Below are 560,251 nucleotides of genomic sequence, written 5' to 3' on the forward strand. Positions count from 1 at the left end.
CAGTAACACTTGTTCAGAACGAAAGAAAGCACAGAGCCCCAGATTTTATATTGTCCTGGAGAGCTTGCAGAGCACTGGGGAAAGGCAGGCAGAGAATTCCCTGCTAGCACCTTCTCTGTGCCTGTTCACATTGCTTGGCAGAATCGCTTTTGTGCAGAAAACAGTAACACTTGTTCAGAACGAAAGAAAGCACAGAGCCCCAGATTTGTTGTTGTCCTGGAGAGCTTGCAGAGCACTGGGGAAAGGCAGGCAGAGAATTCCCTGCTAGCACGTTCTCTGTGCCTGTTCACATTGCTTGGCAGAATCGCTTTTGTGCAGAAAACAGTAACACTTGTTCAGAACGAAAGAAAGCACAGAGCCCCAGATTTGTTGTTGTCCTGGAGAGCTTGCAGAGCACTGGGGAAAGGCAGGCAGAGAATTCCCTGCTAGCACCTTCTCTGTGCCTGGAAGCTGAAGTGTTCACATTGCTTGGCAGAATCGCTTTTGTGCAGAAAACAGTAACACTTGTTCAGAACGAAAGAAAGCATTGAGCCCCAGATTTTATGTTGTCCTGGAGAGCTTGCAGAGCACTGGGGAAAGGCAGGCAGAGAATTCCCTGCTAGCACCTTCTCTGTGCCTGTTCACATTGCTTGGCAGAATCGCTTTTGTGCAGAAAACAGTAACACTTGTTCAGAACGAAAGAAAGCACAGAGCCCCAGATTTGTTGTTGTCCTGGAGAGCTTGCAGAGCACTGGGGAAAGGCAGGCAGAGAATTCCCTGCTAGCACCTTCTCTGTGCCTGGGAAGCAGAAGTGTTCACATTGCTTGGCAGAATCGCTTTTGTGCAGAAAACAGTAACACTTGTTCAGAACGAAAGAAAGCACAGAGCCCCAGATTTGTTGTTGTCCTGGAGAGCTTGCAGAGCACTGGGGAAAGGCAGGCAGAGAATTCCCTGCTAGCACCTTCTCTGTGCCTGGGAAGCAGAAGTGTTCACATTGCTTGGCAGAATCGCTTTTGTGCAGAAAACAGTAACACTTGTTCAGAACGAAAGAAAGCACAGAGCCCCAGATTTTATGTTGTCCTGGAGAGCTTGCAGAGCACTGGGGAAAGGCAGGCAGAGAATTCCCTGCTAGCACCTTCTCTGTGCCTGGGAAGCAGAAGTGTTCACTTTGCTTCGCAGAATCGCTTTTGTGCAGAAAACAGTAACACTTGTTCAGAACGAAAGAAAGCACAGAGCCCCAGATTTGTTGTTGTCCTGGAGAGCTTGCAGAGCACTGGGGAAAGGCAGGCAGAGAATTCCCTGCTAGCACCTTCTCTGTGCCTGGGAAGCAGAAGTGTTCACATTGCTTCGCAGAATCGCTTTTGTGCAGAAAACAGTAACACTTGTTCAGAACGAAAGAAAGCACAGAGCCCCAGATTTGTTGTTGTCCTGGAGAGCTTGCAGAGCACTGGGGAAAGGCAGGCAGAGAATTCCCTGCTAGCACCTTCTCTGTGCCTGGGAAGCAGAAGTGTTCACATTGCTTCGCAGAATCGCTTTTGTGCAGAAAACAGTAACACTTGTTCAGAACGAAAGAAAGCACAGAGCCCCAGATTTGTTGTTGTCCTGGAGAGCTTGCAGAGCACTGGGGAAAGGCAGGCAGAGAATTCCCTGCTAGCACCTTCTCTGTGCCTGGGAAGCAGAAGTGTTCACATTGCTTCGCAGAATCGCTTTTGTGCAGAAAACAGTAACACTTGTTCAGAACGAAAGAAAGCACAGAGCCCCAGATTTTATGTTGTCCTGGAGAGCTTGCAGAGCACTGGGGAAAGGCAGGCAGAGAATTCCCTGCTAGCACCTTCTCTGTGCCTGGGAAGCACAAGTGTTCACATTGCTTCGCAGAATCGCTTTTGTGCAGAAAACAGTAACACTTGTTCAGAACGAAAGAAAGCACAGAGCCCCAGATTTGATGTTGTCCTGGAGAGCTTGCAGAGCACTGGGGAAAGGCAGGCAGAGAATTCCCTGCTAGCACCTTCTCTGTGCCTGGGAAGCAGAAGTGTTCACATTGCTTGGCAGAATCGCTTTTGTGCAGAAAACAGTAACACTTGTTCAGAACGAAAGAAAGCACAGAGCCCCAGATTTTATGTTGTCCTGGAGAGCTTGCAGAGCACTGGGGAAAGGCAGGCAGAGAATTCCCTGCTAGCACCTTCTCTGTGCCTGGGAAGCAGAAGTGTTCACATTGCTTGGCAGAATCGCTTTTGTGCAGAAAACAGTAACACTTGTTCAGAACGAAAGAAAGCACAGAGCCCCAGATTTGTTGTTGTCCTGGAGAGCTTGCAGAGCACTGGGGAAAGGCAGGCAGAGAATTCCCTGCTAGCACCTTCTCTGTGCCTGGGAAGCAGAAGTGTTCACATTGCTTCGCAGAATCGCTTTTGTGCAGAAAACAGTAACACTTGTTCAGAACGAAAGAAAGCACAGAGCCCCAGATTTTATATTGTCCTGGAGAGCTTGCAGAGCACTGGGGAAAGGCAGGCAGAGAATTCCCTGCTAGCACCTTCTCTGTGCCTGGAAGCTGAAGTGTTCACATTGCTTGGCAGAATCGCTTTTGTGCAGAAAACAGTAACACTTGTTCAGAACGAAAGAAAGCATAGAGCCCCAGATTTTATGTTGTCCTGGAGAGCTTGCAGAGCACTGGGGAAAGGCAGGCAGAGAATTCCCTGCTAGCACCTTCTCTGTGCCTGTTCACATTGCTTGGCAGAATCGCTTTTGTGCAGAAAACAGTAACACTTGTTCAGAACGAAAGAAAGCACAGAGCCCCAGATTTTATGTTGTCCTGGAGAGCTTGCAGAGCACTGGGGAAAGGCAGGCAGAGAATTCCCTGCTAGCACCTTCTCTGTGCCTGTTCACATTGCTTGGCAGAATCGCTTTTGTGCAGAAAACAGTAACACTTGTTCAGAACGAAAGAAAGCACAGAGCCCCAGATTTTATGTTGTCCTGGAGAGCTTGCAGAGCACTGGGGAAAGGCAGGCAGAGAATTCCCTGCTAGCACCTTCTCTGTGCCTGGGAAGCAGAAGTGTTCACATTGCTTGGCAGAATCGCTTTTGTGCAGAAAACAGTAACACTTGTTCAGAACGAAAGAAAGCACAGAGCCCCAGATTTTATGTTGTCCTGGAGAGCTTGCGGAGCACTGGGGAAAGGCAGGCAGAGAATTCCCTGCTAGCACCTTCTCTGTGCCTGGGAAGCACAAGTGTTCACATTGCTTCGCAGAATCGCTTTTGTGCAGAAAACAGTAACACTTGTTCAGAACGAAAGAAAGCACAGAGACCCAGATTTTATGTTGTCCTGGAGAGCTTGCAGAGCACTGGGGAAAGGCAGGCAGAGAATTCCCTGCTAGCACCTTCTCTGTGCCTGGGAAGCAGAAGTGTTCACATTGCTTCGCAGAATCGCTTTTGTGCAGAAAACAGTAACACTTGTTCAGAACGAAAGAAAGCACAGAGCCCCAGATTTTATGTGGTCCTGGAGAGCTTGCAGAGCACTGGGGAAAGGCAGGCAGAGAATTCCCTGCTAGCACCTTCTCTGTGCCTGGAAGCTGAAGTGTTCACATTGCTTGGCAGAATCGCTTTTGTGCAGAAAACAGTAACACTTGTTCAGAACGAAAGAAAGCATAGAGCCCCAGATTTTATGTTGTCCTGGAGAGCTTGCAGAGCACTGGGGAAAGGCAGGCAGAGAATTCCCTGCTAGCACCTTCTCTGTGCCTGTTCACATTGCTTGGCAGAATCGCTTTTGTGCAGAAAACAGTAACACTTGTTCAGAACGAAAGAAAGCACAGAGCCCCAGATTTTATGTTGTCCTGGAGAGCTTGCAGAGCACTGGGGAAAGGCAGGCAGAGAATTCCCTGCTAGCACCTTCTCTGTGCCTGGGAAGCAGAAGTGTTCACATTGCTTGGCAGAATCGCTTTTGTGCAGAAAACAGTAACACTTGTTCAGAACGAAAGAAAGCACAGAGCCCCAGATTTGTTGTTGTCCTGGAGAGCTTGCAGACCACTGGGGAAAGGCAGGCAGAGAATTCCCTGCTAGCACCTTCTCTGTGCCTGGGAAGCAGAAGTGTTCACATTGCTTGGCAGAATCGCTTTTGTGCAGAAAACAGTAAAAATTGTTCAGAACGAAAGAAAGCACAGAGCCCCAGATTTGTTGTTGTCCTGGAGAGCTTGCGGAGCACTGGGGAAAGGCAGGCAGAGAATTCCCTGCTAGCACCTTCTCTGTGCCTGGGAAGCACAAGTGTTCACATTGCTTCGCAGAATCGCTTTTGTGCAGAAAACAGTAACACTTGTTCAGAACGAAAGAAAGCACAGAGACCCAGATTTTATGTTGTCCTAGAGAGCTTGCAGAGCACTGGGGAAAGGCAGGCAGAGAATTCCCTGCTAGCACCTTCTCTGTGCCTGGGAAGCAGAAGTGTTCACATTGCTTCGCAGAATCGCTTTTGTGCAGAAAACAGTAACACTTGTTCAGAACGAAAGAAAGCACAGAGCCCCAGATTTTATGTGGTCCTGGAGAGCTTGCAGAGCACTGGGGAAAGGCAGGCAGAGAATTCCCTGCTAGCACCTTCTCTGTGCCTGGGAAGCAGAAGTGTTCACATTGCTTCGCAGAATCGCTTTTGTGCAGAAAACAGTAACACTTGTTCAGAACGAAAGAAAGCACAGAGCCCCAGATTTTATGTTGTCCTGGAGAGCTTGCAGAGCACTGGGGAAAGGCAGGCAGAGAATTCCCTGCTAGCACCTTCTCTGTGCCTGGGAAGCAGAAGTGTTCACATTGCTTGGCAGAATCGCTTTTGTGCAGAAAACAGTAACACTTGTTCAGAACGAAAGAAAGCACAGAGCCCCAGATTTGTTGTTGTCCTGGAGAGCTTGCAGAGCACTGGGGAAAGGCAGGCAGAGAATTCCCTGCTAGCACCTTCTCTGTGCCTGGGAAGCAGAAGTGTTCACATTGCTTGGCAGAATCGCTTTTGTGCAGAAAACAGTAACACTTGTTCAGAACGAAAGAAAGCACAGAGCCCCAGATTTGTTGTTGTCCTGGAGAGCTTGCAGAGCACTGGGGAAAGGCAGGCAGAGAATTCCCTGCTAGCACCTTCTCTGTGCCTGGGAAGCAGAAGTGTTCACATTGCTTCACAGAATCGCTTTTGTGCAGAAAACAGTAACACTTGTTCAAAATGAAAGAAAGCACAGAGCCCCAGATTTGTTGTTGTCCTGGAGAGCTTGCAGAGCACTGGGGAAAGGCAGGCAGAGAATTCCCTGCTAGCACCTTCTCTGTGCCTGGGAAGCAGAAGTGTTCACATTGCTTCGCAGAATCGCTTTTGTGCAGAAAACAGTAACACTTGTTCAGAACGAAAGAAAGCACAGAGCCCCAGATTTGTTGTTGTCCTGGAGAGCTTGCAGAGCACTGGGGAAAGGCAGGCACAGAATTCCCTGCTAGCACCTTCTCTGTGCCTGGGAAGCAGAAGTGTTCACATTGCTTGGCAGAATCGCTTTTGTGCAGAAAACAGTAACACTTGTTCAAAATGAAAGAAAGCACAGAGCCCCAGATTTGTTGTTGTCCTGGAGAGCTTGCAGAGCACTGGGGAAAGGCAGGCAGAGAATTCCCTGCTAGCACCTTCTCTGTGCCTGGGAAGCAGAAGTGTTCACATTGCTTCGCAGAATCGCTTTTGTGCAGAAAACAGTAACACTTGTTCAGAACGAAAGAAAGCACAGAGCCCCAGATTTTATGTTGTCCTGGAGAGCTTGCAGAGCACTGGGGAAAGGCAGGCAGAGAATTCCCTGCTAGCACCTTCTCTGTGCCTGGGAAGCAGAAGTGTTCACATTGCTTGGCAGAATCGCTTTTGTGCAGAAAACAGTAACACTTGTTCAGAACGAAAGAAAGCACAGAGCCCCAGATTTGTTGTTGTCCTGGAGAGCTTGCAGAGCACTGGGGAAAGGCAGGCAGAGAATTCCCTGCTAGCACCTTCTCTGTGCCTGGGAAGCAGAAGTGTTCACATTGCTTGGCAGAATCGCTTTTGTGCAGAAAACAGTAACACTTGTTCAGAACGAAAGAAAGCACAGAGCCCCAGATTTTATGTTGTCCTGGAGAGCTTGCAGAGCACTGGGGAAAGGCAGGCAGAGAATTCCCTGCTAGCACCTTCTCTGTGCCTGTTCACATTGCTTGGCAGAATCGCTTTTGTGCAGAAAACAGTAACACTTGTTCAGAACGAAAGAAAGCACAGAGCCCCAGATTTGTTGTTGTCCTGGAGAGCTTGCAGAGCACTGGGGAAAGGCAGGCAGAGAATTCCCTGCTAGCACCTTCTCTGTGCCTGGGAAGCAGAACTGTTCACATTGCTTGGCAGAATCGCTTTTGTGCAGAAAACAGTAACACTTGTTCAGAACGAAAGAAAGCACAGAGCCCCAGATTTGTTGTTGTCCTGGAGAGCTTGCAGAGCACTGGGGAAAGGCAGGCAGAGAATTCCCTGCTAGCACCTTCTCTGTGCCTGGGAAGCAGAAGTGTTCACATTGCTTCGCAGAATCGCTTTTGTGCAGAAAACAGTAACACTTGTTCAGAACGAAAGAAAGCACAGAGCCCCAGATTTTATGTTGTCCTGGAGAGCTTGCAGAGCACTGGGGAAAGGCAGGCAGAGAATTCCCTGCTAGCACCTTCTCTGTGCCTGGGAAGCACAAGTGTTCACATTGCTTCGCAGAATCGCTTTTGTGCAGAAAACAGTAACACTTGTTCAGAACGAAAGAAAGCACAGAGCCCCAGATTTTATGTTGTCCTGGAGAGCTTGCAGAGCACTGGGGAAAGGCAGGCAGAGAATTCCCTGCTAGCACCTTCTCTGTGCCTGGGAAGCAGAAGTGTTCACATTGCTTCGCAGAATCGCTTTTGTGCAGAAAACAGTAACACTTGTTCAGAACGAAAGAAAGCACAGAGCCCCAGATTTTATGTTGTCCTGGAGAGCTTGCAGAGCACTGGGGAAAGGCAGGCAGAGAATTCCCTGCTAGCACCTTCTCTGTGCCTGGGAAGCAGAAGTGTTCACATTGCTTGGCAGAATCGCTTTTGTGCAGAAAACAGTAACACTTGTTCAGAACGAAAGAAAGCACAGAGCCCCAGATTTGTTGTTGTCCTGGAGAGCTTGCAGAGCACTGGGGAAAGGCAGGCAGAGAATTCCCTGCTAGCACCTTCTCTGTGCCTGGGAAGCAGAAGTGTTCACATTGCTTCGCAGAATCGCTTTTGTGCAGAAAACAGTAACACTTGTTCAGAACGAAAGAAAGCACAGAGCCCCAGATTTGTTGTTGTCCTGGAGAGCTTGCAGAGCACTGGGGAAAGGCAGGCAGAGAATTCCCTGCTAGCACCTTCTCTGTGCCTGGAAGCTGAAGTGTTCACATTGCTTGGCAGAATCGCTTTTGTGCAGAAAACAGTAACACTTGTTCAGAACGAAAGAAAGCATAGAGCCCCAGATTTTATGTTGTCCTGGAGAGCTTGCAGAGCACTGGGGAAAGGCAGGCAGAGAATTCCCTGCTAGCACCTTCTCTGTGCCTGTTCACATCGCTTGGCAGAATCGCTTTTGTGCAGAAAACAGTAACACTTGTTCAGAACGAAAGAAAGCACAGAGCCCCAGATTTTATGTTGTCCTGGAGAGCTTGCAGAGCACTGGGGAAAGGCAGGCAGAGAATTCCCTGCTAGCACCTTCTCTGTGCCTGTTCACATTGCTTGGCAGAATCGCTTTTGTGCAGAAAACAGTAACACTTGTTCAGAACGAAAGAAAGCACAGAGCCCCAGATTTTATGTTGTCCTGGAGAGCTTGCAGAGCACTGGGGAAAGGCAGGCAGAGAATTCCCTGCTAGCACCTTCTCTGTGCCTGGGAAGCAGAAGTGTTCACATTGCTTGGCAGAATCGCTTTTGTGCAGAAAACAGTAACACTTGTTCAGAACGAAAGAAAGCACAGAGCCCCAGATTTTATGTTGTCCTGGAGAGCTTGCGGAGCACTGGGGAAAGGCAGGCAGAGAATTCCCTGCTAGCACCTTCTCTGTGCCTGGGAAGCACAAGTGTTCACATTGCTTCGCAGAATCGCTTTTGTGCAGAAAACAGTAACACTTGTTCAGAACGAAAGAAAGCACAGAGACCCAGATTTTATGTTGTCCTGGAGAGCTTGCAGAGCACTGGGGAAAGGCAGGCAGAGAATTCCCTGCTAGCACCTTCTCTGTGCCTGGGAAGCAGAAGTGTTCACATTGCTTCGCAGAATCGCTTTTGTGCAGAAAACAGTAACACTTGTTCAGAACGAAAGAAAGCACAGAGCCCCAGATTTTATGTTGTCCTGGAGAGCTTGCAGAGCACTGGGGAAAGGCAGGCAGAGAATTCCCTGCTAGCACCTTCTCTGTGCCTGGGAAGCAGAAGTGTTCACATTGCTTCGCAGAATCGCTTTTGTGCAGAAAACAGTAACACTTGTTCAGAACGAAAGAAAGCACAGAGCCCCAGATTTTATGTTGTCCTGGAGAGCTTGCAGAGCACTGGGGAAAGGCAGGCAGAGAATTCCCTGCTAGCACCTTCTCTGTGCCTGGGAAGCAGAAGTGTTCACATTGCTTGGCAGAATCGCTTTTGTGCAGAAAACAGTAACACTTGTTCAGAACGAAAGAAAGCACAGAGCCCCAGATTTTATGTTGTCCTGGAGAGCTTGCAGAGCACTGGGGAAAGGCAGGCAGAGAATTCCCTGCTAGCACCTTCTCTGTGCCTGGGAAGCAGAAGTGTTCACATTGCTTGGCAGAATCGCTTTTGTGCAGTAAACCATAACACTTGTTCAGAACGAAAGAAAGCACAGAGCCCCAGATTTTATGTTGTCCTGGAGAGCTTGCAGAGCACTGGGGAAAGGCAGGCAGAGAATTCCCTGCTAGCACCTTCTCTGTGCCTGGGAAGCAGAAGTGTTCACATTGCTTCGCAGAATCGCTTTTGTGCAGAAAACAGTAACACTTGTTCAAAATGAAAGAAAGCACAGAGCCCCAGATTTGTTGTTGTCCTGGAGAGCTTGCAGAGCACTGGGGAAAGGCAGGCAGAGAATTCCCTGCTAGCACCTTCTCTGTGCCTGGGAAGCAGAAGTGTTCACATTGCTTCGCAGAATCGCTTTTGTGCAGAAAACAGTAACACTTGTTCAGAACGAAAGAAAGCACAGAGCCCCAGATTTGTTGTTGTCCTGGAGAGCTTGCAGAGCACTGGGGAAAGGCAGGCAGAGAATTCCCTGCTAGCACCTTCTCTGTGCCTGGGAAGCAGAAGTGTTCACATTGCTTCGCAGAATCGCTTTTGTGCAGAAAACAGTAACACTTGTTCAGAACGAAAGAAAGCACAGAGCCCCAGATTTTATGTTGTCCTGGAGAGCTTGCAGAGCACTGGGGAAAGGCAGGCAGAGAATTCCCTGCTAGCACCTTCTCTGTGCCTGGGAAGCAGAAGTGTTCACATTGCTTCGCAGAATCGCTTTTGTGCAGAAAACAGTAACACTTGTTCAGAACGAAAGAAAGCACAGAGCCCCAGATTTGTTGTTGTCCTGGAGAGCTTGCAGACCACTGGGGAAAGGCAGGCAGAGAATTCCCTGCTAGCACCTTCTCTGTGCCTGGGAAGCAGAAGTGTTCACATTGCTTGGCAGAATCGCTTTTGTGCAGAAAACAGTAACACTTGTTCAGAACGAAAGAAAGCACAGAGCCCCAGATTTGTTGTTGTCCTGGAGAGCTTGCAGAGCACTGGGGAAAGGCAGGCAGAGAATTCCCTGCTAGCACCTTCTCTGTGCCTGGGAAGCAGAAGTGTTCACATTGCTTCGCAGAATCGCTTTTGTGCAGAAAACAGTAACACTTGTTCAGAACGAAAGAAAGCACAGAGCCCCAGATTTTATATTGTCCTGGAGAGCTTGCAGAGCACTGGGGAAAGGCAGGCAGAGAATTCCCTGCTAGCACCTTCTCTGTGCCTGTTCACATTGCTTGGCAGAATCGCTTTTGTGCAGAAAACAGTAACACTTGTTCAGAACGAAAGAAAGCACAGAGCCCCAGATTTGTTGTTGTCCTGGAGAGCTTGCAGAGCACTGGGGAAAGGCAGGCAGAGAATTCCCTGCTAGCACCTTCTCTGTGCCTGTTCACATTGCTTGGCAGAATCGCTTTTGTGCAGAAAACAGTAACACTTGTTCAGAACGAAAGAAAGCACAGAGCCCCAGATTTGTTGTTGTCCTGGAGAGCTTGCAGAGCACTGGGGAAAGGCAGGCAGAGAATTCCCTGCTAGCACCTTCTCTGTGCCTGGAAGCTGAAGTGTTCACATTGCTTGGCAGAATCGCTTTTGTGCAGAAAACAGTAACACTTGTTCAGAACGAAAGAAAGCATTGAGCCCCAGATTTTATGTTGTCCTGGAGAGCTTGCAGAGCACTGGGGAAAGGCAGGCAGAGAATTCCCTGCTAGCACCTTCTCTGTGCCTGTTCACATTGCTTGGCAGAATCGCTTTTGTGCAGAAAACAGTAACACTTGTTCAGAACGAAAGAAAGCACAGAGCCCCAGATTTGTTGTTGTCCTGGAGAGCTTGCGGAGCACTGGGGAAAGGCAGGCAGAGAATTCCCTGCTAGCACCTTCTCTGTGCCTGGGAAGCACAAGTGTTCACATTGCTTCGCAGAATCGCTTTTGTGCAGAAAACAGTAACACTTGTTCAGAACGAAAGAAAGCACAGAGACCCAGATTTTATGTTGTCCTAGAGAGCTTGCAGAGCACTGGGGAAAGGCAGGCAGAGAATTCCCTGCTAGCACCTTCTCTGTGCCTGGGAAGCAGAAGTGTTCACATTGCTTCGCAGAATCGCTTTTGTGCAGAAAACAGTAACACTTGTTCAGAACGAAAGAAAGCACAGAGCCCCAGATTTTATGTTGTCCTGGAGAGCTTGCAGAGCACTGGGGAAAGGCAGGCAGAGAATTCCCTGCTAGCACCTTCTCTGTGCCTGGGAAGCAGAAGTGTTCACATTGCTTCGCAGAATCGCTTTTGTGCAGAAAACAGTAACACTTGTTCAGAACGAAAGAAAGCACAGAGCCCCAGATTTGTTGTTGTCCTGGAGAGCTTGCAGACCACTGGGGAAAGGCAGGCAGAGAATTCCCTGCTAGCACCTTCTCTGTGCCTGGGAAGCAGAAGTGTTCACATTGCTTGGCAGAATCGCTTTTGTGCAGAAAACAGTAACACTTGTTCAGAACGAAAGAAAGCACAGAGCCCCAGATTTGTTGTTGTCCTGGAGAGCTTGCAGAGCACTGGGGAAAGGCAGGCAGAGAATTCCCTGCTAGCACCTTCTCTGTGCCTGGGAAGCAGAAGTGTTCACATTGCTTCGCAGAATCGCTTTTGTGCAGAAAACAGTAACACTTGTTCAGAACGAAAGAAAGCACAGAGCCCCAGATTTTATATTGTCCTGGAGAGCTTGCAGAGCACTGGGGAAAGGCAGGCAGAGAATTCCCTGCTAGCACCTTCTCTGTGCCTGTTCACATTGCTTGGCAGAATCGCTTTTGTGCAGAAAACAGTAACACTTGTTCAGAACGAAAGAAAGCACAGAGCCCCAGATTTTATATTGTCCTGGAGAGCTTGCAGAGCACTGGGGAAAGGCAGGCAGAGAATTCCCTGCTAGCACCTTCTCTGTGCCTGTTCACATTGCTTGGCAGAATCGCTTTTGTGCAGAAAACAGTAACACTTGTTCAGAACGAAAGAAAGCACAGAGCCCCAGATTTGTTGTTGTCCTGGAGAGCTTGCAGAGCACTGGGGAAAGGCAGGCAGAGAATTCCCTGCTAGCACCTTCTCTGTGCCTGGAAGCTGAAGTGTTCACATTGCTTGGCAGAATCGCTTTTGTGCAGAAAACAGTAACACTTGTTCAGAACGAAAGAAAGCATTGAGCCCCAGATTTTATGTTGTCCTGGAGAGCTTGCAGAGCACTGGGGAAAGGCAGGCAGAGAATTCCCTGCTAGCACCTTCTCTGTGCCTGTTCACATTGCTTGGCAGAATCGCTTTTGTGCAGAAAACAGTAACACTTGTTCAGAACGAAAGAAAGCACAGAGCCCCAGATTTGTTGTTGTCCTGGAGAGCTTGCAGAGCACTGGGGAAAGGCAGGCAGAGAATTCCCTGCTAGCACCTTCTCTGTGCCTGGGAAGCAGAAGTGTTCACATTGCTTGGCAGAATCGCTTTTGTGCAGAAAACAGTAACACTTGTTCAGAACGAAAGAAAGCACAGAGCCCCAGATTTGTTGTTGTCCTGGAGAGCTTGCAGAGCACTGGGGAAAGGCAGGCAGAGAATTCCCTGCTAGCACCTTCTCTGTGCCTGGGAAGCAGAAGTGTTCACATTGCTTGGCAGAATCGCTTTTGTGCAGAAAACACTAACACTTGTTCAGAACGAAAGAAAGCACAGAGCCCCAGATTTGTTGTTGTCCTGGAGAGCTTGCAGAGCACTGGGGAAAGGCAGGCAGAGAATTCCCTGCTAGCACCTTCTCTGTGCCTGGGAAGCAGAAGTGTTCACATTGCTTGGCAGAATCGCTTTTGTGCAGAAAACAGTAACACTTGTTCAGAACGAAAGAAAGCACAGAGCCCCAGATTTTATGTTGTCCTGGAGAGCTTGCAGAGCACTGGGGAAAGGCAGGCAGAGAATTCCCTGCTAGCACCTTCTCTGTGCCTGGGAAGCAGAAGTGTTCACTTTGCTTCGCAGAATCGCTTTTGTGCAGAAAACAGTAACACTTGTTCAGAACGAAAGAAAGCACAGAGCCCCAGATTTTATGTTGTCCTGGAGAGCTTGCAGAGCACTGGGGAAAGGCAGGCAGAGAATTCCCTGCTAGCACCTTCTCTGTGCCTGGGAAGCAGAAGTGTTCACATTGCTTCGCAGAATCGCTTTTGTGCAGAAAACAGTAACACTTGTTCAGAACGAAAGAAAGCACAGAGCCCCAGATTTGTTGTTGTCCTGGAGAGCTTGCAGAGCACTGGGGAAAGGCAGGCAGAGAATTCCCTGCTAGCACCTTCTCTGTGCCTGGGAAGCAGAAGTGTTCACATTGCTTCGCAGAATCGCTTTTGTGCAGAAAACAGTAACACTTGTTCAGAACGAAAGAAAGCACAGAGCCCCAGATTTTATGTTGTCCTGGAGAGCTTGCAGAGCACTGGGGAAAGGCAGGCAGAGAATTCCCTGCTAGCACCTTCTCTGTGCCTGGGAAGCACAAGTGTTCACATTGCTTCGCAGAATCGCTTTTGTGCAGAAAACAGTAACACTTGTTCAGAACGAAAGAAAGCACAGAGCCCCAGATTTGATGTTGTCCTGGAGAGCTTGCAGAGCACTGGGGAAAGGCAGGCAGAGAATTCCCTGCTAGCACCTTCTCTGTGCCTGGGAAGCAGAAGTGTTCACATTGCTTGGCAGAATCGCTTTTGTGCAGAAAACAGTAACACTTGTTCAGAACGAAAGAAAGCACAGAGCCCCAGATTTTATGTTGTCCTGGAGAGCTTGCAGAGCACTGGGGAAAGGCAGGCAGAGAATTCCCTGCTAGCACCTTCTCTGTGCCTGGGAAGCAGAAGTGTTCACATTGCTTGGCAGAATCGCTTTTGTGCAGAAAACAGTAACACTTGTTCAGAACGAAAGAAAGCACAGAGCCCCAGATTTGTTGTTGTCCTGGAGAGCTTGCAGAGCACTGGGGAAAGGCAGGCAGAGAATTCCCTGCTAGCACCTTCTCTGTGCCTGGGAAGCAGAAGTGTTCACATTGCTTCGCAGAATCGCTTTTGTGCAGAAAACAGTAACACTTGTTCAGAACGAAAGAAAGCACAGAGCCCCAGATTTTATATTGTCCTGGAGAGCTTGCAGAGCACTGGGGAAAGGCAGGCAGAGAATTCCCTGCTAGCACCTTCTCTGTGCCTGTTCACATTGCTTGGCAGAATCGCTTTTGTGCAGAAAACAGTAACACTTGTTCAGAACGAAAGAAAGCACAGAGCCCCAGATTTTATGTTGTCCTGGAGAGCTTGCAGAGCACTGGGGAAAGGCAGGCAGAGAATTCCCTGCTAGCACCTTCTCTGTGCCTGTTCACATTGCTTGGCAGAATCGCTTTTGTGCAGAAAACAGTAACACTTGTTCAGAACGAAAGAAAGCACAGAGCCCCAGATTTTATGTTGTCCTGGAGAGCTTGCAGAGCACTGGGGAAAGGCAGGCAGAGAATTCCCTGCTAGCACCTTCTCTGTGCCTGGGAAGCAGAAGTGTTCACATTGCTTGGCAGAATCGCTTTTGTGCAGAAAACAGTAACACTTGTTCAGAACGAAAGAAAGCACAGAGCCCCAGATTTTATGTTGTCCTGGAGAGCTTGCGGAGCACTGGGGAAAGGCAGGCAGAGAATTCCCTGCTAGCACCTTCTCTGTGCCTGGGAAGCACAAGTGTTCACATTGCTTCGCAGAATCGCTTTTGTGCAGAAAACAGTAACACTTGTTCAGAACGAAAGAAAGCACAGAGACCCAGATTTTATGTTGTCCTGGAGAGCTTGCAGAGCACTGGGGAAAGGCAGGCAGAGAATTCCCTGCTAGCACCTTCTCTGTGCCTGGGAAGCAGAAGTGTTCACATTGCTTCGCAGAATCGCTTTTGTGCAGAAAACAGTAACACTTGTTCAGAACGAAAGAAAGCACAGAGCCCCAGATTTTATGTGGTCCTGGAGAGCTTGCAGAGCACTGGGGAAAGGCAGGCAGAGAATTCCCTGCTAGCACCTTCTCTGTGCCTGGAAGCTGAAGTGTTCACATTGCTTGGCAGAATCGCTTTTGTGCAGAAAACAGTAACACTTGTTCAGAACGAAAGAAAGCATAGAGCCCCAGATTTTATGTTGTCCTGGAGAGCTTGCAGAGCACTGGGGAAAGGCAGGCAGAGAATTCCCTGCTAGCACCTTCTCTGTGCCTGTTCACATTGCTTCGCAGAATCGCTTTTGTGCAGAAAACAGTAACACTTGTTCAGAACGAAAGAAAGCACAGAGCCCCAGATTTTATGTTGTCCTGGAGAGCTTGCAGAGCACTGGGGAAAGGCAGGCAGAGAATTCCCTGCTAGCACCTTCTCTGTGCCTGGGAAGCAGAAGTGTTCACATTGCTTGGCAGAATCGCTTTTGTGCAGAAAACAGTAAAAATTGTTCAGAACGAAAGAAAGCACAGAGCCCCAGATTTTATGTTGTCCTGGAGAGCTTGCGGAGCACTGGGGAAAGGCAGGCAGAGAATTCCCTGCTAGCACCTTCTCTGTGCCTGGGAAGCACAAGTGTTCACATTGCTTCGCAGAATCGCTTTTGTGCAGAAAACAGTAACACTTGTTCAGAACGAAAGAAAGCACAGAGACCCAGATTTTATGTTGTCCTAGAGAGCTTGCAGAGCACTGGGGAAAGGCAGGCAGAGAATTCCCTGCTAGCACCTTCTCTGTGCCTGGGAAGCAGAAGTGTTCACATTGCTTCGCAGAATCGCTTTTGTGCAGAAAACAGTAACACTTGTTCAGAACGAAAGAAAGCACAGAGCCCCAGATTTTATGTGGTCCTGGAGAGCTTGCAGAGCACTGGGGAAAGGCAGGCAGAGAATTCCCTGCTAGCACCTTCTCTGTGCCTGGGAAGCAGAAGTGTTCACATTGCTTCGCAGAATCGCTTTTGTGCAGAAAACAGTAACACTTGTTCAGAACGAAAGAAAGCACAGAGCCCCAGATTTTATGTTGTCCTGGAGAGCTTGCAGAGCACTGGGGAAAGGCAGGCAGAGAATTCCCTGCTAGCACCTTCTCTGTGCCTGGGAAGCAGAAGTGTTCACATTGCTTGGCAGAATCGCTTTTGTGCAGAAAACAGTAACACTTGTTCAGAACGAAAGAAAGCACAGAGCCCCAGATTTGTTGTTGTCCTGGAGAGCTTGCAGAGCACTGGGGAAAGGCAGGCAGAGAATTCCCTGCTAGCACCTTCTCTGTGCCTGGGAAGCAGAAGTGTTCACATTGCTTGGCAGAATCGCTTTTGTGCAGAAAACAGTAACACTTGTTCAGAACGAAAGAAAGCACAGAGCCCCAGATTTGTTGTTGTCCTGGAGAGCTTGCAGAGCACTGGGGAAAGGCAGGCAGAGAATTCCCTGCTAGCACCTTCTCTGTGCCTGGGAAGCAGAAGTGTTCACATTGCTTCGCAGAATCGCTTTTGTGCAGAAAACAGTAACACTTGTTCAAAATGAAAGAAAGCACAGAGCCCCAGATTTGTTGTTGTCCTGGAGAGCTTGCAGAGCACTGGGGAAAGGCAGGCAGAGAATTCCCTGCTAGCACCTTCTCTGTGCCTGGGAAGCAGAAGTGTTCACATTGCTTCGCAGAATCGCTTTTGTGCAGAAAACAGTAACACTTGTTCAGAACGAAAGAAAGCACAGAGCCCCAGATTTGTTGTTGTCCTGGAGAGCTTGCAGAGCACTGGGGAAAGGCAGGCACAGAATTCCCTGCTAGCACCTTCTCTGTGCCTGGGAAGCAGAAGTGTTCACATTGCTTGGCAGAATCGCTTTTGTGCAGAAAACAGTAACACTTGTTCAAAATGAAAGAAAGCACAGAGCCCCAGATTTGTTGTTGTCCTGGAGAGCTTGCAGAGCACTGGGGAAAGGCAGGCAGAGAATTCCCTGCTAGCACCTTCTCTGTGCCTGGGAAGCAGAAGTGTTCACATTGCTTCGCAGAATCGCTTTTGTGCAGAAAACAGTAACACTTGTTCAGAACGAAAGAAAGCACAGAGCCCCAGATTTTATGTTGTCCTGGAGAGCTTGCAGAGCACTGGGGAAAGGCAGGCAGAGAATTCCCTGCTAGCACCTTCTCTGTGCCTGGGAAGCAGAAGTGTTCACATTGCTTCGCAGAATCGCTTTTGTGCAGAAAACAGTAACACTTGTTCAGAACGAAAGAAAGCACAGAGCCCCAGATTTGTTGTTGTCCTGGAGAGCTTGCAGAGCACTGGGGAAAGGCAGGCAGAGAATTCCCTGCTAGCACCTTCTCTGTGCCTGGGAAGCAGAAGTGTTCACATTGCTTGGCAGAATCGCTTTTGTGCAGAAAACAGTAACACTTGTTCAGAACGAAAGAAAGCACAGAGCCCCAGATTTTATGTTGTCCTGGAGAGCTTGCAGAGCACTGGGGAAAGGCAGGCAGAGAATTCCCTGCTAGCACCTTCTCTGTGCCTGTTCACATTGCTTGGCAGAATCGCTTTTGTGCAGAAAACAGTAACACTTGTTCAGAACGAAAGAAAGCACAGAGCCCCAGATTTGTTGTTGTCCTGGAGAGCTTGCAGAGCACTGGGGAAAGGCAGGCAGAGAATTCCCTGCTAGCACCTTCTCTGTGCCTGGGAAGCAGAACTGTTCACATTGCTTGGCAGAATCGCTTTTGTGCAGAAAACAGTAACACTTGTTCAGAACGAAAGAAAGCACAGAGCCCCAGATTTTATGTTGTCCTGGAGAGCTTGCAGAGCACTGGGGAAAGGCAGGCAGAGAATTCCCTGCTAGCACCTTCTCTGTGCCTGTTCACATTGCTTGGCAGAATCGCTTTTGTGCAGAAAACAGTAACACTTGTTCAGAACGAAAGAAAGCACAGAGCCCCAGATTTGTTGTTGTCCTGGAGAGCTTGCAGAGCACTGGGGAAAGGCAGGCAGAGAATTCCCTGCTAGCACCTTCTCTGTGCCTGGGAAGCAGAAGTGTTCACATTGCTTGGCAGAATCGCTTTTGTGCAGAAAACAGTAACACTTGTTCAGAACGAAAGAAAGCACAGAGCCCCAGATTTGTTGTTGTCCTGGAGAGCTTGCAGAGCACTGGGGAAAGGCAGGCAGAGAATTCCCTGCTAGCACCTTCTCTGTGCCTGGGAAGCAGAAGTGTTCACATTGCTTGGCAGAATCGCTTTTGTGCAGAAAACAGTAACACTTGTTCAGAACGAAAGAAAGCACAGAGCCCCAGATTTGTTGTTGTCCTGGAGAGCTTGCAGAGCACTGGGGAAAGGCAGGCAGAGAATTCCCTGCTAGCACCTTCTCTGTGCCTGGGAAGCAGAAGTGTTCACATTGCTTCGCAGAATCGCTTTTGTGCAGAAAACAGTAACACTTGTTCAGAACGAAAGAAAGCACAGAGCCCCAGATTTGTTGTTGTCCTGGAGAGCTTGCAGAGCACTGGGGAAAGGCAGGCAGAGAATTCCCTGCTAGCACCTTCTCTGTGCCTGGGAAGCAGAAGTGTTCACATTGCTTCGCAGAATCGCTTTTGTGCAGAAAACAGTAACACTTGTTCAGAACGAAAGAAAGCACAGAGCCCCAGATTTGTTGTTGTCCTGGAGAGCTTGCAGAGCACTGGGGAAAGGCAGGCAGAGAATTCCCTGCTAGCACCTTCTCTGTGCCTGGGAAGCAGAAGTGTTCACATTGCTTCGCAGAATCGCTTTTGTGCAGAAAACAGTAACACTTGTTCAGAACGAAAGAAAGCACAGAGCCCCAGATTTGTTGTTGTCCTGGAGAGCTTGCAGAGCACTGGGGAAAGGCAGGCAGAGAATTCCCTGCTAGCACCTTCTCTGTGCCTGGGAAGCAGAAGTGTTCACATTGCTTGGCAGAATCGCTTTTGTGCAGAAAACAGTAACACTTGTTCAGAACGAAAGAAAGCACAGAGCCCCAGATTTGTTGTTGTCCTGGAGAGCTTGCAGAGCACTGGGGAAAGGCAGGCAGAGAATTCCCTGCTAGCACCTTCTCTGTGCCTGGGAAGCAGAAGTGTTCACATTGCTTCGCAGAATCGCTTTTGTGCAGAAAACAGTAACACTTGTTCAGAACGAAAGAAAGCACAGAGCCCCAGATTTGTTGTTGTCCTGGAGAGCTTGCAGAGCACTGGGGAAAGGCAGGCAGAGAATTCCCTGCTAGCACCTTCTCTGTGCCTGGGAAGCACAAGTGTTCACATTGCTTCGCAGAATCGCTTTTGTGCAGAAAACAGTAACACTTGTTCAGAACGAAAGAAAGCACAGAGCCCCAGATTTTATGTTGTCCTGGAGAGCTTGCAGAGCACTGGGGAAAGGCAGGCAGAGAATTCCCTGCTAGCACCTTCTCTGTGCCTGGGAAGCAGAAGTGTTCACATTGCTTGGCAGAATCGCTTTTGTGCAGAAAACAGTAACACTTGTTCAGAACGAAAGAAAGCACAGAGCCCCAGATTTTATGTTGTCCTGGAGAGCTTGCAGAGCACTGGGGAAAGGCAGGCAGAGAATTCCCTGCTAGCACCTTCTCTGTGCCTGGGAAGCAGAAGTGTTCACATTGCTTGGCAGAATCGCTTTTGTGCAGAAAACAGTAACACTTGTTCAGAACGAAAGAAAGCACAGAGCCCCAGATTTGTTGTTGTCCTGGAGAGCTTGCAGAGCACTGGGGAAAGGCAGGCAGAGAATTCCCTGCTAGCACCTTCTCTGTGCCTGGGAAGCAGAAGTGTTCACATTGCTTCGCAGAATCGCTTTTGTGCAGAAAACAGTAACACTTGTTCAGAACGAAAGAAAGCACAGAGCCCCAGATTTTATATTGTCCTGGAGAGCTTGCAGAGCACTGGGGAAAGGCAGGCAGAGAATTCCCTGCTAGCACCTTCTCTGTGCCTGGAAGCAGAAGTGTTCACATTGCTTCGCAGAATCGCTTTTGTGCAGAAAACAGTAACACTTGTTCAGAACGAAAGAAAGCATAGAGCCCCAGATTTGTTGTTGTCCTGGAGAGCTTGCGGAGCACTGGGGAAAGGCAGGCAGAGAATTCCCTGCTAGCACCTTCTCTGTGCCTGTTCACATTGCTTGGCAGAATCGCTTTTGTGCAGAAAACAGTAACACTTGTTCAGAACGAAAGAAAGCACAGAGCCCCAGATTTTATGTTGTCCTGGAGAGCTTGCAGAGCACTGGAGAAAGTATGGCAGAGAATTCCCTGCTAGCACCTTCTCTGTGCCTGTTCACATTGCTTGGCAGAATCGCTTTTGTGCAGAAAACAGTAACACTTGTTCAGAACGAAAGAAAGCACAGAGCCCCAGATTTTATGTTGTCCTGGAGAGCTTGCAGAGCACTGGGGAAAGGCAGGCAGAGAATTCCCTGCTAGCACCTTCTCTGTGCCTGGGAAGCAGAAGTGTTCACATTGCTTGGCAGAATCGCTTTTGTGCAGAAAACAGTAAAAATTGTTCAGAACGAAAGAAAGCACAGAGCCCCAGATTTTATGTTGTCCTGGAGAGCTTGCGGAGCACTGGGGAAAGGCAGGCAGAGAATTCCCTGCTAGCACCTTCTCTGTGCCTGGGAAGCACAAGTGTTCACATTGCTTCGCAGAATCCTTTTGTGCAGAAAACAGTAACACTTGTTCAGAACGAAAGAAAGCACAGAGACCCAGATTTTATGTTGTCCTGGAGAGCTTGCAGAGCACTGGGGAAAGGCAGGCAGAGAATTCCCTGCTAGCACCTTCTCTGTGCCTGGAAGCTGAAGTGTTCACATTGCTTGGCAGAATCGCTTTTGTGCAGAAAACAGTAACACTTGTTCAGAACGAAAGAAAGCATAGAGCCCCAGATTTTATGTTGTCCTGGAGAGCTTGCAGACCACTGGGGAAAGGCAGGCAGAGAATTCCCTGCTAGCACCTTCTCTGTGCCTGTTCACATTGCTTGGCAGAATCGCTTTTGTGCAGAAAACAGTAACACTTGTTCAGAACGAAAGAAAGCACAGAGCCCCAGATTTTATGTTGTCCTGGAGAGCTTGCAGAGCACTGGGGAAAGGCAGGCAGAGAATTCCCTGCTAGCACCTTCTCTGTGCCTGTTCACATTGCTTGGCAGAATCGCTTTTGTGCAGAAAACAGTAACACTTGTTCAGAACGAAAGAAAGCACAGAGCCCCAGATTTGTTGTTGTCCTGGAGAGCTTGCGGAGCACTGGGGAAAGGCAGGCAGAGAATTCCCTGCTAGCACCTTCTCTGTGCCTGGGAAGCACAAGTGTTCACATTGCTTCGCAGAATCGCTTTTGTGCAGAAAACAGTAACACTTGTTCAGAACGAAAGAAAGCACAGAGACCCAGATTTTATGTTGTCCTAGAGAGCTTGCAGAGCACTGGGGAAAGGCAGGCAGAGAATTCCCTGCTAGCACCTTCTCTGTGCCTGGGAAGCAGAAGTGTTCACATTGCTTCGCAGAATCGCTTTTGTGCAGAAAACAGTAACACTTGTTCAGAACGAAAGAAAGCACAGAGCCCCAGATTTTATGTGGTCCTGGAGAGCTTGCAGAGCACTGGGGAAAGGCAGGCAGAGAATTCCCTGCTAGCACCTTCTCTGTGCCTGGGAAGCAGAAGTGTTCACATTGCTTCGCAGAATCGCTTTTGTGCAGAAAACAGTAACACTTGTTCAGAACGAAAGAAAGCACAGAGCCCCAGATTTTATGTTGTCCTGGAGAGCTTGCAGAGCACTGGGGAAAGGCAGGCAGAGAATTCCCTGCTAGCACCTTCTCTGTGCCTGGGAAGCAGAAGTGTTCACATTGCTTGGCAGAATCGCTTTTGTGCAGAAAACAGTAACACTTGTTCAGAACGAAAGAAAGCACAGAGCCCCAGATTTGTTGTTGTCCTGGAGAGCTTGCAGAGCACTGGGGAAAGGCAGGCAGAGAATTCCCTGCTAGCACCTTCTCTGTGCCTGGGAAGCAGAAGTGTTCACATTGCTTGGCAGAATCGCTTTTGTGCAGAAAACAGTAACACTTGTTCAGAACGAAAGAAAGCACAGAGCCCCAGATTTTATGTTGTCCTGGAGAGCTTGCAGAGCACTGGGGAAAGGCAGGCAGAGAATTCCCTGCTAGCACCTTCTCTGTGCCTGGGAAGCACAAGTGTTCACATTGCTTCGCAGAATCGCTTTTGTGCAGAAAACAGTAACACTTGTTCAGAACGAAAGAAAGCACAGAGCCCCAGATTTTATGTTGTCCTGGAGAGCTTGCAGAGCACTGGGGAAAGGCAGGCAGAGAATTCCCTGCTAGCACCTTCTCTGTGCCTGGGAAGCACAAGTGTTCACATTGCTTCGCAGAATCGCTTTTGTGCAGAAAACAGTAACACTTGTTCAAAATGAAAGAAAGCACAGAGCCCCAGATTTGTTGTTGTCCTGGAGAGCTTGCAGAGCACTGGGGAAAGGCAGGCAGAGAATTCCCTGCTAGCACCTTCTCTGTGCCTGTTCACATTGCTTGGCAGAATCGCTTTTGTGCAGAAAACAGTAACACTTGTTCAGAACGAAAGAAAGCACAGAGCCCCAGATTTTATGTTGTCCTGGAGAGCTTGCAGAGCACTGGGGAAAGGCAGGCAGAGAATTCCCTGCTAGCACCTTCTCTGTGCCTGGGAAGCAGAAGTGTTCACATTGCTTCGCAGAATCGCTTTTGTGCAGAAAACAGTAACACTTGTTCAGAACGAAAGAAAGCACAGAGCCCCAGATTTTATGTTGTCCTGGAGAGCTTGCAGAGCACTGGGGAAAGGCAGGCAGAGAATTCCCTGCTAGCACCTTCTCTGTGCCTGGGAAGCAGAAGTGTTCACATTGCTTCGCAGAATCGCTTTTGTGCAGAAAACAGTAACACTTGTTCAGAACGAAAGAAAGCACAGAGCCCCAGATTTGTTGTTGTCCTGGAGAGCTTGCAGAGCACTGGGGAAAGGCAGGCAGAGAATTCCCTGCTAGCACCTTCTCTGTGCCTGGGAAGCAGAAGTGTTCACATTGCTTGGCAGAATCGCTTTTGTGCAGAAAACAGTAACACTTGTTCAGAACGAAAGAAAGCACAGAGCCCCAGATTTGTTGTTGTCCTGGAGAGCTTGCAGAGCACTGGGGAAAGGCAGGCAGAGAATTCCCTGCTAGCACCTTCTCTGTGCCTGGGAAGCAGAAGTGTTCACATTGCTTCGCAGAATCGCTTTTGTGCAGAAAACAGTAACACTTGTTCAGAACGAAAGAAAGCACAGAGCCCCAGATTTTATATTGTCCTGGAGAGCTTGCAGAGCACTGGGGAAAGGCAGGCAGAGAATTCCCTGCTAGCACCTTCTCTGTGCCTGGAAGCTGAAGTGTTCACATTGCTTGGCAGAATCGCTTTTGTGCAGAAAACAGTAACACTTGTTCAGAACGAAAGAAAGCATAGAGCCCCAGATTTTATGTTGTCCTGGAGAGCTTGCAGACCACTGGGGAAAGGCAGGCAGAGAATTCCCTGCTAGCACCTTCTCTGTGCCTGTTCACATTGCTTGGCAGAATCGCTTTTGTGCAGAAAACAGTAACACTTGTTCAGAACGAAAGAAAGCACAGAGCCCCAGATTTTATGTTGTCCTGGAGAGCTTGCAGAGCACTGGGGAAAGGCAGGCAGAGAATTCCCTGCTAGCACCTTCTCTGTGCCTGTTCACATTGCTTGGCAGAATCGCTTTTGTGCAGAAAACAGTAACACTTGTTCAGAACGAAAGAAAGCACAGAGCCCCAGATTTGTTGTTGTCCTGGAGAGCTTGCGGAGCACTGGGGAAAGGCAGGCAGAGAATTCCCTGCTAGCACCTTCTCTGTGCCTGGGAAGCACAAGTGTTCACATTGCTTCGCAGAATCGCTTTTGTGCAGAAAACAGTAACACTTGTTCAGAACGAAAGAAAGCACAGAGACCCAGATTTTATGTTGTCCTAGAGAGCTTGCAGAGCACTGGGGAAAGGCAGGCAGAGAATTCCCTGCTAGCACCTTCTCTGTGCCTGGGAAGCAGAAGTGTTCACATTGCTTCGCAGAATCGCTTTTGTGCAGAAAACAGTAACACTTGTTCAGAACGAAAGAAAGCACAGAGCCCCAGATTTTATGTGGTCCTGGAGAGCTTGCAGAGCACTGGGGAAAGGCAGGCAGAGAATTCCCTGCTAGCACCTTCTCTGTGCCTGGGAAGCAGAAGTGTTCACATTGCTTCGCAGAATCGCTTTTGTGCAGAAAACAGTAACACTTGTTCAGAACGAAAGAAAGCACAGAGCCCCAGATTTTATGTTGTCCTGGAGAGCTTGCAGAGCACTGGGGAAAGGCAGGCAGAGAATTCCCTGCTAGCACCTTCTCTGTGCCTGGGAAGCAGAAGTGTTCACATTGCTTGGCAGAATCGCTTTTGTGCAGAAAACAGTAACACTTGTTCAGAACGAAAGAAAGCACAGAGCCCCAGATTTGTTGTTGTCCTGGAGAGCTTGCAGAGCACTGGGGAAAGGCAGGCAGAGAATTCCCTGCTAGCACCTTCTCTGTGCCTGGGAAGCAGAAGTGTTCACATTGCTTGGCAGAATCGCTTTTGTGCAGAAAACAGTAACACTTGTTCAGAACGAAAGAAAGCACAGAGCCCCAGATTTTATGTTGTCCTGGAGAGCTTGCAGAGCACTGGGGAAAGGCAGGCAGAGAATTCCCTGCTAGCACCTTCTCTGTGCCTGGGAAGCACAAGTGTTCACATTGCTTCGCAGAATCGCTTTTGTGCAGAAAACAGTAACACTTGTTCAGAACGAAAGAAAGCACAGAGCCCCAGATTTTATGTTGTCCTGGAGAGCTTGCAGAGCACTGGGGAAAGGCAGGCAGAGAATTCCCTGCTAGCACCTTCTCTGTGCCTGGGAAGCACAAGTGTTCACATTGCTTCGCAGAATCGCTTTTGTGCAGAAAACAGTAACACTTGTTCAAAATGAAAGAAAGCACAGAGCCCCAGATTTGTTGTTGTCCTGGAGAGCTTGCAGAGCACTGGGGAAAGGCAGGCAGAGAATTCCCTGCTAGCACCTTCTCTGTGCCTGTTCACATTGCTTGGCAGAATCGCTTTTGTGCAGAAAACAGTAACACTTGTTCAGAACGAAAGAAAGCACAGAGCCCCAGATTTTATGTTGTCCTGGAGAGCTTGCAGAGCACTGGGGAAAGGCAGGCAGAGAATTCCCTGCTAGCACCTTCTCTGTGCCTGGGAAGCAGAAGTGTTCACATTGCTTCGCAGAATCGCTTTTGTGCAGAAAACAGTAACACTTGTTCAGAACGAAAGAAAGCACAGAGCCCCAGATTTTATGTTGTCCTGGAGAGCTTGCAGAGCACTGGGGAAAGGCAGGCAGAGAATTCCCTGCTAGCACCTTCTCTGTGCCTGGGAAGCAGAAGTGTTCACATTGCTTCGCAGAATCGCTTTTGTGCAGAAAACAGTAACACTTGTTCAGAACGAAAGAAAGCACAGAGCCCCAGATTTGTTGTTGTCCTGGAGAGCTTGCAGAGCACTGGGGAAAGGCAGGCAGAGAATTCCCTGCTAGCACCTTCTCTGTGCCTGGGAAGCAGAAGTGTTCACATTGCTTGGCAGAATCGCTTTTGTGCAGAAAACAGTAACACTTGTTCAGAACGAAAGAAAGCACAGAGCCCCAGATTTGTTGTTGTCCTGGAGAGCTTGCAGAGCACTGGGGAAAGGCAGGCAGAGAATTCCCTGCTAGCACCTTCTCTGTGCCTGGGAAGCAGAAGTGTTCACATTGCTTCGCAGAATCGCTTTTGTGCAGAAAACAGTAACACTTGTTCAGAACGAAAGAAAGCACAGAGCCCCAGATTTTATATTGTCCTGGAGAGCTTGCAGAGCACTGGGGAAAGGCAGGCAGAGAATTCCCTGCTAGCACCTTCTCTGTGCCTGTTCACATTGCTTGGCAGAATCGCTTTTGTGCAGAAAACAGTAACACTTGTTCAGAACGAAAGAAAGCACAGAGCCCCAGATTTGTTGTTGTCCTGGAGAGCTTGCAGAGCACTGGGGAAAGGCAGGCAGAGAATTCCCTGCTAGCACCTTCTCTGTGCCTGGAAGCTGAAGTGTTCACATTGCTTGGCAGAATCGCTTTTGTGCAGAAAACAGTAACACTTGTTCAGAACGAAAGAAAGCATAGAGCCCCAGATTTTATGTTGTCCTGGAGAGCTTGCAGAGCACTGGGGAAAGGCAGGCAGAGAATTCCCTGCTAGCACCTTCTCTGTGCCTGGAAGCTGAAGTGTTCACATTGCTTGGCAGAATCGCTTTTGTGCAGAAAACAGTAACACTTGTTCAGAACGAAAGAAAGCATAGAGCCCCAGATTTTATGTTGTCCTGGAGAGCTTGCAGAGCACTGGGGAAAGGCAGGCAGAGAATTCCCTGCTAGCACCTTCTCTGTGCCTGTTCACATTGCTTGGCAGAATCGCTTTTGTGCAGAAAACAGTAACACTTGTTCAGAACGAAAGAAAGCACAGAGCCCCAGATTTTATGTTGTCCTGGAGAGCTTGCAGAGCACTGGGGAAAGGCAGGCAGAGAATTCCCTGCTAGCACCTTCTCTGTGCCTGGAAGCTGAAGTGTTCACATTGCTTGGCAGAATCGCTTTTGTGCAGAAAACAGTAACACTTGTTCAGAACGAAAGAAAGCATTGAGCCCCAGATTTTATGTTGTCCTGGAGAGCTTGCAGAGCACTGGGGAAAGGCAGGCAGAGAATTCCCTGCTAGCACCTTCTCTGTGCCTGTTCACATTGCTTGGCAGAATCGCTTTTGTGCAGAAAACAGTAACACTTGTTCAGAACGAAAGAAAGCACAGAGCCCCAGATTTTATGTTGTCCTGGAGAGCTTGCAGAGCACTGGGGAAAGGCAGGCAGAGAATTCCCTGCTAGCACCTTCTCTGTGCCTGGGAAGCAGAAGTGTTCACATTGCTTGGCAGAATCGCTTTTGTGCAGAAAACACTAACACTTGTTCAGAACGAAAGAAAGCACAGAGCCCCAGATTTTATGTTGTCCTGGAGAGCTTGCGGAGCACTGGGGAAAGGCAGGCAGAGAATTCCCTGCTAGCACCTTCTCTGTGCCTGGAAGCTGAAGTGTTCACATTGCTTGGCAGAATCGCTTTTGTGCAGAAAACAGTAACACTTGTTCAGAACGAAAGAAAGCACAGAGCCCCAGATTTTATGTTGTCCTGGAGAGCTTGCAGAGCACTGGGGAAAGGCAGGCAGAGAATTCCCTGCTAGCACCTTCTCTGTGCCTGTTCACATTGCTTGGCAGAATCGCTTTTGTGCAGAAAACAGTAACACTTGTTCAGAACGAAAGAAAGCACAGAGCCCCAGATTTTATGTTGTCCTGGAGAGCTTGCGGAGCACTGGGGAAAGGCAGGCAGAGAATTCCCTGCTAGCACCTTCTCTGTGCCTGGAAGCTGAAGTGTTCACATTGCTTGGCAGAATCGCTTTTGTGCAGAAAACAGTAACACTTGTTCAGAACGAAAGAAAGCACAGAGCCCCAGATTTTATGTTGTCCTGGAGAGCTTGCAGAGCACTGGGGAAAGGCAGGCAGAGAATTCCCTGCTAGCACCTTCTCTGTGCCTGGGAAGCAGAAGTGTTCACATTGCTTGGCAGAATCGCTTTTGTGCAGAAAACACTAACACTTGTTCAGAACGAAAGAAAGCACAGAGCCCCAGATTTTATGTTGTCCTGGAGAGCTTGCAGAGCACTGGGGAAAGGCAGGCAGAGAATTCCCTGCTAGCACCTTCTCTGTGCCTGGGAAGCAGAACTGTTCACATTGCTTGGCAGAATCGCTTTTGTGCAGAAAACAGTAACACTTGTTCAGAACGAAAGAAAGCACAGAGCCCCAGATTTTATGTTGTCCTGGAGAGCTTGCAGAGCACTGGGGAAAGGCAGGCAGAGAATTCCCTGCTAGCACCTTCTCTGTGCCTGTTCACATTGCTTGGCAGAATCGCTTTTGTGCAGAAAACAGTAACACTTGTTCAGAACGAAAGAAAGCACAGAGCCCCAGATTTGTTGTTGTCCTGGAGAGCTTGCAGAGCACTGGGGAAAGGCAGGCAGAGAATTCCCTGCTAGCACCTTCTCTGTGCCTGGGAAGCACAAGTGTTCACATTGCTTCGCAGAATCGCTTTTGTGCAGAAAACAGTAACACTTGTTCAGAACGAAAGAAAGCACAGAGCCCCAGATTTTATGTTGTCCTGGAGAGCTTGCAGAGCACTGGGGAAAGGCAGGCAGAGAATTCCCTGCTAGCACCTTCTCTGTGCCTGTTCACATTGCTTGGCAGAATCGCTTTTGTGCAGAAAACAGTAACACTTGTTCAGAACGAAAGAAAGCACAGAGCCCCAGATTTTATGTTGTCCTGGAGAGCTTGCAGAGCACTGGGGAAAGGCAGGCAGAGAATTCCCTGCTAGCACCTTCTCTGTGCCTGGGAAGCAGAAGTGTTCACATTGCTTCGCAGAATCGCTTTTGTGCAGAAAACAGTAACACTTGTTCAGAACGAAAGAAAGCACAGAGCCCCAGATTTTATGTTGTCCTGGAGAGCTTGCAGAGCACTGGGGAAAGGCAGGCAGAGAATTCCCTGCTAGCACCTTCTCTGTGCCTGGGAAGCAGAAGTGTTCACATTGCTTCGCAGAATCGCTTTTGTGCAGAAAACAGTAACACTTGTTCAGAACGAAAGAAAGCACAGAGCCCCAGATTTGTTGTTGTCCTGGAGAGCTTGCAGAGCACTGGGGAAAGGCAGGCAGAGAATTCCCTGCTAGCACCTTCTCTGTGCCTGGGAAGCAGAAGTGTTCACATTGCTTGGCAGAATCGCTTTTGTGCAGAAAACAGTAACACTTGTTCAGAACGAAAGAAAGCACAGAGCCCCAGATTTGTTGTTGTCCTGGAGAGCTTGCAGAGCACTGGGGAAAGGCAGGCAGAGAATTCCCTGCTAGCACCTTCTCTGTGCCTGGGAAGCAGAAGTGTTCACATTGCTTCGCAGAATCGCTTTTGTGCAGAAAACAGTAACACTTGTTCAGAACGAAAGAAAGCACAGAGCCCCAGATTTTATATTGTCCTGGAGAGCTTGCAGAGCACTGGGGAAAGGCAGGCAGAGAATTCCCTGCTAGCACCTTCTCTGTGCCTGTTCACATTGCTTGGCAGAATCGCTTTTGTGCAGAAAACAGTAACACTTGTTCAGAACGAAAGAAAGCACAGAGCCCCAGATTTGTTGTTGTCCTGGAGAGCTTGCAGAGCACTGGGGAAAGGCAGGCAGAGAATTCCCTGCTAGCACCTTCTCTGTGCCTGGAAGCTGAAGTGTTCACATTGCTTGGCAGAATCGCTTTTGTGCAGAAAACAGTAACACTTGTTCAGAACGAAAGAAAGCATAGAGCCCCAGATTTTATGTTGTCCTGGAGAGCTTGCAGAGCACTGGGGAAAGGCAGGCAGAGAATTCCCTGCTAGCACCTTCTCTGTGCCTGGAAGCTGAAGTGTTCACATTGCTTGGCAGAATCGCTTTTGTGCAGAAAACAGTAACACTTGTTCAGAACGAAAGAAAGCATAGAGCCCCAGATTTTATGTTGTCCTGGAGAGCTTGCAGAGCACTGGGGAAAGGCAGGCAGAGAATTCCCTGCTAGCACCTTCTCTGTGCCTGTTCACATTGCTTGGCAGAATCGCTTTTGTGCAGAAAACAGTAACACTTGTTCAGAACGAAAGAAAGCACAGAGCCCCAGATTTTATGTTGTCCTGGAGAGCTTGCAGAGCACTGGGGAAAGGCAGGCAGAGAATTCCCTGCTAGCACCTTCTCTGTGCCTGGAAGCTGAAGTGTTCACATTGCTTGGCAGAATCGCTTTTGTGCAGAAAACAGTAACACTTGTTCAGAACGAAAGAAAGCATTGAGCCCCAGATTTTATGTTGTCCTGGAGAGCTTGCAGAGCACTGGGGAAAGGCAGGCAGAGAATTCCCTGCTAGCACCTTCTCTGTGCCTGTTCACATTGCTTGGCAGAATCGCTTTTGTGCAGAAAACAGTAACACTTGTTCAGAACGAAAGAAAGCACAGAGCCCCAGATTTTATGTTGTCCTGGAGAGCTTGCAGAGCACTGGGGAAAGGCAGGCAGAGAATTCCCTGCTAGCACCTTCTCTGTGCCTGGGAAGCAGAAGTGTTCACATTGCTTGGCAGAATCGCTTTTGTGCAGAAAACACTAACACTTGTTCAGAACGAAAGAAAGCACAGAGCCCCAGATTTTATGTTGTCCTGGAGAGCTTGCGGAGCACTGGGGAAAGGCAGGCAGAGAATTCCCTGCTAGCACCTTCTCTGTGCCTGGAAGCTGAAGTGTTCACATTGCTTGGCAGAATCGCTTTTGTGCAGAAAACAGTAACACTTGTTCAGAACGAAAGAAAGCACAGAGCCCCAGATTTTATGTTGTCCTGGAGAGCTTGCAGAGCACTGGGGAAAGGCAGGCAGAGAATTCCCTGCTAGCACCTTCTCTGTGCCTGTTCACATTGCTTGGCAGAATCGCTTTTGTGCAGAAAACAGTAACACTTGTTCAGAACGAAAGAAAGCACAGAGCCCCAGATTTTATGTTGTCCTGGAGAGCTTGCGGAGCACTGGGGAAAGGCAGGCAGAGAATTCCCTGCTAGCACCTTCTCTGTGCCTGGAAGCTGAAGTGTTCACATTGCTTGGCAGAATCGCTTTTGTGCAGAAAACAGTAACACTTGTTCAGAACGAAAGAAAGCACAGAGCCCCAGATTTTATGTTGTCCTGGAGAGCTTGCAGAGCACTGGGGAAAGGCAGGCAGAGAATTCCCTGCTAGCACCTTCTCTGTGCCTGGGAAGCAGAAGTGTTCACATTGCTTGGCAGAATCGCTTTTGTGCAGAAAACACTAACACTTGTTCAGAACGAAAGAAAGCACAGAGCCCCAGATTTTATGTTGTCCTGGAGAGCTTGCAGAGCACTGGGGAAAGGCAGGCAGAGAATTCCCTGCTAGCACCTTCTCTGTGCCTGGGAAGCAGAACTGTTCACATTGCTTGGCAGAATCGCTTTTGTGCAGAAAACAGTAACACTTGTTCAGAACGAAAGAAAGCACAGAGCCCCAGATTTTATGTTGTCCTGGAGAGCTTGCAGAGCACTGGGGAAAGGCAGGCAGAGAATTCCCTGCTAGCACCTTCTCTGTGCCTGTTCACATTGCTTGGCAGAATCGCTTTTGTGCAGAAAACAGTAACACTTGTTCAGAACGAAAGAAAGCACAGAGCCCCAGATTTGTTGTTGTCCTGGAGAGCTTGCAGAGCACTGGGGAAAGGCAGGCAGAGAATTCCCTGCTAGCACCTTCTCTGTGCCTGGGAAGCAGAAGTGTTCACATTGCTTCGCAGAATCGCTTTTGTGCAGAAAACAGTAACACTTGTTCAGAACGAAAGAAAGCACAGAGCCCCAGATTTGTTGTTGTCCTGGAGAGCTTGCAGAGCACTGGGGAAAGGCAGGCAGAGAATTCCCTGCTAGCACCTTCTCTGTGCCTGGGAAGCAGAAGTGTTCACATTGCTTCGCAGAATCGCTTTTGTGCAGAAAACAGTAACACTTGTTCAGAACGAAAGAAAGCACAGAGCCCCAGATTTGTTGTTGTCCTGGAGAGCTTGCAGAGCACTGGGGAAAGGCAGGCAGAGAATTCCCTGCTAGCACCTTCTCTGTGCCTGGGAAGCAGAAGTGTTCACATTGCTTCGCAGAATCGCTTTTGTGCAGAAAACAGTAACACTTGTTCAAAATGAAAGAAAGCACAGAGCCCCAGATTTGTTGTTGTCCTGGAGAGCTTGCAGAGCACTGGGGAAAGGCAGGCAGAGAATTCCCTGCTAGCACCTTCTCTGTGCCTGGGAAGCAGAAGTGTTCACATTGCTTCGCAGAATCGCTTTTGTGCAGAAAACAGTAACACTTGTTCAGAACGAAAGAAAGCACAGAGCCCCAGATTTTATGTTGTCCTGGAGAGCTTGCAGAGCACTGGGGAAAGGCAGACAGAGAATTCCCTGCTAGCACCTTCTCTGTGCCTGGGAAGCAGAAGTGTTCACATTGCTTGGCAGAATCGCTTTTGTGCAGAAAACAGTAACACTTGTTCAGAACGAAAGAAAGCACAGAGCCCCAGATTTGTTGTTGTCCTGGAGAGCTTGCAGAGCACTGGGGAAAGGCAGGCAGAGAATTCCCTGCTAGCACCTTCTCTGTGCCTGGGAAGCAGAAGTGTTCACATTGCTTGGCAGAATCGCTTTTGTGCAGAAAACAGTAACACTTGTTCAGAACGAAAGAAAGCACAGAGCCCCAGATTTGTTGTTGTCCTGGAGAGCTTGCAGAGCACTGGGGAAAGGCAGGCAGAGAATTCCCTGCTAGCACCTTCTCTGTGCCTGGGAAGCAGAAGTGTTCACATTGCTTGGCAGAATCGCTTTTGTGCAGAAAACAGTAACACTTGTTCAGAACGAAAGAAAGCACAGAGCCCCAGATTTGTTGTTGTCCTGGAGAGCTTGCAGAGCACTGGGGAAAGGCAGGCAGAGAATTCCCTGCTAGCACCTTCTCTGTGCCTGGGAAGCAGAAGTGTTCACATTGCTTCGCAGAATCGCTTTTGTGCAGAAAACAGTAACACTTGTTCAGAACGAAAGAAAGCACAGAGCCCCAGATTTTATGTTGTCCTGGAGAGCTTGCAGAGCACTGGGGAAAGGCAGGCAGAGAATTCCCTGCTAGCACCTTCTCTGTGCCTGGGAAGCACAAGTGTTCACATTGCTTCGCAGAATCGCTTTTGTGCAGAAAACAGTAACACTTGTTCAGAACGAAAGAAAGCACAGAGCCCCAGATTTGATGTTGTCCTGGAGAGCTTGCAGAGCACTGGGGAAAGGCAGGCAGAGAATTCCCTGCTAGCACCTTCTCTGTGCCTGGGAAGCAGAAGTGTTCACATTGCTTGGCAGAATCGCTTTTGTGCAGAAAACAGTAACACTTGTTCAGAACGAAAGAAAGCACAGAGCCCCAGATTTTATGTTGTCCTGGAGAGCTTGCAGAGCACTGGGGAAAGGCAGGCAGAGAATTCCCTGCTAGCACCTTCTCTGTGCCTGGGAAGCAGAAGTGTTCACATTGCTTGGCAGAATCGCTTTTGTGCAGAAAACAGTAACACTTGTTCAGAACGAAAGAAAGCACAGAGCCCCAGATTTGTTGTTGTCCTGGAGAGCTTGCAGAGCACTGGGGAAAGGCAGGCAGAGAATTCCCTGCTAGCACCTTCTCTGTGCCTGGGAAGCAGAAGTGTTCACATTGCTTCGCAGAATCGCTTTTGTGCAGAAAACAGTAACACTTGTTCAGAACGAAAGAAAGCACAGAGCCCCAGATTTTATATTGTCCTGGAGAGCTTGCAGAGCACTGGGGAAAGGCAGGCAGAGAATTCCCTGCTAGCACCTTCTCTGTGCCTGGAAGCAGAAGTGTTCACATTGCTTCGCAGAATCGCTTTTGTGCAGAAAACAGTAACACTTGTTCAGAACGAAAGAAAGCATAGAGCCCCAGATTTTATGTTGTCCTGGAGAGCTTGCAGAGCACTGGGGAAAGGCAGGCAGAGAATTCCCTGCTAGCACCTTCTCTGTGCCTGTTCACATTGCTTGGCAGAATCGCTTTTGTGCAGAAAACAGTAACACTTGTTCAGAACGAAAGAAAGCACAGAGCCCCAGATTTTATGTTGTCCTGGAGAGCTTGCAGAGCACTGGAGAAAGTATGGCAGAGAATTCCCTGCTAGCACCTTCTCTGTGCCTGTTCACATTGCTTGGCAGAATCGCTTTTGTGCAGAAAACAGTAACACTTGTTCAGAACGAAAGAAAGCACAGAGCCCCAGATTTTATGTTGTCCTGGAGAGCTTGCAGAGCACTGGGGAAAGGCAGGCAGAGAATTCCCTGCTAGCACCTTCTCTGTGCCTGGGAAGCAGAAGTGTTCACATTGCTTGGCAGAATCGCTTTTGTGCAGAAAACAGTAAAAATTGTTCAGAACGAAAGAAAGCACAGAGCCCCAGATTTTATGTTGTCCTGGAGAGCTTGCGGAGCACTGGGGAAAGGCAGGCAGAGAATTCCCTGCTAGCACCTTCTCTGTGCCTGGGAAGCACAAGTGTTCACATTGCTTGGCAGAATCGCTTTTGTGCAGAAAACAGTAACACTTGTTCAGAACGAAAGAAAGCACAGAGACCCAGATTTTATGTTGTCCTGGAGAGCTTGCAGAGCACTGGGGAAAGGCAGGCAGAGAATTCCCTGCTAGCACCTTCTCTGTGCCTGGGAAGCAGAAGTGTTCACATTGCTTGGCAGAATCGCTTTTGTGCAGAAAACAGTAAAAATTGTTCAGAACGAAAGAAAGCACAGAGCCCCAGATTTTATGTTGTCCTGGAGAGCTTGCGGAGCACTGGGGAAAGGCAGGCAGAGAATTCCCTGCTAGCACCTTCTCTGTGCCTGGGAAGCACAAGTGTTCACATTGCTTCGCAGAATCGCTTTTGTGCAGAAAACAGTAACACTTGTTCAGAACGAAAGAAAGCACAGAGACCCAGATTTTATGTTGTCCTAGAGAGCTTGCAGAGCACTGGGGAAAGGCAGGCAGAGAATTCCCTGCTAGCACCTTCTCTGTGCCTGGGAAGCAGAAGTGTTCACATTGCTTCGCAGAATCGCTTTTGTGCAGAAAACAGTAACACTTGTTCAGAACGAAAGAAAGCACAGAGCCCCAGATTTTATGTGGTCCTGGAGAGCTTGCAGAGCACTGGGGAAAGGCAGGCAGAGAATTCCCTGCTAGCACCTTCTCTGTGCCTGGGAAGCAGAAGTGTTCACATTGCTTCGCAGAATCGCTTTTGTGCAGAAAACAGTAACACTTGTTCAGAACGAAAGAAAGCACAGAGCCCCAGATTTGTTGTTGTCCTGGAGAGCTTGCAGAGCACTGGGGAAAGGCAGGCAGAGAATTCCCTGCTAGCACCTTCTCTGTGCCTGGGAAGCAGAAGTGTTCACATTGCTTGGCAGAATCGCTTTTGTGCAGAAAACAGTAACACTTGTTCAGAACGAAAGAAAGCACAGAGCCCCAGATTTTATGTTGTCCTGGAGAGCTTGCAGAGCACTGGGGAAAGGCAGGCAGAGAATTCCCTGCTAGCACCTTCTCTGTGCCTGGGAAGCACAAGTGTTCACATTGCTTCGCAGAATCGCTTTTGTGCAGAAAACAGTAACACTTGTTCAGAACGAAAGAAAGCACAGAGCCCCAGATTTTATGTTGTCCTGGAGAGCTTGCAGAGCACTGGGGAAAGGCAGGCAGAGAATTCCCTGCTAGCACCTTCTCTGTGCCTGGGAAGCACAAGTGTTCACATTGCTTCGCAGAATCGCTTTTGTGCAGAAAACAGTAACACTTGTTCAAAATGAAAGAAAGCACAGAGCCCCAGATTTGTTGTTGTCCTGGAGAGCTTGCAGAGCACTGGGGAAAGGCAGGCAGAGAATTCCCTGCTAGCACCTTCTCTGTGCCTGTTCACATTGCTTGGCAGAATCGCTTTTGTGCAGAAAACAGTAACACTTGTTCAGAACGAAAGAAAGCACAGAGCCCCAGATTTGTTGTTGTCCTGGAGAGCTTGCAGAGCACTGGGGAAAGGCAGGCAGAGAATTCCCTGCTAGCACCTTCTCTGTGCCTGGGAAGCAGAAGTGTTCACATTGCTTCGCAGAATCGCTTTTGTGCAGAAAACAGTAACACTTGTTCAGAACGAAAGAAAGCACAGAGCCCCAGATTTTATGTTGTCCTGGAGAGCTTGCAGAGCACTGGGGAAAGGCAGGCAGAGAATTCCCTGCTAGCACCTTCTCTGTGCCTGGGAAGCAGAAGTGTTCACATTGCTTCGCAGAATCGCTTTTGTGCAGAAAACAGTAACACTTGTTCAGAACGAAAGAAAGCACAGAGCCCCAGATTTGTTGTTGTCCTGGAGAGCTTGCAGAGCACTGGGGAAAGGCAGGCAGAGAATTCCCTGCTAGCACCTTCTCTGTGCCTGGGAAGCAGAAGTGTTCACATTGCTTGGCAGAATCGCTTTTGTGCAGAAAACAGTAACACTTGTTCAGAACGAAAGAAAGCACAGAGCCCCAGATTTGTTGTTGTCCTGGAGAGCTTGCAGAGCACTGGGGAAAGGCAGGCAGAGAATTCCCTGCTAGCACCTTCTCTGTGCCTGGGAAGCAGAAGTGTTCACATTGCTTCGCAGAATCGCTTTTGTGCAGAAAACAGTAACACTTGTTCAGAACGAAAGAAAGCACAGAGCCCCAGATTTTATATTGTCCTGGAGAGCTTGCAGAGCACTGGGGAAAGGCAGGCAGAGAATTCCCTGCTAGCACCTTCTCTGTGCCTGTTCACATTGCTTGGCAGAATCGCTTTTGTGCAGAAAACAGTAACACTTGTTCAGAACGAAAGAAAGCACAGAGCCCCAGATTTGTTGTTGTCCTGGAGAGCTTGCAGAGCACTGGGGAAAGGCAGGCAGAGAATTCCCTGCTAGCACCTTCTCTGTGCCTGGAAGCTGAAGTGTTCACATTGCTTGGCAGAATCGCTTTTGTGCAGAAAACAGTAACACTTGTTCAGAACGAAAGAAAGCATAGAGCCCCAGATTTTATGTTGTCCTGGAGAGCTTGCAGAGCACTGGGGAAAGGCAGGCAGAGAATTCCCTGCTAGCACCTTCTCTGTGCCTGTTCACATTGCTTGGCAGAATCGCTTTTGTGCAGAAAACAGTAACACTTGTTCAGAACGAAAGAAAGCACAGAGCCCCAGATTTTATGTTGTCCTGGAGAGCTTGCAGAGCACTGGGGAAAGGCAGGCAGAGAATTCCCTGCTAGCACCTTCTCTGTGCCTGGAAGCTGAAGTGTTCACATTGCTTGGCAGAATCGCTTTTGTGCAGAAAACAGTAACACTTGTTCAGAACGAAAGAAAGCATTGAGCCCCAGATTTTATGTTGTCCTGGAGAGCTTGCAGAGCACTGGGGAAAGGCAGGCAGAGAATTCCCTGCTAGCACCTTCTCTGTGCCTGTTCACATTGCTTGGCAGAATCGCTTTTGTGCAGAAAACAGTAACACTTGTTCAGAACGAAAGAAAGCACAGAGCCCCAGATTTTATGTTGTCCTGGAGAGCTTGCGGAGCACTGGGGAAAGGCAGGCAGAGAATTCCCTGCTAGCACCTTCTCTGTGCCTGGAAGCTGAAGTGTTCACATTGCTTGGCAGAATCGCTTTTGTGCAGAAAACAGTAACACTTGTTCAGAACGAAAGAAAGCACAGAGCCCCAGATTTTATGTTGTCCTGGAGAGCTTGCAGAGCACTGGGGAAAGGCAGGCAGAGAATTCCCTGCTAGCACCTTCTCTGTGCCTGTTCACATTGCTTGGCAGAATCGCTTTTGTGCAGAAAACAGTAACACTTGTTCAGAACGAAAGAAAGCACAGAGCCCCAGATTTTATGTTGTCCTGGAGAGCTTGCGGAGCACTGGGGAAAGGCAGGCAGAGAATTCCCTGCTAGCACCTTCTCTGTGCCTGGAAGCTGAAGTGTTCACATTGCTTGGCAGAATCGCTTTTGTGCAGAAAACAGTAACACTTCTTCAGAACGAAAGAAAGCACAGAGCCCCAGATTTTATGTTGTCCTGGAGAGCTTGCAGAGCACTGGGGAAAGGCAGGCAGAGAATTCCCTGCTAGCACCTTCTCTGTGCCTGGGAAGCAGAAGTGTTCACATTGCTTGGCAGAATCGCTTTTGTGCAGAAAACACTAACACTTGTTCAGAACGAAAGAAAGCACAGAGCCCCAGATTTTATGTTGTCCTGGAGAGCTTGCAGAGCACTGGGGAAAGGCAGGCAGAGAATTCCCTGCTAGCACCTTCTCTGTGCCTGGGAAGCAGAACTGTTCACATTGCTTGGCAGAATCGCTTTTGTGCAGAAAACAGTAACACTTGTTCAGAACGAAAGAAAGCACAGAGCCCCAGATTTGTTGTTGTCCTGGAGAGCTTGCAGAGCACTGGGGAAAGGCAGGCAGAGAATTCCCTGCTAGCACCTTCTCTGTGCCTGTTCACATTGCTTGGCAGAATCGCTTTTGTGCAGAAAACAGTAACACTTGTTCAGAACGAAAGAAAGCACAGAGCCCCAGATTTGTTGTTGTCCTGGAGAGCTTGCAGAGCACTGGGGAAAGGCAGGCAGAGAATTCCCTGCTAGCACCTTCTCTGTGCCTGGGAAGCAGAAGTGTTCACATTGCTTCGCAGAATCGCTTTTGTGCAGAAAACAGTAACACTTGTTCAGAACGAAAGAAAGCACAGAGCCCCAGATTTGTTGTTGTCCTGGAGAGCTTGCAGACCACTGGGGAAAGGCAGGCAGAGAATTCCCTGCTAGCACCTTCTCTGTGCCTGGGAAGCAGAAGTGTTCACATTGCTTCGCAGAATCGCTTTTGTGCAGAAAACAGTAACACTTGTTCAGAACGAAAGAAAGCACAGAGCCCCAGATTTGTTGTTGTCCTGGAGAGCTTGCAGAGCACTGGGGAAAGGCAGGCAGAGAATTCCCTGCTAGCACCTTCTCTGTGCCTGGGAAGCAGAAGTGTTCACATTGCTTCGCAGAATCGCTTTTGTGCAGAAAACAGTAACACTTGTTCAAAATGAAAGAAAGCACAGAGCCCCAGATTTGTTGTTGTCCTGGAGAGCTTGCAGAGCACTGGGGAAAGGCAGGCAGAGAATTCCCTGCTAGCACCTTCTCTGTGCCTGGGAAGCAGAAGTGTTCACATTGCTTCGCAGAATCGCTTTTGTGCAGAAAACAGTAACACTTGTTCAGAACGAAAGAAAGCACAGAGCCCCAGATTTTATGTTGTCCTGGAGAGCTTGCAGAGCACTGGGGAAAGGCAGACAGAGAATTCCCTGCTAGCACCTTCTCTGTGCCTGGGAAGCAGAAGTGTTCACATTGCTTGGCAGAATCGCTTTTGTGCAGAAAACAGTAACACTTGTTCAGAACGAAAGAAAGCACAGAGCCCCAGATTTTATGTTGTCCTGGAGAGCTTGCAGAGCACTGGGGAAAGGCAGGCAGAGAATTCCCTGCTAGCACCTTCTCTGTGCCTGGGAAGCAGAAGTGTTCACATTGCTTGGCAGAATCGCTTTTGTGCAGAAAACACTAACACTTGTTCAGAACGAAAGAAAGCACAGAGCCCCAGATTTGTTGTTGTCCTGGAGAGCTTGCAGAGCACTGGGGAAAGGCAGGCAGAGAATTCCCTGCTAGCACCTTCTCTGTGCCTGGGAAGCAGAAGTGTTCACATTGCTTGGCAGAATCGCTTTTGTGCAGAAAACAGTAACACTTGTTCAGAACGAAAGAAAGCACAGAGCCCCAGATTTTATGTTGTCCTGGAGAGCTTGCAGAGCACTGGGGAAAGGCAGGCAGAGAATTCCCTGCTAGCACCTTCTCTGTGCCTGTTCACATTGCTTGGCAGAATCGCTTTTGTGCAGAAAACAGTAACACTTGTTCAGAACGAAAGAAAGCACAGAGCCCCAGATTTGTTGTTGTCCTGGAGAGCTTGCAGAGCACTGGGGAAAGGCAGGCAGAGAATTCCCTGCTAGCACCTTCTCTGTGCCTGGGAAGCAGAAGTGTTCACATTGCTTCGCAGAATCGCTTTTGTGCAGAAAACAGTAACACTTGTTCAGAACGAAAGAAAGCACAGAGCCCCAGATTTGTTGTTGTCCTGGAGAGCTTGCAGAGCACTGGGGAAAGGCAGGCAGAGAATTCCCTGCTAGCACCTTCTCTGTGCCTGGGAAGCAGAAGTGTTCACATTGCTTCGCAGAATCGCTTTTGTGCAGAAAACAGTAACACTTGTTCAGAACGAAAGAAAGCACAGAGCCCCAGATTTTATGTTGTCCTGGAGAGCTTGCAGAGCACTGGGGAAAGGCAGGCAGAGAATTCCCTGCTAGCACCTTCTCTGTGCCTGGGAAGCAGAAGTGTTCACATTGCTTCGCAGAATCGCTTTTGTGCAGAAAACAGTAACACTTGTTCAAAATGAAAGAAAGCACAGAGCCCCAGATTTGTTGTTGTCCTGGAGAGCTTGCGGAGCACTGGGGAAAGGCAGGCAGAGAATTCCCTGCTAGCACCTTCTCTGTGCCTGGGAAGCAGAAGTGTTCACATTGCTTCGCAGAATCGCTTTTGTGCAGAAAACAGTAACACTGGTTCAGAACGAAAGAAAGCACAGAGCCCCAGATTTTATGTTGTCCTGGAGAGCTTGCAGAGCACTGGGGAAAGGCAGGCAGAGAATTCCCTGCTAGCACCTTCTCTGTGCCTGGGAAGCAGAAGTGTTCACATTGCTTGGCAGAATCGCTTTTGTGCAGAAAACAGTAACACTTGTTCAGAACGAAAGAAAGCACAGAGCCCCAGATTTTATGTTGTCCTGGAGAGCTTGCAGAGCACTGGGGAAAGGCAGGCAGAGAATTCCCTGCTAGCACCTTCTCTGTGCCTGGGAAGCAGAAGTGTTCACATTGCTTCGCAGAATCGCTTTTGTGCAGAAAACAGTAACACTTGTTCAAAATGAAAGAAAGCACAGAGCCCCAGATTTGTTGTTGTCCTGGAGAGCTTGCAGAGCACTGGGGAAAGGCAGGCAGAGAATTCCCTGCTAGCACCTTCTCTGTGCCTGGGAAGCAGAAGTGTTCACATTGCTTCGCAGAATCGCTTTTGTGCAGAAAACAGTAACACTTGTTCAGAACGAAAGAAAGCACAGAGCCCCAGATTTTATGTTGTCCTGGAGAGCTTGCAGAGCACTGGGGAAAGGCAGGCAGAGAATTCCCTGCTAGCACCTTCTCTGTGCCTGGGAAGCACAAGTGTTCACATTGCTTGGCAGAATCGCTTTTGTGCAGAAAACAGTAACACTTGTTCAGAACAAAAGAAAGCACAGAGCCCCAGATTTTATGTTGTCCTGGAGAGCTTGCAGAGCACTGGGGAAAGGCAGGCAGAGAATTCCCTGCTAGCACCTTCTCTGTGCCTGGGAAGCAGAAGTGTTCACATTGCTTCGCAGAATCGCTTTTGTGCAGAAAACAGTAACACTTGTTCAGAACGAAAGAAAGCACAGAGCCCCAGATTTGTTGTTGTCCTGGAGAGCTTGCAGAGCACTGGGGAAAGGCAGGCAGAGAATTCCCTGCTAGCACCTTCTCTGTGCCTGGGAAGCAGAAGTGTTCACATTGCTTGGCAGAATCGCTTTTGTGCAGAAAACAGTAACACTTGTTCAGAACGAAAGAAAGCATTGAGCCCCAGATTTTATGTTGTCCTGGAGAGCTTGCAGAGCACTGGGGAAAGGCAGGCAGAGAATTCCCTGCTAGCACCTTCTCTGTGCCTGTTCACATTGCTTGGCAGAATCGCTTTTGTGCAGAAAACAGTAACACTTGTTCAGAACGAAAGAAAGCACAGAGCCCCAGATTTTATGTTGTCCTGGAGAGCTTGCAGAGCACTGGGGAAAGGCAGGCAGAGAATTCCCTGCTAGCACCTTCTCTGTGCCTGGGAAGCAGAAGTGTTCACATTGCTTGGCAGAATCGCTTTTGTGCAGAAAACACTAACACTTGTTCAGAACGAAAGAAAGCACAGAGCCCCAGATTTTATGTTGTCCTGGAGAGCTTGCGGAGCACTGGGGAAAGGCAGGCAGAGAATTCCCTGCTAGCACCTTCTCTGTGCCTGGAAGCTGAAGTGTTCACATTGCTTGGCAGAATCGCTTTTGTGCAGAAAACAGTAACACTTGTTCAGAACGAAAGAAAGCACAGAGCCCCAGATTTTATGTTGTCCTGGAGAGCTTGCAGAGCACTGGGGAAAGGCAGGCAGAGAATTCCCTGCTAGCACCTTCTCTGTGCCTGTTCACATTGCTTGGCAGAATCGCTTTTGTGCAGAAAACAGTAACACTTGTTCAGAACGAAAGAAAGCACAGAGCCCCAGATTTTATGTTGTCCTGGAGAGCTTGCGGAGCACTGGGGAAAGGCAGGCAGAGAATTCCCTGCTAGCACCTTCTCTGTGCCTGGAAGCTGAAGTGTTCACATTGCTTGGCAGAATCGCTTTTGTGCAGAAAACAGTAACACTTGTTCAGAACGAAAGAAAGCACAGAGCCCCAGATTTTATGTTGTCCTGGAGAGCTTGCAGAGCACTGGGGAAAGGCAGGCAGAGAATTCCCTGCTAGCACCTTCTCTGTGCCTGGGAAGCAGAAGTGTTCACATTGCTTGGCAGAATCGCTTTTGTGCAGAAAACACTAACACTTGTTCAGAACGAAAGAAAGCACAGAGCCCCAGATTTGTTGTTGTCCTGGAGAGCTTGCAGAGCACTGGGGAAAGGCAGGCAGAGAATTCCCTGCTAGCACCTTCTCTGTGCCTGGGAAGCAGAACTGTTCACATTGCTTGGCAGAATCGCTTTTGTGCAGAAAACAGTAACACTTGTTCAGAACGAAAGAAAGCACAGAGCCCCAGATTTTATGTTGTCCTGGAGAGCTTGCAGAGCACTGGGGAAAGGCAGGCAGAGAATTCCCTGCTAGCACCTTCTCTGTGCCTGTTCACATTGCTTGGCAGAATCGCTTTTGTGCAGAAAACAGTAACACTTGTTCAGAACGAAAGAAAGCACAGAGCCCCAGATTTTATGTTGTCCTGGAGAGCTTGCAGAGCACTGGGGAAAGGCAGGCAGAGAATTCCCTGCTAGCACCTTCTCTGTGCCTGGGAAGCAGAAGTGTTCACATTGCTTCGCAGAATCGCTTTTGTGCAGAAAACAGTAACACTTGTTCAGAACGAAAGAAAGCACAGAGCCCCAGATTTGTTGTTGTCCTGGAGAGCTTGCAGAGCACTGGGGAAAGGCAGGCAGAGAATTCCCTGCTAGCACCTTCTCTGTGCCTGGGAAGCAGAAGTGTTCACATTGCTTGGCAGAATCGCTTTTGTGCAGAAAACAGTAACACTTGTTCAGAACGAAAGAAAGCATTGAGCCCCAGATTTTATGTTGTCCTGGAGAGCTTGCAGAGCACTGGGGAAAGGCAGGCAGAGAATTCCCTGCTAGCACCTTCTCTGTGCCTGTTCACATTGCTTGGCAGAATCGCTTTTGTGCAGAAAACAGTAACACTTGTTCAGAACGAAAGAAAGCACAGAGCCCCAGATTTTATGTTGTCCTGGAGAGCTTGCAGAGCACTGGGGAAAGGCAGGCAGAGAATTCCCTGCTAGCACCTTCTCTGTGCCTGGGAAGCAGAAGTGTTCACATTGCTTCGCAGAATCGCTTTTGTGCAGAAAACAGTAACACTTGTTCAAAATGAAAGAAAGCACAGAGCCCCAGATTTGTTGTTGTCCTGGAGAGCTTGCAGAGCACTGGGGAAAGGCAGGCAGAGAATTCCCTGCTAGCACCTTCTCTGTGCCTGGGAAGCAGAAGTGTTCACATTGCTTCGCAGAATCGCTTTTGTGCAGAAAACAGTAACACTTGTTCAGAACGAAAGAAAGCACAGAGCCCCAGATTTTATGTTGTCCTGGAGAGCTTGCAGAGCACTGGGGAAAGGCAGACAGAGAATTCCCTGCTAGCACCTTCTCTGTGCCTGGGAAGCAGAAGTGTTCACATTGCTTGGCAGAATCGCTTTTGTGCAGAAAACAGTAACACTTGTTCAGAACGAAAGAAAGCACAGAGCCCCAGATTTGTTGTTGTCCTGGAGAGCTTGCAGAGCACTGGGGAAAGGCAGGCAGAGAATTCCCTGCTAGCACCTTCTCTGTGCCTGGGAAGCAGAAGTGTTCACATTGCTTGGCAGAATCGCTTTTGTGCAGAAAACAGTAACACTTGTTCAGAACGAAAGAAAGCACAGAGCCCCAGATTTGTTGTTGTCCTGGAGAGCTTGCAGAGCACTGGGGAAAGGCAGGCAGAGAATTCCCTGCTAGCACCTTCTCTGTGCCTGGGAAGCAGAAGTGTTCACATTGCTTGGCAGAATCGCTTTTGTGCAGAAAACAGTAACACTTGTTCAGAACGAAAGAAAGCACAGAGCCCCAGATTTGTTGTTGTCCTGGAGAGCTTGCAGAGCACTGGGGAAAGGCAGGCAGAGAATTCCCTGCTAGCACCTTCTCTGTGCCTGGGAAGCAGAAGTGTTCACATTGCTTCGCAGAATCGCTTTTGTGCAGAAAACAGTAACACTTGTTCAGAACGAAAGAAAGCACAGAGCCCCAGATTTTATGTTGTCCTGGAGAGCTTGCAGAGCACTGGGGAAAGGCAGGCAGAGAATTCCCTGCTAGCACCTTCTCTGTGCCTGGGAAGCACAAGTGTTCACATTGCTTCGCAGAATCGCTTTTGTGCAGAAAACAGTAACACTTGTTCAGAACGAAAGAAAGCACAGAGCCCCAGATTTGATGTTGTCCTGGAGAGCTTGCAGAGCACTGGGGAAAGGCAGGCAGAGAATTCCCTGCTAGCACCTTCTCTGTGCCTGGGAAGCAGAAGTGTTCACATTGCTTGGCAGAATCGCTTTTGTGCAGAAAACAGTAACACTTGTTCAGAACGAAAGAAAGCACAGAGCCCCAGATTTTATGTTGTCCTGGAGAGCTTGCAGAGCACTGGGGAAAGGCAGGCAGAGAATTCCCTGCTAGCACCTTCTCTGTGCCTGGGAAGCAGAAGTGTTCACATTGCTTGGCAGAATCGCTTTTGTGCAGAAAACAGTAACACTTGTTCAGAACGAAAGAAAGCACAGAGCCCCAGATTTGTTGTTGTCCTGGAGAGCTTGCAGAGCACTGGGGAAAGGCAGGCAGAGAATTCCCTGCTAGCACCTTCTCTGTGCCTGGGAAGCAGAAGTGTTCACATTGCTTCGCAGAATCGCTTTTGTGCAGAAAACAGTAACACTTGTTCAGAACGAAAGAAAGCACAGAGCCCCAGATTTTATATTGTCCTGGAGAGCTTGCAGAGCACTGGGGAAAGGCAGGCAGAGAATTCCCTGCTAGCACCTTCTCTGTGCCTGGAAGCAGAAGTGTTCACATTGCTTCGCAGAATCGCTTTTGTGCAGAAAACAGTAACACTTGTTCAGAACGAAAGAAAGCATAGAGCCCCAGATTTTATGTTGTCCTGGAGAGCTTGCAGAGCACTGGGGAAAGGCAGGCAGAGAATTCCCTGCTAGCACCTTCTCTGTGCCTGTTCACATTGCTTGGCAGAATCGCTTTTGTGCAGAAAACAGTAACACTTGTTCAGAACGAAAGAAAGCACAGAGCCCCAGATTTTATGTTGTCCTGGAGAGCTTGCAGAGCACTGGAGAAAGTATGGCAGAGAATTCCCTGCTAGCACCTTCTCTGTGCCTGTTCACATTGCTTGGCAGAATCGCTTTTGTGCAGAAAACAGTAACACTTGTTCAGAACGAAAGAAAGCACAGAGCCCCAGATTTTATGTTGTCCTGGAGAGCTTGCAGAGCACTGGGGAAAGGCAGGCAGAGAATTCCCTGCTAGCACCTTCTCTGTGCCTGGGAAGCAGAAGTGTTCACATTGCTTGGCAGAATCGCTTTTGTGCAGAAAACAGTAAAAATTGTTCAGAACGAAAGAAAGCACAGAGCCCCAGATTTTATGTTGTCCTGGAGAGCTTGCGGAGCACTGGGGAAAGGCAGGCAGAGAATTCCCTGCTAGCACCTTCTCTGTGCCTGGGAAGCACAAGTGTTCACATTGCTTGGCAGAATCGCTTTTGTGCAGAAAACAGTAACACTTGCTCAGAACGAAAGAAAGCACAGAGACCCAGATTTTATGTTGTCCTGGAGAGCTTGCAGAGCACTGGGGAAAGGCAGGCAGAGAATTCCCTGCTAGCACCTTCTCTGTGCCTGGGAAGCAGAAGTGTTCACATTGCTTGGCAGAATCGCTTTTGTGCAGAAAACAGTAAAAATTGTTCAGAACGAAAGAAAGCACAGAGCCCCAGATTTTATGTTGTCCTGGAGAGCTTGCGGAGCACTGGGGAAAGGCAGGCAGAGAATTCCCTGCTAGCACCTTCTCTGTGCCTGGGAAGCACAAGTGTTCACATTGCTTCGCAGAATCGCTTTTGTGCAGAAAACAGTAACACTTGTTCAGAACGAAAGAAAGCACAGAGACCCAGATTTTATGTTGTCCTAGAGAGCTTGCAGAGCACTGGGGAAAGGCAGGCAGAGAATTCCCTGCTAGCACCTTCTCTGTGCCTGGGAAGCAGAAGTGTTCACATTGCTTGGCAGAATCGCTTTTGTGCAGAAAACAGTAACACTTGTTCAGAACGAAAGAAAGCACAGAGCCCCAGATTTTATGTGGTCCTGGAGAGCTTGCAGAGCACTGGGGAAAGGCAGGCAGAGAATTCCCTGCTAGCACCTTCTCTGTGCCTGGGAAGCAGAAGTGTTCACATTGCTTCGCAGAATCGCTTTTGTGCAGAAAACAGTAACACTTGTTCAGAACGAAAGAAAGCACAGAGCCCCAGATTTGTTGTTGTCCTGGAGAGCTTGCAGAGCACTGGGGAAAGGCAGGCAGAGAATTCCCTGCTAGCACCTTCTCTGTGCCTGGGAAGCAGAAGTGTTCACATTGCTTGGCAGAATCGCTTTTGTGCAGAAAACAGTAACACTTGTTCAGAACGAAAGAAAGCACAGAGCCCCAGATTTTATGTTGTCCTGGAGAGCTTGCAGAGCACTGGGGAAAGGCAGGCAGAGAATTCCCTGCTAGCACCTTCTCTGTGCCTGGGAAGCACAAGTGTTCACATTGCTTCGCAGAATCGCTTTTGTGCAGAAAACAGTAACACTTGTTCAGAACGAAAGAAAGCACAGAGCCCCAGATTTTATGTTGTCCTGGAGAGCTTGCAGAGCACTGGGGAAAGGCAGGCAGAGAATTCCCTGCTAGCACCTTCTCTGTGCCTGGGAAGCACAAGTGTTCACATTGCTTCGCAGAATCGCTTTTGTGCAGAAAACAGTAACACTTGTTCAAAATGAAAGAAAGCACAGAGCCCCAGATTTGTTGTTGTCCTGGAGAGCTTGCAGAGCACTGGGGAAAGGCAGGCAGAGAATTCCCTGCTAGCACCTTCTCTGTGCCTGTTCACATTGCTTGGCAGAATCGCTTTTGTGCAGAAAACAGTAACACTTGTTCAGAACGAAAGAAAGCACAGAGCCCCAGATTTGTTGTTGTCCTGGAGAGCTTGCAGAGCACTGGGGAAAGGCAGGCAGAGAATTCCCTGCTAGCACCTTCTCTGTGCCTGGGAAGCAGAAGTGTTCACATTGCTTCGCAGAATCGCTTTTGTGCAGAAAACAGTAACACTTGTTCAGAACGAAAGAAAGCACAGAGCCCCAGATTTTATGTTGTCCTGGAGAGCTTGCAGAGCACTGGGGAAAGGCAGGCAGAGAATTCCCTGCTAGCACCTTCTCTGTGCCTGGGAAGCAGAAGTGTTCACATTGCTTCGCAGAATCGCTTTTGTGCAGAAAACAGTAACACTTGTTCAGAACGAAAGAAAGCACAGAGCCCCAGATTTGTTGTTGTCCTGGAGAGCTTGCAGAGCACTGGGGAAAGGCAGGCAGAGAATTCCCTGCTAGCACCTTCTCTGTGCCTGGGAAGCAGAAGTGTTCACATTGCTTGGCAGAATCGCTTTTGTGCAGAAAACAGTAACACTTGTTCAGAACGAAAGAAAGCACAGAGCCCCAGATTTGTTGTTGTCCTGGAGAGCTTGCAGAGCACTGGGGAAAGGCAGGCAGAGAATTCCCTGCTAGCACCTTCTCTGTGCCTGGGAAGCAGAAGTGTTCACATTGCTTCGCAGAATCGCTTTTGTGCAGAAAACAGTAACACTTGTTCAGAACGAAAGAAAGCACAGAGCCCCAGATTTTATATTGTCCTGGAGAGCTTGCAGAGCACTGGGGAAAGGCAGGCAGAGAATTCCCTGCTAGCACCTTCTCTGTGCCTGTTCACATTGCTTGGCAGAATCGCTTTTGTGCAGAAAACAGTAACACTTGTTCAGAACGAAAGAAAGCACAGAGCCCCAGATTTGTTGTTGTCCTGGAGAGCTTGCAGAGCACTGGGGAAAGGCAGGCAGAGAATTCCCTGCTAGCACCTTCTCTGTGCCTGGAAGCTGAAGTGTTCACATTGCTTGGCAGAATCGCTTTTGTGCAGAAAACAGTAACACTTGTTCAGAACGAAAGAAAGCATAGAGCCCCAGATTTTATGTTGTCCTGGAGAGCTTGCAGAGCACTGGGGAAAGGCAGGCAGAGAATTCCCTGCTAGCACCTTCTCTGTGCCTGTTCACATTGCTTGGCAGAATCGCTTTTGTGCAGAAAACAGTAACACTTGTTCAGAACGAAAGAAAGCACAGAGCCCCAGATTTTATGTTGTCCTGGAGAGCTTGCAGAGCACTGGGGAAAGGCAGGCAGAGAATTCCCTGCTAGCACCTTCTCTGTGCCTGGAAGCTGAAGTGTTCACATTGCTTGGCAGAATCGCTTTTGTGCAGAAAACAGTAACACTTGTTCAGAACGAAAGAAAGCATTGAGCCCCAGATTTTATGTTGTCCTGGAGAGCTTGCAGAGCACTGGGGAAAGGCAGGCAGAGAATTCCCTGCTAGCACCTTCTCTGTGCCTGTTCACATTGCTTGGCAGAATCGCTTTTGTGCAGAAAACAGTAACACTGGTTCAGAACGAAAGAAAGCACAGAGCCCCAGATTTTATGTTGTCCTGGAGAGCTTGCAGAGCACTGGGGAAAGGCAGGCAGAGAATTCCCTGCTAGCACCTTCTCTGTGCCTGGGAAGCAGAAGTGTTCACATTGCTTGGCAGAATCGCTTTTGTGCAGAAAACACTAACACTTGTTCAGAACGAAAGAAAGCACAGAGCCCCAGATTTTATGTTGTCCTGGAGAGCTTGCGGAGCACTGGGGAAAGGCAGGCAGAGAATTCCCTGCTAGCACCTTCTCTGTGCCTGGAAGCTGAAGTGTTCACATTGCTTGGCAGAATCGCTTTTGTGCAGAAAACAGTAACACTTGTTCAGAACGAAAGAAAGCACAGAGCCCCAGATTTTATGTTGTCCTGGAGAGCTTGCAGAGCACTGGGGAAAGGCAGGCAGAGAATTCCCTGCTAGCACCTTCTCTGTGCCTGTTCACATTGCTTGGCAGAATCGCTTTTGTGCAGAAAACAGTAACACTTGTTCAGAACGAAAGAAAGCACAGAGCCCCAGATTTTATGTTGTCCTGGAGAGCTTGCGGAGCACTGGGGAAAGGCAGGCAGAGAATTCCCTGCTAGCACCTTCTCTGTGCCTGGAAGCTGAAGTGTTCACATTGCTTGGCAGAATCGCTTTTGTGCAGAAAACAGTAACACTTCTTCAGAACGAAAGAAAGCACAGAGCCCCAGATTTTATGTTGTCCTGGAGAGCTTGCAGAGCACTGGGGAAAGGCAGGCAGAGAATTCCCTGCTAGCACCTTCTCTGTGCCTGGGAAGCAGAAGTGTTCACATTGCTTGGCAGAATCGCTTTTGTGCAGAAAACACTAACACTTGTTCAGAACGAAAGAAAGCACAGAGCCCCAGATTTTATGTTGTCCTGGAGAGCTTGCAGAGCACTGGGGAAAGGCAGGCAGAGAATTCCCTGCTAGCACCTTCTCTGTGCCTGGGAAGCAGAACTGTTCACATTGCTTGGCAGAATCGCTTTTGTGCAGAAAACAGTAACACTTGTTCAGAACGAAAGAAAGCACAGAGCCCCAGATTTGTTGTTGTCCTGGAGAGCTTGCAGAGCACTGGGGAAAGGCAGGCAGAGAATTCCCTGCTAACACCTTCTCTGTGCCTGTTCACATTGCTTGGCAGAATCGCTTTTGTGCAGAAAACAGTAACACTTGTTCAGAACGAAAGAAAGCACAGAGCCCCAGATTTGTTGTTGTCCTGGAGAGCTTGCAGAGCACTGGGGAAAGGCAGGCAGAGAATTCCCTGCTAGCACCTTCTCTGTGCCTGGGAAGCAGAAGTGTTCACATTGCTTCGCAGAATCGCTTTTGTGCAGAAAACAGTAACACTTGTTCAGAACGAAAGAAAGCACAGAGCCCCAGATTTGTTGTTGTCCTGGAGAGCTTGCAGACCACTGGGGAAAGGCAGGCAGAGAATTCCCTGCTAGCACCTTCTCTGTGCCTGGGAAGCAGAAGTGTTCACATTGCTTCGCAGAATCGCTTTTGTGCAGAAAACAGTAACACTTGTTCAGAACGAAAGAAAGCACAGAGCCCCAGATTTGTTGTTGTCCTGGAGAGCTTGCAGAGCACTGGGGAAAGGCAGGCAGAGAATTCCCTGCTAGCACCTTCTCTGTGCCTGGGAAGCAGAAGTGTTCACATTGCTTCGCAGAATCGCTTTTGTGCAGAAAACAGTAACACTTGTTCAAAATGAAAGAAAGCACAGAGCCCCAGATTTGTTGTTGTCCTGGAGAGCTTGCAGAGCACTGGGGAAAGGCAGGCAGAGAATTCCCTGCTAGCACCTTCTCTGTGCCTGGGAAGCAGAAGTGTTCACATTGCTTCGCAGAATCGCTTTTGTGCAGAAAACAGTAACACTTGTTCAGAACGAAAGAAAGCACAGAGCCCCAGATTTTATGTTGTCCTGGAGAGCTTGCAGAGCACTGGGGAAAGGCAGACAGAGAATTCCCTGCTAGCACCTTCTCTGTGCCTGGGAAGCAGAAGTGTTCACATTGCTTGGCAGAATCGCTTTTGTGCAGAAAACAGTAACACTTGTTCAGAACGAAAGAAAGCACAGAGCCCCAGATTTGTTGTTGTCCTGGAGAGCTTGCAGAGCACTGGGGAAAGGCAGGCAGAGAATTCCCTGCTAGCACCTTCTCTGTGCCTGGGAAGCAGAAGTGTTCACATTGCTTGGCAGAATCGCTTTTGTGCAGAAAACACTAACACTTGTTCAGAACGAAAGAAAGCACAGAGCCCCAGATTTGTTGTTGTCCTGGAGAGCTTGCAGAGCACTGGGGAAAGGCAGGCAGAGAATTCCCTGCTAGCACCTTCTCTGTGCCTGGGAAGCAGAAGTGTTCACATTGCTTGGCAGAATCGCTTTTGTGCAGAAAACAGTAACACTTGTTCAGAACGAAAGAAAGCACAGAGCCCCAGATTTTATGTTGTCCTGGAGAGCTTGCAGAGCACTGGGGAAAGGCAGGCAGAGAATTCCCTGCTAGCACCTTCTCTGTGCCTGTTCACATTGCTTGGCAGAATCGCTTTTGTGCAGAAAACAGTAACACTTGTTCAGAACGAAAGAAAGCACAGAGCCCCAGATTTGTTGTTGTCCTGGAGAGCTTGCAGAGCACTGGGGAAAGGCAGGCAGAGAATTCCCTGCTAGCACCTTCTCTGTGCCTGGGAAGCAGAAGTGTTCACATTGCTTCGCAGAATCGCTTTTGTGCAGAAAACAGTAACACTTGTTCAGAACGAAAGAAAGCACAGAGCCCCAGATTTGTTGTTGTCCTGGAGAGCTTGCAGAGCACTGGGGAAAGGCAGGCAGAGAATTCCCTGCTAGCACCTTCTCTGTGCCTGGGAAGCAGAAGTGTTCACATTGCTTCGCAGAATCGCTTTTGTGCAGAAAACAGTAACACTTGTTCAGAACGAAAGAAAGCACAGAGCCCCAGATTTTATGTTGTCCTGGAGAGCTTGCAGAGCACTGGGGAAAGGCAGGCAGAGAATTCCCTGCTAGCACCTTCTCTGTGCCTGGGAAGCAGAAGTGTTCACATTGCTTCGCAGAATCGCTTTTGTGCAGAAAACAGTAACACTTGTTCAAAATGAAAGAAAGCACAGAGCCCCAGATTTGTTGTTGTCCTGGAGAGCTTGCGGAGCACTGGGGAAAGGCAGGCAGAGAATTCCCTGCTAGCACCTTCTCTGTGCCTGGGAAGCAGAAGTGTTCACATTGCTTCGCAGAATCGCTTTTGTGCAGAAAACAGTAACACTGGTTCAGAACGAAAGAAAGCACAGAGCCCCAGATTTTATGTTGTCCTGGAGAGCTTGCAGAGCACTGGGGAAAGGCAGGCAGAGAATTCCCTGCTAGCACCTTCTCTGTGCCTGGGAAGCAGAAGTGTTCACATTGCTTGGCAGAATCGCTTTTGTGCAGAAAACAGTAACACTTGTTCAGAACGAAAGAAAGCACAGAGCCCCAGATTTTATGTTGTCCTGGAGAGCTTGCAGAGCACTGGGGAAAGGCAGGCAGAGAATTCCCTGCTAGCACCTTCTCTGTGCCTGGGAAGCAGAAGTGTTCACATTGCTTCGCAGAATCGCTTTTGTGCAGAAAACAGTAACACTTGTTCAAAATGAAAGAAAGCACAGAGCCCCAGATTTGTTGTTGTCCTGGAGAGCTTGCAGAGCACTGGGGAAAGGCAGGCAGAGAATTCCCTGCTAGCACCTTCTCTGTGCCTGGGAAGCAGAAGTGTTCACATTGCTTCGCAGAATCGCTTTTGTGCAGAAAACAGTAACACTTGTTCAGAACGAAAGAAAGCACAGAGCCCCAGATTTTATGTTGTCCTGGAGAGCTTGCAGAGCACTGGGGAAAGGCAGGCAGAGAATTCCCTGCTAGCACCTTCTCTGTGCCTGGGAAGCAGAAGTGTTCACATTGCTTGGCAGAATCGCTTTTGTGCAGAAAACAGTAACACTTGTTCAGAACAAAAGAAAGCACAGAGCCCCAGATTTTATGTTGTCCTGGAGAGCTTGCAGAGCACTGGGGAAAGGCAGGCAGAGAATTCCCTGCTAGCACCTTCTCTGTGCCTGGGAAGCAGAAGTGTTCACATTGCTTCGCAGAATCGCTTTTGTGCAGAAAACAGTAACACTTGTTCAGAACGAAAGAAAGCACAGAGCCCCAGATTTGTTGTTGTCCTGGAGAGCTTGCAGAGCACTGGGGAAAGGCAGGCAGAGAATTCCCTGCTAGCACCTTCTCTGTGCCTGGGAAGCAGAAGTGTTCACATTGCTTGGCAGAATCGCTTTTGTGCAGAAAACAGTAACACTTGTTCAGAACGAAAGAAAGCATTGAGCCCCAGATTTTATGTTGTCCTGGAGAGCTTGCAGAGCACTGGGGAAAGGCAGGCAGAGAATTCCCTGCTAGCACCTTCTCTGTGCCTGTTCACATTGCTTGGCAGAATCGCTTTTGTGCAGAAAACAGTAACACTTGTTCAGAACGAAAGAAAGCACAGAGCCCCAGATTTTATGTTGTCCTGGAGAGCTTGCAGAGCACTGGGGAAAGGCAGGCAGAGAATTCCCTGCTAGCACCTTCTCTGTGCCTGGGAAGCAGAAGTGTTCACATTGCTTGGCAGAATCGCTTTTGTGCAGAAAACACTAACACTTGTTCAGAACGAAAGAAAGCACAGAGCCCCAGATTTTATGTTGTCCTGGAGAGCTTGCGGAGCACTGGGGAAAGGCAGGCAGAGAATTCCCTGCTAGCACCTTCTCTGTGCCTGGAAGCTGAAGTGTTCACATTGCTTGGCAGAATCGCTTTTGTGCAGAAAACAGTAACACTTGTTCAGAACGAAAGAAAGCACAGAGCCCCAGATTTTATGTTGTCCTGGAGAGCTTGCAGAGCACTGGGGAAAGGCAGGCAGAGAATTCCCTGCTAGCACCTTCTCTGTGCCTGTTCACATTGCTTGGCAGAATCGCTTTTGTGCAGAAAACAGTAACACTTGTTCAGAACGAAAGAAAGCACAGAGCCCCAGATTTTATGTTGTCCTGGAGAGCTTGCGGAGCACTGGGGAAAGGCAGGCAGAGAATTCCCTGCTAGCACCTTCTCTGTGCCTGGAAGCTGAAGTGTTCACATTGCTTGGCAGAATCGCTTTTGTGCAGAAAACAGTAACACTTGTTCAGAACGAAAGAAAGCACAGAGCCCCAGATTTTATGTTGTCCTGGAGAGCTTGCAGAGCACTGGGGAAAGGCAGGCAGAGAATTCCCTGCTAGCACCTTCTCTGTGCCTGGGAAGCAGAAGTGTTCACATTGCTTGGCAGAATCGCTTTTGTGCAGAAAACACTAACACTTGTTCAGAACGAAAGAAAGCACAGAGCCCCAGATTTGTTGTTGTCCTGGAGAGCTTGCAGAGCACTGGGGAAAGGCAGGCAGAGAATTCCCTGCTAGCACCTTCTCTGTGCCTGGGAAGCAGAACTGTTCACATTGCTTGGCAGAATCGCTTTTGTGCAGAAAACAGTAACACTTGTTCAGAACGAAAGAAAGCACAGAGCCCCAGATTTTATGTTGTCCTGGAGAGCTTGCAGAGCACTGGGGAAAGGCAGGCAGAGAATTCCCTGCTAGCACCTTCTCTGTGCCTGTTCACATTGCTTGGCAGAATCGCTTTTGTGCAGAAAACAGTAACACTTGTTCAGAACGAAAGAAAGCACAGAGCCCCAGATTTTATGTTGTCCTGGAGAGCTTGCAGAGCACTGGGGAAAGGCAGGCAGAGAATTCCCTGCTAGCACCTTCTCTGTGCCTGGGAAGCAGAAGTGTTCACATTGCTTCGCAGAATCGCTTTTGTGCAGAAAACAGTAACACTTGTTCAGAACGAAAGAAAGCACAGAGCCCCAGATTTGTTGTTGTCCTGGAGAGCTTGCAGAGCACTGGGGAAAGGCAGGCAGAGAATTCCCTGCTAGCACCTTCTCTGTGCCTGGGAAGCAGAAGTGTTCACATTGCTTGGCAGAATCGCTTTTGTGCAGAAAACAGTAACACTTGTTCAGAACGAAAGAAAGCATTGAGCCCCAGATTTTATGTTGTCCTGGAGAGCTTGCAGAGCACTGGGGAAAGGCAGGCAGAGAATTCCCTGCTAGCACCTTCTCTGTGCCTGTTCACATTGCTTGGCAGAATCGCTTTTGTGCAGAAAACAGTAACACTTGTTCAGAACGAAAGAAAGCACAGAGCCCCAGATTTTATGTTGTCCTGGAGAGCTTGCAGAGCACTGGGGAAAGGCAGGCAGAGAATTCCCTGCTAGCACCTTCTCTGTGCCTGGGAAGCAGAAGTGTTCACATTGCTTGGCAGAATCGCTTTTGTGCAGAAAACACTAACACTTGTTCAGAACGAAAGAAAGCACAGAGCCCCAGATTTTATGTTGTCCTGGAGAGCTTGCGGAGCACTGGGGAAAGGCAGGCAGAGAATTCCCTGCTAGCACCTTCTCTGTGCCTGGAAGCTGAAGTGTTCACATTGCTTGGCAGAATCGCTTTTGTGCAGAAAACAGTAACACTTGTTCAGAACGAAAGAAAGCACAGAGCCCCAGATTTTATGTTGTCCTGGAGAGCTTGCAGAGCACTGGGGAAAGGCAGGCAGAGAATTCCCTGCTAGCACCTTCTCTGTGCCTGTTCACATTGCTTGGCAGAATCGCTTTTGTGCAGAAAACAGTAACACTTGTTCAGAACGAAAGAAAGCACAGAGCCCCAGATTTTATGTTGTCCTGGAGAGCTTGCGGAGCACTGGGGAAAGGCAGGCAGAGAATTCCCTGCTAGCACCTTCTCTGTGCCTGGAAGCTGAAGTGTTCACATTGCTTGGCAGAATCGCTTTTGTGCAGAAAACAGTAACACTTGTTCAGAACGAAAGAAAGCACAGAGCCCCAGATTTTATGTTGTCCTGGAGAGCTTGCAGAGCACTGGGGAAAGGCAGGCAGAGAATTCCCTGCTAGCACCTTCTCTGTGCCTGGGAAGCAGAAGTGTTCACATTGCTTGGCAGAATCGCTTTTGTGCAGAAAACACTAACACTTGTTCAGAACGAAAGAAAGCACAGAGCCCCAGATTTGTTGTTGTCCTGGAGAGCTTGCAGAGCACTGGGGAAAGGCAGGCAGAGAATTCCCTGCTAGCACCTTCTCTGTGCCTGGGAAGCAGAACTGTTCACATTGCTTGGCAGAATCGCTTTTGTGCAGAAAACAGTAACACTTGTTCAGAACGAAAGAAAGCACAGAGCCCCAGATTTTATGTTGTCCTGGAGAGCTTGCGGAGCACTGGGGAAAGGCAGGCAGAGAATTCCCTGCTAGCACCTTCTCTGTGCCTGGAAGCTGAAGTGTTCACATTGCTTGGCAGAATCGCTTTTGTGCAGAAAACAGTAACACTTGTTCAGAACGAAAGAAAGCACAGAGCCCCAGATTTTATGTTGTCCTGGAGAGCTTGCAGAGCACTGGGGAAAGGCAGGCAGAGAATTCCCTGCTAGCACCTTCTCTGTGCCTGGGAAGCAGAAGTGTTCACATTGCTTGGCAGAATCGCTTTTGTGCAGAAAACACTAACACTTGTTCAGAACGAAAGAAAGCACAGAGCCCCAGATTTGTTGTTGTCCTGGAGAGCTTGCAGAGCACTGGGGAAAGGCAGGCAGAGAATTCCCTGCTAGCACCTTCTCTGTGCCTGGGAAGCAGAACTGTTCACATTGCTTGGCAGAATCGCTTTTGTGCAGAAAACAGTAACACTTGTTCAGAACGAAAGAAAGCACAGAGCCCCAGATTTTATGTTGTCCTGGAGAGCTTGCAGAGCACTGGGGAAAGGCAGGCAGAGAATTCCCTGCTAGCACCTTCTCTGTGCCTGTTCACATTGCTTGGCAGAATCGCTTTTGTGCAGAAAACAGTAACACTTGTTCAGAACGAAAGAAAGCACAGAGCCCCAGATTTGTTGTTGTCCTGGAGAGCTTGCAGAGCACTGGGGAAAGGCAGGCAGAGAATTCCCTGCTAGCACCTTCTCTGTGCCTGGGAAGCAGAAGTGTTCACATTGCTTGGCAGAATCGCTTTTGTGCAGAAAACACTAACACTTGTTCAGAACGAAAGAAAGCACAGAGCCCCAGATTTTATGTTGTCCTGGAGAGCTTGCGGAGCACTGGGGAAAGGCAGGCAGAGAATTCCCTGCTAGCACCTTCTCTGTGCCTGGAAGCTGAAGTGTTCACATTGCTTGGCAGAATCGCTTTTGTGCAGAAAACAGTAACACTTGTTCAGAACGAAAGAAAGCACAGAGCCCCAGATTTTATGTTGTCCTGGAGAGCTTGCAGAGCACTGGGGAAAGGCAGGCAGAGAATTCCCTGCTAGCACCTTCTCTGTGCCTGTTCACATTGCTTGGCAGAATCGCTTTTGTGCAGAAAACAGTAACACTTGTTCAGAACGAAAGAAAGCACAGAGCCCCAGATTTTATGTTGTCCTGGAGAGCTTGCGGAGCACTGGGGAAAGGCAGGCAGAGAATTCCCTGCTAGCACCTTCTCTGTGCCTGGAAGCTGAAGTGTTCACATTGCTTGGCAGAATCGCTTTTGTGCAGAAAACAGTAACACTTGTTCAGAACGAAAGAAAGCACAGAGCCCCAGATTTTATGTTGTCCTGGAGAGCTTGCAGAGCACTGGGGAAAGGCAGGCAGAGAATTCCCTGCTAGCACCTTCTCTGTGCCTGGGAAGCAGAAGTGTTCACATTGCTTGGCAGAATCGCTTTTGTGCAGAAAACACTAACACTTGTTCAGAACGAAAGAAAGCACAGAGCCCCAGATTTGTTGTTGTCCTGGAGAGCTTGCAGAGCACTGGGGAAAGGCAGGCAGAGAATTCCCTGCTAGCACCTTCTCTGTGCCTGGGAAGCAGAACTGTTCACATTGCTTGGCAGAATCGCTTTTGTGCAGAAAACAGTAACACTTGTTCAGAACGAAAGAAAGCACAGAGCCCCAGATTTTATGTTGTCCTGGAGAGCTTGCAGAGCACTGGGGAAAGGCAGGCAGAGAATTCCCTGCTAGCACCTTCTCTGTGCCTGTTCACATTGCTTGGCAGAATCGCTTTTGTGCAGAAAACAGTAACACTTGTTCAGAACGAAAGAAAGCACAGAGCCCCAGATTTGTTGTTGTCCTGGAGAGCTTGCAGAGCACTGGGGAAAGGCAGGCAGAGAATTCCCTGCTAGCACCTTCTCTGTGCCTGGGAAGCAGAAGTGTTCACATTGCTTCGCAGAATCGCTTTTGTGCAGAAAACAGTAACACTTGTTCAGAACGAAAGAAAGCACAGAGCCCCAGATTTGTTGTTGTCCTGGAGAGCTTGCAGAGCACTGGGGAAAGGCAGGCAGAGAATTCCCTGCTAGCACCTTCTCTGTGCCTGGGAAGCAGAAGTGTTCACATTGCTTGGCAGAATCGCTTTTGTGCAGAAAACACTAACACTTGTTCAGAACGAAAGAAAGCACAGAGCCCCAGATTTGTTGTTGTCCTGGAGAGCTTGCAGAGCACTGGGGAAAGGCAGGCAGAGAATTCCCTGCTAGCACCTTCTCTGTGCCTGGGAAGCAGAACTGTTCACATTGCTTGGCAGAATCGCTTTTGTGCAGAAAACAGTAACACTTGTTCAGAACGAAAGAAAGCACAGAGCCCCAGATTTTATGTTGTCCTGGAGAGCTTGCAGAGCACTGGGGAAAGGCAGGCAGAGAATTCCCTGCTAGCACCTTCTCTGTGCCTGTTCACATTGCTTGGCAGAATCGCTTTTGTGCAGAAAACAGTAACACTTGTTCAGAACGAAAGAAAGCACAGAGCCCCAGATTTTATGTTGTCCTGGAGAGCTTGCAGAGCACTGGGGAAAGGCAGGCAGAGAATTCCCTGCTAGCACCTTCTCTGTGCCTGGGAAGCAGAAGTGTTCACATTGCTTCGCAGAATCGCTTTTGTGCAGAAAACAGTAACACTTGTTCAGAACGAAAGAAAGCACAGAGCCCCAGATTTGTTGTTGTCCTGGAGAGCTTGCAGAGCACTGGGGAAAGGCAGGCAGAGAATTCCCTGCTAGCACCTTCTCTGTGCCTGGGAAGCAGAAGTGTTCACATTGCTTGGCAGAATCGCTTTTGTGCAGAAAACAGTAACACTTGTTCAGAACGAAAGAAAGCATTGAGCCCCAGATTTTATGTTGTCCTGGAGAGCTTGCAGAGCACTGGGGAAAGGCAGGCAGAGAATTCCCTGCTAGCACCTTCTCTGTGCCTGTTCACATTGCTTGGCAGAATCGCTTTTGTGCAGAAAACAGTAACACTTGTTCAGAACGAAAGAAAGCACAGAGCCCCAGATTTTATGTTGTCCTGGAGAGCTTGCAGAGCACTGGGGAAAGGCAGGCAGAGAATTCCCTGCTAGCACCTTCTCTGTGCCTGGGAAGCAGAAGTGTTCACATTGCTTGGCAGAATCGCTTTTGTGCAGAAAACACTAACACTTGTTCAGAACGAAAGAAAGCACAGAGCCCCAGATTTTATGTTGTCCTGGAGAGCTTGCGGAGCACTGGGGAAAGGCAGGCAGAGAATTCCCTGCTAGCACCTTCTCTGTGCCTGGAAGCTGAAGTGTTCACATTGCTTGGCAGAATCGCTTTTGTGCAGAAAACAGTAACACTTGTTCAGAACGAAAGAAAGCACAGAGCCCCAGATTTTATGTTGTCCTGGAGAGCTTGCAGAGCACTGGGGAAAGGCAGGCAGAGAATTCCCTGCTAGCACCTTCTCTGTGCCTGTTCACATTGCTTGGCAGAATCGCTTTTGTGCAGAAAACAGTAACACTTGTTCAGAACGAAAGAAAGCACAGAGCCCCAGATTTTATGTTGTCCTGGAGAGCTTGCGGAGCACTGGGGAAAGGCAGGCAGAGAATTCCCTGCTAGCACCTTCTCTGTGCCTGGAAGCTGAAGTGTTCACATTGCTTGGCAGAATCGCTTTTGTGCAGAAAACAGTAACACTTGTTCAGAACGAAAGAAAGCACAGAGCCCCAGATTTTATGTTGTCCTGGAGAGCTTGCAGAGCACTGGGGAAAGGCAGGCAGAGAATTCCCTGCTAGCACCTTCTCTGTGCCTGGGAAGCAGAAGTGTTCACATTGCTTGGCAGAATCGCTTTTGTGCAGAAAACACTAACACTTGTTCAGAACGAAAGAAAGCACAGAGCCCCAGATTTGTTGTTGTCCTGGAGAGCTTGCAGAGCACTGGGGAAAGGCAGGCAGAGAATTCCCTGCTAGCACCTTCTCTGTGCCTGGGAAGCAGAACTGTTCACATTGCTTGGCAGAATCGCTTTTGTGCAGAAAACAGTAACACTTGTTCAGAACGAAAGAAAGCACAGAGCCCCAGATTTTATGTTGTCCTGGAGAGCTTGCAGAGCACTGGGGAAAGGCAGGCAGAGAATTCCCTGCTAGCACCTTCTCTGTGCCTGTTCACATTGCTTGGCAGAATCGCTTTTGTGCAGAAAACAGTAACACTTGTTCAGAACGAAAGAAAGCACAGAGCCCCAGATTTGTTGTTGTCCTGGAGAGCTTGCAGAGCACTGGGGAAAGGCAGGCAGAGAATTCCCTGCTAGCACCTTCTCTGTGCCTGGGAAGCAGAAGTGTTCACATTGCTTCGCAGAATCGCTTTTGTGCAGAAAACAGTAACACTTGTTCAGAACGAAAGAAAGCACAGAGCCCCAGATTTGTTGTTGTCCTGGAGAGCTTGCAGAGCACTGGGGAAAGGCAGGCAGAGAATTCCCTGCTAGCACCTTCTCTGTGCCTGGGAAGCAGAAGTGTTCACATTGCTTCGCAGAATCGCTTTTGTGCAGAAAACAGTAACACTTGTTCAGAACGAAAGAAAGCACAGAGCCCCAGATTTGTTGTTGTCCTGGAGAGCTTGCAGAGCACTGGGGAAAGGCAGGCAGAGAATTCCCTGCTAGCACCTTCTCTGTGCCTGGGAAGCAGAAGTGTTCACATTGCTTCGCAGAATCGCTTTTGTGCAGAAAACAGTAACACTTGTTCAAAATGAAAGAAAGCACAGAGCCCCAGATTTGTTGTTGTCCTGGAGAGCTTGCAGAGCACTGGGGAAAGGCAGGCAGAGAATTCCCTGCTAGCACCTTCTCTGTGCCTGGGAAGCAGAAGTGTTCACATTGCTTCGCAGAATCGCTTTTGTGCAGAAAACAGTAACACTTGTTCAGAACGAAAGAAAGCACAGAGCCCCAGATTTTATGTTGTCCTGGAGAGCTTGCAGAGCACTGGGGAAAGGCAGACAGAGAATTCCCTGCTAGCACCTTCTCTGTGCCTGGGAAGCAGAAGTGTTCACATTGCTTGGCAGAATCGCTTTTGTGCAGAAAACAGTAACACTTGTTCAGAACGAAAGAAAGCACAGAGCCCCAGATTTTATGTTGTCCTGGAGAGCTTGCAGAGCACTGGGGAAAGGCAGGCAGAGAATTCCCTGCTAGCACCTTCTCTGTGCCTGGGAAGCAGAAGTGTTCACATTGCTTGGCAGAATCGCTTTTGTGCAGAAAACACTAACACTTGTTCAGAACGAAAGAAAGCACAGAGCCCCAGATTTGTTGTTGTCCTGGAGAGCTTGCAGAGCACTGGGGAAAGGCAGGCAGAGAATTCCCTGCTAGCACCTTCTCTGTGCCTGGGAAGCAGAAGTGTTCACATTGCTTGGCAGAATCGCTTTTGTGCAGAAAACAGTAACACTTGTTCAGAACGAAAGAAAGCACAGAGCCCCAGATTTTATGTTGTCCTGGAGAGCTTGCAGAGCACTGGGGAAAGGCAGGCAGAGAATTCCCTGCTAGCACCTTCTCTGTGCCTGTTCACATTGCTTGGCAGAATCGCTTTTGTGCAGAAAACAGTAACACTTGTTCAGAACGAAAGAAAGCACAGAGCCCCAGATTTGTTGTTGTCCTGGAGAGCTTGCAGAGCACTGGGGAAAGGCAGGCAGAGAATTCCCTGCTAGCACCTTCTCTGTGCCTGGGAAGCAGAAGTGTTCACATTGCTTCGCAGAATCGCTTTTGTGCAGAAAACAGTAACACTTGTTCAGAACGAAAGAAAGCACAGAGCCCCAGATTTGTTGTTGTCCTGGAGAGCTTGCAGAGCACTGGGGAAAGGCAGGCAGAGAATTCCCTGCTAGCACCTTCTCTGTGCCTGGGAAGCAGAAGTGTTCACATTGCTTCGCAGAATCGCTTTTGTGCAGAAAACAGTAACACTTGTTCAGAACGAAAGAAAGCACAGAGACCCAGATTTTATGTTGTCCTGGAGAGCTTGCAGAGCACTGGGGAAAGGCAGGCAGAGAATTCCCTGCTAGCACCTTCTCTGTGCCTGGGAAGCAGAAGTGTTCACATTGCTTGGCAGAATCGCTTTTGTGCAGAAAACAGTAACACTTGTTCAAAATGAAAGAAAGCACAGAGCCCCAGATTTGTTGTTGTCCTGGAGAGCTTGCAGAGCACTGGGGAAAGGCAGGCAGAGAATTCCCTGCTAGCACCTTCTCTGTGCCTGGGAAGCAGAAGTGTTCACATTGCTTCGCAGAATCGCTTTTGTGCAGAAAACAGTAACACTTGTTCAGAACGAAAGAAAGCACAGAGCCCCAGATTTTATGTTGTCCTGGAGAGCTTGCAGAGCACTGGGGAAAGGCAGGCAGAGAATTCCCTGCTAGCACCTTCTCTGTGCCTGGGAAGCAGAAGTGTTCACATTGCTTGGCAGAATCGCTTTTGTGCAGAAAACAGTAACACTTGTTCAGAACGAAAGAAAGCACAGAGCCCCAGATTTTATGTTGTCCTGGAGAGCTTGCAGAGCACTGGGGAAAGGCAGGCAGAGAATTCCCTGCTAGCACCTTCTCTGTGCCTGGGAAGCAGAAGTGTTCACATTGCTTCGCAGAATCGCTTTTGTGCAGAAAACAGTAACACTTGTTCAAAATGAAAGAAAGCACAGAGCCCCAGATTTGTTGTTGTCCTGGAGAGCTTGCAGAGCACTGGGGAAAGGCAGGCAGAGAATTCCCTGCTAGCACCTTCTCTGTGCCTGGGAAGCAGAAGTGTTCACATTGCTTCGCAGAATCGCTTTTGTGCAGAAAACAGTAACACTTGTTCAGAACGAAAGAAAGCACAGAGCCCCAGATTTTATGTTGTCCTGGAGAGCTTGCAGAGCACTGGGGAAAGGCAGGCAGAGAATTCCCTGCTAGCACCTTCTCTGTGCCTGGGAAGCAGAAGTGTTCACATTGCTTGGCAGAATCGCTTTTGTGCAGAAAACAGTAACACTTGTTCAGAACGAAAGAAAGCACAGAGCCCCAGATTTTATGTTGTCCTGGAGAGCTTGCAGAGCACTGGGGAAAGGCAGGCAGAGAATTCCCTGCTAGCACCTTCTCTGTGCCTGGGAAGCAGAAGTGTTCACATTGCTTCGCAGAATCGCTTTTGTGCAGAAAACAGTAACACTTGTTCAGAACGAAAGAAAGCACAGAGCCCCAGATTTGTTGTTGTCCTGGAGAGCTTGCAGAGCACTGGGGAAAGGCAGGCAGAGAATTCCCTGCTAGCACCTTCTCTGTGCCTGGGAAGCAGAAGTGTTCACATTGCTTGGCAGAATCGCTTTTGTGCAGAAAACAGTAACACTTGTTCAGAACGAAAGAAAGCATTGAGCCCCAGATTTTATGTTGTCCTGGAGAGCTTGCAGAGCACTGGGGAAAGGCAGGCAGAGAATTCCCTGCTAGCACCTTCTCTGTGCCTGTTCACATTGCTTGGCAGAATCGCTTTTGTGCAGAAAACAGTAACACTTGTTCAGAACGAAAGAAAGCACAGAGCCCCAGATTTTATGTTGTCCTGGAGAGCTTGCAGAGCACTGGGGAAAGGCAGGCAGAGAATTCCCTGCTAGCACCTTCTCTGTGCCTGGGAAGCAGAAGTGTTCACATTGCTTGGCAGAATCGCTTTTGTGCAGAAAACACTAACACTTGTTCAGAACGAAAGAAAGCACAGAGCCCCAGATTTTATGTTGTCCTGGAGAGCTTGCGGAGCACTGGGGAAAGGCAGGCAGAGAATTCCCTGCTAGCACCTTCTCTGTGCCTGGAAGCTGAAGTGTTCACATTGCTTGGCAGAATCGCTTTTGTGCAGAAAACAGTAACACTTGTTCAGAACGAAAGAAAGCACAGAGCCCCAGATTTTATGTTGTCCTGGAGAGCTTGCAGAGCACTGGGGAAAGGCAGGCAGAGAATTCCCTGCTAGCACCTTCTCTGTGCCTGTTCACATTGCTTGGCAGAATCGCTTTTGTGCAGAAAACAGTAACACTTGTTCAGAACGAAAGAAAGCACAGAGCCCCAGATTTTATGTTGTCCTGGAGAGCTTGCGGAGCACTGGGGAAAGGCAGGCAGAGAATTCCCTGCTAGCACCTTCTCTGTGCCTGGAAGCTGAAGTGTTCACATTGCTTGGCAGAATCGCTTTTGTGCAGAAAACAGTAACACTTGTTCAGAACGAAAGAAAGCACAGAGCCCCAGATTTTATGTTGTCCTGGAGAGCTTGCAGAGCACTGGGGAAAGGCAGGCAGAGAATTCCCTGCTAGCACCTTCTCTGTGCCTGGGAAGCAGAAGTGTTCACATTGCTTGGCAGAATCGCTTTTGTGCAGAAAACACTAACACTTGTTCAGAACGAAAGAAAGCACAGAGCCCCAGATTTTATGTTGTCCTGGAGAGCTTGCAGAGCACTGGGGAAAGGCAGGCAGAGAATTCCCTGCTAGCACCTTCTCTGTGCCTGGGAAGCAGAACTGTTCACATTGCTTGGCAGAATCGCTTTTGTGCAGAAAACAGTAACACTTGTTCAGAACGAAAGAAAGCACAGAGCCCCAGATTTTATGTTGTCCTGGAGAGCTTGCAGAGCACTGGGGAAAGGCAGGCAGAGAATTCCCTGCTAGCACCTTCTCTGTGCCTGTTCACATTGCTTGGCAGAATCGCTTTTGTGCAGAAAACAGTAACACTTGTTCAGAACGAAAGAAAGCACAGAGCCCCAGATTTGTTGTTGTCCTGGAGAGCTTGCAGAGCACTGGGGAAAGGCAGGCAGAGAATTCCCTGCTAGCACCTTCTCTGTGCCTGGGAAGCAGAAGTGTTCACATTGCTTGGCAGAATCGCTTTTGTGCAGAAAACAGTAACACTTGTTCAGAACGAAAGAAAGCACAGAGCCCCAGATTTGTTGTTGTCCTGGAGAGCTTGCAGAGCACTGGGGAAAGGCAGGCAGAGAATTCCCTGCTAGCACCTTCTCTGTGCCTGGGAAGCAGAAGTGTTCACATTGCTTCGCAGAATCGCTTTTGTGCAGAAAACAGTAACACTTGTTCAGAACGAAAGAAAGCACAGAGCCCCAGATTTGTTGTTGTCCTGGAGAGCTTGCAGAGCACTGGGGAAAGGCAGGCAGAGAATTCCCTGCTAGCACCTTCTCTGTGCCTGGGAAGCAGAAGTGTTCACATTGCTTGGCAGAATCGCTTTTGTGCAGAAAACACTAACACTTGTTCAGAACGAAAGAAAGCACAGAGCCCCAGATTTTATGTTGTCCTGGAGAGCTTGCGGAGCACTGGGGAAAGGCAGGCAGAGAATTCCCTGCTAGCACCTTCTCTGTGCCTGGAAGCTGAAGTGTTCACATTGCTTGGCAGAATCGCTTTTGTGCAGAAAACAGTAACACTTGTTCAGAACGAAAGAAAGCACAGAGCCCCAGATTTTATGTTGTCCTGGAGAGCTTGCAGAGCACTGGGGAAAGGCAGGCAGAGAATTCCCTGCTAGCACCTTCTCTGTGCCTGTTCACATTGCTTGGCAGAATCGCTTTTGTGCAGAAAACAGTAACACTTGTTCAGAACGAAAGAAAGCACAGAGCCCCAGATTTTATGTTGTCCTGGAGAGCTTGCGGAGCACTGGGGAAAGGCAGGCAGAGAATTCCCTGCTAGCACCTTCTCTGTGCCTGGAAGCTGAAGTGTTCACATTGCTTGGCAGAATCGCTTTTGTGCAGAAAACAGTAACACTTGTTCAGAACGAAAGAAAGCACAGAGCCCCAGATTTTATGTTGTCCTGGAGAGCTTGCAGAGCACTGGGGAAAGGCAGGCAGAGAATTCCCTGCTAGCACCTTCTCTGTGCCTGGGAAGCAGAAGTGTTCACATTGCTTGGCAGAATCGCTTTTGTGCAGAAAACACTAACACTTGTTCAGAACGAAAGAAAGCACAGAGCCCCAGATTTTATGTTGTCCTGGAGAGCTTGCAGAGCACTGGGGAAAGGCAGGCAGAGAATTCCCTGCTAGCACCTTCTCTGTGCCTGGGAAGCAGAACTGTTCACATTGCTTGGCAGAATCGCTTTTGTGCAGAAAACAGTAACACTTGTTCAGAACGAAAGAAAGCACAGAGCCCCAGATTTTATGTTGTCCTGGAGAGCTTGCAGAGCACTGGGGAAAGGCAGGCAGAGAATTCCCTGCTAGCACCTTCTCTGTGCCTGTTCACATTGCTTGGCAGAATCGCTTTTGTGCAGAAAACAGTAACACTTGTTCAGAACGAAAGAAAGCACAGAGCCCCAGATTTGTTGTTGTCCTGGAGAGCTTGCAGAGCACTGGGGAAAGGCAGGCAGAGAATTCCCTGCTAGCACCTTCTCTGTGCCTGGGAAGCAGAAGTGTTCACATTGCTTGGCAGAATCGCTTTTGTGCAGAAAACAGTAACACTTGTTCAGAACGAAAGAAAGCACAGAGCCCCAGATTTGTTGTTGTCCTGGAGAGCTTGCAGAGCACTGGGGAAAGGCAGGCAGAGAATTCCCTGCTAGCACCTTCTCTGTGCCTGGGAAGCAGAAGTGTTCACATTGCTTCGCAGAATCGCTTTTGTGCAGAAAACAGTAACACTTGTTCAGAACGAAAGAAAGCACAGAGCCCCAGATTTGTTGTTGTCCTGGAGAGCTTGCAGAGCACTGGGGAAAGGCAGGCAGAGAATTCCCTGCTAGCACCTTCTCTGTGCCTGGGAAGCAGAAGTGTTCACATTGCTTGGCAGAATCGCTTTTGTGCAGAAAACAGTAACACTTGTTCAAAATGAAAGAAAGCACAGAGCCCCAGATTTGTTGTTGTCCTGGAGAGCTTGCAGAGCACTGGGGAAAGGCAGGCAGAGAATTCCCTGCTAGCACCTTCTCTGTGCCTGGGAAGCAGAAGTGTTCACATTGCTTCGCAGAATCGCTTTTGTGCAGAAAACAGTAACACTTGTTCAGAACGAAAGAAAGCACAGAGCCCCAGATTTTATGTTGTCCTGGAGAGCTTGCAGAGCACTGGGGAAAGGCAGACAGAGAATTCCCTGCTAGCACCTTCTCTGTGCCTGGGAAGCAGAAGTGTTCACATTGCTTGGCAGAATCGCTTTTGTGCAGAAAACAGTAACACTTGTTCAGAACGAAAGAAAGCACAGAGCCCCAGATTTTATGTTGTCCTGGAGAGCTTGCAGAGCACTGGGGAAAGGCAGGCAGAGAATTCCCTGCTAGCACCTTCTCTGTGCCTGGGAAGCAGAAGTGTTCACATTGCTTGGCAGAATCGCTTTTGTGCAGAAAACACTAACACTTGTTCAGAACGAAAGAAAGCACAGAGCCCCAGATTTGTTGTTGTCCTGGAGAGCTTGCAGAGCACTGGGGAAAGGCAGGCAGAGAATTCCCTGCTAGCACCTTCTCTGTGCCTGGGAAGCAGAACTGTTCACATTGCTTGGCAGAATCGCTTTTGTGCAGAAAACAGTAACACTTGTTCAGAACGAAAGAAAGCACAGAGCCCCAGATTTTATGTTGTCCTGGAGAGCTTGCAGAGCACTGGGGAAAGGCAGGCAGAGAATTCCCTGCTAGCACCTTCTCTGTGCCTGTTCACATTGCTTGGCAGAATCGCTTTTGTGCAGAAAACAGTAACACTTGTTCAGAACGAAAGAAAGCACAGAGCCCCAGATTTGTTGTTGTCCTGGAGAGCTTGCAGAGCACTGGGGAAAGGCAGGCAGAGAATTCCCTGCTAGCACCTTCTCTGTGCCTGGGAAGCAGAAGTGTTCACATTGCTTCGCAGAATCGCTTTTGTGCAGAAAACAGTAACACTTGTTCAGAACGAAAGAAAGCACAGAGCCCCAGATTTGTTGTTGTCCTGGAGAGCTTGCAGAGCACTGGGGAAAGGCAGGCAGAGAATTCCCTGCTAGCACCTTCTCTGTGCCTGGGAAGCAGAAGTGTTCACATTGCTTCGCAGAATCGCTTTTGTGCAGAAAACAGTAACACTTGTTCAGAACGAAAGAAAGCACAGAGCCCCAGATTTTATGTTGTCCTGGAGAGCTTGCAGAGCACTGGGGAAAGGCAGGCAGAGAATTCCCTGCTAGCACCTTCTCTGTGCCTGGGAAGCAGAAGTGTTCACATTGCTTCGCAGAATCGCTTTTGTGCAGAAAACAGTAACACTTGTTCAAAATGAAAGAAAGCACAGAGCCCCAGATTTGTTGTTGTCCTGGAGAGCTTGCAGAGCACTGGGGAAAGGCAGGCAGAGAATTCCCTGCTAGCACCTTCTCTGTGCCTGGGAAGCAGAAGTGTTCACATTGCTTCGCAGAATCGCTTTTGTGCAGAAAACAGTAACACTTGTTCAGAACGAAAGAAAGCACAGAGCCCCAGATTTTATGTTGTCCTGGAGAGCTTGCAGAGCACTGGGGAAAGGCAGACAGAGAATTCCCTGCTAGCACCTTCTCTGTGCCTGGGAAGCAGAAGTGTTCACATTGCTTGGCAGAATCGCTTTTGTGCAGAAAACAGTAACACTTGTTCAAAATGAAAGAAAGCACAGAGCCCCAGATTTTATGTTGTCCTGGAGAGCTTGCAGAGCACTGGGGAAAGGCAGACAGAGAATTCCCTGCTAGCACCTTCTCTGTGCCTGGGAAGCAGAAGTGTTCACATTGCTTGGCAGAATCGCTTTTGTGCAGAAAACAGTAACACTTGTTCAGAACGAAAGAAAGCACAGAGCCCCAGATTTTATGTTGTCCTGGAGAGCTTGCAGAGCACTGGGGAAAGGCAGGCAGAGAATTCCCTGCTAGCACCTTCTCTGTGCCTGGGAAGCAGAAGTGTTCACATTGCTTCGCAGAATCGCTTTTGTGCAGAAAACAGTAACACTTGTTCAAAATGAAAGAAAGCACAGAGCCCCAGATTTGTTGTTGTCCTGGAGAGCTTGCAGAGCACTGGGGAAAGGCAGGCAGAGAATTCCCTGCTAGCACCTTCTCTGTGCCTGGGAAGCAGAAGTGTTCACATTGCTTGGCAGAATCGCTTTTGTGCAGAAAACAGTAACACTTGTTCAGAACGAAAGAAAGCACAGAGCCCCAGATTTTATGTTGTCCTGGAGAGCTTGCAGAGCACTGGGGAAAGGCAGGCAGAGAATTCCCTGCTAGCACCTTCTCTGTGCCTGGGAAGCAGAAGTGTTCACATTGCTTCGCAGAATCGCTTTTGTGCAGAAAACAGTAACACTTGTTCAGAACGAAAGAAAGCACAGAGCCCCAGATTTTATGTTGTCCTGGAGAGCTTGCAGAGCACTGGGGAAAGGCAGGCAGAGAATTCCCTGCTAGCACCTTCTCTGTGCCTGGGAAGCAGAAGTGTTCACATTGCTTGGCAGAATCGCTTTTGTGCAGAAAACAGTAACACTTGTTCAGAACGAAAGAAAGCACAGAGCCCCAGATTTTATGTTGTCCTGGAGAGCTTGCAGAGCACTGGGGAAAGGCAGGCAGAGAATTCCCTGCTAGCACCTTCTCTGTGCCTGGGAAGCAGAAGTGTTCACATTGCTTGGCAGAATCGCTTTTGTGCAGAAAACACTAACACTTGTTCAGAACGAAAGAAAGCACAGAGCCCCACATTTGTTGTTGTCCTGGAGAGCTTGCAGAGCACTGGGGAAAGGCAGGCAGAGAATTCCCTGCTAGCACCTTCTCTGTGCCTGGGAAGCAGAACTGTTCACATTGCTTGGCAGAATCGCTTTTGTGCAGAAAACAGTAACACTTGTTCAGAACGAAAGAAAGCACAGAGCCCCAGATTTTATGTTGTCCTGGAGAGCTTGCAGAGCACTGGGGAAAGGCAGGCAGAGAATTCCCTGCTAGCACCTTCTCTGTGCCTGTTCACATTGCTTGGCAGAATCGCTTTTGTGCAGAAAACAGTAACACTTGTTCAGAACGAAAGAAAGCACAGAGCCCCAGATTTGTTGTTGTCCTGGAGAGCTTGCAGAGCACTGGGGAAAGGCAGGCAGAGAATTCCCTGCTAGCACCTTCTCTGTGCCTGGGAAGCAGAAGTGTTCACATTGCTTCGCAGAATCGCTTTTGTGCAGAAAACAGTAACACTTGTTCAGAACGAAAGAAAGCACAGAGCCCCAGATTTGTTGTTGTCCTGGAGAGCTTGCAGAGCACTGGGGAAAGGCAGGCAGAGAATTCCCTGCTAGCACCTTCTCTGTGCCTGGGAAGCAGAAGTGTTCACATTGCTTCGCAGAATCGCTTTTGTGCAGAAAACAGTAACACTTGTTCAGAACGAAAGAAAGCACAGAGCCCCAGATTTTATGTTGTCCTGGAGAGCTTGCAGAGCACTGGGGAAAGGCAGGCAGAGAATTCCCTGCTAGCACCTTCTCTGTGCCTGGGAAGCAGAAGTGTTCACATTGCTTCGCAGAATCGCTTTTGTGCAGAAAACAGTAACACTTGTTCAAAATGAAAGAAAGCACAGAGCCCCAGATTTGTTGTTGTCCTGGAGAGCTTGCAGAGCACTGGGGAAAGGCAGGCAGAGAATTCCCTGCTAGCACCTTCTCTGTGCCTGGGAAGCAGAAGTGTTCACATTGCTTCGCAGAATCGCTTTTGTGCAGAAAACAGTAACACTTGTTCAGAACGAAAGAAAGCACAGAGCCCCAGATTTTATGTTGTCCTGGAGAGCTTGCAGAGCACTGGGGAAAGGCAGACAGAGAATTCCCTGCTAGCACCTTCTCTGTGCCTGGGAAGCAGAAGTGTTCACATTGCTTGGCAGAATCGCTTTTGTGCAGAAAACAGTAACACTTGTTCAGAACGAAAGAAAGCACAGAGCCCCAGATTTTATGTTGTCCTGGAGAGCTTGCAGAGCACTGGGGAAAGGCAGGCAGAGAATTCCCTGCTAGCACCTTCTCTGTGCCTGGGAAGCAGAAGTGTTCACATTGCTTCGCAGAATCGCTTTTCTGCAGAAAACAGTAACACTTGTTCAAAATGAAAGAAAGCACAGAGCCCCAGATTTGTTGTTGTCCTGGAGAGCTTGCAGAGCACTGGGGAAAGGCAGGCAGAGAATTCCCTGCTAGCACCTTCTCTGTGCCTGGGAAGCAGAAGTGTTCACATTGCTTCGCAGAATCGCTTTTGTGCAGAAAACAGTAACACTTGTTCAGAACGAAAGAAAGCACAGAGCCCCAGATTTTATGTTGTCCTGGAGAGCTTGCAGAGCACTGGGGAAAGGCAGGCAGAGAATTCCCTGCTAGCACCTTCTCTGTGCCTGGGAAGCAGAAGTGTTCACATTGCTTGGCAGAATCGCTTTTGTGCAGAAAACAGTAACACTTGTTCAGAACGAAAGAAAGCACAGAGCCCCAGATTTTATGTTGTCCTGGAGAGCTTGCAGAGCACTGGGGAAAGGCAGGCAGAGAATTCCCTGCTAGCACCTTCTCTGTGCCTGGGAAGCACAAGTGTTCACATTGCTTCGCAGAATCGCTTTTGTGCAGAAAACAGTAACACTTGTTCAGAACGAAAGAAAGCACAGAGCCCCAGATTTGTTGTTGTCCTGGAGAGCTTGCAGAGCACTGGGGAAAGGCAGGCAGAGAATTCCCTGCTAGCACCTTCTCTGTGCCTGGGAAGCAGAAGTGTTCACATTGCTTGGCAGAATCGCTTTTGTGCAGAAAACAGTAACACTTGTTCAGAACGAAAGAAAGCACAGAGCCCCAGATTTGTTGTTGTCCTGGAGAGCTTGCAGAGCACTGGGGAAAGGCAGGCAGAGAATTCCCTGCTAGCACCTTCTCTGTGCCTGGGAAGCACAAGTGTTCACATTGCTTCGCAGAATCGCTTTTGTGCAGAAAACAGTAACACTTGTTCAGAACGAAAGAAAGCACAGAGCCCCAGATTTGTTGTTGTCCTGGAGAGCTTGCAGAGCACTGGGGAAAGGCAGGCACAGAATTCCCTGCTAGCACCTTCTCTGTGCCTGGGAAGCAGAAGTGTTCACATTGCTTGGCAGAATCGCTTTTGTGCAGAAAACAGTAACACTTGTTCAAAATGAAAGAAAGCACAGAGCCCCAGATTTGTTGTTGTCCTGGAGAGCTTGCAGAGCACTGGGGAAAGGCAGGCAGAGAATTCCCTGCTAGCACCTTCTCTGTGCCTGGGAAGCAGAAGTGTTCACATTGCTTCGCAGAATCGCTTTTGTGCAGAAAACAGTAACACTTGTTCAGAACGAAAGAAAGCACAGAGCCCCAGATTTTATGTTGTCCTGGAGAGCTTGCAGAGCACTGGGGAAAGGCAGACAGAGAATTCCCTGCTAGCACCTTCTCTGTGCCTGGGAAGCAGAAGTGTTCACATTGCTTGGCAGAATCGCTTTTGTGCAGAAAACAGTAACACTTGTTCAGAACGAAAGAAAGCACAGAGCCCCAGATTTGTTGTTGTCCTGGAGAGCTTGCAGAGCACTGGGGAAAGGCAGGCAGAGAATTCCCTGCTAGCACCTTCTCTGTGCCTGGGAAGCAGAAGTGTTCACATTGCTTCGCAGAATCGCTTTTGTGCAGAAAACAGTAACACTTGTTCAGAACGAAAGAAAGCACAGAGCCCCAGATTTGTTGTTGTCCTGGAGAGCTTGCAGAGCACTGGGGAAAGGCAGGCAGAGAATTCCCTGCTAGCACCTTCTCTGTGCCTGGAAGCTGAAGTGTTCACATTGCTTCGCAGAATCGCTTTTGTGCAGAAAACAGTAACACTTGTTCAAAATGAAAGAAAGCACAGAGCCCCAGATTTGTTGTTGTCCTGGAGAGCTTGCAGAGCACTGGGGAAAGGCAGGCAGAGAATTCCCTGCTAGCACCTTCTCTGTGCCTGGGAAGCAGAAGTGTTCACATTGCTTCGCAGAATCGCTTTTGTGCAGAAAACAGTAACACTTGTTCAGAACGAAAGAAAGCACAGAGCCCCAGATTTTATGTTGTCCTGGAGAGCTTGCAGAGCACTGGGGAAAGGCAGACAGAGAATTCCCTGCTAGCACCTTCTCTGTGCCTGGGAAGCAGAAGTGTTCACATTGCTTGGCAGAATCGCTTTTGTGCAGAAAACAGTAACACTTGTTCAGAACGAAAGAAAGCACAGAGCCCCAGATTTTATGTTGTCCTGGAGAGCTTGCAGAGCACTGGGGAAAGGCAGGCAGAGAATTCCCTGCTAGCACCTTCTCTGTGCCTGGGAAGCAGAAGTGTTCACATTGCTTCGCAGAATCGCTTTTGTGCAGAAAACAGTAACACTTGTTCAAAATGAAAGAAAGCACAGAGCCCCAGATTTGTTGTTGTCCTGGAGAGCTTGCAGAGCACTGGGGAAAGGCAGGCAGAGAATTCCCTGCTAGCACCTTCTCTGTGCCTGGGAAGCAGAAGTGTTCACATTGCTTCGCAGAATCGCTTTTGTGCAGAAAACAGTAACACTTGTTCAGAACGAAAGAAAGCACAGAGCCCCAGATTTTATGTTGTCCTGGAGAGCTTGCAGAGCACTGGGGAAAGGCAGGCAGAGAATTCCCTGCTAGCACCTTCTCTGTGCCTGGGAAGCAGAAGTGTTCACATTGCTTGGCAGAATCGCTTTTGTGCAGAAAACAGTAACACTTGTTCAGAACGAAAGAAAGCACAGAGCCCCAGATTTTATGTTGTCCTGGAGAGCTTGCAGAGCACTGGGGAAAGGCAGGCAGAGAATTCCCTGCTAGCACCTTCTCTGTGCCTGGGAAGCAGAAGTGTTCACATTGCTTCGCAGAATCGCTTTTGTGCAGAAAACAGTAACACTTGTTCAGAACGAAAGAAAGCACAGAGCCCCAGATTTGTTGTTGTCCTGGAGAGCTTGCAGAGCACTGGGGAAAGGCAGGCAGAGAATTCCCTGCTAGCACCTTCTCTGTGCCTGGGAAGCAGAAGTGTTCACATTGCTTGGCAGAATCGCTTTTGTGCAGAAAACAGTAACACTTGTTCAGAACGAAAGAAAGCACAGAGCCCCAGATTTGTTGTTGTCCTGGAGAGCTTGCAGAGCACTGGGGAAAGGCAGGCAGAGAATTCCCTGCTAGCACCTTCTCTGTGCCTGGGAAGCAGAAGTGTTCACATTGCTTCGCAGAATCGCTTTTGTGCAGAAAACAGTAACACTTGTTCAGAACGAAAGAAAGCACAGAGCCCCAGATTTGTTGTTGTCCTGGAGAGCTTGCAGAGCACTGGGGAAAGGCAGGCAGAGAATTCCCTGCTAGCACCTTCTCTGTGCCTGGGAAGCAGAAGTGTTCACATTGCTTCGCAGAATCGCTTTTGTGCAGAAAACAGTAACACTTGTTCAGAACGAAAGAAAGCACAGAGCCCCAGATTTGTTGTTGTCCTGGAGAGCTTGCAGAGCACTGGGGAAAGGCAGACAGAGAATTCCCTGCTAGCACCTTCTCTGTGCCTGGGAAGCAGAAGTGTTCACATTGCTTGGCAGAATCGCTTTTGTGCAGAAAACAGTAACACTTGTTCAGAACGAAAGAAAGCACAGAGCCCCAGATTTTATGTTGTCCTGGAGAGCTTGCAGAGCACTGGGGAAAGGCAGGCAGAGAATTCCCTGCTAGCACCTTCTCTGTGCCTGGGAAGCAGAAGTGTTCACATTGCTTCGCAGAATCGCTTTTGTGCAGAAAACAGTAACACTTGTTCAAAATGAAAGAAAGCACAGAGCCCCAGATTTGTTGTTGTCCTGGAGAGCTTGCAGAGCACTGGGGAAAGGCAGGCAGAGAATTCCCTGCTAGCACCTTCTCTGTGCCTGGGAAGCAGAAGTGTTCACATTGCTTCGCAGAATCGCTTTTGTGCAGAAAACAGTAACACTTGTTCAGAACGAAAGAAAGCACAGAGCCCCAGATTTTATGTTGTCCTGGAGAGCTTGCAGAGCACTGGGGAAAGGCAGGCAGAGAATTCCCTGCTAGCACCTTCTCTGTGCCTGGGAAGCAGAAGTGTTCACATTGCTTGGCAGAATCGCTTTTGTGCAGAAAACAGTAACACTTGTTCAGAACGAAAGAAAGCACAGAGCCCCAGATTTTATGTTGTCCTGGAGAGCTTGCAGAGCACTGGGGAAAGGCAGGCAGAGAATTCCCTGCTAGCACCTTCTCTGTGCCTGGGAAGCAGAAGTGTTCACATTGCTTCGCAGAATCGCTTTTGTGCAGAAAACAGTAACACTTGTTCAGAACGAAAGAAAGCACAGAGCCCCAGATTTGTTGTTGTCCTGGAGAGCTTGCAGAGCACTGGGGAAAGGCAGGCAGAGAATTCCCTGCTAGCACCTTCTCTGTGCCTGGGAAGCAGAAGTGTTCACATTGCTTGGCAGAATCGCTTTTGTGCAGAAAACAGTAACACTTGTTCAGAACGAAAGAAAGCACAGAGCCCCAGATTTGTTGTTGTCCTGGAGAGCTTGCAGAGCACTGGGGAAAGGCAGGCAGAGAATTCCCTGCTAGCACCTTCTCTGTGCCTGGGAAGCACAAGTGTTCACATTGCTTCGCAGAATCGCTTTTGTGCAGAAAACAGTAACACTTGTTCAGAACGAAAGAAAGCACAGAGCCCCAGATTTTATGTTGTCCTGGAGAGCTTGCAGAGCACTGGGGAAAGGCAGGCACAGAATTCCCTGCTAGCACCTTCTCTGTGCCTGGGAAGCAGAAGTGTTCACATTGCTTGGCAGAATCGCTTTTGTGCAGAAAACAGTAACACTTGTTCAAAATGAAAGAAAGCACAGAGCCCCAGATTTGTTGTTGTCCTGGAGAGCTTGCAGAGCACTGGGGAAAGGCAGGCAGAGAATTCCCTGCTAGCACCTTCTCTGTGCCTGGGAAGCAGAAGTGTTCACATTGCTTCGCAGAATCGCTTTTGTGCAGAAAACAGTAACACTTGTTCAGAACGAAAGAAAGCACAGAGCCCCAGATTTTATGTTGTCCTGGAGAGCTTGCAGAGCACTGGGGAAAGGCAGACAGAGAATTCCCTGCTAGCACCTTCTCTGTGCCTGGGAAGCAGAAGTGTTCACATTGCTTGGCAGAATCGCTTTTGTGCAGAAAACAGTAACACTTGTTCAGAACGAAAGAAAGCACAGAGCCCCAGATTTGTTGTTGTCCTGGAGAGCTTGCAGAGCACTGGGGAAAGGCAGGCAGAGAATTCCCTGCTAGCACCTTCTCTGTGCCTGGGAAGCAGAAGTGTTCACATTGCTTCGCAGAATCGCTTTTGTGCAGAAAACAGTAACACTTGTTCAGAACGAAAGAAAGCACAGAGCCCCAGATTTGTTGTTGTCCTGGAGAGCTTGCAGAGCACTGGGGAAAGGCAGGCAGAGAATTCCCTGCTAGCACCTTCTCTGTGCCTGGAAGCTGAAGTGTTCACATTGCTTCGCAGAATCGCTTTTGTGCAGAAAACAGTAACACTTGTTCAAAATGAAAGAAAGCACAGAGCCCCAGATTTGTTGTTGTCCTGGAGAGCTTGCAGAGCACTGGGGAAAGGCAGGCAGAGAATTCCCTGCTAGCACCTTCTCTGTGCCTGGGAAGCAGAAGTGTTCACATTGCTTCGCAGAATCGCTTTTGTGCAGAAAACAGTAACACTTGTTCAGAACGAAAGAAAGCACAGAGCCCCAGATTTTATGTTGTCCTGGAGAGCTTGCAGAGCACTGGGGAAAGGCAGACAGAGAATTCCCTGCTAGCACCTTCTCTGTGCCTGGGAAGCAGAAGTGTTCACATTGCTTGGCAGAATCGCTTTTGTGCAGAAAACAGTAACACTTGTTCAGAACGAAAGAAAGCACAGAGCCCCAGATTTTATGTTGTCCTGGAGAGCTTGCAGAGCACTGGGGAAAGGCAGGCAGAGAATTCCCTGCTAGCACCTTCTCTGTGCCTGGGAAGCAGAAGTGTTCACATTGCTTCGCAGAATCGCTTTTGTGCAGAAAACAGTAACACTTGTTCAAAATGAAAGAAAGCACAGAGCCCCAGATTTGTTGTTGTCCTGGAGAGCTTGCAGAGCACTGGGGAAAGGCAGGCAGAGAATTCCCTGCTAGCACCTTCTCTGTGCCTGGGAAGCAGAAGTGTTCACATTGCTTCGCAGAATCGCTTTTGTGCAGAAAACAGTAACACTTGTTCAGAACGAAAGAAAGCACAGAGCCCCAGATTTTATGTTGTCCTGGAGAGCTTGCAGAGCACTGGGGAAAGGCAGGCAGAGAATTCCCTGCTAGCACCTTCTCTGTGCCTGGGAAGCAGAAGTGTTCACATTGCTTGGCAGAATCGCTTTTGTGCAGAAAACAGTAACACTTGTTCAGAACGAAAGAAAGCACAGAGCCCCAGATTTTATGTTGTCCTGGAGAGCTTGCAGAGCACTGGGGAAAGGCAGGCAGAGAATTCCCTGCTAGCACCTTCTCTGTGCCTGGGAAGCAGAAGTGTTCACATTGCTTCGCAGAATCGCTTTTGTGCAGAAAACAGTAACACTTGTTCAGAACGAAAGAAAGCACAGAGCCCCAGATTTGTTGTTGTCCTGGAGAGCTTGCAGAGCACTGGGGAAAGGCAGGCAGAGAATTCCCTGCTAGCACCTTCTCTGTGCCTGGGAAGCAGAAGTGTTCACATTGCTTGGCAGAATCGCTTTTGTGCAGAAAACAGTAACACTTGTTCAGAACGAAAGAAAGCACAGAGCCCCAGATTTGTTGTTGTCCTGGAGAGCTTGCAGAGCACTGGGGAAAGGCAGGCAGAGAATTCCCTGCTAGCACCTTCTCTGTGCCTGGGAAGCACAAGTGTTCACATTGCTTCGCAGAATCGCTTTTGTGCAGAAAACAGTAACACTTGTTCAGAACGAAAGAAAGCACAGAGCCCCAGATTTGTTGTTGTCCTGGAGAGCTTGCAGAGCACTGGGGAAAGGCAGGCACAGAATTCCCTGCTAGCACCTTCTCTGTGCCTGGGAAGCAGAAGTGTTCACATTGCTTGGCAGAATCGCTTTTGTGCAGAAAACAGTAACACTTGTTCAAAATGAAAGAAAGCACAGAGCCCCAGATTTGTTGTTGTCCTGGAGAGCTTGCAGAGCACTGGGGAAAGGCAGGCAGAGAATTCCCTGCTAGCACCTTCTCTGTGCCTGGGAAGCAGAAGTGTTCACATTGCTTCGCAGAATCGCTTTTGTGCAGAAAACAGTAACACTTGTTCAGAACGAAAGAAAGCACAGAGCCCCAGATTTTATGTTGTCCTGGAGAGCTTGCAGAGCACTGGGGAAAGGCAGACAGAGAATTCCCTGCTAGCACCTTCTCTGTGCCTGGGAAGCACAAGTGTTCACATTGCTTCGCAGAATCGCTTTTGTGCAGAAAACAGTAACACTTGTTCAGAACGAAAGAAAGCACAGAGCCCCAGATTTGTTGTTGTCCTGGAGAGCTTGCAGACCACTGGGGAAAGGCAGGCAGAGAATTCCCTGCTAGCACTTGATACAGGGGGTAAAATTGTCATAGTTATGTTGAAATTTTTGTGTGTTTGATTAAGTATCTTGTTATCTTTAAACAATGAGTCGATGCATATATCCTGTTAGCCTTGAAGACTACTCATGTAAAAACACTCTGTCAACTTTTGTAATGAATGTATCCTGCCTCACAGATAACGAGCAAAGTGTGTATCCTGTTGTTAATGTTTGACGCCAACTCAGTGATATATTGAAGCTGAGTGGGTAACTTTCAAGGCCGTCTAAAGAAAATGTAAAATAATTAGCTAAGAAATTAAGTGCGCAAGCGCAAACTAAGGGGTTCAACAAAAGGACAAGTGAGGAAGACTATGAACGACCACCAGAGGACCCCTGGAGACCACCGAAGACCGGTAGTGCGGCTGCGCAAATAGACATTCATGTATGTAAAGTAGTTCCAGGAAAAGTATTGAATATGTAAACATTTTCCGAGAAATGTAATGAATATGTACAATTGGGGGGAATAAATAGTCAGAGGTGAAGTGGCGGGGTTGCACATGTTTGGTGGAGCGATCCCCCATGTGCCCAGCGCTGCAATAAAGAATATCTGCTGCCCGGATACGTCTCTTCTTTGACTCAATCTGGCGACTCTGGTGGGACCCTCTCTGCTCGGCTGCAAGACCCGCTGAGAACGGGACTCCCTTGGGTACCCCCGGGATTTGATTTTCCCGGAGGGACTCCTCGCCTCATCCGGATCGTTGCAGGAGCAGACAAGGACTCCATCTACCTCAAACGGGACAGGTATTCTTTTTGTTTGGTTTATTTTGGGAACCGGTCGTTTGGAAAGCTTTCCGTAAGACATAGGGACAGCCTATGCGGGATAGCATATGTTTGTATGTTTGGACGACTAAGCATACATTTGTATTTGGTATAAATTGTACCTTTAAATATCGGACCTGGAAACTGAACTGGGAATTGGACTCGGATTTGCGGATACATGATTAATGGTTGCCGGGATATATTGGTACGTGGTGTTTGGTGTTGTTATAATTTCTGTCATTGTGATAATTTTGTGTTGTTATTGTCGTTGTAAAATCTGTCCTGTTTGGTGTATTGTCTAGAATTGTTAGAGTTATGGGAGGAAAACAAAGCGGGGGGGTTTTAAAGAAAAGCCCTTTAGGCTGTGCCCTGGATCATTGGAAAGAGCTGGGAGGGACTCCAGGGGGAAATGTGAATAAGAAAACTTTGATAAAGTATTGTAATCAATGGTGGCCACTATATAAGTTAGAAGAGGGTCAGAAATGGCCCCTCCACGGAACTTTACATTATGATACCTTGTTGCAATTGATGTTATTTTTAAGACGAGAAGGGAAATGGGATGAAGTTATGTATGCTGACATGTTTTTTACTTTGAGAAATCATCCGGAGTGGCAGAAGGAGTGTGGAATTAACTTAGCTCCCCAAGACCCCTTAGTGTTGGCTATGGAGAAAGAGAACAGAAGAAGTGGGGGAAGGTTAAAGAGATGTTGTTCGGCTTGTAGTATTGGACAGAGATGTGTTAAGTTGAAAGAGGTAGAGGATAGATTGGAAGATTATGTTCCTCCACCTCGATCCTCGGAACCCCTAGTAGAACCAGCCGAGGGTGAGGATTTAGAGGACCCAGGTGAAGGAACAAGTAGTGGAGGCTCGGGAAATGTGGGGTTTTCCCCAATCTCCACTCGTGCCCGGAGTAAAATGGGTCCGGTGATTCAAGCGCCTCTACGACAGGCAGTGGGGACCACCGGACCTACTAGGATTAAAATTCCCTTTTCTATGAATGATTTGGATACCTGGAAGGAACTTGTGAAAGGATATCGGGATGATCCTGAAGGAGTAGCTAAGAGATTTGAACTGATTGTTAAAAATCAGGACCCGGACTGGAGGGACATAGATTTGATGCTGGATGCATTAACAGAAACTGAAAAGCAGTTGATAATCAAAAGTGCTCGTACCCAGGTTCAGATTCAGATCACTGCCGGAACCCTTCCCGGTACAGTGGAAGTTCACGTGCCTAGGGACGACCCCAATTGGGATCCGAATAATGACCAAGAATATCGACTACTGAAAAAATACCAAGAATGGATTAGGTTAGGTATTGAAACGGCAATACCTAAGACAGTTAATTGGTCAAATTTGTATGAAGTAAAACAGGGTCAAACAGAAACTCCCACAGAATTTCTTGATAGGCTGAGGACAGCCATGAGAAAGTTTACTACATTAGATCCATCATCGGATACAGGAAAACAGCAATTAGTTTCCCTGTTTTTGGGACAATCCTCAGAAGATATTAGGAGAAAACTTCAAAAATTGAAAGAACCTGAAATCAGAGATTTAGAGAAATTGTTAGAGGAAGCCTGGAGAATTTATAGAAATAGAGAAGAACAAAACAGATACAAAATGGGCAAGGTAATAGCAGAGGCGACTATAGCTGCCCTGGAGGGACCGAAAAGGAAACCTCCCAAGGGGCAGCTGCACAAGGGAAATGAGACACGTCAAGCCTTGCGATCGGATCAGTGTGCCTATTGTAAGGAGACAGGACACTGGAAAGGACAATGTCCTAAATTGGCTAAGAAATCTTTAGTAGTGGCACACGTAGATTCTGATCAATGAAGGGAACCGGGGGAATCCACCCTAGCGGATCCGCTGGTTAAACTTGAGCTAGGGAAAGAAAAACAGGAAATAGATTTCCTTATTGATACCGGGGCATCATATTCAGTGTTAAATCAGAGGTTGATTCCTGAAGATAAGGAATTTGTAACAGTAATTGGGGCTACTGGTCAATCCGAAAAGGCTTATTTTCTAAAACCCCTTAGTTACAAACTGGGGAAACAAATAGGAATACATAGATTCTTATATTTACCGAATTCCCCGAAACCGTTGTTAGGACGAGATTTATTGGAACAGATGGGAGCAAGGATTACCTTTCAGGGGGGAAAAGTAGAATTTCAAGTGAAAGAAAAACAATTAACTGAAGTTTTAAGTCTAGCCCTGCTGCAGACACAGTCGGCTTTGGAGATACCTCCAGAAATTACTGATTCAGTATACCCAGGGGTATGGGCAACTGAGGCCCCTGGAAGGGCTAAGAATGCTAACCCTATTGTGATTAAGTTAAAATCAAATGCGATGCCGATAAGGATCAAACAGTACCCTCTAAAGCTGGAAGATAGAAAAGGAATAAAAGAAATAATAGATCGATTCATACAGTACGGATTATTAACAGAATGCGAGTCTGAGTATAACACTCCGATATTACCAGTCAAGAAGGCAGATGGAAAAAGTTATAGATTGGTTCAGGACCTAAGGGCAATAAACAAAATTGTTGAGGATATACATCCTGTAGTAGCTAACCCATACACATTACTCACAAAGCTGAATGATAATTTACTCTGGTTTACCGTGCTGGACTTAAAAGATGCCTTCTTCTGCCTCCCGCTGGCTGAAGAAAGCCAAAAACTATTTGCCTTTGAATGGGAAAACCCTGATTCAGGAAGAAGAACACAACTAACTTGGACTGTGTTACCCCAAGGTTTCAAAAATAGTCCCACGCTTTTTGGGAATCAATTGGCAAAAGAGCTCGAAGCATGGACTCCTCCAGATGGTAAGGGAGTTTTATTACAATATGTGGATGATCTCTTGATAGCCACCGAGACCAGGGAAGAATGTGTGGTATGGACTGTGGAACTTCTTAATTTCCTGGGATTGAGTGGGTATCGAGTTTCCCAACAGAAAGCCCAGATGATTCAACAACGTGTGACATATTTGGGATTGGAAATCTCTAAAGGACAGCGAGAGCTCGGGAGTGAACGGAAAGAAGCGATTTGTCGTACCCCGGAACCTCAAACGGTGAAGGAATTACGGACGTTTTTGGGAATGACAGGTTGGTGTCGACTTTGGATATATAATTATGGTATGCTGGCAAAACCCTTATATGACTTGGCAAAGGAAAGTCAGTCAAAAATTAATTGGACTAACGAAGCCAGAATAGCATTTAAGCGGCTTAAACACGAACTAATGAGAGCCCCGGCTCTCGGCCTGCCTGATATTTCCAAGCCATTTTGGCTGTTCTCCCACGAAAGACAGGGAATGGCCCTTGGGGTATTGGCCCAGAAACTTGGTCCATACAAACGGGCGGTAGCATACTTCTCCAAACAGCTTGATGAGGTGAGCAAAGGATGGCCAGGATGCCTCCGAGCAGTGGCTGCGGTGGTGATTAATATTCAAGAAGCCCGGAAATTTACCTTAGGACAGAAAATGACTGTGATGGTCTCACACACCGTCTCCGCAGTTTTGGAACAAAAAGGGAATCACTGGCTCTCACCGCAGAGGTTCCTAAAATATCAGGCCATTCTGGTAGAACAAGATGATGTAGAAATTGTGGTCACTAACATTGTGAATCCAGCTTCTTTTCTCAGTGAAACCCAAGAAGAACCTGTATCCCATGACTGTCTGGAAACCATTGAAGCCACCTATTCTAGCCGACCTGACCTACAGGAAGAACCTTTGGAGGATGCTGAAGAATTTTGGTACACCGACGGAAGCAGCTTTGTGAGACAGGGACAACGGAGAGCGGGCTATGCAATAACTACCACCCAACAAGTAATTGAGGCTAAACCCCTACCTGCAGGAACTTCAGCACAGAAAGCCGAAATCATTGCCCTTACAAGAGCACTGGAATTAGCTAAAGGAAAGAGAGTGAACATTTGGACAGACTCAAAGTATGCATTTGGTGTGGTACATGCACATGGTGCTATTTGGAAGGAAAGAGGACTATTGACAACACAAAAGAAGCAAATTAAACACGCAGAAGAAATTTTGAAGCTATTAGAAGCAATTAACCACCCAGAAAAGGTGGCCATAATGCACTGTAAAGGACATCAAAAGGGAAACACAGAACCAGAAAAAGGAAACCGACTGGCAGATTATGAAGCCAGGCGAGTAGCGGAAGAAGCACAAATTTGCTCCTTAATACCAGACGGTAAAATCGAGCTTGTGAGTAATGGGCAATCACCTAAATATTCCAAAGAGGACTTAAAGTTAATTGAGGATTTAAAAGGTAAGCAGGAATCGGGAGGCTGGGCTCGATTGGAAGACAATCGAGTAGTGATCCCATCCGTTATGATATGGTCACTGGTGATGAAAGAACACAATAAAACCCATTGGGGAGCGGATGCTCTATATAAAGAATTAACAAAAAGTTTAGTGGGGCGAAATTTGTATACAATAACAAAACAGGTCACACAACAATGTGAAGTTTGCCAGCGTAATAACCCAAGTACAACCAATCGAGTAAAGCTAGGGACGATTGGCAAAGGGAATTATCCGGGACAACAGTGGCAAATTGATTTTTCTGAACTACCAAGAAAAGGGGGGTTCAGATACCTTCTAGTAATGACAGATACTTTTTCGGGCTGGCCAGAAGCTTACCCTTGTAGAACTAATAAAGCCAGGGAAGTAACCAAGATGCTATTGAATGAAATAATTCCCCGTTTTGGGGTCCCAGCAACGATATCTTCAGATAGGGGTTCGCATTTTTGTGCAAAAATAGTTCAACAGATAGGAAAAATTTTAAAGATAGATTGGCAATTACATACCCCTTATAGGCCACAGGCGAGTGGGCAAGTAGAAAAGATGAATCATCTTGTTAAGCAGCAAATTGCGAAAATTAGCCAAGAGACTAACTTGACTTGGCCACAAGTCTTGCCATTAGCATTACTCAGAATACGAACAAAGCCGAGAACCAAGGAGAACTTTAGTCCTTTTGAAATGTTGTACGGAAGGCCATATCAGTTCCAATTCGGGGGAGAAGACCTGACCCAGTTAGGAGAAGGATACCTGTGTGAATATATGAAATCTCTCCAAAATCAATTAGAGAGAATTCATAAATATGTCTTAGGAACCCGGGCAAGGGGGCTGGATCAACCAGTTCACGCTTTTGTACCTGGTGATTATGTATATGTAAAGAATTTTTCAGGACACCCGCTGGAGGAGAAGTGGGACGGGCCATACCAGGTGTTATTGACGACCTACACTGCGGTGAAGATTAAGGAACAATCAGCTTGGATCCACTATTCGAGAATAAAAAAGGCTCCGGAGAAGCCATGGATTACTACACCCATTGGACCTACCAGATTGCGGTTCTCCAGATCCTAGTGACTTTTGAATCAGGTGATGCCCGATGGAATCCAAATTTTCATTTTGCCTTGACCCAGGGCATTTCACAAGCTTTAAACAAAACTGACTGTTGGATATGTACGCATATGCCAGAACATAGTGGGAAAGAGATTTCGTTAATTGGCATTCCTATCCCAGGCAATGAATCATGGAAAAATTTTTGGGGGAATACCTCTTGGCCCGAGGAGACATATAAACCACAGTCCCTTGAAATCTCTAGCCCTGTAGCAGAAATTCCTTACTGTAAGTGTGTACAGAGGTGTAATCCACCCAAGGGATTGGATAAAGTGGGAGGATGCGAAGATACAGTGTATGTAGGAAATCATACCATGTGTAACGAAACTTTTAATATTAGGGCTTCAACCTTTCTCAACACTACCATTTGGCCAGTCCCGGAAGGGAAGGGATGGTATTGGTTGTGTAACAACACAGCATGGAAAGTTTTACCTAAAAACTGGATGGGAAAGTGTACTTTAGGGGCAGTAGTACCCAATATGACTATACATGATCGCCCGCCAAGAGGATGGGTTCGTACACATATTCATAAGACTAAGCGAGAGATTGAAAATCCTCTAGTAAAGAGACAAACAGCATTTCACTCCTTTGCTAGATGGTTTCTCCCATGGTTGGGAGTGAGTGAGTTAGAAAAAGCCATAATTAATATCTCAGCAGTAGTAGAAAAAATTGAAAATCAGACAATAGATATAATAAGAGCACAACAGTTAGAGATAAAGAGCTTGGCCCAAGTGGTGCAACAGAATAGAATGGCGTTGGACCTGTTATTAGCATCACAAGGAGGAGTGTGTACAGTTATAAATACAAGCTGTTGTATGTATATAGATTTAAGTGGACAAATTGCTACAGATTTAGATGAGATATGGAGGCAAAGTAAAATATTACATGAAATAACAAAGGACAATACTTCCTGGGGATTCCAGGAATTGTGGGAGAAACTAACCGCATGGTTGCCAAATTTAAAATGGCTAAAACAAATTTTCGTCACAATATTGATTATAATAGGATTGGGAATACTACTTTGCATAATACTTAAGTGTTCCCTGTGGTGCTGTCAAAGCGCCAAGAATGATTATGAAGTTTGGAAACAGAATGAGATCAAACATCAGGTGGAAACGGGAAAGTATTTTGCGAGATCTCTCAAACATAATGGGGCAGTATGATTGCAAAAGAATTTGCAAACTGTAAAGAAAAGGGGGGACTTGATACAGGGGGTAAAATTGTCATAGTTATGTTGAAATTTTTGTGTGTTTGATTAAGTATCTTGTTATCTTTAAACAATGAGTCGATGCATATATCCTGTTAGCCTTGAAGACTACTCATGTAAAAACACTCTGTCAACTTTTGTAATGAATGTATCCTGCCTCACAGATAACGAGCAAAGTGTGTATCCTGTTGTTAATGTTTGACGCCAACTCAGTGATATATTGAAGCTGAGTGGGTAACTTTCAAGGCCGTCTAAAGAAAATGTAAAATAATTAGCTAAGAAATTAAGTGCGCAAGCGCAAACTAAGGGGTTCAACAAAAGGACAAGTGAGGAAGACTATGAACGACCACCAGAGGACCCCTGGAGACCACCGAAGACCGGTAGTGCGGCTGCGCAAATAGACATTCATGTATGTAAAGTAGTTCCAGGAAAAGTATTGAATATGTAAACATTTTCCGAGAAATGTAATGAATATGTACAATTGGGGGGAATAAATAGTCAGAGGTGAAGTGGCGGGGTTGCACATGTTTGGTGGAGCGATCCCCCATGTGCCCAGCGCTGCAATAAAGAATATCTGCTGCCCGGATACGTCTCTTCTTTGACTCACACCTTCTCTGTGCCTGGGAAGCAGAAGTGTTCACATTGCTTCGCAGAATCGCTTTTGTGCAGAAAACAGTAACACTTGTTCAGAACGAAAGAAAGCACAGAGCCCCAGATTTGTTGTTGTCCTGGAGAGCTTGCAGAGCACTGGGGAAAGGCAGGCAGAGAATTCCCTGCTAGCACCTTCTCTGTGCCTGGAAGCTGAAGTGTTCACATTGCTTGGCAGAATCGCTTTTGTGCAGAAAACAGTAACACTTGTTCAGAACGAAAGAAAGCATTGAGCCCCAGATTTTATGTTGTCCTGGAGAGCTTGCAGAGCACTGGGGAAAGGCAGGCAGAGAATTCCCTGCTAGCACCTTCTCTGTGCCTGTTCACATTGCTTGGCAGAATCGCTTTTGTGCAGAAAACAGTAACACTTGTTCAGAACGAAAGAAAGCACAGAGCCCCAGATTTTATGTTGTCCTGGAGAGCTTGCAGAGCACTGGGGAAAGGCAGGCAGAGAATTCCCTGCTAGCACCTTCTCTGTGCCTGGGAAGCAGAACTGTTCACATTGCTTGGCAGAATCGCTTTTGTGCAGAAAACAGTAACACTTGTTCAGAACGAAAGAAAGCACAGAGCCCCAGATTTTATGTTGTCCTGGAGAGCTTGCAGAGCACTGGGGAAAGGCAGGCAGAGAATTCCCTGCTAGCACCTTCTCTGTGCCTGTTCACATTGCTTGGCAGAATCGCTTTTGTGCAGAAAACAGTAACACTTGTTCAGAACGAAAGAAAGCACAGAGCCCCAGATTTTATGTTGTCCTGGAGAGCTTGCAGAGCACTGGGGAAAGGCAGGCAGAGAATTCCCTGCTAGCACCTTCTCTGTGCCTGGGAAGCAGAAGTGTTCACATTGCTTGGCAGAATCGCTTTTGTGCAGAAAACAGTAACACTTGTTCAGAACGAAAGAAAGCACAGAGCCCCAGATTTGTTGTTGTCCTGGAGAGCTTGCAGAGCACTGGGGAAAGGCAGGCAGAGAATTCCCTGCTAGCACCTTCTCTGTGCCTGGGAAGCAGAAGTGTTCACATTGCTTGGCAGAATCGCTTTTGTGCAGAAAACAGTAACACTTGTTCAGAACGAAAGAAAGCACAGAGCCCCAGATTTGTTGTTGTCCTGGAGAGCTTGCAGAGCACTGGGGAAAGGCAGGCAGAGAATTCCCTGCTAGCACCTTCTCTGTGCCTGGGAAGCAGAAGTGTTCACATTGCTTCGCAGAATCGCTTTTGTGCAGAAAACAGTAACACTTGTTCAGAACGAAAGAAAGCACAGAGCCCCAGATTTGTTGTTGTCCTGGAGAGCTTGCAGAGCACTGGGGAAAGGCAGGCAGAGAATTCCCTGCTAGCACCTTCTCTGTGCCTGGGAAGCAGAAGTGTTCACATTGCTTCGCAGAATCGCTTTTGTGCAGAAAACAGTAACACTTGTTCAGAACGAAAGAAAGCACAGAGCCCCAGATTTTATGTTGTCCTGGAGAGCTTGCAGAGCACTGGGGAAAGGCAGGCAGAGAATTCCCTGCTAGCACCTTCTCTGTGCCTGGGAAGCAGAAGTGTTCACATTGCTTCGCAGAATCGCTTTTGTGCAGAAAACAGTAACACTTGTTCAAAATGAAAGAAAGCACAGAGCCCCAGATTTTATGTTGTCCTGGAGAGCTTGCAGAGCACTGGGGAAAGGCAGGCAGAGAATTCCCTGCTAGCACCTTCTCTGTGCCTGGGAAGCAGAAGTGTTCACATTGCTTGGCAGAATCGCTTTTGTGCAGAAAACAGTAACACTTGTTCAGAACGAAAGAAAGCACAGAGCCCCAGATTTGTTGTTGTCCTGGAGAGCTTGCAGAGCACTGGGGAAAGGCAGGCACAGAATTCCCTGCTAGCACCTTCTCTGTGCCTGGGAAGCAGAAGTGTTCACATTGCTTCGCAGAATCGCTTTTGTGCAGAAAACAGTAACACTTGTTCAGAACGAAAGAAAGCACAGAGCCCCAGATTTTATATTGTCCTGGAGAGCTTGCAGAGCACTGGGGAAAGGCAGGCAGAGAATTCCCTGCTAGCACCTTCTCTGTGCCTGGAAGCTGAAGTGTTCACATTGCTTGGCAGAATCGCTTTTGTGCAGAAAACAGTAACACTTGTTCAGAACGAAAGAAAGCATAGAGCCCCAGATTTTATGTTGTCCTGGAGAGCTTGCAGAGCACTGGGGAAAGGCAGGCAGAGAATTCCCTGCTAGCACCTTCTCTGTGCCTGTTCACATTGCTTGGCAGAATCGCTTTTGTGCAGAAAACAGTAACACTTGTTCAGAACGAAAGAAAGCACAGAGCCCCAGATTTTATGTTGTCCTGGAGAGCTTGCAGAGCACTGGGGAAAGGCAGGCAGAGAATTCCCTGCTAGCACCTTCTCTGTGCCTGTTCACATTGCTTGGCAGAATCGCTTTTGTGCAGAAAACAGTAACACTTGTTCAGAACGAAAGAAAGCACAGAGCCCCAGATTTTATGTTGTCCTGGAGAGCTTGCAGAGCACTGGGGAAAGGCAGGCAGAGAATTCCCTGCTAGCACCTTCTCTGTGCCTGGGAAGCAGAAGTGTTCACATTGCTTGGCAGAATCGCTTTTGTGCAGAAAACAGTAAAAATTGTTCAGAACGAAAGAAAGCACAGAGCCCCAGATTTTATGTTGTCCTGGAGAGCTTGCGGAGCACTGGGGAAAGGCAGGCAGAGAATTCCCTGCTAGCACCTTCTCTGTGCCTGGGAAGCACAAGTGTTCACATTGCTTGGCAGAATCGCTTTTGTGCAGAAAACAGTAACACTTGTTCAGAACGAAAGAAAGCACAGAGCCCCAGATTTTATGTTGTCCTGGAGAGCTTGCAGAGCACTGGGGAAAGGCAGGCAGAGAATTCCCTGCTAGCACCTTCTCTGTGCCTGGGAAGCAGAAGTGTTCACATTGCTTGGCAGAATCGCTTTTGTGCAGAAAACAGTAACACTTGTTCAGAACGAAAGAAAGCACAGAGCCCCAGATTTGTTGTTGTCCTGGAGAGCTTGCAGAGCACTGGGGAAAGGCAGGCAGAGAATTCCCTGCTAGCACCTTCTCTGTGCCTGGGAAGCAGAAGTGTTCACATTGCTTCGCAGAATCGCTTTTGTGCAGAAAACAGTAACACTTGTTCAGAACGAAAGAAAGCACAGAGCCCCAGATTTGTTGTTGTCCTGGAGAGCTTGCAGAGCACTGGGGAAAGGCAGGCAGAGAATTCCCTGCTAGCACCTTCTCTGTGCCTGGGAAGCAGAAGTGTTCACATTGCTTCGCAGAATCGCTTTTGTGCAGAAAACAGTAACACTTGTTCAGAACGAAAGAAAGCACAGAGCCCCAGATTTTATGTTGTCCTGGAGAGCTTGCAGAGCACTGGGGAAAGGCAGGCAGAGAATTCCCTGCTAGCACCTTCTCTGTGCCTGGGAAGCAGAAGTGTTCACATTGCTTCGCAGAATCGCTTTTGTGCAGAAAACAGTAACACTTGTTCAAAATGAAAGAAAGCACAGAGCCCCAGATTTTATGTTGTCCTGGAGAGCTTGCAGAGCACTGGGGAAAGGCAGGCAGAGAATTCCCTGCTAGCACCTTCTCTGTGCCTGGGAAGCAGAAGTGTTCACATTGCTTGGCAGAATCGCTTTTGTGCAGAAAACAGTAACACTTGTTCAGAACGAAAGAAAGCACAGAGCCCCAGATTTGTTGTTGTCCTGGAGAGCTTGCAGAGCACTGGGGAAAGGCAGGCACAGAATTCCCTGCTAGCACCTTCTCTGTGCCTGGGAAGCAGAAGTGTTCACATTGCTTCGCAGAATCGCTTTTGTGCAGAAAACAGTAACACTTGTTCAGAACGAAAGAAAGCACAGAGCCCCAGATTTTATATTGTCCTGGAGAGCTTGCAGAGCACTGGGGAAAGGCAGGCAGAGAATTCCCTGCTAGCACCTTCTCTGTGCCTGGAAGCTGAAGTGTTCACATTGCTTGGCAGAATCGCTTTTGTGCAGAAAACAGTAACACTTGTTCAGAACGAAAGAAAGCATAGAGCCCCAGATTTTATGTTGTCCTGGAGAGCTTGCAGAGCACTGGGGAAAGGCAGGCAGAGAATTCCCTGCTAGCACCTTCTCTGTGCCTGTTCACATTGCTTGGCAGAATCGCTTTTGTGCAGAAAACAGTAACACTTGTTCAGAACGAAAGAAAGCACAGAGCCCCAGATTTTATATTGTCCTGGAGAGCTTGCAGAGCACTGGGGAAAGGCAGGCAGAGAATTCCCTGCTAGCACCTTCTCTGTGCCTGTTCACATTGCTTGGCAGAATCGCTTTTGTGCAGAAAACAGTAACACTTGTTCAGAACGAAAGAAAGCACAGAGCCCCAGATTTTATGTTGTCCTGGAGAGCTTGCAGAGCACTGGGGAAAGGCAGGCAGAGAATTCCCTGCTAGCACCTTCTCTGTGCCTGGGAAGCAGAAGTGTTCACATTGCTTGGCAGAATCGCTTTTGTGCAGAAAACAGTAAAAATTGTTCAGAACGAAAGAAAGCACAGAGCCCCAGATTTTATGTTGTCCTGGAGAGCTTGCGGAGCACTGGGGAAAGGCAGGCAGAGAATTCCCTGCTAGCACCTTCTCTGTGCCTGGGAAGCACAAGTGTTCACATTGCTTGGCAGAATCGCTTTTGTGCAGAAAACAGTAACACTTGTTCAGAACGAAAGAAAGCACAGAGCCCCAGATTTTATGTTGTCCTGGAGAGCTTGCAGAGCACTGGGGAAAGGCAGGCAGAGAATTCCCTGCTAGCACCTTCTCTGTGCCTGGGAAGCAGAAGTGTTCACATTGCTTCGCAGAATCGCTTTTGTGCAGAAAACAGTAACACTTGTTCAGAACGAAAGAAAGCACAGAGCCCCAGATTTTATGTGGTCCTGGAGAGCTTGCAGAGCACTGGGGAAAGGCAGGCAGAGAATTCCCTGCTAGCACCTTCTCTGTGCCTGGAAGCTGAAGTGTTCACATTGCTTGGCAGAATCGCTTTTGTGCAGAAAACAGTAACACTTGTTCAGAACGAAAGAAAGCATAGAGCCCCAGATTTTATGTTGTCCTGGAGAGCTTGCAGAGCACTGGGGAAAGGCAGGCAGAGAATTCCCTGCTAGCACCTTCTCTGTGCCTGTTCACATTGCTTGGCAGAATCGCTTTTGTGCAGAAAACAGTAACACTTGTTCAGAACGAAAGAAAGCATAGAGCCCCAGATTTTATGTTGTCCTGGAGAGCTTGCAGAGCACTGGGGAAAGGCAGGCAGAGAATTCCCTGCTAGCACCTTCTCTGTGCCTGTTCACATTGCTTGGCAGAATCGCTTTTGTGCAGAAAACAGTAACACTTGTTCAGAACGAAAGAAAGCACAGAGCCCCAGATTTTATGTTGTCCTGGAGAGCTTGCAGAGCACTGGGGAAAGGCAGGCAGAGAATTCCCTGCTAGCACCTTCTCTGTGCCTGTTCACATTGCTTGGCAGAATCGCTTTTGTGCAGAAAACAGTAACACTTGTTCAGAACGAAAGAAAGCACAGAGCCCCAGATTTGTTGTTGTCCTGGAGAGCTTGCAGACCACTGGGGAAAGGCAGGCAGAGAATTCCCTGCTAGCACCTTCTCTGTGCCTGGGAAGCAGAAGTGTTCACATTGCTTGGCAGAATCGCTTTTGTGCAGAAAACAGTAAAAATTGTTCAGAACGAAAGAAAGCACAGAGCCCCAGATTTTATGTTGTCCTGGAGAGCTTGCGGAGCACTGGGGAAAGGCAGGCAGAGAATTCCCTGCTAGCACCTTCTCTGTGCCTGGGAAGCAGAAGTGTTCACATTGCTTCGCAGAATCGCTTTTGTGCAGAAAACAGTAACACTTGTTCAGAACGAAAGAAAGCACAGAGACCCAGATTTATGTTGTCCTAGAGAGCTTGCAGAGCACTGGGGAAAGGCAGGCAGAGAATTCCCTGCTAGCACCTTCTCTGTGCCTGGGAAGCAGAAGTGTTCACATTGCTTCGCAGAATCGCTTTTGTGCAGAAAACAGTAACACTTGTTCAGAACGAAAGAAAGCACAGAGCCCCAGATTTTATGTGGTCCTGGAGAGCTTGCAGAGCACTGGGGAAAGGCAGGCAGAGAATTCCCTGCTAGCACCTTCTCTGTGCCTGGGAAGCAGAAGTGTTCACATTGCTTCGCAGAATCGCTTTTGTGCAGAAAACAGTAACACTTGTTCAGAACGAAAGAAAGCACAGAGCCCCAGATTTGTTGTTGTCCTGGAGAGCTTGCAGAGCACTGGGGAAAGGCAGGCAGAGAATTCCCTGCTAGCACCTTCTCTGTGCCTGGGAAGCAGAAGTGTTCACATTGCTTGGCAGAATCGCTTTTGTGCAGAAAACAGTAACACTTGTTCAAAATGAAAGAAAGCACAGAGCCCCAGATTTGTTGTTGTCCTGGAGAGCTTGCAGAGCACTGGGGAAAGGCAGGCAGAGAATTCCCTGCTAGCACCTTCTCTGTGCCTGGGAAGCAGAAGTGTTCACATTGCTTGGCAGAATCGCTTTTGTGCAGAAAACAGTAACACTTGTTCAGAACGAAAGAAAGCACAGAGCCCCAGATTTGTTGTTGTCCTGGAGAGCTTGCAGAGCACTGGGGAAAGGCAGGCAGAGAATTCCCTGCTAGCACCTTCTCTGTGCCTGGGAAGCAGAAGTGTTCACATTGCTTGGCAGAATCGCTTTTGTGCAGAAAACAGTAACACTTGTTCAGAACGAAAGAAAGCACAGAGCCCCAGATTTGTTGTTGTCCTGGAGAGCTTGCAGAGCACTGGGGAAAGGCAGGCAGAGAATTCCCTGCTAGCACCTTCTCTGTGCCTGGAAGCTGAAGTGTTCACATTGCTTGGCAGAATCGCTTTTGTGCAGAAAACAGTAACACTTGTTCAAAATGAAAGAAAGCACAGAGCCCCAGATTTGTTGTTGTCCTGGAGAGCTTGCAGAGCACTGGGGAAAGGCAGGCAGAGAATTCCCTGCTAGCACCTTCTCTGTGCCTGTTCACATTGCTTGGCAGAATCGCTTTTGTGCAGAAAACAGTAACACTTGTTCAGAACGAAAGAAAGCACAGAGCCCCAGATTTGTTGTTGTCCTGGAGAGCTTGCAGAGCACTGGGGAAAGGCAGGCAGAGAATTCCCTGCTAGCACCTTCTCTGTGCCTGGGAAGCAGAAGTGTTCACATTGCTTGGCAGAATCGCTTTTGTGCAGAAAACAGTAACACTTGTTCAGAACGAAAGAAAGCACAGAGCCCCAGATTTGTTGTTGTCCTGGAGAGCTTGCAGAGCACTGGGGAAAGGCAGGCAGAGAATTCCCTGCTAGCACCTTCTCTGTGCCTGGGAAGCAGAAGTGTTCACATTGCTTGGCAGAATCGCTTTTGTGCAGAAAACAGTAACACTTGTTCAGAACGAAAGAAAGCACAGAGCCCCAGATTTGTTGTTGTCCTGGAGAGCTTGCAGAGCACTGGGGAAAGGCAGGCAGAGAATTCCCTGCTAGCACCTTCTCTGTGCCTGGGAAGCAGAAGTGTTCACATTGCTTGGCAGAATCGCTTTTGTGCAGAAAACAGTAACACTTGTTCAGAACGAAAGAAAGCACAGAGCCCCAGATTTTATGTTGTCCTGGAGAGCTTGCAGAGCACTGGGGAAAGGCAGGCACAGAATTCCCTGCTAGCACCTTCTCTGTGCCTGGGAAGCAGAAGTGTTCACATTGCTTGGCAGAATCGCTTTTGTGCAGAAAACAGTAACACTTGTTCAAAATGAAAGAAAGCACAGAGCCCCAGATTTGTTGTTGTCCTGGAGAGCTTGCAGAGCACTGGGGAAAGGCAGGCAGAGAATTCCCTGCTAGCACCTTCTCTGTGCCTGGGAAGCAGAAGTGTTCACATTGCTTCGCAGAATCGCTTTTGTGCAGAAAACAGTAACACTTGTTCAGAACGAAAGAAAGCACAGAGCCCCAGATTTTATGTTGTCCTGGAGAGCTTGCAGAGCACTGGGGAAAGGCAGGCAGAGAATTCCCTGCTAGCACCTTCTCTGTGCCTGGGAAGCAGAAGTGTTCACATTGCTTGGCAGAATCGCTTTTGTGCAGAAAACAGTAACACTTGTTCAGAACGAAAGAAAGCACAGAGCCCCAGATTTTATGTTGTCCTGGAGAGCTTGCAGAGCACTGGGGAAAGGCAGGCAGAGAATTCCCTGCTAGCACCTTCTCTGTGCCTGGGAAGCAGAAGTGTTCACATTGCTTCGCAGAATCGCTTTTGTGCAGAAAACAGTAACACTTGTTCAGAACGAAAGAAAGCACAGAGCCCCAGATTTGTTGTTGTCCTGGAGAGCTTGCAGAGCACTGGGGAAAGGCAGGCAGAGAATTCCCTGCTAGCACCTTCTCTGTGCCTGGAAGCTGAAGTGTTCACATTGCTTGGCAGAATCGCTTTTGTGCAGAAAACAGTAACACTTGTTCAGAACGAAAGAAAGCATTGAGCCCCAGATTTTATGTTGTCCTGGAGAGCTTGCAGAGCACTGGGGAAAGGCAGGCAGAGAATTCCCTGCTAGCACCTTCTCTGTGCCTGTTCACATTTCTTGGCAGAATCGCTTTTGTGCAGAAAACAGTAACACTTGTTCAGAACGAAAGAAAGCACAGAGCCCCAGATTTTATGTTGTCCTGGAGAGCTTGCAGAGCACTGGGGAAAGGCAGGCAGAGAATTCCCTGCTAGCACCTTCTCTGTGCCTGGAAGCTGAAGTGTTCACATTGCTTGGCAGAATCGCTTTTGTGCAGAAAACAGTAACACTTGTTCAAAATGAAAGAAAGCACAGAGCCCCAGATTTGTTGTTGTCCTGGAGAGCTTGCAGAGCACTGGGGAAAGGCAGGCAGAGAATTCCCTGCTAGCACCTTCTCTGTGCCTGTTCACATTGCTTGGCAGAATCGCTTTTGTGCAGAAAACAGTAACACTTGTTCAGAACGAAAGAAAGCACAGAGCCCCAGATTTTATGTTGTCCTGGAGAGCTTGCAGAGCACTGGGGAAAGGCAGGCAGAGAATTCCCTGCTAGCACCTTCTCTGTGCCTGGGAAGCAGAAGTGTTCACATTGCTTGGCAGAATCGCTTTTGTGCAGAAAACAGTAACACTTGTTCAGAACGAAAGAAAGCACAGAGCCCCAGATTTTATGTTGTCCTGGAGAGCTTGCAGAGCACTGGGGAAAGGCAGGCAGAGAATTCCCTGCTAGCACCTTCTCTGTGCCTGTTCACATTGCTTGGCAGAATCGCTTTTGTGCAGAAAACAGTAACACTTGTTCAGAACGAAAGAAAGCACAGAGCCCCAGATTTTATGTTGTCCTGGAGAGCTTGCAGAGCACTGGGGAAAGGCAGGCAGAGAATTCCCTGCTAGCACCTTCTCTGTGCCTGGAAGCTGAAGTGTTCACATTGCTTGGCAGAATCGCTTTTGTGCAGAAAACAGTAACACTTGTTCAGAACGAAAGAAAGCACAGAGCCCCAGATTTTATGTTGTCCTGGAGAGCTTGCAGAGCACTGGGGAAAGGCAGGCAGAGAATTCCCTGCTAGCACCTTCTCTGTGCCTGTTCACATTGCTTGGCAGAATCGCTTTTGTGCAGAAAACAGTAACACTTGTTCAGAACGAAAGAAAGCATAGAGCCCCAGATTTTATGTTGTCCTGGAGAGCTTGCAGAGCACTGGGGAAAGGCAGGCAGAGAATTCCCTGCTAGCACCTTCTCTGTGCCTGTTCACATTGCTTGGCAGAATCGCTTTTGTGCAGAAAACAGTAACACTTGTTCAGAACGAAAGAAAGCACAGAGCCCCAGATTTTATGTTGTCCTGGAGAGCTTGCAGAGCACTGGGGAAAGGCAGGCAGAGAATTCCCTGCTAGCACCTTCTCTGTGCCTGTTCACATTGCTTGGCAGAATCGCTTTTGTGCAGAAAACAGTAACACTTGTTCAGAACGAAAGAAAGCACAGAGCCCCAGATTTGTTGTTGTCCTGGAGAGCTTGCAGACCACTGGGGAAAGGCAGGCAGAGAATTCCCTGCTAGCACCTTCTCTGTGCCTGGGAAGCAGAAGTGTTCACATTGCTTGGCAGAATCGCTTTTGTGCAGAAAACAGTAAAAATTGTTCAGAACGAAAGAAAGCACAGAGCCCCAGATTTTATGTTGTCCTGGAGAGCTTGCGGAGCACTGGGGAAAGGCAGGCAGAGAATTCCCTGCTAGCACCTTCTCTGTGCCTGGGAAGCAGAAGTGTTCACATTGCTTCGCAGAATCGCTTTTGTGCAGAAAACAGTAACACTTGTTCAGAACGAAAGAAAGCACAGAGACCCAGATTTATGTTGTCCTAGAGAGCTTGCAGAGCACTGGGGAAAGGCAGGCAGAGAATTCCCTGCTAGCACCTTCTCTGTGCCTGGGAAGCAGAAGTGTTCACATTGCTTCGCAGAATCGCTTTTGTGCAGAAAACAGTAACACTTGTTCAGAACGAAAGAAAGCACAGAGCCCCAGATTTTATGTGGTCCTGGAGAGCTTGCAGAGCACTGGGGAAAGGCAGGCAGAGAATTCCCTGCTAGCACCTTCTCTGTGCCTGGGAAGCAGAAGTGTTCACATTGCTTCGCAGAATCGCTTTTGTGCAGAAAACAGTAACACTTGTTCAGAACGAAAGAAAGCACAGAGCCCCAGATTTGTTGTTGTCCTGGAGAGCTTGCAGAGCACTGGGGAAAGGCAGGCAGAGAATTCCCTGCTAGCACCTTCTCTGTGCCTGGGAAGCAGAAGTGTTCACATTGCTTGGCAGAATCGCTTTTGTGCAGAAAACAGTAACACTTGTTCAAAATGAAAGAAAGCACAGAGCCCCAGATTTGTTGTTGTCCTGGAGAGCTTGCAGAGCACTGGGGAAAGGCAGGCAGAGAATTCCCTGCTAGCACCTTCTCTGTGCCTGGGAAGCAGAAGTGTTCACATTGCTTGGCAGAATCGCTTTTGTGCAGAAAACAGTAACACTTGTTCAGAACGAAAGAAAGCACAGAGCCCCAGATTTGTTGTTGTCCTGGAGAGCTTGCAGAGCACTGGGGAAAGGCAGGCAGAGAATTCCCTGCTAGCACCTTCTCTGTGCCTGGGAAGCAGAAGTGTTCACATTGCTTGGCAGAATCGCTTTTGTGCAGAAAACAGTAACACTTGTTCAGAACGAAAGAAAGCACAGAGCCCCAGATTTGTTGTTGTCCTGGAGAGCTTGCAGAGCACTGGGGAAAGGCAGGCAGAGAATTCCCTGCTAGCACCTTCTCTGTGCCTGGAAGCTGAAGTGTTCACATTGCTTGGCAGAATCGCTTTTGTGCAGAAAACAGTAACACTTGTTCAAAATGAAAGAAAGCACAGAGCCCCAGATTTGTTGTTGTCCTGGAGAGCTTGCAGAGCACTGGGGAAAGGCAGGCAGAGAATTCCCTGCTAGCACCTTCTCTGTGCCTGTTCACATTGCTTGGCAGAATCGCTTTTGTGCAGAAAACAGTAACACTTGTTCAGAACGAAAGAAAGCACAGAGCCCCAGATTTGTTGTTGTCCTGGAGAGCTTGCAGAGCACTGGGGAAAGGCAGGCAGAGAATTCCCTGCTAGCACCTTCTCTGTGCCTGGGAAGCAGAAGTGTTCACATTGCTTGGCAGAATCGCTTTTGTGCAGAAAACAGTAACACTTGTTCAGAACGAAAGAAAGCACAGAGCCCCAGATTTGTTGTTGTCCTGGAGAGCTTGCAGAGCACTGGGGAAAGGCAGGCAGAGAATTCCCTGCTAGCACCTTCTCTGTGCCTGGGAAGCAGAAGTGTTCACATTGCTTGGCAGAATCGCTTTTGTGCAGAAAACAGTAACACTTGTTCAGAACGAAAGAAAGCACAGAGCCCCAGATTTGTTGTTGTCCTGGAGAGCTTGCAGAGCACTGGGGAAAGGCAGGCAGAGAATTCCCTGCTAGCACCTTCTCTGTGCCTGGGAAGCAGAAGTGTTCACATTGCTTGGCAGAATCGCTTTTGTGCAGAAAACAGTAACACTTGTTCAGAACGAAAGAAAGCACAGAGCCCCAGATTTTATGTTGTCCTGGAGAGCTTGCAGAGCACTGGGGAAAGGCAGGCACAGAATTCCCTGCTAGCACCTTCTCTGTGCCTGGGAAGCAGAAGTGTTCACATTGCTTGGCAGAATCGCTTTTGTGCAGAAAACAGTAACACTTGTTCAAAATGAAAGAAAGCACAGAGCCCCAGATTTGTTGTTGTCCTGGAGAGCTTGCAGAGCACTGGGGAAAGGCAGGCAGAGAATTCCCTGCTAGCACCTTCTCTGTGCCTGGGAAGCAGAAGTGTTCACATTGCTTCGCAGAATCGCTTTTGTGCAGAAAACAGTAACACTTGTTCAGAACGAAAGAAAGCACAGAGCCCCAGATTTTATGTTGTCCTGGAGAGCTTGCAGAGCACTGGGGAAAGGCAGACAGAGAATTCCCTGCTAGCACCTTCTCTGTGCCTGGGAAGCAGAAGTGTTCACATTGCTTCGCAGAATCGCTTTTGTGCAGAAAACAGTAACACTTGTTCAGAACGAAAGAAAGCACAGAGCCCCAGATTTGTTGTTGTCCTGGAGAGCTTGCAGACCACTGGGGAAAGGCAGGCAGAGAATTCCCTGCTAGCACCTTCTCTGTGCCTGGGAAGCAGAAGTGTTCACATTGCTTCGCAGAATCGCTTTTGTGCAGAAAACAGTAACACTTGTTCAGAACGAAAGAAAGCACAGAGCCCCAGATTTGTTGTTGTCCTGGAGAGCTTGCAGAGCACTGGGGAAAGGCAGGCAGAGAATTCCCTGCTAGCACCTTCTCTGTGCCTGGAAGCTGAAGTGTTCACATTGCTTGGCAGAATCGCTTTTGTGCAGAAAACAGTAACACTTGTTCAGAACGAAAGAAAGCATTGAGCCCCAGATTTTATGTTGTCCTGGAGAGCTTGCAGAGCACTGGGGAAAGGCAGGCAGAGAATTCCCTGCTAGCACCTTCTCTGTGCCTGTTCACATTTCTTGGCAGAATCGCTTTTGTGCAGAAAACAGTAACACTTGTTCAGAACGAAAGAAAGCACAGAGCCCCAGATTTTATGTTGTCCTGGAGAGCTTGCAGAGCACTGGGGAAAGGCAGGCAGAGAATTCCCTGCTAGCACCTTCTCTGTGCCTGGAAGCTGAAGTGTTCACATTGCTTGGCAGAATCGCTTTTGTGCAGAAAACAGTAACACTTGTTCAAAATGAAAGAAAGCACAGAGCCCCAGATTTGTTGTTGTCCTGGAGAGCTTGCAGAGCACTGGGGAAAGGCAGGCAGAGAATTCCCTGCTAGCACCTTCTCTGTGCCTGTTCACATTGCTTGGCAGAATCGCTTTTGTGCAGAAAACAGTAACACTTGTTCAGAACGAAAGAAAGCACAGAGCCCCAGATTTTATGTTGTCCTGGAGAGCTTGCAGAGCACTGGGGAAAGGCAGGCAGAGAATTCCCTGCTAGCACCTTCTCTGTGCCTGGGAAGCAGAAGTGTTCACATTGCTTGGCAGAATCGCTTTTGTGCAGAAAACAGTAACACTTGTTCAGAACGAAAGAAAGCACAGAGCCCCAGATTTTATGTTGTCCTGGAGAGCTTGCAGAGCACTGGGGAAAGGCAGGCAGAGAATTCCCTGCTAGCACCTTCTCTGTGCCTGTTCACATTGCTTGGCAGAATCGCTTTTGTGCAGAAAACAGTAACACTTGTTCAGAACGAAAGAAAGCACAGAGCCCCAGATTTTATGTTGTCCTGGAGAGCTTGCAGAGCACTGGGGAAAGGCAGGCAGAGAATTCCCTGCTAGCACCTTCTCTGTGCCTGGGAAGCAGAAGTGTTCACATTGCTTGGCAGAATCGCTTTTGTGCAGAAAACAGTAACACTTGTTCAGAACGAAAGAAAGCACAGAGCCCCAGATTTGTTGTTGTCCTGGAGAGCTTGCAGAGCACTGGGGAAAGGCAGGCAGAGAATTCCCTGCTAGCACCTTCTCTGTGCCTGGGAAGCAGAAGTGTTCACATTGCTTGGCAGAATCGCTTTTGTGCAGAAAACACTAACACTTGTTCAGAACGAAAGAAAGCACAGAGCCCCAGATTTGTTGTTGTCCTGGAGAGCTTGCAGAGCACTGGGGAAAGGCAGGCAGAGAATTCCCTGCTAGCACCTTCTCTGTGCCTGGGAAGCAGAAGTGTTCACATTGCTTCGCAGAATCGCTTTTGTGCAGAAAACAGTAACACTTGTTCAGAACGAAAGAAAGCACAGAGCCCCAGATTTTATGTTGTCCTGGAGAGCTTGCAGAGCACTGGGGAAAGGCAGGCAGAGAATTCCCTGCTAGCACCTTCTCTGTGCCTGGGAAGCAGAAGTGTTCACTTTGCTTCGCAGAATCGCTTTTGTGCAGAAAACAGTAACACTTGTTCAGAACGAAAGAAAGCACAGAGCCCCAGATTTGTTGTTGTCCTGGAGAGCTTGCAGAGCACTGGGGAAAGGCAGGCAGAGAATTCCCTGCTAGCACCTTCTCTGTGCCTGGGAAGCAGAAGTGTTCACATTGCTTGGCAGAATCGCTTTTGTGCAGAAAACAGTAACACTTGTTCAGAACGAAAGAAAGCACAGAGCCCCAGATTTGTTGTTGTCCTGGAGAGCTTGCAGAGCACTGGGGAAAGGCAGGCAGAGAATTCCCTGCTAGCACCTTCTCTGTGCCTGGGAAGCAGAAGTGTTCACATTGCTTCGCAGAATCGCTTTTGTGCAGAAAACAGTAACACTTGTTCAGAACGAAAGAAAGCACAGAGCCCCAGATTTGTTGTTGTCCTGGAGAGCTTGCAGAGCACTGGGGAAAGGCAGGCAGAGAATTCCCTGCTAGCACCTTCTCTGTGCCTGGGAAGCAGAAGTGTTCACATTGCTTCGCAGAATCGCTTTTGTGCAGAAAACAGTAACACTTGTTCAGAACGAAAGAAAGCACAGAGCCCCAGATTTTATGTTGTCCTGGAGAGCTTGCAGAGCACTGGGGAAAGGCAGGCAGAGAATTCCCTGCTAGCACCTTCTCTGTGCCTGGAAGCTGAAGTGTTCACATTGCTTCGCAGAATCGCTTTTGTGCAGAAAACAGTAACACTTGTTCAGAACGAAAGAAAGCATAGAGCCCCAGATTTTATGTTGTCCTGGAGAGCTTGCAGAGCACTGGGGAAAGGCAGGCAGAGAATTCCCTGCTAGCACCTTCTCTGTGCCTGTTCACATTGCTTGGCAGAATCGCTTTTGTGCAGAAAACAGTAACACTTGTTCAGAACGAAAGAAAGCACAGAGCCCCAGATTTTATGTTGTCCTGGAGAGCTTGCAGAGCACTGGGGAAAGGCAGGCAGAGAATTCCCTGCTAGCACCTTCTCTGTGCCTGTTCACATTGCTTGGCAGAATCGCTTTTGTGCAGAAAACAGTAACACTTGTTCAGAACGAAAGAAAGCACAGAGCCCCAGATTTTATGTTGTCCTGGAGAGCTTGCAGAGCACTGGGGAAAGGCAGGCAGAGAATTCCCTGCTAGCACCTTCTCTGTGCCTGGGAAGCAGAAGTGTTCACATTGCTTGGCAGAATCGCTTTTGTGCAGAAAACAGTAAAAATTGTTCAGAACGAAAGAAAGCACAGAGCCCCAGATTTTATGTTGTCCTGGAGAGCTTGCGGAGCACTGGGGAAAGGCAGGCAGAGAATTCCCTGCTAGCACCTTCTCTGTGCCTGGGAAGCACAAGTGTTCACATTGCTTCGCAGAATCGCTTTTGTGCAGAAAACAGTAACACTTGTTCAGAACGAAAGAAAGCACAGAGCCCCAGATTTGTTGTTGTCCTGGAGAGCTTGCAGAGCACTGGGGAAAGGCAGGCAGAGAATTCCCTGCTAGCACCTTCTCTGTGCCTGGGAAGCAGAAGTGTTCACATTGCTTCGCAGAATCGCTTTTGTGCAGAAAACAGTAACACTTGTTCAGAACGAAAGAAAGCACAGAGCCCCAGATTTTATGTTGTCCTGGAGAGCTTGCGGAGCACTGGGGAAAGGCAGGCAGAGAATTCCCTGCTAGCACCTTCTCTGTGCCTGGAAGCTGAAGTGTTCACATTGCTTGGCAGAATCGCTTTTGTGCAGAAAACAGTAACACTTGTTCAGAACGAAAGAAAGCATAGAGCCCCAGATTTTATGTTGTCCTGGAGAGCTTGCAGAGCACTGGGGAAAGGCAGGCAGAGAATTCCCTGCTAGCACCTTCTCTGTGCCTGTTCACATTGCTTGGCAGAATCGCTTTTGTGCAGAAAACAGTAACACTTGTTCAGAACGAAAGAAAGCACAGAGCCCCAGATTTTATGTTGTCCTGGAGAGCTTGCAGAGCACTGGGGAAAGGCAGGCAGAGAATTCCCTGCTAGCACCTTCTCTGTGCCTGTTCACATTGCTTGGCAGAATCGCTTTTGTGCAGAAAACAGTAACACTTGTTCAGAACGAAAGAAAGCACAGAGCCCCAGATTTGTTGTTGTCCTGGAGAGCTTGCAGACCACTGGGGAAAGGCAGGCAGAGAATTCCCTGCTAGCACCTTCTCTGTGCCTGGGAAGCAGAAGTGTTCACATTGCTTGGCAGAATCGCTTTTGTGCAGAAAACAGTAAAAATTGTTCAGAACGAAAGAAAGCACAGAGCCCCAGATTTTATGTTGTCCTGGAGAGCTTGCGGAGCACTGGGGAAAGGCAGGCAGAGAATTCCCTGCTAGCACCTTCTCTGTGCCTGGGAAGCACAAGTGTTCACATTGCTTCGCAGAATCGCTTTTGTGCAGAAAACAGTAACACTTGTTCAGAACGAAAGAAAGCACAGAGCCCCAGATTTTATGTGGTCCTGGAGAGCTTGCAGAGCACTGGGGAAAGGCAGGCAGAGAATTCCCTGCTAGCACCTTCTCTGTGCCTGGGAAGCAGAAGTGTTCACATTGCTTGGCAGAATCGCTTTTGTGCAGAAAACAGTAACACTTGTTCAGAACGAAAGAAAGCACAGAGCCCCAGATTTGTTGTTGTCCTGGAGAGCTTGCAGAGCACTGGGGAAAGGCAGGCAGAGAATTCCCTGCTAGCACCTTCTCTGTGCCTGGGAAGCAGAAGTGTTCACATTGCTTGGCAGAATCGCTTTTGTGCAGAAAACAGTAACACTTGTTCAGAACGAAAGAAAGCACAGAGCCCCAGATTTTATGTTGTCCTGGAGAGCTTGCAGAGCACTGGGGAAAGGCAGGCAGAGAATTCCCTGCTAGCACCTTCTCTGTGCCTGGGAAGCACAAGTGTTCACATTGCTTCGCAGAATCGCTTTTGTGCAGAAAACAGTAACACTTGTTCAGAACGAAAGAAAGCACAGAGCCCCAGATTTTATGTTGTCCTGGAGAGCTTGCAGAGCACTGGGGAAAGGCAGGCAGAGAATTCCCTGCTAGCACCTTCTCTGTGCCTGGGAAGCAGAAGTGTTCACATTGCTTGGCAGAATCGCTTTTGTGCAGAAAACAGTAACACTTGTTCAAAATGAAAGAAAGCACAGAGCCCCAGATTTTATGTTGTCCTGGAGAGCTTGCAGAGCACTGGGGAAAGGCAGGCAGAGAATTCCCTGCTAGCACCTTCTCTGTGCCTGGGAAGCAGAAGTGTTCACATTGCTTCGCAGAATCGCTTTTGTGCAGAAAACAGTAACACTTGTTCAGAACGAAAGAAAGCACAGAGCCCCAGATTTGTTGTTGTCCTGGAGAGCTTGCAGAGCACTGGGGAAAGGCAGGCAGAGAATTCCCTGCTAGCACCTTCTCTGTGCCTGGGAAGCAGAAGTGTTCACATTGCTTCGCAGAATCGCTTTTGTGCAGAAAACAGTAACACTTGTTCAGAACGAAAGAAAGCACAGAGCCCCAGATTTGTTGTTGTCCTGGAGAGCTTGCAGACCACTGGGGAAAGGCAGGCAGAGAATTCCCTGCTAGCACCTTCTCTGTGCCTGGGAAGCAGAAGTGTTCACATTGCTTGGCAGAATCGCTTTTGTGCAGAAAACAGTAACACTTGTTCAGAACGAAAGAAAGCACAGAGCCCCAGATTTTATGTTGTCCTGGAGAGCTTGCAGAGCACTGGGGAAAGGCAGGCAGAGAATTCCCTGCTAGCACCTTCTCTGTGCCTGTTCACATTGCTTGGCAGAATCGCTTTTGTGCAGAAAACAGTAACACTTGTTCAGAACGAAAGAAAGCACAGAGCCCCAGATTTTATGTTGTCCTGGAGAGCTTGCAGAGCACTGGGGAAAGGCAGGCAGAGAATTCCCTGCTAGCACCTTCTCTGTGCCTGGGAAGCAGAACTGTTCACATTGCTTGGCAGAATCGCTTTTGTGCAGAAAACAGTAACACTTGTTCAGAACGAAAGAAAGCACAGAGCCCCAGATTTGTTGTTGTCCTGGAGAGCTTGCAGAGCACTGGGGAAAGGCAGGCAGAGAATTCCCTGCTAGCACCTTCTCTGTGCCTGGAAGCTGAAGTGTTCACATTGCTTGGCAGAATCGCTTTTGTGCAGAAAACAGTAACACTTGTTCAGAACGAAAGAAAGCACAGAGCCCCAGATTTGTTGTTGTCCTGGAGAGCTTGCAGAGCACTGGGGAAAGGCAGGCAGAGAATTCCCTGCTAGCACCTTCTCTGTGCCTGGGAAGCAGAAGTGTTCACATTGCTTGGCAGAATCGCTTTTGTGCAGAAAACACTAACACTTGTTCAGAACGAAAGAAAGCACAGAGCCCCAGATTTGTTGTTGTCCTGGAGAGCTTGCAGAGCACTGGGGAAAGGCAGGCAGAGAATTCCCTGCTAGCACCTTCTCTGTGCCTGGGAAGCACAAGTGTTCACATTGCTTCGCAGAATCGCTTTTGTGCAGAAAACAGTAACACTTGTTCAGAACGAAAGAAAGCACAGAGCCCCAGATTTTATGTTGTCCTGGAGAGCTTGCAGAGCACTGGGGAAAGGCAGGCAGAGAATTCCCTGCTAGCACCTTCTCTGTGCCTGGGAAGCAGAAGTGTTCACATTGCTTCGCAGAATCGATTTTGTGCAGAAAACAGTAACACTTGTTCAGAACGAAAGAAAGCACAGAGCCCCAGATTTGTTGTTGTCCTGGAGAGCTTGCAGAGCACTGGGGAAAGGCAGGCAGAGAATTCCCTGCTAGCACCTTCTCTGTGCCTGGGAAGCAGAAGTGTTCACATTGCTTCGCAGAATCGCTTTTGTGCAGAAAACAGTAACACTTGTTCAGAACGAAAGAAAGCACAGAGCCCCAGATTTTATGTGGTCCTGGAGAGCTTGCAGAGCACTGGGGAAAGGCAGGCAGAGAATTCCCTGCTAGCACCTTCTCTGTGCCTGGAAGCTGAAGTGTTCACATTGCTTGGCAGAATCGCTTTTGTGCAGAAAACAGTAACACTTGTTCAGAACGAAAGAAAGCACAGAGCCCCAGATTTGTTGTTGTCCTGGAGAGCTTGCAGAGCACTGGGGAAAGGCAGGCAGAGAATTCCCTGCTAGCACCTTCTCTGTGCCTGGGAAGCAGAAGTGTTCACATTGCTTCGCAGAATCGCTTTTGTGCAGAAAACAGTAACACTTGTTCAGAACGAAAGAAAGCACAGAGCCCCAGATTTGTTGTTGTCCTGGAGAGCTTGCAGAGCACTGGGGAAAGGCAGGCAGAGAATTCCCTGCTAGCACCTTCTCTGTGCCTGGGAAGCAGAAGTGTTCACATTGCTTCGCAGAATCGCTTTTGTGCAGAAAACAGTAACACTTGTTCAGAACGAAAGAAAGCACAGAGCCCCAGATTTTATGTTGTCCTGGAGAGCTTGCAGAGCACTGGGGAAAGGCAGGCAGAGAATTCCCTGCTAGCACCTTCTCTGTGCCTGGGAAGCACAAGTGTTCACATTGCTTCGCAGAATCGCTTTTGTGCAGAAAACAGTAACACTTGTTCAGAACGAAAGAAAGCACAGAGCCCCAGATTTTATGTTGTCCTGGAGAGCTTGCAGAGCACTGGGGAAAGGCAGGCACAGAATTCCCTGCTAGCACCTTCTCTGTGCCTGGGAAGCAGAAGTGTTCACATTGCTTGGCAGAATCGCTTTTGTGCAGAAAACAGTAACACTTGTTCAAAATGAAAGAAAGCACAGAGCCCCAGATTTGTTGTTGTCCTGGAGAGCTTGCAGAGCACTGGGGAAAGGCAGGCAGAGAATTCCCTGCTAGCACCTTCTCTGTGCCTGGGAAGCAGAAGTGTTCACATTGCTTCGCAGAATCGCTTTTGTGCAGAAAACAGTAACACTTGTTCAGAACGAAAGAAAGCACAGAGCCCCAGATTTTATGTTGTCCTGGAGAGCTTGCAGAGCACTGGGGAAAGGCAGGCAGAGAATTCCCTGCTAGCACCTTCTCTGTGCCTGGGAAGCAGAAGTGTTCACATTGCTTCGCAGAATCGCTTTTGTGCAGAAAACAGTAACACTTGTTCAGAACGAAAGAAAGCACAGAGCCCCAGATTTGTTGTTGTCCTGGAGAGCTTGCAGACCACTGGGGAAAGGCAGGCAGAGAATTCCCTGCTAGCACCTTCTCTGTGCCTGGGAAGCAGAAGTGTTCACATTGCTTGGCAGAATCGCTTTTGTGCAGAAAACAGTAACACTTGTTCAGAACGAAAGAAAGCACAGAGCCCCAGATTTTATGTTGTCCTGGAGAGCTTGCAGAGCACTGGGGAAAGGCAGGCAGAGAATTCCCTGCTAGCACCTTCTCTGTGCCTGTTCACATTGCTTGGCAGAATCGCTTTTGTGCAGAAAACAGTAACACTTGTTCAGAACGAAAGAAAGCACAGAGCCCCAGATTTTATGTTGTCCTGGAGAGCTTGCAGAGCACTGGGGAAAGGCAGGCAGAGAATTCCCTGCTAGCACCTTCTCTGTGCCTGGGAAGCAGAACTGTTCACATTGCTTGGCAGAATCGCTTTTGTGCAGAAAACAGTAACACTTGTTCAGAACGAAAGAAAGCACAGAGCCCCAGATTTGTTGTTGTCCTGGAGAGCTTGCAGAGCACTGGGGAAAGGCAGGCAGAGAATTCCCTGCTAGCACCTTCTCTGTGCCTGTTCACATTGCTTGGCAGAATCGCTTTTGTGCAGAAAACAGTAACACTTGTTCAGAACGAAAGAAAGCACAGAGCCCCAGATTTTATGTTGTCCTGGAGAGCTTGCAGAGCACTGGGGAAAGGCAGGCAGAGAATTCCCTGCTAGCACCTTCTCTGTGCCTGGGAAGCAGAAGTGTTCACATTGCTTGGCAGAATCGCTTTTGTGCAGAAAACAGTAACACTTGTTCAGAACGAAAGAAAGCACAGAGCCCCAGATTTGTTGTTGTCCTGGAGAGCTTGCAGAGCACTGGGGAAAGGCAGGCAGAGAATTCCCTGCTAGCACCTTCTCTGTGCCTGGGAAGCAGAAGTGTTCACATTGCTTGGCAGAATCGCTTTTGTGCAGAAAACACTAACACTTGTTCAGAACGAAAGAAAGCACAGAGCCCCAGATTTGTTGTTGTCCTGGAGAGCTTGCAGAGCACTGGGGAAAGGCAGGCAGAGAATTCCCTGCTAGCACCTTCTCTGTGCCTGGGAAGCACAAGTGTTCACATTGCTTCGCAGAATCGCTTTTGTGCAGAAAACAGTAACACTTGTTCAGAACGAAAGAAAGCACAGAGCCCCAGATTTTATGTTGTCCTGGAGAGCTTGCAGAGCACTGGGGAAAGGCAGGCAGAGAATTCCCTGCTAGCACCTTCTCTGTGCCTGGGAAGCAGAAGTGTTCACATTGCTTCGCAGAATCGCTTTTGTGCAGAAAACAGTAACACTTGTTCAGAACGAAAGAAAGCACAGAGCCCCAGATTTGTTGTTGTCCTGGAGAGCTTGCAGAGCACTGGGGAAAGGCAGGCAGAGAATTCCCTGCTAGCACCTTCTCTGTGCCTGGGAAGCAGAAGTGTTCACATTGCTTCGCAGAATCGCTTTTGTGCAGAAAACAGTAACACTTGTTCAGAACGAAAGAAAGCACAGAGCCCCAGATTTGTTGTTGTCCTGGAGAGCTTGCAGAGCACTGGGGAAAGGCAGGCAGAGAATTCCCTGCTAGCACCTTCTCTGTGCCTGTTCACATTGCTTCGCAGAATCGCTTTTGTGCAGAAAACAGTAACACTTGTTCAGAACGAAAGAAAGCACAGAGCCCCAGATTTGTTGTTGTCCTGGAGAGCTTGCAGAGCACTGGGGAAAGGCAGGCAGAGAATTCCCTGCTAGCACCTTCTCTGTGCCTGTTCACATTGCTTGGCAGAATCGCTTTTGTGCAGAAAACAGTAACACTTGTTCAGAACGAAAGAAAGCACAGAGCCCCAGATTTTATGTTGTCCTGGAGAGCTTGCAGAGCACTGGGGAAAGGCAGGCAGAGAATTCCCTGCTAGCACCTTCTCTGTGCCTGGGAAGCAGAAGTGTTCACATTGCTTGGCAGAATCGCTTTTGTGCAGAAAACAGTAAAAATTGTTCAGAACGAAAGAAAGCACAGAGCCCCAGATTTTATGTTGTCCTGGAGAGCTTGCGGAGCACTGGGGAAAGGCAGGCAGAGAATTCCCTGCTAGCACCTTCTCTGTGCCTGGGAAGCACAAGTGTTCACATTGCTTCGCAGAATCGCTTTTGTGCAGAAAACAGTAACACTTGTTCAGAACGAAAGAAAGCACAGAGACCCAGATTTTATGTTGTCCTGGAGAGCTTGCAGAGCACTGGGGAAAGGCAGGCAGAGAATTCCCTGCTAGCACCTTCTCTGTGCCTGGGAAGCAGAAGTGTTCACATTGCTTCGCAGAATCGCTTTTGTGCAGAAAACAGTAACACTTGTTCAGAACGAAAGAAAGCACAGAGCCCCAGATTTTATGTGGTCCTGGAGAGCTTGCAGAGCACTGGGGAAAGGCAGGCAGAGAATTCCCTGCTAGCACCTTCTCTGTGCCTGGAAGCTGAAGTGTTCACATTGCTTGGCAGAATCGCTTTTGTGCAGAAAACAGTAACACTTGTTCAGAACGAAAGAAAGCATAGAGCCCCAGATTTTATGTTGTCCTGGAGAGCTTGCAGAGCACTGGGGAAAGGCAGGCAGAGAATTCCCTGCTAGCACCTTCTCTGTGCCTGTTCACATTGCTTGGCAGAATCGCTTTTGTGCAGAAAACAGTAACACTTGTTCAGAACGAAAGAAAGCACAGAGCCCCAGATTTTATGTTGTCCTGGAGAGCTTGCAGAGCACTGGGGAAAGGCAGGCAGAGAATTCCCTGCTAGCACCTTCTCTGTGCCTGTTCACATTGCTTGGCAGAATCGCTTTTGTGCAGAAAACAGTAACACTTGTTCAGAACGAAAGAAAGCACAGAGCCCCAGATTTGTTGTTGTCCTGGAGAGCTTGCAGAGCACTGGGGAAAGGCAGGCAGAGAATTCCCTGCTAGCACCTTCTCTGTGCCTGGGAAGCAGAAGTGTTCACATTGCTTGGCAGAATCGCTTTTGTGCAGAAAACAGTAAAAATTGTTCAGAACGAAAGAAAGCACAGAGCCCCAGATTTTATGTTGTCCTGGAGAGCTTGCGGAGCACTGGGTAAAGGCAGGCAGAGAATTCCCTGCTAGCACCTTCTCTGTGCCTGGGAAGCACAAGTGTTCACATTGCTTCGCAGAATCGCTTTTGTGCAGAAAACAGTAACACTTGTTCAGAACGAAAGAAAGCACAGAGACCCAGATTTTATGTTGTCCTAGAGAGCTTGCAGAGCACTGGGGAAAGGCAGACAGAGAATTCCCTGCTAGCACCTTCTCTGTGCCTGGGAAGCAGAAGTGTTCACATTGCTTGGCAGAATCGCTTTTGTGCAGAAAACACTAACACTTGTTCAGAACGAAAGAAAGCACAGAGCCCCAGATTTGTTGTTGTCCTGGAGAGCTTGCAGAGCACTGGGGAAAGGCAGGCAGAGAATTCCCTGCTAGCACCTTCTCTGTGCCTGGGAAGCACAAGTGTTCACATTGCTTCGCAGAATCGCTTTTGTGCAGAAAACAGTAACACTTGTTCAGAACGAAAGAAAGCACAGAGCCCCAGATTTTATGTTGTCCTGGAGAGCTTGCAGAGCACTGGGGAAAGGCAGGCAGAGAATTCCCTGCTAGCACCTTCTCTGTGCCTGGGAAGCAGAAGTGTTCACATTGCTTCGCAGAATCGCTTTTGTGCAGAAAACAGTAACACTTGTTCAGAACGAAAGAAAGCACAGAGCCCCAGATTTGTTGTTGTCCTGGAGAGCTTGCAGAGCACTGGGGAAAGGCAGGCAGAGAATTCCCTGCTAGCACCTTCTCTGTGCCTGGGAAGCAGAAGTGTTCACATTGCTTCGCAGAATCGCTTTTGTGCAGAAAACAGTAACACTTGTTCAGAACGAAAGAAAGCACAGAGCCCCAGATTTGTTGTTGTCCTGGAGAGCTTGCAGAGCACTGGGGAAAGGCAGGCAGAGAATTCCCTGCTAGCACCTTCTCTGTGCCTGGGAAGCAGAAGTGTTCACATTGCTTCGCAGAATCGCTTTTGTGCAGAAAACAGTAACACTTGTTCAGAACGAAAGAAAGCACAGAGCCCCAGATTTGTTGTTGTCCTGGAGAGCTTGCAGAGCACTGGGGAAAGGCAGGCAGAGAATTCCCTGCTAGCACCTTCTCTGTGCCTGGGAAGCAGAAGTGTTCACATTGCTTCGCAGAATCGCTTTTGTGCAGAAAACAGTAACACTTGTTCAGAACGAAAGAAAGCACAGAGCCCCAGATTTTATGTTGTCCTGGAGAGCTTGCAGAGCACTGGGGAAAGGCAGGCAGAGAATTCCCTGCTAGCACCTTCTCTGTGCCTGGGAAGCACAAGTGTTCACATTGCTTCGCAGAATCGCTTTTGTGCAGAAAACAGTAACACTTGTTCAGAACGAAAGAAAGCACAGAGCCCCAGATTTTATGTTGTCCTGGAGAGCTTGCAGAGCACTGGGGAAAGGCAGGCAGAGAATTCCCTGCTAGCACCTTCTCTGTGCCTGGGAAGCAGAAGTGTTCACATTGCTTCGCAGAATCGCTTTTGTGCAGAAAACAGTAACACTTGTTCAGAACGAAAGAAAGCACAGAGCCCCAGATTTGTTGTTGTCCTGGAGAGCTTGCAGAGCACTGGGGAAAGGCAGGCAGAGAATTCCCTGCTAGCACCTTCTCTGTGCCTGGGAAGCAGAAGTGTTCACATTGCTTCGCAGAATCGCTTTTGTGCAGAAAACAGTAACACTTGTTCAGAACGAAAGAAAGCACAGAGCCCCAGATTTTATATTGTCCTGGAGAGCTTGCAGAGCACTGGGGAAAGGCAGGCAGAGAATTCCCTGCTAGCACCTTCTCTGTGCCTGGAAGCTGAAGTGTTCACATTGCTTGGCAGAATCGCTTTTGTGCAGAAAACAGTAACACTTGTTCAGAACGAAAGAAAGCACAGAGCCCCAGATTTGTTGTTGTCCTGGAGAGCTTGCAGAGCACTGGGGAAAGGCAGGCAGAGAATTCCCTGCTAGCACCTTCTCTGTGCCTGTTCACATTGCTTGGCAGAATCGCTTTTGTGCAGAAAACAGTAACACTTGTTCAGAACGAAAGAAAGCACAGAGCCCCAGATTTTATGTTGTCCTGGAGAGCTTGCAGAGCACTGGGGAAAGGCAGGCAGAGAATTCCCTGCTAGCACCTTCTCTGTGCCTGTTCACATTGCTTGGCAGAATCGCTTTTGTGCAGAAAACAGTAACACTTGTTCAGAACGAAAGAAAGCACAGAGCCCCAGATTTTATGTTGTCCTGGAGAGCTTGCAGAGCACTGGGGAAAGGCAGGCAGAGAATTCCCTGCTAGCACCTTCTCTGTGCCTGGGAAGCAGAAGTGTTCACATTGCTTGGCAGAATCGCTTTTGTGCAGAAAACAGTAAAAATTGTTCAGAACGAAAGAAAGCACAGAGCCCCAGATTTTATGTTGTCCTGGAGAGCTTGCGGAGCACTGGGGAAAGGCAGGCAGAGAATTCCCTGCTAGCACCTTCTCTGTGCCTGGGAAGCACAAGTGTTCACATTGCTTCGCAGAATCGCTTTTGTGCAGAAAACAGTAACACTTGTTCAGAACGAAAGAAAGCACAGAGCCCCAGATTTTATGTTGTCCTGGAGAGCTTGCAGAGCACTGGGGAAAGGCAGGCAGAGAATTCCCTGCTAGCACCTTCTCTGTGCCTGGGAAGCAGAAGTGTTCACATTGCTTCGCAGAATCGCTTTTGTGCAGAAAACAGTAACACTTGTTCAGAACGAAAGAAAGCACAGAGCCCCAGATTTTATGTGGTCCTGGAGAGCTTGCAGAGCACTGGGGAAAGGCAGGCAGAGAATTCCCTGCTAGCACCTTCTCTGTGCCTGGAAGCTGAAGTGTTCACATTGCTTGGCAGAATCGCTTTTGTGCAGAAAACAGTAACACTTGTTCAGAACGAAAGAAAGCATAGAGCCCCAGATTTTATGTTGTCCTGGAGAGCTTGCAGAGCACTGGGGAAAGGCAGGCAGAGAATTCCCTGCTAGCACCTTCTCTGTGCCTGTTCACATTGCTTGGCAGAATCGCTTTTGTGCAGAAAACAGTAACACTTGTTCAGAACGAAAGAAAGCACAGAGCCCCAGATTTTATGTTGTCCTGGAGAGCTTGCAGAGCACTGGGGAAAGGCAGGCAGAGAATTCCCTGCTAGCACCTTCTCTGTGCCTGTTCACATTGCTTGGCAGAATCGCTTTTGTGCAGAAAACAGTAACACTTGTTCAGAACGAAAGAAAGCACAGAGCCCCAGATTTGTTGTTGTCCTGGAGAGCTTGCAGACCACTGGGGAAAGGCAGGCAGAGAATTCCCTGCTAGCACCTTCTCTGTGCCTGGGAAGCAGAAGTGTTCACATTGCTTGGCAGAATCGCTTTTGTGCAGAAAACAGTAAAAATTGTTCAGAACGAAAGAAAGCACAGAGCCCCAGATTTTATGTTGTCCTGGAGAGCTTGCGGAGCACTGGGGAAAGGCAGGCAGAGAATTCCCTGCTAGCACCTTCTCTGTGCCTGGGAAGCACAAGTGTTCACATTGCTTCGCAGAATCGCTTTTGTGCAGAAAACAGTAACACTTGTTCAGAACGAAAGAAAGCACAGAGACCCAGATTTTATGTTGTCCTAGAGAGCTTGCAGAGCACTGGGGAAAGGCAGGCAGAGAATTCCCTGCTAGCACCTTCTCTGTGCCTGGGAAGCAGAAGTGTTCACATTGCTTCGCAGAATCGCTTTTGTGCAGAAAACAGTAACACTTGTTCAGAACGAAAGAAAGCACAGAGCCCCAGATTTTATGTGGTCCTGGAGAGCTTGCAGAGCACTGGGGAAAGGCAGGCAGAGAATTCCCTGCTAGCACCTTCTCTGTGCCTGGGAAGCAGAAGTGTTCACATTGCTTCGCAGAATCGCTTTTGTGCAGAAAACAGTAACACTTGTTCAGAACGAAAGAAAGCACAGAGCCCCAGATTTTATGTTGTCCTGGAGAGCTTGCAGAGCACTGGGGAAAGGCAGGCAGAGAATTCCCTGCTAGCACCTTCTCTGTGCCTGGGAAGCAGAAGTGTTCACATTGCTTGGCAGAATCGCTTTTGTGCAGAAAACAGTAACACTTGTTCAGAACGAAAGAAAGCACAGAGCCCCAGATTTTATGTTGTCCTGGAGAGCTTGCAGAGCACTGGGGAAAGGCAGGCAGAGAATTCCCTGCTAGCACCTTCTCTGTGCCTGGGAAGCAGAAGTGTTCACATTGCTTCGCAGAATCGCTTTTGTGCAGAAAACAGTAACACTTGTTCAGAACGAAAGAAAGCACAGAGCCCCAGATTTTATGTTGTCCTGGAGAGCTTGCAGAGCACTGGGGAAAGGCAGGCACAGAATTCCCTGCTAGCACCTTCTCTGTGCCTGGGAAGCAGAAGTGTTCACATTGCTTGGCAGAATCGCTTTTGTGCAGAAAACAGTAACACTTGTTCAAAATGAAAGAAAGCACAGAGCCCCAGATTTGTTGTTGTCCTGGAGAGCTTGCAGAGCACTGGGGAAAGGCAGGCAGAGAATTCCCTGCTAGCACCTTCTCTGTGCCTGGGAAGCAGAAGTGTTCACATTGCTTCGCAGAATCGCTTTTGTGCAGAAAACAGTAACACTTGTTCAGAACGAAAGAAAGCACAGAGCCCCAGATTTTATGTTGTCCTGGAGAGCTTGCAGAGCACTGGGGAAAGGCAGGCAGAGAATTCCCTGCTAGCACCTTCTCTGTGCCTGGGAAGCAGAAGTGTTCACATTGCTTCGCAGAATCGCTTTTGTGCAGAAAACAGTAACACTTGTTCAGAACGAAAGAAAGCACAGAGCCCCAGATTTGTTGTTGTCCTGGAGAGCTTGCAGACCACTGGGGAAAGGCAGGCAGAGAATTCCCTGCTAGCACCTTCTCTGTGCCTGGGAAGCAGAAGTGTTCACATTGCTTGGCAGAATCGCTTTTGTGCAGAAAACAGTAACACTTGTTCAGAACGAAAGAAAGCACAGAGCCCCAGATTTGTTGTTGTCCTGGAGAGCTTGCAGAGCACTGGGGAAAGGCAGGCAGAGAATTCCCTGCTAGCACCTTCTCTGTGCCTGGGAAGCAGAAGTGTTCACATTGCTTCGCAGAATCGCTTTTGTGCAGAAAACAGTAACACTTGTTCAGAACGAAAGAAAGCACAGAGCCCCAGATTTTATATTGTCCTGGAGAGCTTGCAGAGCACTGGGGAAAGGCAGGCAGAGAATTCCCTGCTAGCACCTTCTCTGTGCCTGTTCACATTGCTTGGCAGAATCGCTTTTGTGCAGAAAACAGTAACACTTGTTCAGAACGAAAGAAAGCACAGAGCCCCAGATTTGTTGTTGTCCTGGAGAGCTTGCAGAGCACAGGGGAAAGGCAGGCAGAGAATTCCCTGCTAGCACCTTCTCTGTGCCTGGAAGCTGAAGTGTTCACATTGCTTGGCAGAATCGCTTTTGTGCAGAAAACAGTAACACTTGTTCAGAACGAAAGAAAGCATAGAGCCCCAGATTTTATGTTGTCCTGGAGAGCTTGCAGAGCACTGGGGAAAGGCAGGCAGAGAATTCCCTGCTAGCACCTTCTCTGTGCCTGTTCACATTGCTTGGCAGAATCGCTTTTGTGCAGAAAACAGTAACACTTGTTCAGAACGAAAGAAAGCACAGAGCCCCAGATTTGTTGTTGTCCTGGAGAGCTTGCAGAGCACTGGGGAAAGGCAGGCAGAGAATTCCCTGCTAGCACCTTCTCTGTGCCTGGAAGCTGAAGTGTTCACATTGCTTGGCAGAATCGCTTTTGTGCAGAAAACAGTAACACTTGTTCAGAACGAAAGAAAGCATTGAGCCCCAGATTTTATGTTGTCCTGGAGAGCTTGCAGAGCACTGGGGAAAGGCAGGCAGAGAATTCCCTGCTAGCACCTTCTCTGTGCCTGTTCACATTGCTTGGCAGAATCGCTTTTGTGCAGAAAACAGTAACACTTGTTCAGAACGAAAGAAAGCACAGAGCCCCAGATTTTATGTTGTCCTGGAGAGCTTGCAGAGCACTGGGGAAAGGCAGGCAGAGAATTCCCTGCTAGCACCTTCTCTGTGCCTGGGAAGCAGAAGTGTTCACATTGCTTGGCAGAATCGCTTTTGTGCAGAAAACACTAACACTTGTTCAGAACGAAAGAAAGCACAGAGCCCCAGATTTTATGTTGTCCTGGAGAGCTTGCAGAGCACTGGGGAAAGGCAGGCAGAGAATTCCCTGCTAGCACCTTCTCTGTGCCTGGGAAGCAGAAGTGTTCACATTGCTTCGCAGAATCGCTTTTGTGCAGAAAACAGTAACACTTGTTCAGAACGAAAGAAAGCACAGAGCCCCAGATTTTATGTTGTCCTGGAGAGCTTGCGGAGCACTGGGGAAAGGCAGGCAGAGAATTCCCTGCTAGCACCTTCTCTGTGCCTGGAAGCTGAAGTGTTCACATTGCTTGGCAGAATCGCTTTTGTGCAGAAAACAGTAACACTTGTTCAGAACGAAAGAAAGCACAGAGCCCCAGATTTTATGTTGTCCTGGAGAGCTTGCAGAGCACTGGGGAAAGGCAGGCAGAGAATTCCCTGCTAGCACCTTCTCTGTGCCTGTTCACATTGCTTGGCAGAATCGCTTTTGTGCAGAAAACAGTAACACTTGTTCAGAACGAAAGAAAGCACAGAGCCCCAGATTTTATGTTGTCCTGGAGAGCTTGCGGAGCACTGGGGAAAGGCAGGCAGAGAATTCCCTGCTAGCACCTTCTCTGTGCCTGGAAGCTGAAGTGTTCACATTGCTTGGCAGAATCGCTTTTGTGCAGAAAACAGTAACACTTGTTCAGAACGAAAGAAAGCACAGAGCCCCAGATTTTATGTTGTCCTGGAGAGCTTGCAGAGCACTGGGGAAAGGCAGGCAGAGAATTCCCTGCTAGCACCTTCTCTGTGCCTGGGAAGCAGAAGTGTTCACATTGCTTGGCAGAATCGCTTTTGTGCAGAAAACACTAACACTTGTTCAGAACGAAAGAAAGCACAGAGCCCCAGATTTTATGTTGTCCTGGAGAGCTTGCAGAGCACTGGGGAAAGGCAGGCAGAGAATTCCCTGCTAGCACCTTCTCTGTGCCTGGGAAGCAGAACTGTTCACATTGCTTGGCAGAATCGCTTTTGTGCAGAAAACAGTAACACTTGTTCAGAACGAAAGAAAGCACAGAGCCCCAGATTTTATGTTGTCCTGGAGAGCTTGCAGAGCACTGGGGAAAGGCAGGCAGAGAATTCCCTGCTAGCACCTTCTCTGTGCCTGTTCACATTGCTTGGCAGAATCGCTTTTGTGCAGAAAACAGTAACACTTGTTCAGAACGAAAGAAAGCACAGAGCCCCAGATTTGTTGTTGTCCTGGAGAGCTTGCAGAGCACTGGGGAAAGGCAGGCAGAGAATTCCCTGCTAGCACCTTCTCTGTGCCTGGGAAGCAGAAGTGTTCACATTGCTTCGCAGAATCGCTTTTGTGCAGAAAACAGTAACACTTGTTCAGAACGAAAGAAAGCACAGAGCCCCAGATTTGTTGTTGTCCTGGAGAGCTTGCAGAGCACTGGGGAAAGGCAGGCAGAGAATTCCCTGCTAGCACCTTCTCTGTGCCTGGAAGCTGAAGTGTTCACATTGCTTGGCAGAATCGCTTTTGTGCAGAAAACAGTAACACTTGTTCAGAACGAAAGAAAGCATAGAGCCCCAGATTTTATGTTGTCCTGGAGAGCTTGCAGAGCACTGGGGAAAGGCAGGCAGAGAATTCCCTGCTAGCACCTTCTCTGTGCCTGTTCACATTGCTTGGCAGAATCGCTTTTGTGCAGAAAACAGTAACACTTGTTCAGAACGAAAGAAAGCACAGAGCCCCAGATTTGTTGTTGTCCTGGAGAGCTTGCAGAGCACTGGGGAAAGGCAGGCAGAGAATTCCCTGCTAGCACCTTCTCTGTGCCTGGAAGCTGAAGTGTTCACATTGCTTGGCAGAATCGCTTTTGTGCAGAAAACAGTAACACTTGTTCAGAACGAAAGAAAGCATTGAGCCCCAGATTTTATGTTGTCCTGGAGAGCTTGCAGAGCACTGGGGAAAGGCAGGCAGAGAATTCCCTGCTAGCACCTTCTCTGTGCCTGTTCACATTGCTTGGCAGAATCGCTTTTGTGCAGAAAACAGTAACACTTGTTCAGAACGAAAGAAAGCACAGAGCCCCAGATTTTATGTTGTCCTGGAGAGCTTGCAGAGCACTGGGGAAAGGCAGGCAGAGAATTCCCTGCTAGCACCTTCTCTGTGCCTGGGAAGCAGAAGTGTTCACATTGCTTGGCAGAATCGCTTTTGTGCAGAAAACACTAACACTTGTTCAGAACGAAAGAAAGCACAGAGCCCCAGATTTTATGTTGTCCTGGAGAGCTTGCAGAGCACTGGGGAAAGGCAGGCAGAGAATTCCCTGCTAGCACCTTCTCTGTGCCTGGGAAGCAGAAGTGTTCACATTGCTTCGCAGAATCGCTTTTGTGCAGAAAACAGTAACACTTGTTCAGAACGAAAGAAAGCACAGAGCCCCAGATTTTATGTTGTCCTGGAGAGCTTGCGGAGCACTGGGGAAAGGCAGGCAGAGAATTCCCTGCTAGCACCTTCTCTGTGCCTGGAAGCTGAAGTGTTCACATTGCTTGGCAGAATCGCTTTTGTGCAGAAAACAGTAACACTTGTTCAGAACGAAAGAAAGCACAGAGCCCCAGATTTTATGTTGTCCTGGAGAGCTTGCAGAGCACTGGGGAAAGGCAGGCAGAGAATTCCCTGCTAGCACCTTCTCTGTGCCTGTTCACATTGCTTGGCAGAATCGCTTTTGTGCAGAAAACAGTAACACTTGTTCAGAACGAAAGAAAGCACAGAGCCCCAGATTTTATGTTGTCCTGGAGAGCTTGCGGAGCACTGGGGAAAGGCAGACAGAGAATTCCCTGCTAGCACCTTCTCTGTGCCTGGAAGCTGAAGTGTTCACATTGCTTGGCAGAATCGCTTTTGTGCAGAAAACAGTAACACTTGTTCAGAACGAAAGAAAGCATTGAGCCCCAGATTTTATGTTGTCCTGGAGAGCTTGCAGAGCACTGGGGAAAGGCAGGCAGAGAATTCCCTGCTAGCACCTTCTCTGTGCCTGTTCACATTGCTTGGCAGAATCGCTTTTGTGCAGAAAACAGTAACACTTGTTCAGAACGAAAGAAAGCACAGAGCCCCAGATTTTATGTTGTCCTGGAGAGCTTGCAGAGCACTGGGGAAAGGCAGGCAGAGAATTCCCTGCTAGCACCTTCTCTGTGCCTGGGAAGCAGAAGTGTTCACATTGCTTGGCAGAATCGCTTTTGTGCAGAAAACAGTAACACTTGTTCAGAACGAAAGAAAGCACAGAGCCCCAGATTTTATGTTGTCCTGGAGAGCTTGCAGAGCACTGGGGAAAGGCAGGCAGAGAATTCCCTGCTAGCACCTTCTCTGTGCCTGGGAAGCAGAAGTGTTCACATTGCTTCGCAGAATCGCTTTTGTGCAGAAAACAGTAACACTTGTTCAGAACGAAAGAAAGCACAGAGCCCCAGATTTTATGTTGTCCTGGAGAGCTTGCGGAGCACTGGGGAAAGGCAGGCAGAGAATTCCCTGCTAGCACCTTCTCTGTGCCTGGAAGCTGAAGTGTTCACATTGCTTGGCAGAATCGCTTTTGTGCAGAAAACAGTAACACTTGTTCAGAACGAAAGAAAGCACAGAGCCCCAGATTTTATGTTGTCCTGGAGAGCTTGCAGAGCACTGGGGAAAGGCAGGCAGAGAATTCCCTGCTAGCACCTTCTCTGTGCCTGGGAAGCAGAAGTGTTCACATTGCTTCGCAGAATCGCTTTTGTGCAGAAAACAGTAACACTTGTTCAGAACGAAAGAAAGCACAGAGCCCCAGATTTGTTGTTGTCCTGGAGAGCTTGCAGACCACTGGGGAAAGGCAGGCAGAGAATTCCCTGCTAGCACCTTCTCTGTGCCTGGGAAGCAGAAGTGTTCACATTGCTTGGCAGAATCGCTTTTGTGCAGAAAACAGTAACACTTGTTCAGAACGAAAGAAAGCACAGAGCCCCAGATTTGTTGTTGTCCTGGAGAGCTTGCAGAGCACTGGGGAAAGGCAGGCAGAGAATTCCCTGCTAGCACCTTCTCTGTGCCTGGGAAGCAGAAGTGTTCACATTGCTTCGCAGAATCGCTTTTGTGCAGAAAACAGTAACACTTGTTCAGAACGAAAGAAAGCACAGAGCCCCAGATTTTATATTGTCCTGGAGAGCTTGCAGAGCACTGGGGAAAGGCAGGCAGAGAATTCCCTGCTAGCACCTTCTCTGTGCCTGTTCACATTGCTTGGCAGAATCGCTTTTGTGCAGAAAACAGTAACACTTGTTCAGAACGAAAGAAAGCACAGAGCCCCAGATTTGTTGTTGTCCTGGAGAGCTTGCAGAGCACAGGGGAAAGGCAGGCAGAGAATTCCCTGCTAGCACCTTCTCTGTGCCTGGAAGCTGAAGTGTTCACATTGCTTGGCAGAATCGCTTTTGTGCAGAAAACAGTAACACTTGTTCAGAACGAAAGAAAGCATAGAGCCCCAGATTTTATGTTGTCCTGGAGAGCTTGCAGAGCACTGGGGAAAGGCAGGCAGAGAATTCCCTGCTAGCACCTTCTCTGTGCCTGTTCACATTGCTTGGCAGAATCGCTTTTGTGCAGAAAACAGTAACACTTGTTCAGAACGAAAGAAAGCACAGAGCCCCAGATTTGTTGTTGTCCTGGAGAGCTTGCAGAGCACTGGGGAAAGGCAGGCAGAGAATTCCCTGCTAGCACCTTCTCTGTGCCTGGAAGCTGAAGTGTTCACATTGCTTGGCAGAATCGCTTTTGTGCAGAAAACAGTAACACTTGTTCAGAACGAAAGAAAGCATTGAGCCCCAGATTTTATGTTGTCCTGGAGAGCTTGCAGAGCACTGGGGAAAGGCAGGCAGAGAATTCCCTGCTAGCACCTTCTCTGTGCCTGTTCACATTGCTTGGCAGAATCGCTTTTGTGCAGAAAACAGTAACACTTGTTCAGAACGAAAGAAAGCACAGAGCCCCAGATTTTATGTTGTCCTGGAGAGCTTGCAGAGCACTGGGGAAAGGCAGGCAGAGAATTCCCTGCTAGCACCTTCTCTGTGCCTGGGAAGCAGAAGTGTTCACATTGCTTGGCAGAATCGCTTTTGTGCAGAAAACACTAACACTTGTTCAGAACGAAAGAAAGCACAGAGCCCCAGATTTTATGTTGTCCTGGAGAGCTTGCAGAGCACTGGGGAAAGGCAGGCAGAGAATTCCCTGCTAGCACCTTCTCTGTGCCTGGGAAGCAGAAGTGTTCACATTGCTTCGCAGAATCGCTTTTGTGCAGAAAACAGTAACACTTGTTCAGAACGAAAGAAAGCACAGAGCCCCAGATTTTATGTTGTCCTGGAGAGCTTGCGGAGCACTGGGGAAAGGCAGGCAGAGAATTCCCTGCTAGCACCTTCTCTGTGCCTGGAAGCTGAAGTGTTCACATTGCTTGGCAGAATCGCTTTTGTGCAGAAAACAGTAACACTTGTTCAGAACGAAAGAAAGCACAGAGCCCCAGATTTTATGTTGTCCTGGAGAGCTTGCAGAGCACTGGGGAAAGGCAGGCAGAGAATTCCCTGCTAGCACCTTCTCTGTGCCTGTTCACATTGCTTGGCAGAATCGCTTTTGTGCAGAAAACAGTAACACTTGTTCAGAACGAAAGAAAGCACAGAGCCCCAGATTTTATGTTGTCCTGGAGAGCTTGCGGAGCACTGGGGAAAGGCAGGCAGAGAATTCCCTGCTAGCACCTTCTCTGTGCCTGGAAGCTGAAGTGTTCACATTGCTTGGCAGAATCGCTTTTGTGCAGAAAACAGTAACACTTGTTCAGAACGAAAGAAAGCACAGAGCCCCAGATTTTATGTTGTCCTGGAGAGCTTGCAGAGCACTGGGGAAAGGCAGGCAGAGAATTCCCTGCTAGCACCTTCTCTGTGCCTGGGAAGCAGAAGTGTTCACATTGCTTGGCAGAATCGCTTTTGTGCAGAAAACACTAACACTTGTTCAGAACGAAAGAAAGCACAGAGCCCCAGATTTTATGTTGTCCTGGAGAGCTTGCAGAGCACTGGGGAAAGGCAGGCAGAGAATTCCCTGCTAGCACCTTCTCTGTGCCTGGGAAGCAGAACTGTTCACATTGCTTGGCAGAATCGCTTTTGTGCAGAAAACAGTAACACTTGTTCAGAACGAAAGAAAGCACAGAGCCCCAGATTTTATGTTGTCCTGGAGAGCTTGCAGAGCACTGGGGAAAGGCAGGCAGAGAATTCCCTGCTAGCACCTTCTCTGTGCCTGTTCACATTGCTTGGCAGAATCGCTTTTGTGCAGAAAACAGTAACACTTGTTCAGAACGAAAGAAAGCACAGAGCCCCAGATTTGTTGTTGTCCTGGAGAGCTTGCAGAGCACTGGGGAAAGGCAGGCAGAGAATTCCCTGCTAGCACCTTCTCTGTGCCTGGGAAGCAGAAGTGTTCACATTGCTTCGCAGAATCGCTTTTGTGCAGAAAACAGTAACACTTGTTCAGAACGAAAGAAAGCACAGAGCCCCAGATTTGTTGTTGTCCTGGAGAGCTTGCAGAGCACTGGGGAAAGGCAGGCAGAGAATTCCCTGCTAGCACCTTCTCTGTGCCTGGAAGCTGAAGTGTTCACATTGCTTGGCAGAATCGCTTTTGTGCAGAAAACAGTAACACTTGTTCAGAACGAAAGAAAGCATAGAGCCCCAGATTTTATGTTGTCCTGGAGAGCTTGCAGAGCACTGGGGAAAGGCAGGCAGAGAATTCCCTGCTAGCACCTTCTCTGTGCCTGTTCACATTGCTTGGCAGAATCGCTTTTGTGCAGAAAACAGTAACACTTGTTCAGAACGAAAGAAAGCACAGAGCCCCAGATTTGTTGTTGTCCTGGAGAGCTTGCAGAGCACTGGGGAAAGGCAGGCAGAGAATTCCCTGCTAGCACCTTCTCTGTGCCTGGAAGCTGAAGTGTTCACATTGCTTGGCAGAATCGCTTTTGTGCAGAAAACAGTAACACTTGTTCAGAACGAAAGAAAGCATTGAGCCCCAGATTTTATGTTGTCCTGGAGAGCTTGCAGAGCACTGGGGAAAGGCAGGCAGAGAATTCCCTGCTAGCACCTTCTCTGTGCCTGTTCACATTGCTTGGCAGAATCGCTTTTGTGCAGAAAACAGTAACACTTGTTCAGAACGAAAGAAAGCACAGAGCCCCAGATTTTATGTGGTCCTGGAGAGCTTGCAGAGCACTGGGGAAAGGCAGGCAGAGAATTCCCTGCTAGCACCTTCTCTGTGCCTGGGAAGCAGAAGTGTTCACATTGCTTGGCAGAATCGCTTTTGTGCAGAAAACAGTAACACTTGTTCAGAACGAAAGAAAGCACAGAGCCCCAGATTTTATGTTGTCCTGGAGAGCTTGCAGAGCACTGGGGAAAGGCAGGCAGAGAATTCCCTGCTAGCACCTTCTCTGTGCCTGGGAAGCAGAAGTGTTCACATTGCTTCGCAGAATCGCTTTTGTGCAGAAAACAGTAACACTTGTTCAGAACGAAAGAAAGCACAGAGCCCCAGATTTTATGTTGTCCTGGAGAGCTTGCGGAGCACTGGGGAAAGGCAGGCAGAGAATTCCCTGCTAGCACCTTCTCTGTGCCTGGAAGCTGAAGTGTTCACATTGCTTGGCAGAATCGCTTTTGTGCAGAAAACAGTAACACTTGTTCAGAACGAAAGAAAGCACAGAGCCCCAGATTTTATGTTGTCCTGGAGAGCTTGCAGAGCACTGGGGAAAGGCAGGCAGAGAATTCCCTGCTAGCACCTTCTCTGTGCCTGTTCACATTGCTTGGCAGAATCGCTTTTGTGCAGAAAACAGTAACACTTGTTCAGAACGAAAGAAAGCACAGAGCCCCAGATTTTATGTTGTCCTGGAGAGCTTGCGGAGCACTGGGGAAAGGCAGACAGAGAATTCCCTGCTAGCACCTTCTCTGTGCCTGGAAGCTGAAGTGTTCACATTGCTTGGCAGAATCGCTTTTGTGCAGAAAACAGTAACACTTGTTCAGAACGAAAGAAAGCATTGAGCCCCAGATTTTATGTTGTCCTGGAGAGCTTGCAGAGCACTGGGGAAAGGCAGGCAGAGAATTCCCTGCTAGCACCTTCTCTGTGCCTGTTCACATTGCTTGGCAGAATCGCTTTTGTGCAGAAAACAGTAACACTTGTTCAGAACGAAAGAAAGCACAGAGCCCCAGATTTTATGTTGTCCTGGAGAGCTTGCAGAGCACTGGGGAAAGGCAGGCAGAGAATTCCCTGCTAGCACCTTCTCTGTGCCTGGGAAGCAGAAGTGTTCACATTGCTTGGCAGAATCGCTTTTGTGCAGAAAACAGTAACACTTGTTCAGAACGAAAGAAAGCACAGAGCCCCAGATTTTATGTTGTCCTGGAGAGCTTGCAGAGCACTGGGGAAAGGCAGGCAGAGAATTCCCTGCTAGCACCTTCTCTGTGCCTGGGAAGCAGAAGTGTTCACATTGCTTCGCAGAATCGCTTTTGTGCAGAAAACAGTAACACTTGTTCAGAACGAAAGAAAGCACAGAGCCCCAGATTTTATGTTGTCCTGGAGAGCTTGCGGAGCACTGGGGAAAGGCAGGCAGAGAATTCCCTGCTAGCACCTTCTCTGTGCCTGGAAGCTGAAGTGTTCACATTGCTTGGCAGAATCGCTTTTGTGCAGAAAACAGTAACACTTGTTCAGAACGAAAGAAAGCACAGAGCCCCAGATTTTATGTTGTCCTGGAGAGCTTGCAGAGCACTGGGGAAAGGCAGGCAGAGAATTCCCTGCTAGCACCTTCTCTGTGCCTGTTCACATTGCTTGGCAGAATCGCTTTTGTGCAGAAAACAGTAACACTTGTTCAGAACGAAAGAAAGCACAGAGCCCCAGATTTTATGTTGTCCTGGAGAGCTTGCGGAGCACTGGGGAAAGGCAGACAGAGAATTCCCTGCTAGCACCTTCTCTGTGCCTGGAAGCTGAAGTGTTCACATTGCTTGGCAGAATCGCTTTTGTGCAGAAAACAGTAACACTTGTTCAGAACGAAAGAAAGCACAGAGCCCCAGATTTTATGTTGTCCTGGAGAGCTTGCAGAGCACTGGGGAAAGGCAGGCAGAGAATTCCCTGCTAGCACCTTCTCTGTGCCTGGGAAGCAGAAGTGTTCACATTGCTTGGCAGAATCGCTTTTGTGCAGAAAACACTAACACTTGTTCAGAACGAAAGAAAGCACAGAGCCCCAGATTTTATGTTGTCCTGGAGAGCTTGCAGAGCACTGGGGAAAGGCAGGCAGAGAATTCCCTGCTAGCACCTTCTCTGTGCCTGGGAAGCAGAACTGTTCACATTGCTTGGCAGAATCGCTTTTGTGCAGAAAACAGTAACACTTGTTCAGAATGAAAGAAAGCACAGAGCCCCAGATTTTATGTTGTCCTGGAGAGCTTGCAGAGCACTGGGGAAAGGCAGGCAGAGAATTCCCTGCTAGCACCTTCTCTGTGCCTGTTCACATTGCTTGGCAGAATCGCTTTTGTGCAGAAAACAGTAACACTTGTTCAGAACGAAAGAAAGCACAGAGCCCCAGATTTGTTGTTGTCCTGGAGAGCTTGCAGAGCACTGGGGAAAGGCAGGCAGAGAATTCCCTGCTAGCACCTTCTCTGTGCCTGGGAAGCAGAAGTGTTCACATTGCTTCGCAGAATCGCTTTTGTGCAGAAAACAGTAACACTTGTTCAGAACGAAAGAAAGCACAGAGCCCCAGATTTGTTGTTGTCCTGGAGAGCTTGCAGAGCACTGGGGAAAGGCAGGCAGAGAATTCCCTGCTAGCACCTTCTCTGTGCCTGGGAAGCAGAAGTGTTCACATTGCTTCGCAGAATCGCTTTTGTGCAGAAAACAGTAACACTTGTTCAGAACGAAAGAAAGCACAGAGCCCCAGATTTTATGTTGTCCTGGAGAGCTTGCAGAGCACTGGGGAAAGGCAGGCAGAGAATTCCCTGCTAGCACCTTCTCTGTGCCTGGGAAGCAGAAGTGTTCACATTGCTTCGCAGAATCGCTTTTGTGCAGAAAACAGTAACACTTGTTCAAAATGAAAGAAAGCACAGAGCCCCAGATTTGTTGTTGTCCTGGAGAGCTTGCAGAGCACTGGGGAAAGGCAGGCAGAGAATTCCCTGCTAGCACCTTCTCTGTGCCTGGGAAGCAGAAGTGTTCACATTGCTTGGCAGAATCGCTTTTGTGCAGAAAACAGTAACACTTGTTCAGAACGAAAGAAAGCACAGAGCCCCAGATTTTATGTTGTCCTGGAGAGCTTGCAGAGCACTGGGGAAAGGCAGGCAGAGAATTCCCTGCTAGCACCTTCTCTGTGCCTGGGAAGCAGAAGTGTTCACATTGCTTCGCAGAATCGCTTTTGTGCAGAAAACACTAACACTTGTTCAGAACGAAAGAAAGCACAGAGCCCCAGATTTGTTGTTGTCCTGGAGAGCTTGCAGAGCACTGGGGAAAGGCAGGCAGAGAATTCCCTGCTAGCACCTTCTCTGTGCCTGGGAAGCAGAAGTGTTCACATTGCTTGGCAGAATCGCTTTTGTGCAGAAAACAGTAACACTTGTTCAGAACGAAAGAAAGCACAGAGCCCCAGATTTTATGTTGTCCTGGAGAGCTTGCAGAGCACTGGGGAAAGGCAGGCAGAGAATTCCCTGCTAGCACCTTCTCTGTGCCTGGGAAGCAGAAGTGTTCACATTGCTTCGCAGAATCGCTTTTGTGCAGAAAACAGTAACACTTGTTCAAAATGAAAGAAAGCACAGAGCCCCAGATTTGTTGTTGTCCTGGAGAGCTTGCAGAGCACTGGGGAAAGGCAGGCAGAGAATTCCCTGCTAGCACCTTCTCTGTGCCTGGGAAGCAGAAGTGTTCACATTGCTTGGCAGAATCGCTTTTGTGCAGAAAACAGTAACACTTGTTCAGAACGAAAGAAAGCACAGAGCCCCAGATTTTATGTTGTCCTGGAGAGCTTGCAGAGCACTGGGGAAAGGCAGGCAGAGAATTCCCTGCTAGCACCTTCTCTGTGCCTGGGAAGCAGAAGTGTTCACATTGCTTCGCAGAATCGCTTTTGTGCAGAAAACAGTAACACTTGTTCAGAACGAAAGAAAGCACAGAGCCCCAGATTTGTTGTTGTCCTGGAGAGCTTGCAGAGCACTGGGGAAAGGCAGGCAGAGAATTCCCTGCTAGCACCTTCTCTGTGCCTGGGAAGCAGAAGAGTTCACATTGCTTCGCAGAATCGCTTTTGTGCAGAAAACAGTAACACTTGTTCAGAACGAAAGAAAGCACAGAGCCCCAGATTTGTTGTTGTCCTGGAGAGCTTGCAGAGCACTGGGGAAAGGCAGGCACAGAATTCCCTGCTAGCACCTTCTCTGTGCCTGGGAAGCAGAAGTGTTCACATTGCTTGGCAGAATCGCTTTTGTGCAGAAAACAGTAACACTTGTTCAAAATGAAAGAAAGCACAGAGCCCCAGATTTGTTGTTGTCCTGGAGAGCTTGCAGAGCACTGGGGAAAGGCAGGCAGAGAATTCCCTGCTAGCACCTTCTCTGTGCCTGGGAAGCAGAAGTGTTCACATTGCTTCGCAGAATCGCTTTTGTGCAGAAAACAGTAACACTTGTTCAGAACGAAAGAAAGCACAGAGCCCCAGATTTTATGTTGTCCTGGAGAGCTTGCAGAGCACTGGGGAAAGGCAGACAGAGAATTCCCTGCTAGCACCTTCTCTGTGCCTGGGAAGCAGAAGTGTTCACATTGCTTCGCAGAATCGCTTTTGTGCAGAAAACAGTAACACTTGTTCAGAACGAAAGAAAGCACAGAGCCCCAGATTTGTTGTTGTCCTGGAGAGCTTGCAGACCACTGGGGAAAGGCAGGCAGAGAATTCCCTGCTAGCACCTTCTCTGTGCCTGGGAAGCAGAAGTGTTCACATTGCTTCGCAGAATCGCTTTTGTGCAGAAAACAGTAACACTTGTTCAGAACGAAAGAAAGCACAGAGCCCCAGATTTGTTGTTGTCCTGGAGAGCTTGCAGAGCACTGGGGAAAGGCAGGCAGAGAATTCCCTGCTAGCACCTTCTCTGTGCCTGGAAGCTGAAGTGTTCACATTGCTTGGCAGAATCGCTTTTGTGCAGAAAACAGTAACACTTGTTCAGAACGAAAGAAAGCATTGAGCCCCAGATTTTATGTTGTCCTGGAGAGCTTGCAGAGCACTGGGGAAAGGCAGGCAGAGAATTCCCTGCTAGCACCTTCTCTGTGCCTGTTCACATTGCTTGGCAGAATCGCTTTTGTGCAGAAAACAGTAACACTTGTTCAGAACGAAAGAAAGCACAGAGCCCCAGATTTTATGTTGTCCTGGAGAGCTTGCAGAGCACTGGGGAAAGGCAGGCAGAGAATTCCCTGCTAGCACCTTCTCTGTGCCTGGGAAGCAGAAGTGTTCACATTGCTTGGCAGAATCGCTTTTGTGCAGAAAACAGTAACACTTGTTCAGAACGAAAGAAAGCACAGAGCCCCAGATTTTATGTTGTCCTGGAGAGCTTGCAGAGCACTGGGGAAAGGCAGGCAGAGAATTCCCTGCTAGCACCTTCTCTGTGCCTGTTCACATTGCTTGGCAGAATCGCTTTTGTGCAGAAAACAGTAACACTTGTTCAGAACGAAAGAAAGCACAGAGCCCCAGATTTTATGTTGTCCTGGAGAGCTTGCAGAGCACTGGGGAAAGGCAGGCAGAGAATTCCCTGCTAGCACCTTCTCTGTGCCTGGGAAGCAGAAGTGTTCACATTGCTTGGCAGAATCGCTTTTGTGCAGAAAACAGTAACACTTGTTCAGAACGAAAGAAAGCACAGAGCCCCAGATTTGTTGTTGTCCTGGAGAGCTTGCAGAGCACTGGGGAAAGGCAGGCAGAGAATTCCCTGCTAGCACCTTCTCTGTGCCTGGGAAGCAGAAGTGTTCACATTGCTTGGCAGAATCGCTTTTGTGCAGAAAACACTAACACTTGTTCAGAACGAAAGAAAGCACAGAGCCCCAGATTTGTTGTTGTCCTGGAGAGCTTGCAGAGCACTGGGGAAAGGCAGGCAGAGAATTCCCTGCTAGCACCTTCTCTGTGCCTGGGAAGCAGAAGTGTTCACATTGCTTCGCAGAATCGCTTTTGTGCAGAAAACAGTAACACTTGTTCAGAACGAAAGAAAGCACAGAGCCCCAGATTTGTTGTTGTCCTGGAGAGCTTGCAGACCACTGGGGAAAGGCAGGCAGAGAATTCCCTGCTAGCACCTTCTCTGTGCCTGGGAAGCAGAAGTGTTCACATTGCTTCGCAGAATCGCTTTTGTGCAGAAAACAGTAACACTTGTTCAAAATGAAAGAAAGCACAGAGCCCCAGATTTTATGTGGTCCTGGAGAGCTTGCAGAGCACTGGGGAAAGGCAGGCAGAGAATTCCCTGCTAGCACCTTCTCTGTGCCTGGGAAGCAGAAGTGTTCACATTGCTTCGCAGAATCGCTTTTGTGCAGAAAACAGTAACACTTGTTCAGAACGAAAGAAAGCACAGAGCCCCAGATTTGTTGTTGTCCTGGAGAGCTTGCAGAGCACTGGGGAAAGGCAGGCACAGAATTCCCTGCTAGCACCTTCTCTGTGCCTGGAAGCTGAAGTGTTCACATTGCTTGGCAGAATCGCTTTTGTGCAGAAAACAGTAACACTTGTTCAGAACGAAAGAAAGCATAGAGCCCCAGATTTTATGTTGTCCTGGAGAGCTTGCAGAGCACTGGGGAAAGGCAGGCAGAGAATTCCCTGCTAGCACCTTCTCTGTGCCTGTTCACATTGCTTGGCAGAATCGCTTTTGTGCAGAAAACAGTAACACTTGTTCAGAACGAAAGAAAGCACAGAGCCCCAGATTTTATGTTGTCCTGGAGAGCTTGCAGAGCACTGGGGAAAGGCAGGCAGAGAATTCCCTGCTAGCACCTTCTCTGTGCCTGTTCACATTGCTTGGCAGAATCGCTTTTGTGCAGAAAACAGTAACACTTGTTCAGAACGAAAGAAAGCACAGAGCCCCAGATTTTATGTTGTCCTGGAGAGCTTGCAGAGCACTGGGGAAAGGCAGGCAGAGAATTCCCTGCTAGCACCTTCTCTGTGCCTGGGAAGCAGAAGTGTTCACATTGCTTGGCAGAATCGCTTTTGTGCAGAAAACAGTAAAAATTGTTCAGAACGAAAGAAAGCACAGAGCCCCAGATTTTATGTTGTCCTGGAGAGCTTGCGGAGCACTGGGGAAAGGCAGGCAGAGAATTCCCTGCTAGCACCTTCTCTGTGCCTGGGAAGCACAAGTGTACACATTGCTTCGCAGAATCGCTTTTGTGCAGAAAACAGTAACACTTGTTCAGAACGAAAGAAAGCACAGAGCCCCAGATTTTATGTTGTCCTGGAGAGCTTGCAGAGCACTGGGGAAAGGCAGGCAGAGAATTCCCTGCTAGCACCTTCTCTGTGCCTGGGAAGCAGAAGTGTTCACATTGCTTGGCAGAATCGCTTTTGTGCAGAAAACAGTAACACTTGTTCAGAACGAAAGAAAGCACAGAGCCCCAGATTTGTTGTTGTCCTGGAGAGCTTGCAGAGCACTGGGGAAAGGCAGGCAGAGAATTCCCTGCTAGCACCTTCTCTGTGCCTGGAAGCTGAAGTGTTCACATTGCTTGGCAGAATCGCTTTTGTGCAGAAAACAGTAACACTTGTTCAGAACGAAAGAAAGCATTGAGCCCCAGATTTTATGTTGTCCTGGAGAGCTTGCAGAGCACTGGGGAAAGGCAGGCAGAGAATTCCCTGCTAGCACCTTCTCTGTGCCTGTTCACATTGCTTGGCAGAATCGCTTTTGTGCAGAAAACAGTAACACTTGTTCAGAACGAAAGAAAGCACAGAGCCCCAGATTTTATGTTGTCCTGGAGAGCTTGCAGAGCACTGGGGAAAGGCAGGCAGAGAATTCCCTGCTAGCACCTTCTCTGTGCCTGGGAAGCAGAAGTGTTCACATTGCTTGGCAGAATCGCTTTTGTGCAGAAAACAGTAACACTTGTTCAGAACGAAAGAAAGCACAGAGCCCCAGATTTTATGTTGTCCTGGAGAGCTTGCAGAGCACTGGGGAAAGGCAGGCAGAGAATTCCCTGCTAGCACCTTCTCTGTGCCTGTTCACATTGCTTGGCAGAATCGCTTTTGTGCAGAAAACAGTAACACTTGTTCAGAACGAAAGAAAGCACAGAGCCCCAGATTTTATGTTGTCCTGGAGAGCTTGCAGAGCACTGGGGAAAGGCAGGCAGAGAATTCCCTGCTAGCACCTTCTCTGTGCCTGGGAAGCAGAAGTGTTCACATTGCTTGGCAGAATCGCTTTTGTGCAGAAAACAGTAACACTTGTTCAGAACGAAAGAAAGCACAGAGCCCCAGATTTGTTGTTGTCCTGGAGAGCTTGCAGAGCACTGGGGAAAGGCAGGCAGAGAATTCCCTGCTAGCACCTTCTCTGTGCCTGGGAAGCAGAAGTGTTCACATTGCTTGGCAGAATCGCTTTTGTGCAGAAAACACTAACACTTGTTCAGAACGAAAGAAAGCACAGAGCCCCAGATTTGTTGTTGTCCTGGAGAGCTTGCAGAGCACTGGGGAAAGGCAGGCAGAGAATTCCCTGCTAGCACCTTCTCTGTGCCTGGGAAGCAGAAGTGTTCACATTGCTTCGCAGAATCGCTTTTGTGCAGAAAACAGTAACACTTGTTCAGAACGAAAGAAAGCACAGAGCCCCAGATTTGTTGTTGTCCTGGAGAGCTTGCAGACCACTGGGGAAAGGCAGGCAGAGAATTCCCTGCTAGCACCTTCTCTGTGCCTGGGAAGCACAAGTGTTCACATTGCTTCGCAGAATCGCTTTTGTGCAGAAAACAGTAACACTTGTTCAGAACGAAAGAAAGCACAGAGCCCCAGATTTGTTGTTGTCCTGGAGAGCTTGCAGAGCACTGGGGAAAGGCAGGCAGAGAATTCCCTGCTAGCACCTTCTCTGTGCCTGGGAAGCAGAAGTGTTCACATTGCTTCGCAGAATCGCTTTTGTGCAGAAAACAGTAACACTTGTTCAAAATGAAAGAAAGCACAGAGCCCCAGATTTTATGTGGTCCTGGAGAGCTTGCAGAGCACTGGGGAAAGGCAGGCAGAGAATTCCCTGCTAGCACCTTCTCTGTGCCTGGGAAGCAGAAGTGTTCACATTGCTTCGCAGAATCGCTTTTGTGCAGAAAACAGTAACACTTGTTCAGAACGAAAGAAAGCACAGAGCCCCAGATTTGTTGTTGTCCTGGAGAGCTTGCAGAGCACTGGGGAAAGGCAGGCACAGAATTCCCTGCTAGCACCTTCTCTGTGCCTGGAAGCTGAAGTGTTCACATTGCTTGGCAGAATCGCTTTTGTGCAGAAAACAGTAACACTTGTTCAGAACGAAAGAAAGCATAGAGCCCCAGATTTTATGTTGTCCTGGAGAGCTTGCAGAGCACTGGGGAAAGGCAGGCAGAGAATTCCCTGCTAGCACCTTCTCTGTGCCTGTTCACATTGCTTGGCAGAATCGCTTTTGTGCAGAAAACAGTAACACTTGTTCAGAACGAAAGAAAGCACAGAGCCCCAGATTTTATGTTGTCCTGGAGAGCTTGCAGAGCACTGGGGAAAGGCAGGCAGAGAATTCCCTGCTAGCACCTTCTCTGTGCCTGTTCACATTGCTTGGCAGAATCGCTTTTGTGCAGAAAACAGTAACACTTGTTCAGAACGAAAGAAAGCACAGAGCCCCAGATTTTATGTTGTCCTGGAGAGCTTGCAGAGCACTGGGGAAAGGCAGGCAGAGAATTCCCTGCTAGCACCTTCTCTGTGCCTGGGAAGCAGAAGTGTTCACATTGCTTGGCAGAATCGCTTTTGTGCAGAAAACAGTAAAAATTGTTCAGAACGAAAGAAAGCACAGAGCCCCAGATTTTATGTTGTCCTGGAGAGCTTGCGGAGCACTGGGGAAAGGCAGGCAGAGAATTCCCTGCTAGCACCTTCTCTGTGCCTGGGAAGCACAAGTGTTCACATTGCTTCGCAGAATCGCTTTTGTGCAGAAAACAGTAACACTTGTTCAGAACGAAAGAAAGCACAGAGCCCCAGATTTTATGTTGTCCTGGAGAGCTTGCAGAGCACTGGGGAAAGGCAGGCACAGAATTCCCTGCTAGCACCTTCTCTGTGCCTGGGAAGCAGAAGTGTTCACATTGCTTCGCAGAATCGCTTTTGTGCAGAAAACAGTAACACTTGTTCAGAACGAAAGAAAGCACAGAGCCCCAGATTTTATGTGGTCCTGGAGAGCTTGCAGAGCACTGGGGAAAGGCAGGCAGAGAATTCCCTGCTAGCACCTTCTCTGTGCCTGGAAGCTGAAGTGTTCACATTGCTTGGCAGAATCGCTTTTGTGCAGAAAACAGTAACACTTGTTCAGAACGAAAGAAAGCATAGAGCCCCAGATTTTATGTTGTCCTGGAGAGCTTGCAGAGCACTGGGGAAAGGCAGGCAGAGAATTCCCTGCTAGCACCTTCTCTGTGCCTGTTCACATTGCTTGGCAGAATCGCTTTTGTGCAGAAAACAGTAACACTTGTTCAGAACGAAAGAAAGCACAGAGCCCCAGATTTTATGTTGTCCTGGAGAGCTTGCAGAGCACTGGGGAAAGGCAGGCAGAGAATTCCCTGCTAGCACCTTCTCTGTGCCTGTTCACATTGCTTGGCAGAATCGCTTTTGTGCAGAAAACAGTAACACTTGTTCAGAACGAAAGAAAGCACAGAGCCCCAGATTTGTTGTTGTCCTGGAGAGCTTGCAGACCACTGGGGAAAGGCAGGCAGAGAATTCCCTGCTAGCACCTTCTCTGTGCCTGGGAAGCAGAAGTGTTCACATTGCTTGGCAGAATCGCTTTTGTGCAGAAAACAGTAAAAATTGTTCAGAACGAAAGAAAGCACAGAGCCCCAGATTTTATGTTGTCCTGGAGAGCTTGCGGAGCACTGGGGAAAGGCAGGCAGAGAATTCCCTGCTAGCACCTTCTCTGTGCCTGGGAAGCACAAGTGTTCACATTGCTTCGCAGAATCGCTTTTGTGCAGAAAACAGTAACACTTGTTCAGAACGAAAGAAAGCACAGAGACCCAGATTTTATGTTGTCCTAGAGAGCTTGCAGAGCACTGGGGAAAGGCAGGCAGAGAATTCCCTGCTAGCACCTTCTCTGTGCCTGGGAAGCAGAAGTGTTCACATTGCTTCGCAGAATCGCTTTTGTGCAGAAAACAGTAACACTTGTTCAGAACGAAAGAAAGCACAGAGCCCCAGATTTTATGTGGTCCTGGAGAGCTTGCAGAGCACTGGGGAAAGGCAGGCAGAGAATTCCCTGCTAGCACCTTCTCTGTGCCTGGGAAGCAGAAGTGTTCACATTGCTTCGCAGAATCGCTTTTGTGCAGAAAACAGTAACACTTGTTCAGAACGAAAGAAAGCACAGAGCCCCAGATTTTATGTTGTCCTGGAGAGCTTGCAGAGCACTGGGGAAAGGCAGGCAGAGAATTCCCTGCTAGCACCTTCTCTGTGCCTGGGAAGCAGAAGTGTTCACATTGCTTCGCAGAATCGCTTTTGTGCAGAAAACAGTAACACTTGTTCAGAACGAAAGAAAGCACAGAGCCCCAGATTTGTTGTTGTCCTGGAGAGCTTGCAGAGCACTGGGGAAAGGCAGGCACAGAATTCCCTGCTAGCACCTTCTCTGTGCCTGGGAAGCAAAAGTGTTCACATTGCTTGGCAGAATCGCTTTTGTGCAGAAAACAGTAACACTTGTTCAGAACGAAAGAAAGCACAGAGCCCCAGATTTTATGTTGTCCTGGAGAGCTTGCAGAGCACTGGGGAAAGGCAGGCAGAGAATTCCCTGCTAGCACCTTCTCTGTGCCTGGGAAGCAGAAGTGTTCACATTGCTTGGCAGAATCGCTTTTGTGCAGAAAACAGTAACACTTGTTCAAAATGAAAGAAAGCACAGAGCCCCAGATTTGTTGTTGTCCTGGAGAGCTTGCAGAGCACTGGGGAAAGGCAGGCAGAGAATTCCCTGCTAGCACCTTCTCTGTGCCTGGGAAGCAGAAGTGTTCACATTGCTTCGCAGAATCGCTTTTGTGCAGAAAACAGTAACACTTGTTCAGAACGAAAGAAAGCACAGAGCCCCAGATTTTATGTTGTCCTGGAGAGCTTGCAGAGCACTGGGGAAAGGCAGACAGAGAATTCCCTGCTAGCACCTTCTCTGTGCCTGGGAAGCAGAAGTGTTCACATTGCTTCGCAGAATCGCTTTTGTGCAGAAAACAGTAACACTTGTTCAGAACGAAAGAAAGCACAGAGCCCCAGATTTGTTGTTGTCCTGGAGAGCTTGCAGAGCACTGGGGAAAGGCAGGCAGAGAATTCCCTGCTAGCACCTTCTCTGTGCCTGGAAGCTGAAGTGTTCACATTGCTTGGCAGAATCGCTTTTGTGCAGAAAACAGTAACACTTGTTCAGAACGAAAGAAAGCATAGAGCCCCAGATTTTATGTTGTCCTGGAGAGCTTGCAGAGCACTGGGGAAAGGCAGGCAGAGAATTCCCTGCTAGCACCTTCTCTGTGCCTGTTCACATTGCTTGGCAGAATCGCTTTTGTGCAGAAAACAGTAACACTTGTTCAGAACGAAAGAAAGCACAGAGCCCCAGATTTTATGTTGTCCTGGAGAGCTTGCAGAGCACTGGGGAAAGGCAGGCAGAGAATTCCCTGCTAGCACCTTCTCTGTGCCTGGGAAGCAGAACTGTTCACATTGCTTGGCAGAATCGCTTTTGTGCAGAAAACAGTAACACTTGTTCAGAACGAAAGAAAGCACAGAGCCCCAGATTTGTTGTTGTCCTGGAGAGCTTGCAGAGCACTGGGGAAAGGCAGGCAGAGAATTCCCTGCTAGCACCTTCTCTGTGCCTGGGAAGCAGAAGTGTTCACATTGCTTGGCAGAATCGCTTTTGTGCAGAAAACACTAACACTTGTTCAGAACGAAAGAAAGCACAGAGCCCCAGATTTGTTGTTGTCCTGGAGAGCTTGCAGAGCACTGGGGAAAGGCAGGCAGAGAATTCCCTGCTAGCACCTTCTCTGTGCCTGGGAAGCAGAAGTGTTCACATTGCTTGGCAGAATCGCTTTTGTGCAGAAAACAGTAACACTTGTTCAGAACGAAAGAAAGCACAGAGCCCCAGATTTTATGTTGTCCTGGAGAGCTTGCAGAGCACTGGGGAAAGGCAGGCAGAGAATTCCCTGCTAGCACCTTCTCTGTGCCTGGGAAGCAGAAGTGTTCACATTGCTTCGCAGAATCGCTTTTGTGCAGAAAACAGTAACACTTGTTCAGAACGAAAGAAAGCACAGAGCCCCAGATTTTATGTTGTCCTGGAGAGCTTGCAGAGCACTGGGGAAAGGCAGGCAGAGAATTCCCTGCTAGCACCTTCTCTGTGCCTGGGAAGCAGAAGTGTTCACATTGCTTCGCAGAATCGCTTTTGTGCAGAAAACAGTAACACTTGTTCAAAATGAAAGAAAGCACAGAGCCCCAGATTTTATGTTGTCCTGGAGAGCTTGCAGAGCACTGGGGAAAGGCAGGCAGAGAATTCCCTGCTAGCACCTTCTCTGTGCCTGTTCACATTGCTTGGCAGAATCGCTTTTGTGCAGAAAACAGTAACACTTGTTCAGAACGAAAGAAAGCACAGAGCCCCAGATTTTATGTTGTCCTGGAGAGCTTGCAGAGCACTGGGGAAAGGCAGGCAGAGAATTCCCTGCTAGCACCTTCTCTGTGCCTGTTCACATTGCTTGGCAGAATCGCTTTTGTGCAGAAAACAGTAACACTTGTTCAGAACGAAAGAAAGCACAGAGCCCCAGATTTTATGTTGTCCTGGAGAGCTTGCAGAGCACTGGGGAAAGGCAGGCAGAGAATTCCCTGCTAGCACCTTCTCTGTGCCTGGGAAGCAGAAGTGTTCACATTGCTTGGCAGAATCGCTTTTGTGCAGAAAACAGTAAAAATTGTTCAGAACGAAAGAAAGCACAGAGCCCCAGATTTTATGTTGTCCTGGAGAGCTTGCGGAGCACTGGGGAAAGGCAGGCAGAGAATTCCCTGCTAGCACCTTCTCTGTGCCTGGGAAGCACAAGTGTTCACATTGCTTCGCAGAATCGCTTTTGTGCAGAAAACAGTAACACTTGTTCAGAACGAAAGAAAGCACAGAGCCCCAGATTTTATGTTGTCCTGGAGAGCTTGCAGAGCACTGGGGAAAGGCAGGCAGAGAATTCCCTGCTAGCACCTTCTCTGTGCCTGGGAAGCAGAAGTGTTCACATTGCTTCGCAGAATCGCTTTTGTGCAGAAAACAGTAACACTTGTTCAGAACGAAAGAAAGCACAGAGCCCCAGATTTTATGTGGTCCTGGAGAGCTTGCAGAGCACTGGGGAAAGGCAGGCAGAGAATTCCCTGCTAGCACCTTCTCTGTGCCTGGAAGCTGAAGTGTTCACATTGCTTGGCAGAATCGCTTTTGTGCAGAAAACAGTAACACTTGTTCAGAACGAAAGAAAGCATAGAGCCCCAGATTTTATGTTGTCCTGGAGAGCTTGCAGAGCACTGGGGAAAGGCAGGCAGAGAATTCCCTGCTAGCACCTTCTCTGTGCCTGGGAAGCAGAAGTGTTCACATTGCTTCGCAGAATCGCTTTTGTGCAGAAAACAGTAACACTTGTTCAGAACGAAAGAAAGCACAGAGCCCCAGATTTTATGTGGTCCTGGAGAGCTTGCAGAGCACTGGGGAAAGGCAGGCAGAGAATTCCCTGCTAGCACCTTCTCTGTGCCTGGAAGCTGAAGTGTTCACATTGCTTGGCAGAATCGCTTTTGTGCAGAAAACAGTAACACTTGTTCAGAACGAAAGAAAGCATAGAGCCCCAGATTTTATGTTGTCCTGGAGAGCTTGCAGAGCACTGGGGAAAGGCAGGCAGAGAATTCCCTGCTAGCACCTTCTCTGTGCCTGTTCACATTGCTTGGCAGAATCGCTTTTGTGCAGAAAACAGTAACACTTGTTCAGAACGAAAGAAAGCACAGAGCCCCAGATTTTATGTTGTCCTGGAGAGCTTGCAGAGCACTGGGGAAAGGCAGGCAGAGAATTCCCTGCTAGCACCTTCTCTGTGCCTGTTCACATTGCTTGGCAGAATCGCTTTTGTGCAGAAAACAGTAACACTTGTTCAGAACGAAAGAAAGCACAGAGCCCCAGATTTGTTGTTGTCCTGGAGAGCTTGCAGACCACTGGGGAAAGGCAGGCAGAGAATTCCCTGCTAGCACCTTCTCTGTGCCTGGGAAGCAGAAGTGTTCACATTGCTTGGCAGAATCGCTTTTGTGCAGAAAACAGTAAAAATTGTTCAGAACGAAAGAAAGCACAGAGCCCCAGATTTTATGTTGTCCTGGAGAGCTTGCGGAGCACTGGGGAAAGGCAGGCAGAGAATTCCCTGCTAGCACCTTCTCTGTGCCTGGGAAGCACAAGTGTTCACATTGCTTCGCAGAATCGCTTTTGTGCAGAAAACAGTAACACTTGTTCAGAACGAAAGAAAGCACAGAGACCCAGATTTTATGTTGTCCTAGAGAGCTTGCAGAGCACTGGGGAAAGGCAGGCAGAGAATTCCCTGCTAGCACCTTCTCTGTGCCTGGGAAGCAGAAGTGTTCACATTGCTTCGCAGAATCGCTTTTGTGCAGAAAACAGTAACACTTGTTCAGAACGAAAGAAAGCACAGAGCCCCAGATTTTATGTGGTCCTGGAGAGCTTGCAGAGCACTGGGGAAAGGCAGGCAGAGAATTCCCTGCTAGCACCTTCTCTGTGCCTGGGAAGCAGAAGTGTTCACATTGCTTCGCAGAATCGCTTTTGTGCAGAAAACAGTAACACTTGTTCAGAACGAAAGAAAGCACAGAGCCCCAGATTTTATGTTGTCCTGGAGAGCTTGCAGAGCACTGGGGAAAGGCAGGCAGAGAATTCCCTGCTAGCACCTTCTCTGTGCCTGGGAAGCAGAAGTGTTCACATTGCTTCGCAGAATCGCTTTTGTGCAGAAAACAGTAACACTTGTTCAGAACGAAAGAAAGCACAGAGCCCCAGATTTGTTGTTGTCCTGGAGAGCTTGCAGACCACTGGGGAAAGGCAGGCAGAGAATTCCCTGCTAGCACCTTCTCTGTGCCTGGGAAGCAAAAGTGTTCACATTGCTTGGCAGAATCGCTTTTGTGCAGAAAACAGTAACACTTGTTCAGAACGAAAGAAAGCACAGAGCCCCAGATTTTATGTTGTCCTGGAGAGCTTGCAGAGCACTGGGGAAAGGCAGGCAGAGAATTCCCTGCTAGCACCTTCTCTGTGCCTGGGAAGCAGAAGTGTTCACATTGCTTGGCAGAATCGCTTTTGTGCAGAAAACAGTAACACTTGTTCAAAATGAAAGAAAGCACAGAGCCCCAGATTTGTTGTTGTCCTGGAGAGCTTGCAGAGCACTGGGGAAAGGCAGGCAGAGAATTCCCTGCTAGCACCTTCTCTGTGCCTGGGAAGCAGAAGTGTTCACATTGCTTCGCAGAATCGCTTTTGTGCAGAAAACAGTAACACTTGTTCAGAACGAAAGAAAGCACAGAGCCCCAGATTTTATGTTGTCCTGGAGAGCTTGCAGAGCACTGGGGAAAGGCAGACAGAGAATTCCCTGCTAGCACCTTCTCTGTGCCTGGGAAGCAGAAGTGTTCACATTGCTTCGCAGAATCGCTTTTGTGCAGAAAACAGTAACACTTGTTCAGAACGAAAGAAAGCACAGAGCCCCAGATTTGTTGTTGTCCTGGAGAGCTTGCAGACCACTGGGGAAAGGCAGGCAGAGAATTCCCTGCTAGCACCTTCTCTGTGCCTGGGAAGCAGAAGTGTTCACATTGCTTCGCAGAATCGCTTTTGTGCAGAAAACAGTAACACTTGTTCAGAACGAAAGAAAGCACAGAGCCCCAGATTTGTTGTTGTCCTGGAGAGCTTGCAGAGCACTGGGGAAAGGCAGGCAGAGAATTCCCTGCTAGCACCTTCTCTGTGCCTGGAAGCTGAAGTGTTCACATTGCTTGGCAGAATCGCTTTTGTGCAGAAAACAGTAACACTTGTTCAGAACGAAAGAAAGCATTGAGCCCCAGATTTTATGTTGTCCTGGAGAGCTTGCAGAGCACTGGGGAAAGGCAGGCAGAGAATTCCCTGCTAGCACCTTCTCTGTGCCTGTTCACATTGCTTGGCAGAATCGCTTTTGTGCAGAAAACAGTAACACTTGTTCAGAACGAAAGAAAGCACAGAGCCCCAGATTTTATGTTGTCCTGGAGAGCTTGCAGAGCACTGGGGAAAGGCAGGCAGAGAATTCCCTGCTAGCACCTTCTCTGTGCCTGGGAAGCAGAACTGTTCACATTGCTTGGCAGAATCGCTTTTGTGCAGAAAACAGTAACACTTGTTCAGAACGAAAGAAAGCACAGAGCCCCAGATTTTATGTTGTCCTGGAGAGCTTGCAGAGCACTGGGGAAAGGCAGGCAGAGAATTCCCTGCTAGCACCTTCTCTGTGCCTGTTCACATTGCTTGGCAGAATCGCTTTTGTGCAGAAAACAGTAACACTTGTTCAGAACGAAAGAAAGCACAGAGCCCCAGATTTTATGTTGTCCTGGAGAGCTTGCAGAGCACTGGGGAAAGGCAGGCAGAGAATTCCCTGCTAGCACCTTCTCTGTGCCTGGGAAGCAGAAGTGTTCACATTGCTTGGCAGAATCGCTTTTGTGCAGAAAACAGTAACACTTGTTCAGAACGAAAGAAAGCACAGAGCCCCAGATTTGTTGTTGTCCTGGAGAGCTTGCAGAGCACTGGGGAAAGGCAGGCAGAGAATTCCCTGCTAGCACCTTCTCTGTGCCTGGGAAGCAGAAGTGTTCACATTGCTTGGCAGAATCGCTTTTGTGCAGAAAACACTAACACTTGTTCAGAACGAAAGAAAGCACAGAGCCCCAGATTTGTTGTTGTCCTGGAGAGCTTGCAGAGCACTGGGGAAAGGCAGGCAGAGAATTCCCTGCTAGCACCTTCTCTGTGCCTGGGAAGCAGAAGTGTTCACATTGCTTCGCAGAATCGCTTTTGTGCAGAAAACAGTAACACTTGTTCAGAACGAAAGAAAGCACAGAGCCCCAGATTTTATGTTGTCCTGGAGAGCTTGCAGAGCACTGGGGAAAGGCAGGCAGAGAATTCCCTGCTAGCACCTTCTCTGTGCCTGGGAAGCACAAGTGTTCACATTGCTTCGCAGAATCGCTTTTGTGCAGAAAACAGTAACACTTGTTCAGAACGAAAGAAAGCACAGAGCCCCAGATTTTATGTTGTCCTGGAGAGCTTGCAGAGCACTGGGGAAAGGCAGGCAGAGAATTCCCTGCTAGCACCTTCTCTGTGCCTGGGAAGCAGAAGTGTTCACATTGCTTCGCAGAATCGCTTTTGTGCAGAAAACAGTAACACTTGTTCAAAATGAAAGAAAGCACAGAGCCCCAGATTTTATGTTGTCCTGGAGAGCTTGCAGAGCACTGGGGAAAGGCAGGCAGAGAATTCCCTGCTAGCACCTTCTCTGTGCCTGGGAAGCAGAAGTGTTCACATTGCTTGGCAGAATCGCTTTTGTGCAGAAAACAGTAACACTTGTTCAGAACGAAAGAAAGCACAGAGCCCCAGATTTGTTGTTGTCCTGGAGAGCTTGCAGAGCACTGGGGAAAGGCAGGCACAGAATTCCCTGCTAGCACCTTCTCTGTGCCTGGGAAGCAGAAGTGTTCACATTGCTTGGCAGAATCGCTTTTGTGCAGAAAACAGTAACACTTGTTCAGAACGAAAGAAAGCACAGAGCCCCAGATTTTATATTGTCCTGGAGAGCTTGCAGAGCACTGGGGAAAGGCAGGCAGAGAATTCCCTGCTAGCACCTTCTCTGTGCCTGGAAGCTGAAGTGTTCACATTGCTTGGCAGAATCGCTTTTGTGCAGAAAACAGTAACACTTGTTCAGAACGAAAGAAAGCATAGAGCCCCAGATTTTATGTTGTCCTGGAGAGCTTGCAGAGCACTGGGGAAAGGCAGGCAGAGAATTCCCTGCTAGCACCTTCTCTGTGCCTGTTCACATTGCTTGGCAGAATCGCTTTTGTGCAGAAAACAGTAACACTTGTTCAGAACGAAAGAAAGCACAGAGCCCCAGATTTTATGTTGTCCTGGAGAGCTTGCAGAGCACTGGGGAAAGGCAGGCAGAGAATTCCCTGCTAGCACCTTCTCTGTGCCTGTTCACATTGCTTGGCAGAATCGCTTTTGTGCAGAAAACAGTAACACTTGTTCAGAACGAAAGAAAGCACAGAGCCCCAGATTTTATGTTGTCCTGGAGAGCTTGCAGAGCACTGGGGAAAGGCAGGCAGAGAATTCCCTGCTAGCACCTTCTCTGTGCCTGGGAAGCAGAAGTGTTCACATTGCTTGGCAGAATCGCTTTTGTGCAGAAAACAGTAAAAATTGTTCAGAACGAAAGAAAGCACAGAGCCCCAGATTTTATGTTGTCCTGGAGAGCTTGCGGAGCACTGGGGAAAGGCAGGCAGAGAATTCCCTGCTAGCACCTTCTCTGTGCCTGGGAAGCACAAGTGTTCACATTGCTTCGCAGAATCGCTTTTGTGCAGAAAACAGTAACACTTGTTCAGAACGAAAGAAAGCACAGAGCCCCAGATTTGTTGTTGTCCTGGAGAGCTTGCAGAGCACTGGGGAAAGGCAGGCAGAGAATTCCCTGCTAGCACCTTCTCTGTGCCTGGGAAGCAGAAGTGTTCACATTGCTTGGCAGAATCGCTTTTGTGCAGAAAACAGTAACACTTGTTCAGAACGAAAGAAAGCACAGAGCCCCAGATTTTATGTGGTCCTGGAGAGCTTGCAGAGCACTGGGGAAAGGCAGGCAGAGAATTCCCTGCTAGCACCTTCTCTGTGCCTGGAAGCTGAAGTGTTCACATTGCTTGGCAGAATCGCTTTTGTGCAGAAAACAGTAACACTTGTTCAGAACGAAAGAAAGCATAGAGCCCCAGATTTTATGTTGTCCTGGAGAGCTTGCAGAGCACTGGGGAAAGGCAGGCAGAGAATTCCCTGCTAGCACCTTCTCTGTGCCTGGGAAGCAGAAGTGTTCACATTGCTTCGCAGAATCGCTTTTGTGTAGAAAACAGTAACACTTGTTCAGAACGAAAGAAAGCACAGAGCCCCAGATTTTATGTGGTCCTGGAGAGCTTGCAGAGCACTGGGGAAAGGCAGGCAGAGAATTCCCTGCTAGCACCTTCTCTGTGCCTGGGAAGCAGAAGTGTTCACATTGCTTCGCAGAATCGCTTTTGTGCAGAAAACAGTAACACTTGTTCAGAACGAAAGAAAGCACAGAGCCCCAGATTTTATGTTGTCCTGGAGAGCTTGCAGAGCACTGGGGAAAGGCAGGCAGAGAATTCCCTGCTAGCACCTTCTCTGTGCCTGGGAAGCAGAAGTGTTCACATTGCTTGGCAGAATCGCTTTTGTGCAGAAAACAGTAACACTTGTTCAGAACGAAAGAAAGCACAGAGCCCCAGATTTGTTGTTGTCCTGGAGAGCTTGCAGAGCACTGGGGAAAGGCAGGCAGAGAATTCCCTGCTAGCACCTTCTCTGTGCCTGGGAAGCAGAAGTGTTCACATTGCTTGGCAGAATCGCTTTTGTGCAGAAAACACTAACACTTGTTCAGAACGAAAGAAAGCACAGAGCCCCAGATTTGTTGTTGTCCTGGAGAGCTTGCAGAGCACTGGGGAAAGGCAGGCAGAGAATTCCCTGCTAGCACCTTCTCTGTGCCTGGGAAGCACAAGTGTTCACATTGCTTCGCAGAATCGCTTTTGTGCAGAAAACAGTAACACTTGTTCAAAATGAAAGAAAGCACAGAGCCCCAGATTTGTTGTTGTCCTGGAGAGCTTGCAGAGCACTGGGGAAAGGCAGGCAGAGAATTCCCTGCTAGCACCTTCTCTGTGCCTGGGAAGCAGAAGTGTTCACATTGCTTCGCAGAATCGCTTTTGTGCAGAAAACAGTAACACTTGTTCAGAACGAAAGAAAGCACAGAGCCCCAGATTTGTTGTTGTCCTGGAGAGCTTGCAGAGCACTGGGGAAAGGCAGGCACAGAATTCCCTGCTAGCACCTTCTCTGTGCCTGGGAAGCAGAAGTGTTCACATTGCTTGGCAGAATCGCTTTTGTGCAGAAAACAGTAACACTTGTTCAAAATGAAAGAAAGCACAGAGCCCCAGATTTGTTGTTGTCCTGGAGAGCTTGCAGAGCACTGGGGAAAGGCAGGCAGAGAATTCCCTGCTAGCACCTTCTCTGTGCCTGGGAAGCAGAAGTGTTCACATTGCTTCGCAGAATCGCTTTTGTGCAGAAAACAGTAACACTTGTTCAGAACGAAAGAAAGCACAGAGCCCCAGATTTGTTGTTGTCCTGGAGAGCTTGCAGAGCACTGGGGAAAGGCAGGCAGAGAATTCCCTGCTAGCACCTTCTCTGTGCCTGGGAAGCAGAAGTGTTCACATTGCTTGGCAGAATCGCTTTTGTGCAGAAAACAGTAACACTTGTTCAGAACGAAAGAAAGCACAGAGCCCCAGATTTTATGTTGTCCTGGAGAGCTTGCAGAGCACTGGGGAAAGGCAGGCAGAGAATTCCCTGCTAGCACCTTCTCTGTGCCTGTTCACATTGCTTGGCAGAATCGCTTTTGTGCAGAAAACAGTAACACTTGTTCAGAACGAAAGAAAGCACAGAGCCCCAGATTTTATGTTGTCCTGGAGAGCTTGCAGAGCACTGGGGAAAGGCAGGCAGAGAATTCCCTGCTAGCACCTTCTCTGTGCCTGGGAAGCAGAACTGTTCACATTGCTTCGCAGAATCGCTTTTGTGCAGAAAACAGTAACACTTGTTCAGAACGAAAGAAAGCACAGAGCCCCAGATTTTATGTTGTCCTGGAGAGCTTGCAGAGCACTGGGGAAAGGCAGGCAGAGAATTCCCTGCTAGCACCTTCTCTGTGCCTGTTCACATTGCTTGGCAGAATCGCTTTTGTGCAGAAAACAGTAACACTTGTTCAGAACGAAAGAAAGCACAGAGCCCCAGATTTGTTGTTGTCCTGGAGAGCTTGCAGAGCACTGGGGAAAGGCAGGCAGAGAATTCCCTGCTAGCACCTTCTCTGTGCCTGGGAAGCAGAAGTGTTCACATTGCTTGGCAGAATCGCTTTTGTGCAGAAAACACTAACACTTGTTCAGAACGAAAGAAAGCACAGAGCCCCAGATTTGTTGTTGTCCTGGAGAGCTTGCAGAGCACTGGGGAAAGGCAGGCAGAGAATTCCCTGCTAGCACCTTCTCTGTGCCTGGGAAGCAGAAGTGTTCACATTGCTTCGCAGAATCGCTTTTGTGCAGAAAACAGTAACACTTGTTCAGAACGAAAGAAAGCACAGAGCCCCAGATTTTATGTTGTCCTGGAGAGCTTGCAGAGCACTGGGGAAAGGCAGGCAGAGAATTCCCTGCTAGCACCTTCTCTGTGCCTGGGAAGCAGAAGTGTTCACATTGCTTGGCAGAATCGCTTTTGTGCAGAAAACAGTAACACTTGTTCAGAACGAAAGAAAGCACAGAGCCCCAGATTTGTTGTTGTCCTGGAGAGCTTGCAGAGCACTGGGGAAAGGCAGGCAGAGAATTCCCTGCTAGCACCTTCTCTGTGCCTGGGAAGCAGAAGTGTTCACATTGCTTCGCAGAATCGCTTTTGTGCAGAAAACAGTAACACTTGTTCAGAACGAAAGAAAGCACAGAGCCCCAGATTTGTTGTTGTCCTGGAGAGCTTGCAGAGCACTGGGGAAAGGCAGGCAGAGAATTCCCTGCTAGCACCTTCTCTGTGCCTGGGAAGCAGAAGTGTTCACATTGCTTCGCAGAATCGCTTTTGTGCAGAAAACAGTAACACTTGTTCAGAACGAAAGAAAGCACAGAGCCCCAGATTTTATGTTGTCCTGGAGAGCTTGCAGAGCACTGGGGAAAGGCAGGCAGAGAATTCCCTGCTAGCACCTTCTCTGTGCCTGGGAAGCACAAGTGTTCACATTGCTTCGCAGAATCGCTTTTGTGCAGAAAACAGTAACACTTGTTCAGAACGAAAGAAAGCACAGAGCCCCAGATTTTATGTTGTCCTGGAGAGCTTGCAGAGCACTGGGGAAAGGCAGGCAGAGAATTCCCTGCTAGCACCTTCTCTGTGCCTGGGAAGCAGAAGTGTTCACATTGCTTGGCAGAATCGCTTTTGTGCAGAAAACAGTAACACTTGTTCAGAACGAAAGAAAGCACAGAGCCCCAGATTTTATGTTGTCCTGGAGAGCTTGCAGAGCACTGGGGAAAGGCAGGCAGAGAATTCCCTGCTAGCACCTTCTCTGTGCCTGGGAAGCAGAAGTGTTCACATTGCTTGGCAGAATCGCTTTTGTGCAGAAAACAGTAACACTTGTTCAGAACGAAAGAAAGCACAGAGCCCCAGATTTTATGTTGTCCTGGAGAGCTTGCAGAGCACTGGGGAAAGGCAGGCAGAGAATTCCCTGCTAGCACCTTCTCTGTGCCTGGGAAGCAGAAGTGTTCACATTGCTTCGCAGAATCGCTTTTGTGCAGAAAACAGTAACACTTGTTCAGAACGAAAGAAAGCACAGAGCCCCAGATTTTATATTGTCCTGGAGAGCTTGCAGAGCACTGGGGAAAGGCAGGCAGAGAATTCCCTGCTAGCACCTTCTCTGTGCCTGGAAGCTGAAGTGTTCACATTGCTTGGCAGAATCGCTTTTGTGCAGAAAACAGTAACACTTGTTCAGAACGAAAGAAAGCATAGAGCCCCAGATTTTATGTTGTCCTGGAGAGCTTGCAGAGCACTGGGGAAAGGCAGGCAGAGAATTCCCTGCTAGCACCTTCTCTGTGCCTGTTCACATTGCTTGGCAGAATCGCTTTTGTGCAGAAAACAGTAACACTTGTTCAGAACGAAAGAAAGCACAGAGCCCCAGATTTTATGTTGTCCTGGAGAGCTTGCAGAGCACTGGGGAAAGGCAGGCAGAGAATTCCCTGCTAGCACCTTCTCTGTGCCTGTTCACATTGCTTGGCAGAATCGCTTTTGTGCAGAAAACAGTAACACTTGTTCAGAACGAAAGAAAGCACAGAGCCCCAGATTTTATGTTGTCCTGGAGAGCTTGCAGAGCACTGGGGAAAGGCAGGCAGAGAATTCCCTGCTAGCACCTTCTCTGTGCCTGGGAAGCAGAAGTGTTCACATTGCTTGGCAGAATCGCTTTTGTGCAGAAAACAGTAAAAATTGTTCAGAACGAAAGAAAGCACAGAGCCCCAGATTTTATGTTGTCCTGGAGAGCTTGCGGAGCACTGGGGAAAGGCAGGCAGAGAATTCCCTGCTAGCACCTTCTCTGTGCCTGGGAAGCACAAGTGTTCACATTGCTTGGCAGAATCGCTTTTGTGCAGAAAACAGTAACACTTGTTCAGAACGAAAGAAAGCACAGAGACCCAGATTTTATGTTGTCCTGGAGAGCTTGCAGAGCACTGGGGAAAGGCAGGCAGAGAATTCCCTGCTAGCACCTTCTCTGTGCCTGGGAAGCAGAAGTGTTCACATTGCTTGGCAGAATCGCTTTTGTGCAGAAAACAGTAACACTTGTTCAGAACGAAAGAAAGCACAGAGCCCCAGATTTTATGTTGTCCTGGAGAGCTTGCAGAGCACTGGGGAAAGGCAGGCAGAGAATTCCCTGCTAGCACCTTCTCTGTGCCTGGAAGCTGAAGTGTTCACATTGCTTGGCAGAATCGCTTTTGTGCAGAAAACAGTAACACTTGTTCAGAACGAAAGAAAGCATAGAGCCCCAGATTTTATGTTGTCCTGGAGAGCTTGCAGAGCACTGGGGAAAGGCAGGCAGAGAATTCCCTGCTAGCACCTTCTCTGTGCCTGTTCACATTGCTTGGCAGAATCGCTTTTGTGCAGAAAACAGTAACACTTGTTCAGAACGAAAGAAAGCACAGAGCCCCAGATTTTATGTTGTCCTGGAGAGCTTGCAGAGCACTGGGGAAAGGCAGGCAGAGAATTCCCTGCTAGCACCTTCTCTGTGCCTGTTCACATTGCTTGGCAGAATCGCTTTTGTGCAGAAAACAGTAACACTTGTTCAGAACGAAAGAAAGCACAGAGCCCCAGATTTGTTGTTGTCCTGGAGAGCTTGCAGACCACTGGGGAAAGGCAGGCAGAGAATTCCCTGCTAGCACCTTCTCTGTGCCTGGGAAGCAGAAGTGTTCACATTGCTTGGCAGAATCGCTTTTGTGCAGAAAACAGTAAAAATTGTTCAGAACGAAAGAAAGCACAGAGCCCCAGATTTTATGTTGTCCTGGAGAGCTTGCGGAGCACTGGGGAAAGGCAGGCAGAGAATTCCCTGCTAGCACCTTCTCTGTGCCTGGGAAGCACAAGTGTTCACATTGCTTCGCAGAATCGCTTTTGTGCAGAAAACAGTAACACTTGTTCAGAACGAAAGAAAGCACAGAGCCCCAGATTTTATGTGGTCCTGGAGAGCTTGCAGAGCACTGGGGAAAGGCAGGCAGAGAATTCCCTGCTAGCACCTTCTCTGTGCCTGGGAAGCAGAAGTGTTCACATTGCTTCGCAGAATCGCTTTTGTGCAGAAAACAGTAACACTTGTTCAGAACGAAAGAAAGCACAGAGCCCCAGATTTTATGTTGTCCTGGAGAGCTTGCAGAGCACTGGGGAAAGGCAGGCAGAGAATTCCCTGCTAGCACCTTCTCTGTGCCTGGGAAGCAGAAGTGTTCACATTGCTTGGCAGAATCGCTTTTGTGCAGAAAACAGTAACACTTGTTCAGAACGAAAGAAAGCACAGAGCCCCAGATTTGTTGTTGTCCTGGAGAGCTTGCAGAGCACTGGGGAAAGGCAGGCAGAGAATTCCCTGCTAGCACCTTCTCTGTGCCTGGGAAGCAGAAGTGTTCACATTGCTTGGCAGAATTGCTTTTGTGCAGAAAACAGTAACACTTGTTCAAAATGAAAGAAAGCACAGAGCCCCAGATTTGTTGTTGTCCTGGAGAGCTTGCAGAGCACTGGGGAAAGGCAGGCAGAGAATTCCCTGCTAGCACCTTCTCTGTGCCTGGGAAGCAGAAGTGTTCACATTGCTTGGCAGAATCGCTTTTGTGCAGAAAACAGTAACACTTGTTCAGAACGAAAGAAAGCACAGAGCCCCAGATTTTATGTTGTCCTGGAGAGCTTGCAGAGCACTGGGGAAAGGCAGGCACAGAATTCCCTGCTAGCACCTTCTCTGTGCCTGGGAAGCAGAAGTGTTCACATTGCTTGGCAGAATCGCTTTTGTGCAGAAAACAGTAACACTTGTTCAAAATGAAAGAAAGCACAGAGCCCCAGATTTGTTGTTGTCCTGGAGAGTTTGCAGAGCACTGGGGAAAGGCAGGCAGAGAATTCCCTGCTAGCACCTTCTCTGTGCCTGGGAAGCAGAAGTGTTCACATTGCTTCGCAGAATCGCTTTTGTGCAGAAAACAGTAACACTTGTTCAGAACGAAAGAAAGCACAGAGCCCCAGATTTTATGTTGTCCTGGAGAGCTTGCAGAGCACTGGGGAAAGGCAGGCAGAGAATTCCCTGCTAGCACCTTCTCTGTGCCTGGGAAGCAGAAGTGTTCACATTGCTTCGCAGAATCGCTTTTGTGCAGAAAACAGTAACACTTGTTCAGAACGAAAGAAAGCACAGAGCCCCAGATTTGTTGTTGTCCTGGAGAGCTTGCAGACCACTGGGGAAAGGCAGGCAGAGAATTCCCTGCTAGCACCTTCTCTGTGCCTGGGAAGCAGAAGTGTTCACATTGCTTGGCAGAATCGCTTTTGTGCAGAAAACAGTAACACTTGTTCAGAACGAAAGAAAGCACAGAGCCCCAGATTTGTTGTTGTCCTGGAGAGCTTGCAGAGCACTGGGGAAAGGCAGGCAGAGAATTCCCTGCTAGCACCTTCTCTGTGCCTGGGAAGCAGAAGTGTTCACATTGCTTCGCAGAATCGCTTTTGTGCAGAAAACAGTAACACTTGTTCAGAACGAAAGAAAGCACAGAGCCCCAGATTTTATATTGTCCTGGAGAGCTTGCAGAGCACTGGGGAAAGGCAGGCAGAGAATTCCCTGCTAGCACCTTCTCTGTGCCTGTTCACATTGCTTGGCAGAATCGCTTTTGTGCAGAAAACAGTAACACTTGTTCAGAACGAAAGAAAGCACAGAGCCCCAGATTTTATGTTGTCCTGGAGAGCTTGCAGAGCACTGGGGAAAGGCAGGCAGAGAATTCCCTGCTAGCACCTTCTCTGTGCCTGGGAAGCAGAAGTGTTCACATTGCTTGGCAGAATCGCTTTTGTGCAGAAAACACTAACACTTGTTCAGAACGAAAGAAAGCACAGAGCCCCAGATTTTATGTTGTCCTGGAGAGCTTGCGGAGCACTGGGGAAAGGCAGGCAGAGAATTCCCTGCTAGCACCTTCTCTGTGCCTGGGAAGCAGAAGTGTTCACATTGCTTCGCAGAATCGCTTTTGTGCAGAAAACAGTAACACTTGTTCAGAACGAAAGAAAGCACAGAGCCCCAGATTTTATGTTGTCCTGGAGAGCTTGCAGAGCACTGGGGAAAGGCAGGCAGAGAATTCCCTGCTAGCACCTTCTCTGTGCCTGGGAAGCAGAAGTGTTCACATTGCTTCGCAGAATCGCTTTTGTGCAGAAAACAGTAACACTTGTTCAAAATGAAAGAAAGCACAGAGCCCCAGATTTTATGTTGTCCTGGAGAGCTTGCAGAGCACTGGGGAAAGGCAGGCAGAGAATTCCCTGCTAGCACCTTCTCTGTGCCTGGGAAGCAGAAGTGTTCACATTGCTTGGCAGAATCGCTTTTGTGCAGAAAACAGTAACACTTGTTCAGAACGAAAGAAAGCACAGAGCCCCAGATTTGTTGTTGTCCTGGAGAGCTTGCAGAGCACTGGGGAAAGGCAGGCACAGAATTCCCTGCTAGCACCTTCTCTGTGCCTGGGAAGCAGAAGTGTTCACATTGCTTGGCAGAATCGCTTTTGTGCAGAAAACAGTAACACTTGTTCAGAACGAAAGAAAGCACAGAGCCCCAGATTTTATATTGTCCTGGAGAGCTTGCAGAGCACTGGGGAAAGGCAGGCAGAGAATTCCCTGCTAGCACCTTCTCTGTGCCTGGAAGCTGAAGTGTTCACATTGCTTGGCAGAATCGCTTTTGTGCAGAAAACAGTAACACTTGTTCAGAACGAAAGAAAGCATAGAGCCCCAGATTTTATGTTGTCCTGGAGAGCTTGCAGAGCACTGGGGAAAGGCAGGCAGAGAATTCCCTGCTAGCACCTTCTCTGTGCCTGTTCACATTGCTTGGCAGAATCGCTTTTGTGCAGAAAACAGTAACACTTGTTCAGAACGAAAGAAAGCACAGAGCCCCAGATTTTATGTTGTCCTGGAGAGCTTGCAGAGCACTGGGGAAAGGCAGGCAGAGAATTCCCTGCTAGCACCTTCTCTGTGCCTGTTCACATTGCTTGGCAGAATCGCTTTTGTGCAGAAAACAGTAACACTTGTTCAGAACGAAAGAAAGCACAGAGCCCCAGATTTTATGTTGTCCTGGAGAGCTTGCAGAGCACTGGGGAAAGGCAGGCAGAGAATTCCCTGCTAGCACCTTCTCTGTGCCTGGGAAGCAGAAGTGTTCACATTGCTTGGCAGAATCGCTTTTGTGCAGAAAACAGTAAAAATTGTTCAGAACGAAAGAAAGCACAGAGCCCCAGATTTTATGTTGTCCTGGAGAGCTTGCGGAGCACTGGGGAAAGGCAGGCAGAGAATTCCCTGCTAGCACCTTCTCTGTGCCTGGGAAGCACAAGTGTTCACATTGCTTCGCAGAATCGCTTTTGTGCAGAAAACAGTAACACTTGTTCAGAACGAAAGAAAGCACAGAGCCCCAGATTTGTTGTTGTCCTGGAGAGCTTGCAGAGCACTGGGGAAAGGCAGGCAGAGAATTCCCTGCTAGCACCTTCTCTGTGCCTGGGAAGCAGAAGTGTTCACATTGCTTGGCAGAATCGCTTTTGTGCAGAAAACAGTAACACTTGTTCAGAACGAAAGAAAGCACAGAGCCCCAGATTTTATGTGGTCCTGGAGAGCTTGCAGAGCACTGGGGAAAGGCAGGCAGAGAATTCCCTGCTAGCACCTTCTCTGTGCCTGGAAGCTGAAGTGTTCACATTGCTTGGCAGAATCGCTTTTGTGCAGAAAACAGTAACACTTGTTCAGAACGAAAGAAAGCATAGAGCCCCAGATTTTATGTTGTCCTGGAGAGCTTGCAGAGCACTGGGGAAAGGCAGGCAGAGAATTCCCTGCTAGCACCTTCTCTGTGCCTGGGAAGCAGAAGTGTTCACATTGCTTCGCAGAATCGCTTTTGTGTAGAAAACAGTAACACTTGTTCAGAACGAAAGAAAGCACAGAGCCCCAGATTTTATGTGGTCCTGGAGAGCTTGCAGAGCACTGGGGAAAGGCAGGCAGAGAATTCCCTGCTAGCACCTTCTCTGTGCCTGGGAAGCAGAAGTGTTCACATTGCTTCGCAGAATCGCTTTTGTGCAGAAAACAGTAACACTTGTTCAGAACGAAAGAAAGCACAGAGCCCCAGATTTTATGTTGTCCTGGAGAGCTTGCAGAGCACTGGGGAAAGGCAGGCAGAGAATTCCCTGCTAGCACCTTCTCTGTGCCTGGGAAGCAGAAGTGTTCACATTGCTTGGCAGAATCGCTTTTGTGCAGAAAACAGTAACACTTGTTCAGAACGAAAGAAAGCACAGAGCCCCAGATTTGTTGTTGTCCTGGAGAGCTTGCAGAGCACTGGGGAAAGGCAGGCAGAGAATTCCCTGCTAGCACCTTCTCTGTGCCTGGGAAGCAGAAGTGTTCACATTGCTTGGCAGAATCGCTTTTGTGCAGAAAACACTAACACTTGTTCAGAACGAAAGAAAGCACAGAGCCCCAGATTTGTTGTTGTCCTGGAGAGCTTGCAGAGCACTGGGGAAAGGCAGGCAGAGAATTCCCTGCTAGCACCTTCTCTGTGCCTGGGAAGCACAAGTGTTCACATTGCTTCGCAGAATCGCTTTTGTGCAGAAAACAGTAACACTTGTTCAAAATGAAAGAAAGCACAGAGCCCCAGATTTGTTGTTGTCCTGGAGAGCTTGCAGAGCACTGGGGAAAGGCAGGCAGAGAATTCCCTGCTAGCACCTTCTCTGTGCCTGGGAAGCAGAAGTGTTCACATTGCTTCGCAGAATCGCTTTTGTGCAGAAAACAGTAACACTTGTTCAGAACGAAAGAAAGCACAGAGCCCCAGATTTGTTGTTGTCCTGGAGAGCTTGCAGAGCACTGGGGAAAGGCAGGCACAGAATTCCCTGCTAGCACCTTCTCTGTGCCTGGGAAGCAGAAGTGTTCACATTGCTTGGCAGAATCGCTTTTGTGCAGAAAACAGTAACACTTGTTCAAAATGAAAGAAAGCACAGAGCCCCAGATTTGTTGTTGTCCTGGAGAGCTTGCAGAGCACTGGGGAAAGGCAGGCAGAGAATTCCCTGCTAGCACCTTCTCTGTGCCTGGGAAGCAGAAGTGTTCACATTGCTTCGCAGAATCGCTTTTGTGCAGAAAACAGTAACACTTGTTCAGAACGAAAGAAAGCACAGAGCCCCAGATTTGTTGTTGTCCTGGAGAGCTTGCAGAGCACTGGGGAAAGGCAGGCAGAGAATTCCCTGCTAGCACCTTCTCTGTGCCTGGGAAGCAGAAGTGTTCACATTGCTTGGCAGAATCGCTTTTGTGCAGAAAACAGTAACACTTGTTCAGAACGAAAGAAAGCACAGAGCCCCAGATTTTATGTTGTCCTGGAGAGCTTGCAGAGCACTGGGGAAAGGCAGGCAGAGAATTCCCTGCTAGCACCTTCTCTGTGCCTGTTCACATTGCTTGGCAGAATCGCTTTTGTGCAGAAAACAGTAACACTTGTTCAGAACGAAAGAAAGCACAGAGCCCCAGATTTTATGTTGTCCTGGAGAGCTTGCAGAGCACTGGGGAAAGGCAGGCAGAGAATTCCCTGCTAGCACCTTCTCTGTGCCTGGGAAGCAGAACTGTTCACATTGCTTCGCAGAATCGCTTTTGTGCAGAAAACAGTAACACTTGTTCAGAACGAAAGAAAGCACAGAGCCCCAGATTTTATGTTGTCCTGGAGAGCTTGCAGAGCACTGGGGAAAGGCAGGCAGAGAATTCCCTGCTAGCACCTTCTCTGTGCCTGTTCACATTGCTTGGCAGAATCGCTTTTGTGCAGAAAACAGTAACACTTGTTCAGAACGAAAGAAAGCACAGAGCCCCAGATTTGTTGTTGTCCTGGAGAGCTTGCAGAGCACTGGGGAAAGGCAGGCAGAGAATTCCCTGCTAGCACCTTCTCTGTGCCTGGGAAGCAGAAGTGTTCACATTGCTTGGCAGAATCGCTTTTGTGCAGAAAACACTAACACTTGTTCAGAACGAAAGAAAGCACAGAGCCCCAGATTTGTTGTTGTCCTGGAGAGCTTGCAGAGCACTGGGGAAAGGCAGGCAGAGAATTCCCTGCTAGCACCTTCTCTGTGCCTGGGAAGCAGAAGTGTTCACATTGCTTCGCAGAATCGCTTTTGTGCAGAAAACAGTAACACTTGTTCAGAACGAAAGAAAGCACAGAGCCCCAGATTTTATGTTGTCCTGGAGAGCTTGCAGAGCACTGGGGAAAGGCAGGCAGAGAATTCCCTGCTAGCACCTTCTCTGTGCCTGGGAAGCAGAAGTGTTCACATTGCTTGGCAGAATCGCTTTTGTGCAGAAAACAGTAACACTTGTTCAGAACGAAAGAAAGCACAGAGCCCCAGATTTGTTGTTGTCCTGGAGAGCTTGCAGAGCACTGGGGAAAGGCAGGCAGAGAATTCCCTGCTAGCACCTTCTCTGTGCCTGGGAAGCAGAAGTGTTCACATTGCTTCGCAGAATCGCTTTTGTGCAAAAACAGTAACACTTGTTCAGACGAAAGAAAGCACAGAGCCCCAGATTTGTTGTTGTCCTGGAGAGCTTGCATGAGCACTGGGGAAAGGCAGGCAGAGAATTCCTGCTAGCACCTTCTCTGTGCCTGGAAGCAGAAGTGTTCACATTGCTTCGCAGAATCGCTTTTGTGCAGAAAACAGTAACACTTGTTCAGAACGAAAGAAAGCACAGAGCCCCAGATTTTATGTTGTCCTGGAGAGCTTGCAGAGCACTGGGGAAAGGCAGGCAGAGAATTCCCTGCTAGCACCTTCTCTGTGCCTGGGAAGCACAAGTGTTCACATTGCTTCGCAGAATCGCTTTTGTGCAGAAAACAGTAACACTTGTTCAGAACGAAGAAAGCACAGAGCCCCAGATTTTATGTTGTCCTGGAGAGCTTGCAGAGCACTGGGGAAAGGCAGGCAGAGAATTCCCTGCTAGCACCTTCTCTGTGCCTGGGAAGCAGAGTGTTCACATTGCTTGGCAGAATCGCTTTTGTGCAGAAAACAGTAACACTTGTTCAGAACGAAAGAAAGCACAGAGCCCCAGATTTTATGTTGTCCTGGAGAGCTTGCAGAGCACTGGGAAAGGCAGGCAGAGAATTCCCTGCTAGCACCTTCTCTGTGCCTGGAAGCAGAAGTGTTCACATTCGCTTGGCAGAATCGCTTTTGTGCAGAAAACAGTAACACTTGTTCAGAACGAAAGAAAGCACAGAGCCCCAGATTTTATGTTGTCCTGGAGAGCTTGCAGAGCACTGGGGAAAGCAGGCAGAGAATTCCCTGCTAGCACCTTCTCTGTGCCTGGGAAGCAGAAGTGTTCACATTGCTTCGCAGAAATCGCTTTTGTGCAGAAAACAGTAACACTTGTTCAGAACGAAAGAAAGCACAGAGCCCCAGATTTTATATTGTCCTGGAGAGCTTGCAGAGCACTGGGGAAAGGCAGGCAGAGAATTCCCTGCTAGCACCTTCTCTGTGCCTGGAAGCTGAAGTGTCACATTGCTTGCAGAATCGCTTTTGTGCAGAAAACAGTAACACTTGTTCAGAACGAAAGAAAGCATAGAGCCCCAGATTTTATGTTGTCCTGTGAGAGCTTGCAGAGCACTGGGGAAAGGCAGGCAGAGAATTCCCTGCTAGCACCTCTCTGTGCCTGTTCACATTGCTTGGCAGAATCGCTTTTGTGCAGAAAACAGTAACACTTGTTCAGAACGAAAGAAAGCACAGAGCCCCAGATTTTATGTTGTCCTGGAGAGCTTGCAGAGCACTGGGGAAAGGCAGGCAGAGAATTCCCTGCTAGCACCTTCTCTGTGCCTGTTCACATTGCTTGGCAGAATCGCTTTTGTGCAGAAAACAGTAACACTTGTTCAGAACGAAAGAAAGCACAGAGCCCCAGATTTTATGTTGTCCTGGAGAGCTTGCAGAGCACTGGGGAAAGGCAGGCAGAGAATTCCCTGCTAGCACCTTCTCTGTGCCTGGGAAGCAGAAGTGTTCACATTGCTTGGCAGAATCGCTTTTGTGCAGAAAACAGTAAAATTGTTCAGACGAAAGAAAGCACAGAGCCCCAGATTTTATGTTGTCCTGGAGAGCTTGCGGAGCACTGGGGAAAGGCAGGCAGAGAATTCCCTGCTAGCACCTTCTCTGTGCCTGGGAAGCACAAGTGTTCACATTGCTTGCAGAATCGCTTTTGTGCAGAAAACAGTAACACTTGTTCAGAACGAAAGAAAGCACAGAGACCCAGATTTTATGTTGTCCTGGAGAGCTTGCAGAGCACTGGGGAAAGGCAGGCAGAGAATTCCCTGCTAGCACCTTCTCTGTGCCTGGGAAGCAGAAGTGTTCACATTGCTTGGCAGAATCGCTTTTGTGCAGAAAACAGTAACACTTGTTCAGAACGAAAGAAAGCACAGAGCCCCAAGATTTTATGTTGTCCTGGAGAGCTTGCAGAGCACTGGGGAAAGGCAGGCAGAGAATTCCCTGCTAGCACCTTCTCTGTGCCTGGAAGCTGAAGTGTTCACATTGCTTGGCAGAATCGCTTTTGTGCAGAAAACAGTAACACTTGTTCAGAACGAAAGAAAGCATAGAGCCCCAGATTTATGTTGTCCTGGAGAGCTTGCAGAGCACTGGGGAAAGGCAGGCAGAGAATTCCCTGCTAGCACCTTCTCTGTGCTGTTCACATTGCTTGGCAGAATCGCTTTTGTGCAGAAAACAGTAACACTTGTTCAGAACGAAAGAAAGCACAGAGCCCCAGATTTTATGTTGTCCTGGAGAGCTTGCAGAGCACTGGGGAAAGGCAGGCAGAGAATTCCCTGCTAGCACCTTCTCTGTGCCTGTTTCACATTGCTTGCAGAATCGCTTTTGTGCAGAAAACAGTAACACTTGTTCAGAACGAAAGAAAGCACAGAGCCCCAGATTTGTTGTTGTCCTGGAGAGCTTGCAGACCACTGGGGAAAGGCAGGCAGAGAATTCCCTGCTAGCACCTTCTCTGTGCCTGGGAAGCAGAAGTGTTCACATTGCTTGGCAGAATCGCTTTTGTGCAGAAAACAGTAAAAAATTGTTCAGAACGAAAGAAAGCACAGAGCCCCAGATTTTATGTTGTCCTGGAGAGCTTGCGGAGCACTGGGGAAAGGCAGGCAGAGGCAATTCCCTGCTAGCACCTTCTCTGTGCCTGGGAAGCACAAGTGTTCACATTGCTTCGCAGAATCGCTTTTGTGCAGAAAACAGTAACACTTGTTCAGAACGAAAGAAAGCACAGAGCCCCAGAATTTATGTTTGGTCCTGGAGAGCTTGCAGAGCACTGGGGAAAGGCAAAAGGCAGGCAGAGAATTCCCTGCTAGCACCTTCTCTGTGCCTGGGAAGCAGAAGTGTTCACATTGCTTCGCAGAATCGCTTTTGTGCAGAAAACAGTAACACTTGTTCAGAACGAAAGAAAGCACAGAGCCCCAGATTTTATGTTGTCCTGGAGAGCTTGCAGAGCACTGGGGAAAGGCAGGCAGAGAATTCCCTGCTAGCACCTTCTCTGTGCCTGGGAAGCAGAAGTGTTCACATTGCTTGGCAGAATCGCTTTTGTGCAGAAAACAGTAACACTTGTTCAGAACGAAAGAAAGCACAGAGCCCCAGATTTGTTGTTGTCCTGGAGAGCTTGCAGAGCACTGGGGAAAGGCAGGCAGAGAATTCCCTGCTAGCACCTTCTCTGTGCCTGGGAAGCAGAAGTGTTCACATTGCTTGGCAGAATTGCTTTTGTGCAGAAAACAGTAACACTTGTTCAAAATGAAAGAAAGCACAGAGCCCCAGATTTGTTGTTGTCCTGGAGAGCTTGCAGAGCACTGGGGAAAGGCAGGCAGAGAATTCCCTGCTAGCACCTTCTCTGTGCCTGGGAAGCAGAAGTGTTCACATTGCTTGGCAGAATCGCTTTTGTGCAGAAAACAGTAACACTTGTTCAGAACGAAAGAAAGCACAGAGCCCCAGATTTTATGTTGTCCTGGAGAGCTTGCAGAGCACTGGGGAAAGGCAGGCACAGAATTCCCTGCTAGCACCTTCTCTGTGCCTGGGAAGCAGAAGTGTTCACATTGCTTGGCAGAATCGCTTTTGTGCAGAAAACAGTAACACTTGTTCAAAATGAAAGAAAGCACAGAGCCCCAGATTTGTTGTTGTCCTGGAGAGTTTGCAGAGCACTGGGGAAAGGCAGGCAGAGAATTCCCTGCTAGCACCTTCTCTGTGCCTGGGAAGCAGAAGTGTTCACATTGCTTCGCAGAATCGCTTTTGTGCAGAAAACAGTAACACTTGTTCAGAACGAAAGAAAGCACAGAGCCCCAGATTTTATGTTGTCCTGGAGAGCTTGCAGAGCACTGGGGAAAGGCAGGCAGAGAATTCCCTGCTAGCACCTTCTCTGTGCCTGGGAAGCAGAAGTGTTCACATTGCTTCGCAGAATCGCTTTTGTGCAGAAAACAGTAACACTTGTTCAGAACGAAAGAAAGCACAGAGCCCCAGATTTGTTGTTGTCCTGGAGAGCTTGCAGACCACTGGGGAAAGGCAGGCAGAGAATTCCCTGCTAGCACCTTCTCTGTGCCTGGGAAGCAGAAGTGTTCACATTGCTTGGCAGAATCGCTTTTGTGCAGAAAACAGTAACACTTGTTCAGAACGAAAGAAAGCACAGAGCCCCAGATTTGTTGTTGTCCTGGAGAGCTTGCAGAGCACTGGGGAAAGGCAGGCAGAGAATTCCCTGCTAGCACCTTCTCTGTGCCTGGGAAGCAGAAGTGTTCACATTGCTTCGCAGAATCGCTTTTGTGCAGAAAACAGTAACACTTGTTCAGAACGAAAGAAAGCACAGAGCCCCAGATTTTATATTGTCCTGGAGAGCTTGCAGAGCACTGGGGAAAGGCAGGCAGAGAATTCCCTGCTAGCACCTTCTCTGTGCCTGTTCACATTGCTTGGCAGAATCGCTTTTGTGCAGAAAACAGTAACACTTGTTCAGAACGAAAGAAAGCACAGAGCCCCAGATTTTATGTTGTCCTGGAGAGCTTGCAGAGCACTGGGGAAAGGCAGGCAGAGAATTCCCTGCTAGCACCTTCTCTGTGCCTGGGAAGCAGAAGTGTTCACATTGCTTGGCAGAATCGCTTTTGTGCAGAAAACACTAACACTTGTTCAGAACGAAAGAAAGCACAGAGCCCCAGATTTTATGTTGTCCTGGAGAGCTTGCGGAGCACTGGGGAAAGGCAGGCAGAGAATTCCCTGCTAGCACCTTCTCTGTGCCTGGGAAGCAGAAGTGTTCACATTGCTTCGCAGAATCGCTTTTGTGCAGAAAACAGTAACACTTGTTCAGAACGAAAGAAAGCACAGAGCCCCAGATTTTATGTTGTCCTGGAGAGCTTGCGGAGCACTGGGGAAAGGCAGGCAGAGAATTCCCTGCTAGCACCTTCTCTGTGCCTGGAAGCTGAAGTGTTCACATTGCTTCGCAGAATCGCTTTTGTGCAGAAAACAGTAACACTTGTTCAGAACGAAAGAAAGCACAGAGCCCCAGATTTTATGTTGTCCTGGAGAGCTTGCAGAGCACTGGGGAAAGGCAGGCAGAGAATTCCCTGCTAGCACCTTCTCTGTGCCTGTTCACATTGCTTGGCAGAATCGCTTTTGTGCAGAAAACAGTAACACTTGTTCAGAACGAAAGAAAGCACAGAGCCCCAGATTTTATGTTGTCCTGGAGAGCTTGCGGAGCACTGGGGAAAGGCAGGCAGAGAATTCCCTGCTAGCACCTTCTCTGTGCCTGGAAGCTGAAGTGTTCACATTGCTTGGCAGAATCGCTTTTGTGCAGAAAACAGTAACACTTGTTCAGAACGAAAGAAAGCACAGAGCCCCAGATTTTATGTTGTCCTGGAGAGCTTGCAGAGCACTGGGGAAAGGCAGGCAGAGAATTCCCTGCTAGCACCTTCTCTGTGCCTGGGAAGCAGAAGTGTTCACATTGCTTCGCAGAATCGCTTTTGTGCAGAAAACAGTAACACTTGTTCAGAACGAAAGAAAGCACAGAGCCCCAGATTTTATGTTGTCCTGGAGAGCTTGCAGAGCACTGGGGAAAGGCAGGCAGAGAATTCCCTGCTAGCACCTTCTCTGTGCCTGGGAAGCAGAAGTGTTCACATTGCTTCGCAGAATCGCTTTTGTGCAGAAAACAGTAACACTTGTTCAGAACGAAAGAAAGCACAGAGCCCCAGATTTGTTGTTGTCCTGGAGAGCTTGCAGAGCACTGGGGAAAGGCAGGCAGAGAATTCCCTGCTAGCACCTTCTCTGTGCCTGTTCACATTGCTTGGCAGAATCGCTTTTGTGCAGAAAACAGTAACACTTGTTCAGAACGAAAGAAAGCACAGAGCCCCAGATTTGTTGTTGTCCTGGAGAGCTTGCAGAGCACTGGGGAAAGGCAGGCAGAGAATTCCCTGCTAGCACCTTCTCTGTGCCTGGGAAGCAGAAGTGTTCACATTGCTTGGCAGAATCGCTTTTGTGCAGAAAACAGTAACACTTGTTCAGAACGAAAGAAAGCACAGAGCCCCAGATTTTATGTTGTCCTGGAGAGCTTGCAGACCACTGGGGAAAGGCAGGCAGAGAATTCCCTGCTAGCACCTTCTCTGTGCCTGGGAAGCAGAAGTGTTCACATTGCTTGGCAGAATCGCTTTTGTGCAGAAAACAGTAACACTTGTTCAAAATGAAAGAAAGCACAGAGCCCCAGATTTGTTGTTGTCCTGGAGAGCTTGCAGAGCACTGGGGAAAGGCAGGCAGAGAATTCCCTGCTAGCACCTTCTCTGTGCCTGGGAAGCAGAAGTGTTCACATTGCTTCGCAGAATCGCTTTTGTGCAGAAAACAGTAACACTTGTTCAGAACGAAAGAAAGCACAGAGCCCCAGATTTTATATTGTCCTGGAGAGCTTGCAGAGCACTGGGGAAAGGCAGGCAGAGAATTCCCTGCTAGCACCTTCTCTGTGCCTGGGAAGCAGAAGTGTTCACATTGCTTGGCAGAATCGCTTTTGTGCAGAAAACACTAACACTTGTTCAGAACGAAAGAAAGCACAGAGCCCCAGATTTTATGTTGTCCTGGAGAGCTTGCGGAGCACTGGGGAAAGGCAGGCAGAGAATTCCCTGCTAGCACCTTCTCTGTGCCTGGGAAGCAGAAGTGTTCACATTGCTTCGCAGAATCGCTTTTGTGCAGAAAACAGTAACACTTGTTCAGAACGAAAGAAAGCACAGAGCCCCAGATTTTATGTTGTCCTGGAGAGCTTGCGGAGCACTGGGGAAAGGCAGGCAGAGAATTCCCTGCTAGCACCTTCTCTGTGCCTGGAAGCAGAAGTGTTCACATTGCTTGGCAGAATCGCTTTTGTGCAGAAAACAGTAACACTTGTTCAGAACGAAAGAAAGCACAGAGCCCCAGATTTTATGTTGTCCTGGAGAGCTTGCAGAGCACTGGGGAAAGGCAGGCAGAGAATTCCCTGCTAGCACCTTCTCTGTGCCTGTTCACATTGCTTGGCAGAATCGCTTTTGTGCAGAAAACAGTAACACTTGTTCAGAACGAAAGAAAGCACAGAGCCCCAGATTTTATGTTGTCCTGGAGAGCTTGCGGAGCACTGGGGAAAGGCAGGCAGAGAATTCCCTGCTAGCACCTTCTCTGTGCCTGGAAGCTGAAGTGTTCACATTGCTTGGCAGAATCGCTTTTGTGCAGAAAACAGTAACACTTGTTCAGAACGAAAGAAAGCACAGAGCCCCAGATTTTATGTTGTCCTGGAGAGCTTGCAGAGCACTGGGGAAAGGCAGACAGAGAATTCCCTGCTAGCACCTTCTCTGTGCCTGGGAAGCAGAAGTGTTCACATTGCTTGGCAGAATCGCTTTTGTGCAGAAAACAGTAACACTTGTTCAGAACGAAAGAAAGCACAGAGCCCCAGATTTTATGTTGTCCTGGAGAGCTTGCAGAGCACTGGGGAAAGGCAGGCAGAGAATTCCCTGCTAGCACCTTCTCTGTGCCTGGGAAGCAGAAGTGTTCACATTGCTTCGCAGAATCGCTTTTGTGCAGAAAACAGTAACACTTGTTCAAAATGAAAGAAAGCACAGAGCCCCAGATTTGTTGTTGTCCTGGAGAGCTTGCAGAGCACTGGGGAAAGGCAGGCAGAGAATTCCCTGCTAGCACCTTCTCTGTGCCTGGGAAGCAGAAGTGTTCACATTGCTTGGCAGAATCGCTTTTGTGCAGAAAACAGTAACACTTGTTCAGAACGAAAGAAAGCACAGAGCCCCAGATTTTATGTTGTCCTGGAGAGCTTGCAGAGCACTGGGGAAAGGCAGGCACAGAATTCCCTGCTAGCACCTTCTCTGTGCCTGGGAAGCAGAAGTGCTCACATTGCTTGGCAGAATCGCTTTTGTGCAGAAAACACTAACACTTGTTCAGAACGAAAGAAAGCACAGAGCCCCAGATTTGTTGTTGTCCTGGAGAGCTTGCAGAGCACTGGGGAAAGGCAGGCAGAGAATTCCCTGCTAGCACCTTCTCTGTGCCTGGGAAGCAGAAGTGTTCACATTGCTTGGCAGAATCGCTTTTGTGCAGAAAACAGTAACACTTGTTCAGAACGAAAGAAAGCACAGAGCCCCAGATTTTATATTGTCCTGGAGAGCTTGCAGAGCACTGGGGAAAGGCAGGCAGAGAATTCCCTGCTAGCACCTTCTCTGTGCCTGGAAGCTGAAGTGTTCACATTGCTTGGCAGAATCGCTTTTGTGCAGAAAACAGTAACACTTGTTCAGAACGAAAGAAAGCATAGAGCCCCAGATTTTATGTTGTCCTGGAGAGCTTGCAGAGCACTGGGGAAAGGCAGGCAGAGAATTCCCTGCTAGCACCTTCTCTGTGCCTGTTCACATTGCTTGGCAGAATCGCTTTTGTGCAGAAAACAGTAACACTTGTTCAGAACGAAAGAAAGCACAGAGCCCCAGATTTTATGTTGTCCTGGAGAGCTTGCAGAGCACTGGGGAAAGGCAGGCAGAGAATTCCCTGCTAGCACCTTCTCTGTGCCTGTTCACATTGCTTGGCAGAATCGCTTTTGTGCAGAAAACAGTAACACTTGTTCAGAACGAAAGAAAGCACAGAGCCCCAGATTTTATGTTGTCCTGGAGAGCTTGCAGAGCACTGGGGAAAGGCAGGCAGAGAATTCCCTGCTAGCACCTTCTCTGTGCCTGGGAAGCAGAAGTGTTCACATTGCTTGGCAGAATCGCTTTTGTGCAGAAAACAGTAAAAATTGTTCAGAACGAAAGAAAGCACAGAGCCCCAGATTTTATGTTGTCCTGGAGAGCTTGCGGAGCACTGGGGAAAGGCAGGCAGAGAATTCCCTGCTAGCACCTTCTCTGTGCCTGGGAAGCACAAGTGTTCACATTGCTTCGCAGAATCGCTTTTGTGCAGAAAACAGTAACACTTGTTCAGAACGAAAGAAAGCACAGAGCCCCAGATTTGTTGTTGTCCTGGAGAGCTTGCAGAGCACTGGGGAAAGGCAGGCAGAGAATTCCCTGCTAGCACCTTCTCTGTGCCTGGGAAGCAGAAGTGTTCACATTGCTTGGCAGAATCGCTTCTGTGCAGAAAACAGTAACACTTGTTCAGAACGAAAGAAAGCACAGAGCCCCAGATTTTATGTGGTCCTGGAGAGCTTGCAGAGCACTGGGGAAAGGCAGGCAGAGAATTCCCTGCTAGCACCTTCTCTGTGCCTGGAAGCTGAAGTGTTCACATTGCTTGGCAGAATCGCTTTTGTGCAGAAAACAGTAACACTTGTTCAGAACGAAAGAAAGCATAGAGCCCCAGATTTTATGTTGTCCTGGAGAGCTTGCAGAGCACTGGGGAAAGGCAGGCAGAGAATTCCCTGCTAGCACCTTCTCTGTGCCTGGGAAGCAGAAGTGTTCACATTGCTTCGCAGAATCGCTTTTGTGCAGAAAACAGTAACACTTGTTCAGAACGAAAGAAAGCACAGAGCCCCAGATTTTATGTGGTCCTGGAGAGCTTGCAGAGCACTGGGGAAAGGCAGGCAGAGAATTCCCTGCTAGCACCTTCTCTGTGCCTGGGAAGCAGAAGTGTTCACATTGCTTCGCAGAATCGCTTTTGTGCAGAAAACAGTAACACTTGTTCAGAACGAAAGAAAGCACAGAGCCCCAGATTTTATGTTGTCCTGGAGAGCTTGCAGAGCACTGGGGAAAGGCAGGCAGAGAATTCCCTGCTAGCACCTTCTCTGTGCCTGGGAAGCAGAAGTGTTCACATTGCTTGGCAGAATCGCTTTTGTGCAGAAAACAGTAACACTTGTTCAGAACGAAAGAAAGCACAGAGCCCCAGATTTGTTGTTGTCCTGGAGAGCTTGCAGACCACTGGGGAAAGGCAGGCAGAGAATTCCCTGCTAGCACCTTCTCTGTGCCTGGGAAGCAGAAGTGTTCACATTGCTTGGCAGAATCGCTTTTGTGCAGAAAACACTAACACTTGTTCAGAACGAAAGAAAGCACAGAGCCCCAGATTTGTTGTTGTCCTGGAGAGCTTGCAGAGCACTGGGGAAAGGCAGGCAGAGAATTCCCTGCTAGCACCTTCTCTGTGCCTGGGAAGCACAAGTGTTCACATTGCTTCGCAGAATCGCTTTTGTGCAGAAAACAGTAACACTTGTTCAAAATGAAAGAAAGCACAGAGCCCCAGATTTGTTGTTGTCCTGGAGAGCTTGCAGAGCACTGGGGAAAGGCAGGCAGAGAATTCCCTGCTAGCACCTTCTCTGTGCCTGGGAAGCAGAAGTGTTCACATTGCTTCGCAGAATCGCTTTTGTGCAGAAAACAGTAACACTTGTTCAGAACGAAAGAAAGCACAGAGCCCCAGATTTGTTGTTGTCCTGGAGAGCTTGCAGAGCACTGGGGAAAGGCAGGCACAGAATTCCCTGCTAGCACCTTCTCTGTGCCTGGGAAGCAGAAGTGTTCACATTGCTTGGCAGAATCGCTTTTGTGCAGAAAACAGTAACACTTGTTCAAAATGAAAGAAAGCACAGAGCCCCAGATTTGTTGTTGTCCTGGAGAGCTTGCAGAGCACTGGGGAAAGGCAGGCAGAGAATTCCCTGCTAGCACCTTCTCTGTGCCTGGGAAGCAGAAGTGTTCACATTGCTTCGCAGAATCGCTTTTGTGCAGAAAACAGTAACACTTGTTCAGAACGAAAGAAAGCACAGAGCCCCAGATTTTATGTTGTCCTGGAGAGCTTGCAGAGCACTGGGGAAAGGCAGGCAGAGAATTCCCTGCTAGCACCTTCTCTGTGCCTGGGAAGCAGAAGTGTTCACATTGCTTCGCAGAATCGCTTTTGTGCAGAAAACAGTAACACTTGTTCAGAACGAAAGAAAGCACAGAGCCCCAGATTTGTTGTTGTCCTGGAGAGCTTGCAGACCACTGGGGAAAGGCAGGCAGAGAATTCCCTGCTAGCACCTTCTCTGTGCCTGGGAAGCAGAAGTGTTCACATTGCTTGGCAGAATCGCTTTTGTGCAGAAAACAGTAACACTTGTTCAGAACGAAAGAAAGCACAGAGCCCCAGATTTTATGTTGTCCTGGAGAGCTTGCAGAGCACTGGGGAAAGGCAGGCAGAGAATTCCCTGCTAGCACCTTCTCTGTGCCTGTTCACATTGCTTGGCAGAATCGCTTTTGTGCAGAAAACAGTAACACTTGTTCAGAACGAAAGAAAGCACAGAGCCCCAGATTTTATGTTGTCCTGGAGAGCTTGCAGAGCACTGGGGAAAGGCAGGCAGAGAATTCCCTGCTAGCACCTTCTCTGTGCCTGGGAAGCAGAACTGTTCACATTGCTTCGCAGAATCGCTTTTGTGCAGAAAACAGTAACACTTGTTCAGAACGAAAGAAAGCACAGAGCCCCAGATTTTATGTTGTCCTGGAGAGCTTGCAGAGCACTGGGGAAAGGCAGGCAGAGAATTCCCTGCTAGCACCTTCTCTGTGCCTGTTCACATTGCTTGGCAGAATCGCTTTTGTGCAGAAAACAGTAACACTTGTTCAGAACGAAAGAAAGCACAGAGCCCCAGATTTGTTGTTGTCCTGGAGAGCTTGCAGAGCACTGGGGAAAGGCAGGCAGAGAATTCCCTGCTAGCACCTTCTCTGTGCCTGGGAAGCAGAAGTGTTCACATTGCTTCGCAGAATCGCTTTTGTGCAGAAAACAGTAACACTTGTTCAGAACGAAAGAAAGCACAGAGCCCCAGATTTTATGTGGTCCTGGAGAGCTTGCAGAGCACTGGGGAAAGGCAGGCAGAGAATTCCCTGCTAGCACCTTCTCTGTGCCTGGAAGCTGAAGTGTTCACATTGCTTGGCAGAATCGCTTTTGTGCAGAAAACAGTAACACTTGTTCAGAACGAAAGAAAGCACAGAGCCCCAGATTTGTTGTTGTCCTGGAGAGCTTGCAGAGCACTGGGGAAAGGCAGGCAGAGAATTCCCTGCTAGCACCTTCTCTGTGCCTGGGAAGCAGAAGTGTTCACATTGCTTGGCAGAATCGCTTTTGTGCAGAAAACAGTAACACTTGTTCAGAACGAAAGAAAGCACAGAGCCCCAGATTTGTTGTTGTCCTGGAGAGCTTGCAGAGCACTGGGGAAAGGCAGGCAGAGAATTCCCTGCTAGCACCTTCTCTGTGCCTGGGAAGCAGAAGTGTTCACATTGCTTCGCAGAATCGCTTTTGTGCAGAAAACAGTAACACTTGTTCAGAACGAAAGAAAGCACAGAGCCCCAGATTTGTTGTTGTCCTGGAGAGCTTGCAGAGCACTGGGGAAAGGCAGGCAGAGAATTCCCTGCTAGCACCTTCTCTGTGCCTGGGAAGCACAAGTGTTCACATTGCTTCGCAGAATCGCTTTTGTGCAGAAAACAGTAACACTTGTTCAGAACGAAAGAAAGCACAGAGCCCCAGATTTTATGTTGTCCTGGAGAGCTTGCAGAGCACTGGGGAAAGGCAGGCAGAGAATTCCCTGCTAGCACCTTCTCTGTGCCTGGGAAGCACAAGTGTTCACATTGCTTCGCAGAATCGCTTTTGTGCAGAAAACAGTAACACTTGTTCAGAACGAAAGAAAGCACAGAGCCCCAGATTTTATGTTGTCCTGGAGAGCTTGCAGAGCACTGGGGAAAGGCAGGCAGAGAATTCCCTGCTAGCACCTTCTCTGTGCCTGGGAAGCAGAAGTGTTCACATTGCTTGGCAGAATCGCTTTTGTGCAGAAAACAGTAACACTTGTTCAGAACGAAAGAAAGCACAGAGCCCCAGATTTTATGTTGTCCTGGAGAGCTTGCAGAGCACTGGGGAAAGGCAGGCAGAGAATTCCCTGCTAGCACCTTCTCTGTGCCTGGGAAGCAGAAGTGTTCACATTGCTTGGCAGAATCGCTTTTGTGCAGAAAACAGTAACACTTGTTCAGAACGAAAGAAAGCACAGAGCCCCAGATTTGTTGTTGTCCTGGAGAGCTTGCAGAGCACTGGGGAAAGGCAGGCAGAGAATTCCCTGCTAGCACCTTCTCTGTGCCTGGGAAGCAGAAGTGTTCACATTGCTTCGCAGAATCGCTTTTGTGCAGAAAACAGTAACACTTGTTCAGAACGAAAGAAAGCACAGAGCCCCAGATTTTATATTGTCCTGGAGAGCTTGCAGAGCACTGGGGAAAGGCAGGCAGAGAATTCCCTGCTAGCACCTTCTCTGTGCCTGGAAGCTGAAGTGTTCACATTGCTTGGCAGAATCGCTTTTGTGCAGAAAACAGTAACACTTGTTCAGAACGAAAGAAAGCACAGAGCCCCAGATTTTATGTTGTCCTGGAGAGCTTGCAGAGCACTGGGGAAAGGCAGGCAGAGAATTCCCTGCTAGCACCTTCTCTGTGCCTGTTCACATTGCTTGGCAGAATCGCTTTTGTGCAGAAAACAGTAACACTTGTTCAGAACGAAAGAAAGCACAGAGCCCCAGATTTTATGTTGTCCTGGAGAGCTTGCAGAGCACTGGGGAAAGGCAGGCAGAGAATTCCCTGCTAGCACCTTCTCTGTGCCTGGGAAGCAGAAGTGTTCACATTGCTTGGCAGAATCGCTTTTGTGCAGAAAACAGTAAAAATTGTTCAGAACGAAAGAAAGCACAGAGCCCCAGATTTTATGTTGTCCTGGAGAGCTTGCGGAGCACTGGGGAAAGGCAGGCAGAGAATTCCCTGCTAGCACCTTCTCTGTGCCTGGGAAGCACAAGTGTTCACATTGCTTCGCAGAATCGCTTTTGTGCAGAAAACAGTAACACTTGTTCAGAACGAAAGAAAGCACAGAGACCCAGATTTTATGTTGTCCTGGAGAGCTTGCAGAGCACTGGGGAAAGGCAGGCAGAGAATTCCCTGCTAGCACCTTCTCTGTGCCTGGGAAGCAGAAGTGTTCACATTGCTTGGCAGAATCGCTTTTGTGCAGAAAACAGTAACACTTGTTCAGAACGAAAGAAAGCACAGAGCCCCAGATTTTATGTTGTCCTGGAGAGCTTGCAGAGCACTGGGGAAAGGCAGGCAGAGAATTCCCTGCTAGCACCTTCTCTGTGCCTGGAAGCTGAAGTGTTCACATTGCTTGGCAGAATCGCTTTTGTGCAGAAAACAGTAACACTTGTTCAGAACGAAAGAAAGCATAGAGCCCCAGATTTTATGTTGTCCTGGAGAGCTTGCAGAGCACTGGGGAAAGGCAGGCAGAGAATTCCCTGCTAGCACCTTCTCTGTGCCTGTTCACATTGCTTGGCAGAATCGCTTTTGTGCAGAAAACAGTAACACTTGTTCAGAACGAAAGAAAGCACAGAGCCCCAGATTTTATGTTGTCCTGGAGAGCTTGCAGAGCACTGGGGAAAGGCAGGCAGAGAATTCCCTGCTAGCACCTTCTCTGTGCCTGTTCACATTGCTTGGCAGAATCGCTTTTGTGCAGAAAACAGTAACACTTGTTCAGAACGAAAGAAAGCACAGAGCCCCAGATTTGTTGTTGTCCTGGAGAGCTTGCAGACCACTGGGGAAAGGCAGGCAGAGAATTCCCTGCTAGCACCTTCTCTGTGCCTGGGAAGCAGAAGTGTTCACATTGCTTGGCAGAATCGCTTTTGTGCAGAAAACAGTAAAAATTGTTCAGAACGAAAGAAAGCACAGAGCCCCAGATTTTATGTTGTCCTGGAGAGCTTGCGGAGCACTGGGGAAAGGCAGGCAGAGAATTCCCTGCTAGCACCTTCTCTGTGCCTGGGAAGCACAAGTGTTCACATTGCTTCGCAGAATCGCTTTTGTGCAGAAAACAGTAACACTTGTTCAGAACGAAAGAAAGCACAGAGCCCCAGATTTTATGTGGTCCTGGAGAGCTTGCAGAGCACTGGGGAAAGGCAGGCAGAGAATTCCCTGCTAGCACCTTCTCTGTGCCTGGGAAGCAGAAGTGTTCACATTGCTTCGCAGAATCGCTTTTGTGCAGAAAACAGTAACACTTGTTCAGAACGAAAGAAAGCACAGAGCCCCAGATTTTATGTTGTCCTGGAGAGCTTGCAGAGCACTGGGGAAAGGCAGGCAGAGAATTCCCTGCTAGCACCTTCTCTGTGCCTGGGAAGCAGAAGTGTTCACATTGCTTGGCAGAATCGCTTTTGTGCAGAAAACAGTAACACTTGTTCAGAACGAAAGAAAGCACAGAGCCCCAGATTTGTTGTTGTCCTGGAGAGCTTGCAGAGCACTGGGGAAAGGCAGGCAGAGAATTCCCTGCTAGCACCTTCTCTGTGCCTGGGAAGCAGAAGTGTTCACATTGCTTGGCAGAATTGCTTTTGTGCAGAAAACAGTAACACTTGTTCAAAATGAAAGAAAGCACAGAGCCCCAGATTTGTTGTTGTCCTGGAGAGCTTGCAGAGCACTGGGGAAAGGCAGGCAGAGAATTCCCTGCTAGCACCTTCTCTGTGCCTGGGAAGCAGAAGTGTTCACATTGCTTGGCAGAATCGCTTTTGTGCAGAAAACAGTAACACTTGTTCAGAACGAAAGAAAGCACAGAGCCCCAGATTTTATGTTGTCCTGGAGAGCTTGCAGAGCACTGGGGAAAGGCAGGCACAGAATTCCCTGCTAGCACCTTCTCTGTGCCTGGGAAGCAGAAGTGTTCACATTGCTTGGCAGAATCGCTTTTGTGCAGAAAACAGTAACACTTGTTCAAAATGAAAGAAAGCACAGAGCCCCAGATTTGTTGTTGTCCTGGAGAGTTTGCAGAGCACTGGGGAAAGGCAGGCAGAGAATTCCCTGCTAGCACCTTCTCTGTGCCTGGGAAGCAGAAGTGTTCACATTGCTTCGCAGAATCGCTTTTGTGCAGAAAACAGTAACACTTGTTCAGAACGAAAGAAAGCACAGAGCCCCAGATTTTATGTTGTCCTGGAGAGCTTGCAGAGCACTGGGGAAAGGCAGGCAGAGAATTCCCTGCTAGCACCTTCTCTGTGCCTGGGAAGCAGAAGTGTTCACATTGCTTCGCAGAATCGCTTTTGTGCAGAAAACAGTAACACTTGTTCAGAACGAAAGAAAGCACAGAGCCCCAGATTTGTTGTTGTCCTGGAGAGCTTGCAGACCACTGGGGAAAGGCAGGCAGAGAATTCCCTGCTAGCACCTTCTCTGTGCCTGGGAAGCAGAAGTGTTCACATTGCTTGGCAGAATCGCTTTTGTGCAGAAAACAGTAACACTTGTTCAGAACGAAAGAAAGCACAGAGCCCCAGATTTGTTGTTGTCCTGGAGAGCTTGCAGAGCACTGGGGAAAGGCAGGCAGAGAATTCCCTGCTAGCACCTTCTCTGTGCCTGGGAAGCAGAAGTGTTCACATTGCTTCGCAGAATCGCTTTTGTGCAGAAAACAGTAACACTTGTTCAGAACGAAAGAAAGCACAGAGCCCCAGATTTTATATTGTCCTGGAGAGCTTGCAGAGCACTGGGGAAAGGCAGGCAGAGAATTCCCTGCTAGCACCTTCTCTGTGCCTGTTCACATTGCTTGGCAGAATCGCTTTTGTGCAGAAAACAGTAACACTTGTTCAGAACGAAAGAAAGCACAGAGCCCCAGATTTTATGTTGTCCTGGAGAGCTTGCAGAGCACTGGGGAAAGGCAGGCAGAGAATTCCCTGCTAGCACCTTCTCTGTGCCTGGGAAGCAGAAGTGTTCACATTGCTTGGCAGAATCGCTTTTGTGCAGAAAACACTAACACTTGTTCAGAACGAAAGAAAGCACAGAGCCCCAGATTTTATGTTGTCCTGGAGAGCTTGCGGAGCACTGGGGAAAGGCAGGCAGAGAATTCCCTGCTAGCACCTTCTCTGTGCCTGGGAAGCAGAAGTGTTCACATTGCTTGGCAGAATCGCTTTTGTGCAGAAAACAGTAACACTTGTTCAGAACGAAAGAAAGCACAGAGCCCCAGATTTTATGTTGTCCTGGAGAGCTTGCGGAGCACTGGGGAAAGGCAGGCAGAGAATTCCCTGCTAGCACCTTCTCTGTGCCTGGAAGCTGAAGTGTTCACATTGCTTGGCAGAATCGCTTTTGTGCAGAAAACAGTAACACTTGTTCAGAACGAAAGAAAGCACAGAGCCCCAGATTTTATGTTGTCCTGGAGAGCTTGCAGAGCACTGGGGAAAGGCAGGCAGAGAATTCCCTGCTAGCACCTTCTCTGTGCCTGTTCACATTGCTTGGCAGAATCGCTTTTGTGCAGAAAACAGTAACACTTGTTCAGAACGAAAGAAAGCACAGAGCCCCAGATTTTATGTTGTCCTGGAGAGCTTGCGGAGCACTGGGGAAAGGCAGGCAGAGAATTCCCTGCTAGCACCTTCTCTGTGCCTGGAAGCTGAAGTGTTCACATTGCTTGGCAGAATCGCTTTTGTGCAGAAAACAGTAACACTTGTTCAGAACGAAAGAAAGCACAGAGCCCCAGATTTTATGTTGTCCTGGAGAGCTTGCAGAGCACTGGGGAAAGGCAGGCAGAGAATTCCCTGCTAGCACCTTCTCTGTGCCTGGGAAGCAGAAGTGTTCACATTGCTTCGCAGAATCGCTTTTGTGCAGAAAACAGTAACACTTGTTCAGAACGAAAGAAAGCACAGAGCCCCAGATTTTATGTTGTCCTGGAGAGCTTGCAGAGCACTGGGGAAAGGCAGGCAGAGAATTCCCTGCTAGCACCTTCTCTGTGCCTGGGAAGCAGAAGTGTTCACATTGCTTCGCAGAATCGCTTTTGTGCAGAAAACAGTAACACTTGTTCAGAACGAAAGAAAGCACAGAGCCCCAGATTTGTTGTTGTCCTGGAGAGCTTGCAGAGCACTGGGGAAAGGCAGGCAGAGAATTCCCTGCTAGCACCTTCTCTGTGCCTGTTCACATTGCTTGGCAGAATCGCTTTTGTGCAGAAAACAGTAACACTTGTTCAGAACGAAAGAAAGCACAGAGCCCCAGATTTGTTGTTGTCCTGGAGAGCTTGCAGAGCACTGGGGAAAGGCAGGCAGAGAATTCCCTGCTAGCACCTTCTCTGTGCCTGGGAAGCAGAAGTGTTCACATTGCTTGGCAGAATCGCTTTTGTGCAGAAAACAGTAACACTTGTTCAGAACGAAAGAAAGCACAGAGACCCAGATTTTATGTTGTCCTGGAGAGCTTGCAGACCACTGGGGAAAGGCAGGCAGAGAATTCCCTGCTAGCACCTTCTCTGTGCCTGGGAAGCAGAAGTGTTCACATTGCTTCGCAGAATCGCTTTTGTGCAGAAAACAGTAACACTTGTTCAAAATGAAAGAAAGCACAGAGCCCCAGATTTGTTGTTGTCCTGGAGAGCTTGCAGAGCACTGGGGAAAGGCAGGCAGAGAATTCCCTGCTAGCACCTTCTCTGTGCCTGGGAAGCAGAAGTGTTCACATTGCTTCGCAGAATCGCTTTTGTGCAGAAAACAGTAACACTTGTTCAGAACGAAAGAAAGCACAGAGCCCCAGATTTTATATTGTCCTGGAGAGCTTGCAGAGCACTGGGGAAAGGCAGGCAGAGAATTCCCTGCTAGCACCTTCTCTGTGCCTGGGAAGCAGAAGTGTTCACATTGCTTGGCAGAATCGCTTTTGTGCAGAAAACACTAACACTTGTTCAGAACGAAAGAAAGCACAGAGCCCCAGATTTTATGTTGTCCTGGAGAGCTTGCGGAGCACTGGGGAAAGGCAGGCAGAGAATTCCCTGCTAGCACCTTCTCTGTGCCTGGGAAGCAGAAGTGTTCACATTGCTTCGCAGAATCGCTTTTGTGCAGAAAACAGTAACACTTGTTCAGAACGAAAGAAAGCACAGAGCCCCAGATTTTATGTTGTCCTGGAGAGCTTGCGGAGCACTGGGGAAAGGCAGGCAGAGAATTCCCTGCTAGCACCTTCTCTGTGCCTGGAAGCAGAAGTGTTCACATTGCTTGGCAGAATCGCTTTTGTGCAGAAAACAGTAACACTTGTTCAGAACGAAAGAAAGCACAGAGCCCCAGATTTTATGTTGTCCTGGAGAGCTTGCAGAGCACTGGGGAAAGGCAGGCAGAGAATTCCCTGCTAGCACCTTCTCTGTGCCTGTTCACATTGCTTGGCAGAATCGCTTTTGTGCAGAAAACAGTAACACTTGTTCAGAACGAAAGAAAGCACAGAGCCCCAGATTTTATGTTGTCCTGGAGAGCTTGCGGAGCACTGGGGAAAGGCAGGCAGAGAATTCCCTGCTAGCACCTTCTCTGTGCCTGGAAGCTGAAGTGTTCACATTGCTTGGCAGAATCGCTTTTGTGCAGAAAACAGTAACACTTGTTCAGAACGAAAGAAAGCACAGAGCCCCAGATTTTATGTTGTCCTGGAGAGCTTGCAGAGCACTGGGGAAAGGCAGACAGAGAATTCCCTGCTAGCACCTTCTCTGTGCCTGGGAAGCAGAAGTGTTCACATTGCTTGGCAGAATCGCTTTTGTGCAGAAAACAGTAACACTTGTTCAGAACGAAAGAAAGCACAGAGCCCCAGATTTTATGTTGTCCTGGAGAGCTTGCAGAGCACTGGGGAAAGGCAGGCAGAGAATTCCCTGCTAGCACCTTCTCTGTGCCTGGGAAGCAGAAGTGTTCACATTGCTTCGCAGAATCGCTTTTGTGCAGAAAACAGTAACACTTGTTCAAAATGAAAGAAAGCACAGAGCCCCAGATTTGTTGTTGTCCTGGAGAGCTTGCAGAGCACTGGGGAAAGGCAGGCAGAGAATTCCCTGCTAGCACCTTCTCTGTGCCTGGGAAGCAGAAGTGTTCACATTGCTTGGCAGAATCGCTTTTGTGCAGAAAACAGTAACACTTGTTCAGAACGAAAGAAAGCACAGAGCCCCAGATTTTATGTTGTCCTGGAGAGCTTGCAGAGCACTGGGGAAAGGCAGGCACAGAATTCCCTGCTAGCACCTTCTCTGTGCCTGGGAAGCAGAAGTGCTCACATTGCTTGGCAGAATCGCTTTTGTGCAGAAAACACTAACACTTGTTCAGAACGAAAGAAAGCACAGAGCCCCAGATTTGTTGTTGTCCTGGAGAGCTTGCAGAGCACTGGGGAAAGGCAGGCAGAGAATTCCCTGCTAGCACCTTCTCTGTGCCTGGGAAGCAGAAGTGTTCACATTGCTTCGCAGAATCGCTTTTGTGCAGAAAACAGTAACACTTGTTCAGAACGAAAGAAAGCACAGAGCCCCAGATTTGTTGTTGTCCTGGAGAGCTTGCAGAGCACTGGGGAAAGGCAGGCAGAGAATTCCCTGCTAGCACCTTCTCTGTGCCTGGGAAGCAGAAGTGTTCACATTGCTTGGCAGAATCGCTTTTGTGCAGAAAACAGTAACACTTGTTCAGAACGAAAGAAAGCACAGAGCCCCAGATTTGTTGTTGTCCTGGAGAGCTTGCAGAGCACTGGGGAAAGGCAGGCAGAGAATTCCCTGCTAGCACCTTCTCTGTGCCTGGGAAGCAGAAGTGTTCACATTGCTTCGCAGAATCGCTTTTGTGCAGAAAACAGTAACACTTGTTCAGAACGAAAGAAAGCACAGAGCCCCAGATTTTATATTGTCCTGGAGAGCTTGCAGAGCACTGGGGAAAGGCAGGCAGAGAATTCCCTGCTAGCACCTTCTCTGTGCCTGGGAAGCAGAAGTGTTCACATTGCTTGGCAGAATCGCTTTTGTGCAGAAAACACTAACACTTGTTCAGAACGAAAGAAAGCACAGAGCCCCAGATTTTATGTTGTCCTGGAGAGCTTGCGGAGCACTGGGGAAAGGCAGGCAGAGAATTCCCTGCTAGCACCTTCTCTGTGCCTGGGAAGCAGAAGTGTTCACATTGCTTCGCAGAATCGCTTTTGTGCAGAAAACAGTAACACTTGTTCAGAACGAAAGAAAGCACAGAGCCCCAGATTTTATGTTGTCCTGGAGAGCTTGCGGAGCACTGGGGAAAGGCAGGCAGAGAATTCCCTGCTAGCACCTTCTCTGTGCCTGGAAGCAGAAGTGTTCACATTGCTTGGCAGAATCGCTTTTGTGCAGAAAACAGTAACACTTGTTCAGAACGAAAGAAAGCACAGAGCCCCAGATTTTATGTTGTCCTGGAGAGCTTGCAGAGCACTGGGGAAAGGCAGGCAGAGAATTCCCTGCTAGCACCTTCTCTGTGCCTGTTCACATTGCTTGGCAGAATCGCTTTTGTGCAGAAAACAGTAACACTTGTTCAGAACGAAAGAAAGCACAGAGCCCCAGATTTTATGTTGTCCTGGAGAGCTTGCGGAGCACTGGGGAAAGGCAGGCAGAGAATTCCCTGCTAGCACCTTCTCTGTGCCTGGAAGCTGAAGTGTTCACATTGCTTGGCAGAATCGCTTTTGTGCAGAAAACAGTAACACTTGTTCAGAACGAAAGAAAGCACAGAGCCCCAGATTTTATGTTGTCCTGGAGAGCTTGCAGAGCACTGGGGAAAGGCAGACAGAGAATTCCCTGCTAGCACCTTCTCTGTGCCTGGGAAGCAGAAGTGTTCACATTGCTTGGCAGAATCGCTTTTGTGCAGAAAACAGTAACACTTGTTCAGAACGAAAGAAAGCACAGAGCCCCAGATTTTATGTTGTCCTGGAGAGCTTGCAGAGCACTGGGGAAAGGCAGGCAGAGAATTCCCTGCTAGCACCTTCTCTGTGCCTGGGAAGCAGAAGTGTTCACATTGCTTCGCAGAATCGCTTTTGTGCAGAAAACAGTAACACTTGTTCAGAACGAAAGAAAGCACAGAGCCCCAGATTTGTTGTTGTCCTGGAGAGCTTGCAGAGCACTGGGGAAAGGCAGGCAGAGAATTCCCTGCTAGCACCTTCTCTGTGCCTGGGAAGCACAAGTGTTCACATTGCTTCGCAGAATCGCTTTTGTGCAGAAAACAGTAACACTTGTTCAGAACGAAAGAAAGCACAGAGCCCCAGATTTTATGTTGTCCTGGAGAGCTTGCAGAGCACTGGGGAAAGGCAGGCACAGAATTCCCTGCTAGCACCTTCTCTGTGCCTGGGAAGCAGAAGTGTTCACATTGCTTGGCAGAATCGCTTTTGTGCAGAAAACAGTAACACTTGTTCAAAATGAAAGAAAGCACAGAGCCCCAGATTTGTTGTTGTCCTGGAGAGCTTGCAGAGCACTGGGGAAAGGCAGGCAGAGAATTCCCTGCTAGCACCTTCTCTGTGCCTGGGAAGCAGAAGTGTTCACATTGCTTCGCAGAATCGCTTTTGTGCAGAAAACAGTAACACTTGTTCAGAACGAAAGAAAGCACAGAGCCCCAGATTTGTTGTTGTCCTGGAGAGCTTGCAGAGCACTGGGGAAAGGCAGGCAGAGAATTCCCTGCTAACACCTTCTCTGTGCCTGGGAAGCAGAAGTGTTCACATTGCTTGGCAGAATCGCTTTTGTGCAGAAAACAGTAACACTTGTTCAGAACGAAAGAAAGCACAGAGCCCCAGATTTGTTGTTGTCCTGGAGAGCTTGCAGAGCACTGGGGAAAGGCAGGCAGAGAATTCCCTGCTAGCACCTTCTCTGTGCCTGGAAGCTGAAGTGTTCACATTGCTTGGCAGAATCGCTTTTGTGCAGAAAACAGTAACACTTGTTCAGAACGAAAGAAAGCATTGAGCCCCAGATTTTATGTTGTCCTGGAGAGCTTGCAGAGCACTGGGGAAAGGCAGGCAGAGAATTCCCTGCTAGCACCTTCTCTGTGCCTGTTCACATTGCTTGGCAGAATCGCTTTTGTGCAGAAAACAGTAACACTTGTTCAGAACGAAAGAAAGCACAGAGCCCCAGATTTTATGTTGTCCTGGAGAGCTTGCAGAGCACTGGGGAAAGGCAGGCAGAGAATTCCCTGCTAGCACCTTCTCTGTGCCTGGGAAGCAGAACTGTTCACATTGCTTGGCAGAATCGCTTTTGTGCAGAAAACAGTAACACTTGTTCAGAACGAAAGAAAGCACAGAGCCCCAGATTTTATGTTGTCCTGGAGAGCTTGCAGAGCACTGGGGAAAGGCAGGCAGAGAATTCCCTGCTAGCACCTTCTCTGTGCCTGTTCACATTGCTTGGCAGAATCGCTTTTGTGCAGAAAACAGTAACACTTGTTCAGAACGAAAGAAAGCACAGAGCCCCAGATTTTATGTTGTCCTGGAGAGCTTGCAGAGCACTGGGGAAAGGCAGACAGAGAATTCCCTGCTAGCACCTTCTCTGTGCCTGGGAAGCAGAAGTGTTCACATTGCTTGGCAGAATCGCTTTTGTGCAGAAAACAGTAACACTTGTTCAGAACGAAAGAAAGCACAGAGCCCCAGATTTTATGTTGTCCTGGAGAGCTTGCAGAGCACTGGGGAAAGGCAGGCAGAGAATTCCCTGCTAGCACCTTCTCTGTGCCTGGGAAGCAGAAGTGTTCACATTGCTTCGCAGAATCGCTTTTGTGCAGAAAACAGTAACACTTGTTCAGAACGAAAGAAAGCACAGAGCCCCAGATTTGTTGTTGTCCTGGAGAGCTTGCAGAGCACTGGGGAAAGGCAGGCAGAGAATTCCCTGCTAGCACCTTCTCTGTGCCTGGGAAGCACAAGTGTTCACATTGCTTCGCAGAATCGCTTTTGTGCAGAAAACAGTAACACTTGTTCAGAACGAAAGAAAGCACAGAGCCCCAGATTTTATGTTGTCCTGGAGAGCTTGCGGAGCACTGGGGAAAGGCAGGCAGAGAATTCCCTGCTAGCACCTTCTCTGTGCCTGGGAAGCACAAGTGTTCACATTGCTTCGCAGAATCGCTTTTGTGCAGAAAACAGTAACACTTGTTCAGAACGAAAGAAAGCACAGAGCCCCAGATTTTATGTGGTCCTGGAGAGCTTGCAGAGCACTGGGGAAAGGCAGGCAGAGAATTCCCTGCTAGCACCTTCTCTGTGCCTGGGAAGCAGAAGTGTTCACATTGCTTCGCAGAATCGCTTTTGTGCAGAAAACAGTAACACTTGTTCAGAACGAAAGAAAGCACAGAGCCCCAGATTTTATGTTGTCCTGGAGAGCTTGCAGAGCACTGGGGAAAGGCAGGCAGAGAATTCCCTGCTAGCACCTTCTCTGTGCCTGGGAAGCAGAAGTGTTCACATTGCTTGGCAGAATCGCTTTTGTGCAGAAAACAGTAACACTTGTTCAGAACGAAAGAAAGCACAGAGCCCCAGATTTGTTGTTGTCCTGGAGAGCTTGCAGAGCACTGGGGAAAGGCAGGCAGAGAATTCCCTGCTAGCACCTTCTCTGTGCCTGGGAAGCAGAAGTGTTCACATTGCTTGGCAGAATTGCTTTTGTGCAGAAAACAGTAACACTTGTTCAAAATGAAAGAAAGCACAGAGCCCCAGATTTGTTGTTGTCCTGGAGAGCTTGCAGAGCACTGGGGAAAGGCAGGCAGAGAATTCCCTGCTAGCACCTTCTCTGTGCCTGGGAAGCAGAAGTGTTCACATTGCTTGGCAGAATCGCTTTTGTGCAGAAAACAGTAACACTTGTTCAGAACGAAAGAAAGCACAGAGCCCCAGATTTTATGTTGTCCTGGAGAGCTTGCAGAGCACTGGGGAAAGGCAGGCACAGAATTCCCTGCTAGCACCTTCTCTGTGCCTGGGAAGCAGAAGTGTTCACATTGCTTGGCAGAATCGCTTTTGTGCAGAAAACAGTAACACTTGTTCAAAATGAAAGAAAGCACAGAGCCCCAGATTTGTTGTTGTCCTGGAGAGTTTGCAGAGCACTGGGGAAAGGCAGGCAGAGAATTCCCTGCTAGCACCTTCTCTGTGCCTGGGAAGCAGAAGTGTTCACATTGCTTCGCAGAATCGCTTTTGTGCAGAAAACAGTAACACTTGTTCAGAACGAAAGAAAGCACAGAGCCCCAGATTTTATGTTGTCCTGGAGAGCTTGCAGAGCACTGGGGAAAGGCAGGCAGAGAATTCCCTGCTAGCACCTTCTCTGTGCCTGGGAAGCAGAAGTGTTCACATTGCTTCGCAGAATCGCTTTTGTGCAGAAAACAGTAACACTTGTTCAGAACGAAAGAAAGCACAGAGCCCCAGATTTGTTGTTGTCCTGGAGAGCTTGCAGACCACTGGGGAAAGGCAGGCAGAGAATTCCCTGCTAGCACCTTCTCTGTGCCTGGGAAGCAGAAGTGTTCACATTGCTTGGCAGAATCGCTTTTGTGCAGAAAACAGTAACACTTGTTCAGAACGAAAGAAAGCACAGAGCCCCAGATTTGTTGTTGTCCTGGAGAGCTTGCAGAGCACTGGGGAAAGGCAGGCAGAGAATTCCCTGCTAGCACCTTCTCTGTGCCTGGGAAGCAGAAGTGTTCACATTGCTTCGCAGAATCGCTTTTGTGCAGAAAACAGTAACACTTGTTCAGAACGAAAGAAAGCACAGAGCCCCAGATTTTATATTGTCCTGGAGAGCTTGCAGAGCACTGGGGAAAGGCAGGCAGAGAATTCCCTGCTAGCACCTTCTCTGTGCCTGTTCACATTGCTTGGCAGAATCGCTTTTGTGCAGAAAACAGTAACACTTGTTCAGAACGAAAGAAAGCACAGAGCCCCAGATTTTATGTTGTCCTGGAGAGCTTGCAGAGCACTGGGGAAAGGCAGGCAGAGAATTCCCTGCTAGCACCTTCTCTGTGCCTGGGAAGCAGAAGTGTTCACATTGCTTGGCAGAATCGCTTTTGTGCAGAAAACACTAACACTTGTTCAGAACGAAAGAAAGCACAGAGCCCCAGATTTTATGTTGTCCTGGAGAGCTTGCGGAGCACTGGGGAAAGGCAGGCAGAGAATTCCCTGCTAGCACCTTCTCTGTGCCTGGGAAGCAGAAGTGTTCACATTGCTTCGCAGAATCGCTTTTGTGCAGAAAACAGTAACACTTGTTCAGAACGAAAGAAAGCACAGAGCCCCAGATTTTATGTTGTCCTGGAGAGCTTGCGGAGCACTGGGGAAAGGCAGGCAGAGAATTCCCTGCTAGCACCTTCTCTGTGCCTGGAAGCTGAAGTGTTCACATTGCTTGGCAGAATCGCTTTTGTGCAGAAAACAGTAACACTTGTTCAGAACGAAAGAAAGCACAGAGCCCCAGATTTTATGTTGTCCTGGAGAGCTTGCAGAGCACTGGGGAAAGGCAGGCAGAGAATTCCCTGCTAGCACCTTCTCTGTGCCTGTTCACATTGCTTGGCAGAATCGCTTTTGTGCAGAAAACAGTAACACTTGTTCAGAACGAAAGAAAGCACAGAGCCCCAGATTTTATGTTGTCCTGGAGAGCTTGCGGAGCACTGGGGAAAGGCAGGCAGAGAATTCCCTGCTAGCACCTTCTCTGTGCCTGGAAGCTGAAGTGTTCACATTGCTTGGCAGAATCGCTTTTGTGCAGAAAACAGTAACACTTGTTCAGAACGAAAGAAAGCACAGAGCCCCAGATTTTATGTTGTCCTGGAGAGCTTGCAGAGCACTGGGGAAAGGCAGGCAGAGAATTCCCTGCTAGCACCTTCTCTGTGCCTGGGAAGCAGAAGTGTTCACATTGCTTCGCAGAATCGCTTTTGTGCAGAAAACAGTAACACTTGTTCAGAACGAAAGAAAGCACAGAGCCCCAGATTTTATGTTGTCCTGGAGAGCTTGCAGAGCACTGGGGAAAGGCAGGCAGAGAATTCCCTGCTAGCACCTTCTCTGTGCCTGGGAAGCAGAAGTGTTCACATTGCTTCGCAGAATCGCTTTTGTGCAGAAAACAGTAACACTTGTTCAGAACGAAAGAAAGCACAGAGCCCCAGATTTGTTGTTGTCCTGGAGAGCTTGCAGAGCACTGGGGAAAGGCAGGCAGAGAATTCCCTGCTAGCACCTTCTCTGTGCCTGTTCACATTGCTTGGCAGAATCGCTTTTGTGCAGAAAACAGTAACACTTGTTCAGAACGAAAGAAAGCACAGAGCCCCAGATTTGTTGTTGTCCTGGAGAGCTTGCAGAGCACTGGGGAAAGGCAGGCAGAGAATTCCCTGCTAGCACCTTCTCTGTGCCTGGGAAGCAGAAGTGTTCACATTGCTTCGCAGAATCGCTTTTGTGCAGAAAACAGTAACACTTGTTCAGAACGAAAGAAAGCACAGAGACCCAGATTTTATGTTGTCCTGGAGAGCTTGCAGACCACTGGGGAAAGGCAGGCAGAGAATTCCCTGCTAGCACCTTCTCTGTGCCTGGGAAGCAGAAGTGTTCACATTGCTTCGCAGAATCGCTTTTGTGCAGAAAACAGTAACACTTGTTCAAAATGAAAGAAAGCACAGAGCCCCAGATTTGTTGTTGTCCTGGAGAGCTTGCAGAGCACTGGGGAAAGGCAGGCAGAGAATTCCCTGCTAGCACCTTCTCTGTGCCTGGGAAGCAGAAGTGTTCACATTGCTTCGCAGAATCGCTTTTGTGCAGAAAACAGTAACACTTGTTCAGAACGAAAGAAAGCACAGAGCCCCAGATTTTATATTGTCCTGGAGAGCTTGCAGAGCACTGGGGAAAGGCAGGCAGAGAATTCCCTGCTAGCACCTTCTCTGTGCCTGGGAAGCAGAAGTGTTCACATTGCTTGGCAGAATCGCTTTTGTGCAGAAAACACTAACACTTGTTCAGAACGAAAGAAAGCACAGAGCCCCAGATTTTATGTTGTCCTGGAGAGCTTGCGGAGCACTGGGGAAAGGCAGGCAGAGAATTCCCTGCTAGCACCTTCTCTGTGCCTGGGAAGCAGAAGTGTTCACATTGCTTCGCAGAATCGCTTTTGTGCAGAAAACAGTAACACTTGTTCAGAACGAAAGAAAGCACAGAGCCCCAGATTTTATGTTGTCCTGGAGAGCTTGCGGAGCACTGGGGAAAGGCAGGCAGAGAATTCCCTGCTAGCACCTTCTCTGTGCCTGGAAGCAGAAGTGTTCACATTGCTTGGCAGAATCGCTTTTGTGCAGAAAACAGTAACACTTGTTCAGAACGAAAGAAAGCACAGAGCCCCAGATTTTATGTTGTCCTGGAGAGCTTGCAGAGCACTGGGGAAAGGCAGGCAGAGAATTCCCTGCTAGCACCTTCTCTGTGCCTGTTCACATTGCTTGGCAGAATCGCTTTTGTGCAGAAAACAGTAACACTTGTTCAGAACGAAAGAAAGCACAGAGCCCCAGATTTTATGTTGTCCTGGAGAGCTTGCGGAGCACTGGGGAAAGGCAGGCAGAGAATTCCCTGCTAGCACCTTCTCTGTGCCTGGAAGCTGAAGTGTTCACATTGCTTGGCAGAATCGCTTTTGTGCAGAAAACAGTAACACTTGTTCAGAACGAAAGAAAGCACAGAGCCCCAGATTTTATGTTGTCCTGGAGAGCTTGCAGAGCACTGGGGAAAGGCAGACAGAGAATTCCCTGCTAGCACCTTCTCTGTGCCTGGGAAGCAGAAGTGTTCACATTGCTTGGCAGAATCGCTTTTGTGCAGAAAACAGTAACACTTGTTCAGAACGAAAGAAAGCACAGAGCCCCAGATTTTATGTTGTCCTGGAGAGCTTGCAGAGCACTGGGGAAAGGCAGGCAGAGAATTCCCTGCTAGCACCTTCTCTGTGCCTGGGAAGCAGAAGTGTTCACATTGCTTCGCAGAATCGCTTTTGTGCAGAAAACAGTAACACTTGTTCAAAATGAAAGAAAGCACAGAGCCCCAGATTTGTTGTTGTCCTGGAGAGCTTGCAGAGCACTGGGGAAAGGCAGGCAGAGAATTCCCTGCTAGCACCTTCTCTGTGCCTGGGAAGCAGAAGTGTTCACATTGCTTGGCAGAATCGCTTTTGTGCAGAAAACAGTAACACTTGTTCAGAACGAAAGAAAGCACAGAGCCCCAGATTTTATGTTGTCCTGGAGAGCTTGCAGAGCACTGGGGAAAGGCAGGCACAGAATTCCCTGCTAGCACCTTCTCTGTGCCTGGGAAGCAGAAGTGCTCACATTGCTTGGCAGAATCGCTTTTGTGCAGAAAACACTAACACTTGTTCAGAACGAAAGAAAGCACAGAGCCCCAGATTTGTTGTTGTCCTGGAGAGCTTGCAGAGCACTGGGGAAAGGCAGGCAGAGAATTCCCTGCTAGCACCTTCTCTGTGCCTGGGAAGCAGAAGTGTTCACATTGCTTCGCAGAATCGCTTTTGTGCAGAAAACAGTAACACTTGTTCAGAACGAAAGAAAGCACAGAGCCCCAGATTTGTTGTTGTCCTGGAGAGCTTGCAGAGCACTGGGGAAAGGCAGGCAGAGAATTCCCTGCTAGCACCTTCTCTGTGCCTGGGAAGCAGAAGTGTTCACATTGCTTGGCAGAATCGCTTTTGTGCAGAAAACAGTAACACTTGTTCAGAACGAAAGAAAGCACAGAGCCCCAGATTTGTTGTTGTCCTGGAGAGCTTGCAGAGCACTGGGGAAAGGCAGGCAGAGAATTCCCTGCTAGCACCTTCTCTGTGCCTGGGAAGCAGAAGTGTTCACATTGCTTCGCAGAATCGCTTTTGTGCAGAAAACAGTAACACTTGTTCAGAACGAAAGAAAGCACAGAGCCCCAGATTTTATATTGTCCTGGAGAGCTTGCAGAGCACTGGGGAAAGGCAGGCAGAGAATTCCCTGCTAGCACCTTCTCTGTGCCTGGGAAGCAGAAGTGTTCACATTGCTTGGCAGAATCGCTTTTGTGCAGAAAACACTAACACTTGTTCAGAACGAAAGAAAGCACAGAGCCCCAGATTTTATGTTGTCCTGGAGAGCTTGCGGAGCACTGGGGAAAGGCAGGCAGAGAATTCCCTGCTAGCACCTTCTCTGTGCCTGGGAAGCAGAAGTGTTCACATTGCTTCGCAGAATCGCTTTTGTGCAGAAAACAGTAACACTTGTTCAGAACGAAAGAAAGCACAGAGCCCCAGATTTTATGTTGTCCTGGAGAGCTTGCGGAGCACTGGGGAAAGGCAGGCAGAGAATTCCCTGCTAGCACCTTCTCTGTGCCTGGAAGCAGAAGTGTTCACATTGCTTGGCAGAATCGCTTTTGTGCAGAAAACAGTAACACTTGTTCAGAACGAAAGAAAGCACAGAGCCCCAGATTTTATGTTGTCCTGGAGAGCTTGCAGAGCACTGGGGAAAGGCAGGCAGAGAATTCCCTGCTAGCACCTTCTCTGTGCCTGTTCACATTGCTTGGCAGAATCGCTTTTGTGCAGAAAACAGTAACACTTGTTCAGAACGAAAGAAAGCACAGAGCCCCAGATTTTATGTTGTCCTGGAGAGCTTGCGGAGCACTGGGGAAAGGCAGGCAGAGAATTCCCTGCTAGCACCTTCTCTGTGCCTGGAAGCTGAAGTGTTCACATTGCTTGGCAGAATCGCTTTTGTGCAGAAAACAGTAACACTTGTTCAGAACGAAAGAAAGCACAGAGCCCCAGATTTTATGTTGTCCTGGAGAGCTTGCAGAGCACTGGGGAAAGGCAGACAGAGAATTCCCTGCTAGCACCTTCTCTGTGCCTGGGAAGCAGAAGTGTTCACATTGCTTGGCAGAATCGCTTTTGTGCAGAAAACAGTAACACTTGTTCAGAACGAAAGAAAGCACAGAGCCCCAGATTTTATGTTGTCCTGGAGAGCTTGCAGAGCACTGGGGAAAGGCAGGCAGAGAATTCCCTGCTAGCACCTTCTCTGTGCCTGGGAAGCAGAAGTGTTCACATTGCTTGGCAGAATCGCTTTTGTGCAGAAAACAGTAACACTTGTTCAGAACGAAAGAAAGCACAGAGCCCCAGATTTGTTGTTGTCCTGGAGAGCTTGCAGAGCACTGGGGAAAGGCAGGCAGAGAATTCCCTGCTAGCACCTTCTCTGTGCCTGGGAAGCACAAGTGTTCACATTGCTTGGCAGAATCGCTTTTGTGCAGAAAACAGTAACACTTGTTCAGAACGAAAGAAAGCACAGAGCCCCAGATTTTATGTTGTCCTGGAGAGCTTGCAGAGCACTGGGGAAAGGCAGGCACAGAATTCCCTGCTAGCACCTTCTCTGTGCCTGGGAAGCAGAAGTGTTCACATTGCTTGGCAGAATCGCTTTTGTGCAGAAAACAGTAACACTTGTTCAAAATGAAAGAAAGCACAGAGCCCCAGATTTGTTGTTGTCCTGGAGAGCTTGCAGAGCACTGGGGAAAGGCAGGCAGAGAATTCCCTGCTAGCACCTTCTCTGTGCCTGGGAAGCAGAAGTGTTCACATTGCTTCGCAGAATCGCTTTTGTGCAGAAAACAGTAACACTTGTTCAGAACGAAAGAAAGCACAGAGCCCCAGATTTGTTGTTGTCCTGGAGAGCTTGCAGAGCACTGGGGAAAGGCAGGCAGAGAATTCCCTGCTAACACCTTCTCTGTGCCTGGGAAGCAGAAGTGTTCACATTGCTTGGCAGAATCGCTTTTGTGCAGAAAACAGTAACACTTGTTCAGAACGAAAGAAAGCACAGAGCCCCAGATTTGTTGTTGTCCTGGAGAGCTTGCAGAGCACTGGGGAAAGGCAGGCAGAGAATTCCCTGCTAGCACCTTCTCTGTGCCTGGAAGCTGAAGTGTTCACATTGCTTGGCAGAATCGCTTTTGTGCAGAAAACAGTAACACTTGTTCAGAACGAAAGAAAGCATTGAGCCCCAGATTTTATGTTGTCCTGGAGAGCTTGCAGAGCACTGGGGAAAGGCAGGCAGAGAATTCCCTGCTAGCACCTTCTCTGTGCCTGTTCACATTGCTTGGCAGAATCGCTTTTGTGCAGAAAACAGTAACACTTGTTCAGAACGAAAGAAAGCACAGAGCCCCAGATTTTATGTTGTCCTGGAGAGCTTGCAGAGCACTGGGGAAAGGCAGGCAGAGAATTCCCTGCTAGCACCTTCTCTGTGCCTGGGAAGCAGAACTGTTCACATTGCTTGGCAGAATCGCTTTTGTGCAGAAAACAGTAACACTTGTTCAGAACGAAAGAAAGCACAGAGCCCCAGATTTTATGTTGTCCTGGAGAGCTTGCAGAGCACTGGGGAAAGGCAGGCAGAGAATTCCCTGCTAGCACCTTCTCTGTGCCTGTTCACATTGCTTGGCAGAATCGCTTTTGTGCAGAAAACAGTAACACTTGTTCAGAACGAAAGAAAGCACAGAGCCCCAGATTTTATGTTGTCCTGGAGAGCTTGCAGAGCACTGGGGAAAGGCAGACAGAGAATTCCCTGCTAGCACCTTCTCTGTGCCTGGGAAGCAGAAGTGTTCACATTGCTTGGCAGAATCGCTTTTGTGCAGAAAACAGTAACACTTGTTCAGAACGAAAGAAAGCACAGAGCCCCAGATTTTATGTTGTCCTGGAGAGCTTGCAGAGCACTGGGGAAAGGCAGGCAGAGAATTCCCTGCTAGCACCTTCTCTGTGCCTGGGAAGCAGAAGTGTTCACATTGCTTCGCAGAATCGCTTTTGTGCAGAAAACAGTAACACTTGTTCAGAACGAAAGAAAGCACAGAGCCCCAGATTTGTTGTTGTCCTGGAGAGCTTGCAGAGCACTGGGGAAAGGCAGGCAGAGAATTCCCTGCTAGCACCTTCTCTGTGCCTGGGAAGCACAAGTGTTCACATTGCTTCGCAGAATCGCTTTTGTGCAGAAAACAGTAACACTTGTTCAGAACGAAAGAAAGCACAGAGCCCCAGATTTTATGTTGTCCTGGAGAGCTTGCAGAGCACTGGGGAAAGGCAGGCACAGAATTCCCTGCTAGCACCTTCTCTGTGCCTGGGAAGCAGAAGTGTTCACATTGCTTGGCAGAATCGCTTTTGTGCAGAAAACAGTAACACTTGTTCAAAATGAAAGAAAGCACAGAGCCCCAGATTTGTTGTTGTCCTGGAGAGCTTGCAGAGCACTGGGGAAAGGCAGGCAGAGAATTCCCTGCTAGCACCTTCTCTGTGCCTGGGAAGCAGAAGTGTTCACATTGCTTCGCAGAATCGCTTTTGTGCAGAAAACAGTAACACTTGTTCAGAACGAAAGAAAGCACAGAGCCCCAGATTTGTTGTTGTCCTGGAGAGCTTGCAGAGCACTGGGGAAAGGCAGGCAGAGAATTCCCTGCTAACACCTTCTCTGTGCCTGGGAAGCAGAAGTGTTCACATTGCTTGGCAGAATCGCTTTTGTGCAGAAAACAGTAACACTTGTTCAGAACGAAAGAAAGCACAGAGCCCCAGATTTGTTGTTGTCCTGGAGAGCTTGCAGAGCACTGGGGAAAGGCAGGCAGAGAATTCCCTGCTAGCACCTTCTCTGTGCCTGGAAGCTGAAGTGTTCACATTGCTTGGCAGAATCGCTTTTGTGCAGAAAACAGTAACACTTGTTCAGAACGAAAGAAAGCATTGAGCCCCAGATTTTATGTTGTCCTGGAGAGCTTGCAGAGCACTGGGGAAAGGCAGGCAGAGAATTCCCTGCTAGCACCTTCTCTGTGCCTGTTCACATTGCTTGGCAGAATCGCTTTTGTGCAGAAAACAGTAACACTTGTTCAGAACGAAAGAAAGCACAGAGCCCCAGATTTTATGTTGTCCTGGAGAGCTTGCAGAGCACTGGGGAAAGGCAGGCAGAGAATTCCCTGCTAGCACCTTCTCTGTGCCTGGGAAGCAGAACTGTTCACATTGCTTGGCAGAATCGCTTTTGTGCAGAAAACAGTAACACTTGTTCAGAACGAAAGAAAGCACAGAGCCCCAGATTTTATGTTGTCCTGGAGAGCTTGCAGAGCACTGGGGAAAGGCAGGCAGAGAATTCCCTGCTAGCACCTTCTCTGTGCCTGTTCACATTGCTTGGCAGAATCGCTTTTGTGCAGAAAACAGTAACACTTGTTCAGAACGAAAGAAAGCACAGAGCCCCAGATTTTATGTTGTCCTGGAGAGCTTGCGGAGCACTGGGGAAAGGCAGGCAGAGAATTCCCTGCTAGCACCTTCTCTGTGCCTGGAAGCTGAAGTGTTCACATTGCTTGGCAGAATCGCTTTTGTGCAGAAAACAGTAACACTTGTTCAGAACGAAAGAAAGCACAGAGCCCCAGATTTTATGTTGTCCTGGAGAGCTTGCAGAGCACTGGGGAAAGGCAGACAGAGAATTCCCTGCTAGCACCTTCTCTGTGCCTGGGAAGCAGAAGTGTTCACATTGCTTGGCAGAATCGCTTTTGTGCAGAAAACAGTAACACTTGTTCAGAACGAAAGAAAGCACAGAGCCCCAGATTTGTTGTTGTCCTGGAGAGCTTGCAGAGCACTGGGGAAAGGCAGGCAGAGAATTCCCTGCTAGCACCTTCTCTGTGCCTGGGAAGCACAAGTGTTCACATTGCTTCGCAGAATCGCTTTTGTGCAGAAAACAGTAACACTTGTTCAGAACGAAAGAAAGCACAGAGCCCCAGATTTTATGTTGTCCTGGAGAGCTTGCAGAGCACTGGGGAAAGGCAGGCACAGAATTCCCTGCTAGCACCTTCTCTGTGCCTGGGAAGCAGAAGTGTTCACATTGCTTGGCAGAATCGCTTTTGTGCAGAAAACAGTAACACTTGTTCAAAATGAAAGAAAGCACAGAGCCCCAGATTTGTTGTTGTCCTGGAGAGCTTGCAGAGCACTGGGGAAAGGCAGGCAGAGAATTCCCTGCTAGCACCTTCTCTGTGCCTGGGAAGCAGAAGTGTTCACATTGCTTCGCAGAATCGCTTTTGTGCAGAAAACAGTAACACTTGTTCAGAACGAAAGAAAGCACAGAGCCCCAGATTTGTTGTTGTCCTGGAGAGCTTGCAGAGCACTGGGGAAAGGCAGGCAGAGAATTCCCTGCTAACACCTTCTCTGTGCCTGGGAAGCAGAAGTGTTCACATTGCTTGGCAGAATCGCTTTTGTGCAGAAAACAGTAACACTTGTTCAGAACGAAAGAAAGCACAGAGCCCCAGATTTGTTGTTGTCCTGGAGAGCTTGCAGAGCACTGGGGAAAGGCAGGCAGAGAATTCCCTGCTAGCACCTTCTCTGTGCCTGGAAGCTGAAGTGTTCACATTGCTTGGCAGAATCGCTTTTGTGCAGAAAACAGTAACACTTGTTCAGAACGAAAGAAAGCATTGAGCCCCAGATTTTATGTTGTCCTGGAGAGCTTGCAGAGCACTGGGGAAAGGCAGGCAGAGAATTCCCTGCTAGCACCTTCTCTGTGCCTGTTCACATTGCTTGGCAGAATCGCTTTTGTGCAGAAAACAGTAACACTTGTTCAGAACGAAAGAAAGCACAGAGCCCCAGATTTTATGTTGTCCTGGAGAGCTTGCAGAGCACTGGGGAAAGGCAGGCAGAGAATTCCCTGCTAGCACCTTCTCTGTGCCTGGGAAGCAGAACTGTTCACATTGCTTGGCAGAATCGCTTTTGTGCAGAAAACAGTAACACTTGTTCAGAACGAAAGAAAGCACAGAGCCCCAGATTTTATGTTGTCCTGGAGAGCTTGCAGAGCACTGGGGAAAGGCAGGCAGAGAATTCCCTGCTAGCACCTTCTCTGTGCCTGTTCACATTGCTTGGCAGAATCGCTTTTGTGCAGAAAACAGTAACACTTGTTCAGAACGAAAGAAAGCACAGAGCCCCAGATTTTATGTTGTCCTGGAGAGCTTGCAGAGCACTGAGGAAAGGCAGGCAGAGAATTCCCTGCTAGCACCTTCTCTGTGCCTGGGAAGCAGAAGTGTTCAAATTGCTTCGCAGAATCGCTTTTGTGCAGAAAACAGTAACACTTGTTCAGAACGAAAGAAAGCACAGAGCCCCAGATTTGTTGTTGTCCTGGAGAGCTTGCAGAGCACTGGGGAAAGGCAGGCAGAGAATTCCCTGCTAGCACCTTCTCTGTGCCTGGGAAGCAGAAGTGTTCACATTGCTTGGCAGAATCGCTTTTGTGCAGAAAACACTAACACTTGTTCAGAACGAAAGAAAGCACAGAGCCCCAGATTTGTTGTTGTCCTGGAGAGCTTGCAGAGCACTGGGGAAAGGCAGGCAGAGAATTCCCTGCTAGCACCTTCTCTGTGCCTGGGAAGCAGAAGTGTTCACATTGCTTCGCAGAATCGCTTTTGTGCAGAAAACAGTAACACTTGTTCAGAACGAAAGAAAGCACAGAGCCCCAGATTTTATGTTGTCCTGGAGAGCTTGCAGAGCACTGGGGAAAGGCAGGCAGAGAATTCCCTGCTAGCACCTTCTCTGTGCCTGGGAAGCACAAGTGTTCACATTGCTTCGCAGAATCGCTTTTGTGCAGAAAACAGTAACACTTGTTCAGAACGAAAGAAAGCACAGAGCCCCAGATTTTATGTTGTCCTGGAGAGCTTGCAGAGCACTGGGGAAAGGCAGGCAGAGAATTCCCTGCTAGCACCTTCTCTGTGCCTGGGAAGCAGAAGTGTTCACATTGCTTCGCAGAATCGCTTTTGTGCAGAAAACAGTAACACTTGTTCAAAATGAAAGAAAGCACAGAGCCCCAGATTTTATGTTGTCCTGGAGAGCTTGCAGAGCACTGGGGAAAGGCAGGCAGAGAATTCCCTGCTAGCACCTTCTCTGTGCCTGGGAAGCAGAAGTGTTCACATTGCTTGGCAGAATCGCTTTTGTGCAGAAAACAGTAACACTTGTTCAGAACGAAAGAAAGCACAGAGCCCCAGATTTGTTGTTGTCCTGGAGAGCTTGCAGAGCACTGGGGAAAGGCAGGCACAGAATTCCCTGCTAGCACCTTCTCTGTGCCTGGGAAGCAGAAGTGTTCACATTGCTTCGCAGAATCGCTTTTGTGCAGAAAACAGTAACACTTGTTCAGAACGAAAGAAAGCACAGAGCCCCAGATTTTATATTGTCCTGGAGAGCTTGCAGAGCACTGGGGAAAGGCAGGCAGAGAATTCCCTGCTAGCACCTTCTCTGTGCCTGGAAGCTGAAGTGTTCACATTGCTTGGCAGAATCGCTTTTGTGCAGAAAACAGTAACACTTGTTCAGAACGAAAGAAAGCATAGAGCCCCAGATTTTATGTTGTCCTGGAGAGCTTGCAGAGCACTGGGGAAAGGCAGGCAGAGAATTCCCTGCTAGCACCTTCTCTGTGCCTGTTCACATTGCTTGGCAGAATCGCTTTTGTGCAGAAAACAGTAACACTTGTTCAGAACGAAAGAAAGCATAGAGCCCCAGATTTGTTGTTGTCCTGGAGAGCTTGCAGAGCACTGGGGAAAGGCAGGCAGAGAATTCCCTGCTAGCACCTTCTCTGTGCCTGGGAAGCAGAAGTGTTCACATTGCTTCGCAGAATCGCTTTTGTGCAGAAAACAGTAACACTTGTTCAGAACGAAAGAAAGCACAGAGCCCCAGATTTGTTGTTGTCCTGGAGAGCTTGCAGAGCACTGGGGAAAGGCAGGCAGAGAATTCCCTGCTAGCACCTTCTCTGTGCCTGGGAAGCAGAAGTGTTCACATTGCTTCGCAGAATCGCTTTTGTGCAGAAAACAGTAACACTTGTTCAGAACGAAAGAAAGCACAGAGCCCCAGATTTTATGTTGTCCTGGAGAGCTTGCAGAGCACTGGGGAAAGGCAGGCAGAGAATTCCCTGCTAGCACCTTCTCTGTGCCTGGGAAGCACAAGTGTTCACATTGCTTCGCAGAATCGCTTTTGTGCAGAAAACAGTAACACTTGTTCAGAACGAAAGAAAGCACAGAGCCCCAGATTTTATGTTGTCCTGGAGAGCTTGCAGAGCACTGGGGAAAGGCAGGCAGAGAATTCCCTGCTAGCACCTTCTCTGTGCCTGGGAAGCAGAAGTGTTCACATTGCTTCGCAGAATCGCTTTTGTGCAGAAAACAGTAACACTTGTTCAGAACGAAAGAAAGCACAGAGCCCCAGATTTTATGTTGTCCTGGAGAGCTTGCAGAGCACTGGGGAAAGGCAGGCAGAGAATTCCCTGCTAGCACCTTCTCTGTGCCTGGGAAGCAGAAGTGTTCACATTGCTTGGCAGAATCGCTTTTGTGCAGAAAACAGTAACACTTGTTCAGAACGAAAGAAAGCACAGAGCCCCAGATTTGTTGTTGTCCTGGAGAGCTTGCAGAGCACTGGGGAAAGGCAGGCAGAGAATTCCCTGCTAGCACCTTCTCTGTGCCTGGGAAGCAGAAGTGTTCACATTGCTTCGCAGAATCGCTTTTGTGCAGAAAACAGTAACACTTGTTCAGAACGAAAGAAAGCACAGAGCCCCAGATTTTATGTTGTCCTGGAGAGCTTGCAGAGCACTGGGGAAAGGCAGGCAGAGAATTCCCTGCTAGCACCTTCTCTGTGCCTGGAAGCTGAAGTGTTCACATTGCTTGGCAGAATCGCTTTTGTGCAGAAAACAGTAACACTTGTTCAGAACGAAAGAAAGCATAGAGCCCCAGATTTTATGTTGTCCTGGAGAGCTTGCAGAGCACTGGGGAAAGGCAGGCAGAGAATTCCCTGCTAGCACCTTCTCTGTGCCTGTTCACATTGCTTGGCAGAATCGCTTTTGTGCAGAAAACAGTAACACTTGTTCAGAACGAAAGAAAGCACAGAGCCCCAGATTTTATGTTGTCCTGGAGAGCTTGCAGAGCACTGGGGAAAGGCAGGCAGAGAATTCCCTGCTAGCACCTTCTCTGTGCCTGTTCACATTGCTTGGCAGAATCGCTTTTGTGCAGAAAACAGTAACACTTGTTCAGAACGAAAGAAAGCACAGAGCCCCAGATTTTATGTTGTCCTGGAGAGCTTGCAGAGCACTGGGGAAAGGCAGGCAGAGAATTCCCTGCTAGCACCTTCTCTGTGCCTGGGAAGCAGAAGTGTTCACATTGCTTGGCAGAATCGCTTTTGTGCAGAAAACAGTAAAAATTGTTCAGAACGAAAGAAAGCACAGAGCCCCAGATTTTATGTTGTCCTGGAGAGCTTGCGGAGCACTGGGGAAAGGCAGGCAGAGAATTCCCTGCTAGCACCTTCTCTGTGCCTGGGAAGCACAAGTGTTCACATTGCTTCGCAGAATCGCTTTTGTGCAGAAAACAGTAACACTTGTTCAGAACGAAAGAAAGCACAGAGACCCAGATTTTATGTTGTCCTGGAGAGCTTGCAGAGCACTGGGGAAAGGCAGGCAGAGAATTCCCTGCTAGCACCTTCTCTGTGCCTGGGAAGCAGAAGTGTTCACATTGCTTCGCAGAATCGCTTTTGTGCAGAAAACAGTAACACTTGTTCAGAACGAAAGAAAGCACAGAGCCCCAGATTTTATGTGGTCCTGGAGAGCTTGCAGAGCACTGGGGAAAGGCAGGCAGAGAATTCCCTGCTAGCACCTTCTCTGTGCCTGGAAGCTGAAGTGTTCACATTGCTTGGCAGAATCGCTTTTGTGCAGAAAACAGTAACACTTGTTCAGAACGAAAGAAAGCATAGAGCCCCAGATTTTATGTTGTCCTGGAGAGCTTGCAGAGCACTGGGGAAAGGCAGGCAGAGAATTCCCTGCTAGCACCTTCTCTGTGCCTGTTCACATTGCTTGGCAGAATCGCTTTTGTGCAGAAAACAGTAACACTTGTTCAGAACGAAAGAAAGCACAGAGCCCCAGATTTTATGTTGTCCTGGAGAGCTTGCAGAGCACTGGGGAAAGGCAGGCAGAGAATTCCCTGCTAGCACCTTCTCTGTGCCTGTTCACATTGCTTGGCAGAATCGCTTTTGTGCAGAAAACAGTAACACTTGTTCAGAACGAAAGAAAGCACAGAGCCCCAGATTTGTTGTTGTCCTGGAGAGCTTGCAGACCACTGGGGAAAGGCAGGCAGAGAATTCCCTGCTAGCACCTTCTCTGTGCCTGGGAAGCAGAAGTGTTCACATTGCTTGGCAGAATCGCTTTTGTGCAGAAAACAGTAAAAATTGTTCAGAACGAAAGAAAGCACAGAGCCCCAGATTTTATGTTGTCCTGGAGAGCTTGCGGAGCACTGGGGAAAGGCAGGCAGAGAATTCCCTGCTAGCACCTTCTCTGTGCCTGGGAAGCACAAGTGTTCACATTGCTTCGCAGAATCGCTTTTGTGCAGAAAACAGTAACACTTGTTCAGAACGAAAGAAAGCACAGAGCCCCAGATTTGTTGTTGTCCTGGAGAGCTTGCAGAGCACTGGGGAAAGGCAGGCAGAGAATTCCCTGCTAGCACCTTCTCTGTGCCTGGGAAGCAGAAGTGTTCACATTGCTTCGCAGAATCGCTTTTGTGCAGAAAACAGTAACACTTGTTCAGAACGAAAGAAAGCACAGAGCCCCAGATTTTATGTTGTCCTGGAGAGCTTGCAGAGCACTGGGGAAAGGCAGGCAGAGAATTCCCTGCTAGCACCTTCTCTGTGCCTGGAAGCTGAAGTGTTCACATTGCTTGGCAGAATCGCTTTTGTGCAGAAAACAGTAACACTTGTTCAGAACGAAAGAAAGCATAGAGCCCCAGATTTTATGTTGTCCTGGAGAGCTTGCAGAGCACTGGGGAAAGGCAGGCAGAGAATTCCCTGCTAGCACCTTCTCTGTGCCTGTTCACATTGCTTGGCAGAATCGCTTTTGTGCAGAAAACAGTAACACTTGTTCAGAACGAAAGAAAGCACAGAGCCCCAGATTTTATGTTGTCCTGGAGAGCTTGCAGAGCACTGGGGAAAGGCAGGCAGAGAATTCCCTGCTAGCACCTTCTCTGTGCCTGTTCACATTGCTTGGCAGAATCGCTTTTGTGCAGAAAACAGTAACACTTGTTCAGAACGAAAGAAAGCACAGAGCCCCAGATTTGTTGTTGTCCTGGAGAGCTTGCAGACCACTGGGGAAAGGCAGGCAGAGAATTCCCTGCTAGCACCTTCTCTGTGCCTGGGAAGCAGAAGTGTTCACATTGCTTGGCAGAATCGCTTTTGTGCAGAAAACAGTAAAAATTGTTCAGAACGAAAGAAAGCACAGAGCCCCAGATTTTATGTTGTCCTGGAGAGCTTGCGGAGCACTGGGGAAAGGCAGGCAGAGAATTCCCTGCTAGCACCTTCTCTGTGCCTGGGAAGCACAAGTGTTCACATTGCTTCGCAGAATCGCTTTTGTGCAGAAAACAGTAACACTTGTTCAGAACGAAAGAAAGCACAGAGCCCCAGATTTGTTGTTGTCCTGGAGAGCTTGCAGAGCACTGGGGAAAGGCAGGCAGAGAATTCCCTGCTAGCACCTTCTCTGTGCCTGGGAAGCAGAAGTGTTCACATTGCTTCGCAGAATCGCTTTTGTGCAGAAAACAGTAACACTTGTTCAGAACGAAAGAAAGCACAGAGCCCCAGATTTTATGTTGTCCTGGAGAGCTTGCAGAGCACTGGGGAAAGGCAGGCAGAGAATTCCCTGCTAGCACCTTCTCTGTGCCTGGAAGCTGAAGTGTTCACATTGCTTGGCAGAATCGCTTTTGTGCAGAAAACAGTAACACTTGTTCAGAACGAAAGAAAGCATAGAGCCCCAGATTTTATGTTGTCCTGGAGAGCTTGCAGAGCACTGGGGAAAGGCAGGCAGAGAATTCCCTGCTAGCACCTTCTCTGTGCCTGTTCACATTGCTTGGCAGAATCGCTTTTGTGCAGAAAACAGTAACACTTGTTCAGAACGAAAGAAAGCACAGAGCCCCAGATTTGTTGTTGTCCTGGAGAGCTTGCAGACCACTGGGGAAAGGCAGGCAGAGAATTCCCTGCTAGCACCTTCTCTGTGCCTGTTCACATTGCTTGGCAGAATCGCTTTTGTGCAGAAAACAGTAACACTTGTTCAGAACGAAAGAAAGCACAGAGCCCCAGATTTTATGTTGTCCTGGAGAGCTTGCAGAGCACTGGGGAAAGGCAGGCAGAGAATTCCCTGCTAGCACCTTCTCTGTGCCTGGGAAGCAGAAGTGTTCACATTGCTTGGCAGAATCGCTTTTGTGCAGAAAACAGTAAAAATTGTTCAGAACGAAAGAAAGCACAGAGCCCCAGATTTTATGTTGTCCTGGAGAGCTTGCGGAGCACTGGGGAAAGGCAGGCAGAGAATTCCCTGCTAGCACCTTCTCTGTGCCTGGGAAGCACAAGTGTTCACATTGCTTCGCAGAATCGCTTTTGTGCAGAAAACAGTAACACTTGTTCAGAACGAAAGAAAGCACAGAGACCCAGATTTTATGTTGTCCTGGAGAGCTTGCAGAGCACTGGGGAAAGGCAGGCAGAGAATTCCCTGCTAGCACCTTCTCTGTGCCTGGGAAGCAGAAGTGTTCACATTGCTTCGCAGAATCGCTTTTGTGCAGAAAACAGTAACACTTGTTCAGAACGAAAGAAAGCACAGAGCCCCAGATTTTATGTGGTCCTGGAGAGCTTGCAGAGCACTGGGGAAAGGCAGGCAGAGAATTCCCTGCTAGCACCTTCTCTGTGCCTGGAAGCTGAAGTGTTCACATTGCTTGGCAGAATCGCTTTTGTGCAGAAAACAGTAACACTTGTTCAGAACGAAAGAAAGCATAGAGCCCCAGATTTTATGTTGTCCTGGAGAGCTTGCAGAGCACTGGGGAAAGGCAGGCAGAGAATTCCCTGCTAGCACCTTCTCTGTGCCTGTTCACATTGCTTGGCAGAATCGCTTTTGTGCAGAAAACAGTAACACTTGTTCAGAACGAAAGAAAGCACAGAGCCCCAGATTTTATGTTGTCCTGGAGAGCTTGCAGAGCACTGGGGAAAGGCAGGCAGAGAATTCCCTGCTAGCACCTTCTCTGTGCCTGTTCACATTGCTTGGCAGAATCGCTTTTGTGCAGAAAACAGTAACACTTGTTCAGAACGAAAGAAAGCACAGAGCCCCAGATTTGTTGTTGTCCTGGAGAGCTTGCAGACCACTGGGGAAAGGCAGGCAGAGAATTCCCTGCTAGCACCTTCTCTGTGCCTGGGAAGCAGAAGTGTTCACATTGCTTGGCAGAATCGCTTTTGTGCAGAAAACAGTAAAAATTGTTCAGAACGAAAGAAAGCACAGAGCCCCAGATTTTATGTTGTCCTGGAGAGCTTGCGGAGCACTGGGGAAAGGCAGGCAGAGAATTCCCTGCTAGCACCTTCTCTGTGCCTGGGAAGCACAAGTGTTCACATTGCTTCGCAGAATCGCTTTTGTGCAGAAAACAGTAACACTTGTTCAGAACGAAAGAAAGCACAGAGACCCAGATTTTATGTTGTCCTAGAGAGCTTGCAGAGCACTGGGGAAAGGCAGGCAGAGAATTCCCTGCTAGCACCTTCTCTGTGCCTGGGAAGCAGAAGTGTTCACATTGCTTCGCAGAATCGCTTTTGTGCAGAAAACAGTAACACTTGTTCAGAACGAAAGAAAGCACAGAGCCCCAGATTTTATGTGGTCCTGGAGAGCTTGCAGAGCACTGGGGAAAGGCAGGCAGAGAATTCCCTGCTAGCACCTTCTCTGTGCCTGGGAAGCAGAAGTGTTCACATTGCTTCGCAGAATCGCTTTTGTGCAGAAAACAGTAACACTTGTTCAGAACGAAAGAAAGCACAGAGCCCCAGATTTTATGTTGTCCTGGAGAGCTTGCAGAGCACTGGGGAAAGGCAGGCAGAGAATTCCCTGCTAGCACCTTCTCTGTGCCTGGGAAGCAGAAGTGTTCACATTGCTTGGCAGAATCGCTTTTGTGCAGAAAACAGTAACACTTGTTCAGAACGAAAGAAAGCACAGAGCCCCAGATTTGTTGTTGTCCTGGAGAGCTTGCAGAGCACTGGGGAAAGGCAGGCAGAGAATTCCCTGCTAGCACCTTCTCTGTGCCTGGGAAGCAGAAGTGTTCACATTGCTTGGCAGAATCGCTTTTGTGCAGAAAACAGTAACACTTGTTCAGAACGAAAGAAAGCACAGAGCCCCAGATTTTATGTTGTCCTGGAGAGCTTGCAGAGCACTGGGGAAAGGCAGGCAGAGAATTCCCTGCTAGCACCTTCTCTGTGCCTGGGAAGCACAAGTGTTCACATTGCTTCGCAGAATCGCTTTTGTGCAGAAAACAGTAACACTTGTTCAAAATGAAAGAAAGCACAGAGCCCCAGATTTGTTGTTGTCCTGGAGAGCTTGCAGAGCACTGGGGAAAGGCAGGCAGAGAATTCCCTGCTAGCACCTTCTCTGTGCCTGGGAAGCAGAAGTGTTCACATTGCTTCGCAGAATCGCTTTTGTGCAGAAAACAGTAACACTTGTTCAGAACGAAAGAAAGCACAGAGCCCCAGATTTTATGTTGTCCTGGAGAGCTTGCAGAGCACTGGGGAAAGGCAGGCACAGAATTCCCTGCTAGCACCTTCTCTGTGCCTGGGAAGCAGAAGTGTTCACATTGCTTGGCAGAATCGCTTTTGTGCAGAAAACAGTAACACTTGTTCAAAATGAAAGAAAGCACAGAGCCCCAGATTTGTTGTTGTCCTGGAGAGCTTGCAGAGCACTGGGGAAAGGCAGGCAGAGAATTCCCTGCTAGCACCTTCTCTGTGCCTGGGAAGCAGAAGTGTTCACATTGCTTGGCAGAATCGCTTTTGTGCAGAAAACAGTAACACTTGTTCAGAACGAAAGAAAGCACAGAGCCCCAGATTTTATGTTGTCCTGGAGAGCTTGCAGAGCACTGGGGAAAGGCAGGCAGAGAATTCCCTGCTAGCACCTTCTCTGTGCCTGGGAAGCAGAAGTGTTCACATTGCTTCGCAGAATCGCTTTTGTGCAGAAAACAGTAACACTTGTTCAGAACGAAAGAAAGCACAGAGCCCCAGATTTGTTGTTGTCCTGGAGAGCTTGCAGACCACTGGGGAAAGGCAGGCAGAGAATTCCCTGCTAGCACCTTCTCTGTGCCTGGGAAGCAGAAGTGTTCACATTGCTTGGCAGAATCGCTTTTGTGCAGAAAACAGTAACACTTGTTCAGAACGAAAGAAAGCACAGAGCCCCAGATTTGTTGTTGTCCTGGAGAGCTTGCAGAGCACTGGGGAAAGGCAGGCAGAGAATTCCCTGCTAGCACCTTCTCTGTGCCTGGGAAGCAGAAGTGTTCACATTGCTTCGCAGAATCGCTTTTGTGCAGAAAACAGTAACACTTGTTCAGAACGAAAGAAAGCACAGAGCCCCAGATTTTATATTGTCCTGGAGAGCTTGCAGAGCACTGGGGAAAGGCAGGCAGAGAATTCCCTGCTAGCACCTTCTCTGTGCCTGTTCACATTGCTTGGCAGAATCGCTTTTGTGCAGAAAACAGTAACACTTGTTCAGAACGAAAGAAAGCACAGAGCCCCAGATTTGTTGTTGTCCTGGAGAGCTTGCAGAGCACAGGGGAAAGGCAGGCAGAGAATTCCCTGCTAGCACCTTCTCTGTGCCTGGAAGCTGAAGTGTTCACATTGCTTGGCAGAATCGCTTTTGTGCAGAAAACAGTAACACTTGTTCAGAACGAAAGAAAGCATAGAGCCCCAGATTTTATGTTGTCCTGGAGAGCTTGCAGAGCACTGGGGAAAGGCAGGCAGAGAATTCCCTGCTAGCACCTTCTCTGTGCCTGTTCACATTGCTTGGCAGAATCGCTTTTGTGCAGAAAACAGTAACACTTGTTCAGAACGAAAGAAAGCACAGAGCCCCAGATTTGTTGTTGTCCTGGAGAGCTTGCAGAGCACTGGGGAAAGGCAGGCAGAGAATTCCCTGCTAGCACCTTCTCTGTGCCTGGAAGCTGAAGTGTTCACATTGCTTGGCAGAATCGCTTTTGTGCAGAAAACAGTAACACTTGTTCAGAACGAAAGAAAGCATTGAGCCCCAGATTTTATGTTGTCCTGGAGAGCTTGCAGAGCACTGGGGAAAGGCAGGCAGAGAATTCCCTGCTAGCACCTTCTCTGTGCCTGTTCACATTGCTTGGCAGAATCGCTTTTGTGCAGAAAACAGTAACACTTGTTCAGAACGAAAGAAAGCACAGAGCCCCAGATTTGTTGTTGTCCTGGAGAGCTTGCAGAGCACTGGGGAAAGGCAGGCAGAGAATTCCCTGCTAGCACCTTCTCTGTGCCTGGGAAGCAGAAGTGTTCACATTGCTTGGCAGAATCGCTTTTGTGCAGAAAACACTAACACTTGTTCAGAACGAAAGAAAGCACAGAGCCCCAGATTTTATGTTGTCCTGGAGAGCTTGCGGAGCACTGGGGAAAGGCAGGCAGAGAATTCCCTGCTAGCACCTTCTCTGTGCCTGGGAAGCAGAAGTGTTCACATTGCTTCGCAGAATCGCTTTTGTGCAGAAAACAGTAACACTTGTTCAGAACGAAAGAAAGCACAGAGCCCCAGATTTTATGTTGTCCTGGAGAGCTTGCGGAGCACTGGGGAAAGGCAGGCAGAGAATTCCCTGCTAGCACCTTCTCTGTGCCTGGAAGCTGAAGTGTTCACATTGCTTGGCAGAATCGCTTTTGTGCAGAAAACAGTAACACTTGTTCAGAACGAAAGAAAGCACAGAGCCCCAGATTTTATGTTGTCCTGGAGAGCTTGCAGAGCACTGGGGAAAGGCAGGCAGAGAATTCCCTGCTAGCACCTTCTCTGTGCCTGTTCACATTGCTTGGCAGAATCGCTTTTGTGCAGAAAACAGTAACACTTGTTCAGAACGAAAGAAAGCACAGAGCCCCAGATTTTATGTTGTCCTGGAGAGCTTGCGGAGCACTGGGGAAAGGCAGGCAGAGAATTCCCTGCTAGCACCTTCTCTGTGCCTGGAAGCTGAAGTGTTCACATTGCTTGGCAGAATCGCTTTTGTGCAGAAAACAGTAACACTTGTTCAGAACGAAAGAAAGCACAGAGCCCCAGATTTTATGTTGTCCTGGAGAGCTTGCAGAGCACTGGGGAAAGGCAGGCAGAGAATTCCCTGCTAGCACCTTCTCTGTGCCTGGGAAGCAGAAGTGTTCACATTGCTTGGCAGAATCGCTTTTGTGCAGAAAACACTAACACTTGTTCAGAACGAAAGAAAGCACAGAGCCCCAGATTTTATGTTGTCCTGGAGAGCTTGCAGAGCACTGGGGAAAGGCAGGCAGAGAATTCCCTGCTAGCACCTTCTCTGTGCCTGGGAAGCAGAACTGTTCACATTGCTTGGCAGAATCGCTTTTGTGCAGAAAACAGTAACACTTGTTCAGAACGAAAGAAAGCACAGAGCCCCAGATTTTATGTTGTCCTGGAGAGCTTGCAGAGCACTGGGGAAAGGCAGGCAGAGAATTCCCTGCTAGCACCTTCTCTGTGCCTGTTCACATTGCTTGGCAGAATCGCTTTTGTGCAGAAAACAGTAACACTTGTTCAGAACGAAAGAAAGCACAGAGCCCCAGATTTGTTGTTGTCCTGGAGAGCTTGCAGACCACTGGGGAAAGGCAGGCAGAGAATTCCCTGCTAGCACCTTCTCTGTGCCTGGGAAGCAGAAGTGTTCACATTGCTTCGCAGAATCGCTTTTGTGCAGAAAACAGTAACACTTGTTCAGAACGAAAGAAAGCACAGAGCCCCAGATTTGTTGTTGTCCTGGAGAGCTTGCAGAGCACTGGGGAAAGGCAGGCAGAGAATTCCCTGCTAGCACCTTCTCTGTGCCTGGGAAGCAGAAGTGTTCACATTGCTTCGCAGAATCGCTTTTGTGCAGAAAACAGTAACACTTGTTCAGAACGAAAGAAAGCACAGAGCCCCAGATTTGTTGTTGTCCTGGAGAGCTTGCAGAGCACTGGGGAAAGGCAGGCAGAGAATTCCCTGCTAGCACCTTCTCTGTGCCTGGGAAGCAGAAGTGTTCACATTGCTTCGCAGAATCGCTTTTGTGCAGAAAACAGTAACACTTGTTCAAAATGAAAGAAAGCACAGAGCCCCAGATTTGTTGTTGTCCTGGAGAGCTTGCAGAGCACTGGGGAAAGGCAGGCAGAGAATTCCCTGCTAGCACCTTCTCTGTGCCTGGGAAGCAGAAGTGTTCACATTGCTTCGCAGAATCGCTTTTGTGCAGAAAACAGTAACACTTGTTCAGAACGAAAGAAAGCACAGAGCCCCAGATTTTATGTTGTCCTGGAGAGCTTGCAGAGCACTGGGGAAAGGCAGACAGAGAATTCCCTGCTAGCACCTTCTCTGTGCCTGGGAAGCAGAAGTGTTCACATTGCTTGGCAGAATCGCTTTTGTGCAGAAAACAGTAACACTTGTTCAGAACGAAAGAAAGCACAGAGCCCCAGATTTTATGTTGTCCTGGAGAGCTTGCAGAGCACTGGGGAAAGGCAGGCAGAGAATTCCCTGCTAGCACCTTCTCTGTGCCTGGGAAGCAGAAGTGTTCACATTGCTTCGCAGAATCGCTTTTGTGCAGAAAACAGTAACACTTGTTCAAAATGAAAGAAAGCACAGAGCCCCAGATTTGTTGTTGTCCTGGAGAGCTTGCAGAGCACTGGGGAAAGGCAGGCAGAGAATTCCCTGCTAGCACCTTCTCTGTGCCTGGGAAGCAGAAGTGTTCACATTGCTTCGCAGAATCGCTTTTGTGCAGAAAACAGTAACACTTGTTCAGAACGAAAGAAAGCACAGAGCCCCAGATTTGTTGTTGTCCTGGAGAGCTTGCAGAGCACTGGGGAAAGGCAGGCACAGAATTCCCTGCTAGCACCTTCTCTGTGCCTGGGAAGCAGAAGTGTTCACATTGCTTGGCAGAATCGCTTTTGTGCAGAAAACAGTAACACTTGTTCAGAACGAAAGAAAGCACAGAGCCCCAGATTTTATGTTGTCCTGGAGAGCTTGCAGAGCACTGGGGAAAGGCAGGCAGAGAATTCCCTGCTAGCACCTTCTCTGTGCCTGGGAAGCAGAAGTGTTCACATTGCTTCGCAGAATCGCTTTTGTGCAGAAAACAGTAACACTTGTTCAGAACGAAAGAAAGCACAGAGCCCCAGATTTGTTGTTGTCCTGGAGAGCTTGCAGAGCACTGGGGAAAGGCAGGCAGAGAATTCCCTGCTAGCACCTTCTCTGTGCCTGGGAAGCAGAAGTGTTCACATTGCTTGGCAGAATCGCTTTTGTGCAGAAAACAGTAACACTTGTTCAGAACGAAAGAAAGCACAGAGCCCCAGATTTTATGTTGTCCTGGAGAGCTTGCAGAGCACTGGGGAAAGGCAGACAGAGAATTCCCTGCTAGCACCTTCTCTGTGCCTGGGAAGCAGAAGTGTTCACATTGCTTCGCAGAATCGCTTTTGTGCAGAAAACAGTAACACTTGTTCAGAACGAAAGAAAGCACAGAGCCCCAGATTTGTTGTTGTCCTGGAGAGCTTGCAGAGCACTGGGGAAAGGCAGGCAGAGAATTCCCTGCTAGCACCTTCTCTGTGCCTGGGAAGCAGAAGTGTTCACATTGCTTCGCAGAATCGCTTTTGTGCAGAAAACAGTAACACTTGTTCAGAACGAAAGAAAGCACAGAGCCCCAGATTTGTTGTTGTCCTGGAGAGCTTGCAGAGCACTGGGGAAAGGCAGGCAGAGAATTCCCTGCTAGCACCTTCTCTGTGCCTGGAAGCTGAAGTGTTCACATTGCTTGGCAGAATCGCTTTTGTGCAGAAAACAGTAACACTTGTTCAGAACGAAAGAAAGCATTGAGCCCCAGATTTTATGTTGTCCTGGAGAGCTTGCAGAGCACTGGGGAAAGGCAGGCAGAGAATTCCCTGCTAGCACCTTCTCTGTGCCTGTTCACATTGCTTGGCAGAATCGCTTTTGTGCAGAAAACAGTAACACTTGTTCAGAACGAAAGAAAGCACAGAGCCCCAGATTTGTTGTTGTCCTGGAGAGCTTGCAGAGCACTGGGGAAAGGCAGGCAGAGAATTCCCTGCTAGCACCTTCTCTGTGCCTGGGAAGCAGAACTGTTCACATTGCTTGGCAGAATCGCTTTTGTGCAGAAAACAGTAACACTTGTTCAGAACGAAAGAAAGCACAGAGCCCCAGATTTTATGTTGTCCTGGAGAGCTTGCAGAGCACTGGGGAAAGGCAGGCAGAGAATTCCCTGCTAGCACCTTCTCTGTGCCTGTTCACATTGCTTGGCAGAATCGCTTTTGTGCAGAAAACAGTAACACTTGTTCAGAACGAAAGAAAGCACAGAGCCCCAGATTTTATGTTGTCCTGGAGAGCTTGCAGAGCACTGGGGAAAGGCAGGCAGAGAATTCCCTGCTAGCACCTTCTCTGTGCCTGGGAAGCAGAAGTGTTCAAATTGCTTCGCAGAATCGCTTTTGTGCAGAAAACAGTAACACTTGTTCAGAACGAAAGAAAGCACAGAGCCCCAGATTTGTTGTTGTCCTGGAGAGCTTGCAGAGCACTGGGGAAAGGCAGGCAGAGAATTCCCTGCTAGCACCTTCTCTGTGCCTGGGAAGCAGAAGTGTTCACATTGCTTGGCAGAATCGCTTTTGTGCAGAAAACACTAACACTTGTTCAGAACGAAAGAAAGCACAGAGCCCCAGATTTTATGTTGTCCTGGAGAGCTTGCGGAGCACTGGGGAAAGGCAGGCAGAGAATTCCCTGCTAGCACCTTCTCTGTGCCTGGAAGCTGAAGTGTTCACATTGCTTGGCAGAATCGCTTTTGTGCAGAAAACAGTAACACTTGTTCAGAACGAAAGAAAGCACAGAGCCCCAGATTTTATGTTGTCCTGGAGAGCTTGCAGAGCACTGGGGAAAGGCAGGCAGAGAATTCCCTGCTAGCACCTTCTCTGTGCCTGTTCACATTGCTTGGCAGAATCGCTTTTGTGCAGAAAACAGTAACACTTGTTCAGAACGAAAGAAAGCACAGAGCCCCAGATTTTATGTTGTCCTGGAGAGCTTGCGGAGCACTGGGGAAAGGCAGGCAGAGAATTCCCTGCTAGCACCTTCTCTGTGCCTGGAAGCTGAAGTGTTCACATTGCTTCGCAGAATCGCTTTTGTGCAGAAAACAGTAACACTTGTTCAGAACGAAAGAAAGCACAGAGCCCCAGATTTTATGTTGTCCTGGAGAGCTTGCAGAGCACTGGGGAAAGGCAGGCAGAGAATTCCCTGCTAGCACCTTCTCTGTGCCTGGGAAGCAGAAGTGTTCACATTGCTTGGCAGAATCGCTTTTGTGCAGAAAACACTAACACTTGTTCAGAACGAAAGAAAGCACAGAGCCCCAGATTTTATGTTGTCCTGGAGAGCTTGCAGAGCACTGGGGAAAGGCAGGCAGAGAATTCCCTGCTAGCACCTTCTCTGTGCCTGGGAAGCAGAACTGTTCACATTGCTTGGCAGAATCGCTTTTGTGCAGAAAACAGTAACACTTGTTCAGAACGAAAGAAAGCACAGAGCCCCAGATTTTATGTTGTCCTGGAGAGCTTGCAGAGCACTGGGGAAAGGCAGGCAGAGAATTCCCTGCTAGCACCTTCTCTGTGCCTGTTCACATTGCTTGGCAGAATCGCTTTTGTGCAGAAAACAGTAACACTTGTTCAGAACGAAAGAAAGCACAGAGCCCCAGATTTGTTGTTGTCCTGGAGAGCTTGCAGAGCACTGGGGAAAGGCAGGCAGAGAATTCCCTGCTAGCACCTTCTCTGTGCCTGGGAAGCAGAAGTGTTCACATTGCTTCGCAGAATCGCTTTTGTGCAGAAAACAGTAACACTTGTTCAGAACGAAAGAAAGCACAGAGCCCCAGATTTGTTGTTGTCCTGGAGAGCTTGCAGAGCACTGGGGAAAGGCAGGCAGAGAATTCCCTGCTAGCACCTTCTCTGTGCCTGGGAAGCAGAAGTGTTCACATTGCTTGGCAGAATCGCTTTTGTGCAGAAAACAGTAACACTTGTTCAGAACGAAAGAAAGCACAGAGCCCCAGATTTTATGTTGTCCTGGAGAGCTTGCAGAGCACTGGGGAAAGGCAGGCAGAGAATTCCCTGCTAGCACCTTCTCTGTGCCTGTTCACATTGCTTGGCAGAATCGCTTTTGTGCAGAAAACAGTAACACTTGTTCAGAACGAAAGAAAGCACAGAGCCCCAGATTTGTTGTTGTCCTGGAGAGCTTGCAGAGCACTGGGGAAAGGCAGGCAGAGAATTCCCTGCTAGCACCTTCTCTGTGCCTGTTCACATTGCTTGGCAGAATCGCTTTTGTGCAGAAAACAGTAACACTTGTTCAGAACGAAAGAAAGCACAGAGCCCCAGATTTTATGTTGTCCTGGAGAGCTTGCAGAGCACTGGGGAAAGGCAGGCAGAGAATTCCCTGCTAGCACCTTCTCTGTGCCTGGGAAGCAGAAGTGTTCACATTGCTTCGCAGAATCGCTTTTGTGCAGAAAACAGTAAAAATTGTTCAGAACGAAAGAAAGCACAGAGCCCCAGATTTTATGTTGTCCTGGAGAGCTTGCGGAGCACTGGGGAAAGGCAGGCAGAGAATTCCCTGCTAGCACCTTCTCTGTGCCTGGGAAGCACAAGTGTTCACATTGCTTCGCAGAATCGCTTTTGTGCAGAAAACAGTAACACTTGTTCAGAACGAAAGAAAGCACAGAGACCCAGATTTTATGTTGTCCTGGAGAGCTTGCAGAGCACTGGGGAAAGGCAGGCAGAGAATTCCCTGCTAGCACCTTCTCTGTGCCTGGGAAGCAGAAGTGTTCACATTGCTTCGCAGAATCGCTTTTGTGCAGAAAACAGTAACACTTGTTCAGAACGAAAGAAAGCACAGAGCCCCAGATTTTATGTGGTCCTGGAGAGCTTGCAGAGCACTGGGGAAAGGCAGGCAGAGAATTCCCTGCTAGCACCTTCTCTGTGCCTGGAAGCTGAAGTGTTCACATTGCTTGGCAGAATCGCTTTTGTGCAGAAAACAGTAACACTTGTTCAGAACGAAAGAAAGCATAGAGCCCCAGATTTTATGTTGTCCTGGAGAGCTTGCAGAGCACTGGGGAAAGGCAGGCAGAGAATTCCCTGCTAGCACCTTCTCTGTGCCTGTTCACATTGCTTGGCAGAATCGCTTTTGTGCAGAAAACAGTAACACTTGTTCAGAACGAAAGAAAGCACAGAGCCCCAGATTTTATGTTGTCCTGGAGAGCTTGCAGAGCACTGGGGAAAGGCAGGCAGAGAATTCCCTGCTAGCACCTTCTCTGTGCCTGTTCACATTGCTTGGCAGAATCGCTTTTGTGCAGAAAACAGTAACACTTGTTCAGAACGAAAGAAAGCACAGAGCCCCAGATTTGTTGTTGTCCTGGAGAGCTTGCAGACCACTGGGGAAAGGCAGGCAGAGAATTCCCTGCTAGCACCTTCTCTGTGCCTGGGAAGCAGAAGTGTTCACATTGCTTGGCAGAATCGCTTTTGTGCAGAAAACAGTAAAAATTGTTCAGAACGAAAGAAAGCACAGAGCCCCAGATTTTATGTTGTCCTGGAGAGCTTGCGGAGCACTGGGGAAAGGCAGGCAGAGAATTCCCTGCTAGCACCTTCTCTGTGCCTGGGAAGCACAAGTGTTCACATTGCTTCGCAGAATCGCTTTTGTGCAGAAAACAGTAACACTTGTTCAGAACGAAAGAAAGCACAGAGCCCCAGATTTGCTGTTGTCCTGGAGAGCTTGCAGAGCACTGGGGAAAGGCAGGCAGAGAATTCCCTGCTAGCACCTTCTCTGTGCCTGGGAAGCAGAAGTGTTCACATTGCTTCGCAGAATCGCTTTTGTGCAGAAAACAGTAACACTTGTTCAGAACGAAAGAAAGCACAGAGCCCCAGATTTTATGTGGTCCTGGAGAGCTTGCAGAGCACTGGGGAAAGGCAGGCAGAGAATTCCCTGCTAGCACCTTCTCTGTGCCTGGGAAGCAGAAGTGTTCACATTGCTTCGCAGAATCGCTTTTGTGCAGAAAACAGTAACACTTGTTCAGAACGAAAGAAAGCACAGAGCCCCAGATTTTATGTTGTCCTGGAGAGCTTGCAGAGCACTGGGGAAAGGCAGGCAGAGAATTCCCTGCTAGCACCTTCTCTGTGCCTGGGAAGCAGAAGTGTTCACATTGCTTGGCAGAATCGCTTTTGTGCAGAAAACAGTAACACTTGTTCAGAACGAAAGAAAGCACAGAGCCCCAGATTTGTTGTTGTCCTGGAGAGCTTGCAGAGCACTGGGGAAAGGCAGGCAGAGAATTCCCTGCTAGCACCTTCTCTGTGCCTGGGAAGCAGAAGTGTTCACATTGCTTGGCAGAATCGCTTTTGTGCAGAAAACAGTAACACTTGTTCAGAACGAAAGAAAGCACAGAGCCCCAGATTTTATGTTGTCCTGGAGAGCTTGCAGAGCACTGGGGAAAGGCAGGCAGAGAATTCCCTGCTAGCACCTTCTCTGTGCCTGGGAAGCACAAGTGTTCACATTGCTTCGCAGAATCGCTTTTGTGCAGAAAACAGTAACACTTGTTCAAAATGAAAGAAAGCACAGAGCCCCAGATTTGTTGTTGTCCTGGAGAGCTTGCAGAGCACTGGGGAAAGGCAGGCAGAGAATTCCCTGCTAGCACCTTCTCTGTGCCTGGGAAGCAGAAGTGTTCACATTGCTTCGCAGAATCGCTTTTGTGCAGAAAACAGTAACACTTGTTCAGAACGAAAGAAAGCACAGAGCCCCAGATTTTATGTTGTCCTGGAGAGCTTGCAGAGCACTGGGGAAAGGCAGGCACAGAATTCCCTGCTAGCACCTTCTCTGTGCCTGGGAAGCAGAAGTGTTCACATTGCTTGGCAGAATCGCTTTTGTGCAGAAAACAGTAACACTTGTTCAAAATGAAAGAAAGCACAGAGCCCCAGATTTGTTGTTGTCCTGGAGAGCTTGCAGAGCACTGGGGAAAGGCAGGCAGAGAATTCCCTGCTAGCACCTTCTCTGTGCCTGGGAAGCAGAAGTGTTCACATTGCTTGGCAGAATCGCTTTTGTGCAGAAAACAGTAACACTTGTTCAGAACGAAAGAAAGCACAGAGCCCCAGATTTTATGTTGTCCTGGAGAGCTTGCAGAGCACTGGGGAAAGGCAGGCAGAGAATTCCCTGCTAGCACCTTCTCTGTGCCTGGGAAGCAGAAGTGTTCACATTGCTTCGCAGAATCGCTTTTGTGCAGAAAACAGTAACACTTGTTCAGAACGAAAGAAAGCACAGAGCCCCAGATTTGTTGTTGTCCTGGAGAGCTTGCAGACCACTGGGGAAAGGCAGGCAGAGAATTCCCTGCTAGCACCTTCTCTGTGCCTGGGAAGCAGAAGTGTTCACATTGCTTGGCAGAATCGCTTTTGTGCAGAAAACAGTAACACTTGTTCAGAACGAAAGAAAGCACAGAGCCCCAGATTTGTTGTTGTCCTGGAGAGCTTGCAGAGCACTGGGGAAAGGCAGGCAGAGAATTCCCTGCTAGCACCTTCTCTGTGCCTGGGAAGCAGAAGTGTTCACATTGCTTCGCAGAATCGCTTTTGTGCAGAAAACAGTAACACTTGTTCAGAACGAAAGAAAGCACAGAGCCCCAGATTTTATGTTGTCCTGGAGAGCTTGCAGAGCACTGGGGAAAGGCAGGCAGAGAATTCCCTGCTAGCACCTTCTCTGTGCCTGTTCACATTGCTTGGCAGAATCGCTTTTGTGCAGAAAACAGTAACACTTGTTCAGAACGAAAGAAAGCACAGAGCCCCAGATTTTATGTTGTCCTGGAGAGCTTGCGGAGCACTGGGGAAAGGCAGGCAGAGAATTCCCTGCTAGCACCTTCTCTGTGCCTGGAAGCTGAAGTGTTCACATTGCTTCGCAGAATCGCTTTTGTGCAGAAAACAGTAACACTTGTTCAGAACGAAAGAAAGCACAGAGCCCCAGATTTTATGTTGTCCTGGAGAGCTTGCAGAGCACTGGGGAAAGGCAGGCAGAGAATTCCCTGCTAGCACCTTCTCTGTGCCTGGGAAGCAGAAGTGTTCACATTGCTTGGCAGAATCGCTTTTGTGCAGAAAACACTAACACTTGTTCAGAACGAAAGAAAGCACAGAGCCCCAGATTTGTTGTTGTCCTGGAGAGCTTGCAGAGCACTGGGGAAAGGCAGGCAGAGAATTCCCTGCTAGCACCTTCTCTGTGCCTGGGAAGCAGAACTGTTCACATTGCTTGGCAGAATCGCTTTTGTGCAGAAAACAGTAACACTTGTTCAGAACGAAAGAAAGCACAGAGCCCCAGATTTTATGTTGTCCTGGAGAGCTTGCAGAGCACTGGGGAAAGGCAGGCAGAGAATTCCCTGCTAGCACCTTCTCTGTGCCTGTTCACATTGCTTGGCAGAATCGCTTTTGTGCAGAAAACAGTAACACTTGTTCAGAACGAAAGAAAGCACAGAGCCCCAGATTTGTTGTTGTCCTGGAGAGCTTGCAGAGCACTGGGGAAAGGCAGGCAGAGAATTCCCTGCTAGCACCTTCTCTGTGCCTGGGAAGCAGAAGTGTTCACATTGCTTCGCAGAATCGCTTTTGTGCAGAAAACAGTAACACTTGTTCAGAACGAAAGAAAGCACAGAGCCCCAGATTTGTTGTTGTCCTGGAGAGCTTGCAGAGCACTGGGGAAAGGCAGGCAGAGAATTCCCTGCTAGCACCTTCTCTGTGCCTGGGAAGCAGAAGTGTTCACATTGCTTGGCAGAATCGCTTTTGTGCAGAAAACAGTAACACTTGTTCAGAACGAAAGAAAGCACAGAGCCCCAGATTTTATGTTGTCCTGGAGAGCTTGCAGAGCACTGGGGAAAGGCAGGCAGAGAATTCCCTGCTAGCACCTTCTCTGTGCCTGGAAGCTGAAGTGTTCACATTGCTTGGCAGAATCGCTTTTGTGCAGAAAACAGTAACACTTGTTCAGAACGAAAGAAAGCATAGAGCCCCAGATTTTATGTTGTCCTGGAGAGCTTGCAGAGCACTGGGGAAAGGCAGGCAGAGAATTCCCTGCTAGCACCTTCTCTGTGCCTGTTCACATTGCTTGGCAGAATCGCTTTTGTGCAGAAAACAGTAACACTTGTTCAGAACGAAAGAAAGCACAGAGCCCCAGATTTTATGTTGTCCTGGAGAGCTTGCAGAGCACTGGGGAAAGGCAGGCAGAGAATTCCCTGCTAGCACCTTCTCTGTGCCTGTTCACATTGCTTGGCAGAATCGCTTTTGTGCAGAAAACAGTAACACTTGTTCAGAACGAAAGAAAGCACAGAGCCCCAGATTTTATGTTGTCCTGGAGAGCTTGCAGAGCACTGGGGAAAGGCAGGCAGAGAATTCCCTGCTAGCACCTTCTCTGTGCCTGGGAAGCAGAAGTGTTCACATTGCTTGGCAGAATCGCTTTTGTGCAGAAAACAGTAAAAATTGTTCAGAACGAAAGAAAGCACAGAGCCCCAGATTTTATGTTGTCCTGGAGAGCTTGCGGAGCACTGGGGAAAGGCAGGCAGAGAATTCCCTGCTAGCACCTTCTCTGTGCCTGGGAAGCACAAGTGTTCACATTGCTTCGCAGAATCGCTTTTGTGCAGAAAACAGTAACACTTGTTCAGAACGAAAGAAAGCACAGAGACCCAGATTTTATGTTGTCCTGGAGAGCTTGCAGAGCACTGGGGAAAGGCAGGCAGAGAATTCCCTGCTAGCACCTTCTCTGTGCCTGGGAAGCAGAAGTGTTCACATTGCTTCGCAGAATCGCTTTTGTGCAGAAAACAGTAACACTTGTTCAGAACGAAAGAAAGCACAGAGCCCCAGATTTTATGTGGTCCTGGAGAGCTTGCAGAGCACTGGGGAAAGGCAGGCAGAGAATTCCCTGCTAGCACCTTCTCTGTGCCTGGAAGCTGAAGTGTTCACATTGCTTGGCAGAATCGCTTTTGTGCAGAAAACAGTAACACTTGTTCAGAACGAAAGAAAGCATAGAGCCCCAGATTTTATGTTGTCCTGGAGAGCTTGCAGAGCACTGGGGAAAGGCAGGCAGAGAATTCCCTGCTAGCACCTTCTCTGTGCCTGTTCACATTGCTTGGCAGAATCGCTTTTGTGCAGAAAACAGTAACACTTGTTCAGAACGAAAGAAAGCACAGAGCCCCAGATTTTATGTTGTCCTGGAGAGCTTGCAGAGCACTGGGGAAAGGCAGGCAGAGAATTCCCTGCTAGCACCTTCTCTGTGCCTGTTCACATTGCTTGGCAGAATCGCTTTTGTGCAGAAAACAGTAACACTTGTTCAGAACGAAAGAAAGCACAGAGCCCCAGATTTGTTGTTGTCCTGGAGAGCTTGCAGACCACTGGGGAAAGGCAGGCAGAGAATTCCCTGCTAGCACCTTCTCTGTGCCTGGGAAGCAGAAGTGTTCACATTGCTTGGCAGAATCGCTTTTGTGCAGAAAACAGTAAAAATTGTTCAGAACGAAAGAAAGCACAGAGCCCCAGATTTTATGTTGTCCTGGAGAGCTTGCGGAGCACTGGGGAAAGGCAGGCAGAGAATTCCCTGCTAGCACCTTCTCTGTGCCTGGGAAGCACAAGTGTTCACATTGCTTCGCAGAATCGCTTTTGTGCAGAAAACAGTAACACTTGTTCAGAACGAAAGAAAGCACAGAGCCCCAGATTTGCTGTTGTCCTGGAGAGCTTGCAGAGCACTGGGGAAAGGCAGGCAGAGAATTCCCTGCTAGCACCTTCTCTGTGCCTGGGAAGCAGAAGTGTTCACATTGCTTCGCAGAATCGCTTTTGTGCAGAAAACAGTAACACTTGTTCAGAACGAAAGAAAGCACAGAGCCCCAGATTTTATGTGGTCCTGGAGAGCTTGCAGAGCACTGGGGAAAGGCAGGCAGAGAATTCCCTGCTAGCACCTTCTCTGTGCCTGGGAAGCAGAAGTGTTCACATTGCTTCGCAGAATCGCTTTTGTGCAGAAAACAGTAACACTTGTTCAGAACGAAAGAAAGCACAGAGCCCCAGATTTTATGTTGTCCTGGAGAGCTTGCAGAGCACTGGGGAAAGGCAGGCAGAGAATTCCCTGCTAGCACCTTCTCTGTGCCTGGGAAGCAGAAGTGTTCACATTGCTTGGCAGAATCGCTTTTGTGCAGAAAACAGTAACACTTGTTCAGAACGAAAGAAAGCACAGAGCCCCAGATTTGTTGTTGTCCTGGAGAGCTTGCAGAGCACTGGGGAAAGGCAGGCAGAGAATTCCCTGCTAGCACCTTCTCTGTGCCTGGGAAGCAGAAGTGTTCACATTGCTTGGCAGAATCGCTTTTGTGCAGAAAACAGTAACACTTGTTCAGAACGAAAGAAAGCACAGAGCCCCAGATTTTATGTTGTCCTGGAGAGCTTGCAGAGCACTGGGGAAAGGCAGGCAGAGAATTCCCTGCTAGCACCTTCTCTGTGCCTGGGAAGCACAAGTGTTCACATTGCTTCGCAGAATCGCTTTTGTGCAGAAAACAGTAACACTTGTTCAAAATGAAAGAAAGCACAGAGCCCCAGATTTGTTGTTGTCCTGGAGAGCTTGCAGAGCACTGGGGAAAGGCAGGCAGAGAATTCCCTGCTAGCACCTTCTCTGTGCCTGGGAAGCAGAAGTGTTCACATTGCTTCGCAGAATCGCTTTTGTGCAGAAAACAGTAACACTTGTTCAGAACGAAAGAAAGCACAGAGCCCCAGATTTTATGTTGTCCTCGAGAGCTTGCAGAGCACTGGGGAAAGGCAGGCACAGAATTCCCTGCTAGCACCTTCTCTGTGCCTGGGAAGCAGAAGTGTTCACATTGCTTGGCAGAATCGCTTTTGTGCAGAAAACAGTAACACTTGTTCAAAATGAAAGAAAGCACAGAGCCCCAGATTTGTTGTTGTCCTGGAGAGCTTGCAGAGCACTGGGGAAAGGCAGGCAGAGAATTCCCTGCTAGCACCTTCTCTGTGCCTGGGAAGCAGAAGTGTTCACATTGCTTGGCAGAATCGCTTTTGTGCAGAAAACAGTAACACTTGTTCAGAACGAAAGAAAGCACAGAGCCCCAGATTTTATGTTGTCCTGGAGAGCTTGCAGAGCACTGGGGAAAGGCAGGCAGAGAATTCCCTGCTAGCACCTTCTCTGTGCCTGGGAAGCAGAAGTGTTCACATTGCTTCGCAGAATCGCTTTTGTGCAGAAAACAGTAACACTTGTTCAGAACGAAAGAAAGCACAGAGCCCCAGATTTGTTGTTGTCCTGGAGAGCTTGCAGAGCACTGGGGAAAGGCAGGCAGAGAATTCCCTGCTAGCACCTTCTCTGTGCCTGGGAAGCAGAAGTGTTCACATTGCTTGGCAGAATCGCTTTTGTGCAGAAAACAGTAACACTTGTTCAGAACGAAAGAAAGCACAGAGCCCCAGATTTGTTGTTGTCCTGGAGAGCTTGCAGAGCACTGGGGAAAGGCAGGCAGAGAATTCCCTGCTAGCACCTTCTCTGTGCCTGGGAAGCAGAAGTGTTCACATTGCTTCGCAGAATCGCTTTTGTGCAGAAAACAGTAACACTTGTTCAGAACGAAAGAAAGCACAGAGCCCCAGATTTTATATTGTCCTGGAGAGCTTGCAGAGCACTGGGGAAAGGCAGGCAGAGAATTCCCTGCTAGCACCTTCTCTGTGCCTGTTCACATTGCTTGGCAGAATCGCTTTTGTGCAGAAAACAGTAACACTTGTTCAGAACGAAAGAAAGCACAGAGCCCCAGATTTGTTGTTGTCCTGGAGAGCTTGCAGAGCACAGGGGAAAGGCAGGCAGAGAATTCCCTGCTAGCACCTTCTCTGTGCCTGGAAGCTGAAGTGTTCACATTGCTTGGCAGAATCGCTTTTGTGCAGAAAACAGTAACACTTGTTCAGAACGAAAGAAAGCATAGAGCCCCAGATTTTATGTTGTCCTGGAGAGCTTGCAGAGCACTGGGGAAAGGCAGGCAGAGAATTCCCTGCTAGCACCTTCTCTGTGCCTGTTCACATTGCTTGGCAGAATCGCTTTTGTGCAGAAAACAGTAACACTTGTTCAGAACGAAAGAAAGCACAGAGCCCCAGATTTGTTGTTGTCCTGGAGAGCTTGCAGAGCACTGGGGAAAGGCAGGCAGAGAATTCCCTGCTAGCACCTTCTCTGTGCCTGGAAGCTGAAGTGTTCACATTGCTTGGCAGAATCGCTTTTGTGCAGAAAACAGTAACACTTGTTCAGAACGAAAGAAAGCATTGAGCCCCAGATTTTATGTTGTCCTGGAGAGCTTGCAGAGCACTGGGGAAAGGCAGGCAGAGAATTCCCTGCTAGCACCTTCTCTGTGCCTGTTCACATTGCTTGGCAGAATCGCTTTTGTGCAGAAAACAGTAACACTTGTTCAGAACGAAAGAAAGCACAGAGCCCCAGATTTGTTGTTGTCCTGGAGAGCTTGCAGAGCACTGGGGAAAGGCAGGCAGAGAATTCCCTGCTAGCACCTTCTCTGTGCCTGGGAAGCAGAAGTGTTCACATTGCTTGGCAGAATCGCTTTTGTGCAGAAAACACTAACACTTGTTCAGAACGAAAGAAAGCACAGAGCCCCAGATTTGTTGTTGTCCTGGAGAGCTTGCGGAGCACTGGGGAAAGGCAGGCAGAGAATTCCCTGCTAGCACCTTCTCTGTGCCTGGGAAGCAGAAGTGTTCACATTGCTTCGCAGAATCGCTTTTGTGCAGAAAACAGTAACACTTGTTCAGAACGAAAGAAAGCACAGAGCCCCAGATTTTATGTTGTCCTGGAGAGCTTGCGGAGCACTGGGGAAAGGCAGGCAGAGAATTCCCTGCTAGCACCTTCTCTGTGCCTGGAAGCTGAAGTGTTCACATTGCTTGGCAGAATCGCTTTTGTGCAGAAAACAGTAACACTTGTTCAGAACGAAAGAAAGCACAGAGCCCCAGATTTTATGTTGTCCTGGAGAGCTTGCAGAGCACTGGGGAAAGGCAGGCAGAGAATTCCCTGCTAGCACCTTCTCTGTGCCTGTTCACATTGCTTGGCAGAATCGCTTTTGTGCAGAAAACAGTAACACTTGTTCAGAACGAAAGAAAGCACAGAGCCCCAGATTTTATGTTGTCCTGGAGAGCTTGCGGAGCACTGGGGAAAGGCAGGCAGAGAATTCCCTGCTAGCACCTTCTCTGTGCCTGGAAGCTGAAGTGTTCACATTGCTTGGCAGAATCGCTTTTGTGCAGAAAACAGTAACACTTGTTCAGAACGAAAGAAAGCACAGAGCCCCAGATTTTATGTTGTCCTGGAGAGCTTGCAGAGCACTGGGGAAAGGCAGGCAGAGAATTCCCTGCTAGCACCTTCTCTGTGCCTGGGAAGCAGAAGTGTTCACATTGCTTGGCAGAATCGCTTTTGTGCAGAAAACACTAACACTTGTTCAGAACGAAAGAAAGCACAGAGCCCCAGATTTTATGTTGTCCTGGAGAGCTTGCAGAGCACTGGGGAAAGGCAGGCAGAGAATTCCCTGCTAGCACCTTCTCTGTGCCTGGGAAGCAGAACTGTTCACATTGCTTGGCAGAATCGCTTTTGTGCAGAAAACAGTAACACTTGTTCAGAACGAAAGAAAGCACAGAGCCCCAGATTTTATGTTGTCCTGGAGAGCTTGCAGAGCACTGGGGAAAGGCAGGCAGAGAATTCCCTGCTAGCACCTTCTCTGTGCCTGTTCACATTGCTTGGCAGAATCGCTTTTGTGCAGAAAACAGTAACACTTGTTCAGAACGAAAGAAAGCACAGAGCCCCAGATTTGTTGTTGTCCTGGAGAGCTTGCAGAGCACTGGGGAAAGGCAGGCAGAGAATTCCCTGCTAGCACCTTCTCTGTGCCTGGGAAGCAGAAGTGTTCACATTGCTTCGCAGAATCGCTTTTGTGCAGAAAACAGTAACACTTGTTCAGAACGAAAGAAAGCACAGAGCCCCAGATTTGTTGTTGTCCTGGAGAGCTTGCAGAGCACTGGGGAAAGGCAGGCAGAGAATTCCCTGCTAGCACCTTCTCTGTGCCTGGGAAGCAGAAGTGTTCACATTGCTTCGCAGAATCGCTTTTGTGCAGAAAACAGTAACACTTGTTCAAAATGAAAGAAAGCACAGAGCCCCAGATTTGTTGTTGTCCTGGAGAGCTTGCAGAGCACTGGGGAAAGGCAGGCAGAGAATTCCCTGCTAGCACCTTCTCTGTGCCTGGGAAGCAGAAGTGTTCACATTGCTTCGCAGAATCGCTTTTGTGCAGAAAACAGTAACACTTGTTCAGAACGAAAGAAAGCACAGAGCCCCAGATTTTATGTTGTCCTGGAGAGCTTGCAGAGCACTGGGGAAAGGCAGACAGAGAATTCCCTGCTAGCACCTTCTCTGTGCCTGGGAAGCAGAAGTGTTCACATTGCTTGGCAGAATCGCTTTTGTGCAGAAAACAGTAACACTTGTTCAGAACGAAAGAAAGCACAGAGCCCCAGATTTTATGTTGTCCTGGAGAGCTTGCAGAGCACTGGGGAAAGGCAGGCAGAGAATTCCCTGCTAGCACCTTCTCTGTGCCTGGGAAGCAGAAGTGTTCACATTGCTTGGCAGAATCGCTTTTGTGCAGAAAACAGTAACACTTGTTCAAAATGAAAGAAAGCACAGAGCCCCAGATTTGTTGTTGTCCTGGAGAGCTTGCAGAGCACTGGGGAAAGGCAGGCAGAGAATTCCCTGCTAGCACCTTCTCTGTGCCTGGGAAGCAGAAGTGTTCACATTGCTTCGCAGAATCGCTTTTGTGCAGAAAACAGTAACACTTGTTCAGAACGAAAGAAAGCACAGAGCCCCAGATTTGTTGTTGTCCTGGAGAGCTTGCAGAGCACTGGGGAAAGGCAGGCACAGAATTCCCTGCTAGCACCTTCTCTGTGCCTGGGAAGCAGAAGTGTTCACATTGCTTGGCAGAATCGCTTTTGTGCAGAAAACAGTAACACTTGTTCAGAACGAAAGAAAGCACAGAGCCCCAGATTTTATGTTGTCCTGGAGAGCTTGCAGAGCACTGGGGAAAGGCAGGCAGAGAATTCCCTGCTAGCACCTTCTCTGTGCCTGGGAAGCAGAAGTGTTCACATTGCTTAGCAGAATCGCTTTTGTGCAGAAAACAGTAACACTTGTTCAGAACGAAAGAAAGCACAGAGCCCCAGATTTGTTGTTGTCCTGGAGAGCTTGCAGAGCACTGGGGAAAGGCAGGCAGAGAATTCCCTGCTAGCACCTTCTCTGTGCCTGGGAAGCAGAAGTGTTCACATTGCTTGGCAGAATCGCTTTTGTGCAGAAAACAGTAACACTTGTTCAGAACGAAAGAAAGCACAGAGCCCCAGATTTTATGTTGTCCTGGAGAGCTTGCAGAGCACTGGGGAAAGGCAGACAGAGAATTCCCTGCTAGCACCTTCTCTGTGCCTGGGAAGCAGAAGTGTTCACATTGCTTCGCAGAATCGCTTTTGTGCAGAAAACAGTAACACTTGTTCAGAACGAAAGAAAGCACAGAGCCCCAGATTTGTTGTTGTCCTGGAGAGCTTGCAGAGCACTGGGGAAAGGCAGGCAGAGAATTCCCTGCTAGCACCTTCTCTGTGCCTGGGAAGCAGAAGTGTTCACATTGCTTCGCAGAATCGCTTTTGTGCAGAAAACAGTAACACTTGTTCAGAACGAAAGAAAGCACAGAGCCCCAGATTTGTTGTTGTCCTGGAGAGCTTGCAGAGCACTGGGGAAAGGCAGGCAGAGAATTCCCTGCTAGCACCTTCTCTGTGCCTGGAAGCTGAAGTGTTCACATTGCTTGGCAGAATCGCTTTTGTGCAGAAAACAGTAACACTTGTTCAGAACGAAAGAAAGCATTGAGCCCCAGATTTTATGTTGTCCTGGAGAGCTTGCAGAGCACTGGGGAAAGGCAGGCAGAGAATTCCCTGCTAGCACCTTCTCTGTGCCTGTTCACATTGCTTGGCAGAATCGCTTTTGTGCAGAAAACAGTAACACTTGTTCAGAACGAAAGAAAGCACAGAGCCCCAGATTTTATGTTGTCCTGGAGAGCTTGCGGAGCACTGGGGAAAGGCAGGCAGAGAATTCCCTGCTAGCACCTTCTCTGTGCCTGGAAGCTGAAGTGTTCACATTGCTTGGCAGAATCGCTTTTGTGCAGAAAACAGTAACACTTGTTCAGAACGAAAGAAAGCACAGAGCCCCAGATTTTATGTTGTCCTGGAGAGCTTGCAGAGCACTGGGGAAAGGCAGGCAGAGAATTCCCTGCTAGCACCTTCTCTGTGCCTGGGAAGCAGAAGTGTTCACATTGCTTGGCAGAATCGCTTTTGTGCAGAAAACACTAACACTTGTTCAGAACGAAAGAAAGCACAGAGCCCCAGATTTTATGTTGTCCTGGAGAGCTTGCAGAGCACTGGGGAAAGGCAGGCAGAGAATTCCCTGCTAGCACCTTCTCTGTGCCTGGGAAGCAGAAGTGTTCACATTGCTTGGCAGAATCGCTTTTGTGCAGAAAACAGTAACACTTGTTCAGAACGAAAGAAAGCACAGAGCCCCAGATTTTATGTTGTCCTGGAGAGCTTGCAGAGCACTGGGGAAAGGCAGGCAGAGAATTCCCTGCTAGCACCTTCTCTGTGCCTGTTCACATTGCTTGGCAGAATCGCTTTTGTGCAGAAAACAGTAACACTTGTTCAGAACGAAAGAAAGCACAGAGCCCCAGATTTGTTGTTGTCCTGGAGAGCTTGCAGAGCACTGGGGAAAGGCAGGCAGAGAATTCCCTGCTAGCACCTTCTCTGTGCCTGGGAAGCAGAAGTGTTCACATTGCTTCGCAGAATCGCTTTTGTGCAGAAAACAGTAACACTTGTTCAGAACGAAAGAAAGCACAGAGCCCCAGATTTGTTGTTGTCCTGGAGAGCTTGCAGAGCACTGGGGAAAGGCAGGCAGAGAATTCCCTGCTAGCACCTTCTCTGTGCCTGGGAAGCAGAAGTGTTCACATTGCTTGGCAGAATCGCTTTTGTGCAGAAAACAGTAACACTTGTTCAGAACGAAAGAAAGCACAGAGCCCCAGATTTTATGTTGTCCTGGAGAGCTTGCAGAGCACTGGGGAAAGGCAGGCAGAGAATTCCCTGCTAGCACCTTCTCTGTGCCTGGAAGCTGAAGTGTTCACATTGCTTGGCAGAATCGCTTTTGTGCAGAAAACAGTAACACTTGTTCAGAACGAAAGAAAGCATAGAGCCCCAGATTTTATGTTGTCCTGGAGAGCTTGCAGAGCACTGGGGAAAGGCAGGCAGAGAATTCCCTGCTAGCACCTTCTCTGTGCCTGTTCACATTGCTTGGCAGAATCGCTTTTGTGCAGAAAACAGTAACACTTGTTCAGAACGAAAGAAAGCACAGAGCCCCAGATTTTATGTTGTCCTGGAGAGCTTGCAGAGCAGTGGGGAAAGGCAGGCAGAGAATTCCCTGCTAGCACCTTCTCTGTGCCTGTTCACATTGCTTGGCAGAATCGCTTTTGTGCAGAAAACAGTAACACTTGTTCAGAACGAAAGAAAGCACAGAGCCCCAGATTTTATGTTGTCCTGGAGAGCTTGCAGAGCACTGGGGAAAGGCAGGCAGAGAATTCCCTGCTAGCACCTTCTCTGTGCCTGGGAAGCAGAAGTGTTCACATTGCTTGGCAGAATCGCTTTTGTGCAGAAAACAGTAAAAATTGTTCAGAACGAAAGAAAGCACAGAGCCCCAGATTTTATGTTGTCCTGGAGAGCTTGCGGAGCACTGGGGAAAGGCAGGCAGAGAATTCCCTGCTAGCACCTTCTCTGTGCCTGGGAAGCACAAGTGTTCACATTGCTTCGCAGAATCGCTTTTGTGCAGAAAACAGTAACACTTGTTCAGAACGAAAGAAAGCACAGAGACCCAGATTTTATGTTGTCCTGGAGAGCTTGCAGAGCACTGGGGAAAGGCAGGCAGAGAATTCCCTGCTAGCACCTTCTCTGTGCCTGGGAAGCAGAAGTGTTCACATTGCTTCGCAGAATCGCTTTTGTGCAGAAAACAGTAACACTTGTTCAGAACGAAAGAAAGCACAGAGCCCCAGATTTTATGTGGTCCTGGAGAGCTTGCAGAGCACTGGGGAAAGGCAGGCAGAGAATTCCCTGCTAGCACCTTCTCTGTGCCTGGAAGCTGAAGTGTTCACATTGCTTGGCAGAATCGCTTTTGTGCAGAAAACAGTAACACTTGTTCAGAACGAAAGAAAGCATAGAGCCCCAGATTTTATGTTGTCCTGGAGAGCTTGCAGAGCACTGGGGAAAGGCAGGCAGAGAATTCCCTGCTAGCACCTTCTCTGTGCCTGTTCACATTGCTTGGCAGAATCGCTTTTGTGCAGAAAACAGTAACACTTGTTCAGAACGAAAGAAAGCACAGAGCCCCAGATTTTATGTTGTCCTGGAGAGCTTGCAGAGCACTGGGGAAAGGCAGGCAGAGAATTCCCTGCTAGCACCTTCTCTGTGCCTGTTCACATTGCTTGGCAGAATCGCTTTTGTGCAGAAAACAGTAACACTTGTTCAGAACGAAAGAAAGCACAGAGCCCCAGATTTGTTGTTGTCCTGGAGAGCTTGCAGAGCACTGGGGAAAGGCAGGCAGAGAATTCCCTGCTAGCACCTTCTCTGTGCCTGGGAAGCAGAAGTGTTCACATTGCTTGGCAGAATCGCTTTTGTGCAGAAAACAGTAAAAATTGTTCAGAACGAAAGAAAGCACAGAGCCCCAGATTTTATGTTGTCCTGGAGAGCTTGCGGAGCACTGGGGAAAGGCAGGCAGAGAATTCCCTGCTAGCACCTTCTCTGTGCCTGGGAAGCACAAGTGTTCACATTGCTTCGCAGAATCGCTTTTGTGCAGAAAACAGTAACACTTGTTCAGAACGAAAGAAAGCACAGAGCCCCAGATTTGCTGTTGTCCTGGAGAGCTTGCAGAGCACTGGGGAAAGGCAGGCAGAGAATTCCCTGCTAGCACCTTCTCTGTGCCTGGGAAGCAGAAGTGTTCACATTGCTTCGCAGAATCGCTTTTGTGCAGAAAACAGTAACACTTGTTCAGAACGAAAGAAAGCACAGAGCCCCAGATTTTATGTGGTCCTGGAGAGCTTGCAGAGCACTGGGGAAAGGCAGGCAGAGAATTCCCTGCTAGCACCTTCTCTGTGCCTGGGAAGCAGAAGTGTTCACATTGCTTCGCAGAATCGCTTTTGTGCAGAAAACAGTAACACTTGTTCAGAACGAAAGAAAGCACAGAGCCCCAGATTTTATGTTGTCCTGGAGAGCTTGCAGAGCACTGGGGAAAGGCAGGCAGAGAATTCCCTGCTAGCACCTTCTCTGTGCCTGGGAAGCAGAAGTGTTCACATTGCTTGGCAGAATCGCTTTTGTGCAGAAAACAGTAACACTTGTTCAGAACGAAAGAAAGCACAGAGCCCCAGATTTTATGTTGTCCTGGAGAGCTTGCAGAGCACTGGGGAAAGGCAGGCAGAGAATTCCCTGCTAGCACCTTCTCTGTGCCTGGGAAGCACAAGTGTTCACATTGCTTCGCAGAATCGCTTTTGTGCAGAAAACAGTAACACTTGTTCAAAATGAAAGAAAGCACAGAGCCCCAGATTTGTTGTTGTCCTGGAGAGCTTGCAGAGCACTGGGGAAAGGCAGGCAGAGAATTCCCTGCTAGCACCTTCTCTGTGCCTGGGAAGCAGAAGTGTTCACATTGCTTCGCAGAATCGCTTTTGTGCAGAAAACAGTAACACTTGTTCAGAACGAAAGAAAGCACAGAGCCCCAGATTTTATGTTGTCCTGGAGAGCTTGCAGAGCACTGGGGAAAGGCAGGCACAGAATTCCCTGCTAGCACCTTCTCTGTGCCTGGGAAGCAGAAGTGTTCACATTGCTTGGCAGAATCGCTTTTGTGCAGAAAACAGTAACACTTGTTCAAAATGAAAGAAAGCACAGAGCCCCAGATTTGTTGTTGTCCTGGAGAGCTTGCAGAGCACTGGGGAAAGGCAGGCAGAGAATTCCCTGCTAGCACCTTCTCTGTGCCTGGGAAGCAGAAGTGTTCACATTGCTTGGCAGAATCGCTTTTGTGCAGAAAACAGTAACACTTGTTCAGAACGAAAGAAAGCACAGAGCCCCAGATTTTATGTTGTCCTGGAGAGCTTGCAGAGCACTGGGGAAAGGCAGGCAGAGAATTCCCTGCTAGCACCTTCTCTGTGCCTGGGAAGCAGAAGTGTTCACATTGCTTCGCAGAATCGCTTTTGTGCAGAAAACAGTAACACTTGTTCAGAACGAAAGAAAGCACAGAGCCCCAGATTTGTTGTTGTCCTGGAGAGCTTGCAGACCACTGGGGAAAGGCAGGCAGAGAATTCCCTGCTAGCACCTTCTCTGTGCCTGGGAAGCAGAAGTGTTCACATTGCTTGGCAGAATCGCTTTTGTGCAGAAAACAGTAACACTTGTTCAGAACGAAAGAAAGCACAGAGCCCCAGATTTGTTGTTGTCCTGGAGAGCTTGCAGAGCACTGGGGAAAGGCAGGCAGAGAATTCCCTGCTAGCACCTTCTCTGTGCCTGGGAAGCAGAAGTGTTCACATTGCTTCGCAGAATCGCTTTTGTGCAGAAAACAGTAACACTTGTTCAGAACGAAAGAAAGCACAGAGCCCCAGATTTTATATTGTCCTGGAGAGCTTGCAGAGCACTGGGGAAAGGCAGGCAGAGAATTCCCTGCTAGCACCTTCTCTGTGCCTGTTCACATTGCTTGGCAGAATCGCTTTTGTGCAGAAAACAGTAACACTTGTTCAGAACGAAAGAAAGCACAGAGCCCCAGATTTGTTGTTGTCCTGGAGAGCTTGCAGAGCACAGGGGAAAGGCAGGCAGAGAATTCCCTGCTAGCACCTTCTCTGTGCCTGGAAGCTGAAGTGTTCACATTGCTTGGCAGAATCGCTTTTGTGCAGAAAACAGTAACACTTGTTCAGAACGAAAGAAAGCATAGAGCCCCAGATTTTATGTTGTCCTGGAGAGCTTGCAGAGCACTGGGGAAAGGCAGGCAGAGAATTCCCTGCTAGCACCTTCTCTGTGCCTGGAAGCTGAAGTGTTCACATTGCTTGGCAGAATCGCTTTTGTGCAGAAAACAGTAACACTTGTTCAGAACGAAAGAAAGCATTGAGCCCCAGATTTTATGTTGTCCTGGAGAGCTTGCAGAGCACTGGGGAAAGGCAGGCAGAGAATTCCCTGCTAGCACCTTCTCTGTGCCTGTTCACATTGCTTGGCAGAATCGCTTTTGTGCAGAAAACAGTAACACTTGTTCAGAACGAAAGAAAGCACAGAGCCCCAGATTTGTTGTTGTCCTGGAGAGCTTGCAGAGCACTGGGGAAAGGCAGGCAGAGAATTCCCTGCTAGCACCTTCTCTGTGCCTGGGAAGCAGAAGTGTTCACATTGCTTGGCAGAATCGCTTTTGTGCAGAAAACACTAACACTTGTTCAGAACGAAAGAAAGCACAGAGCCCCAGATTTTATGTTGTCCTGGAGAGCTTGCGGAGCACTGGGGAAAGGCAGGCAGAGAATTCCCTGCTAGCACCTTCTCTGTGCCTGGGAAGCAGAAGTGTTCACATTGCTTCGCAGAATCGCTTTTGTGCAGAAAACAGTAACACTTGTTCAGAACGAAAGAAAGCACAGAGCCCCAGATTTTATGTTGTCCTGGAGAGCTTGCGGAGCACTGGGGAAAGGCAGGCAGAGAATTCCCTGCTAGCACCTTCTCTGTGCCTGGAAGCTGAAGTGTTCACATTGCTTGGCAGAATCGCTTTTGTGCAGAAAACAGTAACACTTGTTCAGAACGAAAGAAAGCACAGAGCCCCAGATTTTATGTTGTCCTGGAGAGCTTGCAGAGCACTGGGGAAAGGCAGGCAGAGAATTCCCTGCTAGCACCTTCTCTGTGCCTGTTCACATTGCTTGGCAGAATCGCTTTTGTGCAGAAAACAGTAACACTTGTTCAGAACGAAAGAAAGCACAGAGCCCCAGATTTTATGTTGTCCTGGAGAGCTTGCGGAGCACTGGGGAAAGGCAGGCAGAGAATTCCCTGCTAGCACCTTCTCTGTGCCTGGAAGCTGAAGTGTTCACATTGCTTGGCAGAATCGCTTTTGTGCAGAAAACAGTAACACTTGTTCAGAACGAAAGAAAGCACAGAGCCCCAGATTTTATGTTGTCCTGGAGAGCTTGCAGAGCACTGGGGAAAGGCAGGCAGAGAATTCCCTGCTAGCACCTTCTCTGTGCCTGGGAAGCAGAAGTGTTCACATTGCTTGGCAGAATCGCTTTTGTGCAGAAAACACTAACACTTGTTCAGAACGAAAGAAAGCACAGAGCCCCAGATTTTATGTTGTCCTGGAGAGCTTGCAGAGCACTGGGGAAAGGCAGGCAGAGAATTCCCTGCTAGCACCTTCTCTGTGCCTGGGAAGCAGAACTGTTCACATTGCTTGGCAGAATCGCTTTTGTGCAGAAAACAGTAACACTTGTTCAGAACGAAAGAAAGCACAGAGCCCCAGATTTTATGTTGTCCTGGAGAGCTTGCAGAGCACTGGGGAAAGGCAGGCAGAGAATTCCCTGCTAGCACCTTCTCTGTGCCTGTTCACATTGCTTGGCAGAATCGCTTTTGTGCAGAAAACAGTAACACTTGTTCAGAACGAAAGAAAGCACAGAGCCCCAGATTTGTTGTTGTCCTGGAGAGCTTGCAGAGCACTGGGGAAAGGCAGGCACAGAATTCCCTGCTAGCACCTTCTCTGTGCCTGGGAAGCAGAAGTGTTCACATTGCTTCGCAGAATCGCTTTTGTGCAGAAAACAGTAACACTTGTTCAGAACGAAAGAAAGCACAGAGCCCCAGATTTGTTGTTGTCCTGGAGAGCTTGCAGAGCACTGGGGAAAGGCAGGCAGAGAATTCCCTGCTAGCACCTTCTCTGTGCCTGGGAAGCAGAAGTGTTCACATTGCTTCGCAGAATCGCTTTTGTGCAGAAAACAGTAACACTTGTTCAGAACGAAAGAAAGCACAGAGCCCCAGATTTGTTGTTGTCCTGGAGAGCTTGCAGAGCACTGGGGAAAGGCAGGCAGAGAATTCCCTGCTAGCACCTTCTCTGTGCCTGGGAAGCAGAAGTGTTCACATTGCTTGGCAGAATCGCTTTTGTGCAGAAAACAGTAACACTTGTTCAAAATGAAAGAAAGCACAGAGCCCCAGATTTGTTGTTGTCCTGGAGAGCTTGCAGAGCACTGGGGAAAGGCAGGCAGAGAATTCCCTGCTAGCACCTTCTCTGTGCCTGGGAAGCAGAAGTGTTCACATTGCTTCGCAGAATCGCTTTTGTGCAGAAAACAGTAACACTTGTTCAGAACGAAAGAAAGCACAGAGCCCCAGATTTTATGTTGTCCTGGAGAGCTTGCAGAGCACTGGGGAAAGGCAGGCAGAGAATTCCCTGCTAGCACCTTCTCTGTGCCTGGGAAGCAGAAGTGTTCACATTGCTTGGCAGAATCGCTTTTGTGCAGAAAACAGTAACACTTGTTCAGAACGAAAGAAAGCACAGAGCCCCAGATTTTATGTTGTCCTGGAGAGCTTGCAGAGCACTGGGGAAAGGCAGGCAGAGAATTCCCTGCTAGCACCTTCTCTGTGCCTGGGAAGCAGAAGTGTTCACATTGCTTGGCAGAATCGCTTTTGTGCAGAAAACAGTAACACTTGTTCAGAACGAAAGAAAGCACAGAGCCCCAGATTTGTTGTTGTCCTGGAGAGCTTGCAGAGCACTGGGGAAAGGCAGGCAGAGAATTCCCTGCTAGCACCTTCTCTGTGCCTGGGAAGCAGAAGTGTTCACATTGCTTCGCAGAATCGCTTTTGTGCAGAAAACAGTAACACTTGTTCAGAACGAAAGAAAGCACAGAGCCCCAGATTTGTTGTTGTCCTGGAGAGCTTGCAGAGCACTGGGGAAAGGCAGGCACAGAATTCCCTGCTAGCACCTTCTCTGTGCCTGGGAAGCAGAAGTGTTCACATTGCTTGGCAGAATCGCTTTTGTGCAGAAAACAGTAACACTTGTTCAGAACGAAAGAAAGCACAGAGCCCCAGATTTTATGTTGTCCTGGAGAGCTTGCAGAGCACTGGGGAAAGGCAGGCAGAGAATTCCCTGCTAGCACCTTCTCTGTGCCTGGGAAGCAGAAGTGTTCACATTGCTTCGCAGAATCGCTTTTGTGCAGAAAACAGTAACACTTGTTCAGAACGAAAGAAAGCACAGAGCCCCAGATTTGTTGTTGTCCTGGAGAGCTTGCAGAGCACTGGGGAAAGGCAGGCAGAGAATTCCCTGCTAGCACCTTCTCTGTGCCTGGGAAGCAGAAGTGTTCACATTGCTTGGCAGAATCGCTTTTGTGCAGAAAACAGTAACACTTGTTCAGAACGAAAGAAAGCACAGAGCCCCAGATTTTATGTTGTCCTGGAGAGCTTGCAGAGCACTGGGGAAAGGCAGACAGAGAATTCCCTGCTAGCACCTTCTCTGTGCCTGGGAAGCAGAAGTGTTCACATTGCTTCGCAGAATCGCTTTTGTGCAGAAAACAGTAACACTTGTTCAGAACGAAAGAAAGCACAGAGCCCCAGATTTGTTGTTGTCCTGGAGAGCTTGCAGAGCACTGGGGAAAGGCAGGCAGAGAATTCCCTGCTAGCACCTTCTCTGTGCCTGGGAAGCAGAAGTGTTCACATTGCTTCGCAGAATCGCTTTTGTGCAGAAAACAGTAACACTTGTTCAGAACGAAAGAAAGCACAGAGCCCCAGATTTGTTGTTGTCCTGGAGAGCTTGCAGAGCACTGGGGAAAGGCAGGCAGAGAATTCCCTGCTAGCACCTTCTCTGTGCCTGGAAGCTGAAGTGTTCACATTGCTTGGCAGAATCGCTTTTGTGCAGAAAACAGTAACACTTGTTCAGAACGAAAGAAAGCATTGAGCCCCAGATTTTATGTTGTCCTGGAGAGCTTGCAGAGCACTGGGGAAAGGCAGGCAGAGAATTCCCTGCTAGCACCTTCTCTGTGCCTGTTCACATTGCTTGGCAGAATCGCTTTTGTGCAGAAAACAGTAACACTTGTTCAGAACGAAAGAAAGCACAGAGCCCCAGATTTGTTGTTGTCCTGGAGAGCTTGCAGAGCACTGGGGAAAGGCAGGCAGAGAATTCCCTGCTAGCACCTTCTCTGTGCCTGGGAAGCAGAACTGTTCACATTGCTTGGCAGAATCGCTTTTGTGCAGAAAACAGTAACACTTGTTCAGAACGAAAGAAAGCACAGAGCCCCAGATTTTATGTTGTCCTGGAGAGCTTGCAGAGCACTGGGGAAAGGCAGGCAGAGAATTCCCTGCTAGCACCTTCTCTGTGCCTGTTCACATTGCTTGGCAGAATCGCTTTTGTGCAGAAAACAGTAACACTTGTTCAGAACGAAAGAAAGCACAGAGCCCCAGATTTTATGTTGTCCTGGAGAGCTTGCAGAGCACTGGGGAAAGGCAGGCAGAGAATTCCCTGCTAGCACCTTCTCTGTGCCTGGGAAGCAGAAGTGTTCAAATTGCTTCGCAGAATCGCTTTTGTGCAGAAAACAGTAACACTTGTTCAGAACGAAAGAAAGCACAGAGCCCCAGATTTGTTGTTGTCCTGGAGAGCTTGCAGAGCACTGGGGAAAGGCAGGCAGAGAATTCCCTGCTAGCACCTTCTCTGTGCCTGGGAAGCAGAAGTGTTCACATTGCTTGGCAGAATCGCTTTTGTGCAGAAAACACTAACACTTGTTCAGAACGAAAGAAAGCACAGAGCCCCAGATTTGTTGTTGTCCTGGAGAGCTTGCAGAGCACTGGGGAAAGGCAGGCAGAGAATTCCCTGCTAGCACCTTCTCTGTGCCTGGGAAGCAGAAGTGTTCACATTGCTTCGCAGAATCGCTTTTGTGCAGAAAACAGTAACACTTGTTCAGAACGAAAGAAAGCACAGAGCCCCAGATTTTATGTTGTCCTGGAGAGCTTGCAGAGCACTGGGGAAAGGCAGGCAGAGAATTCCCTGCTAGCACCTTCTCTGTGCCTGGGAAGCACAAGTGTTCACATTGCTTCGCAGAATCGCTTTTGTGCAGAAAACAGTAACACTTGTTCAGAACGAAAGAAAGCACAGAGCCCCAGATTTTATGTTGTCCTGGAGAGCTTGCAGAGCACTGGGGAAAGGCAGGCAGAGAATTCCCTGCTAGCACCTTCTCTGTGCCTGGGAAGCAGAAGTGTTCACATTGCTTCGCAGAATCGCTTTTGTGCAGAAAACAGTAACACTTGTTCAAAATGAAAGAAAGCACAGAGCCCCAGATTTTATGTTGTCCTGGAGAGCTTGCAGAGCACTGGGGAAAGGCAGGCAGAGAATTCCCTGCTAGCACCTTCTCTGTGCCTGGGAAGCAGAAGTGTTCACATTGCTTGGCAGAATCGCTTTTGTGCAGAAAACAGTAACACTTGTTCAGAACGAAAGAAAGCACAGAGCCCCAGATTTGTTGTTGTCCTGGAGAGCTTGCAGAGCACTGGGGAAAGGCAGGCACAGAATTCCCTGCTAGCACCTTCTCTGTGCCTGGGAAGCAGAAGTGTTCACATTGCTTCGCAGAATCGCTTTTGTGCAGAAAACAGTAACACTTGTTCAGAACGAAAGAAAGCACAGAGCCCCAGATTTTATATTGTCCTGGAGAGCTTGCAGAGCACTGGGGAAAGGCAGGCAGAGAATTCCCTGCTAGCACCTTCTCTGTGCCTGGAAGCTGAAGTGTTCACATTGCTTGGCAGAATCGCTTTTGTGCAGAAAACAGTAACACTTGTTCAGAACGAAAGAAAGCATAGAGCCCCAGATTTTATGTTGTCCTGGAGAGCTTGCAGAGCACTGGGGAAAGGCAGGCAGAGAATTCCCTGCTAGCACCTTCTCTGTGCCTGTTCACATTGCTTGGCAGAATCGCTTTTGTGCAGAAAACAGTAACACTTGTTCAGAACGAAAGAAAGCATAGAGCCCCAGATTTGTTGTTGTCCTGGAGAGCTTGCAGAGCACTGGGGAAAGGCAGGCAGAGAATTCCCTGCTAGCACCTTCTCTGTGCCTGGGAAGCAGAAGTGTTCACATTGCTTCGCAGAATCGCTTTTGTGCAGAAAACAGTAACACTTGTTCAGAACGAAAGAAAGCACAGAGCCCCAGATTTGTTGTTGTCCTGGAGAGCTTGCAGAGCACTGGGGAAAGGCAGGCAGAGAATTCCCTGCTAGCACCTTCTCTGTGCCTGGGAAGCAGAAGTGTTCACATTGCTTCGCAGAATCGCTTTTGTGCAGAAAACAGTAACACTTGTTCAGAACGAAAGAAAGCACAGAGCCCCAGATTTTATGTTGTCCTGGAGAGCTTGCAGAGCACTGGGGAAAGGCAGGCAGAGAATTCCCTGCTAGCACCTTCTCTGTGCCTGGGAAGCACAAGTGTTCACATTGCTTCGCAGAATCGCTTTTGTGCAGAAAACAGTAACACTTGTTCAGAACGAAAGAAAGCACAGAGCCCCAGATTTTATGTTGTCCTGGAGAGCTTGCAGAGCACTGGGGAAAGGCAGGCAGAGAATTCCCTGCTAGCACCTTCTCTGTGCCTGGGAAGCAGAAGTGTTCACATTGCTTCGCAGAATCGCTTTTGTGCAGAAAACAGTAACACTTGTTCAGAACGAAAGAAAGCACAGAGCCCCAGATTTTATGTTGTCCTGGAGAGCTTGCAGAGCACTGGGGAAAGGCAGGCAGAGAATTCCCTGCTAGCACCTTCTCTGTGCCTGGGAAGCAGAAGTGTTCACATTGCTTGGCAGAATCGCTTTTGTGCAGAAAACAGTAACACTTGTTCAGAACGAAAGAAAGCACAGAGCCCCAGATTTGTTGTTGTCCTGGAGAGCTTGCAGAGCACTGGGGAAAGGCAGGCAGAGAATTCCCTGCTAGCACCTTCTCTGTGCCTGGGAAGCAGAAGTGTTCACATTGCTTCGCAGAATCGCTTTTGTGCAGAAAACAGTAACACTTGTTCAGAACGAAAGAAAGCACAGAGCCCCAGATTTTATGTTGTCCTGGAGAGCTTGCAGAGCACTGGGGAAAGGCAGGCAGAGAATTCCCTGCTAGCACCTTCTCTGTGCCTGGAAGCTGAAGTGTTCACATTGCTTGGCAGAATCGCTTTTGTGCAGAAAACAGTAACACTTGTTCAGAACGAAAGAAAGCATAGAGCCCCAGATTTTATGTTGTCCTGGAGAGCTTGCAGAGCACTGGGGAAAGGCAGGCAGAGAATTCCCTGCTAGCACCTTCTCTGTGCCTGTTCACATTGCTTGGCAGAATCGCTTTTGTGCAGAAAACAGTAACACTTGTTCAGAACGAAAGAAAGCACAGAGCCCCAGATTTTATGTTGTCCTGGAGAGCTTGCAGAGCACTGGGGAAAGGCAGGCAGAGAATTCCCTGCTAGCACCTTCTCTGTGCCTGTTCACATTGCTTGGCAGAATCGCTTTTGTGCAGAAAACAGTAACACTTGTTCAGAACGAAAGAAAGCATAGAGCCCCAGATTTGTTGTTGTCCTGGAGAGCTTGCAGAGCACTGGGGAAAGGCAGGCAGAGAATTCCCTGCTAGCACCTTCTCTGTGCCTGGGAAGCAGAAGTGTTCACATTGCTTCGCAGAATCGCTTTTGTGCAGAAAACAGTAACACTTGTTCAGAACGAAAGAAAGCACAGAGCCCCAGATTTGTTGTTGTCCTGGAGAGCTTGCAGAGCACTGGGGAAAGGCAGGCAGAGAATTCCCTGCTAGCACCTTCTCTGTGCCTGGGAAGCAGAAGTGTTCACATTGCTTCGCAGAATCGCTTTTGTGCAGAAAACAGTAACACTTGTTCAGAACGAAAGAAAGCACAGAGCCCCAGATTTTATGTTGTCCTGGAGAGCTTGCAGAGCACTGGGGAAAGGCAGGCAGAGAATTCCCTGCTAGCACCTTCTCTGTGCCTGGGAAGCACAAGTGTTCACATTGCTTCGCAGAATCGCTTTTGTGCAGAAAACAGTAACACTTGTTCAGAACGAAAGAAAGCACAGAGCCCCAGATTTTATGTTGTCCTGGAGAGCTTGCAGAGCACTGGGGAAAGGCAGGCAGAGAATTCCCTGCTAGCACCTTCTCTGTGCCTGGGAAGCAGAAGTGTTCACATTGCTTCGCAGAATCGCTTTTGTGCAGAAAACAGTAACACTTGTTCAGAACGAAAGAAAGCACAGAGCCCCAGATTTTATGTTGTCCTGGAGAGCTTGCAGAGCACTGGGGAAAGGCAGGCAGAGAATTCCCTGCTAGCACCTTCTCTGTGCCTGGGAAGCAGAAGTGTTCACATTGCTTCGCAGAATCGCTTTTGTGCAGAAAACAGTAACACTTGTTCAGAACGAAAGAAAGCACAGAGCCCCAGATTTGTTGTTGTCCTGGAGAGCTTGCAGAGCACTGGGGAAAGGCAGGCAGAGAATTCCCTGCTAGCACCTTCTCTGTGCCTGGGAAGCAGAAGTGTTCACATTGCTTCGCAGAATCGCTTTTGTGCAGAAAACAGTAACACTTGTTCAGAACGAAAGAAAGCACAGAGCCCCAGATTTTATGTTGTCCTGGAGAGCTTGCAGAGCACTGGGGAAAGGCAGGCAGAGAATTCCCTGCTAGCACCTTCTCTGTGCCTGGAAGCTGAAGTGTTCACATTGCTTGGCAGAATCGCTTTTGTGCAGAAAACAGTAACACTTGTTCAGAACGAAAGAAAGCATAGAGCCCCAGATTTTATGTTGTCCTGGAGAGCTTGCAGAGCACTGGGGAAAGGCAGGCAGAGAATTCCCTGCTAGCACCTTCTCTGTGCCTGTTCACATTGCTTGGCAGAATCGCTTTTGTGCAGAAAACAGTAACACTTGTTCAGAACGAAAGAAAGCACAGAGCCCCAGATTTTATGTTGTCCTGGAGAGCTTGCAGAGCACTGGGGAAAGGCAGGCAGAGAATTCCCTGCTAGCACCTTCTCTGTGCCTGTTCACATTGCTTGGCAGAATCGCTTTTGTGCAGAAAACAGTAACACTTGTTCAGAACGAAAGAAAGCACAGAGCCCCAGATTTTATGTTGTCCTGGAGAGCTTGCAGAGCACTGGGGAAAGGCAGGCAGAGAATTCCCTGCTAGCACCTTCTCTGTGCCTGGGAAGCAGAAGTGTTCACATTGCTTGGCAGAATCGCTTTTGTGCAGAAAACAGTAAAAATTGTTCAGAACGAAAGAAAGCACAGAGCCCCAGATTTTATGTTGTCCTGGAGAGCTTGCGGAGCACTGGGGAAAGGCAGGCAGAGAATTCCCTGCTAGCACCTTCTCTGTGCCTGGGAAGCACAAGTGTTCACATTGCTTCGCAGAATCGCTTTTGTGCAGAAAACAGTAACACTTGTTCAGAACGAAAGAAAGCACAGAGACCCAGATTTTATGTTGTCCTGGAGAGCTTGCAGAGCACTGGGGAAAGGCAGGCAGAGAATTCCCTGCTAGCACCTTCTCTGTGCCTGGGAAGCAGAAGTGTTCACATTGCTTCGCAGAATCGCTTTTGTGCAGAAAACAGTAACACTTGTTCAGAACGAAAGAAAGCACAGAGCCCCAGATTTTATGTGGTCCTGGAGAGCTTGCAGAGCACTGGGGAAAGGCAGGCAGAGAATTCCCTGCTAGCACCTTCTCTGTGCCTGGAAGCTGAAGTGTTCACATTGCTTGGCAGAATCGCTTTTGTGCAGAAAACAGTAACACTTGTTCAGAACGAAAGAAAGCATAGAGCCCCAGATTTTATGTTGTCCTGGAGAGCTTGCAGAGCACTGGGGAAAGGCAGGCAGAGAATTCCCTGCTAGCACCTTCTCTGTGCCTGTTCACATTGCTTGGCAGAATCGCTTTTGTGCAGAAAACAGTAACACTTGTTCAGAACGAAAGAAAGCACAGAGCCCCAGATTTTATGTTGTCCTGGAGAGCTTGCAGAGCACTGGGGAAAGGCAGGCAGAGAATTCCCTGCTAGCACCTTCTCTGTGCCTGTTCACATTGCTTGGCAGAATCGCTTTTGTGCAGAAAACAGTAACACTTGTTCAGAACGAAAGAAAGCACAGAGCCCCAGATTTGTTGTTGTCCTGGAGAGCTTGCAGACCACTGGGGAAAGGCAGGCAGAGAATTCCCTGCTAGCACCTTCTCTGTGCCTGGGAAGCAGAAGTGTTCACATTGCTTCGCAGAATCGCTTTTGTGCAGAAAACAGTAAAAATTGTTCAGAACGAAAGAAAGCACAGAGCCCCAGATTTTATGTTGTCCTGGAGAGCTTGCGGAGCACTGGGGAAAGGCAGGCAGAGAATTCCCTGCTAGCACCTTCTCTGTGCCTGGGAAGCACAAGTGTTCACATTGCTTCGCAGAATCGCTTTTGTGCAGAAAACAGTAACACTTGTTCAGAACGAAAGAAAGCACAGAGACCCAGATTTTATGTTGTCCTAGAGAGCTTGCAGAGCACTGGGGAAAGGCAGGCAGAGAATTCCCTGCTAGCACCTTCTCTGTGCCTGGGAAGCAGAAGTGTTCACATTGCTTGGCAGAATCGCTTTTGTGCAGAAAACAGTAACACTTGTTCAGAACGAAAGAAAGCACAGAGCCCCAGATTTGTTGTTGTCCTGGAGAGCTTGCAGAGCACTGGGGAAAGGCAGGCAGAGAATTCCCTGCTAGCACCTTCTCTGTGCCTGGGAAGCAGAAGTGTTCACATTGCTTGGCAGAATCGCTTTTGTGCAGAAAACAGTAACACTTGTTCAGAACGAAAGAAAGCACAGAGCCCCAGATTTTATGTTGTCCTGGAGAGCTTGCAGAGCACTGGGGAAAGGCAGGCAGAGAATTCCCTGCTAGCACCTTCTCTGTGCCTGGGAAGCAGAAGTGTTCACATTGCTTGGCAGAATCGCTTTTGTGCAGAAAACACTAACACTTGTTCAGAACGAAAGAAAGCACAGAGCCCCAGATTTTATGTTGTCCTGGAGAGCTTGCGGAGCACTGGGGAAAGGCAGGCAGAGAATTCCCTGCTAGCACCTTCTCTGTGCCTGGAAGCTGAAGTGTTCACATTGCTTGGCAGAATCGCTTTTGTGCAGAAAACAGTAACACTTGTTCAGAACGAAAGAAAGCACAGAGCCCCAGATTTTATGTTGTCCTGGAGAGCTTGCAGAGCACTGGGGAAAGGCAGGCAGAGAATTCCCTGCTAGCACCTTCTCTGTGCCTGGGAAGCAGAAGTGTTCACATTGCTTGGCAGAATCGCTTTTGTGCAGAAAACACTAACACTTGTTCAGAACGAAAGAAAGCACAGAGCCCCAGATTTTATGTTGTCCTGGAGAGCTTGCAGAGCACTGGGGAAAGGCAGGCAGAGAATTCCCTGCTAGCACCTTCTCTGTGCCTGGGAAGCAGAACTGTTCACATTGCTTGGCAGAATCGCTTTTGTGCAGAAAACAGTAACACTTGTTCAGAACGAAAGAAAGCACAGAGCCCCAGATTTTATGTTGTCCTGGAGAGCTTGCAGAGCACTGGGGAAAGGCAGGCAGAGAATTCCCTGCTAGCACCTTCTCTGTGCCTGTTCACATTGCTTGGCAGAATCGCTTTTGTGCAGAAAACAGTAACACTTGTTCAGAACGAAAGAAAGCACAGAGCCCCAGATTTTATGTTGTCCTGGAGAGCTTGCAGAGCACTGGGGAAAGGCAGGCAGAGAATTCCCTGCTAGCACCTTCTCTGTGCCTGTTCACATTGCTTGGCAGAATCGCTTTTGTGCAGAAAACAGTAACACTTGTTCAGAACGAAAGAAAGCATAGAGCCCCAGATTTGTTGTTGTCCTGGAGAGCTTGCAGAGCACTGGGGAAAGGCAGGCAGAGAATATCCTGCTAGCACCTTCTCTGTGCCTGGGAAGCAGAAGTGTTCACATTGCTTCGCAGAATCGCTTTTGTGCAGAAAACAGTAACACTTGTTCAGAACGAAAGAAAGCACAGAGCCCCAGATTTGTTGTTGTCCTGGAGAGCTTGCAGAGCACTGGGGAAAGGCAGGCAGAGAATTCCCTGCTAGCACCTTCTCTGTGCCTGGGAAGCAGAAGTGTTCACATTGCTTCGCAGAATCGCTTTTGTGCAGAAAACAGTAACACTTGTTCAGAACGAAAGAAAGCACAGAGCCCCAGATTTTATGTTGTCCTGGAGAGCTTGCAGAGCACTGGGGAAAGGCAGGCAGAGAATTCCCTGCTAGCACCTTCTCTGTGCCTGGGAAGCACAAGTGTTCACATTGCTTCGCAGAATCGCTTTTGTGCAGAAAACAGTAACACTTGTTCAGAACGAAAGAAAGCACAGAGCCCCAGATTTTATGTTGTCCTGGAGAGCTTGCAGAGCACTGGGGAAAGGCAGGCAGAGAATTCCCTGCTAGCACCTTCTCTGTGCCTGGGAAGCAGAAGTGTTCACATTGCTTCGCAGAATCGCTTTTGTGCAGAAAACAGTAACACTTGTTCAGAACGAAAGAAAGCACAGAGCCCCAGATTTTATGTTGTCCTGGAGAGCTTGCAGAGCACTGGGGAAAGGCAGGCAGAGAATTCCCTGCTAGCACCTTCTCTGTGCCTGGGAAGCAGAAGTGTTCACATTGCTTCGCAGAATCGCTTTTGTGCAGAAAACAGTAACACTTGTTCAGAACGAAAGAAAGCACAGAGCCCCAGATTTGTTGTTGTCCTGGAGAGCTTGCAGAGCACTGGGGAAAGGCAGGCAGAGAATTCCCTGCTAGCACCTTCTCTGTGCCTGGGAAGCAGAAGTGTTCACATTGCTTCGCAGAATCGCTTTTGTGCAGAAAACAGTAACACTTGTTCAGAACGAAAGAAAGCACAGAGCCCCAGATTTTATGTTGTCCTGGAGAGCTTGCAGAGCACTGGGGAAAGGCAGGCAGAGAATTCCCTGCTAGCACCTTCTCTGTGCCTGGAAGCTGAAGTGTTCACATTGCTTGGCAGAATCGCTTTTGTGCAGAAAACAGTAACACTTGTTCAGAACGAAAGAAAGCATAGAGCCCCAGATTTTATGTTGTCCTGGAGAGCTTGCAGAGCACTGGGGAAAGGCAGGCAGAGAATTCCCTGCTAGCACCTTCTCTGTGCCTGTTCACATTGCTTGGCAGAATCGCTTTTGTGCAGAAAACAGTAACACTTGTTCAGAACGAAAGAAAGCACAGAGCCCCAGATTTTATGTTGTCCTGGAGAGCTTGCAGAGCACTGGGGAAAGGCAGGCAGAGAATTCCCTGCTAGCACCTTCTCTGTGCCTGTTCACATTGCTTGGCAGAATCGCTTTTGTGCAGAAAACAGTAACACTTGTTCAGAACGAAAGAAAGCACAGAGCCCCAGATTTTATGTTGTCCTGGAGAGCTTGCAGAGCACTGGGGAAAGGCAGGCAGAGAATTCCCTGCTAGCACCTTCTCTGTGCCTGGGAAGCAGAAGTGTTCACATTGCTTGGCAGAATCGCTTTTGTGCAGAAAACAGTAAAAATTGTTCAGAACGAAAGAAAGCACAGAGCCCCAGATTTTATGTTGTCCTGGAGAGCTTGCGGAGCACTGGGGAAAGGCAGGCAGAGAATTCCCTGCTAGCACCTTCTCTGTGCCTGGGAAGCACAAGTGTTCACATTGCTTCGCAGAATCGCTTTTGTGCAGAAAACAGTAACACTTGTTCAGAACGAAAGAAAGCACAGAGACCCAGATTTTATGTTGTCCTGGAGAGCTTGCAGAGCACTGGGGAAAGGCAGGCAGAGAATTCCCTGCTAGCACCTTCTCTGTGCCTGGGAAGCAGAAGTGTTCACATTGCTTCGCAGAATCGCTTTTGTGCAGAAAACAGTAACACTTGTTCAGAACGAAAGAAAGCACAGAGCCCCAGATTTTATGTGGTCCTGGAGAGCTTGCAGAGCACTGGGGAAAGGCAGGCAGAGAATTCCCTGCTAGCACCTTCTCTGTGCCTGGAAGCTGAAGTGTTCACATTGCTTGGCAGAATCGCTTTTGTGCAGAAAACAGTAACACTTGTTCAGAACGAAAGAAAGCATAGAGCCCCAGATTTTATGTTGTCCTGGAGAGCTTGCAGAGCACTGGGGAAAGGCAGGCAGAGAATTCCCTGCTAGCACCTTCTCTGTGCCTGTTCACATTGCTTGGCAGAATCGCTTTTGTGCAGAAAACAGTAACACTTGTTCAGAACGAAAGAAAGCACAGAGCCCCAGATTTTATGTTGTCCTGGAGAGCTTGCAGAGCACTGGGGAAAGGCAGGCAGAGAATTCCCTGCTAGCACCTTCTCTGTGCCTGTTCACATTGCTTGGCAGAATCGCTTTTGTGCAGAAAACAGTAACACTTGTTCAGAACGAAAGAAAGCACAGAGCCCCAGATTTGTTGTTGTCCTGGAGAGCTTGCAGACCACTGGGGAAAGGCAGGCAGAGAATTCCCTGCTAGCACCTTCTCTGTGCCTGGGAAGCAGAAGTGTTCACATTGCTTCGCAGAATCGCTTTTGTGCAGAAAACAGTAAAAATTGTTCAGAACGAAAGAAAGCACAGAGCCCCAGATTTTATGTTGTCCTGGAGAGCTTGCGGAGCACTGGGGAAAGGCAGGCAGAGAATTCCCTGCTAGCACCTTCTCTGTGCCTGGGAAGCACAAGTGTTCACATTGCTTCGCAGAATCGCTTTTGTGCAGAAAACAGTAACACTTGTTCAGAACGAAAGAAAGCACAGAGACCCAGATTTTATGTTGTCCTAGAGAGCTTGCAGAGCACTGGGGAAAGGCAGGCAGAGAATTCCCTGCTAGCACCTTCTCTGTGCCTGGGAAGCAGAAGTGTTCACATTGCTTCGCAGAATCGCTTTTGTGCAGAAAACAGTAACACTTGTTCAGAACGAAAGAAAGCACAGAGCCCCAGATTTTATGTGGTCCTGGAGAGCTTGCAGAGCACTGGGGAAAGGCAGGCAGAGAATTCCCTGCTAGCACCTTCTCTGTGCCTGGGAAGCAGAAGTGTTCACATTGCTTCGCAGAATCGCTTTTGTGCAGAAAACAGTAACACTTGTTCAGAACGAAAGAAAGCACAGAGCCCCAGATTTTATGTTGTCCTGGAGAGCTTGCAGAGCACTGGGGAAAGGCAGGCAGAGAATTCCCTGCTAGCACCTTCTCTGTGCCTGGGAAGCAGAAGTGTTCACATTGCTTGGCAGAATCGCTTTTGTGCAGAAAACAGTAACACTTGTTCAGAACGAAAGAAAGCACAGAGCCCCAGATTTGTTGTTGTCCTGGAGAGCTTGCAGAGCACTGGGGAAAGGCAGGCAGAGAATTCCCTGCTAGCACCTTCTCTGTGCCTGGGAAGCAGAAGTGTTCACATTGCTTGGCAGAATCGCTTTTGTGCAGAAAACAGTAACACTTGTTCAGAACGAAAGAAAGCACAGAGCCCCAGATTTTATGTTGTCCTGGAGAGCTTGCAGAGCACTGGGGAAAGGCAGGCAGAGAATTCCCTGCTAGCACCTTCTCTGTGCCTGGGAAGCAGAAGTGTTCACATTGCTTGGCAGAATCGCTTTTGTGCAGAAAACACTAACACTTGTTCAGAACGAAAGAAAGCACAGAGCCCCAGATTTTATGTTGTCCTGGAGAGCTTGCGGAGCACTGGGGAAAGGCAGGCAGAGAATTCCCTGCTAGCACCTTCTCTGTGCCTGGGAAGCAGAAGTGTTCACATTGCTTCGCAGAATCGCTTTTGTGCAGAAAACAGTAACACTTGTTCAGAACGAAAGAAAGCACAGAGCCCCAGATTTTATGTTGTCCTGGAGAGCTTGCGGAGCACTGGGGAAAGGCAGGCAGAGAATTCCCTGCTAGCACCTTCTCTGTGCCTGGAAGCTGAAGTGTTCACATTGCTTGGCAGAATCGCTTTTGTGCAGAAAACAGTAACACTTGTTCAGAACGAAAGAAAGCACAGAGCCCCAGATTTTATGTTGTCCTGGAGAGCTTGCAGAGCACTGGGGAAAGGCAGGCAGAGAATTCCCTGCTAGCACCTTCTCTGTGCCTGTTCACATTGCTTGGCAGAATCGCTTTTGTGCAGAAAACAGTAACACTTGTTCAGAACGAAAGAAAGCACAGAGCCCCAGATTTTATGTTGTCCTGGAGAGCTTGCGGAGCACTGGGGAAAGGCAGGCAGAGAATTCCCTGCTAGCACCTTCTCTGTGCCTGGAAGCTGAAGTGTTCACATTGCTTGGCAGAATCGCTTTTGTGCAGAAAACAGTAACACTTGTTCAGAACGAAAGAAAGCACAGAGCCCCAGATTTTATGTTGTCCTGGAGAGCTTGCAGAGCACTGGGGAAAGGCAGGCAGAGAATTCCCTGCTAGCACCTTCTCTGTGCCTGGGAAGCAGAAGTGTTCACATTGCTTGGCAGAATCGCTTTTGTGCAGAAAACACTAACACTTGTTCAGAACGAAAGAAAGCACAGAGCCCCAGATTTTATGTTGTCCTGGAGAGCTTGCAGAGCACTGGGGAAAGGCAGGCAGAGAATTCCCTGCTAGCACCTTCTCTGTGCCTGGGAAGCAGAAGTGTTCACATTGCTTGGCAGAATCGCTTTTGTGCAGAAAACAGTAACACTTGTTCAGAACGAAAGAAAGCACAGAGCCCCAGATTTTATGTTGTCCTGGAGAGCTTGCAGAGCACTGGGGAAAGGCAGGCAGAGAATTCCCTGCTAGCACCTTCTCTGTGCCTGTTCACATTGCTTGGCAGAATCGCTTTTGTGCAGAAAACAGTAACACTTGTTCAGAACGAAAGAAAGCACAGAGCCCCAGATTTGTTGTTGTCCTGGAGAGCTTGCAGAGCACTGGGGAAAGGCAGGCAGAGAATTCCCTGCTAGCACCTTCTCTGTGCCTGGGAAGCAGAAGTGTTCACATTGCTTCGCAGAATCGCTTTTGTGCAGAAAACAGTAACACTTGTTCAGAACGAAAGAAAGCACAGAGCCCCAGATTTGTTGTTGTCCTGGAGAGCTTGCAGAGCACTGGGGAAAGGCAGGCAGAGAATTCCCTGCTAGCACCTTCTCTGTGCCTGGGAAGCAGAAGTGTTCACATTGCTTCGCAGAATCGCTTTTGTGCAGAAAACAGTAACACTTGTTCAGAACGAAAGAAAGCACAGAGCCCCAGATTTGTTGTTGTCCTGGAGAGCTTGCAGAGCACTGGGGAAAGGCAGGCAGAGAATTCCCTGCTAGCACCTTCTCTGTGCCTGGGAAGCAGAAGTGTTCACATTGCTTCGCAGAATCGCTTTTGTGCAGAAAACAGTAACACTTGTTCAAAATGAAAGAAAGCACAGAGCCCCAGATTTGTTGTTGTCCTGGAGAGCTTGCAGAGCACTGGGGAAAGGCAGGCAGAGAATTCCCTGCTAGCACCTTCTCTGTGCCTGGGAAGCAGAAGTGTTCACATTGCTTCGCAGAATCGCTTTTGTGCAGAAAACAGTAACACTTGTTCAGAACGAAAGAAAGCACAGAGCCCCAGATTTTATGTTGTCCTGGAGAGCTTGCAGAGCACTGGGGAAAGGCAGACAGAGAATTCCCTGCTAGCACCTTCTCTGTGCCTGGGAAGCAGAAGTGTTCACATTGCTTGGCAGAATCGCTTTTGTGCAGAAAACAGTAACACTTGTTCAGAACGAAAGAAAGCACAGAGCCCCAGATTTTATGTTGTCCTGGAGAGCTTGCAGAGCACTGGGGAAAGGCAGGCAGAGAATTCCCTGCTAGCACCTTCTCTGTGCCTGGGAAGCAGAAGTGTTCACATTGCTTCGCAGAATCGCTTTTGTGCAGAAAACAGTAACACTTGTTCAAAATGAAAGAAAGCACAGAGCCCCAGATTTGTTGTTGTCCTGGAGAGCTTGCAGAGCACTGGGGAAAGGCAGGCAGAGAATTCCCTGCTAGCACCTTCTCTGTGCCTGGGAAGCAGAAGTGTTCACATTGCTTCGCAGAATCGCTTTTGTGCAGAAAACAGTAACACTTGTTCAGAACGAAAGAAAGCACAGAGCCCCAGATTTGTTGTTGTCCTGGAGAGCTTGCAGAGCACTGGGGAAAGGCAGGCAGAGAATTCCCTGCTAGCACCTTCTCTGTGCCTGGGAAGCAGAAGTGTTCACATTGCTTGGCAGAATCGCTTTTGTGCAGAAAACAGTAACACTTGTTCAGAACGAAAGAAAGCACAGAGCCCCAGATTTTATGTTGTCCTGGAGAGCTTGCAGAGCACTGGGGAAAGGCAGGCAGAGAATTCCCTGCTAGCACCTTCTCTGTGCCTGGGAAGCAGAAGTGTTCACATTGCTTCGCAGAATCGCTTTTGTGCAGAAAACAGTAACACTTGTTCAGAACGAAAGAAAGCACAGAGCCCCAGATTTGTTGTTGTCCTGGAGAGCTTGCAGAGCACTGGGGAAAGGCAGGCAGAGAATTCCCTGCTAGCACCTTCTCTGTGCCTGGGAAGCAGAAGTGTTCACATTGCTTGGCAGAATCGCTTTTGTGCAGAAAACAGTAACACTTGTTCAGAACGAAAGAAAGCACAGAGCCCCAGATTTGTTGTTGTCCTGGAGAGCTTGCAGAGCACTGGGGAAAGGCAGGCAGAGAATTCCCTGCTAGCACCTTCTCTGTGCCTGGGAAGCACAAGTGTTCACATTGCTTCGCAGAATCGCTTTTGTGCAGAAAACAGTAACACTTGTTCAGAACGAAAGAAAGCACAGAGCCCCAGATTTTATGTTGTCCTGGAGAGCTTGCAGAGCACTGGGGAAAGGCAGGCAGAGAATTCCCTGCTAGCACCTTCTCTGTGCCTGGGAAGCAGAAGTGTTCACATTGCTTGGCAGAATCGCTTTTGTGCAGAAAACAGTAACACTTGTTCAAAATGAAAGAAAGCACAGAGCCCCAGATTTGTTGTTGTCCTGGAGAGCTTGCAGAGCACTGGGGAAAGGCAGGCAGAGAATTCCCTGCTAGCACCTTCTCTGTGCCTGGGAAGCAGAAGTGTTCACATTGCTTCGCAGAATCGCTTTTGTGCAGAAAACAGTAACACTTGTTCAGAACGAAAGAAAGCACAGAGCCCCAGATTTTATGTTGTCCTGGAGAGCTTGCAGAGCACTGGGGAAAGGCAGACAGAGAATTCCCTGCTAGCACCTTCTCTGTGCCTGGGAAGCAGAAGTGTTCACATTGCTTCGCAGAATCGCTTTTGTGCAGAAAACAGTAACACTTGTTCAGAACGAAAGAAAGCACAGAGCCCCAGATTTGTTGTTGTCCTGGAGAGCTTGCAGACCACTGGGGAAAGGCAGGCAGAGAATTCCCTGCTAGCACCTTCTCTGTGCCTGGGAAGCAGAAGTGTTCACATTGCTTCGCAGAATCGCTTTTGTGCAGAAAACAGTAACACTTGTTCAGAACGAAAGAAAGCACAGAGCCCCAGATTTGTTGTTGTCCTGGAGAGCTTGCAGAGCACTGGGGAAAGGCAGGCAGAGAATTCCCTGCTAGCACCTTCTCTGTGCCTGGAAGCTGAAGTGTTCACATTGCTTGGCAGAATCGCTTTTGTGCAGAAAACAGTAACACTTGTTCAGAACGAAAGAAAGCATTGAGCCCCAGATTTTATGTTGTCCTGGAGAGCTTGCAGAGCACTGGGGAAAGGCAGGCAGAGAATTCCCTGCTAGCACCTTCTCTGTGCCTGTTCACATTGCTTGGCAGAATCGCTTTTGTGCAGAAAACAGTAACACTTGTTCAGAACGAAAGAAAGCACAGAGCCCCAGATTTTATGTTGTCCTGGAGAGCTTGCAGAGCACTGGGGAAAGGCAGGCAGAGAATTCCCTGCTAGCACCTTCTCTGTGCCTGGGAAGCAGAAGTGTTCACATTGCTTGGCAGAATCGCTTTTGTGCAGAAAACAGTAACACTTGTTCAGAACGAAAGAAAGCACAGAGCCCCAGATTTTATGTTGTCCTGGAGAGCTTGCAGAGCACTGGGGAAAGGCAGGCAGAGAATTCCCTGCTAGCACCTTCTCTGTGCCTGTTCACATTGCTTGGCAGAATCGCTTTTGTGCAGAAAACAGTAACACTTGTTCAGAACGAAAGAAAGCACAGAGCCCCAGATTTTATGTTGTCCTGGAGAGCTTGCAGAGCACTGGGGAAAGGCAGGCAGAGAATTCCCTGCTAGCACCTTCTCTGTGCCTGGGAAGCAGAAGTGTTCACATTGCTTCGCAGAATCGCTTTTGTGCAGAAAACAGTAACACTTGTTCAGAACGAAAGAAAGCACAGAGCCCCAGATTTGTTGTTGTCCTGGAGAGCTTGCAGAGCACTGGGGAAAGGCAGGCAGAGAATTCCCTGCTAGCACCTTCTCTGTGCCTGGGAAGCAGAAGTGTTCACATTGCTTGGCAGAATCGCTTTTGTGCAGAAAACACTAACACTTGTTCAGAACGAAAGAAAGCACAGAGCCCCAGATTTGTTGTTGTCCTGGAGAGCTTGCAGAGCACTGGGGAAAGGCAGGCAGAGAATTCCCTGCTAGCACCTTCTCTGTGCCTGGGAAGCAGAAGTGTTCACATTGCTTCGCAGAATCGCTTTTGTGCAGAAAACAGTAACACTTGTTCAGAACGAAAGAAAGCACAGAGCCCCAGATTTTATGTTGTCCTGGAGAGCTTGCAGAGCACTGGGGAAAGGCAGGCAGAGAATTCCCTGCTAGCACCTTCTCTGTGCCTGGGAAGCACAAGTGTTCACATTGCTTCGCAGAATCGCTTTTGTGCAGAAAACAGTAACACTTGTTCAGAACGAAAGAAAGCACAGAGCCCCAGATTTTATGTTGTCCTGGAGAGCTTGCAGAGCACTGGGGAAAGGCAGGCAGAGAATTCCCTGCTAGCACCTTCTCTGTGCCTGGGAAGCAGAAGTGTTCACATTGCTTCGCAGAATCGCTTTTGTGCAGAAAACAGTAACACTTGTTCAAAATGAAAGAAAGCACAGAGCCCCAGATTTTATGTTGTCCTGGAGAGCTTGCAGAGCACTGGGGAAAGGCAGGCAGAGAATTCCCTGCTAGCACCTTCTCTGTGCCTGGGAAGCAGAAGTGTTCACATTGCTTGGCAGAATCGCTTTTGTGCAGAAAACAGTAACACTTGTTCAGAACGAAAGAAAGCACAGAGCCCCAGATTTGTTGTTGTCCTGGAGAGCTTGCAGAGCACTGGGGAAAGGCAGGCACAGAATTCCCTGCTAGCACCTTCTCTGTGCCTGGGAAGCAGAAGTGTTCACATTGCTTCGCAGAATCGCTTTTGTGCAGAAAACAGTAACACTTGTTCAGAACGAAAGAAAGCACAGAGCCCCAGATTTTATATTGTCCTGGAGAGCTTGCAGAGCACTGGGGAAAGGCAGGCAGAGAATTCCCTGCTAGCACCTTCTCTGTGCCTGGAAGCTGAAGTGTTCACATTGCTTGGCAGAATCGCTTTTGTGCAGAAAACAGTAACACTTGTTCAGAACGAAAGAAAGCATAGAGCCCCAGATTTTATGTTGTCCTGGAGAGCTTGCAGAGCACTGGGGAAAGGCAGGCAGAGAATTCCCTGCTAGCACCTTCTCTGTGCCTGTTCACATTGCTTGGCAGAATCGCTTTTGTGCAGAAAACAGTAACACTTGTTCAGAACGAAAGAAAGCACAGAGCCCCAGATTTTATGTTGTCCTGGAGAGCTTGCAGAGCACTGGGGAAAGGCAGGCAGAGAATTCCCTGCTAGCACCTTCTCTGTGCCTGTTCACATTGCTTGGCAGAATCGCTTTTGTGCAGAAAACAGTAACACTTGTTCAGAACGAAAGAAAGCACAGAGCCCCAGATTTTATGTTGTCCTGGAGAGCTTGCAGAGCACTGGGGAAAGGCAGGCAGAGAATTCCCTGCTAGCACCTTCTCTGTGCCTGGGAAGCAGAAGTGTTCACATTGCTTGGCAGAATCGCTTTTGTGCAGAAAACAGTAAAAATTGTTCAGAACGAAAGAAAGCACAGAGCCCCAGATTTTATGTTGTCCTGGAGAGCTTGCGGAGCACTGGGGAAAGGCAGGCAGAGAATTCCCTGCTAGCACCTTCTCTGTGCCTGGGAAGCACAAGTGTTCACATTGCTTCGCAGAATCGCTTTTGTGCAGAAAACAGTAACACTTGTTCAGAACGAAAGAAAGCACAGAGCCCCAGATTTTATGTTGTCCTGGAGAGCTTGCAGAGCACTGGGGAAAGGCAGGCAGAGAATTCCCTGCTAGCACCTTCTCTGTGCCTGGGAAGCAGAAGTGTTCACATTGCTTCGCAGAATCGCTTTTGTGCAGAAAACAGTAACACTTGTTCAGAACGAAAGAAAGCACAGAGCCCCAGATTTTATGTGGTCCTGGAGAGCTTGCAGAGCACTGGGGAAAGGCAGGCAGAGAATTCCCTGCTAGCACCTTCTCTGTGCCTGGAAGCTGAAGTGTTCACATTGCTTGGCAGAATCGCTTTTGTGCAGAAAACAGTAACACTTGTTCAGAACGAAAGAAAGCATAGAGCCCCAGATTTTATGTTGTCCTGGAGAGCTTGCGGAGCACTGGGGAAAGGCAGGCAGAGAATTCCCTGCTAGCACCTTCTCTGTGCCTGTTCACATTGCTTGGCAGAATCGCTTTTGTGCAGAAAACAGTAACACTTGTTCAGAACGAAAGAAAGCACAGAGCCCCAGATTTTATGTTGTCCTGGAGAGCTTGCAGAGCACTGGGGAAAGGCAGGCAGAGAATTCCCTGCTAGCACCTTCTCTGTGCCTGTTCACATTGGTTGGCAGAATCGCTTTTGTGCAGAAAACAGTAACACTTGTTCAGAACGAAAGAAAGCACAGAGCCCCAGATTTGTTGTTGTCCTGGAGAGCTTGCAGACCACTGGGGAAAGGCAGGCAGAGAATTCCCTGCTAGCACCTTCTCTGTGCCTGGGAAGCAGAAGTGTTCACATTGCTTGGCAGAATCGCTTTTGTGCAGAAAACAGTAAAAATTGTTCAGAACGAAAGAAAGCACAGAGCCCCAGATTTTATGTTGTCCTGGAGAGCTTGCGGAGCACTGGGGAAAGGCAGGCAGAGAATTCCCTGCTAGCACCTTCTCTGTGCCTGGGAAGCACAAGTGTTCACATTGCTTCGCAGAATCGCTTTTGTGCAGAAAACAGTAACACTTGTTCAGAACGAAAGAAAGCACAGAGACCCAGATTTTATGTTGTCCTAGAGAGCTTGCAGAGCACTGGGGAAAGGCAGGCAGAGAATTCCCTGCTAGCACCTTCTCTGTGCCTGGGAAGCAGAAGTGTTCACATTGCTTCGCAGAATCGCTTTTGTGCAGAAAACAGTAACACTTGTTCAGAACGAAAGAAAGCACAGAGCCCCAGATTTTATGTGGTCCTGGAGAGCTTGCAGAGCACTGGGGAAAGGCAGGCAGAGAATTCCCTGCTAGCACCTTCTCTGTGCCTGGGAAGCACAAGTGTTCACATTGCTTCGCAGAATCGCTTTTGTGCAGAAAACAGTAACACTTGTTCAGAACGAAAGAAAGCACAGAGCCCCAGATTTTATGTTGTCCTGGAGAGCTTGCAGAGCACTGGGGAAAGGCAGGCAGAGAATTCCCTGCTAGCACCTTCTCTGTGCCTGGGAAGCAGAAGTGTTCACATTGCTTGGCAGAATCGCTTTTGTGCAGAAAACAGTAACACTTGTTCAGAACGAAAGAAAGCACAGAGCCCCAGATTTGTTGTTGTCCTGGAGAGCTTGCAGAGCACTGGGGAAAGGCAGGCACAGAATTCCCTGCTAGCACCTTCTCTGTGCCTGGGAAGCAGAAGTCTTCACATTGCTTGGCAGAATCGCTTTTGTGCAGAAAACAGTAACACTTGTTCAGAACGAAAGAAAGCACAGAGCCCCAGATTTTATGTTGTCCTGGAGAGCTTGCAGAGCACTGGGGAAAGGCAGGCAGAGAATTCCCTGCTAGCACCTTCTCTGTGCCTGGGAAGCAGAAGTGTTCACATTGCTTGGCAGAATCGCTTTTGTGCAGAAAACAGTAACACTTGTTCAGAACGAAAGAAAGCACAGAGCCCCAGATTTGTTGTTGTCCTGGAGAGCTTGCAGAGCACTGGGGAAAGGCAGGCAGAGAATTCCCTGCTAGCACCTTCTCTGTGCCTGGGAAGCACAAGTGTTCACATTGCTTCGCAGAATCGCTTTTGTGCAGAAAACAGTAACACTTGTTCAGAACGAAAGAAAGCACAGAGCCCCAGATTTTATGTTGTCCTGGAGAGCTTGCAGAGCACTGGGGAAAGGCAGGCACAGAATTCCCTGCTAGCACCTTCTCTGTGCCTGGGAAGCAGAAGTGTTCACATTGCTTGGCAGAATCGCTTTTGTGCAGAAAACAGTAACACTTGTTCAAAATGAAAGAAAGCACAGAGCCCCAGATTTGTTGTTGTCCTGGAGAGCTTGCAGAGCACTGGGGAAAGGCAGGCAGAGAATTCCCTGCTAGCACCTTCTCTGTGCCTGGGAAGCAGAAGTGTTCACATTGCTTCGCAGAATCGCTTTTGTGCAGAAAACAGTAACACTTGTTCAGAACGAAAGAAAGCACAGAGCCCCAGATTTTATGTTGTCCTGGAGAGCTTGCAGAGCACTGGGGAAAGGCAGACAGAGAATTCCCTGCTAGCACCTTCTCTGTGCCTGGGAAGCAGAAGTGTTCACATTGCTTCGCAGAATCGCTTTTGTGCAGAAAACAGTAACACTTGTTCAGAACGAAAGAAAGCACAGAGCCCCAGATTTGTTGTTGTCCTGGAGAGCTTGCAGAGCACTGGGGAAAGGCAGGCAGAGAATTCCCTGCTAGCACCTTCTCTGTGCCTGGAAGCTGAAGTGTTCACATTGCTTGGCAGAATCGCTTTTGTGCAGAAAACAGTAACACTTGTTCAGAACGAAAGAAAGCATTGAGCCCCAGATTTTATGTTGTCCTGGAGAGCTTGCAGAGCACTGGGGAAAGGCAGGCAGAGAATTCCCTGCTAGCACCTTCTCTGTGCCTGTTCACATTGCTTGGCAGAATCGCTTTTGTGCAGAAAACAGTAACACTTGTTCAGAACGAAAGAAAGCACAGAGCCCCAGATTTTATGTTGTCCTGGAGAGCTTGCAGAGCACTGGGGAAAGGCAGGCAGAGAATTCCCTGCTAGCACCTTCTCTGTGCCTGGGAAGCAGAAGTGTTCACATTGCTTGGCAGAATCGCTTTTGTGCAGAAAACAGTAACACTTGTTCAGAACGAAAGAAAGCACAGAGCCCCAGATTTGTTGTTGTCCTGGAGAGCTTGCAGAGCACTGGGGAAAGGCAGGCAGAGAATTCCCTGCTAGCACCTTCTCTGTGCCTGGGAAGCAGAAGTGTTCACATTGCTTGGCAGAATCGCTTTTGTGCAGAAAACACTAACACTTGTTCAGAACGAAAGAAAGCACAGAGCCCCAGATTTGTTGTTGTCCTGGAGAGCTTGCAGAGCACTGGGGAAAGGCAGGCAGAGAATTCCCTGCTAGCACCTTCTCTGTGCCTGGGAAGCAGAAGTGTTCACATTGCTTCGCAGAATCGCTTTTGTGCAGAAAACAGTAACACTTGTTCAGAACGAAAGAAAGCACAGAGCCCCAGATTTTATGTTGTCCTGGAGAGCTTGCAGAGCACTGGGGAAAGGCAGGCAGAGAATTCCCTGCTAGCACCTTCTCTGTGCCTGGGAAGCACAAGTGTTCACATTGCTTCGCAGAATCGCTTTTGTGCAGAAAACAGTAACACTTGTTCAGAACGAAAGAAAGCACAGAGCCCCAGATTTGTTGTTGTCCTGGAGAGCTTGCAGAGCACTGGGGAAAGGCAGGCAGAGAATTCCCTGCTAGCACCTTCTCTGTGCCTGGGAAGCAGAAGTGTTCACATTGCTTCGCAGAATCGCTTTTGTGCAGAAAACAGTAACACTTGTTCAGAACGAAAGAAAGCACAGAGCCCCAGATTTTATGTTGTCCTGGAGAGCTTGCAGAGCACTGGGGAAAGGCAGGCAGAGAATTCCCTGCTAGCACCTTCTCTGTGCCTGGGAAGCACAAGTGTTCACATTGCTTCGCAGAATCGCTTTTGTGCAGAAAACAGTAACACTTGTTCAGAACGAAAGAAAGCACAGAGCCCCAGATTTTATGTTGTCCTGGAGAGCTTGCAGAGCACTGGGGAAAGGCAGGCAGAGAATTCCCTGCTAGCACCTTCTCTGTGCCTGGGAAGCAGAAGTGTTCACATTGCTTCGCAGAATCGCTTTTGTGCAGAAAACAGTAACACTTGTTCAAAATGAAAGAAAGCACAGAGCCCCAGATTTTATGTTGTCCTGGAGAGCTTGCAGAGCACTGGGGAAAGGCAGGCAGAGAATTCCCTGCTAGCACCTTCTCTGTGCCTGGGAAGCAGAAGTGTTCACATTGCTTGGCAGAATCGCTTTTGTGCAGAAAACAGTAACACTTGTTCAGAACGAAAGAAAGCACAGAGCCCCAGATTTGTTGTTGTCCTGGAGAGCTTGCAGAGCACTGGGGAAAGGCAGGCACAGAATTCCCTGCTAGCACCTTCTCTGTGCCTGGGAAGCAGAAGTGTTCACATTGCTTCGCAGAATCGCTTTTGTGCAGAAAACAGTAACACTTGTTCAGAACGAAAGAAAGCACAGAGCCCCAGATTTTATATTGTCCTGGAGAGCTTGCAGAGCACTGGGGAAAGGCAGGCAGAGAATTCCCTGCTAGCACCTTCTCTGTGCCTGGAAGCTGAAGTGTTCACATTGCTTGGCAGAATCGCTTTTGTGCAGAAAACAGTAACACTTGTTCAGAACGAAAGAAAGCATAGAGCCCCAGATTTTATGTTGTCCCGGAGAGCTTGCAGAGCACTGGGGAAAGGCAGGCAGAGAATTCCCTGCTAGCACCTTCTCTGTGCCTGTTCACATTGCTTGGCAGAATCGCTTTTGTGCAGAAAACAGTAACACTTGTTCAGAACGAAAGAAAGCACAGAGCCCCAGATTTTATGTTGTCCTGGAGAGCTTGCAGAGCACTGGGGAAAGGCAGGCAGAGAATTCCCTGCTAGCACCTTCTCTGTGCCTGTTCACATTGCTTGGCAGAATCGCTTTTGTGCAGAAAACAGTAACACTTGTTCAGAACGAAAGAAAGCACAGAGCCCCAGATTTTATGTTGTCCTGGAGAGCTTGCAGAGCACTGGGGAAAGGCAGGCAGAGAATTCCCTGCTAGCACCTTCTCTGTGCCTGGGAAGCAGAAGTGTTCACATTGCTTGGCAGAATCGCTTTTGTGCAGAAAACAGTAACACTTGTTCAGAACGAAAGAAAGCACAGAGCCCCAGATTTGTTGTTGTCCTGGAGAGCTTGCAGACCACTGGGGAAAGGCAGGCAGAGAATTCCCTGCTAGCACCTTCTCTGTGCCTGGGAAGCACAAGTGTTCACATTGCTTCGCAGAATCGCTTTTGTGCAGAAAACAGTAACACTTGTTCAGAACGAAAGAAAGCACAGAGCCCCAGATTTTATGTTGTCCTGGAGAGCTTGCAGAGCACTGGGGAAAGGCAGGCAGAGAATTCCCTGCTAGCACCTTCTCTGTGCCTGGGAAGCAGAAGTGTTCACATTGCTTCGCAGAATCGCTTTTGTGCAGAAAACAGTAACACTTGTTCAGAACGAAAGAAAGCACAGAGCCCCAGATTTTATGTGGTCCTGGAGAGCTTGCAGAGCACTGGGGAAAGGCAGGCAGAGAATTCCCTGCTAGCACCTTCTCTGTGCCTGGAAGCTGAAGTGTTCACATTGCTTGGCAGAATCGCTTTTGTGCAGAAAACAGTAACACTTGTTCAGAACGAAAGAAAGCATAGAGCCCCAGATTTTATGTTGTCCTGGAGAGCTTGCAGAGCACTGGGGAAAGGCAGGCAGAGAATTCCCTGCTAGCACCTTCTCTGTGCCTGTTCACATTGCTTGGCAGAATCGCTTTTGTGCAGAAAACAGTAACACTTGTTCAGAACGAAAGAAAGCACAGAGCCCCAGATTTTATGTTGTCCTGGAGAGCTTGCAGAGCACTGGGGAAAGGCAGGCAGAGAATTCCCTGCTAGCACCTTCTCTGTGCCTGTTCACATTGCTTGGCAGAATCGCTTTTGTGCAGAAAACAGTAACACTTGTTCAGAACGAAAGAAAGCACAGAGCCCCAGATTTGTTGTTGTCCTGGAGAGCTTGCAGACCACTGGGGAAAGGCAGGCAGAGAATTCCCTGCTAGCACCTTCTCTGTGCCTGGGAAGCAGAAGTGTTCACATTGCTTGGCAGAATCGCTTTTGTGCAGAAAACAGTAAAAATTGTTCAGAACGAAAGAAAGCACAGAGCCCCAGATTTTATGTTGTCCTGGAGAGCTTGCGGAGCACTGGGGAAAGGCAGGCAGAGAATTCCCTGCTAGCACCTTCTCTGTGCCTGGGAAGCACAAGTGTTCACATTGCTTCGCAGAATCGCTTTTGTGCAGAAAACAGTAACACTTGTTCAGAACGAAAGAAAGCACAGAGCCCCAGATTTGTTGTTGTCCTGGAGAGCTTGCAGAGCACTGGGGAAAGGCAGGCAGAGAATTCCCTGCTAGCACCTTCTCTGTGCCTGGGAAGCAGAAGTGTTCACATTGCTTCGCAGAATCGCTTTTGTGCAGAAAACAGTAACACTTGTTCAGAACGAAAGAAAGCACAGAGCCCCAGATTTTATGTGGTCCTGGAGAGCTTGCAGAGCACTGGGGAAAGGCAGGCAGAGAATTCCCTGCTAGCACCTTCTCTGTGCCTGGGAAGCAGAAGTGTTCACATTGCTTCGCAGAATCGCTTTTGTGCAGAAAACAGTAACACTTGTTCAGAACGAAAGAAAGCACAGAGCCCCAGATTTTATGTTGTCCTGGAGAGCTTGCAGAGCACTGGGGAAAGGCAGGCAGAGAATTCCCTGCTAGCACCTTCTCTGTGCCTGGGAAGCAGAAGTGTTCACATTGCTTGGCAGAATCGCTTTTGTGCAGAAAACAGTAACACTTGTTCAGAACGAAAGAAAGCACAGAGCCCCAGATTTTATGTTGTCCTGGAGAGCTTGCAGAGCACTGGGGAAAGGCAGGCAGAGAATTCCCTGCTAGCACCTTCTCTGTGCCTGGGAAGCAGAAGTGTTCACATTGCTTCGCAGAATCGCTTTTGTGCAGAAAACAGTAACACTTGTTCAGAACGAAAGAAAGCACAGAGCCCCAGATTTTATGTTGTCCTGGAGAGCTTGCAGAGCACTGGGGAAAGGCAGGCAGAGAATTCCCTGCTAGCACCTTCTCTGTGCCTGGGAAGCACAAGTGTTCACATTGCTTCGCAGAATCGCTTTTGTGCAGAAAACAGTAACACTTGTTCAGAACGAAAGAAAGCACAGAGCCCCAGATTTTATGTTGTCCTGGAGAGCTTGCAGAGCACTGGGGAAAGGCAGGCACAGAATTCCCTGCTAGCACCTTCTCTGTGCCTGGGAAGCAGAAGTGTTCACATTGCTTGGCAGAATCGCTTTTGTGCAGAAAACAGTAACACTTGTTCAAAATGAAAGAAAGCACAGAGCCCCAGATTTGTTGTTGTCCTGGAGAGCTTGCAGAGCACTGGGGAAAGGCAGGCAGAGAATTCCCTGCTAGCACCTTCTCTGTGCCTGGGAAGCAGAAGTGTTCACATTGCTTCGCAGAATCGCTTTTGTGCAGAAAACAGTAACACTTGTTCAGAACGAAAGAAAGCACAGAGCCCCAGATTTTATGTTGTCCTGGAGAGCTTGCAGAGCACTGGGGAAAGGCAGACAGAGAATTCCCTGCTAGCACCTTCTCTGTGCCTGGGAAGCAGAAGTGTTCACATTGCTTGGCAGAATCGCTTTTGTGCAGAAAACAGTAACACTTGTTCAGAACGAAAGAAAGCACAGAGCCCCAGATTTGTTGTTGTCCTGGAGAGCTTGCAGACCACTGGGGAAAGGCAGGCAGAGAATTCCCTGCTAGCACCTTCTCTGTGCCTGGGAAGCAGAAGTGTTCACATTGCTTCGCAGAATCGCTTTTGTGCAGAAAACAGTAACACTTGTTCAGAACGAAAGAAAGCACAGAGCCCCAGATTTGTTGTTGTCCTGGAGAGCTTGCAGAGCACTGGGGAAAGGCAGGCAGAGAATTCCCTGCTAGCACCTTCTCTGTGCCTGGGAAGCACAAGTGTTCACATTGCTTCGCAGAATCGCTTTTGTGCAGAAAACAGTAACACTTGTTCAGAACGAAAGAAAGCATTGAGCCCCAGATTTTATGTTGTCCTGGAGAGCTTGCAGAGCACTGGGGAAAGGCAGGCAGAGAATTCCCTGCTAGCACCTTCTCTGTGCCTGTTCACATTGCTTGGCAGAATCGCTTTTGTGCAGAAAACAGTAACACTTGTTCAGAACGAAAGAAAGCACAGAGCCCCAGATTTTATGTTGTCCTGGAGAGCTTGCGGAGCACTGGGGAAAGGCAGGCAGAGAATTCCCTGCTAGCACCTTCTCTGTGCCTGGGAAGCAGAACTGTTCACATTGCTTGGCAGAATCGCTTTTGTGCAGAAAACAGTAACACTTGTTCAGAACGAAAGAAAGCACAGAGCCCCAGATTTTATGTTGTCCTGGAGAGCTTGCAGAGCACTGGGGAAAGGCAGGCAGAGAATTCCCTGCTAGCACCTTCTCTGTGCCTGTTCACATTGCTTGGCAGAATCGCTTTTGTGCAGAAAACAGTAACACTTGTTCAGAACGAAAGAAAGCACAGAGCCCCAGATTTTATGTTGTCCTGGAGAGCTTGCAGAGCACTGGGGAAAGGCAGGCAGAGAATTCCCTGCTAGCACCTTCTCTGTGCCTGGGAAGCAGAAGTGTTCACATTGCTTGGCAGAATCGCTTTTGTGCAGAAAACAGTAACACTTGTTCAGAACGAAAGAAAGCACAGAGCCCCAGATTTGTTGTTGTCCTGGAGAGCTTGCAGAGCACTGGGGAAAGGCAGGCAGAGAATTCCCTGCTAGCACCTTCTCTGTGCCTGGGAAGCAGAAGTGTTCACATTGCTTGGCAGAATCGCTTTTGTGCAGAAAACACTAACACTTGTTCAGAACGAAAGAAAGCACAGAGCCCCAGATTTGTTGTTGTCCTGGAGAGCTTGCAGAGCACTGGGGAAAGGCAGGCAGAGAATTCCCTGCTAGCACCTTCTCTGTGCCTGGGAAGCAGAAGTGTTCACATTGCTTCGCAGAATCGCTTTTGTGCAGAAAACAGTAACACTTGTTCAGAACGAAAGAAAGCACAGAGCCCCAGATTTTATGTTGTCCTGGAGAGCTTGCAGAGCACTGGGGAAAGGCAGGCAGAGAATTCCCTGCTAGCACCTTCTCTGTGCCTGGGAAGCACAAGTGTTCACATTGCTTCGCAGAATCGCTTTTGTGCAGAAAACAGTAACACTTGTTCAGAACGAAAGAAAGCACAGAGCCCCAGATTTTATGTTGTCCTGGAGAGCTTGCAGAGCACTGGGGAAAGGCAGGCAGAGAATTCCCTGCTAGCACCTTCTCTGTGCCTGGGAAGCAGAAGTGTTCACATTGCTTGGCAGAATCGCTTTTGTGCAGAAAACAGTAACACTTGTTCAGAACGAAAGAAAGCACAGAGCCCCAGATTTTATGTTGTCCTGGAGAGCTTGCAGAGCACTGGGGAAAGGCAGGCAGAGAATTCCCTGCTAGCACCTTCTCTGTGCCTGGGAAGCAGAAGTGTTCACATTGCTTGGCAGAATCGCTTTTGTGCAGAAAACAGTAACACTTGTTCAGAACGAAAGAAAGCACAGAGCCCCAGATTTGTTGTTGTCCTGGAGAGCTTGCAGAGCACTGGGGAAAGGCAGGCAGAGAATTCCCTGCTAGCACCTTCTCTGTGCCTGGGAAGCAGAAGTGTTCACATTGCTTCGCAGAATCGCTTTTGTGCAGAAAACAGTAACACTTGTTCAGAACGAAAGAAAGCACAGAGCCCCAGATTTTATATTGTCCTGGAGAGCTTGCAGAGCACTGGGGAAAGGCAGGCAGAGAATTCCCTGCTAGCACCTTCTCTGTGCCTGGAAGCTGAAGTGTTCACATTGCTTGGCAGAATCGCTTTTGTGCAGAAAACAGTAACACTTGTTCAGAACGAAAGAAAGCATAGAGCCCCAGATTTTATGTTGTCCTGGAGAGCTTGCAGAGCACTGGGGAAAGGCAGGCAGAGAATTCCCTGCTAGCACCTTCTCTGTGCCTGTTCACATTGCTTGGCAGAATCGCTTTTGTGCAGAAAACAGTAACACTTGTTCAGAACGAAAGAAAGCACAGAGCCCCAGATTTTATGTTGTCCTGGAGAGCTTGCAGAGCACTGGGGAAAGGCAGGCAGAGAATTCCCTGCTAGCACCTTCTCTGTGCCTGTTCACATTGCTTGGCAGAATCGCTTTTGTGCAGAAAACAGTAACACTTGTTCAGAACGAAAGAAAGCACAGAGCCCCAGATTTTATGTTGTCCTGGAGAGCTTGCAGAGCACTGGGGAAAGGCAGGCAGAGAATTCCCTGCTAGCACCTTCTCTGTGCCTGGGAAGCAGAAGTGTTCACATTGCTTGGCAGAATCGCTTTTGTGCAGAAAACAGTAAAAATTGTTCAGAACGAAAGAAAGCACAGAGCCCCAGATTTTATGTTGTCCTGGAGAGCTTGCGGAGCACTGGGGAAAGGCAGGCAGAGAATTCCCTGCTAGCACCTTCTCTGTGCCTGGGAAGCACAAGTGTTCACATTGCTTCGCAGAATCGCTTTTGTGCAGAAAACAGTAACACTTGTTCAGAACGAAAGAAAGCACAGAGCCCCAGATTTGTTGTTGTCCTGGAGAGCTTGCAGAGCACTGGGGAAAGGCAGGCAGAGAATTCCCTGCTAGCACCTTCTCTGTGCCTGGGAAGCAGAAGTGTTCACATTGCTTCGCAGAATCGCTTTTGTGCAGAAAACAGTAACACTTGTTCAGAACGAAAGAAAGCACAGAGCCCCAGATTTTATGTTGTCCTGGAGAGCTTGCAGAGCACTGGGGAAAGGCAGGCAGAGAATTCCCTGCTAGCACCTTCTCTGTGCCTGGGAAGCAGAAGTGTTCACATTGCTTCGCAGAATCGCTTTTGTGCAGAAAACAGTAACACTTGTTCAGAACGAAAGAAAGCACAGAGCCCCAGATTTTATGTTGTCCTGGAGAGCTTGCAGAGCACTGGGGAAAGGCAGGCAGAGAATTCCCTGCTAGCACCTTCTCTGTGCCTGGGAAGCAGAAGTGTTCACATTGCTTGGCAGAATCGCTTTTGTGCAGAAAACAGTAACACTTGTTCAGAACGAAAGAAAGCACAGAGCCCCAGATTTGTTGTTGTCCTGGAGAGCTTGCAGAGCACTGGGGAAAGGCAGGCAGAGAATTCCCTGCTAGCACCTTCTCTGTGCCTGGGAAGCACAAGTGTTCACATTGCTTGGCAGAATCGCTTTTGTGCAGAAAACAGTAACACTTGTTCAGAACGAAAGAAAGCACAGAGCCCCAGATTTTATGTTGTCCTGGAGAGCTTGCAGAGCACTGGGGAAAGGCAGGCACAGAATTCCCTGCTAGCACCTTCTCTGTGCCTGGGAAGCAGAAGTGTTCACATTGCTTGGCAGAATCGCTTTTGTGCAGAAAACAGTAACACTTGTTCAAAATGAAAGAAAGCACAGAGCCCCAGATTTGTTGTTGTCCTGGAGAGCTTGCAGAGCACTGGGGAAAGGCAGGCAGAGAATTCCCTGCTAGCACCTTCTCTGTGCCTGGGAAGCAGAAGTGTTCACATTGCTTCGCAGAATCGCTTTTGTGCAGAAAACAGTAACACTTGTTCAGAACGAAAGAAAGCACAGAGCCCCAGATTTTATGTTGTCCTGGAGAGCTTGCAGAGCACTGGGGAAAGGCAGACAGAGAATTCCCTGCTAGCACCTTCTCTGTGCCTGGGAAGCAGAAGTGTTCACATTGCTTCGCAGAATCGCTTTTGTGCAGAAAACAGTAACACTTGTTCAGAACGAAAGAAAGCACAGAGCCCCAGATTTGTTGTTGTCCTGGAGAGCTTGCAGAGCACTGGGGAAAGGCAGGCAGAGAATTCCCTCCTAGCACCTTCTCTGTGCCTGGAAGCTGAAGTGTTCACATTGCTTGGCAGAATCGCTTTTGTGCAGAAAACAGTAACACTTGTTCAGAACGAAAGAAAGCATTGAGCCCCAGATTTTATGTTGTCCTGGAGAGCTTGCAGAGCACTGGGGAAAGGCAGGCAGAGAATTCCCTGCTAGCACCTTCTCTGTGCCTGTTCACATTGCTTGGCAGAATCGCTTTTGTGCAGAAAACAGTAACACTTGTTCAGAACGAAAGAAAGCACAGAGCCCCAGATTTTATGTTGTCCTGGAGAGCTTGCAGAGCACTGGGGAAAGGCAGGCAGAGAATTCCCTGCTAGCACCTTCTCTGTGCCTGGGAAGCAGAACTGTTCACATTGCTTGGCAGAATCGCTTTTGTGCAGAAAACAGTAACACTTGTTCAGAACGAAAGAAAGCACAGAGCCCCAGATTTTATGTTGTCCTGGAGAGCTTGCAGAGCACTGGGGAAAGGCAGGCAGAGAATTCCCTGCTAGCACCTTCTCTGTGCCTGTTCACATTGCTTGGCAGAATCGCTTTTGTGCAGAAAACAGTAACACTTGTTCAGAACGAAAGAAAGCACAGAGCCCCAGATTTTATGTTGTCCTGGAGAGCTTGCAGAGCACTGGGGAAAGGCAGGCAGAGAATTCCCTGCTAGCACCTTCTCTGTGCCTGGGAAGCAGAAGTGTTCACATTGCTTCGCAGAATCGCTTTTGTGCAGAAAACAGTAACACTTGTTCAGAACGAAAGAAAGCACAGAGCCCCAGATTTGTTGTTGTCCTGGAGAGCTTGCAGAGCACTGGGGAAAGGCAGGCAGAGAATTCCCTGCTAGCACCTTCTCTGTGCCTGGGAAGCAGAAGTGTTCACATTGCTTGGCAGAATCGCTTTTGTGCAGAAAACACTAACACTTGTTCAGAACGAAAGAAAGCACAGAGCCCCAGATTTGTTGTTGTCCTGGAGAGCTTGCAGAGCACTGGGGAAAGGCAGGCAGAGAATTCCCTGCTAGCACCTTCTCTGTGCCTGGGAAGCAGAAGTGTTCACATTGCTTCGCAGAATCGCTTTTGTGCAGAAAACAGTAACACTTGTTCAGAACGAAAGAAAGCACAGAGCCCCAGATTTTATGTTGTCCTGGAGAGCTTGCAGAGCACTGGGGAAAGGCAGGCAGAGAATTCCCTGCTAGCACCTTCTCTGTGCCTGGGAAGCACAAGTGTTCACATTGCTTCGCAGAATCGCTTTTGTGCAGAAAACAGTAACACTTGTTCAGAACGAAAGAAAGCACAGAGCCCCAGATTTTATGTTGTCCTGGAGAGCTTGCAGAGCACTGGGGAAAGGCAGGCAGAGAATTCCCTGCTAGCACCTTCTCTGTGCCTGGGAAGCAGAAGTGTTCACATTGCTTCGCAGAATCGCTTTTGTGCAGAAAACAGTAACACTTGTTCAGAACGAAAGAAAGCACAGAGCCCCAGATTTTATGTTGTCCTGGAGAGCTTGCAGAGCACTGGGGAAAGGCAGGCAGAGAATTCCCTGCTAGCACCTTCTCTGTGCCTGGGAAGCAGAAGTGTTCACATTGCTTCGCAGAATCGCTTTTGTGCAGAAAACAGTAACACTTGTTCAAAATGAAAGAAAGCACAGAGCCCCAGATTTTATGTTGTCCTGGAGAGCTTGCAGAGCACTGGGGAAAGGCAGGCAGAGAATTCCCTGCTAGCACCTTCTCTGTGCCTGGGAAGCAGAAGTGTTCACATTGCTTCGCAGAATCGCTTTTGTGCAGAAAACAGTAACACTTGTTCAGAACGAAAGAAAGCACAGAGCCCCAGATTTGTTGTTGTCCTGGAGAGCTTGCAGAGCACTGGGGAAAGGCAGGCACAGAATTCCCTGCTAGCACCTTCTCTGTGCCTGGGAAGCAGAAGTGTTCACATTGCTTCGCAGAATCGCTTTTGTGCAGAAAACAGTAACACTTGTTCAGAACGAAAGAAAGCACAGAGCCCCAGATTTTATATTGTCCTGGAGAGCTTGCAGAGCACTGGGGAAAGGCAGGCAGAGAATTCCCTGCTAGCACCTTCTCTGTGCCTGGAAGCTGAAGTGTTCACATTGCTTGGCAGAATCGCTTTTGTGCAGAAAACAGTAACACTTGTTCAGAACGAAAGAAAGCATAGAGCCCCAGATTTTATGTTGTCCCGGAGAGCTTGCAGAGCACTGGGGAAAGGCAGGCAGAGAATTCCCTGCTAGCACCTTCTCTGTGCCTGTTCACATTGCTTGGCAGAATCGCTTTTGTGCAGAAAACAGTAACACTTGTTCAGAACGAAAGAAAGCACAGAGCCCCAGATTTGTTGTTGTCCTGGAGAGCTTGCAGAGCACTGGGGAAAGGCAGGCAGAGAATTCCCTGCTAGCACCTTCTCTGTGCCTGTTCACATTGCTTGGCAGAATCGCTTTTGTGCAGAAAACAGTAACACTTGTTCAGAACGAAAGAAAGCACAGAGCCCCAGATTTTATGTTGTCCTGGAGAGCTTGCAGAGCACTGGGGAAAGGCAGGCAGAGAATTCCCTGCTAGCACCTTCTCTGTGCCTGGGAAGCACAAGTGTTCACATTGCTTCGCAGAATCGCTTTTGTGCAGAAAACAGTAACACTTGTTCAGAACGAAAGAAAGCACAGAGCCCCAGATTTTATGTTGTCCTGGAGAGCTTGCAGAGCACTGGGGAAAGGCAGGCAGAGAATTCCCTGCTAGCACCTTCTCTGTGCCTGGGAAGCACAAGTGTTCACATTGCTTCGCAGAATCGCTTTTGTGCAGAAAACAGTAACACTTGTTCAGAACGAAAGAAAGCACAGAGCCCCAGATTTTATGTTGTCCTGGAGAGCTTGCAGAGCACTGGGGAAAGGCAGGCAGAGAATTCCCTGCTAGCACCTTCTCTGTGCCTGGGAAGCAGAAGTGTTCACATTGCTTGGCAGAATCGCTTTTGTGCAGAAAACAGTAACACTTGTTCAGAACGAAAGAAAGCACAGAGCCCCAGATTTGTTGTTGTCCTGGAGAGCTTGCAGAGCACTGGGGAAAGGCAGGCAGAGAATTCCCTGCTAGCACCTTCTCTGTGCCTGGGAAGCAGAAGTGTTCACATTGCTTCGCAGAATCGCTTTTGTGCAGAAAACAGTAACACTTGTTCAGAACGAAAGAAAGCACAGAGCCCCAGATTTTATATTGTCCTGGAGAGCTTGCAGAGCACTGGGGAAAGGCAGGCAGAGAATTCCCTGCTAGCACCTTCTCTGTGCCTGGAAGCTGAAGTGTTCACATTGCTTGGCAGAATCGCTTTTGTGCAGAAAACAGTAACACTTGTTCAGAACGAAAGAAAGCATAGAGCCCCAGATTTTATGTTGTCCTGGAGAGCTTGCAGAGCACTGGGGAAAGGCAGGCAGAGAATTCCCTGCTAGCACCTTCTCTGTGCCTGTTCACATTGCTTGGCAGAATCGCTTTTGTGCAGAAAACAGTAACACTTGTTCAGAACGAAAGAAAGCACAGAGCCCCAGATTTTATGTTGTCCTGGAGAGCTTGCAGAGCACTGGGGAAAGGCAGGCAGAGAATTCCCTGCTAGCACCTTCTCTGTGCCTGTTCACATTGCTTGGCAGAATCGCTTTTGTGCAGAAAACAGTAACACTTGTTCAGAACGAAAGAAAGCACAGAGCCCCAGATTTTATGTTGTCCTGGAGAGCTTGCAGAGCACTGGGGAAAGGCAGGCAGAGAATTCCCTGCTAGCACCTTCTCTGTGCCTGGGAAGCAGAAGTGTTCACATTGCTTGGCAGAATCGCTTTTGTGCAGAAAACAGTAAAAATTGTTCAGAACGAAAGAAAGCACAGAGCCCCAGATTTTATGTTGTCCTGGAGAGCTTGCGGAGCACTGGGGAAAGGCAGGCAGAGAATTCCCTGCTAGCACCTTCTCTGTGCCTGGGAAGCACAAGTGTTCACATTGCTTCGCAGAATCGCTTTTGTGCAGAAAACAGTAACACTTGTTCAGAACGAAAGAAAGCACAGAGCCCCAGATTTGTTGTTGTCCTGGAGAGCTTGCAGAGCACTGGGGAAAGGCAGGCAGAGAATTCCCTGCTAGCACCTTCTCTGTGCCTGGGAAGCAGAAGTGTTCACATTGCTTCGCAGAATCGCTTTTGTGCAGAAAACAGTAACACTTGTTCAGAACGAAAGAAAGCACAGAGCCCCAGATTTTATGTTGTCCTGGAGAGCTTGCAGAGCACTGGGGAAAGGCAGGCAGAGAATTCCCTGCTAGCACCTTCTCTGTGCCTGGGAAGCAGAAGTGTTCACATTGCTTCGCAGAATCGCTTTTGTGCAGAAAACAGTAACACTTGTTCAGAACGAAAGAAAGCACAGAGCCCCAGATTTTATGTTGTCCTGGAGAGCTTGCAGAGCACTGGGGAAAGGCAGGCAGAGAATTCCCTGCTAGCACCTTCTCTGTGCCTGGGAAGCAGAAGTGTTCACATTGCTTGGCAGAATCGCTTTTGTGCAGAAAACAGTAACACTTGTTCAGAACGAAAGAAAGCACAGAGCCCCAGATTTGTTGTTGTCCTGGAGAGCTTGCAGAGCACTGGGGAAAGGCAGGCAGAGAATTCCCTGCTAGCACCTTCTCTGTGCCTGGGAAGCACAAGTGTTCACATTGCTTGGCAGAATCGCTTTTGTGCAGAAAACAGTAACACTTGTTCAGAACGAAAGAAAGCACAGAGCCCCAGATTTTATGTTGTCCTGGAGAGCTTGCAGAGCACTGGGGAAAGGCAGGCACAGAATTCCCTGCTAGCACCTTCTCTGTGCCTGGGAAGCAGAAGTGTTCACATTGCTTGGCAGAATCGCTTTTGTGCAGAAAACAGTAACACTTGTTCAAAATGAAAGAAAGCACAGAGCCCCAGATTTGTTGTTGTCCTGGAGAGCTTGCAGAGCACTGGGGAAAGGCAGGCAGAGAATTCCCTGCTAGCACCTTCTCTGTGCCTGGGAAGCAGAAGTGTTCACATTGCTTCGCAGAATCGCTTTTGTGCAGAAAACAGTAACACTTGTTCAGAACGAAAGAAAGCACAGAGCCCCAGATTTTATGTTGTCCTGGAGAGCTTGCAGAGCACTGGGGAAAGGCAGACAGAGAATTCCCTGCTAGCACCTTCTCTGTGCCTGGGAAGCAGAAGTGTTCACATTGCTTCGCAGAATCGCTTTTGTGCAGAAAACAGTAACACTTGTTCAGAACGAAAGAAAGCACAGAGCCCCAGATTTGTTGTTGTCCTGGAGAGCTTGCAGAGCACTGGGGAAAGGCAGGCAGAGAATTCCCTGCTAGCACCTTCTCTGTGCCTGGAAGCTGAAGTGTTCACATTGCTTGGCAGAATCGCTTTTGTGCAGAAAACAGTAACACTTGTTCAGAACGAAAGAAAGCACAGAGCCCCAGATTTTATATTGTCCTGGAGAGCTTGCAGAGCACTGGGGAAAGGCAGGCAGAGAATTCCCTGCTAGCACCTTCTCTGTGCCTGGAAGCTGAAGTGTTCACATTGCTTGGCAGAATCGCTTTTGTGCAGAAAACAGTAACACTTGTTCAGAACGAAAGAAAGCATAGAGCCCCAGATTTTATGTTGTCCTGGAGAGCTTGCAGAGCACTGGGGAAAGGCAGGCAGAGAATTCCCTGCTAGCACCTTCTCTGTGCCTGTTCACATTGCTTGGCAGAATCGCTTTTGTGCAGAAAACAGTAACACTTGTTCAGAACGAAAGAAAGCACAGAGCCCCAGATTTTATGTTGTCCTGGAGAGCTTGCAGAGCACTGGGGAAAGGCAGGCAGAGAATTCCCTGCTAGCACCTTCTCTGTGCCTGTTCACATTGCTTGGCAGAATCGCTTTTGTGCAGAAAACAGTAACACTTGTTCAGAACGAAAGAAAGCACAGAGCCCCAGATTTTATGTTGTCCTGGAGAGCTTGCAGAGCACTGGGGAAAGGCAGGCAGAGAATTCCCTGCTAGCACCTTCTCTGTGCCTGGGAAGCAGAAGTGTTCACATTGCTTGGCAGAATCGCTTTTGTGCAGAAAACAGTAAAAATTGTTCAGAACGAAAGAAAGCACAGAGCCCCAGATTTTATGTTGTCCTGGAGAGCTTGCGGAGCACTGGGGAAAGGCAGGCAGAGAATTCCCTGCTAGCACCTTCTCTGTGCCTGGGAAGCACAAGTGTTCACATTGCTTCGCAGAATCGCTTTTGTGCAGAAAACAGTAACACTTGTTCAGAACGAAAGAAAGCACAGAGCCCCAGATTTGTTGTTGTCCTGGAGAGCTTGCAGAGCACTGGGGAAAGGCAGGCAGAGAATTCCCTGCTAGCACCTTCTCTGTGCCTGGGAAGCAGAAGTGTTCACATTGCTTCGCAGAATCGCTTTTGTGCAGAAAACAGTAACACTTGTTCAGAACGAAAGAAAGCACAGAGCCCCAGATTTTATGTTGTCCTGGAGAGCTTGCAGAGCACTGGGGAAAGGCAGGCAGAGAATTCCCTGCTAGCACCTTCTCTGTGCCTGGGAAGCAGAAGTGTTCACATTGCTTCGCAGAATCGCTTTTGTGCAGAAAACAGTAACACTTGTTCAGAACGAAAGAAAGCACAGAGCCCCAGATTTTATGTTGTCCTGGAGAGCTTGCAGAGCACTGGGGAAAGGCAGGCAGAGAATTCCCTGCTAGCACCTTCTCTGTGCCTGGGAAGCAGAAGTGTTCACATTGCTTGGCAGAATCGCTTTTGTGCAGAAAACAGTAACACTTGTTCAGAACGAAAGAAAGCACAGAGCCCCAGATTTGTTGTTGTCCTGGAGAGCTTGCAGAGCACTGGGGAAAGGCAGGCAGAGAATTCCCTGCTAGCACCTTCTCTGTGCCTGGGAAGCACAAGTGTTCACATTGCTTGGCAGAATCGCTTTTGTGCAGAAAACAGTAACACTTGTTCAGAACGAAAGAAAGCACAGAGCCCCAGATTTTATGTTGTCCTGGAGAGCTTGCAGAGCACTGGGGAAAGGCAGGCACAGAATTCCCTGCTAGCACCTTCTCTGTGCCTGGGAAGCAGAAGTGTTCACATTGCTTGGCAGAATCGCTTTTGTGCAGAAAACAGTAACACTTGTTCAAAATGAAAGAAAGCACAGAGCCCCAGATTTGTTGTTGTCCTGGAGAGCTTGCAGAGCACTGGGGAAAGGCAGGCACAGAATTCCCTGCTAGCACCTTCTCTGTGCCTGGGAAGCAGAAGTGTTCACATTGCTTCGCAGAATCGCTTTTGTGCAGAAAACAGTAACACTTGTTCAGAACGAAAGAAAGCACAGAGCCCCAGATTTTATGTTGTCCTGGAGAGCTTGCAGAGCACTGGGGAAAGGCAGACAGAGAATTCCCTGCTAGCACCTTCTCTGTGCCTGGGAAGCAGAAGTGTTCACATTGCTTCGCAGAATCGCTTTTGTGCAGAAAACAGTAACACTTGTTCAGAACGAAAGAAAGCACAGAGCCCCAGATTTGTTGTTGTCCTGGAGAGCTTGCAGAGCACTGGGGAAAGGCAGGCAGAGAATTCCCTGCTAGCACCTTCTCTGTGCCTGGAAGCTGAAGTGTTCACATTGCTTGGCAGAATCGCTTTTGTGCAGAAAACAGTAACACTTGTTCAGAACGAAAGAAAGCATTGAGCCCCAGATTTTATGTTGTCCTGGAGAGCTTGCAGAGCACTGGGGAAAGGCAGGCAGAGAATTCCCTGCTAGCACCTTCTCTGTGCCTGTTCACATTGCTTGGCAGAATCGCTTTTGTGCAGAAAACAGTAACACTTGTTCAGAACGAAAGAAAGCACAGAGCCCCAGATTTTATGTTGTCCTGGAGAGCTTGCAGAGCACTGGGGAAAGGCAGGCAGAGAATTCCCTGCTAGCACCTTCTCTGTGCCTGGGAAGCAGAACTGTTCACATTGCTTGGCAGAATCGCTTTTGTGCAGAAAACAGTAACACTTGTTCAGAACGAAAGAAAGCACAGAGCCCCAGATTTTATGTTGTCCTGGAGAGCTTGCAGAGCACTGGGGAAAGGCAGGCAGAGAATTCCCTGCTAGCACCTTCTCTGTGCCTGTTCACATTGCTTGGCAGAATCGCTTTTGTGCAGAAAACAGTAACACTTGTTCAGAACGAAAGAAAGCACAGAGCCCCAGATTTTATGTTGTCCTGGAGAGCTTGCAGAGCACTGGGGAAAGGCAGGCAGAGAATTCCCTGCTAGCACCTTCTCTGTGCCTGGGAAGCAGAAGTGTTCACATTGCTTGGCAGAATCGCTTTTGTGCAGAAAACAGTAACACTTGTTCAGAACGAAAGAAAGCACAGAGCCCCAGATTTGTTGTTGTCCTGGAGAGCTTGCAGAGCACTGGGGAAAGGCAGGCAGAGAATTCCCTGCTAGCACCTTCTCTGTGCCTGGGAAGCAGAAGTGTTCACATTGCTTGGCAGAATCGCTTTTGTGCAGAAAACACTAACACTTGTTCAGAACGAAAGAAAGCACAGAGCCCCAGATTTGTTGTTGTCCTGGAGAGCTTGCAGAGCACTGGGGAAAGGCAGGCAGAGAATTCCCTGCTAGCACCTTCTCTGTGCCTGGGAAGCAGAAGTGTTCACATTGCTTCGCAGAATCGCTTTTGTGCAGAAAACAGTAACACTTGTTCAGAACGAAAGAAAGCACAGAGCCCCAGATTTTATGTTGTCCTGGAGAGCTTGCAGAGCACTGGGGAAAGGCAGGCAGAGAATTCCCTGCTAGCACCTTCTCTGTGCCTGGGAAGCACAAGTGTTCACATTGCTTCGCAGAATCGCTTTTGTGCAGAAAACAGTAACACTTGTTCAGAACGAAAGAAAGCACAGAGCCCCAGATTTTATGTTGTCCTGGAGAGCTTGCAGAGCACTGGGGAAAGGCAGGCAGAGAATTCCCTGCTAGCACCTTCTCTGTGCCTGGGAAGCAGAAGTGTTCACATTGCTTCGCAGAATCGCTTTTGTGCAGAAAACAGTAACACTTGTTCAGAACGAAAGAAAGCACAGAGCCCCAGATTTTATGTTGTCCTGGAGAGCTTGCAGAGCACTGGGGAAAGGCAGGCAGAGAATTCCCTGCTAGCACCTTCTCTGTGCCTGGGAAGCAGAAGTGTTCACATTGCTTCGCAGAATCGCTTTTGTGCAGAAAACAGTAACACTTGTTCAAAATGAAAGAAAGCACAGAGCCCCAGATTTTATGTTGTCCTGGAGAGCTTGCAGAGCACTGGGGAAAGGCAGGCAGAGAATTCCCTGCTAGCACCTTCTCTGTGCCTGGGAAGCAGAAGTGTTCACATTGCTTGGCAGAATCGCTTTTGTGCAGAAAACAGTAACACTTGTTCAGAACGAAAGAAAGCACAGAGCCCCAGATTTGTTGTTGTCCTGGAGAGCTTGCAGAGCACTGGGGAAAGGCAGGCACAGAATTCCCTGCTAGCACCTTCTCTGTGCCTGGGAAGCAGAAGTGTTCACATTGCTTCGCAGAATCGCTTTTGTGCAGAAAACAGTAACACTTGTTCAGAACGAAAGAAAGCACAGAGCCCCAGATTTTATATTGTCCTGGAGAGCTTGCAGAGCACTGGGGAAAGGCAGGCAGAGAATTCCCTGCTAGCACCTTCTCTGTGCCTGGAAGCTGAAGTGTTCACATTGCTTGGCAGAATCGCTTTTGTGCAGAAAACAGTAACACTTGTTCAGAACGAAAGAAAGCACAGAGCCCCAGATTTTATGTGGTCCTGGAGAGCTTGCAGAGCACTGGGGAAAGGCAGGCAGAGAATTCCCTGCTAGCACCTTCTCTGTGCCTGTTCACATTGCTTGGCAGAATCGCTTTTGTGCAGAAAACAGTAACACTTGTTCAGAACGAAAGAAAGCACAGAGCCCCAGATTTTATGTTGTCCTGGAGAGCTTGCAGAGCACTGGGGAAAGGCAGGCAGAGAATTCCCTGCTAGCACCTTCTCTGTGCCTGTTCACATTGCTTGGCAGAATCGCTTTTGTGCAGAAAACAGTAACACTTGTTCAGAACGAAAGAAAGCACAGAGCCCCAGATTTTATGTTGTCCTGGAGAGCTTGCAGAGCACTGGGGAAAGGCAGGCAGAGAATTCCCTGCTAGCACCTTCTCTGTGCCTGGGAAGCAGAAGTGTTCACATTGCTTGGCAGAATCGCTTTTGTGCAGAAAACAGTAACACTTGTTCAGAACGAAAGAAAGCACAGAGCCCCAGATTTGTTGTTGTCCTGGAGAGCTTGCAGACCACTGGGGAAAGGCAGGCAGAGAATTCCCTGCTAGCACCTTCTCTGTGCCTGGGAAGCACAAGTGTTCACATTGCTTCGCAGAATCGCTTTTGTGCAGAAAACAGTAACACTTGTTCAGAACGAAAGAAAGCACAGAGCCCCAGATTTTATGTTGTCCTGGAGAGCTTGCAGAGCACTGGGGAAAGGCAGGCAGAGAATTCCCTGCTAGCACCTTCTCTGTGCCTGGGAAGCAGAAGTGTTCACATTGCTTCGCAGAATCGCTTTTGTGCAGAAAACAGTAACACTTGTTCAGAACGAAAGAAAGCACAGAGCCCCAGATTTTATGTGGTCCTGGAGAGCTTGCAGAGCACTGGGGAAAGGCAGGCAGAGAATTCCCTGCTAGCACCTTCTCTGTGCCTGGAAGCTGAAGTGTTCACATTGCTTGGCAGAATCGCTTTTGTGCAGAAAACACTAACACTTGTTCAGAACGAAAGAAAGCATAGAGCCCCAGATTTTATGTTGTCCTGGAGAGCTTGCAGAGCACTGGGGAAAGGCAGGCAGAGAATTCCCTGCTAGCACCTTCTCTGTGCCTGTTCACATTGCTTGGCAGAATCGCTTTTGTGCAGAAAACAGTAACACTTGTTCAGAACGAAAGAAAGCACAGAGCCCCAGATTTTATGTTGTCCTGGAGAGCTTGCAGAGCACTGGGGAAAGGCAGGCAGAGAATTCCCTGCTAGCACCTTCTCTGTGCCTGGGAAGCAGAAGTGTTCACATTGCTTGGCAGAATCGCTTTTGTGCAGAAAACAGTAAAAATTGTTCAGAACGAAAGAAAGCACAGAGCCCCAGATTTTATGTTGTCCTGGAGAGCTTGCGGAGCACTGGGGAAAGGCAGGCAGAGAATTCCCTGCTAGCACCTTCTCTGTGCCTGGGAAGCACAAGTGTTCACATTGCTTCGCAGAATCGCTTTTGTGCAGAAAACAGTAACACTTGTTCAGAACGAAAGAAAGCACAGAGCCCCAGATTTGTTGTTGTCCTGGAGAGCTTGCAGAGCACTGGGGAAAGGCAGGCAGAGAATTCCCTGCTAGCACCTTCTCTGTGCCTGGGAAGCAGAAGTGTTCACATTGCTTCGCAGAATCGCTTTTGTGCAGAAAACAGTAACACTTGTTCAGAACGAAAGAAAGCACAGAGCCCCAGATTTTATGTGGTCCTGGAGAGCTTGCAGAGCACTGGGGAAAGGCAGGCAGAGAATTCCCTGCTAGCACCTTCTCTGTGCCTGGGAAGCAGAAGTGTTCACATTGCTTCGCAGAATCGCTTTTGTGCAGAAAACAGTAACACTTGTTCAGAACGAAAGAAAGCACAGAGCCCCAGATTTTATGTTGTCCTGGAGAGCTTGCAGAGCACTGGGGAAAGGCAGGCAGAGAATTCCCTGCTAGCACCTTCTCTGTGCCTGGGAAGCAGAAGTGTTCACATTGCTTGGCAGAATCGCTTTTGTGCAGAAAACAGTAACACTTGTTCAGAACGAAAGAAAGCACAGAGCCCCAGATTTTATGTTGTCCTGGAGAGCTTGCAGAGCACTGGGGAAAGGCAGGCAGAGAATTCCCTGCTAGCACCTTCTCTGTGCCTGGGAAGCAGAAGTGTTCACATTGCTTCGCAGAATCGCTTTTGTGCAGAAAACAGTAACACTTGTTCAGAACGAAAGAAAGCACAGAGCCCCAGATTTTATGTTGTCCTGGAGAGCTTGCAGAGCACTGGGGAAAGGCAGGCAGAGAATTCCCTGCTAGCACCTTCTCTGTGCCTGGGAAGCACAAGTGTTCACATTGCTTCGCAGAATCGCTTTTGTGCAGAAAACAGTAACACTTGTTCAGAACGAAAGAAAGCACAGAGCCCCAGATTTTATGTTGTCCTGGAGAGCTTGCAGAGCACTGGGGAAAGGCAGGCACAGAATTCCCTGCTAGCACCTTCTCTGTGCCTGGGAAGCAGAAGTGTTCACATTGCTTGGCAGAATCGCTTTTGTGCAGAAAACAGTAACACTTGTTCAAAATGAAAGAAAGCACAGAGCCCCAGATTTGTTGTTGTCCTGGAGAGCTTGCAGAGCACTGGGGAAAGGCAGGCAGAGAATTCCCTGCTAGCACCTTCTCTGTGCCTGGGAAGCAGAAGTGTTCACATTGCTTCGCAGAATCGCTTTTGTGCAGAAAACAGTAACACTTGTTCAGAACGAAAGAAAGCACAGAGCCCCAGATTTTATGTTGTCCTGGAGAGCTTGCAGAGCACTGGGGAAAGGCAGACAGAGAATTCCCTGCTAGCACCTTCTCTGTGCCTGGGAAGCAGAAGTGTTCACATTGCTTCGCAGAATCGCTTTTGTGCAGAAAACAGTAACACTTGTTCAGAACGAAAGAAAGCACAGAGCCCCAGATTTGTTGTTGTCCTGGAGAGCTTGCAGACCACTGGGGAAAGGCAGGCAGAGAATTCCCTGCTAGCACCTTCTCTGTGCCTGGGAAGCAGAAGTGTTCACATTGCTTCGCAGAATCGCTTTTGTGCAGAAAACAGTAACACTTGTTCAGAACGAAAGAAAGCACAGAGCCCCAGATTTGTTGTTGTCCTGGAGAGCTTGCAGAGCACTGGGGAAAGGCAGGCAGAGAATTCCCTGCTAGCACCTTCTCTGTGCCTGGAAGCTGAAGTGTTCACATTGCTTGGCAGAATCGCTTTTGTGCAGAAAACAGTAACACTTGTTCAGAACGAAAGAAAGCATTGAGCCCCAGATTTTATGTTGTCCTGGAGAGCTTGCAGAGCACTGGGGAAAGGCAGGCAGAGAATTCCCTGCTAGCACCTTCTCTGTGCCTGTTCACATTGCTTGGCAGAATCGCTTTTGTGCAGAAAACAGTAACACTTGTTCAGAACGAAAGAAAGCACAGAGCCCCAGATTTTATGTTGTCCTGGAGAGCTTGCGGAGCACTGGGGAAAGGCAGGCAGAGAATTCCCTGCTAGCACCTTCTCTGTGCCTGGGAAGCAGAACTGTTCACATTGCTTGGCAGAATCGCTTTTGTGCAGAAAACAGTAACACTTGTTCAGAACGAAAGAAAGCACAGAGCCCCAGATTTTATGTTGTCCTGGAGAGCTTGCAGAGCACTGGGGAAAGGCAGGCAGAGAATTCCCTGCTAGCACCTTCTCTGTGCCTGTTCACATTGCTTGGCAGAATCGCTTTTGTGCAGAAAACAGTAACACTTGTTCAGAACGAAAGAAAGCACAGAGCCCCAGATTTTATGTTGTCCTGGAGAGCTTGCAGAGCACTGGGGAAAGGCAGGCAGAGAATTCCCTGCTAGCACCTTCTCTGTGCCTGGGAAGCAGAAGTGTTCACATTGCTTGGCAGAATCGCTTTTGTGCAGAAAACAGTAACACTTGTTCAGAACGAAAGAAAGCACAGAGCCCCAGATTTGTTGTTGTCCTGGAGAGCTTGCAGAGCACTGGGGAAAGGCAGGCAGAGAATTCCCTGCTAGCACCTTCTCTGTGCCTGGGAAGCAGAAGTGTTCACATTGCTTGGCAGAATCGCTTTTGTGCAGAAAACACTAACACTTGTTCAGAACGAAAGAAAGCACAGAGCCCCAGATTTGTTGTTGTCCTGGAGAGCTTGCAGAGCACTGGGGAAAGGCAGGCAGAGAATTCCCTGCTAGCACCTTCTCTGTGCCTGGGAAGCAGAAGTGTTCACATTGCTTCGCAGAATCGCTTTTGTGCAGAAAACAGTAACACTTGTTCAGAACGAAAGAAAGCACAGAGCCCCAGATTTTATGTTGTCCTGGAGAGCTTGCAGAGCACTGGGGAAAGGCAGGCAGAGAATTCCCTGCTAGCACCTTCTCTGTGCCTGGGAAGCACAAGTGTTCACATTGCTTCGCAGAATCGCTTTTGTGCAGAAAACAGTAACACTTGTTCAGAACGAAAGAAAGCACAGAGCCCCAGATTTTATGTTGTCCTGGAGAGCTTGCAGAGCACTGGGGAAAGGCAGGCAGAGAATTCCCTGCTAGCACCTTCTCTGTGCCTGGGAAGCAGAAGTGTTCACATTGCTTGGCAGAATCGCTTTTGTGCAGAAAACAGTAACACTTGTTCAGAACGAAAGAAAGCACAGAGCCCCAGATTTTATGTTGTCCTGGAGAGCTTGCAGAGCACTGGGGAAAGGCAGGCAGAGAATTCCCTGCTAGCACCTTCTCTGTGCCTGGGAAGCAGAAGTGTTCACATTGCTTGGCAGAATCGCTTTTGTGCAGAAAACAGTAACACTTGTTCAGAACGAAAGAAAGCACAGAGCCCCAGATTTGTTGTTGTCCTGGAGAGCTTGCAGAGCACTGGGGAAAGGCAGGCAGAGAATTCCCTGCTAGCACCTTCTCTGTGCCTGGGAAGCAGAAGTGTTCACATTGCTTCGCAGAATCGCTTTTGTGCAGAAAACAGTAACACTTGTTCAGAACGAAAGAAAGCACAGAGCCCCAGATTTTATATTGTCCTGGAGAGCTTGCAGAGCACTGGGGAAAGGCAGGCAGAGAATTCCCTGCTAGCACCTTCTCTGTGCCTGGAAGCTGAAGTGTTCACATTGCTTGGCAGAATCGCTTTTGTGCAGAAAACAGTAACACTTGTTCAGAACGAAAGAAAGCATAGAGCCCCAGATTTTATGTTGTCCTGGAGAGCTTGCAGAGCACTGGGGAAAGGCAGGCAGAGAATTCCCTGCTAGCACCTTCTCTGTGCCTGTTCACATTGCTTGGCAGAATCGCTTTTGTGCAGAAAACAGTAACACTTGTTCAGAACGAAAGAAAGCACAGAGCCCCAGATTTTATGTTGTCCTGGAGAGCTTGCAGAGCACTGGGGAAAGGCAGGCAGAGAATTCCCTGCTAGCACCTTCTCTGTGCCTGTTCACATTGCTTGGCAGAATCGCTTTTGTGCAGAAAACAGTAACACTTGTTCAGAACGAAAGAAAGCACAGAGCCCCAGATTTTATGTTGTCCTGGAGAGCTTGCAGAGCACTGGGGAAAGGCAGGCAGAGAATTCCCTGCTAGCACCTTCTCTGTGCCTGGGAAGCAGAAGTGTTCACATTGCTTGGCAGAATCGCTTTTGTGCAGAAAACAGTAAAAATTGTTCAGAACGAAAGAAAGCACAGAGCCCCAGATTTTATGTTGTCCTGGAGAGCTTGCGGAGCACTGGGGAAAGGCAGGCAGAGAATTCCCTGCTAGCACCTTCTCTGTGCCTGGGAAGCACAAGTGTTCACATTGCTTCGCAGAATCGCTTTTGTGCAGAAAACAGTAACACTTGTTCAGAACGAAAGAAAGCACAGAGCCCCAGATTTGTTGTTGTCCTGGAGAGCTTGCAGAGCACTGGGGAAAGGCAGGCAGAGAATTCCCTGCTAGCACCTTCTCTGTGCCTGGGAAGCAGAAGTGTTCACATTGCTTCGCAGAATCGCTTTTGTGCAGAAAACACTAACACTTGTTCAGAACGAAAGAAAGCACAGAGCCCCAGATTTTATGTTGTCCTGGAGAGCTTGCAGAGCACTGGGGAAAGGCAGGCAGAGAATTCCCTGCTAGCACCTTCTCTGTGCCTGGGAAGCAGAAGTGTTCACATTGCTTCGCAGAATCGCTTTTGTGCAGAAAACAGTAACACTTGTTCAGAACGAAAGAAAGCACAGAGCCCCAGATTTTATGTTGTCCTGGAGAGCTTGCAGAGCACTGGGGAAAGGCAGGCAGAGAATTCCCTGCTAGCACCTTCTCTGTGCCTGGGAAGCACAAGTGTTCACATTGCTTCGCAGAATCGCTTTTGTGCAGAAAACAGTAACACTTGTTCAGAACGAAAGAAAGCACAGAGCCCCAGATTTGATGTTGTCCTGGAGAGCTTGCAGAGCACTGGGGAAAGGCAGGCAGAGAATTCCCTGCTAGCACCTTCTCTGTGCCTGGGAAGCAGAAGTGTTCACATTGCTTGGCAGAATCGCTTTTGTGCAGAAAACAGTAACACTTGTTCAGAACGAAAGAAAGCACAGAGCCCCAGATTTTATGTTGTCCTGGAGAGCTTGCAGAGCACTGGGGAAAGGCAGGCAGAGAATTCCCTGCTAGCACCTTCTCTGTGCCTGGGAAGCAGAAGTGTTCACATTGCTTGGCAGAATCGCTTTTGTGCAGAAAACAGTAACACTTGTTCAGAACGAAAGAAAGCACAGAGCCCCAGATTTGTTGTTGTCCTGGAGAGCTTGCAGAGCACTGGGGAAAGGCAGGCAGAGAATTCCCTGCTAGCACCTTCTCTGTGCCTGGGAAGCAGAAGTGTTCACATTGCTTCGCAGAATCGCTTTTGTGCAGAAAACAGTAACACTTGTTCAGAACGAAAGAAAGCACAGAGCCCCAGATTTGTTGTTGTCCTGGAGAGCTTGCAGAGCACTGGGGAAAGGCAGGCAGAGAATTCCCTGCTAGCACCTTCTCTGTGCCTGGAAGCTGAAGTGTTCACATTGCTTGGCAGAATCGCTTTTGTGCAGAAAACAGTAACACTTGTTCAGAACGAAAGAAAGCATAGAGCCCCAGATTTTATGTTGTCCTGGAGAGCTTGCAGAGCACTGGGGAAAGGCAGGCAGAGAATTCCCTGCTAGCACCTTCTCTGTGCCTGTTCACATTGCTTGGCAGAATCGCTTTTGTGCAGAAAACAGTAACACTTGTTCAGAACGAAAGAAAGCACAGAGCCCCAGATTTTATGTTGTCCTGGAGAGCTTGCAGAGCACTGGGGAAAGGCAGGCAGAGAATTCCCTGCTAGCACCTTCTCTGTGCCTGTTCACATTGCTTGGCAGAATCGCTTTTGTGCAGAAAACAGTAACACTTGTTCAGAACGAAAGAAAGCACAGAGCCCCAGATTTTATGTTGTCCTGGAGAGCTTGCAGAGCACTGGGGAAAGGCAGGCAGAGAATTCCCTGCTAGCACCTTCTCTGTGCCTGGGAAGCAGAAGTGTTCACATTGCTTGGCAGAATCGCTTTTGTGCAGAAAACAGTAAAAATTGTTCAGAACGAAAGAAAGCACAGAGCCCCAGATTTTATGTTGTCCTGGAGAGCTTGCGGAGCACTGGGGAAAGGCAGGCAGAGAATTCCCTGCTAGCACCTTCTCTGTGCCTGGGAAGCACAAGTGTTCACATTGCTTCGCAGAATCGCTTTTGTGCAGAAAACAGTAACACTTGTTCAGAACGAAAGAAAGCACAGAGCCCCAGATTTTATGTTGTCCTGGAGAGCTTGCAGAGCACTGGGGAAAGGCAGGCAGAGAATTCCCTGCTAGCACCTTCTCTGTGCCTGGGAAGCAGAAGTGTTCACATTGCTTCGCAGAATCGCTTTTGTGCAGAAAACAGTAACACTTGTTCAGAACGAAAGAAAGCACAGAGCCCCAGATTTTATGTTGTCCTGGAGAGCTTGCAGAGCACTGGGGAAAGGCAGGCAGAGAATTCCCTGCTAGCACCTTCTCTGTGCCTGGAAGCTGAAGTGTTCACATTGCTTGGCAGAATCGCTTTTGTGCAGAAAACAGTAACACTTGTTCAGAACGAAAGAAAGCATAGAGCCCCAGATTTTATGTTGTCCTGGAGAGCTTGCAGAGCACTGGGGAAAGGCAGGCAGAGAATTCCCTGCTAGCACCTTCTCTGTGCCTGTTCACATTGCTTGGCAGAATCGCTTTTGTGCAGAAAACAGTAACACTTGTTCAGAACGAAAGAAAGCACAGAGCCCCAGATTTTATGTTGTCCTGGAGAGCTTGCAGAGCACTGGGGAAAGGCAGGCAGAGAATTCCCTGCTAGCACCTTCTCTGTGCCTGGGAAGCACAAGTGTTCACATTGCTTCGCAGAATCGCTTTTGTGCAGAAAACAGTAACACTTGTTCAGAACGAAAGAAAGCACAGAGACCCAGATTTTATGTTGTCCTGGAGAGCTTGCGGAGCACTGGGGAAAGGCAGGCAGAGAATTCCCTGCTAGCACCTTCTCTGTGCCTGGGAAGCACAAGTGTTCACATTGCTTCGCAGAATCGCTTTTGTGCAGAAAACAGTAACACTTGTTCAGAACGAAAGAAAGCACAGAGACCCAGATTTTATGTTGTCCTAGAGAGCTTGCAGAGCACTGGGGAAAGGCAGGCAGAGAATTCCCTGCTAGCACCTTCTCTGTGCCTGGGAAGCAGAAGTGTTCACATTGCTTCGCAGAATCGCTTTTGTGCAGAAAACAGTAACACTTGTTCAGAACGAAAGAAAGCACAGAGCCCCAGATTTTATGTGGTCCTGGAGAGCTTGCAGAGCACTGGGGAAAGGCAGGCAGAGAATTCCCTGCTAGCACCTTCTCTGTGCCTGGGAAGCAGAAGTGTTCACATTGCTTCGCAGAATCGCTTTTGTGCAGAAAACAGTAACACTTGTTCAGAACGAAAGAAAGCACAGAGCCCCAGATTTGTTGTTGTCCTGGAGAGCTTGCAGAGCACTGGGGAAAGGCAGGCAGAGAATTCCCTGCTAGCACCTTCTCTGTGCCTGGGAAGCAGAAGTGTTCACATTGCTTGGCAGAATCGCTTTTGTGCAGAAAACAGTAACACTTGTTCAGAACGAAAGAAAGCACAGAGCCCCAGATTTTATGTTGTCCTGGAGAGCTTGCAGAGCACTGGGGAAAGGCAGGCAGAGAATTCCCTGCTAGCACCTTCTCTGTGCCTGGGAAGCACAAGTGTTCACATTGCTTCGCAGAATCGCTTTTGTGCAGAAAACAGTAACACTTGTTCAAAATGAAAGAAAGCACAGAGCCCCAGATTTGTTGTTGTCCTGGAGAGCTTGCAGAGCACTGGGGAAAGGCAGGCAGAGAATTCCCTGCTAGCACCTTCTCTGTGCCTGGGAAGCAGAAGTGTTCACATTGCTTGGCAGAATCGCTTTTGTGCAGAAAACAGTAACACTTGTTCAGAACGAAAGAAAGCACAGAGCCCCAGATTTTATGTTGTCCTGGAGAGCTTGCAGAGCACTGGGGAAAGGCAGGCACAGAATTCCCTGCTAGCACCTTCTCTGTGCCTGGGAAGCAGAAGTGTTCACATTGCTTGGCAGAATCGCTTTTGTGCAGAAAACAGTAACACTTGTTCAGAACGAAAGAAAGCACAGAGCCCCAGATTTTATGTTGTCCTGGAGAGCTTGCAGAGCACTGGGGAAAGGCAGGCAGAGAATTCCCTGCTAGCACCTTCTCTGTGCCTGGGAAGCAGAAGTGTTCACATTGCTTCGCAGAATCGCTTTTGTGCAGAAAACAGTAACACTTGTTCAGAACGAAAGAAAGCACAGAGCCCCAGATTTTATGTTGTCCTGGAGAGCTTGCAGAGCACTGGGGAAAGGCAGGCAGAGAATTCCCTGCTAGCACCTTCTCTGTGCCTGGGAAGCAGAAGTGTTCACATTGCTTCGCAGAATCGCTTTTGTGCAGAAAACAGTAACACTTGTTCAGAACGAAAGAAAGCACAGAGCCCCAGATTTGTTGTTGTCCTGGAGAGCTTGCAGAGCACTGGGGAAAGGCAGGCAGAGAATTCCCTGCTAGCACCTTCTCTGTGCCTGGGAAGCAGAAGTGTTCACATTGCTTCGCAGAATCGCTTTTGTGCAGAAAACAGTAACACTTGTTCAGAACGAAAGAAAGCACAGAGCCCCAGATTTTATATTGTCCTGGAGAGCTTGCAGAGCACTGGGGAAAGGCAGGCAGAGAATTCCCTGCTAGCACCTTCTCTGTGCCTGTTCACATTGCTTGGCAGAATCGCTTTTGTGCAGAAAACAGTAACACTTGTTCAGAACGAAAGAAAGCACAGAGCCCCAGATTTTATGTTGTCCTGGAGAGCTTGCAGAGCACTGGGGAAAGGCAGGCAGAGAATTCCCTGCTAGCACCTTCTCTGTGCCTGGGAAGCAGAAGTGTTCACATTGCTTGGCAGAATCGCTTTTGTGCAGAAAACACTAACACTTGTTCAGAACGAAAGAAAGCACAGAGCCCCAGATTTTATGTTGTCCTGGAGAGCTTGCGGAGCACTGGGGAAAGGCAGGCAGAGAATTCCCTGCTAGCACCTTCTCTGTGCCTGGGAAGCAGAAGTGTTCACATTGCTTCGCAGAATCGCTTTTGTGCAGAAAACAGTAACACTTGTTCAGAACGAAAGAAAGCACAGAGCCCCAGATTTTATGTTGTCCTGGAGAGCTTGCGGAGCACTGGGGAAAGGCAGGCAGAGAATTCCCTGCTAGCACCTTCTCTGTGCCTGGAAGCTGAAGTGTTCACATTGCTTGGCAGAATCGCTTTTGTGCAGAAAACAGTAACACTTGTTCAGAACGAAAGAAAGCACAGAGCCCCAGATTTTATGTTGTCCTGGAGAGCTTGCAGAGCACTGGGGAAAGGCAGGCAGAGAATTCCCTGCTAGCACCTTCTCTGTGCCTGTTCACATTGCTTGGCAGAATCGCTTTTGTGCAGAAAACAGTAACACTTGTTCAGAACGAAAGAAAGCACAGAGCCCCAGATTTTATGTTGTCCTGGAGAGCTTGCGGAGCACTGGGGAAAGGCAGGCAGAGAATTCCCTGCTAGCACCTTCTCTGTGCCTGGAAGCTGAAGTGTTCACATTGCTTGGCAGAATCGCTTTTGTGCAGAAAACAGTAACACTTGTTCAGAACGAAAGAAAGCACAGAGCCCCAGATTTTATGTTGTCCTGGAGAGCTTGCAGAGCACTGGGGAAAGGCAGGCAGAGAATTCCCTGCTAGCACCTTCTCTGTGCCTGGGAAGCAGAAGTGTTCACATTGCTTGGCAGAATCGCTTTTGTGCAGAAAACACTAACACTTGTTCAGAACGAAAGAAAGCACAGAGCCCCAGATTTTATGTTGTCCTGGAGAGCTTGCAGAGCACTGGGGAAAGGCAGGCACAGAATTCCCTGCTAGCACCTTCTCTGTGCCTGGGAAGCAGAAGTGTTCACATTGCTTCGCAGAATCGCTTTTGTGCAGAAAACAGTAACACTTGTTCAGAACGAAAGAAAGCACAGAGCCCCAGATTTTATATTGTCCTGGAGAGCTTGCAGAGCACTGGGGAAAGGCAGGCAGAGAATTCCCTGCTAGCACCTTCTCTGTGCCTGGAAGCTGAAGTGTTCACATTGCTTGGCAGAATCGCTTTTGTGCAGAAAACAGTAACACTTGTTCAGAACGAAAGAAAGCATAGAGCCCCAGATTTTATGTTGTCCCGGAGAGCTTGCAGAGCACTGGGGAAAGGCAGGCAGAGAATTCCCTGCTAGCACCTTCTCTGTGCCTGTTCACATTGCTTGGCAGAATCGCTTTTGTGCAGAAAACAGTAACACTTGTTCAGAACGAAAGAAAGCACAGAGCCCCAGATTTGTTGTTGTCCTGGAGAGCTTGCAGAGCACTGGGGAAAGGCAGGCAGAGAATTCCCTGCTAGCACCTTCTCTGTGCCTGGGAAGCAGAAGTGTTCACATTGCTTGGCAGAATCGCTTTTGTGCAGAAAACAGTAACACTTGTTCAGAACGAAAGAAAGCACAGAGCCCCAGATTTGTTGTTGTCCTGGAGAGCTTGCAGAGCACTGGGGAAAGGCAGGCACAGAATTCCCTGCTAGCACCTTCTCTGTGCCTGGGAAGCAGAAGTGTTCACATTGCTTCGCAGAATCGCTTTTGTGCAGAAAACAGTAACACTTGTTCAGAACGAAAGAAAGCACAGAGCCCCAGATTTTATATTGTCCTGGAGAGCTTGCAGAGCACTGGGGAAAGGCAGGCAGAGAATTCCCTGCTAGCACCTTCTCTGTGCCTGGAAGCTGAAGTGTTCACATTGCTTGGCAGAATCGCTTTTGTGCAGAAAACAGTAACACTTGTTCAGAACGAAAGAAAGCATAGAGCCCCAGATTTTATGTTGTCCCGGAGAGCTTGCAGAGCACTGGGGAAAGGCAGGCAGAGAATTCCCTGCTAGCACCTTCTCTGTGCCTGTTCACATTGCTTGGCAGAATCGCTTTTGTGCAGAAAACAGTAACACTTGTTCAGAACGAAAGAAAGCACAGAGCCCCAGATTTTATGTTGTCCTGGAGAGCTTGCAGAGCACTGGGGAAAGGCAGGCAGAGAATTCCCTGCTAGCACCTTCTCTGTGCCTGTTCACATTGCTTGGCAGAATCGCTTTTGTGCAGAAAACAGTAACACTTGTTCAGAACGAAAGAAAGCACAGAGCCCCAGATTTTATGTTGTCCTGGAGAGCTTGCAGACCACTGGGGAAAGGCAGGCAGAGAATTCCCTGCTAGCACCTTCTCTGTGCCTGGGAAGCAGAAGTGTTCACATTGCTTGGCAGAATCGCTTTTGTGCAGAAAACAGTAAAAATTGTTCAGAACGAAAGAAAGCACAGAGCCCCAGATTTTATGTTGTCCTGGAGAGCTTGCGGAGCACTGGGGAAAGGCAGGCAGAGAATTCCCTGCTAGCACCTTCTCTGTGCCTGGGAAGCACAAGTGTTCACATTGCTTCGCAGAATCGCTTTTGTGCAGAAAACAGTAACACTTGTTCAGAACGAAAGAAAGCACAGAGACCCAGATTTTATGTTGTCCTGGAGAGCTTGCAGAGCACTGGGGAAAGGCAGGCAGAGAATTCCCTGCTAGCACCTTCTCTGTGCCTGGGAAGCAGAAGTGTTCACATTGCTTCGCAGAATCGCTTTTGTGCAGAAAACAGTAACACTTGTTCAGAACGAAAGAAAGCACAGAGCCCCAGATTTTATGTTGTCCTGGAGAGCTTGCAGAGCACTGGGGAAAGGCAGGCAGAGAATTCCCTGCTAGCACCTTCTCTGTGCCTGGAAGCTGAAGTGTTCACATTGCTTGGCAGAATCGCTTTTGTGCAGAAAACAGTAACACTTGTTCAGAACGAAAGAAAGCATAGAGCCCCAGATTTTATGTTGTCCTGGAGAGCTTGCAGAGCACTGGGGAAAGGCAGGCAGAGAATTCCCTGCTAGCACCTTCTCTGTGCCTGTTCACATTGCTTGGCAGAATCGCTTTTGTGCAGAAAACAGTAACACTTGTTCAGAACGAAAGAAAGCACAGAGCCCCAGATTTTATGTTGTCCTGGAGAGCTTGCAGAGCACTGGGGAAAGGCAGGCAGAGAATTCCCTGCTAGCACCTTCTCTGTGCCTGTTCACATTGCTTGGCAGAATCGCTTTTGTGCAGAAAACAGTAACACTTGTTCAGAACGAAAGAAAGCACAGAGCCCCAGATTTGTTGTTGTCCTGGAGAGCTTGCAGAGCACTGGGGAAAGGCAGGCAGAGAATTCCCTGCTAGCACCTTCTCTGTGCCTGGGAAGCAGAAGTGTTCACATTGCTTGGCAGAATCGCTTTTGTGCAGAAAACAGTAAAAATTGTTCAGAACGAAAGAAAGCACAGAGCCCCAGATTTTATGTTGTCCTGGAGAGCTTGCGGAGCACTGGGGAAAGGCAGGCAGAGAATTCCCTGCTAGCACCTTCTCTGTGCCTGGGAAGCACAAGTGTTCACATTGCTTCGCAGAATCGCTTTTGTGCAGAAAACAGTAACACTTGTTCAGAACGAAAGAAAGCACAGAGACCCAGATTTTATGTTGTCCTAGAGAGCTTGCAGAGCACTGGGGAAAGGCAGGCAGAGAATTCCCTGCTAGCACCTTCTCTGTGCCTGGGAAGCAGAACTGTTCACATTGCTTCGCAGAATCGCTTTTGTGCAGAAAACAGTAACACTTGTTCAGAACGAAAGAAAGCACAGAGCCCCAGATTTTATGTGGTCCTGGAGAGCTTGCAGAGCACTGGGGAAAGGCAGGCAGAGAATTCCCTGCTAGCACCTTCTCTGTGCCTGGGAAGCAGAAGTGTTCACATTGCTTCGCAGAATCGCTTTTGTGCAGAAAACAGTAACACTTGTTCAGAACGAAAGAAAGCACAGAGCCCCAGATTTTATGTTGTCCTGGAGAGCTTGCAGAGCACTGGGGAAAGGCAGGCAGAGAATTCCCTGCTAGCACCTTCTCTGTGCCTGGGAAGCAGAAGTGTTCACATTGCTTGGCAGAATCGCTTTTGTGCAGAAAACAGTAACACTTGTTCAGAACGAAAGAAAGCACAGAGCCCCAGATTTGTTGTTGTCCTGGAGAGCTTGCAGACCACTGGGGAAAGGCAGGCAGAGAATTCCCTGCTAGCACCTTCTCTGTGCCTGGGAAGCAGAAGTGTTCACATTGCTTGGCAGAATCGCTTTTGTGCAGAAAACAGTAACACTTGTTCAGAACGAAAGAAAGCACAGAGCCCCAGATTTTATGTTGTCCTGGAGAGCTTGCAGAGCACTGGGGAAAGGCAGGCAGAGAATTCCCTGCTAGCACCTTCTCTGTGCCTGGGAAGCAGAAGTGTTCACATTGCTTCGCAGAATCGCTTTTGTGCAGAAAACAGTAACACTTGTTCAAAATGAAAGAAAGCACAGAGCCCCAGATTTGTTGTTGTCCTGGAGAGCTTGCAGAGCACTGGGGAAAGGCAGGCAGAGAATTCCCTGCTAGCACCTTCTCTGTGCCTGGGAAGCAGAAGTGTTCACATTGCTTGGCAGAATCGCTTTTGTGCAGAAAACAGTAACACTTGTTCAGAACGAAAGAAAGCACAGAGCCCCAGATTTTATGTTGTCCTGGAGAGCTTGCAGAGCACTGGGGAAAGGCAGGCACAGAATTCCCTGCTAGCACCTTCTCTGTGCCTGGGAAGCAGAAGTGTTCACATTGCTTGGCAGAATCGCTTTTGTGCAGAAAACAGTAACACTTGTTCAAAATGAAAGAAAGCACAGAGCCCCAGATTTGTTGTTGTCCTGGAGAGCTTGCAGAGCACTGGGGAAAGGCAGGCAGAGAATTCCCTGCTAGCACCTTCTCTGTGCCTGGGAAGCAGAAGTGTTCACATTGCTTCGCAGAATCGCTTTTGTGCAGAAAACAGTAACACTTGTTCAGAACGAAAGAAAGCACAGAGCCCCAGATTTTATGTTGTCCTGGAGAGCTTGCAGAGCACTGGGGAAAGGCAGGCAGAGAATTCCCTGCTAGCACCTTCTCTGTGCCTGGGAAGCAGAAGTGTTCACATTGCTTCGCAGAATCGCTTTTGTGCAGAAAACAGTAACACTTGTTCAGAACGAAAGAAAGCACAGAGCCCCAGATTTGTTGTTGTCCTGGAGAGCTTGCAGAGCACTGGGGAAAGGCAGGCAGAGAATTCCCTGCTAGCACCTTCTCTGTGCCTGGGAAGCAGAAGTGTTCACATTGCTTCGCAGAATCGCTTTTGTGCAGAAAACAGTAACACTTGTTCAGAACGAAAGAAAGCACAGAGCCCCAGATTTTATATTGTCCTGGAGAGCTTGCAGAGCACTGGGGAAAGGCAGGCAGAGAATTCCCTGCTAGCACCTTCTCTGTGCCTGTTCACATTGCTTGGCAGAATCGCTTTTGTGCAGAAAACAGTAACACTTGTTCAGAACGAAAGAAAGCACAGAGCCCCAGATTTTATGTTGTCCTGGAGAGCTTGCAGAGCACTGGGGAAAGGCAGGCAGAGAATTCCCTGCTAGCACCTTCTCTGTGCCTGGGAAGCAGAAGTGTTCACATTGCTTGGCAGAATCGCTTTTGTGCAGAAAACACTAACACTTGTTCAGAACGAAAGAAAGCACAGAGCCCCAGATTTTATGTTGTCCTGGAGAGCTTGCGGAGCACTGGGGAAAGGCAGGCAGAGAATTCCCTGCTAGCACCTTCTCTGTGCCTGGGAAGCAGAAGTGTTCACATTGCTTCGCAGAATCGCTTTTGTGCAGAAAACAGTAACACTTGTTCAGAACGAAAGAAAGCACAGAGCCCCAGATTTTATGTTGTCCTGGAGAGCTTGCGGAGCACTGGGGAAAGGCAGGCAGAGAATTCCCTGCTAGCACCTTCTCTGTGCCTGGAAGCTGAAGTGTTCACATTGCTTCGCAGAATCGCTTTTGTGCAGAAAACAGTAACACTTGTTCAGAACGAAAGAAAGCACAGAGCCCCAGATTTTATGTTGTCCTGGAGAGCTTGCAGAGCACTGGGGAAAGGCAGGCAGAGAATTCCCTGCTAGCACCTTCTCTGTGCCTGTTCACATTGCTTGGCAGAATCGCTTTTGTGCAGAAAACAGTAACACTTGTTCAGAACGAAAGAAAGCACAGAGCCCCAGATTTTATGTTGTCCTGGAGAGCTTGCGGAGCACTGGGGAAAGGCAGGCAGAGAATTCCCTGCTAGCACCTTCTCTGTGCCTGGAAGCTGAAGTGTTCACATTGCTTGGCAGAATCGCTTTTGTGCAGAAAACAGTAACACTTGTTCAGAACGAAAGAAAGCACAGAGCCCCAGATTTTATGTTGTCCTGGAGAGCTTGCAGAGCACTGGGGAAAGGCAGGCAGAGAATTCCCTGCTAGCACCTTCTCTGTGCCTGGGAAGCAGAAGTGTTCACATTGCTTGGCAGAATCGCTATTGTGCAGAAAACACTAACACTTGTTCAGAACGAAAGAAAGCACAGAGCCCCAGATTTTATGTTGTCCTGGAGAGCTTGCAGAGCACTGGGGAAAGGCAGGCAGAGAATTCCCTGCTAGCACCTTCTCTGTGCCTGGGAAGCAGAAGTGTTCACATTGCTTGGCAGAATCGCTTTTGTGCAGAAAACAGTAACACTTGTTCAGAACGAAAGAAAGCACAGAGCCCCAGATTTTATGTTGTCCTGGAGAGCTTGCAGAGAACTGGGGAAAGGCAGGCAGAGAATTCCCTGCTAGCACCTTCTCTGTGCCTGTTCACATTGCTTGGCAGAATCGCTTTTGTGCAGAAAACAGTAACACTTGTTCAGAACGAAAGAAAGCACAGAGCCCCAGATTTGTTGTTGTCCTGGAGAGCTTGCAGAGCACTGGGGAAAGGCAGGCACAGAATTCCCTGCTAGCACCTTCTCTGTGCCTGGGAAGCAGAAGTGTTCACATTGCTTCGCAGAATCGCTTTTGTGCAGAAAACAGTAACACTTGTTCAGAACGAAAGAAAGCACAGAGCCCCAGATTTGTTGTTGTCCTGGAGAGCTTGCAGAGCACTGGGGAAAGGCAGGCAGAGAATTCCCTGCTAGCACCTTCTCTGTGCCTGGGAAGCAGAAGTGTTCACATTGCTTCGCAGAATCGCTTTTGTGCAGAAAACAGTAACACTTGTTCAGAACGAAAGAAAGCACAGAGCCCCAGATTTGTTGTTGTCCTGGAGAGCTTGCAGAGCACTGGGGAAAGGCAGGCAGAGAATTCCCTGCTAGCACCTTCTCTGTGCCTGGGAAGCAGAAGTGTTCACATTGCTTGGCAGAATCGCTTTTGTGCAGAAAACAGTAACACTTGTTCAGAACGAAAGAAAGCACAGAGCCCCAGATTTTATGTTGTCCTGGAGAGCTTGCAGACCACTGGGGAAAGGCAGGCAGAGAATTCCCTGCTAGCACCTTCTCTGTGCCTGGGAAGCAGAAGTGTTCACATTGCTTCGCAGAATCGCTTTTGTGCAGAAAACAGTAACACTTGTTCAAAATGAAAGAAAGCACAGAGCCCCAGATTTGTTGTTGTCCTGGAGAGCTTGCAGAGCACTGGGGAAAGGCAGACAGAGAATTCCCTGCTAGCACCTTCTCTGTGCCTGGGAAGCAGAAGTGTTCACATTGCTTCGCAGAATCGCTTTTGTGCAGAAAACAGTAACACTTGTTCAGAACGAAAGAAAGCACAGAGCCCCAGATTTTATATTGTCCTGGAGAGCTTGCAGAGCACTGGGGAAAGGCAGGCAGAGAATTCCCTGCTAGCACCTTCTCTGTGCCTGTTCACATTGCTTGGCAGAATCGCTTTTGTGCAGAAAACAGTAACACTTGTTCAGAACGAAAGAAAGCACAGAGCCCCAGATTTTATGTTGTCCTGGAGAGCTTGCGGAGCACTGGGGAAAGGCAGGCAGAGAATTCCCTGCTAGCACCTTCTCTGTGCCTGGAAGCTGAAGTGTTCACATTGCTTGGCAGAATCGCTTTTGTGCAGAAAACAGTAACACTTGTTCAGAACGAAAGAAAGCACAGAGCCCCAGATTTTATGTTGTCCTGGAGAGCTTGCAGAGCACTGGGGAAAGGCAGGCAGAGAATTCCCTGCTAGCACCTTCTCTGTGCCTGTTCACATTGCTTGGCAGAATCGCTTTTGTGCAGAAAACAGTAACACTTGTTCAGAACGAAAGAAAGCACAGAGCCCCAGATTTTATGTTGTCCTGGAGAGCTTGCGGAGCACTGGGGAAAGGCAGGCAGAGAATTCCCTGCTAGCACCTTCTCTGTGCCTGGAAGCTGAAGTGTTCACATTGCTTGGCAGAATCGCTTTTGTGCAGAAAACAGTAACACTTGTTCAGAACGAAAGAAAGCACAGAGCCCCAGATTTTATGTTGTCCTGGAGAGCTTGCAGAGCACTGGGGAAAGGCAGACAGAGAATTCCCTGCTAGCACCTTCTCTGTGCCTGGGAAGCAGAAGTGTTCACATTGCTTGGCAGAATCGCTTTTGTGCAGAAAACAGTAACACTTGTTCAGAACGAAAGAAAGCACAGAGCCCCAGATTTTATGTTGTCCTGGAGAGCTTGCAGAGCACTGGGGAAAGGCAGGCAGAGAATTCCCTGCTAGCACCTTCTCTGTGCCTGGGAAGCAGAAGTGTTCACATTGCTTCGCAGAATTGCTTTTGTGCAGAAAACAGTAACACTTGTTCAAAATGAAAGAAAGCACAGAGCCCCAGATTTGTTGTTGTCCTGGAGAGCTTGCAGAGCACTGGGGAAAGGCAGGCAGAGAATTCCCTGCTAGCACCTTCTCTGTGCCTGGGAAGCAGAAGTGTTCACATTGCTTGGCAGAATCGCTTTTGTGCAGAAAACAGTAACACTTGTTCAGAACGAAAGAAAGCACAGAGCCCCAGATTTTATGTTGTCCTGGAGAGCTTGCAGAGCACTGGGGAAAGGCAGGCACAGAATTCCCTGCTAGCACCTTCTCTGTGCCTGGGAAGCAGAAGTGCTCACATTGCTTGGCAGAATCGCTTTTGTGCAGAAAACAGTAACACTTGTTCAGAACGAAAGAAAGCACAGAGCCCCAGATTTTATGTTGTCCTGGAGAGCTTGCAGAGCACTGGGGAAAGGCAGGCAGAGAATTCCCTGCTAGCACCTTCTCTGTGCCTGGAAGCTGAAGTGTTCACATTGCTTGGCAGAATCGCTTTTGTGCAGAAAACAGTAACACTTGTTCAGAACGAAAGAAAGCATAGAGCCCCAGATTTTATGTTGTCCCGGAGAGCTTGCAGAGCACTGGGGAAAGGCAGGCAGAGAATTCCCTGCTAGCACCTTCTCTGTGCCTGTTCACATTGCTTGGCAGAATCGCTTTTGTGCAGAAAACAGTAACACTTGTTCAGAACGAAAGAAAGCACAGAGCCCCAGATTTGTTGTTGTCCTGGAGAGCTTGCAGAGCACTGGGGAAAGGCAGGCAGAGAATTCCCTGCTAGCACCTTCTCTGTGCCTGGGAAGCAGAAGTGTTCACATTGCTTGGCAGAATCGCTTTTGTGCAGAAAACAGTAACACTTGTTCAGAACGAAAGAAAGCACAGAGCCCCAGATTTGTTGTTGTCCTGGAGAGCTTGCAGAGCACTGGGGAAAGGCAGGCACAGAATTCCCTGCTAGCACCTTCTCTGTGCCTGGGAAGCAGAAGTGTTCACATTGCTTCGCAGAATCGCTTTTGTGCAGAAAACAGTAACACTTGTTCAGAACGAAAGAAAGCACAGAGCCCCAGATTTTATATTGTCCTGGAGAGCTTGCAGAGCACTGGGGAAAGGCAGGCAGAGAATTCCCTGCTAGCACCTTCTCTGTGCCTGGAAGCTGAAGTGTTCACATTGCTTGGCAGAATCGCTTTTGTGCAGAAAACAGTAACACTTGTTCAGAACGAAAGAAAGCATAGAGCCCCAGATTTTATGTTGTCCCGGAGAGCTTGCAGAGCACTGGGGAAAGGCAGGCAGAGAATTCCCTGCTAGCACCTTCTCTGTGCCTGTTCACATTGCTTGGCAGAATCGCTTTTGTGCAGAAAACAGTAACACTTGTTCAGAACGAAAGAAAGCACAGAGCCCCAGATTTTATGTTGTCCTGGAGAGCTTGCAGAGCACTGGGGAAAGGCAGGCAGAGAATTCCCTGCTAGCACCTTCTCTGTGCCTGTTCACATTGCTTGGCAGAATCGCTTTTGTGCAGAAAACAGTAACACTTGTTCAGAACGAAAGAAAGCACAGAGCCCCAGATTTTATGTTGTCCTGGAGAGCTTGCAGACCACTGGGGAAAGGCAGGCAGAGAATTCCCTGCTAGCACCTTCTCTGTGCCTGGGAAGCAGAAGTGTTCACATTGCTTGGCAGAATCGCTTTTGTGCAGAAAACAGTAAAAATTGTTCAGAACGAAAGAAAGCACAGAGCCCCAGATTTTATGTTGTCCTGGAGAGCTTGCGGAGCACTGGGGAAAGGCAGGCAGAGAATTCCCTGCTAGCACCTTCTCTGTGCCTGGGAAGCACAAGTGTTCACATTGCTTCGCAGAATCGCTTTTGTGCAGAAAACAGTAACACTTGTTCAGAACGAAAGAAAGCACAGAGACCCAGATTTTATGTTGTCCTGGAGAGCTTGCAGAGCACTGGGGAAAGGCAGGCAGAGAATTCCCTGCTAGCACCTTCTCTGTGCCTGGGAAGCAGAAGTGTTCACATTGCTTCGCAGAATCGCTTTTGTGCAGAAAACAGTAACACTTGTTCAGAACGAAAGAAAGCACAGAGCCCCAGATTTTATGTTGTCCTGGAGAGCTTGCAGAGCACTGGGGAAAGGCAGGCAGAGAATTCCCTGCTAGCACCTTCTCTGTGCCTGGAAGCTGAAGTGTTCACATTGCTTGGCAGAATCGCTTTTGTGCAGAAAACAGTAACACTTGTTCAGAACGAAAGAAAGCATAGAGCCCCAGATTTTATGTTGTCCTGGAGAGCTTGCAGAGCACTGGGGAAAGGCAGGCAGAGAATTCCCTGCTAGCACCTTCTCTGTGCCTGTTCACATTGCTTGGCAGAATCGCTTTTGTGCAGAAAACAGTAACACTTGTTCAGAACGAAAGAAAGCACAGAGCCCCAGATTTTATGTTGTCCTGGAGAGCTTGCAGAGCACTGGGGAAAGGCAGGCAGAGAATTCCCTGCTAGCACCTTCTCTGTGCCTGTTCACATTGCTTGGCAGAATCGCTTTTGTGCAGAAAACAGTAACACTTGTTCAGAACGAAAGAAAGCACAGAGCCCCAGATTTGTTGTTGTCCTGGAGAGCTTGCAGAGCACTGGGGAAAGGCAGGCAGAGAATTCCCTGCTAGCACCTTCTCTGTGCCTGGGAAGCAGAAGTGTTCACATTGCTTGGCAGAATCGCTTTTGTGCAGAAAACAGTAAAAATTGTTCAGAACGAAAGAAAGCACAGAGCCCCAGATTTTATGTTGTCCTGGAGAGCTTGCGGAGCACTGGGGAAAGGCAGGCAGAGAATTCCCTGCTAGCACCTTCTCTGTGCCTGGGAAGCACAAGTGTTCACATTGCTTCGCAGAATCGCTTTTGTGCAGAAAACAGTAACACTTGTTCAGAACGAAAGAAAGCACAGAGACCCAGATTTTATGTTGTCCTAGAGAGCTTGCAGAGCACTGGGGAAAGGCAGGCAGAGAATTCCCTGCTAGCACCTTCTCTGTGCCTGGGAAGCAGAAGTGTTCACATTGCTTCGCAGAATCGCTTTTGTGCAGAAAACAGTAACACTTGTTCAGAACGAAAGAAAGCACAGAGCCCCAGATTTTATGTGGTCCTGGAGAGCTTGCAGAGCACTGGGGAAAGGCAGGCAGAGAATTCCCTGCTAGCACCTTCTCTGTGCCTGGGAAGCAGAAGTGTTCACATTGCTTCGCAGAATCGCTTTTGTGCAGAAAACAGTAACACTTGTTCAGAACGAAAGAAAGCACAGAGCCCCAGATTTTATGTTGTCCTGGAGAGCTTGCAGAGCACTGGGGAAAGGCAGGCAGAGAATTCCCTGCTAGCACCTTCTCTGTGCCTGGGAAGCAGAAGTGTTCACATTGCTTGGCAGAATCGCTTTTGTGCAGAAAACAGTAACACTTGTTCAGAACAAAAGAAAGCACAGAGCCCCAGATTTGTTGTTGTCCTGGAGAGCTTGCAGACCACTGGGGAAAGGCAGGCAGAGAATTCCCTGCTAGCACCTTCTCTGTGCCTGGGAAGCAGAAGTGTTCACATTGCTTGGCAGAATCGCTTTTGTGCAGAAAACAGTAACACTTGTTCAGAACGAAAGAAAGCACAGAGCCCCAGATTTTATGTTGTCCTGGAGAGCTTGCAGAGCACTGGGGAAAGGCAGGCAGAGAATTCCCTGCTAGCACCTTCTCTGTGCCTGGGAAGCAGAAGTGTTCACATTGCTTCGCAGAATCGCTTTTGTGCAGAAAACAGTAACACTTGTTCAAAATGAAAGAAAGCACAGAGCCCCAGATTTGTTGTTGTCCTGGAGAGCTTGCAGAGCACTGGGGAAAGGCAGGCAGAGAATTCCCTGCTAGCACCTTCTCTGTGCCTGGGAAGCAGAAGTGTTCACATTGCTTGGCAGAATCGCTTTTGTGCAGAAAACAGTAACACTTGTTCAGAACGAAAGAAAGCACAGAGCCCCAGATTTTATGTTGTCCTGGAGAGCTTGCAGAGCACTGGGGAAAGGCAGGCACAGAATTCCCTGCTAGCACCTTCTCTGTGCCTGGGAAGCAGAAGTGTTCACATTGCTTGGCAGAATCGCTTTTGTGCAGAAAACAGTAACACTTGTTCAAAATGAAAGAAAGCACAGAGCCCCAGATTTGTTGTTGTCCTGGAGAGCTTGCAGAGCACTGGGGAAAGGCAGGCAGAGAATTCCCTGCTAGCACCTTCTCTGTGCCTGGGAAGCAGAAGTGTTCACATTGCTTCGCAGAATCGCTTTTGTGCAGAAAACAGTAACACTTGTTCAGAACGAAAGAAAGCACAGAGCCCCAGATTTTATGTTGTCCTGGAGAGCTTGCAGAGCACTGGGGAAAGGCAGGCAGAGAATTCCCTGCTAGCACCTTCTCTGTGCCTGGGAAGCAGAAGTGTTCACATTGCTTCGCAGAATCGCTTTTGTGCAGAAAACAGTAACACTTGTTCAGAACGAAAGAAAGCACAGAGCCCCAGATTTGTTGTTGTCCTGGAGAGCTTGCAGAGCACTGGGGAAAGGCAGGCAGAGAATTCCCTGCTAGCACCTTCTCTGTGCCTGGGAAGCAGAAGTGTTCACATTGCTTCGCAGAATCGCTTTTGTGCAGAAAACAGTAACACTTGTTCAGAACGAAAGAAAGCACAGAGCCCCAGATTTTATATTGTCCTGGAGAGCTTGCAGAGCACTGGGGAAAGGCAGGCAGAGAATTCCCTGCTAGCACCTTCTCTGTGCCTGTTCACATTGCTTGGCAGAATCGCTTTTGTGCAGAAAACAGTAACACTTGTTCAGAACGAAAGAAAGCACAGAGCCCCAGATTTTATGTTGTCCTGGAGAGCTTGCAGAGCACTGGGGAAAGGCAGGCAGAGAATTCCCTGCTAGCACCTTCTCTGTGCCTGGGAAGCAGAAGTGTTCACATTGCTTGGCAGAATCGCTTTTGTGCAGAAAACACTAACACTTGTTCAGAACGAAAGAAAGCACAGAGCCCCAGATTTTATGTTGTCCTGGAGAGCTTGCGGAGCACTGGGGAAAGGCAGGCAGAGAATTCCCTGCTAGCACCTTCTCTGTGCCTGGGAAGCAGAAGTGTTCACATTGCTTCGCAGAATCGCTTTTGTGCAGAAAACAGTAACACTTGTTCAGAACGAAAGAAAGCACAGAGCCCCAGATTTTATGTTGTCCTGGAGAGCTTGCGGAGCACTGGGGAAAGGCAGGCAGAGAATTCCCTGCTAGCACCTTCTCTGTGCCTGGAAGCTGAAGTGTTCACATTGCTTGGCAGAATCGCTTTTGTGCAGAAAACAGTAACACTTGTTCAGAACGAAAGAAAGCACAGAGCCCCAGATTTTATGTTGTCCTGGAGAGCTTGCAGAGCACTGGGGAAAGGCAGGCAGAGAATTCCCTGCTAGCACCTTCTCTGTGCCTGTTCACATTGCTTGGCAGAATCGCTTTTGTGCAGAAAACAGTAACACTTGTTCAGAACGAAAGAAAGCACAGAGCCCCAGATTTTATGTTGTCCTGGAGAGCTTGCGGAGCACTGGGGAAAGGCAGGCAGAGAATTCCCTGCTAGCACCTTCTCTGTGCCTGGAAGCTGAAGTGTTCACATTGCTTGGCAGAATCGCTTTTGTGCAGAAAACAGTAACACTTGTTCAGAACGAAAGAAAGCACAGAGCCCCAGATTTTATGTTGTCCTGGAGAGCTTGCAGAGCACTGGGGAAAGGCAGGCAGAGAATTCCCTGCTAGCACCTTCTCTGTGCCTGGGAAGCAGAAGTGTTCACATTGCTTGGCAGAATCGCTATTGTGCAGAAAACACTAACACTTGTTCAGAACGAAAGAAAGCACAGAGCCCCAGATTTTATGTTGTCCTGGAGAGCTTGCAGAGCACTGGGGAAAGGCAGGCAGAGAATTCCCTGCTAGCACCTTCTCTGTGCCTGGGAAGCAGAAGTGTTCACATTGCTTGGCAGAATCGCTTTTGTGCAGAAAACAGTAACACTTGTTCAGAACGAAAGAAAGCACAGAGCCCCAGATTTTATGTTGTCCTGGAGAGCTTGCAGAGAACTGGGGAAAGGCAGGCAGAGAATTCCCTGCTAGCACCTTCTCTGTGCCTGTTCACATTGCTTGGCAGAATCGCTTTTGTGCAGAAAACAGTAACACTTGTTCAGAACGAAAGAAAGCACAGAGCCCCAGATTTGTTGTTGTCCTGGAGAGCTTGCAGAGCACTGGGGAAAGGCAGGCAGAGAATTCCCTGCTAGCACCTTCTCTGTGCCTGGGAAGCAGAAGTGTTCACATTGCTTCGCAGAATCGCTTTTGTGCAGAAAACAGTAACACTTGTTCAGAACGAAAGAAAGCACAGAGCCCCAGATTTGTTGTTGTCCTGGAGAGCTTGCAGAGCACTGGGGAAAGGCAGGCAGAGAATTCCCTGCTAGCACCTTCTCTGTGCCTGGGAAGCAGAAGTGTTCACATTGCTTCGCAGAATCGCTTTTGTGCAGAAAACAGTAACACTTGTTCAGAACGAAAGAAAGCACAGAGCCCCAGATTTGTTGTTGTCCTGGAGAGCTTGCAGAGCACTGGGGAAAGGCAGGCAGAGAATTCCCTGCTAGCACCTTCTCTGTGCCTGGGAAGCAGAAGTGTTCACATTGCTTGGCAGAATCGCTTTTGTGCAGAAAACAGTAACACTTGTTCAGAACGAAAGAAAGCACAGAGCCCCAGATTTTATGTTGTCCTGGAGAGCTTGCAGACCACTGGGGAAAGGCAGGCAGAGAATTCCCTGCTAGCACCTTCTCTGTGCCTGGGAAGCAGAAGTGTTCACATTGCTTCGCAGAATCGCTTTTGTGCAGAAAACAGTAACACTTGTTCAAAATGAAAGAAAGCACAGAGCCCCAGATTTGTTGTTGTCCTGGAGAGCTTGCAGAGCACTGGGGAAAGGCAGGCAGAGAATTCCCTGCTAGCACCTTCTCTGTGCCTGGGAAGCAGAAGTGTTCACATTGCTTCGCAGAATCGCTTTTGTGCAGAAAACAGTAACACTTGTTCAGAACGAAAGAAAGCACAGAGCCCCAGATTTTATATTGTCCTGGAGAGCTTGCAGAGCACTGGGGAAAGGCAGGCAGAGAATTCCCTGCTAGCACCTTCTCTGTGCCTGTTCACATTGCTTGGCAGAATCGCTTTTGTGCAGAAAACAGTAACACTTGTTCAGAACGAAAGAAAGCACAGAGCCCCAGATTTTATGTTGTCCTGGAGAGCTTGCGGAGCACTGGGGAAAGGCAGGCAGAGAATTCCCTGCTAGCACCTTCTCTGTGCCTGGAAGCTGAAGTGTTCACATTGCTTGGCAGAATCGCTTTTGTGCAGAAAACAGTAACACTTGTTCAGAACGAAAGAAAGCACAGAGCCCCAGATTTTATGTTGTCCTGGAGAGCTTGCAGAGCACTGGGGAAAGGCAGGCAGAGAATTCCCTGCTAGCACCTTCTCTGTGCCTGTTCACATTGCTTGGCAGAATCGCTTTTGTGCAGAAAACAGTAACACTTGTTCAGAACGAAAGAAAGCACAGAGCCCCAGATTTTATGTTGTCCTGGAGAGCTTGCGGAGCACTGGGGAAAGGCAGGCAGAGAATTCCCTGCTAGCACCTTCTCTGTGCCTGGAAGCTGAAGTGTTCACATTGCTTGGCAGAATCGCTTTTGTGCAGAAAACAGTAACACTTGTTCAGAACGAAAGAAAGCACAGAGCCCCAGATTTTATGTTGTCCTGGAGAGCTTGCAGAGCACTGGGGAAAGGCAGACAGAGAATTCCCTGCTAGCACCTTCTCTGTGCCTGGGAAGCAGAAGTGTTCACATTGCTTGGCAGAATCGCTTTTGTGCAGAAAACAGTAACACTTGTTCAGAACGAAAGAAAGCACAGAGCCCCAGATTTTATGTTGTCCTGGAGAGCTTGCAGAGCACTGGGGAAAGGCAGGCAGAGAATTCCCTGCTAGCACCTTCTCTGTGCCTGGGAAGCAGAAGTGTTCACATTGCTTCGCAGAATTGCTTTTGTGCAGAAAACAGTAACACTTGTTCAAAATGAAAGAAAGCACAGAGCCCCAGATTTGTTGTTGTCCTGGAGAGCTTGCAGAGCACTGGGGAAAGGCAGGCAGAGAATTCCCTGCTAGCACCTTCTCTGTGCCTGGGAAGCAGAAGTGTTCACATTGCTTGGCAGAATCGCTTTTGTGCAGAAAACAGTAACACTTGTTCAGAACGAAAGAAAGCACAGAGCCCCAGATTTTATGTTGTCCTGGAGAGCTTGCAGAGCACTGGGGAAAGGCAGGCACAGAATTCCCTGCTAGCACCTTCTCTGTGCCTGGGAAGCAGAAGTGCTCACATTGCTTGGCAGAATCGCTTTTGTGCAGAAAACAGTAACACTTGTTCAGAACGAAAGAAAGCACAGAGCCCCAGATTTTATGTTGTCCTGGAGAGCTTGCAGAGCACTGGGGAAAGGCAGGCAGAGAATTCCCTGCTAGCACCTTCTCTGTGCCTGGGAAGCAGAAGTGTTCACATTGCTTCGCAGAATCGCTTTTGTGCAGAAAACAGTAACACTTGTTCAGAACGAAAGAAAGCACAGAGCCCCAGATTTTATGTTGTCCTGGAGAGCTTGCAGAGCACTGGGGAAAGGCAGGCAGAGAATTCCCTGCTAGCACCTTCTCTGTGCCTGGGAAGCAGAAGTGTTCACATTGCTTGGCAGAATCGCTTTTGTGCAGAAAACAGTAACACTTGTTCAGAACGAAAGAAAGCACAGAGCCCCAGATTTGTTGTTGTCCTGGAGAGCTTGCAGAGCACTGGGGAAAGGCAGACAGAGAATTCCCTGCTAGCACCTTCTCTGTGCCTGGGAAGCACAAGTGTTCACATTGCTTCGCAGAATCGCTTTTGTGCAGAAAACAGTAACACTTGTTCAGAACGAAAGAAAGCACAGAGCCCCAGATTTTATGTTGTCCTGGAGAGCTTGCAGAGCACTGGGGAAAGGCAGGCACAGAATTCCCTGCTAGCACCTTCTCTGTGCCTGGGAAGCAGAAGTGTTCACATTGCTTGGCAGAATCGCTTTTGTGCAGAAAACAGTAACACTTGTTCAAAATGAAAGAAAGCACAGAGCCCCAGATTTGTTGTTGTCCTGGAGAGCTTGCAGAGCACTGGGGAAAGGCAGGCAGAGAATTCCCTGCTAGCACCTTCTCTGTGCCTGGGAAGCAGAAGTGTTCACATTGCTTCGCAGAATCGCTTTTGTGCAGAAAACAGTAACACTTGTTCAAAATGAAAGAAAGCACAGAGCCCCAGATTTGTTGTTGTCCTGGAGAGCTTGCAGAGCACTGGGGAAAGGCAGGCAGAGAATTCCCTGCTAGCACCTTCTCTGTGCCTGGGAAGCAGAAGTGTTCACATTGCTTCGCAGAATCGCTTTTGTGCAGAAAACAGTAACACTTGTTCAGAACGAAAGAAAGCACAGAGCCCCAGATTTGTTGTTGTCCTGGAGAGCTTGCAGAGCACTGGGGAAAGGCAGGCAGAGAATTCCCTGCTAGCACCTTCTCTGTGCCTGGAAGCTGAAGTGTTCACATTGCTTCGCAGAATCGCTTTTGTGCAGAAAACAGTAACACTTGTTCAGAACGAAAGAAAGCACAGAGCCCCAGATTTGTTGTTGTCCTGGAGAGCTTGCAGAGCACTGGGGAAAGGCAGGCAGAGAATTCCCTGCTAGCACCTTCTCTGTGCCTGGGAAGCAGAAGTGTTCACATTGCTTCGCAGAATCGCTTTTGTGCAGAAAACAGTAACACTTGTTCAGAACGAAAGAAAGCACAGAGCCCCAGATTTGTTGTTGTCCTGGAGAGCTTGCAGAGCACTGGGGAAAGGCAGGCAGAGAATTCCCTGCTAGCACCTTCTCTGTGCCTGGGAAGCAGAAGTGTTCACATTGCTTCGCAGAATCGCTTTTGTGCAGAAAACAGTAACACTTGTTCAGAACGAAAGAAAGCACAGAGCCCCAGATTTGTTGTTGTCCTGGAGAGCTTGCAGAGCACTGGGGAAAGGCAGGCAGAGAATTCCCTGCTAGCACCTTCTCTGTGCCTGGAAGCTGAAGTGTTCACATTGCTTGGCAGAATCGCTTTTGTGCAGAAAACAGTAACACTTGTTCAGAACGAAAGAAAGCATTGAGCCCCAGATTTTATGTTGTCCTGGAGAGCTTGCAGAGCACTGGGGAAAGGCAGGCAGAGAATTCCCTGCTAGCACCTTCTCTGTGCCTGGGAAGCAGAAGTGTTCACATTGCTTCGCAGAATCGCTTTTGTGCAGAAAACAGTAACACTTGTTCAGAACGAAAGAAAGCACAGAGCCCCAGATTTGTTGTTGTCCTGGAGAGCTTGCAGAGCACTGGGGAAAGGCAGGCAGAGAATTCCCTGCTAGCACCTTCTCTGTGCCTGGGAAGCAGAAGTGTTCACATTGCTTCGCAGAATCGCTTTTGTGCAGAAAACAGTAACACTTGTTCAGAACGAAAGAAAGCACAGAGCCCCAGATTTGTTGTTGTCCTGGAGAGCTTGCAGAGCACTGGGGAAAGGCAGGCAGAGAATTCCCTGCTAGCACCTTCTCTGTGCCTGGAAGCTGAAGTGTTCACATTGCTTGGCAGAATCGCTTTTGTGCAGAAAACAGTAACACTTGTTCAGAACGAAAGAAAGCATTGAGCCCCAGATTTTATGTTGTCCTGGAGAGCTTGCAGAGCACTGGGGAAAGGCAGGCAGAGAATTCCCTGCTAGCACCTTCTCTGTGCCTGGGAAGCAGAAGTGTTCACATTGCTTCGCAGAATCGCTTTTGTGCAGAAAACAGTAACACTTGTTCAGAACGAAAGAAAGCACAGAGCCCCAGATTTGTTGTTGTCCTGGAGAGCTTGCAGAGCACTGGGGAAAGGCAGGCAGAGAATTCCCTGCTAGCACCTTCTCTGTGCCTGGGAAGCAGAAGTGTTCACATTGCTTCGCAGAATCGCTTTTGTGCAGAAAACAGTAACACTTGTTCAGAACGAAAGAAAGCACAGAGCCCCAGATTTGTTGTTGTCCTGGAGAGCTTGCAGAGCACTGGGGAAAGGCAGGCAGAGAATTCCCTGCTAGCACCTTCTCTGTGCCTGGAAGCTGAAGTGTTCACATTGCTTGGCAGAATCGCTTTTGTGCAGAAAACAGTAACACTTGTTCAGAACGAAAGAAAGCATTGAGCCCCAGATTTTATGTTGTCCTGGAGAGCTTGCAGAGCACTGGGGAAAGGCAGGCAGAGAATTCCCTGCTAGCACCTTCTCTGTGCCTGGGAAGCAGAAGTGTTCACATTGCTTCGCAGAATCGCTTTTGTGCAGAAAACAGTAACACTTGTTCAGAACGAAAGAAAGCACAGAGCCCCAGATTTGTTGTTGTCCTGGAGAGCTTGCAGAGCACTGGGGAAAGGCAGGCAGAGAATTCCCTGCTAGCACCTTCTCTGTGCCTGGGAAGCAGAAGTGTTCACATTGCTTCGCAGAATCGCTTTTGTGCAGAAAACAGTAACACTTGTTCAGAACGAAAGAAAGCACAGAGCCCCAGATTTGTTGTTGTCCTGGAGAGCTTGCAGAGCACTGGGGAAAGGCAGGCAGAGAATTCCCTGCTAGCACCTTCTCTGTGCCTGGAAGCTGAAGTGTTCACATTGCTTGGCAGAATCGCTTTTGTGCAGAAAACAGTAACACTTGTTCAGAACGAAAGAAAGCATTGAGCCCCAGATTTTATGTTGTCCTGGAGAGCTTGCAGAGCACTGGGGAAAGGCAGGCAGAGAATTCCCTGCTAGCACCTTCTCTGTGCCTGTTCACATTGCTTGGCAGAATCGCTTTTGTGCAGAAAACAGTAACACTTGTTCAGAACGAAAGAAAGCACAGAGCCCCAGATTTTATGTTGTCCTGGAGAGCTTGCAGAGCACTGGGGAAAGGCAGGCACAGAATTCCCTGCTAGCACCTTCTCTGTGCCTGGGAAGCAGAAGTGTTCACATTGCTTGGCAGAATCGCTTTTGTGCAGAAAACAGTAACACTTGTTCAAAATGAAAGAAAGCACAGAGCCCCAGATTTGTTGTTGTCCTGGAGAGCTTGCAGAGCACTGGGGAAAGGCAGGCAGAGAATTCCCTGCTAGCACCTTCTCTGTGCCTGGGAAGCAGAAGTGTTCACATTGCTTCGCAGAATCGCTTTTGTGCAGAAAACAGTAACACTTGTTCAGAACGAAAGAAAGCACAGAGCCCCAGATTTGTTGTTGTCCTGGAGAGCTTGCAGAGCACTGGGGAAAGGCAGGCAGAGAATTCCCTGCTAGCACCTTCTCTGTGCCTGGGAAGCAGAAGTGTTCACATTGCTTCGCAGAATCGCTTTTGTGCAGAAAACAGTAACACTTGTTCAGAACGAAAGAAAGCACAGAGCCCCAGATTTGTTGTTGTCCTGGAGAGCTTGCAGAGCACTGGGGAAAGGCAGGCAGAGAATTCCCTGCTAGCACCTTCTCTGTGCCTGGAAGCTGAAGTGTTCACATTGCTTGGCAGAATCGCTTTTGTGCAGAAAACAGTAACACTTGTTCAGAACGAAAGAAAGCATTGAGCCCCAGATTTTATGTTGTCCTGGAGAGCTTGCAGAGCACTGGGGAAAGGCAGGCAGAGAATTCCCTGCTAGCACCTTCTCTGTGCCTGGGAAGCAGAAGTGTTCACATTGCTTCGCAGAATCGCTTTTGTGCAGAAAACAGTAACACTTGTTCAGAACGAAAGAAAGCACAGAGCCCCAGATTTGTTGTTGTCCTGGAGAGCTTGCAGAGCACTGGGGAAAGGCAGGCAGAGAATTCCCTGCTAGCACCTTCTCTGTGCCTGGGAAGCAGAAGTGTTCACATTGCTTCGCAGAATCGCTTTTGTGCAGAAAACAGTAACACTTGTTCAGAACGAAAGAAAGCACAGAGCCCCAGATTTGTTGTTGTCCTGGAGAGCTTGCAGAGCACTGGGGAAAGGCAGGCAGAGAATTCCCTGCTAGCACCTTCTCTGTGCCTGGAAGCTGAAGTGTTCACATTGCTTGGCAGAATCGCTTTTGTGCAGAAAACAGTAACACTTGTTCAGAACGAAAGAAAGCATTGAGCCCCAGATTTTATGTTGTCCTGGAGAGCTTGCAGAGCACTGGGGAAAGGCAGGCAGAGAATTCCCTGCTAGCACCTTCTCTGTGCCTGTTCACATTGCTTGGCAGAATCGCTTTTGTGCAGAAAACAGTAACACTTGTTCAGAACGAAAGAAAGCACAGAGCCCCAGATTTTATGTTGTCCTGGAGAGCTTGCAGAGCACTGGGGAAAGGCAGGCACAGAATTCCCTGCTAGCACCTTCTCTGTGCCTGGGAAGCAGAAGTGTTCACATTGCTTGGCAGAATCGCTTTTGTGCAGAAAACAGTAACACTTGTTCAAAATGAAAGAAAGCACAGAGCCCCAGATTTGTTGTTGTCCTGGAGAGCTTGCAGAGCACTGGGGAAAGGCAGGCAGAGAATTCCCTGCTAGCACCTTCTCTGTGCCTGGGAAGCAGAAGTGTTCACATTGCTTCGCAGAATCGCTTTTGTGCAGAAAACAGTAACACTTGTTCAGAACGAAAGAAAGCACAGAGCCCCAGATTTGTTGTTGTCCTGGAGAGCTTGCAGAGCACTGGGGAAAGGCAGGCAGAGAATTCCCTGCTAGCACCTTCTCTGTGCCTGGGAAGCAGAAGTGTTCACATTGCTTCGCAGAATCGCTTTTGTGCAGAAAACAGTAACACTTGTTCAGAACGAAAGAAAGCACAGAGCCCCAGATTTGTTGTTGTCCTGGAGAGCTTGCAGAGCACTGGGGAAAGGCAGGCAGAGAATTCCCTGCTAGCACCTTCTCTGTGCCTGGAAGCTGAAGTGTTCACATTGCTTGGCAGAATCGCTTTTGTGCAGAAAACAGTAACACTTGTTCAGAACGAAAGAAAGCATTGAGCCCCAGATTTTATGTTGTCCTGGAGAGCTTGCAGAGCACTGGGGAAAGGCAGGCAGAGAATTCCCTGCTAGCACCTTCTCTGTGCCTGGGAAGCAGAAGTGTTCACATTGCTTCGCAGAATCGCTTTTGTGCAGAAAACAGTAACACTTGTTCAGAACGAAAGAAAGCACAGAGCCCCAGATTTGTTGTTGTCCTGGAGAGCTTGCAGAGCACTGGGGAAAGGCAGGCAGAGAATTCCCTGCTAGCACCTTCTCTGTGCCTGGGAAGCAGAAGTGTTCACATTGCTTCGCAGAATCGCTTTTGTGCAGAAAACAGTAACACTTGTTCAGAACGAAAGAAAGCACAGAGCCCCAGATTTGTTGTTGTCCTGGAGAGCTTGCAGAGCACTGGGGAAAGGCAGGCAGAGAATTCCCTGCTAGCACCTTCTCTGTGCCTGGAAGCTGAAGTGTTCACATTGCTTGGCAGAATCGCTTTTGTGCAGAAAACAGTAACACTTGTTCAGAACGAAAGAAAGCATTGAGCCCCAGATTTTATGTTGTCCTGGAGAGCTTGCAGAGCACTGGGGAAAGGCAGGCAGAGAATTCCCTGCTAGCACCTTCTCTGTGCCTGGGAAGCAGAAGTGTTCACATTGCTTCGCAGAATCGCTTTTGTGCAGAAAACAGTAACACTTGTTCAGAACGAAAGAAAGCACAGAGCCCCAGATTTGTTGTTGTCCTGGAGAGCTTGCAGAGCACTGGGGAAAGGCAGGCAGAGAATTCCCTGCTAGCACCTTCTCTGTGCCTGGGAAGCAGAAGTGTTCACATTGCTTCGCAGAATCGCTTTTGTGCAGAAAACAGTAACACTTGTTCAGAACGAAAGAAAGCACAGAGCCCCAGATTTGTTGTTGTCCTGGAGAGCTTGCAGAGCACTGGGGAAAGGCAGGCAGAGAATTCCCTGCTAGCACCTTCTCTGTGCCTGGAAGCTGAAGTGTTCACATTGCTTGGCAGAATCGCTTTTGTGCAGAAAACAGTAACACTTGTTCAGAACGAAAGAAAGCATTGAGCCCCAGATTTTATGTTGTCCTGGAGAGCTTGCAGAGCACTGGGGAAAGGCAGGCAGAGAATTCCCTGCTAGCACCTTCTCTGTGCCTGGGAAGCAGAAGTGTTCACATTGCTTCGCAGAATCGCTTTTGTGCAGAAAACAGTAACACTTGTTCAGAACGAAAGAAAGCACAGAGCCCCAGATTTGTTGTTGTCCTGGAGAGCTTGCAGAGCACTGGGGAAAGGCAGGCAGAGAATTCCCTGCTAGCACCTTCTCTGTGCCTGGGAAGCAGAAGTGTTCACATTGCTTCGCAGAATCGCTTTTGTGCAGAAAACAGTAACACTTGTTCAGAACGAAAGAAAGCACAGAGCCCCAGATTTGTTGTTGTCCTGGAGAGCTTGCAGAGCACTGGGGAAAGGCAGGCAGAGAATTCCCTGCTAGCACCTTCTCTGTGCCTGGAAGCTGAAGTGTTCACATTGCTTGGCAGAATCGCTTTTGTGCAGAAAACAGTAACACTTGTTCAGAACGAAAGAAAGCATTGAGCCCCAGATTTTATGTTGTCCTGGAGAGCTTGCAGAGCACTGGGGAAAGGCAGGCAGAGAATTCCCTGCTAGCACCTTCTCTGTGCCTGTTCACATTGCTTGGCAGAATCGCTTTTGTGCAGAAAACAGTAACACTTGTTCAGAACGAAAGAAAGCACAGAGCCCCAGATTTTATGTTGTCCTGGAGAGCTTGCAGAGCACTGGGGAAAGGCAGGCAGAGAATTCCCTGCTAGCACCTTCTCTGTGCCTGGGAAGCAGAACTGTTCACATTGCTTGGCAGAATCGCTTTTGTGCAGAAAACAGTAACACTTGTTCAGAACGAAAGAAAGCACAGAGCCCCAGATTTTATGTTGTCCTGGAGAGCTTGCAGAGCACTGGGGAAAGGCAGGCAGAGAATTCCCTGCTAGCACCTTCTCTGTGCCTGTTCACATTGCTTGGCAGAATCGCTTTTGTGCAGAAAACAGTAACACTTGTTCAGAACGAAAGAAAGCACAGAGCCCCAGATTTTATGTTGTCCTGGAGAGCTTGCAGAGCACTGGGGAAAGGCAGGCAGAGAATTCCCTGCTAGCACCTTCTCTGTGCCTGGGAAGCAGAAGTGTTCACATTGCTTCGCAGAATCGCTTTTGTGCAGAAAACAGTAACACTTGTTCAGAACGAAAGAAAGCACAGAGCCCCAGATTTGTTGTTGTCCTGGAGAGCTTGCAGAGCACTGGGGAAAGGCAGGCAGAGAATTCCCTGCTAGCACCTTCTCTGTGCCTGGGAAGCAGAAGTGTTCACATTGCTTGGCAGAATCGCTTTTGTGCAGAAAACAGTAACACTTGTTCAGAACGAAAGAAAGCACAGAGCCCCAGATTTGTTGTTGTCCTGGAGAGCTTGCAGAGCACTGGGGAAAGGCAGGCAGAGAATTCCCTGCTAGCACCTTCTCTGTGCCTGGGAAGCAGAAGTGTTCACATTGCTTCGCAGAATCGCTTTTGTGCAGAAAACAGTAACACTTGTTCAGAACGAAAGAAAGCACAGAGCCCCAGATTTTATGTTGTCCTGGAGAGCTTGCAGAGCACTGGGGAAAGGCAGGCAGAGAATTCCCTGCTAGCACCTTCTCTGTGCCTGGGAAGCACAAGTGTTCACATTGCTTCGCAGAATCGCTTTTGTGCAGAAAACAGTAACACTTGTTCAGAACGAAAGAAAGCACAGAGCCCCAGATTTTATGTTGTCCTGGAGAGCTTGCAGAGCACTGGGGAAAGGCAGGCAGAGAATTCCCTGCTAGCACCTTCTCTGTGCCTGGGAAGCAGAAGTGTTCACATTGCTTCGCAGAATCGCTTTTGTGCAGAAAACAGTAACACTTGTTCAAAATGAAAGAAAGCACAGAGCCCCAGATTTTATGTTGTCCTGGAGAGCTTGCAGAGCACTGGGGAAAGGCAGGCAGAGAATTCCCTGCTAGCACCTTCTCTGTGCCTGGGAAGCAGAAGTGTTCACATTGCTTGGCAGAATCGCTTTTGTGCAGAAAACAGTAACACTTGTTCAGAACGAAAGAAAGCACAGAGCCCCAGATTTGTTGTTGTCCTGGAGAGCTTGCAGAGCACTGGGGAAAGGCAGGCACAGAATTCCCTGCTAGCACCTTCTCTGTGCCTGGGAAGCAGAAGTGTTCACATTGCTTCGCAGAATCGCTTTTGTGCAGAAAACAGTAACACTTGTTCAGAACGAAAGAAAGCACAGAGCCCCAGATTTTATATTGTCCTGGAGAGCTTGCAGAGCACTGGGGAAAGGCAGGCAGAGAATTCCCTGCTAGCACCTTCTCTGTGCCTGGAAGCTGAAGTGTTCACATTGCTTGGCAGAATCGCTTTTGTGCAGAAAACAGTAACACTTGTTCAGAACGAAAGAAAGCATAGAGCCCCAGATTTTATGTTGTCCTGGAGAGCTTGCAGAGCACTGGGGAAAGGCAGGCAGAGAATTCCCTGCTAGCACCTTCTCTGTGCCTGTTCACATTGCTTGGCAGAATCGCTTTTGTGCAGAAAACAGTAACACTTGTTCAGAACGAAAGAAAGCACAGAGCCCCAGATTTTATGTTGTCCTGGAGAGCTTGCAGAGCACTGGGGAAAGGCAGGCAGAGAATTCCCTGCTAGCACCTTCTCTGTGCCTGTTCACATTGCTTGGCAGAATCGCTTTTGTGCAGAAAACAGTAACACTTGTTCAGAACGAAAGAAAGCACAGAGCCCCAGATTTTATGTTGTCCTGGAGAGCTTGCAGAGCACTGGGGAAAGGCAGGCAGAGAATTCCCTGCTAGCACCTTCTCTGTGCCTGGGAAGCAGAAGTGTTCACATTGCTTGGCAGAATCGCTTTTGTGCAGAAAACAGTAAAAATTGTTCAGAACGAAAGAAAGCACAGAGCCCCAGATTTTATGTTGTCCTGGAGAGCTTGCGGAGCACTGGGGAAAGGCAGGCAGAGAATTCCCTGCTAGCACCTTCTCTGTGCCTGGGAAGCACAAGTGTTCACATTGCTTCGCAGAATCGCTTTTGTGCAGAAAACAGTAACACTTGTTCAGAACGAAAGAAAGCACAGAGACCCAGATTTTATGTTGTCCTGGAGAGCTTGCAGAGCACTGGGGAAAGGCAGGCAGAGAATTCCCTGCTAGCACCTTCTCTGTGCCTGGGAAGCAGAAGTGTTCACATTGCTTCGCAGAATCGCTTTTGTGCAGAAAACAGTAACACTTGTTCAGAACGAAAGAAAGCACAGAGCCCCAGATTTTATGTGGTCCTGGAGAGCTTGCAGAGCACTGGGGAAAGGCAGGCAGAGAATTCCCTGCTAGCACCTTCTCTGTGCCTGGAAGCTGAAGTGTTCACATTGCTTGGCAGAATCGCTTTTGTGCAGAAAACAGTAACACTTGTTCAGAACGAAAGAAAGCATAGAGCCCCAGATTTTATGTTGTCCTGGAGAGCTTGCAGAGCACTGGGGAAAGGCAGGCAGAGAATTCCCTGCTAGCACCTTCTCTGTGCCTGTTCACATTGCTTGGCAGAATCGCTTTTGTGCAGAAAACAGTAACACTTGTTCAGAACGAAAGAAAGCACAGAGCCCCAGATTTTATGTTGTCCTGGAGAGCTTGCAGAGCACTGGGGAAAGGCAGGCAGAGAATTCCCTGCTAGCACCTTCTCTGTGCCTGTTCACATTGCTTGGCAGAATCGCTTTTGTGCAGAAAACAGTAACACTTGTTCAGAACGAAAGAAAGCACAGAGCCCCAGATTTGTTGTTGTCCTGGAGAGCTTGCAGAGCACTGGGGAAAGGCAGGCAGAGAATTCCCTGCTAGCACCTTCTCTGTGCCTGGGAAGCAGAAGTGTTCACATTGCTTGGCAGAATCGCTTTTGTGCAGAAAACAGTAACACTTGTTCAGAACGAAAGAAAGCACAGAGCCCCAGATTTTATGTTGTCCTGGAGAGCTTGCGGAGCACTGGGGAAAGGCAGGCAGAGAATTCCCTGCTAGCACCTTCTCTGTGCCTGGGAAGCACAAGTGTTCACATTGCTTCGCAGAATCGCTTTTGTGCAGAAAACAGTAACACTTGTTCAGAACGAAAGAAAGCACAGAGACCCAGATTTTATGTTGTCCTAGAGAGCTTGCAGAGCACTGGGGAAAGGCAGGCAGAGAATTCCCTGCTAGCACCTTCTCTGTGCCTGGGAAGCAGAAGTGTTCACATTGCTTCGCAGAATCGCTTTTGTGCAGAAAACAGTAACACTTGTTCAGAACGAAAGAAAGCACAGAGCCCCAGATTTTATGTGGTCCTGGAGAGCTTGCAGAGCACTGGGGAAAGGCAGGCAGAGAATTCCCTGCTAGCACCTTCTCTGTGCCTGGGAAGCAGAAGTGTTCACATTGCTTCGCAGAATCGCTTTTGTGCAGAAAACAGTAACACTTGTTCAGAACGAAAGAAAGCACAGAGCCCCAGATTTTATGTTGTCCTGGAGAGCTTGCAGAGCACTGGGGAAAGGCAGGCAGAGAATTCCCTGCTAGCACCTTCTCTGTGCCTGGGAAGCAGAAGTGTTCACATTGCTTGGCAGAATCGCTTTTGTGCAGAAAACAGTAACACTTGTTCAGAACGAAAGAAAGCACAGAGCCCCAGATTTGTTGTTGTCCTGGAGAGCTTGCAGAGCACTGGGGAAAGGCAGGCAGAGAATTCCCTGCTAGCACCTTCTCTGTGCCTGGGAAGCAGAAGTGTTCACATTGCTTGGCAGAATCGCTTTTGTGCAGAAAACAGTAACACTTGTTCAGAACGAAAGAAAGCACAGAGCCCCAGATTTTATGTTGTCCTGGAGAGCTTGCAGAGCACTGGGGAAAGGCAGGCAGAGAATTCCCTGCTAGCACCTTCTCTGTGCCTGGGAAGCAGAAGTGTTCACATTGCTTCGCAGAATCGCTTTTGTGCAGAAAACAGTAACACTTGTTCAAAATGAAAGAAAGCACAGAGCCCCAGATTTGTTGTTGTCCTGGAGAGCTTGCAGAGCACTGGGGAAAGGCAGGCAGAGAATTCCCTGCTAGCACCTTCTCTGTGCCTGGGAAGCAGAAGTGTTCACATTGCTTCGCAGAATCGCTTTTGTGCAGAAAACAGTAACACTTGTTCAGAACGAAAGAAAGCACAGAGCCCCAGATTTTATGTTGTCCTGGAGAGCTTGCAGAGCACTGGGGAAAGGCAGGCACAGAATTCCCTGCTAGCACCTTCTCTGTGCCTGGGAAGCACAAGTGTTCACATTGCTTCGCAGAATCGCTTTTGTGCAGAAAACAGTAACACTTGTTCAAAATGAAAGAAAGCACAGAGCCCCAGATTTGTTGTTGTCCTGGAGAGCTTGCAGAGCACTGGGGAAAGGCAGGCAGAGAATTCCCTGCTAGCACCTTCTCTGTGCCTGGGAAGCAGAAGTGTTCACATTGCTTCGCAGAATCGCTTTTGTGCAGAAAACAGTAACACTTGTTCAGAACGAAAGAAAGCACAGAGCCCCAGATTTTATGTTGTCCTGGAGAGCTTGCAGAGCACTGGGGAAAGGCAGGCAGAGAATTCCCTGCTAGCACCTTCTCTGTGCCTGGGAAGCAGAAGTGTTCACATTGCTTCGCAGAATCGCTTTTGTGCAGAAAACAGTAACACTTGTTCAGAACGAAAGAAAGCACAGAGCCCCAGATTTGTTGTTGTCCTGGAGAGCTTGCAGACCACTGGGGAAAGGCAGGCAGAGAATTCCCTGCTAGCACCTTCTCTGTGCCTGGGAAGCAGAAGTGTTCACATTGCTTGGCAGAATCGCTTTTGTGCAGAAAACAGTAACACTTGTTCAGAACGAAAGAAAGCACAGAGCCCCAGATTTGTTGTTGTCCTGGAGAGCTTGCAGAGCACTGGGGAAAGGCAGGCAGAGAATTCCCTGCTAGCACCTTCTCTGTGCCTGGGAAGCAGAAGTGTTCACATTGCTTCGCAGAATCGCTTTTGTGCAGAAAACAGTAACACTTGTTCAGAACGAAAGAAAGCACAGAGCCCCAGATTTTATATTGTCCTGGAGAGCTTGCAGAGCACTGGGGAAAGGCAGGCAGAGAATTCCCTGCTAGCACCTTCTCTGTGCCTGGAAGCTGAAGTGTTCACATTGCTTGGCAGAATCGCTTTTGTGCAGAAAACAGTAACACTTGTTCAGAACGAAAGAAAGCACAGAGCCCCAGATTTGTTGTTGTCCTGGAGAGCTTGCAGAGCACTGGGGAAAGGCAGGCAGAGAATTCCCTGCTAGCACCTTCTCTGTGCCTGGAAGCTGAAGTGTTCACATTGCTTGGCAGAATCGCTTTTGTGCAGAAAACAGTAACACTTGTTCAGAACGAAAGAAAGCATAGAGCCCCAGATTTTATGTTGTCCTGGAGAGCTTGCAGAGCACTGGGGAAAGGCAGGCAGAGAATTCCCTGCTAGCACCTTCTCTGTGCCTGTTCACATTGCTTGGCAGAATCGCTTTTGTGCAGAAAACAGTAACACTTGTTCAGAACGAAAGAAAGCACAGAGCCCCAGATTTGTTGTTGTCCTGGAGAGCTTGCAGAGCACTGGGGAAAGGCAGGCAGAGAATTCCCTGCTAGCACCTTCTCTGTGCCTGGAAGCTGAAGTGTTCACATTGCTTGGCAGAATCGCTTTTGTGCAGAAAACAGTAACACTTGTTCAGAACGAAAGAAAGCATTGAGCCCCAGATTTTATGTTGTCCTGGAGAGCTTGCAGAGCACTGGGGAAAGGCAGGCAGAGAATTCCCTGCTAGCACCTTCTCTGTGCCTGTTCACATTGCTTGGCAGAATCGCTTTTGTGCAGAAAACAGTAACACTTGTTCAGAACGAAAGAAAGCACAGAGCCCCAGATTTTATGTTGTCCTGGAGAGCTTGCAGAGCACTGGGGAAAGGCAGGCAGAGAATTCCCTGCTAGCACCTTCTCTGTGCCTGGGAACTAGAAGTGTTCACATTGCTTGGCAGAATCGCTTTTGTGCAGAAAACAGTAACACTTGTTCAGAACGAAAGAAAGCACAGAGCCCCAGATTTTATGTTGTCCTGGAGAGCTTGCGGAGCACTGGGGAAAGGCAGGCAGAGAATTCCCTGCTAGCACCTTCTCTGTGCCTGGGAAGCAGAAGTGTTCACATTGCTTCGCAGAATCGCTTTTGTGCAGAAAACAGTAACACTTGTTCAGAACGAAAGAAAGCACAGAGCCCCAGATTTTATGTTGTCCTGGAGAGCTTGCGGAGCACTGGGGAAAGGCAGGCAGAGAATTCCCTGCTAGCACCTTCTCTGTGCCTGGAAGCTGAAGTGTTCACATTGCTTGGCAGAATCGCTTTTGTGCAGAAAACAGTAACACTTGTTCAGAACGAAAGAAAGCACAGAGCCCCAGATTTTATGTTGTCCTGGAGAGCTTGCAGAGCACTGGGGAAAGGCAGGCAGAGAATTCCCTGCTAGCACCTTCTCTGTGCCTGTTCACATTGCTTGGCAGAATCGCTTTTGTGCAGAAAACAGTAACACTTGTTCAGAACGAAAGAAAGCACAGAGCCCCAGATTTTATGTTGTCCTGGAGAGCTTGCGGAGCACTGGGGAAAGGCAGGCAGAGAATTCCCTGCTAGCACCTTCTCTGTGCCTGGAAGCTGAAGTGTTCACATTGCTTGGCAGAATCGCTTTTGTGCAGAAAACAGTAACACTTGTTCAGAACGAAAGAAAGCACAGAGCCCCAGATTTTATGTTGTCCTGGAGAGCTTGCAGAGCACTGGGGAAAGGCAGGCAGAGAATTCCCTGCTAGCACCTTCTCTGTGCCTGGGAAGCAGAAGTGTTCACATTGCTTGGCAGAATCGCTTTTGTGCAGAAAACACTAACACTTGTTCAGAACGAAAGAAAGCACAGAGCCCCAGATTTTATGTTGTCCTGGAGAGCTTGCAGAGCACTGGGGAAAGGCAGGCAGAGAATTCCCTGCTAGCACCTTCTCTGTGCCTGGGAAGCAGAACTGTTCACATTGCTTGGCAGAATCGCTTTTGTGCAGAAAACAGTAACACTTGTTCAGAACGAAAGAAAGCACAGAGCCCCAGATTTTATGTTGTCCTGGAGAGCTTGCAGAGCACTGGGGAAAGGCAGGCAGAGAATTCCCTGCTAGCACCTTCTCTGTGCCTGGGAAGCAGAAGTGTTCACATTGCTTCGCAGAATCGCTTTTGTGCAGAAAACAGTAACACTTGTTCAGAACGAAAGAAAGCACAGAGCCCCAGATTTGTTGTTGTCCTGGAGAGCTTGCAGAGCACTGGGGAAAGGCAGGCAGAGAATTCCCTGCTAGCACCTTCTCTGTGCCTGGGAAGCAGAAGTGTTCACATTGCTTGGCAGAATCGCTTTTGTGCAGAAAACAGTAACACTTGTTCAGAACGAAAGAAAGCACAGAGCCCCAGATTTGTTGTTGTCCTGGAGAGCTTGCAGACCACTGGGGAAAGGCAGGCAGAGAATTCCCTGCTAGCACCTTCTCTGTGCCTGGGAAGCAGAAGTGTTCACATTGCTTCGCAGAATCGCTTTTGTGCAGAAAACAGTAACACTTGTTCAAAATGAAAGAAAGCACAGAGCCCCAGATTTGTTGTTGTCCTGGAGAGCTTGCAGAGCACTGGGGAAAGGCAGGCAGAGAATTCCCTGCTAGCACCTTCTCTGTGCCTGGGAAGCAGAAGTGTTCACATTGCTTGGCAGAATCGCTTTTGTGCAGAAAACAGTAACACTTGTTCAGAACGAAAGAAAGCACAGAGCCCCAGATTTTATGTTGTCCTGGAGAGCTTGCAGAGCACTGGGGAAAGGCAGGCAGAGAATTCCCTGCTAGCACCTTCTCTGTGCCTGGGAAGCAGAAGTGTTCACATTGCTTTGCAGAATCGCTTTTGTGCAGAAAACAGTAACACTTGTTCAGAACGAAAGAAAGCACAGAGCCCCAGATTTTATGTTGTCCTGGAGAGCTTGCAGAGCACTGGGGAAAGGCAGGCACAGAATTCCCTGCTAGCACCTTCTCTGTGCCTGGGAAGCAGAAGTGTTCACATTGCTTGGCAGAATCGCTTTTGTGCAGAAAACAGTAACACTTGTTCAAAATGAAAGAAAGCACAGAGCCCCAGATTTGTTGTTGTCCTGGAGAGCTTGCAGAGCACTGGGGAAAGGCAGGCAGAGAATTCCCTGCTAGCACCTTCTCTGTGCCTGGGAAGCAGAAGTGTTCACATTGCTTCGCAGAATCGCTTTTGTGCAGAAAACAGTAACACTTGTTCAGAACGAAAGAAAGCACAGAGCCCCAGATTTGTTGTTGTCCTGGAGAGCTTGCAGAGCACTGGGGAAAGGCAGGCAGAGAATTCCCTGCTAGCACCTTCTCTGTGCCTGGGAAGCACAAGTGTTCACATTGCTTCGCAGAATCGCTTTTGTGCAGAAAACAGTAACACTTGTTCAGAACGAAAGAAAGCACAGAGCCCCAGATTTTATATTGTCCTGGAGAGCTTGCAGAGCACTGGGGAAAGGCAGGCAGAGAATTCCCTGCTAGCACCTTCTCTGTGCCTGTTCACATTGCTTGGCAGAATCGCTTTTGTGCAGAAAACAGTAACACTTGTTCAGAACGAAAGAAAGCACAGAGCCCCAGATTTTATGTTGTCCTGGAGAGCTTGCAGAGCACTGGGGAAAGGCAGGCAGAGAATTCCCTGCTAGCACCTTCTCTGTGCCTGGAAGCTGAAGTGTTCACATTGCTTGGCAGAATCGCTTTTGTGCAGAAAACAGTAACACTTGTTCAGAACGAAAGAAAGCATAGAGCCCCAGATTTTATGTTGTCCTGGAGAGCTTGCAGAGCACTGGGGAAAGGCAGGCAGAGAATTCCCTGCTAGCACCTTCTCTGTGCCTGTTCACATTGCTTGGCAGAATCGCTTTTGTGCAGAAAACAGTAACACTTGTTCAGAACGAAAGAAAGCACAGAGCCCCAGATTTTATGTTGTCCTGGAGAGCTTGCGGAGCACTGGGGAAAGGCAGGCAGAGAATTCCCTGCTAGCACCTTCTCTGTGCCTGGAAGCTGAAGTGTTCACATTGCTTCGCAGAATCGCTTTTGTGCAGAAAACAGTAACACTTGTTCAGAACGAAAGAAAGCACAGAGCCCCAGATTTTATGTTGTCCTGGAGAGCTTGCAGAGCACTGGGGAAAGGCAGGCAGAGAATTCCCTGCTAGCACCTTCTCTGTGCCTGTTCACATTGCTTGGCAGAATCGCTTTTGTGCAGAAAACAGTAACACTTGTTCAGAACGAAAGAAAGCACAGAGCCCCAGATTTTATGTTGTCCTGGAGAGCTTGCGGAGCACTGGGGAAAGGCAGGCAGAGAATTCCCTGCTAGCACCTTCTCTGTGCCTGGGAAGCAGAAGTGTTTACATTGCTTCGCAGAATCGCTTTTGTGCAGAAAACAGTAACACTTGTTCAGAACGAAAGAAAGCACAGAGCCCCAGATTTTATGTTGTCCTGGAGAGCTTGCAGAGCACTGGGGAAAGGCAGGCAGAGAATTCCCTGCTAGCACCTTCTCTGTGCCTGTTCACATTGCTTGGCAGAATCGCTTTTGTGCAGAAAACAGTAACACTTGTTCAGAACGAAAGAAAGCACAGAGCCCCAGATTTGCTGTTGTCCTGGAGAGCTTGCAGAGCACTGGGGAAAGGCAGGCAGAGAATTCCCTGCTAGCACCTTCTCTGTGCCTGGGAAGCAGAAGTGTTCACATTGCTTGGCAGAATCGCTTTTGTGCAGAAAACAGTAACACTTGTTCAGAACGAAAGAAAGCACAGAGCCCCAGATTTGTTGTTGTCCTGGAGAGCTTGCAGAGCACTGGGGAAAGGCAGGCAGATAATTCCCTGCTAGCACCTTCTCTGTGCCTGGGAAGCAGAAGTGTTCACATTGCTTCGCAGAATCGCTTTTGTGCAGAAAACAGTAACACTTGTTCAGAACGAAAGAAAGCACAGAGCCCCAGATTTTATGTTGTCCTGGAGAGCTTGCAGAGCACTGGGGAAAGGCAGGCAGAGAATTCCCTGCTAGCACCTTCTCTGTGCCTGGGAAGCAGAAGTGTTCACATTGCTTCGCAGAATCGCTTTTGTGCAGAAAACAGTAACACTTGTTCAGAACGAAAGAAAGCACAGAGCCCCAGATTTTATGTTGTCCTGGAGAGCTTGCAGAGCACTGGGGAAAGGCAGGCAGAGAATTCCCTGCTAGCACCTTCTCTGTGCCTGGGAAGCAGAAGTGTTCACATTGCTTCGCAGAATCGCTTTTGTGCAGAAAACAGTAACACTTGTTCAGAACGAAAGAAAGCACAGAGCCCCAGATTTTATGTTGTCCTGGAGAGCTTGCGGAGCACTGGGGAAAGGCAGGCAGAGAATTCCCTGCTAGCACCTTCTCTGTGCCTGGGAAGCAGAAGTGTTCACATTGCTTCGCAGAATCGCTTTTGTGCAGAAAACAGTAACACTTGTTCAGAACGAAAGAAAGCACAGAGCCCCAGATTTTATGTTGTCCTGGAGAGCTTGCGGAGCACTGGGGAAAGGCAGGCAGAGAATTCCCTGCTAGCACCTTCTCTGTGCCTGGAAGCTGAAGTGTTCACATTGCTTGGCAGAATCGCTTTTGTGCAGAAAACAGTAACACTTGTTCAGAACGAAAGAAAGCACAGAGCCCCAGATTTTATGTTGTCCTGGAGAGCTTGCAGAGCACTGGGGAAAGGCAGGCAGAGAATTCCCTGCTAGCACCTTCTCTGTGCCTGTTCACATTGCTTGGCAGAATCGCTTTTGTGCAGAAAACAGTAACACTTGTTCAGAACGAAAGAAAGCACAGAGCCCCAGATTTTATGTTGTCCTGGAGAGCTTGCGGAGCACTGGGGAAAGGCAGGCAGAGAATTCCCTGCTAGCACCTTCTCTGTGCCTGGAAGCTGAAGTGTTCACATTGCTTGGCAGAATCGCTTTTGTGCAGAAAACAGTAACACTTGTTCAGAACGAAAGAAAGCACAGAGCCCCAGATTTTATGTTGTCCTGGAGAGCTTGCAGAGCACTGGGGAAAGGCAGGCAGAGAATTCCCTGCTAGCACCTTCTCTGTGCCTGGGAAGCAGAAGTGTTCACATTGCTTGGCAGAATCGCTTTTGTGCAGAAAACACTAACACTTGTTCAGAACGAAAGAAAGCACAGAGCCCCAGATTTTATGTTGTCCTGGAGAGCTTGCAGAGCACTGGGGAAAGGCAGGCAGAGAATTCCCTGCTAGCACCTTCTCTGTGCCTGGGAAGCAGAACTGTTCACATTGCTTGGCAGAATCGCTTTTGTGCAGAAAACAGTAACACTTGTTCAGAACGAAAGAAAGCACAGAGCCCCAGATTTTATGTTGTCCTGGAGAGCTTGCAGAGCACTGGGGAAAGGCAGGCAGAGAATTCCCTGCTAGCACCTTCTCTGTGCCTGGGAAGCAGAAGTGTTCACATTGCTTCGCAGAATCGCTTTTGTGCAGAAAACAGTAACACTTGTTCAGAACGAAAGAAAGCACAGAGCCCCAGATTTGTTGTTGTCCTGGAGAGCTTGCAGAGCACTGGGGAAAGGCAGGCAGAGAATTCCCTGCTAGCACCTTCTCTGTGCCTGGGAAGCAGAAGTGTTCACATTGCTTGGCAGAATCGCTTTTGTGCAGAAAACAGTAACACTTGTTCAGAACGAAAGAAAGCACAGAGCCCCAGATTTGTTGTTGTCCTGGAGAGCTTGCAGACCACTGGGGAAAGGCAGGCAGAGAATTCCCTGCTAGCACCTTCTCTGTGCCTGGGAAGCAGAAGTGTTCACATTGCTTCGCAGAATCGCTTTTGTGCAGAAAACAGTAACACTTGTTCAAAATGAAAGAAAGCACAGAGCCCCAGATTTGTTGTTGTCCTGGAGAGCTTGCAGAGCACTGGGGAAAGGCAGGCAGAGAATTCCCTGCTAGCACCTTCTCTGTGCCTGGGAAGCAGAAGTGTTCACATTGCTTGGCAGAATCGCTTTTGTGCAGAAAACAGTAACACTTGTTCAGAACGAAAGAAAGCACAGAGCCCCAGATTTGTTGTTGTCCTGGAGAGCTTGCAGAGCACTGGGGAAAGGCAGGCAGAGAATTCCCTGCTAGCACCTTCTCTGTGCCTGGGAAGCAGAAGTGTTCACATTGCTTGGCAGAATCGCTTTTGTGCAGAAAACAGTAACACTTGTTCAAAATGAAAGAAAGCACAGAGCCCCAGATTTGTTGTTGTCCTGGAGAGCTTGCAGAGCACTGGGGAAAGGCAGGCAGAGAATTCCCTGCTAGCACCTTCTCTGTGCCTGGGAAGCAGAAGTGTTCACATTGCTTGGCAGAATCGCTTTTGTGCAGAAAACAGTAACACTTGTTCAAAATGAAAGAAAGCACAGAGCCCCAGATTTGTTGTTGTCCTGGAGAGCTTGCAGAGCACTGGGGAAAGGCAGGCAGAGAATTCCCTGCTAGCACCTTCTCTGTGCCTGTTCACATTGCTTGGCAGAATCGCTTTTGTGCAGAAAACAGTAACACTTGTTCAGAACGAAAGAAAGCACAGAGCCCCAGATTTTATGTTGTCCTGGAGAGCTTGCAGAGCACTGGGGAAAGGCAGGCAGAGAATTCCCTGCTAGCACCTTCTCTGTGCCTGGGAAGCAGAAGTGTTCACATTGCTTCGCAGAATCGCTTTTGTGCAGAAAACAGTAACACTTGTTCAGAACGAAAGAAAGCACAGAGCCCCAGATTTTATGTTGTCCTGGAGAGCTTGCGGAGCACTGGGGAAAGGCAGGCAGAGAATTCCCTGCTAGCACCTTCTCTGTGCCTGGGAAGCAGAAGTGTTCACATTGCTTCGCAGAATCGCTTTTGTGCAGAAAACAGTAACACTTGTTCAGAACGAAAGAAAGCACAGAGCCCCAGATTTTATGTTGTCCTGGAGAGCTTGCGGAGCACTGGGGAAAGGCAGGCAGAGAATTCCCTGCTAGCACCTTCTCTGTGCCTGGAAGCTGAAGTGTTCACATTGCTTGGCAGAATCGCTTTTGTGCAGAAAACAGTAACACTTGTTCAGAACGAAAGAAAGCACAGAGCCCCAGATTTTATGTTGTCCTGGAGAGCTTGCAGAGCACTGGGGAAAGGCAGGCAGAGAATTCCCTGCTAGCACCTTCTCTGTGCCTGGGAAGCAGAAGTGTTCACATTGCTTCGCAGAATCGCTTTTGTGCAGAAAACAGTAACACTTGTTCAGAACGAAAGAAAGCACAGAGCCCCAGATTTGTTGTTGTCCTGGAGAGCTTGCAGAGCACTGGGGAAAGGCAGGCAGAGAATTCCCTGCTAGCACCTTCTCTGTGCCTGGGAAGCAGAAGTGTTCACATTGCTTGGCAGAATCGCTTTTGTGCAGAAAACAGTAACACTTGTTCAGAACGAAAGAAAGCACAGAGCCCCAGATTTGTTGTTGTCCTGGAGAGCTTGCAGACCACTGGGGAAAGGCAGGCAGAGAATTCCCTGCTAGCACCTTCTCTGTGCCTGGGAAGCAGAAGTGTTCACATTGCTTCGCAGAATCGCTTTTGTGCAGAAAACAGTAACACTTGTTCAAAATGAAAGAAAGCACAGAGCCCCAGATTTGTTGTTGTCCTGGAGAGCTTGCAGAGCACTGGGGAAAGGCAGGCAGAGAATTCCCTGCTAGCACCTTCTCTGTGCCTGGGAAGCAGAAGTGTTCACATTGCTTGGCAGAATCGCTTTTGTGCAGAAAACAGTAACACTTGTTCAGAACGAAAGAAAGCACAGAGCCCCAGATTTTATGTTGTCCTGGAGAGCTTGCAGAGCACTGGGGAAAGGCAGACAGAGAATTCCCTGCTAGCACCTTCTCTGTGCCTGGGAAGCACAAGTGTTCACATTGCTTCGCAGAATCGCTTTTGTGCAGAAAACAGTAACACTTGTTCAGAACGAAAGAAAGCACAGAGCCCCAGATTTTATGTTGTCCTGGAGAGCTTGCAGAGCACTGGGGAAAGGCAGGCACAGAATTCCCTGCTAGCACCTTCTCTGTGCCTGGGAAGCAGAAGTGTTCACATTGCTTGGCAGAATCGCTTTTGTGCAGAAAACAGTAACACTTGTTCAAAATGAAAGAAAGCACAGAGCCCCAGATTTGTTGTTGTCCTGGAGAGCTTGCAGAGCACTGGGGAAAGGCAGGCAGAGAATTCCCTGCTAGCACCTTCTCTGTGCCTGTTCACATTGCTTGGCAGAATCGCTTTTGTGCAGAAAACAGTAACACTTGTTCAGAACGAAAGAAAGCACAGAGCCCCAGATTTTATGTTGTCCTGGAGAGCTTGCAGAGCACTGGGGAAAGGCAGGCAGAGAATTCCCTGCTAGCACCTTCTCTGTGCCTGGGAAGCAGAAGTGTTCACATTGCTTCGCAGAATCGCTTTTGTGCAGAAAACAGTAACACTTGTTCAGAACGAAAGAAAGCACAGAGCCCCAGATTTTATGTTGTCCTGGAGAGCTTGCGGAGCACTGGGGAAAGGCAGGCAGAGAATTCCCTGCTAGCACCTTCTCTGTGCCTGGGAAGCAGAAGTGTTCACATTGCTTCGCAGAATCGCTTTTGTGCAGAAAACAGTAACACTTGTTCAGAACGAAAGAAAGCACAGAGCCCCAGATTTTATGTTGTCCTGGAGAGCTTGCGGAGCACTGGGGAAAGGCAGGCAGAGAATTCCCTGCTAGCACCTTCTCTGTGCCTGGAAGCTGAAGTGTTCACATTGCTTGGCAGAATCGCTTTTGTGCAGAAAACAGTAACACTTGTTCAGAACGAAAGAAAGCACAGAGCCCCAGATTTTATGTTGTCCTGGAGAGCTTGCAGAGCACTGGGGAAAGGCAGGCAGAGAATTCCCTGCTAGCACCTTCTCTGTGCCTGGGAAGCAGAAGTGTTCACATTGCTTGGCAGAATCGCTTTTGTGCAGAAAACACTAACACTTGTTCAGAACGAAAGAAAGCACAGAGCCCCAGATTTTATGTTGTCCTGGAGAGCTTGCAGAGCACTGGGGAAAGGCAGGCAGAGAATTCCCTGCTAGCACCTTCTCTGTGCCTGGGAAGCAGAACTGTTCACATTGCTTGGCAGAATCGCTTTTGTGCAGAAAACAGTAACACTTGTTCAGAACGAAAGAAAGCACAGAGCCCCAGATTTTATGTTGTCCTGGAGAGCTTGCAGAGCACTGGGGAAAGGCAGGCAGAGAATTCCCTGCTAGCACCTTCTCTGTGCCTGGGAAGCAGAAGTGTTCACATTGCTTCGCAGAATCGCTTTTGTGCAGAAAACAGTAACACTTGTTCAGAACGAAAGAAAGCACAGAGCCCCAGATTTGTTGTTGTCCTGGAGAGCTTGCAGACCACTGGGGAAAGGCAGGCAGAGAATTCCCTGCTAGCACCTTCTCTGTGCCTGGGAAGCAGAAGTGTTCACATTGCTTCGCAGAATCGCTTTTGTGCAGAAAACAGTAACACTTGTTCAAAATGAAAGAAAGCACAGAGCCCCAGATTTGTTGTTGTCCTGGAGAGCTTGCAGAGCACTGGGGAAAGGCAGGCAGAGAATTCCCTGCTAGCACCTTCTCTGTGCCTGGGAAGCAGAAGTGTTCACATTGCTTGGCAGAATCGCTTTTGTGCAGAAAACAGTAACACTTGTTCAGAACGAAAGAAAGCACAGAGCCCCAGATTTTATGTTGTCCTGGAGAGCTTGCAGAGCACTGGGGAAAGGCAGACAGAGAATTCCCTGCTAGCACCTTCTCTGTGCCTGGGAAGCACAAGTGTTCACATTGCTTCGCAGAATCGCTTTTGTGCAGAAAACAGTAACACTTGTTCAGAACGAAAGAAAGCACAGAGCCCCAGATTTTATGTTGTCCTGGAGAGCTTGCAGAGCACTGGGGAAAGGCAGGCACAGAATTCCCTGCTAGCACCTTCTCTGTGCCTGGGAAGCAGAAGTGTTCACATTGCTTGGCAGAATCGCTTTTGTGCAGAAAACAGTAACACTTGTTCAAAATGAAAGAAAGCACAGAGCCCCAGATTTGTTGTTGTCCTGGAGAGCTTGCAGAGCACTGGGGAAAGGCAGGCAGAGAATTCCCTGCTAGCACCTTCTCTGTGCCTGGGAAGCAGAAGTGTTCACATTGCTTCGCAGAATCGCTTTTGTGCAGAAAACAGTAACACTTGTTCAGAACGAAAGAAAGCACAGAGCCCCAGATTTGTTGTTGTCCTGGAGAGCTTGCAGAGCACTGGGGAAAGGCAGGCAGAGAATTCCCTGCTAGCACCTTCTCTGTGCCTGGGAAGCACAAGTGTTCACATTGCTTCGCAGAATCGCTTTTGTGCAGAAAACAGTAACACTTGTTCAGAACGAAAGAAAGCACAGAGCCCCAGATTTTATATTGTCCTGGAGAGCTTGCAGAGCACTGGGGAAAGGCAGGCAGAGAATTCCCTGCTAGCACCTTCTCTGTGCCTGTTCACATTGCTTGGCAGAATCGCTTTTGTGCAGAAAACAGTAACACTTGTTCAGAACGAAAGAAAGCACAGAGCCCCAGATTTGTTGTTGTCCTGGAGAGCTTGCAGAGCACTGGGGAAAGGCAGGCAGAGAATTCCCTGCTAGCACCTTCTCTGTGCCTGGAAGCTGAAGTGTTCACATTGCTTGGCAGAATCGCTTTTGTGCAGAAAACAGTAACACTTGTTCAGAACGAAAGAAAGCATAGAGCCCCAGATTTTATGTTGTCCTGGAGAGCTTGCAGAGCACTGGGGAAAGGCAGGCAGAGAATTCCCTGCTAGCACCTTCTCTGTGCCTGTTCACATTGCTTGGCAGAATCGCTTTTGTGCAGAAAACAGTAACACTTGTTCAGAACGAAAGAAAGCACAGAGCCCCAGATTTTATGTTGTCCTGGAGAGCTTGCAGAGCACTGGGGAAAGGCAGGCAGAGAATTCCCTGCTAGCACCTTCTCTGTGCCTGGGAAGCAGAAGTGTTCACATTGCTTCGCAGAATCGCTTTTGTGCAGAAAACAGTAACACTTGTTCAGAACGAAAGAAAGCACAGAGCCCCAGATTTTATGTTGTCCTGGAGAGCTTGCGGAGCACTGGGGAAAGGCAGGCAGAGAATTCCCTGCTAGCACCTTCTCTGTGCCTGGAAGCTGAAGTGTTCACATTGCTTCGCAGAATCGCTTTTGTGCAGAAAACAGTAACACTTGTTCAGAACGAAAGAAAGCACAGAGCCCCAGATTTTATGTTGTCCTGGAGAGCTTGCAGAGCACTGGGGAAAGGCAGGCAGAGAATTCCCTGCTAGCACCTTCTCTGTGCCTGTTCACATTGCTTGGCAGAATCGCTTTTGTGCAGAAAACAGTAACACTTGTTCAGAACGAAAGAAAGCACAGAGCCCCAGATTTTATGTTGTCCTGGAGAGCTTGCGGAGCACTGGGGAAAGGCAGGCAGAGAATTCCCTGCTAGCACCTTCTCTGTGCCTGGGAAGCAGAAGTGTTTACATTGCTTCGCAGAATCGCTTTTGTGCAGAAAACAGTAACACTTGTTCAGAACGAAAGAAAGCACAGAGCCCCAGATTTTATGTTGTCCTGGAGAGCTTGCAGAGCACTGGGGAAAGGCAGGCAGAGAATTCCCTGCTAGCACCTTCTCTGTGCCTGTTCACATTGCTTGGCAGAATCGCTTTTGTGCAGAAAACAGTAACACTTGTTCAGAACGAAAGAAAGCACAGAGCCCCAGATTTTATGTTGTCCTGGAGAGCTTGCAGAGCACTGGGGAAAGGCAGGCAGAGAATTCCCTGCTAGCACCTTCTCTGTGCCTGGGAAGCAGAAGTGTTCACATTGCTTCGCAGAATCGCTTTTGTGCAGAAAACAGTAACACTTGTTCAGAACGAAAGAAAGCACAGAGCCCCAGATTTGTTGTTGTCCTGGAGAGCTTGCAGAGCACTGGGGAAAGGCAGGCAGAGAATTCCCTGCTAGCACCTTCTCTGTGCCTGGGAAGCAGAAGTGTTCACATTGCTTGGCAGAATCGCTTTTGTGCAGAAAACAGTAACACTTGTTCAGAACGAAAGAAAGCACAGAGCCCCAGATTTGTTGTTGTCCTGGAGAGCTTGCAGAGCACTGGGGAAAGGCAGGCAGAGAATTCCCTGCTAGCACCTTCTCTGTGCCTGGGAAGCAGAAGTGTTCACATTGCTTCGCAGAATCGCTTTTGTGCAGAAAACAGTAACACTTGTTCAGAACGAAAGAAAGCACAGAGCCCCAGATTTTATGTTGTCCTGGAGAGCTTGCAGAGCACTGGGGAAAGGCAGGCAGAGAATTCCCTGCTAGCACCTTCTCTGTGCCTGGGAAGCAGAAGTGTTCACATTGCTTCGCAGAATCGCTTTTGTGCAGAAAACAGTAACACTTGTTCAGAACGAAAGAAAGCACAGAGCCCCAGATTTGTTGTTGTCCTGGAGAGCTTGCAGAGCACTGGGGAAAGGCAGGCAGAGAATTCCCTGCTAGCACCTTCTCTGTGCCTGGGAAGCAGAAGTGTTCACATTGCTTCGCAGAATCGCTTTTGTGCAGAAAACAGTAACACTTGTTCAGAACGAAAGAAAGCACAGAGCCCCAGATTTGTTGTTGTCCTGGAGAGCTTGCAGAGCACTGGGGAAAGGCAGGCAGAGAATTCCCTGCTAGCACCTTCTCTGTGCCTGGGAAGCAGAAGTGTTCACATTGCTTGGCAGAATCGCTTTTGTGCAGAAAACAGTAACACTTGTTCAGAACGAAAGAAAGCACAGAGCCCCAGATTTGTTGTTGTCCTGGAGAGCTTGCAGAGCACTGGGGAAAGGCAGGCAGAGAATTCCCTGCTAGCACCTTCTCTGTGCCTGGGAAGCAGAAGTGTTCACATTGCTTCGCAGAATCGCTTTTGTGCAGAAAACAGTAACACTTGTTCAGAACGAAAGAAAGCACAGAGCCCCAGATTTTATGTTGTCCTGGAGAGCTTGCAGAGCACTGGGGAAAGGCAGGCAGAGAATTCCCTGCTAGCACCTTCTCTGTGCCTGGGAAGCACAAGTGTTCACATTGCTTCGCAGAATCGCTTTTGTGCAGAAAACAGTAACACTTGTTCAGAACGAAAGAAAGCACAGAGCCCCAGATTTTATGTTGTCCTGGAGAGCTTGCAGAGCACTGGGGAAAGGCAGGCAGAGAATTCCCTGCTAGCACCTTCTCTGTGCCTGGGAAGCAGAAGTGTTCACATTGCTTGGCAGAATCGCTTTTGTGCAGAAAACAGTAACACTTGTTCAGAACGAAAGAAAGCACAGAGCCCCAGATTTTATGTTGTCCTGGAGAGCTTGCAGAGCACTGGGGAAAGGCAGGCAGAGAATTCCCTGCTAGCACCTTCTCTGTGCCTGGGAAGCAGAAGTGTTCACATTGCTTGGCAGAATCGCTTTTGTGCAGAAAACAGTAACACTTGTTCAGAACGAAAGAAAGCACAGAGCCCCAGATTTGTTGTTGTCCTGGAGAGCTTGCAGAGCACTGGGGAAAGGCAGGCACAGAATTCCCTGCTAGCACCTTCTCTGTGCCTGGGAAGCAGAAGTGTTCACATTGCTTCGCAGAATCGCTTTTGTGCAGAAAACAGTAACACTTGTTCAGAACGAAAGAAAGCACAGAGCCCCAGATTTTATATTGTCCTGGAGAGCTTGCAGAGCACTGGGGAAAGGCAGGCAGAGAATTCCCTGCTAGCACCTTCTCTGTGCCTGGAAGCTGAAGTGTTCACATTGCTTGGCAGAATCGCTTTTGTGCAGAAAACAGTAACACTTGTTCAGAACGAAAGAAAGCATAGAGCCCCAGATTTTATGTTGTCCTGGAGAGCTTGCAGAGCACTGGGGAAAGGCAGGCAGAGAATTCCCTGCTAGCACCTTCTCTGTGCCTGTTCACATTGCTTGGCAGAATCGCTTTTGTGCAGAAAACAGTAACACTTGTTCAGAACGAAAGAAAGCACAGAGCCCCAGATTTTATGTTGTCCTGGAGAGCTTGCAGAGCACTGGGGAAAGGCAGGCAGAGAATTCCCTGCTAGCACCTTCTCTGTGCCTGTTCACATTGCTTGGCAGAATCGCTTTTGTGCAGAAAACAGTAACACTTGTTCAGAACGAAAGAAAGCACAGAGCCCCAGATTTTATGTTGTCCTGGAGAGCTTGCAGAGCACTGGGGAAAGGCAGGCAGAGAATTCCCTGCTAGCACCTTCTCTGTGCCTGGGAAGCAGAAGTGTTCACATTGCTTGGCAGAATCGCTTTTGTGCAGAAAACTGTAAAAATTGTTCAGAACGAAAGAAAGCACAGAGCCCCAGATTTTATGTTGTCCTGGAGAGCTTGCGGAGCACTGGGGAAAGGCAGGCAGAGAATTCCCTGCTAGCACCTTCTCTGTGCCTGGGAAGCACAAGTGTTCACATTGCTTCGCAGAATCGCTTTTGTGCAGAAAACAGTAACACTTGTTCAGAACGAAAGAAAGCACAGAGACCCAGATTTTATGTTGTCCTGGAGAGCTTGCAGAGCACTGGGGAAAGGCAGGCAGAGAATTCCCTGCTAGCACCTTCTCTGTGCCTGGGAAGCAGAAGTGTTCACATTGCTTCGCAGAATCGCTTTTGTGCAGAAAACAGTAACACTTGTTCAGAACGAAAGAAAGCACAGAGCCCCAGATTTTATGTGGTCCTGGAGAGCTTGCAGAGCACTGGGGAAAGGCAGGCAGAGAATTCCCTGCTAGCACCTTCTCTGTGCCTGGAAGCTGAAGTGTTCACATTGCTTGGCAGAATCGCTTTTGTGCAGAAAACAGTAACACTTGTTCAGAACGAAAGAAAGCACAGAGCCCCAGATTTTATGTTGTCCTGGAGAGCTTGCAGAGCACTGGGGAAAGGCAGGCAGAGAATTCCCTGCTAGCACCTTCTCTGTGCCTGTTCACATTGCTTGGCAGAATCGCTTTTGTGCAGAAAACAGTAACACTTGTTCAGAACGAAAGAAAGCACAGAGCCCCAGATTTTATGTTGTCCTGGAGAGCTTGCAGAGCACTGGGGAAAGGCAGGCAGAGAATTCCCTGCTAGCACCTTCTCTGTGCCTGTTCACATTGCTTGGCAGAATCGCTTTTGTGCAGAAAACAGTAACACTTGTTCAGAACGAAAGAAAGCACAGAGCCCCAGATTTGTTGTTGTCCTGGAGAGCTTGCAGACCACTGGGGAAAGGCAGGCAGATAATTCCCTGCTAGCACCTTCTCTGTGCCTGGGAAGCAGAAGTGTTCACATTGCTTGGCAGAATCGCTTTTGTGCACAAAACAGTAAAAATTGTTCAGAACGAAAGAAAGCACAGAGCCCCAGATTTTATGTTGTCCTGGAGAGCTTGCGGAGCACTGGGGAAAGGCAGGCAGAGAATTCCCTGCTAGCACCTTCTCTGTGCCTGGGAAGCACAAGTGTTCACATTGCTTCGCAGAATCGCTTTTGTGCAGAAAACAGTAACACTTGTTCAGAACGAAAGAAAGCACAGAGACCCAGATTTTATGTTGTCCTAGAGAGCTTGCAGAGCACTGGGGAAAGGCAGGCAGAGAATTCCCTGCTAGCACCTTCTCTGTGCCTGGGAAGCAGAAGTGTTCACATTGCTTCGCAGAATCGCTTTTGTGCAGAAAACAGTAACACTTGTTCAGAACGAAAGAAAGCACAGAGCCCCAGATTTTATGTGGTCCTGGAGAGCTTGCAGAGCACTGGGGAAAGGCAGGCAGAGAATTCCCTGCTAGCACCTTCTCTGTGCCTGGGAAGCAGAAGTGTTCACATTGCTTCGCAGAATCGCTTTTGTGCAGAAAACAGTAACACTTGTTCAGAACGAAAGAAAGCACAGAGCCCCAGATTTTATGTTGTCCTGGAGAGCTTGCAGAGCACTGGGGAAAGGCAGGCACAGAATTCCCTGCTAGCACCTTCTCTGTGCCTGGGAAGCAGAAGTGTTCACATTGCTTGGCAGAATCGCTTTTGTGCAGAAAACAGTAACACTTGTTCAAAATGAAAGAAAGCACAGAGCCCCAGATTTGTTGTTGTCCTGGAGAGCTTGCAGAGCACTGGGGAAAGGCAGGCAGAGAATTCCCTGCTAGCACCTTCTCTGTGCCTGGGAAGCAGAAGTGTTCACATTGCTTCGCAGAATCGCTTTTGTGCAGAAAACAGTAACACTTGTTCAGAACGAAAGAAAGCACAGAGCCCCAGATTTTATGTTGTCCTGGAGAGCTTGCAGAGCACTGGGGAAAGGCAGGCAGAGAATTCCCTGCTAGCACCTTCTCTGTGCCTGGGAAGCAGAAGTGTTCACATTGCTTCGCAGAATCGCTTTTGTGCAGAAAACAGTAACACTTGTTCAGAACGAAAGAAAGCACAGAGCCCCAGATTTGTTGTTGTCCTGGAGAGCTTGCAGACCACTGGGGAAAGGCAGGCAGAGAATTCCCTGCTAGCACCTTCTCTGTGCCTGGGAAGCAGAAGTGTTCACATTGCTTGGCAGAATCGCTTTTGTGCAGAAAACAGTAACACTTGTTCAGAACGAAAGAAAGCACAGAGCCCCAGATTTGTTGTTGTCCTGGAGAGCTTGCAGAGCACTGGGGAAAGGCAGGCAGAGAATTCCCTGCTAGCACCTTCTCTGTGCCTGGGAAGCAGAAGTGTTCACATTGCTTCGCAGAATCGCTTTTGTGCAGAAAACAGTAACACTTGTTCAGAACGAAAGAAAGCACAGAGCCCCAGATTTTATATTGTCCTGGAGAGCTTGCAGAGCACTGGGGAAAGGCAGGCAGAGAATTCCCTGCTAGCACCTTCTCTGTGCCTGTTCACATTGCTTGGCAGAATCGCTTTTGTGCAGAAAACAGTAACACTTGTTCAGAACGAAAGAAAGCACAGAGCCCCAGATTTGTTGTTGTCCTGGAGAGCTTGCAGAGCACTGGGGAAAGGCAGGCAGAGAATTCCCTGCTAGCACCTTCTCTGTGCCTGGAAGCTGAAGTGTTCACATTGCTTGGCAGAATCGCTTTTGTGCAGAAAACAGTAACACTTGTTCAGAACGAAAGAAAGCATAGAGCCCCAGATTTTATGTTGTCCTGGAGAGCTTGCAGAGCACTGGGGAAAGGCAGGCAGAGAATTCCCTGCTAGCACCTTCTCTGTGCCTGTTCACATTGCTTGGCAGAATCGCTTTTGTGCAGAAAACAGTAACACTTGTTCAGAACGAAAGAAAGCACAGAGCCCCAGATTTGTTGTTGTCCTGGAGAGCTTGCAGAGCACTGGGGAAAGGCAGGCAGAGAATTCCCTGCTAGCACCTTCTCTGTGCCTGGAAGCTGAAGTGTTCACATTGCTTGGCAGAATCGCTTTTGTGCAGAAAACAGTAACACTTGTTCAGAACGAAAGAAAGCATTGAGCCCCAGATTTTATGTTGTCCTGGAGAGCTTGCAGAGCACTGGGGAAAGGCAGGCAGAGAATTCCCTGCTAGCACCTTCTCTGTGCCTGTTCACATTGCTTGGCAGAATCGCTTTTGTGCAGAAAACAGTAACACTTGTTCAGAACGAAAGAAAGCACAGAGCCCCAGATTTTATGTTGTCCTGGAGAGCTTGCAGAGCACTGGGGAAAGGCAGGCAGAGAATTCCCTGCTAGCACCTTCTCTGTGCCTGGGAAGCAGAAGTGTTCACATTGCTTCGCAGAATCGCTTTTGTGCAGAAAACAGTAACACTTGTTCAGAACGAAAGAAAGCACAGAGCCCCAGATTTTATGTTGTCCTGGAGAGCTTGCGGAGCACTGGGGAAAGGCAGGCAGAGAATTCCCTGCTAGCACCTTCTCTGTGCCTGGGAAGCAGAAGTGTTCACATTGCTTCGCAGAATCGCTTTTGTGCAGAAAACAGTAACACTTGTTCAGAACGAAAGAAAGCACAGAGCCCCAGATTTTATGTTGTCCTGGAGAGCTTGCGGAGCACTGGGGAAAGGCAGGCAGAGAATTCCCTGCTAGCACCTTCTCTGTGCCTGGAAGCTGAAGTGTTCACATTGCTTGGCAGAATCGCTTTTGTGCAGAAAACAGTAACACTTGTTCAGAACGAAAGAAAGCACAGAGCCCCAGATTTTATGTTGTCCTGGAGAGCTTGCAGAGCACTGGGGAAAGGCAGGCAGAGAATTCCCTGCTAGCACCTTCTCTGTGCCTGTTCACATTGCTTGGCAGAATCGCTTTTGTGCAGAAAACAGTAACACTTGTTCAGAACGAAAGAAAGCACAGAGCCCCAGATTTTATGTTGTCCTGGAGAGCTTGCGGAGCACTGGGGAAAGGCAGGCAGAGAATTCCCTGCTAGCACCTTCTCTGTGCCTGGAAGCTGAAGTGTTCACATTGCTTGGCAGAATCGCTTTTGTGCAGAAAACAGTAACACTTGTTCAGAACGAAAGAAAGCACAGAGCCCCAGATTTGTTGTTGTCCTGGAGAGCTTGCAGAGCACTGGGGAAAGGCAGGCAGAGAATTCCCTGCTAGCACCTTCTCTGTGCCTGGGAAGCAGAAGTGTTCACATTGCTTGGCAGAATCGCTTTTGTGCAGAAAACACTAACACTTGTTCAGAACGAAAGAAAGCACAGAGCCCCAGATTTTATGTTGTCCTGGAGAGCTTGCAGAGCACTGGGGAAAGGCAGGCAGAGAATTCCCTGCTAGCACCTTCTCTGTGCCTGGAAGCTGAAGTGTTCACATTGCTTGGCAGAATCGCTTTTGTGCAGAAAACAGTAACACTTGTTCAGAACGAAAGAAAGCACAGAGCCCCAGATTTTATGTTGTCCTGGAGAGCTTGCAGAGCACTGGGGAAAGGCAGGCAGAGAATTCCCTGCTAGCACCTTCTCTGTGCCTGTTCACATTGCTTGGCAGAATCGCTTTTGTGCAGAAAACAGTAACACTTGTTCAGAACGAAAGAAAGCACAGAGCCCCAGATTTGTTGTTGTCCTGGAGAGCTTGCAGAGCACTGGGGAAAGGCAGGCAGAGAATTCCCTGCTAGCACCTTCTCTGTGCCTGGGAAGCAGAAGTGTTCACATTGCTTCGCAGAATCGCTTTTGTGCAGAAAACAGTAACACTTGTTCAGAACGAAAGAAAGCACAGAGCCCCAGATTTGTTGTTGTCCTGGAGAGCTTGCAGAGCACTGGGGAAAGGCAGGCAGAGAATTCCCTGCTAGCACCTTCTCTGTGCCTGGGAAGCAGAAGTGTTCACATTGCTTGGCAGAATCGCTTTTGTGCAGAAAACAGTAACACTTGTTCAGAACGAAAGAAAGCACAGAGCCCCAGATTTGTTGTTGTCCTGGAGAGCTTGCAGACCACTGGGGAAAGGCAGGCAGAGAATTCCCTGCTAGCACCTTCTCTGTGCCTGGGAAGCAGAAGTGTTCACATTGCTTCGCAGAATCGCTTTTGTGCAGAAAACAGTAACACTTGTTCAAAATGAAAGAAAGCACAGAGCCCCAGATTTGTTGTTGTCCTGGAGAGCTTGCAGAGCACTGGGGAAAGGCAGGCAGAGAATTCCCTGCTAGCACCTTCTCTGTGCCTGGGAAGCAGAAGTGTTCACATTGCTTCGCAGAATCGCTTTTGTGCAGAAAACAGTAACACTTGTTCAGAACGAAAGAAAGCACAGAGCCCCAGATTTTATGTTGTCCTGGAGAGCTTGCAGAGCACTGGGGAAAGGCAGACAGAGAATTCCCTGCTAGCACCTTCTCTGTGCCTGGGAAGCAGAAGTGTTCACATTGCTTGGCAGAATCGCTTTTGTGCAGAAAACACTAACACTTGTTCAGAACGAAAGAAAGCACAGAGCCCCAGATTTTATGTTGTCCTGGAGAGCTTGCAGAGCACTGGGGAAAGGCAGGCAGAGAATTCCCTGCTAGCACCTTCTCTGTGCCTGGGAAGCAGAAGTGTTCACATTGCTTCGCAGAATCGCTTTTGTGCAGAAAACAGTAACACTTGTTCAAAATGAAAGAAAGCACAGAGCCCCAGATTTGTTGTTGTCCTGGAGAGCTTGCAGAGCACTGGGGAAAGGCAGGCAGAGAATTCCCTGCTAGCACCTTCTCTGTGCCTGGGAAGCAGAAGTGTTCACATTGCTTCGCAGAATCGCTTTTGTGCAGAAAACAGTAACACTTGTTCAGAACGAAAGAAAGCACAGAGCCCCAGATTTTATGTTGTCCTGGAGAGCTTGCAGAGCACTGGGGAAAGGCAGGCACAGAATTCCCTGCTAGCACCTTCTCTGTGCCTGGGAAGCAGAAGTGTTCACATTGCTTGGCAGAATCGCTTTTGTGCAGAAAACAGTAACACTTGTTCAGAACGAAAGAAAGCACAGAGCCCCAGATTTTATGTTGTCCTGGAGAGCTTGCAGAGCACTGGGGAAAGGCAGGCAGAGAATTCCCTGCTAGCACCTTCTCTGTGCCTGGGAAGCAGAAGTGTTCACATTGCTTCGCAGAATCGCTTTTGTGCAGAAAACAGTAACACTTGTTCAGAACGAAAGAAAGCACAGAGCCCCAGATTTGTTGTTGTCCTGGAGAGCTTGCAGAGCACTGGGGAAAGGCAGGCAGAGAATTCCCTGCTAGCACCTTCTCTGTGCCTGGGAAGCAGAAGTGTTCACATTGCTTGGCAGAATCGCTTTTGTGCAGAAAACAGTAACACTTGTTCAGAACGAAAGAAAGCACAGAGCCCCAGATTTGTTGTTGTCCTGGAGAGCTTGCAGAGCACTGGGGAAAGGCAGGCAGAGAATTCCCTGCTAGCACCTTCTCTGTGCCTGGGAAGCACAAGTGTTCACATTGCTTCGCAGAATCGCTTTTGTGCAGAAAACAGTAACACTTGTTCAGAACGAAAGAAAGCACAGAGCCCCAGATTTTATGTTGTCCTGGAGAGCTTGCAGAGCACTGGGGAAAGGCAGGCACAGAATTCCCTGCTAGCACCTTCTCTGTGCCTGGGAAGCAGAAGTGTTCACATTGCTTGGCAGAATCGCTTTTGTGCAGAAAACAGTAACACTTGTTCAAAATGAAAGAAAGCACAGAGCCCCAGATTTTATGTTGTCCTGGAGAGCTTGCAGAGCACTGGGGAAAGGCAGGCAGAGAATTCCCTGCTAGCACCTTCTCTGTGCCTGGGAAGCAGAAGTGTTCACATTGCTTCGCAGAATCGCTTTTGTGCAGAAAACAGTAACACTTGTTCAGAACGAAAGAAAGCACAGAGCCCCAGATTTTATGTTGTCCTGGAGAGCTTGCAGAGCACTGGGGAAAGGCAGGCAGAGAATTCCCTGCTAGCACCTTCTCTGTGCCTGGGAAGCAGAAGTGTTCACATTGCTTCGCAGAATCGCTTTTGTGCAGAAAACAGTAACACTTGTTCAGAACGAAAGAAAGCACAGAGCCCCAGATTTGTTGTTGTCCTGGAGAGCTTGCAGACCACTGGGGAAAGGCAGGCAGAGAATTCCCTGCTAGCACCTTCTCTGTGCCTGGGAAGCAGAAGTGTTCACATTGCTTCGCAGAATCGCTTTTGTGCAGAAAACAGTAACACTTGTTCAGAACGAAAGAAAGCACAGAGCCCCAGATTTGTTGTTGTCCTGGAGAGCTTGCAGAGCACTGGGGAAAGGCAGGCAGAGAATTCCCTGCTAGCACCTTCTCTGTGCCTGGGAAGCAGAAGTGTTCACATTGCTTCGCAGAATCGCTTTTGTGCAGAAAACAGTAACACTTGTTCAGAACGAAAGAAAGCACAGAGCCCCAGATTTTATATTGTCCTGGAGAGCTTGCAGAGCACTGGGGAAAGGCAGGCAGAGAATTCCCTGCTAGCACCTTCTCTGTGCCTGTTCACATTGCTTGGCAGAATCGCTTTTGTGCAGAAAACAGTAACACTTGTTCAGAACGAAAGAAAGCACAGAGCCCCAGATTTGTTGTTGTCCTGGAGAGCTTGCAGAGCACTGGGGAAAGGCAGGCAGAGAATTCCCTGCTAGCACCTTCTCTGTGCCTGGAAGCTGAAGTGTTCACATTGCTTGGCAGAATCGCTTTTGTGCAGAAAACAGTAACACTTGTTCAGAACGAAAGAAAGCATAGAGCCCCAGATTTTATGTTGTCCTGGAGAGCTTGCAGAGCACTGGGGAAAGGCAGGCAGAGAATTCCCTGCTAGCACCTTCTCTGTGCCTGTTCACATTGCTTGGCAGAATCGCTTTTGTGCAGAAAACAGTAACACTTGTTCAGAACGAAAGAAAGCACAGAGCCCCAGATTTTATGTTGTCCTGGAGAGCTTGCAGAGCACTGGGGAAAGGCAGGCAGAGAATTCCCTGCTAGCACCTTCTCTGTGCCTGGGAAGCAGAAGTGTTCACATTGCTTGGCAGAATCGCTTTTGTGCAGAAAACAGTAACACTTGTTCAGAACGAAAGAAAGCACAGAGCCCCAGATTTTATGTTGTCCTGGAGAGCTTGCGGAGCACTGGGGAAAGGCAGGCAGAGAATTCCCTGCTAGCACCTTCTCTGTGCCTGGAAGCTGAAGTGTTCACATTGCTTGGCAGAATCGCTTTTGTGCAGAAAACAGTAACACTTGTTCAGAACGAAAGAAAGCATTGAGCCCCAGATTTTATGTTGTCCTGGAGAGCTTGCAGAGCACTGGGGAAAGGCAGGCAGAGAATTCCCTGCTAGCACCTTCTCTGTGCCTGTTCACATTGCTTGGCAGAATCGCTTTTGTGCAGAAAACAGTAACACTTGTTCAGAACGAAAGAAAGCACAGAGCCCCAGATTTTATGTTGTCCTGGAGAGCTTGCAGAGCACTGGGGAAAGGCAGGCAGAGAATTCCCTGCTAGCACCTTCTCTGTGCCTGGGAAGCAGAAGTGTTCACATTGCTTCGCAGAATCGCTTTTGTGCAGAAAACAGTAACACTTGTTCAGAACGAAAGAAAGCACAGAGCCCCAGATTTTATGTTGTCCTGGAGAGCTTGCGGAGCACTGGGGAAAGGCAGGCAGAGAATTCCCTGCTAGCACCTTCTCTGTGCCTGGGAAGCAGAAGTGTTCACATTGCTTCGCAGAATCGCTTTTGTGCAGAAAACAGTAACACTTGTTCAGAACGAAAGAAAGCACAGAGCCCCAGATTTTATGTTGTCCTGGAGAGCTTGCGGAGCACTGGGGAAAGGCAGGCAGAGAATTCCCTGCTAGCACCTTCTCTGTGCCTGGAAGCTGAAGTGTTCACATTGCTTGGCAGAATCGCTTTTGTGCAGAAAACAGTAACACTTGTTCAGAACGAAAGAAAGCACAGAGCCCCAGATTTTATGTTGTCCTGGAGAGCTTGCAGAGCACTGGGGAAAGGCAGGCACAGAATTCCCTGCTAGCACCTTCTCTGTGCCTGTTCACATTGCTTGGCAGAATCGCTTTTGTGCAGAAAACAGTAACACTTGTTCAGAACGAAAGAAAGCACAGAGCCCCAGATTTTATGTTGTCCTGGAGAGCTTGCGGAGCACTGGGGAAAGGCAGGCAGAGAATTCCCTGCTAGCACCTTCTCTGTGCCTGGAAGCTGAAGTGTTCACATTGCTTGGCAGAATCGCTTTTGTGCAGAAAACAGTAACACTTGTTCAGAACGAAAGAAAGCACAGAGCCCCAGATTTGTTGTTGTCCTGGAGAGCTTGCAGAGCACTGGGGAAAGGCAGGCAGAGAATTCCCTGCTAGCACCTTCTCTGTGCCTGGGAAGCAGAAGTGTTCACATTGCTTGGCAGAATCGCTTTTGTGCAGAAAACACTAACACTTGTTCAGAACGAAAGAAAGCACAGAGCCCCAGATTTTATGTTGTCCTGGAGAGCTTGCAGAGCACTGGGGAAAGGCAGGCAGAGAATTCCCTGCTAGCACCTTCTCTGTGCCTGGAAGCTGAAGTGTTCACATTGCTTGGCAGAATCGCTTTTGTGCAGAAAACAGTAACACTTGTTCAGAACGAAAGAAAGCACAGAGCCCCAGATTTTATGTTGTCCTGGAGAGCTTGCAGAGCACTGGGGAAAGGCAGGCAGAGAATTCCCTGCTAGCACCTTCTCTGTGCCTGTTCACATTGCTTGGCAGAATCGCTTTTGTGCAGAAAACAGTAACACTTGTTCAGAACGAAAGAAAGCACAGAGCCCCAGATTTGTTGTTGTCCTGGAGAGCTTGCAGAGCACTGGGGAAAGGCAGGCAGAGAATTCCCTGCTAGCACCTTCTCTGTGCCTGGGAAGCAGAAGTGTTCACATTGCTTCGCAGAATCGCTTTTGTGCAGAAAACAGTAACACTTGTTCAGAACGAAAGAAAGCACAGAGCCCCAGATTTGTTGTTGTCCTGGAGAGCTTGCAGAGCACTGGGGAAAGGCAGGCAGAGAATTCCCTGCTAGCACCTTCTCTGTGCCTGGGAAGCAGAAGTGTTCACATTGCTTGGCAGAATCGCTTTTGTGCAGAAAACAGTAACACTTGTTCAGAACGAAAGAAAGCACAGAGCCCCAGATTTGTTGTTGTCCTGGAGAGCTTGCAGAGCACTGGGGAAAGGCAGGCAGAGAATTCCCTGCTAGCACCTTCTCTGTGCCTGGGAAGCAGAAGTGTTCACATTGCTTCGCAGAATCGCTTTTGTGCAGAAAACAGTAACACTTGTTCAAAATGAAAGAAAGCACAGAGCCCCAGATTTGTTGTTGTCCTGGAGAGCTTGCAGAGCACTGGGGAAAGGCAGGCAGAGAATTCCCTGCTAGCACCTTCTCTGTGCCTGGGAAGCAGAAGTGTTCACATTGCTTCGCAGAATCGCTTTTGTGCAGAAAACAGTAACACTTGTTCAGAACGAAAGAAAGCACAGAGCCCCAGATTTTATGTTGTCCTGGAGAGCTTGCAGAGCACTGGGGAAAGGCAGACAGAGAATTCCCTGCTAGCACCTTCTCTGTGCCTGGGAAGCAGAAGTGTTCACATTGCTTGGCAGAATCGCTTTTGTGCAGAAAACACTAACACTTGTTCAGAACGAAAGAAAGCACAGAGCCCCAGATTTTATGTTGTCCTGGAGAGCTTGCAGAGCACTGGGGAAAGGCAGGCAGAGAATTCCCTGCTAGCACCTTCTCTGTGCCTGGGAAGCAGAAGTGTTCACATTGCTTCGCAGAATCGCTTTTGTGCAGAAAACAGTAACACTTGTTCAAAATGAAAGAAAGCACAGAGCCCCAGATTTGTTGTTGTCCTGGAGAGCTTGCAGAGCACTGGGGAAAGGCAGGCAGAGAATTCCCTGCTAGCACCTTCTCTGTGCCTGGGAAGCAGAAGTGTTCACATTGCTTCGCAGAATCGCTTTTGTGCAGAAAACAGTAACACTTGTTCAGAACGAAAGAAAGCACAGAGCCCCAGATTTTATGTTGTCCTGGAGAGCTTGCAGAGCACTGGGGAAAGGCAGGCACAGAATTCCCTGCTAGCACCTTCTCTGTGCCTGGGAAGCAGAAGTGTTCACATTGCTTGGCAGAATCGCTTTTGTGCAGAAAACAGTAACACTTGTTCAGAACGAAAGAAAGCACAGAGCCCCAGATTTTATGTTGTCCTGGAGAGCTTGCAGAGCACTGGGGAAAGGCAGGCAGAGAATTCCCTGCTAGCACCTTCTCTGTGCCTGTTCACATTGCTTGGCAGAATCGCTTTTGTGCAGAAAACAGTAACACTTGTTCAGAACGAAAGAAAGCACAGAGCCCCAGATTTGTTGTTGTCCTGGAGAGCTTGCAGACCACTGGGGAAAGGCAGGCAGAGAATTCCCTGCTAGCACCTTCTCTGTGCCTGGGAAGCACAAGTGTTCACATTGCTTCGCAGAATCGCTTTTGTGCAGAAAACAGTAACACTTGTTCAGAACGAAAGAAAGCACAGAGCCCCAGATTTTATGTTGTCCTGGAGAGCTTGCAGAGCACTGGGGAAAGGCAGGCACAGAATTCCCTGCTAGCACCTTCTCTGTGCCTGGGAAGCAGAAGTGTTCACATTGCTTGGCAGAATCGCTTTTGTGCAGAAAACAGTAACACTTGTTCAAAATGAAAGAAAGCACAGAGCCCCAGATTTTATGTTGTCCTGGAGAGCTTGCAGAGCACTGGGGAAAGGCAGGCAGAGAATTCCCTGCTAGCACCTTCTCTGTGCCTGGGAAGCAGAAGTGTTCACATTGCTTCGCAGAATCGCTTTTGTGCAGAAAACAGTAACACTTGTTCAGAACGAAAGAAAGCACAGAGCCCCAGATTTTATGTTGTCCTGGAGAGCTTGCAGAGCACTGGGGAAAGGCAGGCAGAGAATTCCCTGCTAGCACCTTCTCTGTGCCTGGGAAGCAGAAGTGTTCACATTGCTTCGCAGAATCGCTTTTGTGCAGAAAACAGTAACACTTGTTCAGAACGAAAGAAAGCACAGAGCCCCAGATTTGTTGTTGTCCTGGAGAGCTTGCAGACCACTGGGGAAAGGCAGGCAGAGAATTCCCTGCTAGCACCTTCTCTGTGCCTGGGAAGCAGAAGTGTTCACATTGCTTCGCAGAATCGCTTTTGTGCAGAAAACAGTAACACTTGTTCAGAACGAAAGAAAGCACAGAGCCCCAGATTTGTTGTTGTCCTGGAGAGCTTGCAGAGCACTGGGGAAAGGCAGGCAGAGAATTCCCTGCTAGCACCTTCTCTGTGCCTGGGAAGCAGAAGTGTTCACATTGCTTCGCAGAATCGCTTTTGTGCAGAAAACAGTAACACTTGTTCAGAACGAAAGAAAGCACAGAGCCCCAGATTTTATATTGTCCTGGAGAGCTTGCAGAGCACTGGGGAAAGGCAGGCAGAGAATTCCCTGCTAGCACCTTCTCTGTGCCTGTTCACATTGCTTGGCAGAATCGCTTTTGTGCAGAAAACAGTAACACTTGTTCAGAACGAAAGAAAGCACAGAGCCCCAGATTTGTTGTTGTCCTGGAGAGCTTGCAGAGCACTGGGGAAAGGCAGGCAGAGAATTCCCTGCTAGCACCTTCTCTGTGCCTGGAAGCTGAAGTGTTCACATTGCTTGGCAGAATCGCTTTTGTGCAGAAAACAGTAACACTTGTTCAGAACGAAAGAAAGCATAGAGCCCCAGATTTTATGTTGTCCTGGAGAGCTTGCAGAGCACTGGGGAAAGGCAGGCAGAGAATTCCCTGCTAGCACCTTCTCTGTGCCTGTTCACATTGCTTGGCAGAATCGCTTTTGTGCAGAAAACAGTAACACTTGTTCAGAACGAAAGAAAGCACAGAGCCCCAGATTTTATGTTGTCCTGGAGAGCTTGCAGAGCACTGGGGAAAGGCAGGCAGAGAATTCCCTGCTAGCACCTTCTCTGTGCCTGGGAAGCAGAAGTGTTCACATTGCTTGGCAGAATCGCTTTTGTGCAGAAAACAGTAACACTTGTTCAGAACGAAAGAAAGCACAGAGCCCCAGATTTTATGTTGTCCTGGAGAGCTTGCGGAGCACTGGGGAAAGGCAGGCAGAGAATTCCCTGCTAGCACCTTCTCTGTGCCTGGGAAGCAGAAGTGTTCACATTGCTTGGCAGAATCGCTTTTGTGCAGAAAACAGTAACACTTGTTCAGAACGAAAGAAAGCACAGAGCCCCAGATTTTATGTTGTCCTGGAGAGCTTGCGGAGCACTGGGGAAAGGCAGGCAGAGAATTCCCTGCTAGCACCTTCTCTGTGCCTGGAAGCTGAAGTGTTCACATTGCTTCGCAGAATCGCTTTTGTGCAGAAAACAGTAACACTTGTTCAGAACGAAAGAAAGCACAGAGCCCCAGATTTTATGTTGTCCTGGAGAGCTTGCAGAGCACTGGGGAAAGGCAGGCAGAGAATTCCCTGCTAGCACCTTCTCTGTGCCTGGGAAGCAGAAGTGTTCACATTGCTTCGCAGAATCGCTTTTGTGCAGAAAACAGTAACACTTGTTCAGAACGAAAGAAAGCACAGAGCCCCAGATTTTATGTTGTCCTGGAGAGCTTGCAGAGCACTGGGGAAAGGCAGGCACAGAATTCCCTGCTAGCACCTTCTCTGTGCCTGGGAAGCAGAAGTGTTCACATTGCTTGGCAGAATCGCTTTTGTGCAGAAAACAGTAACACTTGTTCAGAACGAAAGAAAGCACAGAGCCCCAGATTTTATGTTGTCCTGGAGAGCTTGCAGAGCACTGGGGAAAGGCAGGCAGAGAATTCCCTGCTAGCACCTTCTCTGTGCCTGTTCACATTGCTTGGCAGAATCGCTTTTGTGCAGAAAACAGTAACACTTGTTCAGAACGAAAGAAAGCACAGAGCCCCAGATTTGTTGTTGTCCTGGAGAGCTTGCAGACCACTGGGGAAAGGCAGGCAGAGAATTCCCTGCTAGCACCTTCTCTGTGCCTGGGAAGCACAAGTGTTCACATTGCTTGGCAGAATCGCTTTTGTGCAGAAAACAGTAACACTTGTTCAGAACGAAAGAAAGCACAGAGCCCCAGATTTGTTGTTGTCCTGGAGAGCTTGCAGAGCACTGGGGAAAGGCAGGCAGAGAATTCCCTGCTAGCACCTTCTCTGTGCCTGGGAAGCAGAAGTGTTCACATTGCTTCGCAGAATCGCTTTTGTGCAGAAAACAGTAACACTTGTTCAGAACGAAAGAAAGCACAGAGCCCCAGATTTTATATTGTCCTGGAGAGCTTGCAGAGCACTGGGGAAAGGCAGGCAGAGAATTCCCTGCTAGCACCTTCTCTGTGCCTGTTCACATTGCTTGGCAGAATCGCTTTTGTGCAGAAAACAGTAACACTTGTTCAGAACGAAAGAAAGCACAGAGCCCCAGATTTGTTGTTGTCCTGGAGAGCTTGCAGAGCACTGGGGAAAGGCAGGCAGAGAATTCCCTGCTAGCACCTTCTCTGTGCCTGGAAGCTGAAGTGTTCACATTGCTTGGCAGAATCGCTTTTGTGCAGAAAACAGTAACACTTGTTCAGAACGAAAGAAAGCATAGAGCCCCAGATTTTATGTTGTCCTGGAGAGCTTGCAGAGCACTGGGGAAAGGCAGGCAGAGAATTCCCTGCTAGCACCTTCTCTGTGCCTGTTCACATTGCTTGGCAGAATCGCTTTTGTGCAGAAAACAGTAACACTTGTTCAGAACGAAAGAAAGCACAGAGCCCCAGATTTTATGTTGTCCTGGAGAGCTTGCAGAGCACTGGGGAAAGGCAGGCAGAGAATTCCCTGCTAGCACCTTCTCTGTGCCTGGGAAGCAGAAGTGTTCACATTGCTTGGCAGAATCGCTTTTGTGCAGAAAACAGTAACACTTGTTCAGAACGAAAGAAAGCACAGAGCCCCAGATTTTATGTTGTCCTGGAGAGCTTGCGGAGCACTGGGGAAAGGCAGGCAGAGAATTCCCTGCTAGCACCTTCTCTGTGCCTGGGAAGCAGAAGTGTTCACATTGCTTGGCAGAATCGCTTTTGTGCAGAAAACAGTAACACTTGTTCAGAACGAAAGAAAGCACAGAGCCCCAGATTTTATGTTGTCCTGGAGAGCTTGCGGAGCACTGGGGAAAGGCAGGCAGAGAATTCCCTGCTAGCACCTTCTCTGTGCCTGGAAGCTGAAGTGTTCACATTGCTTCGCAGAATCGCTTTTGTGCAGAAAACAGTAACACTTGTTCAGAACGAAAGAAAGCACAGAGCCCCAGATTTTATGTTGTCCTGGAGAGCTTGCAGAGCACTGGGGAAAGGCAGGCAGAGAATTCCCTGCTAGCACCTTCTCTGTGCCTGTTCACATTGCTTGGCAGAATCGCTTTTGTGCAGAAAACAGTAACACTTGTTCAGAACGAAAGAAAGCACAGAGCCCCAGATTTTATGTTGTCCTGGAGAGCTTGCGGAGCACTGGGGAAAGGCAGGCAGAGAATTCCCTGCTAGCACCTTCTCTGTGCCTGGGAAGCAGAAGTGTTTACATTGCTTCGCAGAATCGCTTTTGTGCAGAAAACAGTAACACTTGTTCAGAACGAAAGAAAGCACAGAGCCCCAGATTTTATGTTGTCCTGGAGAGCTTGCAGAGCACTGGGGAAAGGCAGGCAGAGAATTCCCTGCTAGCACCTTCTCTGTGCCTGTTCACATTGCTTGGCAGAATCGCTTTTGTGCAGAAAACAGTAACACTTGTTCAGAACGAAAGAAAGCACAGAGCCCCAGATTTTATGTTGTCCTGGAGAGCTTGCAGAGCACTGGGGAAAGGCAGGCAGAGAATTCCCTGCTAGCACCTTCTCTGTGCCTGTTCACATTGCTTGGCAGAATCGCTTTTGTGCAGAAAACAGTAACACTTGTTCAGAACGAAAGAAAGCACAGAGCCCCAGATTTGTTGTTGTCCTGGAGAGCTTGCGGAGCACTGGGGAAAGGCAGGCAGATAATTCCCTGCTAGCACCTTCTCTGTGCCTGGGAAGCAGAAGTGTTCACATTGCTTGGCAGAATCGCTTTTGTGCAGAAAACAGTAAAAATTGTTCAGAACGAAAGAAAGCACAGAGCCCCAGATTTTATGTTGTCCTGGAGAGCTTGCGGAGCACTGGGGAAAGGCAGGCAGAGAATTCCCTGCTAGCACCTTCTCTGTGCCTGGGAAGCACAAGTGTTCACATTGCTTCGCAGAATCGCTTTTGTGCAGAAAACAGTAACACTTGTTCAGAACGAAAGAAAGCACAGAGCCCCAGATTTTATGTTGTCCTGGAGAGCTTGCAGAGCACTGGGGAAAGGCAGGCAGAGAATTCCCTGCTAGCACCTTCTCTGTGCCTGGGAAGCAGAAGTGTTCACATTGCTTCGCAGAATCGCTTTTGTGCAGAAAACAGTAACACTTGTTCAGAACGAAAGAAAGCACAGAGCCCCAGATTTGTTGTTGTCCTGGAGAGCTTGCAGAGCACTGGGGAAAGGCAGGCAGAGAATTCCCTGCTAGCACCTTCTCTGTGCCTGGGAAGCAGAAGTGTTCACATTGCTTGGCAGAATCGCTTTTGTGCAGAAAACAGTAACACTTGTTCAGAACGAAAGAAAGCACAGAGCCCCAGATTTGTTGTTGTCCTGGAGAGCTTGCAGAGCACTGGGGAAAGGCAGGCAGAGAATTCCCTGCTAGCACCTTCTCTGTGCCTGGGAAGCACAAGTGTTCACATTGCTTCGCAGAATCGCTTTTGTGCAGAAAACAGTAACACTTGTTCAGAACGAAAGAAAGCACAGAGCCCCAGATTTTATGTTGTCCTGGAGAGCTTGCAGAGCACTGGGGAAAGGCAGGCACAGAATTCCCTGCTAGCACCTTCTCTGTGCCTGGGAAGCAGAAGTGTTCACATTGCTTGGCAGAATCGCTTTTGTGCAGAAAACAGTAACACTTGTTCAAAATGAAAGAAAGCACAGAGCCCCAGATTTTATGTTGTCCTGGAGAGCTTGCAGAGCACTGGGGAAAGGCAGGCAGAGAATTCCCTGCTAGCACCTTCTCTGTGCCTGGGAAGCAGAAGTGTTCACATTGCTTCGCAGAATCGCTTTTGTGCAGAAAACAGTAACACTTGTTCAGAACGAAAGAAAGCACAGAGCCCCAGATTTGTTGTTGTCCTGGAGAGCTTGCAGAGCACTGGGGAAAGGCAGGCAGAGAATTCCCTGCTAGCACCTTCTCTGTGCCTGGGAAGCAGAAGTGTTCACATTGCTTCGCAGAATCGCTTTTGTGCAGAAAACAGTAACACTTGTTCAGAACGAAAGAAAGCACAGAGCCCCAGATTTGTTGTTGTCCTGGAGAGCTTGCAGACCACTGGGGAAAGGCAGGCAGAGAATTCCCTGCTAGCACCTTCTCTGTGCCTGGGAAGCAGAAGTGTTCACATTGCTTCGCAGAATCGCTTTTGTGCAGAAAACAGTAACACTTGTTCAGAACGAAAGAAAGCACAGAGCCCCAGATTTGTTGTTGTCCTGGAGAGCTTGCAGAGCACTGGGGAAAGGCAGGCAGAGAATTCCCTGCTAGCACCTTCTCTGTGCCTGGGAAGCAGAAGTGTTCACATTGCTTCGCAGAATCGCTTTTGTGCAGAAAACAGTAACACTTGTTCAGAACGAAAGAAAGCACAGAGCCCCAGATTTTATATTGTCCTGGAGAGCTTGCAGAGCACTGGGGAAAGGCAGGCAGAGAATTCCCTGCTAGCACCTTCTCTGTGCCTGTTCACATTGCTTGGCAGAATCGCTTTTGTGCAGAAAACAGTAACACTTGTTCAGAACGAAAGAAAGCACAGAGCCCCAGATTTGTTGTTGTCCTGGAGAGCTTGCAGAGCACTGGGGAAAGGCAGGCAGAGAATTCCCTGCTAGCACCTTCTCTGTGCCTGGAAGCTGAAGTGTTCACATTGCTTGGCAGAATCGCTTTTGTGCAGAAAACAGTAACACTTGTTCAGAACGAAAGAAAGCATAGAGCCCCAGATTTTATGTTGTCCTGGAGAGCTTGCAGAGCACTGGGGAAAGGCAGGCAGAGAATTCCCTGCTAGCACCTTCTCTGTGCCTGTTCACATTGCTTGGCAGAATCGCTTTTGTGCAGAAAACAGTAACACTTGTTCAGAACGAAAGAAAGCACAGAGCCCCAGATTTTATGTTGTCCTGGAGAGCTTGCAGAGCACTGGGGAAAGGCAGGCAGAGAATTCCCTGCTAGCACCTTCTCTGTGCCTGGGAAGCAGAAGTGTTCACATTGCTTGGCAGAATCGCTTTTGTGCAGAAAACAGTAACACTTGTTCAGAACGAAAGAAAGCACAGAGCCCCAGATTTTATGTTGTCCTGGAGAGCTTGCGGAGCACTGGGGAAAGGCAGGCAGAGAATTCCCTGCTAGCACCTTCTCTGTGCCTGGGAAGCAGAAGTGTTCACATTGCTTGGCAGAATCGCTTTTGTGCAGAAAACAGTAACACTTGTTCAGAACGAAAGAAAGCACAGAGCCCCAGATTTTATGTTGTCCTGGAGAGCTTGCGGAGCACTGGGGAAAGGCAGGCAGAGAATTCCCTGCTAGCACCTTCTCTGTGCCTGGAAGCTGAAGTGTTCACATTGCTTCGCAGAATCGCTTTTGTGCAGAAAACAGTAACACTTGTTCAGAACGAAAGAAAGCACAGAGCCCCAGATTTTATGTTGTCCTGGAGAGCTTGCAGAGCACTGGGGAAAGGCAGGCAGAGAATTCCCTGCTAGCACCTTCTCTGTGCCTGTTCACATTGCTTGGCAGAATCGCTTTTGTGCAGAAAACAGTAACACTTGTTCAGAACGAAAGAAAGCACAGAGCCCCAGATTTTATGTTGTCCTGGAGAGCTTGCGGAGCACTGGGGAAAGGCAGGCAGAGAATTCCCTGCTAGCACCTTCTCTGTGCCTGGGAAGCAGAAGTGTTTACATTGCTTCGCAGAATCGCTTTTGTGCAGAAAACAGTAACACTTGTTCAGAACGAAAGAAAGCACAGAGCCCCAGATTTTATGTTGTCCTGGAGAGCTTGCAGAGCACTGGGGAAAGGCAGGCAGAGAATTCCCTGCTAGCACCTTCTCTGTGCCTGTTCACATTGCTTGGCAGAATCGCTTTTGTGCAGAAAACAGTAACACTTGTTCAGAACGAAAGAAAGCACAGAGCCCCAGATTTTATGTTGTCCTGGAGAGCTTGCAGAGCACTGGGGAAAGGCAGGCAGAGAATTCCCTGCTAGCACCTTCTCTGTGCCTGTTCACATTGCTTGGCAGAATCGCTTTTGTGCAGAAAACAGTAACACTTGTTCAGAACGAAAGAAAGCACAGAGCCCCAGATTTGTTGTTGTCCTGGAGAGCTTGCAGACCACTGGGGAAAGGCAGGCAGATAATTCCCTGCTAGCACCTTCTCTGTGCCTGGGAAGCAGAAGTGTTCACATTGCTTGGCAGAATCGCTTTTGTGCAGAAAACAGTAAAAATTGTTCAGAACGAAAGAAAGCACAGAGCCCCAGATTTTATGTTGTCCTGGAGAGCTTGCGGAGCACTGGGGAAAGGCAGGCAGAGAATTCCCTGCTAGCACCTTCTCTGTGCCTGGGAAGCACAAGTGTTCACATTGCTTCGCAGAATCGCTTTTGTGCAGAAAACAGTAACACTTGTTCAGAACGAAAGAAAGCACAGAGACCCAGATTTTATGTTGTCCTAGAGAGCTTGCAGAGCACTGGGGAAAGGCAGGCAGAGAATTCCCTGCTAGCACCTTCTCTGTGCCTGGGAAGCAGAAGTGTTCACATTGCTTGGCAGAATCGCTTTTGTGCAGAAAACAGTAACACTTGTTCAGAAGGAAAGAAAGCACAGAGCCCCAGATTTGCTGTTGTCCTGGAGAGCTTGCAGAGCACTGGGGAAAGGCAGGCAGAGAATTCCCTGCTAGCACCTTCTCTGTGCCTGGGAAGCAGAAGTGTTCACATTGCTTGGCAGAATCGCTTTTGTGCAGAAAACAGTAACACTTGTTCAGAACGAAAGAAAGCACAGAGCCCCAGATTTTATGTTGTCCTGGAGAGCTTGCAGAGCACTGGGGAAAGGCAGGCAGAGAATTCCCTGCTAGCACCTTCTCTGTGCCTGGGAAGCAGAAGTGTTCACATTGCTTCGCAGAATCGCTTTTGTGCAGAAAACAGTAACACTTGTTCAGAACGAAAGAAAGCACAGAGCCCCAGATTTGTTGTTGTCCTGGAGAGCTTGCAGAGCACTGGGGAAAGGCAGGCAGAGAATTCCCTGCTAGCACCTTCTCTGTGCCTGGGAAGCAGAAGTGTTCACATTGCTTGGCAGAATCGCTTTTGTGCAGAAAACAGTAACACTTGTTCAGAACGAAAGAAAGCACAGAGCCCCAGATTTTATGTTGTCCTGGAGAGCTTGCAGAGCACTGGGGAAAGGCAGGCAGAGAATTCCCTGCTAGCACCTTCTCTGTGCCTGGGAAGCACAAGTGTTCACATTGCTTCGCAGAATCGCTTTTGTGCAGAAAACAGTAACACTTGTTCAAAATGAAAGAAAGCACAGAGCCCCAGATTTGTTGTTGTCCTGGAGAGCTTGCAGAGCACTGGGGAAAGGCAGGCAGAGAATTCCCTGCTAGCACCTTCTCTGTGCCTGGGAAGCAGAAGTGTTCACATTGCTTGGCAGAATCGCTTTTGTGCAGAAAACAGTAACACTTGTTCAGAACGAAAGAAAGCACAGAGCCCCAGATTTTATGTTGTCCTGGAGAGCTTGCAGAGCACTGGGGAAAGGCAGGCACAGAATTCCCTGCTAGCACCTTCTCTGTGCCTGGGAAGCAGAAGTGTTCACATTGCTTGGCAGAATCGCTTTTGTGCAGAAAACAGTAATACTTGTTCAAAATGAAAGAAAGCACAGAGCCCCAGATTTGTTGTTGTCCTGGAGAGCTTGCAGAGCACTGGGGAAAGGCAGGCAGAGAATTCCCTGCTAGCACCTTCTCTGTGCCTGGGAAGCAGAAGTGTTCACATTGCTTGGCAGAATCGCTTTTGTGCAGAAAACAGTAACACTTGTTCAGAACGAAAGAAAGCACAGAGCCCCAGATTTTATGTTGTCCTGGAGAGCTTGCAGAGCACTGGGGAAAGGCAGGCAGAGAATTCCCTGCTAGCACCTTCTCTGTGCCTGGGAAGCAGAAGTGTTCACATTGCTTCGCAGAATCGCTTTTGTGCAGAAAACAGTAACACTTGTTCAGAACGAAAGAAAGCACAGAGCCCCAGATTTGTTGTTGTCCTGGAGAGCTTGCAGAGCACTGGGGAAAGGCAGGCAGAGAATTCCCTGCTAGCACCTTCTCTGTGCCTGGGAAGCAGAAGTGTTCACATTGCTTCGCAGAATCGCTTTTGTGCAGAAAACAGTAACACTTGTTCAGAACGAAAGAAAGCACAGAGCCCCAGATTTTATATTGTCCTGGAGAGCTTGCAGAGCACTGGGGAAAGGCAGGCAGAGAATTCCCTGCTAGCACCTTCTCTGTGCCTGTTCACATTGCTTGGCAGAATCGCTTTTGTGCAGAAAACAGTAACACTTGTTCAGAACGAAAGAAAGCACAGAGCCCCAGATTTGTTGTTGTCCTGGAGAGCTTGCAGAGCACTGGGGAAAGGCAGGCAGAGAATTCCCTGCTAGCACCTTCTCTGTGCCTGGAAGCTGAAGTGTTCACATTGCTTGGCAGAATCGCTTTTGTGCAGAAAACAGTAACACTTGTTCAGAACGAAAGAAAGCATAGAGCCCCAGATTTTATGTTGTCCTGGAGAGCTTGCAGAGCACTGGGGAAAGGCAGGCAGAGAATTCCCTGCTAGCACCTTCTCTGTGCCTGTTCACATTGCTTGGCAGAATCGCTTTTGTGCAGAAAACAGTAACACTTGTTCAGAACGAAAGAAAGCACAGAGCCCCAGATTTGTTGTTGTCCTGGAGAGCTTGCAGAGCACTGGGGAAAGGCAGGCAGAGAATTCCCTGCTAGCACCTTCTCTGTGCCTGGAAGCTGAAGTGTTCACATTGCTTGGCAGAATCGCTTTTGTGCAGAAAACAGTAACACTTGTTCAGAACGAAAGAAAGCATTGAGCCCCAGATTTTATGTTGTCCTGGAGAGCTTGCAGAGCACTGGGGAAAGGCAGGCAGAGAATTCCCTGCTAGCACCTTCTCTGTGCCTGTTCACATTGCTTGGCAGAATCGCTTTTGTGCAGAAAACAGTAACACTTGTTCAGAACGAAAGAAAGCACAGAGCCCCAGATTTGTTGTTGTCCTGGAGAGCTTGCAGAGCACTGGGAAAGGCAGGCAGAGAATTCCCTGCTAGCACCTTCTCTGTGCCTGGGAAGCAGAAGTGTTCACATTGCTTCGCAGAATCGCTTTTGTGCAGAAAACAGTAACACTTGTTCAGAACGAAAGAAAGCACAGAGCCCCAGATTTTATGTTGTCCTGGAGAGCTTGCGGAGCACTGGGGAAAGGCAGGCAGAGAATTCCCTGCTAGCACCTTCTCTGTGCCTGGGAAGCAGAAGTGTTCACATTGCTTCGCAGAATCGCTTTTGTGCAGAAAACAGTAACACTTGTTCAGAACGAAAGAAAGCACAGAGCCCCAGATTTTATGTTGTCCTGGAGAGCTTGCGGAGCACTGGGGAAAGGCAGGCAGAGAATTCCCTGCTAGCACCTTCTCTTGTGCCTGGAAGCTGAAGTGTTCACATTGCTTGGCAGAATCGCTTTTGTGCAGAAAACAGTAACACTTGTTCAGAACGAAAGAAAGCACAGAGCCCCAGATTTTATGTTGTCCTGGAGAGCTTGCAGAGCACTGGGGAAAGGCAGGCAGAGAATTCCCTGCTAGCACCTTCTCTGTGCCTGTTCACATTGCTTGGCAGAATCGCTTTTGTGCAGAAAACAGTAACACTTGTTCAGAACGAAAGAAAGCACAGAGCCCCAGATTTTATGTTGTCCTGGAGAGCTTGCGGAGCACTGGGGAAAGGCAGGCAGAGAATTCCCTGCTAGCACCTTCTCTGTGCCTGGAAGCTGAAGTGTTCACATTGCTTGGCAGAATCGCTTTTGTGCAGAAAACAGTAACACTTGTTCAGAACGAAAGAAAGCACAGAGCCCCAGATTTTATGTTGTCCTGGAGAGCTTGCAGAGCACTGGGGAAAGGCAGGCAGAGAATTCCCTGCTAGCACCTTCTCTGTGCCTGGGAAGCAGAAGTGTTCACATTGCTTGGCCGAATCGCTTTTGTGCAGAAAACACTAACACTTGTTCAGAACGAAAGAAAGCACAGAGCCCCAGATTTTATGTTGTCCTGGAGAGCTTGCAGAGCACTGGGGAAAGGCAGGCAGAGAATTCCCTGCTAGCACCTTCTCTGTGCCTGGGAAGCAGAACTGTTCACATTGCTTGGCAGAATCGCTTTTGTGCAGAAAACAGTAACACTTGTTCAGAACGAAAGAAAGCACAGAGCCCCAGATTTTATGTTGTCCTGGAGAGCTTGCAGAGCACTGGGGAAAGGCAGGCAGAGAATTCCCTGCTAGCACCTTCTCTGTGCCTGTTCACATTGCTTGGCAGAATCGCTTTTGTGCAGAAAACAGTAACACTTGTTCAGAACGAAAGAAAGCACAGAGCCCCAGATTTGTTGTTGTCCTGGAGAGCTTGCAGAGCACTGGGGAAAGGCAGGTAGAGAATTCCCTGCTAGCACCTTCTCTGTGCCTGGGAAGCAGAAGTGTTCACATTGCTTCGCAGAATCGCTTTTGTGCAGAAAACAGTAACACTTGTTCAGAACGAAAGAAAGCACAGAGCCCCAGATTTGTTGTTGTCCTGGAGAGCTTGCAGAGCACTGGGGAAAGGCAGGCAGAGAATTCCCTGCTAGCACCTTCTCTGTGCCTGGGAAGCAGAAGTGTTCACATTGCTTGGCAGAATCGCTTTTGTGCAGAAAACAGTAACACTTGTTCAGAACGAAAGAAAGCACAGAGCCCCAGATTTGTTGTTGTCCTGGAGAGCTTGCAGACCACTGGGGAAAGGCAGGCAGAGAATTCCCTGCTAGCACCTTCTCTGTGCCTGGGAAGCAGAAGTGTTCACATTGCTTCGCAGAATCGCTTTTGTGCAGAAAACAGTAACACTTGTTCAAAATGAAAGAAAGCACAGAGCCCCAGATTTGTTGTTGTCCTGGAGAGCTTGCAGAGCACTGGGGAAAGGCAGGCAGAGAATTCCCTGCTAGCACCTTCTCTGTGCCTGGGAAGCAGAAGTGTTCACATTGCTTCGCAGAATCGCTTTTGTGCAGAAAACAGTAACACTTGTTCAGAACGAAAGAAAGCACAGAGCCCCAGATTTTATGTTGTCCTGGAGAGCTTGCAGAGCACTGGGGAAAGGCAGACAGAGAATTCCCTGCTAGCACCTTCTCTGTGCCTGGGAAGCAGAAGTGTTCACATTGCTTCGCAGAATCGCTTTTGTGCAGAAAACAGTAACACTTGTTCAGAACGAAAGAAAGCACAGAGCCCCAGATTTTATGTTGTCCTGGAGAGCTTGCAGAGCACTGGGGAAAGGCAGGCAGAGAATTCCCTGCTAGCACCTTCTCTGTGCCTGGGAAGCAGAAGTGTTCACATTGCTTCGCAGAATCGCTTTTGTGCAGAAAACAGTAACACTTGTTCAGAACGAAAGAAAGCACAGAGCCCCAGATTTGTTGTTGTCCTGGAGAGCTTGCAGAGCACTGGGGAAAGGCAGGCAGAGAATTCCCTGCTAGCACCTTCTCTGTGCCTGGGAAGCAGAAGTGTTCACATTGCTTCGCAGAATCGCTTTTGTGCAGAAAACAGTAACACTTGTTCAGAACGAAAGAAATGGGGCACAGTTGCAGAGCACTGGGGAAAGGCAGGCAGAGAATTCCCTGCTAGCACCTTCTCTGTGCCTGGGAAGCAGAAGTGTTCACATTGCTTCGCAGAATCGCTTTTGTGCAGAAAACAGTAACACTTGTTCAGAACGAAAGAAAGCACAGAGCCCCAGATTTGTTGTTGTCCTGGAGAGCTTGCAGAGCACTGGGGAAAGGCAGGCAGAGAATTCCCTGCTAGCACCTTCTCTGTGCCTGGGAAGCAGAAGTGTTCACATTGCTTCGCAGAATCGCTTTTGTGCAGAAAACAGTAACACTTGTTCAGAACGAAAGAAAGCACAGAGCCCCAGATTTTATGTTGTCCTGGAGAGCTTGCAGAGCACTGGGGAAAGGCAGGCAGAGAATTCCCTGCTAGCACCTTCTCTGTGCCTGGGAAGCACAAGTGTTCACATTGCTTGGCAGAATCGCTTTTGTGCAGAAAACAGTAACACTTGTTCAGAACGAAAGAAAGCACAGAGCCCCAGATTTTATGTTGTCCTGGAGAGCTTGCAGAGCACTGGGGAAAGGCAGGCAGAGAATTCCCTGCTAGCACCTTCTCTGTGCCTGGGAAGCAGAAGTGTTCACATTGCTTCGCAGAATCGCTTTTGTGCAGAAAACAGTAACACTTGTTCAGAACGAAAGAAAGCACAGAGCCCCAGATTTGTTGTTGTCCTGGAGAGCTTGCAGAGCACTGGGGAAAGGCAGGCAGAGTATTCCCTGCTAGCACCTTCTCTGTGCCTGGGAAGCAGAAGTGTTCACATTGCTTGGCAGAATCGCTTTTGTGCAGAAAACAGTAACACTTGTTCAGAACGAAAGAAAGCACAGAGCCCCAGATTTGTTGTTGTCCTGGAGAGCTTGCAGAGCACTGGGGAAAGGCAGGCAGAGAATTCCCTGCTAGCACCTTCTCTGTGCCTGGGAAGCAGAAGTGTTCACATTGCTTCGCAGAATCGCTTTTGTGCAGAAAACAGTAACACTTGTTCAGAACGAAAGAAAGCACAGAGCCCCAGATTTGTTGTTGTCCTGGAGAGCTTGCAGAGCACTGGGGAAAGGCAGGCAGAGAATTCCCTGCTAGCACCTTCTCTGTGCCTGGGAAGCAGAAGTGTTCACATTGCTTCGCAGAATCGCTTTTGTGCAGAAAACAGTAACACTTGTTCAGAACGAAAGAAAGCACAGAGCCCCAGATTTGTTGTTGTCCTGGAGAGCTTGCAGACCACTGGGGAAAGGCAGGCAGAGAATTCCCTGCTAGCACCTTCTCTGTGCCTGGGAAGCAGAAGTGTTCACATTGCTTCGCAGAATCGCTTTTGTGCAGAAAACAGTAACACTTGTTCAGAACGAAAGAAAGCACAGAGCCCCAGATTTGTTGTTGTCCTGGAGAGCTTGCAGAGCACTGGGGAAAGGCAGGCAGAGAATTCCCTGCTAGCACCTTCTCTGTGCCTGGGAAGCAGAAGTGTTCACATTGCTTCGCAGAATCGCTTTTGTGCAGAAAACAGTAACACTTGTTCAGAACGAAAGAAAGCACAGAGCCCCAGATTTTATATTGTCCTGGAGAGCTTGCAGAGCACTGGGGAAAGGCAGGCAGAGAATTCCCTGCTAGCACCTTCTCTGTGCCTGTTCACATTGCTTGGCAGAATCGCTTTTGTGCAGAAAACAGTAACACTTGTTCAGAACGAAAGAAAGCACAGAGCCCCAGATTTGTTGTTGTCCTGGAGAGCTTGCAGAGCACTGGGGAAAGGCAGGCAGAGAATTCCCTGCTAGCACCTTCTCTGTGCCTGGAAGCTGAAGTGTTCACATTGCTTGGCAGAATCGCTTTTGTGCAGAAAACAGTAACACTTGTTCAGAACGAAAGAAAGCATAGAGCCCCAGATTTTATGTTGTCCTGGAGAGCTTGCAGAGCACTGGGGAAAGGCAGGCAGAGAATTCCCTGCTAGCACCTTCTCTGTGCCTGTTCACATTGCTTGGCAGAATCGCTTTTGTGCAGAAAACAGTAACACTTGTTCAGAACGAAAGAAAGCACAGAGCCCCAGATTTTATGTTGTCCTGGAGAGCTTGCAGAGCACTGGGGAAAGGCAGGCAGAGAATTCCCTGCTAGCACCTTCTCTGTGCCTGGGAAGCAGAAGTGTTCACATTGCTTGGCAGAATCGCTTTTGTGCAGAAAACACTAACACTTGTTCAGAACGAAAGAAAGCACAGAGCCCCAGATTTTATGTTGTCCTGGAGAGCTTGCGGAGCACTGGGGAAAGGCAGGCAGAGAATTCCCTGCTAGCACCTTCTCTGTGCCTGGGAAGCAGAAGTGTTCACATTGCTTCGCAGAATCGCTTTTGTGCAGAAAACAGTAACACTTGTTCAGAACGAAAGAAAGCACAGAGCCCCAGATTTTATGTTGTCCTGGAGAGCTTGCGGAGCACTGGGGAAAGGCAGGCAGAGAATTCCCTGCTAGCACCTTCTCTGTGCCTGGAAGCTGAAGTGTTCACATTGCTTCGCAGAATCGCTTTTGTGCAGAAAACAGTAACACTTGTTCAGAACGAAAGAAAGCACAGAGCCCCAGATTTTATGTTGTCCTGGAGAGCTTGCAGAGCACTGGGGAAAGGCAGGCAGAGAATTCCCTGCTAGCACCTTCTCTGTGCCTGTTCACATTGCTTGGCAGAATCGCTTTTGTGCAGAAAACAGTAACACTTGTTCAGAACGAAAGAAAGCACAGAGCCCCAGATTTTATGTTGTCCTGGAGAGCTTGCGGAGCACTGGGGAAAGGCAGGCAGAGAATTCCCTGCTAGCACCTTCTCTGTGCCTGGGAAGCAGAAGTGTTTACATTGCTTCGCAGAATCGCTTTTGTGCAGAAAACAGTAACACTTGTTCAGAACGAAAGAAAGCACAGAGCCCCAGATTTTATGTTGTCCTGGAGAGCTTGCAGAGCACTGGGGAAAGGCAGGCAGAGAATTCCCTGCTAGCACCTTCTCTGTGCCTGTTCACATTGCTTGGCAGAATCGCTTTTGTGCAGAAAACAGTAACACTTGTTCAGAACGAAAGAAAGCACAGAGCCCCAGATTTGCTGTTGTCCTGGAGAGCTTGCAGAGCACTGGGGAAAGGCAGGCAGAGAATTCCCTGCTAGCACCTTCTCTGTGCCTGGGAAGCAGAAGTGTTCACATTGCTTGGCAGAATCGCTTTTGTGCAGAAAACAGTAACACTTGTTCAGAACGAAAGAAAGCACAGAGCCCCAGATTTGTTGTTGTCCTGGAGAGCTTGCAGAGCACTGGGGAAAGGCAGGCAGAGAATTCCCTGCTAGCACCTTCTCTGTGCCTGGGAAGCAGAAGTGTTCACATTGCTTGGCAGAATCGCTTTTGTGCAGAAAACAGTAACACTTGTTCAGAACGAAAGAAAGCACAGAGCCCCAGGTTTGTTGTTGTCCTGGAGAGCTTGCAGAGCACTGGGGAAAGGCAGGCAGAGAATTCCCTGCTAGCACCTTCTCTGTGCCTGGGAAGCAGAAGTGTTCACATTGCTTCGCAGAATCGCTTTTGTGCAGAAAACAGTAACACTTGTTCAGAACGAAAGAAAGCACAGAGCCCCAGATTTTATGTTGTCCTGGAGAGCTTGCAGAGCACTGGGGAAAGGCAGGCAGAGAATTCCCTGCTAGCACCTTCTCTGTGCCTGGGAAGCAGAAGTGTTCACATTGCTTGGCAGAATCGCTTTTGTGCAGAAAACAGTAACACTTGTTCAGAACGAAAGAAAGCACAGAGCCCCAGATTTGTTGTTGTCCTGGAGAGCTTGCAGAGCACTGGGGAAAGGCAGGCAGAGAATTCCCTGCTAGCACCTTCTCTGTGCCTGGGAAGCAGAAGTGTTCACATTGCTTCGCAGAATCGCTTTTGTGCAGAAAACAGTAACACTTGTTCAGAACGAAAGAAAGCACAGAGCCCCAGATTTGTTGTTGTCCTGGAGAGCTTGCAGAGCACTGGGGAAAGGCAGGCAGAGAATTCCCTGCTAGCACCTTCTCTGTGCCTGGGAAGCAGAAGTGTTCACATTGCTTCGCAGAATCGCTTTTGTGCAGAAAACAGTAACACTTGTTCAGAACGAAAGAAAGCACAGAGCCCCAGATTTTATATTGTCCTGGAGAGCTTGCAGAGCACTGGGGAAAGGCAGGCAGAGAATTCCCTGCTAGCACCTTCTCTGTGCCTGGAAGCTGAAGTGTTCACATTGCTTGGCAGAATCGCTTTTGTGCAGAAAACAGTAACACTTGTTCAGAACGAAAGAAAGCATAGAGCCCCAGATTTTATGTTGTCCTGGAGAGCTTGCAGAGCACTGGGGAAAGGCAGGCAGAGAATTCCCTGCTAGCACCTTCTCTGTGCCTGTTCACATTGCTTGGCAGAATCGCTTTTGTGCAGAAAACAGTAACACTTGTTCAGAACGAAAGAAAGCACAGAGCCCCAGATTTTATGTTGTCCTGGAGAGCTTGCAGAGCACTGGGGAAAGGCAGGCAGAGAATTCCCTGCTAGCACCTTCTCTGTGCCTGGGAAGCAGAAGTGTTCACATTGCTTCGCAGAATCGCTTTTGTGCAGAAAACAGTAACACTTGTTCAGAACGAAAGAAAGCACAGAGCCCCAGATTTTATGTTGTCCTGGAGAGCTTGCAGAGCACTGGGGAAAGGCAGGCAGAGAATTCCCTGCTAGCACCTTCTCTGTGCCTGGGAAGCAGAAGTGTTCACATTGCTTCGCAGAATCGCTTTTGTGCAGAAAACAGTAACACTTGTTCAGAACGAAAGAAAGCACAGAGCCCCAGATTTGTTGTTGTCCTGGAGAGCTTGCAGACCACTGGGGAAAGGCAGGCAGAGAATTCCCTGCTAGCACCTTCTCTGTGCCTGGGAAGCAGAAGTGTTCACATTGCTTCGCAGAATCGCTTTTGTGCAGAAAACAGTAACACTTGTTCAGAACGAAAGAAAGCACAGAGCCCCAGATTTGTTGTTGTCCTGGAGAGCTTGCAGAGCACTGGGGAAAGGCAGGCAGAGAATTCCCTGCTAGCACCTTCTCTGTGCCTGGGAAGCAGAAGTGTTCACATTGCTTCGCAGAATCGCTTTTGTGCAGAAAACAGTAACACTTGTTCAGAACGAAAGAAAGCACAGAGCCCCAGATTTTATATTGTCCTGGAGAGCTTGCAGAGCACTGGGGAAAGGCAGGCAGAGAATTCCCTGCTAGCACCTTCTCTGTGCCTGTTCACATTGCTTGGCAGAATCGCTTTTGTGCAGAAAACAGTAACACTTGTTCAGAACGAAAGAAAGCACAGAGCCCCAGATTTGTTGTTGTCCTGGAGAGCTTGCAGAGCACTGGGGAAAGGCAGGCAGAGAATTCCCTGCTAGCACCTTCTCTGTGCCTGGGAAGCAGAAGTGTTCACATTGCTTGGCAGAATCGCTTTTGTGCAGAAAACACTAACACTTGTTCAGAACGAAAGAAAGCACAGAGCCCCAGATTTTATGTTGTCCTGGAGAGCTTGCGGAGCACTGGGGAAAGGCAGGCAGAGAATTCCCTGCTAGCACCTTCTCTGTGCCTGGGAAGCAGAAGTGTTCACATTGCTTCGCAGAATCGCTTTTGTGCAGAAAACAGTAACACTTGTTCAGAACGAAAGAAAGCACAGAGCCCCAGATTTTATGTTGTCCTGGAGAGCTTGCGGAGCACTGGGGAAAGGCAGGCAGAGAATTCCCTGCTAGCACCTTCTCTGTGCCTGGAAGCTGAAGTGTTCACATTGCTTCGCAGAATCGCTTTTGTGCAGAAAACAGTAACACTTGTTCAGAACGAAAGAAAGCACAGAGCCCCAGATTTTATGTTGTCCTGGAGAGCTTGCAGAGCACTGGGGAAAGGCAGGCAGAGAATTCCCTGCTAGCACCTTCTCTGTGCCTGGGAAGCAGAACTGTTCACATTGCTTGGCAGAATCGCTTTTGTGCAGAAAACAGTAACACTTGTTCAGAACGAAAGAAAGCACAGAGCCCCAGATTTTATGTTGTCCTGGAGAGCTTGCAGAGCACTGGGGAAAGGCAGGCAGAGAATTCCCTGCTAGCACCTTCTCTGTGCCTGGGAAGCAGAACTGTTCACATTGCTTGGCAGAATCGCTTTTGTGCAGAAAACACTAACACTTGTTCAGAACGAAAGAAAGCACAGAGCCCCAGATTTTATGTTGTCCTGGAGAGCTTGCAGAGCACTGGGGAAAGGCAGGCAGAGAATTCCCTGCTAGCACCTTCTCTGTGCCTGGGAAGCAGAACTGTTCACATTGCTTGGCAGAATCGCTTTTGTGCAGAAAACAGTAACACTTGTTCAGAACGAAAGAAAGCACAGAGCCCCAGATTTTATGTTGTCCTGGAGAGCTTGCAGAGCACTGGGGAAAGGCAGGCAGAGAATTCCCTGCTAGCACCTTCTCTGTGCCTGTTCACATTGCTTGGCAGAATCGCTTTTGTGCAGAAAACAGTAACACTTGTTCAGAACGAAAGAAAGCACAGAGCCCCAGATTTGTTGTTGTCCTGGAGAGCTTGCAGAGCACTGGGGAAAGGCAGGCAGAGAATTCCCTGCTAGCACCTTCTCTGTGCCTGGGAAGCACAAGTGTTCACATTGCTTCGCAGAATCGCTTTTGTGCAGAAAACAGTAACACTTGTTCAGAACGAAAGAAAGCACAGAGCCCCAGATTTGTTGTTGTCCTGGAGAGCTTGCAGAGCACTGGGGAAAGGCAGGCAGAGAATTCCCTGCTAGCACCTTCTCTGTGCCTGGGAAGCAGAAGTGTTCACATTGCTTCGCAGAATCGCTTTTGTGCAGAAAACAGTAACACTTGTTCAGAACGAAAGAAAGCACAGAGCCCCAGATTTGTTGTTGTCCTGGAGAGCTTGCAGAGCACTGGGGAAAGGCAGGCAGAGAATTCCCTGCTAGCACCTTCTCTGTGCCTGGGAAGCAGAAGTGTTCACATTGCTTCGCAGAATCGCTTTTGTGCAGAAAACAGTAACACTTGTTCAGAACGAAAGAAAGCACAGAGCCCCAGATTTGTTGTTGTCCTGGAGAGCTTGCAGACCACTGGGGAAAGGCAGGCAGAGAATTCCCTGCTAGCACCTTCTCTGTGCCTGGGAAGCAGAAGTGTTCACATTGCTTCGCAGAATCGCTTTTGTGCAGAAAACAGTAACACTTGTTCAAAATGAAAGAAAGCACAGAGCCCCAGATTTGTTGTTGTCCTGGAGAGCTTGCAGAGCACTGGGGAAAGGCAGGCAGAGAATTCCCTGCTAGCACCTTCTCTGTGCCTGGGAAGCAGAAGTGTTCACATTGCTTGGCAGAATCGCTTTTGTGCAGAAAACAGTAACACTTGTTCAGAACGAAAGAAAGCACAGAGCCCCAGATTTGTTGTTGTCCTGGAGAGCTTGCAGAGCACTGGGGAAAGGCAGGCAGAGAATTCCCTGCTAGCACCTTCTCTGTGCCTGGGAAGCAGAAGTGTTCACATTGCTTCGCAGAATCGCTTTTGTGCAGAAAACAGTAACACTTGTTCAGAACGAAAGAAAGCACAGAGCCCCAGATTTTATGTTGTCCTGGAGAGCTTGCAGAGCACTGGGGAAAGGCAGGCACAGAATTCCCTGCTAGCACCTTCTCTGTGCCTGGGAAGCAGAAGTGTTCACATTGCTTGGCAGAATCGCTTTTGTGCAGAAAACAGTAACACTTGTTCAGAACGAAAGAAAGCACAGAGCCCCAGATTTGTTGTTGTCCTGGAGAGCTTGCAGAGCACTGGGGAAAGGCAGGCAGAGAATTCCCTGCTAGCACCTTCTCTGTGCCTGGGAAGCAGAAGTGTTCACATTGCTTCGCAGAATCGCTTTTGTGCAGAAAACAGTAACACTTGTTCAGAACGAAAGAAAGCACAGAGCCCCAGATTTGTTGTTGTCCTGGAGAGCTTGCAGAGCACTGGGGAAAGGCAGGCAGAGAATTCCCTGCTAGCACCTTCTCTGTGCCTGGGAAGCAGAAGTGTTCACATTGCTTCGCAGAATCGCTTTTGTGCAGAAAACAGTAACACTTGTTCAGAACGAAAGAAAGCACAGAGCCCCAGATTTGTTGTTGTCCTGGAGAGCTTGCAGAGCACTGGGGAAAGGCAGGCAGAGAATTCCCTGCTAGCACCTTCTCTGTGCCTGGGAAGCAGAAGTGTTCACATTGCTTCGCAGAATCGCTTTTGTGCAGAAAACAGTAACACTTGTTCAGAACGAAAGAAAGCACAGAGCCCCAGATTTGTTGTTGTCCTGGAGAGCTTGCAGAGCACTGGGGAAAGGCAGGCAGAGAATTCCCTGCTAGCACCTTCTCTGTGCCTGGGAAGCAGAAGTGTTCACATTGCTTCGCAGAATCGCTTTTGTGCAGAAAACAGTAACACTTGTTCAGAACGAAAGAAAGCACAGAGCCCCAGATTTTATATTGTCCTGGAGAGCTTGCAGAGCACTGGGGAAAGGCAGGCAGAGAATTCCCTGCTAGCACCTTCTCTGTGCCTGTTCACATTGCTTGGCAGAATCGCTTTTGTGCAGAAAACAGTAACACTTGTTCAGAACGAAAGAAAGCACAGAGCCCCAGATTTGTTGTTGTCCTGGAGAGCTTGCAGAGCACTGGGGAAAGGCAGGCAGAGAATTCCCTGCTAGCACCTTCTCTGTGCCTGGAAGCTGAAGTGTTCACATTGCTTGGCAGAATCGCTTTTGTGCAGAAAACAGTAACACTTGTTCAGAACGAAAGAAAGCATAGAGCCCCAGATTTTATGTTGTCCTGGAGAGCTTGCAGAGCACTGGGGAAAGGCAGGCAGAGAATTCCCTGCTAGCACCTTCTCTGTGCCTGTTCACATTGCTTGGCAGAATCGCTTTTGTGCAGAAAACAGTAACACTTGTTCAGAACGAAAGAAAGCACAGAGCCCCAGATTTGTTGTTGTCCTGGAGAGCTTGCAGAGCACTGGGGAAAGGCAGGCAGAGAATTCCCTGCTAGCACCTTCTCTGTGCCTGGGAAGCACAAGTGTTCACATTGCTTCGCAGAATCGCTTTTGTGCAGAAAACACTAACACTTGTTCAGAACGAAAGAAAGCACAGAGCCCCAGATTTTATGTTGTCCTGGAGAGCTTGCAGAGCACTGGGGAAAGGCAGGCAGAGAATTCCCTGCTAGCACCTTCTCTGTGCCTGGGAAGCAGAACTGTTCACATTGCTTGGCAGAATCGCTTTTGTGCAGAAAACACTAACACTTGTTCAGAACGAAAGAAAGCACAGAGCCCCAGATTTTATGTTGTCCTGGAGAGCTTGCAGAGCACTGGGGAAAGGCAGGCAGAGAATTCCCTGCTAGCACCTTCTCTGTGCCTGGGAAGCAGAACTGTTCACATTGCTTGGCAGAATCGCTTTTGTGCAGAAAACAGTAACACTTGTTCAGAACGAAAGAAAGCACAGAGCCCCAGATTTTATGTTGTCCTGGAGAGCTTGCAGAGCACTGGGGAAAGGCAGGCAGAGAATTCCCTGCTAGCACCTTCTCTGTGCCTGTTCACATTGCTTGGCAGAATCGCTTTTGTGCAGAAAACAGTAACACTTGTTCAGAACGAAAGAAAGCACAGAGCCCCAGATTTGTTGTTGTCCTGGAGAGCTTGCAGAGCACTGGGGAAAGGCAGGCAGAGAATTCCCTGCTAGCACCTTCTCTGTGCCTGGGAAGCAGAAGTGTTCACATTGCTTCGCAGAATCGCTTTTGTGCAGAAAACAGTAACACTTGTTCAGAACGAAAGAAAGCACAGAGCCCCAGATTTGTTGTTGTCCTGGAGAGCTTGCAGAGCACTGGGGAAAGGCAGGCAGAGAATTCCCTGCTAGCACCTTCTCTGTGCCTGGGAAGCAGAAGTGTTCACATTGCTTCGCAGAATCGCTTTTGTGCAGAAAACAGTAACACTTGTTCAGAACGAAAGAAAGCACAGAGCCCCAGATTTGTTGTTGTCCTGGAGAGCTTGCAGAGCACTGGGGAAAGGCAGGCAGAGAATTCCCTGCTAGCACCTTCTCTGTGCCTGGGAAGCAGAAGTGTTCACATTGCTTCGCAGAATCGCTTTTGTGCAGAAAACAGTAACACTTGTTCAGAACGAAAGAAAGCACAGAGCCCCAGATTTGTTGTTGTCCTGGAGAGCTTGCAGACCACTGGGGAAAGGCAGGCAGAGAATTCCCTGCTAGCACCTTCTCTGTGCCTGGGAAGCAGAAGTGTTCACATTGCTTCGCAGAATCGCTTTTGTGCAGAAAACAGTAACACTTGTTCAAAATGAAAGAAAGCACAGAGCCCCAGATTTGTTGTTGTCCTGGAGAGCTTGCAGAGCACTGGGGAAAGGCAGGCAGAGAATTCCCTGCTAGCACCTTCTCTGTGCCTGGGAAGCAGAAGTGTTCACATTGCTTCGCAGAATCGCTTTTGTGCAGAAAACAGTAACACTTGTTCAGAACGAAAGAAAGCACAGAGCCCCAGATTTTATGTTGTCCTGGAGAGCTTGCAGAGCACTGGGGAAAGGCAGGCAGAGAATTCCCTGCTAGCACCTTCTCTGTGCCTGGGAAGCAGAAGTGTTCACATTGCTTCGCAGAATCGCTTTTGTGCAGAAAACAGTAACACTTGTTCAGAACGAAAGAAAGCACAGAGCCCCAGATTTTATGTTGTCCTGGAGAGCTTGCAGAGCACTGGGGAAAGGCAGGCACAGAATTCCCTGCTAGCACCTTCTCTGTGCCTGGGAAGCAGAAGTGTTCACATTGCTTGGCAGAATCGCTTTTGTGCAGAAAACAGTAACACTTGTTCAGAACGAAAGAAAGCACAGAGCCCCAGGTTTGTTGTTGTCCTGGAGAGCTTGCAGAGCACTGGGGAAAGGCAGGCAGAGAATTCCCTGCTAGCACCTTCTCTGTGCCTGGGAAGCAGAAGTGTTCACATTGCTTCGCAGAATCGCTTTTGTGCAGAAAACAGTAACACTTGTTCAGAACGAAAGAAAGCACAGAGCCCCAGATTTTATGTTGTCCTGGAGAGCTTGCAGAGCACTGGGGAAAGGCAGGCAGAGAATTCCCTGCTAGCACCTTCTCTGTGCCTGGGAAGCAGAAGTGTTCACATTGCTTCGCAGAATCGCTTTTGTGCAGAAAACAGTAACACTTGTTCAGAACGAAAGAAAGCACAGAGCCCCAGATTTGTTGTTGTCCTGGAGAGCTTGCAGAGCACTGGGGAAAGGCAGGCAGAGAATTCCCTGCTAGCACCTTCTCTGTGCCTGGGAAGCAGAAGTGTTCACATTGCTTGGCAGAATCGCTTTTGTGCAGAAAACACTAACACTTGTTCAGAACGAAAGAAAGCACAGAGCCCCAGATTTTATGTTGTCCTGGAGAGCTTGCAGAGCACTGGGGAAAGGCAGGCAGAGAATTCCCTGCTAGCACCTTCTCTGTGCCTGGGAAGCAGAACTGTTCACATTGCTTGGCAGAATCGCTTTTGTGCAGAAAACAGTAACACTTGTTCAGAACGAAAGAAAGCACAGAGCCCCAGATTTTATGTTGTCCTGGAGAGCTTGCAGAGCACTGGGGAAAGGCAGGCAGAGAATTCCCTGCTAGCACCTTCTCTGTGCCTGTTCACATTGCTTGGCAGAATCGCTTTTGTGCAGAAAACAGTAACACTTGTTCAGAACGAAAGAAAGCACAGAGCCCCAGATTTGTTGTTGTCCTGGAGAGCTTGCAGAGCACTGGGGAAAGGCAGGCAGAGAATTCCCTGCTAGCACCTTCTCTGTGCCTGGGAAGCAGAAGTGTTCACATTGCTTGGCAGAATCGCTTTTGTGCAGAAAACAGTAACACTTGTTCAGAACGAAAGAAAGCACAGAGCCCCAGATTTGTTGTTGTCCTGGAGAGCTTGCAGAGCACTGGGGAAAGGCAGGCAGAGAATTCCCTGCTAGCACCTTCTCTGTGCCTGGGAAGCAGAAGTGTTCACATTGCTTCGCAGAATCGCTTTTGTGCAGAAAACAGTAACACTTGTTCAGAACGAAAGAAAGCACAGAGCCCCAGATTTGTTGTTGTCCTGGAGAGCTTGCAGAGCACTGGGGAAAGGCAGGCAGAGAATTCCCTGCTAGCACCTTCTCTGTGCCTGGGAAGCAGAAGTGTTCACATTGCTTCGCAGAATCGCTTTTGTGCAGAAAACAGTAACACTTGTTCAGAACGAAAGAAAGCACAGAGCCCCAGATTTGTTGTTGTCCTGGAGAGCTTGCAGACCACTGGGGAAAGGCAGGCAGAGAATTCCCTGCTAGCACCTTCTCTGTGCCTGGGAAGCAGAAGTGTTCACATTGCTTCGCAGAATCGCTTTTGTGCAGAAAACAGTAACACTTGTTCAAAATGAAAGAAAGCACAGAGCCCCAGATTTGTTGTTGTCCTGGAGAGCTTGCAGAGCACTGGGGAAAGGCAGGCAGAGAATTCCCTGCTAGCACCTTCTCTGTGCCTGGGAAGCAGAAGTGTTCACATTGCTTCGCAGAATCGCTTTTGTGCAGAAAACAGTAACACTTGTTCAGAACGAAAGAAAGCACAGAGCCCCAGATTTGTTGTTGTCCTGGAGAGCTTGCAGAGCACTGGGGAAAGGCAGGCAGAGAATTCCCTGCTAGCACCTTCTCTGTGCCTGGGAAGCAGAAGTGTTCACATTGCTTCGCAGAATCGCTTTTGTGCAGAAAACAGTAACACTTGTTCAGAACGAAAGAAAGCACAGAGCCCCAGATTTTATGTTGTCCTGGAGAGCTTGCAGAGCACTGGGGAAAGGCAGGCAGAGAATTCCCTGCTAGCACCTTCTCTGTGCCTGGGAAGCAGAAGTGTTCACATTGCTTGGCAGAATCGCTTTTGTGCAGAAAACAGTAACACTTGTTCAGAACGAAAGAAAGCACAGAGCCCCAGGTTTGTTGTTGTCCTGGAGAGCTTGCAGAGCACTGGGGAAAGGCAGGCAGAGAATTCCCTGCTAGCACCTTCTCTGTGCCTGGGAAGCAGAAGTGTTCACATTGCTTCGCAGAATCGCTTTTGTGCAGAAAACAGTAACACTTGTTCAGAACGAAAGAAAGCACAGAGCCCCAGATTTTATGTTGTCCTGGAGAGCTTGCAGAGCACTGGGGAAAGGCAGGCAGAGAATTCCCTGCTAGCACCTTCTCTGTGCCTGGGAAGCAGAAGTGTTCACATTGCTTCGCAGAATCGCTTTTGTGCAGAAAACAGTAACACTTGTTCAGAACGAAAGAAAGCACAGAGCCCCAGATTTGTTGTTGTCCTGGAGAGCTTGCAGAGCACTGGGGAAAGGCAGGCAGAGAATTCCCTGCTAGCACCTTCTCTGTGCCTGGGAAGCAGAAGTGTTCACATTGCTTCGCAGAATCGCTTTTGTGCAGAAAACAGTAACACTTGTTCAGAACGAAAGAAAGCACAGAGCCCCAGATTTGTTGTTGTCCTGGAGAGCTTGCAGAGCACTGGGGAAAGGCAGGCAGAGAATTCCCTGCTAGCACCTTCTCTGTGCCTGGGAAGCAGAAGTGTTCACATTGCTTCGCAGAATCGCTTTTGTGCAGAAAACAGTAACACTTGTTCAGAACGAAAGAAAGCACAGAGCCCCAGATTTTATATTGTCCTGGAGAGCTTGCAGAGCACTGGGGAAAGGCAGGCAGAGAATTCCCTGCTAGCACCTTCTCTGTGCCTGTTCACATTGCTTGGCAGAATCGCTTTTGTGCAGAAAACAGTAACACTTGTTCAGAACGAAAGAAAGCACAGAGCCCCAGATTTGTTGTTGTCCTGGAGAGCTTGCAGAGCACTGGGGAAAGGCAGGCAGAGAATTCCCTGCTAGCACCTTCTCTGTGCCTGGAAGCTGAAGTGTTCACATTGCTTGGCAGAATCGCTTTTGTGCAGAAAACAGTAACACTTGTTCAGAACGAAAGAAAGCATAGAGCCCCAGATTTTATGTTGTCCTGGAGAGCTTGCAGAGCACTGGGGAAAGGCAGGCAGAGAATTCCCTGCTAGCACCTTCTCTGTGCCTGTTCACATTGCTTGGCAGAATCGCTTTTGTGCAGAAAACAGTAACACTTGTTCAGAACGAAAGAAAGCACAGAGCCCCAGATTTTATGTTGTCCTGGAGAGCTTGCAGAGCACTGGGGAAAGGCAGGCAGAGAATTCCCTGCTAGCACCTTCTCTGTGCCTGGGAAGCAGAAGTGTTCACATTGCTTGGCAGAATCGCTTTTGTGCAGAAAACACTAACACTTGTTCAGAACGAAAGAAAGCACAGAGCCCCAGATTTTATGTTGTCCTGGAGAGCTTGCGGAGCACTGGGGAAAGGCAGGCAGAGAATTCCCTGCTAGCACCTTCTCTGTGCCTGGGAAGCAGAAGTGTTCACATTGCTTCGCAGAATCGCTTTTGTGCAGAAAACAGTAACACTTGTTCAGAACGAAAGAAAGCACAGAGCCCCAGATTTTATGTTGTCCTGGAGAGCTTGCGGAGCACTGGGGAAAGGCAGGCAGAGAATTCCCTGCTAGCACCTTCTCTGTGCCTGGAAGCTGAAGTGTTCACATTGCTTGGCAGAATCGCTTTTGTGCAGAAAACAGTAACACTTGTTCAGAACGAAAGAAAGCACAGAGCCCCAGATTTTATGTTGTCCTGGAGAGCTTGCAGAGCACTGGGGAAAGGCAGGCAGAGAATTCCCTGCTAGCACCTTCTCTGTGCCTGGGAAGCAGAAGTGTTCACATTGCTTGGCAGAATCGCTTTTGTGCAGAAAACAGTAACACTTGTTCAGAACGAAAGAAAGCACAGAGCCCCAGATTTTATGTTGTCCTGGAGAGCTTGCAGAGCACTGGGGAAAGGCAGGCAGAGAATTCCCTGCTAGCACCTTCTCTGTGCCTGGGAAGCAGAAGTGTTCACATTGCTTGGCAGAATCGCTTTTGTGCAGAAAACAGTAACACTTGTTCAGAACGAAAGAAAGCACAGAGCCCCAGATTTGTTGTTGTCCTGGAGAGCTTGCAGAGCACTGGGGAAAGGCAGGCAGAGAATTCCCTGCTAGCACCTTCTCTGTGCCTGTTCACATTGCTTGGCAGAATCGCTTTTGTGCAGAAAACAGTAACACTTGTTCAGAACGAAAGAAAGCACAGAGCCCCAGATTTGTTGTTGTCCTGGAGAGCTTGCAGAGCACTGGGGAAAGGCAGGCAGAGAATTCCCTGCTAGCACCTTCTCTGTGCCTGGGAAGCAGAAGTGTTCACATTGCTTCGCAGAATCGCTTTTGTGCAGAAAACAGTAACACTTGTTCAGAACGAAAGAAAGCACAGAGCCCCAGATTTTATGTTGTCCTGGAGAGCTTGCAGAGCACTGGGGAAAGGCAGGCAGAGAATTCCCTGCTAGCACCTTCTCTGTGCCTGGGAAGCAGAAGTGTTCACATTGCTTCGCAGAATCGCTTTTGTGCAGAAAACAGTAACACTTGTTCAGAACGAAAGAAAGCACAGAGCCCCAGATTTTATGTTGTCCTGGAGAGCTTGCAGAGCACTGGGGAAAGGCAGGCAGAGAATTCCCTGCTAGCACCTTCTCTGTGCCTGGGAAGCAGAAGTGTTCACATTGCTTGGCAGAATCGCTTTTGTGCAGAAAACAGTAACACTTGTTCAGAACGAAAGAAAGCACAGAGCCCCAGATTTGTTGTTGTCCTGGAGAGCTTGCAGAGCACTGGGGAAAGGCAGGCAGAGAATTCCCTGCTAGCACCTTCTCTGTGCCTGGGAAGCAGAAGTGTTCACATTGCTTCGCAGAATCGCTTTTGTGCAGAAAACAGTAACACTTGTTCAAAATGAAAGAAAGCACAGAGCCCCAGATTTGTTGTTGTCCTGGAGAGCTTGCAGAGCACTGGGGAAAGGCAGGCAGAGAATTCCCTGCTAGCACCTTCTCTGTGCCTGTTCACATTGCTTGGCAGAATCGCTTTTGTGCAGAAAACAGTAACACTTGTTCAGAACGAAAGAAAGCACAGAGCCCCAGATTTTATGTTGTCCTGGAGAGCTTGCAGAGCACTGGGGAAAGGCAGGCAGAGAATTCCCTGCTAGCACCTTCTCTGTGCCTGGGAAGCAGAAGTGTTCACATTGCTTGGCAGAATCGCTTTTGTGCAGAAAACACTAACACTTGTTCAGAACGAAAGAAAGCACAGAGCCCCAGATTTTATGTTGTCCTGGAGAGCTTGCGGAGCACTGGGGAAAGGCAGGCAGAGAATTCCCTGCTAGCACCTTCTCTGTGCCTGGGAAGCAGAAGTGTTCACATTGCTTCGCAGAATCGCTTTTGTGCAGAAAACAGTAACACTTGTTCAGAACGAAAGAAAGCACAGAGCCCCAGATTTTATGTTGTCCTGGAGAGCTTGCGGAGCACTGGGGAAAGGCAGGCAGAGAATTCCCTGCTAGCACCTTCTCTGTGCCTGGAAGCTGAAGTGTTCACATTGCTTGGCAGAATCGCTTTTGTGCAGAAAACAGTAACACTTGTTCAGAACGAAAGAAAGCACAGAGCCCCAGATTTGCTGTTGTCCTGGAGAGCTTGCGGAGCACTGGGGAAAGGCAGGCAGAGAATTCCCTGCTAGCACCTTCTCTGTGCCTGGAAGCTGAAGTGTTCACATTGCTTGGCAGAATCGCTTTTGTGCAGAAAACAGTAACACTTGTTCAGAACGAAAGAAAGCACAGAGCCCCAGATTTGTTGTTGTCCTGGAGAGCTTGCAGAGCACTGGGGAAAGGCAGGCAGAGAATTCCCTGCTAGCACCTTCTCTGTGCCTGGGAAGCAGAAGTGTTCACATTGCTTGGCAGAATCGCTTTTGTGCAGAAAACACTAACACTTGTTCAGAACGAAAGAAAGCACAGAGCCCCAGATTTTATGTTGTCCTGGAGAGCTTGCAGAGCACTGGGGAAAGGCAGGCAGAGAATTCCCTGCTAGCACCTTCTCTGTGCCTGGGAAGCAGAAGTGTTCACATTGCTTCGCAGAATCGCTTTTGTGCAGAAAACAGTAACACTTGTTCAGAACGAAAGAAAGCACAGAGCCCCAGATTTTATGTTGTCCTGGAGAGCTTGCAGAGCACTGGGGAAAGGCAGGCAGAGAATTCCCTGCTAGCACCTTCTCTGTGCCTGGGAAGCAGAAGTGTTCACATTGCTTGGCAGAATCGCTTTTGTGCAGAAAACAGTAACACTTGTTCAGAACGAAAGAAAGCACAGAGCCCCAGATTTGTTGTTGTCCTGGAGAGCTTGCAGAGCACTGGGGAAAAGCAGGCAGAGAATTCCCTGCTAGCACCTTCTCTGTGCCTGGGAAGCAGAAGTGTTCACATTGCTTCGCAGAATCGCTTTTGTGCAGAAAACAGTAACACTTGTTCAAAATGAAAGAAAGCACAGAGCCCCAGATTTGTTGTTGTCCTGGAGAGCTTGCAGAGCACTGGGGAAAGGCAGGCAGAGAATTCCCTGCTAGCACCTTCTCTGTGCCTGGGAAGCAGAAGTGTTCACATTGCTTCGCAGAATCGCTTTTGTGCAGAAAACAGTAACACTTGTTCAGAACGAAAGAAAGCACAGAGCCCCAGATTTTATGTTGTCCTGGAGAGCTTGCAGAGCACTGGGGAAAGGCAGGCACAGAATTCCCTGCTAGCACCTTCTCTGTGCCTGGGAAGCAGAAGTGTTCACATTGCTTGGCAGAATCGCTTTTGTGCAGAAAACAGTAACACTTGTTCAAAATGAAAGAAAGCACAGAGCCCCAGATTTGTTGTTGTCCTGGAGAGCTTGCAGAGCACTGGGGAAAGGCAGGCAGAGAATTCCCTGCTAGCACCTTCTCTGTGCCTGGGAAGCAGAAGTGTTCACATTGCTTGGCAGAATCGCTTTTGTGCAGAAAACAGTAACACTTGTTCAGAACGAAAGAAAGCACAGAGCCCCAGATTTTATGTTGTCCTGGAGAGCTTGCGGAGCACTGGGGAAAGGCAGGCAGAGAATTCCCTGCTAGCACCTTCTCTGTGCCTGGAAGCTGAAGTGTTCACATTGCTTCGCAGAATCGCTTTTGTGCAGAAAACAGTAACACTTGTTCAGAACGAAAGAAAGCACAGAGCCCCAGATTTTATGTTGTCCTGGAGAGCTTGCGGAGCACTGGGGAAAGGCAGGCAGAGAATTCCCTGCTAGCACCTTCTCTGTGCCTGGAAGCTGAAGTGTTCACATTGCTTCGCAGAATCGCTTTTGTGCAGAAAACAGTAACACTTGTTCAGAACGAAAGAAAGCACAGAGCCCCAGATTTTATGTTGTCCTGGAGAGCTTGCAGAGCACTGGGGAAAGGCAGGCAGAGAATTCCCTGCTAGCACCTTCTCTGTGCCTGGGAAGCAGAAGTGTTCACATTGCTTGGCAGAATCGCTTTTGTGCAGAAAACACTAACACTTGTTCAGAACGAAAGAAAGCACAGAGCCCCAGATTTTATGTTGTCCTGGAGAGCTTGCAGAGCACTGGGGAAAGGCAGGCAGAGAATTCCCTGCTAGCACCTTCTCTGTGCCTGGGAAGCAGAAGTGTTCACATTGCTTGGCAGAATCGCTTTTGTGCAGAAAACAGTAACACTTGTTCAGAACGAAAGAAAGCACAGAGCCCCAGATTTGTTGTTGTCCTGGAGAGCTTGCAGAGCACTGGGGAAAGGCAGGCAGAGAATTCCCTGCTAGCACCTTCTCTGTGCCTGTTCACATTGCTTGGCAGAATCGCTTTTGTGCAGAAAACAGTAACACTTGTTCAGAACGAAAGAAAGCACAGAGCCCCAGATTTTATGTTGTCCTGGAGAGCTTGCAGAGCACTGGGGAAAGGCAGGCAGAGAATTCCCTGCTAGCACCTTCTCTGTGCCTGGGAAGCAGAAGTGTTCACATTGCTTGGCAGAATCGCTTTTGTGCAGAAAACACTAACACTTGTTCAGAACGAAAGAAAGCACAGAGCCCCAGATTTTATGTTGTCCTGGAGAGCTTGCGGAGCACTGGGGAAAGGCAGGCAGAGAATTCCCTGCTAGCACCTTCTCTGTGCCTGGGAAGCAGAAGTGTTCACATTGCTTCGCAGAATCGCTTTTGTGCAGAAAACAGTAACACTTGTTCAGAACGAAAGAAAGCACAGAGCCCCAGATTTTATGTTGTCCTGGAGAGCTTGCAGAGCACTGGGGAAAGGCAGGCAGAGAATTCCCTGCTAGCACCTTCTCTGTGCCTGGAAGCTGAAGTGTTCACATTGCTTGGCAGAATCGCTTTTGTGCAGAAAACAGTAACACTTGTTCAGAATGAAAGAAAGCACAGAGCCCCAGATTTTATGTTGTCCTGGAGAGCTTGCGGAGCACTGGGGAAAGGCAGGCAGAGAATTCCCTGCTAGCACCTTCTCTGTGCCTGGGAAGCAGAAGTGTTCACATTGCTTGGCAGAATCGCTTTTGTGCAGAAAACAGTAACACTTGTTCAGAACGAAAGAAAGCACAGAGCCCCAGATTTGTTGTTGTCCTGGAGAGCTTGCAGAGCACTGGGGAAAGGCAGGCAGAGAATTCCCTGCTAGCACCTTCTCTGTGCCTGGGAAGCAGAAGTGTTCACATTGCTTGGCAGAATCGCTTTTGTGCAGAAAACACTAACACTTGTTCAGAACGAAAGAAAGCACAGAGCCCCAGATTTTATGTTGTCCTGGAGAGCTTGCAGAGCACTGGGGAAAGGCAGGCAGAGAATTCCCTGCTAGCACCTTCTCTGTGCCTGGGAAGCAGAACTGTTCACATTGCTTGGCAGAATCGCTTTTGTGCAGAAAACAGTAACACTTGTTCAGAACGAAAGAAAGCACAGAGCCCCAGATTTTATGTTGTCCTGGAGAGCTTGCAGAGCACTGGGGAAAGGCAGGCAGAGAATTCCCTGCTAGCACCTTCTCTGTGCCTGTTCACATTGCTTGGCAGAATCGCTTTTGTGCAGAAAACAGTAACACTTGTTCAGAACGAAAGAAAGCACAGAGCCCCAGATTTGTTGTTGTCCTGGAGAGCTTGCAGAGCACTGGGGAAAGGCAGGCAGAGAATTCCCTGCTAGCACCTTCTCTGTGCCTGGGAAGCAGAAGTGTTCACATTGCTTCGCAGAATCGCTTTTGTGCAGAAAACAGTAACACTTGTTCAGAACGAAAGAAAGCACAGAGCCCCAGATTTTATGTTGTCCTGGAGAGCTTGCAGAGCACTGGGGAAAGGCAGGCAGAGAATTCCCTGCTAGCACCTTCTCTGTGCCTGGGAAGCAGAAGTGTTCACATTGCTTCGCAGAATCGCTTTTGTGCAGAAAACAGTAACACTTGTTCAGAACGAAAGAAAGCACAGAGCCCCAGATTTTATGTTGTCCTGGAGAGCTTGCAGAGCACTGGGGAAAGGCAGGCAGAGAATTCCCTGCTAGCACCTTCTCTGTGCCTGGGAAGCAGAAGTGTTCACATTGCTTGGCAGAATCGCTTTTGTGCAGAAAACAGTAACACTTGTTCAGAACGAAAGAAAGCACAGAGCCCCAGATTTGTTGTTGTCCTGGAGAGCTTGCAGAGCACTGGGGAAAGGCAGGCAGAGAATTCCCTGCTAGCACCTTCTCTGTGCCTGGGAAGCAGAAGTGTTCACATTGCTTCGCAGAATCGCTTTTGTGCAGAAAACAGTAACACTTGTTCAAAATGAAAGAAAGCACAGAGCCCCAGATTTGTTGTTGTCCTGGAGAGCTTGCAGAGCACTGGGGAAAGGCAGGCAGAGAATTCCCTGCTAGCACCTTCTCTGTGCCTGGGAAGCAGAAGTGTTCACATTGCTTCGCAGAATCGCTTTTGTGCAGAAAACAGTAACACTTGTTCAGAACGAAAGAAAGCACAGAGCCCCAGATTTTATGTTGTCCTGGAGAGCTTGCAGAGCACTGGGGAAAGGCAGGCACAGAATTCCCTGCTAGCACCTTCTCTGTGCCTGGGAAGCAGAAGTGTTCACATTGCTTGGCAGAATCGCTTTTGTGCAGAAAACAGTAACACTTGTTCAAAATGAAAGAAAGCACAGAGCCCCAGATTTGTTGTTGTCCTGGAGAGCTTGCAGAGCACTGGGGAAAGGCAGGCAGAGAATTCCCTGCTAGCACCTTCTCTGTGCCTGGGAAGCAGAAGTGTTCACATTGCTTGGCAGAATCGCTTTTGTGCAGAAAACAGTAACACTTGTTCAGAACGAAAGAAAGCACAGAGCCCCAGATTTTATGTTGTCCTGGAGAGCTTGCAGAGCACTGGGGAAAGGCAGGCAGAGAATTCCCTGCTAGCACCTTCTCTGTGCCTGGGAAGCAGAAGTGTTCACATTGCTTCGCAGAATCGCTTTTGTGCAGAAAACAGTAACACTTGTTCAGAACGAAAGAAAGCACAGAGCCCCAGATTTGTTGTTGTCCTGGAGAGCTTGCAGAGCACTGGGGAAAGGCAGGCAGAGAATTCCCTGCTAGCACCTTCTCTGTGCCTGGGAAGCAGAAGTGTTCACATTGCTTCGCAGAATCGCTTTTGTGCAGAAAACAGTAACACTTGTTCAAAATGAAAGAAAGCACAGAGCCCCAGATTTGTTGTTGTCCTGGAGAGCTTGCAGAGCACTGGGGAAAGGCAGGCAGAGAATTCCCTGCTAGCACCTTCTCTGTGCCTGGGAAGCAGAAGTGTTCACATTGCTTCGCAGAATCGCTTTTGTGCAGAAAACAGTAACACTTGTTCAGAACGAAAGAAAGCACAGAGCCCCAGATTTTATGTTGTCCTGGAGAGCTTGCAGAGCACTGGGGAAAGGCAGGCAGAGAATTCCCTGCTAGCACCTTCTCTGTGCCTGGGAAGCAGAAGTGTTCACATTGCTTGGCAGAATCGCTTTTGTGCAGAAAACAGTAACACTTGTTCAGAACGAAAGAAAGCACAGAGCCCCAGATTTGTTGTTGTCCTGGAGAGCTTGCAGAGCACTGGGGAAAGGCAGGCAGAGAATTCCCTGCTAGCACCTTCTCTGTGCCTGGGAAGCAGAAGTGTTCACATTGCTTCGCAGAATCGCTTTTGTGCAGAAAACAGTAACACTTGTTCAGAACGAAAGAAAGCACAGAGCCCCAGATTTTATGTTGTCCTGGAGAGCTTGCAGAGCACTGGGGAAAGGCAGGCAGAGAATTCCCTGCTAGCACCTTCTCTGTGCCTGGGAAGCAGAAGTGTTCACATTGCTTCGCAGAATCGCTTTTGTGCAGAAAACAGTAACACTTGTTCAAAATGAAAGAAAGCACAGAGCCCCAGATTTGTTGTTGTCCTGGAGAGCTTGCAGAGCACTGGGGAAAGGCAGGCAGAGAATTCCCTGCTAGCACCTTCTCTGTGCCTGGGAAGCAGAAGTGTTCACATTGCTTCGCAGAATCGCTTTTGTGCAGAAAACAGTAACACTTGTTCAGAACGAAAGAAAGCACAGAGCCCCAGATTTTATGTTGTCCTGGAGAGCTTGCAGAGCACTGGGGAAAGGCAGGCAGAGAATTCCCTGCTAGCACCTTCTCTGTGCCTGGGAAGCAGAAGTGTTCACATTGCTTGGCAGAATCGCTTTTGTGCAGAAAACAGTAACACTTGTTCAGAACGAAAGAAAGCACAGAGCCCCAGATTTTATGTTGTCCTGGAGAGCTTGCAGAGCACTGGGGAAAGGCAGGCAGAGAATTCCCTGCTAGCACCTTCTCTGTGCCTGGGAAGCAGAAGTGTTCACATTGCTTCGCAGAATCGCTTTTGTGCAGAAAACAGTAACACTTGTTCAGAACGAAAGAAAGCACAGAGCCCCAGATTTGTTGTTGTCCTGGAGAGCTTGCAGACCACTGGGGAAAGGCAGGCAGAGAATTCCCTGCTAGCACCTTCTCTGTGCCTGGGAAGCAGAAGTGTTCACATTGCTTGGCAGAATCGCTTTTGTGCAGAAAACAGTAACACTTGTTCAGAACGAAAGAAAGCACAGAGCCCCAGATTTGTTGTTGTCCTGGAGAGCTTGCAGAGCACTGGGGAAAGGCAGGCAGAGAATTCCCTGCTAGCACCTTCTCTGTGCCTGGGAAGCAGAAGTGTTCACATTGCTTCGCAGAATCGCTTTTGTGCAGAAAACAGTAACACTTGTTCAGAACGAAAGAAAGCACAGAGCCCCAGATTTTATATTGTCCTGGAGAGCTTGCAGAGCACTGGGGAAAGGCAGGCAGAGAATTCCCTGCTAGCACCTTCTCTGTGCCTGTTCACATTGCTTGGCAGAATCGCTTTTGTGCAGAAAACAGTAACACTTGTTCAGAACGAAAGAAAGCATAGAGCCCCAGATTTGTTGTTGTCCTGGAGAGCTTGCAGAGCACTGGGGAAAGGCAGGCAGAGAATTCCCTGCTAGCACCTTCTCTGTGCCTGGAAGCTGAAGTGTTCACATTGCTTGGCAGAATCGCTTTTGTGCAGAAAACAGTAACACTTGTTCAGAACGAAAGAAAGCATAGAGCCCCAGATTTTATGTTGTCCTGGAGAGCTTGCAGAGCACTGGGGAAAGGCAGGCAGAGAATTCCCTGCTAGCACCTTCTCTGTGCCTGTTCACATTGCTTGGCAGAATCGCTTTTGTGCAGAAAACAGTAACACTTGTTCAGAACGAAAGAAAGCACAGAGCCCCAGATTTTATGTTGTCCTGGAGAGCTTGCAGAGCACTGGGGAAAGGCAGGCAGAGAATTCCCTGCTAGCACCTTCTCTGTGCCTGGGAAGCAGAAGTGTTCGCATTGCTTGGCAGAATCGCTTTTGTGCAGAAAACACTAACACTTGTTCAGAACGAAAGAAAGCACAGAGCCCCAGATTTTATGTTGTCCTGGAGAGCTTGCGGAGCACTGGGGAAAGGCAGGCAGAGAATTCCCTGCTAGCACCTTCTCTGTGCCTGGGAAGCAGAAGTGTTCACATTGCTTCGCAGAATCGCTTTTGTGCAGAAAACAGTAACACTTGTTCAGAACGAAAGAAAGCACAGAGCCCCAGATTTTATGTTGTCCTGGAGAGCTTGCGGAGCACTGGGGAAAGGCAGGCAGAGAATTCCCTGCTAGCACCTTCTCTGTGCCTGGGAAGCAGAAGTGTTCACATTGCTTGGCAGAATCGCTTTTGTGCAGAAACCAGTAACACTTGTTCAGAACGAAAGAAAGCACAGAGCCCCAGATTTGTTGTTGTCCTGGAGAGCTTGCAGAGCACTGGGGAAAGGCAGGCAGAGAATTCCCTGCTAGCACCTTCTCTGTGCCTGGGAAGCAGAAGTGTTCACATTGCTTGGCAGAATCGCTTTTGTGCAGAAAACAGTAACACTTGTTCAGAACGAAAGAAAGCACAGAGCCCCAGATTTTATATTGTCCTGGAGAGCTTGCAGAGCACTGGGGAAAGGCAGGCAGAGAATTCCCTGCTAGCACCTTCTCTGTGCCTGTTCACATTGCTTGGCAGAATCGCTTTTGTGCAGAAAACAGTAACACTTGTTCAGAACGAAAGAAAGCACAGAGCCCCAGATTTGTTGTTGTCCTGGAGAGCTTGCAGAGCACTGGGGAAAGGCAGGCAGAGAATTCCCTGCTAGCACCTTCTCTGTGCCTGGAAGCTGAAGTGTTCACATTGCTTGGCAGAATCGCTTTTGTGCAGAAAACAGTAACACTTGTTCAGAACGAAAGAAAGCACAGAGCCCCAGATTTGTTGTTGTCCTGGAGAGCTTGCAGAGCACTGGGGAAAGGCAGGCAGAGAATTCCCTGCTAGCACCTTCTCTGTGCCTGTTCACATTGCTTGGCAGAATCGCTTTTGTGCAGAAAACAGTAACACTTGTTCAGAACGAAAGAAAGCACAGAGCCCCAGATTTTATGTTGTCCTGGAGAGCTTGCAGAGCACTGGGGAAAGGCAGGCAGAGAATTCCCTGCTAGCACCTTCTCTGTGCCTGGGAAGCAGAAGTGTTCACATTGCTTGGCAGAATCGCTTTTGTGCAGAAAACACTAACACTTGTTCAGAACAAAAGAAAGCACAGAGCCCCAGATTTTATGTTGTCCTGGAGAGCTTGCGGAGCACTGGGGAAAGGCAGGCAGAGAATTCCCTGCTAGCACCTTCTCTGTGCCTGGGAAGCAGAAGTGTTCACATTGCTTCGCAGAATCGCTTTTGTGCAGAAAACAGTAACACTTGTTCAGAACGAAAGAAAGCACAGAGCCCCAGATTTTATGTTGTCCTGGAGAGCTTGCGGAGCACTGGGGAAAGGCAGGCAGAGATTTCCCTGCTAGCACCTTCTCTGTGCCTGGAAGCAGAAGTGTTCACATTGCTTGGCAGAATCGCTTTTGTGCAGAAAACAGTAACACTTGTTCAGAACGAAAGAAAGCACAGAGCCCCAGATTTTATGTTGTCCTGGAGAGCTTGCAGAGCACTGGGGAAAGGCAGGCAGAGAATTCCCTGCTAGCACCTTCTCTGTGCCTGGGAAGCACAAGTGTTCACATTGCTTCGCAGAATCGCTTTTGTGCAGAAAACAGTAACACTTGTTCAGAACGAAAGAAAGCACAGAGCCCCAGATTTTATGTTGTCCTGGAGAGCTTGCAGAGCACTGGGGAAAGGCAGGCAGAGAATTCCCTGCTAGCACCTTCTCTGTGCCTGGGAAGCACAAGTGTTCACATTGCTTCGCAGAATCGCTTTTGTGCAGAAAACAGTAACACTTGTTCAGAACGAAAGAAAGCACAGAGCCCCAGATTTTATGTTGTCCTGGAGAGCTTGCAGAGCACTGGGGAAAGGCAGGCAGAGAATTCCCTGCTAGCACCTTCTCTGTGCCTGGGAAGCAGAAGTGTTCACATTGCTTGGCAGAATCGCTTTTGTGCAGAAAACAGTAACACTTGTTCAGAACGAAAGAAAGCACAGAGCCCCAGATTTGTTGTTGTCCTGGAGAGCTTGCAGAGCACTGGGGAAAGGCAGGCAGAGAATTCCCTGCTAGCACCTTCTCTGTGCCTGGGAAGCAGAAGTGTTCACATTGCTTGGCAGAATCGCTTTTGTGCAGAAAACAGTAACACTTGTTCAGAACGAAAGAAAGCACAGAGCCCCAGATTTTATGTTGTCCTGGAGAGCTTGCAGAGCACTGGGGAAAGGCAGGCAGAGAATTCCCTGCTAGCATCTTCTCTGTGCCTGGAAGCTGAAGTGTTCACATTGCTTGGCAGAATCGCTTTTGTGCAGAAAACAGTAACACTTGTTCAGAACGAAAGAAAGCATAGAGCCCCAGATTTTATGTTGTCCTGGAGAGCTTGCGGAGCACTGGGGAAAGGCAGGCAGAGAATTCCCTGCTAGCACCTTCTCTGTGCCTGGGAAGCAGAAGTGTTCACATTGCTTGGCAGAATCGCTTTTGTGCAGAAAACACTAACACTTGTTCAGAACGAAAGAAAGCACAGAGCCCCAGATTTTATGTTGTCCTGGAGAGCTTGCGGAGCACTGGGGAAAGGCAGGCAGAGAATTCCCTGCTAGCACCTTCTCTGTGCCTGGGAAGCAGAAGTGTTCACATTGCTTCGCAGAATCGCTTTTGTGCAGAAAATACTAACACTTGTTCAGAACGAAAGAAAGCACAGAGCCCCAGATTTTATGTTGTCCTGGAGAGCTTGCAGAGCACTGGGGAAAGGCAGGCAGAGAATTCCCTGCTAGCACCTTCTCTGTGCCTGGGAAGCAGAAGTGTTCACATTGCTTCGCAGAATCGCTTTTGTGCAGAAAACAGTAACACTTGTTCAGAACGAAAGAAAGCACAGAGCCCCAGATTTTATGTTGTCCTGGAGAGCTTGCAGAGCACTGGGGAAAGGCAGGCAGAGAATTCCCTGCTAGCACCTTCTCTGTGCCTGGAAGCTGAAGTGTTCACATTGCTTCGCAGAATCGCTTTTGTGCAGAAAACAGTAACACTTGTTCAGAACGAAAGAAAGCACAGAGCCCCAGATTTGTTGTTGTCCTGGAGAGCTTGCAGAGCACTGGGGAAAGGCAGGCAGAGAATTCCCTGCTAGCACCTTCTCTGTGCCTGTTCACATTGCTTGGCAGAATCGCTTTTGTGCAGAAAACAGTAACACTTGTTCAGAACGAAAGAAAGCACAGAGCCCCAGATTTTATGTTGTCCTGGAGAGCTTGCGGAGCACTGGGGAAAGGCAGGCAGAGAATTCCCTGCTAGCACCTTCTCTGTGCCTGGAAGCTGAAGTGTTCACATTGCTTGGCAGAATCGCTTTTGTGCAGAAAACAGTAACACTTGTTCAGAACGAAAGAAAGCACAGAGCCCCAGATTTGTTGTTGTCCTGGAGAGCTTGCAGAGCACTGGGGAAAGGCAGGCAGAGAATTCCCTGCTAGCACCTTCTCTTTGCCTGGGAAGCAGAAGTGTTCACATTGCTTGGCAGAATCGCTTTTGTGCAGAAAACACTAACACTTGTTCAGAACGAAAGAAAGCACAGAGCCCCAGATTTTATGTTGTCCTGGAGAGCTTGCAGAGCACTGGGGAAAGGCAGGCAGAGAATTCCCTGCTAGCACCTTCTCTGTGCCTGGGAAGCAGAAGTGTTCACATTGCTTGGCAGAATCGCTTTTGTGCAGAAAACAGTAACACTTGTTCAGAACGAAAGAAAGCACAGAGCCCCAGATTTGTTGTTGTCCTGGAGAGCTTGCAGAGCACTGGGGAAAGGCAGGCAGAGAATTCCCTGCTAGCACCTTCTCTGTGCCTGGAAGCTGAAGTGTTCACATTGCTTGGCAGAATCGCTTTTGTGCAGAAAACAGTAACACTTGTTCAGAACGAAAGAAAGCATAGAGCCCCAGATTTTATGTTGTCCTGGAGAGCTTGCAGAGCACTGGGGAAAGGCAGGCAGAGAATTCCCTGCTAGCACCTTCTCTGTGCCTGTTCACATTGCTTGGCAGAATCGCTTTTGTGCAGAAAACAGTAACACTTGTTCAGAACGAAAGAAAGCACAGAGCCCCAGATTTGTTGTTGTCCTGGAGAGCTTGCAGAGCACTGGGGAAAGGCAGGCAGAGAATTCCCTGCTAGCACCTTCTCTGTGCCTGTTCACATTGCTTGGCAGAATCGCTTTTGTGCAGAAAACAGTAACACTTGTTCAGAACGAAAGAAAGCACAGAGCCCCAGATTTGTTGTTGTCCTGGAGAGCTTGCAGAGCACTGGGGAAAGGCAGGCAGAGAATTCCCTGCTAGCACCTTCTCTGTGCCTGGAAGCTGAAGTGTTCACATTGCTTGGCAGAATCGCTTTTGTGCAGAAAACACTAACACTTGTTCAGAACGAAAGAAAGCACAGAGCCCCAGATTTTATGTTGTCCTGGAGAGCTTGCGGAGCACTGGGGAAAGGCAGGCAGAGAATTCCCTGCTAGCACCTTCTCTGTGCCTGTTCACATTGCTTGGCAGAATCGCTTTTGTGCAGAAAACAGTAACACTTGTTCAGAACGAAAGAAAGCACAGAGCCCCAGATTTTATGTTGTCCTGGAGAGCTTGCAGAGCACTGGGGAAAGGCAGGCAGAGAATTCCCTGCTAGCACCTTCTCTGTGCCTGGGAAGCAGAAGTGTTCACATTGCTTGGCAGAATCGCTTTTGTGCAGAAAACAGTAACACTTGTTCAGAACGAAAGAAAGCACAGAGCCCCAGATTTGTTGTTGTCCTGGAGAGCTTGCGGAGCACTGGGGAAAGGCAGGCAGAGAATTCCCTGCTAGCACCTTCTCTGTGCCTGGGAAGCAGAAGTGTTCACATTGCTTCGCAGAATCGCTTTTGTGCAGAAAATACTAACACTTGTTCAGAACGAAAGAAAGCACAGAGCCCCAGATTTTATGTTGTCCTGGAGAGCTTGCAGAGCACTGGGGAAAGGCAGGCAGAGAATTCCCTGCTAGCACCTTCTCTGTGCCTGGGAAGCAGAAGTGTTCACATTGCTTCGCAGAATCGCTTTTGTGCAGAAAACAGTAACACTTGTTCAGAACGAAAGAAAGCACAGAGCCCCAGATTTGTTGTTGTCCTGGAGAGCTTGCAGAGCACTGGGGAAAGGCAGGCAGAGAATTCCCTGCTAGCACCTTCTCTGTGCCTGGAAGCTGAAGTGTTCACATTGCTTGGCAGAATCGCTTTTGTGCAGAAAACAGTAACACTTGTTCAGAACGAAAGAAAGCATAGAGCCCCAGATTTTATGTTGTCCTGGAGAGCTTGCAGAGCACTGGGGAAAGGCAGGCAGAGAATTCCCTGCTAGCACCTTCTCTGTGCCTGTTCACATTGCTTGGCAGAATCGCTTTTGTGCAGAAAACAGTAACACTTGTTCAGAACGAAAGAAAGCACAGAGCCCCAGATTTTATGTTGTCCTGGAGAGCTTGCAGAGCACTGGGGAAAGGCAGGCAGAGAATTCCCTGCTAGCACCTTCTCTGTGCCTGGGAAGCAGAAGTGTTCACATTGCTTGGCAGAATCGCTTTTGTGCAGAAAACACTAACACTTGTTCAGAACGAAAGAAAGCACAGAGCCCCAGATTTTATGTTGTCCTGGAGAGCTTGCAGAGCACTGGGGAAAGGCAGGCAGAGAATTCCCTGCTAGCACCTTCTCTGTGCCTGGAAGCTGAAGTGTTCACATTGCTTGGCAGAATCGCTTTTGTGCAGAAAACAGTAACACTTGTTCAGAACGAAAGAAAGCATAGAGCCCCAGATTTTATGTTGTCCTGGAGAGCTTGCAGAGCACTGGGGAAAGGCAGGCAGAGAATTCCCTGCTAGCACCTTCTCTGTGCCTGTTCACATTGCTTGGCAGAATCGCTTTTGTGCAGAAAACAGTAACACTTGTTCAGAACGAAAGAAAGCACAGAGCCCCAGATTTTATGTTGTCCTGGAGAGCTTGCAGAGCACTGGGGAAAGGCAGGCAGAGAATTCCCTGCTAGCACCTTCTCTGTGCCTGGGAAGCAGAAGTGTTCACATTGCTTGGCAGAATCGCTTTTGTGCAGAAAACACTAACACTTGTTCAGAACGAAAGAAAGCACAGAGCCCCAGATTTTATGTTGTCCTGGAGAGCTTGCGGAGCACTGGGGAAAGGCAGGCAGAGAATTCCCTGCTAGCACCTTCTCTGTGCCTGGGAAGCAGAAGTGTTCACATTGCTTCGCAGAATCGCTTTTGTGCAGAAAATACTAACACTTGTTCAGAACGAAAGAAAGCACAGAGCCCCAGATTTTATGTTGTCCTGGAGAGCTTGCAGAGCACTGGGGAAAGGCAGGCAGAGAATTCCCTGCTAGCACCTTCTCTGTGCCTGGGAAGCAGAAGTGTTCACATTGCTTCGCAGAATCGCTTTTGTGCAGAAAACAGTAACACTTGTTCAGAACGAAAGAAAGCACAGAGCCCCAGATTTTATGTTGTCCTGGAGAGCTTGCAGAGCACTGGGGAAAGGCAGGCAGAGAATTCCCTGCTAGCACCTTCTCTGTGCCTGGAAGCTGAAGTGTTCACATTGCTTCGCAGAATCGCTTTTGTGCAGAAAACAGTAACACTTGTTCAGAACGAAAGAAAGCACAGAGCCCCAGATTTGTTGTTGTCCTGGAGAGCTTGCAGAGCACTGGGGAAAGGCAGGCAGAGAATTCCCTGCTAGCACCTTCTCTGTGCCTGTTCACATTGCTTGGCAGAATCGCTTTTGTGCAGAAAACAGTAACACTTGTTCAGAACGAAAGAAAGCACAGAGCCCCAGATTTTATGTTGTCCTGGAGAGCTTGCGGAGCACTGGGGAAAGGCAGGCAGAGAATTCCCTGCTAGCACCTTCTCTGTGCCTGGAAGCTGAAGTGTTCACATTGCTTGGCAGAATCGCTTTTGTGCAGAAAACAGTAACACTTGTTCAGAACGAAAGAAAGCACAGAGCCCCAGATTTGTTGTTGTCCTGGAGAGCTTGCAGAGCACTGGGGAAAGGCAGGCAGAGAATTCCCTGCTAGCACCTTCTCTTTGCCTGGGAAGCAGAAGTGTTCACATTGCTTGGCAGAATCGCTTTTGTGCAGAAAACACTAACACTTGTTCAGAACGAAAGAAAGCACAGAGCCCCAGATTTTATGTTGTCCTGGAGAGCTTGCAGAGCACTGGGGAAAGGCAGGCAGAGAATTCCCTGCTAGCACCTTCTCTGTGCCTGGGAAGCAGAAGTGTTCACATTGCTTGGCAGAATCGCTTTTGTGCAGAAAACAGTAACACTTGTTCAGAACGAAAGAAAGCACAGAGCCCCAGATTTGTTGTTGTCCTGGAGAGCTTGCAGAGCACTGGGGAAAGGCAGGCAGAGAATTCCCTGCTAGCACCTTCTCTGTGCCTGGGAAGCAGAAGTGTTCACATTGCTTGGCAGAATCGCTTTTGTGCAGAAAACAGTAACACTTGTTCAGAACGAAAGAAAGCACAGAGCCCCAGATTTTATGTTGTCCTGGAGAGCTTGCAGAGCACTGGGGAAAGGCAGGCAGAGAATTCCCTGCTAGCATCTTCTCTGTGCCTGGAAGCTGAAGTGTTCACATTGCTTGGCAGAATCGCTTTTGTGCAGAAAACAGTAACACTTGTTCAGAACGAAAGAAAGCATAGAGCCCCAGATTTTATGTTGTCCTGGAGAGCTTGCAGAGCACTGGGGAAAGGCAGGCAGAGAATTCCCTGCTAGCACCTTCTCTGTGCCTGTTCACATTGCTTGGCAGAATCGCTTTTGTGCAGAAAACAGTAACACTTGTTCAGAACGAAAGAAAGCACAGAGCCCCAGATTTTATGTTGTCCTGGAGAGCTTGCAGAGCACTGGGGAAAGGCAGGCAGAGAATTCCCTGCTAGCACCTTCTCTGTGCCTGTTCACATTGCTTGGCAGAATCGCTTTTGTGCAGAAAACAGTAACACTTGTTCAGAACGAAAGAAAGCACAGAGCCCCAGATTTGTTGTTGTCCTGGAGAGCTTGCAGAGCACTGGGGAAAGGCAGGCAGAGAATTCCCTGCTAGCACCTTCTCTGTGCCTGGAAGCTGAAGTGTTCACATTGCTTGGCAGAATCGCTTTTGTGCAGAAAACACTAACACTTGTTCAGAACGAAAGAAAGCACAGAGCCCCAGATTTTATGTTGTCCTGGAGAGCTTGCGGAGCACTGGGGAAAGGCAGGCAGAGAATTCCCTGCTAGCACCTTCTCTGTGCCTGTTCACATTGCTTGGCAGAATCGCTTTTGTGCAGAAAACAGTAACACTTGTTCAGAACGAAAGAAAGCACAGAGCCCCAGATTTTATGTTGTCCTGGAGAGCTTGCAGAGCACTGGGGAAAGGCAGGCAGAGAATTCCCTGCTAGCACCTTCTCTGTGCCTGGGAAGCAGAAGTGTTCACATTGCTTGGCAGAATCGCTTTTGTGCAGAAAACAGTAACACTTGTTCAGAACGAAAGAAAGCACAGAGCCCCAGATTTTATGTTGTCCTGGAGAGCTTGCGGAGCACTGGGGAAAGGCAGGCAGAGAATTCCCTGCTAGCACCTTCTCTGTGCCTGGGAAGCAGAAGTGTTCACATTGCTTCGCAGAATCGCTTTTGTGCAGAAAATACTAACACTTGTTCAGAACGAAAGAAAGCACAGAGCCCCAGATTTTATGTTGTCCTGGAGAGCTTGCAGAGCACTGGGGAAAGGCAGGCAGAGAATTCCCTGCTAGCACCTTCTCTGTGCCTGGGAAGCAGAAGTGTTCACATTGCTTCGCAGAATCGCTTTTGTGCAGAAAACAGTAACACTTGTTCAGAACGAAAGAAAGCACAGAGCCCCAGATTTGTTGTTGTCCTGGAGAGCTTGCAGAGCACTGGGGAAAGGCAGGCAGAGAATTCCCTGCTAGCACCTTCTCTGTGCCTGGAAGCTGAAGTGTTCACATTGCTTGGCAGAATCGCTTTTGTGCAGAAAACAGTAACACTTGTTCAGAACGAAAGAAAGCATAGAGCCCCAGATTTTATGTTGTCCTGGAGAGCTTGCAGAGCACTGGGGAAAGGCAGGCAGAGAATTCCCTGCTAGCACCTTCTCTGTGCCTGTTCACATTGCTTGGCAGAATCGCTTTTGTGCAGAAAACAGTAACACTTGTTCAGAACGAAAGAAAGCACAGAGCCCCAGATTTTATGTTGTCCTGGAGAGCTTGCAGAGCACTGGGGAAAGGCAGGCAGAGAATTCCCTGCTAGCACCTTCTCTGTGCCTGGGAAGCAGAAGTGTTCACATTGCTTGGCAGAATCGCTTTTGTGCAGAAAACACTAACACTTGTTCAGAACGAAAGAAAGCACAGAGCCCCAGATTTTATGTTGTCCTGGAGAGCTTGCAGAGCACTGGGGAAAGGCAGGCAGAGAATTCCCTGCTAGCACCTTCTCTGTGCCTGGAAGCTGAAGTGTTCACATTGCTTGGCAGAATCGCTTTTGTGCAGAAAACAGTAACACTTGTTCAGAACGAAAGAAAGCATAGAGCCCCAGATTTTATGTTGTCCTGGAGAGCTTGCAGAGCACTGGGGAAAGGCAGGCAGAGAATTCCCTGCTAGCACCTTCTCTGTGCCTGTTCACATTGCTTGGCAGAATCGCTTTTGTGCAGAAAACAGTAACACTTGTTCAGAACGAAAGAAAGCACAGAGCCCCAGATTTTATGTTGTCCTGGAGAGCTTGCAGAGCACTGGGGAAAGGCAGGCAGAGAATTCCCTGCTAGCACCTTCTCTGTGCCTGGGAAGCAGAAGTGTTCACATTGCTTGGCAGAATCGCTTTTGTGCAGAAAACACTAACACTTGTTCAGAACGAAAGAAAGCACAGAGCCCCAGATTTTATGTTGTCCTGGAGAGCTTGCGGAGCACTGGGGAAAGGCAGGCAGAGAATTCCCTGCTAGCACCTTCTCTGTGCCTGGGAAGCAGAAGTGTTCACATTGCTTCGCAGAATCGCTTTTGTGCAGAAAATACTAACACTTGTTCAGAACGAAAGAAAGCACAGAGCCCCAGATTTTATGTTGTCCTGGAGAGCTTGCAGAGCACTGGGGAAAGGCAGGCAGAGAATTCCCTGCTAGCACCTTCTCTGTGCCTGGGAAGCAGAAGTGTTCACATTGCTTCGCAGAATCGCTTTTGTGCAGAAAACAGTAACACTTGTTCAGAACGAAAGAAAGCACAGAGCCCCAGATTTTATGTTGTCCTGGAGAGCTTGCAGAGCACTGGGGAAAGGCAGGCAGAGAATTCCCTGCTAGCACCTTCTCTGTGCCTGGAAGCTGAAGTGTTCACATTGCTTCGCAGAATCGCTTTTGTGCAGAAAACAGTAACACTTGTTCAGAACGAAAGAAAGCACAGAGCCCCAGATTTGTTGTTGTCCTGGAGAGCTTGCAGAGCACTGGGGAAAGGCAGGCAGAGAATTCCCTGCTAGCACCTTCTCTGTGCCTGTTCACATTGCTTGGCAGAATCGCTTTTGTGCAGAAAACAGTAACACTTGTTCAGAACGAAAGAAAGCACAGAGCCCCAGATTTTATGTTGTCCTGGAGAGCTTGCGGAGCACTGGGGAAAGGCAGGCAGAGAATTCCCTGCTAGCACCTTCTCTGTGCCTGGAAGCTGAAGTGTTCACATTGCTTGGCAGAATCGCTTTTGTGCAGAAAACAGTAACACTTGTTCAGAACGAAAGAAAGCACAGAGCCCCAGATTTGTTGTTGTCCTGGAGAGCTTGCAGAGCACTGGGGAAAGGCAGGCAGAGAATTCCCTGCTAGCACCTTCTCTTTGCCTGGGAAGCAGAAGTGTTCACATTGCTTGGCAGAATCGCTTTTGTGCAGAAAACACTAACACTTGTTCAGAACGAAAGAAAGCACAGAGCCCCAGATTTTATGTTGTCCTGGAGAGCTTGCAGAGCACTGGGGAAAGGCAGGCAGAGAATTCCCTGCTAGCACCTTCTCTGTGCCTGGGAAGCAGAAGTGTTCACATTGCTTGGCAGAATCGCTTTTGTGCAGAAAACAGTAACACTTGTTCAGAACGAAAGAAAGCACAGAGCCCCAGATTTGTTGTTGTCCTGGAGAGCTTGCAGAGCACTGGGGAAAGGCAGGCAGAGAATTCCCTGCTAGCACCTTCTCTGTGCCTGTTCACATTGCTTGGCAGAATCGCTTTTGTGCAGAAAACAGTAACACTTGTTCAGAACGAAAGAAAGCACAGAGCCCCAGATTTTATGTTGTCCTGGAGAGCTTGCAGAGCACTGGGGAAAGGCAGGCAGAGAATTCCCTGCTAGCACCTTCTCTGTGCCTGGGAAGCAGAAGTGTTCACATTGCTTGGCAGAATCGCTTTTGTGCAGAAAACACTAACACTTGTTCAGAACGAAAGAAAGCACAGAGCCCCAGATTTTATGTTGTCCTGGAGAGCTTGCGGAGCACTGGGGAAAGGCAGGCAGAGAATTCCCTGCTAGCACCTTCTCTGTGCCTGGGAAGCAGAAGTGTTCACATTGCTTCGCAGAATCGCTTTTGTGCAGAAAATACTAACACTTGTTCAGAACGAAAGAAAGCACAGAGCCCCAGATTTTATGTTGTCCTGGAGAGCTTGCAGAGCACTGGGGAAAGGCAGGCAGAGAATTCCCTGCTAGCACCTTCTCTGTGCCTGGGAAGCAGAAGTGTTCACATTGCTTGGCAGAATCGCTTTTGTGCAGAAAACAGTAACACTTGTTCAGAACGAAAGAAAGCACAGAGCCCCAGATTTTATGTTGTCCTGGAGAGCTTGCGGAGCACTGGGGAAAGGCAGGCAGAGAATTCCCTGCTAGCACCTTCTCTGTGCCTGGAAGCTGAAGTGTTCACATTGCTTCGCAGAATCGCTTTTGTGCAGAAAACAGTAACACTTGTTCAGAACGAAAGAAAGCACAGAGCCCCAGATTTTATGTTGTCCTGGAGAGCTTGCAGAGCACTGGGGAAAGGCAGGCAGAGAATTCCCTGCTAGCACCTTCTCTGTGCCTGTTCACATTGCTTGGCAGAATCGCTTTTGTGCAGAAAACAGTAACACTTGTTCAGAACGAAAGAAAGCACAGAGCCCCAGATTTTATGTTGTCCTGGAGAGCTTGCGGAGCACTGGGGAAAGGCAGGCAGAGAATTCCCTGCTAGCACCTTCTCTGTGCCTGGAAGCTGAAGTGTTCACATTGCTTGGCAGAATCGCTTTTGTGCAGAAAACACTAACACTTGTTCAGAACGAAAGAAAGCACAGAGCCCCAGATTTGTTGTTGTCCTGGAGAGCTTGCAGAGCACTGGGGAAAGGCAGGCAGAGAATTCCCTGCTAGCACCTTCTCTGTGCCTGGGAAGCAGAAGTGTTCACATTGCTTCGCAGAATCGCTTTTGTGCAGAAAACAGTAACACTTGTTCAGAACGAAAGAAAGCATAGAGCCCCAGATTTTATGTTGTCCTGGAGAGCTTGCAGAGCACTGGGGAAAGGCAGGCAGAGAATTCCCTGCTAGCACCTTCTCTGTGCCTGTTCACATTGCTTGGCAGAATCGCTTTTGTGCAGAAAACAGTAACACTTGTTCAGAACGAAAGAAAGCACAGAGCCCCAGATTTGTTGTTGTCCTGGAGAGCTTGCAGAGCACTGGGGAAAGGCAGGCAGAGAATTCCCTGCTAGCACCTTCTCTGTGCCTGGAAGCTGAAGTGTTCACATTGCTTGGCAGAATCGCTTTTGTGCAGAAAACACTAACACTTGTTCAGAACGAAAGAAAGCACAGAGCCCCAGATTTTATGTTGTCCTGGAGAGCTTGCGGAGCACTGGGGAAAGGCAGGCAGAGAATTCCCTGCTAGCACCTTCTCTGTGCCTTGGAAGCAGAAGTGTTCACATTGCTTCGCAGAATCGCTTTTGTGCAGAAAATACTAACACTTGTTCAGAACGAAAGAAAGCACAGAGCCCCAGATTTTATGTTGTCCTGGAGAGCTTGCAGAGCACTGGGGAAAGGCAGGCAGAGAATTCCCTGCTAGCACCTTCTCTGTGCCTGGGAAGCAGAAGTGTTCACATTGCTTCGCAGAATCGCTTTTGTGCAGAAAACAGTAACACTTGTTCAGAACGAAAGAAAGCACAGAGCCCCAGATTTTATGTTGTCCTGGAGAGCTTGCAGAGCACTGGGGAAAGGCAGGCAGAGAATTCCCTGCTAGCACCTTCTCTGTGCCTGTTCACATTGCTTGGCAGAATCGCTTTTGTGCAGAAAACAGTAACACTTGTTCAGAACGAAAGAAAGCACAGAGCCCCAGATTTTATGTTGTCCTGGAGATCTTGCGGAGCACTGGGGAAAGGCAGGCAGAGAACTCCCTGCTAGCACCTTCTCTGTGCCTGGAAGCTGAAGTGTTCACATTGCTTCGCAGAATCGCTTTTGTGCAGAAAACAGTAACACTTGTTCAGAACGAAAGAAAGCACAGAGCCCCAGATTTTATGTTGTCCTGGAGAGCTTGCAGAGCACTGGGGAAAGGCAGGCAGAGAATTCCCTGCTAGCACCTTCTCTGTGCCTGGGAAGCAGAAGTGTTCACATTGCTTGGCAGAATCGCTTTTGTGCAGAAAACACTAACACTTGTTCAGAACGAAAGAAAGCACAGAGCCCCAGATTCTATGTTGTCCTGGAGAGCTTGCAGAGCACTGGGGAAAGGCAGGCAGAGAATTCCCTGCTAGCACCTTCTCTGTGCCTGGGAAGCAGAAGTGTTCACATTGCTTCGCAGAATCGCTTTTGTGCAGAAAACAGTAACACTTGTTCAGAACGAAAGAAAGCACAGAGCCCCAGATTTTATGTTGTCCTGGAGAGCTTGCAGAGCACTGGGGAAAGGCAGGCAGAGAATTCCCTGCTAGCACCTTCTCTGTGCCTGGAAGCTGAAGTGTTCACATTGCTTGGCAGAATCGCTTTTGTGCAGAAAACAGTAACACTTGTTCAGAACGAAAGAAAGCATAGAGCCCCAGATTTTATGTTGTCCTGGAGAGCTTGCAGAGCACTGGGGAAAGGCAGGCAGAGAATTCCCTGCTAGCACCTTCTCTGTGCCTGTTCACATTGCTTGGCAGAATCGCTTTTGTGCAGAAAACAGTAACACTTGTTCAGAACGAAAGAAAGCACAGAGCCCCAGATTTTATGTTGTCCTGGAGAGCTTGCAGAGCACTGGGGAAAGGCAGGCAGAGAATTCCCTGCTAGCACCTTCTCTGTGCCTGGGAAGCAGAAGTGTTCACATTGCTTGGCAGAATCGCTTTTGTGCAGAAAACACTAACACTTGTTCAGAACGAAAGAAAGCACAGAGCCCCAGATTTTATGTTGTCCTGGAGAGCTTGCGGAGCACTGGGGAAAGGCAGGCAGAGAATTCCCTGCTAGCACCTTCTCTGTGCCTGGGAAGCAGAAGTGTTCACATTGCTTCGCAGAATCGCTTTTGTGCAGAAAATACTAACACTTGTTCAGAACGAAAGAAAGCACAGAGCCCCAGATTTTATGTTGTCCTGGAGAGCTTGCAGAGCACTGGGGAAAGGCAGGCAGAGAATTCCCTGCTAGCACCTTCTCTGTGCCTGGGAAGCAGAAGTGTTCACATTGCTTCGCAGAATCGCTTTTGTGCAGAAAACAGTAACACTTGTTCAGAACGAAAGAAAGCACAGAGCCCCAGATTTTATGTTGTCCTGGAGAGCTTGCAGAGCACTGGGGAAAGGCAGGCAGAGAATTCCCTGCTAGCACCTTCTCTGTGCCTGGAAGCTGAAGTGTTCACATTGCTTCGCAGAATCGCTTTTGTGCAGAAAACAGTAACACTTGTTCAGAACGAAAGAAAGCACAGAGCCCCAGATTTGTTGTTGTCCTGGAGAGCTTGCAGAGCACTGGGGAAAGGCAGGCAGAGAATTCCCTGCTAGCACCTTCTCTGTGCCTGTTCACATTGCTTGGCAGAATCGCTTTTGTGCAGAAAACAGTAACACTTGTTCAGAACGAAAGAAAGCACAGAGCCCCAGATTTTATGTTGTCCTGGAGAGCTTGCGGAGCACTGGGGAAAGGCAGGCAGAGAATTCCCTGCTAGCACCTTCTCTGTGCCTGGAAGCTGAAGTGTTCACATTGCTTGGCAGAATCGCTTTTGTGCAGAAAACAGTAACACTTGTTCAGAACGAAAGAAAGCACAGAGCCCCAGATTTGTTGTTGTCCTGGAGAGCTTGCAGAGCACTGGGGAAAGGCAGGCAGAGAATTCCCTGCTAGCACCTTCTCTTTGCCTGGGAAGCAGAAGTGTTCACATTGCTTGGCAGAATCGCTTTTGTGCAGAAAACACTAACACTTGTTCAGAACGAAAGAAAGCACAGAGCCCCAGATTTTATGTTGTCCTGGAGAGCTTGCAGAGCACTGGGGAAAGGCAGGCAGAGAATTCCCTGCTAGCACCTTCTCTGTGCCTGGGAAGCAGAAGTGTTCACATTGCTTGGCAGAATCGCTTTTGTGCAGAAAACAGTAACACTTGTTCAGAACGAAAGAAAGCACAGAGCCCCAGATTTGTTGTTGTCCTGGAGAGCTTGCAGAGCACTGGGGAAAGGCAGGCAGAGAATTCCCTGCTAGCACCTTCTCTGTGCCTGGAAGCTGAAGTGTTCACATTGCTTCGCAGAATCGCTTTTGTGCAGAAAACAGTAACACTTGTTCAGAACGAAAGAAAGCATAGAGCCCCAGATTTTATGTTGTCCTGGAGAGCTTGCAGAGCACTGGGGAAAGGCAGGCAGAGAATTCCCTGCTAGCACCTTCTCTGTGCCTGTTCACATTGCTTGGCAGAATCGCTTTTGTGCAGAAAACAGTAACACTTGTTCAGAACGAAAGAAAGCACAGAGCCCCAGATTTTATGTTGTCCTGGAGAGCTTGCAGAGCACTGGGGAAAGGCAGGCAGAGAATTCCCTGCTAGCACCTTCTCTGTGCCTGTTCACATTGCTTGGCAGAATCGCTTTTGTGCAGAAAACAGTAACACTTGTTCAGAACGAAAGAAAGCACAGAGCCCCAGATTTGTTGTTGTCCTGGAGAGCTTGCAGAGCACTGGGGAAAGGCAGGCAGAGAATTCCCTGCTAGCACCTTCTCTGTGCCTGGAAGCTGAAGTGTTCACATTGCTTGGCAGAATCGCTTTTGTGCAGAAAACAGTAACACTTGTTCAGAACGAAAGAAAGCACAGAGCCCCAGATTTGTTGTTGTCCTGGAGAGCTTGCAGAGCACTGGGGAAAGGCAGGCAGAGAATTCCCTGCTAGCACCTTCTCTGTGCCTGTTCACATTGCTTGGCAGAATCGCTTTTGTGCAGAAAACAGTAACACTTGTTCAGAACGAAAGAAAGCACAGAGCCCCAGATTTTATGTTGTCCTGGAGAGCTTGCAGAGCACTGGGGAAAGGCAGGCAGAGAATTCCCTGCTAGCACCTTCTCTGTGTCTGGGAAGCAGAAGTGTTCACATTGCTTGGCAGAATCGCTTTTGTGCAGAAAACAGTAACACTTGTTCAGAACGAAAGAAAGCACAGAGCCCCAGATTTTATGTTGTCCTGGAGAGCTTGCGGAGCACTGGGGAAAGGCAGGCAGAGAATTCCCTGCTAGCACCTTCTCTGTGCCTGGGAAGCAGAAGTGTTCACATTGCTTCGCAGAATCGCTTTTGTGCAGAAAATACTAACACTTGTTCAGAACGAAAGAAAGCACAGAGCCCCAGATTTTATGTTGTCCTGGAGAGCTTGCAGAGCACTGGGGAAAGGCAGGCAGAGAATTCCCTGCTAGCACCTTCTCTGTGCCTGGGAAGCAGAAGTGTTCACATTGCTTCGCAGAATCGCTTTTGTGCAGAAAACAGTAACACTTGTTCAGAACGAAAGAAAGCACAGAGCCCCAGATTTGTTGTTGTCCTGGAGAGCTTGCAGAGCACTGGGGAAAGGCAGGCAGAGAATTCCCTGCTAGCACCTTCTCTGTGCCTGGAAGCTGAAGTGTTCACATTGCTTGGCAGAATCGCTTTTGTGCAGAAAACAGTAACACTTGTTCAGAACGAAAGAAAGCATAGAGCCCCAGATTTTATGTTGTCCTGGAGAGCTTGCAGAGCACTGGGGAAAGGCAGGCAGAGAATTCCCTGCTAGCACCTTCTCTGTGCCTGTTCACATTGCTTGGCAGAATCGCTTTTGTGCAGAAAACAGTAACACTTGTTCAGAACGAAAGAAAGCACAGAGCCCCAGATTTTATGTTGTCCTGGAGAGCTTGCAGAGCACTGGGGAAAGGCAGGCAGAGAATTCCCTGCTAGCACCTTCTCTGTGCCTGGGAAGCAGAAGTGTTCACATTGCTTGGCAGAATCGCTTTTGTGCAGAAAACACTAACACTTGTTCAGAACGAAAGAAAGCACAGAGCCCCAGATTTTATGTTGTCCTGGAGAGCTTGCAGAGCACTGGGGAAAGGCAGGCAGAGAATTCCCTGCTAGCACCTTCTCTGTGCCTGGAAGCTGAAGTGTTCACATTGCTTGGCAGAATCGCTTTTGTGCAGAAAACAGTAACACTTGTTCAGAACGAAAGAAAGCACAGAGCCCCAGATTTTATGTTGTCCTGGAGAGCTTGCAGAGCACTGGGGAAAGGCAGGCAGAGAATTCCCTGCTAGCACCTTCTCTGTGCCTGGGAAGCAGAAGTGTTCACATTGCTTGGCAGAATCGCTTTTGTGCAGAAAACACTAACACTTGTTCAGAACGAAAGAAAGCACAGAGCCCCAGATTTTATGTTGTCCTGGAGAGCTTGCGGAGCACTGGGGAAAGGCAGGCAGAGAATTCCCTGCTAGCACCTTCTCTGTGCCTGGGAAGCAGAAGTGTTCACATTGCTTCGCAGAATCGCTTTTGTGCAGAAAATACTAACACTTGTTCAGAACGAAAGAAAGCACAGAGCCCCAGATTTTATGTTGTCCTGGAGAGCTTGCAGAGCACTGGGGAAAGGCAGGCAGAGAATTCCCTGCTAGCACCTTCTCTGTGCCTGGGAAGCAGAAGTGTTCACATTGCTTCGCAGAATCGCTTTTGTGCAGAAAACAGTAACACTTGTTCAGAACGAAAGAAAGCACAGAGCCCCAGATTTTATGTTGTCCTGGAGAGCTTGCAGAGCACTGGGGAAAGGCAGGCAGAGAATTCCCTGCTAGCACCTTCTCTGTGCCTGGAAGCTGAAGTGTTCACATTGCTTCGCAGAATCGCTTTTGTGCAGAAAACAGTAACACTTGTTCAGAACGAAAGAAAGCACAGAGCCCCAGATTTTATGTTGTCCTGGAGAGCTTGCGGAGCACTGGGGAAAGGCAGGCAGAGAATTCCCTGCTAGCACCTTCTCTGTGCCTGGAAGCTGAAGTGTTCACATTGCTTGGCAGAATCGCTTTTGTGCAGAAAACAGTAACACTTGTTCAGAACGAAAGAAAGCACAGAGCCCCAGATTTGTTGTTGTCCTGGAGAGCTTGCAGAGCACTGGGGAAAGGCAGGCAGAGAATTCCCTGCTAGCACCTTCTCTTTGCCTGGGAAGCAGAAGTGTTCACATTGCTTGGCAGAATCGCTTTTGTGCAGAAAACACTAACACTTGTTCAGAACGAAAGAAAGCACAGAGCCCCAGATTTTATGTTGTCCTGGAGAGCTTGCAGAGCACTGGGGAAAGGCAGGCAGAGAATTCCCTGCTAGCACCTTCTCTGTGCCTGGGAAGCAGAAGTGTTCACATTGCTTGGCAGAATCGCTTTTGTGCAGAAAACAGTAACACTTGTTCAGAACGAAAGAAAGCACAGAGCCCCAGATTTGTTGTTGTCCTGGAGAGCTTGCAGAGCACTGGGGAAAGGCAGGCAGATAATTCCCTGCTAGCACCTTCTCTGTGCCTGTTCACATTGCTTGGCAGAATCGCTTTTGTGCAGAAAACAGTAACACTTGTTCAGAACGAAAGAAAGCACAGAGCCCCAGATTTTATGTTGTCCTGGAGAGCTTGCAGAGCACTGGGGAAAGGCAGGCAGAGAATTCCCTGCTAGCACCTTCTCTGTGCCTGGGAAGCAGAAGTGTTCACATTGCTTGGCAGAATCGCTTTTGTGCAGAAAACTCTAACACTTGTTCAGAACGAAAGAAAGCACAGAGCCCCAGATTTTATGTTGTCCTGGAGAGCTTGCGGAGCACTGGGGAAAGGCAGGCAGAGAATTCCCTGCTAGCACCTTCTCTGTGCCTGGGAAGCAGAAGTGTTCACATTGCTTCGCAGAATCGCTTTTGTGCAGAAAATACTAACACTTGTTCAGAACGAAAGAAAGCACAGAGCCCCAGATTTTATGTTGTCCTGGAGAGCTTGCAGAGCACTGGGGAAAGGCAGGCAGAGAATTCCCTGCTAGCACCTTCTCTGTGCCTGGGAAGCAGAAGTGTTCACATTGCTTCGCAGAATCGCTTTTGTGCAGAAAACAGTAACACTTGTTCAGAACGAAAGAAAGCACAGAGCCCCAGATTTTATGTTGTCCTGGAGAGCTTGCGGAGCACTGGGGAAAGGCAGGCAGAGAATTCCCTGCTAGCACCTTCTCTGTGCCTGGAAGCTGAAGTGTTCACATTGCTTCGCAGAATCGCTTTTGTGCAGAAAACAGTAACACTTGTTCAGAACGAAAGAAAGCACAGAGCCCCAGATTTTATGTTGTCCTGGAGAGCTTGCAGAGCACTGGGGAAAGGCAGGCAGAGAATTCCCTGCTAGCACCTTCTCTGTGCCTGTTCACATTGCTTGGCAGAATCGCTTTTGTGCAGAAAACAGTAACACTTGTTCAGAACGAAAGAAAGCACAGAGCCCCAGATTTTATGTTGTCCTGGAGAGCTTGCGGAGCACTGGGGAAAGGCAGGCAGAGAATTCCCTGCTAGCACCTTCTCTGTGCCTGGAAGCTGAAGTGTTCACATTGCTTGGCAGAATCGCTTTTGTGCAGAAAACACTAACACTTGTTCAGAACGAAAGAAAGCACAGAGCCCCAGATTTGTTGTTGTCCTGGAGAGCTTGCAGAGCACTGGGGAAAGGCAGGCAGAGAATTCCCTGCTAGCACCTTCTCTGTGCCTGGGAAGCAGAAGTGTTCCCATTGCTTCGCAGAATCGCTTTTGTGCAGAAAACAGTAACACTTGTTCAGAACGAAAGAAAGCATAGAGCCCCAGATTTTATGTTGTCCTGGAGAGCTTGCAGAGCACTGGGGAAAGGCAGGCAGAGAATTCCCTGCTAGCACCTTCTCTGTGCCTGTTCACATTGCTTGGCAGAATCGCTTTTGTGCAGAAAACAGTAACACTTGTTCAGAACGAAAGAAAGCACAGAGCCCCAGATTTGTTGTTGTCCTGGAGAGCTTGCAGAGCACTGGGGAAAGGCAGGCAGAGAATTCCCTGCTAGCACCTTCTCTGTGCCTGGAAGCTGAAGTGTTCACATTGCTTGGCAGAATCGCTTTTGTGCAGAAAACACTAACACTTGTTCAGAACGAAAGAAAGCACAGAGCCCCAGATTTTATGTTGTCCTGGAGAGCTTGCGGAGCACTGGGGAAAGGCAGGCAGAGAATTCCCTGCTAGCACCTTCTCTGTGCCTTGGAAGCAGAAGTGTTCACATTGCTTCGCAGAATCGCTTTTGTGCAGAAAATACTAACACTTGTTCAGAACGAAAGAAAGCACAGAGCCCCAGATTTTATGTTGTCCTGGAGAGCTTGCAGAGCACTGGGGAAAGGCAGGCAGAGAATTCCCTGCTAGCACCTTCTCTGTGCCTGGGAAGCAGAAGTGTTCACATTGCTTCGCAGAATCGCTTTTGTGCAGAAAACAGTAACACTTGTTCAGAACGAAAGAAAGCACAGAGCCCCAGATTTTATGTTGTCCTGGAGAGCTTGCAGAGCACTGGGGAAAGGCAGGCAGAGAATTCCCTGCTAGCACCTTCTCTGTGCCTGTTCACATTGCTTGGCAGAATCGCTTTTGTGCAGAAAACAGTAACACTTGTTCAGAACGAAAGAAAGCACAGAGCCCCAGATTTTATGTTGTCCTGGAGAGCTTGCGGAGCACTGGGGAAAGGCAGGCAGAGAACTCCCTGCTAGCACCTTCTCTGTGCCTGGAAGCTGAAGTGTTCACATTGCTTCGCAGAATCGCTTTTGTGCAGAAAACAGTAACACTTGTTCAGAACGAAAGAAAGCACAGAGCCCCAGATTTTATGTTGTCCTGGAGAGCTTGCAGAGCACTGGGGAAAGGCAGGCAGAGAATTCCCTGCTAGCACCTTCTCTGTGCCTGGGAAGCTGAAGTGTTCACATTGCTTGGCAGAATCGCTTTTGTGCAGAAAACAGTAACACTTGTTCAGAACGAAAGAAAGCACAGAGCCCCAGATTTGTTGTTGTCCTGGAGAGCTTGCAGAGCACTGGGGAAAGGCAGGCAGAGAATTCCCTGCTAGCACCTTCTCTGTGCCTGGGAAGCAGAAGTGTTCACATTGCTTGGCAGAATCGCTTTTGTGCAGAAAACAGTAACACTTGTTCAGAACGAAAGAAAGCACAGAGCCCCAGATTTTATGTTGTCCTGGAGAGCTTGCAGAGCACTGGGGAAAGGCAGGCACAGAATTCCCTGCTAGCACCTTCTCTGTGCCTGGGAAGCAGAAGTGTTCACATTGCTTGGCAGAATCGCTTTTGTGCAGAAAACAGTAACACTTGTTCAGAACGAAAGAAAGCACAGAGCCCCAGATTTGTTGTTGTCCTGGAGAGCTTGCAGAGCACTGGGGAAAGGCAGGCAGAGAATTCCCTGCTAGCACCTTCTCTGTGCCTGGGAAGCAGAAGTGTTCACATTGCTTGGCAGAATCGCTTTTGTGCAGAAAACAGTAACACTTGTTCAGAACGAAAGAAAGCACAGAGCCCCAGATTTGTTGTTGTCCTGGAGAGCTTGCAGAGCACTGGGGAAAGGCAGGCAGAGAATTCCCTGCTAGCACCTTCTCTGTGCCTGGGAAGCAGAAGTGTTCACATTGCTTGGCAGAATCGCTTTTGTGCAGAAAACAGTAACACTTGTTCAGAACGAAAGAAAGCACAGAGCCCCAGATTTTATGTTGTCCTGGAGAGCTTGCAGAGCACTGGGGAAAGGCAGGCAGAGAATTCCCTGCTAGCACCTTCTCTGTGCCTGGGAAGCAGAAGTGTTCACATTGCTTGGCAGAATCGCTTTTGTGCAGAAAACAGTAACACTTGTTCAGAACGAAAGAAAGCACAGAGCCCCAGATTTGTTGTTGTCCTGGAGAGCTTGCAGAGCACTGGGGAAAGGCAGGCAGAGAATTCCCTGCTAGCACCTTCTCTGTGCCTGGGAAGCAGAAGTGTTCACATTGCTTCGCAGAATCGCTTTTGTGCAGAAAACAGTAACACTTGTTCAGAACGAAAGAAAGCACAGAGCCCCAGATTTTATGTTGTCCTGGAGAGCTTGCAGAGCACTGGGGAAAGGCAGGCAGAGAATTCCCTGCTAGCACCTTCTCTGTGCCTGGGAAGCAGAAGTGTTCACATTGCTTCGCAGAATCGCTTTTGTGCAGAAAACAGTAACACTTGTTCAAAATGAAAGAAAGCACAGAGCCCCAGATTTGTTGTTGTCCTGGAGAGCTTGCAGAGCACTGGGGAAAGGCAGGCAGAGAATTCCCTGCTAGCACCTTCTCTGTGCCTGGGAAGGAGAAGTGTTCACATTGCTTCGCAGAATCGCTTTTGTGCAGAAAACAGTAACACTTGTTCAGAACGAAAGAAAGCACAGAGCCCCAGATTTTATGTTGTCCTGGAGAGCTTGCAGAGCACTGGGGAAAGGCAGGCAGAGAATTCCCTGCTAGCACCTTCTCTGTGCCTGGGAAGCAGAAGTGTTCACATTGCTTCGCAGAATCGCTTTTGTGCAGAAAACAGTAACACTTGTTCAAAATGAAAGAAAGCACAGAGCCCCAGATTTGTTGTTGTCCTGGAGAGCTTGCAGAGCACTGGGGAAAGGCAGGCAGAGAATTCCCTGCTAGCACCTTCTCTGTGCCTGGGAAGCAGAAGTGTTCACATTGCTTCGCAGAACCGCTTTTGTGCAGAAAACAGTAACACTTGTTCAGAACGAAAGAAAGCACAGAGCCCCAGATTTTATGTTGTCCTGGAGAGCTTGCAGAGCACTGGGGAAAGGCAGGCAGAGAATTCCCTGCTAGCACCTTCTCTGTGCCTGGGAAGCAGAAGTGTTCACATTGCTTGGCAGAATCGCTTTTGTGCAGAAAACAGTAACACTTGTTCAGAACGAAAGAAAGCACAGAGCCCCAGATTTGTTGTTGTCCTGGAGAGCTTGCAGAGCACTGGGGAAAGGCAGGCAGAGAATTCCCTGCTAGCACCTTCTCTGTGCCTGGGAAGCAGAAGTGTTCACATTGCTTCGCAGAATCGCTTTTGTGCAGAAAACAGTAACACTTGTTCAAAATGAAAGAAAGCACAGAGCCCCAGATTTGTTGTTGTCCTGGAGAGCTTGCAGAGCACTGGGGAAAGGCAGGCAGAGAATTCCCTGCTAGCACCTTCTCTGTGCCTGGGAAGCAGAAGTGTTCACATTGCTTCGCAGAACCGCTTTTGTGCAGAAAACAGTAACACTTGTTCAGAACGAAAGAAAGCACAGAGCCCCAGATTTTATGTTGTCCTGGAGAGCTTGCAGAGCACTGGGGAAAGGCAGGCAGAGAATTCCCTGCTAGCACCTTCTCTGTGCCTGTTCACATTGCTTGGCAGAATCGCTTTTGTGCAGAAAACAGTAACACTTGTTCAGAACGAAAGAAAGCACAGAGCCCCAGATTTGTTGTTGTCCTGGAGAGCTTGCAGAGCACTGGGGAAAGGCAGGCAGAGAATTCCCTGCTAGCACCTTCTCTGTGCCTGGAAGCTGAAGTGTTCACATTGCTTGGCAGAATCGCTTTTGTGCAGAAAACACTAACACTTGTTCAGAACGAAAGAAAGCACAGAGCCCCAGATTTTATGTTGTCCTGGAGAGCTTGCGGAGCACTGGGGAAAGGCAGGCAGAGAATTCCCTGCTAGCACCTTCTCTGTGCCTGGGAAGCAGAAGTGTTCACATTGCTTGGCAGAATCGCTTTTGTGCAGAAAACAGTAACACTTGTTCAGAACGAAAGAAAGCACAGAGCCCCAGATTTTATGTTGTCCTGGAGAGCTTGCAGAGCACTGGGGAAAGGCAGGCAGAGAATTCCCTGCTAGCACCTTCTCTGTGCCTGTTCACATTGCTTGGCAGAATCGCTTTTGTGCAGAAAACAGTAACACTTGTTCAGAACGAAAGAAAGCACAGAGCCCCAGATTTTATGTTGTCCTGGAGAGCTTGCAGAGCACTGGGGAAAGGCAGGCAGAGAATTCCCTGCTAGCACCTTCTCTGTGCCTGGAAGCTGAAGTGTTCACATTGCTTGGCAGAATCGCTTTTGTGCAGAAAACACTAACACTTGTTCAGAACGAAAGAAAGCACAGAGCCCCAGATTTTATGTTGTCCTGGAGAGCTTGCGGAGCACTGGGGAAAGGCAGGCAGAGAATTCCCTGCTAGCACCTTCTCTGTGCCTTGGAAGCAGAAGTGTTCACATTGCTTCGCAGAATCGCTTTTGTGCAGAAAATACTAACACTTGTTCAGAACGAAAGAAAGCACAGAGCCCCAGATTTTATGTTGTCCTGGAGAGCTTGCAGAGCACTGGGGAAAGGCAGGCAGAGAATTCCCTGCTAGCACCTTCTCTGTGCCTGGGAAGCAGAAGTGTTCACATTGCTTGGCAGAATCGCTTTTGTGCAGAAAACAGTAACACTTGTTCAGAACGAAAGAAAGCACAGAGCCCCAGATTTTATGTTGTCCTGGAGAGCTTGCGGAGCACTGGGGAAAGGCAGGCAGAGAATTCCCTGCTAGCACCTTCTCTGTGCCTGGAAGCTGAAGTGTTCACATTGCTTCGCAGAATCGCTTTTGTGCAGAAAACAGTAACACTTGTTCAGAACGAAAGAAAGCACAGAGCCCCAGATTTTATGTTGTCCTGGAGAGCTTGCAGAGCACTGGGGAAAGGCAGGCAGAGAATTCCCTGCTAGCACCTTCTCTGTGCCTGTTCACATTGCTTGGCAGAATCGCTTTTGTGCAGAAAACAGTAACACTTGTTCAGAACGAAAGAAAGCACAGAGCCCCAGATTTTATGTTGTCCTGGAGAGCTTGCGGAGCACTGGGGAAAGGCAGGCAGAGAATTCCCTGCTAGCACCTTCTCTGTGCCTGGAAGCTGAAGTGTTCACATTGCTTCGCAGAATCGCTTTTGTGCAGAAAACAGTAACACTTGTTCAGAACGAAAGAAAGCACAGAGCCCCAGATTTTATGTTGTCCTGGAGAGCTTGCAGAGCACTGGGGAAAGGCAGGCAGAGAATTCCCTGCTAGCACCTTCTCTGTGCCTGGGAAGCAGAAGTGTTCACATTGCTTGGCAGAATCGCTTTTGTGCAGAAAACAGTAACACTTGTTCAGAACGAAAGAAAGCACAGAGCCCCAGATTTGTTGTTGTCCTGGAGAGCTTGCAGAGCACTGGGGAAAGGCAGGCAGAGAATTCCCTGCTAGCACCTTCTCTGTGCCTGGGAAGCAGAAGTGTTCACATTGCTTGGCAGAATCGCTTTTGTGCAGAAAACAGTAACACTTGTTCAGAACGAAAGAAAGCACAGAGCCCCAGATTTTATGTTGTCCTGGAGAGCTTGCAGAGCACTGGGGAAAGGCAGGCACAGAATTCCCTGCTAGCACCTTCTCTGTGCCTGGGAAGCCGAAGTGTTCACATTGCTTGGCAGAATCGCTTTTGTGCAGAAAACAGTAACACTTGTTCAGAACGAAAGAAAGCACAGAGCCCCAGATTTGTTGTTGTCCTGGAGAGCTTGCAGAGCACTGGGGAAAGGCAGGCAGAGAATTCCCTGCTAGCACCTTCTCTGTGCCTGGGAAGCAGAAGTGTTCACATTGCTTGGCAGAATCGCTTTTGTGCAGAAAACAGTAACACTTGTTCAGAACGAAAGAAAGCACAGAGCCCCAGATTTGTTGTTGTCCTGGAGAGCTTGCAGAGCACTGGGGAAAGGCAGGCAGAGAATTCCCTGCTAGCACCTTCTCTGTGCCTGGGAAGCAGAAGTGTTCACATTGCTTGGCAGAATCGCTTTTGTGCAGAAAACAGTAACACTTGTTCAGAACGAAAGAAAGCACAGAGCCCCAGATTTTATGTTGTCCTGGAGAGCTTGCAGAGCACTGGGGAAAGGCAGGCAGAGAATTCCCTGCTAGCACCTTCTCTGTGCCTGGGAAGCAGAAGTGTTCACATTGCTTCGCAGAATCGCTTTTGTGCAGAAAACAGTAACACTTGTTCAGAACGAAAGAAAGCACAGAGCCCCAGATTTGTTGTTGTCCTGGAGAGCTTGCAGAGCACTGGGGAAAGGCAGGCAGAGAATTCCCTGCTAGCACCTTCTCTGTGCCTGGGAAGCAGAAGTGTTCACATTGCTTGGCAGAATCGCTTTTGTGCAGAAAACAGTAACACTTGTTCAGAACGAAAGAAAGCACAGAGCCCCAGATTTTATGTTGTCCTGGAGAGCTTGCAGAGCACTGGGGAAAGGCAGGCAGAGAATTCCCTGCTAGCACCTTCTCTGTGCCTGGGAAGCAGAAGTGTTCACATTGCTTCGCAGAATCGCTTTTGTGCAGAAAACAGTAACACTTGTTCAAAATGAAAGAAAGCACAGAGCCCCAGATTTGTTGTTGTCCTGGAGAGCTTGCAGAGCACTGGGGAAAGGCAGGCAGAGAATTCCCTGCTAGCACCTTCTCTGTGCCTGGGAAGCAGAAGTGTTCACATTGCTTCGCAGAACCGCTTTTGTGCAGAAAACAGTAACACTTGTTCAGAACGAAAGAAAGCACAGAGCCCCAGATTTTATGTTGTCCTGGAGAGCTTGCAGAGCACTGGGGAAAGGCAGGCAGAGAATTCCCTGCTAGCACCTTCTCTGTGCCTGGGAAGCAGAAGTGTTCACATTGCTTGGCAGAATCGCTTTTGTGCAGAAAACAGTAACACTTGTTCAGAACGAAAGAAAGCACAGAGCCCCAGATTTGTTGTTGTCCTGGAGAGCTTGCAGAGCACTGGGGAAAGGCAGGCAGAGAATTCCCTGCTAGCACCTTCTCTGTGCCTGGGAAGCAGAAGTGTTCACATTGCTTCGCAGAATCGCTTTTGTGCAGAAAACAGTAACACTTGTTCAAAATGAAAGAAAGCACAGAGCCCCAGATTTGTTGTTGTCCTGGAGAGCTTGCAGAGCACTGGGGAAAGGCAGGCAGAGAATTCCCTGCTAGCACCTTCTCTGTGCCTGGGAAGCAGAAGTGTTCACATTGCTTCGCAGAACCGCTTTTGTGCAGAAAACAGTAACACTTGTTCAGAACGAAAGAAAGCACAGAGCCCCAGATTTTATGTTGTCCTGGAGAGCTTGCAGAGCACTGGGGAAAGGCAGGCAGAGAATTCCCTGCTAGCACCTTCTCTGTGCCTGTTCACATTGCTTGGCAGAATCGCTTTTGTGCAGAAAACAGTAACACTTGTTCAGAACGAAAGAAAGCACAGAGCCCCAGATTTGTTGTTGTCCTGGAGAGCTTGCAGAGCACTGGGGAAAGGCAGGCAGAGAATTCCCTGCTAGCACCTTCTCTGTGCCTGGAAGCTGAAGTGTTCACATTGCTTGGCAGAATCGCTTTTGTGCAGAAAACACTAACACTTGTTCAGAACGAAAGAAAGCACAGAGCCCCAGATTTTATGTTGTCCTGGAGAGCTTGCGGAGCACTGGGGAAAGGCAGGCAGAGAATTCCCTGCTAGCACCTTCTCTGTGCCTGGGAAGCAGAAGTGTTCACATTGCTTGGCAGAATCGCTTTTGTGCAGAAAACAGTAACACTTGTTCAGAACGAAAGAAAGCACAGAGCCCCAGATTTTATGTTGTCCTGGAGAGCTTGCAGAGCACTGGGGAAAGGCAGGCAGAGAATTCCCTGCTAGCACCTTCTCTGTGCCTGTTCACATTGCTTGGCAGAATCGCTTTTGTGCAGAAAACAGTAACACTTGTTCAGAACGAAAGAAAGCACAGAGCCCCAGATTTGTTGTTGTCCTGGAGAGCTTGCAGAGCACTGGGGAAAGGCAGGCAGAGAATTCCCTGCTAGCACCTTCTCTGTGCCTGGAAGCTGAAGTGTTCACATTGCTTGGCAGAATCGCTTTTGTGCAGAAAACACTAACACTTGTTCAGAACGAAAGAAAGCACAGAGCCCCAGATTTTATGTTGTCCTGGAGAGCTTGCGGAGCACTGGGGAAAGGCAGGCAGAGAATTCCCTGCTAGCACCTTCTCTGTGCCTTGGAAGCAGAAGTGTTCACATTGCTTCGCAGAATCGCTTTTGTGCAGAAAATACTAACACTTGTTCAGAACGAAAGAAAGCACAGAGCCCCAGATTTTATGTTGTCCTGGAGAGCTTGCAGAGCACTGGGGAAAGGCAGGCAGAGAATTCCCTGCTAGCACCTTCTCTGTGCCTGGGAAGCAGAAGTGTTCACATTGCTTGGCAGAATCGCTTTTGTGCAGAAAACAGTAACACTTGTTCAGAACGAAAGAAAGCACAGAGCCCCAGATTTTATGTTGTCCTGGAGAGCTTGCGGAGCACTGGGGAAAGGCAGGCAGAGAATTCCCTGCTAGCACCTTCTCTGTGCCTGGAAGCTGAAGTGTTCACATTGCTTCGCAGAATCGCTTTTGTGCAGAAAACAGTAACACTTGTTCAGAACGAAAGAAAGCACAGAGCCCCAGATTTTATGTTGTCCTGGAGAGCTTGCAGAGCACTGGGGAAAGGCAGGCAGAGAATTCCCTGCTAGCACCTTCTCTGTGCCTGTTCACATTGCTTGGCAGAATCGCTTTTGTGCAGAAAACAGTAACACTTGTTCAGAACGAAAGAAAGCACAGAGCCCCAGATTTTATGTTGTCCTGGAGAGCTTGCGGAGCACTGGGGAAAGGCAGGCAGAGAATTCCCTGCTAGCACCTTCTCTGTGCCTGGAAGCTGAAGTGTTCACATTGCTTCGCAGAATCGCTTTTGTGCAGAAAACAGTAACACTTGTTCAGAACGAAAGAAAGCACAGAGCCCCAGATTTTATGTTGTCCTGGAGAGCTTGCAGAGCACTGGGGAAAGGCAGGCAGAGAATTCCCTGCTAGCACCTTCTCTGTGCCTGGGAAGCAGAAGTGTTCACATTGCTTGGCAGAATCGCTTTTGTGCAGAAAACAGTAACACTTGTTCAGAACGAAAGAAAGCACAGAGCCCCAGATTTGTTGTTGTCCTGGAGAGCTTGCAGAGCACTGGGGAAAGGCAGGCAGAGAATTCCCTGCTAGCACCTTCTCTGTGCCTGGGAAGCAGAAGTGTTCACATTGCTTGGCAGAATCGCTTTTGTGCAGAAAACAGTAACACTTGTTCAGAACGAAAGAAAGCACAGAGCCCCAGATTTTATGTTGTCCTGGAGAGCTTGCAGAGCACTGGGGAAAGGCAGGCACAGAATTCCCTGCTAGCACCTTCTCTGTGCCTGGGAAGCCGAAGTGTTCACATTGCTTGGCAGAATCGCTTTTGTGCAGAAAACAGTAACACTTGTTCAGAACGAAAGAAAGCACAGAGCCCCAGATTTGTTGTTGTCCTGGAGAGCTTGCAGAGCACTGGGGAAAGGCAGGCAGAGAATTCCCTGCTAGCACCTTCTCTGTGCCTGGGAAGCAGAAGTGTTCACATTGCTTGGCAGAATCGCTTTTGTGCAGAAAACAGTAACACTTGTTCAGAACGAAAGAAAGCACAGAGCCCCAGATTTGTTGTTGTCCTGGAGAGCTTGCAGAGCACTGGGGAAAGGCAGGCAGAGAATTCCCTGCTAGCACCTTCTCTGTGCCTGGGAAGCAGAAGTGTTCACATTGCTTGGCAGAATCGCTTTTGTGCAGAAAACAGTAACACTTGTTCAGAACGAAAGAAAGCACAGAGCCCCAGATTTTATGTTGTCCTGGAGAGCTTGCAGAGCACTGGGGAAAGGCAGGCAGAGAATTCCCTGCTAGCACCTTCTCTGTGCCTGGGAAGCAGAAGTGTTCACATTGCTTCGCAGAATCGCTTTTGTGCAGAAAACAGTAACACTTGTTCAGAACGAAAGAAAGCACAGAGCCCCAGATTTGTTGTTGTCCTGGAGAGCTTGCAGAGCACTGGGGAAAGGCAGGCAGAGAATTCCCTGCTAGCACCTTCTCTGTGCCTGGGAAGCAGAAGTGTTCACATTGCTTGGCAGAATCGCTTTTGTGCAGAAAACAGTAACACTTGTTCAGAACGAAAGAAAGCACAGAGCCCCAGATTTTATGTTGTCCTGGAGAGCTTGCAGAGCACTGGGGAAAGGCAGGCAGAGAATTCCCTGCTAGCACCTTCTCTGTGCCTGGGAAGCAGAAGTGTTCACATTGCTTCGCAGAATCGCTTTTGTGCAGAAAACAGTAACACTTGTTCAAAATGAAAGAAAGCACAGAGCCCCAGATTTGTTGTTGTCCTGGAGAGCTTGCAGAGCACTGGGGAAAGGCAGGCAGAGAATTCCCTGCTAGCACCTTCTCTGTGCCTGGAAGCTGAAGTGTTCACATTGCTTCGCAGAATCGCTTTTGTGCAGAAAACAGTAACACTTGTTCAGAACGAAAGAAAGCACAGAGCCCCAGATTTTATGTTGTCCTGGAGAGCTTGCAGAGCACTGGGGAAAGGCAGGCAGAGAATTCCCTGCTAGCACCTTCTCTGTGCCTGGGAAGCAGAAGTGTTCACATTGCTTCGCAGAATCGCTTTTGTGCAGAAAACAGTAACACTTGTTCAAAATGAAAGAAAGCACAGAGCCCCAGATTTGTTGTTGTCCTGGAGAGCTTGCAGAGCACTGGGGAAAGGCAGGCAGAGAATTCCCTGCTAGCACCTTCTCTGTGCCTGGGAAGCAGAAGTGTTCACATTGCTTCGCAGAACCGCTTTTGTGCAGAAAACAGTAACACTTGTTCAGAACGAAAGAAAGCACAGAGCCCCAGATTTTATGTTGTCCTGGAGAGCTTGCAGAGCACTGGGGAAAGGCAGGCAGAGAATTCCCTGCTAGCACCTTCTCTGTGCCTGGGAAGCAGAAGTGTTCACATTGCTTGGCAGAATCGCTTTTGTGCAGAAAACAGTAACACTTGTTCAGAACGAAAGAAAGCACAGAGCCCCAGATTTTATGTTGTCCTGGAGAGCTTGCAGAGCACTGGGGAAAGGCAGGCAGAGAATTCCCTGCTAGCACCTTCTCTGTGCCTGTTCACATTGCTTGGCAGAATCGCTTTTGTGCAGAAAACAGTAACACTTGTTCAGAACGAAAGAAAGCACAGAGCCCCAGATTTGTTGTTGTCCTGGAGAGCTTGCAGAGCACTGGGGAAAGGCAGGCAGAGAATTCCCTGCTAGCACCTTCTCTGTGCCTGGAAGCTGAAGTGTTCACATTGCTTGGCAGAATCGCTTTTGTGCAGAAAACAGTAACACTTGTTCAGAACGAAAGAAAGCATAGAGCCCCAGATTTTATGTTGTCCTGGAGAGCTTGCAGAGCACTGGGGAAAGGCAGGCAGAGAATTCCCTGCTAGCACCTTCTCTGTGCCTGTTCACATTGCTTGGCAGAATCGCTTTTGTGCAGAAAACAGTAACACTTGTTCAGAACGAAAGAAAGCACAGAGCCCCAGATTTTATGTTGTCCTGGAGAGCTTGCGGAGCACTGGGGAAAGGCAGGCAGAGAATTCCCTGCTAGCACCTTCTCTGTGCCTGGAAGCTGAAGTGTTCACATTGCTTGGCAGAATCGCTTTTGTGCAGAAAACAGTAACACTTGTTCAGAACGAAAGAAAGCACAGAGCCCCAGATTTTATGTTGTCCTGGAGAGCTTGCAGAGCACTGGGGAAAGGCAGGCAGAGAATTCCCTGCTAGCACCTTCTCTTTGCCTGGGAAGCAGAAGTGTTCACATTGCTTGGCAGAATCGCTTTTGTGCAGAAAACACTAACACTTGTTCAGAACGAAAGAAAGCACAGAGCCCCAGATTTTATGTTGTCCTGGAGAGCTTGCAGAGCACTGGGGAAAGGCAGGCAGAGAATTCCCTGCTAGCACCTTCTCTGTGCCTGGGAAGCAGAACTGTTCACATTGCTTGGCAGAATCGCTTTTGTGCAGAAAACAGTAACACTTGTTCAGAACGAAAGAAAGCATAGAGCCCCAGATTTGTTGTTGTCCTGGAGAGCTTGCAGAGCACTGGGGAAAGGCAGGCAGAGAATTCCCTGCTAGCACCTTCTCTGTGCCTGGAAGCTGAAGTGTTCACATTGCTTGGCAGAATCGCTTTTGTGCAGAAAACAGTAACACTTGTTCAGAACGAAAGAAAGCATAGAGCCCCAGATTTTATGTTGTCCTGGAGAGCTTGCAGAGCACTGGGGAAAGGCAGGCAGAGAATTCCCTGCTAGCACCTTCTCTGTGCCTGTTCACATTGCTTGGCAGAATCGCTTTTGTGCAGAAAACAGTAACACTTGTTCAGAACGAAAGAAAGCACAGAGCCCCAGATTTTATGTTGTCCTGGAGAGCTTGCAGAGCACTGGGGAAAGGCAGGCAGAGAATTCCCTGCTAGCACCTTCTCTGTGCCTGGGAAGCAGAAGTGTTCACATTGCTTGGCAGAATCGCTTTTGTGCAGAAAACAGTAACACTTGTTCAGAACGAAAGAAAGCACAGAGCCCCAGATTTTATGTTGTCCTGGAGAGCTTGCGGAGCACTGGGGAAAGGCAGGCAGAGAATTCCCTGCTAGCACCTTCTCTGTGCCTGGGAAGCAGAAGTGTTCACATTGCTTCGCAGAATCGCTTTTGTGCAGAAAATACTAACACTTGTTCAGAACGAAAGAAAGCACAGAGCCCCAGATTTTATGTTGTCCTGGAGAGCTTGCAGAGCACTGGGGAAAGGCAGGCAGAGAATTCCCTGCTAGCACCTTCTCTGTGCCTGGGAAGCAGAAGTGTTCACATTGCTTCGCAGAATCGCTTTTGTGCAGAAAACAGTAACACTTGTTCAGAACGAAAGAAAGCACAGAGCCCCAGATTTTATGTTGTCCTGGAGAGCTTGCGGAGCACTGGGGAAAGGCAGGCAGAGAATTCCCTGCTAGCACCTTCTCTGTGCCTGGAAGCTGAAGTGTTCACATTGCTTGGCAGAATCGCTTTTGTGCAGAAAACAGTAACACTTGTTCAGAACGAAAGAAAGCACAGAGCCCCAGATTTTATGTTGTCCTGGAGAGCTTGCAGAGCACTGGGGAAAGGCAGGCAGAGAATTTCCTGCTAGCACCTTCTCTTTGCCTGGGAAGCAGAAGTGTTCACATTGCTTGGCAGAATCGCTTTTGTGCAGAAAACACTAACACTTGTTCAGAACGAAAGAAAGCACAGAGCCCCAGATTTTATGTTGTCCTGGAGAGCTTGCAGAGCACTGGGGAAAGGCAGGCAGAAAATTCCCTGCTAGCACCTTCTCTGTGCCTGGGAAGCAGAACTGTTCACATTGCTTGGCAGAATCGCTTTTGTGCAGAAAACAGTAACACTTGTTCAGAACGAAAGAAAGCACAGAGCCCCAGATTTTATGTTGTCCTGGAGAGCTTGCAGACCACTGGGGAAAGGCAGGCAGAGAATTCCCTGCTAGCACCTTCTCTGTGCCTGTTCACATTGCTTGGCAGAATCGCTTTTGTGCAGAAAACAGTAACACTTGTTCAAAATGAAAGAAAGCACAGAGCCCCAGATTTGTTGTTGTCCTGGAGAGCTTGCAGAGCACTGGGGAAAGGCAGGCAGAGAATTCCCTGCTAGCACCTTCTCTGTGCCTGGGAAGCAGAAGTGTTCACATTGCTTCGCAGAACCGCTTTTGTGCAGAAAACAGTAACACTTGTTCAGAACGAAAGAAAGCACAGAGCCCCAGATTTTATGTTGTCCTGGAGAGCTTGCAGAGCACTGGGGAAAGGCAGGCACAGAATTCCCTGCTAGCACCTTCTCTGTGCCTGGGAAGCCAAAGTGTTCACATTGCTTGGCAGAATCGCTTTTGTGCAGAAAACAGTAACACTTGTTCAGAACGAAAGAAAGCACAGAGCCCCAGATTTGTTGTTGTCCTGGAGAGCTTGCAGACCACTGGGGAAAGGCAGGCAGAGAATTCCCTGCTAGCACCTTCTCTGTGCCTGGGAAGCAGAAGTGTTCACATTGCTTCGCAGAATCGCTTTTGTGCAGAAAACAGTAACACTTGTTCAGAACGAAAGAAAGCACAGAGCCCCAGATTTTATATTGTCCTGGAGAGCTTGCAGAGCACTGGGGAAAGGCAGGCAGAGAATTCCCTGCTAGCACCTTCTCTGTGCCTGTTCACATTGCTTGGCAGAATCGCTTTTGTGCAGAAAACAGTAACACTTGTTCAGAACGAAAGAAAGCACAGAGCCCCAGATTTGTTGTTGTCCTGGAGAGCTTGCAGAGCACTGGGGAAAGGCAGGCAGAGAATTCCCTGCTAGCACCTTCTCTGTGCCTGGAAGCTGAAGTGTTCACATTGCTTGGCAGAATCGCTTTTGTGCAGAAAACAGTAACACTTGTTCAGAACGAAAGAAAGCACAGAGCCCCAGATTTTATGTTGTCCTGGAGAGCTTGCGGAGCACTGGGGAAAGGCAGGCAGAGAATTCCCTGCTAGCACCTTCTCTGTGCCTGGAAGCTGAAGTGTTCACATTGCTTCGCAGAATCGCTTTTGTGCAGAAAACAGTAACACTTGTTCAGAACGAAAGAAAGCACAGAGCCCCAGATTTTATGTTGTCCTGGAGAGCTTGCAGAGCACTGGGGAAAGGCAGGCAGAGAATTCCCTGCTAGCACCTTCTCTGTGCCTGTTCACATTGCTTGGCAGAATCGCTTTTGTGCAGAAAACAGTAACACTTGTTCAGAACGAAAGAAAGCACAGAGCCCCAGATTTTATGTTGTCCTGGAGAGCTTGCGGAGCACTGGGGAAAGGCAGGCAGAGAATTCCCTGCTAGCACCTTCTCTGTGCCTGGAAGCTGAAGTGTTCACATTGCTTCGCAGAATCGCTTTTGTGCAGAAAACAGTAACACTTGTTCAGAACGAAAGAAAGCACAGAGCCCCAGATTTTATGTTGTCCTGGAGAGCTTGCAGAGCACTGGGGAAAGGCAGGCAGAGAATTCCCTGCTAGCACCTTCTCTGTGCCTGGGAAGCAGAAGTGTTCACATTGCTTGGCAGAATCGCTTTTGTGCAGAAAACAGTAACACTTGTTCAGAACGAAAGAAAGCACAGAGCCCCAGATTTGTTGTTGTCCTGGAGAGCTTGCAGAGCACTGGGGAAAGGCAGGCAGAGAATTCCCTGCTAGCACCTTCTCTGTGCCTGGGAAGCAGAAGTGTTCACATTGCTTGGCAGAATCGCTTTTGTGCAGAAAACAGTAACACTTGTTCAGAACGAAAGAAAGCACAGAGCCCCAGATTTTATGTTGTCCTGGAGAGCTTGCAGAGCACTGGGGAAAGGCAGGCACAGAATTCCCTGCTAGCACCTTCTCTGTGCCTGGGAAGCCGAAGTGTTCACATTGCTTGGCAGAATCGCTTTTGTGCAGAAAACAGTAACACTTGTTCAGAACGAAAGAAAGCACAGAGCCCCAGATTTGTTGTTGTCCTGGAGAGCTTGCAGAGCACTGGGGAAAGGCAGGCAGAGAATTCCCTGCTAGCACCTTCTCTGTGCCTGGGAAGCAGAAGTGTTCACATTGCTTGGCAGAATCGCTTTTGTGCAGAAAACAGTAACACTTGTTCAGAACGAAAGAAAGCACAGAGCCCCAGATTTGTTGTTGTCCTGGAGAGCTTGCAGAGCACTGGGGAAAGGCAGGCAGAGAATTCCCTGCTAGCACCTTCTCTGTGCCTGGGAAGCAGAAGTGTTCACATTGCTTGGCAGAATCGCTTTTGTGCAGAAAACAGTAACACTTGTTCAGAACGAAAGAAAGCACAGAGCCCCAGATTTTATGTTGTCCTGGAGAGCTTGCAGAGCACTGGGGAAAGGCAGGCAGAGAATTCCCTGCTAGCACCTTCTCTGTGCCTGGGAAGCAGAAGTGTTCACATTGCTTCGCAGAATCGCTTTTGTGCAGAAAACAGTAACACTTGTTCAGAACGAAAGAAAGCACAGAGCCCCAGATTTGTTGTTGTCCTGGAGAGCTTGCAGAGCACTGGGGAAAGGCAGGCAGAGAATTCCCTGCTAGCACCTTCTCTGTGCCTGGGAAGCAGAAGTGTTCACATTGCTTGGCAGAATCGCTTTTGTGCAGAAAACAGTAACACTTGTTCAGAACGAAAGAAAGCACAGAGCCCCAGATTTTATGTTGTCCTGGAGAGCTTGCAGAGCACTGGGGAAAGGCAGGCAGAGAATTCCCTGCTAGCACCTTCTCTGTGCCTGGGAAGCAGAAGTGTTCACATTGCTTCGCAGAATCGCTTTTGTGCAGAAAACAGTAACACTTGTTCAAAATGAAAGAAAGCACAGAGCCCCAGATTTGTTGTTGTCCTGGAGAGCTTGCAGAGCACTGGGGAAAGGCAGGCAGAGAATTCCCTGCTAGCACCTTCTCTGTGCCTGGAAGCTGAAGTGTTCACATTGCTTCGCAGAATCGCTTTTGTGCAGAAAACAGTAACACTTGTTCAGAACGAAAGAAAGCACAGAGCCCCAGATTTTATGTTGTCCTGGAGAGCTTGCAGAGCACTGGGGAAAGGCAGGCAGAGAATTCCCTGCTAGCACCTTCTCTGTGCCTGGGAAGCAGAAGTGTTCACATTGCTTCGCAGAATCGCTTTTGTGCAGAAAACAGTAACACTTGTTCAAAATGAAAGAAAGCACAGAGCCCCAGATTTGTTGTTGTCCTGGAGAGCTTGCAGAGCACTGGGGAAAGGCAGGCAGAGAATTCCCTGCTAGCACCTTCTCTGTGCCTGGGAAGCAGAAGTGTTCACATTGCTTCGCAGAACCGCTTTTGTGCAGAAAACAGTAACACTTGTTCAGAACGAAAGAAAGCACAGAGCCCCAGATTTTATGTTGTCCTGGAGAGCTTGCAGAGCACTGGGGAAAGGCAGGCAGAGAATTCCCTGCTAGCACCTTCTCTGTGCCTGGGAAGCAGAAGTGTTCACATTGCTTGGCAGAATCGCTTTTGTGCAGAAAACAGTAACACTTGTTCAGAACGAAAGAAAGCACAGAGCCCCAGATTTTATGTTGTCCTGGAGAGCTTGCAGAGCACTGGGGAAAGGCAGGCAGAGAATTCCCTGCTAGCACCTTCTCTGTGCCTGTTCACATTGCTTGGCAGAATCGCTTTTGTGCAGAAAACAGTAACACTTGTTCAGAACGAAAGAAAGCACAGAGCCCCAGATTTGTTGTTGTCCTGGAGAGCTTGCAGAGCACTGGGGAAAGGCAGGCAGAGAATTCCCTGCTAGCACCTTCTCTGTGCCTGGAAGCTGAAGTGTTCACATTGCTTGGCAGAATCGCTTTTGTGCAGAAAACAGTAACACTTGTTCAGAACGAAAGAAAGCATAGAGCCCCAGATTTTATGTTGTCCTGGAGAGCTTGCAGAGCACTGGGGAAAGGCAGGCAGAGAATTCCCTGCTAGCACCTTCTCTGTGCCTGTTCACATTGCTTGGCAGAATCGCTTTTGTGCAGAAAACAGTAACACTTGTTCAGAACGAAAGAAAGCACAGAGCCCCAGATTTTATGTTGTCCTGGAGAGCTTGCGGAGCACTGGGGAAAGGCAGGCAGAGAATTCCCTGCTAGCACCTTCTCTGTGCCTGGAAGCTGAAGTGTTCACATTGCTTGGCAGAATCGCTTTTGTGCAGAAAACAGTAACACTTGTTCAGAACGAAAGAAAGCACAGAGCCCCAGATTTTATGTTGTCCTGGAGAGCTTGCAGAGCACTGGGGAAAGGCAGGCAGAGAATTCCCTGCTAGCACCTTCTCTTTGCCTGGGAAGCAGAAGTGTTCACATTGCTTGGCAGAATCGCTTTTGTGCAGAAAACACTAACACTTGTTCAGAACGAAAGAAAGCACAGAGCCCCAGATTTTATGTTGTCCTGGAGAGCTTGCAGAGCACTGGGGAAAGGCAGGCAGAGAATTCCCTGCTAGCACCTTCTCTGTGCCTGGGAAGCAGAACTGTTCACATTGCTTGGCAGAATCGCTTTTGTGCAGAAAACAGTAACACTTGTTCAGAACGAAAGAAAGCATAGAGCCCCAGATTTGTTGTTGTCCTGGAGAGCTTGCAGAGCACTGGGGAAAGGCAGGCAGAGAATTCCCTGCTAGCACCTTCTCTGTGCCTGGAAGCTGAAGTGTTCACATTGCTTGGCAGAATCGCTTTTGTGCAGAAAACAGTAACACTTGTTCAGAACGAAAGAAAGCATAGAGCCCCAGATTTTATGTTGTCCTGGAGAGCTTGCAGAGCACTGGGGAAAGGCAGGCAGAGAATTCCCTGCTAGCACCTTCTCTGTGCCTGTTCACATTGCTTGGCAGAATCGCTTTTGTGCAGAAAACAGTAACACTTGTTCAGAACGAAAGAAAGCACAGAGCCCCAGATTTTATGTTGTCCTGGAGAGCTTGCAGAGCACTGGGGAAAGGCAGGCAGAGAATTCCCTGCTAGCACCTTCTCTGTGCCTGGGAAGCAGAAGTGTTCACATTGCTTGGCAGAATCGCTTTTGTGCAGAAAACAGTAACACTTGTTCAGAACGAAAGAAAGCACAGAGCCCCAGATTTTATGTTGTCCTGGAGAGCTTGCGGAGCACTGGGGAAAGGCAGGCAGAGAATTCCCTGCTAGCACCTTCTCTGTGCCTGGGAAGCAGAAGTGTTCACATTGCTTCGCAGAATCGCTTTTGTGCAGAAAATACTAACACTTGTTCAGAACGAAAGAAAGCACAGAGCCCCAGATTTTATGTTGTCCTGGAGAGCTTGCAGAGCACTGGGGAAAGGCAGGCAGAGAATTCCCTGCTAGCACCTTCTCTGTGCCTGGGAAGCAGAAGTGTTCACATTGCTTCGCAGAATCGCTTTTGTGCAGAAAACAGTAACACTTGTTCAGAACGAAAGAAAGCACAGAGCCCCAGATTTTATGTTGTCCTGGAGAGCTTGCGGAGCACTGGGGAAAGGCAGGCAGAGAATTCCCTGCTAGCACCTTCTCTGTGCCTGGAAGCTGAAGTGTTCACATTGCTTGGCAGAATCGCTTTTGTGCAGAAAACAGTAACACTTGTTCAGAACGAAAGAAAGCACAGAGCCCCAGATTTTATGTTGTCCTGGAGAGCTTGCAGAGCACTGGGGAAAGGCAGGCAGAGAATTTCCTGCTAGCACCTTCTCTTTGCCTGGGAAGCAGAAGTGTTCACATTGCTTGGCAGAATCGCTTTTGTGCAGAAAACACTAACACTTGTTCAGAACGAAAGAAAGCACAGAGCCCCAGATTTTATGTTGTCCTGGAGAGCTTGCAGAGCACTGGGGAAAGGCAGGCAGAAAATTCCCTGCTAGCACCTTCTCTGTGCCTGGGAAGCAGAACTGTTCACATTGCTTGGCAGAATCGCTTTTGTGCAGAAAACAGTAACACTTGTTCAGAACGAAAGAAAGCACAGAGCCCCAGATTTTATGTTGTCCTGGAGAGCTTGCAGACCACTGGGGAAAGGCAGGCAGAGAATTCCCTGCTAGCACCTTCTCTGTGCCTGTTCACATTGCTTGGCAGAATCGCTTTTGTGCAGAAAACAGTAACACTTGTTCAAAATGAAAGAAAGCACAGAGCCCCAGATTTGTTGTTGTCCTGGAGAGCTTGCAGAGCACTGGGGAAAGGCAGGCAGAGAATTCCCTGCTAGCACCTTCTCTGTGCCTGGGAAGCAGAAGTGTTCACATTGCTTCGCAGAACCGCTTTTGTGCAGAAAACAGTAACACTTGTTCAGAACGAAAGAAAGCACAGAGCCCCAGATTTTATGTTGTCCTGGAGAGCTTGCAGAGCACTGGGGAAAGGCAGGCACAGAATTCCCTGCTAGCACCTTCTCTGTGCCTGGGAAGCCAAAGTGTTCACATTGCTTGGCAGAATCGCTTTTGTGCAGAAAACAGTAACACTTGTTCAGAACGAAAGAAAGCACAGAGCCCCAGATTTGTTGTTGTCCTGGAGAGCTTGCAGACCACTGGGGAAAGGCAGGCAGAGAATTCCCTGCTAGCACCTTCTCTGTGCCTGGGAAGCAGAAGTGTTCACATTGCTTCGCAGAATCGCTTTTGTGCAGAAAACAGTAACACTTGTTCAGAACGAAAGAAAGCACAGAGCCCCAGATTTTATATTGTCCTGGAGAGCTTGCAGAGCACTGGGGAAAGGCAGGCAGAGAATTCCCTGCTAGCACCTTCTCTGTGCCTGTTCACATTGCTTGGCAGAATCGCTTTTGTGCAGAAAACAGTAACACTTGTTCAGAACGAAAGAAAGCACAGAGCCCCAGATTTGTTGTTGTCCTGGAGAGCTTGCAGAGCACTGGGGAAAGGCAGGCAGAGAATTCCCTGCTAGCACCTTCTCTGTGCCTGGAAGCTGAAGTGTTCACATTGCTTGGCAGAATCGCTTTTGTGCAGAAAACAGTAACACTTGTTCAGAACGAAAGAAAGCATAGAGCCCCAGATTTTATGTTGTCCTGGAGAGCTTGCAGAGCACTGGGGAAAGGCAGGCAGAGAATTCCCTGCTAGCACCTTCTCTGTGCCTGGGAAGCAGAAGTGTTCACATTGCTTGGCAGAATCGCTTTTGTGCAGAAAACAGTAACACTTGTTCAGAACGAAAGAAAGCACAGAGCCCCAGATTTGTTGTTGTCCTGGAGAGCTTGCAGAGCACTGGGGAAAGGCAGGCAGAGAATTCCCTGCTAGCACCTTCTCTGTGCCTGGAAGCTGAAGTGTTCACATTGCTTGGCAGAATCGCTTTTGTGCAGAAAACAGTAACACTTGTTCAGAACGAAAGAAAGCATAGAGCCCCAGATTTTATGTTGTCCTGGAGAGCTTGCAGAGCACTGGGGAAAGGCAGGCAGAGAATTCCCTGCTAGCACCTTCTCTGTGCCTGTTCACATTGCTTGGCAGAATCGCTTTTGTGCAGAAAACACTAACACTTGTTCAGAACGAAAGAAAGCACAGAGCCCCAGATTTTATGTTGTCCTGGAGAGCTTGCAGAGCACTGGGGAAAGGCAGGCAGAGAATTCCCTGCTAGCACCTTCTCTGTGCCTGGGAAGCAGAAGTGTTCACATTGCTTCGCAGAATCGCTTTTGTGCAGAAAATACTAACACTAGTTCAGAACGAAAGAAAGCACAGAGCCCCAGATTTTATGTTGTCCTGGAGAGCTTGCAGAGCACTGGGGAAAGGCAGGCAGAGAATTCCCTGCTAGCACCTTCTCTGTGCCTGGAAGCTGAAGTGTTCACATTGCTTCGCAGAATCGCTTTTGTGCAGAAAACAGTAACACTTGTTCAGAACGAAAGAAAGCACAGAGCCCCAGATTTTATGTTGTCCTGGAGAGCTTGCAGAGCACTGGGGAAAGGCAGGCAGAGAATTCCCTGCTAGCACCTTCTCTGTGCCTGTTCACATTGCTTGGCAGAATCGCTTTTGTGCAGAAAACAGTAACACTTGTTCAGAACGAAAGAAAGCACAGAGCCCCAGATTTTATGTTGTCCTGGAGAGCTTGCAGAGCACTGGGGAAAGGCAGGCAGAGAATTCCCTGCTAGCACCTTCTCTTTGCCTGGGAAGCAGAAGTGTTCACATTGCTTGGCAGAATCGCTTTTGTGCAGAAAACACTAACACTTGTTCAGAACGAAAGAAAGCACAGAGCCCCAGATTTTATGTTGTCCTGGAGAGCTTGCAGAGCACTGGGGAAAGGCAGGCAGAGAATTCCCTGCTAGCACCTTCTCTGTGCCTGGGAAGCAGAAGTGTTCACATTGCTTCGCAGAATCGCTTTTGTGCAGAAAACAGTAACACTTGTTCAGAACGAAAGAAAGCATAGAGCCCCAGATTTGTTGTTGTCCTGGAGAGCTTGCAGAGCACTGGGGAAAGGCAGGCAGAGAATTCCCTGCTAGCACCTTCTCTGTGCCTGGAAGCTGAAGTGTTCACATTGCTTGGCAGAATCGCTTTTGTGCAGAAAACAGTAACACTTGTTCAGAACGAAAGAAAGCATAGAGCCCCAGATTTTATGTTGTCCTGGAGAGCTTGCAGAGCACTGGGGAAAGGCAGGCAGAGAATTCCCTGCTAGCACCTTCTCTGTGCCTGTTCACATTGCTTGGCAGAATCGCTTTTGTGCAGAAAACAGTAACACTTGTTCAGAACGAAAGAAAGCACAGAGCCCCAGATTTTATGTTGTCCTGGAGAGCTTGCAGAGCACTGGGGAAAGGCAGGCAGAGAATTCCCTGCTAGCACCTTCTCTGTGCCTGGGAAGCAGAAGTGTTCACATTGCTTGGCAGAATCGCTTTTGTGCAGAAAACAGTAACACTTGTTCAGAACGAAAGAAAGCACAGAGCCCCAGATTTTATGTTGTCCTGGAGAGCTTGCGGAGCACTGGGGAAAGGCAGGCAGAGAATTCCCTGCTAGCACCTTCTCTGTGCCTGGGAAGCAGAAGTGTTCACATTGCTTCGCAGAATCGCTTTTGTGCAGAAAATACTAACACTTGTTCAGAACGAAAGAAAGCACAGAGCCCCAGATTTTATGTTGTCCTGGAGAGCTTGCAGAGCACTGGGGAAAGGCAGGCAGAGAATTCCCTGCTAGCACCTTCTCTGTGCCTGGGAAGCAGAAGTGTTCACATTGCTTCGCAGAATCGCTTTTGTGCAGAAAACAGTAACACTTGTTCAGAACGAAAGAAAGCACAGAGCCCCAGATTTTATGTTGTCCTGGAGAGCTTGCGGAGCACTGGGGAAAGGCAGGCAGAGAATTCCCTGCTAGCACCTTCTCTGTGCCTGGAAGCTGAAGTGTTCACATTGCTTGGCAGAATCGCTTTTGTGCAGAAAACAGTAACACTTGTTCAGAACGAAAGAAAGCACAGAGCCCCAGATTTTATGTTGTCCTGGAGAGCTTGCAGAGCACTGGGGAAAGGCAGGCAGAGAATTTCCTGCTAGCACCTTCTCTTTGCCTGGGAAGCAGAAGTGTTCACATTGCTTGGCAGAATCGCTTTTGTGCAGAAAACACTAACACTTGTTCAGAACGAAAGAAAGCACAGAGCCCCAGATTTTATGTTGTCCTGGAGAGCTTGCAGAGCACTGGGGAAAGGCAGGCAGAAAATTCCCTGCTAGCACCTTCTCTGTGCCTGGGAAGCAGAACTGTTCACATTGCTTGGCAGAATCGCTTTTGTGCAGAAAACAGTAACACTTGTTCAGAACGAAAGAAAGCACAGAGCCCCAGATTTTATGTTGTCCTGGAGAGCTTGCAGACCACTGGGGAAAGGCAGGCAGAGAATTCCCTGCTAGCACCTTCTCTGTGCCTGTTCACATTGCTTGGCAGAATCGCTTTTGTGCAGAAAACAGTAACACTTGTTCAAAATGAAAGAAAGCACAGAGCCCCAGATTTGTTGTTGTCCTGGAGAGCTTGCAGAGCACTGGGGAAAGGCAGGCAGAGAATTCCCTGCTAGCACCTTCTCTGTGCCTGGGAAGCAGAAGTGTTCACATTGCTTCGCAGAACCGCTTTTGTGCAGAAAACAGTAACACTTGTTCAGAACGAAAGAAAGCACAGAGCCCCAGATTTTATGTTGTCCTGGAGAGCTTGCAGAGCACTGGGGAAAGGCAGGCACAGAATTCCCTGCTAGCACCTTCTCTGTGCCTGGGAAGCCAAAGTGTTCACATTGCTTGGCAGAATCGCTTTTGTGCAGAAAACAGTAACACTTGTTCAGAACGAAAGAAAGCACAGAGCCCCAGATTTGTTGTTGTCCTGGAGAGCTTGCAGACCACTGGGGAAAGGCAGGCAGAGAATTCCCTGCTAGCACCTTCTCTGTGCCTGGGAAGCAGAAGTGTTCACATTGCTTCGCAGAATCGCTTTTGTGCAGAAAACAGTAACACTTGTTCAGAACGAAAGAAAGCACAGAGCCCCAGATTTTATATTGTCCTGGAGAGCTTGCAGAGCACTGGGGAAAGGCAGGCAGAGAATTCCCTGCTAGCACCTTCTCTGTGCCTGTTCACATTGCTTGGCAGAATCGCTTTTGTGCAGAAAACAGTAACACTTGTTCAGAACGAAAGAAAGCACAGAGCCCCAGATTTGTTGTTGTCCTGGAGAGCTTGCAGAGCACTGGGGAAAGGCAGGCAGAGAATTCCCTGCTAGCACCTTCTCTGTGCCTGGAAGCTGAAGTGTTCACATTGCTTGGCAGAATCGCTTTTGTGCAGAAAACAGTAACACTTGTTCAGAACGAAAGAAAGCATAGAGCCCCAGATTTTATGTTGTCCTGGAGAGCTTGCAGAGCACTGGGGAAAGGCAGGCAGAGAATTCCCTGCTAGCACCTTCTCTGTGCCTGGGAAGCAGAAGTGTTCACATTGCTTGGCAGAATCGCTTTTGTGCAGAAAACAGTAACACTTGTTCAGAACGAAAGAAAGCACAGAGCCCCAGATTTGTTGTTGTCCTGGAGAGCTTGCAGAGCACTGGGGAAAGGCAGGCAGAGAATTCCCTGCTAGCACCTTCTCTGTGCCTGGAAGCTGAAGTGTTCACATTGCTTGGCAGAATCGCTTTTGTGCAGAAAACAGTAACACTTGTTCAGAACGAAAGAAAGCATAGAGCCCCAGATTTTATGTTGTCCTGGAGAGCTTGCAGAGCACTGGGGAAAGGCAGGCAGAGAATTCCCTGCTAGCACCTTCTCTGTGCCTGTTCACATTGCTTGGCAGAATCGCTTTTGTGCAGAAAACAGTAACACTTGTTCAGAACGAAAGAAAGCACAGAGCCCCAGATTTTATGTTGTCCTGGAGAGCTTGCAGAGCACTGGGGAAAGGCAGGCAGAGAATTCCCTGCTAGCACCTTCTCTGTGCCTGGGAAGCAGAAGTGTACACATTGCTTGGCAGAATCGCTTTTGTGCAGAAAACACTAACACTTGTTCAGAACGAAAGAAAGCACAGAGCCCCAGATTTTATGTTGTCCTGGAGAGCTTGCAGAGCACTGGGGAAAGGCAGGCAGAGAATTCCCTGCTAGCACCTTCTCTGTGCCTGGGAAGCAGAAGTGTTCACATTGCTTCGCAGAATCGCTTTTGTGCAGAAAATACTAACACTAGTTCAGAACGAAAGAAAGCACAGAGCCCCAGATTTTATGTTGTCCTGGAGAGCTTGCAGAGCACTGGGGAAAGGCAGGCAGAGAATTCCCTGCTAGCACCTTCTCTGTGCCTGGAAGCTGAAGTGTTCACATTGCTTCGCAGAATCGCTTTTGTGCAGAAAACAGTAACACTTGTTCAGAACGAAAGAAAGCACAGAGCCCCAGATTTTATGTTGTCCTGGAGAGCTTGCAGAGCACTGGGGAAAGGCAGGCAGAGAATTCCCTGCTAGCACCTTCTCTGTGCCTGTTCACATTGCTTGGCAGAATCGCTTTTGTGCAGAAAACAGTAACACTTGTTCAGAACGAAAGAAAGCACAGAGCCCCAGATTTTATGTTGTCCTGGAGAGCTTGCAGAGCACTGGGGAAAGGCAGGCAGAGAATTCCCTGCTAGCACCTTCTCTTTGCCTGGGAAGCAGAAGTGTTCACATTGCTTGGCAGAATCGCTTTTGTGCAGAAAACACTAACACTTGTTCAGAACGAAAGAAAGCACAGAGCCCCAGATTTTATGTTGTCCTGGAGAGCTTGCAGAGCACTGGGGAAAGGCAGGCAGAGAATTCCCTGCTAGCACCTTCTCTGTGCCTGGGAAGCAGAACTGTTCACATTGCTTGGCAGAATCGCTTTTGTGCAGAAAACAGTAACACTTGTTCAGAACGAAAGAAAGCATAGAGCCCCAGATTTGTTGTTGTCCTGGAGAGCTTGCAGAGCACTGGGGAAAGGCAGGCAGAGAATTCCCTGCTAGCACCTTCTCTGTGCCTGGAAGCTGAAGTGTTCACATTGCTTGGCAGAATCGCTTTTGTGCAGAAAACAGTAACACTTGTTCAGAACGAAAGAAAGCATAGAGCCCCAGATTTTATGTTGTCCTGGAGAGCTTGCAGAGCACTGGGGAAAGGCAGGCAGAGAATTCCCTGCTAGCACCTTCTCTGTGCCTGTTCACATTGCTTGGCAGAATCGCTTTTGTGCAGAAAACAGTAACACTTGTTCAGAACGAAAGAAAGCACAGAGCCCCAGATTTTATGTTGTCCTGGAGAGCTTGCAGAGCACTGGGGAAAGGCAGGCAGAGAATTCCCTGCTAGCACCTTCTCTGTGCCTGGGAAGCAGAAGTGTTCACATTGCTTGGCAGAATCGCTTTTGTGCAGAAAACAGTAACACTTGTTCAGAACGAAAGAAAGCACAGAGCCCCAGATTTTATGTTGTCCTGGAGAGCTTGCGGAGCACTGGGGAAAGGCAGGCAGAGAATTCCCTGCTAGCACCTTCTCTGTGCCTGGGAAGCAGAAGTGTTCACATTGCTTCGCAGAATCGCTTTTGTGCAGAAAATACTAACACTTGTTCAGAACGAAAGAAAGCACAGAGCCCCAGATTTTATGTTGTCCTGGAGAGCTTGCAGAGCACTGGGGAAAGGCAGGCAGAGAATTCCCTGCTAGCACCTTCTCTGTGCCTGGGAAGCAGAAGTGTTCACATTGCTTCGCAGAATCGCTTTTGTGCAGAAAACAGTAACACTTGTTCAGAACGAAAGAAAGCACAGAGCCCCAGATTTTATGTTGTCCTGGAGAGCTTGCGGAGCACTGGGGAAAGGCAGGCAGAGAATTCCCTGCTAGCACCTTCTCTGTGCCTGGAAGCTGAAGTGTTCACATTGCTTGGCAGAATCGCTTTTGTGCAGAAAACAGTAACACTTGTTCAGAACGAAAGAAAGCACAGAGCCCCAGATTTTATGTTGTCCTGGAGAGCTTGCAGAGCACTGGGGAAAGGCAGGCAGAGAATTTCCTGCTAGCACCTTCTCTTTGCCTGGGAAGCAGAAGTGTTCACATTGCTTGGCAGAATCGCTTTTGTGCAGAAAACACTAACACTTGTTCAGAACGAAAGAAAGCACAGAGCCCCAGATTTTATGTTGTCCTGGAGAGCTTGCAGAGCACTGGGGAAAGGCAGGCAGAAAATTCCCTGCTAGCACCTTCTCTGTGCCTGGGAAGCAGAACTGTTCACATTGCTTGGCAGAATCGCTTTTGTGCAGAAAACAGTAACACTTGTTCAGAACGAAAGAAAGCACAGAGCCCCAGATTTTATGTTGTCCTGGAGAGCTTGCAGACCACTGGGGAAAGGCAGGCAGAGAATTCCCTGCTAGCACCTTCTCTGTGCCTGTTCACATTGCTTGGCAGAATCGCTTTTGTGCAGAAAACAGTAACACTTGTTCAAAATGAAAGAAAGCACAGAGCCCCAGATTTTATGTTGTCCTGGAGAGCTTGCAGAGCACTGGGGAAAGGCAGGCACAGAATTCCCTGCTAGCACCTTCTCTGTGCCTGTTCACATTGCTTGGCAGAATCGCTTTTGTGCAGAAAACAGTAACACTTGTTCAGAACGAAAGAAAGCACAGAGCCCCAGATTTTATGTTGTCCTGGAGAGCTTGCAGAGCACTGGGGAAAGGCAGGCAGAGAATTCCCTGCTAGCACCTTCTCTGTGCCTGGGAAGCAGAAGTGTTCACATTGCTTGGCAGAATCGCTTTTGTGCAGAAAACACTAACACTTGTTCAGAACGAAAGAAAGCACAGAGCCCCAGATTTTATGTTGTCCTGGAGAGCTTGCGGAGCACTGGGGAAAGGCAGGCAGAGAATTCCCTGCTAGCACCTTCTCTGTGCCTGGGAAGCAGAAGTGTTCACATTGCTTCGCAGAATCGCTTTTGTGCAGAAAACAGTAACACTTTTTCAGAACGAAAGAAAGCACAGAGCCCCAGATTTTATGTTGTCCTGGAGAGCTTGCAGAGCACTGGGGAAAGGCAGGCAGAGAATTCCCTGCTAGCACCTTCTCTGTGCCTGGGAAGCAGAAGTGTTCACATTGCTTGGCAGAATCGCTTTTGTGCAGAAAACAGTAACACTTGTTCAGAACGAAAGAAAGCACAGAGCCCCAGATTTTATGTTGTCCTGGAGAGCTTGCGGAGCACTGGGGAAAGGCAGGCAGAGAATTCCCTGCTAGCACCTTCTCTGTGCCTGGAAGCTGAAGTGTTCACATTGCTTCGCAGAATCGCTTTTGTGCAGAAAACAGTAACACTTGTTCAGAACGAAAGAAAGCACAGAGCCCCAGATTTTATGTTGTCCTGGAGAGCTTGCAGAGCACTGGGGAAAGGCAGGCAGAGAATTCCCTGCTAGCACCTTCTCTGTGCCTGGAAGCTGAAGTGTTCACATTGCTTGGCAGAATCGCTTTTGTGCAGAAAACCCTAACACTTGTTCAGAACGAAAGAAAGCACAGAGCCCCAGATTTGTTGTTGTCCTGGAGAGCTTGCAGAGCACTGGGGAAAGGCAGGCAGAGAATTCCCTGCTAGCACCTTCTCTGTGCCTGGGAAGCAGAAGTGTACACATTGCTTGGCAGAATCGCTTTTGTGCAGAAAACAGTAACACTTGTTCAGAACGAAAGAAAGCACAGAGCCCCAGATTTTATGTTGTCCTGGAGAGCTTGCGGAGCACTGGGGAAAGGCAGGCAGAGAATTCCCTGCTAGCACCTTCTCTGTGCCTGGGAAGCAGAAGTGTTCACATTGCTTCGCAGAATCGCTTTTGTGCAGAAAATACTAACACTTGTTCAGAACGAAAGAAAGCACAGAGCCCCAGATTTTATGTTGTCCTGGAGAGCTTGCAGAGCACTGGGGAAAGGCAGGCAGAGAATTCCCTGCTAGCACCTTCTCTGTGCCTGGAAGCTGAAGTGTTCACATTGCTTCGCAGAATCGCTTTTGTGCAGAAAACAGTAACACTTGTTCAGAACGAAAGAAAGCACAGAGCCCCAGATTTTATGTTGTCCTGGAGAGCTTGCAGAGCACTGGGGAAAGGCAGGCACAGAATTCCCTGCTAGCACCTTCTCTGTGCCTGTTCACATTGCTTGGCAGAATCGCTTTTGTGCAGAAAACAGTAACACTTGTTCAGAACGAAAGAAAGCACAGAGCCCCAGATTTGTTGTTGTCCTGGAGAGCTTGCAGAGCACTGGGGAAAGGCAGGCAGAGAATTCCCTGCTAGCACCTTCTCTGTGCCTGGAAGCTGAAGTGTTCACATTGCTTGGCAGAATCGCTTTTGTGCAGAAAACAGTAACACTTGTTCAGAACGAAAGAAAGCACAGAGCCCCAGATTTGTTGTTGTCCTGGAGAGCTTGCAGAGCACTGGGGAAAGGCAGGCAGAGAATTCCCTGCTAGCACCTTCTCTTTGCCTGGGAAGCAGAAGTGTTCACATTGCTTGGCAGAATCGCTTTTGTGCAGAAAACACTAACACTTGTTCAGAACGAAAGAAAGCACAGAGCCCCAGATTTTATGTTGTCCTGGAGAGCTTGCAGAGCACTGGGGAAAGGCAGGCAGAGAATTCCCTGCTAGCACCTTCTCTGTGCCTGGGAAGCAGAAGTGTTCACATTGCTTGGCAGAATCGCTTTTGTGCAGAAAACAGTAACACTTGTTCAGAACGAAAGAAAGCACAGAGCCCCAGATTTGTTGTTGTCCTGGAGAGCTTGCAGAGCACTGGGGAAAGGCAGGCAGAGAATTCCCTGCTAGCACCTTCTCTGTGCCTGGAAGCTGAAGTGTTCACATTGCTTGGCAGAATCGCTTTTGTGCAGAAAACAGTAACACTTGTTCAGAACGAAAGAAAGCACAGAGCCCCAGATTTTATGTTGTCCTGGAGAGCTTGCAGAGCACTGGGGAAAGGCAGGCAGAGAATTCCCTGCTAGCACCTTCTCTGTGCCTGTTCACATTGCTTGGCAGAATCGCTTTTGTGCAGAAAACAGTAACACTTGTTCAGAACGAAAGAAAGCACAGAGCCCCAGATTTTATGTTGTCCTGGAGAGCTTGCAGAGCACTGGGGAAAGGCAGGCAGAGAATTCCCTGCTAGCACCTTCTCTGTGCCTGGGAAGCAGAAGTGTACACATTGCTTGGCAGAATCGCTTTTGTGCAGAAAACACTAACACTTGTTCAGAACGAAAGAAAGCACAGAGCCCCAGATTTTATGTTGTCCTGGAGAGCTTGCGGAGCACTGGGGAAAGGCAGGCAGAGAATTCCCTGCTAGCACCTTCTCTGTGCCTGGGAAGCAGAAGTGTTCACATTGCTTCGCAGAATCGCTTTTGTGCAGAAAATACTAACACTTGTTCAGAACGAAAGAAAGCACAGAGCCCCAGATTTTATGTTGTCCTGGAGAGCTTGCAGAGCACTGGGGAAAGGCAGGCAGAGAATTCCCTGCTAGCACCTTCTCTGTGCCTGGGAAGCAGAAGTGTTCACATTGCTTCGCAGAATCGCTTTTGTGCAGAAAACAGTAACACTTGTTCAGAACGAAAGAAAGCACAGAGCCCCAGATTTGTTGTTGTCCTGGAGAGCTTGCGGAGCACTGGGGAAAGGCAGGCAGAGAATTCCCTGCTAGCACCTTCTCTGTGCCTGGAAGCTGAAGTGTTCACATTGCTTGGCAGAATCGCTTTTGTGCAGAAAACAGTAACACTTGTTCAGAACGAAAGAAAGCACAGAGCCCCAGATTTTATGTTGTCCTGGAGAGCTTGCAGAGCACTGGGGAAAGGCAGGCAGAGAATTCCCTGCTAGCACCTTCTCTGTGCCTGTTCACATTGCTTGGCAGAATCGCTTTTGTGCAGAAAACAGTAACACTTGTTCAGAACGAAAGAAAGCACAGAGCCCCAGATTTTATGTTGTCCTGGAGAGCTTGCGGAGCACTGGGGAAAGGCAGGCAGAGAATTCCCTGCTAGCACCTTCTCTGTGCCTGGAAGCTGAAGTGTTCACATTGCTTGGCAGAATCGCTTTTGTGCAGAAAACAGTAACACTTGTTCAGAACGAAAGAAAGCACAGAGCCCCAGATTTGTTGTTGTCCTGGAGAGCTTGCAGAGCACTGGGGAAAGGCAGGCAGAGAATTCCCTGCTAGCACCTTCTCTTTGCCTGGGAAGCAGAAGTGTTCACATTGCTTGGCAGAATCGCTTTTGTGCAGAAAACAGTAACACTTGTTCAGAACGAAAGAAAGCACAGAGCCCCAGATTTGTTGTTGTCCTGGAGAGCTTGCAGAGCACTGGGGAAAGGCAGGCAGAGAATTCCCTGCTAGCACCTTCTCTGTGCCTGGAAGCTGAAGTGTTCACATTGCTTGGCAGAATCGCTTTTGTGCAGAAAACAGTAACACTTGTTCAGAACGAAAGAAAGCATAGAGCCCCAGATTTTATGTTGTCCTGGAGAGCTTGCAGAGCACTGGGGAAAGGCAGGCAGAGAATTCCCTGCTAGCACCTTCTCTGTGCCTGTTCACATTGCTTGGCAGAATCGCTTTTGTGCAGAAAACAGTAACACTTGTTCAGAACGAAAGAAAGCACAGAGCCCCAGATTTTATGTTGTCCTGGAGAGCTTGCAGAGCACTGGGGAAAGGCAGGCAGAGAATTCCCTGCTAGCACCTTCTCTGTGCCTGGGAAGCAGAAGTGTTCACATTGCTTGGCAGAATCGCTTTTGTGCAGAAAACACTAACACTTGTTCAGAACGAAAGAAAGCACAGAGCCCCAGATTTTATGTTGTCCTGGAGAGCTTGCGGAGCACTGGGGAAAGGCAGGCAGAGAATTCCCTGCTAGCACCTTCTCTGTGCCTGGGAAGCAGAAGTGTTCACATTGCTTCGCAGAATCGCTTTTGTGCAGAAAATACTAACACTTGTTCAGAACGAAAGAAAGCACAGAGCCCCAGATTTTATGTTGTCCTGGAGAGCTTGCAGAGCACTGGGGAAAGGCAGGCAGAGAATTCCCTGCTAGCACCTTCTCTGTGCCTGGGAAGCAGAAGTGTTCACATTGCTTCGCAGAATCGCTTTTGTGCAGAAAACAGTAACACTTGTTCAGAACGAAAGAAAGCACAGAGCCCCAGATTTTATGTTGTCCTGGAGAGCTTGCGGAGCACTGGGGAAAGGCAGGCAGAGAATTCCCTGCTAGCACCTTCTCTGTGCCTGGAAGCTGAAGTGTTCACATTGCTTCGCAGAATCGCTTTTGTGCAGAAAACAGTAACACTTGTTCAGAACGAAAGAAAGCACAGAGCCCCAGATTTTATGTTGTCCTGGAGAGCTTGCGGAGCACTGGGGAAAGGCAGGCAGAGATTTCCCTGCTAGCACCTTCTCTGTGCCTGTTCACATTGCTTGGCAGAATCGCTTTTGTGCAGAAAACACTAACACTTGTTCAGAACGAAAGAAAGCACAGAGCCCCAGATTTTATGTTGTCCTGGAGAGCTTGCAGAGCACTGGGGAAAGGCAGGCAGAGAATTCCCTGCTAGCACCTTCTCTGTGCCTGGGAAGCAGAACTGTTCACATTGCTTGGCAGAATCGCTTTTGTGCAGAAAACAGTAACACTTGTTCAGAACGAAAGAAAGCACAGAGCCCCAGATTTTATGTTGTCCTGGAGAGCTTGCAGAGCACCTGGGAAAGGCAGGCAGAGAATTCCCTGCTAGCACCTTCTCTGTGCCTGTTCACATTGCTTGGCAGAATCGCTTTTGTGCAGAAAACAGTAACACTTGTTCAGAACGAAAGAAAGCACAGAGCCCCAGATTTTATGTTGTCCTGGAGAGCTTGCAGAGCACTGGGGAAAGGCAGGCAGAGAATTCCCTGCTAGCACCTTCTCTGTGCCTGGGAAGCAGAAGTGTTCACATTGCTTCGCAGAATCGCTTTTGTGCAGAAAACAGTAACACTTGTTCAGAACGAAAGAAAGCACAGAGCCCCAGATTTGTTGTTGTCCTGGAGAGCTTGCAGAGCACTGGGGAAAGGCAGGCAGAGAATTCCCTGCTAGCACCTTCTCTGTGCCTGGGAAGCAGAAGTGTTCACATTGCTTGGCAGAATCGCTTTTGTGCAGAAAACAGTAACACTTGTTCAGAACGAAAGAAAGCACAGAGCCCCAGATTTGTTGTTGTCCTGGAGAGCTTGCAGAGCACTGGGGAAAGGCAGGCAGAGAATTCCCTGCTAGCACCTTCTCTGTGCCTGGGAAGCAGAAGTGTTCACATTGCTTCGCAGAATCGCTTTTGTGCAGAAAACAGTAACACTTGTTCAGAACGAAAGAAAGCACAGAGACCCAGATTTTATGTTGTCCTGGAGAGCATGCAGAGCACTGGGGAAAGGCAGGCAGAGAATTCCCTGCTAGCACCTTCTCTGTGCCTGGGAAGCAGAAGTGTACACATTGCTTGGCAGAATCGCTTTTGTGCAGAAAACAGTAACACTTGTTCAGAACGAAAGAAAGCACAGAGCCCCAGATTTTATGTTGTCCTGGAGAGCTTGCGGAGCACTGGGGAAAGGCAGGCAGAGAATTCCCTGCTAGCACCTTCTCTGTGCCTGGGAAGCAGAAGTGTTCACATTGCTTGGCAGAATCGCTTTTGTGCAGAAAACACTAACACTTGTTCAGAACGAAAGAAAGCACAGAGCCCCAGATTTTATGTTGTCCTGGAGAGCTTGCAGAGCACTGGGGAAAGGCAGGCAGAGAATTCCCTGCTAGCACCTTCTCTGTGCCTGGGAAGCAGAACTGTTCACATTGCTTGGCAGAATCGCTTTTGTGCAGAAAACAGTAACACTTGTTCAGAACGAAAGAAAGCACAGAGCCCCAGATTTGTTGTTGTCCTGGAGAGCTTGCAGAGCACTGGGGAAAGGCAGGCAGAGAATTCCCTGCTAGCACCTTCTCTGTGCCTGTTCACATTGCTTGGCAGAATCGCTTTTGTGCAGAAAACAGTAACACTTGTTCAGAACGAAAGAAAGCACAGAGCCCCAGATTTTATGTTGTCCTGGAGAGCTTGCAGAGCACTGGGGAAAGGCAGGCAGAGAATTCCCTGCTAGCACCTTCTCTGTGCCTGGGAAGCTGAAGTGTTCACATTGCTTCGCAGAATCGCTTTTGTGCAGAAAACAGTAACACTTGTTCAGAACGAAAGAAAGCACAGAGCCCCAGATTTGTTGTTGTCCTGGAGAGCTTGCAGAGCACTGGGGAAAGGCAGGCAGAGAATTCCCTGCTAGCACCTTCTCTGTGCCTGGGAAGCAGAAGTGTTCACATTGCTTCGCAGAATCGCTTTTGTGCAGAAAACAGTAACACTTGTTCAGAACGAAAGAAAGCACAGAGCCCCAGATTTTATGTTGTCCTGGAGAGCTTGCAGAGCACTGGGGAAAGGCAGGCAGAGAATTCCCTGCTAGCACCTTCTCTGTGCCTGGGAAGCAGAAGTGTTCACATTGCTTCGCAGAATCGCTTTTGTGCAGAAAACACTAACACTTGTTCAGAACGAAAGAAAGCACAGAGCCCCAGATTTGTTGTTGTCCTGGAGAGCTTGCAGAGCACTGGGGAAAGGCAGGCAGAGAATTCCCTGCTAGCACCTTCTCTGTGCCTGGGAAGCAGAAGTGTTCACATTGCTTGGCAGAATCGCTTTTGTGCAGAAAACAGTAACACTTGTTCAGAACGAAAGAAAGCACAGAGCCCCAGATTTTATGTTGTCCTGGAGAGCTTGCAGAGCACTGGGGAAAGGCAGGCAGAGAATTCCCTGCTAGCACCTTCTCTGTGCCTGGGAAGCAGAAGTGTTCACATTGCTTGGCAGAATCGCTTTTGTGCAGAAAACAGTAACACTTGTTCAGAACGAAAGAAAGCACAGAGCCCCAGATTTGTTGTTGTCCTGGAGAGCTTGCAGAGCACTGGGGAAAGGCAGGCAGAGAATTCCCTGCTAGCACCTTCTCTGTGCCTGGGAAGCAGAAGTGTTCACATTGCTTGGCAGAATCGCTTTTGTGCAGAAAACAGTAACACTTGTTCAGAACGAAAGAAAGCACAGAGCCCCAGATTTTATGTTGTCCTGGAGAGCTTGCAGAGCACTGGGGAAAGGCAGGCAGAGAATTCCCTGCTAGCACCTTCTCTGTGCCTGGGAAGCAGAAGTGTTCACATTGCTTGGCAGAATCGCTTTTGTGCAGAAAACAGTAACACTTGTTCAGAATGAAAGAAAGCACAGAGCCCCAGATTTGTTGTTGTCCTGGAGAGCTTGCAGAGCACTGGGGAAAGGCAGGCAGAGAATTCCCTGCTAGCACCTTCTCTGTGCCTGGGAAGCAGAAGTGTTCACATTGCTTCGCAGAACCGCTTTTGTGCAGAAAACAGTAACACTTGTTCAGAACGAAAGAAAGCACAGAGCCCCAGATTTTATGTTGTCCTGGAGAGCTTGCAGAGCACTGGGGAAAGGCAGGCACAGAATTCCCTGCTAGCACCTTCTCTGTGCCTGGGAAGCCGAAGTGTTCACATTGCTTGGCAGAATCGCTTTTGTGCAGAAAACAGTAACACTTGTTCAGAACGAAAGAAAGCACAGAGCCCCAGATTTGTTGTTGTCCTGGAGAGCTTGCAGAGCACTGGGGAAAGGCAGGCAGAGAATTCCCTGCTAGCACCTTCTCTGTGCCTGGGAAGCAGAAGTGTTCACATTGCTTGGCAGAATCGCTTTTGTGCAGAAAACAGTAACACTTGTTCAGAACGAAAGAAAGCACAGAGCCCCAGATTTTATATAGTCCTGGAGAGCTTGCAGAGCACTGGGGAAAGGCAGGCAGAGAATTCCCTGCTAGCACCTTCTCTGTGCCTGTTCACATTGCTTGGCAGAATCGCTTTTGTGCAGAAAACAGTAACACTTGTTCAGAACGAAAGAAAGCACAGAGCCCCAGATTTTATGTTGTCCTGGAGAGCTTGCAGAGCACTGGGGAAAGGCAGGCAGAGAATTCCCTGCTAGCACCTTCTCTGTGCCTGGAAGCTGAAGTGTTCACATTGCTTGGCAGAATCGCTTTTGTGCAGAAAACAGTAACACTTGTTCAGAACGAAAGAAAGCATAGAGCCCCAGATTTTATGTTGTCCTGGAGAGCTTGCAGAGCACTGGGGAAAGGCAGGCAGAGAATTCCCTGCTAGCACCTTCTCTGTGCCTGTTCACATTGCTTGGCAGAATCGCTTTTGTGCAGAAAACAGTAACACTTGTTCAGAACGAAAGAAAGCACAGAGCCCCAGATTTTATGTTGTCCTGGAGAGCTTGCAGAGCACTGGGGAAAGGCAGGCAGAGAATTCCCTGCTAGCACCTTCTCTGTGCCTGGGAAGCAGAAGTGTTCACATTGCTTGGCAGAATCGCTTTTGTGCAGAAAACACTAACACTTGTTCAGAACGAAAGAAAGCACAGAGCCCCAGATTTTATGTTGTCCTGGAGAGCTTGCGGAGCACTGGGGAAAGGCAGGCAGAGAATTCCCTGCTAGCACCTTCTCTGTGCCTGGGAAGCAGAAGTGTTCACATTGCTTCGCAGAATCGCTTTTGTGCAGAAAATACTAACACTTGTTCAGAACGAAAGAAAGCACAGAGCCCCAGATTTTATGTTGTCCTGGAGAGCTTGCAGAGCACTGGGGAAAGGCAGGCAGAGAATTCCCTGCTAGCACCTTCTCTTTGCCTGGGAAGCAGAAGTGTTCACATTGCTTCGCAGAATCGCTTTTGTGCAGAAAACAGTAACACTTGTTCAGAACGAAAGAAAGCACAGAGCCCCAGATTTTATGTTGTCCTGGAGAGCTTGCGGAGCACTGGGGAAAGGCAGGCAGAGAATTCCCTGCTAGCACCTTCTCTGTGCCTGGAAGCTGAAGTGTTCACATTGCTTCGCAGAATCGCTTTTGTGCAGAAAACAGTAACACTTGTTCAGAACGAAAGAAAGCACAGAGCCCCAGATTTTATGTTGTCCTGGAGAGCTTGCAGAGCACTGGGGAAAGGCAGGCAGAGAATTCCCTGCTAGCACCTTCTCTGTGCCTGTTCACATTGCTTGGCAGAATCGCTTTTGTGCAGAAAACAGTAACACTTGTTCAGAACGAAAGAAAGCACAGAGCCCCAGATTTTATGTTGTCCTGGAGAGCTTGCGGAGCACTGGGGAAAGGCAGGCAGAGAATTCCCTGCTAGCACCTTCTCTTTGCCTGGGAAGCAGAAGTGTTCACATTGCTTGGCAGAATCGCTTTTGTGCAGAAAACACTAACACTTGTTCAGAACGAAAGAAAGCACAGAGCCCCAGATTTTATGTTGTCCTGGAGAGCTTGCAGAGCACTGGGGAAAGGCAGGCAGAGAATTCCCTGCTAGCACCTTCTCTGTGCCTGGGAAGCAGAAGTGTTCACATTGCTTGGCAGAATCGCTTTTGTGCAGAAAACAGTAACACTTGTTCAGAACGAAAGAAAGCACAGAGCCCCAGATTTGTTGTTGTCCTGGAGAGCTTGCAGAGCACTGGGGAAAGGCAGGCAGAGAATTCCCTGCTAGCACCTTCTCTGTGCCTGGAAGCTGAAGTGTTCACATTGCTTGGCAGAATCGCTTTTGTGCAGAAAACAGTAACACTTGTTCAGAACGAAAGAAAGCATAGAGCCCCAGATTTTATGTTGTCCTGGAGAGCTTGCAGAGCACTGGGGAAAGGCAGGCAGAGAATTCCCTGCTAGCACCTTCTCTGTGCCTGTTCACATTGCTTGGCAGAATCGCTTTTGTGCAGAAAACAGTAACACTTGTTCAGAACGAAAGAAAGCACAGAGCCCCAGATTTTATGTTGTCCTGGAGAGCTTGCGGAGCACTGGGGAAAGGCAGGCAGAGAATTCCCTGCTAGCACCTTCTCTGTGCCTGGGAAGCAGAAGTGTTCACATTGCTTCGCAGAATCGCTTTTGTGCAGAAAATACTAACACTTGTTCAGAACGAAAGAAAGCACAGAGCCCCAGATTTTATGTTGTCCTGGAGAGCTTGCAGAGCACTGGGGAAAGGCAGGCAGAGAATTCCCTGCTAGCACCTTCTCTGTGCCTGGAAGCTGAAGTGTTCACATTGCTTCGCAGAATCGCTTTTGTGCAGAAAACAGTAACACTTGTTCAGAACGAAAGAAAGCACAGAGCCCCAGATTTTATGTTGTCCTGGAGAGCTTGCAGAGCACTGGGGAAAGGCAGGCACAGAATTCCCTGCTAGCACCTTCTCTGTGCCTGTTCACATTGCTTGGCAGAATCGCTTTTGTGCAGAAAACAGTAACACTTGTTCAGAACGAAAGAAAGCACAGAGCCCCAGATTTGTTGTTGTCCTGGAGAGCTTGCAGAGCACTGGGGAAAGGCAGGCAGAGAATTCCCTGCTAGCACCTTCTCTGTGCCTGGAAGCTGAAGTGTTCACATTGCTTGGCAGAATCGCTTTTGTGCAGAAAACAGTAACACTTGTTCAGAACGAAAGAAAGCACAGAGCCCCAGATTTGTTGTTGTCCTGGAGAGCTTGCAGAGCACTGGGGAAAGGCAGGCAGAGAATTCCCTGCTAGCACCTTCTCTTTGCCTGGGAAGCAGAAGTGTTCACATTGCTTGGCAGAATCGCTTTTGTGCAGAAAACACTAACACTTGTTCAGAACGAAAGAAAGCACAGAGCCCCAGATTTTATGTTGTCCTGGAGAGCTTGCAGAGCACTGGGGAAAGGCAGGCAGAGAATTCCCTGCTAGCACCTTCTCTGTGCCTGGGAAGCAGAAGTGTTCACATTGCTTGGCAGAATCGCTTTTGTGCAGAAAACAGTAACACTTGTTCAGAACGAAAGAAAGCACAGAGCCCCAGATTTGTTGTTGTCCTGGAGAGCTTGCAGAGCACTGGGGAAAGGCAGGCAGAGAATTCCCTGCTAGCACCTTCTCTGTGCCTGGAAGCTGAAGTGTTCACATTGCTTGGCAGAATCGCTTTTGTGCAGAAAACAGTAACACTTGTTCAGAACGAAAGAAAGCACAGAGCCCCAGATTTTATGTTGTCCTGGAGAGCTTGCAGAGCACTGGGGAAAGGCAGGCAGAGAATTCCCTGCTAGCACCTTCTCTGTGCCTGTTCACATTGCTTGGCAGAATCGCTTTTGTGCAGAAAACAGTAACACTTGTTCAGAACGAAAGAAAGCACAGAGCCCCAGATTTTATGTTGTCCTGGAGAGCTTGCAGAGCACTGGGGAAAGGCAGGCAGAGAATTCCCTGCTAGCACCTTCTCTGTGCCTGGGAAGCAGAAGTGTACACATTGCTTGGCAGAATCGCTTTTGTGCAGAAAACACTAACACTTGTTCAGAACGAAAGAAAGCACAGAGCCCCAGATTTTATGTTGTCCTGGAGAGCTTGCGGAGCACTGGGGAAAGGCAGGCAGAGAATTCCCTGCTAGCACCTTCTCTGTGCCTGGGAAGCAGAAGTGTTCACATTGCTTCGCAGAATCGCTTTTGTGCAGAAAATACTAACACTTGTTCAGAACGAAAGAAAGCACAGAGCCCCAGATTTTATGTTGTCCTGGAGAGCTTGCAGAGCACTGGGGAAAGGCAGGCAGAGAATTCCCTGCTAGCACCTTCTCTGTGCCTGGGAAGCAGAAGTGTTCACATTGCTTCGCAGAATCGCTTTTGTGCAGAAAACAGTAACACTTGTTCAGAACGAAAGAAAGCACAGAGCCCCAGATTTGTTGTTGTCCTGGAGAGCTTGCGGAGCACTGGGGAAAGGCAGGCAGAGAATTCCCTGCTAGCACCTTCTCTGTGCCTGGAAGCTGAAGTGTTCACATTGCTTGGCAGAATCGCTTTTGTGCAGAAAACAGTAACACTTGTTCAGAACGAAAGAAAGCACAGAGCCCCAGATTTTATGTTGTCCTGGAGAGCTTGCAGAGCACTGGGGAAAGGCAGGCAGAGAATTCCCTGCTAGCACCTTCTCTGTGCCTGTTCACATTGCTTGGCAGAATCGCTTTTGTGCAGAAAACAGTAACACTTGTTCAGAACGAAAGAAAGCACAGAGCCCCAGATTTTATGTTGTCCTGGAGAGCTTGCGGAGCACTGGGGAAAGGCAGGCAGAGAATTCCCTGCTAGCACCTTCTCTGTGCCTGGAAGCTGAAGTGTTCACATTGCTTGGCAGAATCGCTTTTGTGCAGAAAACAGTAACACTTGTTCAGAACGAAAGAAAGCACAGAGCCCCAGATTTGTTGTTGTCCTGGAGAGCTTGCAGAGCACTGGGGAAAGGCAGGCAGAGAATTCCCTGCTAGCACCTTCTCTTTGCCTGGGAAGCAGAAGTGTTCACATTGCTTGGCAGAATCGCTTTTGTGCAGAAAACAGTAACACTTGTTCAGAACGAAAGAAAGCACAGAGCCCCAGATTTGTTGTTGTCCTGGAGAGCTTGCAGAGCACTGGGGAAAGGCAGGCAGAGAATTCCCTGCTAGCACCTTCTCTGTGCCTGGAAGCTGAAGTGTTCACATTGCTTGGCAGAATCGCTTTTGTGCAGAAAACAGTAACACTTGTTCAGAACGAAAGAAAGCATAGAGCCCCAGATTTTATGTTGTCCTGGAGAGCTTGCAGAGCACTGGGGAAAGGCAGGCAGAGAATTCCCTGCTAGCACCTTCTCTGTGCCTGTTCACATTGCTTGGCAGAATCGCTTTTGTGCAGAAAACAGTAACACTTGTTCAGAACGAAAGAAAGCACAGAGCCCCAGATTTTATGTTGTCCTGGAGAGCTTGCAGAGCACTGGGGAAAGGCAGGCAGAGAATTCCCTGCTAGCACCTTCTCTGTGCCTGGGAAGCAGAAGTGTTCACATTGCTTGGCAGAATCGCTTTTGTGCAGAAAACACTAACACTTGTTCAGAACGAAAGAAAGCACAGAGCCCCAGATTTTATGTTGTCCTGGAGAGCTTGCGGAGCACTGGGGAAAGGCAGGCAGAGAATTCCCTGCTAGCACCTTCTCTGTGCCTGGGAAGCAGAAGTGTTCACATTGCTTCGCAGAATCGCTTTTGTGCAGAAAATACTAACACTTGTTCAGAACGAAAGAAAGCACAGAGCCCCAGATTTTATGTTGTCCTGGAGAGCTTGCAGAGCACTGGGGAAAGGCAGGCAGAGAATTCCCTGCTAGCACCTTCTCTGTGCCTGGGAAGCAGAAGTGTTCACATTGCTTCGCAGAATCGCTTTTGTGCAGAAAACAGTAACACTTGTTCAGAACGAAAGAAAGCACAGAGCCCCAGATTTTATGTTGTCCTGGAGAGCTTGCGGAGCACTGGGGAAAGGCAGGCAGAGAATTCCCTGCTAGCACCTTCTCTGTGCCTGGAAGCTGAAGTGTTCACATTGCTTCGCAGAATCGCTTTTGTGCAGAAAACAGTAACACTTGTTCAGAACGAAAGAAAGCACAGAGCCCCAGATTTTATGTTGTCCTGGAGAGCTTGCGGAGCACTGGGGAAAGGCAGGCAGAGATTTCCCTGCTAGCACCTTCTCTGTGCCTGTTCACATTGCTTGGCAGAATCGCTTTTGTGCAGAAAACACTAACACTTGTTCAGAACGAAAGAAAGCACAGAGCCCCAGATTTTATGTTGTCCTGGAGAGCTTGCAGAGCACTGGGGAAAGGCAGGCAGAGAATTCCCTGCTAGCACCTTCTCTGTGCCTGGGAAGCAGAACTGTTCACATTGCTTGGCAGAATCGCTTTTGTGCAGAAAACAGTAACACTTGTTCAGAACGAAAGAAAGCACAGAGCCCCAGATTTTATGTTGTCCTGGAGAGCTTGCAGAGCACCTGGGAAAGGCAGGCAGAGAATTCCCTGCTAGCACCTTCTCTGTGCCTGTTCACATTGCTTGGCAGAATCGCTTTTGTGCAGAAAACAGTAACACTTGTTCAGAACGAAAGAAAGCACAGAGCCCCAGATTTTATGTTGTCCTGGAGAGCTTGCAGAGCACTGGGGAAAGGCAGGCAGAGAATTCCCTGCTAGCACCTTCTCTGTGCCTGGGAAGCAGAAGTGTTCACATTGCTTCGCAGAATCGCTTTTGTGCAGAAAACAGTAACACTTGTTCAGAACGAAAGAAAGCACAGAGCCCCAGATTTGTTGTTGTCCTGGAGAGCTTGCAGAGCACTGGGGAAAGGCAGGCAGAGAATTCCCTGCTAGCACCTTCTCTGTGCCTGGGAAGCAGAAGTGTTCACATTGCTTGGCAGAATCGCTTTTGTGCAGAAAACAGTAACACTTGTTCAGAACGAAAGAAAGCACAGAGCCCCAGATTTGTTGTTGTCCTGGAGAGCTTGCAGAGCACTGGGGAAAGGCAGGCAGAGAATTCCCTGCTAGCACCTTCTCTGTGCCTGGGAAGCAGAAGTGTTCACATTGCTTCGCAGAATCGCTTTTGTGCAGAAAACAGTAACACTTGTTCAGAACGAAAGAAAGCACAGAGACCCAGATTTTATGTTGTCCTGGAGAGCATGCAGAGCACTGGGGAAAGGCAGGCAGAGAATTCCCTGCTAGCACCTTCTCTGTGCCTGGGAAGCAGAAGTGTACACATTGCTTGGCAGAATCGCTTTTGTGCAGAAAACAGTAACACTTGTTCAGAACGAAAGAAAGCACAGAGCCCCAGATTTTATGTTGTCCTGGAGAGCTTGCGGAGCACTGGGGAAAGGCAGGCAGAGAATTCCCTGCTAGCACCTTCTCTGTGCCTGGGAAGCAGAAGTGTTCACATTGCTTGGCAGAATCGCTTTTGTGCAGAAAACACTAACACTTGTTCAGAACGAAAGAAAGCACAGAGCCCCAGATTTTATGTTGTCCTGGAGAGCTTGCAGAGCACTGGGGAAAGGCAGGCAGAGAATTCCCTGCTAGCACCTTCTCTGTGCCTGGGAAGCAGAACTGTTCACATTGCTTGGCAGAATCGCTTTTGTGCAGAAAACAGTAACACTTGTTCAGAACGAAAGAAAGCACAGAGCCCCAGATTTGTTGTTGTCCTGGAGAGCTTGCAGAGCACTGGGGAAAGGCAGGCAGAGAATTCCCTGCTAGCACCTTCTCTGTGCCTGTTCACATTGCTTGGCAGAATCGCTTTTGTGCAGAAAACAGTAACACTTGTTCAGAACGAAAGAAAGCACAGAGCCCCAGATTTTATGTTGTCCTGGAGAGCTTGCAGAGCACTGGGGAAAGGCAGGCAGAGAATTCCCTGCTAGCACCTTCTCTGTGCCTGGGAAGCTGAAGTGTTCACATTGCTTCGCAGAATCGCTTTTGTGCAGAAAACAGTAACACTTGTTCAGAACGAAAGAAAGCACAGAGCCCCAGATTTGTTGTTGTCCTGGAGAGCTTGCAGAGCACTGGGGAAAGGCAGGCAGAGAATTCCCTGCTAGCACCTTCTCTGTGCCTGGGAAGCAGAAGTGTTCACATTGCTTCGCAGAATCGCTTTTGTGCAGAAAACAGTAACACTTGTTCAGAACGAAAGAAAGCACAGAGCCCCAGATTTTATGTTGTCCTGGAGAGCTTGCAGAGCACTGGGGAAAGGCAGGCAGAGAATTCCCTGCTAGCACCTTCTCTGTGCCTGGGAAGCAGAAGTGTTCACATTGCTTCGCAGAATCGCTTTTGTGCAGAAAACACTAACACTTGTTCAGAACGAAAGAAAGCACAGAGCCCCAGATTTGTTGTTGTCCTGGAGAGCTTGCAGAGCACTGGGGAAAGGCAGGCAGAGAATTCCCTGCTAGCACCTTCTCTGTGCCTGGGAAGCAGAAGTGTTCACATTGCTTGGCAGAATCGCTTTTGTGCAGAAAACAGTAACACTTGTTCAGAACGAAAGAAAGCACAGAGCCCCAGATTTTATGTTGTCCTGGAGAGCTTGCAGAGCACTGGGGAAAGGCAGGCAGAGAATTCCCTGCTAGCACCTTCTCTGTGCCTGGGAAGCAGAAGTGTTCACATTGCTTGGCAGAATCGCTTTTGTGCAGAAAACAGTAACACTTGTTCAGAACGAAAGAAAGCACAGAGCCCCAGATTTGTTGTTGTCCTGGAGAGCTTGCAGAGCACTGGGGAAAGGCAGGCAGAGAATTCCCTGCTAGCACCTTCTCTGTGCCTGGGAAGCAGAAGTGTTCACATTGCTTGGCAGAATCGCTTTTGTGCAGAAAACAGTAACACTTGTTCAGAACGAAAGAAAGCACAGAGCCCCAGATTTTATGTTGTCCTGGAGAGCTTGCAGAGCACTGGGGAAAGGCAGGCAGAGAATTCCCTGCTAGCACCTTCTCTGTGCCTGGGAAGCAGAAGTGTTCACATTGCTTGGCAGAATCGCTTTTGTGCAGAAAACAGTAACACTTGTTCAGAATGAAAGAAAGCACAGAGCCCCAGATTTGTTGTTGTCCTGGAGAGCTTGCAGAGCACTGGGGAAAGGCAGGCAGAGAATTCCCTGCTAGCACCTTCTCTGTGCCTGGGAAGCAGAAGTGTTCACATTGCTTCGCAGAACCGCTTTTGTGCAGAAAACAGTAACACTTGTTCAGAACGAAAGAAAGCACAGAGCCCCAGATTTTATGTTGTCCTGGAGAGCTTGCAGAGCACTGGGGAAAGGCAGGCACAGAATTCCCTGCTAGCACCTTCTCTGTGCCTGGGAAGCCGAAGTGTTCACATTGCTTGGCAGAATCGCTTTTGTGCAGAAAACAGTAACACTTGTTCAGAACGAAAGAAAGCACAGAGCCCCAGATTTGTTGTTGTCCTGGAGAGCTTGCAGAGCACTGGGGAAAGGCAGGCAGAGAATTCCCTGCTAGCACCTTCTCTGTGCCTGGGAAGCAGAAGTGTTCACATTGCTTGGCAGAATCGCTTTTGTGCAGAAAACAGTAACACTTGTTCAGAACGAAAGAAAGCACAGAGCCCCAGATTTTATATAGTCCTGGAGAGCTTGCAGAGCACTGGGGAAAGGCAGGCAGAGAATTCCCTGCTAGCACCTTCTCTGTGCCTGTTCACATTGCTTGGCAGAATCGCTTTTGTGCAGAAAACAGTAACACTTGTTCAGAACGAAAGAAAGCACAGAGCCCCAGATTTTATGTTGTCCTGGAGAGCTTGCAGAGCACTGGGGAAAGGCAGGCAGAGAATTCCCTGCTAGCACCTTCTCTGTGCCTGGAAGCTGAAGTGTTCACATTGCTTGGCAGAATCGCTTTTGTGCAGAAAACAGTAACACTTGTTCAGAACGAAAGAAAGCATAGAGCCCCAGATTTTATGTTGTCCTGGAGAGCTTGCAGAGCACTGGGGAAAGGCAGGCAGAGAATTCCCTGCTAGCACCTTCTCTGTGCCTGTTCACATTGCTTGGCAGAATCGCTTTTGTGCAGAAAACAGTAACACTTGTTCAGAACGAAAGAAAGCACAGAGCCCCAGATTTTATGTTGTCCTGGAGAGCTTGCAGAGCACTGGGGAAAGGCAGGCAGAGAATTCCCTGCTAGCACCTTCTCTGTGCCTGGGAAGCAGAAGTGTTCACATTGCTTGGCAGAATCGCTTTTGTGCAGAAAACACTAACACTTGTTCAGAACGAAAGAAAGCACAGAGCCCCAGATTTTATGTTGTCCTGGAGAGCTTGCGGAGCACTGGGGAAAGGCAGGCAGAGAATTCCCTGCTAGCACCTTCTCTGTGCCTGGGAAGCAGAAGTGTTCACATTGCTTCGCAGAATCGCTTTTGTGCAGAAAATACTAACACTTGTTCAGAACGAAAGAAAGCACAGAGCCCCAGATTTTATGTTGTCCTGGAGAGCTTGCAGAGCACTGGGGAAAGGCAGGCAGAGAATTCCCTGCTAGCACCTTCTCTTTGCCTGGGAAGCAGAAGTGTTCACATTGCTTCGCAGAATCGCTTTTGTGCAGAAAACAGTAACACTTGTTCAGAACGAAAGAAAGCACAGAGCCCCAGATTTTATGTTGTCCTGGAGAGCTTGCGGAGCACTGGGGAAAGGCAGGCAGAGAATTCCCTGCTAGCACCTTCTCTGTGCCTGGAAGCTGAAGTGTTCACATTGCTTCGCAGAATCGCTTTTGTGCAGAAAACAGTAACACTTGTTCAGAACGAAAGAAAGCACAGAGCCCCAGATTTTATGTTGTCCTGGAGAGCTTGCAGAGCACTGGGGAAAGGCAGGCAGAGAATTCCCTGCTAGCACCTTCTCTGTGCCTGTTCACATTGCTTGGCAGAATCGCTTTTGTGCAGAAAACAGTAACACTTGTTCAGAACGAAAGAAAGCACAGAGCCCCAGATTTTATGTTGTCCTGGAGAGCTTGCGGAGCACTGGGGAAAGGCAGGCAGAGAATTCCCTGCTAGCACCTTCTCTTTGCCTGGGAAGCAGAAGTGTTCACATTGCTTGGCAGAATCGCTTTTGTGCAGAAAACACTAACACTTGTTCAGAACGAAAGAAAGCACAGAGCCCCAGATTTTATGTTGTCCTGGAGAGCTTGCAGAGCACTGGGGAAAGGCAGGCAGAGAATTCCCTGCTAGCACCTTCTCTGTGCCTGGGAAGCAGAAGTGTTCACATTGCTTGGCAGAATCGCTTTTGTGCAGAAAACAGTAACACTTGTTCAGAACGAAAGAAAGCACAGAGCCCCAGATTTGTTGTTGTCCTGGAGAGCTTGCAGAGCACTGGGGAAAGGCAGGCAGAGAATTCCCTGCTAGCACCTTCTCTGTGCCTGGAAGCTGAAGTGTTCACATTGCTTGGCAGAATCGCTTTTGTGCAGAAAACAGTAACACTTGTTCAGAACGAAAGAAAGCATAGAGCCCCAGATTTTATGTTGTCCTGGAGAGCTTGCAGAGCACTGGGGAAAGGCAGGCAGAGAATTCCCTGCTAGCACCTTCTCTGTGCCTGTTCACATTGCTTGGCAGAATCGCTTTTGTGCAGAAAACAGTAACACTTGTTCAGAACGAAAGAAAGCACAGAGCCCCAGATTTTATGTTGTCCTGGAGAGCTTGCAGAGCACTGGGGAAAGGCAGGCAGAGAATTCCCTGCTAGCACCTTCTCTGTGCCTGGGAAGCAGAACTGTTCACATTGCTTGGCAGAATCGCTTTTGTGCAGAAAACAGTAACACTTGTTCAGAACGAAAGAAAGCACAGAGCCCCAGATTTTATGTTGTCCTGGAGAGCTTGCAGAGCACAGGGGAAAGGCAGGCAGAGAATTCCCTGCTAGCACCTTCTCTGTGCCTGTTCACATTGCTTGGCAGAATCGCTTTTGTGCAGAAAACAGTAACACTTGTTCAGAACGAAAGAAAGCACAGAGCCCCAGATTTTATGTTGTCCTGGAGAGCTTGCAGAGCACTGGGGAAAGGCAGGCAGAGAATTCCCTGCTAGCACCTTCTCTGTGCCTGGGAAGCAGAAGTGTTCACATTGCTTGGCAGAATCGCTTTTGTGCAGAAAACAGTAACACTTGTTCAGAACGAAAGAAAGCACAGAGCCCCAGATTTGTTGTTGTCCTGGAGAGCTTGCAGAGCACTGGGGAAAGGCAGGCAGAGAATTCCCTGCTAGCACCTTCTCTGTGCCTGGGAAGCAGAAGTGTTCACATTGCTTGGCAGAATCGCTTTTGTGCAGAAAACAGTAACACTTGTTCAGAACGAAAGAAAGCACAGAGCCCCAGATTTGTTGTTGTCCTGGAGAGCTTGCAGAGCACTGGGGAAAGGCAGGCAGAGAATTCCCTGCTAGCACCTTCTCTGTGCCTGGGAAGCAGAAGTGTTCACATTGCTTCGCAGAATCGCTTTTGTGCAGAAAACAGTAACACTTGTTCAGAACGAAAGAAAGCACAGAGACCCAGATTTTATGTTGTCCTGGAGAGCTTGCAGAGCACTGGGGAAAGGCAGGCAGAGAATTCCCTGCTAGCACCTTCTCTGTGCCTGGGAAGCAGAAGTGTTCACATTGCTTGGCAGAATCGCTTTTGTGCAGAAAACAGTAACACTTGTTCAGAACGAAAGAAAGCACAGAGCCCCAGATTTTATGTTGTCCTGGAGAGCTTGCGGAGCACTGGGGAAAGGCAGGCAGAGAATTCCCTGCTAGCACCTTCTCTGTGCCTGGAAGCTGAAGTGTTCACATTGCTTGGCAGAATCGCTTTTGTGCAGAAAACAGTAACACTTGTTCAGAACGAAAGAAAGCACAGAGCCCCAGATTTTATGTTGTCCTGGAGAGCTTGCAGAGCACTGGGGAAAGGCAGGCAGAGAATTCCCTGCTAGCACCTTCTCTGTGCCTGTTCACATTGCTTGGCAGAATCGCTTTTGTGCAGAAAACAGTAACACTTGTTCAGAACGAAAGAAAGCACAGAGCCCCAGATTTTATGTTGTCCTGGAGAGCTTGCGGAGCACTGGGGAAAGGCAGGCAGAGAATTCCCTGCTAGCACCTTCTCTGTGCCTGGAAGCTGAAGTGTTCACATTGCTTGGCAGAATCGCTTTTGTGCAGAAAACAGTAACACTTGTTCAGAACGAAAGAAAGCACAGAGCCCCAGATTTTATGTTGTCCTGGAGAGCTTGCAGAGCACTGGGGAAAGGCAGGCAGAGAATTCCCTGCTAGCACCTTCTCTTTGCCTGGGAAGCAGAAGTGTTCACATTGCTTGGCAGAATCGCTTTTGTGCAGAAAACACTAACACTTGTTCAGAACGAAAGAAAGCACAGAGCCCCAGATTTTATGTTGTCCTGGAGAGCTTGCAGAGCACTGGGGAAAGGCAGGCAGAGAATTCCCTGCTAGCACCTTCTCTGTGCCTGGGAAGCAGAAGTGTTCACATTGCTTGGCAGAATCGCTTTTGTGCAGAAAACAGTAACACTTGTTCAGAACGAAAGAAAGCACAGAGCCCCAGATTTGTTGTTGTCCTGGAGAGCTTGCAGAGCACTGGGGAAAGGCAGGCAGAGAATTCCCTGCTAGCACCTTCTCTGTGCCTGTTCACATTGCTTGGCAGAATCGCTTTTGTGCAGAAAACAGTAACACTTGTTCAGAACGAAAGAAAGCACAGAGCCCCAGATTTTATGTTGTCCTGGAGAGCTTGCAGAGCACTGGGGAAAGGCAGGCAGAGAATTCCCTGCTAGCACCTTCTCTGTGCCTGGGAAGCAGAACTGTTCACATTGCTTGGCAGAATCGCTTTTGTGCAGAAAACAGTAACACTTGTTCAGAACGAAAGAAAGCACAGAGCCCCAGATTTTATGTTGTCCTGGAGAGCTTGCAGAGCACTGGGGAAAGGCAGGCAGAGAATTCCCTGCTAGCACCTTCTCTGTGCCTGGGAAGCAGAAGTGTTCACATTGCTTGGCAGAATCGCTTTTGTGCAGAAAACAGTAACACTTGTTCAGAACGAAAGAAAGCACAGAGCCCCAGATTTGTTGTTGTCCTGGAGAGCTTGCAGAGCACTGGGGAAAGGCAGGCAGAGAATTCCCTGCTAGCACCTTCTCTGTGCCTGGGAAGCAGAAGTGTTCACATTGCTTGGCAGAATCGCTTTTGTGCAGAAAACAGTAACACTTGTTCAGAACGAAAGAAAGCACAGAGCCCCAGATTTGTTGTTGTCCTGGAGAGCTTGCAGAGCACTGGGGAAAGGCAGGCAGAGAATTCCCTGCTAGCACCTTCTCTGTGCCTGGGAAGCAGAAGTGTTCACATTGCTTCGCAGAATCGCTTTTGTGCAGAAAACAGTAACACTTGTTCAGAACGAAAGAAAGCACAGAGACCCAGATTTTATGTTGTCCTGGAGAGCTTGCAGAGCACTGGGGAAAGGCAGGCAGAGAATTCCCTGCTAGCACCTTCTCTGTGCCTGGGAAGCAGAAGTGTTCACATTGCTTGGCAGAATCGCTTTTGTGCAGAAAACAGTAACACTTGTTCAGAACGAAAGAAAGCACAGAGCCCCAGATTTTATGTTGTCCTGGAGAGCTTGCGGAGCACTGGGGAAAGGCAGGCAGAGAATTCCCTGCTAGCACCTTCTCTGTGCCTGGAAGCTGAAGTGTTCACATTGCTTGGCAGAATCGCTTTTGTGCAGAAAACAGTAACACTTGTTCAGAACGAAAGAAAGCACAGAGCCCCAGATTTGTTGTTGTCCTGGAGAGCTTGCAGAGCACTGGGGAAAGGCAGGCAGAGAATTCCCTGCTAGCACCTTCTCTGTGCCTGGGAAGCAGAAGTGTTCACATTGCTTGGCAGAATCGCTTTTGTGCAGAAAACAGTAACACTTGTTCAAAATGAAAGAAAGCACAGAGCCCCAGATTTGTTGTTGTCCTGGAGAGCTTGCAGAGCACTGGGGAAAGGCAGGCAGAGAATTCCCTGCTAGCACCTTCTCTGTGCCTGTTCACATTGCTTGGCAGAATCGCTTTTGTGCAGAAAACAGTAACACTTGTTCAGAACGAAAGAAAGCACAGAGCCCCAGATTTTATGTTGTCCTGGAGAGCTTGCGGAGCACTGGGGAAAGGCAGGCAGAGAATTCCCTGCTAGCACCTTCTCTGTGCCTGGAAGCTGAAGTGTTCACATTGCTTGGCAGAATCGCTTTTGTGCAGAAAACAGTAACACTTGTTCAGAACGAAAGAAAGCACAGAGCCCCAGATTTTATGTTGTCCTGGAGAGCTTGCAGAGCACTGGGGAAAGGCAGGCAGAGAATTCCCTGCTAGCACCTTCTCTTTGCCTGGGAAGCAGAAGTGTTCACATTGCTTGGCAGAATCGCTTTTGTGCAGAAAACACTAACACTTGTTCAGAACGAAAGAAAGCACAGAGCCCCAGATTTTATGTTGTCCTGGAGAGCTTGCAGAGCACTGGGGAAAGGCAGGCAGAGAATTCCCTGCTAGCACCTTCTCTGTGCCTGGGAAGCAGAAGTGTTCACATTGCTTGGCAGAATCGCTTTTGTGCAGAAAACAGTAACACTTGTTCAGAACGAAAGAAAGCACAGAGCCCCAGATTTGTTGTTGTCCTGGAGAGCTTGCAGAGCACTGGGGAAAGGCAGGCAGAGAATTCCCTGCTAGCACCTTCTCTGTGCCTGGAAGCTGAAGTGTTCACATTGCTTGGCAGAATCGCTTTTGTGCAGAAAACAGTAACACTTGTTCAGAACGAAAGAAAGCATAGAGCCCCAGATTTTATGTTGTCCTGGAGAGCTTGCAGAGCACTGGGGAAAGGCAGGCAGAGAATTCCCTGCTAGCACCTTCTCTGTGCCTGTTCACATTGCTTGGCAGAATCGCTTTTGTGCAGAAAACAGTAACACTTGTTCAGAACGAAAGAAAGCACAGAGCCCCAGATTTTATGTTGTCCTGGAGAGCTTGCAGAGCACTGGGGAAAGGCAGGCAGAGAATTCCCTGCTAGCACCTTCTCTGTGCCTGGGAAGCAGAACTGTTCACATTGCTTGGCAGAATCGCTTTTGTGCAGAAAACAGTAACACTTGTTCAGAACGAAAGAAAGCACAGAGCCCCAGATTTTATGTTGTCCTGGAGAGCTTGCAGAGCACAGGGGAAAGGCAGGCAGAGAATTCCCTGCTAGCACCTTCTCTGTGCCTGTTCACATTGCTTGGCAGAATCGCTTTTGTGCAGAAAACAGTAACACTTGTTCAGAACGAAAGAAAGCACAGAGCCCCAGATTTTATGTTGTCCTGGAGAGCTTGCAGAGCACTGGGGAAAGGCAGGCAGAGAATTCCCTGCTAGCACCTTCTCTGTGCCTGGGAAGCAGAAGTGTTCACATTGCTTGGCAGAATCGCTTTTGTGCAGAAAACAGTAACACTTGTTCAGAACGAAAGAAAGCACAGAGCCCCAGATTTGTTGTTGTCCTGGAGAGCTTGCAGAGCACTGGGGAAAGGCAGGCAGAGAATTCCCTGCTAGCACCTTCTCTGTGCCTGGGAAGCAGAAGTGTTCACATTGCTTGGCAGAATCGCTTTTGTGCAGAAAACAGTAACACTTGTTCAGAACGAAAGAAAGCACAGAGCCCCAGATTTGTTGTTGTCCTGGAGAGCTTGCAGAGCACTGGGGAAAGGCAGGCAGAGAATTCCCTGCTAGCACCTTCTCTGTGCCTGGGAAGCAGAAGTGTTCACATTGCTTGGCAGAATCGCTTTTGTGCAGAAAACAGTAACACTTGTTCAGAACGAAAGAAAGCACAGAGCCCCAGATTTGCTGTTGTCCTGGAGAGCTTGCGGAGCACTGGGGAAAGGCAGGCAGAGAATTCCCTGCTAGCACCTTCTCTGTGCCTGGAAGCTGAAGTGTTCACATTGCTTGGCAGAATCGCTTTTGTGCAGAAAACAGTAACACTTGTTCAGAACGAAAGAAAGCACAGAGCCCCAGATTTTATGTTGTCCTGGAGAGCTTGCAGAGCACTGGGGAAAGGCAGGCAGAGAATTCCCTGCTAGCACCTTCTCTGTGCCTGGGAAGCAGAAGTGTTCACATTGCTTCGCAGAATCGCTTTTGTGCAGAAAACACTAACACTTGTTCAGAACGAAAGAAAGCACAGAGCCCCAGATTTTATGTTGTCCTGGAGAGCTTGCAGAGCACTGGGGAAAGGCAGGCAGAGAATTCCCTGCTAGCACCTTCTCTGTGCCTGGGAAGCAGAACTGTTCACATTGCTTGGCAGAATCGCTTTTGTGCAGAAAACAGTAACACTTGTTCAGAACGAAAGAAAGCACAGAGCCCCAGATTTTATGTTGTCCTGGAGAGCTTGCAGAGCACTGGGGAAAGGCAGGCAGAGAATTCCCTGCTAGCACCTTCTCTGTGCCTGTTCACATTGCTTGGCAGAATCGCTTTTGTGCAGAAAACAGTAACACTTGTTCAGAACGAAAGAAAGCACAGAGCCCCAGATTTTATGTTGTCCTGGAGAGCTTGCAGAGCACTGGGGAAAGGCAGGCAGAGAATTCCCTGCTAGCACCTTCTCTGTGCCTGGGAAGCAGAAGTGTTCACATTGCTTCGCAGAATCGCTTTTGTGCAGAAAACAGTAACACTTGTTCAGAACGAAAGAAAGCACAGAGCCCCAGATTTTATGTTGTCCTGGAGAGCTTGCAGAGCACTGGGGAAAGGCAGGCAGAGAATTCCCTGCTAGCACCTTCTCTGTGCCTGGGAAGCAGAAGTGTTCACATTGCTTGGCAGAATCGCTTTTGTGCAGAAAACAGTAACACTTGTTCAGAACGAAAGAAAGCACAGAGCCCCAGATTTTATGTTGTCCTGGAGAGCTTGCAGAGCACTGGGGAAAGGCAGGCAGAGAATTCCCTGCTAGCACCTTCTCTGTGCCTGGGAAGCAGAAGTGTTCACATTGCTTGGCAGAATCGCTTTTGTGCAGAAAACAGTAACACTTGTTCAGAACGAAAGAAAGCACAGAGCCCCAGATTTTATGTTGTCCTGGAGAGCTTGCAGAGCACTGGGGAAAGGCAGGCAGAGAATTCCCTGCTAGCACCTTCTCTGTGCCTGGGAAGCAGAAGTGTTCACATTGCTTCGCAGAATCGCTTTTGTGCAGAAAACAGTAACACTTGTTCAGAACGAAAGAAAGCACAGAGCCCCAGATTTTATGTTGTCCTGGAGAGCTTGCAGAGCACTGGGGAAAGGCAGGCAGAGAATTCCCTGCTAGCACCTTCTCTGTGCCTGGGAAGCACAAGTGTTCACATTGCTTCGCAGAATCGCTTTTGTGCAGAAAACAGTAACACTTGTTCAGAACGAAAGAAAGCACAGAGACCCAGATTTTATGTTGTCCTGGAGAGCTTGCAGAGCACTGGGGAAAGGCAGGCAGAGAATTCCCTGCTAGCACCTTCTCTGTGCCTGGGAAGCAGAAGTGTTCACATTGCTTCGCAGAATTGCTTTTGTGCAGAAAACAGTAACACTTGTTCAGAACGAAAGAAAGCACAGAGCCCCAGATTTGTTGTTGTCCTGGAGAGCTTGCAGAGCACTGGGGAATGGCAGGCAGAGAATTCCCTGCTAGCACCTTCTCTGTGCCTGGGAAGCAGAAGTGTTCACATTGCTTGGCAGAATCGCTTTTGTGCAGAAAACAGTAACACTTGTTCAGAACGAAAGAAAGCACAGAGCCCCAGATTTGTTGTTGTCCTGGAGAGCTTGCAGAGCACTGGGGAAAGGCAGGCAGAGAATTCCCTGCTAGCACCTTCTCTGTGCCTGGGAAGCAGAAGTGTTCACATTGCTTGGCAGAATCGCTTTTGTGCAGAAAACAGTAACACTTGTTCAAAATGAAAGAAAGCACAGAGCCCCAGATTTGTTGTTGTCCTGGAGAGCTTGCAGAGCACTGGGGAAAGGCAGGCAGAGAATTCCCTGCTAGCACCTTCTCTGTGCCTGGGAAGCAGAAGTGTTCACATTGCTTCGCAGAACCGCTTTTGTGCAGAAAACAGTAACACTTGTTCAGAACGAAAGAAAGCACAGAGCCCCAGATTTTATGTTGTCCTGGAGAGCTTGCAGAGCACTGGGGAAAGGCAGGCACAGAATTCCCTGCTAGCACCTTCTCTGTGCCTGGGAAGCCGAAGTGTTCACATTGCTTGGCAGAATCGCTTTTGTGCAGAAAACAGTAACACTTGTTCAGAACGAAAGAAAGCACAGAGCCCCAGATTTGTTGTTGTCCTGGAGAGCTTGCAGAGCACTGGGGAAAGGCAGGCAGAGAATTCCCTGCTAGCACCTTCTCTGTGCCTGGGAAGCAGAAGTGTTCACATTGCTTCGCAGAATCGCTTTTGTGCAGAAAACAGTAACACTTGTTCAGAACGAAAGAAAGCACAGAGCCCCAGATTTTATGTTGTCCTGGAGAGCTTGCGGAGCACTGGGGAAAGGCAGGCAGAGAATTCCCTGCTAGCACCTTCTCTGTGCCTGGGAAGCAGAAGTGTTCACATTGCTTCGCAGAATCGCTTTTGTGCAGAAAATACTAACACTTGTTCAGAACGAAAGAAAGCACAGAGCCCCAGATTTTATGTTGTCCTGGAGAGCTTGCAGAGCACTGGGGAAAGGCAGGCAGAGAATTCCCTGCTAGCACCTTCTCTGTGCCTGGAAGCTGAAGTGTTCACATTGCTTCGCAGAATCGCTTTTGTGCAGAAAACAGTAACACTTGTTCAGAACGAAAGAAAGCACAGAGCCCCAGATTTTATGTTGTCCTGGAGAGCTTGCAGAGCACTGGGGAAAGGCAGGCAGAGAATTCCCTGCTAGCACCTTCTCTGTGCCTGGGAAGCAGAAGTGTTCACATTGCTTGGCAGAATCGCTTTTGTGCAGAAAACACTAACACTTGTTCAGAACGAAAGAAAGCACAGAGCCCCAGATTTTATGTTGTCCTGGAGAGCTTGCGGAGCACTGGGGAAAGGCAGGCAGAGAATTCCCTGCTAGCACCTTCTCTGTGCCTGGGAAGCAGAAGTGTTCACATTGCTTGGCAGAATCGCTTTTGTGCAGAAAACAGTAACACTTGTTCAAAATGAAAGAAAGCACAGAGCCCCAGATTTGTTGTTGTCCTGGAGAGCTTGCAGAGCACTGGGGAAAGGCAGGCAGAGAATTCCCTGCTAGCACCTTCTCTGTGCCTGGGAAGCAGAAGTGTTCACATTGCTTGGCAGAATCGCTTTTGTGCAGAAAACAGTAACACTTGTTCAGAACGAAAGAAAGCACAGAGCCCCAGATTTGTTGTTGTCCTGGAGAGCTTGCAGAGCACTGGGGAAAGGCAGGCAGAGAATTCCCTGCTAGCACCTTCTCTGTGCCTGGGAAGCAGAAGTGTTCACATTGCTTCGCAGAACCGCTTTTGTGCAGAAAACAGTAACACTTGTTCAGAACGAAAGAAAGCACAGAGCCCCAGATTTTATGTTGTCCTGGAGAGCTTGCAGAGCACTGGGGAAAGGCAGGCAGAGAATTCCCTGCTAGCACCTTCTCTGTGCCTGGGAAGCAGAAGTGTTCACATTGCTTGGCAGAATCGCTTTTGTGCAGAAAACAGTAACACTTGTTCAAAATGAAAGAAAGCACAGAGCCCCAGATTTGTTGTTGTCCTGGAGAGCTTGCAGAGCACTGGGGAAAGGCAGGCAGAGAATTCCCTGCTAGCACCTTCTCTGTGCCTGGGAAGCAGAAGTGTTCACATTGCTTGGCAGAATCGCTTTTGTGCAGAAAACAGTAACACTTGTTCAGAACGAAAGAAAGCACAGAGCCCCAGATTTGTTGTTGTCCTGGAGAGCTTGCAGAGCACTGGGGAAAGGCAGGCAGAGAATTCCCTGCTAGCACCTTCTCTGTGCCTGGAAGCTGAAGTGTTCACATTGCTTGGCAGAATCGCTTTTGTGCAGAAAACAGTAACACTTGTTCAGAACGAAAGAAAGCATAGAGCCCCAGATTTTATGTTGTCCTGGAGAGCTTGCAGAGCACTGGGGAAAGGCAGGCAGAGAATTCCCTGCTAGCACCTTCTCTGTGCCTGTTCACATTGCTTGGCAGAATCGCTTTTGTGCAGAAAACAGTAACACTTGTTCAGAACGAAAGAAAGCACAGAGCCCCAGATTTTATGTTGTCCTGGAGAGCTTGCAGAGCACTGGGGAAAGGCAGGCAGAGAATTCCCTGCTAGCACCTTCTCTGTGCCTGGGAAGCAGAAGTGTTCACATTGCTTGGCAGAATCGCTTTTGTGCAGAAAACAATAACACTTGTTCAGAACGAAAGAAAGCACAGAGCCCCAGATTTTATGTTGTCCTGGAGAGCTTGCGGAGCACTGGGGAAAGGCAGGCAGAGAATTCCCTGCTAGCACCTTCTCTGTGCCTGGGAAGCAGAAGTGTTCACATTGCTTCGCAGAATCGCTTTTGTGCAGAAAATACTAACACTTGTTCAGAACGAAAGAAAGCACAGAGCCCCAGATTTTATGTTGTCCTGGAGAGCTTGCAGAGCACTGGGGAAAGGCAGGCAGAGAATTCCCTGCTAGCACCTTCTCTGTGCCTGGGAAGCAGAAGTGTTCACATTGCTTCGCAGAATCGCTTTTGTGCAGAAAACAGTAACACTTGTTCAGAACGAAAGAAAGCACAGAGCCCCAGATTTTATGTTGTCCTGGAGAGCTTGCGGAGCACTGGGGAAAGGCAGGCAGAGAATTCCCTGCTAGCACCTTCTCTGTGCCTGGAAGCTGAAGTGTTCACATTGCTTCGCAGAATCGCTTTTGTGCAGAAAACAGTAACACTTGTTCAGAACGAAAGAAAGCACAGAGCCCCAGATTTTATGTTGTCCTGGAGAGCTTGCAGAGCACTGGGGAAAGGCAGGCAGAGAATTCCCTGCTAGCACCTTCTCTGTGCCTGTTCACATTGCTTGGCAGAATCGCTTTTGTGCAGAAAACAGTAACACTTGTTCAGAACGAAAGAAAGCACAGAGCCCCAGATTTTATGTTGTCCTGGAGAGCTTGCGGAGCACTGGGGAAAGGCAGGCAGAGAATTCCCTGCTAGCACCTTCTCTGTGCCTGGAAGCTGAAGTGTTCACATTGCTTGGCAGAATCGCTTTTGTGCAGAAAACAGTAACACTTGTTCAGAACGAAAGAAAGCACAGAGCCCCAGATTTTATGTTGTCCTGGAGAGCTTGCAGAGCACTGGGGAAAGGCAGGCAGAGAATTTCCTGCTAGCACCTTCTCTTTGCCTGGGAAGCAGAAGTGTTCACATTGCTTGGCAGAATCGCTTTTGTGCAGAAAACAGTAACACTTGTTCAGAACGAAAGAAAGCACAGAGCCCCAGATTTGTTGTTGTCCTGGAGAGCTTGCAGAGCACTGGGGAAAGGCAGGCAGAGAATTCCCTGCTAGCACCTTCTCTGTGCCTGGGAAGCAGAAGTGTTCACATTGCTTGGCAGAATCGCTTTTGTGCAGAAAACAGTAACACTTGTTCAGAACGAAAGAAAGCACAGAGCCCCAGATTTTATGTTGTCCTGGAGAGCTTGCAGAGCACTGGGGAAAGGCAGGCAGAGAATTCCCTGCTAGCACCTTCTCTGTGCCTGGAAGCTGAAGTGTTCACATTGCTTGGCAGAATCGCTTTTGTGCAGAAAACAGTAACACTTGTTCAGAACGAAAGAAAGCATAGAGCCCCAGATTTTATGTTGTCCTGGAGAGCTTGCAGAGCACTGGGGAAAGGCAGGCAGAGAATTCCCTGCTAGCACCTTCTCTGTGCCTGTTCACATTGCTTGGCAGAATCGCTTTTGTGCAGAAAACAGTAACACTTGTTCAGAACGAAAGAAAGCACAGAGCCCCAGATTTTATGTTGTCCTGGAGAGCTTGCAGAGCACTGGGGAAAGGCAGGCAGAGAATTCCCTGCTAGCACCTTCTCTGTGCCTGGGAAGCAGAAGTGTTCACATTGCTTGGCAGAATCGCTTTTGTGCAGAAAACAATAACACTTGTTCAGAACGAAAGAAAGCACAGAGCCCCAGATTTTATGTTGTCCTGGAGAGCTTGCGGAGCACTGGGGAAAGGCAGGCAGAGAATTCCCTGCTAGCACCTTCTCTGTGCCTGGAAGCTGAAGTGTTCACATTGCTTCGCAGAATCGCTTTTGTGCAGAAAACAGTAACACTTGTTCAGAACGAAAGAAAGCACAGAGCCCCAGATTTGTTGTTGTCCTGGAGAGCTTGCAGAGCACTGGGGAAAGGCAGGCAGAGAATTCCCTGCTAGCACCTTCTCTGTGCCTGGAAGCTGAAGTGTTCACATTGCTTGGCAGAATCGCTTTTGTGCAGAAAACAGTAACACTTGTTCAGAACGAAAGAAAGCATAGAGCCCCAGATTTTATGTTGTCCTGGAGAGCTTGCAGAGCACTGGGGAAAGGCAGGCAGAGAATTCCCTGCTAGCACCTTCTCTGTGCCTGTTCACATTGCTTGGCAGAATCGCTTTTGTGCAGAAAACAGTAACACTTGTTCAGAACGAAAGAAAGCACAGAGCCCCAGATTTTATGTTGTCCTGGAGAGCTTGCAGAGCACTGGGGAAAGGCAGGCAGAGAATTCCCTGCTAGCACCTTCTCTGTGCCTGGGAAGCAGAAGTGTTCACATTGCTTCGCAGAATCGCTTTTGTGCAGAAAACAATAACACTTGTTCAGAACGAAAGAAAGCACAGAGCCCCAGATTTTATGTTGTCCTGGAGAGCTTGCGGAGCACTGGGGAAAGGCAGGCAGAGAATTCCCTGCTAGCACCTTCTCTGTGCCTGGGAAGCAGAAGTGTTCACATTGCTTCGCAGAATCGCTTTTGTGCAGAAAATACTAACACTTGTTCAGAACGAAAGAAAGCACAGAGCCCCAGATTTTATGTTGTCCTGGAGAGCTTGCAGAGCACTGGGGAAAGGCAGGCAGAGAATTCCCTGCTAGCACCTTCTCTGTGCCTGGGAAGCAGAAGTGTTCACATTGCTTCGCAGAATCGCTTTTGTGCAGAAAACAGTAACACTTGTTCAGAACGAAAGAAAGCACAGAGCCCCAGATTTTATGTTGTCCCGGAGAGCTTGCGGAGCACTGGGGAAAGGCAGGCAGAGAATTCCCTGCTAGCACCTTCTCTGTGCCTGGAAGCTGAAGTGTTCACATTGCTTGGCAGAATCGCTTTTGTGCAGAAAACAGTAACACTTGTTCAGAACGAAAGAAAGCATAGAGCCCCAGATTTTATGTTGTCCTGGAGAGCTTGCAGAGCACTGGGGAAAGGCAGGCAGAGAATTCCCTGCTAGCACCTTCTCTGTGCCTGTTCACATTGCTTGGCAGAATCGCTTTTGTGCAGAAAACAGTAACACTTGTTCAGAACGAAAGAAAGCACAGAGCCCCAGATTTTATGTTGTCCTGGAGAGCTTGCAGAGCACTGGGGAAAGGCAGGCAGAGAATTCCCTGCTAGCACCTTCTCTGTGCCTGGGAAGCAGAAGTGTTCACATTGCTTGGCAGAATCGCTTTTGTGCAGAAAACAATAACACTTGTTCAGAACGAAAGAAAGCACAGAGCCCCAGATTTTATGTTGTCCTGGAGAGCTTGCGGAGCACTGGGGAAAGGCAGGCAGAGAATTCCCTGCTAGCACCTTCTCTGTGCCTGGGAAGCAGAAGTGTTCACATTGCTTCGCAGAATCGCTTTTGTGCAGAAAATACTAACACTTGTTCAGAACGAAAGAAAGCACAGAGCCCCAGATTTTATGTTGTCCTGGAGAGCTTGCAGAGCACTGGGGAAAGGCAGGCAGAGAATTCCCTGCTAGCACCTTCTCTGTGCCTGGGAAGCAGAAGTGTTCACATTGCTTGGCAGAATCGCTTTTGTGCAGAAAACAGTAACACTTGTTCAGAACGAAAGAAAGCACAGAGCCCCAGATTTTATGTTGTCCTGGAGAGCTTGCGGAGCACTGGGGAAAGGCAGGCAGAGAATTCCCTGCTAGCACCTTCTCTGTGCCTGGAAGCTGAAGTGTTCACATTGCTTCGCAGAATCGCTTTTGTGCAGAAAACAGTAACACTTGTTCAGAACGAAAGAAAGCACAGAGCCCCAGATTTTATGTTGTCCTGGAGAGCTTGCAGAGCACTGGGGAAAGGCAGGCAGAGAATTCCCTGCTAGCACCTTCTCTGTGCCTGTTCACATTGCTTGGCAGAATCGCTTTTGTGCAGAAAACAGTAACACTTGTTCAGAACGAAAGAAAGCACAGAGCCCCAGATTTTATGTTGTCCTGGAGAGCTTGCGGAGCACTGGGGAAAGGCAGGCAGAGAATTCCCTGCTAGCACCTTCTCTGTGCCTGGAAGCTGAAGTGTTCACATTGCTTGGCAGAATCGCTTTTGTGCAGAAAACAGTAACACTTGTTCAGAACGAAAGAAAGCACAGAGCCCCAGATTTTATGTTGTCCTGGAGAGCTTGCAGAGCACTGGGGAAAGGCAGGCAGAGAATTTCCTGCTAGCACCTTCTCTTTGCCTGGGAAGCAGAAGTGTTCACATTGCTTGGCAGAATCGCTTTTGTGCAGAAAACAGTAACACTTGTTCAGAACGAAAGAAAGCACAGAGCCCCAGATTTGTTGTTGTCCTGGAGAGCTTGCAGAGCACTGGGGAAAGGCAGGCAGAGAATTCCCTGCTAGCACCTTCTCTGTGCCTGGGAAGCAGAAGTGTTCACATTGCTTGGCAGAATCGCTTTTGTGCAGAAAACAGTAACACTTGTTCAGAACGAAAGAAAGCACAGAGCCCCAGATTTTATGTTGTCCTGGAGAGCTTGCAGAGCACTGGGGAAAGGCAGGCAGAGAATTCCCTGCTAGCACCTTCTCTGTGCCTGGAAGCTGAAGTGTTCACATTGCTTGGCAGAATCGCTTTTGTGCAGAAAACAGTAACACTTGTTCAGAACGAAAGAAAGCATAGAGCCCCAGATTTTATGTTGTCCTGGAGAGCTTGCAGAGCACTGGGGAAAGGCAGGCAGAGAATTCCCTGCTAGCACCTTCTCTGTGCCTGTTCACATTGCTTGGCAGAATCGCTTTTGTGCAGAAAACAGTAACACTTGTTCAGAACGAAAGAAAGCACAGAGCCCCAGATTTTATGTTGTCCTGGAGAGCTTGCAGAGCACTGGGGAAAGGCAGGCAGAGAATTCCCTGCTAGCACCTTCTCTGTGCCTGGGAAGCAGAAGTGTTCACATTGCTTGGCAGAATCGCTTTTGTGCAGAAAACAATAACACTTGTTCAGAACGAAAGAAAGCACAGAGCCCCAGATTTTATGTTGTCCTGGAGAGCTTGCGGAGCACTGGGGAAAGGCAGGCAGAGAATTCCCTGCTAGCACCTTCTCTGTGCCTGGAAGCTGAAGTGTTCACATTGCTTCGCAGAATCGCTTTTGTGCAGAAAACAGTAACACTTGTTCAGAACGAAAGAAAGCACAGAGCCCCAGATTTGTTGTTGTCCTGGAGAGCTTGCAGAGCACTGGGGAAAGGCAGGCAGAGAATTCCCTGCTAGCACCTTCTCTGTGCCTGGAAGCTGAAGTGTTCACATTGCTTGGCAGAATCGCTTTTGTGCAGAAAACAGTAACACTTGTTCAGAACGAAAGAAAGCATAGAGCCCCAGATTTTATGTTGTCCTGGAGAGCTTGCAGAGCACTGGGGAAAGGCAGGCAGAGAATTCCCTGCTAGCACCTTCTCTGTGCCTGTTCACATTGCTTGGCAGAATCGCTTTTGTGCAGAAAACAGTAACACTTGTTCAGAACGAAAGAAAGCACAGAGCCCCAGATTTTATGTTGTCCTGGAGAGCTTGCAGAGCACTGGGGAAAGGCAGGCAGAGAATTCCCTGCTAGCACCTTCTCTGTGCCTGGGAAGCAGAAGTGTTCACATTGCTTGGCAGAATCGCTTTTGTGCAGAAAACAATAACACTTGTTCAGAACGAAAGAAAGCACAGAGCCCCAGATTTTATGTTGTCCTGGAGAGCTTGCGGAGCACTGGGGAAAGGCAGGCAGAGAATTCCCTGCTAGCACCTTCTCTGTGCCTGGGAAGCAGAAGTGTTCACATTGCTTCGCAGAATCGCTTTTGTGCAGAAAATACTAACACTTGTTCAGAACGAAAGAAAGCACAGAGCCCCAGATTTTATGTTGTCCTGGAGAGCTTGCAGAGCACTGGGGAAAGGCAGGCAGAGAATTCCCTGCTAGCACCTTCTCTGTGCCTGGGAAGCAGAAGTGTTCACATTGCTTCGCAGAATCGCTTTTGTGCAGAAAACAGTAACACTTGTTCAGAACGAAAGAAAGCACAGAGCCCCAGATTTTATGTTGTCCCGGAGAGCTTGCGGAGCACTGGGGAAAGGCAGGCAGAGAATTCCCTGCTAGCACCTTCTCTGTGCCTGGAAGCTGAAGTGTTCACATTGCTTGGCAGAATCGCTTTTGTGCAGAAAACAGTAACACTTGTTCAGAACGAAAGAAAGCACAGAGCCCCAGATTTTATGTTGTCCTGGAGAGCTTGCAGAGCACTGGGGAAAGGCAGGCAGAGAATTCCCTGCTAGCACCTTCTCTGTGCCTGTTCACATTGCTTGGCAGAATCGCTTTTGTGCAGAAAACAGTAACACTTGTTCAGAACGAAAGAAAGCACAGAGCCCCAGATTTTATGTTGTCCTGGAGAGCTTGCGGAGCACTGGGGAAAGGCAGGCAGAGAATTCCCTGCTAGCACCTTCTCTGTGCCTGGAAGCTGAAGTGTTCACATTGCTTGGCAGAATCGCTTTTGTGCAGAAAACAGTAACACTTGTTCAGAACGAAAGAAAGCACAGAGCCCCAGATTTTATGTTGTCCTGGAGAGCTTGCAGAGCACTGGGGAAAGGCAGGCAGAGAATTTCCTGCTAGCACCTTCTCTTTGCCTGGGAAGCAGAAGTGTTCACATTGCTTGGCAGAATCGCTTTTGTGCAGAAAACACTAACACTTGTTCAGAACGAAAGAAAGCACAGAGCCCCAGATTTGTTGTTGTCCTGGAGAGCTTGCAGAGCACTTGGGAAAGGCAGGCAGAGAATTCCCTGCTAGCACCTTCTCTGTGCCTGGGAAGCAGAAGTGTTCACATTGCTTGGCAGAATCGCTTTTGTGCAGAAAACAGTAACACTTGTTCAGAACGAAAGAAAGCACAGAGCCCCAGATTTGTTGTTGTCCTGGAGAGCTTGCAGAGCACTGGGGAAAGGCAGGCAGAGAATTCCCTGCTAGCACCTTCTCTGTGCCTGGAAGCTGAAGTGTTCACATTGCTTGGCAGAATCGCTTTTGTGCAGAAAACAGTAACACTTGTTCAGAACGAAAGAAAGCATAGAGCCCCAGATTTTATGTTGTCCTGGAGAGCTTGCAGAGCACTGGGGAAAGGCAGGCAGAGAATTCCCTGCTAGCACCTTCTCTGTGCCTGTTCACATTGCTTGGCAGAATCGCTTTTGTGCAGAAAACAGTAACACTTGTTCAGAACGAAAGAAAGCACAGAGCCCCAGATTTTATGTTGTCCTGGAGAGCTTGCAGAGCACTGGGGAAAGGCAGGCAGAGAATTCCCTGCTAGCACCTTCTCTGTGCCTGGGAAGCAGAAGTGTTCACATTGCTTGGCAGAATCGCTTTTGTGCAGAAAACAGTAACACTTGTTCAGAACGAAAGAAAGCACAGAGCCCCAGATTTTATGTTGTCCTGGAGAGCTTGCGGAGCACTGGGGAAAGGCAGGCAGAGAATTCCCTGCTAGCACCTTCTCTGTGCCTGGGAAGCAGAAGTGTTCACATTGCTTCGCAGAATCGCTTTTGTGCAGAAAATACTAACACTTGTTCAGAACGAAAGAAAGCACAGAGCCCCAGATTTTATGTTGTCCTGGAGAGCTTGCAGAGCACTGGGGAAAGGCAGGCAGAGAATTCCCTGCTAGCACCTTCTCTGTGCCTGGGAAGCAGAAGTGTTCACATTGCTTCGCAGAATCGCTTTTGTGCAGAAAACAGTAACACTTGTTCAGAACGAAAGAAAGCACAGAGCCCCAGATTTTATGTTGTCCTGGAGAGCTTGCGGAGCACTGGGGAAAGGCAGGCAGAGAATTCCCTGCTAGCACCTTCTCTGTGCCTGGAAGCTGAAGTGTTCACATTGCTTCGCAGAATCGCTTTTGTGCAGAAAACAGTAACACTTGTTCAGAACGAAAGAAAGCACAGAGCCCCAGATTTTATGTTGTCCTGGAGAGCTTGCAGAGCACTGGGGAAAGGCAGGCAGAGAATTCCCTGCTAGCACCTTCTCTGTGCCTGTTCACATTGCTTGGCAGAATCGCTTTTGTGCAGAAAACAGTAACACTTGTTCAGAACGAAAGAAAGCACAGAGCCCCAGATTTTATGTTGTCCTGGAGAGCTTGCGGAGCACTGGGGAAAGGCAGGCAGAGAATTCCCTGCTAGCACCTTCTCTGTGCCTGTTCACATTGCTTGGCAGAATCGCTTTTGTGCAGAAAACAGTAACACTTGTTCAAAATGAAAGAAAGCACAGAGCCCCAGATTTGTTGTTGTCCTGGAGAGCTTGCAGAGCACTGGGGAAAGGCAGGCAGAGAATTCCCTGCTAGCACCTTCTCTGTGCCTGGGAAGCAGAAGTGTTCACATTGCTTCGCAGAACCGCTTTTGTGCAGAAAACAGTAACACTTGTTCAGAACGAAAGAAAGCACAGAGCCCCAGATTTGTTGTTGTCCTGGAGAGCTTGCAGAGCACTGGGGAAAGGCAGGCAGAGAATTCCCTGCTAGCACCTTCTCTGTGCCTGGGAAGCAGAAGTGTTCACATTGCTTGGCAGAATCGCTTTTGTGCAGAAAACAGTAACACTTGTTCAGAACGAAAGAAAGCACAGAGCCCCAGATTTTATGTTGTCCTGGAGAGCTTGCAGAGCACTGGGGAAAGGCAGGCAGAGAATTCCCTGCTAGCACCTTCTCTGTGCCTGGAAGCTGAAGTGTTCACATTGCTTGGCAGAATCGCTTTTGTGCAGAAAACAGTAACACTTGTTCAGAACGAAAGAAAGCATAGAGCCCCAGATTTTATGTTGTCCTGGAGAGCTTGCAGAGCACTGGGGAAAGGCAGGCAGAGAATTCCCTGCTAGCACCTTCTCTGTGCCTGTTCACATTGCTTGGCAGAATCGCTTTTGTGCAGAAAACAGTAACACTTGTTCAGAACGAAAGAAAGCACAGAGCCCCAGATTTTATGTTGTCCTGGAGAGCTTGCAGAGCACAGGGGAAAGGCAGGCAGAGAATTCCCTGCTAGCACCTTCTCTGTGCCTGTTCACATTGCTTGGCAGAATCGCTTTTGTGCAGAAAACAGTAACACTTGTTCAAAATGAAAGAAAGCAGGGAGCCCCAGATTTGTTGTTGTCCTGGAGAGCTTGCAGAGCACTGGGGAAAGGCAGGCAGAGAATTCCCTGCTAGCACCTTCTCTGTGCCTGGGAAGCAGAAGTGTTCACATTGCTTGGCAGAATCGCTTTTGTGCAGAAAACAGTAACACTTGTTCAGAACGAAAGAAAGCATAGAGCCCCAGATTTTATGTTGTCCTGGAGAGCTTGCAGAGCACTGGGGAAAGGCAGGCAGAGAATTCCCTGCTAGCACCTTCTCTGTGCCTGGGAAGCAGAAGTGTTCACATTGCTTCGCAGAATCGCTTTTGTGCAGAAAACAGTAACACTTGTTCAGAACGAAAGAAAGCATAGAGCCCCAGATTTGTTGTTGTCCTGGAGAGCTTGCAGAGAGCACTGGGGAAAGGCAGGCAGAGAATTCCCTGCTAGCACCTTCTCTGTGCCTGTTCACATTGCTTGGCAGAATCGCTTTTGTGCAGAAAACAGTAACACTTGTTCAGAACGAAAGAAAGCACAGAGCCCCAGATTTTATGTTGTCCTGGAGAGCTTGCAGAGCACTGGGGAAAGGCAGGCAGAGAATTCCCTGCTAGCACCTTCTCTGTGCCTGGGAAGCAGAAGTGTTCACATTGCTTCGCAGAATCGCTTTTGTGCAGAAAATACTAACACTTGTTCAGAACGAAAGAAAGCACAGAGCCCCAGATTTTATGTTGTCCTGGAGAGCTTGCAGAGCACTGGGGAAAGGCAGGCAGAGAATTCCCTGCTAGCACCTTCTCTGTGCCTGGGAAGCAGAAGTGTTCACATTGCTTCGCAGAATCGCTTTTGTGCAGAAAACAGTAACACTTGTTCAGAACGAAAGAAAGCACAGAGCCCCAGATTTTATGTTGTCCTGGAGAGCTTGCGGAGCACTGGGGAAAGGCAGGCAGAGAATTCCCTGCTAGCACCTTCTCTGTGCCTGGAAGCTGAAGTGTTCACATTGCTTCGCAGAATCGCTTTTGTGCAGAAAACAGTAACACTTGTTCAGAACGAAAGAAAGCACAGAGCCCCAGATTTGTTGTTGTCCTGGAGAGCTTGCAGAGCACTGGGGAAAGGCAGGCAGAGAATTCCCTGCTAGCACCTTCTCTGTGCCTGTTCACATTGCTTGGCAGAATCGCTTTTGTGCAGAAAACAGTAACACTTGTTCAGAACGAAAGAAAGCACAGAGCCCCAGATTTTATGTTGTCCTGGAGAGCTTGCGGAGCACTGGGGAAAGGCAGGCAGAGAATTCCCTGCTAGCACCTTCTCTGTGCCTGGAAGCTGAAGTGTTCACATTGCTTGGCAGAATCGCTTTTGTGCAGAAAACAGTAACACTTGTTCAGAACGAAAGAAAGCACAGAGCCCCAGATTTTATGTTGTCCTGGAGAGCTTGCAGAGCACTGGGGAAAGGCAGGCAGAGAATTTCCTGCTAGCACCTTCTCTTTGCCTGGGAAGCAGAAGTGTTCACATTGCTTGGCAGAATCGCTTTTGTGCAGAAAACACTAACACTTGTTCAGAACGAAAGAAAGCACAGAGCCCCAGATTTTATGTTGTCCTGGAGAGCTTGCAGAGCACTGGGGAAAGGCAGGCAGAGAATTCCCTGCTAGCACCTTCTCTGTGCCTGGGAAGCAGAAGTGTTCACATTGCTTGGCAGAATCGCTTTTGTGCAGAAAACACTAACACTTGTTCAGAACGAAAGAAAGCACAGAGCCCCAGATTTTATGTTGTCCTGGAGAGCTTGCGGAGCACTGGGGAAAGGCAGGCAGAGAATTCCCTGCTAGCACCTTCTCTGTGCCTGGGAAGCAGAAGTGTTCACATTGCTTCGCAGAATCGCTTTTGTGCAGAAAATACTAACACTTGTTCAGAACGAAAGAAAGCACAGAGCCCCAGATTTTATGTTGTCCTGGAGAGCTTGCAGAGCACTGGGGAAAGGCAGGCAGAGAATTCCCTGCTAGCACCTTCTCTGTGCCTGGGAAGCAGAAGTGTTCACATTGCTTCGCAGAATCGCTTTTGTGCAGAAAACAGTAACACTTGTTCAGAACGAAAGAAAGCACAGAGCCCCAGATTTTATGTTGTCCTGGAGAGCTTGCAGAGCACTGGGGAAAGGCAGGCAGAGAATTCCCTGCTAGCACCTTCTCTGTGCCTGGAAGCTGAAGTGTTCACATTGCTTCGCAGAATCGCTTTTGTGCAGAAAACAGTAACACTTGTTCAGAACGAAAGAAAGCACAGAGCCCCAGATTTTATGTTGTCCTGGAGAGCTTGCAGAGCACTGGGGAAAGGCAGGCAGAGAATTCCCTGCTAGCACCTTCTCTGTGCCTGTTCACATTGCTTGGCAGAATCGCTTTTGTGCAGAAAACAGTAACACTTGTTCAGAACGAAAGAAAGCACAGAGCCCCAGATTTTATGTTGTCCTGGAGAGCTTGCAGAGCACTGGGGAAAGGCAGGCAGAGAATTCCCTGCTAGCACCTTCTCTGTGCCTGGGAAGCAGAAGTGTTCACATTGCTTGGCAGAATCGCTTTTGTGCAGAAAACACTAACACTTGTTCAGAACGAAAGAAAGCACAGAGCCCCAGATTTTATGTTGTCCTGGAGAGCTTGCGGAGCACTGGGGAAAGGCAGGCAGAGAATTCCCTGCTAGCACCTTCTCTGTGCCTGGGAAGCAGAAGTGTTCACATTGCTTCGCAGAATCGCTTTTGTGCAGAAAATACTAACACTTGTTCAGAACGAAAGAAAGCACAGAGCCCCAGATTTTATGTTGTCCTGGAGAGCTTGCAGAGCACTGGGGAAAGGCAGGCAGAGAATTCCCTGCTAGCACCTTCTCTGTGCCTGGGAAGCAGAAGTGTTCACATTGCTTCGCAGAATCGCTTTTGTGCAGAAAACAGTAACACTTGTTCAGAACGAAAGAAAGCACAGAGCCCCAGATTTTATGTTGTCCTGGAGAGCTTGCAGAGCACTGGGGAAAGGCAGGCAGAGAATTCCCTGCTAGCACCTTCTCTGTGCCTGGGAAGCAGAAGTGTTCACATTGCTTGGCAGAATCGCTTTTGTGCAGAAAACAGTAACACTTGTTCAGAACGAAAGAAAGCATAGAGCCCCAGATTTTATGTTGTCCTGGAGAGCTTGCAGAGCACTGGGGAAAGGCAGGCAGAGAATTCCCTGCTAGCACCTTCTCTGTGCCTGGGAAGCAGAAGTGTTCACATTGCTTCGCAGAATCGCTTTTGTGCAGAAAACAGTAACACTTGTTCAGAACGAAAGAAAGCATAGAGCCCCAGATTTTATGTTGTCCTGGAGAGCTTGCAGAGCACTGGGGAAAGGCAGGCAGAGAATTCCCTGCTAGCACCTTCTCTGTGCCTGTTCACATTGCTTGGCAGAATCGCTTTTGTGCAGAAAACAGTAACACTTGTTCAGAACGAAAGAAAGCACAGAGCCCCAGATTTTATGTTGTCCTGGAGAGCTTGCAGAGCACTGGGGAAAGGCAGGCAGAGAATTCCCTGCTAGCACCTTCTCTGTGCCTGGGAAGCAGAAGTGTTCACATTGCTTCGCAGAATCGCTTTTGTGCAGAAAATACTAACACTTGTTCAGAACGAAAGAAAGCACAGAGCCCCAGATTTTATGTTGTCCTGGAGAGCTTGCAGAGCACTGGGGAAAGGCAGGCAGAGAATTCCCTGCTAGCACCTTCTCTGTGCCTGGGAAGCAGAAGTGTTCACATTGCTTCGCAGAATCGCTTTTGTGCAGAAAACAGTAACACTTGTTCAGAACGAAAGAAAGCACAGAGCCCCAGATTTTATGTTGTCCTGGAGAGCTTGCGGAGCACTGGGGAAAGGCAGGCAGAGAATTCCCTGCTAGCACCTTCTCTGTGCCTGGAAGCTGAAGTGTTCACATTGCTTGGCAGAATCGCTTTTGTGCAGAAAACAGTAACACTTGTTCAGAACGAAAGAAAGCACAGAGCCCCAGATTTTATGTTGTCCTGGAGAGCTTGCAGAGCACTGGGGAAAGGCAGGCAGAGAATTCCCTGCTAGCACCTTCTCTGTGCCTGTTCACATTGCTTGGCAGAATCGCTTTTGTGCAGAAAACAGTAACACTTGTTCAGAACGAAAGAAAGCACAGAGCCCCAGATTTTATGTTGTCCTGGAGAGCTTGCGGAGCACTGGGGAAAGGCAGGCAGAGAATTCCCTGCTAGCACCTTCTCTGTGCCTGGAAGCTGAAGTGTTCACATTGCTTGGCAGAATCGCTTTTGTGCAGAAAACAGTAACACTTGTTCAGAACGAAAGAAAGCACAGAGCCCCAGATTTTATGTTGTCCTGGAGAGCTTGCAGAGCACTGGGGAAAGGCAGGCAGAGAATTTCCTGCTAGCACCTTCTCTTTGCCTGGGAAGCAGAAGTGTTCACATTGCTTGGCAGAATCGCTTTTGTGCAGAAAACACTAACACTTGTTCAGAACGAAAGAAAGCACAGAGCCCCAGATTTTATGTTGTCCTGGAGAGCTTGCAGAGCACTGGGGAAAGGCAGGCAGAGAATTCCCTGCTAGCACCTTCTCTGTGCCTGGGAAGCAGAAGTGTTCACATTGCTTGGCAGAATCGCTTTTGTGCAGAAAACACTAACACTTGTTCAGAACGAAAGAAAGCACAGAGCCCCAGATTTTATGTTGTCCTGGAGAGCTTGCGGAGCACTGGGGAAAGGCAGGCAGAGAATTCCCTGCTAGCACCTTCTCTGTGCCTGGGAAGCAGAAGTGTTCACATTGCTTCGCAGAATCGCTTTTGTGCAGAAAATACTAACACTTGTTCAGAACGAAAGAAAGCACAGAGCCCCAGATTTTATGTTGTCCTGGAGAGCTTGCAGAGCACTGGGGAAAGGCAGGCAGAGAATTCCCTGCTAGCACCTTCTCTGTGCCTGGGAAGCAGAAGTGTTCACATTGCTTCGCAGAATCGCTTTTGTGCAGAAAACAGTAACACTTGTTCAGAACGAAAGAAAGCACAGAGCCCCAGATTTTATGTTGTCCTGGAGAGCTTGCAGAGCACTGGGGAAAGGCAGGCAGAGAATTCCCTGCTAGCACCTTCTCTGTGCCTGGGAAGCAGAAGTGTTCACATTGCTTGGCAGAATCGCTTTTGTGCAGAAAACAGTAACACTTGTTCAGAACGAAAGAAAGCATAGAGCCCCAGATTTTATGTTGTCCTGGAGAGCTTGCAGAGCACTGGGGAAAGGCAGGCAGAGAATTCCCTGCTAGCACCTTCTCTGTGCCTGGGAAGCAGAAGTGTTCACATTGCTTCGCAGAATCGCTTTTGTGCAGAAAACAGTAACACTTGTTCAGAACGAAAGAAAGCATAGAGCCCCAGATTTTATGTTGTCCTGGAGAGCTTGCAGAGCACTGGGGAAAGGCAGGCAGAGAATTCCCTGCTAGCACCTTCTCTGTGCCTGTTCACATTGCTTGGCAGAATCGCTTTTGTGCAGAAAACAGTAACACTTGTTCAGAACGAAAGAAAGCACAGAGCCCCAGATTTTATGTTGTCCTGGAGAGCTTGCAGAGCACTGGGGAAAGGCAGGCAGAGAATTCCCTGCTAGCACCTTCTCTGTGCCTGGGAAGCAGAAGTGTTCACATTGCTTCGCAGAATCGCTTTTGTGCAGAAAATACTAACACTTGTTCAGAACGAAAGAAAGCACAGAGCCCCAGATTTTATGTTGTCCTGGAGAGCTTGCAGAGCACTGGGGAAAGGCAGGCAGAGAATTCCCTGCTAGCACCTTCTCTGTGCCTGGGAAGCAGAAGTGTTCACATTGCTTCGCAGAATCGCTTTTGTGCAGAAAACAGTAACACTTGTTCAGAACGAAAGAAAGCACAGAGCCCCAGATTTTATGTTGTCCTGGAGAGCTTGCGGAGCACTGGGGAAAGGCAGGCAGAGAATTCCCTGCTAGCACCTTCTCTGTGCCTGGAAGCTGAAGTGTTCACATTGCTTGGCAGAATCGCTTTTGTGCAGAAAACAGTAACACTTGTTCAGAACGAAAGAAAGCACAGAGCCCCAGATTTTATGTTGTCCTGGAGAGCTTGCAGAGCACTGGGGAAAGGCAGGCAGAGAATTCCCTGCTAGCACCTTCTCTGTGCCTGTTCACATTGCTTGGCAGAATCGCTTTTGTGCAGAAAACAGTAACACTTGTTCAGAACGAAAGAAAGCACAGAGCCCCAGATTTTATGTTGTCCTGGAGAGCTTGCGGAGCACTGGGGAAAGGCAGGCAGAGAATTCCCTGCTAGCACCTTCTCTGTGCCTGGAAGCTGAAGTGTTCACATTGCTTGGCAGAATCGCTTTTGTGCAGAAAACAGTAACACTTGTTCAGAACGAAAGAAAGCACAGAGCCCCAGATTTGTTGTTGTCCTGGAGAGCTTGCAGAGCACTGGGGAAAGGCAGGCAGAGAATTCCCTGCTAGCACCTTCTCTTTGCCTGGGAAGCAGAAGTGTTCACATTGCTTGGCAGAATCGCTTTTGTGCAGAAAACACTAACACTTGTTCAGAACGAAAGAAAGCACAGAGCCCCAGATTTTATGTTGTCCTGGAGAGCTTGCAGAGCACTGGGGAAAGGCAGGCAGAGAATTCCCTGCTAGCACCTTCTCTGTGCCTGGGAAGCAGAAGTGTTCACATTGCTTGGCAGAATCGCTTTTGTGCAGAAAACAGTAACAGTTGTTCAGAACGAAAGAAAGCACAGAGCCCCAGATTTGTTGTTGTCCTGGAGAGCTTGCAGAGCACTGGGGAAAGGCAGGCAGAGAATTCCCTGCTAGCACCTTCTCTGTGCCTGGAAGCTGAAGTGTTCACATTGCTTGGCAGAATCGCTTTTGTGCAGAAAACAGTAACACTTGTTCAGAACGAAAGAAAGCATAGAGCCCCAGATTTTATGTTGTCCTGGAGAGCTTGCAGAGCACTGGGGAAAGGCAGGCAGAGAATTCCCTGCTAGCACCTTCTCTGTGCCTGTTCACATTGCTTGGCAGAATCGCTTTTGTGCAGAAAACAGTAACACTTGTTCAGAACGAAAGAAAGCACAGAGCCCCAGATTTTATGTTGTCCTGGAGAGCTTGCAGAGCACTGGGGAAAGGCAGGCAGAGAATTCCCTGCTAGCACCTTCTCTGTGCCTGGGAAGCAGAAGTGTTCACATTGCTTGGCAGAATCGCTTTTGTGCAGAAAACAGTAACACTTGTTCAGAACGAAAGAAAGCACAGAGCCCCAGATTTTATGTTGTCCTGGAGAGCTTGCGGAGCACTGGGGAAAGGCAGGCAGAGAATTCCCTGCTAGCACCTTCTCTGTGCCTGGGAAGCAGAAGTGTTCACATTGCTTCGCAGAATCGCTTTTGTGCAGAAAATACTAACACTTGTTCAGAACGAAAGAAAGCACAGAGCCCCAGATTTTATGTTGTCCTGGAGAGCTTGCAGAGCACTGGGGAAAGGCAGGCAGAGAATTCCCTGCTAGCACCTTCTCTGTGCCTGGGAAGCAGAAGTGTTCACATTGCTTCGCAGAATCGCTTTTGTGCAGAAAACAGTAACACTTGTTCAGAACGAAAGAAAGCACAGAGCCCCAGATTTTATGTTGTCCTGGAGAGCTTGCGGAGCACTGGGGAAAGGCAGGCAGAGAATTCCCTGCTAGCACCTTCTCTGTGCCTGGAAGCTGAAGTGTTCACATTGCTTCGCAGAATCGCTTTTGTGCAGAAAACAGTAACACTTGTTCAGAACGAAAGAAAGCACAGAGCCCCAGATTTTATGTTGTCCTGGAGAGCTTGCAGAGCACTGGGGAAAGGCAGGCAGAGAATTCCCTGCTAGCACCTTCTCTGTGCCTGTTCACATTGCTTGGCAGAATCGCTTTTGTGCAGAAAACAGTAACACTTGTTCAGAACGAAAGAAAGCACAGAGCCCCAGATTTTATGTTGTCCTGGAGAGCTTGCGGAGCACTGGGGAAAGGCAGGCAGAGAATTCCCTGCTAGCACCTTCTCTGTGCCTGGAAGCTGAAGTGTTCACATTGCTTGGCAGAATCGCTTTTGTGCAGAAAACAGTAACACTTGTTCAGAACGAAAGAAAGCACAGAGCCCCAGATTTTATGTTGTCCTGGAGAGCTTGCAGAGCACTGGGGAAAGGCAGGCAGAGAATTCCCTGCTAGCACCTTCTCTTTGCCTGGGAAGCAGAAGTGTTCACATTGCTTGGCAGAATCGCTTTTGTGCAGAAAACACTAACACTTGTTCAGAACGAAAGAAAGCACAGAGCCCCAGATTTGTTGTTGTCCTGGAGAGCTTGCAGAGCACTGGGGAAAGGTAGGCAGAGAATTCCCTGCTAGCACCTTCTCTGTGCCTGGGAAGCAGAACTGTTCACATTGCTTGGCAGAATCGCTTTTGTGCAGAAAACAGTAACACTTGTTCAGAACGAAAGAAAGCACAGAGCCCCAGATTTTATGTTGTCCTGGAGAGCTTGCAGAGCACAGGGGAAAGGCAGGCAGAGAATTCCCTGCTAGCACCTTCTCTGTGCCTGTTCACATTGCTTGGCAGAATCGCTTTTGTGCAGAAAACAGTAACACTTGTTCAGAACGAAAGAAAGCACAGAGCCCCAGATTTTATGTTGTCCTGGAGAGCTTGCAGAGCACTGGGGAAAGGCAGGCAGAGAATTCCCTGCTAGCACCTTCTCTGTGCCTGGGAAGCACAAGTGTTCACATTGCTTCGCAGAATCGCTTTTGTGCAGAAAACAGTAACACTTGTTCAGAACGAAAGAAAGCACAGAGCCCCAGATTTGTTGTTGTCCTGGAGAGCTTGCAGAGCACTGGGGAAAGGCAGGCAGAGAATTCCCTGCTAGCACCTTCTCTGTGCCTGGGAAGCAGAAGTGTTCACATTGCTTGGCAGAATCGCTTTTGTGCAGAAAACAGTAACACTTGTTCAGAACGAAAGAAAGCACAGAGCCCCAGATTTGTTGTTGTCCTGGAGAGCTTGCAGAGCACTGGGGAAAGGCAGGCAGAGAATTCCCTGCTAGCACCTTCTCTGTGCCTGGAAGCTGAAGTGTTCACATTGCTTGGCAGAATCGCTTTTGTGCAGAAAACAGTAACACTTGTTCAGAACGAAAGAAAGCATAGAGCCCCAGATTTTATGTTGTCCTGGAGAGCTTGCAGAGCACTGGGGAAAGGCAGGCAGAGAATTCCCTGCTAGCACCTTCTCTGTGCCTGTTCACATTGCTTGGCAGAATCGCTTTTGTGCAGAAAACAGTAACACTTGTTCAGAACGAAAGAAAGCACAGAGCCCCAGATTTTATGTTGTCCTGGAGAGCTTGCAGAGCACTGGGGAAAGGCAGGCAGAGAATTCCCTGCTAGCACCTTCTCTGTGCCTGGGAAGCAGAAGTGTTCACATTGCTTGGCAGAATCGCTTTTGTGCAGAAAACACTAACACTTGTTCAGAACGAAAGAAAGCACAGAGCCCCAGATTTTATGTTGTCCTGGAGAGCTTGCGGAGCACTGGGGAAAGGCAGGCAGAGAATTCCCTGCTAGCACCTTCTCTGTGCCTGGGAAGCAGAAGTGTTCACATTGCTTCGCAGAATCGCTTTTGTGCAGAAAATACTAACACTTGTTCAGAACGAAAGAAAGCACAGAGCCCCAGATTTTATGTTGTCCTGGAGAGCTTGCAGAGCACTGGGGAAAGGCAGGCAGAGAATTCCCTGCTAGCACCTTCTCTGTGCCTGGGAAGCAGAAGTGTTCACATTGCTTCGCAGAATCGCTTTTGTGCAGAAAACAGTAACACTTGTTCAGAACGAAAGAAAGCACAGAGCCCCAGATTTTATGTTGTCCTGGAGAGCTTGCAGAGCACTGGGGAAAGGCAGGCAGAGAATTCCCTGCTAGCACCTTCTCTGTGCCTGGAAGCTGAAGTGTTCATATTGCTTCGCAGAATCGCTTTTGTGCAGAAAACAGTAACACTTGTTCAGAACGAAAGAAAGCACAGAGCCCCAGATTTTATGTTGTCCTGGAGAGCTTGCGGAGCACTGGGGAAAGGCAGGCAGAGAATTCCCTGCTAGCACCTTCTCTGTGCCTGGAAGCTGAAGTGTTCACATTGCTTGGCAGAATCGCTTTTGTGCAGAAAACAGTAACACTTGTTCAGAACGAAAGAAAGCACAGAGCCCCAGATTTTATGTTGTCCTGGAGAGCTTGCAGAGCACTGGGGAAAGGCAGGCAGAGAATTCCCTGCTAGCACCTTCTCTTTGCCTGGGAAGCAGAAGTGTTCACATTGCTTGGCAGAATCGCTTTTGTGCAGAAAACAGTAACACTTGTTCAGAACGAAAGAAAGCACAGAGCCCCAGATTTTATGTTGTCCTGGAGAGCTTGCAGAGCACTGGGGAAAGGCAGGCAGAGAATTCCCTGCTAGCACCTTCTCTGTGCCTGGGAAGCAGAAGTGTTCACATTGCTTCGCAGAATCGCTTTTGTGCAGAAAACAGTAACACTTGTTCAGAACGAAAGAAAGCACAGAGCCCCAGATTTGTTGTTGTCCTGGAGAGCTTGCAGAGCACTGGGGAAAGGCAGGCAGAGAATTCCCTGCTAGCACCTTCTCTGTGCCTGGAAGCTGAAGTGTTCACATTGCTTGGCAGAATCGCTTTTGTGCAGAAAACACTAACACTTGTTCAGAACGAAAGAAAGCACAGAGCCCCAGATTTTATGTTGTCCTGGAGAGCTTGCAGAGCACTGGGGAAAGGCAGGCAGAGAATTCCCTGCTAGCACCTTCTCTGTGCCTGGGAAGCAGAAGTGTTCACATTGCTTCGCAGAATCGCTTTTGTGCAGAAAACACTAACACTTGTTCAGAACGAAAGAAAGCACAGAGCCCCAGATTTTATGTTGTCCTGGAGAGCTTGCGGAGCACTGGGGAAAGGCAGGCAGAGAATTCCCTGCTAGCACCTTCTCTGTGCCTGGGAAGCAGAAGTGTTCACATTGCTTCGCAGAATCGCTTTTGTGCAGAAAATACTAACACTTGTTCAGAACGAAAGAAAGCACAGAGCCCCAGATTTTATGTTGTCCTGGAGAGCTTGCAGAGCACTGGGGAAAGGCAGGCAGAGAATTCCCTGCTAGCACCTTCTCTGTGCCTGGGAAGCAGAAGTGTTCACATTGCTTCGCAGAATCGCTTTTGTGCAGAAAACAGTAACACTTGTTCAGAACGAAAGAAAGCACAGAGCCCCAGATTTTATGTTGTCCTGGAGAGCTTGCGGAGCACTGGGGAAAGGCAGGCAGAGAATTCCCTGCTAGCACCTTCTCTGTGCCTGGAAGCTGAAGTGTTCACATTGCTTCGCAGAATCGCTTTTGTGCAGAAAACAGTAACACTTGTTCAGAACGAAAGAAAGCACAGAGCCCCAGATTTTATGTTGTCCTGGAGAGCTTGCAGAGCACTGGGGAAAGGCAGGCAGAGAATTCCCTGCTAGCACCTTCTCTGTGCCTGTTCACATTGCTTGGCAGAATCGCTTTTGTGCAGAAAACAGTAACACTTGTTCAGAACGAAAGAAAGCACAGAGCCCCAGATTTTATGTTGTCCTGGAGAGCTTGCGGAGCACTGGGGAAAGGCAGGCAGAGAATTCCCTGCTAGCACCTTCTCTGTGCCTGGAAGCTGAAGTGTTCACATTGCTTGGCAGAATCGCTTCTGTGCAGAAAACAGTAACACTTGTTCAGAACGAAAGAAAGCACAGAGCCCCAGATTTTATGTTGTCCTGGAGAGCTTGCAGAGCACTGGGGAAAGGCAGGCAGAGAATTCCCTGCTAGCACCTTCTCTTTGCCTGGGAAGCAGAAGTGTTCACATTGCTTGGCAGAATCGCTTTTGTGCAGAAAACAGTAACACTTGTTCAGAACGAAAGAAAGCACAGAGCCCCAGATTTTATGTTGTCCTGGAGAGCTTGCAGAGCACTGGGGAAAGGCAGGCAGAGAATTCCCTGCTAGCACCTTCTCTGTGCCTGGGAAGCAGAACTGTTCACATTGCTTGGCAGAATCGCTTTTGTGCAGAAAACAGTAACACTTGTTCAGAACGAAAGAAAGCACAGAGCCCCAGATTTTATGTTGTCCTGGAGAGCTTGCAGAGCACAGGGGAAAGGCAGGCAGAGAATTCCCTGCTAGCACCTTCTCTGTGCCTGTTCACATTGCTTGGCAGAATCGCTTTTGTGCAGAAAACAGTAACACTTGTTCAGAACGAAAGAAAGCACAGAGCCCCAGATTTTATGTTGTCCTGGAGAGCTTGCAGAGCACTGGGGAAAGGCAGGCAGAGAATTCCCTGCTAGCACCTTCTCTGTGCCTGGGAAGCAGAAGTGTTCACATTGCTTGGCAGAATCGCTTTTGTGCAGAAAACAGTAACACTTGTTCAGAACGAAAGAAAGCACAGAGCCCCAGATTTTATGTTGTCCTGGAGAGCTTGCGGAGCACTGGGGAAAGGCAGGCAGAGAATTCCCTGCTAGCACCTTCTCTGTGCCTGGGAAGCAGAAGTGTTCACATTGCTTCGCAGAATCGCTTTTGTGCAGAAAACAGTAACACTTGTTCAGAACGAAAGAAAGCACAGAGCCCCAGATTTTATGTTGTCCTGGAGAGCTTGCAGAGCACTGGGGAAAGGCAGGCAGAGAATTCCCTGCTAGCACCTTCTCTGTGCCTGGGAAGCAGAAGTGTTCACATTGCTTGGCAGAATCGCTTTTGTGCAGAAAACAGTAACACTTGTTCAGAACGAAAGAAAGCACAGAGCCCCAGATTTTATGTTGTCCTGGAGAGCTTGCGGAGCACTGGGGAAAGGCAGGCAGAGAATTCCCTGCTAGCACCTTCTCTGTGCCTGGAAGCTGAAGTGTTCACATTGCTTGGCAGAATCGCTTTTGTGCAGAAAACAGTAACACTTGTTCAGAACGAAAGAAAGCACAGAGCCCCAGATTTTATGTTGTCCTGGAGAGCTTGCAGAGCACTGGGGAAAGGCAGGCAGAGAATTCCCTGCTAGCACCTTCTCTGTGCCTGGGAAGCAGAAGTGTTCACATTGCTTGGCAGAATCGCTTTTGTGCAGAAAACACTAACACTTGTTCAGAACGAAAGAAAGCACAGAGCCCCAGATTTTATGTTGTCCTGGAGAGCTTGCAGAGCACTGGGGAAAGGCAGGCAGAGAATTCCCTGCTAGCACCTTCTCTGTGCCTGGGAAGCAGAACTGTTCACATTGCTTGGCAGAATCGCTTTTGTGCAGAAAACAGTAACACTTGTTCAGAACGAAAGAAAGCACAGAGCCCCAGATTTTATGTTGTCCTGGAGAGCTTGCAGAGCACTGGGGAAAGGCAGGCAGAGAATTCCCTGCTAGCACCTTCTCTGTGCCTGTTCACATTGCTTGGCAGAATCGCTTTTGTGCAGAAAACAGTAACACTTGTTCAGAACGAAAGAAAGCACAGAGCCCCAGATTTTATGTTGTCCTGGAGAGCTTGCAGAGCACTGGGGAAAGGCAGGCAGAGAATTCCCTGCTAGCACCTTCTCTGTGCCTGGGAAGCAGAAGTGTTCACATTGCTTCGCAGAATCGCTTTTGTGCAGAAAACAGTAACACTTGTTCAGAACGAAAGAAAGCACAGAGCCCCAGATTTGTTGTTGTCCTGGAGAGCTTGCAGAGCACTGGGGAAAGGCAGGCAGAGAATTCCCTGCTAGCACCTTCTCTGTGCCTGGGAAGCAGAAGTGTTCACATTGCTTGGCAGAATCGCTTTTGTGCAGAAAATACTAACACTTGTTCAGAACGAAAGAAAGCACAGAGCCCCAGATTTGTTGTTGTCCTGGAGAGCTTGCAGAGCACTGGGGAAAGGCAGGCAGAGAATTCCCTGCTAGCACCTTCTCTGTGCCTGGGAAGCAGAAGTGTTCACATTGCTTGGCAGAATCGCTTTTGTGCAGAAAACAGTAACACTTGTTCAGAACGAAAGAAAGCACAGAGCCCCAGATTTTATGTTGTCCTGGAGAGCTTGCAGAGCACTGGGGAAAGGCAGGCAGAGAATTCCCTGCTAGCACCTTCTCTGTGCCTGGGAAGCAGAAGTGTTCACATTGCTTCGCAGAATCGCTTTTGTGCAGAAAACAGTAACACTTGTTCAGAACGAAAGAAAGCACAGAGCCCCAGATTTTATGTTGTCCTGGAGAGCTTGCAGAGCACTGGGGAAAGGCAGGCAGAGAATTCCCTGCTAGCACCTTCTCTGTGCCTGGGAAGCAGAAGTGTTCACATTGCTTCGCAGAATCGCTTTTGTGCAGAAAACAGTAACACTTGTTCAGAACGAAAGAAAGCACAGAGCCCCAGATTTGTTGTTGTCCTGGAGAGCTTGCAGAGCACTGGGGAAAGGCAGGCAGAGAATTCCCTGCTAGCACCTTCTCTGTGCCTGGGAAGCAGAAGTGTTCACATTGCTTCGCAGAATCGCTTTTGTGCAGAAAACAGTAACACTTGTTCAGAACGAAAGAAAGCACAGAGCCCCAGATTTGTTGTTGTCCTGGAGAGCTTGCAGAGCACTGGGGAAAGGCAGGCAGAGAATTCCCTGCTAGCACCTTCTCTGTGCCTGGGAAGCACAAGGGTTCACATTGCTTCGCAGAATCGCTTTTGTGCAGAAAACAGTAACACTTGTTCAGAACGAAAGAAAGCACAGAGCCCCAGATTTTATGTTGTCCTGGAGAGCTTGCAGAGCACTGGGGAAAGGCAGGCAGAGAATTCCCTGCTAGCACCTTCTCTGTGCCTGGGAAGCAGAAGTGTTCACATTGCTTCGCAGAATCGCTTTTGTGCAGAAAACAGTAACACTTGTTCAGAACGAAAGAAAGCACAGAGCCCCAGATTTGTTGTTGTCCTGGAGAGCTTGCAGAGCACTGGGGAAAGGCAGGCAGAGAATTCCCTGCTAGCACCTTCTCTGTGCCTGGGAAGCAGAAGTGTTCACATTGCTTGGCAGAATCGCTTTTGTGCAGAAAACAGTAACACTTGTTCAGAACGAAAGAAAGCACAGAGCCCCAGATTTTATATTGTCCTGGAGAGCTTGCAGAGCACTGGGGAAAGGCAGGCAGAGAATTCCCTGCTAGCACCTTCTCTGTGCCTGGAAGCTGAAGTGTTCACATTGCTTGGCAGAATCGCTTTTGTGCAGAAAACAGTAACACTTGTTCAGAACGAAAGAAAGCACAGAGCCCCAGATTTTATGTTGTCCTGGAGAGCTTGCAGAGCACTGGGGAAAGGCAGGCAGAGAATTCCCTGCTAGCACCTTCTCTGTGCCTGTTCACATTGCTTGGCAGAATCGCTTTTGTGCAGAAAACAGTAACACTTGTTCAGAACGAAAGAAAGCACAGAGCCCCAGATTTTATGTTGTCCTGGAGAGCTTGCAGAGCACTGGGGAAAGGCAGGCAGAGAATTCCCTGCTAGCACCTTCTCTGTGCCTGGGAAGCAGAAGTGTTCACATTGCTTCGCAGAATCGCTTTTGTGCAGAAAACAGTAACACTTGTTCAGAACGAAAGAAAGCACAGAGCCCCAGATTTGTTGTTGTCCTGGAGAGCTTGCAGAGCACTGGGGAAAGGCAGGCAGAGAATTCCCTGCTAGCACCTTCTCTGTGCCTGGGAAGCAGAAGTGTTCACATTGCTTGGCAGAATCGCTTTTGTGCAGAAAACATTAACACTTGTTCAGAACGAAAGAAAGCACAGAGCCCCAGATTTTATGTTGTCCTGGAGAGCTTGCAGAGCACTGGGGAAAGGCAGGCAGAGAATTCCCTGCTAGCACCTTCTCTGTGCCTGGGAAGCAGAAGTGTTCACATTGCTTGGCAGAATCGCTTTTGTGCAGAAAACAGTAACACTTGTTCAGAACGAAAGAAAGCACAGAGCCCCAGATTTTATGTTGTCCTGGAGAGCTTGCAGAGCACTGGGGAAAGGCAGGCAGAGAATTCCCTGCTAGCACCTTCTCTGTGCCTGTTCACATTGCTTGGCAGAATCGCTTTTGTGCAGAAAACAGTAACACTTGTTCAGAACGAAAGAAAGCACAGAGCCCCAGATTTTATGTTGTCCTGGAGAGCTTGCGGAGCACTGGGGAAAGGCAGGCAGAGAATTCCCTGCTAGCACCTTCTCTGTGCCTGGAAGCTGAAGTGTTCACATTGCTTGGCAGAATCGCTTTTGTGCAGAAAACACTAACACTTGTTCAGAACGAAAGAAAGCACAGAGCCCCAGATTTTATGTTGTCCTGGAGAGCTTGCAGAGCACTGGGGAAAGGCAGGCAGAGAATTCCCTGCTAGCACCTTCTCTTTGCCTGGGAAGCAGAAGTGTTCACATTGCTTGGCAGAATCGCTTTTGTGCAGAAAACACTAACACTTGTTCAGAACGAAAGAAAGCACAGAGCCCCAGATTTTATGTTGTCCTGGAGAGCTTGCAGAGCACTGGGGAAAGGCAGGCAGAGAATTCCCTGCTAGCACCTTCTCTGTGCCTGGGAAGCAGAACTGTTCACATTGCTTGGCAGAATCGCTTTTGTGCAGAAAACAGTAACACTTGTTCAGAACGAAAGAAAGCACAGAGCCCCAGATTTTATGTTGTCCTGGAGAGCTTGCAGAGCACAGGGGAAAGGCAGGCAGAGAATTCCCTGCTAGCACCTTCTCTGTGCCTGTTCACATTGCTTGGCAGAATCGCTTTTGTGCAGAAAACAGTAACACTTGTTCAGAACGAAAGAAAGCACAGAGCCCCAGATTTTATGTTGTCCTGGAGAGCTTGCAGAGCACTGGGGAAAGGCAGGCAGAGAATTCCCTGCTAGCACCTTCTCTGTGCCTGGGAAGCACAAGTGTTCACATTGCTTCGCAGAATCGCTTTTGTGCAGAAAACAGTAACACTTGTTCAGAACGAAAGAAAGCACAGAGCCCCAGATTTGTTGTTGTCCTGGAGAGCTTGCAGAGCACTGGGGAAAGGCAGGCAGAGAATTCCCTGCTAGCACCTTCTCTGTGCCTGGGAAGCAGAAGTGTTCACATTGCTTGGCAGAATCGCTTTTGTGCAGAAAACAGTAACACTTGTTCAGAACGAAAGAAAGCACAGAGCCCCAGATTTGTTGTTGTCCTGGAGAGCTTGCAGAGCACTGGGGAAAGGCAGGCAGAGAATTCCCTGCTAGCACCTTCTCTGTGCCTGGAAGCTGAAGTGTTCACATTGCTTGGCAGAATCGCTTTTGTGCAGAAAACAGTAACACTTGTTCAGAACGAAAGAAAGCATAGAGCCCCAGATTTTATGTTGTCCTGGAGAGCTTGCAGAGCACTGGGGAAAGGCAGGCAGAGAATTCCCTGCTAGCACCTTCTCTGTGCCTGTTCACATTGCTTGGCAGAATCGCTTTTGTGCAGAAAACAGTAACACTTGTTCAGAACGAAAGAAAGCACAGAGCCCCAGATTTTATGTTGTCCTGGAGAGCTTGCAGAGCACTGGGGAAAGGCAGGCAGAGAATTCCCTGCTAGCACCTTCTCTGTGCCTGGGAAGCAGAAGTGTTCACATTGCTTGGCAGAATCGCTTTTGTGCAGAAAACACTAACACTTGTTCAGAACGAAAGAAAGCACAGAGCCCCAGATTTTATGTTGTCCTGGAGAGCTTGCGGAGCACTGGGGAAAGGCAGGCAGAGAATTCCCTGCTAGCACCTTCTCTGTGCCTGGGAAGCCGAAGTGTTCACATTGCTTGGCAGAATCGCTTTTGTGCAGAAAACAGTAACACTTGTTCAGAACGAAAGAAAGCACAGAGCCCCAGATTTTATGTTGTCCTGGAGAGCTTGCAGAGCACTGGGGAAAGGCAGGCAGAGAATTCCCTGCTAGCACCTTCTCTGTGCCTGGGAAGCAGAAGTGTTCACATTGCTTCGCAGAATCGCTTTTGTGCAGAAAACAGTAACACTTGTTCAGAACGAAAGAAAGCACAGAGCCCCAGATTTGTTGTTGTCCTGGAGAGCTTGCAGAGCACTGGGGAAAGGCAGGCAGAGAATTCCCTGCTAGCACCTTCTCTGTGCCTGGAAGCTGAAGTGTTCACATTGCTTGGCAGAATCGCTTTTGTGCAGAAAACACTAACACTTGTTCAGAACGAAAGAAAGCACAGAGCCCCAGATTTTATGTTGTCCTGGAGAGCTTGCAGAGCACTGGGGAAAGGCAGGCAGAGAATTCCCTGCTAGCACCTTCTCTGTGCCTGTTCACATTGCTTGGCAGAATCGCTTTTGTGCAGAAAACAGTAACACTTGTTCAGAACGAAAGAAAGCACAGAGCCCCAGATTTTATGTTGTCCTGGAGAGCTTGCAGAGCACTGGGGAAAGGCAGGCAGAGAATTCCCTGCTAGCACCTTCTCTGTGCCTGGGAAGCAGAAGTGTTCACATTGCTTCGCAGAATCGCTTTTGTGCAGAAAACAGTAACACTTGTTCAGAACGAAAGAAAGCACAGAGCCCCAGATTTGTTGTTGTCCTGGAGAGCTTGCAGAGCACTGGGGAAAGGCAGGCAGAGAATTCCCTGCTAGCACCTTCTCTGTGCCTGGGAAGCAGAAGTGTTCACATTGCTTGGCAGAATCGCTTTTGTGCAGAAAACAATAACACTTGTTCAGAACGAAAGAAAGCACAGAGCCCCAGATTTGTTGTTGTCCTGGAGAGCTTGCAGAGCACTGGGGAAAGGCAGGCAGAGAATTCCCTGCTAGCACCTTCTCTGTGCCTGGGAAGCAGAAGTGTTCACATTGCTTGGCAGAATCGCTTTTGTGCAGAAAACAGTAACACTTGTTCAGAACGAAAGAAAGCACAGAGCCCCAGATTTTATGTTGTCCTGGAGAGCTTGCAGAGCACTGGGGAAAGGCAGGCAGAGAATTCCCTGCTAGCACCTTCTCTGTGCCTGTTCACATTGCTTGGCAGAATCGCTTTTGTGCAGAAAACAGTAACACTTGTTCAGAACGAAAGAAAGCACAGAGCCCCAGATTTTATGTTGTCCTGGAGAGCTTGCGGAGCACTGGGGAAAGGCAGGCAGAGAATTCCCTGCTAGCACCTTCTCTGTGCCTGGAAGCTGAAGTGTTCACATTGCTTGGCAGAATCGCTTTTGTGCAGAAAACAGTAACACTTGTTCAGAACGAAAGAAAGCACAGAGCCCCAGATTTTATGTTGTCCTGGAGAGCTTGCAGAGCACTGGGGAAAGGCAGGCAGAGAATTCCCTGCTAGCACCTTCTCTTTGCCTGGGAAGCAGAAGTGTTCACATTGCTTGGCAGAATCGCTTTTGTGCAGAAAACACTAACACTTGTTCAGAACGAAAGAAAGCACAGAGCCCCAGATTTTATGTTGTCCTGGAGAGCTTGCAGAGCACTGGGGAAAGGCAGGCAGAGAATTCCCTGCTAGCACCTTCTCTGTGCCTGGGAAGCAGAACTGTTCACATTGCTTGGCAGAATCGCTTTTGTGCAGAAAACAGTAACACTTGTTCAGAACGAAAGAAAGCACAGAGCCCCAGATTTTATGTTGTCCTGGAGAGCTTGCAGAGCACAGGGGAAAGGCAGGCAGAGAATTCCCTGCTAGCACCTTCTCTGTGCCTGTTCACATTGCTTGGCAGAATCGCTTTTGTGCAGAAAACAGTAACACTTGTTCAGAACGAAAGAAAGCACAGAGCCCCAGATTTTATGTTGTCCTGGAGAGCTTGCAGAGCACTGGGGAAAGGCAGGCAGAGAATTCCCTGCTAGCACCTTCTCTGTGCCTGGGAAGCAGAAGTGTTCACATTGCTTCGCAGAATCGCTTTTGTGCAGAAAACAGTAACACTTGTTCAGAACGAAAGAAAGCACAGAGCCCCAGATTTGTTGTTGTCCTGGAGAGCTTGCAGAGCACTGGGGAAAGGCAGGCAGAGAATTCCCTGCTAGCACCTTCTCTGTGCCTGGAAGCTGAAGTGTTCACATTGCTTGGCAGAATCGCTTTTGTGCAGAAAACAGTAACACTTGTTCAGAACGAAAGAAAGCATAGAGCCCCAGATTTTATGTTGTCCTGGAGAGCTTGCAGAGCACTGGGGAAAGGCAGGCAGAGAATTCCCTGCTAGCACCTTCTCTGTGCCTGTTCACATTGCTTGGCAGAATCGCTTTTGTGCAGAAAACAGTAACACTTGTTCAGAACGAAAGAAAGCACAGAGCCCCAGATTTTATGTTGTCCTGGAGAGCTTGCAGAGCACTGGGGAAAGGCAGGCAGAGAATTCCCTGCTAGCACCTTCTCTGTGCCTGGGAAGCAGAAGTGTTCACATTGCTTGGCAGAATCGCTTTTGTGCAGAAAACACTAACACTTGTTCAGAACGAAAGAAAGCACAGAGCCCCAGATTTTATGTTGTCCTGGAGAGCTTGCGGAGCACTGGGGAAAGGCAGGCAGAGAATTCCCTGCTAGCACCTTCTCTGTGCCTGGGAAGCAGAAGTGTTCACATTGCTTCGCAGAATCGCTTTTGTGCAGAAAATACTAACACTTGTTCAGAACGAAAGAAAGCACAGAGCCCCAGATTTTATGTTGTCCTGGAGAGCTTGCAGAGCACTGGGGAAAGGCAGGCAGAGAATTCCCTGCTAGCACCTTCTCTGTGCCTGGGAAGCAGAAGTGTTCACATTGCTTCGCAGAATCGCTTTTGTGCAGAAAACAGTAACACTTGTTCAGAACGAAAGAAAGCACAGAGCCCCAGATTTTATGTTGTCCTGGAGAGCTTGCAGAGCACTGGGGAAAGGCAGGCAGAGAATTCCCTGCTAGCACCTTCTCTGTGCCTGGAAGCTGAAGTGTTCACATTGCTTCGCAGAATCGCTTTTGTGCAGAAAACAGTAACACTTGTTCAGAACGAAAGAAAGCACAGAGCCCCAGATTTTATGTTGTCCTGGAGAGCTTGCAGAGCACTGGGGAAAGGCAGGCAGAGAATTCCCTGCTAGCACCTTCTCTGTGCCTGTTCACATTGCTTGGCAGAATCGCTTTTGTGCAGAAAACACTAACACTTGTTCAGAACGAAAGAAAGCACAGAGCCCCAGATTTTATGTTGTCCTGGAGAGCTTGCGGAGCACTGGGGAAAGGCAGGCAGAGAATTCCCTGCTAGCACCTTCTCTGTGCCTGGAAGCTGAAGTGTTCACATTGCTTGGCAGAATCGCTTTTGTGCAGAAAACAGTAACACTTGTTCAGAACGAAAGAAAGCACAGAGCCCCAGATTTTATGTTGTCCTGGAGAGCTTGCAGAGCACTGGGGAAAGGCAGGCAGAGAATTTCCTGCTAGCACCTTCTCTTTGCCTGGGAAGCAGAAGTGTTCACATTGCTTGGCAGAATCGCTTTTGTGCAGAAAACAGTAACACTTGTTCAGAACGAAAGAAAGCACAGAGCCCCAGATTTTATGTTGTCCTGGAGAGCTTGCAGAGCACTGGGGAAAGGCAGGCAGAGAATTCCCTGCTAGCACCTTCTCTGTGCCTGGGAAGCAGAAGTGTTCACATTGCTTCGCAGAATCGCTTTTGTGCAGAAAACAGTAACACTTGTTCAGAACGAAAGAAAGCACAGAGCCCCAGATTTGTTGTTGTCCTGGAGAGCTTGCAGAGCACTGGGGAAAGGCAGGCAGAGAATTCCCTGCTAGCACCTTCTCTGTGCCTGGAAGCTGAAGTGTTCACATTGCTTGGCAGAATCGCTTTTGTGCAGAAAACACTAACACTTGTTCAGAACGAAAGAAAGCACAGAGCCCCAGATTTGTTGTTGTCCTGGAGAGCTTGCAGAGCACTGGGGAAAGGCAGGCAGAGAATTCCCTGCTAGCACCTTCTCTGTGCCTGGGAAGCAGAAGTGTTCACATTGCTTCGCAGAATCGCTTTTGTGCAGAAAACACTAACACTTGTTCAGAACGAAAGAAAGCACAGAGCCCCAGATTTTATGTTGTCCTGGAGAGCTTGCGGAGCACTGGGGAAAGGCAGGCAGAGAATTCCCTGCTAGCACCTTCTCTGTGCCTGGGAAGCAGAAGTGTTCACATTGCTTCGCAGAATCGCTTTTGTGCAGAAAATACTAACACTTGTTCAGAACGAAAGAAAGCACAGAGCCCCAGATTTTATGTTGTCCTGGAGAGCTTGCAGAGCACTGGGGAAAGGCAGGCAGAGAATTCCCTGCTAGCACCTTCTCTGTGCCTGGGAAGCAGAAGTGTTCACATTGCTTCGCAGAATCGCTTTTGTGCAGAAAACAGTAACACTTGTTCAGAACGAAAGAAAGCACAGAGCCCCAGATTTTATGTTGTCCTGGAGAGCTTGCGGAGCACTGGGGAAAGGCAGGCAGAGAATTCCCTGCTAGCACCTTCTCTGTGCCTGGAAGCTGAAGTGTTCACATTGCTTCGCAGAATCGCTTTTGTGCAGAAAACAGTAACACTTGTTCAGAACGAAAGAAAGCACAGAGCCCCAGATTTTATGTTGTCCTGGAGAGCTTGCAGAGCACTGGGGAAAGGCAGGCAGAGAATTCCCTGCTAGCACCTTCTCTGTGCCTGTTCACATTGCTTGGCAGAATCGCTTTTGTGCAGAAAACAGTAACACTTGTTCAGAACGAAAGAAAGCACAGAGCCCCAGATTTTATGTTGTCCTGGAGAGCTTGCGGAGCACTGGGGAAAGGCAGGCAGAGAATTCCCTGCTAGCACCTTCTCTGTGCCTGGAAGCTGAAGTGTTCACATTGCTTGGCAGAATCGCTTCTGTGCAGAAAACAGTAACACTTGTTCAGAACGAAAGAAAGCACAGAGCCCCAGATTTTATGTTGTCCTGGAGAGCTTGCAGAGCACTGGGGAAAGGCAGGCAGAGAATTCCCTGCTAGCACCTTCTCTTTGCCTGGGAAGCAGAAGTGTTCACATTGCTTGGCAGAATCGCTTTTGTGCAGAAAACAGTAACACTTGTTCAGAACGAAAGAAAGCACAGAGCCCCAGATTTTATGTTGTCCTGGAGAGCTTGCAGAGCACTGGGGAAAGGCAGGCAGAGAATTCCCTGCTAGCACCTTCTCTGTGCCTGGGAAGCAGAACTGTTCACATTGCTTGGCAGAATCGCTTTTGTGCAGAAAACAGTAACACTTGTTCAGAACGAAAGAAAGCACAGAGCCCCAGATTTTATGTTGTCCTGGAGAGCTTGCAGAGCACAGGGGAAAGGCAGGCAGAGAATTCCCTGCTAGCACCTTCTCTGTGCCTGTTCACATTGCTTGGCAGAATCGCTTTTGTGCAGAAAACAGTAACACTTGTTCAGAACGAAAGAAAGCACAGAGCCCCAGATTTTATGTTGTCCTGGTTAGCTTGCAGAGCACTGGGGAAAGGCAGGCAGAGAATTCCCTGCTAGCACCTTCTCTGTGCCTGGGAAGCAGAAGTGTTCACATTGCTTGGCAGAATCGCTTTTGTGCAGAAAACAGTAACACTTGTTCAGAACGAAAGAAAGCACAGAGCCCCAGATTTGTTGTTGTCCTGGAGAGCTTGCAGAGCACTGGGGAAAGGCAGGCAGAGAATTCCCTGCTAGCACCTTCTCTGTGCCTGGGAAGCAGAAGTGTTCACATTGCTTCGCAGAATCGCTTTTGTGCAGAAAACAGTAACACTTGTTCAGAACGAAAGAATGCACAGAGCCCCAGATTTTATGTTGTCCTGGAGAGCTTGCAGAGCACTGGGGAAAGGCAGGCAGAGAATTCCCTGCTAGCACCTTCTCTGTGCCTGGGAAGCAGAAGTGTTCACATTGCTTCGCAGAATCGCTTTTGTGCAGAAAACAGTAACACTTGTTCAGAACGAAAGAAAGCACAGAGCCCCAGATTTTATGTTGTCCTGGAGAGCTTGCGGAGCACTGGGGAAAGGCAGGCAGAGAATTCCCTGCTAGCACCTTCTCTGTGCCTGGAAGCTGAAGTGTTCACATTGCTTGGCAGAATCGCTTTTGTGCAGAAAACAGTAACACTTGTTCAGAACGAAAGAAAGCACAGAGCCCCAGATTTTATGTTGTCCTGGAGAGCTTGCAGAGCACTGGGGAAAGGCAGGCAGAGAATTCCCTGCTAGCACCTTCTCTGTGCCTGGGAAGCAGAAGTGTTCACATTGCTTGGCAGAATCGCTTTTGTGCAGAAAACACTAACACTTGTTCAGAACGAAAGAAAGCACAGAGCCCCAGATTTTATGTTGTCCTGGAGAGCTTGCAGAGCACTGGGGAAAGGCAGGCAGAGAATTCCCTGCTAGCACCTTCTCTGTGCCTGGGAAGCAGAACTGTTCACATTGCTTGGCAGAATCGCTTTTGTGCAGAAAACAGTAACACTTGTTCAGAACGAAAGAAAGCACAGAGCCCCAGATTTTATGTTGTCCTGGAGAGCTTGCAGAGCACTGGGGAAAGGCAGGCAGAGAATTCCCTGCTAGCACCTTCTCTGTGCCTGTTCACATTGCTTGGCAGAATCGCTTTTGTGCAGAAAACAGTAACACTTGTTCAGAACGAAAGAAAGCACAGAGCCCCAGATTTTATGTTGTCCTGGAGAGCTTGCAGAGCACTGGGGAAAGGCAGGCAGAGAATTCCCTGCTAGCACCTTCTCTGTGCCTGGGAAGCAGAAGTGTTCACATTGCTTCGCAGAATCGCTTTTGTGCAGAAAACAGTAACACTTGTTCAGAACGAAAGAAAGCACAGAGCCCCAGATTTGTTGTTGTCCTGGAGAGCTTGCAGAGCACTGGGGAAAGGCAGGCAGAGAATTCCCTGCTAGCACCTTCTCTGTGCCTGGGAAGCACAAGTGTTCACATTGCTTGGCAGAATCGCTTTTGTGCAGAAAATACTAACACTTGTTCAGAACGAAAGAAAGCACAGAGCCCCAGATTTGTTGTTGTCCTGGAGAGCTTGCAGAGCACTGGGGAAAGGCAGGCAGAGAATTCCCTGCTAGCACCTTCTCTGTGCCTGGGAAGCAGAAGTGTTCACATTGCTTCGCAGAATCGCTTTTGTGCAGAAAACAGTAACACTTGTTCAGAACGAAAGAAAGCACAGAGCCCCAGATTTTATGTTGTCCTGGAGAGCTTGCAGAGCACTGGGGAAAGGCAGGCAGAGAATTCCCTGCTAGCACCTTCTCTGTGCCTGGGAAGCAGAAGTGTTCACATTGCTTCGCAGAATCGCTTTTGTGCAGAAAACAGTAACACTTGTTCAGAACGAAAGAAAGCACAGAGCCCCAGATTTGTTGTTGTCCTGGAGAGCTTGCAGAGCACTGGGGAAAGGCAGGCAGAGAATTCCCTGCTAGCACCTTCTCTGTGCCTGGGAAGCAGAAGTGTTCACATTGCTTCGCAGAATCGCTTTTGTGCAGAAAACAGTAACACTTGTTCAGAACGAAAGAAAGCACAGAGCCCCAGATTTGTTGTTGTCCTGGAGAGCTTGCAGAGCACTGGGGAAAGGCAGGCAGAGAATTCCCTGCTAGCACCTTCTCTGTGCCTGGGAAGCACAAGGGTTCACATTGCTTCGCAGAATCGCTTTTGTGCAGAAAACAGTAACACTTGTTCAGAACGAAAGAAAGCACAGAGCCCCAGATTTTATGTTGTCCTGGAGAGCTTGCAGAGCACTGGGGAAAGGCAGGCAGAGAATTCCCTGCTAGCACCTTCTCTGTGCCTGGGAAGCAGAAGTGTTCACATTGCTTCGCAGAATCGCTTTTGTGCAGAAAACAGTAACACTTGTTCAGAACGAAAGAAAGCACAGAGCCCCAGATTTGTTGTTGTCCTGGAGAGCTTGCAGAGCACTGGGGAAAGGCAGGCAGAGAATTCCCTGCTAGCACCTTCTCTGTGCCTGGGAAGCAGAAGTGTTCACATTGCTTGGCAGAATCGCTTTTGTGCAGAAAACAGTAACACTTGTTCAGAACGAAAGAAAGCACAGAGCCCCAGATTTTATATTGTCCTGGAGAGCTTGCAGAGCACTGGGGAAAGGCAGGCAGAGAATTCCCTGCTAGCACCTTCTCTGTGCCTGGAAGCTGAAGTGTTCACATTGCTTGGCAGAATCGCTTTTGTGCAGAAAACAGTAACACTTGTTCAGAACGAAAGAAAGCATAGAGCCCCAGATTTTATGTTGTCCTGGAGAGCTTGCAGAGCACTGGGGAAAGGCAGGCAGAGAATTCCCTGCTAGCACCTTCTCTGTGCCTGTTCACATTGCTTGGCAGAATCGCTTTTGTGCAGAAAACAGTAACACTTGTTCAGAACGAAAGAAAGCACAGAGCCCCAGATTTTATGTTGTCCTGGAGAGCTTGCAGAGCACTGGGGAAAGGCAGGCAGAGAATTCCCTGCTAGCACCTTCTCTGTGCCTGGGAAGCAGAAGTGTTCACATTGCTTCGCAGAATCGCTTTTGTGCAGAAAACAGTAACACTTGTTCAGAACGAAAGAAAGCACAGAGCCCCAGATTTGTTGTTGTCCTGGAGAGCTTGCAGAGCACTGGGGAAAGGCAGGCAGAGAATTCCCTGCTAGCACCTTCTCTGTGCCTGGGAAGCAGAAGTGTTCACATTGCTTGGCAGAATCGCTTTTGTGCAGAAAACATTAACACTTGTTCAGAACGAAAGAAAGCACAGAGCCCCAGATTTGTTGTTGTCCTGGAGAGCTTGCAGAGCACTGGGGAAAGGCAGGCAGAGAATTCCCTGCTAGCACCTTCTCTGTGCCTGGGAAGCAGAAGTGTTCACATTGCTTGGCAGAATCGCTTTTGTGCAGAAAACAGTAACACTTGTTCAGAACGAAAGAAAGCACAGAGCCCCAGATTTTATGTTGTCCTGGAGAGCTTGCAGAGCACTGGGGAAAGGCAGGCAGAGAATTCCCTGCTAGCACCTTCTCTGTGCCTGGGAAGCAGAAGTGTTCACATTGCTTCGCAGAATCGCTTTTGTGCAGAAAACAGTAACACTTGTTCAGAACGAAAGAAAGCACAGAGCCCCAGATTTTATGTTGTCCTGGAGAGCTTGCAGAGCACTGGGGAAAGGCAGGCAGAGAATTCCCTGCTAGCACCTTCTCTGTGCCTGGGAAGCAGAAGTGTTCACATTGCTTCGCAGAATCGCTTTTGTGCAGAAAACAGTAACACTTGTTCAGAACGAAAGAAAGCACAGAGCCCCAGATTTGTTGTTGTCCTGGAGAGCTTGCAGAGCACTGGGGAAAGGCAGGCAGAGAATTCCCTGCTAGCACCTTCTCTGTGCCTGGGAAGCAGAAGTGTTCACATTGCTTCGCAGAATCGCTTTTGTGCAGAAAACAGTAACACTTGTTCAGAACGAAAGAAAGCACAGAGCCCCAGATTTGTTGTTGTCCTGGAGAGCTTGCAGAGCACTGGGGAAAGGCAGGCAGAGAATTCCCTGCTAGCACCTTCTCTGTGCCTGGGAAGCAGAAGTGTTCACATTGCTTCGCAGAATCGCTTTTGTGCAGAAAACAGTAACACTTGTTCAGAACGAAAGAAAGCACAGAGCCCCAGATTTTATGTTGTCCTGGAGAGCTTGCAGAGCACTGGGGAAAGGCAGGCAGAGAATTCCCTGCTAGCACCTTCTCTGTGCCTGGGAAGCACAAGTGTTCACATTGCTTCGCAGAATCGCTTTTGTGCAGAAAACAGTAACACTTGTTCAGAACGAAAGAAAGCACAGAGCCCCAGATTTTATGTTGTCCTGGAGAGCTTGCAGAGCACTGGGGAAAGGCAGGCAGAGAATTCCCTGCTAGCACCTTCTCTGTGCCTGGGAAGCAGAAGTGTTCACATTGCTTCGCAGAATCGCTTTTGTGCAGAAAACAGTAACACTTGTTCAGAACGAAAGAAAGCACAGAGCCCCAGATTTGTTGTTGTCCTGGAGAGCTTGCAGAGCACTGGGGAAAGGCAGGCAGAGAATTCCCTGCTAGCACCTTCTCTGTGCCTGGAAGCTGAAGTGTTCACATTGCTTGGCAGAATCGCTTTTGTGCAGAAAACACTAACACTTGTTCAGAACGAAAGAAAGCACAGAGCCCCAGATTTTATGTTGTCCTGGAGAGCTTGCAGAGCACTGGGGAAAGGCAGGCAGAGAATTCCCTGCTAGCACCTTCTCTGTGCCTGGGAAGCAGAAGTGTTCACATTGCTTCGCAGAATCGCTTTTGTGCAGAAAACACTAACACTTGTTCAGAACGAAAGAAAGCACAGAGCCCCAGATTTTATGTTGTCCTGGAGAGCTTGCGGAGCACTGGGGAAAGGCAGGCAGAGAATTCCCTGCTAGCACCTTCTCTGTGCCTGGGAAGCAGAAGTGTTCACATTGCTTCGCAGAATCGCTTTTGTGCAGAAAATACTAACACTTGTTCAGAACGAAAGAAAGCACAGAGCCCCAGATTTTATGTTGTCCTGGAGAGCTTGCAGAGCACTGGGGAAAGGCAGGCAGAGAATTCCCTGCTAGCACCTTCTCTGTGCCTGGGAAGCAGAAGTGTTCACATTGCTTCGCAGAATCGCTTTTGTGCAGAAAACAGTAACACTTGTTCAGAACGAAAGAAAGCACAGAGCCCCAGATTTTATGTTGTCCTGGAGAGCTTGCGGAGCACTGGGGAAAGGCAGGCAGAGAATTCCCTGCTAGCACCTTCTCTGTGCCTGGAAGCTGAAGTGTTCACATTGCTTCGCAGAATCGCTTTTGTGCAGAAAACAGTAACACTTGTTCAGAACGAAAGAAAGCACAGAGCCCCAGATTTTATGTTGTCCTGGAGAGCTTGCAGAGCACTGGGGAAAGGCAGGCAGAGAATTCCCTGCTAGCACCTTCTCTGTGCCTGTTCACATTGCTTGGCAGAATCGCTTTTGTGCAGAAAACAGTAACACTTGTTCAGAACGAAAGAAAGCACAGAGCCCCAGATTTTATGTTGTCCTGGAGAGCTTGCGGAGCACTGGGGAAAGGCAGGCAGAGAATTCCCTGCTAGCACCTTCTCTGTGCCTGGAAGCTGAAGTGTTCACATTGCTTGGCAGAATCGCTTCTGTGCAGAAAACAGTAACACTTGTTCAGAACGAAAGAAAGCACAGAGCCCCAGATTTTATGTTGTCCTGGAGAGCTTGCAGAGCACTGGGGAAAGGCAGGCAGAGAATTCCCTGCTAGCACCTTCTCTTTGCCTGGGAAGCAGAAGTGTTCACATTGCTTGGCAGAATCGCTTTTGTGCAGAAAACAGTAACACTTGTTCAGAACGAAAGAAAGCACAGAGCCCCAGATTTTATGTTGTCCTGGAGAGCTTGCAGAGCACTGGGGAAAGGCAGGCAGAGAATTCCCTGCTAGCACCTTCTCTGTGCCTGGGAAGCAGAACTGTTCACATTGCTTGGCAGAATCGCTTTTGTGCAGAAAACAGTAACACTTGTTCAGAACGAAAGAAAGCACAGAGCCCCAGATTTTATGTTGTCCTGGAGAGCTTGCAGAGCACAGGGGAAAGGCAGGCAGAGAATTCCCTGCTAGCACCTTCTCTGTGCCTGTTCACATTGCTTGGCAGAATCGCTTTTGTGCAGAAAACAGTAACACTTGTTCAGAACGAAAGAAAGCACAGAGCCCCAGATTTTATGTTGTCCTGGAGAGCTTGCAGAGCACTGGGGAAAGGCAGGCAGAGAATTCCCTGCTAGCACCTTCTCTGTGCCTGGGAAGCAGAAGTGTTCACATTGCTTGGCAGAATCGCTTTTGTGCAGAAAACAGTAACACTTGTTCAGAACGAAAGAAAGCACAGAGCCCCAGATTTGTTGTTGTCCTGGAGAGCTTGCAGAGCACTGGGGAAAGGCAGGCAGAGAATTCCCTGCTAGCACCTTCTCTGTGCCTGGGAAGCAGAAGTGTTCACATTGCTTGGCAGAATCGCTTTTGTGCAGAAAACAGTAACACTTGTTCAGAACGAAAGAAAGCACAGAGCCCCAGATTTGTTGTTGTCCTGGAGAGCTTGCAGAGCACTGGGGAAAGGCAGGCAGAGAATTCCCTGCTAGCACCTTCTCTGTGCCTGGGAAGCAGAAGTGTTCACATTGCTTGGCAGAATCGCTTTTGTGCAGAAAACAGTAACACTTGTTCAGAACGAAAGAAAGCACAGAGCCCCAGATTTGTTGTTGTCCTGGAGAGCTTGCAGAGCACTGGGGAAAGGCAGGCAGAGAATTCCCTGCTAGCACCTTCTCTGTGCCTGGGAAGCAGAAGTGTTCACATTGCTTCGCAGAATCGCTTTTGTGCAGAAAACAGTAACACTTGTTCAGAACGAAAGAAAGCACAGAGCCCCAGATTTTATGTTGTCCTGGAGAGCTTGCGGAGCACTGGGGAAAGGCAGGCAGAGAATTCCCTGCTAGCACCTTCTCTGTGCCTGGAAGCTGAAGTGTTCACATTGCTTGGCAGAATCGCTTTTGTGCAGAAAACAGTAACACTTGTTCAGAACGAAAGAAAGCACAGAGCCCCAGATTTTATGTTGTCCTGGAGAGCTTGCAGAGCACTGGGGAAAGGCAGGCAGAGAATTCCCTGCTAGCACCTTCTCTGTGCCTGGGAAGCAGAAGTGTTCACATTGCTTGGCAGAATCGCTTTTGTGCAGAAAACACTAACACTTGTTCAGAACGAAAGAAAGCACAGAGCCCCAGATTTTATGTTGTCCTGGAGAGCTTGCAGAGCACTGGGGAAAGGCAGGCAGAGAATTCCCTGCTAGCACCTTCTCTGTGCCTGGGAAGCAGAACTGTTCACATTGCTTGGCAGAATCGCTTTTGTGCAGAAAACAGTAACACTTGTTCAGAACGAAAGAAAGCACAGAGCCCCAGATTTTATGTTGTCCTGGAGAGCTTGCAGAGCACTGGGGAAAGGCAGGCAGAGAATTCCCTGCTAGCACCTTCTCTGTGCCTGTTCACATTGCTTGGCAGAATCGCTTTTGTGCAGAAAACAGTAACACTTGTTCAGAACGAAAGAAAGCACAGAGCCCCAGATTTTATGTTGTCCTGGAGAGCTTGCAGAGCACTGGGGAAAGGCAGGCAGAGAATTCCCTGCTAGCACCTTCTCTGTGCCTGGGAAGCAGAAGTGTTCACATTGCTTCGCAGAATCGCTTTTGTGCAGAAAACAGTAACACTTGTTCAGAACGAAAGAAAGCACAGAGCCCCAGATTTGTTGTTGTCCTGGAGAGCTTGCAGAGCACTGGGGAAAGGCAGGCAGAGAATTCCCTGCTAGCACCTTCTCTGTGCCTGGGAAGCACAAGTGTTCACATTGCTTGGCAGAATCGCTTTTGTGCAGAAAATACTAACACTTGTTCAGAACGAAAGAAAGCACAGAGCCCCAGATTTGTTGTTGTCCTGGAGAGCTTGCAGAGCACTGGGGAAAGGCAGGCAGAGAATTCCCTGCTAGCACCTTCTCTGTGCCTGGGAAGCAGAAGTGTTCACATTGCTTCGCAGAATCGCTTTTGTGCAGAAAACAGTAACACTTGTTCAGAACGAAAGAAAGCACAGAGCCCCAGATTTTATGTTGTCCTGGAGAGCTTGCAGAGCACTGGGGAAAGGCAGGCAGAGAATTCCCTGCTAGCACCTTCTCTGTGCCTGGGAAGCAGAAGTGTTCACATTGCTTCGCAGAATCGCTTTTGTGCAGAAAACAGTAACACTTGTTCAGAACGAAAGAAAGCACAGAGCCCCAGATTTGTTGTTGTCCTGGAGAGCTTGCAGAGCACTGGGGAAAGGCAGGCAGAGAATTCCCTGCTAGCACCTTCTCTGTGCCTGGGAAGCAGAAGTGTTCACATTGCTTCGCAGAATCGCTTTTGTGCAGAAAACAGTAACACTTGTTCAGAACGAAAGAAAGCACAGAGCCCCAGATTTGTTGTTGTCCTGGAGAGCTTGCAGAGCACTGGGGAAAGGCAGGCAGAGAATTCCCTGCTAGCACCTTCTCTGTGCCTGGGAAGCACAAGGGTTCACATTGCTTCGCAGAATCGCTTTTGTGCAGAAAACAGTAACACTTGTTCAGAACGAAAGAAAGCACAGAGCCCCAGATTTTATGTTGTCCTGGAGAGCTTGCAGAGCACTGGGGAAAGGCAGGCAGAGAATTCCCTGCTAGCACCTTCTCTGTGCCTGGGAAGCAGAAGTGTTCACATTGCTTCGCAGAATCGCTTTTGTGCAGAAAACAGTAACACTTGTTCAGAACGAAAGAAAGCACAGAGCCCCAGATTTGTTGTTGTCCTGGAGAGCTTGCAGAGCACTGGGGAAAGGCAGGCAGAGAATTCCCTGCTAGCACCTTCTCTGTGCCTGGGAAGCAGAAGTGTTCACATTGCTTGGCAGAATCGCTTTTGTGCAGAAAACAGTAACACTTGTTCAGAACGAAAGAAAGCACAGAGCCCCAGATTTTATATTGTCCTGGAGAGCTTGCAGAGCACTGGGGAAAGGCAGGCAGAGAATTCCCTGCTAGCACCTTCTCTGTGCCTGGAAGCTGAAGTGTTCACATTGCTTGGCAGAATCGCTTTTGTGCAGAAAACAGTAACACTTGTTCAGAACGAAAGAAAGCATAGAGCCCCAGATTTTATGTTGTCCTGGAGAGCTTGCAGAGCACTGGGGAAAGGCAGGCAGAGAATTCCCTGCTAGCACCTTCTCTGTGCCTGTTCACATTGCTTGGCAGAATCGCTTTTGTGCAGAAAACAGTAACACTTGTTCAGAACGAAAGAAAGCACAGAGCCCCAGATTTTATGTTGTCCTGGAGAGCTTGCAGAGCACTGGGGAAAGGCAGGCAGAGAATTCCCTGCTAGCACCTTCTCTGTGCCTGGGAAGCAGAAGTGTTCACATTGCTTCGCAGAATCGCTTTTGTGCAGAAAACAGTAACACTTGTTCAGAACGAAAGAAAGCACAGAGCCCCAGATTTGTTGTTGTCCTGGAGAGCTTGCAGAGCACTGGGGAAAGGCAGGCAGAGAATTCCCTGCTAGCACCTTCTCTGTGCCTGGGAAGCAGAAGTGTTCACATTGCTTGGCAGAATCGCTTTTGTGCAGAAAACATTAACACTTGTTCAGAACGAAAGAAAGCACAGAGCCCCAGATTTGTTGTTGTCCTGGAGAGCTTGCAGAGCACTGGGGAAAGGCAGGCAGAGAATTCCCTGCTAGCACCTTCTCTGTGCCTGGGAAGCAGAAGTGTTCACATTGCTTGGCAGAATCGCTTTTGTGCAGAAAACAGTAACACTTGTTCAGAACGAAAGAAAGCACAGAGCCCCAGATTTTATGTTGTCCTGGAGAGCTTGCAGAGCACTGGGGAAAGGCAGGCAGAGAATTCCCTGCTAGCACCTTCTCTGTGCCTGGGAAGCAGAAGTGTTCACATTGCTTCGCAGAATCGCTTTTGTGCAGAAAACAGTAACACTTGTTCAGAACGAAAGAAAGCACAGAGCCCCAGATTTTATGTTGTCCTGGAGAGCTTGCAGAGCACTGGGGAAAGGCAGGCAGAGAATTCCCTGCTAGCACCTTCTCTGTGCCTGGGAAGCAGAAGTGTTCACATTGCTTCGCAGAATCGCTTTTGTGCAGAAAACAGTAACACTTGTTCAGAACGAAAGAAAGCACAGAGCCCCAGATTTGTTGTTGTCCTGGAGAGCTTGCAGAGCACTGGGGAAAGGCAGGCAGAGAATTCCCTGCTAGCACCTTCTCTGTGCCTGGGAAGCAGAAGTGTTCACATTGCTTCGCAGAATCGCTTTTGTGCAGAAAACAGTAACACTTGTTCAGAACGAAAGAAAGCACAGAGCCCCAGATTTGTTGTTGTCCTGGAGAGCTTGCAGAGCACTGGGGAAAGGCAGGCAGAGAATTCCCTGCTAGCACCTTCTCTGTGCCTGGGAAGCAGAAGTGTTCACATTGCTTCGCAGAATCGCTTTTGTGCAGAAAACAGTAACACTTGTTCAGAACGAAAGAAAGCACAGAGCCCCAGATTTTATGTTGTCCTGGAGAGCTTGCAGAGCACTGGGGAAAGGCAGGCAGAGAATTCCCTGCTAGCACCTTCTCTGTGCCTGGGAAGCACAAGTGTTCACATTGCTTCGCAGAATCGCTTTTGTGCAGAAAACAGTAACACTTGTTCAGAACGAAAGAAAGCACAGAGCCCCAGATTTTATGTTGTCCTGGAGAGCTTGCAGAGCACTGGGGAAAGGCAGGCAGAGAATTCCCTGCTAGCACCTTCTCTGTGCCTGGGAAGCAGAAGTGTTCACATTGCTTGGCAGAATCGCTTTTGTGCAGAAAACACTAACACTTGTTCAGAACGAAAGAAAGCACAGAGCCCCAGATTTTATGTTGTCCTGGAGAGCTTGCAGAGCACTGGGGAAAGGCAGGCAGAGAATTCCCTGCTAGCACCTTCTCTGTGCCTGGGAAGCAGAAGTGTTCACATTGCTTCGCAGAATCGCTTTTGTGCAGAAAACAGTAACACTTGTTCAGAACGAAAGAAAGCACAGAGCCCCAGATTTTATGTTGTCCTGGAGAGCTTGCAGAGCACTGGGGAAAGGCAGGCAGAGAATTCCCTGCTAGCACCTTCTCTGTGCCTGGGAAGCAGAAGTGTTCACATTGCTTCGCAGAATCGCTTTTGTGCAGAAAACAGTAACACTTGTTCAGAACGAAAGAAAGCACAGAGCCCCAGATTTGTTGTTGTCCTGGAGAGCTTGCAGAGCACTGGGGAAAGGCAGGCAGAGAATTCCCTGCTAGCACCTTCTCTGTGCCTGGGAAGCAGAAGTGTTCACATTGCTTCGCAGAATCGCTTTTGTGCAGAAAACACTAACACTTGTTCAGAACGAAAGAAAGCACAGAGCCCCAGATTTTATGTTGTCCTGGAGAGCTTGCGGAGCACTGGGGAAAGGCAGGCAGAGAATTCCCTGCTAGCACCTTCTCTGTGCCTGGGAAGCAGAAGTGTTCACATTGCTTCGCAGAATCGCTTTTGTGCAGAAAATACTAACACTTGTTCAGAACGAAAGAAAGCACAGAGCCCCAGATTTTATGTTGTCCTGGAGAGCTTGCAGAGCACTGGGGAAAGGCAGGCAGAGAATTCCCTGCTAGCACCTTCTCTGTGCCTGGGAAGCAGAAGTGTTCACATTGCTTCGCAGAATCGCTTTTGTGCAGAAAACAGTAACACTTGTTCAGAACGAAAGAAAGCACAGAGCCCCAGATTTTATTTTGTCCTGGAGAGCTTGCGGAGCACTGGGGAAAGGCAGGCAGAGAATTCCCTGCTAGCACCTTCTCTGTGCCTGGAAGCTGAAGTGTTCACATTGCTTCGCAGAATCGCTTTTGTGCAGAAAACAGTAACACTTGTTCAGAACGAAAGAAAGCACAGAGCCCCAGATTTTATGTTGTCCTGGAGAGCTTGCAGAGCACTGGGGAAAGGCAGGCAGAGAATTCCCTGCTAGCACCTTCTCTGTGCCTGTTCACATTGCTTGGCAGAATCGCTTTTGTGCAGAAAACAGTAACACTTGTTCAGAACGAAAGAAAGCACAGAGCCCCAGATTTTATGTTGTCCTGGAGAGCTTGCGGAGCACTGGGGAAAGGCAGGCAGAGAATTCCCTGCTAGCACCTTCTCTGTGCCTGGAAGCTGAAGTGTTCACATTGCTTGGCAGAATCGCTTCTGTGCAGAAAACAGTAACACTTGTTCAGAACGAAAGAAAGCACAGAGCCCCAGATTTTATGTTGTCCTGGAGAGCTTGCAGAGCACTGGGGAAAGGCAGGCAGAGAATTCCCTGCTAGCACCTTCTCTTTGCCTGGGAAGCAGAAGTGTTCACATTGCTTGGCAGAATCGCTTTTGTGCAGAAAACAGTAACACTTGTTCAGAACGAAAGAAAGCACAGAGCCCCAGATTTTATGTTGTCCTGGAGAGCTTGCAGAGCACTGGGGAAAGGCAGGCAGAGAATTCCCTGCTAGCACCTTCTCTGTGCCTGGGAAGCAGAACTGTTCACATTGCTTGGCAGAATCGCTTTTGTGCAGAAAACAGTAACACTTGTTCAGAACGAAAGAAAGCACAGAGCCCCAGATTTTATGTTGTCCTGGAGAGCTTGCAGAGCACAGGGGAAAGGCAGGCAGAGAATTCCCTGCTAGCACCTTCTCTGTGCCTGTTCACATTGCTTGGCAGAATCGCTTTTGTGCAGAAAACAGTAACACTTGTTCAGAACGAAAGAAAGCACAGAGCCCCAGATTTTATGTTGTCCTGGAGAGCTTGCAGAGCACTGGGGAAAGGCAGGCAGAGAATTCCCTGCTAGCACCTTCTCTGTGCCTGGGAAGCAGAAGTGTTCACATTGCTTGGCAGAATCGCTTTTGTGCAGAAAACAGTAACACTTGTTCAGAACGAAAGAAAGCACAGAGCCCCAGATTTGTTGTTGTCCTGGAGAGCTTGCAGAGCACTGGGGAAAGGCAGGCAGAGAATTCCCTGCTAGCACCTTCTCTGTGCCTGGGAAGCAGAAGTGTTCACATTGCTTCGCAGAATCGCTTTTGTGCAGAAAACAGTAACACTTGTTCAGAACGAAAGAAAGCACAGAGCCCCAGATTTTATGTTGTCCTGGAGAGCTTGCAGAGCACTGGGGAAAGGCAGGCAGAGAATTCCCTGCTAGCACCTTCTCTGTGCCTGGGAAGCAGAAGTGTTCACATTGCTTCGCAGAATCGCTTTTGTGCAGAAAACAGTAACACTTGTTCAGAACGAAAGAAAGCACAGAGCCCCAGATTTTATGTTGTCCTGGAGAGCTTGCGGAGCACTGGGGAAAGGCAGGCAGAGAATTCCCTGCTAGCACCTTCTCTGTGCCTGGAAGCTGAAGTGTTCACATTGCTTGGCAGAATCGCTTTTGTGCAGAAAACAGTAACACTTGTTCAGAACGAAAGAAAGCACAGAGCCCCAGATTTTATGTTGTCCTGGAGAGCTTGCAGAGCACTGGGGAAAGGCAGGCAGAGAATTCCCTGCTAGCACCTTCTCTGTGCCTGGGAAGCAGAAGTGTTCACATTGCTTGGCAGAATCGCTTTTGTGCAGAAAACAGTAACACTTGTTCAGAACGAAAGAAAGCACAGAGCCCCAGATTTTATGTTGTCCTGGAGAGCTTGCAGAGCACTGGGGAAAGGCAGGCAGAGAATTCCCTGCTAGCACCTTCTCTGTGCCTGGGAAGCAGAACTGTTCACATTGCTTGGCAGAATCGCTTTTGTGCAGAAAACAGTAACACTTGTTCAGAACGAAAGAAAGCACAGAGCCCCAGATTTTATGTTGTCCTGGAGAGCTTGCAGAGCACTGGGGAAAGGCAGGCAGAGAATTCCCTGCTAGCACCTTCTCTGTGCCTGTTCACATTGCTTGGCAGAATCGCTTTTGTGCAGAAAACAGTAACACTTGTTCAGAACGAAAGAAAGCACAGAGCCCCAGATTTTATGTTGTCCTGGAGAGCTTGCAGAGCACTGGGGAAAGGCAGGCAGAGAATTCCCTGCTAGCACCTTCTCTGTGCCTGGGAAGCAGAAGTGTTCACATTGCTTCGCAGAATCGCTTTTGTGCAGAAAACAGTAACACTTGTTCAGAACGAAAGAAAGCACAGAGCCCCAGATTTGTTGTTGTCCTGGAGAGCTTGCAGAGCACTGGGGAAAGGCAGGCAGAGAATTCCCTGCTAGCACCTTCTCTGTGCCTGGGAAGCAGAAGTGTTCACATTGCTTGGCAGAATCGCTTTTGTGCAGAAAATACTAACACTTGTTCAGAACGAAAGAAAGCACAGAGCCCCAGATTTGTTGTTGTCCTGGAGAGCTTGCAGAGCACTGGGGAAAGGCAGGCAGAGAATTCCCTGCTAGCACCTTCTCTGTGCCTGGGAAGCAGAAGTGTTCACATTGCTTGGCAGAATCGCTTTTGTGCAGAAAACAGTAACACTTGTTCAGAACGAAAGAAAGCACAGAGCCCCAGATTTTATGTTGTCCTGGAGAGCTTGCAGAGCACTGGGGAAAGGCAGGCAGAGAATTCCCTGCTAGCACCTTCTCTGTGCCTGGGAAGCAGAAGTGTTCACATTGCTTCGCAGAATCGCTTTTGTGCAGAAAACAGTAACACTTGTTCAGAACGAAAGAAAGCACAGAGCCCCAGATTTTATGTTGTCCTGGAGAGCTTGCAGAGCACTGGGGAAAGGCAGGCAGAGAATTCCCTGCTAGCACCTTCTCTGTGCCTGGGAAGCAGAAGTGTTCACATTGCTTCGCAGAATCGCTTTTGTGCAGAAAACAGTAACACTTGTTCAGAACGAAAGAAAGCACAGAGCCCCAGATTTGTTGTTGTCCTGGAGAGCTTGCAGAGCACTGGGGAAAGGCAGGCAGAGAATTCCCTGCTAGCACCTTCTCTGTGCCTGGGAAGCAGAAGTGTTCACATTGCTTCGCAGAATCGCTTTTGTGCAGAAAACAGTAACACTTGTTCAGAACGAAAGAAAGCACAGAGCCCCAGATTTGTTGTTGTCCTGGAGAGCTTGCAGAGCACTGGGGAAAGGCAGGCAGAGAATTCCCTGCTAGCACCTTCTCTGTGCCTGGGAAGCACAAGGGTTCACATTGCTTCGCAGAATCGCTTTTGTGCAGAAAACAGTAACACTTGTTCAGAACGAAAGAAAGCACAGAGCCCCAGATTTTATATTGTCCTGGAGAGCTTGCAGAGCACTGGGGAAAGGCAGGCAGAGAATTCCCTGCTAGCACCTTCTCTGTGCCTGGAAGCTGAAGTGTTCACATTGCTTGGCAGAATCGCTTTTGTGCAGAAAACAGTAACACTTGTTCAGAACGAAAGAAAGCATAGAGCCCCAGATTTTATGTTGTCCTGGAGAGCTTGCAGAGCACTGGGGAAAGGCAGGCAGAGAATTCCCTGCTAGCACCTTCTCTGTGCCTGTTCACATTGCTTGGCAGAATCGCTTTTGTGCAGAAAACAGTAACACTTGTTCAGAACGAAAGAAAGCACAGAGCCCCAGATTTTATGTTGTCCTGGAGAGCTTGCAGAGCACTGGGGAAAGGCAGGCAGAGAATTCCCTGCTAGCACCTTCTCTGTGCCTGTTCACATTGCTTGGCAGAATCGCTTTTGTGCAGAAAACAGTAACACTTGTTCAGAACGAAAGAAAGCACAGAGCCCCAGATTTGTTGTTGTCCTGGAGAGCTTGCAGAGCACTGGGGAAAGGCAGGCAGAGAATTCCCTGCTAGCACCTTCTCTGTGCCTGGGAAGCAGAAGTGTTCACATTGCTTCGCAGAATCGCTTTTGTGCAGAAAACAGTAACACTTGTTCAGAACGAAAGAAAGCACAGAGCCCCAGATTTGTTGTTGTCCTGGAGAGCTTGCAGAGCACTGGGGAAAGGCAGGCAGAGAATTCCCTGCTAGCACCTTCTCTGTGCCTGGGAAGCAGAAGTGTTCACATTGCTTCGCAGAATCGCTTTTGTGCAGAAAACAGTAACACTTGTTCAGAACGAAAGAAAGCACAGAGCCCCAGATTTTATGTTGTCCTGGAGAGCTTGCAGAGCACTGGGGAAAGGCAGGCAGAGAATTCCCTGCTAGCACCTTCTCTGTGCCTGGGAAGCAGAAGTGTTCACATTGCTTCGCAGAATCGCTTTTGTGCAGAAAACAGTAACACTTGTTCAGAACGAAAGAAAGCACAGAGCCCCAGATTTGTTGTTGTCCTGGAGAGCTTGCAGAGCACTGGGGAAAGGCAGGCAGAGAATTCCCTGCTAGCACCTTCTCTGTGCCTGGGAAGCAGAAGTGTTCACATTGCTTCGCAGAATCGCTTTTGTGCAGAAAACAGTAACACTTGTTCAGAACGAAAGAAAGCACAGAGCCCCAGATTTGTTGTTGTCCTGGAGAGCTTGCAGAGCACTGGGGAAAGGCAGGCAGAGAATTCCCTGCTAGCACCTTCTCTGTGCCTGGGAAGCAGAAGTGTTCACATTGCTTCGCAGAATCGCTTTTGTGCAGAAAACAGTAACACTTGTTCAGAACGAAAGAAAGCACAGAGCCCCGGATTTTATGTTGTCCTGGAGAGCTTGCAGAGCACTGGGGAAAGGCAGGCAGAGAATTCCCTGCTAGCACCTTCTCTGTGCCTGGGAAGCACAAGTGTTCACATTGCTTCGCAGAATCGCTTTTGTGCAGAAAACAGTAACACTTGTTCAGAACGAAAGAAAGCACAGAGCCCCAGATTTTATGTTGTCCTGGAGAGCTTGCAGAGCACTGGGGAAAGGCAGGCAGAGAATTCCCTGCTAGCACCTTCTCTGTGCCTGGGAAGCAGAAGTGTTCACATTGCTTGGCAGAATCGCTTTTGTGCAGAAAACACTAACACTTGTTCAGAACGAAAGAAAGCACAGAGCCCCAGATTTTATGTTGTCCTGGAGAGCTTGCAGAGCACTGGGGAAAGGCAGGCAGAGAATTCCCTGCTAGCACCTTCTCTGTGCCTGGGAAGCAGAAGTGTTCACATTGCTTGGCAGAATCGCTTTTGTGCAGAAAACAGTAACACTTGTTCAGAACGAAAGAAAGCACAGAGCCCCAGATTTTATGTTGTCCTGGAGAGCTTGCAGAGCACTGGGGAAAGGCAGGCAGAGAATTCCCTGCTAGCACCTTCTCTGTGCCTGTTCACATTGCTTGGCAGAATCGCTTTTGTGCAGAAAACAGTAACACTTGTTCAGAACGAAAGAAAGCACAGAGCCCCAGATTTGTTGTTGTCCTGGAGAGCTTGCAGAGCACTGGGGAAAGGCAGGCAGAGAATTCCCTGCTAGCACCTTCTCTGTGCCTGGGAAGCAGAAGTGTTCACATTGCTTCGCAGAATTGCTTTTGTGCAGAAAACAGTAACACTTGTTCAGAATGAAAGAAAGCACAGAGCCCCAGATTTGTTGTTGTCCTGGAGAGCTTGCAGAGCACTGGGGAAAGGCAGGCAGAGAATTCCCTGCTAGCACCTTCTCTGTGCCTGGGAAGCAGAAGTGTTCACATTGCTTGGCAGAATCGCTTTTGTGCAGAAAACAGTAACACTTGTTCAGAACGAAAGAAAGCACAGAGCCCCAGATTTGTTGTTGTCCTGGAGAGCTTGCAGAGCACTGGGGAAAGGCAGGCAGAGAATTCCCTGCTAGCACCTTCTCTGTGCCTGGGAAGCAGAAGTGTTCACATTGCTTGGCAGAATCGCTTTTGTGCAGAAAACAGTAACACTTGTTCAGAACGAAAGAAAGCACAGAGCCCCAGATTTTATGTTGTCCTGGAGAGCTTGCAGAGCACTGGGGAAAGGCAGGCAGAGAATTCCCTGCTAGCACCTTCTCTGTGCCTGGGAAGCAGAAGTGTTCACATTGCTTCGCAGAATCGCTTTTGTGCAGAAAACAGTAACACTTGTTCAGAACGAAAGAAAGCACAGAGCCCCAGATTTTATGTTGTCCTGGAGAGCTTGCAGAGCACTGGGGAAAGGCAGGCAGAGAATTCCCTGCTAGCACCTTCTCTGTGCCTGGGAAGCAGAAGTGTTCACATTGCTTCGCAGAATCGCTTTTGTGCAGAAAACAGTAACACTTGTTCAGAACGAAAGAAAGCACAGAGCCCCAGATTTGTTGTTGTCCTGGAGAGCTTGCAGAGCACTGGGGAAAGGCAGGCAGAGAATTCCCTGCTAGCACCTTCTCTGTGCCTGGGAAGCAGAAGTGTTCACATTGCTTCGCAGAATCGCTTTTGTGCAGAAAACAGTAACACTTGTTCAGAACGAAAGAAAGCACAGAGCCCCAGATTTGTTGTTGTCCTGGAGAGCTTGCAGAGCACTGGGGAAAGGCAGGCAGAGAATTCCCTGCTAGCACCTTCTCTGTGCCTGGGAAGCACAAGTGTTCACATTGCTTGGCAGAATCGCTTTTGTGCAGAAAACAGTAACACTTGTTCAGAACGAAAGAAAGCACAGAGCCCCAGATTTTATGTTGTCCTGGAGAGCTTGCAGAGCACTGGGGAAAGGCAGGCAGAGAATTCCCTGCTAGCACCTTCTCTGTGCCTGTTCACATTGCTTGGCAGAATCGCTTTTGTGCAGAAAACAGTAACACTTGTTCAGAACGAAAGAAAGCACAGAGCCCCAGATTTTATGTTGTCCTGGAGAGCTTGCAGAGCACTGGGGAAAGGCAGGCAGAGAATTCCCTGCTAGCACCTTCTCTGTGCCTGGGAAGCAGAAGTGTTCACATTGCTTGGCAGAATCGCTTTTGTGCAGAAAACAGTAACACTTGTTCAGAACGAAAGAAAGCACAGAGCCCCAGATTTGTTGTTGTCCTGGAGAGCTTGCAGAGCACTGGGGAAAGGCAGGCAGAGAATTCCCTGCTAGCACCTTCTCTGTGCCTGGGAAGCAGAAGTGTTCACATTGCTTCGCAGAATCGCTTTTGTGCAGAAAACAGTAACACTTGTTCAGAACGAAAGAAAGCACAGAGCCCCAGATTTGTTGTTGTCCTGGAGAGCTTGCAGAGCACTGGGGAAAGGCAGGCAGAGAATTCCCTGCTAGCACCTTCTCTGTGCCTGGGAAGCAGAAGTGTTCACATTGCTTGGCAGAATCGCTTTTGTGCAGAAAACAGTAACACTTGTTCAGAACGAAAGAAAGCACAGAGCCCCAGATTTTATGTTGTCCTGGAGAGCTTGCAGAGCACTGGGGAAAGGCAGGCAGAGAATTCCCTGCTAGCACCTTCTCTGTGCCTGGGAAGCAGAAGTGTTCACATTGCTTCGCAGAATCGCTTTTGTGCAGAAAACAGTAACACTTGTTCAGAACGAAAGAAAGCACAGAGCCCCAGATTTTATGTTGTCCTGGAGAGCTTGCAGAGCACTGGGGAAAGGCAGGCAGAGAATTCCCTGCTAGCACCTTCTCTGTGCCTGGGAAGCAGAAGTGTTCACATTGCTTCGCAGAATCGCTTTTGTGCAGAAAACAGTAACACTTGTTCAGAACGAAAGAAAGCACAGAGCCCCAGATTTTATGTTGTCCTGGAGAGCTTGCAGAGCACTGGGGAAAGGCAGGCAGAGAATTCCCTGCTAGCACCTTCTCTGTGCCTGGGAAGCAGAAGTGTTCACATTGCTTCGCAGAATCGCTTTTGTGCAGAAAACAGTAACACTTGTTCAGAACGAAAGAAAGCACAGAGCCCCAGATTTGTTGTTGTCCTGGAGAGCTTGCAGAGCACTGGGGAAAGGCAGGCAGAGAATTCCCTGCTAGCACCTTCTCTGTGCCTGGGAAGCAGAAGTGTTCACATTGTTTCGCAGAATCGCTTTTGTGCAGAAAACAGTAACACTTGTTCAGAACGAAAGAAAGCACAGAGCCCCAGATTTTATGTTGTCCTGGAGAGCTTGCAGAGCACTGGGGAAAGGCAGGCAGAGAATTCCCTGCTAGCACCTTCTCTGTGCCTGGGAAGCACAAGTGTTCACATTGCTTGGCAGAATCGCTTTTGTGCAGAAAACAGTAACACTTGTTCAGAACGAAAGAAAGCACAGAGCCCCAGATTTTATGTTGTCCTGGAGAGCTTGCAGAGCACTGGGGAAAGGCAGGCAGAGAATTCCCTGCTAGCACCTTCTCTGTGCCTGGGAAGCAGAAGTGTTCACATTGCTTGGCAGAATCGCTTTTGTGCAGAAAACACTAACACTTGTTCAGAACGAAAGAAAGCACAGAGCCCCAGATTTTATGTTGTCCTGGAGAGCTTGCAGAGCACTGGGGAAAGGCAGGCAGAGAATTCCCTGCTAGCACCTTCTCTGTGCCTGGGAAGCAGAAGTGTTCACATTGCTTCGCAGAATCGCTTTTGTGCAGAAAACAGTAACACTTGTTCAGAACGAAAGAAAGCACAGAGCCCCAGATTTTATGTTGTCCTGGAAAGCTTGCAGAGCACTGGGGAAAGGCAGGCAGAGAATTCCCTGCTAGCACCTTCTCTGTGCCTGGAAGCTGAAGTGTTCACATTGCTTGGCAGAATCGCTTTTGTGCAGAAAACAGTAACACTTGTTCAGAACGAAAGAAAGCACAGAGCCCCAGATTTTATGTTGTCCTGGAGAGCTTGCAGAGCACTGGGGAAAGGCAGGCAGAGAATTCCCTGCTAGCACCTTCTCTGTGCCTGGGAAGCAGAAGTGTTCACATTGCTTGGCAGAATCGCTTTTGTGCAGAAAACAGTAACACTTGTTCAGAACGAAAGAAAGCACAGAGCCCCAGATTTTATGTTGTCCTGGAGAGCTTGCAGAGCACTGGGGAAAGGCAGGCAGAGAATTCCCTGCTAGCACCTTCTCTGTGCCTGGGAAGCAGAAGTGTTCACATTGCTTGGCAGAATCGCTTTTGTGCAGAAAACAGTAACACTTGTTCAGAACGAAAGAAAGCACAGAGCCCCAGATTTTATGTTGTCCTGGAGAGCTTGCAGAGCACTGGGGAAAGGCAGGCACAGAATTCCCTGCTAGCACCTTCTCTGTGCCTGGGAAGCAGAAGTGTTCACATTGCTTGGCAGAATCGCTTTTGTGCAGAAAACAGTAACACTTGTTCAGAACGAAAGAAAGCACAGAGCCCCAGATTTTATGTTGTCCTGGAGAGCTTGCAGAGCACTGGGGAAAGGCAGGCAGAGAATTCCCTGCTAGCACCTTCTCTGTGCCTGGGAAGCAGAAGTGTTCACATTGCTTCGCAGAATCGCTTTTGTGCAGAAAACAGTAACACTTGTTCAGAACGAAAGAAAGCACAGAGCCCCAGATTTGTTGTTGTCCTGGAGAGCTTGCAGAGCACTGGGGAAAGGCAGGCAGAGAATTCCCTGCTAGCACCTTCTCTGTGCCTGGGAAGCAGAAGTGTTCACATTGCTTGGCAGAATCGCTTTTGTGCAGAAAACAGTAACACTTGTTCAGAACGAAAGAAAGCACAGAGCCCCAGATTTTATGTTGTCCTGGAGAGCTTGCAGAGCACTGGGGAAAGGCAGGCAGAGAATTCCCTGCTAGCACCTTCTCTGTGCCTGGGAAGCAGAAGTGTTCACATTGCTTCGCAGAACCGCTTTTGTGCAGAAAACAGTAACACTTGTTCAGAACGAAAGAAAGCACAGAGCCCCAGATTTTATGTTGTCCTGGAGAGCTTGCAGAGCACTGGGGAAAGGCAGGCACAGAATTCCCTGCTAGCACCTTCTCTGTGCCTGGGAAGCCGAAGTGTTCACATTGCTTGGCAGAATCGCTTTTGTGCAGAAAACAGTAACACTTGTTCAGAACGAAAGAAAGCACAGAGCCCCAGATTTGTTGTTGTTCTGGAGAGCTTGCAGAGCACTGGGGAAAGGCAGGCCGAGAATTCCCTGCTAGCACCTTCTCTGTGCCTGGGAAGCAGAAGTGTTCACATTGCTTGGCAGAATCGCTTTTGTGCAGAAAACAGTAACACTTGTTCAGAACGAAAGAAAGCACAGAGCCCCAGATTTGTTGTTGTCCTGGAGAGCTTGCAGAGCACTGGGGAAAGGCAGGCAGAGAATTCCCTGCTAGCACCTTCTCTGTGCCTGGGAAGCACAAGTGTTCACATTGCTTCGCAGAATCGCTTTTGTGCAGAAAACAGTAACACTTGTTCAGAACGAAAGAAAGCACAGAGCCCCAGATTTTATGTTGTCCTGGAGAGCTTGCAGAGCACTGGGGAAAGGCAGGCAGAGAATTCCCTGCTAGCACCTTCTCTGTGCCTGGGAAGCAGAAGTGTTCACATTGCTTGGCAGAATCGCTTTTGTGCAGAAAACAGTAACACTTGTTCAGAACGAAAGAAAGCACAGAGCCCCAGATTTTATATTGTCCTGGAGAGCTTGCAGAGCACTGGGGAAAGGCAGGCAGAGAATTCCCTGCTAGCACCTTCTCTGTGCCTGTTCACATTGCTTGGCAGAATCGCTTTTGTGCAGAAAACAGTAACACTTGTTCAGAACGAAAGAAAGCACAGAGCCCCAGATTTTATGTTGTCCTGGAGAGCTTGCAGAGCACTGGGGAAAGGCAGGCAGAGAATTCCCTGCTAGCACCTTCTCTGTGCCTGGGAAGCAGAAGTGTTCACATTGCTTGGCAGAATCGCTTTTGTGCAGAAAACACTAACACTTGTTCAGAACGAAAGAAAGCACAGAGCCCCAGATTTTATGTTGTCCTGGAGAGCTTGCGGAGCACTGGGGAAAGGCAGGCAGAGAATTCCCTGCTAGCACCTTCTCTGTGCCTGTTCACATTGCTTGGCAGAATCGCTTTTGTGCAGAAAACACTAACACTTGTTCAGAACGAAAGAAAGCACAGAGCCCCAGATTTTACGTTGTCCTGGAGAGCTTGCAGAGCACTGGGGAAAGGCAGGCAGAGAATTCCCTGCTAGCACCTTCTCTGTGCCTGGGAAGCAGAAGTGTTCACATTGCTTCGCAGAATCGCTTTTGTGCAGAAAACAGTAACACTTGTTCAGAACGAAAGAAAGCACAGAGCCCCAGATTTTATGTTGTCCTGGAGAGCTTGCAGAGCACTGGGGAAAGGCAGGCAGAGAATTCCCTGCTAGCACCTTCTCTGTGCCTGGAAGCTGAAGTGTTCACATTGCTTCGCAGAATCGCTTTTGTGCAGAAAACAGTAACACTTGTTCAGAACGAAAGAAAGCACAGAGCCCCAGATTTTATGTTGTCCTGGAGAGCTTGCAGAGCACTGGGGAAAGGCAGGCAGAGAATTCCCTGCTAGCACCTTCTCTGTGCCTGTTCACATTGCTTGGCAGAATCGCTTTTGTGCAGAAAACAGTAACACTTGTTCAGAACGAAAGAAAGCACAGAGCCCCAGATTTTATGTTGTCCTGGAGAGCTTGCAGAGCACTGGGGAAAGGCAGGCAGAGAATTCCCTGCTAGCACCTTCTCTGTGCCTGGGAAGCAGAAGTGTTCACATTGCTTCGCAGAATCGCTTTTGTGCAGAAAATACTAACACTTGTTCAGAACGAAAGAAAGCACAGAGCCCCAGATTTGTTGTTGTCCTGGAGAGCTTGCAGAGCACTGGGGAAAGGCAGGCAGAGAATTCCCTGCTAGCACCTTCTCTGTGCCTGGAAGCTGAAGTGTTCACATTGCTTCGCAGAATCGCTTTTGTGCAGAAAACAGTAACACTTGTTCAGAACGAAAGAAAGCACAGAGCCCCAGATTTTATGTTGTCCTGGAGAGCTAGCAGAGCACTGGGGAAAGGCAGGCAGAGAATTCCCTGCTAGCACCTTCTCTTTGCCTGGGAAGCAGAAGTGTTCACATTGCTTGGCAGAATCGCTTTTGTGCAGAAAACAGTAACACTTGTTCAGAACGAAAGAAAGCACAGAGCCCCAGATTTGTTGTTGTCCTGGAGAGCTTGCAGAGCACTGGGGAAAGGCAGGCAGAGAATTCCCTGCTAGCACCTTCTCTGTGCCTGGAAGCTGAAGTGTTCACATTGCTTGGCAGAATCGCTTTTGTGCAGAAAACAGTAACACTTGTTCAGAACGAAAGAAAGCATAGAGCCCCAGATTTTATGTTGTCCTGGAGAGCTTGCAGAGCACTGGGGAAAGGCAGGCAGAGAATTCCCTGCTAGCACCTTCTCTGTGCCTGTTCACATTGCTTGGCAGAATCGCTTTTGTGCAGAAAACAGTAACACTTGTTCAGAACGAAAGAAAGCACAGAGCCCCAGATTTTATGTTGTCCTGGAGAGCTTGCAGAGCACTGGGGAAAGGCAGGCAGAGAATTCCCTGCTAGCACCTTCTCTGTGCCTGGGAAGCAGAAGTGTTCACATTGCTTGGCAGAATCGCTTTTGTGCAGAAAACACTAACACTTGTTCAGAACGAAAGAAAGCACAGAGCCCCAGATTTTATGTTGTCCTGGAGAGCTTGCGGAGCACTGGGGAAAGGCAGGCAGAGAATTCCCTGCTAGCACCTTCTCTGTGCCTGGGAAGCAGAAGTGTTCACATTGCTTCGCAGAATCGCTTTTGTGCAGAAAACAGTAACACTTGTTCAGAACGAAAGAAAGCACAGAGCCCCAGATTTTATGTTGTCCTGGAGAGCTTGCAGAGCACTGGGGAAAGGCAGGCAGAGAATTCCCTGCTAGCACCTTCTCTGTGCCTGGGAAGCAGAAGTGTTCACATTGCTTCGCAGAATCGCTTTTGTGCAGAAAATACTAACACTTGTTCAGAACGAAAGAAAGCACAGAGCCCCAGATTTTATGTTGTCCTGGAGAGCTTGCAGAGCACTGGGGAAAGGCAGGCAGAGAATTCCCTGCTAGCACCTTCTCTGTGCCTGGAAGCTGAAGTGTTCACATTGCTTCGCAGAATCGCTTTTGTGCAGAAAACAGTAACACTTGTTCAGAACGAAAGAAAGCACAGAGCCCCAGATTTTATGTTGTCCTGGAGAGCTAGCAGAGCACTGGGGAAAGGCAGGCAGAGAATTCCCTGCTAGCACCTTCTCTTTGCCTGGGAAGCAGAAGTGTTCACATTGCTTGGCAGAATCGCTTTTGTGCAGAAAACAGTAACACTTGTTCAGAACGAAAGAAAGCACAGAGCCCCAGATTTGTTGTTGTCCTGGAGAGCTTGCAGAGCACTGGGGAAAGGCAGGCAGAGAATTCCCTGCTAGCACCTTCTCTGTGCCTGGAAGCTGAAGTGTTCACATTGCTTGGCAGAATCGCTTTTGTGCAGAAAACAGTAACACTTGTTCAGAACGAAAGAAAGCATAGAGCCCCAGATTTTATGTTGTCCTGGAGAGCTTGCAGAGCACTGGGGAAAGGCAGGCAGAGAATTCCCTGCTAGCACCTTCTCTGTGCCTGTTCACATTGCTTGGCAGAATCGCTTTTGTGCAGAAAACAGTAACACTTGTTCAGAACGAAAGAAAGCACAGAGCCCCAGATTTTATGTTGTCCTGGAGAGCTTGCAGAGCACTGGGGAAAGGCAGGCAGAGAATTCCCTGCTAGCACCTTCTCTGTGCCTGGGAAGCAGAAGTGTTCACATTGCTTGGCAGAATCGCTTTTGTGCAGAAAACACTAACACTTGTTCAGAACGAAAGAAAGCACAGAGCCCCAGATTTTATGTTGTCCTGGAGAGCTTGCGGAGCACTGGGGAAAGGCAGGCAGAGAATTCCCTGCTAGCACCTTCTCTGTGCCTGGGAAGCAGAAGTGTTCACATTGCTTCGCAGAATCGCTTTTGTGCAGAAAATACTAACACTTGTTCAGAACGAAAGAAAGCACAGAGCCCCAGATTTTATGTTGTCCTGGAGAGCTTGCAGAGCACTGGGGAAAGGCAGGCAGAGAATTCCCTGCTAGCACCTTCTCTGTGCCTGGGAAGCAGAAGTGTTCACATTGCTTCGCAGAATCGCTTTTGTGCAGAAAACAGTAACACTTGTTCAGAACGAAAGAAAGCACAGAGCCCCAGATTTTATGTTGTCCTGGAGAGCTTGCGGAGCACTGGGGAAAGGCAGGCAGAGAATTCCCTGCTAGCACCTTCTCTGTGCCTGGAAGCTGAAGTGTTCACATTGCTTCGCAGAATCGCTTTTGTGCAGAAAACAGTAACACTTGTTCAGAACGAAAGAAAGCACAGAGCCCCAGATTTTATGTTGTCCTGGAGAGCTTGCAGAGCACTGGGGAAAGGCAGGCAGAGAATTCCCTGCTAGCACCTTCTCTGTGCCTGTTCACATTGCTTGGCAGAATCGCTTTTGTGCAGAAAACAGTAACACTTGTTCAGAACGAAAGAAAGCACAGAGCCCCAGATTTTATGTTGTCCTGGAGAGCTTGCGGAGCACTGGGGAAAGGCAGGCAGAGAATTCCCTGCTAGCACCTTCTCTGTGCCTGGAAGCTGAAGTGTTCACATTGCTTGGCAGAATCGCTTTTGTGCAGAAAACAGTAACACTTGTTCAGAACGAAAGAAAGCACAGAGCCCCAGATTTTATGTTGTCCTGGAGAGCTTGCAGAGCACTGGGGAAAGGCAGGCAGAGAATTCCCTGCTAGCACCTTCTCTTTGCCTGGGAAGCAGAAGTGTTCACATTGCTTGGCAGAATCGCTTTTGTGCAGAAAACACTAACACTTGTTCAGAACGAAAGAAAGCACAGAGCCCCAGATTTTATGTTGTCCTGGAGAGCTTGCAGAGCACTGGGGAAAGGCAGGCAGAGAATTCCCTGCTAGCACCTTCTCTGTGCCTGGGAAGCAGAACTGTTCACATTGCTTGGCAGAATCGCTTTTGTGCAGAAAACAGTAACACTTGTTCAGAACGAAAGAAAGCACAGAGCCCCAGATTTTATGTTGTCCTGGAGAGCTTGCAGAGCACAGGGGAAAGGCAGGCAGAGAATTCCCTGCTAGCACCTTCTCTGTGCCTGTTCACATTGCTTGGCAGAATCGCTTTTGTGCAGAAAACAGTAACACTTGTTCAGAACGAAAGAAAGCACAGAGCCCCAGATTTTATGTTGTCCTGGAGAGCTTGCAGAGCACTGGGGAAAGGCAGGCAGAGAATTCCCTGCTAGCACCTTCTCTGTGCCTGGGAAGCAGAAGTGTTCACATTGCTTCGCAGAATCGCTTTTGTGCAGAAAACAGTAACACTTGTTCAGAACGAAAGAAAGCACAGAGCCCCAGATTTGTTGTTGTCCTGGAGAGCTTGCAGAGCACTGGGGAAAGGCAGGCAGAGAATTCCCTGCTAGCACCTTCTCTGTGCCTGGGAAGCAGAAGTGTTCACATTGCTTGGCAGAATCGCTTTTGTGCAGAAAACAGTAACACTTGTTCAGAACGAAAGAAAGCACAGAGCCCCAGATTTGTTGTTGTCCTGGAGAGCTTGCAGAGCACTGGGGAAAGGCAGGCAGAGAATTCCCTGCTAGCACCTTCTCTGTGCCTGGAAGCTGAAGTGTTCACATTGCTTGGCAGAATCGCTTTTGTGCAGAAAACAGTAACACTTGTTCAGAACGAAAGAAAGCACAGAGCCCCAGATTTTATGTTGTCCTGGAGAGCTTGCAGAGCACTGGGGAAAGGCAGGCAGAGAATTCCCTGCTAGCACCTTCTCTGTGCCTGGGAAGCAGAAGTGTTCACATTGCTTGGCAGAATCGCTTTTGTGCAGAAAACACTAACACTTGTTCAGAACGAAAGAAAGCACAGAGCCCCAGATTTTATGTTGTCCTGGAGAGCTTGCAGAGCACTGGGGAAAGGCAGGCAGAGAATTCCCTGCTAGCACCTTCTCTGTGCCTGGGAAGCAGAAGTGTTCACATTGCTTGGCAGAATCGCTTTTGTGCAGAAAACAGTAACACTTGTTCAGAACGAAAGAAAGCACAGAGCCCCAGATTTTATGTTGTCCTGGAGAGCTTGCAGAGCACTGGGGAAAGGCAGGCAGAGAATTCCCTGCTAGCACCTTCTCTGTGCCTGTTCACATTGCTTGGCAGAATCGCTTTTGTGCAGAAAACAGTAACACTTGTTCAGAACGAAAGAAAGCACAGAGCCCCAGATTTGTTGTTGTCCTGGAGAGCTTGCAGAGCACTGGGGAAAGGCAGGCAGAGAATTCCCTGCTAGCACCTTCTCTGTGCCTGGGAAGCAGAAGTGTTCACATTGCTTGGCAGAATCGCTTTTGTGCAGAAAACAGTAACACTTGTTCAGAACGAAAGAAAGCACAGAGCCCCAGATTTGTTGTTGTCCTGGAGAGCTTGCAGAGCACTGGGGAAAAGCAGGCAGAGAATTCCCTGCTAGCACCTTCTCTGTGCCTGGGAAGCAGAAGTGTTCACATTGCTTCGCAGAATCGCTTTTGTGCAGAAAACAGTAACACTTGTTCAGAACGAAAGAAAGCACAGAGCCCCAGATTTTATGTTGTCCTGGAGAGCTTGCAGAGCACTGGGGAAAGGCAGGCAGAGAATTCCCTGCTAGCACCTTCTCTGTGCCTGGGAAGCAGAAGTGTTCACATTGCTTCGCAGAATCGCTTTTGTGCAGAAAACAGTAACACTTGTTCAGAACGAAAGAAAGCACAGAGCCCCAGATTTTATGTTGTCCTGGAGAGCTTGCAGAGCACTGGGGAAAGGCAGGCACAGAATTCCCTGCTAGCACCTTCTCTGTGCCTGGGAAGCAGAAGTGTTCACATTGCTTGGCAGAATCGCTTTTGTGCAGAAAACAGTAACACTTGTTCAGAACGAAAGAAAGCACAGAGCCCCAGATTTTATGTTGTCCTGGAGAGCTTGCAGAGCACTGGGGAAAGGCAGGCAGAGAATTCCCTGCTAGCACCTTCTCTGTGCCTGGGAAGCAGAAGTGTTCACATTGCTTCGCAGAATCGCTTTTGTGCAGAAAACAGTAACACTTGTTCAGAACGAAAGAAAGCACAGAGCCCCAGATTTGTTGTTGTCCTGGAGAGCTTGCAGAGCACTGGGGAAAGGCAGGCAGAGAATTCCCTGCTAGCACCTTCTCTGTGCCTGGGAAGCAGAAGTGTTCACATTGCTTGGCAGAATCGCTTTTGTGCAGAAAACAGTAACACTTGTTCAGAACGAAAGAAAGCACAGAGCCCCAGATTTTATGTTGTCCTGGAGAGCTTGCAGAGCACTGGGGAAAGGCAGGCAGAGAATTCCCTGCTAGCACCTTCTCTGTGCCTGGGAAGCAGAAGTGTTCACATTGCTTGGCAGAATCGCTTTTGTGCAGAAAACAGTAACACTTGTTCAGAACGAAAGAAAGCACAGAGCCCCAGATTTGTTGTTGTCCTGGAGAGCTTGCAGAGCACTGGGGAAAGGCAGGCAGAGAATTCCCTGCTAGCACCTTCTCTGTGCCTGGGAAGCACAAGTGTTCACATTGCTTCGCAGAATCGCTTTTGTGCAGAAAACAGTAACACTTGTTCAGAACGAAAGAAAGCACAGAGCCCCAGATTTTATGTTGTCCTGGAGAGCTTGCAGAGCACTGGGGAAAGGCAGGCAGAGAATTCCCTGCTAGCACCTTCTCTGTGCCTGGGAAGCAGAAGTGTTCACATTGCTTCGCAGAATCGCTTTTGTGCAGAAAACAGTAACACTTGTTCAGAACGAAAGAAAGCACAGAGCCCCAGATTTGTTGTTGTCCTGGAGAGCTTGCAGAGCACTGGGGAAAGGCAGGCAGAGAATTCCCTGCTAGCACCTTCTCTGTGCCTGGGAAGCAGAAGTGTTCACATTGCTTGGCAGAATCGCTTTTGTGCAGAAAACAGTAACACTTGTTCAGAACGAAAGAAAGCACAGAGCCCCAGATTTTATATTGTCCTGGAGAGCTTGCAGAGCACTGGGGAAAGGCAGGCAGAGAATTCCCTGCTAGCACCTTCTCTGTGCCTGTTCACATTGCTTGGCAGAATCGCTTTTGTGCAGAAAACAGTAACACTTGTTCAGAACGAAAGAAAGCACAGAGCCCCAGATTTTATGTTGTCCTGGAGAGCTTGCAGAGCACTGGGGAAAGGCAGGCAGAGAATTCCCTGCTAGCACCTTCTCTGTGCCTGGGAAGCAGAAGTGTTCACATTGCTTGGCAGAATCGCTTTTGTGCAGAAAACACTAACACTTGTTCAGAACGAAAGAAAGCACAGAGCCCCAGATTTTATGTTGTCCTGGAGAGCTTGCGGAGCACTGGGGAAAGGCAGGCAGAGAATTCCCTGCTAGCACCTTCTCTGTGCCTGTTCACATTGCTTGGCAGAATCGCTTTTGTGCAGAAAACAGTAACACTTGTTCAGAACGAAAGAAAGCACAGAGCCCCAGATTTTATGTTGTCCTGGAGAGCTTGCAGAGCACTGGGGAAAGGCAGGCAGAGAATTCCCTGCTAGCACCTTCTCTGTGCCTGGGAAGCAGAAGTGTTCACATTGCTTCGCAGAATCGCTTTTGTGCAGAAAACAGTAACACTTGTTCAGAACGAAAGAAAGCACAGAGCCCCAGATTTTATGTTGTCCTGGAGAGCTTGCAGAGCACTGGGGAAAGGCAGGCAGAGAATTCCCTGCTAGCACCTTCTCTGTGCCTGGAAGCTGAAGTGTTCACATTGCTTCGCAGAATCGCTTTTGTGCAGAAAACAGTAACACTTGTTCAGAACGAAAGAAAGCACAGAGCCCCAGATTTTATGTTGTCCTGGAGAGCTTGCAGAGCACTGGGGAAAGGCAGGCAGAGAATTCCCTGCTAGCACCTTCTCTGTGCCTGTTCACATTGCTTGGCAGAATCGCTTTTGTGCAGAAAACAGTAACACTTGTTCAGAACGAAAGAAAGCACAGAGCCCCAGATTTTATGTTGTCCTGGAGAGCTTGCAGAGCACTGGGGAAAGGCAGGCAGAGAATTCCCTGCTAGCACCTTCTCTGTGCCTGGAAGCTGAAGTGTTCACATTGCTTCGCAGAATCGCTTTTGTGCAGAAAACAGTAACACTTGTTCAGAACGAAAGAAAGCACAGAGCCCCAGATTTTATGTTGTCCTGGAGAGCTTGCAGAGCACTGGGGAAAGGCAGGCAGAGAATTCCCTGCTAGCACCTTCTCTTTGCCTGGGAAGCAGAAGTGTTCACATTGCTTGGCAGAATCGCTTTTGTGCAGAAAACAGTAACACTTGTTCAGAACGAAAGAAAGCACAGAGCCCCAGATTTGTTGTTGTCCTGGAGAGCTTGCAGAGCACTGGGGAAAGGCAGGCAGAGAATTCCCTGCTAGCACCTTCTCTGTGCCTGGAAGCTGAAGTGTTCACATTGCTTGGCAGAATCGCTTTTGTGCAGAAAACAGTAACACTTGTTCAGAACGAAAGAAAGCATAGAGCCCCAGATTTTATGTTGTCCTGGAGAGCTTGCAGAGCACTGGGGAAAGGCAGGCAGAGAATTCCCTGCTAGCACCTTCTCTGTGCCTGTTCACATTGCTTGGCAGAATCGCTTTTGTGCAGAAAACAGTAACACTTGTTCAGAACGAAAGAAAGCACAGAGCCCCAGATTTTATGTTGTCCTGGAGAGCTTGCGGAGCACTGGGGAAAGGCAGGCAGAGAATTCCCTGCTAGCACCTTCTCTGTGCCTGGGAAGCAGAAGTGTTCACATTGCTTGGCAGAATCGCTTTTGTGCAGAAAACACTAACACTTGTTCAGAACGAAAGAAAGCACAGAGCCCCAGATTTTATGTTGTCCTGGAGAGCTTGCGGAGCACTGGGGAAAGGCAGGCAGAGAATTCCCTGCTAGCACCTTCTCTGTGCCTGGGAAGCAGAAGTGTTCACATTGCTTCGCAGAATCGCTTTTGTGCAGAAAATACTAACACTTGTTCAGAACGAAAGAAAGCACAGAGCCCCAGATTTTATGTTGTCCTGGAGAGCTTGCAGAGCACTGGGGAAAGGCAGGCAGAGAATTCCCTGCTAGCACCTTCTCTGTGCCTGGGAAGCAGAAGTGTTCACATTGCTTGGCAGAATCGCTTTTGTGCAGAAAACAGTAACACTTGTTCAGAACGAAAGAAAGCACAGAGCCCCAGATTTTATGTTGTCCTGGAGAGCTTGCGGAGTACTGGGGAAAGGCAGGCAGAGAATTCCCTGCTAGCACCTTCTCTGTGCCTGGAAGCTGAAGTGTTCACATTGCTTCGCAGAATCGCTTTTGTGCAGAAAACAGTAACACTTGTTCAGAACGAAAGAAAGCACAGAGCCCCAGATTTTATGTTGTCCTGGAGAGCTTGCAGAGCACTGGGGAAAGGCAGGCAGAGAATTCCCTGCTAGCACCTTCTCTGTGCCTGTTCACATTGCTTGGCAGAATCGCTTTTGTGCAGAAAACAGTAACACTTGTTCAGAACGAAAGAAAGCACAGAGCCCCAGATTTTATGTTGTCCTGGAGAGCTTGCGGAGCACTGGGGAAAGGCAGGCAGAGAATTCCCTGCTAGCACCTTCTCTGTGCCTGGAAGCTGAAGTGTTCACATTGCTTGGCAGAATCGCTTTTGTGCAGAAAACAGTAACACTTGTTCAGAACGAAAGAAAGCACAGAGCCCCAGATTTTATGTTGTCCTGGAGAGCTTGCAGAGCACTGGGGAAAGGCAGGCAGAGAATTCCCTGCTAGCACCTTCTCTTTGCCTGGGAAGCAGAAGTGTTCACATTGCTTGGCAGAATCGCTTTTGTGCAGAAAACACTAACACTTGTTCAGAACGAAAGAAAGCACAGAGCCCCAGATTTTATGTTGTCCTGGAGAGCTTGCAGAGCACTGGGGAAAGGCAGGCAGAGAATTCCCTGCTAGCACCTTCTCTGTGCCTGGGAAGCAGAACTGTTCACATTGCTTGGCAGAATCGCTTTTGTGCAGAAAACAGTAACACTTGTTCAGAACGAAAGAAAGCACAGAGCCCCAGATTTTATGTTGTCCTGGAGAGCTTGCAGAGCACAGGGGAAAGGCAGGCAGAGAATTCCCTGCTAGCACCTTCTCTGTGCCTGTTCACATTGCTTGGCAGAATCGCTTTTGTGCAGAAAACAGTAACACTTGTTCAGAACGAAAGAAAGCACAGAGCCCCAGATTTTATGTTGTCCTGGAGAGCTTGCAGAGCACTGGGGAAAGGCAGGCAGAGAATTCCCTGCTAGCACCTTCTCTGTGCCTGGGAAGCAGAAGTGTTCACATTGCTTCGCAGAATCGCTTTTGTGCAGAAAACAGTAACACTTGTTCAGAACGAAAGAAAGCACAGAGCCCCAGATTTGTTGTTGTCCTGGAGAGCTTGCAGAGCACTGGGGAAAGGCAGGCAGAGAATTCCCTGCTAGCACCTTCTCTGTGCCTGGGAAGCAGAAGTGTTCACATTGCTTGGCAGAATCGCTTTTGTGCAGAAAACAGTAACACTTGTTCAGAACGAAAGAAAGCACAGAGCCCCAGATTTGTTGTTGTCCTGGAGAGCTTGCAGAGCACTGGGGAAAGGCAGGCAGAGAATTCCCTGCTAGCACCTTCTCTGTGCCTGTTCACATTGCTTGGCAGAATCGCTTTTGTGCAGAAAACAGTAACACTTGTTCAGAACGAAAGAAAGCACAGAGCCCCAGATTTTATGTTGTCCTGGAGAGCTTGCAGAGCACTGGGGAAAGGCAGGCAGAGAATTCCCTGCTAGCACCTTCTCTGTGCCTGGGAAGCAGAAGTGTTCACATTGCTTGGCAGAATCGCTTTTGTGCAGAAAACAGTAACACTTGTTCAGAACGAAAGAAAGCACAGAGCCCCAGATTTGTTGTTGTCCTGGAGAGCTTGCAGAGCACTGGGGAAAGGCAGGCAGAGAATTCCCTGCTAGCACCTTCTCTGTGCCTGGAAGCTGAAGTGTTCACATTGCTTGGCAGAATCGCTTTTGTGCAGAAAACAGTAACACTTGTTCAGAACGAAAGAAAGCATAGAGCCCCAGATTTTATGTTGTCCTGGAGAGCTTGCAGAGCACTGGGGAAAGGCAGGCAGAGAATTCCCTGCTAGCACCTTCTCTGTGCCTGTTCACATTGCTTGGCAGAATCGCTTTTGTGCAGAAAACAGTAACACTTGTTCAGAACGAAAGAAAGCACAGAGCCCCAGATTTTATGTTGTCCTGGAGAGCTTGCAGAGCACTGGGGAAAGGCAGGCAGAGAATTCCCTGCTAGCACCTTCTCTGTGCCTGGGAAGCAGAAGTGTTCACATTGCTTGGCAGAATCGCTTTTGTGCAGAAAACACTAACACTTGTTCAGAACGAAAGAAAGCACAGAGCCCCAGATTTTATGTTGTCCTGGAGAGCTTGCGGAGCACTGGGGAAAGGCAGGCAGAGAATTCCCTGCTAGCACCTTCTCTGTGCCTGGGAAGCAGAAGTGTTCACATTGCTTCGCAGAATCGCTTTTGTGCAGAAAATACTAACACTTGTTCAGAACGAAAGAAAGCACAGAGCCCCAGATTTTATGTTGTCCTGGAGAGCTTGCAGAGCACTGGGGAAAGGCAGGCAGAGAATTCCCTGCTAGCACCTTCTCTGTGCCTGGGAAGCAGAAGTGTTCACATTGCTTGGCAGAATCGCTTTTGTGCAGAAAACAGTAACACTTGTTCAGAACGAAAGAAAGCACAGAGCCCCAGATTTTATGTTGTCCTGGAGAGCTTGCAGAGCACTGGGGAAAGGCAGGCAGAGAATTCCCTGCTAGCACCTTCTCTGTGCCTGGAAGCTGAAGTGTTCACATTGCTTCGCAGAATCGCTTTTGTGCAGAAAACAGTAACACTTGTTCAGAACGAAAGAAAGCACAGAGCCCCAGATTTTATGTTGTCCTGGAGAGCTTGCAGAGCACTGGGGAAAGGCAGGCAGAGAATTCCCTGCTAGCACCTTCTCTGTGCCTGTTCACATTGCTTGGCAGAATCGCTTTTGTGCAGAAAACAGTAACACTTGTTCAGAACGAAAGAAAGCACAGAGCCCCAGATTTTATGTTGTCCTGGAGAGCTTGCGGAGCACTGGGGAAAGGCAGGCAGAGAATTCCCTGCTAGCACCTTCTCTGTGCCTGGAAGCTGAAGTGTTCACATTGCTTGGCAGAATCGCTTTTGTGCAGAAAACAGTAACACTTGTTCAGAACGAAAGAAAGCACAGAGCCCCAGATTTTATGTTGTCCTGGAGAGCTTGCAGAGCACTGGGGAAAGGCAGGCAGAGAATTCCCTGCTAGCACCTTCTCTTTGCCTGGGAAGCAGAAGTGTTCACATTGCTTGGCAGAATCGCTTTTGTGCAGAAAACACTAACACTTGTTCAGAACGAAAGAAAGCACAGAGCCCCAGATTTTATGTTGTCCTGGAGAGCTTGCAGAGCACTGGGGAAAGGCAGGCAGAGAATTCCCTGCTAGCACCTTCTCTGTGCCTGGGAAGCAGAACTGTTCACATTGCTTGGCAGAATCGCTTTTGTGCAGAAAACAGTAACACTTGTTCAGAACGAAAGAAAGCACAGAGCCCCAGATTTTATGTTGTCCTGGAGAGCTTGCAGAGCACAGGGGAAAGGCAGGCAGAGAATTCCCTGCTAGCACCTTCTCTGTGCCTGTTCACATTGCTTGGCAGAATCGCTTTTGTGCAGAAAACAGTAACACTTGTTCAGAACGAAAGAAAGCACAGAGCCCCAGATTTTATGTTGTCCTGGAGAGCTTGCAGAGCACTGGGGAAAGGCAGGCAGAGAATTCCCTGCTAGCACCTTCTCTGTGCCTGGGAAGCAGAAGTGTTCACATTGCTTCGCAGAATCGCTTTTGTGCAGAAAACAGTAACACTTGTTCAGAACGAAAGAAAGCACAGAGCCCCAGATTTGTTGTTGTCCTGGAGAGCTTGCAGAGCACTGGGGAAAGGCAGGCAGAGAATTCCCTGCTAGCACCTTCTCTGTGCCTGGGAAGCAGAAGTGTTCACATTGCTTGGCAGAATCGCTTTTGTGCAGAAAACAGTAACACTTGTTCAGAACGAAAGAAAGCACAGAGCCCCAGATTTGTTGTTGTCCTGGAGAGCTTGCAGAGCACTGGGGAAAGGCAGGCAGAGAATTCCCTGCTAGCACCTTCTCTGTGCCTGGAAGCTGAAGTGTTCACATTGCTTGGCAGAATCGCTTTTGTGCAGAAAACAGTAACACTTGTTCAGAACGAAAGAAAGCACAGAGCCCCAGATTTTATGTTGTCCTGGAGAGCTTGCAGAGCACTGGGGAAAGGCAGGCAGAGAATTCCCTGCTAGCACCTTCTCTGTGCCTGGGAAGCAGAAGTGTTCACATTGCTTGGCAGAATCGCTTTTGTGCAGAAAACACTAACACTTGTTCAGAACGAAAGAAAGCACAGAGCCCCAGATTTTATGTTGTCCTGGAGAGCTTGCAGAGCACTGGGGAAAGGCAGGCAGAGAATTCCCTGCTAGCACCTTCTCTGTGCCTGGGAAGCAGAACTGTTCACATTGCTTGGCAGAATCGCTTTTGTGCAGAAAACAGTAACACTTGTTCAGAACGAAAGAAAGCACAGAGCCCCAGATTTTATGTTGTCCTGGAGAGCTTGCAGAGCACTGGGGAAAGGCAGGCAGAGAATTCCCTGCTAGCACCTTCTCTGTGCCTGTTCACATTGCTTGGCAGAATCGCTTTTGTGCAGAAAACAGTAACACTTGTTCAGAACGAAAGAAAGCACAGAGCCCCAGATTTGTTGTTGTCCTGGAGAGCTTGCAGAGCACTGGGGAAAGGCAGGCAGAGAATTCCCTGCTAGCACCTTCTCTGTGCCTGGGAAGCAGAAGTGTTCACATTGCTTGGCAGAATCGCTTTTGTGCAGAAAACAGTAACACTTGTTCAGAACGAAAGAAAGCACAGAGCCCCAGATTTGTTGTTGTCCTGGAGAGCTTGCAGAGCACTGGGGAAAAGCAGGCAGAGAATTCCCTGCTAGCACCTTCTCTGTGCCTGGGAAGCAGAAGTGTTCACATTGCTTCGCAGAATCGCTTTTGTGCAGAAAACAGTAACACTTGTTCAGAACGAAAGAAAGCACAGAGCCCCAGATTTTATGTTGTCCTGGAGAGCTTGCAGAGCACTGGGGAAAGGCAGGCAGAGAATTCCCTGCTAGCACCTTCTCTGTGCCTGGGAAGCAGAAGTGTTCACATTGCTTCGCAGAATCGCTTTTGTGCAGAAAACAGTAACACTTGTTCAGAACGAAAGAAAGCACAGAGCCCCAGATTTTATGTTGTCCTGGAGAGCTTGCAGAGCACTGGGGAAAGGCAGGCAGAGAATTCCCTGCTAGCACCTTCTCTGTGCCTGGGAAGCAGAAGTGTTCACATTGCTTGGCAGAATCGCTTTTGTGCAGAAAACAGTAACACTTGTTCAGAACGAAAGAAAGCACAGAGCCCCAGATTTTATGTTGTCCTGGAGAGCTTGCAGAGCACTGGGGAAAGGCAGGCAGAGAATTCCCTGCTAGCACCTTCTCTGTGCCTTGGAAGCAGAAGTGTTCACATTGCTTCGCAGAATCGCTTTTGTGCAGAAAACAGTAACACTTGTTCAGAACGAAAGAAAGCACAGAGCCCCAGATTTGTTGTTGTCCTGGAGAGCTTGCAGAGCACTGGGGAAAGGCAGGCAGAGAATTCCCTGCTAGCACCTTCTCTGTGCCTGGGAAGCAGAAGTGTTCACATTGCTTGGCAGAATCGCTTTTGTGCAGAAAACAGTAACACTTGTTCAGAACGAAAGAAAGCACAGAGCCCCAGATTTTATGTTGTCCTGGAGAGCTTGCAGAGCACTGGGGAAAGGCAGGCAGAGAATTCCCTGCTAGCACCTTCTCTGTGCCTGGGAAGCACAAGTGTTCACATTGCTTCGCAGAATCGCTTTTGTGCAGAAAACAGTAACACTTGTTCAGAACGAAAGAAAGCACAGAGCCCCAGATTTTATGTTGTCCTGGAGAGCTTGCAGAGCACTGGGGAAAGGCAGGCAGAGAATTCCCTGCTAGCACCTTCTCTGTGCCTGGGAAGCAGAAGTGTTCACATTGCTTGGCAGAATCGCTTTTGTGCAGAAAACACTAACACTTGTTCAGAACGAAAGAAAGCACAGAGCCCCAGATTTGTTGTTGTCCTGGAGAGCTTGCAGAGCACTGGGGAAAGGCAGGCAGAGAATTCCCTGCTAGCACCTTCTCTGTGCCTGGGAAGCAGAAGTGTTCACATTGCTTGGCAGAATCGCTTTTGTGCAGAAAACAGTAACACTTGTTCAGAACGAAAGAAAGCACAGAGCCCCAGATTTGTTGTTGTCCTGGAGAGCTTGCAGAGCACTGGGGAAAGGCAGGCAGAGAATTCCCTGCTAGCACCTTCTCTGTGCCTGGGAAGCAGAAGTGTTCACATTGCTTCGCAGAATCGCTTTTGTGCAGAAAACAGTAACACTTGTTCAGAACGAAAGAAAGCACAGAGCCCCAGATTTTATATTGTCCTGGAGAGCTTGCAGAGCACTGGGGAAAGGCAGGCAGAGAATTCCCTGCTAGCACCTTCTCTGTGCCTGGAAGCTGAAGTGTTCACATTGCTTGGCAGAATCGCTTTTGTGCAGAAAACAGTAACACTTGTTCAGAACGAAAGAAAGCATAGAGCCCCAGATTTTATGTTGTCCTGGAGAGCTTGCAGAGCACTGGGGAAAGGCAGGCAGAGAATTCCCTGCTAGCACCTTCTCTGTGCCTGTTCACATTGCTTGGCAGAATCGCTTTTGTGCAGAAAACAGTAACACTTGTTCAGAACGAAAGAAAGCACAGAGCCCCAGATTTTATGTTGTCCTGGAGAGCTTGCAGAGCACTGGGGAAAGGCAGGCAGAGAATTCCCTGCTAGCACCTTCTCTGTGCCTGGGAAGCAGAAGTGTTCACATTGCTTGGCAGAAGCGCTTTTGTGCAGAAAACACTAACACTTGTTCAGAACGAAAGAAAGCACAGAGCCCCAGATTTTATGTTGTCCTGGAGAGCTTGCCGAGCACTGGGGAAAGGCAGGCAGAGAATTCCCTGCTAGCACCTTCTCTGTGCCTGGGAAGCAGAAGTGTTCACATTGCTTCGCAGAATCGCTTTTGTGCAGAAAACAGTAACACTTGTTCAGAACGAAAGAAAGCACAGAGCCCCAGATTTTATGTTGTCCTGGAGAGCTTGCAGAGCACTGGGGAAAGGCAGGCAGAGAATTCCCTGCTAGCACCTTCTCTGTGCCTGGGAAGCAGAAGTGTTCACATTGCTTCGCAGAATCGCTTTTGTGCAGAAAACAGTAACACTTGTTCAGAACGAAAGAAAGCACAGAGCCCCAGATTTTATGTTGTCCTGGAAAGCTTGCAGAGCACTGGGGAAAGGCAGGCAGAGAATTCCCTGCTAGCACCTTCTCTGTGCCTGGAAGCTGAAGTGTTCACATTGCTTGGCAGAATCGCTTTTGTGCAGAAAACAGTAACACTTGTTCAGAACGAAAGAAAGCACAGAGCCCCAGATTTTATGTTGTCCTGGAGAGCTTGCAGAGCACTGGGGAAAGGCAGGCAGAGAATTCCCTGCTAGCACCTTCTCTGTGCCTGGGAAGCAGAAGTGTTCACATTGCTTCGCAGAACCGCTTTTGTGCAGAAAACAGTAACACTTGTTCAGAACGAAAGAAAGCACAGAGCCCCAGATTTTATGTTGTCCTGGAGAGCTTGCAGAGCACTGGGGAAAGGCAGGCAGAGAATTCCCTGCTAGCACCTTCTCTGTGCCTGGGAAGCAGAAGTGTTCACATTGCTTGGCAGAATCGCTTTTGTGCAGAAAACAGTAACACTTGTTCAGAACGAAAGAAAGCACAGAGCCCCAGATTTTATGTTGTCCTGGAGAGCTTGCAGAGCACTGGGGAAAGGCAGGCAGAGAATTCCCTGCTAGCACCTTCTCTGTGCCTGGGAAGCAGAAGTGTTCACATTGCTTCGCAGAATCGCTTTTGTGCAGAAAACAGTAACACTTGTTCAGAACGAAAGAAAGCACAGAGCCCCAGATTTTATGTTGTCCTGGAGAGCTTGCAGAGCACTGGGGAAAGGCAGGCAGAGAATTCCCTGCTAGCACCTTCTCTGTGCCTGGGAAGCAGAAGTGTTCACATTGCTTCGCAGAACCGCTTTTGTGCAGAAAACAGTAACACTTGTTCAGAACGAAAGAAAGCACAGAGCCCCAGATTTTATGTTGTCCTGGAGAGCTTGCAGAGCACTGGGGAAAGGCAGGCACAGAATTCCCTGCTAGCACCTTCTCTGTGCCTGGGAAGCCGAAGTGTTCACATTGCTTGGCAGAATCGCTTTTGTGCAGAAAACAGTAACACTTGTTCAGAACGAAAGAAAGCACAGAGCCCCAGATTTGTTGTTGTTCTGGAGAGCTTGCAGAGCACTGGGGAAAGGCAGGCAGAGAATTCCCTGCTAGCACCTTCTCTGTGCCTGGGAAGCAGAAGTGTTCACATTGCTTGGCAGAATCGCTTTTGTGCAGAAAACAGTAACACTTGTTCAGAACGAAAGAAAGCACAGAGCCCCAGATTTGTTGTTGTCCTGGAGAGCTTGCAGAGCACTGGGGAAAGGCAGGCAGAGAATTCCCTGCTAGCACCTTCTCTGTGCCTGGGAAGCAGAAGTGTTCACATTGCTTGGCAGAATCGCTTTTGTGCAGAAAACAGTAACACTTGTTCAGAACGAAAGAAAGCACAGAGCCCCAGATTTGTTGTTGTCCTGGAGAGCTTGCAGAGCACTGGGGAAAGGCAGGCAGAGAATTCCCTGCTAGCACCTTCTCTGTGCCTGGGAAGCAGAAGTGTTCACATTGCTTCGCAGAATCGCTTTTGTGCAGAAAACAGTAACACTTGTTCAGAACGAAAGAAAGCACAGAGCCCCAGATTTTATGTTGTCCTGGAGAGCTTGCAGAGCACTGGGGAAAGGCAGGCAGAGAATTCCCTGCTAGCACCTTCTCTGTGCCTGGGAAGCAGAAGTGTTCACATTGCTTCGCAGAATCGCTTTTGTGCAGAAAACAGTAACACTTGTTCAGAACGAAAGAAAGCACAGAGCCCCAGATTTGTTGTTGTCCTGGAGAGCTTGCAGAGCACTGGGGAAAGGCAGGCAGAGAATTCCCTGCTAGCACCTTCTCTGTGCCTGGGAAGCACAAGTGTTCACATTGCTTGGCAGAATCGCTTTTGTGCAGAAAACAGTAACACTTGTTCAGAACGAAAGAAAGCACAGAGCCCCAGATTTTATGTTGTCCTGGAGAGCTTGCAGAGCACTGGGGAAAGGCAGGCAGAGAATTCCCTGCTAGCACCTTCTCTGTGCCTGTTCACATTGCTTGGCAGAATCGCTTTTGTGCAGAAAACAGTAACACTTGTTCAGAACGAAAGAAAGCACAGAGCCCCAGATTTTATGTTGTCCTGGAGAGCTTGCAGAGCACTGGGGAAAGGCAGGCAGAGAATTCCCTGCTAGCACCTTCTCTGTGCCTGGGAAGCAGAAGTGTTCACATTGCTTCGCAGAATCGCTTTTGTGCAGAAAACAGTAACACTTGTTCAGAACGAAAGAAAGCACAGAGCCCCAGATTTGTTGTTGTCCTGGAGAGCTTGCAGAGCACTGGGGAAAGGCAGGCAGAGAATTCCCTGCTAGCACCTTCTCTGTGCCTGGGAAGCAGAAGTGTTCACATTGCTTGGCAGAATCGCTTTTGTGCAGAAAACAGTAACACTTGTTCAGAACGAAAGAAAGCACAGAGCCCCAGATTTGTTGTTGTCCTGGAGAGCTTGCAGAGCACTGGGGAAAGGCAGGCAGAGAATTCCCTGCTAGCACCTTCTCTGTGCCTGGGAAGCAGAAGTGTTCACATTGCTTGGCAGAATCGCTTTTGTGCAGAAAACAGTAACACTTGTTCAGAACGAAAGAAAGCACAGAGCCCCAGATTTTATGTTGTCCTGGAGAGCTTGCAGAGCACTGGGGAAAGGCAGGCAGAGAATTCCCTGCTAGCACCTTCTCTGTGCCTGGGAAGCAGAAGTGTTCACATTGCTTCGCAGAATCGCTTTTGTGCAGAAAACAGTAACACTTGTTCAGAACGAAAGAAAGCACAGAGCCCCAGATTTTATGTTGTCCTGGAGAGCTTGCAGAGCACTGGGGAAAGGCAGGCAGAGAATTCCCTGCTAGCACCTTCTCTGTGCCTGGGAAGCAGAAGTGTTCACATTGCTTCGCAGAATCGCTTTTGTGCAGAAAACAGTAACACTTGTTCAGAACGAAAGAAAGCACAGAGCCCCAGATTTGTTGTTGTCCTGGAGAGCTTGCAGAGCACTGGGGAAAGGCAGGCAGAGAATTCCCTGCTAGCACCTTCTCTGTGCCTGGGAAGCAGAAGTGTTCACATTGCTTCGCAGAATCGCTTTTGTGCAGAAAACAGTAACACTTGTTCAGAACGAAAGAAAGCACAGAGTCCCAGATTTGTTGTTGTCCTGGAGAGCTTGCAGAGCACTGGGGAAAGGCAGGCAGAGAATTCCCTGCTAGCACCTTCTCTGTGCCTGGGAAGCAGAAGTGTTCACATTGTTTCGCAGAATCGCTTTTGTGCAGAAAACAGTAACACTTGTTCAGAACGAAAGAAAGCACAGAGCCCCAGATTTTATGTTGTCCTGGAGAGCTTGCAGAGCACTGGGGAAAGGCAGGCAGAGAATTCCCTGCTAGCACCTTCTCTGTGCCTGGGAAGCACAAGTGTTCACATTGCTTCGCAGAATCGCTTTTGTGCAGAAAACAGTAACACTTGTTCAGAACGAAAGAAAGCACAGAGCCCCAGATTTTATGTTGTCCTGGAGAGCTTGCAGAGCACTGGGGAAAGGCAGGCAGAGAATTCCCTGCTAGCACCTTCTCTGTGCCTGGGAAGCAGAAGTGTTCACATTGCTTGGCAGAATCGCTTTTGTGCAGAAAACACTAACACTTGTTCAGAACGAAAGAAAGCACAGAGCCCCAGATTTTATGTTGTCCTGGAGAGCTTGCGGAGCACTGGGGAAAGGCAGGCAGAGAATTCCCTGCTAGCACCTTCTCTGTGCCTGTTCACATTGCTTGGCAGAATCGCTTTTGTGCAGAAAACAGTAAAAATTGTTCAGAACGAAAGAAAGCACAGAGCCCCAGATTTTATGTTGTCCTGGAGACCTTGCAGAGCACTGGGGAAAGGCAGGCAGAGAATTCCCTGCTAGCACCTTCTCTGTGCCTGGGAAGCAGAAGTGTTCACATTGCTTGGCAGAATCGCTTTTGTGCAGAAAACAGTAACACTTGTTCAGAACGAAAGAAAGCACAGAGCCCCAGATTTTATGTTGTCCTGGAGAGCTTGCAGAGCACTGGGGAAAGGCAGGCAGAGAATTCCCTGCTAGCACCTTCTCTGTGCCTGGGAAGCACAAGTGTTCACATTGCTTCGCAGAATCGCTTTTGTGCAGAAAACAGTAACACTTGTTCAGAACGAAAGAAAGCACAGAGCCCCAGATTTTATGTTGTCCTGGAAAGCTTGCAGAGCACTGGGGAAAGGCAGGCAGAGAATTCCCTGCTAGCACCTTCTCTGTGCCTGGAAGCTGAAGTGTTCACATTGCTTGGCAGAATCGCTTTTGTGCAGAAAACAGTAACACTTGTTCAGAACGAAAGAAAGCACAGAGCCCCAGATTTTATGTTGTCCTGGAGAGCTTGCAGAGCACTGGGGAAAGGCAGGCAGAGAATTCCCTGCTAGCACCTTCTCTGTGCCTGGGAAGCAGAAGTGTTCACATTGCTTCGCAGAACCGCTTTTGTGCAGAAAACAGTAACACTTGTTCAGAACGAAAGAAAGCACAGAGCCCCAGATTTTATGTTGTCCTGGAGAGCTTGCAGAGCACTGGGGAAAGGCAGGCAGAGAATTCCCTGCTAGCACCTTCTCTGTGCCTGGGAAGCAGAAGTGTTCACATTGCTTGGCAGAATCGCTTTTGTGCAGAAAACAGTAACACTTGTTCAGAACGAAAGAAAGCACAGAGCCCCAGATTTTATGTTGTCCTGGAGAGCTTGCAGAGCACTGGGGAAAGGCAGGCAGAGAATTCCCTGCTAGCACCTTCTCTGTGCCTGGGAAGCAGAAGTGTTCACATTGCTTGGCAGAATCGCTTTTGTGCAGAAAACAGTAACACTTGTTCAGAACGAAAGAAAGCACAGAGCCCCAGATTTTATGTTGTCCTGGAGAGCTTGCAGAGCACTGGGGAAAGGCAGGCAGAGAATTCCCTGCTAGCACCTTCTCTGTGCCTGGGAAGCAGAAGTGTTCACATTGCTTCGCAGAACCGCTTTTGTGCAGAAAACAGTAACACTTGTTCAGAACGAAAGAAAGCACAGAGCCCCAGATTTTATGTTGTCCTGGAGAGCTTGCAGAGCACTGGGGAAAGGCAGGCACAGAATTCCCTGCTAGCACCTTCTCTGTGCCTGGGAAGCCGAAGTGTTCACATTGCTTGGCAGAATCGCTTTTGTGCAGAAAACAGTAACACTTGTTCAGAACGAAAGAAAGCACAGAGCCCCAGATTTGTTGTTGTTCTGGAGAGCTTGCAGAGCACTGGGGAAAGGCAGGCAGAGAATTCCCTGCTAGCACCTTCTCTGTGCCTGGGAAGCAGAAGTGTTCACATTGCTTGGCAGAATCGCTTTTGTGCAGAAAACAGTAACACTTGTTCAGAACGAAAGAAAGCACAAAGCCCCAGATTTGTTGTTGTCCTGGAGAGCTTGCAGAGCACTGGGGAAAGGCAGGCAGAGAATTCCCTGCTAGCACCTTCTCTGTGCCTGGGAAGCAGAAGTGTTCACATTGCTTGGCAGAATCGCTTTTGTGCAGAAAACAGTAACACTTGTTCAGAACGAAAGAAAGCACAGAGCCCCAGATTTGTTGTTGTCCTGGAGAGCTTGCAGAGCACTGGGGAAAGGCAGGCAGAGAATTCCCTGCTAGCACCTTCTCTGTGCCTGGGAAGCAGAAGTGTTCACATTGCTTCGCAGAATCGCTTTTGTGCAGAAAACAGTAACACTTGTTCAGAACGAAAGAAAGCACAGAGCCCCAGATTTGTTGTTGTCCTGGAGAGCTTGCAGAGCACTGGGGAAAGGCAGGCAGAGAATTCCCTGCTAGCACCTTCTCTGTGCCTGGGAAGCAGAAGTGTTCACATTGCTTCGCAGAATCGCTTTTGTGCAGAAAACAGTAACACTTGTTCAGAACGAAAGAAAGCACAGAGCCCCAGATTTGTTGTTGTCCTGGAGAGCTTGCAGAGCACTGGGGAAAGGCAGGCAGAGAATTCCCTGCTAGCACCTTCTCTGTGCCTGGGAAGCAGAAGTGTTCACATTGCTTCGCAGAATCGCTTTTGTGCAGAAAACAGTAACACTTGTTCAGAACGAAAGAAAGCACAGAGCCCCAGATTTGTTGTTGTCCTGGAGAGCTTGCAGACCACTGGGGAAAGGCAGGCAGAGAATTCCCTGCTAGCACCTTCTCTGTGCCTGGGAAGCACAAGTGTTCACATTGCTTGGCAGAATCGCTTTTGTGCAGAAAACAGTAACACTTGTTCAGAACGAAAGAAAGCACAGAGCCCCAGATTTTATGTTGTCCTGGAGAGCTTGCAGAGCACTGGGGAAAGGCAGGCAGAGAATTCCCTGCTAGCACCTTCTCTGTGCCTGTTCACATTGCTTGGCAGAATCGCTTTTGTGCAGAAAACAGTAACACTTGTTCAGAACGAAAGAAAGCACAGAGCCCCAGATTTTATGTTGTCCTGGAGAGCTTGCAGAGCACTGGGGAAAGGCAGGCAGAGAATTCCCTGCTAGCACCTTCTCTGTGCCTGGGAAGCAGAAGTGTTCACATTGCTTCGCAGAATCGCTTTTGTGCAGAAAACAGTAACACTTGTTCAGAACGAAAGAAAGCACAGAGCCCCAGATTTGTTGTTGTCCTGGAGAGCTTGCAGAGCACTGGGGAAAGGCAGGCAGAGAATTCCCTGCTAGCACCTTCTCTGTGCCTGGGAAGCAGAAGTGTTCACATTGCTTGGCAGAATCGCTTTTGTGCAGAAAACAGTAACACTTGTTCAGAACGAAAGAAAGCACAGAGCCCCAGATTTTATGTTGTCCTGGAGAGCTTGCAGAGCACTGGGGAAAGGCAGGCAGAGAATTCCCTGCTAGCACCTTCTCTGTGCCTGGGAAGCAGAAGTGTTCACATTGCTTCGCAGAATCGCTTTTGTGCAGAAAACAGTAACACTTGTTCAGAACGAAAGAAAGCACAGAGCCCCAGATTTTATGTTGTCCTGGAGAGCTTGCAGAGCACTGGGGAAAGGCAGGCAGAGAATTCCCTGCTAGCACCTTCTCTGTGCCTGGGAAGCAGAAGTGTTCACATTGCTTCGCAGAATCGCTTTTGTGCAGAAAACAGTAACACTTGTTCAGAACGAAAGAAAGCACAGAGCCCCAGATTTGTTGTTGTCCTGGAGAGCTTGCAGAGCACTGGGGAAAGGCAGGCAGAGAATTCCCTGCTAGCACCTTCTCTGTGCCTGGGAAGCAGAAGTGTTCACATTGCTTCGCAGAATCGCTTTTGTGCAGAAAACAGTAACACTTGTTCAGAACGAAAGAAAGCACAGAGTCCCAGATTTGTTGTTGTCCTGGAGAGCTTGCAGAGCACTGGGGAAAGGCAGGCAGAGAATTCCCTGCTAGCACCTTCTCTGTGCCTGGGAAGCAGAAGTGTTCACATTGTTTCGCAGAATCGCTTTTGTGCAGAAAACAGTAACACTTGTTCAGAACGAAAGAAAGCACAGAGCCCCAGATTTTATGTTGTCCTGGAGAGCTTGCAGAGCACTGGGGAAAGGCAGGCAGAGAATTCCCTGCTAGCACCTTCTCTGTGCCTGGGAAGCACAAGTGTTCACATTGCTTCGCAGAATCGCTTTTGTGCAGAAAACAGTAACACTTGTTCAGAACGAAAGAAAGCACAGAGCCCCAGATTTGTTGTTGTCCTGGAGAGCTTGCAGAGCACTGGGGAAAGGCAGGCAGAGAATTCCCTGCTAGCACCTTCTCTGTGCCTGGGAAGCAGAAGTGTTCACATTGCTTGGCAGAATCGCTTTTGTGCAGAAAACACTAACACTTGTTCAGAACGAAAGAAAGCACAGAGCCCCAGATTTTATGTTGTCCTGGAGAGCTTGCGGAGCACTGGGGAAAGGCAGGCAGAGAATTCCCTGCTAGCACCTTCTCTGTGCCTGTTCACATTGCTTGGCAGAATCGCTTTTGTGCAGAAAACAGTAAAAATTGTTCAGAACGAAAGAAAGCACAGAGCCCCAGATTTTATGTTGTCCTGGAGACCTTGCAGAGCACTGGGGAAAGGCAGGCAGAGAATTCCCTGCTAGCACCTTCTCTGTGCCTGGGAAGCAGAAGTGTTCACATTGCTTCGCAGAATCGCTTTTGTGCAGAAAACAGTAACACTTGTTCAGAACGAAAGAAAGCACAGAGCCCCAGATTTTATGTTGTCCTGGAGAGCTTGCAGAGCACTGGGGAAAGGCAGGCAGAGAATTCCCTGCTAGCACCTTCTCTGTGCCTGGGAAGCAGAAGTGTTCACATTGCTTCGCAGAATCGCTTTTGTGCAGAAAACAGTAACACTTGTTCAGAACGAAAGAAAGCACAGAGCCCCAGATTTTATGTTGTCCTGGAAAGCTTGCAGAGCACTGGGGAAAGGCAGGCAGAGAATTCCCTGCTAGCACCTTCTCTGTGCCTGGAAGCTGAAGTGTTCACATTGCTTGGCAGAATCGCTTTTGTGCAGAAAACAGTAACACTTGTTCAGAACGAAAGAAAGCACAGAGCCCCAGATTTTATGTTGTCCTGGAGAGCTTGCAGAGCACTGGGGAAAGGCAGGCAGAGAATTCCCTGCTAGCACCTTCTCTGTGCCTGGGAAGCAGAAGTGTTCACATTGCTTCGCAGAACCGCTTTTGTGCAGAAAACAGTAACACTTGTTCAGAACGAAAGAAAGCACAGAGCCCCAGATTTTATGTTGTCCTGGAGAGCTTGCAGAGCACTGGGGAAAGGCAGGCAGAGAATTCCCTGCTAGCACCTTCTCTGTGCCTGGGAAGCAGAAGTGTTCACATTGCTTGGCAGAATCGCTTTTGTGCAGAAAACAGTAACACTTGTTCAGAACGAAAGAAAGCACAGAGCCCCAGATTTTATGTTGTCCTGGAGAGCTTGCAGAGCACTGGGGAAAGGCAGGCAGAGAATTCCCTGCTAGCACCTTCTCTGTGCCTGGGAAGCAGAAGTGTTCACATTGCTTGGCAGAATCGCTTTTGTGCAGAAAACAGTAACACTTGTTCAGAACGAAAGAAAGCACAGAGCCCCAGATTTTATGTTGTCCTGGAGAGCTTGCAGAGCACTGGGGAAAGGCAGGCAGAGAATTCCCTGCTAGCACCTTCTCTGTGCCTGGGAAGCAGAAGTGTTCACATTGCTTCGCAGAACCGCTTTTGTGCAGAAAACAGTAACACTTGTTCAGAACGAAAGAAAGCACAGAGCCCCAGATTTTATGTTGTCCTGGAGAGCTTGCAGAGCACTGGGGAAAGGCAGGCACAGAATTCCCTGCTAGCACCTTCTCTGTGCCTGGGAAGCCGAAGTGTTCACATTGCTTGGCAGAATCGCTTTTGTGCAGAAAACAGTAACACTTGTTCAGAACGAAAGAAAGCACAGAGCCCCAGATTTGTTGTTGTTCTGGAGAGCTTGCAGAGCACTGGGGAAAGGCAGGCAGAGAATTCCCTGCTAGCACCTTCTCTGTGCCTGGGAAGCAGAAGTGTTCACATTGCTTGGCAGAATCGCTTTTGTGCAGAAAACAGTAACACTTGTTCAGAACGAAAGAAAGCACAGAGCCCCAGATTTGTTGTTGTCCTGGAGAGCTTGCAGAGCACTGGGGAAAGGCAGGCAGAGAATTCCCTGCTAGCACCTTCTCTGTGCCTGGGAAGCAGAAGTGTTCACATTGCTTGGCAGAATCGCTTTTGTGCAGAAAACAGTAACACTTGTTCAGAACGAAAGAAAGCACAGAGCCCCAGATTTGTTGTTGTCCTGGAGAGCTTGCAGAGCACTGGGGAAAGGCAGGCAGAGAATTCCCTGCTAGCACCTTCTCTGTGCCTGGGAAGCAGAAGTGTTCACATTGCTTCGCAGAATCGCTTTTGTGCAGAAAACAGTAACACTTGTTCAGAACGAAAGAAAGCACAGAGCCCCAGATTTTATGTTGTCCTGGAGAGCTTGCAGAGCACTGGGGAAAGGCAGGCAGAGAATTCCCTGCTAGCACCTTCTCTGTGCCTGGGAAGCAGAAGTGTTCACATTGCTTCGCAGAATCGCTTTTGTGCAGAAAACAGTAACACTTGTTCAGAACGAAAGAAAGCACAGAGCCCCAGATTTGTTGTTGTCCTGGAGAGCTTGCAGAGCACTGGGGAAAGGCAGGCAGAGAATTCCCTGCTAGCACCTTCTCTGTGCCTGGGAAGCAGAAGTGTTCACATTGCTTCGCAGAATCGCTTTTGTGCAGAAAACAGTAACACTTGTTCAGAACGAAAGAAAGCACAGAGCCCCAGATTTGTTGTTGTCCTGGAGAGCTTGCAGACCACTGGGGAAAGGCAGGCAGAGAATTCCCTGCTAGCACCTTCTCTGTGCCTGGGAAGCACAAGTGTTCACATTGCTTGGCAGAATCGCTTTTGTGCAGAAAACAGTAACACTTGTTCAGAACGAAAGAAAGCACAGAGCCCCAGATTTTATGTTGTCCTGGAGAGCTTGCAGAGCACTGGGGAAAGGCAGGCAGAGAATTCCCTGCTAGCACCTTCTCTGTGCCTGTTCACATTGCTTGGCAGAATCGCTTTTGTGCAGAAAACAGTAACACTTGTTCAGAACGAAAGAAAGCACAGAGCCCCAGATTTTATGTTGTCCTGGAGAGCTTGCAGAGCACTGGGGAAAGGCAGGCAGAGAATTCCCTGCTAGCACCTTCTCTGTGCCTGGGAAGCAGAAGTGTTCACATTGCTTCGCAGAATCGCTTTTGTGCAGAAAACAGTAACACTTGTTCAGAACGAAAGAAAGCACAGAGCCCCAGATTTGTTGTTGTCCTGGAGAGCTTGCAGAGCACTGGGGAAAGGCAGGCAGAGAATTCCCTGCTAGCACCTTCTCTGTGCCTGGGAAGCAGAAGTGTTCACATTGCTTGGCAGAATCGCTTTTGTGCAGAAAACAGTAACACTTGTTCAGAACGAAAGAAAGCACAGAGCCCCAGATTTGTTGTTGTCCTGGAGAGCTTGCAGAGCACTGGGGAAAGGCAGGCAGAGAATTCCCTGCTAGCACCTTCTCTGTGCCTGGGAAGCAGAAGTGTTCACATTGCTTGGCAGAATCGCTTTTGTGCAGAAAACAGTAACACTTGTTCAGAACGAAAGAAAGCACAGAGCCCCAGATTTTATGTTGTCCTGGAGAGCTTGCAGAGCACTGGGGAAAGGCAGGCAGAGAATTCCCTGCTAGCACCTTCTCTGTGCCTGGGAAGCAGAAGTGTTCACATTGCTTCGCAGAATCGCTTTTGTGCAGAAAACAGTAACACTTGTTCAGAACGAAAGAAAGCACAGAGCCCCAGATTTTATGTTGTCCTGGAGAGCTTGCAGAGCACTGGGGAAAGGCAGGCAGAGAATTCCCTGCTAGCACCTTCTCTGTGCCTGGGAAGCAGAAGTGTTCACATTGCTTCGCAGAATCGCTTTTGTGCAGAAAACAGTAACACTTGTTCAGAACGAAAGAAAGCACAGAGCCCCAGATTTGTTGTTGTCCTGGAGAGCTTGCAGAGCACTGGGGAAAGGCAGGCAGAGAATTCCCTGCTAGCACCTTCTCTGTGCCTGGGAAGCAGAAGTGTTCACATTGCTTCGCAGAATCGCTTTTGTGCAGAAAACAGTAACACTTGTTCAGAACGAAAGAAAGCACAGAGCCCCAGATTTGTTGTTGTCCTGGAGAGCTTGCAGACCACTGGGGAAAGGCAGGCAGAGAATTCCCTGCTAGCACCTTCTCTGTGCCTGGGAAGCACAAGTGTTCACATTGCTTGGCAGAATCGCTTTTGTGCAGAAAACAGTAACACTTGTTCAGAACGAAAGAAAGCACAGAGCCCCAGATTTTATGTTGTCCTGGAGAGCTTGCAGAGCACTGGGGAAAGGCAGGCAGAGAATTCCCTGCTAGCACCTTCTCTGTGCCTGTTCACATTGCTTGGCAGAATCGCTTTTGTGCAGAAAACAGTAACACTTGTTCAGAACGAAAGAAAGCACAGAGCCCCAGATTTTATGTTGTCCTGGAGAGCTTGCAGAGCACTGGGGAAAGGCAGGCAGAGAATTCCCTGCTAGCACCTTCTCTGTGCCTGGGAAGCAGAAGTGTTCACATTGCTTCGCAGAATCGCTTTTGTGCAGAAAACAGTAACACTTGTTCAGAACGAAAGAAAGCACAGAGCCCCAGATTTGTTGTTGTCCTGGAGAGCTTGCAGAGCACTGGGGAAAGGCAGGCAGAGAATTCCCTGCTAGCACCTTCTCTGTGCCTGGGAAGCAGAAGTGTTCACATTGCTTGGCAGAATCGCTTTTGTGCAGAAAACAGTAACACTTGTTCAGAACGAAAGAAAGCACAGAGCCCCAGATTTGTTGTTGTCCTGGAGAGCTTGCAGAGCACTGGGGAAAGGCAGGCAGAGAATTCCCTGCTAGCACCTTCTCTGTGCCTGGGAAGCAGAAGTGTTCACATTGCTTGGCAGAATCGCTTTTGTGCAGAAAACAGTAACACTTGTTCAGAACGAAAGAAAGCACAGAGCCCCAGATTTTATGTTGTCCTGGAGAGCTTGCAGAGCACTGGGGAAAGGCAGGCAGAGAATTCCCTGCTAGCACCTTCTCTGTGCCTGGGAAGCAGAAGTGTTCACATTGCTTCGCAGAATCGCTTTTGTGCAGAAAACAGTAACACTTGTTCAGAACGAAAGAAAGCACAGAGCCCCAGATTTTATGTTGTCCTGGAGAGCTTGCAGAGCACTGGGGAAAGGCAGGCAGAGAATTCCCTGCTAGCACCTTCTCTGTGCCTGGGAAGCAGAAGTGTTCACATTGCTTCGCAGAATCGCTTTTGTGCAGAAAACAGTAACACTTGTTCAGAACGAAAGAAAGCACAGAGCCCCAGATTTGTTGTTGTCCTGGAGAGCTTGCAGAGCACTGGGGAAAGGCAGGCAGAGAATTCCCTGCTAGCACCTTCTCTGTGCCTGGGAAGCAGAAGTGTTCACATTGCTTCGCAGAATCGCTTTTGTGCAGAAAACAGTAACACTTGTTCAGAACGAAAGAAAGCACAGAGTCCCAGATTTGTTGTTGTCCTGGAGAGCTTGCAGAGCACTGGGGAAAGGCAGGCAGAGAATTCCCTGCTAGCACCTTCTCTGTGCCTGGGAAGCAGAAGTGTTCACATTGCTTGGCAGAATCGCTTTTGTGCAGAAAACACTAACACTTGTTCAGAACGAAAGAAAGCACAGAGCCCCAGATTTTATGTTGTCCTGGAGAGCTTGCGGAGCACTGGGGAAAGGCAGGCAGAGAATTCCCTGCTAGCACCTTCTCTGTGCCTGTTCACATTGCTTGGCAGAATCGCTTTTGTGCAGAAAACAGTAAAAATTGTTCAGAACGAAAGAAAGCACAGAGCCCCAGATTTTATGTTGTCCTGGAGACCTTGCAGAGCACTGGGGAAAGGCAGGCAGAGAATTCCCTGCTAGCACCTTCTCTGTGCCTGGGAAGCAGAAGTGTTCACATTGCTTGGCAGAATCGCTTTTGTGCAGAAAACAGTAACACTTGTTCAGAACGAAAGAAAGCACAGAGCCCCAGATTTTATGTTGTCCTGGAGAGCTTGCAGAGCACTGGGGAAAGGCAGGCAGAGAATTCCCTGCTAGCACCTTCTCTGTGCCTGGGAAGCAGAAGTGTTCACATTGCTTCGCAGAATCGCTTTTGTGCAGAAAACAGTAACACTTGTTCAGAACGAAAGAAAGCACAGAGCCCCAGATTTTATGTTGTCCTGGAAAGCTTGCAGAGCACTGGGGAAAGGCAGGCAGAGAATTCCCTGCTAGCACCTTCTCTGTGCCTGGAAGCTGAAGTGTTCACATTGCTTGGCAGAATCGCTTTTGTGCAGAAAACAGTAACACTTGTTCAGAACGAAAGAAAGCACAGAGCCCCAGATTTTATGTTGTCCTGGAGAGCTTGCAGAGCACTGGGGAAAGGCAGGCAGAGAATTCCCTGCTAGCACCTTCTCTGTGCCTGGGAAGCAGAAGTGTTCACATTGCTTCGCAGAACCGCTTTTGTGCAGAAAACAGTAACACTTGTTCAGAACGAAAGAAAGCACAGAGCCCCAGATTTTATGTTGTCCTGGAGAGCTTGCAGAGCACTGGGGAAAGGCAGGCAGAGAATTCCCTGCTAGCACCTTCTCTGTGCCTGGGAAGCAGAAGTGTTCACATTGCTTGGCAGAATCGCTTTTGTGCAGAAAACATTAACACTTGTTCAGAACGAAAGAAAGCACAGAGCCCCAGATTTTATGTTGTCCTGGAGAGCTTGCAGAGCACTGGGGAAAGGCAGGCAGAGAATTCCCTGCTAGCACCTTCTCTGTGCCTGGGAAGCAGAAGTGTTCACATTGCTTGGCAGAATCGCTTTTGTGCAGAAAACAGTAACACTTGTTCAGAACGAAAGAAAGCACAGAGCCCCAGATTTTATGTTGTCCTGGAGAGCTTGCAGAGCACTGGGGAAAGGCAGGCAGAGAATTCCCTGCTAGCACCTTCTCTGTGCCTGGGAAGCCGAAGTGTTCACATTGCTTGGCAGAATCGCTTTTGTGCAGAAAACAGTAACACTTGTTCAGAACGAAAGAAAGCACAGAGCCCCAGATTTGTTGTTGTTCTGGAGAGCTTGCAGAGCACTGGGGAAAGGCAGGCAGAGAATTCCCTGCTAGCACCTTCTCTGTGCCTGGGAAGCAGAAGTGTTCACATTGCTTGGCAGAATCGCTTTTGTGCAGAAAACAGTAACACTTGTTCAGAACGAAAGAAAGCACAAAGCCCCAGATTTGTTGTTGTCCTGGAGAGCTTGCAGAGCACTGGGGAAAGGCAGGCAGAGAATTCCCTGCTAGCACCTTCTCTGTGCCTGGGAAGCAGAAGTGTTCACATTGCTTGGCAGAATCGCTTTTGTGCAGAAAACAGTAACACTTGTTCAGAACGAAAGAAAGCACAGAGCCCCAGATTTGTTGTTGTCCTGGAGAGCTTGCAGAGCACTGGGGAAAGGCAGGCAGAGAATTCCCTGCTAGCACCTTCTCTGTGCCTGGGAAGCAGAAGTGTTCACATTGCTTCGCAGAATCGCTTTTGTGCAGAAAACAGTAACACTTGTTCAGAACGAAAGAAAGCACAGAGCCCCAGATTTTATGTTGTCCTGGAGAGCTTGCAGAGCACTGGGGAAAGGCAGGCAGAGAATTCCCTGCTAGCACCTTCTCTGTGCCTGGGAAGCAGAAGTGTTCACATTGCTTCGCAGAATCGCTTTTGTGCAGAAAACAGTAACACTTGTTCAGAACGAAAGAAAGCACAGAGCCCCAGATTTGTTGTTGTCCTGGAGAGCTTGCAGAGCACTGGGGAAAGGCAGGCAGAGAATTCCCTGCTAGCACCTTCTCTGTGCCTGGGAAGCAGAAGTGTTCACATTGCTTCGCAGAATCGCTTTTGTGCAGAAAACAGTAACACTTGTTCAGAACGAAAGAAAGCACAGAGCCCCAGATTTGTTGTTGTCCTGGAGAGCTTGCAGACCACTGGGGAAAGGCAGGCAGAGAATTCCCTGCTAGCACCTTCTCTGTGCCTGGGAAGCACAAGTGTTCACATTGCTTGGCAGAATCGCTTTTGTGCAGAAAACAGTAACACTTGTTCAGAACGAAAGAAAGCACAGAGCCCCAGATTTTATGTTGTCCTGGAGAGCTTGCAGAGCACTGGGGAAAGGCAGGCAGAGAATTCCCTGCTAGCACCTTCTCTGTGCCTGTTCACATTGCTTGGCAGAATCGCTTTTGTGCAGAAAACAGTAACACTTGTTCAGAACGAAAGAAAGCACAGAGCCCCAGATTTTATGTTGTCCTGGAGAGCTTGCAGAGCACTGGGGAAAGGCAGGCAGAGAATTCCCTGCTAGCACCTTCTCTGTGCCTGGGAAGCAGAAGTGTTCACATTGCTTCGCAGAATCGCTTTTGTGCAGAAAACAGTAACACTTGTTCAGAACGAAAGAAAGCACAGAGCCCCAGATTTGTTGTTGTCCTGGAGAGCTTGCAGAGCACTGGGGAAAGGCAGGCAGAGAATTCCCTGCTAGCACCTTCTCTGTGCCTGGGAAGCAGAAGTGTTCACATTGCTTGGCAGAATCGCTTTTGTGCAGAAAACAGTAACACTTGTTCAGAACGAAAGAAAGCACAGAGCCCCAGATTTGTTGTTGACCTGGAGAGCTTGCAGAGCACTGGGGAAAGGCAGGCAGAGAATTCCCTGCTAGCACCTTCTCTGTGCCTGGGAAGCAGAAGTGTTCACATTGCTTGGCAGAATCGCTTTTGTGCAGAAAACAGTAACACTTGTTCAGAACGAAAGAAAGCACAGAGCCCCAGATTTGTTGTTGTCCTGGAGAGCTTGCAGAGCACTGGGGAAAGGCAGGCAGAGAATTCCCTGCTAGCACCTTCTCTGTGCCTGGGAAGCAGAAGTGTTCACATTGCTTGGCAGAATCGCTTTTGTGCAGAAAACAGTAACACTTGTTCAGAACGAAAGAAAGCACAGAGCCCCAGATTTTATGTTGTCCTGGAGAGCTTGCAGAGCACTGGGGAAAGGCAGGCAGAGAATTCCCTGCTAGCACCTTCTCTGTGCCTGGGAAGCAGAAGTGTTCACATTGCTTCGCAGAATCGCTTTTGTGCAGAAAACAGTAACACTTGTTCAGAACGAAAGAAAGCACAGAGCCCCAGATTTTATGTTGTCCTGGAGAGCTTGCAGAGCACTGGGGAAAGGCAGGCAGAGAATTCCCTGCTAGCACCTTCTCTGTGCCTGGGAAGCAGAAGTGTTCACATTGCTTCGCAGAATCGCTTTTGTGCAGAAAACACTAACACTTGTTCAGAACGAAAGAAAGCACAGAGCCCCAGATTTGTTGTTGTCCTGGAGAGCTTGCAGAGCACTGGGGAAAGGCAGGCAGAGAATTCCCTGCTAGCACCTTCTCTGTGCCTGGGAAGCAGAAGTGTTCACATTGCTTCGCAGAATCGCTTTTGTGCAGAAAACAGTAACACTTGTTCAGAACGAAAGAAAGCACAGAGTCCCAGATTTGTTGTTGTCCTGGAGAGCTTGCAGAGCACTGGGGAAAGGCAGGCAGAGAATTCCCTGCTAGCACCTTCTCTGTGCCTGGGAAGCAGAAGTGTTCACATTGTTTCGCAGAATCGCTTTTGTGCAGAAAACAGTAACACTTGTTCAGAACGAAAGAAAGCACAGAGCCCCAGATTTTATGTTGTCCTGGAGAGCTTGCAGAGCACTGGGGAAAGGCAGGCAGAGAATTCCCTGCTAGCACCTTCTCTGTGCCTGGGAAGCACAAGTGTTCACATTGCTTCGCAGAATCGCTTTTGTGCAGAAAACAGTAACACTTGTTCAGAACGAAAGAAAGCACAGAGCCCCAGATTTTATGTTGTCCTGGAGAGCTTGCAGAGCACTGGGGAAAGGCAGGCAGAGAATTCCCTGCTAGCACCTTCTCTGTGCCTGGGAAGCAGAAGTGTTCACATTGCTTGGCAGAATCGCTTTTGTGCAGAAAACACTAACACTTGTTCAGAACGAAAGAAAGCACAGAGCCCCAGATTTTATGTTGTCCTGGAGAGCTTGCGGAGCACTGGGGAAAGGCAGGCAGAGAATTCCCTGCTAGCACCTTCTCTGTGCCTGTTCACATTGCTTGGCAGAATCGCTTTTGTGCAGAAAACAGTAAAAATTGTTCAGAACGAAAGAAAGCACAGAGCCCCAGATTTTATGTTGTCCTGGAGACCTTGCAGAGCACTGGGGAAAGGCAGGCAGAGAATTCCCTGCTAGCACCTTCTCTGTGCCTGGGAAGCAGAAGTGTTCACATTGCTTCGCAGAATCGCTTTTGTGCAGAAAACAGTAACACTTGTTCAGAACGAAAGAAAGCACAGAGCCCCAGATTTTATGTTGTCCTGGAGAGCTTGCAGAGCACTGGGGAAAGGCAGGCAGAGAATTCCCTGCTAGCACCTTCTCTGTGCCTGGGAAGCAGAAGTGTTCACATTGCTTCGCAGAATCGCTTTTGTGCAGAAAACAGTAACACTTGTTCAGAACGAAAGAAAGCACAGAGCCCCAGATTTTATGTTGTCCTGGAAAGCTTGCAGAGCACTGGGGAAAGGCAGGCAGAGAATTCCCTGCTAGCACCTTCTCTGTGCCTGGAAGCTGAAGTGTTCACATTGCTTGGCAGAATCGCTTTTGTGCAGAAAACAGTAACACTTGTTCAGAACGAAAGAAAGCACAGAGCCCCAGATTTTATGTTGTCCTGGAGAGCTTGCAGAGCACTGGGGAAAGGCAGGCAGAGAATTCCCTGCTAGCACCTTCTCTGTGCCTGGGAAGCAGAAGTGTTCACATTGCTTCGCAGAACCGCTTTTGTGCAGAAAACAGTAACACTTGTTCAGAACGAAAGAAAGCACAGAGCCCCAGATTTTATGTTGTCCTGGAGAGCTTGCAGAGCACTGGGGAAAGGCAGGCAGAGAATTCCCTGCTAGCACCTTCTCTGTGCCTGGGAAGCAGAAGTGTTCACATTGCTTCGCAGAACCGCTTTTGTGCAGAAAACAGTAACACTTGTTCAGAACGAAAGAAAGCACAGAGCCCCAGATTTTATGTTGTCCTGGAGAGCTTGCAGAGCACTGGGGAAAGGCAGGCAGAGAATTCCCTGCTAGCACCTTCTCTGTGCCTGGGAAGCAGAAGTGTTCACATTGCTTCGCAGAATCGCTTTTGTGCAGAAAACAGTAACACTTGTTCAGAACGAAAGAAAGCACAGAGCCCCAGATTTGTTGTTGTCCTGGAGAGCTTGCAGAGCACTGGGGAAAGGCAGGCAGAGAATTCCCTGCTAGCACCTTCTCTGTGCCTGGGAAGCAGAAGTGTTCACATTGCTTGGCAGAATCGCTTTTGTGCAGAAAACAGTAACACTTGTTCAGAACGAAAGAAAGCACAGAGCCCCAGATTTGTTGTTGTCCTGGAGAGCTTGCAGACCACTGGGGAAAGGCAGGCAGAGAATTCCCTGCTAGCACCTTCTCTGTGCCTGGGAAGCACAAGTGTTCACATTGCTTGGCAGAATCGCTTTTGTGCAGAAAACAGTAACACTTGTTCAGAACGAAAGAAAGCACAGAGCCCCAGATTTTATGTTGTCCTGGAGAGCTTGCAGAGCACTGGGGAAAGGCAGGCAGAGAATTCCCTGCTAGCACCTTCTCTGTGCCTGTTCACATTGCTTGGCAGAATCGCTTTTGTGCAGAAAACAGTAACACTTGTTCAGAACGAAAGAAAGCACAGAGCCCCAGATTTTATGTTGTCCTGGAGAGCTTGCGGAGCACTGGGGAAAGGCAGGCAGAGAATTCCCTGCTAGCACCTTCTCTGTGCCTGTTCACATTGCTTGGCAGAATCGCTTTTGTGCAGAAAACAGTAAAAATTGTTCAGAACGAAAGAAAGCACAGAGCCCCAGATTTTATGTTGTCCTGGAGACCTTGCAGAGCACTGGGGAAAGGCAGGCAGAGAATTCCCTGCTAGCACCTTCTCTGTGCCTGGGAAGCAGAAGTGTTCACATTGCTTCGCAGAATCGCTTTTGTGCAGAAAACAGTAACACTTGTTCAGAACGAAAGAAAGCACAGAGCCCCAGATTTTATGTTGTCCTGGAGAGCTTGCAGAGCACTGGGGAAAGGCAGGCAGAGAATTCCCTGCTAGCACCTTCTCTGTGCCTGGGAAGCAGAAGTGTTCACATTGCTTCGCAGAATCGCTTTTGTGCAGAAAACAGTAACACTTGTTCAGAACGAAAGAAAGCACAGAGCCCCAGATTTGTTGTTGTCCTGGAGAGCTTGCAGAGCACTGGGGAAAGGCAGGCAGAGAATTCCCTGCTAGCACCTTCTCTGTGCCTGGGAAGCAGAAGTGTTCACATTGCTTGGCAGAATCGCTTTTGTGCAGAAAACAGTAACACTTGTTCAGAACGAAAGAAAGCACAGAGCCCCAGATTTGTTGTTGTCCTGGAGAGCTTGCAGACCACTGGGGAAAGGCAGGCAGAGAATTCCCTGCTAGCACCTTCTCTGTGCCTGGGAAGCACAAGTGTTCACATTGCTTGGCAGAATCGCTTTTGTGCAGAAAACAGTAACACTTGTTCAGAACGAAAGAAAGCACAGAGCCCCAGATTTTATGTTGTCCTGGAGAGCTTGCAGAGCACTGGGGAAAGGCAGGCAGAGAATTCCCTGCTAGCACCTTCTCTGTGCCTGTTCACATTGCTTGGCAGAATCGCTTTTGTGCAGAAAACAGTAACACTTGTTCAGAACGAAAGAAAGCACAGAGCCCCAGATTTTATGTTGTCCTGGAGAGCTTGCGGAGCACTGGGGAAAGGCAGGCAGAGAATTCCCTGCTAGCACCTTCTCTGTGCCTGTTCACATTGCTTGGCAGAATCGCTTTTGTGCAGAAAACAGTAAAAATTGTTCAGAACGAAAGAAAGCACAGAGCCCCAGATTTTATGTTGTCCTGGAGACCTTGCAGAGCACTGGGGAAAGGCAGGCAGAGAATTCCCTGCTAGCACCTTCTCTGTGCCTGGGAAGCAGAAGTGTTCACATTGCTTCGCAGAATCGCTTTTGTGCAGAAAACAGTAACACTTGTTCAGAACGAAAGAAAGCACAGAGCCCCAGATTTTATGTTGTCCTGGAGAGCTTGCAGAGCACTGGGGAAAGGCAGGCAGAGAATTCCCTGCTAGCACCTTCTCTGTGCCTGGGAAGCAGAAGTGTTCACATTGCTTCGCAGAATCGCTTTTGTGCAGAAAACAGTAACACTTGTTCAGAACGAAAGAAAGCACAGAGCCCCAGATTTTATGTTGTCCTGGAAAGCTTGCAGAGCACTGGGGAAAGGCAGGCAGAGAATTCCCTGCTAGCACCTTCTCTGTGCCTGGAAGCTGAAGTGTTCACATTGCTTGGCAGAATCGCTTTTGTGCAGAAAACAGTAACACTTGTTCAGAACGAAAGAAAGCACAGAGCCCCAGATTTTATGTTGTCCTGGAGAGCTTGCAGAGCACTGGGGAAAGGCAGGCAGAGAATTCCCTGCTAGCACCTTCTCTGTGCCTGGGAAGCAGAAGTGTTCACATTGCTTCGCAGAACCGCTTTTGTGCAGAAAACAGTAACACTTGTTCAGAACGAAAGAAAGCACAGAGCCCCAGATTTTATGTTGTCCTGGAGAGCTTGCAGAGCACTGGGGAAAGGCAGGCAGAGAATTCCCTGCTAGCACCTTCTCTGTGCCTGGGAAGCAGAAGTGTTCACATTGCTTCGCAGAACCGCTTTTGTGCAGAAAACAGTAACACTTGTTCAGAACGAAAGAAAGCACAGAGCCCCAGATTTTATGTTGTCCTGGAGAGCTTGCAGAGCACTGGGGAAAGGCAGGCACAGAATTCCCTGCTAGCACCTTCTCTGTGCCTGGGAAGCCGAAGTGTTCACATTGCTTGGCAGAATCGCTTTTGTGCAGAAAACAGTAACACTTGTTCAGAACGAAAGAAAGCACAGAGCCCCAGATTTGTTGTTGTTCTGGAGAGCTTGCAGAGCACTGGGGAAAGGCAGGCAGAGAATTCCCTGCTAGCACCTTCTCTGTGCCTGGGAAGCAGAAGTGTTCACATTGCTTGGCAGAATCGCTTTTGTGCAGAAAACAGTAACACTTGTTCAGAACGAAAGAAAGCACAGAGCCCCAGATTTGTTGTTGTCCTGGAGAGCTTGCAGAGCACTGGGGAAAGGCAGGCAGAGAATTCCCTGCTAGCACCTTCTCTGTGCCTGGGAAGCAGAAGTGTTCACATTGCTTGGCAGAATCGCTTTTGTGCAGAAAACAGTAACACTTGTTCAGAACGAAAGAAAGCACAGAGCCCCAGATTTGTTGTTGTCCTGGAGAGCTTGCAGAGCACTGGGGAAAGGCAGGCAGAGAATTCCCTGCTAGCACCTTCTCTGTGCCTGGGAAGCAGAAGTGTTCACATTGCTTCGCAGAATCGCTTTTGTGCAGAAAACAGTAACACTTGTTCAGAACGAAAGAAAGCACAGAGCCCCAGATTTTATGTTGTCCTGGAGAGCTTGCAGAGCACTGGGGAAAGGCAGGCAGAGAATTCCCTGCTAGCACCTTCTCTGTGCCTGGGAAGCAGAAGTGTTCACATTGCTTCGCAGAATCGCTTTTGTGCAGAAAACAGTAACACTTGTTCAGAACGAAAGAAAGCACAGAGTCCCAGATTTGTTGTTGTCCTGGAGAGCTTGCAGAGCACTGGGGAAAGGCAGGCAGAGAATTCCCTGCTAGCACCTTCTCTGTGCCTGGGAAGCAGAAGTGTTCACATTGTTTCGCAGAATCGCTTTTGTGCAGAAAACAGTAACACTTGTTCAGAACGAAAGAAAGCACAGAGCCCCAGATTTTATGTTGTCCTGGAGAGCTTGCAGAGCACTGGGGAAAGGCAGGCAGAGAATTCCCTGCTAGCACCTTCTCTGTGCCTGGGAAGCACAAGTGTTCACATTGCTTCGCAGAATCGCTTTTGTGCAGAAAACAGTAACACTTGTTCAGAACGAAAGAAAGCACAGAGCCCCAGATTTTATGTTGTCCTGGAGAGCTTGCAGAGCACTGGGGAAAGGCAGGCAGAGAATTCCCTGCTAGCACCTTCTCTGTGCCTGGGAAGCAGAAGTGTTCACATTGCTTGGCAGAATCGCTTTTGTGCAGAAAACACTAACACTTGTTCAGAACGAAAGAAAGCACAGAGCCCCAGATTTTATGTTGTCCTGGAGAGCTTGCGGAGCACTGGGGAAAGGCAGGCAGAGAATTCCCTGCTAGCACCTTCTCTGTGCCTGTTCACATTGCTTGGCAGAATCGCTTTTGTGCAGAAAACAGTAAAAATTGTTCAGAACGAAAGAAAGCACAGAGCCCCAGATTTTATGTTGTCCTGGAGACCTTGCAGAGCACTGGGGAAAGGCAGGCAGAGAATTCCCTGCTAGCACCTTCTCTGTGCCTGGGAAGCAGAAGTGTTCACATTGCTTCGCAGAATCGCTTTTGTGCAGAAAACAGTAACACTTGTTCAGAACGAAAGAAAGCACAGAGCCCCAGATTTTATGTTGTCCTGGAGAGCTTGCAGAGCACTGGGGAAAGGCAGGCAGAGAATTCCCTGCTAGCACCTTCTCTGTGCCTGGGAAGCAGAAGTGTTCACATTGCTTCGCAGAATCGCTTTTGTGCAGAAAACAGTAACACTTGTTCAGAACGAAAGAAAGCACAGAGCCCCAGATTTTATGTTGTCCTGGAAAGCTTGCAGAGCACTGGGGAAAGGCAGGCAGAGAATTCCCTGCTAGCACCTTCTCTGTGCCTGGAAGCTGAAGTGTTCACATTGCTTGGCAGAATCGCTTTTGTGCAGAAAACAGTAACACTTGTTCAGAACGAAAGAAAGCACAGAGCCCCAGATTTTATGTTGTCCTGGAGAGCTTGCAGAGCACTGGGGAAAGGCAGGCAGAGAATTCCCTGCTAGCACCTTCTCTGTGCCTGGGAAGCAGAAGTGTTCACATTGCTTCGCAGAACCGCTTTTGTGCAGAAAACAGTAACACTTGTTCAGAACGAAAGAAAGCACAGAGCCCCAGATTTTATGTTGTCCTGGAGAGCTTGCAGAGCACTGGGGAAAGGCAGGCAGAGAATTCCCTGCTAGCACCTTCTCTGTGCCTGGGAAGCAGAAGTGTTCACATTGCTTCGCAGAACCGCTTTTGTGCAGAAAACAGTAACACTTGTTCAGAACGAAAGAAAGCACAGAGCCCCAGATTTTATGTTGTCCTGGAGAGCTTGCAGAGCACTGGGGAAAGGCAGGCACAGAATTCCCTGCTAGCACCTTCTCTGTGCCTGGGAAGCCGAAGTGTTCACATTGCTTGGCAGAATCGCTTTTGTGCAGAAAACAGTAACACTTGTTCAGAACGAAAGAAAGCACAGAGCCCCAGATTTGTTGTTGTTCTGGAGAGCTTGCAGAGCACTGGGGAAAGGCAGGCAGAGAATTCCCTGCTAGCACCTTCTCTGTGCCTGGGAAGCAGAAGTGTTCACATTGCTTGGCAGAATCGCTTTTGTGCAGAAAACAGTAACACTTGTTCAGAACGAAAGAAAGCACAGAGCCCCAGATTTGTTGTTGTCCTGGAGAGCTTGCAGAGCACTGGGGAAAGGCAGGCAGAGAATTCCCTGCTAGCACCTTCTCTGTGCCTGGGAAGCAGAAGTGTTCACATTGCTTGGCAGAATCGCTTTTGTGCAGAAAACAGTAACACTTGTTCAGAACGAAAGAAAGCACAGAGCCCCAGATTTGTTGTTGTCCTGGAGAGCTTGCAGAGCACTGGGGAAAGGCAGGCAGAGAATTCCCTGCTAGCACCTTCTCTGTGCCTGGGAAGCAGAAGTGTTCACATTGCTTCGCAGAATCGCTTTTGTGCAGAAAACAGTAACACTTGTTCAGAACGAAAGAAAGCACAGAGCCCCAGATTTTATGTTGTCCTGGAGAGCTTGCAGAGCACTGGGGAAAGGCAGGCAGAGAATTCCCTGCTAGCACCTTCTCTGTGCCTGGGAAGCAGAAGTGTTCACATTGCTTCGCAGAATCGCTTTTGTGCAGAAAACAGTAACACTTGTTCAGAACGAAAGAAAGCACAGAGCCCCAGATTTGTTGTTGTCCTGGAGAGCTTGCAGAGCACTGGGGAAAGGCAGGCAGAGAATTCCCTGCTAGCACCTTCTCTGTGCCTGGGAAGCAGAAGTGTTCACATTGCTTCGCAGAATCGCTTTTGTGCAGAAAACAGTAACACTTGTTCAGAACGAAAGAAAGCACAGAGCCCCAGATTTGTTGTTGTCCTGGAGAGCTTGCAGACCACTGGGGAAAGGCAGGCAGAGAATTCCCTGCTAGCACCTTCTCTGTGCCTGGGAAGCACAAGTGTTCACATTGCTTGGCAGAATCGCTTTTGTGCAGAAAACAGTAACACTTGTTCAGAACGAAAGAAAGCACAGAGCCCCAGATTTTATGTTGTCCTGGAGAGCTTGCAGAGCACTGGGGAAAGGCAGGCAGAGAATTCCCTGCTAGCACCTTCTCTGTGCCTGTTCACATTGCTTGGCAGAATCGCTTTTGTGCAGAAAACAGTAACACTTGTTCAGAACGAAAGAAAGCACAGAGCCCCAGATTTTATGTTGTCCTGGAGAGCTTGCGGAGCACTGGGGAAAGGCAGGCAGAGAATTCCCTGCTAGCACCTTCTCTGTGCCTGTTCACATTGCTTGGCAGAATCGCTTTTGTGCAGAAAACAGTAAAAATTGTTCAGAACGAAAGAAAGCACAGAGCCCCAGATTTTATGTTGTCCTGGAGACCTTGCAGAGCACTGGGGAAAGGCAGGCAGAGAATTCCCTGCTAGCACCTTCTCTGTGCCTGGGAAGCAGAAGTGTTCACATTGCTTCGCAGAATCGCTTTTGTGCAGAAAACAGTAACACTTGTTCAGAACGAAAGAAAGCACAGAGCCCCAGATTTTATGTTGTCCTGGAGAGCTTGCAGAGCACTGGGGAAAGGCAGGCAGAGAATTCCCTGCTAGCACCTTCTCTGTGCCTGGGAAGCAGAAGTGTTCACATTGCTTCGCAGAATCGCTTTTGTGCAGAAAACAGTAACACTTGTTCAGAACGAAAGAAAGCACAGAGCCCCAGATTTTATGTTGTCCTGGAAAGCTTGCAGAGCACTGGGGAAAGGCAGGCAGAGAATTCCCTGCTAGCACCTTCTCTGTGCCTGGAAGCTGAAGTGTTCACATTGCTTGGCAGAATCGCTTTTGTGCAGAAAACAGTAACACTTGTTCAGAACGAAAGAAAGCACAGAGCCCCAGATTTTATGTTGTCCTGGAGAGCTTGCAGAGCACTGGGGAAAGGCAGGCAGAGAATTCCCTGCTAGCACCTTCTCTGTGCCTGGGAAGCAGAAGTGTTCACATTGCTTCGCAGAACCGCTTTTGTGCAGAAAACAGTAACACTTGTTCAGAACGAAAGAAAGCACAGAGCCCCAGATTTTATGTTGTCCTGGAGAGCTTGCAGAGCACTGGGGAAAGGCAGGCAGAGAATTCCCTGCTAGCACCTTCTCTGTGCCTGGGAAGCAGAAGTGTTCACATTGCTTCGCAGAACCGCTTTTGTGCAGAAAACAGTAACACTTGTTCAGAACGAAAGAAAGCACAGAGCCCCAGATTTTATGTTGTCCTGGAGAGCTTGCAGAGCACTGGGGAAAGGCAGGCACAGAATTCCCTGCTAGCACCTTCTCTGTGCCTGGGAAGCCGAAGTGTTCACATTGCTTGGCAGAATCGCTTTTGTGCAGAAAACAGTAACACTTGTTCAGAACGAAAGAAAGCACAGAGCCCCAGATTTGTTGTTGTTCTGGAGAGCTTGCAGAGCACTGGGGAAAGGCAGGCAGAGAATTCCCTGCTAGCACCTTCTCTGTGCCTGGGAAGCAGAAGTGTTCACATTGCTTGGCAGAATCGCTTTTGTGCAGAAAACAGTAACACTTGTTCAGAACGAAAGAAAGCACAGAGCCCCAGATTTGTTGTTGTCCTGGAGAGCTTGCAGAGCACTGGGGAAAGGCAGGCAGAGAATTCCCTGCTAGCACCTTCTCTGTGCCTGGGAAGCAGAAGTGTTCACATTGCTTGGCAGAATCGCTTTTGTGCAGAAAACAGTAACACTTGTTCAGAACGAAAGAAAGCACAGAGCCCCAGATTTGTTGTTGTCCTGGAGAGCTTGCAGAGCACTGGGGAAAGGCAGGCAGAGAATTCCCTGCTAGCACCTTCTCTGTGCCTGGGAAGCAGAAGTGTTCACATTGCTTCGCAGAATCGCTTTTGTGCAGAAAACAGTAACACTTGTTCAGAACGAAAGAAAGCACAGAGCCCCAGATTTTATGTTGTCCTGGAGAGCTTGCAGAGCACTGGGGAAAGGCAGGCAGAGAATTCCCTGCTAGCACCTTCTCTGTGCCTGGGAAGCAGAAGTGTTCACATTGCTTCGCAGAATCGCTTTTGTGCAGAAAACAGTAACACTTGTTCAGAACGAAAGAAAGCACAGAGCCCCAGATTTGTTGTTGTCCTGGAGAGCTTGCAGAGCACTGGGGAAAGGCAGGCAGAGAATTCCCTGCTAGCACCTTCTCTGTGCCTGGGAAGCAGAAGTGTTCACATTGCTTCGCAGAATCGCTTTTGTGCAGAAAACAGTAACACTTGTTCAGAACGAAAGAAAGCACAGAGCCCCAGATTTGTTGTTGTCCTGGAGAGCTTGCAGACCACTGGGGAAAGGCAGGCAGAGAATTCCCTGCTAGCACCTTCTCTGTGCCTGGGAAGCACAAGTGTTCACATTGCTTGGCAGAATCGCTTTTGTGCAGAAAACAGTAACACTTGTTCAGAACGAAAGAAAGCACAGAGCCCCAGATTTTATGTTGTCCTGGAGAGCTTGCAGAGCACTGGGGAAAGGCAGGCAGAGAATTCCCTGCTAGCACCTTCTCTGTGCCTGTTCACATTGCTTGGCAGAATCGCTTTTGTGCAGAAAACAGTAACACTTGTTCAGAACGAAAGAAAGCACAGAGCCCCAGATTTTATGTTGTCCTGGAGAGCTTGCAGAGCACTGGGGAAAGGCAGGCAGAGAATTCCCTGCTAGCACCTTCTCTGTGCCTGGGAAGCAGAAGTGTTCACATTGCTTCGCAGAATCGCTTTTGTGCAGAAAACAGTAACACTTGTTCAGAACGAAAGAAAGCACAGAGCCCCAGATTTGTTGTTGTCCTGGAGAGCTTGCAGAGCACTGGGGAAAGGCAGGCAGAGAATTCCCTGCTAGCACCTTCTCTGTGCCTGGGAAGCAGAAGTGTTCACATTGCTTGGCAGAATCGCTTTTGTGCAGAAAACAGTAACACTTGTTCAGAACGAAAGAAAGCACAGAGCCCCAGATTTGTTGTTGTCCTGGAGAGCTTGCAGAGCACTGGGGAAAGGCAGGCAGAGAATTCCCTGCTAGCACCTTCTCTGTGCCTGGGAAGCAGAAGTGTTCACATTGCTTGGCAGAATCGCTTTTGTGCAGAAAACAGTAACACTTGTTCAGAACGAAAGAAAGCACAGAGCCCCAGATTTTATGTTGTCCTGGAGAGCTTGCAGAGCACTGGGGAAAGGCAGGCAGAGAATTCCCTGCTAGCACCTTCTCTGTGCCTGGGAAGCAGAAGTCTTCACATTGCTTCGCAGAATCGCTTTTGTGCAGAAAACAGTAACACTTGTTCAGAACGAAAGAAAGCACAGAGCCCCAGATTTTATGTTGTCCTGGAGAGCTTGCAGAGCACTGGGGAAAGGCAGGCAGAGAATTCCCTGCTAGCACCTTCTCTGTGCCTGGGAAGCACAAGTGTTCACATTGCTTCGCAGAATCGCTTTTGTGCAGAAAACAGTAACACTTGTTCAGAACGAAAGAAAGCACAGAGCCCCAGATTTTATGTTGTCCTGGAGAGCTTGCAGAGCACTGGGGAAAGGCAGGCAGAGAATTCCCTGCTAGCACCTTCTCTGTGCCTGGGAAGCAGAAGTGTTCACATTGCTTCGCAGAACCGCTTTTGTGCAGAAAACAGTAACACTTGTTCAGAACGAAAGAAAGCACAGAGCCCCAGATTTGTTGTTGTCCTGGAGAGCTTGCAGAGCACTGGGGAAAGGCAGGCACAGAATTCCCTGCTAGCACCTTCTCTGTGCCTGGGAAGCAGAAGTGTTCACATTGCTTGGCAGAATCGCTTTTGTGCAGAAAACAGTAACACTTGTTCAGAACGAAAGAAAGCACAGAGCCCCAGATTTGTTGTTGTTCTGGAGAGCTTGCAGAGCACTGGGGAAAGGCAGGCAGAGAATTCCCTGCTAGCACCTTCTCTGTGCCTGGGAAGCAGAAGTGTTCACATTGCTTGGCAGAATCGCTTTTGTGCAGAAAACAGTAACACTTGTTCAGAACGAAAGAAAGCACAGAGCCCCAGATTTGTTGTTGTCCTGGAGAGCTTGCAGAGCACTGGGGAAAGGCAGGCAGAGAATTCCCTGCTAGCACCTTCTCTGTGCCTGGGAAGCAGAAGTGTTCACATTGCTTCGCAGAATCGCTTTTGTGCAGAAAACAGTAACACTTGTTCAGAACGAAAGAAAGCACAGAGCCCCAGATTTGTTGTTGTCCTGGAGAGCTTGCAGAGCACTGGGGAAAGGCAGGCAGAGAATTCCCTGCTAGCACCTTCTCTGTGCCTGGGAAGCAGAAGTGTTCACATTGCTTCGCAGAATCGCTTTTGTGCAGAAAACAGTAACACTTGTTCAGAACGAAAGAAAGCACAGAGCCCCAGATTTGTTGTTGTCCTGGAGAGCTTGCAGAGCACTGGGGAAAGGCAGGCAGAGAATTCCCTGCTAGCACCTTCTCTGTGCCTGGGAAGCACAAGTGTTCACATTGCTTGGCAGAATCGCTTTTGTGCAGAAAACAGTAACACTTGTTCAGAACGAAAGAAAGCACAGAGCCCCAGATTTTATGTTGTCCTGGAGAGCTTGCAGAGCACTGGGGAAAGGCAGGCAGAGAATTCCCTGCTAGCACCTTCTCTGTGCCTGGGAAGCAGAAGTGTTCACATTGCTTCGCAGAATCGCTTTTGTGCAGAAAACAGTAACACTTGTTCAGAACGAAAGAAAGCACAGAGCCCCAGATTTGTTGTTGTCCTGGAGAGCTTGCAGAGCACTGGGGAAAGGCAGGCAGAGAATTCCCTGCTAGCACCTTCTCTGTGCCTGGGAAGCAGAAGTGTTCACATTGCTTCGCAGAATCGCTTTTGTGCAGAAAACAGTAACACTTGTTCAGAACGAAAGAAAGCACAGAGCCCCAGATTTGTTGTTGTCCTGGAGAGCTTGCAGAGCACTGGGGAAAGGCAGGCAGAGAATTCCCTGCTAGCACCTTCTCTGTGCCTGGGAAGCACAAGGGTTCACATTGCTTCGCAGAATCGCTTTTGTGCAGAAAACAGTAACACTTGTTCAGAACGAAAGAAAGCACAGAGCCCCAGATTTTATGTTGTCCTGGAAAGCTTGCAGAGCACTGGGGAAAGGCAGGCAGAGAATTCCCTGCTAGCACCTTCTCTGTGCCTGGAAGCTGAAGTGTTCACATTGCTTGGCAGAATCGCTTTTGTGCAGAAAACAGTAACACTTGTTCAGAACGAAAGAAAGCACAGAGCCCCAGATTTTATGTTGTCCTGGAGAGCTTGCAGAGCACTGGGGAAAGGCAGGCAGAGAATTCCCTGCTAGCACCTTCTCTGTGCCTGGGAAGCAGAAGTGTTCACATTGCTTCGCAGAATCGCTTTTGTGCAGAAAACAGTAACACTTGTTCAGAACGAAAGAAAGCACAGAGCCCCAGATTTGTTGTTGTCCTGGAGAGCTTGCAGAGCACTGGGGAAAGGCAGGCAGAGAATTCCCTGCTAGCACCTTCTCTGTGCCTGGGAAGCAGAAGTGTTCACATTGCTTCGCAGAATCGCTTTTGTGCAGAAAACAGTAACACTTGTTCAGAACGAAAGAAAGCACAGAGTCCCAGATTTGTTGTTGTCCTGGAGAGCTTGCAGAGCACTGGGGAAAGGCAGGCAGAGAATTCCCTGCTAGCACCTTCTCTGTGCCTGGGAAGCAGAAGTCTTCACATTGCTTCGCAGAATCGCTTTTGTGCAGAAAACAGTAACACTTGTTCAGAACGAAAGAAAGCACAGAGCCCCAGATTTTATGTTGTCCTGGAGAGCTTGCAGAGCACTGGGGAAAGGCAGGCAGAGAATTCCCTGCTAGCACCTTCTCTGTGCCTGGGAAGCACAAGTGTTCACATTGCTTCGCAGAATCGCTTTTGTGCAGAAAACAGTAACACTTGTTCAGAACGAAAGAAAGCACAGAGCCCCAGATTTTATGTTGTCCTGGAGAGCTTGCAGAGCACTGGGGAAAGGCAGGCAGAGAATTCCCTGCTAGCACCTTCTCTGTGCCTGGGAAGCAGAAGTGTTCACATTGCTTCGCAGAATCGCTTTTGTGCAGAAAACAGTAACACTTGTTCAGAACGAAAGAAAGCACAGAGCCCCAGATTTGTTGTTGTCCTGGAGAGCTTGCAGAGCACTGGGGAAAGGCAGGCACAGAATTCCCTGCTAGCACCTTCTCTGTGCCTGGGAAGCACAAGTGTTCACATTGCTTCGCAGAATCGCTTTTGTGCAGAAAACAGTAACACTTGTTCAGAACGAAAGAAAGCACAGAGTCCCAGATTTGTTGTTGTCCTGGAGAGCTTGCAGAGCACTGGGGAAAGGCAGGCAGAGAATTCCCTGCTAGCACCTTCTCTGTGCCTGGGAAGCAGAAGTGTTCACATTGTTTCGCAGAATCGCTTTTGTGCAGAAAACAGTAACACTTGTTCAGAACGAAAGAAAGCACAGAGCCCCAGATTTTATGTTGTCCTGGAGAGCTTGCAGAGCACTGGGGAAAGGCAGGCAGAGAATTCCCTGCTAGCACCTTCTCTGTGCCTGGGAAGCACAAGTGTTCACATTGCTTCGCAGAATCGCTTTTGTGCAGAAAACAGTAACACTTGTTCAGAACGAAAGAAAGCACAGAGCCCCAGATTTGTTGTTGTCCTGGAGAGCTTGCAGAGCACTGGGGAAAGGCAGGCAGAGAATTCCCTGCTAGCACCTTCTCTGTGCCTGGGAAGCAGAAGTGTTCACATTGCTTCGCAGAACCGCTTTTGTGCAGAAAACAGTAACACTTGTTCAGAACGAAAGAAAGCACAGAGCCCCAGATTTGTTGTTGTCCTGGAGAGCTTGCAGAGCACTGGGGAAAGGCAGGCACAGAATTCCCTGCTAGCACCTTCTCTGTGCCTGGGAAGCAGAAGTGTTCACATTGCTTGGCAGAATCGCTTTTGTGCAGAAAACAGTAACACTTGTTCAGAACGAAAGAAAGCACAGAGCCCCAGATTTGTTGTTGTTCTGGAGAGCTTGCAGAGCACTGGGGAAAGGCAGGCAGAGAATTCCCTGCTAGCACCTTCTCTGTGCCTGGGAAGCAGAAGTGTTCACATTGCTTGGCAGAATCGCTTTTGTGCAGAAAACAGTAACACTTGTTCAGAACGAAAGAAAGCACAGAGCCCCAGATTTGTTGTTGTCCTGGAGAGCTTGCAGAGCACTGGGGAAAGGCAGGCAGAGAATTCCCTGCTAGCACCTTCTCTGTGCCTGGGAAGCAGAAGTGTTCACATTGCTTCGCAGAATCGCTTTTGTGCAGAAAACAGTAACACTTGTTCAGAACGAAAGAAAGCACAGAGCCCCAGATTTTATATAGTCCTGGAGAGCTTGCAGAGCACTGGGGAAAGGCAGGCAGAGAATTCCCTGCTAGCACCTTCTCTGTGCCTGGGAAGCAGAAGTGTTCACATTGCTTCGCAGAATCGCTTTTGTGCAGAAAACAGTAACACTTGTTCAGAACGAAAGAAAGCACAGAGCCCCAGATTTGTTGTTGTCCTGGAGAGCTTGCAGAGCACTGGGGAAAGGCAGGCAGAGAATTCCCTGCTAGCACCTTCTCTGTGCCTGGGAAGCAGAAGTGTTCACATTGCTTCGCAGAATCGCTTTTGTGCAGAAAACAGTAACACTTGTTCAGAACGAAAGAAAGCACAGAGCCCCAGATTTTATGTTGTCCTGGAGAGCTTGCAGAGCACTGGGGAAAGGCAGGCAGAGAATTCCCTGCTAGCACCTTCTCTGTGCCTGGGAAGCAGAAGTGTTCACATTGCTTCGCAGAATCGCTTTTGTGCAGAAAACAGTAACACTTGTTCAGAACGAAAGAAAGCACAGAGCCCCAGATTTTATGTTGTCCTGGAGAGCTTGCAGAGCACTGGGGAAAGGCAGGCAGAGAATTCCCTGCTAGCACCTTCTCTGTGCCTGGGAAGCAGAAGTGTTCACATTGCTTGGCAGAATCGCTTTTGTGCAGAAAACAGTAACACTTGTTCAGAACGAAAGAAAGCACAGAGCCCCAGATTTGTTGTTGTCCTGGAGAGCTTGCAGAGCACTGGGGAAAGGCAGGCAGAGAATTCCCTGCTAGCACCTTCTCTGTGCCTGGGAAGCAGAAGTGTTCACATTGCTTCGCAGAATCGCTTTTGTGCAGAAAACAGTAACACTTGTTCAGAACGAAAGAAAGCACAGAGCCCCAGATTTGTTGTTGTCCTGGAGAGCTTGCAGAGCACTGGGGAAAGGCAGGCAGAGAATTCCCTGCTAGCACCTTCTCTGTGCCTGGGAAGCACAAGTGTTCACATTGCTTGGCAGAATCGCTTTTGTGCAGAAAACAGTAACACTTGTTCAGAACGAAAGAAAGCACAGAGCCCCAGATTTTATGTTGTCCTGGAGAGCTTGCAGAGCACTGGGGAAAGGCAGGCAGAGAATTCCCTGCTAGCACCTTCTCTGTGCCTGTTCACATTGCTTGGCAGAATCGCTTTTGTGCAGAAAACAGTAACACTTGTTCAGAACGAAAGAAAGCACAGAGCCCCAGATTTTATGTTGTCCTGGAGAGCTTACAGAGCACTGGGGAAAAGCAGGCAGAGAATTCCCTGCTAGCACGTTCTCTGTGCCTGGGAAACAGAAGTGTTCACATTGCTTGGCAGAATCGCTTTTGTGCAGAAAACAGTAACACTTGTTCAGAACGAAAGAAAGCACAGAGCCCCAGATTTGTTGTTGTCCTGGAGAGCTTGCAGAGCACTGGGGAAAGGCAGGCAGAGAATTCCCTGCTAGCACCTTCTCTGTGCCTGGGAAGCAGAAGTGTTCACAGTGCTTCGCAGAATCGCTTTTGTGCAGAAAACAGTAACACTTGTTCAGAACGAAAGAAAGCACAGAGCCCCAGATTTGTTGTTGTCCTGGAGAGCTTGCAGAGCACTGGGGAAAGGCAGGCAGAGAATTCCCTGCTAGCACCTTCTCTGTGCCTGGGAAGCAGAAGTGTTCACATTGCTTGGCAGAATCGCTTTTGTGCAGAAAACAGTAACACTTGTTCAGAACGAAAGAAAGCACAGAGCCCCAGATTTTATGTTGTCCTGGAGAGCTTGCAGAGCACTGGGGAAAGGCAGGCAGAGAATTCCCTGCTAGCACCTTCTCTGTGCCTGGGAAGCAGAAGTGTTCACATTGCTTGGCAGAATCGCTTTTGTGCAGAAAACAGTAACACTTGTTCAGAACGAAAGAAAGCACAGAGCCCCAGATTTTATGTTGTCCTGGAGAGCTTGCAGAGCACTGGGGAAAGGCAGGCAGAGAATTCCCTGCTAGCACCTTCTCTGTGCCTGGGAAGCAGAAGTGTTCACATTGCTTCGCAGAATCGCTTTTGTGCAGAAAACAGTAACACTTGTTCAGAACGAAAGAAAGCACAGAGCCCCAGATTTTATGTTGTCCTGGAGAGCTTGCAGAGCACTGGGGAAAGGCAGGCAGAGAATTCCCTGCTAGCACCTTCTCTGTGCCTGGGAAGCAGAAGTGTTCACATTGCTTCGCAGAATCGCTTTTGTGCAGAAAACAGTAACACTTGTTCAGAACGAAAGAAAGCACAGAGCCCCAGATTTGTTGTTGTCCTGGAGAGCTTGCAGAGCACTGGGGAAAGGCAGGCAGAGAATTCCCTGCTAGCACCTTCTCTGTGCCTGGGAAGCAGAAGTGTTCACATTGCTTCGCAGAATCGCTTTTGTGCAGAAAACAGTAACACTTGTTCAGAACGAAAGAAAGCACAGAGCCCCAGATTTTATGTTGTCCTGGAGAGCTTGCAGAGCACTGGGGAAAGGCAGGCAGAGAATTCCCTGCTAGCACCTTCTCTGTGCCTGGGAAGCACAAGGGTTCACATTGCTTCGCAGAATCGCTTTTGTGCAGAAAACAGTAACACTTGTTCAGAACGAAAGAAAGCACAGAGCCCCAGATTTTATGTTGTCCTGGAGAGCTTGCAGAGCACTGGGGAAAGGCAGGCAGAGAATTCCCTGCTAGCACCTTCTCTGTGCCTGGGAAGCAGAAGTGTTCACATTGCTTGGCAGAATCGCTTTTGTGCAGAAAACAGTAAAACTTGTTCAGAACGAAAGAAAGCACAGAGCCCCAGATTTGTTGTTGTCCTGGAGAGCTTGCAGAGCACTGGGGAAAGGCAGGCAGAGAATTCCCTGCTAGCACCTTCTCTGTGCCTGGGAAGCAGAAGTGTTCACATTGCTTCGCAGAATCGCTTTTGTGCAGAAAACAGTAACACTTGTTCAGAACGAAAGAAAGCACAGAGCCCCAGATTTGTTGTTGTCCTGGAGAGCTTGCAGAGCACTGGGGAAAGGCAGGCAGAGAATTCCCTGCTAGCACCTTCTCTGTGCCTGGGAAGCACAAGTGTTCACATTGCTTGGCAGAATCGCTTTTGTGCAGAAAACAGTAACACTTGTTCAGAACGAAAGAAAGCACAGAGCCCCAGATTTTATGTTGTCCTGGAGAGCTTGCAGAGCACTGGGGAAAGGCAGGCAGAGAATTCCCTGCTAGCACCTTCTCTGTGCCTGTTCACATTGCTTGGCAGAATCGCTTTTGTGCAGAAAACAGTAACACTTGTTCAGAACGAAAGAAAGCACAGAGCCCCAGATTTTATGTTGTCCTGGAGAGCTTACAGAGCACTGGGGAAAAGCAGGCAGAGAATTCCCTGCTAGCACGTTCTCTGTGCCTGGGAAACAGAAGTGTTCACATTGCTTCGCAGAATCGCTTTTGTGCAGAAAACAGTAACACTTGTTCAGAACGAAAGAAAGCACAGAGCCCCAGATTTGTTGTTGTCCTGGAGAGCTTGCAGAGCACTGGGGAAAGGCAGGCAGAGAATTCCCTGCTAGCACCTTCTCTGTGCCTGGGAAGCAGAAGTGTTCACATTGCTTGGCAGAATCGCTTTTGTGCAGAAAACAGTAACACTTGTTCAGAACGAAAGAAAGCACAGAGCCCCAGATTTGTTGTTGTCCTGGAGAGCTTGCAGAGCACTGGGGAAAGGCAGGCAGAGAATTCCCTGCTAGCACCTTCTCTGTGCCTGGGAAGCAGAAGTGTTCACATTGCTTGGCAGAATCGCTTTTGTGCAGAAAACAGTAACACTTGTTCAGAACGAAAGAAAGCACAGAGCCCCAGATTTTATGTTGTCCTGGAGAGCTTGCAGAGCACTGGGGAAAGGCAGGCAGAGAATTCCCTGCTAGCACCTTCTCTGTGCCTGGGAAGCAGAAGTGTTCACATTGCTTCGCAGAATCGCTTTTGTGCAGAAAACAGTAACACTTGTTCAGAACGAAAGAAAGCACAGAGCCCCAGATTTTATGTTGTCCTGGAGAGCTTGCAGAGCACTGGGGAAAGGCAGGCAGAGAATTCCCTGCTAGCACCTTCTCTGTGCCTGGGAAGCAGAAGTGTTCACATTGCTTCGCAGAATCGCTTTTGTGCAGAAAACAGTAACACTTGTTCAGAACGAAAGAAAGCACAGAGCCCCAGATTTTATGTTGTCCTGGAGAGCTTGCAGAGCACTGGGGAAAGGCAGGCAGAGAATTCCCTGCTAGCACCTTCTCTGTGCCTGGGAAGCAGAAGTGTTCACATTGCTTCGCAGAATCGCTTTTGTGCAGAAAACAGTAACACTTGTTCAGAACGAAAGAAAGCACAGAGCCCCAGATTTGTTGTTGTCCTGGAGAGCTTGCAGAGCACTGGGGAAAGGCAGGCAGAGAATTCCCTGCTAGCACCTTCTCTGTGCCTGGGAAGCAGAAGTGTTCACATTGCTTCGCAGAATCGCTTTTGTGCAGAAAACAGTAACACTTGTTCAGAACGAAAGAAAGCACAGAGCCCCAGATTTGTTGTTGTCCTGGAGAGCTTGCAGAGCACTGGGGAAAGGCAGGCAGAGAATTCCCTGCTAGCACCTTCTCTGTGCCTGGGAAGCACAAGGGTTCACATTGCTTCGCAGAATCGCTTTTGTGCAGAAAACAGTAACACTTGTTCAGAACGAAAGAAAGCACAGAGCCCCAGATTTTATGTTGTCCTGGAAAGCTTGCAGAGCACTGGGGAAAGGCAGGCAGAGAATTCCCTGCTAGCACCTTCTCTGTGCCTGGAAGCTGAAGTGTTCACATTGCTTGGCAGAATCGCTTTTGTGCAGAAAACAGTAACACTTGTTCAGAACGAAAGAAAGCACAGAGCCCCAGATTTTATGTTGTCCTGGAGAGCTTGCAGAGCACTGGGGAAAGGCAGGCAGAGAATTCCCTGCTAGCACCTTCTCTGTGCCTGGGAAGCAGAAGTGTTCACATTGCTTCGCAGAACCGCTTTTGTGCAGAAAACAGTAACACTTGTTCAGAACGAAAGAAAGCACAGAGCCCCAGATTTTATGTTGTCCTGGAGAGCTTGCAGAGCACTGGGGAAAGGCAGGCAGAGAATTCCCTGCTAGCACCTTCTCTGTGCCTGGGAAGCAGAAGTGTTCACATTGCTTCGCAGAACCGCTTTTGTGCAGAAAACAGTAACACTTGTTCAGAACGAAAGAAAGCACAGAGCCCCAGATTTTATGTTGTCCTGGAGAGCTTGCAGAGCACTGGGGAAAGGCAGGCACAGAATTCCCTGCTAGCACCTTCTCTGTGCCTGGGAAGCCGAAGTGTTCACATTGCTTGGCAGAATCGCTTTTGTGCAGAAAACAGTAACACTTGTTCAGAACGAAAGAAAGCACAGAGCCCCAGATTTGTTGTTGTTCTGGAGAGCTTGCAGAGCACTGGGGAAAGGCAGGCAGAGAATTCCCTGCTAGCACCTTCTCTGTGCCTGGGAAGCAGAAGTGTTCACATTGCTTGGCAGAATCGCTTTTGTGCAGAAAACAGTAACACTTGTTCAGAACGAAAGAAAGCACAGAGCCCCAGATTTGTTGTTGTCCTGGAGAGCTTGCAGAGCACTGGGGAAAGGCAGGCAGAGAATTCCCTGCTAGCACCTTCTCTGTGCCTGGGAAGCAGAAGTGTTCACATTGCTTGGCAGAATCGCTTTTGTGCAGAAAACAGTAACACTTGTTCAGAACGAAAGAAAGCACAGAGCCCCAGATTTGTTGTTGTCCTGGAGAGCTTGCAGAGCACTGGGGAAAGGCAGGCAGAGAATTCCCTGCTAGCACCTTCTCTGTGCCTGGGAAGCAGAAGTGTTCACATTGCTTCGCAGAATCGCTTTTGTGCAGAAAACAGTAACACTTGTTCAGAACGAAAGAAAGCACAGAGCCCCAGATTTTATGTTGTCCTGGAGAGCTTGCAGAGCACTGGGGAAAGGCAGGCAGAGAATTCCCTGCTAGCACCTTCTCTGTGCCTGGGAAGCAGAAGTGTTCACATTGCTTCGCAGAATCGCTTTTGTGCAGAAAACAGTAACACTTGTTCAGAACGAAAGAAAGCACAGAGCCCCAGATTTGTTGTTGTCCTGGAGAGCTTGCAGAGCACTGGGGAAAGGCAGGCAGAGAATTCCCTGCTAGCACCTTCTCTGTGCCTGGGAAGCAGAAGTGTTCACATTGCTTCGCAGAATCGCTTTTGTGCAGAAAACAGTAACACTTGTTCAGAACGAAAGAAAGCACAGAGCCCCAGATTTGTTGTTGTCCTGGAGAGCTTGCAGACCACTGGGGAAAGGCAGGCAGAGAATTCCCTGCTAGCACCTTCTCTGTGCCTGGGAAGCACAAGTGTTCACATTGCTTGGCAGAATCGCTTTTGTGCAGAAAACAGTAACACTTGTTCAGAACGAAAGAAAGCACAGAGCCCCAGATTTTATGTTGTCCTGGAGAGCTTGCAGAGCACTGGGGAAAGGCAGGCAGAGAATTCCCTGCTAGCACCTTCTCTGTGCCTGTTCACATTGCTTGGCAGAATCGCTTTTGTGCAGAAAACAGTAACACTTGTTCAGAACGAAAGAAAGCACAGAGCCCCAGATTTTATGTTGTCCTGGAGAGCTTGCGGAGCACTGGGGAAAGGCAGGCAGAGAATTCCCTGCTAGCACCTTCTCTGTGCCTGTTCACATTGCTTGGCAGAATCGCTTTTGTGCAGAAAACAGTAAAAATTGTTCAGAACGAAAGAAAGCACAGAGCCCCAGATTTTATGTTGTCCTGGAGACCTTGCAGAGCACTGGGGAAAGGCAGGCAGAGAATTCCCTGCTAGCACCTTCTCTGTGCCTGGGAAGCAGAAGTGTTCACATTGCTTCGCAGAATCGCTTTTGTGCAGAAAACAGTAACACTTGTTCAGAACGAAAGAAAGCACAGAGCCCCAGATTTTATGTTGTCCTGGAGAGCTTGCAGAGCACTGGGGAAAGGCAGGCAGAGAATTCCCTGCTAGCACCTTCTCTGTGCCTGGGAAGCAGAAGTGTTCACATTGCTTCGCAGAATCGCTTTTGTGCAGAAAACAGTAACACTTGTTCAGAACGAAAGAAAGCACAGAGCCCCAGATTTTATGTTGTCCTGGAAAGCTTGCAGAGCACTGGGGAAAGGCAGGCAGAGAATTCCCTGCTAGCACCTTCTCTGTGCCTGGAAGCTGAAGTGTTCACATTGCTTGGCAGAATCGCTTTTGTGCAGAAAACAGTAACACTTGTTCAGAACGAAAGAAAGCACAGAGCCCCAGATTTTATGTTGTCCTGGAGAGCTTGCAGAGCACTGGGGAAAGGCAGGCAGAGAATTCCCTGCTAGCACCTTCTCTGTGCCTGGGAAGCAGAAGTGTTCACATTGCTTCGCAGAACCGCTTTTGTGCAGAAAACAGTAACACTTGTTCAGAACGAAAGAAAGCACAGAGCCCCAGATTTTATGTTGTCCTGGAGAGCTTGCAGAGCACTGGGGAAAGGCAGGCAGAGAATTCCCTGCTAGCACCTTCTCTGTGCCTGGGAAGCAGAAGTGTTCACATTGCTTCGCAGAACCGCTTTTGTGCAGAAAACAGTAACACTTGTTCAGAACGAAAGAAAGCACAGAGCCCCAGATTTTATGTTGTCCTGGAGAGCTTGCAGAGCACTGGGGAAAGGCAGGCACAGAATTCCCTGCTAGCACCTTCTCTGTGCCTGGGAAGCCGAAGTGTTCACATTGCTTGGCAGAATCGCTTTTGTGCAGAAAACAGTAACACTTGTTCAGAACGAAAGAAAGCACAGAGCCCCAGATTTGTTGTTGTTCTGGAGAGCTTGCAGAGCACTGGGGAAAGGCAGGCAGAGAATTCCCTGCTAGCACCTTCTCTGTGCCTGGGAAGCAGAAGTGTTCACATTGCTTGGCAGAATCGCTTTTGTGCAGAAAACAGTAACACTTGTTCAGAACGAAAGAAAGCACAGAGCCCCAGATTTGTTGTTGTCCTGGAGAGCTTGCAGAGCACTGGGGAAAGGCAGGCAGAGAATTCCCTGCTAGCACCTTCTCTGTGCCTGGGAAGCAGAAGTGTTCACATTGCTTGGCAGAATCGCTTTTGTGCAGAAAACAGTAACACTTGTTCAGAACGAAAGAAAGCACAGAGCCCCAGATTTGTTGTTGTCCTGGAGAGCTTGCAGAGCACTGGGGAAAGGCAGGCAGAGAATTCCCTGCTAGCACCTTCTCTGTGCCTGGGAAGCAGAAGTGTTCACATTGCTTCGCAGAATCGCTTTTGTGCAGAAAACAGTAACACTTGTTCAGAACGAAAGAAAGCACAGAGCCCCAGATTTTATGTTGTCCTGGAGAGCTTGCAGAGCACTGGGGAAAGGCAGGCAGAGAATTCCCTGCTAGCACCTTCTCTGTGCCTGGGAAGCAGAAGTGTTCACATTGCTTCGCAGAATCGCTTTTGTGCAGAAAACAGTAACACTTGTTCAGAACGAAAGAAAGCACAGAGCCCCAGATTTGTTGTTGTCCTGGAGAGCTTGCAGAGCACTGGGGAAAGGCAGGCAGAGAATTCCCTGCTAGCACCTTCTCTGTGCCTGGGAAGCAGAAGTGTTCACATTGCTTCGCAGAATCGCTTTTGTGCAGAAAACAGTAACACTTGTTCAGAACGAAAGAAAGCACAGAGCCCCAGATTTGTTGTTGTCCTGGAGAGCTTGCAGACCACTGGGGAAAGGCAGGCAGAGAATTCCCTGCTAGCACCTTCTCTGTGCCTGGGAAGCACAAGTGTTCACATTGCTTGGCAGAATCGCTTTTGTGCAGAAAACAGTAACACTTGTTCAGAACGAAAGAAAGCACAGAGCCCCAGATTTTATGTTGTCCTGGAGAGCTTGCAGAGCACTGGGGAAAGGCAGGCAGAGAATTCCCTGCTAGCACCTTCTCTGTGCCTGTTCACATTGCTTGGCAGAATCGCTTTTGTGCAGAAAACAGTAACACTTGTTCAGAACGAAA

This window comes from Strix uralensis, chromosome 29 (assembly GCF_047716275.1).
Source record: "Strix uralensis isolate ZFMK-TIS-50842 chromosome 29, bStrUra1, whole genome shotgun sequence".
NCBI classification, from domain to species: Eukaryota; Metazoa; Chordata; class Aves; order Strigiformes; family Strigidae; genus Strix; species Strix uralensis.